We start from the raw sequence: 477418 nt of genomic DNA, 5'->3' as shown, positions 1-477418 counted from the left end.
TGCATCGAGGCGTGAGGAGGTGAGGCTTCAGGTGGGAACTGACCGAGAGATGCTGGATGGTGTATGTCTGCGTAGATTCCAAAAGATAACAAAAGTAAGAGAGAAGTGTGCTGTTACTACTGCACTGCTGGGGGAACACATTGTTACTTGAGGTAAAAAGAGCTACTAAACAAAAAGTCTCTGGAAAGGAAAAAACCTTACCTATATGGTAAAAAAAAAAAAAAAATCGCAGAATTTGTGCAACCTCTCCCAGCATCCACCCTCTTTCTCCACTGTTTCACTTCACCGTCTCTTCACTCCTTTTTTCTCCTTTTGTTGCTCCAAGCCAGGCTGCAGGAGAGTGGTGAATGTAATCTGCCTTGGACTCGTGAGCTGAACTTAGCTGAGCTGTCAGTGCAGAACAACAAGGACTTATGGCAACGTGCAGCCAGTCCACTGAAGATTAATTTTATGTCCAGTTCTAGGCTCCCCAGTTCAAAAAAGACAGGGATCTCCTAGAAAGAGTCCAGCAGAAGGCCACAAAGATGATGAAGGACCTGGAGTATCTCCCACATAAGGAAAGGCTGAGTAACCTGGTTCAGCCTGGGGAACAGAAGACTGAGGGGGGATCTGATAAATGTTTATAAATATCTACAGGGAGGTAGGAGGCAAATGGATGAGGCCAGGCTCTTCTTGGCGGTGTGTAGAAAGAGGACAAGGAACAGTGACTTAAAACTTGAACATGGGAAGTTTCATACAAATATGCAGAAGAACTTCTTTATGGTAAGCATGACAGAGCACAGGAACAGGTTGCCCAGAGAGGTTGTGGAGACTCCTTCTATATTCAAGACCTGTCTGGATACCTACCTGTGTGACCTACTGTAGGGTACCTTCTTTAGCAGGGGGATTGGACTTGATCTCTTGAGGTCCCTTCCAACTCCTGCAATTCTCTGATTCTGTGATCCTGGACAATGGTTTAAAATTAATTGGTGTGGTGTAATTAGAAGGAGCTACATGGGTGTTTTTTTCATTGTTACTGATAGGATCAACCAAGAGGAATTTAAATTTGGGATGTGAATTATTTGAGAATACATCTTTATTCACCTTGCTTCCAGTGGTAGCGTCAAAATGGGATGCTAGCTAGATGCTAACTAGATGAAATACTTGAAAAATTATTATTTCAATTGTTTGCATGGATAACTAGACGTAACATTGTCATGGTTCAACAAGTGTGCAACTTTGTGGGACATCAGTGTCTTCGTCAGGTTTCTACTGTAAGGACTTTTTAATCACCTTCTTTGCCACCCTTGTTTTTAAAACTGAGTCATAAGCAGTTTCCAAGTTAGCATTGGAACTGTGAAGGGAATATTGTTGCTGTCTGGAGAGGACCTCCAAAATGTCTGACTTATTGGGGCAGCTGGTGAAGTAAGGGCAATTAGTGGAGATAACACTCCTTAGGAGTCACTGCTGCACTGCTTCCTGTGTCTCACTGGGAGACAGTGGTCTCTTAAACCTTTGTGTAGGAATAGGATGTCTACTAGAATAATGAGAAAAGCACTGTACATTGAAGAGATGAATTGTCCAAAATCTACGTAAACTGTTAAGTGTTAAATCATTACTGCAGAAGCCTTACTGACTTCATTCTTACTAATTTTTTAAGAGAGCTTTGCATATTTTAATTGCCAGAGAAGCAACTTTAAAAATATACAGAATAAATGAGTTCTTTATATGTGCAGCCCTGTAGAGATAAGCGTTCCTGCTTGTATGCTGAATTGAATATACTTGAAAGAGGTGGGAATGTATTACAGTGAGTGCTGTAGGTGAGTAGGTGCTGCAGGGCTGAAGCTACGGAGTGGATGATCACACTGTGCATGTTTATGTGACAGCAGAGCTGTGTCATAGGGTCTGCCTTACATTTCAGAGGCTAATTTCAGCTGCAGTGGGGGCTTCTATTTTCCTACCAAACCTGTATAACAAAGGACAAATCTGCCTGCCTCTAGAGAAGGAATTCCCTTGGAATGTCATTGAAAGTTTGATTTCAAGAACCAACAAAAAAGTAAAACACATTGTAAAAGTAGCTTCTTTAACTTGCACACCTAATGAATCTTCTTTATTTTTAGCGTAAATGCTTATGTGGAAATTTCTCTGTTATCTACAAAGTATTTGAAAATCTTTAAAACGTTTGAAGCAGTGTTCTATATTTTAATAGAGTTTTGGGAACATACATCATTGATCAACACTGAAGCCACTTGAGGAAGCATGATAAACTTGCAGAAAAACAGCACTAATTCAAGAAGGCTGCAAACTAGAATCTCTAAGTGTAGGCAGAACTCGTGGATATCACTGCAGCATTGGGGTGCTCAGGTGATTTTGGAAATTTTTTCTTGCGAAGATTGCCCAGAAATAAAACTAAGCTAGAGATAGTTTTGTTTTCCTTCTCTGAGGAGATCTTAACTCAGAATATTTTTTCCTTTCCATAATACATAAAACACTAATGCAGTGAGTGCTCCGGGATGTGGTCCTATCTATCTCACACTCTCTCCTCTTCTCTTGATGGTGTTTTTAATGCTTGAAGCAAGACCCAAAACTCAGATGTTCCTCATGTAGCAGATTTCCCACATAAGAAGTTACAGCATGTTACTGTGTGCAGTGTTGCTTTTTTTTGTCTGCAGCAAAAGGGTACTGACAGAGACTGAAGTGGGCAGGTCTTTGAGAGCACCCTTTGCTGGGATAGAGTATATGATACAATGACAGTAATGGAACATTTCTATTTATCCTGGTTTTGAATCATACTCAGATTGGGTTTAACTCATTTCCAGAGCTAGTATATAAAATTGGCTGTGGCAGTTCCTATCGCTGTGCCATGTATTTATCATGAAAGGAAATGTCTGTATTCAGTGCTCTGCTCTGCCAGTGGTGTGCTATAGGTGAGTGTCTGAGCACAAGGCAATTGAATTCATAGATATCATTAAGCTGGAAATAATTAAGTTGGAAAGACCACTAAGATCATCTAGTCCAACCATCAGCTCATCACCTCCAGATCCCTAAACCATGTCCCTCAATGCCCCATCTTGTCTCTTCTTGAAAACCTTTAGGGATGATAATTCTACCACCTCCTTGTGGGCAGCCTGTTCTAATACCTCACTACCCCTTCTGAGAAGAAATTTTTCCTAATATCTAACCTGAACCTCCACTGGCTCAGCTTGAGACCATTCCCTCTCATCCTATTGCTGTTACCTGGGCTGACCCCCCACCCCTTACAACCTCATTTCAGGCAGGGAGCAGTAACGTCTCCTGCTCAGCCTCCTCTTCTCTAGATTGAACAATCCCAACTCCCTCAGCCACTCCCCGTAAGACTTGTGCTTCAGACTCTTCACAGCTTTGTTGCCATACTCCAGACACTCTCTAGGGTTTTGATGTCTTTCTTGCAGTGGCCCAAAACTGAACACAGTACTTGAGATGTGGTCTCACCAGACCTGAGTACATTTCTGATACAAGCCAGGATGCCATTGGCCTTCTTGGCCACCTGGGCACACTGCTGGCTCATGGTTAACTAATGTGCCCAGATAATTTTTCTCCATGCAGCTCTGCTCCAAGCCTGGAATGATGCATGGGTCAGGAAGATGAACACTCCCTCTCAACTTTGTGTAGTCTGCAAACTTACTGAGGGCGCACTTAAATCCTCTCGTCCAAATCAATAAAGATATTAAACAGGGCCAGCCCTGAAATTTCCACACAGCTTACTGACAGAGACCAAAATTAGATTTTTTGTTCTCCTTTTCTTTCTGTTGTTATTGTGATAAAAAAGCCCTGAAGCTATGTTACATTCTTGTCACTGCACTTCTGAAGGAACATACTTATCACCTTTGTGCTTTTGAAATCCTGCCCACAATCTTTGCAGTCTATAAATGTCGGCCTGCCCCATTCTACTGTCTTTAACTTCAAAGCAGGCAGATCAAAGTCGATTTTGTGAGATTGTTTTCCATTCTCTTCCTGTTTATTCCAAGCTGTACTAAAGTAATAAAACCATTCTGATCATTTTTATTTGTCTGGTCACACATAGAATATATGTGTGACGTGTTGGAAAACATATCTACATGTCTGACAGAAGCTTACAAGTCTTCCCATCAAGTGCAGGGAACTGCTGGAGCCATCGGTTCAAAGGACAGCATTCTCAGAGCTTGCAAGAGTTGTCCTTGCCTTGGTTCAAGCCCATTCTCCAGCTAAAAATGCTTGAAGCTCCATGGCTGTCACAGTTGCAAGCACTTAAAAATGCCATATCTGGGAGATATTTCTTACCTGCCTCTCACGTTTATTTTGCATTTAAATTTTGATCACATTAGGAAAAGTGCAGTTCATTTTCCTCTTAATAACGTACAGTAAATGTGCTAAACTAATTAAAGATTTTAACTGTGCTAAGCTTGTATTTGAGACAAAAAAAATGTAACCTGTTAAAATAGATTAGAATACGTTTGCTTAAATATTACTTGAGGTACTGCTTCAGACTTAAGAACACTCCAGGGATTTTCAGGGAAATTTATAATGCACTTCAGCAGTAACTAAGGCTCAATCGTGAGTATTTTGTCATGTATGTAATCCTCCTGAGGGCGATAGAAGTTTCCACAGCACAGATTTTAGAATGAAGTCCAAGGTTTAAAGGCCTTGTCAATATAAAACACCTTGGGGAAAAAGGATAGCCCGATTTTTTTGAAGTTCAAAATAATTCAGGGAGGCTTTTTCTGTCTCCAAGTTGGAGGAGAAAAAAATGAATAAAATGAGAAATTGAAATCTGTTGAAGGTCTTTCTTTATCCAGTACGACTTGTCACCCAAATGTACAATTGTCTATTGACCCTAACTGCAGTGTGTCACAGAATGCAAAAAATAAAAGGGTATCAGCATAGCAGTTGCAAAACGAGTGCCCTGATACTTGAGCATTTAAATAGGAATAAAATGACATCAAATCAGGACTTACTGTCATGAAATTAAAATAATATTTTTTTAGTAACTTAAGTCTTAGTAACTTGACTTTAGTAACTAACCAGGGGAATGTCAGGTTGGGTGTTAGGAAAAGGTTCTTCTCCAGAAATGGTCAGGTACTGAAACAGGCTGCCCAGGGCACTGGGCACAGCCCTGAGCTGCCAGAGTTCCAGGAGCATTTAGACAGCGCTATAAGACATAGGGTTTGATTTTGGGTGATGCTGTGTGGGGTCAGGGATTGGACTCCATGGTCCTTGTGGGTCCCTTCCAACTTGGTCTATTCTATGATTCAATGATAAAGGCTCAACCAAGCTACCAAGTAAAGGAGAACATCCTGGGACCCCTTTATTCTGTCTAAGGTCCTCTCTTTTAGTTTGAAATGTGAGAAAAATTTCTTGCCTGTGACTCTTTTCTAGTGATACTATAAAACAGTGAACCTCCAGAGCAACTTAGTAAATGTATCTCTCTCGGCCTTAAATAAGAGGTCATCCTCACCACCTCTGTTGACCCTGTGGAGATGATTTAATTTTACATAAGGTGAGTAGGGAAAAATTAAACTGTAGAAGTTTGCTATGCCTAAATGCATTACAATGCAAGTATGTTTATATATAGAAGCTCCTCTGCTACCAGGAGGATTGTAATAACCTTGAATGCCCATTAGAAAGGAAAGGCATGATTATTTTGCTTAGTTCAAATGTTCTGTGTTTGTTTTTATATGTAATGAAATACAGAGATGTGTCAGCAGTAGAACCATGAAAATTTCAGTGGTAAAGATAGTTTGATATAGTAATTAGAGTTATCAAATGCTTAGGAAAAGTATTTGCAAAGTGCATAAAATAAGATGCAAAAGGGCATGTTTAGAAAGGTGATTCAGCAGAACTGTTCCTCAATTTACTTGCTAATAGAACTGCAGCTTTCTCCATGTCCTTTGTTGCAGGGCTGGTTTGAGCGAGCATCTGATTTTGTTTCTTAATTATGAGTTGCATTTCTTCCTCTTAATTTCTAATAAGTATAATTAGCACAGCATCTCTAATACTATTATAATTATTACAATTGAACCTGATAAAACTTACAACTAAGACACCGTTGTGGTTATACTTTTCAATATGGAAGATAACTGTGAGGGAAGACTCAGGAGCAAGCAGTCTTATTTTGAAAACCTGATCTTTTTTTTTTTTTTTTTTTGCTTCTGAGTCAGGACCCTGATTTTACTGAAATAACTAAAGACATAAAGCAGTTTTCAGTGTTGTTGCATATCAATCTAAAAGCCTGATTTAAGAACAGATTTTCTAAGATGATTGTTTACAGAATGAAAGAATACTGTATAAACAAGACCACAAATAGTGTGCTAACAGATCATTCTGAAGCATGAATCAATTAAGTCAGTTGTAAGGCCAGTGGCAGAGAGACCTAATCCAGTGGGGAAAAAGGAAAGATTTTAAAATGAGAATGCAAAATATGAAACAGCTGATTGATATCTGCCTTGTATGTTCTGCTGGAGAATTGGTGTCGGATTGCTCAGAGATTACGTTGGAAATGCAGTGTAACAAGTGATGAGATTTGTGGGATACTTTGGAGTAAGCCATGTAAGGATTCTGGAAACAAAAGGCACTTTGAAATTAATCGTGTTATGAATGAGAAACCAAGGGAATTGTTTGAAAGTGGGAAGCATTATAGTGACTTTCTCCTCCAGCATGGGAAAGAAAGCCACAATGTTCTGTCCAAAGCACAGTACAGAGTGCAACTGTGTCATGAGAGCTTGAGAATTCAAGATATGTAATCTCAGAGGTATGGAGAGTTTTGTAGCATTAGTTGTGCTGATCATAGGTGGAGAATATTGTTTGCTTTGGTACTACTGGCTGTAAAACTTTCTAAAAATGCTGAAAGCAGCAGACTTCATTTGCCTTTTAGTAAGCAAAAATACAGCTTACACATGCATGCTGGACTGTTAGATGCCTGCAGAACTAGATGTCTTCCTGAAGATTTGATCATGTTGCTGCTGCTAGCAAATTCCTAAATAAGCTCATATGAAAAAGAAATTCAGGATTAAGTATTGTTCTGAAGTTACAGAAGGAGGCAATTTGACAACTGGTGGTTAAAGGAAGATGAATGGGAGTGGATTTGCAGGGTCCTTTACAGATTTTATATTAACAGCATTCACACACTGAAGTTACACTGAGGTTTTTCTGGACTGTACAGGAAAAGGAGATTTATTTATTCATCCAAATGTTTACACATTTAGTCAACAAATTCTAGTATTAGGTTCTAATGTCATCAATAAGGAAAGGAGAACTGTAGAAAACATGTCATAGAATCATAGAATCATAGAGTGGCCTGGGTTGAAAAGGACCACAGTGATCATCTTGTTTCAACCCCCCTGCTATGTGCAGGGTCACCAACCGCCAGACCAGGCTGCCCAGAGCCACATCCAGCCTGGCCTTGAATGCCTCCAGGGATGGGGCATCCACAACCTCCTTGGCAACCTGTTCCAGTGCGTCACCACTCTCTGTGTGAAAATCTTCCTTCTAATATCTAGCCTGAACCTTCCCTTTCTCAGTTTAAAACCATTCCCCCTTGTCCTATCACTATCCACCCTTGTAAACAGCTGTTCCTCCTTCCTGTTTATATGCTCTCTTCAAGTATTGGAAGGCCACAATGAGGTCTCCCTGGAGCCTTCTCTTCTCTAAGCTAGACAAGCCCAGTTCCCTCAATCTTTCTTCATAGCGGAGGTGCTCCAGCCCTCTGATCATCTTAGTGGTCCTCTTCTGGACTTTTTCCAAGAGCCCTGCATCTTTCTTGTGCTGGGTGCTCCAGGGTATTCTGGAGCTATTGTTAAGTTTCATATTATGGTGTGGAGTTCAGTATATCGGAAGGATCAAATTTGTGGCATGGACCTACCATATCACACCAGAGAGCCTTCGGAGCTTATGAACCCCCATGCTCATGGAAATTATTTTTTAAGGTACTATGAGTAAAATGCAATCTGTATTTTGTAACTTTTTATTTGAATGCAAAGTTGTCTCCTGCTGTAATCAGTAAGATACAAGAAATTCCAAAGCAGTTGCCATCCTTGCTCCTTTTCTTCCTTTTTCTTTCTTTTTTTCTTTCTCTTTTCCTTCCCCTTCTCCTTCCTCTCTCCTTTTCTTTCCTCTCCCCTCCTCTTTTCCTCTGTCACCACCTTGCCCCCTCCCTTCTCCCCATCTCTCAGGTTTCCCTTTTCATGAGCAACTGGCGTCATAAAGAAATTGGCAATTCGGCATTTCAGAATGATGGAAAATTCAAGAACATGACAAATTATCAGTCTCGACACATTTGGTTAGATAATTCTTCAGACTAATTCCTTAGGAAAACCCTTCTCAAGGTGGAATTTGAAGGAAAGGTGATTAATGTATGGACATCAGTACCCCAAGAATTTTGTAGGCCTGTAGTTAGTTTTATTATCTTTCTGCTTGCTTCATTTTGTTCTTCTTTTGCATTTTTTAAAGAAAATATTTCAATATAAACAATTTATTCATAAATTCCATTATTTTTTTACTATGAAAAAAGAATGGTTTTTCAGATTGCAATACTGTGGATGAATGATATCTAGAGCCAATAGAAATGCTTGAAAGCAGGTTGAAAGGAGAACACTAGGCTTTCTGAAATGCTTTCAGATTGCATATGAGATATGGGAGCATCCAACTTGCTTTAACAATGAGAACTTTTTTTTCTTGTTAAAAATAGATCACAGTGCATTGACCCCAAAGGGAGAGCAAGGATGAAAAAGCATAAGTGTGTTTCTCTCAAACTCCTGACTATATTGTTACTATCTGTGTGAAAGGATGACAAATGCGAATTGCACTGCTTCCTGTATTCTTTGAATTAGATCTTCATGTGTGCTACAGTTTTGATCTCTTCAAAATTTTATAATTTAATTAGCAGATTTCTATTCCCTATCGAGGCCATTTTGAAGGGGAAAGAAAGATTAAACATTTTCCACTGTGAAGATACTTCCTTATTTTGGTGTCTGAATACATGTTTCGAGTGCAGCTTTTATGAACACATTATTATAGGAATTTAAAGCAAAGGGCATAGAATCAACAAGCAGTATTATCCAAAGGGGATAAAAAAAGTACTGAATTGGCTAGAAAAATACTTACTCCTCAGTCACTAATTTATAGGCTTGCCATGGGGTTTGCTCAGCTGCACCTGCCTTAGCAAAGTGTTCAAATGTAAATTAGTTGGTGCACAAGGTTGGCAGAGGGATAGGGAGCTTTTCACCTCAAGGTCACTGGTTAGAATCAGGGTATGCTGCTAATGATTTAATGGTGTTGTGGTCTGATAGTTCAGAATAAATTCATCTCTATTCAAAGAAATGCTCCTTTCTAATTCATACAACTTTCACGGGAAGACTGAGTAGCCTGCCTTAGCTGCCTAGAAGTTAGGTGTCCTGGCTAAGATAGTTGCCTAGGCTTCTTCCGTAATCCAAAGGAAAGGGATTTTCAGACTGATTCATAATCTTCTAAGATATGTGTCTAAAATAGATGAGATGACTCATCCTCTGGAAGTACCTGCCACTCTGTTGACAGCAGAGGGAGACCTAGATGACTAACTTATCCTACATAGCTAAATTCTGGACTGCTAAGTTATTTGAGAAATTTCAGCACCTATGACTTTTTCTTCTAATGAAAGGTGTCTATATATAGTATATATAGAAATATATAGACACAATGAAAAGGTCCATAAGACCATTGATCATGCAGTACATGCTGAAAAAGAGGCTGTTGTGTCTTTCATAAAGACATCAATTTTATTTTTTGCTAAATCTACACCAAGAGGAGGAAAAGAAAATGTTTTCTTGTCTTAAAAATGCCACTGGAAAGAGATAAGTGTTATTTGTGTTGTACAAAAGAATGGGGCAATGGGCACGATATTTATTCTTTATCAATTTCCATTGTTGAAATTTCTTTGTATTTACACCTGTAGAGTTAGATGTAAAATCCATTACATTTGATGTTTATGCACTAAAAGGTTGTTCACGTGCTGCATAGAGTTTGCAGATCTGCAGTCAGCAGAGGTATGTACTGTCAACTAACTTCTCTACTACTTGAGGTGCTTGGAATATTGTAGGACACTTTTTTGCAGAACTTACAAAAATTAAATTTTGAACTCCATCGTCTTTAATGAAATACAGTGAGTTGGCCAATTTGGAAGTACTAGTGAAGTACCAGTGAATGCAGGAAGTATTCACAGCACTTGATTTTAGATACTGACGTAGGTTTCTAAATAAAGAGTCTAGACACCTTCTGTAACCAGTGGAGAAAAGTTAGCAGGGAACAATTCAGAGCAACCAAGATAACCAATAAGTTGGTGGTCTGGATTGCTCTCTGGGAGACTTGCACTACTGCTTGTCTTGGATATTCTGAAATAACCTTTGAGATACTTATCCTCCCATAATTGCTGTAAGAGGAAGCCTAGCCTGGTTTCTTAGGCTGGTGGAATGGGCAGTGTTAATACTACCCTTATTGTTTTCTATCATAATTTTTAGTACAGCAATATGTTGTCAACTCCGAGCAGGATATCTTTCCGAATATATTTATGAATCTCAGGCTTAGTTTGCATTGCAGGTGGTTGCTGCATGGTTCATGTTTATAGCATTCTCAGTTTTAAACATTTATCTGTTTTAACTTAATTGACTGAGCACCTCCCACATGCTGAGAATAGTCAGCAAAATACATTTGGTTTTCTCACAAAGTTTAAGTTCATTTTGCATGCTCCCTGACTGAATCATATTCTCATCTCCACTGTATCCACAAGGTCTTGAGTACTGACTTGCTGACGGACACAGACACCGTTGGACTCTCCATTTCGTGTTGTATTCAGAGGATTAGAATTAAGTGTTTTGGATCAAACAGCTTTACCTAAAGCACTATACTCCTCCTATAGCTTTGAAAATACAATACTTTGGTTATATATTGCTGTATTCAGGTTGTACAGAGCATATAAATTCAGTTAGTTCAACTGGTTTGCTATGATTTGAAAAATGATCTACATAGTTTTGAAGCATACTAATATGTTAAAATGAGATCCGTGGATTTATTTTAATATTAAAGTCCAAATTTATAAATAAACTATGAAGTCCAGGATGGCTGAAGAAAATGCACGAAAGAAAGAGCCGTCTTGGTCAAGCTCCATTACATATGGAGAGAAAACTGCAGATGTAGAATGTTATATTATTGTCTGAGAGAGGTGCTTCAAAAACTTCCAGGAGAAAAATTTTATGAAAAGATGACCAAGTCCTCTAAGTGCTTTACACTGGGCTTTACAGTGAAAGGATCTAGATGACAGAATTACTATAATGTCGTAACCATCCACTGCATCCACCAGAAACTAAACAACCTTGAATCTGCTGGGTATGTTCAAATTCTACTCTTTGGTTATTCCTGATTGAAAGACGAAGTAAAAATAAAATTGCAAAGGACTCAAGGGTGTATCCAGGGGAACAAGAACATCATACATGGTTGCTGGCGTTGTTTGATGAGGCTCACTTGCTAGATACCTGATAACAAGGAGGAACCAATCTGTCACTGTATGGTTTCGTACAGAAGATTTGTCTATAACGGGGAGCATTAAACTCAGTAATGGGAATTACTTGAGCAGCTACTGAATTAATTTTCATTTTAAACACGCTATTGTTTAAAGATGACAACTGGCTGGACAGCATGGCAGGTTTTGTATCTGAGTGCATCTGTTAAAACAGACTGTAAGAAGTTTGCTGATTTTGAATATAAACCTGATTGTGCTGTCAGGTAGCATCTCCCTTACCCAGGGCAAAGCTTTAAATAATGCATAATGTAGTTAGGAGTTGGGTGTGGTATCCTGCAGTCATTACCTCATCCAAACTGCTGTTATTTAATCAAGCAGTTGTTTCTCCAGTGAGTGAGGAACGGGACTCATTATCTCTGATCTTTTTCTGTACCTTATAAATACTGGTATTCTAGCTCAGAAGTCTTGTAGGCAAATCAAAAGGAGAGTGCTAGTTTGGAGCATTTCTGTCAGTTTGAAATCCCCAAGCTACAGCTTCGAACTCTGCAGTGAGTGCTCTGCAGTAGTACCCAGAGAGCTGAAATAATCAACAATAGGAACCTTTTATCTCATGCCTGCAATCCATAGATAGAAAGTGAATGTATATATAAATATTTCTCTTTAATATTTCACATCATGCTTCCACTTAAGAAATTTAAAGTTCTTTCACTCAGAGTGGACATAAGCCAAACCAAGCCACAGGATTAATCATAAATAATTCACATGAAATCCCTCTACTAAGATATCCCACAATTTCATAAAGAATGAACACATGTTCTGAGAATACATAAGGACTGCTAAAATTAGCTTGCTTTAACATGCCTGGGAACAACACATGAAGCTGCTGTTGCAATTTTTCTGACATAGCTGATCATGTTGTTAACTGTTCACAACTATTAATTATATCAATTAAATAATCTTTTTTTTTTTTTTTTTTTCCTTTTTTTCTTCTAACTGCTTACAGATTAAGAAACATTTCTGAAAATTCTGAATAATGTTGACTGGTACAGGCTATAGAATAACCATTGCTGAAATAAACAGGATTAGTTTAGGATTACTTTCTCTACAAAGGCTCTGCAGTGCCTTACTCCTTCTTGCTTAGAAATGTCAACCCTTTCAGGTCTCCATGGTTATCTCACAGAATGAAATGTAAAAGCATTCTGTGCTGATTATATAAAGACTAGTAAAGGGTGAGTGCAAACTGAAAAACAGTGTTTGAGGACTAAACCGTGCATTTTCAGATGGATGTGTATGCATGTGTATGGTTGGAGAGATGAACAGCACCCTCAAACTGTGCAGTACAGAATAGACATTGGTTTGGGGAAGATACAGGAGAGGTCCAAGTGATTTATCAGTTAACATTTTGAACGTGTACATACTGGCTTGGTTAATGCAACAAAAAATGATAAGTAGTTTAATTTTATTTGGAAACAACATAAATGCTTCAGTTTTTAAATTTAATCATCAGAAAAGCACAAAATGTCTAATATTCCTACAACACCTGTACAAAAGAGATTTAAGAACATAGTTAAGAGAAAGATAGGCTTGCATAAGGATGTGCATGCCATTAAAGCTGTGGAACTGTGGATTTCTGCCACGTTCTGTAAGTGTAAGATACATAAATTAGAATTGCTTAGGGATAGTGTTGCTTACATGAATCGCTTCTCCACTGATTTTCATTTACAAATAAATGAGCTTAGTGTGACTATTGCTGTCTCATAGTGATTTCAAACTGCAGAAAATATCCTCTATGCAATGGCTTGCAGGTACATAATATCCATGAGCAAAGTTTGTCAGTATTGATTACAGGTGTGTTATGTTTAAAGGCCAGTCAGAGATGGGAGAACTGAAATATACCCAAGAGAAGCTTAATATTGAGGTGGAGAAGTAGTCTCTAAGAAGTAGGACGCAGTTCAGTTATAAATTCAAAGTACTCTATTTAGATGATGTTTCTTATTTAAAATGTAGGCATGAGGAATTGATAGTGGTACTTAGGTTATGTGTGAGTCAACTGTGTTGTATTACTATAAAGATACTAAACATGCTGGGGAGTCATGACAAATCTTCAAGTATTGAAAAGACATGGAAATTGGAAGAGAGTAAGTTATTCTCTCAGCTAACGGGAATAGGAAATGATAAAATAGGCTTAAATCACAGGAAATTTTCATGTTAAATATTAACATCACATTATTTTTGCTAGAAAAGTTGAAAGCACTGGGACTGTGAATGCTTCACTGCTTGTCTGTGTATGAGCTGGTCAGACAACTATCCGTCAGGAACGACATAGATATCATTGATTCTGCCTTGGGACCAGATACATCTTTCAGTTCTTACTAGCTCTGGATCCTACTACTCAGTATGATAATAAAACTTCCCAAGTTGTTTCATGCAAATATGCACAGAGATACAATTTAAAAAGAGTATAAAGCCTTCAACTCTAAGCACTTCATGAGACATGCAATTTTCCTCCAACATCAAATCGACTTCTGTTTTTGGTGAATAGTCAAACTTCTAATTTAGCTTTGATTTCACATTATTATCTCAGTGTCATTTTTTCTTCATAATATCATATCTTACCCATAGATTCCTCTATCAGAATAACATCTTAACCGCCTTCCTCCTCTTGAGGCTTGGTAGGTTGAGACAACAGAGAAAATGAAATTGAAATTACTGTGGCCTTCAAACTCAATTCAAATCAACAATATGATGCTGCTGTTGAAATGGCAAAGCACATTGAGTGATGGATTAAATAAATGTCATATGCACTGGAGCTAACTGATCTACCCTACTTGATATTGATAGGGCATGAGCTGGGCTATTGTAGGACAGCACTCTTAAAGAGAATCCAGAGGACAATAAATACAAACATCCTAGAAAATATGACCTGTAAGAGACAGTAGAATGCAGTGTGGAAATGGGAAGTGGAGATGTCTTTCATTTATATGTTGGACTTGCAATTCAGCTGTATGTACATAGTGAAAAGATTTAGTGTTTAGTGAGGTGTATGTGTATACATCTATATTTATAAAGAACATTCTTAAAGAAGGGCATTAACTAACACTGGGAATTGCCTGTTTCACAACATACATCAACATAAATACAAAGGTGTTGAAGTGTAGTGGATGTATCCAAACCAAAAGGAATTGGACTAATCTCATTTGATGGCTCTCAGGTTTGATGTAGTTTTCATATACCTCACAGCACTACTTATCTTAGTCGAATGCCAGAGATCTTTCCAGGCTTAAGTGACTCGAGATTTTGCACAGCTATTCAGTGTAATCAAAGGATATTTGAAAGTATTGCAAGGAAGGAAGTATCCCCTCAGAGAGGAACTTCAGGTAATTAGCATTACATAGTTTTGCAGAGCACATTCTGAGACTTGCTTTTTGTTTGTTTTTTTTCCTCATAATGAATAAACTATATCTCCTAAAGCCTACTTTTTCAAATTCTTTTTTTTTCCTATATTGTAATATAAGACATTAAAAGGATTAACAATGAATTGGCAGCCTTTAATAAGGAAGTACTTTTGCTTACAAACTGTTGCAGTGCCAATGACCCCTGTCTGTTTTAAGCAGTGCAGACACTGTTCCTGTTTGCACAACAGCTGTCCAAGTAACTCCTTTGTAAGAAGAGGAAGTATTTGAATTAAAGGCTGAAGTAGGAGCAGACAGTAGTGTCTGTGACACACTATTGGAAACCTGTCATTAGTGAAAGTTTTTTAAATTTGAGAAATTTAATTGGCTTTCTCAATTTCCTGTGTAACGAAAAGAAAAATCTAAGAGATTTTTCCCATTATGTGTAAGTGACAGCAGACTCATCTTTTAAAATAATTGTCAATTTCCTTATTAGACATTCTTACTTGGATTTTTATAGAACTCTTCTAAAATATCATTTATCTTATATTGAACAGTATGTGCCTTGAAATAATTACCTTCCGCTAAAGTATATTTGCATCTTTCTTACTTAATCTATCAAGGAGCATCATTACATTTTTCTTATTCTCAAATTTCGTCTGGGTTTTAATTTCAGAATTTAAAAGTTACTCTTCTTGTTAACTGTCAGTAACTGTTGCCTAATGTTTGAACATATCGCAATGCATCTGCAGATAAAATTGCAAATAATAGAATCACAGAATATCCCGAGTTGGGAAAGACCTATAAGGATCAGAGTCCAGCTCCCAGCTCCACACAGCACCACCCGCAATCAAACCCTATTTCTGAGAGCACTGTTCAAATGCTCCATGAACTCTGGCAGCTCAGGGCCATGCCCACTGCCCTGGGCAGCCTGTTCCATGCCCACCAACCTCTGGTGAAGAGCCAGGAGCTGCTGCTGCCATGAGGCCTCCCCTTAGCCTCCTCTTCTCTGAGCTGAACAAACCTATGGTCTTCATCTGCAATCTCAAGTTGACTACTTTTTCTTTATGGACTATCAACAGCTATGTTTAAATATTTCCACTAAAATATGTCAGATATCTGTTATACTCTGTTACGTTAACATTAGCTGGAAATTTTGCTAAGATTGACTATTAGTGAAGGGATATCACGTAAATAAACTTACTTTGTACAGAAGGCACGTTAATACTGTAGAGATCAAGTAAGGAAAGCTGTATAGTCTAGTTATAATCTGAAATTTGTAAAGTGTAAAGAATTAGGCTTTGATTGTACATGACTTTAAAAACTTACTCAATATGCTTTCCAAAGGAAAATAAGATTTGTTTTCTCTGCGTCCTTCTCTCAACTTTCTTTTTCTTTTCCATACCTCATGTACTTTTGAACTTTTGAATATAGTTCCCCACTTCAACCAAATCTGAGAAAGGAGATAATTCTGGGGTAATTTTTACAAGTTTCCTGAAGTCAGTGTCCTGAAGGTCTCAACAAGCTGGAAAGTATGCAGTGAGAACAACAAAATGACTTGGAAGTGGAAAAGACTGAACTTGTTCATTTTGTCTGCATCACAGCAAAAATTCCACACAGGCATGATATCAATCTATAAACACTTTAGTGGTATACTAGTGGTATAAAAAAAAGAAGAGCTATGTAGTTCAATAACCAGGATATGGAACTGAGAATGAAATGAAGAAAAAAAAATAATTGTTCTGGGATTCAGTTGCTTTGGTGTTATTTGTTCTTTGCAACAGGAAAGAAGAGAAAGTCTCCTTTTATGGAGAATCATCAGTAAATGGCCATTAGTGAAGTATCCTATATGAAAGCAAGGAGTAATTCAGCTAATTCCAAGTTTAACAATATGTAACCCCAAGGGAACTAATGTGACTATTGTTTGATCTACTCTGCAACAGATGGAACATTCTTGAATCATTTCCTGATTGGATTAGATCATACATTTAAAAGATTCCTTCTACTTAATTACATATGGTTGTATCATGCAATTTCTTTTTTCCATTTCTTCATCTGAAATATCCTTAAACAAAGAACCATAGCTAGAAGACAGTTTGAGAGCACTGATGTGAGCCCCATACTGGTGAGGTACTGGTGAGGTAGAGTGGTGAGGTGCTGGAACAGGCTGCCCAGAAAGGTTGTGGATGCCTCGTCCCTGGAGGTGTTCAAGACCAGGTTGGATGGGGCCCTGGGCAGCCTGCTCTAGTATTAAATGGGAAGGTTGGTGGCCCTGCATGTGGCAGGGGGGTTGGAGATTCATGATCCTTGAGGTCCCTTCCAACTCTGGCCATTCTGTGATGAAATATGAGGTGCAGCACTGTCCTATCTACACAATAGTTAAAGCATTGCTTGGCACATTGCATTGCTGCATTCATTGTAAATAGTATTTCCACTGCTACCCTCTCCTTCCTGTTGGACCAATCCCACAGAGCTGACCATGGCAGCAGCTGTATGAGACACAAAGGCAGAGCAGACCCTCTGTGATAGAGAACTCAATTTTTTTTTCTATGATGTTTTTTTTTTGTTGTTGTTAATTATGAAGTCATGTTAATTACGAACTCATGTTATGGTATTTGTTATATATAAGTATTATGGTATTTTCTCCACAAATCTGTTATCTTCATCCTAATTGTAATTCCCTTTCATATCTCAATAAACCAAATCTGGAACTGCATTTGCTTAGCCTTTTGTGCTCATTTCCACTGTACTGATAAGTTTTCTCAAACTCAGTCCGCCTCTTTTCCTTCTTTAAAGAGAACCTACCGATAAGAAATTATCCAATCAATAATAGCTAAGTTGTGTAACAAAAGATGCACCTTATTAAAAACCTTTCAAGCTGTTCGTGAACTGTCCACTCTACCTACATACATCTTTATACCCATTATCTCACCATGTCAATTTACCGATCATACACATCGGTGGCTTTCATTTCAAATGACACTGTGTCGTTGAGTTTTACAAACATGGAGATGCAGAGCCTTGCAGAAATGCTTACATGTGAACTGTATTAAAACTAAGGCCTGATTGTGAGGCTGCCTGAAGTCCCAGGAGATATTTGCAAAAAAAATTTCAGGATTGAAAATTGATGTAATACATTATTTGAAGCAAAATCTCCAAGTTCTATGTGTTTGTGCAGCATCTTGCACAATATCACGTCTTTTGTTCTGTTATTGTACATCGCAATCCCAGATTATATTATTTATAAACTAGATCATTTTTCACTTTTTCCTTTCTTGTCATGAATGTTTTCAATCTTCCTTCAATCCCTCAATGCAGCTGAAGTTTTTTTCCTATGTTATGAATGTGTATCTTCCTGCACACAATATATAAATTTGGAAAAGAAAGATGATTTCAAAGAGTTAAATAAATAATAGGCTTCTGTTTTAAACCCATGAAGCCGTAACACTCAATATTCCACAGCTGAATCCAGCAATTTATCCTTTGTGGATACCAGAACTTATACCAGCTCTAAAATAAATGGGCACGGTCACAAATTCTGAGGCTGACTCGTTATCTGTATATGTACTTTCCAGATAACAGACATTAAATAATTCACTATACAAAGTCTTATTTCAATTAAAATGGTAAAACTGATAAAGAAGTTTTCTTTACTTTTGGGAACAGATCTCTGGCTTGTAATTGCATTAATTACAAATATACACAGTTGAAAAGTTGTTCAAATGCAAATGTTCTTAATGAGAAGGAAGCAACTGGGAGTATCATTTTTGGTTGTTGCAGTTAATGGAAGTATTTGATTTTCTTTTAATTGCACTTTTAATAATATAAAGTGCTCTCACAGTGATGAGATTTCACTAATACAGCATTGTTCCACAGCAGTGCTAGGACTTCCAAAGGTTGTTGATGTTGGAAGGATCCATCAGCATCAAGCCCTAACTGGAGAGAACTGAATCTAATAGCACCTTCTCTGGGCAGAGCTGTATGCCATGAGGTGCTGACCTCTGAATAACAGTGGTGTGCTAAAAAACAATATGACCAAAACAGAGCACTGGTCAGAAAATTTATGCGTTAAAAATCACAAGGGAGAAGTAGACGAGTATGAGTCTCACTCTTTTCACAACTTTGGAGAGCCATTTTGAAAATGTCTGGTCTAGTTTTTCTCTACCATTTTCAGTGCAAGAATTACACGAGGAAAATATTCACACTCAATCTAACATATCCAAGTGTTAACCTAAAACCAAATAAAATGAAATTTAAACTGGAAAAAAATATATTTTCCTTGTTTGCCTTGCTTGCTTGCAATGAAACCTATTTGTACACTCTGGAGTCATTTCACTGAAAATGATGTGCTTTCTAGTCTATACATCACATGTTGAGGAGCGCTGATCTAGTCCATCCCTCTTCCCATGAGACATGTTCAGCTGTGTCCCAACTACTTTTTATTGGAGTTTGTTCCACCTTGGGTTTAAAACCCTGTCCAGGAATGGACTGTGGCTCAGCGCCTGCCATGTGCAGGCTCCTTCAGGCCGCATCCACTGCTGCACCGTGGGCTCCTCCATGGCTGCATGAGGAGATCTGCTCTGTGTGGTGCCCACGGACTGCACAGGCTCAGCCTCCTCCTCCACAGGCCTCTCCGGGGCTGAAGGGAGCTTCTGCTCCACACATGGAGACCTTCTGCCCTCCTTCTGTCCTGACTTTGCTGGCTGCAAGGCTGCTTCTCTCACACTTCTCATTCCTCTCTCCCAGCTGCTGTTGTGCAGCAGTTTTCCCTTCCCTAAATCTGCTCTCCCAGAGCACAGTCAGCATTGTGCATGCCTCAGCTCTGGCAGCAGTGGGTCTCTTCTGGAGCAGCTGGAGCTGGCTTTCATCTCACATGGGACAGCTGCTGGGCTCTGCTTGCAGAGGGCACTTCTGAAGCCTCCTTACCCCTCCAACCTTGCTGTGTAAGCCCAGCACATCACCTGGTACCCATGAGGAGCTGTATCTAAAACCAAGTGGGTAACATTTCTTCATTTGTGAATCTGGAATACCAAACTTTCAAACTGGCTCTAAATTTAAAGAAACAGTGAAATCCTGAAAGGGTTGTCTACTTGCAGGCAATTTATGAACATCAAAAAGGTAAAATGAATCAAATAAGTAGGAATGTTTTTATTTAACTCTAATTATAATTAACATAGGTGAAGGTGTGCTAGAAGGTTCCCATAATAAATCCCAGCTGTTTGTATCATATACAACCAAGAAAAAAAGCCTAGTTATTTTTAGCATTTAAGCATAATATAATTTGATATAGTGACAGAGTATTAATTTTATATTGTTTTTCAAAGAAGCAAGTATTTCAGAGGTATGTACATGGAAAATTAATTTTCATAGATATTATGTGCAAATGAAATTTAGGGAAAAAAATATGCATATCTTAAATTGAATAGATTTACCACAGAACCCTGATAAGCTTTCACCTGCTGTTAATTTTCTTCTGAGATGAAAACACTACCAAGCAACAAGAACAGATGTCTAAGCACATCTGAGAATGGAAAAGAGATTTTTAATACTAGAATTAGAAGTTCTCACAGATGTTGAGTCTAAGCAAAAGCATATAGAAGCTCACAGAGATCTCTTATACAAATTGGTGAGAGTCCCATATGAAAGGAAAACAATTATGGAGCCTAGCCCTACTAACTCTTCTTAGGTTTGACAATTTCTAATCCTTTTCTTAATGCACCAAAGAGAAAGTTTGGAGTTTTATTTAAGTCTCAGAAAATCATATTTATCCCAGTAACTGAGTTTCCTTCAGTGACCATGTGAAGAGGCAACCTCAAAAAGTCTGCAGCCTTACAATGTGTTTGGATAATTTGGATGGAATGTTAACTTGCTGGGTTTTGTATGAGCTGGGATCAATGAACTGGATGGCACTTACTGCAGAATTCAAGCTAACTACCCTGTATTTAGAGATGAAGTATTGCTGCTATGTCATTTTACTGAAGTTTTGAGCTTCTACTCTAAGCGTGAACAGAGCACAGCTGGACGTTCAGAAATGCTTTCCCAAAGAAGGAATGCACACTAAGCAAGTGTGTGCTTGCCAAGGAAACAGGAAAGAGGGAAGGGTAACAGGAGTGCAGTAAAGGAAAAAAGAACAGGATGGAATGGTGTCATATTTGGGAAGGAAAGAGTATAGTGAAGTTCAAGTCAGAGAGGATTGAAAGGACTGAGAAGGAGCAGAGATAGGGATAGGAGACGAGGTGTGAGGTCTTCCTTCTACCTGAGTTTTCTAGTTTCTTCTTAGAATTGTAGAATAGAGCCATAGAATCATTAAGGTTGGAAAAGACCTCTAAGATCATCTAGTCCAATTGTCCACCTATGACCAATATTGCCCACTAAACTTTGTACCTAAGTACCTCAACTACAAGTTCACTGACCACCTCCAGGGACAGTGACTCCATCGCCTTCCTGGGCAGCCTGTTCAAGTATCCAACTGCTCTTTCGGAGAAGAAATTTTTCCTGATATCCAAACCAAATCTGTCCTGGCTCAGCTAGAGACCATTCCTTCTCATCCTATTGCTAGTTATGCAGAAGAAGCTGACCTGCACCTCACCACAACTTTCTTTCAGTTAGCTGTAGAGAGCTGTAAGCTTCCCTGAATCTCTTCTTCTCCAGACTGAATAAGCCCAGTTTCTTAGCTGCTCCTCATCAAACTTGTGCTCCAGATCCCTCCCCAGCTCCACCGTCCTTCTTTGAACAGGCTCCAGGGCCTCAATGTCTTTCTTGTAGTGAGAGGCTCCAAACCAAACATGATACTCAAGATGTGGCCTCACGAGAGCCGAGCCATTCTGTGATTCTGAGTACAGAGGGACAATCGCCTCCCTGTTCCTGCTGGCTGCACTAATTCTGATACTAGCCAGTATGCCATTGGCCTTCTTGGCCACTTGGGCACAATACTGGCTTATGTTCAGCCAGCTGTTGACTAATATTCCCATATTATTTTCCTCCATGCAGCTTGCCAACCACTCTGCCACAAGCCTGGAGCAATGGATGGGGTTGTTGTGACCAAAGTGTAGGACCCCGCACTTAGACTTGTTGAATTTCATTCCATTGGCCTCAGCCCATTGATCCAGCCTGTCCAGATCCTTCTGTAGGGCCTTCCTACCCTCAGGCAGATCAACATTTTCTCTCAACTTGGTGTCACCTGCAAACTTACTGAGGGTACACTCATTCTCCTAAACTAGGTCATCAGTGAAAATATGAAACATGACAGGCTGTAGTACTACCACTGAGGAACACCACTTGTGACTGGTCGCAAGTTGGATTTAACTCCATTCAGCACCACTCTTTGCTCAGCCTTTCAGACAGTTCTTTATTTAGCAAATAGTGTACCTGTCCAGGCCATGGGCTGCCAGCTTCTCCAGGAGAATACTGTGTCAAAGGCTTTGCTGAAGTCAAGGTAGACTACGTCAACACCTTTCCCTCATCCACAGGTGGGTCACTTGGTCTTTGAAGGAGATCACATTGGTCAAGTGAGTGAATGAAGTATTGCTGTCCTAGACAGCTCTAAGCATTTCACCTTTCTCACACAGAAGCTGTGGGAAAGGGGCAATGAATGATATCATCCATGCATTCTGGAGAGTGAGATTGGAACTCTTGTTGCCGGTTGTTTCTGCTCCAGGAGTATCCATTTGATAGTTTTTGGATAAATGACCTAGAGAACCTTCTCCTTGGCAAAGCACAGCTGTTTTAAGTGCTCTAAAAGTGCATGCTCACTCAATTTTTAGTGCATTGTAGTGATGCAGGTCCTGAGACATGCTCTTGGGAATTTTTGAGCTAGGTGTTCTTCAGAGAGAGCCTTCTGGGAAAGAAACAGCAAGCTTTCTTACAACTGTCAGATTCTACGAATGTTTTTTGTTTTGTTTTGTTTTGTTTTTCCTTCAGAAATACAACTGCTGTATTGAAATAATTAAAAAAAAAAAAAGAGAACAAGATCTGTATGGCCAGTATGAATAGGGTAACTTGAACACTGTGAAATAGTGAAGGAAATAATGAAAGAAAGAGACAACAATTTGCTTTAAATGTTTTCTATTACTGCAATTGTTATGTTGTGAAATCTCAGTGATATCCTGATGTATACATTCAAGTTTCTTTTGCATTTTCTGGTAGAGTATTAGGCAGAACTATAATCTCCATCATGTCACAACAAAACTGGGTCTGAGGGGTAAGAATTGGGCACTTCCAATGCCTCTGCAGCTGGTGGGGGGAAGAGTGACACAGGATTTCCAAAGCCCCTCACTGGTCTGGGTGGTGATTTGTGATCATGCCCTTTGTGTTGACCATTTCACTCTTTCCAGTATCGACAGTGCTGTTTCTCCATTGAGTGGAAAAACACCAGTGAAAAACATTGCCTGATTTCACATATCTGAATTAAATCACTACAGCCACATCTTAAATGAATATCTGCACTTGCTTAAAAGTTCACTAGACAACTGTAGATGCACTCACTTCAAGAAAAAGTAATTTACTGCTAAAAAATCTGCTAAGAGAGTTGACACATCCCAGGCATATCAAGTGCCCTTTCCAGAGCAGGAAAGTAAAAAAATATTACGCTTCTAGAAAACCATAAAATGAAGAGTTATTTTAAGTTCTCAAATAGCCTTGATTATTTGAACAATGACCCAATAAACACAAAATTTCTCTCTTTGGCCTGAAAATTGTAATGAAAAAGAAGCTTATATACTCTCTGTGCTCAAACTTGTCCAAAAAAGTACACTCCACCTGCTAAATTTTACAGCTTCCTTACCGTTCTCTTCCTACTCCTTTATCCTTATGCAGATGAGCAAATACTTTTTTATTTTTCCATTAGCCATGAAACAGATTACATTAATTTCCAGAGTCAGCCCTGACAAGCTTTACAACAAAAAAACATGTAATGTGAGTATGCCACCCCACTACACATGACAAGGCTCAAATGAAGTACATTTCTCCTATAAAGGCACTAGCATGTCTTTTTTCTTTGATCATATTCCAGTTTTTGAGCAGGGCACTGGGAATTTTTGCAGGCTTACAACATCCTTAGTGGTACACAGTGACAAAGCTCCAGGTCTCCTAAAGTATGAAATTCTAGCTGTAATCACTAGAAGTGATTACTCAATAGCCTCAAATACTGGGGCTAATATAAGACTCTGAAGTGTAAAGGGTAGGAGAGATGTCAAGAGATCATGCAGTCCATTTTTCCATTAAGAGACAGGACTAAATATACACAAGCCATGAAGGTCCATAGAAACCAGCAACAAGGTTCAGTACCTTTGAGAAATCCCATCTGGCTCAGCATCTAGTGATGTGACCTTGGCCTGCAAGGGTGAGCAAAGAAAACAGGCATGAAGGCCTGGAGTGTTTGGAACGGTCCTGGTCACCTCCAGAGACATCCATACACTCAGTCCAGCAACCTTCTGTCATGCTTAATGGGCAAGAGTGTTTTATTTCTATGTGTGACCTGCAAAGCTATCCCAGACTAAAGCCAAAGAGATGAATAAATTGGACACACTGGCACAGCCCATAGCTGACAGGTATATTTTTAATATGTTCTTGAATGCCAGGTATTCTACCATGTCCCCAGTGAATCTCTTTTAAGGCTTATAATTAGAATACAAACTGTTGATAAATCTTGATAAACGATTTTCAATCATGGTTCCTGAAAAGTAATTGTACGGTATTTTCATCTTTTCAATAGAATGGAGTCATCTTGCCTAAGGGTAAATAGCTGAAAGCTAGTTGTCGATGTCTAGACTCATCAACCTAGATTCCCTTTATAGCCATCTGAAAGAAATAGGCACCTCCAGGGTGTGATTCATCTGTCTGTCTTAGAAGAGATGTTAAGTGGAGAAGGATTGCTTTCTCAAATATACACCACAGAAACGATGAGTTGTACAGGAAATTGAATTTATATTATGGGAGAAATGGATTTGAAAAATTTGTTTTTTTCAGTACTAGAATGGAGAAAAAATTTCATAATTTCAAGAGAATGACATTTAAAATTAACTCTCATTTAGTAGAGCTCAGTTTTTTTCTGATGTTTTCTTATTTTCTATTTCATAATTCATAGTACAAAAATTGCATTTGGAAATGAAAAGAAGCTTTAATAAAAAAAACAAAATATGAGCTCAAACAACATATGATCCATAAGGAAGTTTCAATTTATTGGTATTGTTTTATGAAAGGTAAGCAAAATTGGCTTATTTCTTTGGAACATTTTTATTTCAGTGAAATGGCTTTTGTATAGAAAAAGTGACCACTGAATTGTCTCAACTAGCTACGAAAGTTATGTTTGAGTGGAAAAGCCTGTGTAAAATGAACTTTCTTAAAACTGAAGATACTCTCTCTAAAAAAAAAGAAAAAAAGCTTCCACTTAACAAAGGTATCATAACTTCCTTTAGGCTAAAAAGTCGCTGTTACTTAAAGGCCTAACTGTGGCATAACTTTGAGATACATCTTATAAAGGCAGCCTTCTAATAAAAGTAAAATAATTAGGCAAATAAGCTTTTTTTTCCCCCCCTATTTTTTGTAACAATTTTGTTGAAAGACATGACCAATAGACATAAGTACATGAGTACTTTCTTTCACGAGATCAAGTGCTAACAGTAAAAAAAATAGTGCTGTGAAAAGGAGAATTTGTTCTGATCTCCCCATTAAAATAGGGCTTTGGATTTTATAATGGATATAAAGCTATCTGAAACTGTGAAGCTAATACATTGAGCTACAGTATGACAATAATGAACTCTGACAGTCTAACTGAATAAGGGGAAGTTTCACAGAACTGGGTGTCTAGAAGGAAGACATTGAAGCTAAAAAATGTCTTCTAGCTAACTTGCTTCCTTCTCCAAGGCATGTTCTAGGGATGCTGAGGGACAGATGTTAAATGGAACTAGACAGAGTTGAATATACTTCAGTAAATGTCTTTCTGATAGAATGATTTACTCACTGGGCAGACAGAACAATAATTTTTAAACTTTGTTCAGACATACAATGTAGGATTCATCTCACCTAATGATGGAGTGTCTGCTCCATAGTATTTGCACTAGAGAGTAGTTTCAACAAAGAGAAGTAAATATTTTTAAGGTACATTCTAAATGCATTTTTTAAGATTAACACACTTAAGAAACTTTTAAGCATCTCCTCAGATCAGAAGGGAATTCTAGGCTAACTAGCTTTGAAGCAAATGTTTAAAATGCACCTATCATAAATCTTAAGTGCAGTCTCAGGGTTTGGTTAACTAAACCATTGTCTACAGAATATTGTATAATTCCATCTTTGCTATATTTTTTTTTCATCAGCCACTTGGATTTGATTCAGTGCCAGATATTTTCAATGGACTAATTGGCTATCTGTTTGAAGGAGGAATTAAAGTTGAAACACACACGTGATATTCTACTTAGGAAGAATCTGACTGTGTCACACGTGGACAAACCAGAAGGAAAAAAAAAACATTATCTGCTTGTAAGCTTTATTTGCCTTTTGTCAGAATAAAACCAGATTGAATTAACAAGAATATTATAACTAAAAAAACAACAACAAAGTCTCTAGCATAGTGCTGTATTATTCTTCCCCTATGGCATCTACATTTCATTTTCATAATACTGCAATATCTACTGGACACCGTGTGTCGCAGAAATGCTAAGTCAAGGCTTGAACCTGTGATTGAGCACCTGGTGGAAAGACAGGGCCAACCCAGGGGAGCTCAGATGCATGCAATGCAGCTTAGTGACCAGAAGGAGTGGAACCAGGATCCAATGCTTCCCAGACCTCATTTAAGGGTTGGCAATGGAGGTAAGGTTATCTTGATGGAGATCCTTGTGTACCTGAAGTCTTCTAAAGGTAAGCAGCTTCTTTATTTCTGTGCTTACTGCTATTGTGCTTGGGCAAATCCTCGCTTGCTGCAGCTTTGGATCTTGCTGCTGGGCTGTCATTGTGCTTTCATTTGCATTATGCCATGTTAATCTCAACTTCTGTGTTGATTTGTATTGTCAAGGCCCTGAGTATACAAGTAGGTCTGGGTGTCTTGGCCTTGCTTCCCCTGGGGTTATCCCATCCCTGTCTTGGGGCCCAGAACAACAATTTCAGCTCATCTGGGGGCCATCAGTCCCTGCTCCTGCTCTGCTGGTCTGTGTCTCTCTCCTGCCTCTAACCCTGTCTACTTTTGCTCCTCACTGCTAGCTAAGATGAACAATGGACCTGGTATGTTGCTTCTCATGCCTGGGTTGGTGGGTGGACCCTACTACTAGACTCTGGTTCTGGGCAACTATTCGAATTCAGCCTTCATGGAATAATACTGTGCAGGCAGAATCATAGACTGCATTGGGGTCATCCACAGTTCCTGAGTCACTTGTCCTTAAGGAGTAGTCAGCTCATCACTGCTTCCTGACACTTATTCTTCATAATGTCCTCTGAGAGGCTAAAATATAACTGGTCACTACTCACCATAGGTGTGTGTGGGCTGTCTTTTCACAAAAGAGCTGATATTCTTTTTTGGATCAAGTGCACTAATTTTATTTATTTATTTATTTTTTCACCTGAAATGAAGTGCTCCAGCCTATGGGAAGATGGGTTTTCAACTCCCTTGAGTATTCAAAATAACTCTTCATGGAAGTTTTCACAAACAAATTAAGCGAGCACTCAATACTCATGCATATATTAATTCTGAAATTAGTATATCCAAATATAGAAGCTAAACTGTGGCCTCCATTGCACCCTTATGGCTTCCAGAAAAGAACAGAGCTCCAGGCATGCTGCAAAGCTTTCTGGGTGTGTAAATTGGTAATACAAAGTATGACAGATTTTGGAGAGGTGTGACTTTCTGAGGATGAAGATTGCTCAGGGAAAACAGTAAAAAACCTTTGTTATCTGTTGAGAATATTAGGCAAAGGACAAATGTTTTGGAAAATAATACAAAGGTAGAGAGGGAACGTCACGTCAGAAACCAACGTGGCACAACTATATTCTAAACAGCAGTGTGAATGAATCAACATCTCGAATACAAGCTAGTGAATCAAAATGAAAAATACTGAATAAAGAACTAAGTGGGATAAGAAATGATATTGCTTCAGTTAGCAAAACTGAAAAAAAAACAGAGCTATCCTACAAACTCAATTATTTTTCTCAAGACGTGTGACTAGAAGATTTAAATAATGAGGTTTTATGGTGGCACAACAACGAGAAGAAAGTTTCTCAACCAAGCGGGAAGTGCTGAGACTAAATGAGCAGAAAATGGGCATAGGGAACAGGCCAAAGCTCCTTCGGCCACATTTTGCATATCCAACAGCTGCTGTAAGAAAATAAAGAAGAATGTAAGAAAAAAGGAGGTACCTGCATCTGGTACTCCATAGCTTCTAACCATCTTTATCCTGGGACATCTTGGTTTCTGCTTATTGTAACTCTTGGAGAATTTCTCTTCCAGGAATTTATGTAGTGTTCCTTTGAGTTCATGGAAACACTCAGCTCCCTTTGGCAAAGTGTTCCTTACAGATTATGGGATTTCTTACACTGAAAAATGGCTTTTGTTTTGAAACTGGCTCTTAATATCTTCTTTGAAAGTTACATTTTATTATTTTTCAGTGAATAGACTGTCAGTGGTAAAATGGCTGTAGCTACCTTTCATTGTTAAATTAGGTAAGGTTGATACTTCTTTCTGAATGGTACACAGCTCTGAGAGCTTGTTGTTACTCAGGATATCGGGAAAGGGACACAGCTTTCACATTATCACCATACGGGAGAAATCCTAAGTGCTGATTTATGATAAAAATGACCCCTCCTCACATAACAGTGTTATTAAGCACACAATGTTATTAAGCAATACTATTTAGGTTTCACATAAATGAATGTATTAATTAGTTCACATTTCAGAATGTCTGAAAATCTTAGATATCATTCTCAGCATTTCCATCAGTGAGTGGGACAATGCCAAGGTGAAACATCTTCCTCTTTCTGTGTGCTTTATTTAAAAGCCAACATAGTCGTTTTTGAACCACAGTACAAGAACATATAAATTCTTCTTTTCGTGTAAGATGATCAGATACGTATAAGAATACAGAAAATAAACTTTAATATGTCCAACAGGAAAATAAGATGAAAATAGTGGAAAATTATTAAATTATATTGTTTCTTTACTTAGTGTTTTAATGTTTACCCTTTCTTAACTACGTATTTAATGGTCAATTTAAAACAATGGGTAAAGCCTGCTCTTTATAATGAGGTTCATGACAACAGATGTTCCCTGTTTAGCATAACTGAAAGAAGCAAATATGCTTTTTTGCTTTTGTTGGTCCTGAAATACCCTTCTGCAAAGCAATGCTTTCAGTTTTGTTTCCATGACAATACCTGTGCCTTCTATGAAAAGCTGTGGATCTTTTTGCTGAAGACATGAGGATGAAACAGCATTTCATTTGTCTGTCAGTCCTTATCCCCTTGGTAATGATAAGACTTTATTTGAGGTTTGTTTGCTTACAAGAACTTCTGCGCAACATTTAACTTCAGAAATTACAAATTTCTCATTTACTTGATGATAATTAACCAGCATTCTCTTCGTAAGAATGTCCACTTCACTAATTTATCTAATCTATCTTTCTAATCATAACATGGTATACTTTTCTTGACTACAGCCAAAATAACTTTCTTTAGCTTCAACTCTTTCAGTGCTTCATAGTGCAAGTTCAACCTACTCTGAAGATTCTCCTCTCTTCTTGTGTGAGTCATATACACACAATAGAAGTATTAAAACAGTCTTGACACTTGTCTTTGCTCTCTGTATTATTTTCTAATTAGCCTGTGCTTGGCCAAGGAATAAATTTCTTCCTTAGTGGTGCATCTTCTTCAAGATTTTCTTCCCCTCAAAGTGTTACTATTTACATCTATTTCTATAGAAATATGTTTGATCACATAAAGACTAAAACCACCAAAATAATCAAAATATTTATTCACAAATAATTTTAAGATAACTTATTTTTCTTTTTAATACTGATCTCCCTCCTTGTTCCATACTTGTTTCTTCATTCTGTATCAGTAAAACATTCTAAACGCTACAGCAAAATACCTCTTCAAAGTCTGTGAAATCTTAACTTTTGTATTTGTTAGGAATGATTTGAATGGAACTTAGTAGTGTGTTTTCACATGTATGTAGTTAGCCCTCAGAAGTTACTGCTTCAAGATCTCATCAGAACCCTAAAAATCTTGATAACCGACTAGAAATAATTGAAGTCTTAGAAGTCTTTATTCCAGGGTAAAAACCAGCTGACTGCTGGTAAGAGGAAATTCCAAGGGGATCAGATGTTTTTTATTTGGCATTCTTAGGAACTTTTTCATAATCCTTTGAAGCTTTGGCTACTGCTGGTGACTTTGCAAGGCAGTGCTCTGACCCAGAAAAATGATTTCATCTTCGCATTTTTTTGCAATTGAATCTCTCCAAAACCAAGAGAGAAATATTTTATCACAGCTTTTTAAAATCTAAGGCCAGCAAGCATTTTAAATACAAGATTTAGAACAGTCTAAATTTAATGTTACTTGTATAATATTATTCCTACTTAATGAACTTATCTCTGCCTTTTTGAAAAATTAAATAAAATGCATTTTGCACAGCCTAAGTGAGGTGTGTATACTCAGGCATTATTTATGCATTGGGTTTTTTGGTGGTGTGGTTTTTTTTGTGTGTTTTTTTTTTTTGTTTTTTTTTTTGTTTTTTTTTTGTTTTTTTTTGTATTGCTGCCTATTCCATCTCAAAAGGCTGACTTCTTACTGAGATGTGTACTGGAAAGGATGGACTCAGCATAAAACGGATTGGATGTAGTTCAGGTAGAAATGTCAGCTGTGGTGTAAATGGTGTGTCATGAATCAGCAGTGTAAGCAACTGAAGCTTCTGTGTTGATATAGAGAAGACAAACAACTGGACCCTTACCTTTTTAAACAATTGACAGACGTGAAAGTATTTCAACTACATGCTCCACTACCCTTTCCCACACCTGAACACCACAGATCTCCTCCTGCAGATCTGTTGACTTGTGCAGGTACATGCCATACCATTAAGATCCTTACTGCCTTCCTCTCTAGTGGCCTTCAACAAAAATATCACCAATGTTTAAGAACAGATAGATGTGATGCCAGAGGATTTCTATATGAGCAATTTCAGTAAAACAAGGGAAATTTAATTTCCTTTCTGTGCCCTTTTCTGCTCATAAATGCTGATTTTTTTTTATTTTTTATGTATATATATATATATATTTGTATCTCATTTCTGATGTATCTCATGGTCCTGGAGCTGGACTGCTTTAGACTCAGCATTTCCTCTTGTCAAAAATTTTGAAGCATTTGTTCACCTCAGCACTATGAAGAGGAGCTTTTTCTTCGTGGCTCAATCCAAACTCAATTCCTTACACAAGGAAGTAAGTTTTATCCAGTTCCAACTATTTCCTTTTGCATTTAGTACCCGGTGCAATATCAAAAGCCCCTCAGGAGGGCACCAACAGCAATCACTTGGGATGCCAGGCCTGTGCAACTTGGTGCATTTCTTATTCCTCAGGCCAGTGTTTATTGGATGCCTTCTGTGACAGCCTCATTTGGTTTTGAAAGCAGGTGTAGCTTTGTCGTATACATCCTAGATAAACGTGTATTCTTCTTGCCTATCTCACTGGAAAAAATAAAAATAAAAAAATTCCACCAAACCAGCTTTCACAGACCTGCAAGTATAAATGCATGTTCAGAATAGTTTGAGTCCTCCTGCCAGATGCTTTATGCAGTACTGTTCAGTGAAGATGATCTCAAGTGGGAGTGTATTTTTGAAATGGTTAGCAAGACAATTAGGGAAATGGCAAGCCTATGGGAGATTGGCTTTTTGTATACTAAATCAGGAGCTGAAAGGAGATGTGATCACTGCCTATAAATGTAAAGATCAATGTAGGAAGAGAGCTCTTTAAACTAAGAGGATGCAGTGCAGCATAAATGAAGTGAATTTGACGTAAATTAATTCTAGGCCTGAAATTCAGAGAAGAATTTTGGTACTCAAACATTCAGGTTCTGAACAGTTTTCCAGCACTAACTAAGTAAAAAGACAATTCTTCAACAGGAATCTTGCTCTCAGGGAGCGTGATCCAGTCTATGCTTGTTGGACTAAGTTAGACTTATTGCAAATGAATCTCTAAGTTAACCAGTCAAGGAGGAGAATGAAGGCTTCCAAAGACTGAATCCGTGTTGAGAAATGGATAAAGTCTCACTTCTCCAAATTTGTTGCTTTGCTGCAGGCATTGACTGTCCTCTGAAGACCTAGGATCCAGGCAATTTTATGGTCAGTGAATCTAAATTGGACCTTCAGAAGAAGACCCAGAAAGTATAAGAGATTTCAAGGAGAACAGTTGAAGCACTCTGCTGTCAGTAAAGGTTGGATTAATTCCATTTAACTGTAGATGTCTATGATACAGGCATATACTGTTGAATTAATTACTGTGAGCTCTGTCTTGTGACAAGCAGAAAGGAAATATTTGTAAGCAAAAAAAAAGTTTAAAAAAAATGAATCAAAGCACAACACACTCTCAAATTCTATGGCATTTATTTTCAAGTGGTGTTTTTTCCAGGCATCAGAAAGTAGAAAGCATCTTAATTGAGCAGTTTGGAATTCATTTTTAGTTAGGTAATTTTTCAGCCTGCTTGCAACAACAGAGTAGACAGTAAGAGATAAAGGAGCTCGTGATGCTATTGCCACTAAGAAACAAATAAGGCAATTAAGATACATACCCAGGCAGAATTGCAATGCTTTATGTGTACAATTCTTCTGGAAAATTTAGTTTCTACAATTGTATTTACCTAGGAATTTCCTTGTCACACCCCAATAATTTAGAGCTGGAAATGGTGGCTGCAAAATTATCAAGAATCACTTCAATCTGGAAACAAAATCAAGAAATTTTGAAAATAACTACCACTGGGAGCCAAATAAAGCTTTTATTTTATTTTCAGCTCTGAGCCTTTCTTAGGCATGCAAAACTGAAATCATCCATGCTATTTTTTGCATCATGAGGTGGCAGTTCAGTGAAGTATTGTTTTAAAGTCAGTTAAGGTAATAATACAGGATGAGATCTTGTCCCTTTTTTCCTAGAGGTCAAAAAAGATCCTGTTTCATGTGAGCACATCTGTAAACCTTGTTATTGTAGGAATTCGTCTGGTGTTTTTTGGATATCTCAGGTGGATACAAGATTCTCTAATAGCAGAGAGAGGGACCGGAGCAAAGGCATGGATTTTGAACAGGAGGAGAAGGAAGAAAGAGGAGATTGTGATGGTAGTATTGTTGAACAAAGAAAATTTTAGGCCTTAAGATGTGACCGTTGGGAATTGCCTTTGGAGCTCTTCAAAGCAAAAGACAGTGATTGTTAATGAACTGAGGAAAACTTTCTTCTGATTTTCTACATTGTTTTGTTACAAAACAAAAATTGAACAACCATCAGTTTTCAACATTAAGAGGAACGTGCTGACAAAATGCATCCCCCAGACCAGCAGAACGGAAATGGCAAGGGTGATGTTCTGTCCACTGTTGCTTTTTGGGGTTATCATGGAGAGAGAACTCGATCTGTGAGCAAAACTAGCAGCTTCAGAAAGCTCCACAATGAATAAGGCAGAACTCAAATGCAGAGGATAGAAGCTAACAATTGCTTTGAATATAGGTCAAGTAGTCTTATTGCTTATTCATTAGTTTTTGTGTTTTTAAGTATATGTTACTCAGCTATGTAATTGTTTAAATCAGGAAATGAAGCTGAACTGACACTTGCTTGATTTAAGATGTTGCTCACCACACCTCTCTGTCTACTATCTTTGTAATTTAGACTGAGCTAGACAATACTGTATACAAACAGCCAATGCAGCCTGGCTTACTCATACACTGCCACCTCAAGTTTTTACATTAATGAGCACATCAAATGTACTACCTCTCTAGATAAGGTTGTCACTTTATCTAAAAGCTGCTTGATATCTAACATTAATTTTCATTGTCAAGGGACAAACATTGCCGAGCCCCTACTAACTAGCTATATAACAGGAAAGTTCCTTAACATTCAAATGCTTGAAAAGTATTTTGTTGAGACTATGAAAAACGTATTTCAAAGGCAGGTTGAACAGAGACACTTTCTTTTTGGATGAGCTTCATTGCTGATTATGAATAGAATAATTCTTATCTTAACTTTTGAACATAGCCAGTGCTACAGGAATCAGTAAAACAAAGGTATTCAGATGTGAAATACTCATTTGTTACAACTTTTTCTTCTCTCCTTCATGTCTTTTTCCTCCTAAGTGCCATCACCTTGAAACAATAGGTGCATCAGCTGTACAGTGATTTTGAGCAGAATCACAAGAAGGCTGATACAGAATGCAATCAGAATAGAATTAAAGGAAGATGTTTAATTAATGGCAATTCTATGGTAACTGTAGAGTCACAGCCTGAACTGCTGATTGAACACCTGGGGAAAGGACCCGGTCAGCACTGGGAGCACAGGTGAAGGCAATTCAGCTGTGTGACCAGAAGGGGTGGAGCCTGGCTGCACCTCTCTTAGACTTCATTTAAGGGCTGACTGCCAGTGGAGAAGGATCTCTGGTTGGAGATCCCTCCCTTGTGGAGTTTTTCCCTGTGAACTTAGGCCTTCAGAGATAGGTGAGCATTCTTTTCCTGTTTGTCCGTTTTGCCGTTCCACTCCTGTTTTGCCTTTCCACTGTGTTAATCTTTCCAACTGTAACAGCAATTAATGTAGCTTTGTTAATTGTCTTAGCAAACAAATCTGATATTTTTTTATATTTGGATTAGAAGTAAGGTTAAGAAAATTAAAGAATATAATTCAAATTCATGATATCTGGGTAAAGAATATAAAAAAAAATACAACCTACTCTGAGCAAATTTAGAACTAGTCTAGTGTACGTGTAAGTTGAGAAATGTGAATTGTAACTCATTTACTAGCGTGTTTTAATAGGTCTCATGGAAATCTGCTCTTTGCCTAAAGTGGCTCAATGTCTTTATTAAATGGGAGGAAATATATGTTGTATCAGTCTATAATGTGAATTCAGACCTTGCAGAACTGAAGAATTCAAAAGACTGAGAGAACCTAAAACATCCCACTAAGTGGAAAACTATTTTAACAAGTAGACCATTGCAGGTTAAAGGCGAACTCTGTTACAGTGGAGTTGTAGTTTTTGTAGAGTTTTAAGTCCTTAGAAGTGAGGAAAACAAAAAATCATAATCTGGACTTTTGGAGAATGGATTTCTAGGATCTTTTTGGTAGGATCCACCGGCAAGCTGATATGGAGGACAACAGGGCGCAAGAGAGCCGGTTGAACTTCCTTGGTGAACAAAAGCAGTCCTTTCTGATGAGCAGAAAGGTGAGCAAGCGTAGGGAAAAGCCAGTATGGATGACTCCTGATCATCAGGGAAATCCTGAATGAGCTCAAACCCCAAAAAGAAGCACGTAAAAAGAAGATGGAGGAATGGATGTCCTAGGAGGAATGTAGAGGCAGTGCTCAAACATACAAGGATGGAGCTGAGAAAGTCAAGGCTCACCTGGAGTTGAGACTAGCAAGGAATATGAAGGGCAAAATGAAGGGCTTCTGTAAGCACATTGGCAACAAATGAAAGGCGGGGAAATGATTTACATGGTCTTTAAGAACATAAATTCCAGCACAGACATTTTTTAGTGGATCTTGTGATTTCTTTTTTTCTTTTTAAGCTGAATCTGGCCCACTCTTATAAGTGCTGCAATATTTATTATAAAGCTACAGCAAGTGATGTCTTGAGTACTGGAATATTTGTCCTTGGATAAGTAAAGAGATCGACAGCAAGGGGGAAGTTCTGGTAATATTTTCCAGAGTGTACAAATGTGGATGAAATCTGCCAATGCATACATATTTCCATACACTGATGTTACATAAAAAAAGTATATGATCCCTCTATTCCACCAGCATTGCAAACCAAAAGGCCAAGCCTAAATTTTTCAGGCATCCTGTTCCTGTTGATATTGATAAGGTACAATGAGCAGAAAACAGCAAGTCATTCCACCTAGGTGGAGCAGAATAGCTACAGTCCTCCTTCATTTCCACAAGTTTTGTAGAAAAACGGGAAGCAGTGAAACAAATATCAAAATGTAATAGTGGCCTAAATTATAGAGAAGACATATTCATAAGAATTATTAAAGATACAATAGATTCTGGCAGAAATGTTTCTAGATTAAAACATTTTTTTGACAAACTAAAAATTAAGGAACAATGAATATTCCAAATTGCTAGGTCTGGCACAAAAGTATTAAAATGCAATAGCTGTCTCTAAAAGATTACTGGCAGATTTCCAGAAAAGTAGGAAAGCCCAAGAAAACAATGAGATGATTTATCAGGGGTCATATGCTACCTAGATGTTACTAAATTTCTCTGTAGGCAATCTAACAGGAAAGGGGGATTTGTAGCACTATAATTCATGATACCTTTTCCTTTGATTATTTTTCTACTTCTTTTTACCACTTATTCCGGAGCTGACAGGAATCCATAGTGTCATGTGGTATTCTGTGCAGCTAGAAATTAGACAAAAGAATACAGATCTTAAGTATAAGATAACGAAGCTAGAAATACCTTTCCTGTATGAGATCTAAGGGATGATTGTTGAGCAGAAGTCAAAATCAGCAAACAGATAAAATTAGCTTATGATTAAGTAAAAGGCATGGTTCTAGGGAAGAAATAGCATTTTCTGTTTTTCCTAACTGTGTCAGAGCTGTCTGTCCATTGTCCTTTTTCACTTGGACCACTGCCACTTTAGTAGCAACAGAGAAGATAATTCCCTTCCTGTTAGTTCCAAGGAGACAAAAGAAATTTCTCTTAATCTTCTAACAGAAAATACCTTATCAATGAAGGAGTAAATGTGTGACTAGTGAAAGAGCAACATAACCTTAAGTTTTGAAAAGGGAAAATAGAAGATCTGGAGAACTACAGGCCAAGCAGTGTCACATCTGTACCTGGCAATAGCATTAGGAGATCCTACAGAAGGTATGTTAAGGTCCATGAAAAATAGGAAGGAGACTGGTGGCAGTCAACAAGACTTCACTCACAGCAAACTGAGCCTAGCAAATTTAGTGGCCTCCTACAGTGGGATTACAGCATTGGTAGATAAGGGAGAAGTGACTGGTGTCCTCTACCTAGACTTTTGTAAAGCATTTGACAACGTCCTATATAACATCCTTATCTTCAAATTGAAGAAACATTGATCTTGTGGGTGAACCACTTAGTGGATAAGGAATTGATTGTATAGTCACATTCAAAGAGTTGCTATCAAGGTCTTGATGTCCACGTGGAAGTCAGAATGTGGTGTTCCTTGGGGATTTGTACTGGGACCAGTACATCTTAATTGGTGATGTGGACACTGAGGATGCACTCAATCCCAGTAAGTTTGTTGATGACATCAAGTTGAATGGTGTGTTTGACTCATGGGAGGGAAGGGATGCCATCCAGAGGGACCTTGACAGGCTCAAGAGGTGGGCCTGTGTGAAAAACATGCAGTTCAACAAAGCTAAGTCCAAGATCCTGCACCCATGTCAGAGCAATCCCAGACATGAATAAAGTCTGCACAGAGAGCGGATGGAGTGCAGCCTTGTAGAGAAGATCTTGGGGATACAGGCAGGTAAAAAAAAAAAAATTGGCATGAATCTTCAATGTGCACTTGTAGACCAGAAAGCCAACTGGATCCTGGGCTATATTTAAAAAAGAGTAACTAGTAGGTCAAAAGATGAGATTCTCCCCCTCTACTTTACTCCTGGGAGGCCCCAACTGTGGTACTATGTTCAGCTCTGAGACTCACAGTATAAGAAAGACACAGACCTGTCTCCCCGAGTCAATACTGGGCCCAGTGTTGTTTTATTTATTCATCAATGATTTGGATGAAAGGATAGAGTGCTTCCTCAACAAGTATGCTGATAATACAAAACTAGGAGGAGTGGCTGATACCCCAGAGGGCTCTGTTACCCTTTGGAAGGATCTCAGCAGGCTGGAGAGATGGCCAGAGGGGAAGCTTCTGAAATTCAACAACGGCAAATGCAGGATCCCTCATCTGTGGAGGAATAACTCATACCCTTTTTGTCAAGAAGGTGAATGGTATGCTGGGCTATGTTAGAAAGGGGCATTGTCAGTAAGTCAAGGGTAGTGAGGCACTGGAATGGGTTGCCCAGAGAAGTTGTTAGTGCCTTGTCCCTGAAGGTGTTCAAGACCAGGTTGGATAGCTATTTGGGCAACCTGATCTAGTGGAAAATGTCTCTGTTCACTGAAAGCGGGCTGGAACTAGATGGTCTTTAAGGTCTTTAATTCCCTCAGGTGAAATTTAAGTGGAATGATGCCCAATGATCTGTTAAATGTTGATTTGTATTCAAATATGATATTTAGCATGAGACATGAATAGATATCTATATTTATATATCTATACCTTATTGGCAATGAGGTATGATGTTATGCCTTGCACTACATTCTAACATTGTAACTTGAAATGAGAGAGAGGAGAGAATGGATAGGCAAGGAGGGAAAATCCACCCTTGGTTCCTGCAAGTGTCTGGTCTGGTAGTAAGCTGGTAGTTAGTGCATACCTGGCTGCTGAATTGTAGGTTTATTTATTTATTGCAAAAAGGGAGTGTTTCACATACATATCTGTAGTTTGCATGCAAGGTGGGATTCAGCATTTACGTGTGTGGAAGGGTAGCATTAATCCTTTCTTCCAATTGAGCTGAAGGTCATAGAGAACCTGTCTCTTATCATGTCAGTCATATAGACATCTCTTGCAACAGGGGAAGAACTTGCCTGGACTTGCAAAGTGTGAGGAGGCTCATCCATTCTCTGCCATATCCTATACTGTCTCTGGAAGTACTTTTGGTTCCCAAATTCCGTCTGCAAACCGAGCACGTGCTTTCCTGACCTTCTTTGCCACCCAGCAATGCACCAATTGTTGAGACACTGAAACTTCTTTTTTAGGGATTTTTCCACCGTCCGCTTCCAACTCCAACTATTCTGTAATTCCATGATTCTGTGAGTAAGAGACTGAAGTAGACTGAGTGAGATGGAAAAGATCTTACACTTTGAGAAAGAATGCAATGAAGGAGGATGGGAGAAGTGAAACAACATAAATGAGAGTTGGAAGGAACAACAAAAAAAAGAACTGGACAAGCTAGCATAGAATAAAGAGAAATAGCTAATGAGAAAGATAGAAGAGATTAACAACAATCCACACACTTCATATTGCACTATAGTCAGGTAGCAAATTCTGCATTCTACCAATCAATAACATTTCACAGCAAATTGCAAGACAAACTAAGTGAGCAAGAATTGCCTCAGAATCTAGTTTTAGATCAGTTCTCTATGCTTGGTATGCATGTCGGAGAGCTAATGGAAGATGGTTAGTGATACTACTTCAGGTTTTGAGTTATGCCTCCTTTTTAAATAAAATTGAACTTGTTTATGCTAATTCATACAAAAGTGTTAAGTGAATCTATTTTCTATCTCTGGACTTCAGTTATCTTCTGAAATCATAGACATAACTTTAGAAAATTTTGAATGTTCTGGAATTTCTAATTTTTCATCAGCTCAAGTCAATCTGTCTATTCAGCTTCCCACAACACCTTCTACTGTGCATACCCCAAGATACCTGCTGACCTAACAAGTTAAGGACGTGCTCTTTTCAGAAACCTCCTCATGACTGTCTTCACTCCTCCTGTTCCTATTTCCTCCCTCCTGCTTACAGTATGATAAGAAGGCAATGTTAAGAAAAACAGTGTAGGTGAGGAACAGAGTAGGTGTAAATCTGCTGTCTTAATTTTAGACATAGATTAAGGTTTGGACTAAAAAATCTGCTGAGACTGTATTGAGGAATGTTGTGTTCTCTGTTAGGATTCTGAAGACTAAATTGCGTGCATTATTAGTACTAATATTAATATCTCAGCTGGATTGCAATAAATTGTTACTAGAAGTGTAAAAAAAAAATAATATCATTTTTAATTTATAATGTTGTTTTGCCAAAGCCTTCACTTGTTAAATAACAGGTGGATGCCATTTGAATGAAACCCTTTCCTCTTGCATGGAGGTATGTTTTCCCAAGTGCTATGCCAATCATAAAAAATGCTCTGCTGTATGTTCAACAACGGGCAAAGCCACAACAAGAAAATCAATGTTTTGGCATTTATATTTAAATACAAATATATCTTAATTTTCATTATGTATTTATAATGAGAAAGGAGAATGAATATAGAAGATGCAAAGAGAAATGTAACTAAGATTTTCAGGGATGTTATCAGTGTATTTTTATACTTGAACATTCCAGGAACCTGAGCTACGTTTGCTTTCATATTTTACTTTGCTATGCCTATTCATATCTTGTTTCTTAAAGGGAACCCTGAGAAATACTGAATTGCATATTTTTGAAAAAGTACTCTGGAGTTTTAGGACTTCTTAAGTAAATGAAGGTACCCAGTGTTCTGCTGTTATTTTTGTTTTCCTCAGCCTGTGCTGACAGTGACATAACACTTTATAGAAACACCTATGGGAATGTCTGACATGAATGTTTAGACACAGATAACTTGTTACATGCTTATTCCTCATACTTGGAATGTGAAAGTAACAGAAATTACTGATGTATGAAGGCACTTAGTCCAATTAAGATCAAGCTCTACTGATTTGGGCTTAACAAGACGCATCTGGAGATAAAGACACTTAAAAGTGTCTGTTAATGGCAGCGATGATTGAATGATAATGCTGCACGAAGAGATCCTATGTGATTTGACTCCTTGTATCTTCTATATAGTGTACGAATTCCATGCAATTTTGTTCTTTTGATAGAGCCTATGTCTGTAAATACATTACATGTTATACATTATTGGTAGAATAAGACTTCTCTTGAATGGTGGATTATCCCTTTGTAATGACTTATTAGTTTGGTCTCATCAGACAAATTTCATTTATGAATATTAAAATTATAGTAAACTGCTGTTTAATTCAACCACTGGAGACTAAAAAGACCTATTAAAATCATAAAGTTCACCAGAAGCAATTATGGATCCATAACAGAAAAGAGTTGCTATTTTTCTTTTCTTAATTTTGTAAACTGTTAAAGACACAGTGAAACATAGAGGCTTTTTAGTACACTTTATGTGATTTCACTTTGTCAGTAGCTGGATATTGGTAAGTTATATTCTTTGGTCTACCTGTTTGGAAGGAAGTTGAATGACTTGTTAGTAGACTGTTGTCCATGAATATAATGAAGAATGTATGGATATCATTATAAATATGGATCTAACATTTATGTTGCTGTAAGTCTGGATTTATGCCACTGCAGTTAATGAGGATGCACTGATATCAGTCCCAAGGAAATTAGGTCAAAGGAACCAAAAATGGAAAAGGAAGTTGCGCCAAGTCAATCTCTGATAGATGAGAATCTAAAAACGAAGTGGAATTATGGATTTGGCATATGCAACTGTGCCAATACAAGCTTAGCCCAGCTAGCACATGGTATAACTGTGGGAATACAATAGCATGATTTTCCATGCATTCTAACACCTACATAACAAACTTTCTCCAGATTTTGATCACAGATTCAAAAGCACTGCAGTTCCACATATTCCTTGCAACACTTAGATTATTAGATATGGTGTCATATTCTATACTCACATCTGTTATACACCTTTAGAGTTCTCCTGTATTAGTGGTGAGAGAGACCCTATTTCCAAATGCATCAAGTTTTTATAGATTATTTTATGTGTTTGAAAATTAGTAAAGTAGCATTCTATATTTTCCTTGCACATTCATAAGCAATTTTCCAGTGTACAAAGCAGGAACAATTTAATCAAAGAGGATGGTAAATGAAGTTTAGCTCTGTGCTCTTTTAACTTCAGGTGCTTTAACTGTGGAATAAGTCCATGAGACCTGCATTCTGTCAGTGTTGGCTACCAGCAAAAGAGGCTTTTCACTTGCTTTGTGATTTGCAGCTCAATTGCACTTACTGAGCATGTATGTATCTTTAATCACTTTAAAAAAAAAAAAAGTCTCTCCCTGTGTCCATAATTATTCGGGATTCTCTAGAAAACATAACGAAAGTAATCCACTAATCTTACAAATTAAACGGTCTTTATTCTGTAGTGTAAGACCTTTAAGTGGGCTCAAGCAGGCCAAGACGTGGGTGCTGGCCGTGGTGCTGAAAGGGCTCCGTGTGGGCTCCAGAACTCAGGGAGACAAATCTTGTAGAAAGGTTAACGATAGAAACTGGAAAATTAGTAGTTGAAGAAAAATGTTTTATACAAAACTATACAAAACCTTTCAGGTGCATCGTATAATTATATGAACAGAGGTGCAGGAACCTATTATTGTCATCTATGAATAAATGTTTTGTCCTTCTTATACATAACAATTACATTAGTGCCATTGCATGTAAACATCAACACTTATTCACTTAGCTAAAAGTGATTTAAATATCAACATTATAATTCATATTTTATGATTTTGTATCTTAAATATTTTCCCATTTAAAATTGACAGTTTTTTTTTTAAATAAATGGAGTTAACACAACAATGAAACTTATTTGGAAAGCAACCAAAAGGAGTTAGTAGAAAATGTTTTGTGTATCATGAATTCATGGTGTTTATGAACTGAAAGGGTGCTAGATTATTCAGACTGGCACTCTGTTTTTATAAATCTTCACATTTCACCTACTTATCTCTGTTGTGAACTTACAGATCACCTAATGCTCACTCCCCTACCTTGGGCAGAGTTGCCATTCACTAGATCAAGCTGCCCAGGGTCCCATCTCTTTTGATGAAACCCGGGATACTGTTGGCCTTCTGAGCTGTAAGGTTGGCTCATGTCCAGCTTTTTGGGCATCTGGAACCCCAAGCCCTTCTCAGCAAAGAGGCTCTCAATGAGTTCTCCCAGTCTGTACTCTTATCTGGGATTGCCTCAACCAAGTGCAACACCTTGTGCTTGGCCTTGCTGAGCCTCATTAGGTTCTCTTGTGTTCACTTTTTCAAACCTGTCTAGGTCTCTGTGGATAGCATCCTTTTCTTCTATTGTATTAACAGCCCCACTCAGCTTGGTGTCATCAGCAAACTTGCTGACAGTATGCTTGATCTCACTGTCTGTGTCACTGATGAAGATGTTGAAGAGCACTAGTCCCAAGATTAATCCCTAGAGGCACTGTTTGTGGCAGGTCTCCATCTGGATATTGAGCCATTAACAACAACACTCTGGCTACAACCAACTCTATATCCACTGAGTAGCGCACACTTCAAATCCACATCTCTCTGGTTTAGAGATAAGGATGTGGTGTGGGACCAAGACTCAGGCATTTGTGTTGTTAGAACTTCTTTCTGAAAGGTAGATAGGCCTTAAATAAACACACATTTCCCTTTCTCTAGTATTACTCCTTTCTCTGATAGAGAACTTGATATTTTCACTGTGCAAAACATATCCAAGTAACTTTTTGATGTTCTTGCTAAAATAAGAAGCAAACTTTTTAAGTCTTTCACTTTTTGTTGTTTTTTTTTCGTTTGTTTGTTTTGCAGCTTTCTCCTGCTCTTTCAGCCTTTTTCACCACCAGTTTTAAGTTGTATGTTCCATATCTAGAGATAGCATGTCATTGTCACCAGTGTTACATGTAGAGTTAAAAATATTTCTGTTTTTATTCACTACTTCTCTATTTGCACATTCAGTCTGAATGCCACTTTGTGTATAGCATCACAATAAGAACTCAGATTCTTGTCTGCTATGACTCCATAATTTATTTTCAAGTCACTTTTTTTTTTTTTTTTTTACAGTTTAGAGTTCAGTATTCTGTAGGGATAGCTGTACCTTGCAGTATTAAATTACAGTTTGTTTGAATCAACAGGTCTACTAGTTGACCCAAATCACACTGACTTATCTTTATTCACTGTTAGTTACAACTCTGTCAACTCTCATGTCTTCTGCAGCTTTTATTAGTGCTGATTTCATATTTACTTTTAGATCACTGAGGAGAATGTTGAGTACTGTAAAATTTAGTCATATGAAAATACATGGGAGACACACTACCAAGAGATGATTCCCTATTGACAGACACTATTGCAGACTTATTTATGAGGCCATTTATTATGTGCTTCACAAGCTTTGTGTGGTCCTAATTGTTCAACAGAAAGTCATAAAGAACTAAGTCAAACTTTCCTAAATTCTACATTAAATCATCTCAATTGTGTTTCCAAAGGAATTCTTATGTCAAAGAAATAAAATGACCCAATTTTGTGTTAACTGAAATTTGGATCTTCCTGCTTTTTAATTCATATTAATAAAAAGACAGAATGTCAAGAATTTCGAAGGAAACGTTCTGCAATTTTATTCTGTGCTGCTCTCTGCCTAACTTGCCTTTGCAAAATACTCTTATTTTCGGTGTATACTCCCATGCTTTCTACTTTTCCTTTAGAAAATATCCTACAGTACCCTTTTTACTGTGATGAGCTCTCTTCCACATTGTATTATTCAGAGCAGCCACAGCTGACTCACAAAAGAATCATTATTTGTTGTGTCATAACTGATGGTATTTACATATATTTCCTATGGGAGGTTTCCACTCTTCCAACCGCAGAGAACTTTCAGTGTGTACGTAAACTGGATACTAAAATATAAAAGGTGAAATGAGGACTATGATATTACCATGACAAAGAAAGTCACATCTAGAGTTGATGTACTGTTAGGAAATAAAGTGGGAAAAATATTTAGGCAAGAATATTAACAATAATAAAATAAACCTTTCTTCCTGAATGTCATGGCGTTCCTTGTTTTTGTCTGGTAGAAATGAAGCTTGGTATTTCAGGCTAAAATTATACATGCTGTAGCACTTTAAAACTGAGCATGAATATTTGCAGTTAAAAAGTTCTAATTTAGATGTAAAACAGTAAATCAAGGACATTTTGAGAAAAAGCAGCCAGTATATCTTGAATAAGCCCGTGAACAACCAGAGACTCTTGTCAGCACATATGGTTGTCTAACAGGGCGCTTCAGAACAGTGGGTGATATTATGTGCCTTATGTGCTGCTGTATCAAAGGGCGATTGAGTTTCTGGTAATGCTATTATGAAATAATAAACTCTAACATTACCTTGCTATTCTTAATCAATATCAGTGTCTTTTTATTTCATCTATATTTAATCGCATTCTTGTGGCACTAAAAGAATGTCTTTTAGCTATCAGTAATAAAGTATAAATAAGGATGGTTTATCTGCATGAAACAAAACTTTCAAAATGGATTATTAGCTTACTATTCATTTGATTATTTGAAATTCATTAGGACAATCATTATACTTAGATACAAGAAAAATCAGTGAAGAGTGACTAATAAGGCAAGCGATGTGGAAGTTCTGATATTTTATCTCTTAGCCAATATTATAAACTTCATAAAAAGGCATAGCACTTATCTGCAATACCTATAAAGGTGTGATAATATAGCAAGGAATGCTTTCATGACCAGAACTAATTTGTCATATCACTTGTAAATTCGCACATTCATAGTTCAGAGTCCCAGCAGATCTCCAAATAATGCTTTGAAACAATGAATTTCATTGTGTGTGATGTGCTATATATTTAAAACTTCAGGAAGTCATTTGTTTTGTGTAGAAAAACAAACAAACAAACTTGCAGAATCTGATTTCCAGATAACAAATTTTCAAGCACTGTGAAATTTAAAAATGCTTGAGGCAGTTTGAATACTTCATGGTGAAACACCTACATAAACAGTTGCTTTGGATAATTTAGGTAAGGAAGCCTATAAGGAAAGAACCAATACTTAACCTAATACTTGCTATTACAGTTGTCTTCACTGCAAGCAATTTCACAATCATAAAGAAGCATTTGTCTCCTTAGTAATTTTCATATCTCTCTGTGAATTTCTGTTTTTAGGAACTCTAGGCAGGGTTGAACTTTAGCTGTCAAAGAATCACAGAACGATGGGGCTTGGAAAGGACCTCAAGAAATCAAGTCCAACCTCTTTGCTAAAGCAGGTACCCACAGTAAAGCAGGTAGGCATCAAGATGTGTCTTGAATATCTCCACAGAAGGAGACTCCACAGTCCCTCTGGGCAACCCCTTCCAGGGCTTTGTCACCCTTATCATGAAGAAGTTCTTCCACATACAAGTATGAAACTTCCTATGTTCAAGTTATAGGCCATTGGTCCTTGTCCTATTTCTACACACCACCAAGAAGAGCCTGACTTCATCCATTTGCCTCCTACCTTCCTGTAGATATTTATAAACATTTATCAGATCCCCCCTCAGTCTTCTTTTCCCCAGACTGAACAGGCCCAGGTTACTCAGCCTTTCCTCATATGGGAGATGCTCCAAGCCCTTTATCATCTTTATGGCCCTCTGCTGGACTCCTTCTAGGAGATCCCTTTCTTTTTTGAACTGAGAAGCCCAAAACTGAACACAGTACTCTAAATGTAGCCTCACCACAGCAGAGGAGAGGGAGAGGATCATCTCCATTGACCTGCTGGCCACACACTTTTTAATGCACCCCAGAATACCATTGGCCTTCTTGGCTACCAAGGAAACTGCTGGCTCATGGTCAACCTGTCCTCCACCAGAACCCATAAGTCCTCCTCCGCAGAGCTCATCTCTAGCAGGTCATCCCCTAATCTGTACTGATGTATGTGGTTATTCCTTCCCAGGTGCAAGACTCTACATTTGCTCTTGTTAAATCTCATCAGGTTCCTCCCTACCCAACTCTCGAGTCTGTCCAGGTCACACTGAATGGTAGCACAGCCTTCAGGTGTGTCAGCCAATCCTCCCAGCTTTGTATCATCAGCAAACTTGTTGAGGGTGGACTCTATCTCTTCATCCAGGTCACTGATGAAGATGTTGAACAAGACCAGACCCAGCTTCAACCTCTGAGGAACACTGCTAGTTACACAGCCCCCCAACCAGACTTTGCACCACTGATGACCACCCAGAATTCTTCCAGATGCCATAGGTTAGCTACTGATTTGTTTCTACAGCTAAAACAAACAAACAAATCAAAATGTTTGAATCAGTGAGGTTTCCTGGACTGAGTGCAATTTTCAAAGTAAACATATTAATGAGAGTATGCTAACACACCTGCATTCTCTATCCAAACTTTTCTTTAAGAAATATTCTGTACACAATTGTTCTTTACAGAATAAGCTCTAACATGTGCAAAGTTATAAAACATAAGAAAATGTAGTAACAGGCCCTGAATCTCAGAGCGGTTTTGTGGTTTTTTTGGTGTGTAGGTGTTGGCATGCCCTTTGCTGTCAATCAGCTCTGCCAGTGAAATGAAGAGGTCACAACCTCAACCCTTTGCAGCTGGCACATCAGAAGACTGAGAGAGGAGTAGTTTGCATTAAATGGTCTTGCATGAAGAGAACTTGATAAACTGTCTCTGATGTCACTGTTTCCATGTAAACACTTGAACAGGACCTACTGGATTATTATTATTATTTTTTAATTCACATTTGCTGTTGTTTGGTTATTCAAATGTTATTATTCAAATACATACAAGTTACAGTCACAAGCAAGGTAGCATACATCTCTCTCATCTAAAAATCTCACTGCAATGTTTGGGCACTGTCAGAAAATTGTAAAATCCCAAGGTTAGAAAACTTTGTCTTGATAAAATATTTCTTTCAGGAAGCACCATCATATGTTTCCTGTCTCATTTATAGAAATGTACATTATCTTTCAGGGAAGGCACATGATTTTTTATGGGAGGTAACCAGAAGATTTTTTTTGCCTCTATTTGCATTGTAAAATATAGTTTTATAACTGTAGCATCCTATTAACTGAAATTGGAAATAACTACAAAAGAATAGTAAGATAGTTCTTAAAACAAAGTAAGAACAAAGTTATCCATACACTCAATGAAAGACTATGTCACCTCAATAAAAGTAATAATAGCAGCGCTCAAGGTTTCTCTTGATAGATATTAGGAGTGGGAAATGCAGTGTGTAGGGATTATGCCTTGAGTGCTCTAATTGCTCTTGCCCTGAAAACACCTGGGACTTCTGCCTATACATCATAAGCCTCTGGTCCAGGTGCTGCATTCAAGCCCAGGCCCTAATCTTTGCCTGACCGACAGTAAAGGTAGGTCTGTGGCTCAGCTCTGTTCCTTGCTCATCTCAAATTCAAGACTGGACTTTCTATAGTGAACCACAGACATAACATATCACGTTGCATATCATTGATAATTGTTAGCTGAGCCTGTTAACAGGACTGCTGTTTTTGTCTTGCTTGGGTGCTGTGATACTGTGCCCTTGTCAGTGAGGCCATTGCTCCAACCTACCTGCACTGTGGTTCAGCTCCTCTCTCAAGCAGTCCCCCCTTTGCCACATATGACATATGGCAAATATTAACTAAAACAGAGGACTGTGAACTAATTTTTTTTCAGCCCAGTCACAATTTTATCATTGAGTCCCCCCTTCCAAGGCAGTCACTTCATCTCTGAGTTTCCTAGTCTGGCTGCATAAGAAGATGTTGCAATTGCATTTGCACCTTTAATTTTTATTCTATTCAAAGGGAGTTGCTGTTTAGAAAGCTTTAAACCATTATCACTCTGGATTGTTGATTGAAACCACTAAAATGTCTTAAACAATTCTTTAACTGGCTGGAGATTAATTCTTCAGCATGCAGCATATTCTCAAACTGAATCAGCATTCACGCTAGAAAAAGATATGGTAGCCTTTTGTCAAATCCTGCCCGCAAGCCAAATTTTTCCTACCTGAAATCCCAAAACAGGATACAGCACAAAGTTGTTCTCCTCTTTCAGGTACTCTTTGGAGACCATGCATTGTGCTATCCAAATTAAAGAGCAGGCACGATAACTTCATCCTTTGGCTCTAGAGAGTAAATTAAGACTGAGCAGAAAATTTATCTGAGTCTCAATTTTGCTCCCATTGCTTTTGCAGTGTAAAATGTGAAATTGGAAAACATGGTCTTTCTGATGCAAGACACATCCTCCAGGAGGGAAAGAAATGATGGCATTTCAAGAGTGGAAGAAAATCTTTTGGGCCCTGTCAGATCAGATGGGCTTTTGCTAATTTTGGCTTCCTCCCCCTCGCCTTCTCCCTGCAATTTGCAAAGTAGAGATGACTGACCTCCTATATCTATTCTATGGTACTCGATAACTCACTACTTTGACAAAGCTTGTGAGGCTAGTCAGTCAAACTTCATGCTCAGTTAATACTGTTCAGATCCTTTGGCTAAGTATATCAGAATGAACAAAACAAAGCTAGATAAAATAAACAGACATTATCTTCTAGGTGCCACCTCACAATACCCAGCAGAAACTCATTATCTTCTGCTGACAACAGTACTGTGAATTTCTCTCTTCTGTCTTTCACAAGTGGTGGAAAGATTAACATTGTGACAGAGGAGGACTTACAAGTGAATTCGTATAATATCTATTATACACCACAGGACATGGTTTGGTTAATGGGAGCTCCTTAATTAGGTCTGCCAAGCTCACATGAGAGTACACAATGCTTACAGGAGTTGCAAATGCTATTAGGGGCCTCTGTTTAGATAAAGAATCTGTTCTAGTTGGATTAGCATCATTGAGTATCTAAAATAGTTCTGATAATGTAGGTGGGACAGTTCACGACAGTTCACCTCAGATCTATGCCCTTGAGTCTCAGCAAAAAACCCCAAAGACTACCTGGTACAAGTCTCCATTCTTTCTTGTTGATGAGTGAAACACTACTCTGATACATCGTTAATACAAACCATTCATTGGCTAGAAGTGGATAAATCATTAAGACCTAAGATCTTAGTAGTTTTGGATAATTATTTTTTTTGTCACAACTATTTTATGAAATGTATCTAGCTTGGTCACTAACAACATGGTTATCTACAATAGAATATTTCAGGACAATCCTAGCAATAGTGGTTACCTTCATGCTTTCATTTATGCTGGAGCTTCTGCTGAAACAGATTTAATTACCCACCAGTCCTTCGGTGGTTACTGAGAGACAGAAACACACTCAAGACTGAACTAAGCAAAGGGTCCCCAGCTGTGAGCTGTCTCCTTCATGTGAGGAAGCAGGAGAAGGGGCTGGGACAGGCAGCACAAATGGGGGGAGAGGGTTATGCCATACCATGTGATACCATGGAAGGGGGTATAAAGATGGAGGCAGTTGGGAGGGGTTGGTTGTTTTTCCTTGGTGGAGATGCTTTGTGTTAGTTGGCAGCAGTATGTCTGGTGGGGTGTTATGTTGTTGCTATGTGTTGGTCAGCAGGTGGCAGGTAATGGTATTGTAGCCATAAATGTTATTGTTGTTGTGTTTTTGTTCCTCTATTACTCTTCCCTCTTATTTAAATCAAACAACTTAATGTTGATGCATGAATGGTGATAGTTTTGTTAACTTAAGTCTATGCCAGGTGTGACTAAACCTTGCTAATCTGTATGTCAATTGGTATGCAGCCAGGCCTGTGATCTCTGACAGCAGTTGCAGTAATGTAGTGTTTTAGTATTAATTCTTCTTGCCCTGTTGGGGCTTTTTTTTTTATTATTATTTTTTTTTATTTTTTTTTAAATTGGATGGATAGCTAGCTTTATTTTGCTTTCAGATGTGTTACTAGGAACCTGGTTAATGCTTGGAGGATTCTGTAGTAGCAAGTTACAGAGTCGTTTGGCATGTAATATGTGCTCACATATGTGGTTCTTACCACTTAACAGTACTCATTCTACAGTAACTGCACACATGCCTGGAGGTCTGTGCTCACAGGCCTGTAAGAGGTTAATTCTGCTGAAATTGCTGACTCAGCTTTTAATCTTCCTGGCCAGCAATTTCAAAAGCATTTCCATTTAGTTTGATCATTCTTGCAGCCTGTGACAAGATGTGATGCCCCACGTTTGCTAAAGGTTAAACCATGCAAGTTGGCAGTACGTGATAAGGAGAAATGCTTAAATCTTAGCAACTCCACTGTGAGTTAGACACCTACAGGCTATAGGCCTGTATTCATAACTGGACTAAGATATTGCTGTGGTTAGTTTCTTCCTTTGCAACAGGCTTTCACTGAAATAGACAAGAAGCATAACAACTAGGAACTGAAATTCTGTTTTGCAAGATGTTTGCTAGTATATTAAAAATCAGTCATTAAAATATAGCTAGCACCATTAGAATCTTTTTATTTTCTGTGTTCACCATTTGTTTACTTCTGAGTTCACCTGAAGTTTTTGAGTAATGTAAACTGAGTTTATTTGCTTACACTTCAAGATATTCCTGCATTTCCATGCCTCATCTTTCTAATGACTTTTTTCACTGCTGCTTAGGTGATACCAAGTCAAAGCGCCCCTTGTGCTGACCTGGTCATACTGTTTTGTCTTTGTCCAGTGGGAATGCTGTTACTCTCTGCAGAGATCAGAAATGGGGCAGGATGTTTCACATTGCCATTCCAAAGAAAGTGTCCTTTGATGCATGTGCTAAAAAAAAATTAAATCCCCAGCCTGACCAGCTTTTGCTTTCCAACCTGTTTCCATGGCATTCTCAGCTGGTAGAAGGCAGAGAGCTGGTACAGTAAAAGAGACAGACCAGCTTGTGCGGTACTTTCCTAGCAACACCTACAGTATGCAGGATCCTGTTGTGTTAACTTCAACAAGAATAGAAACAGAATCATTCTACCTTTTTTTTCTTTCTCCCTTTCAAGAGTATAAATGGGAGCAAGAGATCGAATGGCTTAGCAATTGCTGACCCTTGCGTTTATCTTGCTGCAATACAGCAATAACCTTCATCAGCAAGAGAGGCTCCTGGTCTAATAAGCTCTAAATGTAATGAGAAGTAAATCAGAATAAACAATATCAGATTCTTAGTCTTCCCTAATTCTGTGTGAAATTCATAACTATTTTTTTGCTTATGCATTAATCTAAAGTATGATTTATGCTCCTTATTTTAAATGATTTCTTATATTAAAAAAATGTATTTAATGTATTCCTTTGGTAATGACAGGTATAGAAACAAGTTATAACAGTTTTTTTAACAGTAGTATTTGTAAAATACTTAAGTAATGCATAGTTCCTTGAAGCTACCTCAGTCACAGATCAACACACTTAAGCCTCTAAAGCAGTCCTTACAAAATATCTCATTATGTCTCCATGATGTCCTACTAAATTCATAGGATTTCAATCAATCAATATAGTTCAAACTGAAATCATGACTCTAAAATCAGAATCTAAATCCACTTCTCAAAATTTAGGTATTTTTGAATGTCACCATGAAATTAAGTTACTGAAAACTTGTTCCAAGAAACATGGGGAAACTGAAGTGTAGCCACTCTTTTGTATGCTCAGGACTTTCATGTTCTTTTCTTTCAAGTGATTCTGAAAAATTGTGTAGTCACTTCTCCTGGTATAGCATTAAGAATATAATTTACACACTTCTTTAGGAAGCAAATAATAAGAGTGGGCATAAATACTTCTTCCTTTAAAAAGTTTTATTACTTTTTGTCTGAAACTGCAAGGGTGGGAACACTGTGGAAGAATACTGAGAAAAGACATGACAAAAACCTTCAGCTGCATTAAAGACTCCCGCAAGGAGGGTAAAAATGGCCGTAGTGTATGAAACAGGAAACAATGAGCTGAAATTGCAACACAGTTGATTTTTGACATTAGGAGTAGCTTTCAAATAGTAAAGGAAGCCAGTGTCTGGAATAGATTAGCAGTCCTGGTAGGCAGATGTCATCAGTAATGATGACTGATCATAAATGAATAACTGCATATCAAGTAGAAGGATGGGCCAGGTAACCTCTGGAAGTCTCTTCTTGCCTATATTTTTGTGTTTCTCATCCTTTTGTTCAGTCACATTAGACACTTTGTCCTCTTATACTGAGTTAACATTTTTTCCCATGTCATTTTTTTGCAAGTCTGATATTCCAATATTTCATTAGTAGACAAGAGGCTTGGCAAAGCAATCTTCTCTCTCCCTCACTGAGTACCATATTTGATCAGCATCTCTTCTGAGATTGACAAGCTATGCGTGAATATATTTCTGATGTTTTGCATGCAGCCTGATCCAGTAATTTTTATCTCTCCATCACTCTAATTCTACCTAATCTCCAGGGGATTGTAAGTCTCTAAAACCAAAATAGGAACACTTCTGTATTTTGAACGTTTTATAAGATAGGAGCTGTGCTTCCAAAACGTGGAAGCTATTGTTCAGCTAGTTTAAAATATCCAGACTGTTTGGGAACCTCATCTTTTTTTACATCCAGTCTGCTTGTTCACAGTTTGGAAGATAACTAAGTTTAAGAATATCCAATGAACAAATTTGCTGATGTGTACTTAAAGACCTACTTTTATTTCTAATAGATGCATTTGGAAGGGAGAATATCTATTACACTTGATAAAATAAGGTCAAAAAGCAAGCTCTGAGACTTCTTAGTTGCTAGCTTTAAAAGTAGCTTGTAGAAACAAGTGCTGTCTTGATATCTTGTCTTAGGTAGTGCTTTCAGATACAGGAAGATTTTCCTGGAAACAAAATAATTTTAAATTGATAGCTTTAATATTTTGGTACACAAAGGTGATGTTTCATCTCATTTGTCTCTGCACCAAAATATACCAGGCTATGTATTCCAGTTAGCAGTGCTAATTCAGCCTTTTATTTCTTCTCTCCAATCAACTTGTTACTTTCTATTTTGTATCTATTAAGTTAAAAACAAGCAAACATACCTTTGTGCATTCTTCCATCCCACCCTTTAGACTAGATAACCCAAGAATTCTCAGCCTCTCCTCATAGGACATGCTTTCCAGTCCTTTTAACAGCTTTTGTCCTCTCCTCTGCACACATTCAAGTACCTTAACACCCTCTTTATATTGTAGAGAGCAGAACTGAAAGCAGTATTCTAGGTGAGCTCATACCTATTAAAAAAATGTGGGGGAATCACCCCCTTTTGACCAGCTGGCTGTGCTGTGTGTAATACATTCCAAAATGTGGCTTGCCCTCTTGGCTGTCAGAGCACAGTGCTGGCTCATGTTGAGCCTGCTGTCACCAGCATGCCTCAGATCTCTCTCTGCTGAGCTGCTCTCCAGCCACTCATCTCCCAGTCTGTACCTGTCCAGCATTTGCCTTTGTTGAACTTCATACTGTTGCTGATTGTCCAATGCTCCAAGGCATCTAGATCTCTCTGCAAGGTCTCTTCTTATTTAAGGGAATCAAGAGCATCTCCTATTTTAGTATCATCAGCAAACTTGCTGAGGATGCATTCCGCTCCTGTACCCAGATCACTGAGAAAAGGTCAAACAGAATTGTACTGAGCCCTTTGGAACACCCTTCGTGACTATCCAGAAGACAGATATAGCTCCATTTACTACAATCTCTTGGGTTCTGAGATCCATCCAATTCATCTCCCAGCATAGTGTGAACCTGTTCAACTCACAGTTGGACAATTTGACCAGAAGGATATTGTGAGGGATGGTATCAAAGACCTTACTGAAATCCATCCACCAATTTTCCTTTTATTCACTAAGCTGGAGACTTACTGTACACATAGATTAAATTAATAAACAGGGCTTTTCCTTGATGAACACAAATTGACTACGCCTGATAATTGCACTGTTCTTTACTGGCTTTCAGTAGTACCCATAACTTTTCCAAGTATTGAGGTTAGATTTATGGGTGTTGCTAGAAATTCACAAAGCTAGTGATCTCTGCAAATACTATTGTTGCTTGCCATTCCTGGAGTAACAACCCTCCCAGATCTTCAGATTATAGCTGAGCTTCCGGGATTTGGCCAGAATCACCCTGCAGGAAGCCAAAAGACTTTGCAGAGTGCTCTAAGGACATGAGGCTGTGCATGATTCATGCCAGCTAAATTACCAATACACCTGAAGACATTCAGCTAGTGTGTTGCATCTCAGGGGACACAATTCTTTTCAGCAGCAGCACTTACATAAGCTCTGTTGCCACTACAGAGGTACCTAAAAAAAAAAAAAAAAAAAAAAAAAACTCCACCTGGTATGATGCAGTACTATGTTTCAAGGACACCCCTTACAGTTAAACAGATATAAAGGCAAATGTGGTGCAGTAATGTTAACTATAAACTGGGCAAATATAGTGTGCATAAGGCTTCAAGCTTCAATGTGTTATGTGTACATTGCATCTCTTCTACAGGTTTGCTCCAGAACACCTATATTAATTAATGGTGGGTAGTTTCTGATACAGTTTTAGTGTAAACTAATTTCCTTAAATGTCAACTCTGACAACAGGAATGGATTTACCATTGCTTTGACAACTATCTCTGGCCCTTAAAAAGAATTATTTTGGGGTTCGATAGCTTTGACTTCTTTTTATTTTTATTTTTCCCTTTGTGATACAGCCACTACATCGAAAACAATATGGGTTTTAAATCAAAGTGGAAAAAATATAGATTCTTTAACACAAGATGAGAAGGCTGGTGACCACCTTTTCCAAAGAGCTTGTCAATGGTTTACAGGCTGGTTCAGCCCAGTTCCGTGACTAGCGAGGCAGAGGGATTTCGTGAATCTGCATCTCCAGAAAAGGGAAACAGGGGACCCCAGAATCTGTTCCCCCTGAGCACAAACGGTAACAACGCAGTGAACAGTCTTCTGGGGAATGTAGGAATGTAGTTGTTGTTCTCTTCTGGGACAGGTACCTGGAACTAGAGCATCAACACCCTAACTCCAAGTGCACAACATGATGTTATGATGTAGAAGGCAAAAAACAAAAATCATAAAACCATGACAGAGCTGAAATCTGTATTTGCTGTTTACTTGCTGAACAAAGCTTGTCTCTGTAACAGTTTTTCATCAGTCTATCTATACGCTCTAGTACAGCCTTTAAAGGACAACAGGCTATACATGGCTTTTAACCCTTTTCTGTTGCAAGTATAGGGGGCTGTTTAGTCTGACATCCTTTTTTTTTTTTTTTTTTGGTCTAGTTTCCATCAGCAGCAGCTGGTAGATTTCTCTGGGGTTTTCTTCAGTGCATCTGGATTGGGTCAAGTCACTATAAAAAAATTAACAAACATTGCTTTACAGGACTGGCTTGAGCTTTTCAAAATAAAGAAATCTCACCTATCTCCAGTCTAGCAAATGTTTTGTTTCCAGACAGTAAACATAGAAGAATATAAAGCATTGCATTTAATGAGATATGAGAATGTAATTTGGCTCCAAATGTGTGTATAGTAGCAGATCATGGTTTGACAACACAGCATTTTGTTTTGTTTCACTCTGTGGTCAAAACACAGTTGTTTTGTTGTAATAGAATATATATTTCTTCATTCTGGACACTAAATGAGTGAGATTTTAAGCTATGTCTGAGCTGACAGTGAAATGAAGCAAGCCAGGCTGGCAACTGTGTAGCACCTGCAGTGTGATGCTAATTCTGGGGAGGATTATTTAAAACAAACACCTTACAACTAGTAAGAACATAGGAACTGCCATACTGATTCCAAAGCAAGATTCTTCTAGCCAGTGCTCTGTCTTAAAGAGTGCTCACTGGTCAATGTTTAGGGAAGAATAAGAGCAACATCAGTACTGATTACAGTTTCCTCTAATAATTTTTAATCTTCTTACTGTTTTAGATATAAGGGGTCTTTTGAGCCTTTATCTTTTGTTTATTTAGCAACACTTCATGAATAATTCTTCCAAGTACACGTCCAGTCTCCCATGAACTCATATAAACTTCTTCCATTCATGATGTCTTTTGCAAGGATTTTTGCAGACCTGATACCTGATGTGTGAGGAACCAACATCACCAGCTTCATTTAATGTCTCCTAATGTCCATGGAAAGGACAGTGAATATTTGATCTCTATCCACTTTGGACATGCTTTTTGCAGTTCTGTAGATTTCTGTCACATTTCCACAAATCACCATTTCTGCAGAATCCCAGACCATCAAATCATCAGTTGTACTGAAACCATGCTGAACTGCTTGATCAGCATCTCTGAATTGCTTTTAAGCTCTAATGTATCCCTTCTTAAATCAGGAGACAATACCCACAGATAGTACTCAAGGTATAAGAAATGTGAATTTATCCTGAGATACAACTGTTTTCTGTCTTGTTCTTTATTCCTTTTCTAATAGTTCCTAGCATTTGATTTATTTTTGACTGTTGCTGTGCACTGAGATGATGCTTTCTTGGAACTGCTTATCTTAACCCCAAAATCTCTGTCATTCCTGAGTGGTGATGGTCAGGTCACAGTCCACTGTTTGATATATGAAGCTAAGATTGTTTTTCAGCACAGCATTTCACAAAACACTCTATTATTCTGTCATGAAGTCATTCTATTGTTCTATTATAAAGCCTTATAAGATCTTACAGCAACTGTATGGTCAAATCTTGTCCTTGCTAATCTTGATAACTATATCCTCAGAAAAATTTTAAATCTCAATGCTCACCCCCTTTTCCAGGTCATTCTTAGCTATGCTAAAGCATGTGCGTTCTAACAGAGAACTCTGCCAAATTACTCTTCCTTCACAATTTTCACTTTTTGTTTGATGCCTATGTTTTATTTCTACCTGTGTTTATTCAGCTTGAAGAGAAGGCTAGAAGGAGATCTAATTGCTATTTTGACTATTTAACATAGAGAACAAAAAAGCAGACTTATTTCAGAATTTCACATGGAATGGACCTAATCATTCTCAGCTCCTGTCTTAGAGGTTGGCAGAATTGACCCCATGCTATAGTCTTCCTGTTGGTATTTGACATTTCAACCGATATGGCTTTTGTACTACTTCTTGAGGTGGTTAATTTGTTTGATTGAATTCCAAGCTCCAAGTAAATATGTAGTTCTATTGCAGTACCATCATGATTACTTTTCTCATCCCATTAGATTTTTATGTTAGTATTACAACATTCCACTGGCTATGTTTCTTTCCTTAGGAAAAAAGGAGGAAGTTGAAAGGAAGATGAACAGCTGTAATTGAATTTTTTTTTCTGTCATGCCATCATACCTTTTGATGAAAATTATTTTGCTTTCACAACTAAAGCAGAGCTTATGCTGTTGGGTTTTCATTCTAGAATCTGCTCTGCTCACTCTATTGATACTGATGTATGAACTCCATCTTCTGTTTCTCTGTTACGCCACTGACTGCAAATGCTTTATCCTTCACTGCAAATTCATTAATTCTTCACCATTTTCTTCATCTTGATAACCTTCTATTCCGGCACTTTGTTTTTGTCTTTAGCACAGAGGGCTACAATATTGACTCTAACTGAAGACATTCTTATACTTGTAGAAACATTTTTCTCCATAATTATGCCTTGACCACAAAAAGTGTTTCAACAAATGTAATTCTTATTCTATTTTTAACACAACAATAAACTTACATAGATACATCTTCTAAGATGAGCATCAGGTATTGATCTGACACTGACCTCTCCTTTAGGAGTTCAGTGCATAATCTCACATACTTAGAGAAAGGGAAAAGGCTAGGTGGAATTTCATCTTTTCTTCAATATTGCAAGTCACCTTTAAAAACTGAAATATAATTTGAGAATGTAATTATTTGGCATTGGAATGAGTTCTGAAGGCCAACGAAAAGACATTTTAGAAACACCCTTCAGGCATCTTCAGCCTTCCTCATATGATTTTCATTTCTGAAACAAGGAAATTTCTATAAACTTCAATACATTGCATTGCTATTGTTACAATTTTGCTATAACATCAAAACGAGATGATTCAGGTAATTAGCCACTGCTTTAGGTGACACTGTTCCTAATTTCCTCTCTTCGTTGTTTGGTATTTTCTTATAACATGTATATCTACCTATAGACTTAGAACAAATCAAGAGGACTATGTATATAAAAGAGAATTTGACATATAAATAAAATATTGTATCTTTTAGTAACAAAAATAGTATTTTAAGAGAGAAAACAACTGTTTTGCAGATTTATATTGAAATGAGTACTTTAAATCACTTAGCTTACCTGCTTGTTCTGTGTTGCAGTGCATTACAACCATTCAGTCCTTGTTGTAGCTTAGAATACAGCAACTAAGGGAAGACCAGGGGACATACTACTGTTGTTCAGCTTGATTAATTTCAAGAGCACCCTAAGATGTGGGAGGCAGATGAAGTGTTAGACCATGGAAATGGGATTTGACCTTCTACTATTTTCTCACCAATTCCAGTGATTTGTGTGACTTGAATATTGTCACTTATTCAATCTGTACTTCATCTTCTCCATTTATGAAAATCGTACGTTGAGGTGAGAACTGGGTTATGGTCTGTGTGATTTTTTTTTTTCCTTATTTTTTCCTCCAAGTATGAAATTTGACTGGCAAAAATCCAAATTTTACAGAACAAGCAATCCCCAAAACGTTAATTTGGGATTACCATGACTTTGTTTTCCAAGCTTTCCCTTTAATACTTTAATAATTGTCTCTTTTATATTGCAGTATTTCCCTTCATAAATGCATTACATTTTTCATTAGCGGTTACTCTTTCAATAATTTAGTAAAAAGTAAAGAATCAAAACAATGTTATCAAAATGAAGTTCTACACTGCAGAAACAAAACATTCTATTTTTTTTCAATTTTAGTAACATGTAGATACTGACACATTTCTGACAAAGCCTTTCATTTTAATGAAACTACAATTTATTTGAAATCATGAACTCAGTACAGATATTGGTTTTATGACATCTGGTTGCTCTCACATCTCATCTGACATCTTCCTCTTTCACAGGTAATAATTACATTTCTATCCCTTTCCTTCTGTTTCCTTCTCTGTTGCCCAAATGTATTGCTGCTCTTACAAATGCCCTTTCTGTTCCACATATTCCAAGTACTCTTCCCTCAAATTGTCTGGCTAATTAGAATAATAAAGTTAAGCTCACAGTGATTGTTCCCAGGCTGTGGTTAGCTTGACTATTGCAGTTTCCCTTTCAAACTTAAAAGGGTTTGTGTGCCTGAAAATTTATTTATTTTTTTTCTAATCATATCCATTGGATAATTAAAGATATTTTCTTGTGCAGACTTTGTGTCACTACTTTTTAAGGCAAACTGATATACCAAAACTGTTGTGTCTGCTTTATTAACGTTGACTTTCTTTCAAAGTATGTTGCTATATATGGAAAGAGATGCATGAGAACTGTGTATTATTTTATATCTTCCAAGTTGGAATATAATCTAAAACAGAACTTGCCATGGTGCATACTCCAATGCAGGAATGTTTTTGGAGGATGACCCCTTCCCTTGCTCACTGCAATCATCTTACCTGCTGCTTCTTTATAGCCTGTCTGGGGACTCAGGTGTTTACTGCCAATTAGAGTTGATAAAACAGCAGGCGTTTCTCAGATTCTCTACACGAGAGTATTTCTGGACTGCTGGCAGCTGTTGTAGGACTTTTTGGTGACATGTACAGCATTAGTGTGCTAGACGTTCATTTAGATCTTACCCTTACTTCACTGTCTGCTGCAATCATAGTGTAAAGCATTCAAAACTTTCAAATATTTTCTTTTGAAGAAAAAATAATGGTAAGATAGTTTAGTTGGAAGCAGATGCATTAAAAATTGCTGTATGTTGCAATGCAGTGTTCATTATATCTGAGAGCTACTTTACTAGTACCATTAGAACTGATCAGTAGAACAACTGGAACAACAATAACACCCTTATTCCAAAAAGACATGGTCTATAATTGTGGAAAAGGTGGTGTTACTTCAATGTTTTTGGAATTATTATTTTTCTGATTGCCAGATTTCTGACTAAGAGAATTGGGCTTTGTTTTTTTTTATCTGAGCCATAACGCTGCTCAGCCTGACAGATGTAAAAATATATTACAGCTTATCGTCCTTTTTTGTAGTGGCTTTATGCAGACTTCACCTGAACTGAATGGAGTTCAATCTGTCTTCGTTATCAGATTTAGACAATACAGTCAAGAGACAAAGAAAAGCAGATGATGCCTTTTTTAATTCCTCTGGAAGTTGCGGTATCAATTGTATCATTTTTACACTTCTTCCTAGTTAAAGGAGTAAAAATGCAAACTGATCTCAGTACTTTGGAAAATGTTGTACTTAAAACCTTGTTAATATTTTTGGAATAGAAAACCACATTTAGACAGTAGTCAGACTGAATAAGAATTGACTCATAACAAATTCAGATCAGATGAGTTTGCAAATGCACTGCTGCACCTAAAAGGATTCATGATTTGGAGGCTCACAGACAGAGCATCATGTCATGGGGGAGGAAGGTGACAGTTCCTGTTGATGCAGTTTTGGCAAGTTGTACTTGAAGAATGGCTTGATTTTTTTATTTTTATTTTTTCTGGAAACTGCCAGTCCAGAAATATACAGCTAACCAAGAGGGAGCTGAGAAGAGGAAAAGGGAATAACTGGAGACCTATGGAAGTGGAACTGGGTTTCTGGTCTAGTTTTTAAGAAGGCCAAGCTATGCAATCACAGGTTTTCTGTCACTTCTCTGGTGATACTTGAATCTTTTGACTACTCTCAAAAAAGGGGTGAAAAACCACTGAGCTCCAACACCTAGATAAAGGGGACTCTGATTTGTCATATATATATCTCACAATATATTTTTATATATATATATACATATATATATATATATATATATAAAAATAATTTTTAAAAAGACCAAGACTACTTTAAAGGTGTTAATTACTACAGTGTGTAGGTATTCATTATAAAACTGTGTAATAACAATTTTTGTCCAGAACATGTCCTGAAATCCTTTCTTGACATGAACTTGCTTTGCTCTAGTGTTTTTTCTGCTGCCTTGAAAAAGATTGCTTTATTTTGCTCTCGTGCTAGAACTAACTTTGATCTTCTCTTTCTTAAAATACTGTACTACCCCCAAACTTCAAAAATTAAAAACTCGTGAGTCAGATTCCAAAACAAAAAAGTGTTCATGAAAAATCATGCAGTGATAACAAAGCCGATTTTGCTGTGTGTTGGACTCTCTTTGAATGTTTTAAATTCCTTCAACTGCCTCTTGAGTGAGAGAGGAGTCACAGTGCCCCACTTCTCCTAACCCATTGTGAAAAATGACTTTAAGCCCTTAATGCTACAGTACATTTGCATTTGCATTCTTTTTAGAATTGAAAGACTGTCAAACAATGGTAGGTATGTATAAATAAGATATTACAACATGAAAAATAAGAATATTTTACCGGTAGCACTTAATAAATGTATGCACAGCATGGGTGCTTCTATCACAAGCAATGATGTCTGAAATAACTGAAGATCTTACTACATCCCTCCTGAAAAGTAACTTTAATTCTCTGCTATTCTGTGTAAATGATTTTTGTTTCAGAAGAGAAGACAGATCCTTAAAATGTAAAACTACAAAAAACTTTGCTGGAAAATAAGAATCAACCAAATTATGGGGTTATGAAAATCTCTGAAAACTAGAATTTAAGAAGTTTAGAGATGCTCTTAAGTTAAACTCAGTGAAATCTGGAGTTGCACAAGTTTTCACATATACCATGTATTGTGAAACTATTGACTCTCTAGGTCTTATATTTGGAGTAAATGCTGCTAACTTCTATTCAGCTAAGACTTCTCTGGGTTTCAGCTATATTAGTATGCTTAATTTACTGGGAAGTTAAGGAAAATTGAATGAAAAATGGTGCTCATGAATATATAGAATTCTTCCATCTATAACTCCCCACATAGGCTCTCTTATTAAACATTCAGTGCTCCTGCCAAATTTAGCTTAACTTATTTCCAAAGTAGTCCAACTTGCACTGTCATTCTTCTGAACAAGGGTTTGGTAGTTAGTAAAAATTTTTTTCTACAGGTTGCCAACTTCACAGCATAATTATCTTCTCACGCAGGTAGCAAGTCAGTTTCATTTCTTTATAACAGAGGCTGAACATAGTGCAGTACAAATATATATTATTAATTCTAGTAATTCAGAAGACTTTAATTCAGAGAATAAATGGAAATGTTACAGAGAGAAGTCACAGATGAGAAACAGAAGACTTTGTAACTTTCACTTAGTAAGAACTAAGTTTTTCTTTTAATCACATACACCATGGTAGTAGTGGTTGGCTTCTCAAGACAGCACAGTTTAAGAAAGTAGTTTACCAACAGCTGTATTTGCATTCCTTTTCTAGATTTCACAGTAGTCTTCCCTATATATGACCTCAGAGAAATGGAGTTAATAGGATGCATCTTGGTGATAAAAATTTGGATATTACTGGGCAGAGGGCATTCTTACTAACCAGGCAATGAAATTCTCTTTAAAGCTCAAATGTATCATTTTGTCTTGAGGATGTACTGTATTGAAGTAGACTGGCTTTCCATGCATCGTTGGTTGGATGACAATGCCAAATATTTCATCTTTACAAAGCAAAAAAAGGCAAATAAAAAAATGACCACTCAGGTTTGGAAGTATTTATCAGTAAAAACTGAGTGTCCTCATGTAGCCTGATGAAAAATGAGATATGGTTTTATGGTTTCTTTTGTATTACTCTCTAGAGAACTCTACTTTTGTCAACAGGTTCTAGGCTGGTTCGGCTCATGACAAATGGGTCATGACTAATGGGCTGGGGAGACTTGTGGATGGACCCACAGCCTAGGGGAAGGGGAAAAAGGGGAAATGGTAGGGAGATGGGCCTGAAAACAAAACAGCTGCAACAAGCTAAGAGAGAAATCTAATTTGCTAAGTATGATATCAGAATGCGAGATAACACAATATAATACAATATAATTGGAATTTAAGCTAATAAATCAAATAAAATGAGAGTGAGAGTGTCCAAAACTAAAGGCCTTACTCTAATGCTGAATGCGAGATGGCTAGAGAGTGCACACAAAAGAGACGAGCAGTAAAAGAAGGGAATGTCTTGTGACTTGAGAGCAGTTTTATCTTTCCCTCTAAATGGAAAACGGAAATGGAACAGTGAAAGCCTTCTTGGGTGCATAGTTCTTCTCTTCTGAGGACCAGGTAACCAGAACTATTGACAACCCACAGAACTGGAGCATTAACTTTTTAACTCCCAGTGCATTACATGATGTCATGATGTGGAATACCAATAAGCAAAAATCATAAAACCATGACAACATTCTTTGTGCAAAAATGTATAAAATAATTTTATAATAAAATAATAAAATAAAATCATTTGTTGTGCCTAAGATGTTGCAGACATTAGAAAAACCACAGCTGGCAATTTAGAGAGGTGATCTTTGTCTTCTACTCTGTTGAAGCCATACATGGAGTGCTCGGTCTACTTCTGGATTCCCCAGTACAAGAAAGACGTGGTCGTGCTGAAATAGAGTAGAGTTGTGAAAATGGTTAAAGGGTTTGTCATAAAAGGAAAGGTTGAGAGAGTTAGGGCGTTTCAGCCTGAAGAATTGGAGGCTCAAGGGATCTTATTAATTTGAAAAAATATCAGATGGGAAGGTGTAAATAAGATGGAGCCAGGCTTTCTTCATTGGTGTCCACTCACAGGAAAAAAGGCAATGGACGTATATTTAAACACCAGATGTTTTGTTTGAACATCAGAAAACATTTTTATACTGTGGGAGTGGTTGAACATTGAAGTAAATCACTAAATCACCCAGAGAATTTGTGGGACCTCCACCCTTGAAGATATACAAAACCCAACTGGAAATAGTCCTCAGCAACTTGTTCTAACTGAGTTTGCTTGAGCAGGGAGGTTAGACCAGATCATATCGAGAGTTCTTTTCCAAACTAAACAATTCTATGATTCTCTGCTTTTCAGTAACTGAATTCTATTCACACTGTTTCTTCTTCTTTTTTTTTCTCTTTTTCTTTTTTTCCCAATTACTCTGCAAAAGCTTTCAGCTTTTCCCTTTAAGTTATGAGAAAGTGTATATGAAGTCCCCTTATACTTTTTCTATTTATTTGGTATTCAGCATACAGCACTATTCATGTGCTTGACCCAACGTACAGCAATTAACAAAATAATACAGGACAGACACACACAACTGTGTCAGTAATTAATAAGCAAAAAGGTAAGTAGGATAACTTAACCTCCTGTAATATTCTCTTCAAAAACTATCATGAAGACACTTGATTCTTTCAGAGTTAGACCATCAGTATTTTTTTTGGTTTACTTTAAGGCTGTGACTCAGAAACACGGGGGCCACAGTGAATTAGTTCTTGCAGTTGCTTTTGCTACATCTTTTAAATGGAATGTGCAGGCCCAAAGGCTGTAGGCTGTTTATGGATACATGCAACGCCATAATCTTTAAATCTAGTGTTACAATTCCAGATATTTCATGTTTTAGTTCTTTAGTGATGCACAACAGATGCAAAGGTGGTATCTCACCTTCTTGTTATATTCTTTTCAATCCTGCTCCCTTTGGTTTTGAGTTAGCTGCCATACTTTTGCTTGTTGGAAATGAACGGATAAATTCTTTAACATCAGATTATAACAGGAAGGCAGCCTTCCCTGCTGGTCACAGATGGCAGAAAATGATTTTATTGATTTGTTAGTACACAGCTTGGATGACTACATCTATAAGTAATAATGTGGCTAGACCCTGGAAGAAATCACATGACTTATTGGAGGGTCTGTTTCCTTAACTGAGTGTGACATTATGGTATTTACCAGTTCTTCATTGTGCTTTACTTAGTAACACCACTTTAATCTCTCTGAGCCATCTGTTGGTCATTCAAGTTTGTTTCATTCATGTGCTGGAAGAGTTGAGACTTTCAGAGTTGATGGAAGAGTCTGAATTTACCCATTATAACTCAAAAGTTCTAGTGGTCACAGTAGTGCTTATCTTTTTTTTTTTTTTTTTCTTTTTCTTTTTAATTATGTTACTGAACTGTTTGGTGCAGAAAATCTCTTGGGAGGATACAAGCAGATGGTCACAGTAATTCTTCTCAAATTCCATGGGTCATGAAGGTTCATAGCTCTCAGATTTGTGTGAAAGGTATTAGTGTGGCTGGCTGAAAGCTGGTCTCTCTCCCTATTGCAAACCCAGCAAGTTTGGCAGCAAGAAGCATTAAGCACTGCCAGCACAGATTTTTTTTCCTTTGGTTCATACCCATCAGATGATCTCTCTAGAAACCAGAGCTGTTTCCATGCTATGACCTCGACAAAAACATGACTGAGAGGTCTTAATGTGCTAGGAGTAGTTCACATTTTATCTGAAAGTTCAGTTTTCTCCATATTTCAGCTTTGCATGTCCAACTATTCAAAGATAGACTTGCACTCAAACAAGGGGCTTTTCAGAGCTATAGGGATGGGTTTCTGGCCAGTGGATTACACACAGGTAATCAGTCTCTTCTAGAGAAGGGCTGCTGAATTGGTTACCAACTCCCCCAAACCAAGTTTCTCAGAGTTGGTAGATTAGAAACTGGAGGGGAAGGTGTGTAAATCTAGAACGCTACTTTGTTTATTGTGCCCTTCCTTTTCAGTTGACCAATGCACCGCGGCATGTTTCATGGCCATTTTGGTGGTTTCAGCTATGAAAAAATCGGCCTGACTGATAGAGGAGAGTTGAGAGACACATGCAGGGAACCGCTGCCGCGGGTGCCACTTGCTGCAGGAAGCACAGAAAGTGCTCTCGTATCGGATCCTAAGAGGGGATGGTGGATCGGTCATGGCGCTGGCTCGGGGTGACGAGTGTGCAGCTGGAGCTGAGGCAAGCATGGCTGATGTGCGAGGGAGCGGCGGCTCGGCGGCAGCTGGGTGGCCCGCAGCCTCGGGCCGCCCCGCGGAAAGCCGGCGGCACAACTCCCCGGCGGCCGCCCCGTTTCTCGAGGTGGCTCCCGCTTTCGGTGAGACAGCGGTCCCGCTGGGGACCGAGGCGAGCTCCCGACCCCGCCTCGAGAGGCGGACACCTGCGGGGGCACGCGAGGAGAGAGGCAGTGCCCAGGCGGCGGGAAGAGCGAGGGGAGCGGGGGACAGCGGCGCCGGCGCTCCGGCTCTGGCACGGCCGCCTGGGAGGGAGGCAGCGGCGGCGCGCCTCGGACTCCGCCTAAGCGGCCCCGACCTCCCCTCCCTCCTCGCGGCGCCGAGCTCGCAGGAGCGGAGCATCGCATCGCATCGCGGCGGCGGCACCCGCCCCTCCCGGACGGCCCGCGGCGCACGCCGCCTCCCTGCCTCTCTCCCTCCGCACGCAGCCCCGCCGGCGGCCATCGGGAAGCCCCCGCGCCACGGCACCCCCGCCCCGCACGCCCACCGCCGGGAGGATGGGCTGCGGGCGACGGCGTGGCGGCCCCCGAGCTCCCTGAAGCCGCGGAGACAAAGGGAGCGAGCGGCGGCGCAGCCGGGCTGGGGTGGATGCGAGCAACCATGAAAGGCTGCGTCTCCGCCTCCTCCTCCGCTGCTGCCAGAGAGCTGCCGGCCGCCGCCGCTCGGAGGACTACACTGTGAGGGGGGGCGGAGGAGAGCCGGCAGGGCTCGCCTCGCCGAGGCAGAAGGTGTAAGGGAGAGGCAGAAATAAAATGTCTTCTTCGGCGGGGCCCCGCGGCCCTCGCCCACCCACGGTGCCCCCCCCGATGCAGGAGCTGCCCGACCTGAGCCACCTGACAGAGGAAGAGAGGAACATTATCATGGCAGTGATGGACCGGCAGAAAGAGGAGGAAGAGAAGGAAGAGGCCATGCTCAAGTAAGCAGACGCCCGTCATTCATTCATTCGGTCGCTCATTCATGCGCCGCTCGCGGGCGGGCGGGAGCGGGTGCTGCCACGGCCGGAGCCGGCCGCTGCCCGGGGCCGCCCCGCGGGGCCCTGCCCGGCACGGAGCTGCTGAGCCGCGGCCTCGGCGCCTGACTTCCTCCTGCCCGCGCCCGGGCAGCCCATCCCGAAGCGGCGCTGCCCAGGAGGGAGCCCGGCGTCGCGGGACGGAGCGGGACGGCGGCCCTCCCCGCCTCCGGGGAGCAGGACGGCGGAGGGCGGGCAGAAAGCCCGACTCGGGGGCGAGGCGCGATCCCTTCGGGGTCCCCGGGACCTCGCCTCTTCCAGGAGGGGCCGCTGGGTGGGGTTGCCCGGCTCACCGGAGCGGCCGTGCTGCCCCCGCCTGGCCCGGCTTCGGCCGCCTCCCGCCGCACGGCTCACGGCTCTGGCCCCGGCGGCCGCCCCGCCCCGCCCCGCGCCCCGGCTCCCCGCGCGGCAGCGGCTGCGGGCGGCTGGCTGTGGGAGCGGCTCGTGCTGGGGACGGCGAGGCGTTCGTAACTAGGAAATCGATGTAATTAGTCGCACTGCTCGTCACATAGAGAAGCGTGCTTGCGTGCTGGCGGGACGGAGCGGATTCGGGCTCTCCGGCCGCACAGAGGGGTGTCGGTAGGTGCCATGATTGCACATCAGGTCCCTGCCACTTCTGAAGCTTTACTCCCTCTCACCCCTCACCCTTGCCAAGAAACACATGTGACCACATTTTCCAGTCTCCTCCGTCAAGAGGTGGCTTCAAATGTAATGCTACCACATTGCCCGCTGTGAGCCATGAGGATAAACAGATTGAAGCTGTCGCCTGTGGAGGAAGGTGGCAGGTTGGATGGGGCCCTGGGCAACCTGGTCTGGTATTAAATGTGGAGGTTGGTGGCCCTGTCTGTGGTGGGGGGGTTGGAGATTAACGATCCTTTAAGTCCCTTCCAACCCGGGCCATTGTGTGATTCTGTGAGGGCTGGGATCCCTGCTCTCCCAGCTCCCCATCAGGCCTGCTCTCTTGCTGATGGCCACGGCAGGTAGGTGAGGGCAACGTATGCAAAGCCCCAGGTGACCCAGGGCCTGAGTGGCAGGAGGTGCGTCCCTGCCTTGCTGCCTGCTGACACACCGCTGTGCTCAGGAGGGCCGCTCCCAGGGCGTCACCAGCTCTGGGTGCTTCTTTCGGCAGCATCAGAAATAGCCAGTGACACGGCGTGGCTGCCTCCAGTTGATGGAGCTGCCTCATTCCTCAGGCACCTGACTTCTGTCCTCACATGCTGCATGCTGGTTTTGCCTCTGCCCTTCCTCTTCGGTGTCCTGCTCTCAGTTCTGCATGGGCTGCCGAAGCTGAGGGCAGCAGCGTAAGCTGGGCCCAGCGCTGCGTCTCACAGTGTGAATGTGAGGCTGGGAATGTGATGCTGGGGTTTCAGCTTGGGACAGCGGATGCGGGTTGCTGCTCCTTACCCTGCGGTGTGGCTCTCTCTGAGATGTGCTTTGTGGAAACACATTGTTTTCGTCAGTGTGGTGAAATGTGAGCAATGGCTTCCTCTTTAGATTCTATTTATCAGAAGGAAATTAAATGGAGAAATAGTTCAAAGGCTTTAAGATACATTTATCCTTCTCCCAATTCTTGTCTTCCAGAACAGCTACTTCCCTATAAATACTTAGCTTTTATTCCTTGAAGAAGATTACTGGTTCTGTGGTGCTGTAGAGCGATACTGTAAATCTTACAGTCACTGCAAGAATGAACTTTTGTCAGTTGAGATGGTAATTTCTCAGCCCTGTTCTTGTTAACGTGGGGTAGAGGATAAATTTTCTTTTCTTTCTTTCTTCTTTTTTTTTTTTTTTTTTTTTAAGTTATGCTCTTCTTTCATATTGGCATTTCTGAATTCTGGACTAATACTTCCCTTTCTGTGAAATTATAGGAATTTTCAGGGGTTTCACTGAGCAAACCGGGATACATTAAATATGATTTCTACAGAGGTAAAAAATTGCACTTTGTGAATTCATCTTGAAATTACTTGACACTGTCTTCTCAGATTTGTGATACTCAAAGGTTTGTTTCTTACAACAGTTCTTGCAGTTCATAGCAATGACCACCTAGGCCTGAGAAATTGTGATTTTAAGTATAGATTTATGTTTCTTTAAAGAGTCAGAAATTAATTGAAAGTGCATTGGGAAACTTGTAAACCTTAAAACTGGACAACTGGCTTACAAAATTAGGACATGGCAAACAGTTGTCATATGGATTATGATTTGGCTATTACAGAGAACCAGTAGATTTTGAGATCATTTACCTTTTATTTATGCTGAGGACTTAATTCCTTTCTGGGGCAAGAGTTGGACACAACTTTCCAGAGAGTAACCTTCTTAGGCTGACTTTTGAGACAGTAACTTCCATAGTTTTTTGGAGGCTTGTTATAAATACAAAGTGATTCTACTGGATGACACAGCTATGTTATAAAAGTCATACATTGTCACCATCTCTTCCTATTATTTTCAGTAAAAGTTGTTCCAATTTTCCAAATGTCTCCAGCTGCCACTTTAAACCACCTGCAGGTACACATTTCTTCCAGTAACACCCACCTACAAATCTGGAACGTCCCTTGGAAGTTAAGCTGATCTGTATTGGGAACTAGGCTGCATTCAGCTCTCAGTGGAGCAGAGGTCTGTTATGTACTGTCTCAGGCATCATGAGGGCTAGAAAGGGGGCAGTGTTTCTTGTGTGTTCTAGTTGTCCTGATAGTTAGGAATACAAGTTTCTACAACACTTTCCAGCATTCCTCATAGCAGGTAAGGAAAAATTACCGTTTACTTAAACTATTGTATTCCTCAGATGATGGTCATAGCATTGCAGATCCAATGAAATTTGAGCTGCTTCTTTGAGTAGATTCTGTGGACTTCAAGAGAAGAGATTAGGGTCATCAGTGAAGAGACCATGTCCTTCTCCTCCAGGTCTGTACCTCTCTGGCTTCCTAAGCCCATTTCTGACTCTGAGCTAAAAGCGTTGTAAAATCCTGCTGCCAGTTCATGCTGACATCAGCACGCACTGCAGCATGCCAGCTTGGGAGCAGGGTGCTCCTGCAAGGAACAGGGCAATGGACGATGAAATACTTTCTGTGCTTGCTCTGGGGGTGTGGAAGAAATGCATCTTTCAGTTTGAAACCTGCATGTCTTTTTCCAGGAACTTGCATTGTCAGTTTGTTGGCCTACTGAGTTTCCTTCAATAAAGAAGGAAGAAACTTGTCAGGCCCTCAGGTTAAAGGCAGGCAAGTTGTATGGTGCAATTTTTTTTTTTTCTTTTCTCCTCCTATGTATTCCTGGTCAATGGCAGAGACCTCGTCATCCCTTCATCCTTACAACATCAGATTTCAAACCAAACCGTGGTATGTGGTATTTGTGGGAGGGGAACATTCTATAATCTTGATCTGTTGAATATCTTGGAGCAATGTGTTTGAGGAGTTAGGGTTTTTGTGAAAGTTCCCCCTTTTGCTTTTTTATGAACAGCTTCACCTTACCAGTGAAGAGCACTTTACTAATATTAGCCAATTGCCTTGAAATTAGCATTGCATCTAAAGGCATCAGAATTTTTGCACCATGTCACTAGATGCTCTTGAGAATACAGTTATGCTTCTGTGCAGTGAAGTGTAGTTCTGGCCTGGTATATAGGATGGGAGACTCAAATCCACACCAACAGTTTGATGCTTACCTGGCACAATGTAGAAACTGAGGCACGTTGAGTGCACTTCACAGATCTTTCTGTAGTGATGCAGCAGAGAAGTTGGGTGTCTCTGCATTTCCAGAGCTTATATAGCTCCCAAGCATGTGCCTTAGCTGCAGGTATGTCTGCTGCCTGTCTTAGGCCTAAGCCCATTAGGGAGTCACAAACTACACTGTCACACGCTTAAGTCCTCTGAAAGAGCTGATTATTATACAGTGCGTGTATAGTGCATATTGATATTCAACCTTTAACTCAAAATGATAATATAGCAACATGTAGGTGATAGGTGGAGTTACTGCTTCTGGCTACTTTAAGTGCTGATAGCCTGATGGCTAGAAAGTAGTTGCCTAAACCAAGCACACTTCCCAGTCTGAAGAAACTGTGTCCTACAGAAGTGCCATTTTGTTATTGCTCAATAGTTTGGCTCCTTGTATGAAGAACAATGAGAAGTTTATGAGCCCAGGACCCATCTCAGTAGTGAGCCTGATAGAGCTCTCCTTGCAAGTGAAGCTCTCATGGTACATTCATCTGGTTACCCAGGGCTACTAAGCCTTTTTTAGAAGAGTCAGAATAGTTGAAGGGACTGAGAGCTCTGGGAGGAGAAGGAGGTCCTTCTCCTTCCAGCTTCACAGTGATAACGTCAGATTTTGGGAATGTCTCTGATCATTCTAGTCTCCAGCAGTTCTGTCAGTTGGAGCTTGATCTTTCAGACTCATGCTTCCACTGTTCCTGCACTGTTTATGAAGGACAGTGGTAGAATGTGCCACGGCCTGCCCTGCAGACTCATTCACATAAAAAGCATTTTTTCCTGTTCTATGTGGGTAGGTAGTACTGGAGCTGAAAGGAAAGAGGTTCAAGTTGAGCGGTTAATGTTTCTAGCCTGAAGTACAGATGTACAATGGTTGACTCTTTTGTGACTAACAAATTATGGGGATGCAAGAGAAGGAATTTTTTCAATGAGGATAAAGAAAGAAACAAACTATCATTTACAAAAATGAAAAAAAAAAAAACCAAACCCAACAAAAAAACAAAACCCAACGAACCAGACAATTTTTTTTAAGGAAAAATAGATTAAAAATTTCAAGTGTACATTCAAACATTAGACAGCCTGAGACAACTATATTGTTTGTATGTATAAGGTAACTTGAAGATAAATAACCTTAGAGAATATGCAGCAAATTTCAATCATAGACAAATCACAGAACTACATATGCTTATATGGATGTACTTAAGCTTAAATTTGCTTATGTGCAATTGTGTGCTTTGTCTCACTGGGTTAGTTAAGTACTATGTGCAGAACATGAGAGCTGTGAACACATAACTGAGCTCCAGTTTTGTTCAGCTGTGGGCTTTCAGAGCCCAAAAGAATCATACACTGCATGGATAGCCAGAGTACTTCTCTCCTTGTGGAAAAGTAGCTTATCCAAGGGGGAACAACTGTAACTCAGTGTTAGATGGATTTAATAAAAATAAATTAGAAAAACCTTCCTAACTACCATGGCAGTAATTTTCTGGAGCAACTTTAAGTGGAGACAAAAACTCTTGCTACCCCTCTGATGGGATTTAAGAAGAAGGTGGAAGAGATCATTTTTCAATCTATTGGCAATAGTTGGAAACTTAACTCGAGGACTTAGAAATTTCCTGGAACTTTTATAACACTGGTTGAGTAGCTCTAGAAGAGAAGCTAACAGACACTCAAAGTGATCCTAGCTTTTGAGAGTTGTTTCAAGAATTGCTATGGGAGTGGCAGTTAATAATTAGGGAAAAGGTGATTTTAACACCCAATTTTAATTGTCTAGTATGGTGCATAATCTTGATTTTAGTATACTAAAATTTAGTATTGGAGCTGCTCTATTCTTAGGGCTGCTAAATCCTGAAGTCAGTTGTCTTTGCTTGAATCTGATGTGATGAGAGAGGTTTCAAAATAGGCCATATAATTTCCTGTGTGCAACCAGAAGCTTCCATGCTGAACTACTAGCTACATAACTGAAGTTTAACAGATTGGCCAGGAGGCATGTGCTCTTAACCAATTTCCTGGAGACAGTTTGTTTCCTTCCCCATTTCTAACATTTGGGCTGTACCTAATATTGGCAGAAAACACTGAATACTGCTTGAAGCACAGTGGCAACTGCTGCCACCTTCATTTTATATTCTTTTTACAGGTAAAATAGGGAGCTAGGGATCCATGAGCGTCTTAGCCTGAATGGTGTAAACATGCTGATGTTAATTCTACTTCCATAAATGTGAGGAAAAGAAGTAAGATCATTCATCCTTTCTGTTGAAACTGGGACACTTGGCAGAAATGAAAGCAAGAGTCATAGGGCCAATGATGAGGAAGACTATCTTTATACTATCTTTAGGATGTAGCTTCTTAAGTCTGTCCACAATCCCACTGAGAAGACAAAAGAAGAATCAAGAGTTCTGGGAACTGCTTGTGCATTTGAAAGCAAGGAACTAGAGGATAAAATAGATAAACAGTATAGAAACTCCTTTGTTGTTGCTTATTCTTTCTGTGGTCCCAGAGTCTCACTTTTCCTTCTTTCATCAAAGGAGACCAAATTGCATTGGATGGGGGGCTGCAAGGAGAGTATTTGTGGCTTTCAGGAAATTTCATAGGATTGGTAGCATTTTTTTTAAGCAGGATGGTGAACTGAGTAGTACAAGGAGACTACTATAAGCAGTCAAAATGTGTACATACAACTGCACACAGTCATGGTAAGTACAGGACAATCATAGGCCATTCTTCTGGGAGGCCATCTCACCAGCAGGGCAGGAGCAGGAGACTGTCAGCAGTCAAGAGCAAAGTTTTAGGGATTTCCTTAAAAGCCTTGGAAGAATAGGAGTGATGGGGGTGAGAGGAAGCAATAAACATTCCTACCTTGCAAGAGTGGACTTCAGATCTGTATGTGCTGAAATTTGGGAAGGCCTGGGGTGCGAACTTTCATCCAGAGTTCTTTTCTGATACCTTTTTCAGTGGGTTTTTTGAAGTTCACAGGACTTTTTCTGTATGTGTGTCTTCCCACAAAGTATTCCACAAGAATCCCCCCATGCTTCATATCTGGCTTTATCATGTAGAAAGCATGACATTGCACAAATACTTTCTGACTTAAAAGTATATCAATCTACAGATTCGTGGGCATTATCTGCGTGCTGCTGAAGGATGAAGACAAAGGCTGAGTAAAAAAGAACATGACTGCTGTGCAGAAACTTCCTTGAGTACTCAGTTATAATAAATCCAGATCTTAAAAGGAATTGTACAGAAGATTGGTATGGTTTTGGGTTTTTTTGTTTTGGTTTGTTTTTTTGTTTTGTTTTGTTTTTGTTTTTGGACAGTAGGAGTATTCTCTGAGGGAGAACACCATTAAGAGACTTTTGAAATTTTGAAATACAGAGAAACAACTAACAAAGTTGTAGCATGCACCATTCATCAAGCAGTTACGAAGCATTTTAAGACTTGAAGTTAATACCTTAAGAAAAGGCTCCTTTAAAAATATTGGCTTAACATTTGCTGCACTTCTTTTCAGGCTTGTTGTTGGGATGCAGACTTTTCTTCAAGTGGAAACTTGAAGAATGAAATTGAAGTTTTACTTGTGGTTGCCAACAGTTAGAGCCAGTTATAATTTCTATGTTGTTACCCTGTCCCGTACTTTTCCCACTGATGCACACTGCACTGGTTTTCTGCATCTGCTAGTTTTAACTTCTGCTCTGATTTGGCCTCTTTTTTTTATCCAGGGAACTACAGCATTGGCATGTAGTTATGATTTTGGGGAAAAAAACAAAAAAACAAAACAAACAAACAAAAAAAACTTGAGTACCTGCAGTTTCATTCTATAGTTTGGTATAGTGTGGTTTATTTATTTATTTTTTAACCCCAGATCTGTATATTGGATGTGTAAGGATGGAGATAGCTTATCAGATCTCTGCATATGTCAAGAGATAAAATTGTTTAACCGTTTTCTTAAATGTCACTGATATGATAGAATATTATGCAGTGTTTGTGATGCTTAGCTTTGGAATCTAGGCAGAAAATGTTATTCAGAGTTATTTCTAGTTTTCACAACAAACAACAGAAAAGAATACCACTATCAATTTGTTATCATAATTTTTTAGGTAAGGCAGTTTGCACGAGGCAGGGGGAGAACAGTATAATTCTTTGCACTTACCACACAAGTAATCATCCTCAGAATTTGATTGCATATCAGATAATTATGTCCAGAGAGAGTTTTAAACAAAAAACCATGTTCCGAATATACTTTCTGACAAGAAAAGCTACTTGCAGTTTTCAGAATAATGACATACATCCACAATATCATTTATATACTTGCCACATCAGAGACATGTGGAGACATGGCACAATAAATAGTGGTTTCAAGTCAATTCTAGATTGAACTAGAACATCTGTTTTAGAGCTTATTTCTGAGTTTGTTTGTTGTTATTACTTTCAGTGTCAGGACTTTGTGCACTGTGCTTATGGTAAGATGGCAAAAAAAAAACAACATTGTTAATCTTCTAAGACTGAGGAGTTTGTGTGTATTTTTACACATGCTTTGTATTTTGGTCTTTAAAGACAAATTTGTAGTTAGAATTGTGATTTAAATGCCTTGTATCAAAATACAGATATTTACTGTAAGCGCCTTAATTGAGAGTTATTTTTTTAGGCTTTGTTATGTGAAATTTATTAGGACATTTCTTGTGAATGCAACACAGCCCAACCATGCTATTTTGGTGTAGAGAAAGTCTACTCTTCTTGTACCAAGAAATAGAGCTCTCTTAGTGTTGAGAATTTCTATTGGAATTCTTCAGATGCTTAAATGGTCTGAGTGGGAAGTATCTTTTCAAATGTTTCTCTTAGTTACCAATACTTCATGCTCTGAACTGATAAAATGAAGAAATTATGTACTGACAAGTAAGTCTCTCTACTTCTAGTAAAAGATATGACATCTTAAAAACCTAGTTCAGTCCACAAGAACAGCAAGCGTTATAAACTTAATAGACAGTGTTCATAAAGATTCATTCTAATGTCTTTGAGTATGCTCTGAAGGCTTCAAAACAGTGATCTTGAATTAGGGTCTTGGTCTTTACTAGCAGTCAGACTTCCCACATCTCTCAGGTGGAGATTGGTGATGAGTGGTGGAGGTTGGTGATGAGTAGTGTCCCTTAGGGGTAGTCTGGGGACTGGTGCTTTTCAACATCCTTATCAATGATATAGACAGTGGGATCAAGCGAGCCACCAGCAAGTGGCTCCTGTGTGGTGCAGTTGATACGATAGAAGGAAGAGATGCCATCCAGACGGACCTGGGCAGGCTTGAGGAGAGTACCCATGAGAGCTGAATGAGGTTCAACAAGGCCAAGTGCACAGTGTTGCACTTAGATTGAGGCAATCCCAGATACAAGTACAGACTGGGAGAAGAGCTCCTTGAGAGTAGCTCTGCTGAGATGGACTTGGGGGTCCTGATGCACAAAAAGCTGGACGTGAACCATTCGTGTGCTCTTGCAGCCCAGAAGGCCAACATCTTGGGCTTCTTCAAAAGAGAGGCAGCCAGCAGAGAGAAGGAGATGATTGGCCCTCTCTACTCTGCTGTTGTGAGGCCTCATCTGTAGTACTTTGTCCAGACCTGAGGCCCTCAGCTCAAGAAAGACATACAGCTGTTGGAGTGGATGCAGAAGAAGGCCACAAGGATGATCAGAGTGCTGAAACACTTCCCCTTTGGTGACAAGTTGGAAATGCTGGTTTTATTCAGCACGTAGACATGAAGGCTTCAGGGAAACATCTCTGTGGCCCCTCCAGTACCTCAGGGGTGTTTATAAGCAGGAGGGAAACAGACTAAAAGAGGAGAGATGAAATACAAAAATAAAATAATCACAATTGTTTTTTTTTTCTTTTATATTCATTATTCTCTAGGTTTTTAATTATCTTTTCATGTGAAAATAAACACTTTTTCATGTTAGCTATACTAACTTCAGAATCGTTTTGGCATTTGACATCAGGCAGCTAAATTTTGTACTGATTGAATGAAATTGCAAACATGTTGATGAAAACATAATGTGAAAGCTTGAGCTATGAAAGGACATGAATGACCTATGATCATTTCAGTTAATTTAGGTGATAAGTCTGCTTGTTATTGTTATTTATTGCAAAAATGTTGACATTGCATGAAAAGCTTAAGCTGTATCGTTAAATGTTCTGCCAAATGGCTATGTGCTTTTAGCTATAGATGTGGAACATCAAGACAGCTGGCTGATGGAGTGCCTAATGCATGAGGCTAGGCAGTTGAGAAGAAAGGACAGAATTTATGAGAACTCTAGATTATCCTATTTTAACTATATTGATTTTGGCCCTGGATGCCACCTGCAAAGTATCAGGGTAATGGGTCTGCATCTTATGGATGAGAATTACAAGAGATTTTATATGTGTATATGTGCTTGTGCCTAAGAATATGGAACCAAAATGTACAGAAATATGTACAAGCTATTTTATAGGTTTTAGTTGCAATATTATGTTGCTTGATATATACAGAGTGCCTTGGTGAAATTTGGTCAGGAGCTGAAAATGGGGACCAATTTTGCCTGCAGATGTATTGCGACAGGTGACACAGTTAAACAAGTTGCTGCCATGGCCAACAAACAGCTGCATTGCTGTGGTCTTGTGCCTTCATTGAGTTTGATTAACTTCAGTGAGTCTCTGCCTCAGAACAAGTGTCACTGAAAGCACATCTGCTCACTGGAGTAAGACCTAAGTTGTTGAGGCTATAGATGGGATGCTTCACTGTATGTCTTTTATTTTGCAGAAAGAAGCACATTTTTCTCAAATGCATTCAGTAACCATTTTGTTATTCCATAGCCTTTATGTAAAAAGTAAAATTCAGGGAAGTGAAACCAAAGCATGACTATCAACAAAAAAAGCCAAAAAACATTCATCACTATAGAGAAGTGTCTCTTTTTCTTTAAATTGCTTTTTGATTCTTTTTACCCCTACTTTCCTTCAGTCTTAATTGTGTATTTTGTTTTTCTTTGTTTTCTCCTTCAAGCTGGTTTTTGATACAGTCAGATAAAGGAACTGCATTCATTCAGAGGTGGAGATTGCAGTTACATGAATTAGTTCTGATACTGTATATGTAAAAAGTATGTGAATCTTTTGAGATTAAATGCAAAGTACATTTTTCTTACATTTAGAGCAAAATTAGATATTGATTTTTTTTTAATGTGAAATCCATTCTAAGAATATATCACTAGCATATTATGATTCTTCTGTGTTTTAGATGATTTGATATTGATTATAGTTTTTAAATTTAAAAGCTCTCACATTCATAAGCAAAATCTCTGTATAATTTATTTTGCAAATTCTTGGTAAAACTGCATTATCTTAAAGCAAAACATCCCTCCTTTAAAAAGTGAGCATCTGTCCTTTAGAATGTGTCTCTTAAAGAACAGTATCATTCACTGTAAAATAACTTTAATTGTAGACTGTTTGCACTAGACTGACCAGTTCAGAGAATCTAGAAGTCTGGTCACTTGCAAATTCTATTTTTCTGGTGGCAGTGTTTCAAGTTCTAATCTTGTCCCCATCTGGGCAGATTTAAATGGTTCATGTGGAAAAGGAGCTGGTAAGTTCTGGTTAGAAGCCAGTGACACAGTGCTCTGTCTTTCATCTAACCACACTGTTCTGATTCTTCCTTTTTTGGTTTCTATCCCTTACGGGATCAAATATATACAAGCTGAGGCTTCCTTGAGGTAGAATTAGTGAAGATGAGGGAAGACTCTTGAGGAGAACAGCAACAACTGTAGTGCTTCCTATTATTGCAGAGGTTTGTTCTCTTATTTTTTAGAGGGTTTGTAGTTCAGTAATGCTTTCAGCTCTGTCCTTGTAGAATTGATGGTCAAATGTTTTTTTTTTTTCTGCCTGCATTTAACTGTTTGTTGTATTTCTTACAAATCAAGACCTTGTCAGAATGATGCATTGTTTCTGTCAACTTGAGGTGGATTACTGCAACATATTGTACATGGAATTACCCTTGAAGACAATCCTGTTGATCTCATATCATGCTTTTTTTCCTTTTTCTCACGGGCTAGAGCAACGGTTTCTTTCCTATTTACTGATAGATTAATGGAGGTCAACTGAGACCACAGAAGGTGTTCTTAAAGTAGAGAAGACAGGGAAGTTCCATGTATAGTTTCAGTGGAGGGACTTTAAATTTGAGAATTCTTACGGATGTCAAATAGTGATGAACTTTCTGCAAGGGCAACTTTTGTTATATGAAAGTTGCAGAGGTGGGTAGGACCTTCCTTGCATTTTATTTAACAGTGTTAAATACCAGGTGTTAAATTTGAAGACAGGCCCTTGCATGTCTGGCGTTCATAAATAAACCAAGGAAATCAATAAATAACTTCTGTAACTGCCAGCCTTTTGACTCCCTTGTCAGAGGCCAGGAACTGAATGAACAAGAAAATTAAAAGGGTTTTCCCTGACAGAAGAGGAAAAGTCGTGTTTCTTCCCTGTTAAAACTGCGGTTGCTCAGTTGCCACAAGAGAGGAGGAAGAATGAGGGGAGGAGAACATGGGAGTGCAGATTGTGGCCTTGCGAAGAACAGCAGGAATGGGGAAACTGCAGCAAGTGAGTGGGAAACCTTAAGAAAGGTTTAAGACTCAGAAGGTTGAACTTAGAGGGTATATAGGAAGGTCTGCAGGGATCAAACAGGAAGAATATATGATGGAAGAAAGACAGGAAGAGAAAGCTGGAATTAGCTAGGATGGAAGCCTGAAAGTGGGCAGTGAGTGATGCAGATGCCTATTTGTCTAGTACAGAGCAAGTGTAAAAAAGCACTTCTGCACACTGATGGATCCTCTGGTAACAGACCTGAGACCTGCATATTTATGTGTCCATTTCGTTTTGGGCTTGAACAGTAGATAGTTAAGCAAACAGATCAGGAGAAGATGAACATTTATTGTCAGTGTAGAAATAAATGGCAAGTAGAAAATAAAAAAGAATGAGAAATGCTCAGTGTGTGAGCCAGTCTCATGATTGTGAAGGGAGGAGCCTGAGTCATTTGGTTCAGAAGCTCAGGGCTTGGCAGTGACACTTCTTTGGCTCTCTGCTAGCTTGGATGGCCTAATGAGGGCATCCCAAAACACAGGGGTGCTTGACCAAGAGCAGTGCAGGACCTCAGTACGTTTGAATCTGATGTTCGCAGAAACTCAACATTTTATAGTATCGCCTAACTGTTCTTGGCTTGCCTCTAAATTTCTGACTGGAGTGTGGGTCTGTGTAAGAGATCTGGTCTGGTGTGACAAGGAGGAGGTAGTGAGGTCTCAAGTTTGTAGCAGAGGACTTAGAAACTCAGCGCAGACAAAGTTCCTAAATCTGATAGTAGTAAATCCAAATTGCTGTTTTTCAAAGCAATTTGCTGCATTAACTCAGTCTTACAATTTTGGGGCCTTTGTGATTTTGAATGTTTGAAATTTGCTTCAATTGCGTTGTTTTACAAAGATGACTGTTCCTGGTTATGAAAGAGCCTCTGCTGTCATAGGAGGGTTGTCATAGGGGGGAAAGGCTCCACACCAGGAGTTTACTTTCCTAATGGTGTAAACAGACAAAAGGGAGATAAGATATGAAGAACACGAGTAGGTCAGCTGTAAGACAGAACTAAATATTATGTTAGTCTCAAAGTTTATAGGCAGGGTGCCATGTGCTTGTGTCTGTCCAGTCTTGTCATCTCCAGCCTGACATATTGGAGGCTCAGTGCATGTTCAGATTAATCTGTGCAGGCACAGTGCCTGAGGGAATAGTGTGTTTGTGTGCTTCTGTTTTTAATTAAAGGTGGCATCTCTGCTTTTTGGGTGGGTAAAGAATGGAGTTAAGAGGGATCAGCTGAACGGAAAGAAAAAGGAGTAAAGGAAGTTGAAGTTTGAAGAGAGGGTGCACGTACAGCTGGAAGATTAAGCAGGTGAGGAGAAAGAACAATGGGGACAAATAGGTCTCTATGTGCAGCAGAGAGTTTAATCAAAACAGTAGAGAGTGTTCAGAATATCTAAAGGTCCCAGCAGCTGAATCAGCAGCTGCTCTTGGCCAGGGAATCTTTCTGGTACTTTTCTGTAGTTTTTCCCCAGTACCACACTGCAGTGGGCAGGGATAACTCTTCATTTTATGGACTGTGTATGGAGATCTTCCTAGAATGTGTGTATTGTGCATATGACTATGCACTCCTCTATGTGTCTTTATGTAATAGTAAGGATAACTGGCTCACACAAGCAACTGGTTAGTTGCTTCGCAGTAGGTATAGGTGCCCAATTTTAAACAGTAATGGCTGAGGCATAAGGGGGATATGGAGACAGATAAAGAGGTCTCTGCAGAGGATCCTGAAGTAGAATCCATAAAGGAGCATTTACAGCTGGGTTCTTTATTACCCTTTTTCTTAAGGTAGAAGAACCGCTTTGCCTGTGGAACAAACCTTACATTCACAATGTCTGGAGACTCAGCAATGCTTTGGTTAACTCAGAACTAAACCCTGACTATCTTGGGCTGCTCTAGTGCTTTCTTTTCTAGATGTTGTAGAAAGTATAAGTTTTCCAAATCAGATAAATAGTAGTGTCATCCTGTGTCTTGGACATGCACAACAAAATCTCAAATGCAGTACATACAGTCATGTCTTCACAGTGATATAAACAAATGTAATTGTTCAGAGGCTTCTGGTGACCACAAGTGTAGACACAAAGAGGCAGCAGTCAAAAAAAAAAAAAAAAAAGAAAAGAAACAACACACTTACTTTCAAATGTATGACATTCATTTGCCAGAGAAAAAGGGGGAAAAAATGTCACAGCTCATAGATTCTAGTGGCCATCCATCACAAGATCAAGGTCATGAATGCTACTATTATTCAGGAAACATTTATTTTCAATTAAAATAAAATACCTGAAAGGTACCGATTGTTCATACTGAGTTGTTTAATCATAACTTAGATGCAATATCCAGAGCATGTGCTGGAGTCAAGCAGTTCTGAAGACATCACTTCAAGTTGAGGTGGTGATTAATTTCCCAGGTCTTTGGTGATTTTTGACTGAACTTTGAGGGTAGAGGTTTGCCAGAAGTGCTAACTGTGATGGAAGCTTACTAATTCAGCTGCTTGTTTGCTGGAAATTACAATCAGAGTATCTGATTTTTTTTCAAAGTTGCACTGAGCTGCCATTATGCTCAGTCTAACTGTAGCCAGGAGTCTTGTGACAAGCGTCTGCAGTAATTATCAGTCATTGTCATCCAGAAAATTGTTCTGCCAGTGCTACTCTGAGATTTGTACTTCTTGATTTCACTTTAAGAAAGAATCAGAGTGAATGCTAAATTATTGGGCAGAGGCATAGAATCATAAAATGCTTTGGGTTGGAAGGGACGTTTAAGATCATCTACTTCCAACCCCCTGCTGTAGGCAGGGACACCTCCCTCTAGACCAGGTTGCTCAAAGCCCCATCCAGCCTGGCCTTGAATGCTTCCAGGAAGGGGCATCCACAACCTCTCTGGGCAACCTGATCCAGTGTCTCACTACCCTCACAATAAAGAATTTCTTCCTACTATCTAGTCTAAATCTGCCATCTTCCAGTTTAAAACCATTTCCTTTCCCCTCGTCCTGTCACTACTGCCCTTAGAAAAAGTCCCTCCCTAGCATTCCTGTAAACCCCTTCAGGTACAGGAAGTCTGGCGTGAGGTCCCCCTGAAGCCTTCTCTTCTCCAGGCTGAAGAATCATACCTGTCTCAGCCTTTCCCCATAGGGGAGGTGTTCCAGCCCTCTGATCATCTTTATGGCTCTTCTCTGGACCCACTCCAACAACTCCATGTCCTTGTGTTGGGGGCTCCAGAACTGGATGCAGTACTCCAGGTGGGGTCTCACAAGAGCAGATTAGAGGGGCAGAATCTCTTCCCTCAACTTGCTGGTCATGCTTCTCTTGATGTAACTCAGGATATGATCTGCCTTCTTGGCTGCAAGCGCACGTTGCTGGCTCAGGTTGAGTCATTAAACAACACTCCCAAATCCTTCTCCTCAGGGCTGCTCTCAAGTTGTTCTCTGCTCAACCTGTGTCTGTGCTTGGGATTGTCCCAAACTAGACTTGAGATGCAAGTCTAACCTTTAACCTTTGTGTGCCCCTGCTTTGGAGAAGTTTGAATTTGCCTCTACCTCAGTTCTGCATTTGCTAATTTGAGATAATGGTTGGTTTTCTTTTCCCTTCTGTTGTCCATCTTCTTTCTTTAGCTTTTTTTTTTTTTTTTTTTTTTTTTTTTTTGTGTCTCACTGACACTCCTTTCCTGTGTGTTTGGAGAATCTCCAGACTTCGCTCCAGTGAAGCTGTGATCTTTGTGGAGGTCTCAGGGCATTCTGCTGCATGACGAAGTTATAATAATAAATCCAGATAATCGATGTGTTATTTGGATGAATAGACAGCTGCCCGATTTGGGTTTGAATCTCAGTTCATTGATGTTCAGCGTTGACCTCGCTGTTTCTATCAAAATTTAATCTGTCTTTAGGGTTCTGTTATAGGGGTTGCTGTCTACTAGGAAGCTGAACCTTATCCTTTGAAGGTGATAATTTTCCAAGGATTCAGATATGAGTACAAATCATTATGGCAAATCATAGAATCTCTCAGGTTGGAAAAGACCTTAAAGATCATCGAGTCTAACTACAACCTAACCATACTACCCTAACTCTAACAACCCTCCACTAAATCATGTCCCTGAGCACCACATCCAGATGTTTTTTAAACACATCCTGGGATGGTGACTCAACCACCTCTCTAGGGACCCTATTCCAGTGTTTAACAACACTTTCAGTAAAGAAGTTTTTCCTGATATCCAACCTAAACTTACCCTTGTGCAATTTAAGACCATTTCCATTCGTCCTGTCACTGGTGAGAAGAGACCAACCTCACTCTTGCTGTAGGCACCTTTTAGATATTGGAAGAGAGCAATAAGGTCTCCCCTCAGCCTTCTTTTCCCCATACTAAACAGCCCCAGTTCCTTCAGTCTCTCCTCATAGGCCATATTCTCCAGGCCCTTCACAAGCCTTGTTGCCCTTCTTTGGACCTGCTCCAGCATCTCCATGTCCTTTCTGTACTGAGGTGCCCAAAACTGAACACAGTACTCGAGGTGAGGCCTCACCAATGCTGAGTACAGGGGCAGGATGACTTCCCTCGTCCTGCTCACCACACCATTCCTAATACAAGCCAGGATGCAAAGGAGGATATGGAAGTATTACACAGGATACACAGTGCAAGGAATAACTATTTGATGATGTTAGTTTAACAACGAGCTGAACACTTTGTGCTCACAAGAAGGGTTTGTGTTTGTTGCTCTCAAACTTGGAAATTTGATGTAGTTAATTCAGTTGGGTCATCTATCATCTGTGTAAGCATAACTTTGTCATTTACTAAAACACAGCTGAGAATACACCTGAATCACCTCACTTGCTTTTTACTGTCCGAAATTTGCTGTGCAGATAGGTGATGTGTCCAAATGCTGAGTAATGGAACAGCGCTTTGCCAGAACCACATCAGACTCCAGGTTCTAATAGAGAAACAGAGATCCCATTGTTTGGATTTGATGTGCGTGCTCCCTGCATGTTGTGACTGCATAAAGATTTGAAACATTTAAGGACCAGCATTTCTTCGTGTGTTGAAATTTCATACTTTGGTGGTGTTTGATGACAGCAAACATTGTTTCCTGCATGAACAGAGAGCATGTTTAACAAAACTGTATTTGCATAAAAATGCATTCCATGGGTAGATGAGAGTGAATAGGATGTTCAGACTTCACGTGGTCTTATTTCCTTACAAATGGACCTAGTATCAGAGCCGTTAACCCATAAAATGTCACAGCAGTATTTCCTCTTGGGCATTATTGCGATTGTTTGAAAAACTGTATGTTGCTTATTCCAGTCTCCCTTCCAAAATTCTCTCTCTCAGCACCTGTTTTTACATATTTTAGATGTCATTTGATTCTTAAGTGATTTTTTTAAAACACTAAAGAAAATATTGAAGGGAATTTTGCAAATCCTACTTGTCAGACTTTTATATAAATAAATGCATGCAATCAATATAGAGAAGAGAGTTATTTTAATCTTTTTTTTTTTTTTTTTAGCCAATACAGGATCTGCATATAACACTAAGAATAAATTGAGCTCCAACTTTAACAAAAGAGATTTAAAAAATCCTATTTACATCTTCTGTTAATTTTCTCTATTTTTTTAGTTCATTTAAAGACTGAAGCCAAGGCCGCACTTCTCCATGAGGCATTTAATATGAAAATCTTTCTTGTCTACTTGTAAAGAAAATCTAAAATAGTTCTTCAAAGGGGCTGTCTGAATTTTTTAATATTCTTTTTCTTAGGGCTCCATGTCTTAATGTAAAGTTGTATTTAAATCATATTCTTGTTAATGTAGAATTCCAATTATATTGAAATGAGAAGTCTTGCTGCTTTCTAGACCTTATTTGGCCCTTAATTAGACAGTATAAACCTTGGTTTAGTGTCTAATAAGGAGAAATAGAAGAAGTCGGAAAGATAATTTTCTTTCTTAGTGCAGGAGAGAGAGTTTTCTGTGCCACAAAGTCCGGGATGCTACTGGAAAATCTAATGGCTGTTTTAGAGACCACAGATCCTAAGGAGCAATGAGCTTTCAGTATTTAAAAAGTAGCTCCTCCAAAACCTACATGGCTCCTCAAGAACCATGGATTCTGCAGATACCAAGGGATTTTCGTCATTTGTTTTCCTCTTTAATCTGAAGGGTAAGGGCGTGCTGCTGATTAACAAATGTACATGCAGTTACACATTGCTGAGTCTGTGTGTGTACACACTGATAGTATTTTGAAAACAGTCGCAGTTTGTGACAAACTGTTTTATTTTAAAGAGAAAAAACTTGGGTTCCTCAGAGGTTTTGAAAGTAGCTCCATAACTATGCTAACTTTTAGAAGAGGTTATTCAGCAATGTGCATAGAACTCAATGCCTGGAAGAACATAAACATGCGTGGAAGAGCTGTTCCTTAAGCTAAATATTTCAGCCGTGAGAAAAACAGCAGTTTGTGAATTTGGAAGTATACCTTTATAGGACCCGGTGCCAATGCCCTGATCATCCAGTCTTGATTTTTGCCACTCACACTTTCCTTCTCCCTCTGCCTTTACTCTGCAATGAAAATGAAGTGTTGGGTGTATTCTGATGGCTTGTTAGGTGTGGAGATCTAAATAGAAATGAAATATCTGAAATGCTAGATAAAACTAGAATTTTATTTATTTATTTTAAAGCACAGTGTGGTGCCTTCTGATTGTAATTATTGATCTCTTAGTCTCCAATGGCATGTAGTGGTGTATATTTTTGTAAGTTTTTACAGGTGCAAGTTTGTCTTTTTAAATGCATTCTGCAGCAGCTAATGTGGGGTTTCCTGCAGTGAGTAACATAGCATAGGTGGGTGGTTGGTGTACTGGAAATTTGTACTAGAAGCAGGAAAATTGGATTTTGTAATCTCTTACTCACTTGTTCCATTACTTATATACATTTCTACAAGTGTTAGAGGCAGAGATGAGACTGGTTGATGCTGTGCTAAGGGGATGGAGAATGTTGTAAGAACGGGAACTGTTTGGGCCTTTTAGTAGTTCCTGTCCAGATTTTATTTTCTTATATTGGACTATTTTAAGTTGAAAATTGTAAAGAAATATATGTTTTAATTGATTCTAGATGAACTGTGCTGAAAGTCCTTTATTATTTTCTTAATATTTTTAGTGTGCTTTTTTGTTCATAGATTCTCTGTGTTTTCTGACTGATTCAGCATGAACTTTTCCTTTAGGCAGCATATAATATACACATAGGAGAATCATCATAGAATCACAGAATGGCCTGGGTTGAAAAGGACCACAGTGATCATCGAGTTTCAACCCCCCTGCTATGTGCAGGGTCGCCAACCACCAGACCAGGCTGCCCAGAGCCACATCCAGCCTGGCCTTGAATGCCTCCAGGGATGGGGCATCCACAACCTCCTTGGGCAACCTGATCCAATGCGTCACCACCCTCTGTGTGAAAATCGTCCTCCTAATATCTAGCCTGAACCTTCCCTGTCTCAGTTTAAAACCATTCCCCCTTGTCCTATCACTATCCACCCTTGTAAACAGCCGCTTCCCCTCCTGTTTATATGTTCCCTTCAAGTATTGGAAGGCCACAACGGGGTCTCCTCAGAGCCTTCTCTGGAAAAAGGGTCTGCTTTCTTCAAGAGGGCAAAGTAAGGAGGAGACTAGCTACTACAGACATGTTTGGGTGGAAGCCTACTTCAGTAACATATCTTGGTAACACATATCTGTGGGAACAGAGGGATGAGAAAAATAGTCTTTACATATTGTTTAAACGTTCTAAAAAACCATTTTTTTTTCCTGTGTGCATATATCAAATATAACTAGGAGCATGTATTCTTAATTGTTGAAAACAGAAATATACAATGCAGCTCTTGCTCCAAATCAATCCTCTCTTCTGCCTGCCCATTTCCTCTGTGTGCTCTCATTCTTCCCCATTCACTCCTCTTCATTTCCAAGTCATGGTCTCTTTCCTTCAGAACTTAAGCACATGTGGCCTTCCTTTGCTTCCTGACAATTTCTGCTTGTATTTTTATTATCCCAGCTCCCCTAAGGACCTTATTTGAGAATTGCCTTGCCTTCCTCATATCCAACCTTTGACCTAAACCAGCAGCCACCCATTTTGTACATTTCAATAGCATTCATCATTCTCTTTTAACTGTATGCAAATAAAACAGCCATGTCTTTGTATTCTTTAAAATATCCCCTTTCCAAAGACGCTAAAAAGTGTTGTGTTTTAATGAGGTTAACAAAACAAAACCCACATGGAACTTGTAAGCCAACCTTTAATGAAATAAGAATCAGAAAAGCTCAGAAAAAAAGTTTTGAATGGTTATGTTAGGGTAACGTGAGTTTTTGTTTAGATCAGGTACTTACGTTTGTTCAACTTGTGTTCGGAACACAAACTGCTTTCTTTTTCTGGGAAGCTTAATTTAAAGTAACTGGTAGCTGGTAGCAGACCCACACTTTTTCACTACTAAAGAACTGATAGTTAAGGTCCGATGGCTGCTATTTCTCTTGATTGCTTTATATTTCTTGTCATAAGGGTGCTTGTGGTCGGAGAGATTGGGCACAGCTCAATAGTTCTATTCTGTACAGTAGACTTAGCTTTTTTATGCCTTTGAAGTTGCACTGTTTTGTTTTCTTTCTGAATTCTACACAAATTGAACTCTTGAGTGTGTGTAAATAACGTACATTATAATTTGGTGGAATTAATCCCAACAATCACAGAATCACAGGGGTTGGAAGGAACCTCTGGAGGTACCCTACAAGTTGCATGGTAGGGTGTCCAGGCGAGACTTGAATATCTCCAGAGAAGGAAACTCCACAACCTCTCTGGGTAACCTGTTCCAGGGCTCTGTTGTCCTCAAAGTAAAGAAGATCTGTCTCATGTTCATATGGAGCTTCCTGTGTTCCACTTTGTGTTGATTGCATGTCTGACAAAAGAAAAATGAAGTGTGCCCCTGATAAACAGTTCTGTGTGCTAGCTGTGTGTTTGTGTAGGTTTTGTATGCTGTGTTTGGTAAGACATGACTTTTTTCAGGTCTAAAGTGCATGGCCCCATGCTGGTTCATCAGAAGTGGCTGCATTCACTTCCCCAGACCTATCTGCCAAGGAATACTGTTAGGATAAAGAGAGTTCCCAGATAAATCTAAATTAAAAAAAATAAAATAAAATTTTTTTCTTCATCTTTTCTCCTAAATGCTTTTATTTAGTTATTTGTTAACTGAAAGCAGTGTTAACACAGAAGGGGAACCTGTGTGAAACTTGTCAGCATAGAGTGTTCTCAGTCATAGAGAATGCAGGGTTATTTGCAATAAGCTTCAAGAATTAGTGGAGTAACCAATTGAAAGATATGGCATGAGAATTTCTGCCTTCTGAGACGAGAAATATCTCTGATGGTGTGTTGATTAGTGCCTTACTCACCAGGTGCAAGTAGTGATGCCCCTGTATTCCCTGGGTACTGTGTGCTATTTGAATCACTTAGGCACGTAGTCTTATATAGAATCAGTCTTTTAAGATTTTGTTCATCAGGCCCTAGTAAAGAAGCTGTTTTCTTCACAAATGACAATGATGAAAATAATGAAGATTTAAGCTATCTCCATAGTACATACGTGGTCTTGTATACATATAGTGACATATCTCCCTGTAAGTAAAGGCTAAGAAACATGCAATGTGTGTTCAGCCAGGCAGCAGAAAGTTTTTATAGCTTTTCACTAAATTCCACTCAATGAATGGTCAGCTGCAGTGGTGTAACTGTGAGAATTCAAAAATTACTAAAAATACCTAGAATTAAATGTCAGGTATTTTCAAAATCAAGATATTTCATAGATTTTAAGTTAAACTGTAACCATACTAAAAGTAAATTTTCAGTTATTCAGGAAAGGATTGCAGACAGAGCTGCATAGTTGATACTACCCTTTTGATGTTCTTAGCAACGTATATGGAAATTCTAGAGCCTTTCATTTTAATGAAAACTGGTGGAAACTGAGATTTCTCAAGAGCTCTTGGGACATGGTATAAGGAAAGAAATGGAGTGTTAATAAGAGTTACTATTTGTTTAGGCTTGTTTTAAAGGACTCTCTGTTGGATTTAATTTATTAACTGTATTTTTTCTCTGAAAAATGTAATACTGAATAAATAGTGGAAGTTTACCCTGTAATATATTATGACAAATACGAAGTGTGGTATGCTTAGTGTGATACTCAACATAGAATTTTATAATGAAATCCTTGCTCCTTTTGACTTCAATGTAGATGCAGTATTTCTGATAGAGGTTTGAAATGCTCAATGTGTTTAATACCTCTGCTGCTACTGGCATGATAATATGTTATCCAAGAGTTTGCTAGCTTTGCAGCAATCATGGTAGTGAACTGCCAGTGACAGCCTTTCCTACATAGATGCTGCTGTACTTTGCAGAACAAGTAGATATGGTTGTCTTTTTCTTGACTTTGTTTTTTCAAGAACTTAGTGCCAGAGCACTCGTGAAAATTTGCTCTGTTGTGTTACTTAGACTATATGTAGACTATAAGGAGTCACACTCCTTATAGTGATCAGTACCACAGTGTGTGTGCTCACTACTGGTTTTTGGGATGCAGCCCCAAAGTGGAAAAAAAGTTGCATTAGAGAGTGACTGAAATGATATCTTTAGAAATTTTCTTAATTGGAAAATTCTTCATTTTCACCTCTGGCAAAAAAGAAAACAAATGAACAAACTAATCAACAAATGAGAACAACAAATCAACCAAAGAATTCTGCATGTTTCAAAATGTTCATTGGGTTAGGGAGCACAACTTACCCAGTCAAGTTCCATAGCATGCCTTAACTGCTGAGCTACAAAATAATTTGGTAATTTCAAATACACTCTGTTAATAACTGAACCATCTGTGGAGAAGATACATTGAAAAACTCTGATCCTGATGGCTATGGCACTTTTATGAAAACCTGAAACCTTGCAAACTTGAATCCAAAGCAAGTTTTTCGAAGGAAAAAAATTACTTCACAGGTGAGGGTCTTGACCATTCCTTACTGGTCATTTATAGGGTCCTTCTGTGGTATGTTTAATTTTATTTGAGGGTGCATATCTATGGGAATTTGTGTGTATATTTACCTGTGTATTTTCTATTAGTCAGATCAGAAATGTGTGTAAAATTGAGACTTTTGTTGAGATACTGTGATGTACAGAAGAAAATCTGCATGTAAAAGGGAAGAGAAATCAGTAAAGTTTTACATCAGCATTGTACCTATACAGTCCTGGATGCTTCAGACATTGCACTCAACCCTACGTGTATTATGGGCAGTCAGAACTACAGAGACTTTGTCTTCAGCTGCCACCACACTGAGTCTGCAGTGCCATGTCCTGAGGATTTTACCTCTTAGCAGGGAACTGTGTGTTGGAACACCAGAACACAAGCAGTTAAATGTGCACAAAACCAAATCCTCTGCCTGCAATTCCCTGTCTTTGCTTCATGAAAGAATGCTCATCTTTGTGGTACCATGGATTGTACTATCCCTTTGCATTTCTCTGGCACACAGAGGTGGAGATTGCTGTTTTGACTTGTTAGTGAACATGCCACCATAGAAAGTATGCTTTTTATTTTTTATTTTTTGTTTTTTTTTTTTTATAATTCTGAATGATAACTGCTTACAGTACACTGTGGAAGGCAAAAATGGGAAGCACAAACTTCTTTGTGGGAAATGAAAAGAGACGGAGCAATACTGATGTGTTTTTGTGGCTGGGAGAACCACAATGCCTGGCTCTATCTCCCTTTTCCAAGTGAGTAGTCTCAAATACAGCCATGTGCAGCAAGTGTGCTCTGGAGTGCTTTTCCTGTCAAGTGCAGTAAGATCTATCCAAGCGTACCTGGAGATGTGGTGATGTGAACACACTGCTTGTATGCTGTGGGTCTGGTGTGACTCCAGATGTACCTTCCAGCTATGCACAAAGATATGTATAAAATGGCTGTGTTCAGACTTGGAGATTTTGGTCATGAATGCAGCCTGGGACCTGGGTATCGTAGCTACCTTCAATTTGGAGTGGACAAAAATCTGCAAGTTGTACCTTCTTAGAGAAAAAATTAGAACTCAGCTTTAGAAAAAAATGGCACCTGAATGCTTTGAGATCCCTCGATGAAAGGCGCTGAGAAAGTGTGAAGTATTACTACTGGGGGATCAGTTAATGGTTTCTTTATGCGCAAATTTGTTAATTCCTTTATTTTCTGCAAGGTAAATTGCTCTATGTGCCTTCAAGCAATCTTAATTTAATGCAGTAATGACTTTCAGTGATTGAAGAACTAATCAACTCCACTTGCCACTTCTCATCCTTTACTGTATGAAAGATGAGCCCTCTGTCTCTCTGTCTGTCTGCACACTATGGTCCCCCAGAAGCATGGAACCTCAAAGTACTGTCAGACTGCATGTGTTTGCACATACGAAGACCGCAAGTCAAGTAGGGATAGGAAATAGGGCAAGGGTCTTTTTGTTGTTGACTTAATTCATACAGGAAGAAGTAAATCAGAGCACAGTTTTATTTATTTATTTGCTTATTATTTATTTATCTATTTTTTATTTAATAAGACATAGAACAAGGACCAGATTTGTGCTAGGGCAACAGAAAATTGAGGCACCAGAAGAGTCATTTTAAACCACTGAATTTTGTGTCTGTTACAACAACTGAGTAGAATATTTTGATTTGTCTCCATATTCCCCTTTGAACTCAGTCATTGCAAACAGTAGAAACACCAAAGCTCCTGTGCTAGGTTCTGATGTGCTCTTGCCAGTACAGTCTACTGGAGGATGATGCATTCTGATCAAGTAAGAATTTGACAATCTTGGAATACTATTTTTTAACAAATATTATAAGTGTTATAGAAATATTTTCATGCAATATTAACATTATTGTAACACCAGTATAGAAGTATAAATTACCAGATGAGTCAGAATTATGGCCCCTTTCCTGCTGTGTGTGGGCAGACCTCTGCATCTGCGCTTATTACAGGTTTAGGACCTAAATGCCTTAGATGCATACTGAAGGAAAATGAGCCTGCTAGGTATTTTAATAGAAGGGATAGATTGCTCTTGGTTGTGAGAAGAAAACCCCTCAAAAGATAGAAATATCCTTGTGCTTCAATTGTAAAAGACAACTATGTTAACATGGAAATAGCTCTTGAAATTCTTGTAAGATCAATGACAAAACTAAAAAAAAAACAAACAAAAAAACCTAAAGAGTAATGCAGCTCAAATTGATGTCTTCAAAGAAAATTGGAGGTGTATTTATTTATATTATCTTCAGGAGATTGCAGAATAGATTTGCGCAAGTGGGCTGTGATTGTGGTCCAGTACTTAATTCTGTAAACCATATTTGTAGGTAATGTACTAATATATGTATAATACAGGATTGTAGTATTATTAACTCCTTATGACAGCAGTTTTCCCAAAGTCATAACTGTAACTTAATTGTCTGCCTCTTCTCAGGGGAACTCTGAAAATACTCTCTAATAGGCATCTCTCATTTCATCTGACACCTTACCTCCAACAGAAGCCTGTAGGTTATTGACAAAGACATCCTGTTATTGGGATCCTGAGATTTGTCTTCATTTTTGGGTACTTCAAAGATTTCTGTCTGCAGCGCTGCTTTATTTGGATTTCTGCCTCTGTGAAAGTAGCACGTTCAGTGTCTGTCATCTGAATTGACTTTGTACAGTAGGATGAGTTAAAGTGGAAACACCTATATCAGAAAAACAAAGTTGTGCTTTTGCTCAGAAAGATGGAAATTACATGAGAAAAACATCAAACACGAAAGAGGTAAAGTAGCAGTGAAATTAAGTGTTCCTCAGCTGAAGCTGCTCAAGTGGATCCTGCCTTTGTTACTAGAAACAGCCATATTGTAGACAGTAGGATTAACAATTTATTTTGTGCAGTGTAAATAAATGTATGGTAATTCCCAACTTTCTCTGAACTGCCTCATGTTCTTTCTCACACAGTGGTGGTGTGTTTGTTCTTCCTCCCATGTCTGGGGCGCTCTTGGGTGAAGAGTGGATTCTCTTTCTGTTCTCCCTTTGCTGTCACCTCAGGGCAAGATGAAAAAATCCCACCTGAGGCTTTCCAGAGCCACTGGCTTTTGTGTGTTCTCCTTTACCAAAGGCATATCCCGAGGGTCAGCTGGATGCTATAGTTTCCACATTAATATTCAGTACAATTTTACGGATCCATGCTTCTTTCTTCATTTTTATTAATCAGATTGGGAAAATTTTAACTATGCTTGTCTGTGAGAATATAAACCAACTCCTCCCCCTTTTTGTTCTTTTAGGTTGTCCTCTGAAATGTGCAGATCTTATGAGATGCTGATTTCTTCCCCTTGAAACAATTTTCATTTTTTTAATACTGTTACATTTCATATAACTTCTTCCTTCATTGGAAGAGAGGCTGTGGATGCCCCATCCCTGGAGGTGTTCAAAGCCAGGTTGGATGGGGCCCTGGGCATCCTGGTCTAATATTAGATATGGAGGTTTATGGCCCTGCATGTGGCATGGGGGTTGGAGCTTCATTATCCTTGAGGTCCCTTCCAACCCAAGCCATTCTATGATTCTATGATTCTGCGTTTGATATTCACTGTGAGCTTTTTCTTCGCTTCGTAAGAAGTTTCAACTTGAGTATCAGAAAAGGTAGTACTTGGAAAATATTTTGATAGTCTTACAATTCAAGGTATGTTGTCAGGTTTCTTTAGCGACCACACACAATATACGAGCAACATATATAATTAACTTGGGACAGGTGGGAAGGAGAAGGAAATTGTCTCTGTTTCCTCTCTCGTTCAGCTTCGGAGTTTCATGCTCTTGCATTAAATGCTCATGAAATTACAGACTGTGAGTGGGATCTGTATGGCAAAATGTAGACGTCTACATTGGAGTTAGTCACCCAAGGCTCCCTGTGTGTGGGGTTTGGAGAGAAACAGGACAGATGAGTCACAGCCTTGAAAAACCTATTTTTTACCATTGTGCTAAGATGAAATGACTCATGGCCTGGAAGTGCCCATTTGGCTAGTAATAGAGATTGGGGTAAGAGCTGCAAGGTGATGCCTGCATTTCACACCCCTAAAGGCAGATGATGAACATGGAAGTTTGTCTCTGGTGTGCACTTATGTGCTTACAGGCACGTGGATTTTTATTGTGCTGTATGCGCTTCAAGTTACTAGAAAAAAAGCCCAGCGTATTTCCACATAGAAATTCCATTAAGAACTAAAGGCAAGTTCAGGTTTCCACATGTGAGAAATCAGAAATCAAGGAACACAGAATTAGCACGTTTCATCAGTATATTGCCAGAAGGCAATATATGTCAGCAAATAAAAAAAAAAACAGACACCCTACTATGTATGTTCTGAAAACTTAAGCAGCATGTCAAATTACTAACTGAGAGATAGGTTACATTATGATGTGTTTGCTTAGTCAGCCTTTGAACACTGTACATCCTGTGTCCTTATGGAAATATGCAGGTGCTTTGCTGTTGATAAAGAGCTGTGAGCTCCTGGTGTAAATCAGAGGTAGTCTTGTATGTGTGTATCCCTCAAATCATCTCTTTGCCTGCCAAGTCACAGTCTATATAGGAGACATGTTGCTTTCTTAGTCCTTTTGAAACCGAATGGTTTTGAAGCCAAATGTGCAAGATTACATCAATAGAAAATAAGATGTGGCCTGACTGTAGCCAAACATCCACAGACAGGCACTGGATTCAGCACCATCCTACTTCCATCTAACAAAACCCAGATTCCCATCCTCTTCCTTGCAAAGAAACCCAAAACATAAATCTTCGGAAAAGAGCAGTGTCTGTGTCATGAAATCATTATGAAACATAGCTTTTAGGAATCCAAAGTATCCTTTTGAATCAAGCGACAGAGTTCAGCTGAAGTAATGTCCCCACTGGCTTTTTGGGAGCAGTCCAAAAGCATGCTGTAAGTGAAATTAGTAGCCACCTACCTTGGAGGTAGTGGTGGGCTGCTGATACAGCTGAATGTCTCCCAGCTGGCACTGGTCAGTGCTTCACACATAAGTGGTTTCAGCAGAATCATCACCAGTGAGCAGCTGGTTTTTGTGGCTTTTCACCTTTCAGTCAAAGAAAGGCAGGCTTAGAAGAGTACCATTATGTGGAAGCTGCATTAGGGAACTCTGTGCCAACTAGTGGGCTCAAACAGCTCACACCCATGTGTCAGTGACTGCCTAGGAAAGCAGGGCTGGTGTTCCTCAGCATGCCTCATGCAGGGGACAACCGATGTGCTGGGCATCAGGGGTTGGTGTGGATGCTCAGAGTGGGCACGTGAGTCTCAGATGGTGCAGAACAGCATGAACATCCAAGGCACTCCTTCTGTGCTGCAGTGGAGAAGGGTACTCCTGGGCTCTACTTCATGCTGCAGTCCTCTTCTGTCGGAGGAAGGCTGAGGAAAGACTTCTTTATGTATCGTCCTGACAGTATCTCCTAGATTAGCCCCCACTGTATAGCAGTTGGGTTACTTTTGGTCCTTGGGTATTGCATTTGAAAGAAAACCTTGAGTATGTATATAGGTGCACACTGATACATGTACAATTTCATTTGTATTTTGATACTTGTCAAATAATGATTCCTGGTTGAAATTCCTACTTCTATGTATCAGTGGGTCATAATTTGGATTATAGCTACTTCGGAACACTTTTTTATTTGATAAAATGGCTTTTAGCAGCACTTTCCTCTATAATTCAGGTGCCATAATGCTACCAAATAATTGAAATAGCTGATAAAAATACCACTGCAGGATTTTATGTGCGATTGCACTTTAAAGGAGCAGCAACGAGAAAGATGATCACACATCTGAATCAGAAGGATAATATTTATATCTAATTTGAGTAACCATGTAATTCTACTGGTGTTTCCCATGTTCTTTCAGTCCTCCTCCTCTTGCATGCTGTAGCCTGTTTTGGATCTTCTTCTCAGTATTTGTTCCCTGACCTGGAAAACTCAATCTCAGCATTTGGTGAATTGAATGATGTTCCCAGTGTACTAACAGCTGCTTATGCACTTGCAGCTAAGTAAAATAGAAGAGACTGGCTGTTTTGTAGATCTGTAACTTTTATTTTTGACATTCCCAGGATGGTTTTGGGAAGTGGATAAAATTACTTTTTCTAGTATTCAGCTGCAGAAAAATGAGTGTATTCATATGTGTCAGGAGGAGTGAGGATTTTTATAAGCATTCGGGTATCCATTCAAATCTCTACAAAAGGATTCCCGTGTCACAAGGCCTCCAGATGCCAGTGAGGAGAAATCAACCTCGATCTGCCCCAGTAGTTAGATGTTATAAATTCCAGTATCTTACTGTTCAGCTTTTTTTTCTCTGTGCTTTTAACTTTGATATAGTTAAAGAAATCAGTGTTATGTGCTTGTATACTTTGTTTGGATGACTAGGTCTCCTCTGCTCAGGCACACACCATGCCCAGGTCCTCCTGAGCACCTTTTTCTCCAGCAGAATGTTCCAGGAGGTTTTTCTCTCTCCCTCCTTACCAATTCAGGGGGAGAGAGTTCTGGTCAGAGCCATAATTTATTCTTAAGATTCAGAAATTTTTAGTGGGTGGCTACCAAGATCCAACACTTAACTGACAGATTCATAAACTTAACTAGACTGAAATGGTTGCCTCTTGAACAGGCTCTCTGGGAGATAGGGAAGCACATTCCTCTTAAGTCGTTCATCTGGTCTTTTGTTTCTGTTCTTTCATTCCAATTGAATATTATACCCTTATACATTTACCAATTTTTCTAGTTTGTTGCATTTTAATGTCCATGAATCCTTGAATTCTTAAGGACTGATCAAGGCCAACTGCTACTAATTTATATGTCTATATTTTTTTGATTTGTTGACCTAACAAAATGAGGGGTACATTTCTGTATCATTTGTACAGTAAAGCATCACCGGCCACTGTTCTCTACTCTCATTAGTTAATTTTCTGGCTTTTTTCAGTATACCTGCATTCATGAGGTTTAGAAGGCCTTTGCTTGGAACTTGAATGCATATGTAATTAAAATACATACAGCATATAAATTGCTTAGAGTGACAAAATATATAACATTACATAAATACTTAAAAAACCCCACTCCAATATGGCTTTGTAGGCTGTTATTGGCAGCCTGTTTCTATAACATCGTATAAAAAATGAACATTTTAAGCTAAGTATATCATGAGGATCTCACTGGGTTATCTACAGCTTTTCTAAGTACAGGTGAGGTTTTGGGAGAGCAATGGCATAGTCTGACTATCCATCAGAAATGCATGATATCCCCCATATTCTGGGTTTGTGTTAATTGTTCACAGTCATACTGTGACGAATGAGCACGCTTGGGCTGGTTGCTCTCTTGCTTTCCTCACTCATTTGCAGGTAATGAACTTGTAGCTTGTAATAGATGTTATTAATCTGTAGCTGCCTGACATTACATTTTGTACTACTGAATGTAATCTTACTGTGTTAGTCAAGATCCCTTGACTCCATGTACAGTTCAATCTTTCTCTTAATTGACCTTGCCTCCTGAATTTGTATTGCGAGAAAACTTCATCACAATTCCAGTTCTTGTGCAAAGACCATTCAGGTAAGTAATAAATACAGGCAATCCTCATCCCAGTGCTGTGAAGCTTTATTAGTTATCCTCTGCTAGTGTACTAGCATTCCTCTCAGATGTATATTTTCCTGCTTTATCTTTAGCTTGTTTGCTGCCAGCCTTTTATAAAGCCAGTCATTTTGCTAACCCAAAACTTCTCCAGTTTATACTATGATTTCCCATTTGACAGTGCATCAAATTCTTTATTAAATTTCAACTATACTTCTCTTTGCTTAGAAAATTTAGCCCGCTTATCAATGAATGCTCTTGCCACAAGTCTCTCATTGGAAGACCCATACTTTTTCTTCTCAGCTTTCTTAGATTTACATTTGTATTTGTTCTTCTTCCTTCAAAAGTGTTGCATACAACTGGTGGTGTCAGGCTGAAGCTTTATGTGCTGTATAAATCAAAGTAAAACATTGCATACTCATGCTAATAAAGTGCTTTAATCACCTTTTTAGAAATGGCTGCTAGTCTTAGGTTTTGTGTGACTGTCCCTTGGTGGACCTGTGGATATGCCTGGAAGCATATCCCTTGCCAGCCAACTCTTTGGGCTCACAGACCAGTGTTGACTCATTCTTTCCTTCTGCTCTTCCATCTGTCAATACCTGTGTGGTGTGGCACGTCCTACTCTCAGATAATCAGCTGGCAGGGACTGTTCTTTGTGGCTGTGCGACACCTAGGGCAGCCAGCAGCCAAGGAATCCACAGCTAAAATGAAGCAATCAGTAACAGTCAATTGCGTACCTACCATCAAAAATTGATTTGTCACTTTTTTATTTTTTTATTTCTTACTGGAGAAGCTTTCAGTTCCCTTAGGAGTTTCTTCTAAAATAGGCAAAAGTAGTTTGTCCAGTATGTTTGATGTCACCTATTGTAGAGTAATGGAGCATGAAGTTAGGTTGTTTCTCCTTTCATACACACGTTGTCTTTGAGTTCCTAAAATAGAGGAGGCAGAAAGCTGTTAATAGCTAGAAGCTTCATGTACTTCAAGTGAGAAATATTGTCCTGGATGAAGGAAAAAACACTTGTTCTAGGGTTGGTAACAGAAGGTACTTCACTACGAATAAACTGTGCTGGAGGTGGTTTTTTTTTTCCCCGATGTTCTCTGGACAACAATTGAGACTTGTTCAAAAACTGAATTCTTTTGAAAATACAAAATCAAGAATATCTGTCTCATAGTCATAGAGATTCATTAGCGAGTAAATGCCTTATTTGTTTTGTAAACCTGTATTTAAAAACATGCCTATTGTTGTGGAGTGTGATTGTTTTTCAGTTGCTGTTTTTACAGGATTCTGTGAAGCCAGTGGCACCTTTCTTAGTATAGAAAATCTGGTAAGTGGGAGTTAGGTGTAGAAACAAAATATGTGTTTACTTAAAATTAGAAGACACAGCGCTGAAAAAGTTTTGTAATGCCTTAACCTAACTTGCGTCTCTTTGTCAGCTAAATGTTTGCAGCTCCTGTGTCATGTTACTACCTCACCGATTTGTGTGTTGAAAAATACTGATTTAGAAACTAAATTAAGTTACAGCTGGACATAAGTTAGGATGAATAGAATGAATCATCTTTTGCACATCTTCTTAAGTGTAATTTACCTCTTTTGTGCTACAAAACAGCAGACAGTAGCACAGAAACATTTAATATTACCTGATTTTGCTGCTTACCATTAGCCACTTTCAGTAGTGCTGATGTTACTGAGTTCATTCTCAGCTGAAGCTGGACTCCACTTTTAGCCTGATAAGTTTAATTGGTGTGGTTTTCCTCACCGCAAACTTGTGATCTGTTATCTGTTCAGGATAATTGTTTTTAACATTCCCTTGCATTTCTTTGTCATTTCCCAGGCCAGTATCTTATAGTCCTTCACTGATAGTGAAAAAAATGGTGGCCTTGATTTTAAAAATGGCCACTGAAATTTGACAGTTGTCAGATGAGTAACATGAAGCACCTTGGAGGATTTTCAAAGTCAGCACTGTTTGAAAACCTGGCTCTTTTTAAAGGACTGTAATTAGGCACTCAGAATCCTTAGTTACATTAAAAATGAAGAAAATACTATAAATAGCCCAATCCATTTTGCATCACTGCTGGAAAATAGAAGTAAATAGATGCTCCTTTTGACCCGTGATTCAAAGAACAGCAAATCCCAGATATCTCTTAACACTGCATTAGCAAATTTGCTGTTATTTTACCTCCTAAATAGTATGCACTTACTGGGTCTAAAGTATAGCCAGGGCATTCTTTTAAAGTGGATGAGAAGCTTCTCTTTCATTTCCATTTGTGCATTAAAATAATATTTTTTTCCCTCCATATTCAAATGAGGAAGGAAAAAGATCTGTCAGCTTTTCTGTTTTGATTCTGTATTTGCGGAAGTGTTCTTCATCCATTAAGATATGTATGCCATTCAAGTCTACCCCATGTAGGCTGTCTTCTTCAGTTGTCATGTATGGTGGCCCTTACTGCTCTCAGTAGCCTTGGGTTTCAAAACACGGGAATGGATATTAAAGAATCAACTCAATTATATTAAACACCATCTTCTTCCCTGTTCAACTTCCATTCTCATGTGCTTCATTTGGATGTCATGTATGAAGGATGATGCTGCCCGTGAAGTTTTGCTTTGTCAGAAGAGTAAGCAAAGTGCTTCTGATGAGCTTCAGAATTGTGATATTGTTCTGGGTGCAGACATGAAGCCTCAAACAATTCATACAGAGAGAGAGCTTTGGATTTTCTGCTGATAACCACTGGCCTGATAGGGCCAGTTTCTGCTAGACAGGCATGAGCTTGGTCTTAATGACACTGCGTGCAATGAAATGCCACCCTTTGCTTTCATGTATTACGCAGAGGCAGCATGCTTTCGACTTCTTAAATAATGGATAGAAAACCCTGTGGCCCCCAGGTGATTTACAAACAAGTAACGTAAATGTATATTAAAAGGGATTTCTTATAGTAACTTTTTCAGTGAACCTCTTTGCTTTCACTCTACTTTATTCAGTTCAATTAAAAAGCAAACAAACAACAACAAAAATTAAATAGTAAACATACTGACTTTGTAAGCAACAATAAAAACATGCAATTGGATTAATATATCTTTTCCTGCCTGGATATTTGATGAAAATTAGGATGTCATAGTTTTGCAGGGACTTTGTAAGATGACGAACAAATGGCTTTGAGCCTAAGCCCACAGTGGAGAGTAGCATGTCAGTGTCCTAAGGGGAAGGGGAGTACAAGCTTAGTGTGCGACCATGAGTAATATTACTTAATCAGTATTTTTAAAAACGCTTTCATTTGTTCTTTTTCAGATTCTGTTTCTATAAAACATTGAGTTAAATGAAAAGACTTTGAACAATTCATTAACAATTCAGTTAGTATTGATGGGTTGTGATGCAGTTCGCTGAATCAAGCCCTGTAAATTACTGGCATATTTCAAATCAGTGTAGAATAAAAAATGTTACAATATGTCTTCACTTTCATTCTTCTTCAATTGAATTAAACAGAGCAAAATAATATTGAAACTTCAAGCACATTTTAAATACTCTCTCCTTGCCATGTCTACCACAAGCCCAGACTGTTTTCAGTGGCACTTTGACTGTACAAGTTGAATACAGAGACTCAAGCTGTATGGTAGCTACATCTCTTAAGTTTCAGCTCTTACTTTGGAGTATTTTGTGGGAAACAGATGCTATTATCTGTGACAATGACCACACAGAAGTATTTGCAAAATTACTTGACAGTATGTCACTTGACATTTGGACAGTAGATATAGAAAACTCCCAACCAATCATAGTGTCAAATATCAGAGCTTTTTACTAACACTAGCCCCATTTAAGAAAATATTTCAGTTTGACAATATGTGATTATTCATGCTTTCTTATACTGTAAGCCTGGATATCTTTCTGGTGTTTTGCATTCAGTGATATAAACATTAAAAAACAAACATACATAGACAATTACAATGTGATTTATATTAGCCACTTTTTTAATAAAGCAATTGAAAATCTATAAAAATGTCAGGAGGCTGATCAGCTTAATGCACTCGGTTTTGATGTACAGTAGTTACTGCTAAAACATAAATACCTTAACTCTAATGAAAGGAAGTCAGGTTTTACCTACTACTGTGTTTGAAATTATTAGATTTCAGACACAGCTGGACAGTTCTGAAGTAAGTTTATATGATGTAACAGAATTTGAAATTTGTAATTTAGTTATACTCTGCTATTGACATATAGTCCATAGGATGTAAAACTGAATTTCTTGATCACATGTAATCAAATGGTGGACTTCTGATATTTTTTGCAAGTGCACAAAATTATAGTCAAGAAAGCAATTGAAGTTATCATTTAAATTGCTTAATTTTTTATATGGGTGCAGTATTGATCAAAGAACACAGCCCACATTCCAAATGCAGAATCTTATGATTGCTCCTGACTTCTAAGGTAAATATTAGTTTAAAGTCAGTGCTAGTGTCTCTAGGAGCAGAATGTAGGATAGCATTTACAGGAGACGAAATATCCATGTAGCTGATAACTTTTTTGCAATTTTCCTGTTGCAGTACTGAAAAAGTGTTACATCCTTTCCTATTTCAAATACATTTCTTCACTGAACATCTGTTGAGTACCCTGGAACTGGAAAAACAGAACAGTCTTCTACACATTTTCACAATCACTTAAAAGCAAATTAAATTTTCACTGTATTTATTCACATTTTACTTTTGCTTTCCATGCATTTTTACTTATAGGATTTCTTGAGAGCACAGCATATTTATTAAGAATAGCTACAAATTGGAACTGTGTCTTAAAGATTTACATTCATTCAATGAGTAAGAAGTATATAATGCATCCTCATTATTCACATAACATGAATTTAAGATAATTACTGTTTTGTTTGAAGTGTTGTTGGTTTTTTTTTTTTTTTAAAAGGGTTGTGATACTTTCTTCAGGCTTTGGAAAGAGCCAATGTAAAGATTTAAGTGCAGGCACTTAAATGTAGTTTTAGTATTTGGTAGTGCTGAAAAACAAGCTCATAAAATGTGTCTTCAGTACTTGTGTGAATGCTCAATTAATACTTCTAGGCATTAGGTAATTTTAAGAGGATCTTTCTGCTAAATGCTTAAGTCCACAAAAATAATAACAAATCTGTTGCCATAACAGTGGCAGAGTTCAGTTACTTGTGCAGCCATAGGTTGGCATTATAGTCATTTTTAAGCCACCCACCTTAGCACAGTACCCAGCCAGTCCTGCAGTAAGTGGCACGAATAACATGTGTGTGCTTCAGTGTCAGCCTTAGAAAGCTGGGTACGTAGAACTGTAATTTACTAGAGTTCATTGGAAATGTATTTATGTGTGCTTCTTTTAGAAAAGGCAAACCTGAAGATGTGTTCCTAAGCAGAAGGCAATGGCAGTATATTTATGTATACTGAGACAATGTCATTACTTCAGCTGATCAACGAGAAAGCTGTTTTTTGACAAGTGAGCTTTTCCTTCTGAAGTGGAAGCTTCATAGAATCATAGAACATCCAGAGTTGGAAGGAACCCATAAAGATTGCTTCCTTGTGAGTACGGCTGTTGGCCTCCACTTGGGATCACAGAGCTTCCTGGAGGTTTTGGACCCAGAAAGACTCTGGAGATGAGACCTGGGCTAGCGGGCAAAACAGGTTATGACTGAGGAAATCTTTGGTAGGTTCAGTTTCCTCCCTGAGTTGGGACTTCATGCTTGTGAAATATCTGATGCAGACATCTCTGCATTTCAATTCCAAGTAGTGAGAAATTCACAGGATCGCTTGTTTTTCTCAAATTTTACCATGTTGGCCTGAACTCAAATGACAGCAGCTGTTCTCCTGAGAATTCTATTGCAGCCAACTGAAAAAACAGCCTTTTCCTTTTCAGACTTCACCACCCATCGACAGTGGTAGCAACTTTTGTTTTAGAATTCCATAGATCCCTCTCCTGGACATCACACGTGCATTAAAAATAAGATGGAGGTGGATTCCAGTATGTTACCTATTTACAGTTTTTAACTGAATGGAATTGTACATTTTTTAATGTAGAAAATACGGCATAATCCTCCAGTGTCCGGGATTTACTTTTTAGAGTGCAGCGTGTTCACTGAGGATTTATACGTAGGATCTTTAAAAGGAAGAATTTTCCTCTAGGGAAGAGCTGACTGAGAATGACTTCAATCTTCAGCTACATGTGATGGCACTGAAATAACAACCACTCTTGCTTGATCTCTGCCAGCATTCACTTACCCTTCTTCCTCTCATCTTTCAGCAACATATGGAGCATCAGCAGACTTGTGGGCAGCTTGTCTTGACCTGAAAAAACAGAAAGCAATACTAATTTTAAAAATACAGTGCATAAACTAGGCAGCTTGTGCGTCTGTGTGATGGAAATAGGTGGAGTGGCAGAGGTCAAAAAGAACTGTTTAGTGAACTGAGTGTTGAGAAAATATGGTTTTCTCCTCACCTTACTTATCCATGTGCTTAGTTCCCAGTGGGATGCAAGACCACATCCTTCCACTGGCTGAGAAGTGGAGAAAGGCAATTTGTCTCTGTGGGGTGTCGGGTGGTGCTTCTGCACAACCTCCTGGTGTTCAACCCTGGTGGGTTGGCTTTCAGTTCCTGGTTGTGTCTGAGTAGGCACTCACCTCCATCCAAGGAAGTTGACTTATGAGCCCGGTGACTGGGGATTACATTCAGTGAGTATGTCTCTCCATTGCCCTGAGGCAGAAGATGCCTGCTTGTTTGGAAAAATGCAGATTTTGCTCACTTTAGGCAGTAGGGAAGGGAGAAACCACAGACCATACATGATACCGGGGAATGACCATTTGAATGAGATGTTCTGTTTTTCTCAGTACGTAGAAATATCAACAGGCAGCTTAGGAGCCTGTTGATGCTTTGATGTTGGAGGGCACCTACCTCTAGCTTAGAGTGAATAGCTCAGATAATCTTTTTTTTTTTTTTTTTTTTTTTTTTTTTGTGAGTGTGTGAAGATAGGCATGGTGAATCCCACTCTTTGTGTCGTGGAGTTTGGAAGCAGTTAGATGCTAGAACGAAGTCCTTTTTCTCAGAATTAAGAAGTGAAGGTTGTTTTTAGATGCAGTCCTATGCAGTAGAGAGCCCAAGCACAGGAAGAGATCTTGCCCCAAAATCTGTAATAATGAACACTTAAGGAAAATATAGAAATAAGCCTTCTTCTCAATCTGTGGCTTCAGAACTGACAAAGACTGCTTGCGATTGAATGTGATGTTGTAAAGAACAGAAACATGAACTATCAATAAGCAACCATTTTGGGACTCAGAGGGCTCTCCAGTTTCTTAATGGTGACTACATACATGTTTATTATTTTCTCTGTACTTCTGTTTCTCAGTAAATGACGTGGACAAGATGTTGACTTCCATGTAAAGTTTTTTGTGAAGCCTAACAAAGAAGCACTATGTAAAAGCTGAAGTGTTTTTGGTAATGAGTATTTTGGGCTCCAGAAAGTATCAGTTATTTTAAGTAATCGGTCTTAATGTATGACAGCATTAAGAATATTGACTAAGTACAAATAAAAAGTTTATAGATAGTATATGCTCAGCGTAACATTGTGTCTAGGAGATATGACATAAAGGTCAGAAAGTAAGCTTCATCACAAACAGAATGTAGACATGCTCATCTTCCTTATGAAAAACTGTAATAGATATCTTGATCCAGATAAAAATGAGTATGGGTTAGTGACAGTGATACATAAATGCTTTTCTATTTTTATTAGTGATAAAATAATAATAAAAAAAAAAAAACAGGAATGTCTTCATGTTTGGGTTTTTACCTGAGAGAGGCCAAGAAACCTTTCTTGATTTTGTGTGATTATGGTAAGATTTATTCCCTAATTATTTCCCATTTGTGAATGCTGTTTTATATATAAAACTTGAGTTTTTGATTTAAACAGATGCTCTTCTATGTTTTATGTTTTCCTTTAAAAAAAAAAAAAATAATTCCCTCAAGAACTCAACACATTCCTTATTAGTGTTGCAAATGAGTTATCCACATCACAGCTGTACTGAAATATGCTTGTAGTAGAAATGCAAAGTCATGGCCTGAGCCAGTGATTGAGCACCTGGTGGGAAGGCAGGGCCAACCCTGGGGAACTCAGGTGCATCCCCTTCCCAGACCTCATGTAAGGGCTAGCAGTGTAGATGAGGGCATCTTGCTGGAGATTCTTTTTGTACCTGCAGCCTTCTGAATTTGATTAGCTTCTTTTCTTTATTTCTGTGCCTACAGCTGTTGTATTTGAGCAAGCCCTCACTTACTCTGTCCTATGATCCACAATGACATGTGGAGGAAGAAATGAAGAGTTAGTAGATGCTAATAAGCTATGTGATGAGGTCTGCAAAAAAGTATTGTTGTGCCTGCAGTCCTGGTCATGGCAAGTGAATTGCCTAAGACATTCTTAAGCTGAGTGATGGTAAGAAGCAGGACTTATTTGTTCATTGTGTCCAGCTGATGTTTTAAGATGTTTTTAAAGAATGGCAGGAACACCACTCCAGGTCATTGTAGATGCTTTGAGTGCAAATACATTATTGAATTTTGGAACTTCCAATCATGTGTTGTTTTCAACGAAGTAATGGAATGTTGGGCAAACAATAGTCAGATAGTTCAGTGCATATATAATAACTTTTATTAGCATGTGTTATCTTGAAGTATTCTATTTTTAATGTCAAATTGATTGTAGTTCTCTTTAGTGACAGTGAAAACAACTTTTGTGCTTTTTTTGAATTCATATAACACTTTTGCCATTCCAGTATTAAGCAGTATTTACGTGCAGTATTCAAAGAATTTGTGCCTTCTTGATACATTAATATATATATTGTGTTTTTCATTACACTTTTGAAAATAAGTACCAAACTGGGTCACACTGCTACATTGATTTAAGCTGGATCAGCCTTATACCGATGTGAATCCCTCATACACAGTCTCCTTACACAGATTTACTTAATATTTTTCCTTTATGTATAAAAATATGAAATCCAATAGATGTACCTGGAGTAATTCAAAACATTGTTCCTCACTAGCTGCTCTCAGCAGAAGGCTACAGTCAGCAGCTGAGCAGTATGAGTGGGTTGTGGTTGCTCTTGTTAGGTGGGTTATTTTATACATTGGCTGCCTGTCTTCATGCTGAAGCTGTTTGTGCATCTATACAGTCACTAACAGAACAGCTGTAGAAACTTGTTCTGCACTGTTCCAGCTGTTTCCAAATAGTCTGTCTATTTTGTCAGCTCTATAGGGCTATGATATGGCTTTGTGTGCTTTTGTGCAGACTAGGGCTTTTAAATGTTGAATGAATGAAAAGCGATCTGAGCAGTGAGGAATGTTTTAGAACCATTTTGGTCCAAATTGTATGTTAGGAAGAGAGGTAGTTCCTTGCAAAGACAGGGCCTCGTATTAATGAATTCATAAGAATAAAACTTGTGAAGTGTATTTGACAGTATTTAGCAGCTGCAGAATCTCGTCATTTGTTCTGTGATTTCATGCTGTCAAGTTTGACAACATGAACTAGTGCCAATCTTCACTTGGAAGATTATTTCCTTTTTATAAAAATTATAATTATTAAAGCTAAATTTGGATTTCATTAAAAAGGAAGTTGTTAGTCTTTTTTTATTTGACACACAGCTTTCAGAGACTCCATTGGTTCTACCTTTGACAATTTGTCTCAATGATATTTATTGAAAACCATAAATTACATGTTGTTCCTGCCTTTTGTTACAACCTTTCTGCACAGCCTATGTTGGATCATTTTTGTGATGAAAAGTGTTCTCTTGTTTAAATGGAATTGCCTTTATTTCAGTTTGTGTTCCATTGGTTGGGTTGTGGGTTTTTTTTTTTTTTTTGCGGTGCATCACTGGACACCACTAAGGAGAGACTAGCTCTGTCTTTATGCCCCCCCCCTCATATATTCAGTGCTCGAGGGGCTTCTCACCATTGTTGAGCAGAGGCGAAGAATTGTTTCCCTTGACTTGCTGTCAGGATGTTTTTGGCCTTTTTTTGTGAAGATTATATGCTCTAGTATATTGTAGCTGGTTTCACTTCAGAAAAGTTAAATTTTAGCATTAGACTAGCTTAAATTTAAATATACTCTCAGTTAATCAATTATGAGAATCAATCAGGAATTGTCTTGATGATCTTATCCACATGCTGGATAATTCAGGACTTGAATGCTCCAGACCCACCTTCCTCTTCCTTAAGCACCATTTGCTGTTCTACCCAATCTGCAATATGTTCTTTATGTCCTGCTGGAGCTGGTAAAACATTTACATCTATCGTTAGGCAGTACAAATATGCCCTTCTGTAGCACTTGAAACTGTAGCATCTGAATCTGACATGTAGTTATGATGAGCTATGAACATATATGTTCTGCCTGAAGATTTGCAGGAGAGCAAGTTTTCCTCTGTTTCCTTCCTCACTCAGCATCATAGCCCGTTGATGATTTTGTCATTCTGCCTGGCTTTATTTAATACTTTTCCATTTTGTGGTGGTCTGTTTCCTGTCCTAGACCTTCAACGCAGTTTTTGCATGTGGAGGTCCATTCTTACTTGCTAAAAGCATTGCTAAAAGCAGAGAAATAAATATCCATAAGCATTTGGAACTGGACAGAACAATTGTGTCAGTTACTTGTTATTCAGTATTATTATTATCAATTATTATTGTCTGATACAGGTTCTGAATTGATACACTGCTGAAAAATGAAAACTGTTATGTTCATTGAGATCTCTGAGATGAAAAATCTCATCAGCTAGTTTGGGGGGAGAAAATTGTTCTAAGCACTGTGAACCCATTCTTCCCCATAGCTGTGAAGAAGCTCTTCATCATGTGGTGCGTGGTCAAAATTCTCTTCAGGTTGCTGTCCACTCAGCTTATGTTGTGGGAAGGTAATGTCAGTTAACGAAAAGGTATGTACTTTTTAGATTGTGATGCTATTTTCAGCTTAGGAGGATACTGAAAACCGACTCAATGTACCTATTTTCCTGCAGTTCCAGTGAAAGGTGCAGGAGAGTTTCTTCAGGCAGCGGGCTGGTGTGTGTGCTGGGCATTAGGGGTTCTGAGGGACCACACATGTTCAAGTAGTGCTGGCGCTACAGCTGTGTAACTGCACAAAAAAGGACCACAGACCTGCTGAAGGCAGTGTGGGACTCATAAGAACTTGCTTTGTGAGAGGCTGAGGGATCTGGGCTTGTTTCTCTTGGAGAAGTGGCTTTGAAAGAACCTGTTAGCAGCCTTCTTGTGTTGAGGATGAAGGATTCTAGATGGATTGAGAAGTTCAGTGTGGATATAAGAAAAAACGTTTTCACTGTGGGGCAGTCCAGCCCCAGAGGGGTTGTGTAGTCTCTATCCTTGAAGGTTTCCAAACCAATTGGATAAAGCCCCGAGGAAGCCCATTTGACGTCAGAGCTGACCTAGCTTTGAGCAGTGGGTTGGGCTTGATTTTTCTCCAGAGATTGCTTCCAACTTCAAATATCCTGTGATCCTATGTGTGTGTAGGAGTGTGCAAGTATGGGTTAAGTAAAGAATGAGTTCTGATGGAATATGCCTTCATAGAATGATATAGAGGCTGCAAATGTAGTTCAGTATTGGTAAGCTATATATATGTACATTTAACGAGGAATACTCTAATTTCAATGGAGAAAAGGGGGGGGGGGAGGAAACAACGCAAATCAACAGTGTCTCCTTTTCTCTACCTTCCCAATACTTTACAGATTCTGTTTTAGTCCAGAACCAGCAAGGTCTGAAATGTTAATTGCTACCATATTGATGCACACATGTCTTGCCTGGATTCACACTGTATCCTCTCCAGGATTTAATAAATTGCTAATATTTATTTCATTTAAATGAAGAATTATTGCATGAGAATGGGAAAGAGGATTTTCAGAGTATCAATGTAGCTGTCCTGTTTGGAGACAGTGCTTAAATGCTGAATTAGTACTTGTCTAATGGAGTGAAGACATACAGTAAGGGTGATGCATGTCTTTGTAAACAAAACATCGGTATTTGATGATTAACAAATACTAAGTACAGTGAATGTTCCCTACCAAAGTCTAAATGCAGCTCTCAGCTACGTCCAGGTGGGCGGCAGCACAGATGTAATCAGGAATAATTGAAGAGCTGATCTTGTGCTATGTGAACATAACTGCCAGTCTCCCTGAATACCTTAAGATGTCTAACATGTTGACTTTCTCTGTGACTGTATAACTAAAGTTGTTTGAATTGGATGTGAAATAATGGTGAGTACTGTTTAGTCATTATCTGTCATAAAAATCTTAAGTAGTTTCATGAAAAACCTGTAATTGCTTCCCTAAAACTGATGATATTTCAGATCTTGCAGTGATAAAGGTCTTCTGGTATTGCCTGAGAATTACTTTCAAACAAAGCATTATGCTCTCAGCCTAATCATGTCAGCATCAGAATACCTACGAAAAATAGATCAAAAGAAACAGCAGAATTGCTGAGATTTTTGTGCTATGAATAGCACTAGTGTGAATGTATTAAGCAATCACATTGACTGTGCTGAAAATACAAAAGATCCAGAGGATCAATTTCAAATGTAAATGAATTTGGGGACACGCTGTCTGTTTTGGATGTCAATTTTCATCCCCTGCCCTTCTGTTTGCTCCTGTCTGTCAGCCTAGTGAGTGAGAAGTTTGTCTCAGCAGAAGATCATCAGACTTGCCTCAAGCTGGAGGATGACCAGTAGAGTGGCAAAACAGAACAATACTGTTGTTGTGTTGAAAGTGTTGGTGAGTTTTGTTGTGTCAGAAGTGAAAGTGATAGCAGACTCCACAAAAAGAAAATCTTACTTGACTGCTAGGATCATAATAGTTGTTTGTCTCCCTTGGGTGCCTGGTCCCAGAAACTGACTAATGCAAATTGATCAGTTTTCTCAGAAACTGTACGGCAAACATCTAGGTGCAGGAAATACTCTACTTACATCAGTGTGCTGGGATGGAAAGGGCAGCAGTGCGACAGTTGGACACAACTTCCAAGGGTGTCTCAGACACTGTCACCTCCTGCTCTTCTAATGATAGCTTTGTGGTAGCTTGAAGTGGTGTAATGAGACAAGTAAGCAAGGCATGGTTCATAGTAAGAGGTGATGATCTTTTTTAGATTATTTAATGCTGTTAGAGTAAGAAAAACAGGCAATCTGGGTGTGAACAAGCTCAGCTTCAGGCCTCCTTAACCTTTGTTTCTGTGCAGTTATTTGATTTTCCTGAAGTAGAGAGTTGATGATGCTGTTTTCTATATTCCCATTTGCTTTGCAAGGAATAAAGTAAAAATAAAAATCTTCGCTGCTAAGGGTTTGTTTTAATACAGTTTATCAGGATTCAAAATAAAGTTTGGCTCCATCATCCAGCATGAGTTTATACTTCCTTACATGTCCTTTGCCCTTTCCCAGTTTTTACAGAGAACTGAAGGACAGGAAGTAGTTTGCTTTCAGCCATAGCGTCTAAGAGAAAATTCACTTAAAAACTTCTGATAATTTTTGTAATACGTGTTTGTGTGTGTCTGAGCTCAACACAAGCACTTTAAATTGAGATGAAGATGTTGAAATACTTCTGTCTTCATATACATTATTGCTTACGTTTTATTTCAGACTTCCAGAATTCACATCTTCAGTGGAACAGTGTTAGTTTGAGCTGCATTTAGTGTAGTTTGATTACTATGTGGAGAATGGGATATCTAATGCATGTCCTGGGAACTAGCACTGTCATTTGGTTATCAGCACATTTACATTAGAAAGATGTGCTAGTGCATGAAATGTGTTAAATTTGTTGACGTCTTAAGTATAGTGGTAAGATCCCTCAAATTTTTTCTATAAGTCTGTGCAGTTCATTATTGTGCAGAAACATGATGTATAAGCTTCCTTCGTTATATATTAGATATTTTACTCTCTCCAAACTTGTGATGCATTAGGACATGAGGTTAAGCTTCAGCATCAGTCATCTCTGACAGTATCTCCTTTTCCAGTTTTGACATACGCTCAAGCCATGAGCAGAATTCTCGATAATGGTTTGCTGTGCTCAGATCTCTTAAGTCATGCTTTATTTTAGCTGAATCTGAACTTCAGACACACAGAAGACATCAGATAGTACCTCATCTGACAGCTTTTGGTATGCTTCTCTTCTAGATCACGTGCATTTTTCCTGACTATCTGTATCTTTTCTGTTTCTGGATCTGCTAATTGTAAGCTGTTTAGCTCTACTCTTTACATATCCCAAGCACCTCTGATTTCTTTTCTAAATAACCAGGATGTGTTTGCTCTTATAGCTGCACAAAATGAATGAAGCAGAAGAAAGGTCTGGGAAAGCTCAGACAGAGCAAGCCTGGCCAGCCTTGGGCCTGAGGCCTAGCATGCTCAGAGCAGAGCCTGGGGCTGCTTCCTTGTGGTAATACTATGGGGCTGCAAGTAGTGGAAATGCATCTTAAACAACAGTATGCAGCAGAGCGTAGCTTGCTTTTTATTTTATTTTCTGTTGTAACAGTGATGTCTGAGCATGCAGTGAGCTACTGGATTTACATTTGGCCTTAGTAACTAAAACATAATACAAACATTTCTCCTGTGTGTTTTACTGGTTGCTTACAGTCACCAGTATAGACTGATTGCTGTCTGATGTTAACTCTGTGGTATTCAACGTTCTTTATAGGATATTTTTGTTGTAATAAACAAGGAAAATTGTACTGATTGTTTTCATGTATCCATTACGTGAAGAAATTGGTGGTACAGAACTAACTGCCTTCTGGATAGGAAGTATCTTTTATGTTGAAATCAGACCACTATGGTATTACAAAACAACAGATTTCATGTTTTGGCTCCGGATAAATCTCAGTTTGCTAGAAGTAAGTGAGGTTCTTCAGTTCCAGTTTTCCTGTTTCCTAAAGCACTGACAATTTCACTTTGATTAAATGCCTAAAAGTTATCTGCAGAGGGAAAAAAAAAAAATGTTACATAAGCTTTTAATATTTTATTTCTATACTCTTAAGTATCCGGAAGAACATTTAGTTCCTGTTTTGAAAGATGAATGCCGTACATTGTAAAGTGTACTGAAGGCTCATTTGCAGTCATGAAGCTTGTTTGCTTCTCTAGTATGTACGTGCAGGGAAGAGTAGAAAGGGTTGAGTGGGCAGTTGGCAGTCATTCACTGTCAGTGATTGCTAGTCATTCATAAAAACTGCAGAGCCAAGAGGAGGAGCCAGCAGCAGCAGCAGCCTTTCAGGCTGTAGCAGAAGCTACATGTTTGTGTAAGCACAAGTGCTTCTAGAAGCTGCTCAAATACTGCATGATGAATATAATGAGGAAATGCACACCAAATGCATCTAATTATAAGATGCTGCTCAGAATAAAGTAAAATGTTTTAATTCTTTTCTCCTCGAGCCCATCTACCAGTTCAGCTAAATGCAGTAAATACCATCTGGAGTATTTCTTTCACCTTTAACACAAGCAGTTTTAGGAAATTAATGGGTCTTGATCCATTGACAAAACGGAAATTCTGAGGTAAACTGGAAGCATGTTCTTGGGCCACATAATTTTTAGGCATAAATGGCAGTAAAAGCATGGTTTTTGAGAATAAGTAGTGTTGGAAGAAGCAAACCATTCTCCATGTGCTCACTCTTAAAATTGGTATTTCTGTATTTTTCTCCTTGTTAGAGTGACTGCCAGTCTAATAGATGGTTTTGATGAGATTTTATTTCACTGATGTGTTCCAAGTGGGAATGTTATAACAGGTTGAAATAACTCCATTCTAAATTTATAGAACTGATTTATTTGAAACTAGGTGTAAAGAAATGCTGTTGTATCAAATGCCCCATCATCTCTTGTAGTTTGGCCAGCATGGTTTGTTGCTTCTAGCAGAGCTACACATTGCTTCCAGGCTGATTGAGCACTGTCTGGGACGTGGTGTTTAAAGCTGCATTTATGTCCAGATTGCATTTAAATTGGAAGACTTAACCTGAATGTTGCAGATTATTTGTGTCAGGCCTTACAATGTGGAATTACAAAACACTGTTCTAATATCCAACAAGAACTATCCATTAAGAAGTGGAATAATCTGAATTTCCCTCTTATTTGACCTGTTTTCAGGTGACTCCTGATCTGATCCTACTCTAAATACAGTTTGGAAAATCATAATGGTGTACTAGAAGACTTAATTTTAAGTGAAGATCTGAAGCACTGTACATGTATGGTTTACATAGCACCTCAGACTAAATGTGCTTGTTCTTTATCAGATGGCAGAGTTTCAAAGCAACCTCTCTTTCTAACAAATAGCTAATTAAATTGTGCATTGTAGTCTCTTTGAAGCTTATTCAGAAGCCTTGATTAAAAAATACATATATATAAACTTCACTATGTCAGTGTTCCAATGAAAATGCAGATATGCTTAGTCTTTTGAGGAGATCTCTTGTAGTTCAGGCAGCTCACATTATTGCAGTCACTGCTTCCACCAGGAGTGAGCACAGACCCCTTGGGGCACTGTTTTCCCTTTGTTCTAAAGAGTTCCTCATTAGTATTAGCAAGTGTAATATGTGTACATAAAAGGAAGATACACACTTAAGGAAAGAATACTGCGGATGACCTGCTGAGAGATTTGTATTTACTAGGTTGGTCTGGGGATATGACTTTCCCGAGTGTCTTGCTTTTCCTACTGGATGAACAAATATTTCTTACTGTGGTAGACCTTATTTCTCTTTTGGGATGGACAGTTGGTCAGGTTCTTAAGTCTGGCAGCAGGCATGGATTATAAAGTCTCTCCTTCCTGTATGTGCTCATGCAGTTAATTACTGTATGCAAGCAAAAGTATTTATGGGCATCTACAGTGTGTTGGTGTTGAGTGAGTGCTTTTGGTTCCTTGCATTTTGAAAAATGAAGTACTGTAAAAACAATTTTTGAAAGCATCTTGCTTCTTTTTGAAGACATGCTTCAGAAGGAAGAAATCAAAAGTACTTAAATTGTTTTCTACCTTAGCAGCATTTTGTTTTGTTTTGTTTTTTTTTCCGATATGTCAGGTAATGTATTGTCTGCTTACAGGAAGGTCATTTATCTAGGTGATTTTTGGAGGCTCACTTGAAGTCTTTCTCTATTATTGGAGAGCAGTTGTTATTAGAGATGAGTGGGTATGATATATTTGGTTACAGTATGTATATAGCTATCTGTGTGCAGCTCTAAGTGTTACATAGGAGAGTATGATGCCCTGAAAGCAGACTTGTCTCACTTTAGTAACTCTGAGCATCCAGGAAGAACAGCTGTTAAAGATAACTTTCCAGGTTTCTAAACACTCTTCTATTGCTGCAGCTGGAAACAAGAAAAACAGCAGCAGATTCACCACAGTGCTTTTTGCTGACCTACTGTGGATAAGCACAAGTGTTGCAATATTCTGGGTTGCTTTTAATTTTTGCCCACAGTCAGCGCTGCAAGTTTTTGGTGTTCTGAAATAGGTAATGTTTTACAAAGTTACTTTTTAAGAGTTTCATTCTTTTAAATAAAATATAAAACAGATAAAAACCAGCCCATCAGTGAAATGCATCTCACAGTTGTAATCAGAATGACAGTTTCTGTTTTTTTTAACTTGGCAGCTTCGCCCCTGTACCAGGCTACAGCTTTCGGTGACATTTCAGATAGAGCTGATATCTGCTCAGTTTTTTTGCGAGAATTGGGTCTTGGATGTAGATTGAAGATGGCAAACACTTGTCTTACATGCCTTTATGAAAAAGCTACAGATCTCAAAGCTTGTTTAAGGTAGGAGATGTGTCATACAGAATGGTAAGACTGCTAAGATGGAAAGAGATGAAAGGAGGGAGGCAATCAAAGAAGTGCAGTTCCTTCTCTCCTGCCTGAAGAAAGATGACTTGGCTCTGCCCATCCATTCCCTCTATTTGGGTGGTTGTCTCAGAAAGCAGCTGTTCTTGGACCTTTTTTGAAAGGACTCCATGTTTTAAGGAATAAAAAAGTAAGTCCCTGCAACATTATGCCTTCTTCCTCCTCTTTTCCTGCCAGACCTAGCCACAGTTCCTCTTGTTACTTGGTGGCAGAAGCAGGAATCTTTGGGGATCTCTCCTTTGTATTCCCAGCTATCCTGGCTGTGAGAACTCAGAATACTGGTAAGTCTCTGTCACTGTCTTCTGATAAGGTAAAGGTTTCTCAGTAAACTTTGGTTAGTGCTGTCAGCCCTTCTCAGCAGGACCTTCCTTGAAACTGTGTAATGCTGCTTGCTTTTCAAAAATAACAAAAATGGCCTCATCTTATTCCGCATCATCCAACAACAGCAGTGGATGCTTGTGGAGAGTGAGGGGAAAGGCTTATACAAAATGGTTGAGCTCATGTGCTCTCCCTTACTTAGAGCCAAAATACAGAGCTGGATGGACCTCTGGTGTGAGCTGGTAGAGCGCTTCTCATGTTCTTATGTTGTCTTTTACACTCCAGTGTTTACAACTGTATGCACAAGTGGTTTGATCAGAGGCATCATAAGCTCAAATTTAATTCTTGGAGCACTGAAAAATAAATAAATAAATAAATAAATAAACAACGTGCCTCTGTGACATGAGTACCATAGCTGCATGTTGTACCCACAGAACTTCTCCGTATTGTTTCTTTATTGGCGACAGAAGTCAATAGCTTATCTGAATACTTCTTCTCCACGTTGCTCATCCCTCCTCTTGTTTTCTGCTTGCTTTTTTTGTTTTTGTTTTTGTTTTTTGTTTGTTAAGGAGCTGTTAATACTGGCAAACTGACTGATAGACAGTTGCTATCCTAAAATAGGATGCATCAGACTACATATAAACACCTGCAACAACACTGGCTTCCTGAAGGCTAGCTGATAATGGAAAAATGGCTTGTTCATTGAAAGGAATAGATACATCTGTATCTAAGTGTGCCTATGGCTCAGTCTAAAGTAGTCTTATAAAACAAATGAGATGTTCCTTGATGTGCCTTTTTCTCTTGGCTGTGAAGGAAACCTGCGGTGACTGGTTTGGGTGTGAATGAGTCAGGTTATGTGAGTCAAGTTTTCCTCTGTAAGGAGGAGATGCTCCTGGAGACAACAGTTATTTCCTAACCCAAATTATTTATCTTCTGTCTTTTTTAGATAGCCGTGTATCCTACCTTTGCTTGTAACCTAGATACAAAGACAAAGGGCTGAACGTTGTTTAAGAACTTCTAAAATTCAGGTAGCCTCTTTACTAAAATCTCTCAGGTGCCTAGTAAGACTTTATCAGCCAACTCAAAACTCTCCTTTCACTCACTAATGCTTTCAAAAATAATTCCCAAAGTGCTGGTTTTGGTGTGGAGACAGTACATATTTAAGCATGCTGTCTTGGATAGCTATAACGGAGACTTTCAGGAAAGGTATGTTTGGATGCCTTCAGGAGAACCTTAAGGAAACTACCCATGTTAGGGGCTCTTCTCTTAGCTCATTCTGCTGGAACTGCCCCTGAGTCTGGTTTAGGATAAATTATATACTCTGTAAAACGGAGCATTTCTTCCTTTATTGTAGTAGAGCTGACAGAGTCTGAGAGAACTGTTATCTTCCTGAGTGGCTTTCTGAGGAAAGGTATTGGAGGCTACTGCAGTAACCTGGTCATCTGCATTTTTATTTATTTATTTAACTGAGAGAATCTTCGTCTGGCTTGATCTTGGAAGATACTGTGGAATTGTTTTATTTCCATCCTCTGAGAACATTATTCCAGAATAGGCTGTGGCAGCAGGTCAGGCAGAGATGGAGACTGGGAGGAGTTTTTGACACAGAGGCAGGATAGCACTGAATCTGCTGGCAGGAAGCAGCCATGTGTGCCACAACCCGCTGCTAGCACCCAGCCCTCTCTGGCACTTCAGAGGAAGGAAAGGACACATGTTGCCCTCTGAGTTCAGAGATTAAAGCCTGACCTGGCATTCACTGTACAAGCACCTTGTCTGTTGTGAGTCCATAGTTTCAGGCAGACTAAATCTTGCATTCTTTTGAAATTCCTTCTGTTTATATTTAGTATTATAGTAACTTCTGACAAGCACAGAACTTATTCCTTCTGTAATGTTTGGGTTTTCTGAAACATTGAGCTGCTTTTCTGCAAATGTACAGGGCAAGGGAGTGACAGCCAGGCTTTCCTCCTGGTGTGAGTGACATAAGAATAAGCAACAAGCCACAGTCCTCTGGGGTGATGGAGGAGATAATAATGCTGTCTGAGCTCAGAGAACTTTGATAATCGTCAAGCATGAAAATGTCTGTTTTGTTTGTGTACTCCACTAAGTCTATCCCTTAGCTGTAAGTATTGCTGTCTTGATAGTTCTTCACTAAGTGGAAAAAAGTGAATAACTAAAATGTGCTGTAATTGCAGGAAAAAGTGCATTTGCTACTTTCTAAAGAATAACAGTGAAGGACCAATGGGACATATGAGAAAATGGGAAGACCATATAGGGCGTAGGAAGCATGAGGGCACGTGCTATGTGAGAATGTTCTTTCTAACTCCTTGAGCCATGGGAAACATGAAAATAAACTGTGATTAGCAATTTTTGAAAAATCTGCATGAAGTGTTTAATTCAGTGACGTGATTAGAAATGGATACCTTTTAATTTTAATTGTGTGTGATAGGGAAAGAGAGAGAATACAATCAGTGTAAATGCATTCACTATATAATTTTTTCTTCCTGCTTACAGATCAAAGATTTTTCAGATATTAGAGAAAAACATTTTTAGTTTAGACTCTTACTGACATAAATTACCTATAAATATGGGAACTCATGCTTCTGAAAATATTGTCTTAATGCTACTATTTACTGGGAATAAAGTGAATGGATGTGAAATCGCCACCTATTTTGTAACCCAGATGGAGCAAGCAAATTCCCAAACCAATGGATTAACCAATAAGCAAAGGTTCTATACATCTTTGGCATGATTATTTCATTTAAGAAGTCTTTTATTGTTGATATGCCATGATTCCAGGTCTAAAAAGTTCTTATGCCAGCAATTATATATTATATATAAGCAGTGATGCTTAGACTCTTCTAGATCTGAAGAATTTTAAATGTATTTTAAATTTTAAGTAATGTAATTAACATTTTTTAAAAAGTTGCCTTACGGCAACTAAGTGCTCTGTTGGCACAACTCTTTTTAATATGAAAGAATTTAAACAAAATCCAATTTTTTTCCCACTCTGATTGTAGCCTCCATAGTAAACAGAAATCATCTTTTTACAGTGAGTTGTTTTGGCTTAATATTCATAGAATCATAGAATAGCCTGGGTTGAAAATGACCACAGTGATCATCTGGTTTCAACCTCCCTGCTATGTGCAGGCTGCCCAAAGCCGCATCCAGCCTGGCCTTGAATGCCTCCAGGGATGGGGCATCCACGACCTCTTTGGGCAACCTAAATCTTCTCTGTCTCAGTTTAAAACCGTTCCCACTTGTTCTATCACTGTCCACCCTCATAAACAGTCATTCTCCTTCCTGTTTATACACTCCCTTCAAATTTTGGAAGGCCGCAATGAGGTCTCCTCAGAGCCTTCTCTAAGCTAGTTCCCTCAACCTTTTTTCATAGGAGAATATTACAAAGCTTTATCCAAGTTAGAGGGCCAGTTCTGGATATACAACTTCTGAGATGTACAGTTTCAGGCCAGGATAAATTTTGGACAGTTGAGACAGCCACAAACTTCAGATAAAATGTGCTACATACGCTATGACCTAAGATAGATTCCTGAACAGCCCGCTCAGTCTTCAGTAGCTTGTTAGCTGATATTTAAAACAAGTTTTTTGTTCTGGCTCTTCTGTTGGACAACAAGAACATCTGTCATCCAGACAGATTTATAAATCTCACTCTTCTAAATCCGCCCTAACATGGTATGGTGAAGAGTGGTAGTTTTCTCATGCTTTTAAATTATATTTATCCCTGGAATCTGTGCCCACATCACTTCTCCTGTTGCACGTATCCCCATCTTGCTGTCTGTATGATGAAGGAGGTGGTAGGAGAGATTCATTTTTTAGTTCTTCTTTATATAAAATAAACTTTTTTTCTCTGTTTGACAGTAAATCTTTGCAGTGTGGAAGAGCTCCTGTCTGTATCCTGCATTGTTTTTCAATTCACTTCCCCTTTCTAGACTTGAGGATTGGAAGTCAAAGGCTGAATTCTCATTTACAGCCTTCATGCACTAGGGAGTTTCCTTTTTAAGCAGCTTGATTGTGTTTTACAGTAGACTTCTGTGAACACTGATTATTGTGGAACTGTTCTGCATCTCCTGGGTTCTGAAAATAATTCCTTTCCTGGAGTAATTTTTCTGATCAAATGAGAGTGGTGGAAGCTGGTTCGTCTTGGTGATTAGTAACAAAAGTACTAACCTTTGGTTTAAGAAAAGGTTTAATCACTTATAAGCATTTTTTTTTTTCTTTCAACTTGGATACCTGTAGAATTGATGACCCTTCTCATTATGATTTAAAAACTGCTTCATGGAGAAAACTGGTTTGAGTTGGTCAGACAGTTCTGTCTTAAAATGATGGTGAGATTAGTTAAAATGTAATGTTATTACATTTTAAATCACTTTGCTCTTTAAGGCTTTGAAACTTTGCAGGTGATTGTGTAATGATCTTCGTGATGTAATTCTTACATCTACGTAAAGTAGACCTTAAGCAGCACTAAAGCACAACTCCCATCCATTAGAATAGCTAGGAAGCATGAGCAAAAGAAAACATTTCTCATGTGATTCTCTTAGTATTGTGAACATTTTTAAGTCTTAGGATGCTAGCACCCAAAACTACTTTTTTTTAACTATATAAGGTGTATGAATTTGCTGCTTTAGAGGCTCAATGTAATGAAGAGATAAACTGTAGTGAAGTGACATATTTGGAATGTTCTGCCATCAGTCATTTGCAGGAGGTAAACAACTTAAAATACAAAATGTTGCCAATTGAAATAGGTAACACCAGAGAGTTGGACTATATAGTGTTTTTTTTTTTTTTTTTAAATTATTCACGTGAAATTTTGTTATTTGAGCCATGATGTGTAGAATATGTCCAAGTCTTTTAATATGAACAGAACTACATTTTCATTTCACACATATGTCCGTAGAGGACACACCTGAATTCTTGCACTAGCGAACACTTTAAATACATTGAGTCTGCAATTGGGCTCCTTTATATAAAATCACTGTTCTGCTTCAGGTTTGTTACTGTGAAGGCAAAGCTAATGGTTAGAAACATCAGAAAGCACACCATTTGTTTTGGTCTGTCTGGAGTTGAGGCTGTGTTCAGCTATGTCTTATTGTTCTATAACTTTTTTGTGTGCCTACAGGGCATTTTGTTTAGCTGTGGAAATCGAAGTAGTGGTAATGTTTGTTTTTAAGATAAATATTCTATTTAATATACAGTATGTTTATATACAAGAGAAAACAAGGAGGAAAAAAACCAGTATGCTTTATAGGACTATTGTCAAATTTTTCCTCAGCATTTTTTGGACAGAATTTTTGATTTTTCTGCCAAGCAAATCAGTTTGTGAGTATGATCTGATATTCAAGGGTTTAAAAAAAAAATTAGGCAGACTGGGCTAGTGGTTGTTAACTCTGCCCACAGCAGGGTGTTTGAAACTAGATGATCTTTAAGATCCTTTTGAACCCTGGCCATTCTATGATTCTGTGATGATTCTGTGAAGATACTCATAAGCCAGACTGTTTCAGAAGCCAAGGAGAAGAAATGACTGAAATTGTCTGTGACACACATTCTTGTTCTGCGTGCATGTACTCACAGTCCTTCATCTCGTAAGGGAGTTGTGCACATACATACATCTGTCAGCACCCCTTGCTGCACAAATGGTATTGAGTTGCTTAAGTGTGTGCAGAGAGTGCCAACAAAGCTGGTGAAGGACTAGAAAATGAGTTATGGGAAGGGGCCAAGGGAACTGGGGCTGTTCAGTCTGAAGAAGAGGAAGCTGAGGGGATATCTCATTGTGCTCTATGACTACCTCAAAGGAGATTGCAGTGGGGTGGGGGTTGGTCTTTTTTCTCAGGAGACAAGTGATAGGGCACAAGGAAATGGTTTCAAATTCTGCTGGGGAGGTTTGGTTTGGTTATTTGGAAGAATTTATTCGCTGTTGGGGTGGTCTATCATTGAAATTGGCAGTCCAGGTGGAGGTATGTAAAAGAGGTGGGGACATGGTTTACTGGTGGGACTTGTTATGTCGAGTTCGTGGTTGGACTTGATGATCTTGAAAGTCTTCCAACCTAGATCATTCTATAATTCATTGTCCAGGACTGCTTGACCACAGTGTACTGGACCCCTTTAGGAAGTTGGAAAACATCAAATAAAGCTCGGATTCAGAGAGCACTGAATAATCCTACTGCCATCTCTGTTAGCCAACTGTTTGAGAAGATTTCTCTGTGATTTCCTGGTGGGAAGGGGCATAGTGTTCAGTGAATGAACAAAGAGGAGTCTGGTTTTATGGAGTGATTTGTAGAATTTTGTCAAGTGTGACTTTACTACTGCTCTAGCAGAGGACTGATGTCCTTTCTTCTTCATTTCCAAGGCAGTAAAGTGGATTACAAGATGTTCTGTGTGTCTGATACTGTCTGCCTCTGATAAAGTTTTCTAGGACCATAATATTTGCTTTCTATTATCTGAGAAAGTCAGATCTATACAAGTAGTAGCACAGGAAATAGGGCTTTAGGAATTACTTTACTACTTTTGTTCTAGAGCATTTTTTGGGTTGTCTTTATCACCAACTTTCTGTCATATCTTGATGTAATGTGACATTTTAAAATAGCTTTTCTTAACTTAGGCTGTGTGGTTTCTGAGTGATGTTTCTGTGAGTCTGCCATGTTGTGGTAGAAGCCAAGAGAAATGATATTTTAAAAAATAAATAAATAAACACCCAACAAACATTTTATTTTTTCTTAGACTACCAATGCAAAAAATGACTAATATGATTGTCACTTATCATCTTCAGTAGGTAGTTAGTGCCGTTCTGGGTGCTCTAACTGTGCAGATCAGAAATATATAACAATTGTTCCGTTTTTTCATGCTTGGCAAGGGAGACTTGCAATGTAATTGAAAAGTTTTTAAATTTATTATATAATTGAAATGTGTTCCATTCCAAATTGTTTTAACTTTTTTTTTTTGTAGTGAAATTTATACACCATATAATTTCACCCTTATACTGAATTATCTGTATTCTAACTACTCTCTCAATTGAAAAAAGAAGGCAAGAATACTGACTCAATTAAATGAGGAAATTGAACATTCTTGGAATCTATTTAACAAACTCTTACATCAAATCCTACAGATCTTAATCTGAAGGAGAAGAGCTTTGGTTCTGACAAAAATGACAGCCTGTTACATATCTGTGCTGGAAACAGATATACAGTGCTGCATCAAAATGCAGTCACAATCAGGAAACAAAATTTTCAGGTCTTCTGTGGATAAGAGCTAAGATAGGTAAAGCCACTCTACCACAATTGTGTGGGAAAGAAAACAGAGTGTGTTCAACAAAGAATTTTAAGAATCTGTAGAAGATCAACATTTGTCTTCTATTATAACATCAGGTAATATTTTATCAGTATGTGACCAATATTATAGGAATAATGCATCAACTGTTTTTTGTTAGAGTGAAGTATGCTTAAAAGTTCTCATCTTAGTGTTAAATGCACATGCAACTCTAAACCTGGTTTTAGTTCAGACCTCTTACTTCCGTATTATTAGCATTGAAACAAAAAAAACTAATTAGTAATTATAGTTTATTTATAGATGTATTAATTAGATTCAACCACAGAATAAAAGTGATTTCTCATCAGTCATAAGTATTAAGCACTAGAAGGGCAGATAATAGTCTAAACAATTATATCTATTTTTACCCCATTGGTTTTGTAACTCAGTATGCCTTTTATGAGTATCCTGGGTAAACAGTAGGTGGGTAGAGAAATTAATTTTCTAAAATTCTGTCCTTTCTTACGCAGGTATTAGGAAATCAGTATTTTACAGAGGGGAAATGGAACTGTCATAGATTAAGCATTTACGGTTGAATGAAGGATGTTAAATATAATTCCATTGTAGCAGCATAAATAGTTTTTACAAATACACTTATTAATCTGAACTTCAGAAACATCAGACAGGAAATAGAAAGTCTGTAATGGGCTATCTTGTTCTTTCACATGATAGAAGAAAGCAAAAGTGAAAATGGATGGTAAAATAAATCAGTGAAAGTAAATATATTCATGTACAGATATTGCTTTGGAAATGATATTAATCTGTGCTTTAAACTGCAGGTAAACACAGCCTTTATGTAGGAAGAGCAGCTGCTTTGCAATGCAGTGATCATTTAACAAATTTCATCAGTTATTAAATCAGATTTGGGACTTTCCAAGGATTTCAGATTAGTATGTTCCTCATGGCAGTACAAGTGAAGAACGGGTGCAGTATAGCAGGTCTGAGGTCTGGAGGAGAAGTAATATGAAGGAGGTGTTTTCTGTATAAGATTTGCAAATGTCAGTAATTTTGTTTCAAGCATGTCTTTTCAATATGTCCTTCTGCATTTCTATGTTGCTGTTTAGAAATCTCTTAAAATCACTGCCCAAGCAAAAAGCTTAAGCTACGTTTAGTTCAGCTTGCTTTACTGCACTGTGCACATTCAGCAGGCACAACATGTAATGTAGCTGGAGAATAAAACCTTTGGCATTCATTCATTTTAGCAAAGGATGACAATTAAGTTGTTTGAAACAATTGAAAGGCAAGAATCAAAATGCTGCTTGACTATATCCTGAGGATGAATGACTACATTACACTGTGTTCTGAAGTGGGAGAATGTGGCTTTCCCTTCATCCCTTCACATGGATTTTTTTTTTTTTTTTGGTCTGATTCTGGAGGTTTTTTATCTGAATTTTTTTTTTTTTCCTACTCATAGTCCTGAATCGATTAATGTCTTCCAGTGTAAAGGAACCAGGTGAGACTCCTGATAGCATATGCCTTTGTTATCATAAGCTAGTAAAAGGAAGGTTTAAAAAAAAAAAAGATAAAATAGCAACAGTCCTTTCCTTTCTTTAGAACTGTTTCAGATTGAAATTCAAAGAGAGTGTTTCTTGAATTGCAAGGAGTGTGTCATTAGCCTCTTGTTTTGGGAATCTTATTTTCTGAAGCTAATGGGAAGCAGTTCTTTTGACGTCCTTTTTCTCACACGATGCTTCCCAACAGCAGTTTCTAGAACTAATTCCACATTTACTGTGATGACACCAAGTGGAGCTCTGCCCAGAGAGGGAGATGTGCAGGAAAGAAGTCCGGGATGTGTGGCACTCAGTAGGAAGAAGTGGAGAATTGTCCTCTCTGCAGTGAGAAATTATATTATCTATTTTTCTTTTTGAGAAAAATCTAAATACTCAATCTGTAATCTGAATACTTAGAATTTCTGGCTTTTGCCATTATCACTTCAAGAATGCTTGTATTTTTAAGTTTCAGTAGCAGCCTATTAATGTGTTCTTTGCTCTTTTGCTTATGAATTCAGAATGCTGTAATATAATAGACATATTCCATAGCGTCATGTCATGTAAATATATAGAAAAATTAACTATTTATGTAACTTTACTTTAAATCGAGTCTAAAAGCAAATTTCTTTGCTGGCATAACTTTCCTTAAGAAGTGGAGAGTACTTCAGTGGTTGGAAACAGCACACTATCCTAAGCCAATGATTTTATCTGGGTATTTATCAGGGTGTGTTGCACTCAACATTGGCTTAGCACTCTGGCTGCCAGTGATGCATTAAGTTTAAACTACTTGTTTAGAAATCCTTACAACTTCACATTACTGTGCTGTATAAGTGATCCGATTTCATCTTGTGCTTCCTTTTGCCCGCTGAGATCTTCCAGTAAAGCAAGTGGCAGTGTTTCAGAAGAGAGGAAGAAAACTCCCACCTGTGGTGTCTGTGCTTGGAGCGCTCTCCCTTTTCCTTATGAGATGTGTGCCTTTTGGATACCAGTTTCCAATCCTTTTTGTTGATCAGCCATATCATTTAGTAACTTTTATTCCTGTGGACCATATCACTCTTATCATTTAGATGGGAGTCATTCTACTTTTCTTCTCCGTGATAAAGCTTATTCAAGTCTACTGATAGAAATAAGAAGTTTTGGCAGTAGTGAATAACAATAGGGACGCCATTCCTTCCTCCCTTCCATTCTTTCTTTTGGATTTCTCAGTGTGTTAAATTATCTATAATTATATTACAGTATATGGTTTATCTGAGTCTTTGTCTTGTCTTTGAGCACCTTGATAAATCTGGAAAGGACTAATTTAAATTCTCTATAGCTGCTGAAGTTTTTAATAAGATTAGTTGGTTTGATAATGTACTTCTTTCTCCCATTAGAATATATATTTCAGGTAAATTTAATTGCCTCTTTAAGCAATGTGAATCTCGAAAAATTATCTTCAAATAATTTGGATTTATTTTGCATTGCTGTAAGTCAAATAATTTTTTTAAGCTCTAAGTACAGAATGTGACAACACAAACTACAAGCTCCAGTAGCTTTTCTTTTTTTTTTTTTTTTTTTTTTTTTTTTAAATATAGATCATTTTGAAACTCTTGGGCTGTTTCTGATAGCAGAAGATTGTGGTTAGGACAGGATTTTTCTTGCTGTTTAAATTAAAAACACGAAAAAAGATTCTGAAATGCAAACCATGTTTTCAATGCATCTTAATGACAAAACAGAAAATCGATAGTAGAGGACTTTTCCTGGACCACTTTCCCTCCCTCCCATCTCTGTAAAGCGAGGGCTTGCCAGCCTTCTGGAGTGCTGTGGGCTGCGTCGTGCTTCACTCCCCTGCTGGTAACCGCATGCTGTGCAGTGCGTGGTGTTTTGGGGTCGGCGTGATGTCTCATCTACTAAAGAATGACAGCCTCTCAGTTGAATGCAGCCAGTCAGACTAAATGCCCTTGAAGTTCATGCCATGTGAAGTTCAGAAAAGCAAAGTGTGAAGTCCTGCACCTCAGGAGGAGCAACTCCATGGACTGGTACTTACTGGAGGGCCCCCAGATGGAAATTTGTAGAAAAAAACATGGAGGTGCTGGGGACACTTGCCAACGAGCCAGCAGTTTACCCTTGCAGTAAGGAAGGCCAGCAACATCCTGGAGCACATTGAAAACACTGCTAGTGAACTGTGGGAGGTGATCCTTCCTCTCCATTTGGTGTGGGGGTGAAACCACACATGAAGAGTCGTGTCCAGTTCTGCGCTCCTTGCAGAGACAAGGACAGACTGGAGTCCAGCAAAGAATCCCACAGGCAATGAAGGGTTCAAAGTATCTGCACTATGAGAATAGGCTGGGAGAGTTGGGATTGCGTAGCCTGTAGAAGAGAAGGCTGGAGGGATTTTTATCTTTGTTTAAATACCTGATTGGAGTGGAAGGAGGTAAAAGAGGTTGAGCTGGATTCCTCTCACTGACATGCAGTGACAGGACAAAAAGAACTGGGAACAAATACAAAAAACGTGAAATTCCATCTGAACACAGGGAAACACTTGTAAACAAGTGCCAAACCTACTGTAGTGCCAAACACTGTAATAGGCTGCACAGAGAGAACACAGAGTCTCCACTTAACGCCTGAGTGGACATGGCCAAGAGTAACCTGTTTGATGCCACCCTACTTGAGCAGGGGTGGTAGGTGGTGGAGTGGGAACAGGGACTGCCAGCTGCTCTTCTCAAGCTAAATGGAGCTGTGATTCTATAAAATTTAGTTGAAAAATGAATTCCGAACCAGGACGTGCATGTGTTACATTTCATAGAATCGTAATCATAGATTTCTCTCCTCTTAACAGAGGAAATCCTTATGAAGCTGTAAAAACAAAATTCTGTATATTGATTTGATTTGAGTTTGTGTATCACTAGTTTATCACCAGTATAACGATATTTAAGATGTTAAAATTTGGTGTGGATGTTCAGAAATCATCAGAAGTCACGAGTAGATCATCTTTAAAGATCCCTTTCAACTCAAAGGATTTTGATTCTATGATTCGAAGCATAACACTTCAGCATCATGTATAATGAATGCTTTGTTTCTTGGGAACTCTTAATAGTTTCTCCTGCAACCGTGTTACGTAAGTATTATATTTTGAATTCATAAAAACCATAATCATTTTACTCAACCAGCTTCACTTTCATCGAGGGGTTCGTAAAGCGGTTATTTTAATTGGCCATCACGTTTGACAGTGGTGAAAATGACAGATAATGCTGTTAGCTGTGGTGCTGATAGTAATAATGTTGGAATGGGAAGCGATCATCTCTCAGTTGGGCTACTTAAAACACTGGCTTTTACTCAGACTGGCCACTTTAATGACCTTTTCTTTAGGTCTGCATAGACTGTGTGTGTGTGTATTTTAAGATACTTGCTTCAATAATGCAAAACATTTTTACTTTTGTTATTACCGTCATAGTTTTTATTAGATGAACCAAGCATATTTTAGAGGTCCTTAACTGCCCTTAGGAGATTTCATCTTTTGGAAGTTACAGCAAATACAGCACTTGACAGTTTTGGAGCCACAGGTACAGGCAGATCCCTGTTTCTGCTTACAGCATATGACAGGCAATGCAAGGAAAACTCAGCAGCTGTTCTCTCTTAACTCTGCAGGTGGCTTGGGCTGAGGGTCTTCTAGCCTTCCCTGTCTTCTGAGCATTTGAAAGCTACTTTCAGAGAGCAGATACGCATCTGTAATAAGTTGAATGGTAGTCTTATTTTTTTCGTATTCTTTTTTTTCCACCTGTTGTGAGACTATATGTGACTAGCACTTTGCTTTTAGGAAACAAAATTATATCTGAAGAACTTAATCACAATTTCCCCCCAAGCCAGAGGGTTTTAAGAGGCTTAGTCCTGTGTATTAGCATTGTTAGCTGACGCGTTTATGTAGCTTCCTTTACCTCTTAATCTCTCATCTCAAGGATTGTAGAAAGGATCGTTGAAGCTGTGTCACAAGACTTAGAGTTGAGTCTTTAGGTGGAAGTTTCCTACTTCTTTCTTCAGGCTGAATAAACCAGCAACCTCCTAAAAGCTAGATTTGTTTTACTGGAGCACACTTGGATTACCTAAAGCAGTTAGCTGTTTAACTAGGGGGAACTCTGGTCTGTCATGTAAATCTCATTACTTAAGCCTCCTTGAAAGGAGGAATTGATACAACTTCAGAATTTTCTCAAGTCATGCAAACCCCCCAGTTTCTTTGGGTCTCCAGAGCAGCGCTTTTCCTTTCTTCCCTACTGTGGTCCTTTCATCCTTCCTGGCGACTTTTCAACTTGAGTTTCATCAGCACTTTCTATTTCTGCTAGTCTGTAGCAGAAGCTGCTACATTCCAAGAAGCAAAGCAAGTCTTTGCTTCTGCACCAGGGAACCATTCAGGGGAATGGGGTGCCTTCTTCCCATTCTTTACTTGCATCCTTTCTGTGTAAGGTATGTACGTAATTAATAGAAAAGAAACTAAGTAATTCTGCCATCTGTTATGAGACATTAAAACAGAAGTAGGATAAAACAAGAATTCATAATAGCTTAAAAATATAGTGCAATTTGGAGAGAAAGCAGGTGAAATCTTTCTTCTTGATAACATTTGTATTTGGAAATATACACGTATTTGCAAAAAAGTCAAATATCCCAAATTGTTTACCTAAAATTAGTTATAAGATTGTAGGAAAAAAAAATATACAGTACGTCAGATGGGCTATTTGTTTCATTATAATAAAGAAGCACATCTTTAATGAATTAAAACCCATTTTGTGAAGAACAGTGGTGCAAAAGTTGACATTGAGTCAAGAGGCATCATACTTGCAAATAAGGGAGGTTGTGATTAAGTAACACAATATGCTGTTATTAAGAGCTTTTGACCCAATCTGCTCTGTGTTGTTCATATCATCCACTAGATATTCAAACAGTGATGTTTCAAAGCATAAACTTACGTGTTAACTGGCCTGTAATACGGAATTTAGATTTTAATTGACAGCAAAGTGATTTTAAAAAAAGGCCAGAATTATGGGAGAGGCCTCTTCAGTCTACCCAAACTGAAGGTTTGAGGTGATTTGTATAGTGGTGGTGATTAAGACATCTGTATAGTAATTTTTAGAGGAAGTTGCAGATGTGCCAAAGCTGGCTTTCAGTTCTACCAATTCCAGCAGTTCTGTAGAGAGGTGAGCTCAAAGTTAATGACCTTAGGGACATGCTGCAAGAATATAGTATTTGGCCTGTATGAATAATTCTTGTTTCCTGTTTTACATCAACGTACTTCCTGCTGCACTAAGTTCAGTTTTAAGTTGCCTTTATAAAGAAAATGCCAGTTGCATTGCAGAGTACAGTATGAAAAGCAGTGTCAGTGTTAGTACGTGTCAGCCATGGCAGTCCTATACTGTCAGTTTTCTAGTAAATAGATGCTCAATGTGAATGGCATGCAGATTATTTTTGAATAACTTATTTAGCAAAGCTACTTAGCAGTTAGTCTGAAGGTATTTTTCTCAAGTCCCTCACAGGTAGTAACTATTGCTTGTGTTAAATGCAGTCTTCCAGTACACTGGGATTTATTTTGTACAGCGATGCACATACTGCCAAGTACATAGTTATTGTATGTAATTGTAATGTTTATGTATGCTCCATGAATTCTTCAGAGTTGTAAGTGAATGGTAACTTCTCATTTGCCATCTGAATGCTTTTGATCCTCCTTAACCAATGAATTCCAAGATCATGCCAAGAGGAGTAGTGGGTTTAACTTGACTTTTAGAAAAATAAAAGCTCCGAGTAAACATATTTCTCAGAGTGGTATGTATATAAGTACATAAAACCTGACAGGATGAACTAACGAATTCTGAGGGTTTTGACTGATGTCATTGCAAGGATGCTCTTGATAGATAATTCTTGTAAGGTCAAAGTGGCTGGGAGAGGTTCTGAGCAATAGAAGACATGTATGTCATTTCAATCTTAGGGAATTGCTAGAAGATACAGGGAACTACAGGCCTATAAGCCTCACCTAAAACCCAGTGAAGATTATGGAACAATTAATCCTGGAAACAAATTCTGAAAACATGAAGGATGAGACGGTAATCAGGAGTAGTTGCCATGCATTTTTGAAGGAGAAATCATGCTTAAGCAACCTTGGTGCTTTCTACAGTGAGGTGACTAGTTTGGTGGATAAGGGGAGAACAGTGAATATTGTCTTCCTTAGGTTCAGTAAGGCTTTTGATGCTGTCTCTTGTAACATCCTCATTGCCTAACTGGCAAAATACAAGTTTGATAAATTGACAGTGATGTGCATTAAAATCTGCCTGAATGATAGCGCCCAGAGGGTAGCAGTCAGTGGAATGAAGTCCAGTTGGAGGGAAGTCATTAGTGGTGTAATCCAGGATCAGTATAAGGCCCAGTACTGTTTAACACCTTCAGTAATGATCTGCATGATGGAACTGAGTGAAACTTTAGCAAGTTCACGGGTGATTCAAAACTGGAAGGAGTGGGTGTTAATGTCAGATAGGTGTGCTCTCATTCAGAAGGACTTGGATGGACTGGAGAATTGGACAGAGAGGGAGAACTCATGAAGTTCAGCAGAGGCATTTGCAAGGTTCTGAATCTGGACGGGTGGGAACAAACAAAACAGCAGGCACCAGTACAGGCTTGAGGCTAAGTATCTAGAAAGCAGCTTTGTAGAAAAGAACTTTTGGGTCCTGATGGACAACAATCTGGCCATGAGCCAGCAGCTCACTTGCAATGCAAAGAAGGCCAATACCTCCTGAAACATTAGAAGGGAGCCTGGGGTCCTAGATTTTCTTGCAGTTGCTATTGTAGTCTCCATTTTTTGGGACATAAAAATTTATGTAGGTTGCTCTGAAAGTAAAGCCTCCTATTTATTTCCATGGAAACTACTAGAGATACAAAGATCACAGTAGAATCATAGAATCATTCAGGTTGGAAAAGACCTTAAAGATCATGAAGTCCTACCATGGCCTGACCATCCTACCCTAACTCTAACAACCCTCCACTAAATCATGTCCCTGAGCATCACATCCAAACGGTTTTTAAACACATCCAGGGATGGTGACTCAGCCACCTCCCTGGAAAGCCTATTCCAGTGCTTAACAACCCTTCCTGTAAAAAAGTGTTTCCTAATATCCAACCTAAAGTTACCCTGGCGCAACTTGAGGCCATTTCCCCCTTGTCCTGTCACCTGTCATCAGTGTGAAGAGACAATTATTTGATGATACCACTATTTGATAGAGCAAATTCTCATCTGTAAAACACTATTTTTTAATATAGCTGCCACATTAGCAGTGCATTTTCACCAACCATGAGCAAGAGCCTGCATTATGAGCCATGCTCATAAAAATCTGCACTAGTGAAAACGATTCTCTGTTGCTGTCTGAAATGCACCCCTCCCCTGGCTGCCTCACTGTGCTCACATCCCTTGTTTGGTCTCCATAAATGTTCAGCAAGCATTGATGAATGTCAGTGGGAACCATTTTTTACACATGGGGGAATTCAGTGACACGCCTTTGTTTCATCTGCCCTTCTATGATGCCATGCTGTCAGACTGCCCCACTGCTGCCATCTGCCTGACAACAAAATATAACAGAATATTGGTGGAAAGGTTTAACCTCTGCTGCTGTACTACCTGCCTCTGACTTCATGGGCCGAGATAATGACATAGGAGGAGACGTTACTTTTTGGACAGCCCTCATACTTTTCCTTACTAGAAGGAATTTCTTCTTGGCTTGCTTGGCTTTTGGATTTTTAGTGAAGTTTCTAGATTTTTGTTTGCTTTGTTGTGTGTTTTTTTTGTTTTTTTGTTTTTACCTGCAGTTTGATTCTAAAGAGCTTACTTACTGTAGTAAACTGGAAGAGTTGGTTGTGTTATTCTCCTGACTTTCCTTGTTCAGTACTACTTACTTGCCTTCCTTGTCTTGAGTCTTTTCTCCTTCTGTGGTGGGAGGTCTGGCAGGAGAGAAGGAAGGTGACTTTGGGGTGATGAAGGCAGGAGCACTGCGGGTGCAGCTGTATCCTATAGATACCTGATAAATGAATGGCAAAGAAAGTGAGACTGGAAAGTAGAGAAGGTAATGGAAGATAATGACCTATAATGAGCAGGAATACAGTGACTTGTAAAGCGTCATATAAAAGGAGGGAAAATTAAATGAGTGGAATTTACTAATGGAATATACATGACTCTCCAAAGCAGGCTTCAAGGAGATATAGCAAAGTACAACTGTGGGATGTTTGTATTTGCATTACACGGATGTAAGTAATTTTATGCAAGTTTTCTCTCAGACTTTACAGTTCTTTCCTAAGAGTAGGTGTATCCTGCAGCCTCACTAAGAATAGGCAGGAAATCTTAAAGTCATGATTTAAAAAAAAGAAAAAAAGAAAGGTGGGAAAGACTGTAGGAAAAAAATGAATAGAAAGTGGTAAATCATAGTAAAAAGAGTATGAGAAGGAGCACAACTGAAAATCGAAAAATCAATGGCAGAAGAAGTTGGTGGTGACTGTATAAAATGTGGGCAAGAATTAGAAACATTGGCCTGCCATCTCTGTCTCTTAAGGAATAAGGTTGGAAACTTCTCAGCTATTTGCTGATTACATGATTGCTGCTCCTTGCTGGAGACCATTTCTGAAGAAAATTTGCCATGCTGATCATTTAGACTGTCTCATGGAAAGATGCTGTGTTTTGAAAAAACAAACAGAAAAAAACCTTACAAAATGGTGACAAAGTTTCCCGACTTACCTCATTTGACAAAGATTAGTCAGCTTTCAATGTGTGATCTGAGTGTATTTAATGCCTGCAAAAATAATACTCTATTCACAAGTTCTTTTTTAGACATTTATTTGCACTATGGTGTTCCCTTCCACTTGGGTGCGAGAACATGCTGATTTTTTCTGGGGAGAGGAAGCCCTAATGAGAATAGAAAAATGGCTATTTCTATAAAGACATATTAAAATAAAACCTGCAAGCCTGTGTCTTTTAACAATTTTCTGTTTGTAATGATCTCTGTAGCAAGAAGCTGGTGGTTGGTCTCGTAATATGTTTAATTACCTGAATAAACAGTAATGTTTGATGCTTTTCTCAGAAAAAAACTGCATTTAACTTGAGTGCATTTTTCTGTTTTTTAAAAAAAAAGTTTTTAAAATATTGATCTTGAATGCACTGATCAGTGTGAGGAATTACATTGATAGTCATTTCAAATTAGATTCCTGCTTTCATTTTTCATGCTTTTAGACTTGACAAATTGCCAGACTCTGTTAGCATGAGCATACTGGTGTCATGAATATTGTAGGTTCCACGTGGCTTTGTTAGTGAGCTGATGTAAGTCTTTGTTAACAAGAAAATATTCAAGTGCTCTTGAAGTGACTTTAGTCTCTTGAAACAATTGTGTAGTCTAGTGTGATCTACTGCCTCTGTTGGCATTCACTTGTATTTTCTAATTGCTGGTTTGCTTCATCATCATGCCATTTTCTCACCGCCAGTATAGATGAATGCTCTGTATAGCCTATAGTAGGTTATGTATCATAGGTTGTAGTAGGGCACTAAATTCTTCAGTACAGCATTAGACCAGGGAAAAATGAGCAGTACACTTGTGCTTTGAGCCTATATTATTGATGAAAATGTTTTGATGCCTTCAGAGAGAAGTAGTTCTAAAAAGCAGAAAATTAGCACTGCAATATGTATTTGTGCTATCAACTTTTGGTTTTGGAAGCAATGTAGATCTCATACAACTGATTCCACTAGTGAAAAAAATATATGAATTACTTCCTTGCTTTCCACCCCTGCTTTTTTTTTTTTTTTTTTTTTTTTTTGCTTCTCTTCCATATTGACTTTAAAATTAGACTTAAAAAAAAAAAAAAAAAAATTGCTAAGAAGCAGCCACTGTGGGACACGTTTATTTTATCTGCTCCTCTTCTTGCTCACTGAGCCTCAAGTTATATGATTGAAGCTGGGACAGCAGTTGCAAGCAATTGAATTGATGACTTGGAAGAAAAGCTAACAGGTGAATTCAGCTGGGTGTCCTTTTTTAATATGGAGTTCCGTGATTATCAAGCAAACAGCGCATGATATTTCTGCCAACAATTGATCCAGTTAGGACCATGATCCACACCTCTATCCCATCAACGAGTTACAAGGGAACAGGGAGTGGAAGTGGGTGTATGATGTGATCTCCTGGAATTTGGTTTAGGAGCTATGAACCCAGGAAGAACAGAAAGAGAACTGTATAGAGATAAAACTTCTGTCTTTGTGAAGGGCAAAGGCCTGCAGCTTCCCCAAACGTTCCAGTTTGAAAGCATGCCAAAACAGAAGTAACAGAAAATGTTTTTGTAGAAGTGATGTCCTGAGTCTGAAGGGAACAGTCCCCAGCTGAGGATGCTGGGGAACAGCCCATTTCTTCAAAAGGAGGTTTTTGAGGAGTTCCTGCTGTGGGGTGACCCAGGAGCCAGTAGCTGATGCTGATAACAGCTGCTTCTCCTTCAGCTCTGATCTTAAGTGGCTGGAGCATTTTAAGTGTTCCTCAAAAAGACAGTCTTGCCTTGCAATGGTTGCTGTGTACAACATGAGACTGGCACCACTACTAAAAGGTATAGGTTTGGCTTTGCCTGGTTTCAAGTATACAGTTTTTAGTAGAACAGGCTAACTGTTCTACTTTGGGAAGTGTTTGGTCCCCTTTCTCCACCCTCTGTACCACACAGGTGGCTGAATTAGGTAGTGGAACTCTTGCAAGAGGTGACACTGGTTATGTTGGTGACATTGACTATTCAGTCAGTAGTCTTTGGAAAGTTATGTATTGTATAATATTTGGAGAATAAAATCCAGAAGAAGCTGTCATTATCCAGTCAGCTTTCTGACCTGTCATCCCCTTGTGAATTATTCTGAACAACATTAATAATGTAAATGCTTGTTTGTTTGAAAGCACCAGCTGTATGCTGTGAATTAATAAGTCTTAAGGTAACTTTGTCAAAATCAGATGTCCATGTCAGTGAAATTTTTGTATTTATTTTTTCAGTCAAAAGCGTTGTTACTTCTGTTTTATTTTAATAAATAAATAAAAGATTCTGTTTGCCAGATTTAGTCATGTGTAAATAAGCACAGATATTCTGTGTAGAGAATGAGATGAATGCCAGAAGTGTGAGTTTCGTGGTTATTAGTAAATGTGGCTTTATGTGTTTCTGGTATAGTTTGTGCAGTATTATAACATAAAACTCCAAGCATTTGTATTTATTTATTTTTGCTGTGTGCATACTTTTGTAGATCTGATTCTGTTTACACATGCAAGAAAATTGAAAAGTGGTTGGATGTATGTAAGCAGAATCAGTGCTATGATTGAAGTGCTCTTAAAATAAGCATGCAGAAGTAGAAGTGTCTGGAGATATAAAATATTCAGAGGGTTGAATTAATGACTGGGAAAGACAGTTTGATGTTTTGAAAGTTTATTTTTTAAAAATTAATCAGTTAAGACTTAATATAAAGCTGTTTCATTAGCTGGCAGCTGCGGGTGTCGTCTCTGTGAGTGAGGGGAAGGATGGCATGGCGGGATGGCTGTACGGTGCTGCTGCTGGTGCCATTTGGTTGGGCTTCTCTTCCATCATCTCTTGTGCCCAGCCTAGCGAGGGCATCTCCTAGTAGATGGTGTTCATGGTGAGAGAATTGTGTTCTCTACTCTGAAAGGAGCTTCTTTGAGGCAGTGATAGCAGCAGAATGTTTTAGCATAGACATTGAAGGAAGTAAAAATCGTTAACCATAAAAAATATATACATATATATAAATCTCTAATAGGAGATATTCTGACATCCATTTTAAAAGGCTTTTTAAGGACTCTTTCTGCGACTCCATGTGAAATCCTATCTCTCCCCAAGTTCATTGTATAATAGTTCCTTAGGCTGAAAAGATTTCCATGTGTGTGTGTGTGTGCGTATAGCCAATTAATGGGCTGTATAAATAATGATTCTGCTTCTTGACTAAATGATCCATCTTGCTGATGCTGCTGTGGAGCATATCCATTGTCGTTAGAGTTGAGCTCTGGAGGCTTGGTGTGAGTGTTGCCAAAATCTCAGCTGCTGCTTCTGTGTAGCAGAACTCGAATCACACTTGCAGTTTTTGTCAGAAAATCACGATGTTGGTATTACTGTAGGCTTCTCACACATGCATCTGAAAATGGAATCCCATTTCTTTGCTTTCTATGTATGAGACACAGAGGATGATCTAAATGTAGTATAGTGGATCGTAGATTTGTGCATTGGAAGTGTAATTTAAGGCACCTCTCAAATTCTTCTTTTTTTTTTTTTTTAAAGGGTGTATACATAAAATTAGAAGTATGAATTTTCTGAATAAGGGATTCTTTCTTCAATTTTAATTCTCTCCACAGGAGCTGCTGTTTTATTGATGCTACTTAGCAGAGGGCCTGATTTGCGGTACTGCACTGAGAAGTTGTTTGTTGGGGAACATATTACAAGTTGTAATGTGTCCTGCTAAGTTTCTTTTTCTTTTTTTTTTTTTTTTTTTTAATATTTAAAAGCTTGTTTTAACTGAAACATATATAAGGTTTACATCACAGACCTTTGATCTTTCAGCTTTTCAATATCACTACACATAGGAAAGCATGGAGAGAACACTTGGTGTTGGCAAGATGTTCTGATCAACCGCCATTTGAAATTATTACTTTGTCGCTGGCTTTTCTCTGGCCTGATAGTATCAGTGATATCTTTGGGTTATATCTGTTATTTTGTCTTATATTTGTGTGGCACCAGTACTGCCTAGTGATTTCTTTATCCCTTTTCACCATGGGACTGAGAAAACTATTTAAATCTATATTGATCATTAAGTGAATCAAATAGAGCACAATTTATATTGTATTCTGTAGTGGATACAAACTGTGCTTCTGACCTTAGGCTAGTCCCTTCTATAGAGCGATGACAAATAATTATCCTTTTGAATTGTGGTCTTGGCATGAAGTACAGGAAATGTCCTCTCCAACATGTTAGAGAAAAATAGGGAAAATGGCTTGTGCTGTAAAGACTGTCTCAGATGAATATTTGCAAGCCCTTGCAAAAACTAAGGGAATATACAATGTCAGAGCTCAAGGTTTCCCAGTAATACTTGTCAATTCTTTCTTCATTCAGCCCCCTTCTCTTTATTTTTTCCAATTTTTTAATTAAATAAGGTGTTTTCAGTAGATCCAAGTTAAAACCTGCTGGTAATAAATTGATTCATATCAGTCTGACATTTCTTTTTAGTTAAACATCTGCATAAGACAAATGTCCAGAGGTTCAGGTTTTTTTTTTTTTTTTTTTTGGTCAAAACAATTTCGGTGAAGATGGTTTCCTTGAAGTTCTTGTGTGCCTTAGTGAAAAAGAAGTGTCGCTCTAAATATGCCACTTAGGTGTATCTCAGCACCTAATTATGTAACAACCAAATCCTGGTGCTGGAGAATCTGTTGCAGTGACCCATAACCCAGCCCTTTGTACACAGTTATGTGCCTTGTGCTCAGGCAAGGAGATGCGAGCCAAGGAGCAGAACTGCCCCCTCATTCCTATTTGTCCAAACTTTGTTCCAGAAAGCAAGTGCAAGTTTTGTCTCTTCATTTCTCCATCCTGAGGGAGTGGGATAAAAGGATAACCAAGAGTCAATTTCACTTAGTTTTGAGGGTGGTTTAAAATAAATGAAAGTATTAAGTATCAAATACTGTATCAAAGTGTACCAAGTGTATACCATCACACAGTTGATTGAGATTGTAGAAATCAGGTAGCATGTCTTAGTTTTTTTGAGTATTTTGAAAGTATTGGATTACTTAAGGGGAAAATAAAGATATATATATATAAAATAATGGTTGGATTTGGTCTTGAAGGGTCATTTCCAACCTATGATTCTAAAACTGCTTTCATGCTACCAGATTTAGTCTGTAGACCTGATTAAGGACAATAGATATGGGTGTAGGGAAATGGCAGAAATTTTAGAGGTATCTTTAGGAAATGGATTTTGGGAAGAAATCTAATGATTTCTTGATGAGCATTTTGATAGTTTTCAATTTCTCAAAATAGACATGATAGGGTGTGTAATGCATTCAGTCAATCTAGTCAAAATATTTCTCAGATTGGGAAAGAGAGAGCTCCCTTCAAGTATTGTGTTTCTTTGGCCTATTTCCTAGCTGCTGAATTCTTCCTCTCAGGATACAACCTTTTAAAGATCAGCAAAGGAAGTACTAATAAGCCAGGAGACTTTCGCTGCCAGTGTAACATAATTCCCTTTATAGTGAAAGTAGATCAGAAGCAGAAAGCTGCAGCCAGTTCCCCATGGAATGGAGAGAATGGCTATATTCTAGCTGCAGTGAAAGGGGAAAAAAATATGGCAGATTATGAAATTAGCTATCTGACAAAAAGTACCGTGTCTTATGGAAATTCCATTATGTAAGAGTACACAGGAACTGAATCACAGTGGATAGACGAAGGCATGGGGCATTTCCCTGAACACGCAGAAGATGCTTCCTGCAAGAGACTAAAGTAAGCCAGAAGGTGTATGAATGGATGTAGAGCATTCTGTGCACGCAGACGTGGACTAACCAGATCTAAGTTGGCTGGGAGATGATTTTCTGCTTTGTGAATCTAGAAAACATCTTAAAAGCCAGCTTAACCAACTTCACTGGGATAGCTATGGTGTTGGGGAAAACCAAACTGGGAAAGATCTCATTCATGCAAGGAGAAAAGTCCTCTTCCGTGTTCCAAGTGGTCTTTGCAAGTGCTGTTCATAGATCTAATGTTAATCTGTATGTTAGTTTTTTCAATTGCATTTTAAAGACTAATGGTATGTGAAATCTGATGGATTCCAGGTCAGGCACAATCTGCAGCTTATGGACTTGATTTGACATTTTGTTAAATACTGAGCATACTTTAGAACACCTCTCTCTCTCTTTCTCTTTTCCTGCAGATTTTGTTAGAGATGCATATAAGTTTATAGAAGATTCTGGTAGTTGTGACAGGCCAGCTTTATATGTCCTGAAGAGGCCATGGCAATCAGGGGACATCACTGATTTCTTGGGGGGAAAAGAACAGCAACAAATGTTGTCTTCTCTGATTTCTACTGGACAGTTGCATACCCTGATCACTTTGGTCATAGACTTGAGTTGTGACCTCAAGTTTGTGGCTTGACCTAGGACTTGCCTATTTACTACAGTCTTGTCTTGGATGTTGCTGGCTACTGTCACTCTACCTGTTCTGCTGTTCAGACAGGGTACTTTTGAGCTTACTGACCCTCAGTGGGGTTGCTGTGCTGCCTGCTTTGTTTCCATGCTCAGTGGTTGGCTCCTTTGCCTTGCAGAAGTGCTCTGGCTGGCTGCTCCATGCAGAGTGTAAGCTGGGTGAGTTCCAGAGTTCCCTTGCAGCCTACGTGACTCTCTGTGAAACGTGGCTGTGCTCCAGCTTTCCTTGCCTACAGCATTCATGGAGCTCTAAATTGTATCGACTGTTTTATGAGTCCCTGTGTGGCCCCTTTACTGTTGATATTTTTGTTATTGTGGGTACAGAATCTTAGGCAGCCTTTTATTGAGGTAAATGGAATACAGTGAACTTCATTCTATAGCTTCTCTCATCATAGGATGCAAACAAGAGGAGGCAGATAGCTGAGAGGCTTCATCAGATATCAAAGGATATGCCTGAAGAGGGCTGCAGAAGGGATAGCCTCCCACTGTCCTGGAGCTGCAAGGGTAAGGGTTGCAAATCAGGCTAAGTTGAGATCTCCATCATTGGTGCTACTCCTCTTAGCATCCATCTCCTTGTGTTACATAGGAGCAAGCAAGTTTTGATGTACGTGCTCTCACACTGTGTGATGTTGTCATGGTTGTGCAGCCCCCATTCAGACTATTCTATAGACTCCTGAGAGAATGAAAAATAAAAAGAAGTTAAATCTCAGACTGTTTTTGTCAGGCTGTTGGCTGTGCTCGTCATGGAAGAGTGCGAAGCATAGGGAATCTGCTGCGCTGAACTCATGCTTCCAGCTTTTACAGATGTACTTCCAATAGCTTGGACTCCCTTCCAGTAGGCTGGAGAAAAGGTGCATGCAGCAAATAATGTGTTTCACGTCATGTTGAATTCATAGTTTAACTGCACAGCGATTCAGTGGCTGCTCCTGGAAGTCCACGTAATCCATGTATTCTCTTAGCTCCATGGGACAAATGCATCTCTCCTCACTTGGTCCTCTCAAGGCTGGCTTCTGCTGGAAATGGAAGGCACATGTGGAAAGCAGAAAATCAGCAGACACTATTAGATGTTTTACTGCAGGTATTAGCTGTACCAGGCCGGGTAGAATTGTTCTACATTGTACTGTGTTACCCTAACTCTGCTCCTACACAGTGCTAATTATAATCTTGATATGATCCAATTAAAAACCACTCTTTATGCTGCTTAATTGATTCTATTGCCATGAAACAGTGAAAGCCAGGCGGGCTTAGCAATTCTGTAGGATTCTTGTCACAAACTCTGACACATAGTTCATGAATATTGGAGGGAGGATGCCTACAAACAAATGGGATAGACCCTGGTGGATATTTTCAGTGAAATATCGGTATTAAAAAGTATGCTTTCCAGATAGTTTATCTGAATGAATAGAATGTTGTCCATGTGGTGGTCTGTACAGAAGTAGATGTTTATGTAAGTGTTTATGCAGACACTTTTGCATTTGGAGCTGTTCTGAGTAAGGAGTCACTCCGTTTGTACTACAGTTTCTAATTCTGACTATGCCACTAAAACCCGGTGTGATTTTAATGGTTTTTAATGTAAGTCTGAATATGCATGCTTATTTGTTTTCACCAGAGATTTGCTATTGATTGAATTCTTAAATGGTGTCCCTGCTGGCAGAACTGCTTCCTACCAGGTAGCATCTGTCTGCTGGATTGGGGTCTCTGTGTTCACATCCTTGCTTATGCTGACACAACTGAGATGGGTTAACACATCTTTCTTTTTTTGTCTCTCCTTCTTTATTTGTAGCTCTCCACCTCCGTAAATCCTTCTGTCTTTTCTCTTTCTTCTTTTCCTCTTAATTTCTCACACAGTTAAACTAACAGAGGAGGCTGTGTGGGATGAGGAGTAGAAAAGGGGGAGCGAAAGTGAAAGGGGGAGTGGGGAAGACAAAAGGGAGAATGTGAGAGGTGAGGGGGAGGTGGTAATGGAAGTGGAAAATAGAACAAAGAAAGAGGGGGTAGTGGCTGAGCAAAAGGAGAGATTAAATAAGGAGGGCATGCAAGTGGGAGAGACTCTGCTCCTAGACTCTGTACTGGAGATAGGACAGACTTTTTTTTTCTGCTCACAGGATGAATAATTAGAGCAAGTATCAGTCCTTTTCTTCCAGGCAGTTAATTTTCTGAAGGCATGAATGTATCAGCTTTATTTTATTCTTACCTGCAGCTTAGGAATGGGGTCTTAAAAACAGACAACTGAATAACCTGCAGTTGTTAACTGTGTCAAGAAAGTTAGTGTCTGTCCATGGGTCAGTATGGAAAAATGTCTCTGGGATCATTTACTTTTTCTATTGATGGATGTGCAATCTCTTTGGTTGTAAAGAAGTAATTGAAAGCTAAAACGGTGTTTGCAATGTAGTTAACTATCTATATATTGGCCTTTGTTAGGTGAGATTTTACTTCTGGAGACTCTCTTAGTCATTGCCTGCTTGAAGCAAGCTTTGGCATAGGCTTGGAATAGCTGGGTAAGTGCCTTCCTTGCTCCTCCACAGCCTCACGTAGCTCACCCTGCCCTTCTCTTTGTGATTGTCTCTAGACTAGCCTTTCCTCTGGGATGGGAGAGTTGAAGGAAATTAGCATTAGTCCTATTGGTATAGTAGAGAACATAGCTGTTCACAAATTGTTTTTTTTTCTCTTTAAAACTACATGTTTTTGTCCTTCTGGTCATGAAGGCTTAACATCGATGTTGCAGCTGAGAAGAGGAGAGAGATAGCAGACAATAACGTTGGGAATGATTCTGCCCATCCCTGCTGAGCCCTCTTCCATGCATTTTTCCCTTGCTTTGTTCTGTGTTGTGCAGCAACAGGGATGTTCAGCTCATCATTTATGGCTGCTGTTTTGTCCTTTAATACAGACTGTGGATTTCACTAGCTGGTAGTAAGGATTTCTTTGAGTATGTGCATCAAACAGTTATTTACCCCAAGCCTCCTGAAGCAACTTTTTGATGCAGAGCAAATAGAAATTAAAATGGAAAGAATGCTTTGATCCTTTGCTTTTATGTAGTTGCAGTGATGTCTGGGGAAGTACTGCAATGGAGAAATCTGTGTTAAGGTAATACTGGAAATCATGATCACATTAGAAGTCCCCAAATTATGCTTTATTTAAAAATGTTTTAATGAGCTGCCATATTCAGTGCATAATCTGTTAAAGAGGAGTGCATAGGAATTCATTTCAATTCCCAGGGTGAAACTGAGGGAATATGTTAGAGCTGACATACCGAATTTTCATGTTAGAAGGCACTGATTAAATTTTTCATTATGTGGAATGTTTGTGGGAATGTTTCTGTAGCTCTCTCTCAGATTGCTGTAGTATCTAGGAACTATAGGTGTTGCATGCAATCCTCATAAGAACTGCACACAGAAAATCCCACAGAAAACAGTTGTTGTCTGAAAGAATTTGTAGCCTGAACAGACAAACATCATGCAAGGAAGGAGTATGAATCTTTTATCATGCTGATCTCAAAAATTGCACCTTAATCACTTTCACATAACTTTTCAGGCATTGCCACAACTGAATTTGAAGAAAGAATTTGAATAAAATGTGTTTTCCTTACTTAACCCATTATAGTCTTCAGGCCATCCTAGTCTCAGCTTCTTTCCTTTCAATATTCCTTTCAATTTTCCTCAGATACATTTGCCATAGTGATGTTCTATAAGGTTGTAAGTCTAAAGCTGCCAACTACAGGTTCTCCATGTGAAAGTGATAGGAACCTCTTGCTTTCTAATCCAGTGTTTCTCACTAGAAATTTCAGTTTGTAGAATCCACAGTCCTGCGTTCAGAATTGCTTTTAAAAAAAAATTATAGACTAGATGTTTTATGATACTAAACAGTTGGAAGTGTGATCTGTGAATATTTAATGAAGAGGAGGAAAAAGTACCAAAGACCTGTTTTGAGGTTACAACTTCATGCAGAAATATTAGAGAGAGCTAAGCTAAGGAAGAATAGATAAAATATATATTGTTAGGGAATGAGTAAAATTCAAGTGTTTCTCTTAAACTTTGGTTAATTTTAAGAAGTTAAGGATTGGCAATATGTTTGGAAGAGGCAAAAGACTTTCCTGACTGATACTGTACATCTAAACAGAAAAATGTATATTGTTTTGAGCAGTCCTAAGATGAGAATTAAAAGACTAAGGAAAACAGCAAGACTTCCAAAAAATAGAAAATGAATGTCTGACTAATAATTATGCAGTCATGAGCAACAAAAAGGAAATTTAGGCTATTGAAATTCTTTTCTTTTATTTGACTTTTATTAAGTAGGCACTGCTTCACCAAAATGTTAGGTGCCTATTCTTGGATATTGTCCTGGTATATTCACCTAATTTTCTCATATAATAAATGGATAAGAGTCCTTCAGAAATGAGCCCATATGACACTTTTAACTCTAAAAGAAGGTAGGCCTACTTAGGTTTGTATGTTCTTGTATAGTAGAAGAAAAAAATGGAAAAAAATTTAGACAAATCCATACATAAGCAGTCTCTCAGTAGAAAGAAGTAAAACTATCTAAAAATCACTCAAAAAATTGACTTCATAGATAAGACAAATATAATTGCATTTAGTTAATTGATACAGCATAGAAGAAGGAAGGATAACTAAGGAGAAAAACCTTGAGATGATGTCCACAGCTTATTTTGATTTTAAATTTGATCTGTTAAACATTTCTCCCAATATTGTTATGAGCTCTGTGTGATGTACACAGAAGGAGAAAAATCCAACTTTTTGAAGACTGTTACTGGTGTTGATTTTAGTAAACGGGGAAGAAGTCATTTGATGTTTTCCTTTCTAGGGGACGTAAATACCCCTTCTGTAAAATATCTTTATTTTTCTTCATCTTCCTAAATTTTGACACTTGGTCCATTGTCTAATTCCAGTCCATTCTGCTGTAGGAGTTGCTTGTTTTTAAACTTTCTAGCTGATAATGTGCAACTGCTTGCCTCTTCCTAGAAGTTGCTCCTACACATGTTGATATTTGTCAGTTGTTTTTGCTTTGAAGTTAGAAGAGTGTTTTTAGTGCAAACTAAGCTTTAGTGAATTAAACTTTGCTTGTCAACTCTCAGGTCTATCATTTGGCACTCTTCCTCCATCCAATGCAGCAGTCCTGTAGATATTCCCTGTTCTTCTTGTGTGTATAATACACAACTTGTATTATGCGTGAGTCAGTAGCAAAATGAGGAACAGCTATTCTTATCATCCTCCTCTTGACTGTTAACAGACCTACCACCTCTTCACCTCCAGCTTTTGATGTTCTTAGCTGTCTCAAGATCAAATATGGTATATATATATTTTTTTTCCTAGGCTGTGGGTTTCTTGATTTAGTTGCACTGTAGTGATAGTTAAAGGTGGCGGGAAGGCCATCCATTCTCAAATGGCATTCCTTATCTTGGCTCTAGATCGTATGTGAGTAGTAAGGGAATTATCATAGTTTTAAATTCCCAGCATATGCTACCATGGTGAAAAGATGTTGGACAGAAGACCTTGAAGAGCAGAGCACTTGGTTTTTATAGAATCATAGAATCACAAAGTTGGAAAAGACCTAGAAGATCATCTAGTCCAACCATCCTCCCATTACCATTGCTACCACAAGCCACTAAACCATATCTCATATCTCCTCATCCAGATGCCTCTTCAACACTGCCAGGGACGGCAACTCCACCACCTCCCTGGGCAGCCATTCCAGTGCCTGACCACTCTCTGAGAGAAAAGGTTTTTCTTTATGTCTAACCTAAACCTCCTCTGATATAATTGTGGCCATTTCCCCGGGTCCTGTTTGTTGCCTGGGAGAAGAGACCAAACCCTTCTTCACCCCAACCTCCCTTCAGGAAGTTGTAGAGTGCAATGAGGTCTCCCTGAGCCTCCTCTTCTCCAGACTAAACAATCAAATCTCCCTCAGCCGCTCCTCATGAGATTTGTACTCCAGACCCCTCACCAGTTTCGTTGCCCTTCTCTGGACACGTTCCAAGGCCTCAACATCTTTCCTGTAGTGAGAGGCCCAAAACTGAACACAATACTCGAGGTGCGGCCTCACCAGTGCTGAGTACAGGGGAATGATCACCTCTCTGCTCCTGCTGGCCACACTATTTCTAATGCAGTTCAGGATGGCATTGGTCCACTTGGCCACCTGGGCACACTTTTGGCTCAACCAAAATCCAACTTGGCATCAACCAACACCCCCAGCTCCCTTTCCTCTTCACAGCCATCCAGCCACTCATTCCCCAAGCCTATAGCGCTGCATGGGGTTATTGTGGCCGAAGTGCAGGACCTGACACTTGGCCATGTTGAACCTCATCCCATTCATCTCAGCTCAGTGATCCAGCTTATCTAGGTCCCTCTGGTGGGTATCCCTACCCTCAAGCAGATCAACGCCACCTCCCAACTTGGTGTCAGCTGCAAACTTACTGAGGGTGCACTCAATCCTCTCATCTAGGTCGTCAATAAATGTATTAAACAAGATGGGCCCCAGTACTGACCCCTAGGGAACACCACTCATAACGGGTCACCAGCTGGACTTAAATCCATTAGGCACGGCCCTCTAGCCAGTTCCTTAACCAAAGAAGAGTATACCTGTCCAGGCTATGGGCAGTCAATTTCCCCAGGAGAATACTCTGAGAGACAGTGTCAAAGGCTTTGTCGAAGTCTAGGAAAGGCTGTTGATGTAGTCTACCCTCATCTACCAGTCTGGTCAGGAATTTGTGAGCTCTCTCCCCTTCTCATCTGACCCAGATATTTTGTTAGTTTTTACGTAATTGCTTATTGTTACTTTTCTGGTAACCAGAAAAGAGATTTTTTTTCTCATCTGCAAAGCACTTTCGTTACTGAGGATGTATGCAAATGTAGGACTGCTTAAGCATTTAAACCAAGGAGGAACTGTGCAATTGCTTGGTATACAAACCTCTAGCTGTGTCTAATCATATAAGTGAGTAAGGCCATTCCAGTAAAGTGCTTGGAAAATGTTGAAACTTGTCCTGAGAATCTTTTATGTTGCACGTGAAAATTTCATATAATTAAATTCAAGTTCACTGAATTTATAAAGTTCAAAACAGTATAAATCTTTTCACTTCAATAAACCAACAATCAACATATTATTATACTGCACAATTATTTCAACATGGATAAAGGATACTCCCTTATTATTAAGTTATTATCAAAGGACTTATTCCTTTCAATTTGAAGGAGAACATGATATATGGTTGTTATTAAGGCATAACCAGAAAGATTCCATTTCGATTCAGTGTGGTTTTGTGGCTTATAAATATGAATTCAGGTTATTTCAGAGAAATAGTATAGATTTGATAACAGTGACTGGGATTATATTATAGTTGCACAAATGTTATTTCCATGGTTCTTTTATAAATGAAGATTAGAAAAAATATTTTAAGTATTTATAAGTATTTTAAGCACTGATATAATTTAAGTGTCTGAAGATCTCGCCATGCTTCTCTGTTTCAAGAGATGTTTTCCAGCAGATAGCACTCATCAGGGAGATGTTGTCTAGATGTACACATTTTCTTATTGAGTGTGTATGCATGTGTATGTGCAGATCTTGAATTTTTTTTCCTGATAAGGTAATTTTCTAAATGGTATAAAGAGCTTCAGCTCCATGTTTCACATCAATAAAAATGCTTTGTTTTACAGTGGTTGTGGTTTACAATTGACTACAACTTGTCCAAACTAAGACTGGAATTACTGCATTTTTTAAAAAAATGAATCAGAGTATTGCTTTATAGCAAATGAAGCTCTCTGTTACATCTATAAGCTAAGGCAAGTGAGTGTTGAGATGTTCTGGCCCAAGTGCTGTTGGAGAGACATCCTCTGCGTTTGAGGCAGAGAACACGGAGTGGTATGCTCAGTTTGGCAATCACATCAAGGACTGCTTTTTCTGCCTTTGGAAACCTTGAGTTACGAGAATAGAAGCAGACAGCACCAATATATAAAAAGATACACTGAAGACTGGAAGAGGAGATAAGTCAAAATGCTGCGTACTTTTTAAGAGAACATCAGAAAATAGAAGTTTAGTAAAAGGATGTTGATGTGAGATCGGTACATGAATTCTGCTTTTCTGATGGATTCTATGACTTGAGACAGATGCAGAGGTTAATCGCCTGTCATTCCAAATTGATTACAACTGAAAAATCTGCTCCGCTCCCCACCCCCTCTTTCCAAACCAAAAGGAGAGACAAGAAATACAGAAGTCCTGGGAAGTTTCTGATTAGTCTTGGAAAGGAAGCATGATAGGAGGATTGCATGTGACTTCAAGAAATGAATTGGTTTATAAGCAAATATGAGTACAAAGAGTGGTTATAATTTAAATTAGTTTTTGAGGTTGTGTTTGAGGTTCCCATAGAAACTGTATATAATACAACACTCAAAATTTTATGGGTAAAAATGAGCATGGCTTTATGGAGATACAAATTTACTGTTAGCCTTATTAACATTTTAATAATCTAGTACTTCAAATGACTACTCCTATTATAATACTACATACTTATAGTCCAAATTAATACAAGAGAAACTCAATAATGAATATAATAATGTTACACAGGAAAAAAAAAAACCACCAAGCAAAACCCCTTTTCTTTGTTGCTTTGCTCACTGGTGTTCCTCAGGGTCTGAAGGTTTACAGCTTTGTTGTTTCCTGAGCAGAATGGAGATAGGGAAGTTAGAATCATAAAAATGATTGAGTCGGAAGGGACTTGTAAAGGTCATCTAGTCTCCTGCAATGAACAGGGACATCCGCAGGTACATCAGGTTACTCAGAGCCTGCTCCATCCTGGCCTTAAATGTATCCAGGGATGGGGCTCCCACCACCTCCCTGGGCAACCTGTTCCAGTGCCTCACTACTTTTACTATAAAAAACAAAACAAAACAAAAAACAAAACAAACAAACAACAAAACAAAACCATTTTTCTTCTATCCAGTTTAAATCTCCCTGTTTTAGTTTGAAACCATTTCCCCTTGTCCTATCTTAAAAGAGTCTGACCTATACCTTCTTATAGACTCCCTTTAGATACTGAAAGGCTGCTATCTGGTCCCCCTGAAGGCTTCTCTTCTGGCTAATATGATAATCACTTCACCAGGAGAGATGGGGCTTTATTCCCTCTGTGTGCAGATTAAGCTGTTAATGCTTTTGTTCATCCTAGGTGTTTTGGTCAGCAAAGGTCAATTTTTGTACTGAACTCAATCTTGCTCACTTTTTCATTGATTCTGAATTACTCTGATTTTATATTCTCTTTGCTGTCTTTAGGACTGCTTTTTTTCCTGACTCAGGAGGTGGCAGTGACCGCTGTTTGACCACTGTCATTTCTGTGTGCAGTCTGAGGCTTCTGATATCATCCTCTGTCTTCAGTCTTAGGCACAACACAGGCAGTTTAATCCACACAGGATAGCTACTTCTTACTACTGTAAGCTAAAGCTGAACAAAACAGCCTTAAGCGATAGCTATCTGACTGCTAGACAATAACTTTCAGAGCAAAAACAAATGAAAATCAGCTCAGGCAGCACCAAGTGCAAATTAATTATATATTTAAATGTTATCATGTCTACTGAATGTTCTTTTAAACTAAATATTTAGCTTCTCTTAAAACAGTTTTAAGTACATCAAAGTAATTGGAATCTTAACTGCCTTCATGCTGTGTGAAAAGCGAAAATGCAATTTACACATAAAATGAACTTTTCTACACTTGTCCTTTTTTTTTTGTATGGAGTTGTGGCATGCCTTTAATAGAATATCGCATTTTTGCTAATGTACAGAAATGATTTTTTCTAAATGAACCTTTTGACGCTAATATTTTCTGAAGTGAGGTTGGGAATTCTGCTGAACATTTTGTTTGTGACAATGCAAGGGATCTGGGTTCTTGGAAATCATCAGCATATCTTTCATTTTCAACATCTTGTCATTTAAAATCAACAAAGAAGTTCATCAGTTTTGTTGTCCAGACAATTACTATTGTCTGTAGAAAGAAATATCAGATAGGGTAGCACTTCATAGCTCTCTTAAACACGCCATGTATAAGTTTTCATTGTGCTGTGGAACAGCCCAGTTTTGGAAGGGGAAGGGACTTTGAAAGATAATCTGGCCCAAACTCTTTCATGGAAAAAATGCCTAGCATCATGTCCGAGTCTCATCTCAAAAACCTTCAGTCATGAGGAGTCCACCATATTACTGGAAAATTTTGTCCGTTGATTGATTTTCTTGCTATATTTCTTTATGTAATGACAAAACTACCCCACTTGTACCCACTGCCCTGTGTCCTCTCCATGTGGCTCCTTGAGAAGACAGAGTGTCTTTTTAGTAAACCTCATTAAGTCCTGGAAAGTTGTAATGAGATCACAACAATTTGGGACATACTATTATTTTGGATAATAACTCCAAAGAAGTTGTTTTGTCAGTACAGTTAAGATCATTACTGAAATAAGCTGTGGCAATCCTTCTCATTTTCAGTCAGATGATTATCTACTTTACATATCAGAAAAGCTTATCTTTTACATTGCAAACAAGCAGTTCCTCAATTTTGTTCACTTGTGATTCTGTGTTGGGGTGAGGGTAACAGAAGACTGAAACAGGTTGCCCAGAGAGGTTGTGGAATCTTCTTCTCTGGAGATGTTCAAAACCAGTCTGGCTGCGTTCCTGTGTGACCTAATCTAGGTGTTCCTGCTCTGGCAGGGGAGTTGGAGTAGGTGATCTTTCAAGGTCCTTTCCAATCCCTGACATTCTGTGATTGTGTGATTCTGTGATTAAATATATGATGTGATTAAGCCAGTCTAGAAATTCAAACCTCCATTAGGTAAGTCCATTAATGAAACAATCCAACCTGTTTCTTTTCAAGTTAATAGCAAAAATTCTTGACTTCACTTGAAAGGTAACTGAACCCAAAAGGCTAACTTTTGGATGTGGGTTAATCATAGAATCATAGAATGGTTTGGGTTGGAAGGGACCTTTAAGATCATTTAGTTCCAACCTCTTCTACAGGAAGGGACACCTCCTACTAGACCAGGTTGCTCGAAGTCCCATCCAGCCGGGCGCTGAATGCTTCTAGGGTGGGGGCATCCACAACCACTTTGGGCAACCTCTTCCAGTGTCTTGCCACCCTCACAGTAAAAACTTTCTTCCTAACATCTAGTCTAAATCTACTGTATTCCAGTCTAAAGGCATTTCCCTTTGTTCTGACACTACATGCCCTTATAAAAAGTTTCTCCCCAGCTTTCCTGTAGGGCCCCTTCAGATACTGGAAGGCTGCTATAAGGTCTGTAATGTAATATAATGTGAAAGAGACACCTAGCAACTCTATAGATTGTAAGGAACTTTATGCTAGACTATCTGCTGTTAATTTAGGAAACATTACCGAAGGAATTGATGTATTTAAGAAATATTCAATTAGGTTTACAGAACAAAGAACTCTTCATTATTTTTTAAAAAAGAATTGAAGTAGGAAATATAGAGCAAAAACAATATTGGGAGCTATTTAGGCAACCAAGGGCAGATTTCTGCCTTAGCATAAGGTAACCACGCTGTAGACTATTGACTTGAATATTAAGTAGATATAGGATTCAGTTGCCTATCTGTTAGGCATCTAGCCTTACTTAAGATGCTTCCTAGGATATCTAATATGGGGAGGTCTGAGTATATGGGCTCGATAGTTGCAAAGTGACATCTGGAGATTTGTTGGGATGATGATTCTACTGAAAGCTTCTGAACTTTTGAGGTTTAAAGCTGCACAGTCAAGCAGAAACTGTTTGCTTGCACATTGGCCAGTTTCAAAAAACTGTTTTAAATGACTGTGCCTCAGAAGGATCTGGTACATTATAGATTTTGCTGCACTGTGAGATCTAGAAATGGAAAATTACATACTTATTAATCCTCTTGACTTAATCATTTCAGCTAATGAATAAGGAAGGAAGTAAATAGAGCAATATTGGTTTGCCGTAGTGGAAGTCTGCTAATGCATTTCATATTTTCCTAATAGAGAAGAAGAAAATTAAACAGCCTATTTGAAAGATTCTGGAAGTGCTAAAAATGAAAATGGGACAGAAGTTGTACTTTAAATTTTTCTTTTTTCCTAGAACAGCATTTGTACTGCTGTTTTCCGTTCCTTTTTTATTTTCAGCACTTGTGAAGATTTGAGCTGGAAATTTTATCTTTTGTTTCTCAGATTTTGTCACTCTAACTGTCTCTTGTTGTGTGAATCCGTTTTGGCTCTCCTCACAAATAAAATGCAAATCATATCCTTGCCAGAGCTGTACACATAAGTGTAATCAGAATAAATACTTGAAAGTTAAAACTGAGGTTCACTTTTTAATTGAGAAAATCATGGAATGCTGTATAACTTTGAGATGAAATTCCATCATTTTTATGCACATTTTCAGAGTAGAAGAAAATCCTTCTTTGGAAGTAGGGTTTCTAGATTTAGTTATTGTGGTGATTTTTTCAGGTCACAGAAGAACGTGACAATAAGAACAGTAGAAACCTGATTTTTTTTCTTTTTGGTACTGTTATGGTAATGTGTTGGAACTTCTAAAAGGTGAATGCTTGTGATTTAAGATAGAGGACCAAAATGTAATAGAAGCATGGAGAGCTTTGCAAGATTCGTGGAAAGACTGCCACTGATGCCCATCATGATAGCAGAGCTCCCAAGAGAAGAGTGGCTGGGTTGCACGAGGCAAAGAGGGAGAGGTATTTATAGCTTTGGTAGTGATGACACCATGAGCAGTAAACAAGAGTGTTCTACTTGAGTCAAGAACTCAAAAGCCTTTTCATGAACTTAATTAAGAAACTTTTCTGACAGCAGGGGCATCCTAATTGTCTGTTACATCCTTGAAGAAGGAAATCAAAGGAGCTCTGCTTAAATTCAGTATTTGCAAGCAGTCAACTTCCTTACCTGCCAACGTCTGAAAGCTAAAAATAGTTATATAGCATTTCAGCACTGTACATTTCAGAATTGTTTCTTAGGAGTTTTCCCTAACTGAAGACTGGGATTTAACTAAGGGGCATTGATATAAGAAAGTAAGGAAACAACATGTAGAAGCATTTTGTTGCAATTACCTCTTGTTGCTGTTGTTTGTTTGATGGAAGGAAGATAAGCCTTAGTTTTAAAAATTCTACTATAATTCATGTTACACTGAATTTTTGAAAGGAAGGGGCAGAAAATGACATTGTGTTAGAATAATGAAATAGTGCGAGCCTTCTCTCTTGAAGAGATGCAGTTGTTTCCCGTGAAATTGAAAAATTTTCTGTAGAACAAATGTTTAAGGGAAAAACATTCACTGGAATGGACAAGTTCGTATTTTTTTTTTCTTTTTTTTTTAAAGAAACTGCCCTTTTTCATTGTGAGTAGTACTAAATACTCGCTTGGGACTCTTCATCTGTAAATCCTGGCTGTCATAAAAATGCAAGTTTATTTTTTACTTGAAAAAAATTTGCAGATACTTACTGAAGAAGAAAATAGGACATTGTTTTTAGTGTTTCTTAGAGACGCAAAATCTAATATAATACTTCGGAAGTTTCATTTGATTACATTCAACAGTCAAGTTTAATAGGAATATGCTCCAGAGAAGATGGTATTTTATGTAGATAATTTATTTGAACAGCACACAATGATACACCTTCAGTTACCTTTACTTGTCGGTATTTATTCATAATAAACACAGCTAAAAACTGTTTGGAATTATAAGCTATGAAGTACAGAGAATTAGTACAAGATGCTAAAAAAAATGAGGATGAAATCTAGAACTGCAACTAGTCGAAATGGGAAATCTATTTTAGATTTAATACTCTAAGGAAGATACAGACCCATGTTCAAATGGACATACTAGCATTGCTGATGCGTGTAAAAAGTGAGAACATTACGTAAATATTTCTGTTAGTATACAGTGAAAGCATATTTGTATTCTATGAAGACAAAGAAATTATTTCCTATTTTGATAGTAACCAAATAAAACTTAAACCAACTCTTGCTTTAGGGGTAAATATTTTTAAATATTTAAAATGAAATAGGCCTTAGTTACTTGTGCAATAGAAGGCTAAAAGGCTTGGCTGTGGAATTCTCTGGTCAGCTGATTCCTTTTCCCTTTTTCCTTTTTCTTTACCATTCCATGTTGGAGTATTAGGAAAATTCAGTAAAGTTGTATGACTTCTCATGTAGTGCTTAGCATTCCAAAGGGGCGCTTGGATCAACCAAGAGGCTGTTGGGTCAGTGAAGCTGGCATTCATCCTGGGCATTTGTAACACAGAGTTTGAAAACGAATGAAGGAATGGTACAATTCTTAGGGCGTTATATCTATAAAGCTTGCTGAAAAGTCATGAAGGGTTCATTTTAGAGCTATTATAAGGTTTACGATTCTAGAGAAAATACCTTGTGTTGAAGAGGTCTCAAGCTGTTGAGTTCATCACAAAGGAGATCAAGAGATGACTTGATTATAAATATAAACACTTTCGTACACGTGTGGTATCTACCACTAAAAGCTTTTTAATGTAGTGGTGAGAGGCAGGACAAACACTGAAGGACTGTCCTTGGAAGTAAGGCATGCATTTTGCGTGGTGAGAGTGATTCACCTCGCAGGTGTTGATATTCTCTTAGTATTCCCAGAACAAGACTTGCTTCTTACCTTAAATTTAATGCATCGTATAGCTTGAAAGCCTGTGAGTGCAATGTTGCATATGACCTGAATTCTAGGACTTAAATATTGTTGTGCTGTGGATTTGTTTTGTTTTGTGTGGTCTTGTTTTGTTTCCATTTCCCAAGGAGGAACAGAACAGTTTTGACCACTTTCATACCTGTTCATTAAAGTTAGAATTGGGGTATTTTTTGTCTCAGTTACTGAAGATTTTAATGTTACCATGTTGCAAGGAGGTGATGGACTCATATTGTACTTTCCATGTTGCAAACGGGTTTCCTAGAGGAACTTATTTGCATGTTTTATAACACAGTAAAATTGGCTTACCTAGACTTATGGCTTTAAGATCTTTCAGTGTATGTGCTGATAATATTTCCAATATAATGGTTGCAACTAGTCCGCTCTTTCTCACTCATAATTGGTGCTATATACATCTGATAACTGCTTAGTTACGATAACTCAGCTAGTTATGATAACTGACTGAATACTAGTTATGATAACTGGCTACGAATGGAGATGTATAAAACCATGATTCCAGATGCCTCCAGGCTAAAACAGTAAGCTATCTATCCTCCAAGCAGGAAATTAATAATGGTTTGAGTGAAGATTCTGTATAAAATACCAAATAATACCCCAGGTAACATCATCTAACAAAAGGGTATGGAACAGGATATCTATTGGATATCTCTCTTCACACTTCTGATATACGGACATTTAACATTTATTTTCTTAATGCTCCATTCCCTTCTGATATTCCTTACAAATATTTTGGTCCTTTAATAACCTGTGTCACTGTAGCAGTGACTGAGCATTAAGTGGATAATCTAGTACAAAATAAAAATTTCCTATGTCTCAGTTCTCATCATAGAAGAAAAAGCATAAAATTCCCATCTGTCCTTTAGTAAGTCAAGTCCTCCTAAAGAATAAGAGACAGTGTTTCATACTGGTGTAATCTTAGCAGAATGCTTCCTCTCTGCTGTTATTGGAATATCCACATAATACTGTACATGTCAGAATATTACCTGGATAATCTTGGTAATCCACAGTTGAAGAAAAGATGTGAGTTTTTGCTTCCCAGAAATACTTACTGCTTTTCAGTTTTCAGGTAGGAAAGGTATTACCTCTCATAAAGTGTACTGGAACTGTTGAGATCCATCACTCAACATGATGAATTTGTGTGGCAAATTGTACTGAGCTTCCTACTTTTTGCGCAGCTCATAGACATGAGGCCCCATTAATAACATGGCTAGATTATGTCAGTGTTCTGGACCCAGGTCACCCCTTGGCTGTTCTGGCTTTAGACCAAGGCATGGTGCCATGCACAGATGGCTCGTTAGGTGATTTTCTTTGAAACACAAAGTCTCACTTGTGCTATTAGCCAGCTCCAGAAATTTTCACAAAGCCTTCAGTCTCGGAGGCTGTTTGGATAATAGATAATGGAGAGACATTTTCAATTGTTCCACCTGAATTTTCCTAGAGAGCTGATAAGAAATCTTCGTTTTCTGTTTAGAAAGATCTCACTCTAGGTACCCATAGAAGCTGAACAGTGGCAAAGGATGAACATTGCACAGCATGCTAGATAAAAATACCCTTTAGTGCTTTAGATTTTGCATAATATACCCTAAATAAAGGGAATGAATGTAATTTAAAGAAAACAAACACAAAACATGGTACAGAGCAGAACTACAAAGTAATGGTCCCATTCTATGCCTGCTTTATGTAGTGCAAACTATCTGTGAATGTGGCAGAAGAACATGTTAGTGATCATCAAAACCACAAAAACTCAGGTTAGCAGCTAGCAACACTGTAGAAGAATTGAAGAAATCTTAAGATAGAAGGCTGTTGTTCCTTTACAACTATCTCCAATTGGAAATCTGTTCTTAAGGAAATACTGAGTATGGTGGATACTGAGTCCTTAGAGTTTTTGGCTCTCTAAAAGGTTAGCCAAGGGGAAGCAACTATGAAATAATACCCTTTCTCCCAGTGCTAGCACAGGGCATTAATGCTGGGGTTGGTTCCAAGTATTCTGAAATAAATATTGATTTGATCACTTGAAAAATGATCTGTGCTTTTTCCCCGGACACAGACATACTGGAGCACCAAGTTTTGTACCCGGAGCCTTCTCTGGCAAAGGACCAAATTTCCTTAGGGCTGACCTCACTGCATGTGGCTGCTCCCAGCCTGTGGGCTCCTGTGGCACTTGGAAAGGAGCAGGGAGCCTGAGGCTCTGTGGGTTGCGTGTTGCTTAAAGGGCAGCTGGGAGTGCCATGCAGAGCAGCAGCACAACACCACGGAAAGCCTTTGGAAAAAGCATCTTTCTGCCACATTTACGAGGATTTCAGAGTAGAACACAGAATCATGAAGCGGCTTAGTAGGCTTTGTGCAGTGTGTCCCAAAGGACACACATTTGTGATATTTAAGATATTATTAGTTTAAAATGAGCCCTGGGGCTTTTCTGTCAGGACTTAAATGGTGCATGGGTTGGCAGAAGCTTTCCTGCTCTTTAAATCGCACTATGGCTAGTATGACTACGTAGGAGAGAAGGGCAGTGGCTCTGCTAGATGTGACATTGTCAATGAAGCCTTTCTTTTGGTGTCTTTTGGATGTTTTGTCCATAGTTTTCCAATATGAGTTTTTTACATGCGAGTAAATTAGCAGCACTGAACTTTGTAGACTAAGTTTGTATATATGGATGACTTTTGGGGATAGTTTAGGCAAAAATACATAAGTCACTCCGAAAATAATGTCTTATTTATTTTCATGAAAACTACAAGAGATACAAAAAGCATAATAACACTATTTGATAGAGAAAGTTGTCAGCTACAAAATGATACTTTTCAACAGTCACCACCATTAGCTATGCATTTTTGCCAGCAATGAACAAAAGCCTGCATGCCACACTCGTTGAAATTTACGTGGCTGTCTGGATGTGGCTTGTCTTTCATTTTGCTGTCACCACTGCTGAAATGCACCTCTCACCACCTCAGTGTGCTCACATTCACTGTGCTCACATCTGCTGTGTGGTTTCCATAAATGTTCAGCAAGCACTGATGAATGTCAGTGGGTGCCATTTTTTTTCTGCGTGGAGGAATTCAGTTCCACACCTTTGCTTAATCTGCACTTACATGTCTGACACGACATTGACAGACTGCCCCTCTGCTGCCGTCTGTCACGTGACAACAAAATATAATGGAATGTTGGTGGAAAGGTTCAACCTCTACTGCCATACCACAAACATCTGCCTCTGACATTGTGGTCCAACATAGTAAAATAGGAGGCATTATCTTTGAAGCAGCCCTCAAACTGAGCTGAATTGTTAGTGAAAATGTTTATAGATAGAAGGAAAGAGGGAAAAGATCCCAAATTGGATGTCTTTTTTTTTTTTTTCTTTTTTTTTTCTTTTTTTCCAATATATCCTTATGTGGAGGTTTAAGATTAAAAAAAAAAAAAGTTTATTTTCAATTTTGCCTCATATTTTCTACTCAACAGTTTCATCAGATAAGAGAGTTTTGCAGAAAAATCACAGAATCACAAATCCTTTGTTAAGACTGATTTAATTCTTAGCTTGTGTCTTCTCAGCATCAAGAGGGAAGGATTCTCACCATATTAGAAGCTCCATTTTTCCATTGAGAATAATCTCAAGCTCAAGATAATTTTCTTAGAACAGTTATAATCAGTGATGTTTGGGGGGGGAAAAGAGGTAATAAAAATGTAGAAAGAGCACACTTAGTTTTCTTTCTCAGATGGTATTCTTGAGAAGAACATTTAACTTCAGTAAAGACTGCATTACAGATAGGAAGTAAAATAAATTACAAATATAAAAAGCCTTGAAATATTTAATTTTGCTATGTGCTGTGCTTAAAGCACAAAATGAAACCAGTAATGTTCTCCTTTTCTAATTTTCTAATTCACTAAATTGCCATATGCTTTTCATTTGTGTTTACTTTGGCATCCTGAAGAATGAAGAGAATTAAATAATGCTAGAGACAAGCTTAATCATTATCTTGTGTTCAAGCACATCGATGGTATATTTAAAATAGATGTGCAAGCCTTTTTTGTTCCTGGTAATATGGATATTATAAAAGAAGCTGAACACGGTGATAAATTAGAGATGCTCTCAGCGAGGCTGTTTAAATTATTTTTAGGTGGAAGACATACTGTACACACAGGGACTGGGTTGAATATAATTAATTTGAAATGTTATCGCTGTTGCGCTTACAGCCCTATTGTCATTTTTTTTTCTTTTTTTTTTTTTTTTTCTGCATCTTGCTGGCTTCTGTCACACCCCTCACTGTGAGATCTTTTCCTGTTTTGCACGTGTCCTGGTTGCTACCACCATATGGTAGTTAGAATTTCTCTGTTTACAGACCACTGTGCTTTGTCATATTTTTGCTGCTCACCCTGTAATGCCATCTGATACCTATCATCTGTTTAACACATTGGATGCCAAAAATACTCAGAGTTTTTTTTTCTTTTTTTTTTTTTCAAATGTATGTGTGAGAAAGATTGCTTCAAAAAGCTGTTTTAATAAGCAATGCTCCAAAGCAGTTTCCTGTTATGTTGAACCAGTATGCACACCTCTCAACTTTCCAAACTTTGTCATAGGTGCCATAGGTGCCAGAAATAATATACTGCAGCTTTGAGGTTGCTTTTTTTTTGCTTGTGTGCTCTGCAGTGTTAGCAACAGGCTGCAGTGTGTTGAAGCATCTTTTCCCACTGTGTAACTTCAACAAAAGCAATATTCTCAAGGCATAGGAGGACCTATATGGTTGCACCATTTTTGAAACTGGTCTGATGGATAAAATCCATTATGGTTTGCAAGTGCTGACATTAGTGATGACTGATGCTGTTTTAACCTAACATCTCTTGTGATATTGACACTGAGAAAACCACTGTCACTACATAATTAAATTTGGGGAGTAGGGGAACAGATAGCATGAAAATGATTGTAATCATTGAATTGGAGGTGGAAGAGCCTGCAACAGTTTTTGAGGTATTAAGCACAATGAATTTTTCATTCAGAGGAGGGCTGCATTTTAAGATGCAAAAATCTTGACTTGCCAGGTGCTCGTAAGTTTAAATTTTAGCTCAGGTGGTTGTAAATCCATTTCCCATGGCTTCTCGATGGGAGTGCAAAACAACAGTGATTGTCTTTTGTGTACCCATACCAAAGCTCTGTAATTCAGTGATCATCTTCTGATGGTTTTTCTGGGTATTGCTGTTCATGTGGTTTTCCAGACTAATATAACAGCCAGGAAGTGTAAGTCTCTATACGATGAGTTGACTGTAAATGGGAACAGATCACTGAGAATTCAGATGGTCCCACCTGATGTGCAGTTTTTGGTCTTTATGGAGCCAAATTGTCTTTGCTACAGGTAGTTTTGTTGACTGTGACAAATTCTTCCTGTGCTATGTGATTAATCTAGTGAGGTGGTGGTGGATGTACCATCTCTGGAGACATACGAGGTCAGGCTGGCAGGGCTTTGAGCAACCTGAAGAAACTGTAGTTGTCCCTGTTCATTGCAGGGGAGTTGGACTAGATGGCCTTTTAGTGTCCCTTCCATCTCAAATGTTTCTATAATTCTATGTTACTAATCATAATATTGTTCAATTGGATAAATGGTCCTCTCTTATATTCTCTGTTGCTCATACAGTACCTCATTCCTCAGTATTTTTATAGTAAACTACTCCCTCCACCCCCCACCAGTTTCCTTCAGTCTTCAGGACGTGGCTCTGGGCAGCCTGATCTAGTGGTTGGTGACTCTGCCCACAGCAGGGGGGGCTGAAACTAGATGATCATTGTGGTCTTTTTCAACCCAGGCCCATTCTATGATTCTAGTACTTTGTTTCACTTTTTTTGCAGTTATTTTCCATGTTGTGGCTGGTGGTTACTATGTGGTAACCATCCTTAGAAAAAAGTATGCTTATTAGCATACTGTGTGATTCAATAAATTAAACCAATAAAGTAAAGGGAACATCATTTCTTTATTTATGACTTCTCCTTTTCTTCACTCTGAGAAGAGATTAGGTTTTGTTTATTCACAAAAATGTGACTTAAGTTTAGCTTAAATGATGTTCATATTACTTAACAAACCAAAGCCAATGTTTTTGAAGAGAACACATTGACTTAACATGTTTCGAGGGATGTGCTCTGACTGAGCCACTTCACAAAACATGATTTTATGAGAAGAGTTTCCTATGGGGAGACTACTGGTCCATAGACCAGCATGTTCTACCTCCAGGGACAGAGTGGCATTAAGGCAGTGCTGTGCCATCACACGTTGATACAAATTGGCTCATTCAGCAAGTCTTTTGTGTATCTTTTTTACAAGGTGTGGAAGAGAGCATGGTAATGAGTAAGATTAGCAATGTTTAGATAAATGGGGAAAATTAAGATATGATGTAGTTGATAAGGGAAATTATGAATTCAGTTCCTGTAATATTCCACTTCTTATCGCACGTTATAAGAGTAGAGATGATTTTTAACTCACAGATCAGTAATAAAAAGTAAAGTTAAAACCCACCCAGGATTAGGTAGCAGTTTTTGATCTGTTTTTAAACTAGTCATATTCTGTGGGTATTTACATTCATTCTTTCCCCACAGAGTGATTTTGTACTCATTCTCTGTATTATAGAACATTGCCTCCTCACCAGCTACTCAGTGCTCTGGATTCTCAAGCATGTTGATGTGCACTTATTTTACAGTGTTGTAACATGTTGCCATGAGAAAATCCAGAGGAGTTGATTTGGGTGGGGAATAAACTACTGGTTTCTTCCTGTATCTTGATGAAACTGTCTTTAAATAACTTCCTAGCAGTTCTTTAGAAGTCTTTATAAAAAGGGCTTGTGTTTAACCCATTTTGGATTTTTTTTTTTGAACAAATGTGTATGAAAATTACTTGTAAATCTGCAAATGCAGTTGAAACACCCCCTTCTCCACCCTCAATTCTCTTTTTTCTTTTTTCTTTTCTTTTTTTTTTTTTTTTTTTTTTTAGCTTCGACTCCCATGATTGCTTTCCCAGCTTCACAGTGGTATTTAGCTCCACCATGTTGAGTATGTTATGTAGTGTTCAGTTCCATCCCTCTTCTTTAGGTCCTCTTTTGATTGGAGAACCAACAGCAGCCTGGTGGGTCTGCCACAGAAGAGTAGAAGTACAAGACAAGTGAGCAGAGATATATCTCCTCTACATGACACTATTGCATGCACCTTTTTATATTTGTTATGTGGTGTTCTAGCAAAGCACTGAATTGACTGTGTTAGGACACAGGAGTCTTTCAGCTTGAGAAGCCTGCAGTAGTGAGATGAGAGAGAAGCCTGACCCATGGGACTAGCGATGAGTAAGTGAAGTTCAAGTAATTGCTGGAAGGGCAGGCACTATAGTTAAAATAGGATCATAAAAGTAGTACAGGGGTTGAACATTCAGCAAATACAGTGTGTTTTCTGCAGTGCAGTACTGAGTCAGCCCTAAGGAGCAAAGGCAGTCTGCTTTTTAGACTCATGTTTGACTCTGATTCAGGACACCAAGGATGATGTGTATTGTACCAGGACTTGTCATTTCACAAAAGAAAGTTTCATTGAATGTGATGTTCAGGTATGAGCCAGGAGGAGTATGATTGTTGCTTGCAGTGTTTAAAATGTTTCCAGAGGGCTTAGTTGGGAACGTTTATGAATAATATTGTTGGTGTAGAACTAGGTGCAAACTCACTAACCTGATGAGACTTCTTATTATATTAAGCAAGGTAAGTTTAACTTGTGTTACTGAATATGGACATTGTAATTATTCCTTGTCCATTTAATTACAAATTTTACTTGGATAATACTAAGAAATTGAGAAAGCGGTAAAACTGTATCTTTTTCCTGCCTGTAGGAGATAGGGAGTGTGCAGCTCCTTGCCACCATTTCCAGCTCACCATCATATTCCTGTTAATTAGTCTGACTGACGTTTTTGAAGTCTTAAGGAGGACTTTTGAAGGACTTGAGCTTTTGTGAAACCTGGACTCATGATCTGTCTAAAGTAGTGGGTTTCTGCTGCTGCTGCTTTACTGTTGAGACTGAACAATTTTCTCTTCAAAAACATCTCGGACCCTTCTCATGCTACTGAAACACCTCTAATGAAAAATGAGACCTTTTGTTTTGAACCAGAAGCTTTTCTGCATGCAGTTACCATTAAGCGTAGGACTCTTGTTTGTCAGTGGAAATAGTCACGTGAGAAAAATAGAACATCTTTTTAACAACAGTATTGGTTTTTGAATTATTATGAAATCTCAACATAAAACATTAATTTCATTTAAAAAAATATGATTTAAATTAGTTTGTTTAAAGGCATGAGAGATATAAGTATGTATGCTTTTAAACAAAGAAGGGATAATAACTCTTTTCCACAGAAGGCATTGATTTCTTCATTGCTAATATCTTAGCAATGAAACAATATGAGTGCTTTTTAATGCAAGACTTAACACAGAGTCTTTCTGAATGCCTCACCAATATCTGTTAGCACTGTTGAGTGTTGTTTGCTTGGTTAGTGGATTTCTCTTGTATACTTCAGCAAGGGTACGGTCATTTGGGGGGAACCGTGGGAAGCCAGAATGCAAATTCCTTATTGTAGATACTGCACATTTCTGACTCACAGTTGTGTAAGGAAGTCTGCTTGTGGGCTGAGATTATTTTTAAAAAACAAATGCGGGTATATAAAAATAAAGTTTTCCAGTAACCTACATTAGGAAGCTTCCAGGAAACTGTAAAATGTTATTTTATACTAGTTCTTTAAGGAGATACACTTGTAGAAAACCTGCGCTTAGTAAAGTTTCAGTTTGAAAGTTGCTGTGTGAAGTTTGTGCTGGTGAAAAAGCCCCAGTGATGTAGCCACCTGATCTGTTGAGGCAGCCACAGCCCACGCTGCTTTGCAAGGAGCCTCTGCTCTGACGTGATGGGGAAGGAATCTTGGTGAGACGTTCTTGTTTTAGCCTTCATGGTGCTGCCATTCTGATTAGAAGAGATTGTGCGAGGGAACTGGAATTAAGATCTAGTATGACTTGTTAGCTGCGAACAGCTCTTATCTCCTGCTGTAGTGGCCAGGTTTGAACACCTGTGTGAGGTCTTTGAGTGAAACATTTCTCTTGGTCATGTCTGAACTTTATCATGAATCTCATAGTGAAATGCTTTGTGAGTACACTGCTCTTGGTTCCTAGAATTTTGTGCGTATAGGAAAGTATCATTGGAAACATTTTGCCCATTGTGGATGTGAGAACTTTGAGCATATTGCCTGACTCAGAAACAAAAAGGATCACAAAATGATTAAAAAGAAATACCAAAACTAATTTCATTAATTTCTGAAGACTGTTGAGGGATTCGTATTATCATATTTCCTGAGAGTGCTTGTCGTGGACAATAATCCTTCTCAGTGAGGGTTTTTATGGACAGATTAAAAAAAAAAGTCTTTCCCACAGGTGCGGCCTGCATTGTTAGAGTCAGGCAGGTAACAAAACAATATGAGCAGACAGAGCAGTCTCTATTGCTTGGCCTGGTAAGTGAAAGTTTTAACATACCAGTAACCTAATATTTTGTCTAGATCTTTGTAAACATCAAGACCTATGAGGAAGAGGATGATGGAGTGGTTTTGGTGGTATTACTCCCAAGTTAGGGGCAACGAAGGGGGAAACAAATGAAGATTCTTGCTTGAAAGTTTAAATGGGGAAGTGTCAGCTGAGCTGTCAGTACTGGATAAGAAATGATAGGTAAGGTGGAAATAGGTTATAAAAGTCTTTGAAGGTGAAATAAGCCATTTATTTTTTTGTGCAATAGAAAAGGAGGTTAATTGGAAGAATGGAAAGAATGAGGTAAAATGAATTGTATTTGTTGCAGGATTGTTCTCAGTCTGTCATCAGGACAGGCTTGCACTGATTTTGCTGAAATCACTGTTTTAGTTTATGGAGTTTGACATACACGCCATCCACAAGAGGAATTGGAAGTCAGACAGAAATTGGACAGAACAAGTGCAAGTTAAAGGGACAGACCTGTGGGTTACAAGCGTGGCGAAACTTGGGTTTGAACCAATACAACGGAAGGCAGAAGAGATTGTAGGGTGTGGAGGAGAAAGGACTGATGCCCAACAGGATTCAAGGTGATTGCTGGTGAGGTGAAAAATATCATGGGTGGAAGGTAAAGATCAAGTTGAAAGAATAATTGAGTTGAAACAGAGTTGTGTGTTGTCTGAGCAAGAGAGACTGAAGAAACCTCCAGGCTAGGTAGAATCTTGAAGAAAAGTATTTTGTTATTGGATATATAATATAATATATTTAGTTTGTATTAACTATTGTGATATAAAAAATGTGTGAGAAAAATGTGTAGGAGGGAGAGATGAGACCTATGTGGAATGATAGGGAAGGTAAGTGAAGTCGCAGAGGAGTGGAGTTTGACAGTAGGTAATGGCAAAGGGACCAGAAGCAGCAGGTCTAGTGCTTATATTACACTTACACCAATAAGGCCTTTTTTCACTCTCAGATGAAGTGATTGATTAGGTTCTTACCTGTTTCACAATTTACTCAAGTCCATTCACATGTTGCTTGCCTTTGATTTTACAGTCAAATGCTATACCCTGTTCTTAAAATGACAGGTTGCACTGAATAAAGAAGTCCAGCAATAACAATACTAAGGGATATTGACAAAACATCCAAAGTCACAAGTACAGTATTTTGCAGTATGAATATATTTAACAGTTATTTGATCTTCACGAAGCAACCAGAATAGATATAACACATGCTAAAAAGCAGCACACCTCAAGCATGCGAAACACCTGGACTTCAGATATGCTGATGCATTCGTTTTGCTCTGTCAAGCACTGAGGAGTTGGAAGAGTTAGAATTATGAATTCAGTGTTCAACCTAGATCTGTCCTACTTGTGCAGATAATGTAAGGGTATAAATTTTAGTAACAGATTTATATGTGATGTGATGATATATGATGTAAGCAGAAGATTTATCTAGATTTCTTCACTGTACTTCTAGCTGTTCTTCTAGTCAACACCCCCAGATTCATCCTGAACTACATATTTCTCTTAATTCAGACAGTACAATATATAGCATCTTGCTATGGTTGCCTGTCTTGTCTTTGTTGTTTAAAGTATGTATTCCCTGAAGCCATCACAGGCTGACAGCTTTTCCTAGTTCAGATGCTGCTGGTGCTTAAGGGAAAAAACTTGATGCCTTGCTGCTCTCTCTGGGAACATCTACATGAGTTGGGCATCAGAAATGAGGATCTGCAACACAGGCATAGCAGTGAGAACCCGGTGACACCGAGGTAGTCCCAGGGTTCCTGGAGCTGCCGAGCAGTGGTTTTCAGATCACAGCTTTGACACAACCGCCTAAAGTCTGACTGCAGATTTTTAGCTCTAGCAGTTGCCTTCATGGGCATATTAAATAACCAGCAGTGCTAGAACCTCCTCCTGGTATTTTGTACTTTTTTTTTTTTTTTTTTTTTTTAAGTTATCATACTAGCATGTTACTGAAGATTAGTCTTTTGTACATTTATTTCTGTAACTGAAGTTAATGCGTAGAGTCTGAGTTCGCAGTCTTGAAGCACTTTTTAATTTTCTTTAAAATAGAATGCTAAGAACGGAACTTTGTAAAAGTCTCATTGATGTCCTGTAAAAAAAATTGTGTGTTCTCGTTATGTTTCTTAGTGTGTATGGGTGAACACGGGAAAGTACTGCTTTTTGTTATGCTCTTTTTTCATTTGTGCTGCAGCCACTTACAGTTTCTTAGGTTAGGTCAGCTAGAAGGCAGCACTTTGTCTTCTAACAAAAACACAAGGAAGAGTAATATTCTTATAATATTAAATCAAGAGATTGTAAGTCATTGAGCAGAGGGATTGAAAACGTAGTCTTTAGTGCCCTCTGCTGGATTTTTCAGTAAGTGAAACATGATATCATACTGCATTAAAACATAATTTAAAATGTAGCTGTGCATAAAGGTGACCCAAATCTTAGCATTTTTAGAAGATCTGTGCAAACAGAGCATATGTACACAAGGGCACCATTTTTTCACTTGTTAATCTTCGGTGTTTATGTGCAAATATTTCAGATGTATACAACAGGAATGTTAAGTGTAAAATAGTTAAGAAGTTATAACACTGCTTATAAAAAATGGCATTCTTGGACGATAATTTTAAGATGTGCTTAGTGGAGGTGATTACTGCAGTATAAGTGTACATCTTGGACCAGCTCAAAAAACCCACCACCATAAATGATAACTTCTGTGTGGTTTGACATGCCACCTTCTGATCGGTAAATACTGTAGATTCTATCTCCGTGTCTGTTGTCTGTCTTACCAATCATATAAACATTTCATGGTGTGTCAGATGGTTATTCACACAAGTGTCCTTTAAGGCTTCTGGTTCTTTGTAGCCCATAAATACGCGAGTAAGGCTTCGCAAAATTGCTTACCAGTATTTTTTCAAGTGTTTATTGTGTCAGCGTGAAATACTGCATTTTCAAATGAAAACGTACATATATGACATGATAAAATTCTCTTGAAATGAAAAGTGGGAAATATAAATGCGGTTTTATGATCATAGGGTAAAAGTTAGTAGTTTAAGTCTTTCACTGTAGGCATGAAAATTTCAGTTTATTCTTGTCATGCATTATTGTTGGTGGTGTCAACAGCCGGTGTATCTGTGGTAAGGTATTGAGAGTGATGCTTACATGTCCAGAAAAGATGCTATGATGTGCCTCACCATAATCTCCACTAGGCTTTTAGCAACAGAAGATATTTTGTAGTTGTATTATGTGCCCCAAAATGCACACCCATCTTTTTGATCGCACTCATACATACCACCTGTATGAGACACCATAAAAATGAATACTGAATTTAGCTGTATTTGTTATTGTATATGTTATAGAATGCAACTGGATGGGGACTTTAATGTTGTGAAGTTTTTTTTTTGTGTGTGTGTGTGTTGTTTTTTTTTTTTTAAGGAAAAGTTATGTGAAACTTCTTCATACCAGTTTATGTGTGTTCTCAATCATCAGCATTAATTACTGGGATGGTTTCCAATATTATTTTTTCTGTTCTTCCTCATTCTTTGGAAACTGGATGGGAGGGAAGAACTCCCCTTTTTGGCTATGGTATTGACATCAGTAGTAGAATTATCTAGGTTTTGGAGTGCATGATGAAAAATAGTATAAATATATGCACATATTCCTTTTACCTCAGGGCCTGGTTGTCTTATCAGAGGAGACTGAATAGATATTTGTCACATGAGTTCCCCAAGCATTTACTTTATGTACTGTTATTAAGTCTCTAACCTAACACTTAAGTGTTTGGCTACATTAAGGAATATTTAATAGACTTAAATTTTTCTTTCATCTGATGAAAACGTGCTTATGGAGCGACCTTGAAAATTATCCATCTGTATTTTAGCTCTTGTTACTGGAAAAATAACAGATTTTGATGGAAAAATTTCCTTTAATTTCCCCTACAGCTCATTCACCAACCCAGTAGCGGAGAAGCAGTTATTTACACAGTTCTCTTTAAATGCAAATGTAGTTGGAGGCCTGGAAGTCTGATAGCACTGTGTCTCTGTGCATAGCCTGAATTAACAACCTGAAAGCTTAGAGAGTGAAGCACATCTCCGATGGCCTCTTCATCTCCAACATCAGCTAATAGCTCTCATACAACGTTGTGTGCTGGTTGCTGAAATTTGCAGCCGTTGTCTTCAGTTCCAATCCTGTCATACAGAATATGTTAGAATTTTTCCAGTAACGCAGAATGTATATGTGGAAGATAAGCAGGTGTTTTTTAAACCCTATATGTGAAAAGGCTGGTCATACGATGATGCATAAAGTAAGAAATTTGTAAGTAATACTTGTTTAGAAATAAAGCTTTCAGCTAAATTAGTTGCGAGTAATTTCATCTAGCCTTTAGTGCACAGAGAAGGGTAAAACATTATATTAATGTGCTTTTTAAGCTTCATACAAGATCAACAAAAAGTCAGATGTACAATGTGTAATTGGAAAAGAGCAGGAATGGGAGCACTGCTTTCTGTTGTCTTTCCACATTAAAAATCAGAGCTTTAAATCTTGCTGTGGTGGAGGAGAACAGAATTTAGTTTCCATGGTTCCACTTTTCAATAATATATTTCTATATAGAGGGAAATTTAATTACAGACCTCCCCGTTATTTAAATGTATTCCTTAAGCTGGTTATGGTAGTCATTCCTGAATGTTCTCAGTTGTTTTTATGCATTCTAAGTGATCAGCTGTGTAAAATAAGTTAAATCATATGTGTAATCCAATAATGTGGCCAAAAGTATTAAGTTTCTCCGGTATTTTTCCTAATTCTATTGACCTACTTTCCTCATCTTACTCATCACTGCAAAGGTTTTTTAAGGAGGCTAGTAAGAAGTAAAAATAAGACAAAAAATCCCTTTGCTACCTCTGCCAAGATTTTCATTAGCATAAAGCACTAAGTGTAGTACATCATCTTTGTACTGAGGGAGAATAAAATATCTGGATTCTTAGCTTTTCCTTTAACTATTGCTGCATCAGTAGAATGCATCCATATAAGGTTATTATTCTTAAGTGTGAAAATAAGTGCAAGCAGTGATATTCATATCCAAATTGAATGAATATTTTACTGTGATTTCTGATAGTTGAATTATCATTTTCTAAGTATGAATGTCATCATAGAATAAATATATCCAAAGCACTTCACCAAACAGTGTTTTTTTGTAAATAACACTGATTACTTATTTCTTAAAAAGTCAAAACAATACCCTATTAAAACAATAACCCTTCAGTAAAAGAGAATCTCTCGCTAGCAATGCATTGGTTAAATGGTGTCAGTCTCTGTGCTTATGAAGAGAGTAAGTAGCTCAAAGCAAGTGGCAGAGTTATTATCAAGATCTCTATAGATAACACACCCACTCATACCATTTATTAAACTCAAGAATCCCTTGATTCTATCTATTAATAATCTATTAATTGTTCATGCTTCTTTAATGTTATCCTTAGAAATGTAGATATAAAGCAACACCTGAAAAGGTGGGCGAAGAGTCTGTAGGTGCCATACAGCATGATGAAAAGCCTTAACTGTGTACATGTCTTACTGTACTCACCCACTTGGTCTGCTTGAGGTCTTTGCTCAGGGTAATGAAAATAAAGGTCAGGAGTGACTCCTGGATCATCTACAGAAAACTTTCTTTCTTGTATGATTTTGTCAATTAGTTAAATGAGCTGAAATACGATACTCTTATATGAGCTCCAGGGTGAGGTTTCACCTGGCTGCTGAGCTGATAGAATGGCTTGTTTCTGGGAGAAAAAAAAAAAAATGATGATCCTTCTTTCTCTTGTCTTTTTTGTTTCTCATATTAGGAGCACACATCCTTTATTCCTCTCAGGTATCCAGAGGCCTGCCCAGAGGAGAGTGATTCAGGAAGCTAAGCAAGGAGGATTTCTTATGTTGTTATTTTAGGATAATTTATTTTCTGTTGGTTTAGGTCTGTGGAATGAGTCTGTATTCCAGTGAGAGGGACTTGGTAAATGTCCCGAGGTAAATGCTGCCTGGAGAAGGAGAACTGCTGGACTACCCTTGGTGGGAGGGTCTCAGTCTTCAGCTGGTTCCCTACCAAAACTTTGTCATTGCTGTCATCGTTCTGTAGAAACAGATAGGAGAGGAAATTTTCCTCAGAGATGATAATACGTGACTGTAACATAGATCTTCATACTGTAATGATAAGAAAACCTTTATTGCTGATTACTTTATATTATTATTCTTGAATTACAGAAGGGGAAACAAGGGTAGAAACAAGAATATGCTTGCCTTAACGAACTTAGAAGCTGAGTCTTTTGGGTAGCAGAACAGTTTATCCAGATGCTTGGCAAGCTGTCAGTGGGTCTAGAGAAGGGCCACGAAAATGATCAGAGAGCTGGAGCACCTCCATATGAGGATGAGCTGAGAGAGCTGGGACTCTTCAGCCTGGGGAAGAGAAGGCTGCAAGGGAAACTTACAGCAGCCTTCCAGTACCTGAAGGGGTCTACGGAAAGCTGGGTAGGAACTTTTTATAAGGGCATGTAGTGATAGGATTAGGGAAAATGGCTTTAAACTGAAAGATGGTAGATTTAGACTAGATATCAGGAAGAAATGCTTTACTGTGAGAGTGGTGAGAAACTGGAACAGGTTGCCCAGAGAGGTTGTGGATGCCTCCTCCCTAGAAGCATTCAGGACAAGGCTGGATGGGACTTTGAGCAACCTGGTCTAGTGGGAGGTGTTCCTGCCTATATCAGTGAGTTGGAAGTAGACGATCTTAAAGGTCTCCTTCCAACCTATATTCTATATAATTCTATATGATTCATTCTGAGATTCATTCTGCTTGTGATGTGGGACAGCTGGAGAAGAAGTGCTACTCCTTTGAACATCCCGCTTCATCTTAAAAATGGGTCTACTTGTTGATACTTCTGTGGCTAAGTTGAAAGGAATCACTGTAATAAGAGACAGCAAACCTTAGTATCAGAGATCTCTGTAATTAACATTAACCAGAGAATGCTACATTTTTTTTTTTAATATTCTGATTTGATTTTGAAAATTGTTTTCAGATTCTTCTATTGCCTGTGTGATTGTAATCTGATTGTTGGAATCTTTGAGATATGTATGCTAGCAATTTAGATTTTGAAAACAGAAGTAATGCTGTAAATGACAATTGAGTTTTTCTCTCTCTCTTAGTTTATTTTGACTTTGATCATACTTGCTGGCATATACACATGGTTAAAAGTCAATGCAGATTTGCTCAGACAACTATGTTTCATCTTTTATCTTGCACAGAGTAGATGCTTCTAGGTAAAGCTATGCATTTTGTGCCATCTGTGTATACTTTAAGCAGCTTGTGGTCAAGTGATATGCTCACCAGCTTTGAAGGAAACCTAACATTAATATATATCTATTAATTTTTTTCCTTTACCAAATGTGTGGTGTGTATTTGATATGAGCTATAGTATTATTGTGAACATGCCAAGAATATCAGGTTTAGTTATAAACTGAAAGAAAGAAAGACACGGTAGTTGTGTTTCCACCTATTCTTGCTATATAAACTTTTTTCTCATCTATGCAGGAGGTTGCATCAACAATTTGAAAGCTATAAAGAGCAAGTAAGAAAGATAGGGGAAGAAGCCCGCCGTTACCAGGGAGAGCACAAGGATGATGCTCCAACATGTGGAATCTGTCATAAAACAAAGTTTGCAGATGGTTGTGGCCATTTATGCTCGTATTGCCGGACCAAGTTTTGTGCTCGATGTGGAGGTCGTGTCTCTCTGCGATCAAACAATGTAAGTCTTCTGATATGTATTCTTAAGAAAAAGCCTTAACATTTTCACGCTGCAGGTTGTTCACCTTAAGTTTGGCTTTTCATGCTTCATTTTACTTAAGTATTTTATTCACCACTTCACTATGAGGTATATGTGAAATAGAATAATGTATCTAATGATGTTGTAGATACTCAGGTTTCTCAGAGTTAACTGAATAGATAAGAGTACATAGTGTATACTTCAACTGAATGGTGGCTCAAAGGAAACTTGTTTTGGAGAGAATGAAAGAAAAAAAGCCTTTTGTTGAGGCCAATCTCCGCATTAAGAATTTTTTATTGATCTCAGTTCAAATTTCTTCTTTATAGAGCTTTTTGTATACATATAGCTTTCTCTTATATAAAAACAGTGCACTTTTTGGTTAGGAAGAAGTCTTCCTTACCATAAAGAAAGTTTTGTAAATTTATTTAAAATTTGTTTCAAAAGTAAAACTATAGATTGATCTGGATCAGATATCCTACTTTCAGACAGGTGAGATAAACTTTGCCTCCCTGCAAAATGGAAGCGTTTCCCCACATGCCATCTTGGGGCAGTTCCTTATGAAGAACTGCTCAGTTACCTGTCTGTGACTGGAAGGATCTATATTTGGAAGTGCACTGCCCAGAGGTTGCTTTTGGCTGATCATCCAGTGTGTTTCAGAACATTTCACAAATACTCTTTTTACTGCACAACATGGTTTTGTTGACTATCATGAGATGATGATTTTCAAATACGGCCTTAAGATGCTGATATTTTGTAGGTGAAATTTCACTCCTTCCCATCAATGCAAATTCAGTTAAAAGTTGCCATCAGTTCTGTGTCAGATAAACACGTTCACAGTAGAATTAGTTTGTGGCCTTTTCACCTTCTTTGCTCTCAAGTGCAGCAGAAAAGGGTTTCTGAAATTTGATATAAAACAAACAAACAAAAACCCTTAGAAAAATACCCATTTCATCATTATTTTGGAAATTCTCTATAGCCCTCATATACCTGTGAGTACAGTATGTTAAATTATTTTTCTGAAAAAATGATGTAGGTGTCTTGGGCAAAAATTTTCATATATTCATTTTTTAAAGTAAATGGATGCATTATATTGTGTCACCTGCAGGTGGTATCACTAGAGCAAGTCTCTGAAAATACAGTTTACTTGGATGTGATTGGCTGTACTATTAATGGAAGTGCATATGACTCAGTTTGTATTTACTCAGAAACAAACTGAATATATACATTATTTGTTTTTCACCTACTGTTCTGAGTCACAGAAATGGAAATGGAAAGTTTCCATTGTTTGTAACTTATTTTTAGTTTGCTCATGGTTCTGTGGGTTAGGGTGGGAAAACATTTTCTACACATGCAGTAGTGTGACATTTTTATTTAAAGCTTTTTTTTTTTTGCTGTTTTACATTCTTAGCTCTTTGTAAAGAGTTACTAGAATTGCATTTATTTGAAATCTGCTTATTAATACTTGCCTATTTTATTCTTTTTCTCTTCTTTCTTTCTTTTTTCTTTTTTTTTCTGCTTCCTTGGATGCTTTCCCAAAGGAGGACAAAGTGGTTAGAATCCATGCTTTTTATCATTTATTATTATAATGTTGTTAGTTAACTGGGAAACGTATTAATGTAATAAATGATCAGAAGGGGAGGGAGGAAGCACAGAAAACCTAACAACCAGGCCTCTCCTATCCCTTAGCTGAACAAACCCTTCAAAGTTAGCTCAGCAAGAAACCCAAGGGTGTTGATTTACATTAGGATGATGTAAGAAATTAATTAGAAATTGAGGATTCTTAATAGTCTAAAAAATAGAGGAGGTAATAAAATATATTAACTTTTAATTTCATAAAAATGACTTCTGCTAAAAATGTGACTTTTTGCTTGCAAAGTCCTTCCATCAGCTTCAGGAAATCTAAAGTAATAACTGAAATGTAACTTTACATTGATTTATGTAGTTTGTTGTGTTTCACTTCTGGATGCAGCAAAAATTCAGGGAATTCTTGTAAAGTCGTCTTTCTGATTTTTATACTTAAAGTACTTTGCCTAGGCAAAGGATAATTCATCCTTTTCAAATTGTACATAGATACAGTCAGCAAGATGGAGTGAATCTTTTGAGACTGTGCAACTGCTATTTCGGGAAACTGTAAAGCTTCCTTGGGATCAAATAGTGATGTGTTCTATTGTCCCTGCAATGTAGTGGGGTTTTTTGTTGTTGTTGTTGTTTCGGTTTTGGTTTTTTTTTCATAAGCAGTTCTATTCTTGGAACACGATTTTTATTTTGGTTACTATGAAATATAACTTGATAAACCTTCATTGTACTTTTTAATGTGTGATTCTCTGAACAAAGTGCTGAAATAATTCAGGACTTTTCCAGTCTATTTATCTAAGGATTAGATTAGGATAGTGTGAGAAGTGTCATCTTGTTATTGATTTATTACTGAAGCAGTGCATCATTGATGAATCCACTGGGGTGCACTAGAAGAATAGTGCACTTGCGACAAGAAACAGCAAAGTTCTTAAATGCTGGAAGTGCCTCTTCAGTAAAGTGTGTAACCACATAGATTTTGGAGAACAATCCAGCTGAACTTCACCTGACCTGCTTATGTGATTGAGAAGTCCTTCACGCCTCAGTTTTGAACAAAACTTTGCTGCATAGTTAGAGCTGTGATAGTGTGCACATGCATTAGAGATTGTATCTTTGATGTTAATGTCATTTAGCTTCCAGAAAACAGACTTCCCTACGCTGAAGTGCTCTGAAGAAATATGTACAGAAGACATACTTGACTTCTTTAGATTGTCCAAAATTCAATTAAAGATACCCTTGTTTGCACTTGCCTTGATTTAGGTTTTGCTGTGTTGAACTTCAAGATTCCCCATGCCAAGAAACTGCCATAGTGACATAAAAGGCTATGTCCTTTTATCCTCGGGGTGAAGATGAGCTACATCCCTTTAACAGCTGAAAAGTTGTGGTAGTCAGAGGGAAAATATCTAATAATTAGTCTTGATTGTGTGAGGAATTTGGAGACCTTTTTTTACAAGGTACAATTGCTTAAGCCATGTCTGGCTATGAAAGTTAACAGATCATGTGATATGAATTAATTAAAAAATATGATTACATACCTGAAATAATGTCTCTTATAAGCAGGGCAATTTGTATAATTTATGCAGGGCCACACCAGAAAAATATCATTTCTTTTTTTTATTTTCATTGCCTCGACATTCCTGACCAGCATACATGCAGGGATAACCTCCTTTTTAATCTAATTAGTCTAATGATGGTAAAGATGTTTTCGACATGTTTAGATGAGCCTTCTTCTCTCCAAGTGAATTTTTACAGCTATAAATGATATAATGTAATATTAAAACTTGTGCACTAAATTCCTACAAGTTAGGAGTTCATCACTTGGAAAGGACAGTGAAATGTGAGTTATCAGGAAAAATCAAGCGTGGTCCTAGATTCCAGGTATTTCCCTTAGTGCTGGAGATTTAAACCACATTTGGTAGTTCTAATGAGATCCCACCTGATGTTGTGTACTATGTATTACCTATCTCTGATAAATTCAAGATGTGACAGGCACAAAGTCATACAAAGGATGATAAAAGAATTGGAGAACTCATCATATGAAAGAGGAGTACAGAGAGATCAGAGGGAAAAAAAATACAGAAACTGTAGTTAATACCTAGAAATACGTTTTAAAAATAAGAACAATCATTAATCTAAAGAACAGTGAATGCATAAGACCAAGTGGATGTAAGTTGTCCATAAGTGCTTTTGGAAAGAGATTTTCACAATCACTAAAGATTTCAGAAAGTAATTTATTGGAAAGAAAACCAACCCAATAAAATTGTAAAGGTTGAATTTGATAAGTTTAAGAAAGAATTTGTGATTTGATTGCTTTTTATTGTAGGATAAGTAAGAGGTCCCATGCAGCTGTCATCTTTTGCTAAGATTGTTTTAAAGTTGTTCGTAGGTGACAAAATGCTTCATGGGAAGCTACAAAGGTGGCTTCCCTTTGAAGCTGTTCTTTACCTTTTCAAGAAAATATCAAATGTATATCAAGGGTTGTTTCAAAAATATATAGCAAAACTTAATATATACTCTCCCTCTTTAAAACAGTAAAATACATCCCAAAAAGTTAATCTTCTGTAATGGGAGTTAGTCAATAACCTAGGCTTATGGGAATTCAGTGACTCTCGTGCATTTACAAAATTACTTGGCAATAACTGGTACAACCTAGTAGATAATGAGGCACGTACCTTTCAGTGATTCTTATTATAATATGTTGAAATGCATTAATAAGTATGTATCTTTAGCTCTTCTGTGTCCTTTGAGTATGGCTAGCTCTTCATACTACTGACCTGTGCCTGCTTATCTCTCCATGTGATTTCAGGCAGATGGTATTAAATGGACACGTTGTCAGATAGGGGGACTGCTATCTGGTTTAAACCTGGCTTAGGTACAGCTGTGTGGTGAGAATATTCATGGTGTTAATGATGTTAATAATAATATTGCTGGTGGCTGAGTTCACTAAAAAACATTTGGTGATTATATGGCACCCTGGAGAAATACAAGTGTTTTCCTCTATTATTGAAAAATGATGTTGTGCTATGGCAGCCTATTTCGTCACATGTGCACTGAAAATTTGTGCATGCTTTTTAAGAAAGCAGACTATTAGTAAGAGGATTTTATGAGTAAGCATTTTTGAAGGAAGTGATGTATGTAGGTGCTCAGTGAAAATCAGGGCTGACTGACCTTTTCTAATTTGATGGATCACTTTCTAGGTTTTGTTAGTCCCTTATAGGGTCAGTGGTTTAGCTCTGGATACTTCTGTTTCTGCTGTATAAGCTATTTGGCAATTTAATTGCCAAATTAGTGGTGGGTTTGTTAATGCTATTATTTCCTTTTTATTTACTCTTCTCTCTGATGTGATCTACCAGTATAAATAGGAGAGTGGAGAAGCAACAAAATACCTGGCTAGCATTTCTTTGCCTGTTTTGCTCCATCCCCTCAACATCCTGGCTGCTGCTGCTTGTTCCTTTCTTTACTGCAATTGCAGCAGAGCACTGTATAGCAAAAACTACCTGATAATACTGCCTTCTTTGCACTGCTCCCATAAAAGCTTTTACCTAGTATTTGCTTGTAGAAAGGTGTGTTTCCTTTGCAGACAGATGAAAGAAACTCTGAAAGAGTCTAAAAAAGAAAGAAACTCTTTTTCTTTATAGATAAGGAGATATATTGTAGGATGGTAAAGTAGCCTTGAATAAATGAATACAGTCTCTTCAAGCTAAAATTGCAGTATTTTGTTGTGGGTGTTTTGAACTAACTGATGTTTGTAGAACATTAATAGAATTAAGCGTGAGACCAATGCTTCAGCTTAAGCTGTGTGCTTATCCCTAGCAACCTGCCATTGTATAGACTTCATTCAGACTGTGATTTTTGATCTAATTTATAGTGAAAAGAATTCAGAACAAATGATGAAAAATAGATTTATTACCATCTTCCTCTGTTTTTCAGAAATGTAGAGCAGAACACTTCGCTTACTTATTCTCCTGTTTATATTCAGGAATGACTGGGAGGAGATCAGGATGTAAAATACGTTATGGATAGATGAGAACTAATTTAACTGGACTAATTTAACTGGACTAATTTAACTGGTATGTGATTGCAGACAGTGATGGTGATTGTCAGTACTGTGAAATATCAGAACATTATGTTTCAGATTTAGGTTACACTGAAATTATGTTCACTTTAGTATAATGCCAGTGAATTACACTGAAAGACAGACAACTTGGAAACACTTCCATAATTGTGTGTCAGGTGTTTTTAAAGATTGTTTATCATTCAGTTCCCTTGAAGTATGTTTAAAAGCTGCTTACATAATGGCTGGTAATTTAAGTCTTAACAGCTTGAATGCATATGCCATGCAATTCAGCTGTGTATTGATGGTTTTTACAGAAAGTTGTTAATACTGTCAGAACAAAATGTCCGGATTGTCAGGAATGTTTTTACATTTCCTTTCATTGAACTGTTATGCCAAATTATGTCCTTTAAAAGGATAATGTATGTCAGTTCTGACTAATACAGATGTAGCGCTAGAAAAGTTGCCTCAGAAGGAGGTAAAATTTCATGGCAGATTGGAAAGTGATACTGGATAAATTCTATCTCTGTATCACCTAGCGTAATTTGTCTCCAAAAAAAATTTGAGATTGTGTGAAAATTTGAGATGTGTCAGGGAAGAATCATTGCTTTTCAGTAATCACTACTGCTTTCAGCAGATAAGGAGGGAAGGGTAAACAAGAGCCGTTCAGTAAGCTGAGGCATTCTAGCTCAAGTAAAATGCAGAGCTCTTTCCTCTCCTTTTTGGCAACTCAGTTCACTGTCAAACAAAAAATTATTATCATTAATTTTCATATAAATCCTTAAAGTTAGCTTGTTCTTCACCAAGTTTGCTGAAGCAACCATGTTCAACTGACAGTTCCCCCATTTTTCAGTGTCTACCTACCAAAAATGATTGCTTACTTCTTGTGCATGAGAGGGAAAAAAACAAAAAAAAAACAAAAAAAAAGCAGGCTCTGTTCTCAAAAGTTCTTTATAAATGCTTTGACTGCAAGAGAGTCACTGGACTGCTGTTCTTTTTTCTTATAGCTTTAATGCAGTATTGAATCAATAACTTCTGTTTTGTACTTGTTGCTGTACCCAGGCTCTGCTTACCTGTTAGCCAAACTCAAGCAGCCTACTTTTCTACTGCTGATGGCCAAGAAAAAATACCGCTGATGCAACCTTGTTTCTTAACCTATGATTTAGGGTTGCTGAATCTTTTATTGCTGTTTTTTGCTGTTAGCATGCAAGCTAGACCATAGGGTAATCTGTGGAGACACCACATCAATGATACTGGAAACCCCATGTAGTACAATGGAGGCTAAATTAAAAAAAATAACAAAATCCACACTTTCAGTTCCCTGCAGTGTTAATACCAAACTGGCTACCCTTTTTTTTTTTTTTTTTTGCCTTGTATTTTAAGTACCTTTGTTTCAGGTTATCTGATTCAAGATAAAGAATATAGGGAATTATATTTTGCTTTTTTTTTTTAGTTAAGAAAAAGTCATCAGTACTTTTGATTGTAGTCATTCCTCCCACTGCAAAAGCTTCTGTTAAAGAAATTAAATATTGATAACACCCCAAAAGTCAATACAGCTTTTTAAAAAAATTTATACCACCTCTTCTTATGTATGCATAAGCATATATTGTGTAGACTTCTCTGTTGTTGCATATGTCATATATGAATACACGTGCATAACCCCAGTGTATATATACTAATACAAGGATTACAGCTCTCATGAAACATCTTAATGACTTTTAAAGTCTGTGTATCATTCAAGGCAATTAAATCAATTAAATAATCATTATTTATATTTCAACTTATTTTTATGAAAACAAACAAAAAAAAAGAAATTCATTGCCTGCGTTTTGCTTTGTGTTTTCAGTCAAATGAGATTTTTTTTTTTCTTTCCCAGGTTGATGCTATTTTCCTATCTGTGTATTATTTAATATAAGTAGAGGTTAAAAGAACCCTTATTTTTTTAAAATATATTCTTAAGGATTAATAAAATTTAAAAATATGATAGTATGAACCTCTGTTTTCAAATGCTTTTCCATAGGAATTGAAATTCTTTGCCCTGTGACTAAAAAAAGATTTATTTTTTTTCTTGATTTCCTTTTGTTGCAAGAGGACTTGTCCTTTTTCTTATGTTACTGCATAATAATAAATGATCACTTGATCCAAGACATTTCAAAAGTTTTAGAGAAAGATGATATTAGGGATTTGAGAAATAATTGTATTTCAAAAATGTAAGAGTATAGAAAGAAATTTATTCACTTCTCTGACAGAAAATACAGTGAATCATTTTCCTAAGTTTCTGTAAATAAAATGGCTTGAGGCTGTTGTGTAAAGGGAAATATCTTAGTTAATTAGTTTCAGCTGCAGATAAATACTGAAAAGAAGGGGATGCGTATTCTAATAACTGCCATCCAAGATGGGATTTCCTGCGTGTGTTGTTCTTTAGGTAAATGCATGAAGGAAGTAGAAAATATTATAATTTAATAATTAATATAATAATTAATTTAATAATATTATAATTTTATGAAATTATACGTAACAGATAATGCAAAAATGATGTGTTCATATGCATTAAATCAATTTTCTTTTCACATTTCATTGCATCTACTTATTAATTGTGACAGATTGAAGATATATTAACTGCATTTCATTGTTTTTTTTTGCTTGTGATCTTCATCAAAAAGATTTGCAGATACCCATAATAGTAGTGACACATAGAATTACAATTCTAATTTTAAATAGTGCATTTCTCTTTTAGTGGGTGATTTCTTGTAATAGGAACATTTTAAAAACAATTTTTATTGCTGACTCATTATTACCACTCAGTAAGTTCTGAGACTTACTTTAAAAATAAATATTTAAAATAAAATAAAATAAAAAATTAAATTAAATAAAAAATAAAAATAAAATAAATATTTAAAGCTTATAGTCAACTCTGAGTCAATAACTGAGAGTTATGTCTCATACTGCTGTATTTGGGAATAAGGCTGGATATTGCTGACAGGATATCTGTGTAGATGATTTTGAACATTAGAACAATAAGGTTAGTTATTTGGGAACATGGCCAGCCCACTCAGTTCTCTTTTAACCAAACTAATCTCAGTAGATCTCAGTAGATCTCTGCTGTTGGAGGTGGTCACCATTTTAGCTTAGTTGGTGAGTGTACTGACTTCTGCTTTATAAGAATTATATGGGATTACTTTCAAAGCACTGCCACCTCAGGAACCTGTTTCTCTTCTGGTTTTCTGCTCCTCTAGTTGTTTGCTCAATTCAATATGTTTCTTTGTCAATAGAAAGCAAATCTCATCCTTAAGTTCATGAAAAACAGTGCATAGCATTTCAACTGAGTGGTCACCAGACTTGTTTGGAAATGTTATTGCTTCCCTTCAGCACACTGTGGACATTTCATTGTCCGAATTTTCCCCAGTGTACTACCTTTCCATGTCCTTTCATTCATGCATGAATGAACTTTATTAAATATGTTTTTTATTACCTTTTGATAACAAGACAAATCTAATCTTGTTAATAAGACTCTTAGCTTCCTGGTATCTCGTAGTCTAAAATTGCTGTGCTTTTTTCATAGCCATATGAGACTTGCAGTCATTATTATTTCTGAATTTAGTTTGCCATATTGCACTTCAAGCAAACAATGTGCCTTATAAGGTATTGTGTAAAATATTTACTGTGTTTCTGTTATTTTAATTTTTGTAATAGAATAATGTGTTGGTTGTCAGCCATACAGGAGTGGTTGGCATCTGAGATTTCTAAAACACTACGCACTATATCTAATAAGTACAGCATTATTCTCTCTCTGTTATGGAATAAAGAGCTAAGGAGGTAATGCACTATAACAAAAAAAAAAAAAAAAAAAAAAAAAAAGATGTGGAGAAAGTATATTCATAACATTTGCTCTAAAATTTAAAGTAATAAAATACATTTAAATACATTAAAATAAATTTAGCTGTCTCAATTGTGCTGTAGGTAATCTTTTTTCCATACTGAATCTCAGTGTGTGGAGACATCAGCTCTGAGGATAAAACCAGGAGCTGGGATAAAAGAGACGGCTAATCCAGAGACTGCAAACTGTGAATGATATAAGCAACTTTAATTGGTCCACATCTAGCTTCTCTGAAATTGACCTTGTATGTACTTAATAAGTTCATTTTGTCAGGTAGATTTATAGCTCTGAAATTAGAGCACAATGTGAAAGCCAGGATGTTCTTACTGAGCAAGGATGGGGTGAGTCCATGCTCTCTTTTTGACTGCACCAGTCCAAGTGATTCTAGTCACTGGAAATTACTCCATGTTATGCAATGCTTTGAAAATAGAAATTAAAGTGCCTTTATTATCACTGAGAAGCACCAGTGGTGACCGTGCTTGTGCTTTGTCAGCTTGTTACTATACTTCTCATCTGTTGCTCGTGTCTGAGGAAGGCTGTTGATGAAGGAGATGGACTTCTGGCAGTCAGAACCCTTTCACATTCACAATATTGAGCAACTTATTGAACGCTTCTCAAAAATGTACCCCAAATTCACACATTTATGCATGTGGGCCATACATGCAGTGCTATCTATTGGCAAATCAAGGGAGATTGTTTTGGTGTTCTAGCACACAGCTTCTGCTGGGATGGAGAAAAAATTGCGCAGTGTAAATCTACATGGAGACTGAATGTATTCAGCTGGGGTTGTCAAGGAGCATGGGATAGAGTTGGCTGCAGGCCTCAGCATGGTTAGAAAGTGAGGAGATGCAGTCAAGCAGTGGAGACAGGCAAAGACTGGATTCTGCAGAAGTGATTTTATAGAAGTTTTGATAACTGAATATAAGCAAAATTAGTAAAATGAATTCTGGTGTTATTTTGTCATCCCAGAAACATAGAGATATTTTAAATCAAAAGGGATCTTGCTGCAAAGAAACGTTTGATTATATTATGACCTCTTAAGCATTATGAGAAACTGACAAATAGCAGAAAAATTTGCCAGAGAACAAAGTAATTATGAGGACTAGACGTAATCTCTGCTCTCCTGCTCTCTCTTTCTCTCTCTCTTTTAAAATTTTTTTTATTATAAATAACCTTAATCCTCATCCAGGATTAAAATTCAGTGTATTTTTAGCAATGCTATGTCCTAGATAAAGATACTTCCTATCTGTGATTTTATATCTTTTATACCTTTTGGGTTCTGGAGCATTTTATTTCATTTATATTCATTTAAGATTTTACTTAACAGATGGATACTTCCATCTGTGTATCTTAAATACTGCAATTAGTGAGGGATAGTTTGTCATTGTTTGGGGAATGCTAAATTATGGCATGAATACCTTCCTGATATGCAACTTACATTCTTGTAATATAAATGTTCTGGCTGTTTTCTCAAAACTCGTATCCCATCCTGTACTGTCCACCCTTTCACTTAGTACAGTGTTCAATTTGTTTGACAGCAATTTGCATCTTAGTGTTTTAGTTCAGAGCTCTTCATAAGTCACTTAGTATTCTTTTTTTCTTTGGCTTTTTCTGTGTTATAAATGTAGATACTGTGATGTTTATGAGTTGATAGATCATCTTTCCTCTGTTCTTGGTTTTATTCTATTGTATATAACTTGCTCAGCATATACGTAGTTACTGTTTCTTAGCAGTTTATCTTCTTGAATAACAGAAAGATATGCACTGTAATCTTTTTTTCCTTCTTTGTCTGAGGGCACTCTGGGTGGCTAACCTTAGCTGCCAGTAATTGCCTTTTCTAGTTCAATTATTACACAATATTGCATTAAAAAGTGCAGTGAATTTATAATACCTGTGCTTCAAACAAGTAAAGAGAATGATACTCTTAACTTTCTTCTGCTTCCAGATCAGGTGGCATGGCGTAGCCTCAGCAGCTTTTCCAAGCAAACTGATTAAATTCCAAATAAGGTAGTATTTCTTCTGGAGGATAAGTAAATACATGCAGAAATAGAAACTGAAATAAAAAGTAATTTCTGTTTTGATTTGCTTTGAAAAACAGCCATTATAATCATAAAGAAAAACTCTTGGCTTGAGCTTGCAGTTTGACCTGCAGTTTGATCAGTGAGGACCTTAAATCTTTCAGCTATGTTACTTTCTGCTAGCAATAAAAGCTTACAAGGCTAGTAATGCTCTTACCACCTATGTTCTTAGGGATGAAAAGAAGTTCCTTTAGTGTTTGACAACAGAACAGTTTTTACTTCCCTAAAAGAGGCAGGGCAGGAGGGGAAAGAAAGAGGAAAAAAAAAAACAGTAACAACCAACCCTGAAGATTTTGCAAATAGAGGATAGTAATGCCATGTGGTTATTACTAAAGCTAGTGCATGTGCTTTGTTTCTGTTTAGAGCTTTAGTTTATCACACTCAATCTGCCACTGCTTTCAGCTGTGAGCTGTGTTCTAGGAAGCTCATTTGTTACATAGTTTGTGATAGTGCACGTGTGTGTATAGTTTTGTTAGTGTCTTAGTCTGATTTTGTCTGAATAAATAATAAAGTTTGCCAAAGAGCATTTGTCTTAAGAGAGAAAGAACCCAAAGTCCCAAAATATCTTTCTCTTTCTGACGTTTAGACCCAAAACAAATGTATCTGAAAAAAACTGGAGTGTTAAACTCTTGAAGATCAAACAAAATCCCAGTATAGGTCTGAGGAAAGGAAGGAGTTTCCCCTGAAATAAGTTTTATATGACCACGCATTATCTCTGTTCCAAATGAAATAACCCTTGGTATGTGACAAGGCAACCCCATTTTGTTGCTTTTCCAGTACTGTTGTTAATTCCACGTATTTGTCCTGTTTTCTCCCTATCGCCTCTGAATTTTTTTCTTCTTTTTGTTGTCGTCTCTGTAATTTTTCTCTTCACACAGAAGAGATTCGATTCTTTCCACTTATTTGCACCTGCCTTCTTGGGTTTTCATTTTATGCCAACTCATCCCACAAGTCTTCCTTTCTTACACTGTATTCTTTTGACTGGCAACAATACAGAGCTGAAATAGTGAAGTGAAAGCTTTAAAGGCTACAGGACCAGAACAGCATAGCTGCCAGTAAACCAGTTATATTAAAGCTGGAGTAAAACTGATTTTAATATAATCTTGTAAAAGTTACGGAGACAACCAGATTAGAACAGTGTTGGCTTTATTAATATATACTCTACTGACCTGATTAAGAAGATTAAGATTCAGTATAGAGTTAATTAAATAATAATAATAATAAAGAAATACAAGTGAATGATTAAAGACACATTTTAGAAACAGCAAATTTACTGGAATAAAATATTTTAGAACAAACTACATAAAAGCTATAACTGGATGAAGATGAAATTGATTTGTTTATTACTTCTGTTTTGGATTTAAACAGCTGAAGTTGATTTATTTGGCTGGGATGGCTCTGGTGGCTATCTTACATAATGTGAATAAATAAAAGTTCAAAGGTGGATTCCTGAGACCATGATTGGGTCGAGTCAGAACTGAAAGGAATGGTACTATTCACAGAGACATTATAAGATAGATTGGCCAAAGCGATCTTCTCAGTTCAATAAATGGTCAAGCCTTTTGGATCCAGCAAAAGGCTGGTGTATATATAAAAGTTATTTTCAGATTTGTAATGTGATCAGAAATATTCCTGCTTTCCAAAAACCTTGCACCTTGTGGTTGTGTTTAGTGTTCACCTACATCAAATACCGCTAACATCTGTAAGCAGGAAAGGTGATTTAACCTTAGGCAATTGTAGATGGGCACCACCAGCTCTGGAAGCTGTTGCTATGGGAAGGCTACCATCTGTAAAGCATGGACTAAAGAAATTCTCTTTTTGGCTGCTGAAATGATTCTCTTTCCCTTATATAAGTAAAGTGCAGATGCATCGGGAACTAACACTTAACGGGGACCTAACCAGGCATTAAATTTCTGCACAGAAACCTGGGACACACAAATTAATTACCCAGCTGAAAAGACTGTTTAATTCTGTTGACCATAAAATTATGTTTGAACTGTATATATATGAGCACAAAGCTTTCACTGATGTGTAAATGTGGACTAAGGACTCATAGTCCCTATATTTTGTATCATCATGCAGTATGCATCCCTCTATTTCTGATGCTAAAGGGGCAGGATGTAATTAACTGTTGCTTCTCCCCTCGTACCCTTAAATCATCACTACACTATATGTCTTTTATTTGTTTAGGAAATACAAAGCCTCATTAGATATCTGAATATACAGGTAAGTGCAGAAGATCAGAATGATATGGTCATCTAACAAAGTTCTGATCTCAGTTTTTGAACCTGTTTTTGTAACATTAGCTACATCAAATAATGAAATATCATTCCTGTAATGCTCTACACTGTTTTACATCATCTTACCTTACTGAAACTCTCCTTTTTCCCTGTGTAATCTTCCAGCAGTACTGCAAATTCAGGATGATAACCTTTTGAAATTGATACCAGTGATGGTCTGTGAATTGGCTGTAACAGTCCATTGTTTAGATTGGTTTAAAAATGTTTGATATTCTTATGCTGGCACGAAACTCCTATTGCCTTTTCCTGCCCCATTTTCCTTAACCATGTCTTCTTAATCTTCCATATTCAAACTCACAGTTGTTTATCCCTTTCTTGGTCACTCTGTAGTCTTTACTACCCTGAAAATCAAGTTTTCCTTGCCAAAAAAATACTGCTTTTCCCAATTAAAAAAAAAATAAAAAAATCTTAGATATCAACTCAAATTTGTTGTAGAACACTGATATTCTCTCTTCCCCTTCCTCAAATCTTCCATCCCAGATTTACTGAGATTCCTTTGTGCTCGAGCTTGGTAGCACAGATAGCACAGACTTTACCAACTTAGCCTCAGACTCTGCACCTGGAGCAAGAGGTGGGAGAATTAAAAGAAAGGACCATGGACATCCCAGAAGGTAGGATCAACAAAGATGAAATGTAAAAACCCCCAAACCAGAAACTTTGTCATTTTTATGGTAGGGCCATAAAATAACATGTTGAGCCAACTCATATGGTATGTTGTGGTTTCTCTGGGTAGTCTGATAGCTATTTCAGAAGTGGAAGCCAGGTTGCTGATCTTTGTAAGGCAGAATGTTGCACAAAAAAGTGTTTGTTTACGAGAAGCTTTAGTGATAATAACAAAGTGGGAAGGATATGCTTTCTGTACTACAAGCATTTGATGTGTTTACCTACGTGATATAAAGCTAAAGTATTTTTAATTCTATGAAAAAAGCTACAAAGTTAAATGCGAGTCTGGGATAGATTGTGAATCATGAATATGTTTATTGTGCAGGACATAAGCCTACTTTGTGCTGTTTAAAGCCCTTACTGGGCAGTACTAACTGTTGCAAAATACTTGCAAAATACTTGCCTATAGGTAGGTACCATATTATACTTAACATCCCCCGAGTTCTACGTAGATATATTGCCACCATCATGATTTTTTTAAATTTCAAAACTGAATATGAATAATGTGAAAATATAGTATGACTAATCTGAATTTTACTCTTCCACTAAAAATACACTTGCTTAAAAATGTTAAAGCATGAAGGATCAAGCTGATAGTTGTTTGCTATAACTGTGTTTATTTAAGCTTTCATTTCCAGGTTTGTCTCGGTTGTGTTTAGTTGTGTTTAGTATTGTATTTGTGTGTGATATCAAAAACATCTGTAACAGATCAGTCAGGAAGAATTTCACATCTTTCTCTTCTTTCTGTCTTAGAAGAAGGGTGGTAAGGCCACTGGCTGCTGGTGCAGGAGAAAGCTTACCATGTTGCCACCTTCTATGTCACTGAATTGCATGCACATTAGAGGCCTGGTTTCATATCCTGATTGTAAGACTCTGATGACTTTAGGCTTCTTGTGAACTAGAGATGTGGGAACTCTAAGCAAAAGTCGTCAGCTGGAGTTCCCTAGCATAGGATTTGGTGGGGAGCAGAGGGGAAATTCTGGGTAAGTGAAGCTGGTAGTCATCCGCCTTGATTGTTTGCCAGGCAGCACATAGATAGGCATGACAGAAAGCTCTGTCAAGTGGCACAGCAGAGATCATTACAGTGGGATTATCCTGCAGTATGTCAAAAATTTGCTGTTTCTCCTCTCAACCAGAATGCTTTTCGGTATCTGTTTGAACTGACAGATCTGTATGCACTGCACAAGCTGCCTTATGTTCCCTAGGCAGGTAGTTACTGTCATCTGTAAAAATCTTTATCCTCATGTAATTGTCACTCTGCTTGTCTATCTAGCTCATGAGATATTCCCAGTTGGAATACTCTTGGATTGCCAGCCGTCTCCTATTGTCTTTCATCCCTATTTTCACAGCCAGTAATGATCCTCTTGTTCCTCACAGCTCCTTGATTTCTACATTGTGTCTGTGCAGCTGTTAATCTCAGCTCCACTGTCTCTTTCTGTGGAACCAAGCAGTCTCTGTAAATTCTGCTTATCTGTGTCCATTGTTCTTTACCTTGAAATGTCCCTGCAGACTGAGTTGCTTGGAATAGATCTCCTAGTCATCCCACAGCAGCTCACAGTGCCTGTCAAGGCCAATATTTTCTTCTGAATAACTCAGTAGTGACATGCATTTCACAGAATGGGAACCTCTAATGCAGGTTTTAAAGAGAGACTCTTGAATCTAGAGGGAGCGCTTTCAGCTGTTAAGACATTCAACACAGAGTAAAGAAACATAACCTTTGAAATCTCTAGAGATCCATTTCTATGAGATAACTGTAAGACAAATTGGTTCTCACTAACTCATGCTGAAAGCTTTCAAGTACTCAGTCATTCCACGAGCATTTGGTGGTGGTAATCTTAAACTCTTGGATAGCTGAGGAAAGTAACTATGTTTATAGACTGTCATATGTCTGGTTTTTTAGACTGTCATATGGAACAAAATAAGTTAGCTTATTCACTTCAGTGGGCTTTGCATTGACCCTGGTGCAATTACAGTACTTTTCCAGCTCAGTACTTTTCAGATTTTATGCACTGTTTGCTTTAAGGCAGAAACCTACGTATGCTGTGAGGCTAAAGAGAGGCAGGCATTCGAGTAGTGTGAAGTACTGCAAGCATAGTAATGGTTAATGTAGTTGCAGAACCACAGCATGACAGTATTTAAATTTCTCAGTGCTTTACTTCATGCAGAATCACAAAATGGTTGGTCTTGGAAGGGCACTGTGGAGTTCTTCTAGTCCAAATTCTTTCTCAGAGAAAAGTAGATGAGGTTGTCAGAGCCAAGGGTTTTGAATGCCTTCAAACACAGAGTCAATAATATTATGTTTAAGTTTCTTTGAACTTGAGAATACAAGACGAAGATTGAGTTTATGCCCATCAAGTCACCTATGACCTCAATCAGTTAAGTCACTTTCAAGTTCCTTCCAAGAGCTTTATTGACTTCAGGAACACTACTCTGCAGTTTACCTGTGTTTCCATTTTGACTTTTTAAAAAATTTCTTTACTTCTACACATATCCAAATTATTTAGTCATAAAATATGTTCCATTCAATACAGAAATTCTCTCTTGCTTCTCTGTTTGTGGTACAGTTTGTATAAATAAATATTTTTATAGAAGTTTGTGTAGAAGAGAATCATAGAAGTATAAATACTAATATTGTGCAACTCTCTGCAGAAAATATATATGCACTCAGGCACTATTAATGATAATCTGGCTTTGTGCATTTGTATATTTTTACTAATCTTTGCAAAAATAGAAATGAATATATGATGTGAAAAGCTTCTGGTTAGTTCTCTGAGCCTTTTGATTGACAACTAAAATTTGATACTAGTCCTAGCTGTAAGCTGTTTCATGCCATTTACCTTATTTTGTTGGAATTCTGTCAGTTTTACATTTTTTTCTGTGTTCCATGTATATCTGCAACTATGGAAACCATGAAGTGAATAAGAGTACAGTTGATGCTTTTGTGGCTCATCAAGACAGCCAAATGTTCAAGTAACTAGGCAAAAGTTGTTTTTTTTTTTTTTCTTTTTCTTTTTAGGAAGGTTAGGAAAATGCAGAAAATAATTGATGAGATCATTATTTCTAGTGTATTCTAATGGTATATGATGAGGGAAGGTTGCTAGAAAACATGACTAGCAATTTACAGCTACTGCATTATCAGAAATAAATTGACATTAATTTAGACAAGAGCAGTAAATTTAATAAAGAAACTTATGTATTGATTAATTTATAAGGAAATCAAAGCTTAGAGCTTTCTGAAGCTATAATTATTGTTGGTACTTAGAATTCTTCAGTTACCGAGGAAGTAAAGGTTCCAAAGTGGAACTAGATAGTATGGACAAAATAAAGAAGGAGTGAGCACTTCAATATGCAAAAACTGATCAGTTTTTCTCCTCTACAGGAGCTGTGGAGAAATCAAACCATTGAGATGTTTCAGATTATTGATTTTCAGAAAAAAAAAGTGATATAAGCCTTATTGTGATCCATGGATGATTAATGATTATACTGTCTAACACTTAAGCTTTTAGAGGGTTATTCTTTGTTTCCAAAAATGAAATTCTTAAGACCAGATGAAGACAAATGATTAAAACTTCTTGAACCTCTTTGATTTTTAGCCAGTTAGGATGAGTCATACTTTCCTTCATTCCTTCATTCTCTTCTCCTATTATGTAGCCTATTATGTCAGATTCTAAGTTTTGTAAATTTTTGATCATTTTAGTTAGAACTAAAACCGATTCTATCAAACTCAAAACTATTGCTACAAGGAAGTTCGGATCCAAGGTTTCTTAGATTTGTCCAAGATCTACTCTTGCTGTACAATCACAATTTTAACAGACTTATTTGCAGGTAGAAAGGATTTCAAGCTGTTGTAAATGTGCTGGTGTGGATTTTTAAACAAAAGCTCTGTCTTCTCCAGTAGCAAACATGGTTTCTTCCTCACTTGAACTCCAAGGGCATTCTCAGGGAAGTACATTGTGATACTGACTGGGTCCTGGATATGTTCTATTTTAGAGATATTTCATATGGTAACTTTATAATTGACTGAATTTATCATTTCCAGCACTAAGTTTACTGCAGGATTATTCTAGAAATGTTTAATCTTTGTAGAAGTTGTCAGGAGCCTTCTGAAAGATTGGCAGCTGTATCTGAGAGCTTTTGGCAGCAACACATGTGTAGAAAGTTGATTGTCTTTTATTTTAATTTTATCTTAAGATGACTAGTAATGCTGTTGTTAGCAGATGTATCAACAAAACTGACATAAAAAGGACTTTTAACTGGACTTCTTGCTCCACTGTGCATTTTCTGTTTCTTTTTATGGACAGTTTGTAACTGTAGATTTAGAAACTTAGGATGGCAGAATTATGATTTTTGAGATTCATATGGGGTTCAGTTACCTAAAAGTACACATTTGATTCTACTTGATGGCCTATTGTACACGACACATGTATGTGGCTGGTAGATGTGCTATAACACTTGTGGCAGGCTTATGCCCTTTGAATTGGTCTGTGGCAACCAACTGAGATATGCTGACTTATCTCTGGTGGCGCAAACCTACATTAAGCATGATGTTTCATTTTATTTCATCATGTCTGCTTGAGAGTTAGTGTGTTCTCATTGGATCCTGTTGGCTGTGTTGACTAGATATCCATTGACAAAAATGAAAACTTAAATAACTGTCATGCTAATAGACATTTACATGTAAACACAGATGTCTTCCTGTCATTCTCAGTTGTACACATGAGGGTTGATCTATAAAGTTAACTTTTCAGTTAACTATGAAACGTGAGCAGAAAAAGTATGTGAAACACTGCCTCTGGTGCATGTGGGAAAATCTGGTGAGGTGGGCTTTTAAACACACCTCGTGGGTGCTGTAAGTCAAATATCTGAGTGGCACTGCAGATTTTAAGATGACAAGTAGTCCCATTAAGTGGGTCCTCTTTTCTTTCAGGCATATCTTGAAGTGCAATTGCTACGTGTGTTCTGTGATGGTGATAAAAGATTGTATTTACAAAGGTGCCTTTTATTTTTCTTGAAATTTATAAGAGTATAATCTCATGAAAACTCCTGTGCCTATGCAAAAATTTAGTTGCGTTTGTCCTCGGGGGTAAAATATTGTTGGAGAGTGCGAGGAGAAAAGGGGGAAGAAACCTGTATGCTGTTGGCATAAGCTGCCTCATTTTCTTGGAAAGTTGGGATAAAAATATCTAGCAGAAATCCTAGTTTATGAAGAAAGTCTGCACAGAGTGAAAGAACAGGGAGTGCTAATATGGTGATATATCACAGTCCTGAAATGGCTGAGCCCCATATGTCTGATGAGCATCAGTGTGAGCAAAGCAGTCCCCTCCCTGCTCAAAGAGGCAAGAAATAGAATTGATTGTCCTCTCGAACTCTTGTTCCAGAGGGGAGGCTGCAGCAAAAGCAAGACCTAGATTCCTAGGCTACTTCTGTACTAACGAATTAGACATACTCTGGGTCTGCTCCTGAGCTGGTAAACTGACAGAAAGCTACGTGACTTACTGTTGGTCTTCTGCCCACTAGTACTTTCTCATCAGTTAAGTTTCCTTGGAGGTTTTAGAGCTGGAGTGTTCCAGAGATCATCTCCAGGAGAGAATTAACATGCAGCCACCTTGCTTTGAAGATCCTAGTATAAGTGCAGATTGTTTCGTGTCATTTTGCTTCAGCGCTCAAAAATGTGTGTGTAAGTATAATGTGCTGGTATTTGAGATGTTTTAAGATGTAGTTTTCTAAGAGAACGGTAAGCCACTGCATTGGAGAAACATCTTTTCTCCATTTGCCTCAATTTTTGACAGCGTTATTTTAATTGCTCATCATATCCCTCCGAGAGAAAGATTGCTGAGACAAAAAATTAACCCAGCTGAAAAATACAGATTAATTTCTACTATGTTTTTAAGTTCAGCTGGTTATTTTGACCTGACAGTCAAAGGAGAAGATGCAATGGATTATGAGATATTGTGAAGATGGAAGCAAGGAAGGGAGAAGACAAACTGGGATAGAGAGAAAGAAGAGCAAGTGAGGGGAAGAATGGTGAGAAGACCTTCGCTTTGGGTGATAGGGAGGCATTAGATGTAACCAGCTGCCCATATAGTTTTGAAAAAATTATTTAAGGGAAGCTAGGTTTCACAAGCACATTCTCATTAGAAAGATAAGATTGTTTGCTTATTTAGAGTTTGGACTTTCGTAAGCACTGAAATAGACTTTCAGCTTCATTTCTTTATGTTTTCATGGAGCGTAGGAGTTACAACCCTTTAGCTACTGTTTTATTACATAATTCATTTTGATATAGTAGAAGATGAATGCAGTGCTTCTTACTGATTTGTTTGCTGCTTCTTTTCTGTAACCTGAGAAAAATGAAGTATTAGGTAGTTTAACTCAGTTGTATGAATGGAAAGTATCATGAGATAAAAATTGATAGCATTCCTTCCCTCTGACTTTAAAGCAGTGGTGTAGGATGGCAGCACAGTTCTGAAGTTAATGGAGTCTGTAGCAGAGAAAAGGGTCTGCCTAGTGAGATCTGCTTGAAATAACTAGTGTTTTCTAGAAATATATAGAAGAAGGTGACTAAAGAAACACAAACAAAAACAATAAACAGAAAAGGCATTGTGTAGACATCTTTCAGAAGGGAAATAATTCTGATAGCATGAAAGTTCAGTATAGCATTCCTTGTGGCCTGCTATATTAATGCACTTAATTATACCTAATTTCTTGTGTGTAGATGAAGCAGGATGTATGGGTGTTTGTGCAGTTGTGAGTTTGCCATTTCTGAACTCGTAAAGGGTGAAGGATTTTACTCACAATGAAGCCTCATAAGTGTCTGGGTTTGGGTAAAGGATTGTGGGGGGTTTGCAGCAACTGCAGTGTGAGTTTGGCCTGGCAAGAGGTGCACAGATTTGGAATAAGATTTGTTTCCCTTCTAACAGTGCATGTTTGGAGTGAAGTCTCCAAATTAGAATATGAAAAATAAAAAAGCCTTTTTCTTCACTCTAAAATACGGTTTTAAAATATTTAATCATAAAGAAGTGTTCTTATTTTCATAATTGAAAATGCTCTTTTTCTCTGTGTGCATGGTTGTATATATTGTTTACTATGGGCTCTTTCAAGTTGGAATTTCATGTTATGTTAGTACAGGAATACTGTTCCTACTCATTGTGGATCACCAGTACCTGTAAGAGTAAGTTCGAGGAATATTTTTTTCTGTGAATGAAATTCCCCATATCCCACTTGAAGGCAAGCATGGAGTCTTTCTAGCATGTTTTCACGCAGCCTGTGAAGTTTTTGACATGAATCTGTGTGGGAATTGACCCACCTCTGCTGAGTTCTGTATGTGCCACGTTGTTTCTGTTGTGTAGCAGTAAGGCCTAGATCCCTTTGCTGTGCAGTGCAAATGAACATTTTTCCTGAGCTGTGCATATGAACTGTTTGGATGAGGAGCATCCCTTTCTTGGTTCACTTAAATAGCTTCATGTGCGGCTATGTGTTGATTTATGGGAGGATGCTATAAACCAGCCACAAACACAATAAAAAAAAAAATCAAACAACAAAAAACTATACATGTCTTGATTGACTTATTATAGTGCTGCATCAGAGCTCACCATCCAGAAAAAAGTAAGCAAACTACTTCTGACGTGACAGGCCAGAGGAAAATAGATAATCTAACATCCTTCATTTTACTGATGCATTGCATGGAGGCCCAGAAGCTACATTAGAGAACTGTAATCCTTCATCAGAGCATTTGTTTGGTTGCCTAACATCTGTGGATTGTTAAGATAAGTTATTACACAGACCTGCTTTCGTTTAGATTAGTTTGGATCACATCCCAGTATATTCAATCAGGATATAATTCCTGCATGCTGCTAAATTGCTTGCTCCACATACTTCTCTAAAAATGTTTTTCAATATACAGTTTTTATTTCTAAAAATGGTTTTCAGTATACAGTTTTATCACTGAAACTGTTATACCACCTCAAGTTTTTGTGTGTTTTTTTTTTTTTCTCCCCATTTTAAAGAAAAGCTCTTTTATTTTTTCTTTTGGTCTGAATATATCTCAAGGCAAACGTAACATTTGTTAAGTCCTGAAGAGAATCCTAAAGAGGGATGGTAGTGTAGCTTCTTGTGAGTATAATGCCGATATTCTGTGTGTGCAGTCTGTGGTGATGGGTTTGTATTTTGTGTCTAAATTGTGGTATTTAAAGACAGCCATGAGAAAATGCTTTTTTTGTACTTACATGTCTACTATTTCTTTTTGTATTCTGTATTTATTTGTATCTATTTGTGCATTGGCTGTTCCTATTTGTTTGGATTTTATAGTAGTTTTGTAAAACTAATTAAAATATCAAAGTGATTATGTAAATTAATGATAATTTTTGACATTTATTACATGATTTTATACATATTTTAAATGATAAAATACATTAAATTGTAAATGAAGTCTGTTACTTCTTTAAAGTACTAGTGCATACTTACATCCACATGAAAGAAAATCAGAATATTTCAATTTGATATTAGTATTCCTTACCATTCCTTTAAACAAGCTTCGCTTTGTTAAATTTTTATTAAGACTTTTTCAACTTTCCCTCTGAGTCAGTGATATGTAGGCCATGCCATATTTTTTATTAATGACTTGAGTTTATAGCACCAACATAAATTTTACACATAAACGTGTGTGCATGCACACACTTGCTGTCTAATGAGATAACAGTTTTTTCAGAGCCTATAAAGGCATTTCTGCGTGTGAATTCTTCTTCCTTTTAGCCTTGCTGGTATTTTGAATACCTATAATAATACAGACTGAAATCTATTCTACTAATACAGTTTGATAACCAGAATTGCTGTTTTGAGATGCGTTCTAGATTAAGGAAATACAACATTTTTGGAATCAGGGCGTTTTCTCTTCAAGGGCCAGTATTTATTTTGATGAATTTGCTACTCCTCTTGTCCTACTGAGAGTTATCTACCCATTTTTGACATAAGACATATTTTTTTTCTGGAATAATTGTATCCTTTCTTTCTTTCTTTCTTTCTTTCTTTCTTTCTTTCTTTCTTTCTTTCTTTCTTTCTCTTCTTTCTCTCTTTCTCTCTTTCTCTCTTTCTCTCTTTCTCTCTCTCTTTCTTTCTCTCTCTTTCTTTCTCTCTCTTTCTTTCTCTCTTTCTTTCTCTCTTTCTTTCTTTCTTTCTTTCTTTCTTTCTTTCTTTCTTTCTTTCTTTCTTTCTTTCTTTTTTAATTAATTGACATTTTTAAATTGGTATTTTACTATCCTTCTTACATACAAGAAATGTAATGGTCCATAAGAAGGGAAAAGTTTGAGTCTTCTCAGTGTGGTTTGATCAAACAGCAGAGAAATGGTGTTGGAAGTTGTAATGTATTCTTCAGAACTGAACAGATAGTCTGTTCTAGGGTGTTTTATAAATAAATCTCCATTATCTTATATGTGTTAAATGTCTAAAAATTTAATTTTACCATAGAAGGCATGTGCTTCCTTCCAATCTGGAGAATAAGAGCTTGCTGCCAGAGCTTTGTCCTGTTGCAGTTTCCTGCCTGTATAATAATATAAATATATGTATAATATATTTATATTTATAATATATTTATACATAAATATATGTATAAATAATCCCTGTAACCATTATTTTTCTGTTCTTTTTCATTCTAAGTGTTGTATCATTTTACAACAGTTCTATCATTCCTGCGTTTACACAAAATAATTTAAACTTGTTTTTCATTGCAACTTCTGTTATCCTTCTTACCCTCTTACTTTAGCTTTACTTTTCTTTTTCCATTTTCATCTTTAGTTTTCAACCTTACTTTCCTTTCATCTCTATCTTTATTTCTGAAAAAAATCCTACCTCATATATTCTTTATGCATTTTGTGTTTGTTCTTCTACCTCAAAAGCTCCTTCTGTCTTTGTCTCATTTATTAAAAAAAAAAATCCCAGACTTCATTCTGCTCAAGAATCTTTTATTTTTTGCCAGTGATTCATTCTTGCATTTAAGACTGTGTTCTGTAGTGTGTAGACCTGAAATGTCCAGTCTTGCTTTATTGTTTGTGCTCTGATTACCTCTGTGTCTGAAACTTAAGCAAAAATCCTGTGCAGCACCATTGATGAACTCAGCTTAATTGTGATTGTCAGGTATTTGTTTATTTGTTTATTTATGATTTATCACTGTAAATCAGAGAGATGGTTTTTGATCATTTTCAAGTAGTACACAATATGATACTGTTGGTGCCATTGAGTCCTCTATTAGTAGGTTTTATATAGGTGCTTCCTTACATCTCTGGTAAGTAGTTGTGGACGTAGCTAAATGTACATGCAATAAATGTTGAATTTATTTACGGAACAGTATTATGTAGTACAGAGAAGAAGTAAAGAGAAATGCCGTGTCAGTTTTCTGTGGCAGTGGCTGGACCAGCAGTTGGGCAGAGCTCTCCACCCGGTTCCAGGCTTTGCCCGGCCTGGTGGACCTCACCACAGCCAGCATACAGCCACTTCCAATCGAGGGAGCTAGGGCTGGGCTGAGGAGGGTTGCTATACTGGCATATATTGACAGCATATTTTGGAGAAGCTTGCAGAGCATGTGCCTGTAGGATGCCTGGCTCTGGCCAGTGTAGGTAGTGCTTGGAGAAGCATGTTTGAGCACCGGCATGAGCACACACCTCATCAGTTTAGAGTAAATGGGAGGCCATAGCTGACCATGACAGAGTGAGCATGTGTTCCTGGGTCTGAGGGATAGCTGCACTGACTCTTCTTGTTGTCTTTAACTAGGTTATGTGGGTATGCAATTTATGCCGAAAGCAGCAAGAAATCTTAACAAAATCCGGAGCGTGGTTTTTTGGAAGTGGACCACAGCCATCGCCCAGCCAGGATGGAACACTGAGTGATACGGCAACTGGTGCAAGCTCTGATGCACCCAGAGAAAAGAAAGCCAGGCTTCAAGAGAGGTCAAGATCACAGACTCCTTTAAGCACAGCAGCTGCCTCATCACAGGAGATCTCTCCTTCCACTGTTCAGTCCGATCGGAGGAAAGGAGCTGAGGTATCGCAGCCAGCTATGGGCCTGGAGCAAAAGCAAGTTTCATCAAGGTCTAGAAGTGAACCTCCAAGAGAGAGGTAAGGCTTTCTGCCTTCGCAGAACCTCGCAGTTATAGATACTAGAGCCACAACGCTATGCAGGACTTTTGTCTGGTCTGCGTATGAGTCTAGAGCCATGCAAGGATGAATTGATTCACTTACCAGGAAAGGATTAAGTGTACATAAGCAAATACATCATCTGAAGTGGTTTTGGTTTTTTTTTTTTTTTTTGTTTTTGTTTTTGTTTTTTTTTGTTTGTTTGCTTGTTATTTAGCAACTGAAATGCAGGGGAAGAGAAAATAAATGTTTTTTTTTTAATGTTTGTTTTTTTAAGCATATTTTGATGTCCACTTTTAATATTGAATATTGAACATTAATGAAGAACAGTAATTGCACCATCTTGAAGTCAGAGTAAGTTGCTTGAAAAACTGAAACCAGCCAGAAAAAATATTATATATTATCAAGGGAGGGCTATAGGAAAAAGGGGCACAGACTCTTTAGCAGGGTTCTGTTGTAATCGGACAAGGGGAAATGGTTTCAAACTAAAAGAGGGGAGATTTAGATTGGATATAAGGAAAATGTTTTTTTATACAATAAGAGTGGCGAGACACTGGAACAGGTAGTCCAGAGAGGTAGTGGATGCCCCATCCCTGGAGTCATTTAAGGCCAGGCTGGACAGGGCTCAGGGCTACCTGATGTAGCTGTAGGTGTCCCTGTTCACTGCAGAGGAGTAGGACCAGATGGCCTTTTTAAAGGGACCTTTAAGGGTCCCTTGCAACCCAAATGATTCTATGATTCTATATTTTAAGTGGCTAAATGAGTAAATTCCTGATCTGCACTGGTTGTAATGAACTGGGCAAAGAATGTCACATGAAGGGAAGATAATGTGATGAATCACTTGCTGCTCTTTTGGCTGCTGATTGCCAGATGATGGAGCAAATGAGGAGGGCCCCTGTGACAACAAAATAAGATTATGCTGTGGTAGATTCTCCCTTGAATCAAAAAATTCATCATTCTTTCCATAGCTTTTTGAAAATGAATGAGGAAGGATGGCTAGTAACCTACTGTGTGGGTGAGGTCAGTGCTAGTTTAACAGGACCAAAACTGCAGTTAGGGTTATGCATAGGTATAATAGAAACCAACACCTGATGCCTTCCCCTGATTCTGTTGACTCTTTTTTCTCCAAAGTTGAGAAGGGCCACAGAGCAGTCATCATGCAGTTGAAGGACACTTTTAATGCATCAAAAGGATTTCTGTTTCTGCTTTGCTATCCAAAAATGAGATGGTTGTATCAATAATGCAATAGCAACGTCCTCTGCTTTTGACTGAGACTTTCAAAGGAAGTCCAATGCTTTTGAATGGAGAACATTGGTGATGAGCTAGCATATTGCCAACTCATGAAGAAGGCAATGGAAGAAAAAAGGAGACAGGCTTAACTTGGATCATATCCAACTTTGACTGTCCCATAGAGTACATCTGCGGAAAATCTATTATATGTAATCTGAAAATGTATCAGTGTGGAAGGAAAGAGGAAAGGAAGGTTCAGTGCCACAAAATCAGTCCTACTGGCTTTGTCTTGGTGCTGTATATTGAAATATCACTGTATGTATATTGCAGCATTTTATGCAAGTACTCTTCTTGTGCATTAAATTTTTCAAATTACTGTATTCCTTTTTCACTGTAGGAAGAAGACGTTGGTTTCAGACCAGAATGGCAAAGTTGTAAAGGGTGAGCGTAAGCGTGTGCCAAAAACCTCACTTCAAAAAGAAGGACCAACAGATGATAGGGAACGTAAAGAAAGGCATGAAAATAGAAGACTAGAAAAAGGGAAGTCACAAGACTATCCTGACTTGCCAGAAAAACTTGAGGAAGGCAAAGTGCCTGATGATGAAAAACAAAGGAAGGAAGATGAATATCATACTCGGTACAGGAGTGACCCCAATCTGGCAAGATACCCTGTTAAACCACATCCTGAGGAACAGCAAATGCGCATGCATGCCAAGGTTTCTAAAGCACGGCATGAGAGAAGACACAGTGATGTAGCTTTGCCACACACAGAAATGGAGGAAGCGGAGGTACCTGAGAATAACTTAGGAAAACGCTCACAATTACAGGGAACTCAGGACAGAAAATCTCTTGTGGAAACTCAGAGGTCGTACTCTATAGACAGAACAGGTGATGTAAGAATTTCTGTTTCTAAACAATTAACTAATCATAGTCCACCAACTCCCAGGCATAGTCCAGTTCCCATAGAACACGTAGAATACAAGAACCACGATACCTTTAAAAAACAGAGCCGCCTTGATCCTAGCTCTGCTATTCTCATGCGAAAAGCAAAGCGGGAGAAAATGGAGACCATGCTAAGGAATGATTCCCTTAGCTCTGACCAGTCGGAATCAGTGCGGCCATCCCCTCCAAAGCCTCATAGAGCAAAAAGAGGCGGAAAGAAAAGGCAGATGTCAGTTAGTAGCTCAGAGGAAGAAGGGGCATCAACACCAGAATATACTAGCTGTGAAGATGTGGAGATAGAAAGTGAAAGTGTCAGTGAAAAAGGTAAGGACCTTTAATCTATATTATGCACATGGCCATGGTTTTGGGGAAAAAAAAAAAAAAAAGAACAAACCAAAAACCGACAGCTGTGTTTTACTCTCTTTTGCCTCATTTTTGAACATACACCTTTGTTTCTCCCCTTCCTCTTTTTGTTTTTTTTTTTTTCAGCTGAGAAGTTTCTTGTACCTGTTTACATTTGGTTTGCAATGTTTCCTTTTGCATTTTTAGATGAGGTTGTTGCAAAGTAGCATGAACTGATGACTGCTAATTTTCTTCCCTCTTTAACAAGAATGGTTACGGTTTAAGAGTTCTAGTTTATTCTGTTGATGACATTTGTACAGTTGGTAGTTGCTTTATCCTTTTGCCTGTATGCAGAATAATTTTCTTTGAATCAGTTGAAGTTGAAAATGAGTTCTATAACAATCTGAGAACATTGTAAAGTGTCATAACCTTACTCACACCACAGTTTTAAGGTATGAGACGTTTTAAGACATTTTTTAAAATATCAAAGATCTTTTAGTTTACTGTTAACAGTGATAGACTATGCAGCACAGAGAGTTTTATACAGGAAAGAGAATTACCTAACCTATTGTCTAGATGATTTTGATCTGGAGTTTACAGGTACGCCTATGTTCTGTTACTTCAGTTTGACTTTATGTGTTGCTGGTAACACTCAGCAGTAAGGAATTGGTGTAGTCCACTGCATACTTTTAAGCAAAGCCTTTCTTCTTGCTAAAGAGGTTAATCAAATTAATGAATGGTGAGTAGATAAAATAAGGATCACCAGGAAAGGCTGTGATAGATTACTGTCTGGCTTATAACAGTAGCTTGTCATTAAGTGATGTTATATGGAGCTGAATATTTTCTGTATTTTTCTGGACATAATAGCTGGTAGCTCTTTAACTATCTGTGTTTGTAACTTGAAAGGTTTCTGCAGGTGTTCATACTCAAAATGCCAATGGCATATCTGCATTCCCTTTTACATCCTGGCATGTCTTTGATTCAGATATGCTAATCTGTCTGTCTGTCTTTATCTGATGTTGTAGTCTCCTGACATCCCCATATGCATATTAGGAGACATCTGTTTTCCACCCCATCTGAATAACTGTTTATTTAACTATAAGTACAAACCTTTCCATTCAAAATAGGGAGGCTTGCTTTTCTGCTCATTTTTAAGGAGAAGAGGCAGTGAACTTCCCCGTGAAGTCTTGGTCTGCTTACATATTAAAAAAAACTGAAAGAAAAAAGAATAAAATCTAAATAAAGCAAAACAAAAGAAAAAAACAACTCTTTTTGCATGTGAAAGATGTTTGGAAATGTGGAGTTTGAATCCTTTGAGTTACTCAAAGCCTAAATGTAGAAGGCCTTGAGCAACCTATTCTAGTTTGCTCTAGTTGACTCCACTTTAAGCAAAGGGATTTGAACTAAGGACCCTCAGAGATCCCTTCGTGTGGGTGTGGGTGTATGTCTATGCAATACATTAATACCAAAAGGATATCTTTACATTTCTTAGGCATGATGTAAAGCTGTTATGTTTTTTGTTTGCTTGTTTACTTTTTTGTACAGTGTCCAATTATTTTTAGAATTAAATTTTCATCAGTTCTTGAAATAACCTGCAGTATTTTGTAAGGACAGATGGAAAGGCAGAACATTCTTATTAACTAAGAAAACCTTTTAGAAATCTTTCCATATATTAAAGTAAAAAAAATAAAAAGAAAAAAATCCTCAGTTATTAAAAGAAAAGAGGATTCAAAATTATGAAAAAATACTGCTATTATAACTGTGATCAGAAATCCATCCCCTGTGATTTAACAGCATAATCAAAGCACAATTTCATCCACCATTCCATTAGTGCTTTGCTGGTAATGTGTGAGAGTTACTGCATAGGTCCTTAGTTGTAGCTCTTTAGTTTATAAGCCCTGGAGGGTCTGGACTCCATCCTCTCCTCTAAGTCATCAACTCTGTCAGAAATCTGATGCCAAAATAATATAAATGGAGTTAGAATGATAGAATTATTCCACATAAATTTTGAACTTTGTTAAACCTTACTAATAAATCCACTACACAAACTGCTTATAGCCCTTTAGACTCTTAGGTATTAGAGAACACTTTTTTTTTTTTTTTTTTTTTTTTTTTAGCAAAATTAGCAAAATCTTACAGGTAGCTCAATAAACTTGAAAGGTGGGCCCTTCTGAACCTAATGATGTTCAACGAAGTGCAAGTTTTTGCCCTTGGGTCAAAGCAATCCCAGATGTGTGTACAAACTGGAGAAGAGCTTCATGAGGCTAACCCCGCTGAGAAGGACATAGGGGTCCTGGTTAATGAAAAACTTAACATGAGCCAGCAGGTGCGCTTGCAGTCTTAAAGGCTGATAGTATCCTGGGCTTCATCAGAAGAGGAGTGGCCAGCAGGGCGAAGGAGGTGATTATCTGCGTCTACTCTGCCCTCATGAGGCCCCATCTGGAGTACTGTGTCCAGGTCTGGGGCCCCCAGCACGGGAAAGATGTGGGGCAGTTGGAGAGGGTGAAGAGAAGGGCCATGAAGATAATCCAAGGCTGTAGCAGCTCTCCTATGAAGACAGGCTGAAGGAGCTGGCCTGGGTTAGAGAAAGCTGTGGGAAGACCTCATTGCGGCCTTCCAATATTTAAAAGGAGTTTATAAGCCAGAGAGAAATCTACTTTTTACTTGGGTAGATAATGATAGGACAGGGGGGAATGGTTTTTAAACTAAAGGAGGGCAAGTTTAGATTAAATGTTCGGGAAGTTTTTAACAGAGAGTGGTGAGGTGCAGGAACAGGTTGCCAGGAGAGATTTTGAATGCTCTATCCCTGGAGGTGTTTAAGGCCAGGCTGGATGGGGCCCTGGGCAATGTGATCTAGTACCTAACTATTAGCTGGCGACCCTGCATGTGGCAGGGGATTGGAACCTGATGATTCTTGAGGTCCCCTCTAACTCAAGCCATTCTGTGATTCTATGATTCTATGATTCTATGACTTTTTTCCTCCTTTTTCAGTACAAACCATTTGGTCAAATATGTAATATAATTCACAGTTGTTTTTGTTGAAGCTGAACAGATAACTTACAAACAGTATTAGATTAAATGATTTAGGAACTCAGTTGTGAGATTTCTTTCCTGATGCATGTTAACTAGAGGTTTTAGTTTTCATTTTCGAGATGAGTTGAATATGATGTGGGAGACTTCACAATTTTTATCCAAGTACTTTAATTCTCCACAAAATATTCTATGCATTAGCCTGTCTTCTGAGCTAAAAAAAACCTCTGGAAGTGTAATTTAACAAGTTCATCACTCATAATTATTTAATATAGATTACTTCAAAATTACCTTTACTTTCCAGAAAATAAATGCCTTTGACAATCCAATGAAATTTTGTATCTTTGGTGGAGGACACAAAAAGTTACGTAGCATTTTTTCTATTTTTCATTGGCTGATGCTCTGGAAGGCTGCGCTACCATTCAGCAAGACCAGGACAGATTGGAGAGTTATTCAGAGAGGGACCTGATGAGGTTTAACAAGAGCAAGTAGAGTCTTGCCCCTGGGGAGGAATAACCACATAGGTCAGTACAGGTTAGGGGATGATCTGCTGGAGAGGAACTCTGTGGTAAAAGACTAGGGGTCCTGGTGGAGAACAGGTTGGCCATGAGCCAGCAGTGTTTCCTTATGGCCAAGGAAGTCAGTGGTATCTTGGGTGCATTACAAAAAGTTTGTGGCCAGCAGGTAAAGGGAAGTGATCTTCCTCTACTGTGCCCTGGTGAGGCCACATTTGGAATACTGTGTCTGGATCCGAGCTCCCCGGTTCAAAAAAGACAGGAATCTTCTAGAAGTAGTCTAGTGGAGGGCCATCAAGATGATAAAAGGCTGGAGCCGAGAGAAAAGAATACTGAGAGGGGGATCTGATCAATGTTCAAAAATATCTCAAGGGAGGTGGGAGGCAAATGAATGAGGTCAGGCTCTTCTTAGTGGTGCACAGCAATAGGAGAAGGAGTAATGACCTATAACTTGAATATAGGATGTTTCATACAAGCAGGAGGAAAAAGTTTATGGCTAGGGGTTGCTCAGAGAGGCTATAGAGTCACCTTCTATGGAAATATTCAAGACCCATCTGGATGCCTATTTGTGTGACCCACTGTAGGGTACCTGCTTTGGCAGGGAGATCGGACTCAATATCTCTTGAGATCCCTTCCAACCTCTGAGATTCTGTGATTCTGTGAATTGTTTAGCAGTGTCCAAAAATGTTACCTCAGATTTCCTTTTAAAAAACACTTCACCCTTTAGAAGACATTCTTAGTGTTTGCTGATAATTTTTATTTTATTATTAATATAGGTTGTAGGAATTCTTATTCTTAAATCCATAATAGTTGAGCATTGTGTACTGGGTTTCCTATGACAACACCAACCTGGGAAGGCAAAAGGAGTTCTCTTAGTAAGCATAAACTGCATTTATACTCTCTGTGTAGACTTATTGGGATCGTATAAACCAGACAATTGCAAATGCAATCCAGACCTAATTTTAAAACAGAATATCTTTTGCCTAATGTCATCCATGCAGAGTTCTAATAGATTTGCATGCTGACAAGTTTTTGCTTAACTTTTTATCTCACTGTATCTACAAGAGATGTTTTCAACTTCTGTCATGCAGTCTTTGAGAGCTGAAGATGAAATAGTGCTGGACTTTGGGACAGTGTGAGGAGATGCTGAAAACTGCTCGTGTGCTTTAATGTTAATAGGTGTAATGCTTTCGCATTTTGCATAGCCATTTTCTCCTGTTTGTTTAAATGTGCATTTTGTTCGCATGGTTGAGGCTTGAAAATATGCTTCATAGTTAGGTGCTGATGGCAAACTGGAAGGAACCTAAGTAAAGCTCACTTTGTGTACTTACAACCTTGTGAAGTCTCTGGTGGGGCTTTGTGCTTGGGATGCTCCTAGAGGAATGAGAGCAGAAATCCAATCCTTGCCTCACCATTTTCTTCTTCTATAACGCTGGCACCCAAACTAGGGCATTTGACAGAGTGTATAAATGGGCTGAGGGAAAGCATCACTGAAAGGCTGCAGAGAAGAGGAGGTTGGTTTTAAATGTTCTTAGCTGAGTATTTTCACGTAGGTATTTTAAATCTGTAATGTAGGCAAGTCAAGTCCTACTGTAACATCTGCTGGTGTATTTTTACATCTGTTCACTGGGAGAGTTGGGCATGAAGTTTTAAAATGAGTGGAATTTGTTTAAATCTGTGACTGAGCTTTAACTTCAAGTAAAATATTCTTGCTATGGAGATTACTAGTTCTTAAAAGTTAGTCCAATTTATGCTATAGAAATCAAATCTGCATCTAATTTGTATTTTAATGAAACTACAATCTAGCTCTAGTTTTAGAATTTTGGTCAGTGTTAAACTTATTCAGTGCAATTAGTACTCTGTACTTTCGAGTAGCTGAAATTACGTATAACTCCATAGCCATTATAAATAAGTGCTTGTTAAATTAGTGTTGGAGAAATCTGTTCTGTGTACTTGCAATTAAGTAAAGTGCATGCATGTGTATGCAAATGAAATTAGCTGAACATAACTGGAAAAAAAGGTCCTAGCGCTTCACTGAGATACATAGCCATATAACTGGCGGTGTTGCAGCAGATATGTGACTGAATTCTCCTGGTAAAGCATTTTTGCTACTTTTCTGTAAGAAGGTTGTGAACTGCTGTAAGCTTACATCAAAACTCCTGAGATAACAGACAATTTGATGTTTTCTATGGGCTCAGGCTGTATGTAAAACACAGGGTAGGAATGACTTGCACTTAAAGAAAAAACAAAGCCCATAAAAATAACTCACAAACTCAAATTCAAATAGATAGATTCTTCGTGGTGTTCACTGTTTCTGCTAATTTTTATGTAAACTCAGTGAGCCTTGTCACCATGCCCAGGTAGGTTTAGTTACCTCTTTTGGGGCAGGCATATGGAGTTGCCAAGTAGTGCTGAAGCAGAGCTTGTGGAAGGACAGAACTGCCCCCAGGCAACTGGAATGGAAAGGGGCTCTTAGGAGTAGGTTCAGCTGCTGTGGGCTTTTTTCTCACTGACAAGATACTCTCAGATCAGCTGTACACAAAGTTGATTAATCTGTTCCCGTTACCCAGTTTTACATCTCACTGCCAAAGAAGTCTTAGGGAATGGCTGTTCATCCAGGCCACTGAAAGGAGGCACTTTACAAGACATTAATTTTTGTTAGTGAACTTTTTTTTTTTTAAACAAACAAATTCATCATTTGCATTTAGACTTCTCTTCAAGTCTTTCTTTTAAAATTCTTCTCTATAAGCATCTTTGTCTTGTTTTAAAACAGTAACAACAAAAACAAAATAAACCCACAACAAATAATGGTATTAACTTAGGGCTTATTGTCAGAACGTCAGTCGTATGCAGTATGGTGGGCCTAATCTTACTTTGACCTAAAAAGTTGCTATAAGGATTAGGAATGAATTTTCTGGCTTAAACGTTAAGCAAATGCTTAAGCAAAAAACATGCTCAGTGTTTAGCCCAGCTTACAGATGTGTTGGATATTTGTTTGTTTGGATGATATATAAAATTTCAGAAGTAATGAAAATGCTGTTTAATAGATATAGGTCTTTCAGAAGAGATCAGCACAAACGGTACTGCTGCTCTAATTTCTATATTTAAATCTGAAATTTTTAGAATTAAAGGATATGGGAGAAATCTGAAAGAAAAAGATAGAATGTAAATTAAGTTGTCAGACTTGTCCCAAACTGGATGAAAGAATGAACTAGTGATCCCTAGATGTCTTTCACCCATATCTATATATTTCTTCAGCCACAGCCTGTACGTGAATAATTTCAGGAATAGCATTAACTTTTGTTATATTTTGCAATGGGGATAAGAGTTGAAAAGTGTTCTAAGTTAAGATAAATAAATAAATAAAATGGAATTGTGTTAAGGAATTCTGGTAGGGTGCTGCAGCTGACTCTCATCAGAAGTTATAATGACATTATTGCTATTGGTCAAATCTGTTTTTGCTGGAGCCCAAGTTTGCAGATGATAGTGGCTTTTGGTTCCTCCTCGGGCAGGCAGTTAGATGCTTGTCTTCTCTTCCTATAGTTTGTAACATTGAATTGGTCTTGCAGTCCATTTTTTGTGAGCTCAAGCCTGCACCTGAGCACAGCTGTCAGAAGTAGGTTTGTCATACCAAAACTTCATACCAGCACTTCATCCCAGCTTACCTTTCAGGTAGGGAAGAGATTTTGAATGTGTGTCTTTCACATCCACCATGCTGTAGGGCACAAGAGTTGGGAGAAGTCTTTCTATGGAGACTTTAAAAGAACAGCTTAGAAATAATAGTTAAAGTTGGCATCATTATTGCTCAGTAAATTAGAAAGTTAACGTTTTCCTGAAATGATCTGTTTGTCATTGACAGTTGAATGGATAAGCAAATAGTTTGAATTAGGGTTAGGTTAAGAAGACCTTTGACTGTAAAAAGACTATCTAGCAGATTCTTTATAGATATTTTAAGTTAATTTAAGTATTGCTCTATTCACAAAGAAAAAATAGATACTTCACAAGATCTCTTTTTATATCGAAGATAATTCATCATCCTGTGATGTCAGAGGAATTTCAGAAGACAGAAGTCTGTAATTCTGACATTGCAGCAGTGATTGTCATAGATCCTCCTCAGTCAAGGAGGAGTATAAAAGGTGATCAGTCTGAGAAGATGCTGTTGGCTTTTTTTTTTTTGTAGATTAGGTAACTGAGATAAATTGCAATATTACTGGATGATGAAAGTTAGATAGCAAAGATCTAAATTACTGCATCAGTGAGATTTACATAATATTTCTGAACAGTTGCTAAGTTCCTTTGCTTCCACTTGAATTGGTTCAAATCAGAGTTTGAATTAAAAGCCATGGAGTAACGACAGCATGACATTGATTTATCTGAAGCTAAATAAAAAGCCAAACTTATTAGCTCCATCATGTCCCCTGTTGATGTGACTGCACTGTTTCTACTATGGTGCATTTTTTGCCAGATGACTAAGTGTATGAACAGAATGCACTCATATCTGAACTGAAAGGAACATTTATGAACTGTAACAAGCATGGTGGGTGTTTGGGGTGCAGACATTGGCTTAGGAGCTGTGTGTCTTTTCCATCACAGTCATCCCTCTTCTTAGGCTTTGGTTTTCTCAGCAGTTAGGAGAAATGACATGCCAAACAACGTTGAAAAGTAAAATGTAGAAGCAGCACAAAAACATTTTTGGATATATATGTATACATTTGTATACATATAAGAAAACACTATTTAAAATGATAAATGGTCAATGATTATCTTTGAAAAGTTGTATTTTGCTAAAGAGTCTGAAAAAATAAAATCTCTATATTGGGCAGTACCCGACTGAAAAGAAGATACACTTGCACTTTGAAAGTACACAGAGAAAACAAAAATGTTTTAGTTAGTTATATTAATGTCAGCCAAACTCTGCATCTAAACCTATCAGATGCAGGTATATTTTCTCCGTCTAGTTTAATTGTGGATGCACAGCCAAAGACCATCCTAAGTTACACTCAAGTTTTCTGTGATCCCAGAAGTACGTTTTATGGTCTGGAGTACTGCTAGCTGAGCAAAGCACAGGCTTGATTCCTCCCAAGAAATCTTTGTTGTAATACTTCTTTGTATCACTAACATTTTGCCACCAGTTGAATTTAATACTTTTGCTTGTCATTTATTGAGTCAAATGCTTCAGCTTTCCAACCATCTTGTATTTCCCCTGCCAATCCATCTCTCTCTGATTCAGTGACAAGGATGTAGCTGGTTGAAAGTCTTGCTACAGTTAGCAGATTTAAGCAACAGTGCTGTTATCCCTGGTCTTCAGGTCCAGTTATCTCACCAAAGAAACAAGTCAGGTTGGTCAGGGGCGAGTGATTTGCCTGTTGTAAAGCTGGTGGTTTTCAGTCACCTTCTTGTTCTTCATGTGCTCACAGCTGCATTCCTGCAAATGCATGCATGATATGGAAATGACAATTAATTAAAAAAAGTCAGAAAAGAAATCCCATGGAGTTCAGTCTCTCTTAAAAGATTTGAGATTTTAGGGCAAAATTAACAGCAAGCTGAATCAAAGTCAGCACTATGTCCTAGCAGCCAAAAGGGCCAACTGCACCCCGAGGTGCATCAGATCCAGAGCTGCTGGCTGGGTGAGGAGCGCGATGGCACTGCACTGTGTGCAGTTTTGGGCACCACAGTGTAAGACAGATATACCAACAGAGAGCATCCAAAGGAGAGCTAAGAAGAAGTGTACAGAAAGCAAGAAGTATAAGGAACACTGAGCTCCCTTGGTGTGCTGAGCTGAGAGCAGAGGAGCTGAGGGGAGGCCTGATGGTGGCTGCAGCTCCTCACAGGGAGCGGAGGGCAGCGCTGAGCTCTGCTCTGTGTGACAGCGACAGGGCCTGAGGGAACGGCATGGAGCTGTGCCAGGGGAGGGGCAGGTGGGGGTTAGGGATAGGGTCTGCACCAGAGAGTGGTGGACATGGAACAGGCTGCCAGAGTTCAGTCACCATTTGGACAACGCTTTCATATGTAGGGTTTGAGTCTGGGTGATGCTTTGTGGGATGGAGGTTGGACTCAATGACTGTGGGTCTCTTCCAGTCTGGGATGTTTTGTGATTCTATGAAACATTTTCCATCTGTTTTTTCATCTGTTGTGGTGGATGCATGAGAGAAGAGAGCATTCAAAATCCAGGCATGGCACGTTCTTTGGAAAATGAAGTGAAGCCTCATTTCTGGCCCTAGCCAAAGAATAGGAGGTTCTTCAAGGAGAAACATAGGATGGTCAGGGGGGAGAATGGAGTGTGTTGTGGTAGCGATGGCCACTCAGCGTGGTCTGCCTCTTGTTCCTTTGGCAATAAATGCTCTCCAGCTTTAGGAGGAAGCTGTACGTGTGTTCCCTGGCCAGTAGATGTCCAGATAGTCATCTTCGTAATATGTAAAGACTGTCCATTGTCCTCCTTAGAAGTGTCATTTCCTAACAAGGGCATGGCAGTGAAAAAGCAGTGCAAACAGTGGTGTCCTTCTGTTAGTGCTTTGTTGGAGCACTGAAAGTCAGCAGTCACCTGGAACATCAGCGGTTTCTGTTGCTATTGGACAGTGTGTGAAAGGCAGTATTTAGTAACTTGGTTTTGATCCAGAAAGAATTAAAGGGAAATTTAGAAAGGGAATCTACTTCACTAGAAACGTATTTTTATTCATACTGGGATGTATATATATATATATATATATTTAAAGATAAAATAATTGTAAACTCTAGTAAGATTAATTACTCATATTCTTTCCCTTACAAGTTTCTCTTTGCAGAGAGTTTTAAATATCTTAGTTCATCATGTTTTGTCTTCTCCACTGTGATTTCTGAACAGTTATCTTATTGTTTATTTGTTTGTTTTGCTGTACAGTATCTAAATATGCTACTGAGAAACAAATATTTTCACCATGGAAAGCTGTTTCTGCTCAGAAAATAAGTTCATTGCTTTAGGATTTGAATATGATTAAGTTAGATAAAATTCTCTAGCAAATTTTATTAGCTGTAGTTATCTGATCTCTAATCTTTCCCCTGTATGCTGGGATACATGTTGTGGTTTTCTCTTTAATTTTGAATATGTAATTTAGAAATCAACTTACTATTTGTTTTTAATTTAGAATATATTTTTAGATTTTATTTTTTATTTTTCACACACACATTATATAAAAAAAGTATTAAAACATTCCTTTAATTTCTAAAAGATACAGTAATCTTTATCATGGACCGTTACATTTTTGAGAGTAAAGCTACAGCTTGAGAATTTTTATGTAACTTAAAGCAGCCATCTGATTGCTTCATTTATGCAGTTCATTAAAACTTGTTCAGCGCACCACTGCTGAATATAAATAACTGCAGCAGTGCTATTGATTCCTGAGCCTGTGTGGGTACCATTGGCTTCAAAAAACACTAAGAAACTTCTTCCCTATTCTACCCAGGGAGGAAGGAACTCTTTTTTTTTTTTTTTTTCCTGCTTTGTTTGCTGATGAATTGTTAATTCTGGATTCCTGAAACCGTTAGCTGTTTCTGGAGACTGAAACTCCTCGTTGCTGCAGTGAGCATGTATGAACTAATGCAGTAATCGATGCTTGCACTCCACTGCAGAAATCTGTTTGGATGACAAGAGCTCTCATAGCCCTGTTTGGTGTCACCAGTGCTGAATGTTTGACGCTGCAGAAAAATTTGGCTTAGGATCGGGACGCAAGGACCTTAGGGACATTTTTTTTTTAATATCATCTCCTTCACAGTGGAGTGGATTTTTGCTATCGTTTTGGCTTTGCTACAGTTGCAGATTGCAATTTGCAAACAACTAGATGCCAGTTGTTCTTTTTTAACCATTCTCTTGCTGATGCTGCTATGTTTGCGGGGTTTCTTCAGTTTCTGCTCCATACAGTGCATTCAGGGACAGGTAAACAAGTGGCTATACGGTGCAGAGGTTTTAGATATGTTTTTCTGTTTGTTTATTTAAATATATCTTTTCATAAACAGATTTCTTTAACTGTACAGTTTGAGTGGAGATGTTGTATCCTCTGAATCTAAAGCATTAATCATAGCAAATGCACAGCTTGAGTAGGGAATAAGGAATCATTTTGCTCATAACTCTGTGTTTCAGTTATGTTTATACTCAGAAAACTTATGTGCCAGACATAATTTGACATTATATGGCCTGAGGTTTTGAACAAAAAACGCTTGTTGTGAAAGCACACATCAAAATGTAGGTGTTTCTGAAAAGTAATAATAATCTGATTTCTTACAAATATTTGGTATGTCGGAGAAGTCATTGCTAAAGAATTTAGAAATTTACTTCAGGAAGCAAATATTCAGGTATCTTATTTGTGTTTGCCAGAAGACCATTGATATGTCCTCAATCCCCTGGAATGTGCCATCAGTAGTTTTAGTAAGATCAGATTGGAATATGTGTCTGTTACTTATGAATGCATCCTATTTTAGAAAAAATATTGTTGACAGTGTATACATAGTCTTGTTCTATGTTTTATTGTTCTATATTTGCATGATATCCAGTTATGGTTATAATAATAATATTATATACATTTTAATAAACATTAAGTTATGATTGTGTTGCATGTTATCTATCTCTGCATCACCATACTGATGCATTGCACTTTCTGAACCAGTGAAGGACATTACGCCTCTTCTCTGTGAAAAAATAGATATCTGTATTTGGAATGAGATTCTGAGCTATATCACTAAGGATCACAGGGGAAAGTGAGAGGAAGGATTGATGACTGCAAGTTCCTTGGGGATTATGCAATGTGTTGAAAATAACAAAAATCTTTGAAATCTTTTATCTGGGCAGTGCCTGCGAAAGTCATTTTTGTAAGGATAAAAGAAAAAAAATCATGACAAGAATGAATCCTAAAGATTGTGCTAAGAAGTTCTATCTTCTCAAATATCACAGTTATTCTAACATATTTTAAGAAATCGGCGTGTGAAAGTAATTTCTTATTGCAGACTTTAGAAGAGAATAAGAGTACATACAGAGGAGAATCTGAAGAGTTGAATTACTGGAAATGAGGTTGAGGAGCAGTTGAAACAGATAGATTGAAACAGCAGCAGGAATATCAGGAAAACTAGATGCTGCTGAGCTTGGAAAGAGGCCAAGGTCAGCCTTAGCTGTGAACAGGTTTAAGGGGAAAGCTAGGGAAAATGTTTGCACTGATTCTAACACTCAGTTAATTGCCTTTAGTTACACCAAGAAAATAAAACCCTGTTTCTTCAGACTACTTACTGTTGCGGGCAGCCACAAATTGCCATGCAAAGAACTTTTGCGCAGCTTGGCACAGGTTCATGCAGTAGGTGAACCAGGGCTGGGACTGACCCTGCTTTGGGCAGGTTTAGGGCTGTGCTGTAGGGATGGCACACAGCAGCATGTCTCCAACCTTTAGAACAGTGTAAAACTGGGGAGCTGAAGGGTGTTTTATAACCACACCGCTGGGCTCTGTTCAAGTTATTTGTCTTTTGTTTGTATACCAGACCACACAATTACAAATGACTGCAAAACTGATCCTGTCTGACTAGCTATCGAGTTTAACTGATTAATCTCTCCATTGTAGCCACACTTCAGTTAACTTAAATTTTTAGCAGTGAAAATGTAACTCTTTTCTGCAAGGAGAAAACTGTAGAGGCTGAACTGACATAAAGGTCACTGTAATGTCAGGATGTTGGTTAAAAGCAAGGTATCCAGAAGATAGACTGTGATGGAAAGCAAAGTTCAAAAATGAAACACAAACAACAACAACAAAACCTTAAGGTCTCCACCAGTTTGATCTGAAGATGTACTTAACCTCTCTACTGGTGGGAAGCAAAGTTCCAAGTTCTTTCCTGGTTAATTTCCTAGTGTAAATGATCTCTGAATTTGCACTCTGGTAATTCTTTCTGCAGTATTCCCATCAGAACGGAAGAAAGAAAAGCCTTTAAAACCTCCCCTTACTCTCTGATGCAGTGTAACAGAGGAGTATGACGAATACTCATCAAAAAAGAAGCTCAGCAGACTTGTCTTTCTAATTTGGTGATCTAGAGTAGTACCATCACAATACTGCAGAAATGATTCTGAATTTAATCATAATCCAGAGAATTTCATCTCCTCTGTTTTCTTCTACAGCCCTGAAGCACAGGACAACAGAGGGATTTTTGTTTGTTTGGTTGGTTTTTTGTTGTTTTTTTTTTTTTTTAACTCAATTTCTCTTTCATCGTAATATTTAGATAATTTATCTCCCCAGAGATTCATGATAATTAAATCATAACTTCTGTTCTGAAATGGAATTTCCTTGTTTATTTCTCCAGTTACTTTTGTGGATCTACCCAGTTGTTCATGTGTGCATTTATGTTGTATGATCAACACAGCTCACTGCCTTCCTGCCTGCCCCATTCCTGTGGATAATAACATTGCTGTGGCTTCTATCAGCACTTTTATGAACATTGTGTATTACCTTTTGTATCTGAGCAAAAATACCCTTTTTCTTTCCCATAGTAGGAGAAAATGTATGTTCAAATACACCCCCTTATTTGCAGTAGGTGCTACCAGGGCACTGATAAATCACTTGACATCATATCCATAGGATTTCAAGGGCATGAGTTGCTGCTTCAGAGCATTGCATTATTTTTCATTTGCTTATCCTTGTTAAAAATTCTACGTAATGACTACTAATACACCCTAGATTTTACTTACTGCTTGGATTTGAATTTTAATTTCTTCATAAATCTGGCTTTAATGAATATTAAGACACAAAGTGTTAATTTGAATCTTTTTAGAAATTGCCAGAGGAAAAATACAGAAGGAGATAAAAATGAAAATATTGCCTTCAGAGATCATGCCAAAACAAACATAGCGTTAATTATACTAAACAGGAACTCAGATAATACAGTAGAAAGAATTTAATGTCAATATTGAGTTAGAATTAAATGGATATAATAAAATAATTAAAAGAACTCTGAATTTCAGAAAGATCTCCTTACATCCATCCATCTACAGAATTAGCAACCACTCAAGACTAATCAAAGTCAGTAAAATCAGGACACTGAGCTAGACCCAAGGCAACCAATTTTTTCTTGATTTTTTTTCTTTTCTTTCCTTTTAGATATTGCAGCAGCATCAGAAAACAATTAAAATACTTGCCTGCTGATTTAAAATTCTTGGAAGTGCTAAACACTTTTTCTACTGTCCTCAATAAAATGTTTTGAATAATGCTTTTAAAGGAACTTTTTGAATTAATGGATGTTATGCATTTTGCTCAGTATTTTAAATTTATAAGACTCTATAGATTCTTTATCGCTCAAAACGCGTTTTCTGAAGACCTTGCGTTACGTGTTTCTGAGATCATCCCTTTGTGGGCTTTGTAAACCGTATCATATACATTTGCACAAGTGCATAAGTGACCTACACATCCTCAGAATAAAATTTCAGAATGTCTGTAGGATTAAAACAACTATATAGCTGGAAGGGATTGACGAATGCTTCAGCACTCTCAATGTTTGAGTGAAGGAAATAAAAAAAGCTAAGTTGGTGCTCTTCACAAGCAAATTCTCCAAAGATTCAGGAAACTTAGGACCTTCTTTGTTATGCTTTGCCCTTCTCTAGGGTGTCCTAATTAAAATTTTTAGAAACGTTCACAAATCCTCAATTTGCTATTTGACTGGGCAAGTCATGATTTTTGACTGCAAGGTTCAGTTGGTGAGATCTGTAATCTTTGGGTTTGATACCTTATAATGATGGAGATAATTCAGGTAGGAGGTATATCCATCAAACGTACAAGTTGGCCCAGTTGTTTTTGTGTTGGATTGTCTTATACTAGTAGAACTTCTGCGAAACCTGTTTCAGCCAAGAACAAACACCAGAGCTATATTTACAAAAGAATGTGTGTGCAAATTTACTCAAAAGAGGATCACAAAATGAGTTTTAAAAAAATCTTTGCTAAATAAATATCTGGATAAAAAACCTACGTTATATTTTAACCAGCGTACAGATAGCTCACCTTACACCTTGATAAAACAAGTGTATTGGAAGAGCCTTCAGTAATCAGCCACTGGCAAAGCAGCCTTTTGCAAAATTAAATATGGACATGCATAGATCTCATCATTCTTGTAAATAAACAACTTTGTAACTATCACAGAAGTTAGAAATCACATGGATTTTTCCTTCTTACTAGATCCTGTTTAATACTGGTGGTGGTAACAAGCGAAATGGTATCTCATTACTTTACTGCTACTTGCTGAACTACCTCTGGTTTGCAAGTATCAATTAGCATTGCAGTCTGCACTGTGTTTGTAATGTAACTGCTTCTTTAAGAAAAGATTTTTAAATTTTTGTTTCAAAATAAAACCAAGGGTGCTTTTTTGTGTGCAGGAAAAAATACAGAATATCTCCATCTTCTACACACGCATGTATGGAATAAACATTGATTTTCAGTGTATGTAGGTTATTGGTTATCTAGTTCTAAAAGCGTGGTGCTCGCTAAAGCTCTGTGGATCCTTTTTCAGTTGCTTTTAGTTACTCAAAAATTTAGAGAAGTTAAAGAAAAACAATTTTTTGTTTCACCATTATATTATAATGCCTGAAGATTGTGTTTGATGGGATAATCTGCGGGGCTGGCTCTAAATTAGGAGCTCTAGGAGTCACAGGCGTGTGCGAGCACAGTCCCTATGTGACTATTATATGTCTAAATTGTCACTTGTATGTTCCAGTTTTTACTGGAACTTGGGAGTATGTCAGCATGCAGTGCTGATTATGTGTGACAGAAGGGAGCTCGTATCCAATGCAATTATATATTTTCGGTACAAAATATAACCTAAGCTTTGCAGTCATGTGGTGAATTCCTCCCACACGTTGTATGAGGCAGTCTGCCTTTAAGCTGCATAAACGGTAAAACACAGACCTTCTTTTGCAATGACTTAAGTTCTTAACTGTAGGCATCTGAAGTCAGTTGGTTTGAAGAGATAATGAGCATTTTTGTGAGGATTTCTGCATATATAGGCAATGGGTAGCTTCTGAACTGTCTCCTCACCACTTATATGTGGGGGCTGAACATCGAGTCAGGGTTGTAGTATGTTTTCTCTGGAAAGCTGGTCAGCATTTTGACTGTAGTGATTTAAACATGCATTGTTTATTCAGTGAATTAGTTTTCTCTTATTTTTCTTGGGAATAGAAGTGTTCTCTTGATTTAAAAATACAATGAATCATGTCTGTGACTGCGACCAGGTGTTCTTTGATGACAGTATCAGTGCACTGAAGACATAGAATCATAAAATGGCTTGAGTTAGAAGGAAACTCGAGGATCATCAAGTTCCAACCCCCCCTCTTACAGGCTGGGTTGCCAACTGCCAGATCAAGTACTAGATCACATTGCCCAGGGCGCCATCCAACCTGGCCTTGAACACCTCCAGGAATGGGGCATCCACAGCCTCTGTGGGCAGCCTGTTCCAGCATCTCACCACTCTCTGTAAAGAACTTCCTTCTGACATCCAATCTGAATCTCCCCTCCTTTAGTTTAAAACCATCCCCCCTTGTCTTGTCACCCATGTAAAAAGCTGACATACCAATAATAAATGGAGTGGTTTCTAGCTAAGGTGATGAGGAAGGAAAACAGTCAAGTTGATATCCTGTGTTTCTTTATATTTTTGTGGGTTGATATGTGGCTTCTGTTGATTTAACACCAGGAAACATTTGATCGTTTCCATGAAACATTGATCCACTTCCATGGGAGCTGTGAAAGATATAACAGGTCTTTGATGAGCTTTTTTTTGTCTCATTAACACGTGTTGTATCTGAGCCTAAAAGTTAACAAAGGCAAATACAGAGATGGCTTCTGTGACTGTTAATTAGATAGATTTAATCTGTCTGTATAGGAAGCCAGTTTGTGCTTTAATTATAGATGCACCCCCTCAAAATAATTGTCTGTTTCCTAGGGGTGTTCTAGAACTGCCTTATTAATTAACAGCTGAATGTTAGACTCAAGTAAGTGCATAATGTGGGCAGACTGGATCTTATCAATAGACTGTCTGCTTTTCATCTTAAGTAACGGCTGCAGACCTGGTGCATCTGGATTTCCACAGTGCACCAGAAGCACATTCTTTGCTGAATACCACCACTCTCCATACACAGTCTGGATTTGGGGAAGCATCTTGTAGTGTTTTTTATCTCCACTATTCAGGACTCATTGGAGTAGCATGGCTGGTCGTACAGGATAACAGGCTTTCTTGTATTTTGTGCCTGTTTCAACAAAGCAATGTTTCAGCTCAGCAGCAAAGACAAGGCTGTCATTTCTAATGCTTACCAGTTTTGTGGGATTTCACTTCACAGCATTACAACATCAGCTTTTCAAATGAATAGCACTGCTCGTGATGAAGTATTTCAGAGAAAACGTGTTTTGGAGCTTGCTTTCCCTTTATTTGGAAGGCGTGCATGTTGCAGACATAAAATCAAAGCAATATATTAGAAATTTGATTGAAGACTGCCAAAAAACTTCTCAAGAAAAGACTCAATCCAATTTGTGTCACGTTAAGTAACTTATGTCAGTAGCACGTTGAAGTCCAACAATATAGTAATTGAGCACTTAATAGGAAAAGTATTTTATTGCTGACAGAATATAACTTTTTGAATTACTCCCTCAGGTAGAAGGATTTTATAAAGATACACTTCTTTCACTCCATTAGTCTGAATTAAATTATAATTGCAAATACATTTTTTTAATCGTAGGCTCAATTTCAAAATATGTCTGTATGTTTTATAGAAATATATTAGTAATGTTCAGAAGTAATGGTAATACGCTTATCATGTCTTTTAGAGTCTTATTACTGTTACATTTTTCATGTTTTTACATTTAGAACATTGTTTAACAAGCAATTGAAAGCAGTTGAAGCTGAGCTAAATGAGCTAAATTGATGATTTCCTCACTAGAATTTTATCTTCTTCATAACGTCTTAAATCTGTAAAATACCACTTACTTTTAGTAATTTTTTACCAGTGGAGAGAGTAATTTGTGTATAGATTTTTTGGGTTTGAGTTTGTTTGTTTTGTAGTGAGAAAATCTCGCTACAAAATTGTGAAACTACGCTTTCAGGTTGTAAAGTCTTCCTTGGTATTTACCTGTGCCTGGAACTCTTCAATACTAGCTTGGTGAAGTTATTTTATGTACCTAAAGAAATATGCAGCTCTTGGGTACTGAATATCACTTCTGGGATACTGTAATGCAAGAACTGCGTAAGTAAGCAATAAAAAAAGAAATGATAAGAACATGGGACAAGAAATAATTTTTAAAACTATACTATTCAGCTGCAGATATATAAAAAATAAATCTAGTGTTAATGTTGCTGGAATAAAATATTTTTAAAGTCCGTTCGGGAATTTTTTTTTCCATTTTAATTTGTATGTTCGATTCTCATTCTATTTAGTGTGAAGAAACTGATACGTTCTATTGTAAAAAACATTTTACTGCTTTGGTTTCAACTAAAAGTTTACTTGCCAATGAGTTATTTAATACTAAATTTAAAACTTTAATTTTAAATTTATGAATTCAGTCTTTTTTTTTTTTTTAATAACTTGGACTTTTCCCCCTTTTTTTTACTCCCCAATTCATGTTTTTTTGAATATTTAAAATATTGGCCAAATTGTAGACTTTCTGTCAGGAACTTTGATTTATTTACTCGCTGCATTTATGCATGCCCAGCGCTACTGCTGCGCAGCACAGCTGAGCTTGCATACAATTCCTACTTTCACTTTCCAAGAACAGAGAGAAAAACGAGTGAACCTATGGCTGGATACAGTGAAAGCAATCAGTTTCTTGGAATTTATGGAAGTTTGTAGCAGATAGGAGGGATGAAAGGGACAGAAGACCAGGGATTCATGTGTGGGGAGTGGGGGATGGTGAAGATGCAGCTTAGAATGAAGGGGTGTGTTGTGAGGGGCACAGGGATTAAAGTACACAGCTGAAGAGCAGACACCAAAGCCAGTAGCAGAAGAAGAAGATGGATGATGGCAACAGAATGGATGGGGAGGAACAGCATAAGAGGGTAAGCAGATGGTCAAGGGAAGATGAGCATGTGGGAGCCAAAAGAGAAGTTTGAGAGGATCTTGCTGCAGCAAAAGCTTTGTGGAGGATACTAGGTACAGGAAGGAACCGGAGGAGGGGTAGTAGGGAAACTTGAAAATAGGAAAGAAGAAAGAAAAAGAGAGCTGGGAGCAAAAATATCTCTGAGAACTAAGGGACTCATATCTGCCTGCTGGAGTTGGGTTTATTTCTGCCTGAGCATTTCTCTACTGCAGAGAAAATAACTGTGAATCTTGGAGGCAAAGAGTTTGGGACAGTATATGCAAAAGGGAGTTGCTTTTTACTGAAAATTGGAGTCCATTAATGAAAATTAGAGAGCTCTGTGCCCGGGTCCCAGCTCGCTGACACAGCTTAGAATGGCAGTCTGGCTCCATCATTTTGTTGCTCTTGCTATAGTTCTGAAGTCTTTTTAAAGGTGCGAGAAACAACCCTAAAAATAGAAATGCAAGATCTCAAATGTGAAGTTAAGCCCTCAAAAAATTCCAGAACTGCAGTAGCTAATGCCTTGTGTGGTTATGCATAAGGCAATAATAAGGTCTTTAAAAGTAGCTTGTGAATATGATCACATAGTTGATATGGTATTACATTTTTTATGTATTATAAATGGTTATATAACTTGCGTTTCATAATGAGCATCTAAGTATTTGTATAAAAACAGAGTCAGAAAACTAGTAAACCCTTTGTGTAAATGCATAGTTTTTTCTTGCTAGAAGCCTGCTTTCTTTGGACATTTGTTGAATGCCTGTATGCTAGTAAAAGAACTTGTCTAACAGTAATGTTATGGAGATGTGTTCCGTAAAATCAGATAGTGAAGATGTATTGTTGTAATGTATTGTACGTAATAAATAAAATTTGTTTTCTGAAGATGAAGACTGTGGCGAAATTACAAAGAGTATCTGAAATAACTCACTGACCTTAATAAAATTAGGGTTTTTACCCAGTGGCTATTAAATGATCAACGCAGAGCTTGTGGACATCCTAAGAGCTGTTCTGTAATTTTTTTTTCTGTAATTTTTCAAATGACCAAGGTTCTTTCCCATAATGAAGCTAAAAAATGCCTGAATTGCAGGTATAAATAGAAAACTCAATAAGAAGTAACTGTTTCTTTCAGGCACTGAAATTAGCCTCTAGCTTGAAAGTTTAAATTTTTGGTTGTTAGAGTTTTTGTTTGCTTATTTTTTAAAAGGCACTGTAAGTTAAATGTCAGAATTGTCTACTTATTCTTTCCTTAGGTAAAAACTTTCAAAAACAGCTCTTTGATTATTTAAGACTGAACTTCTATATAGCACTGTTACTGAAAAAGATATTTGAAAGCAGCTGTCATTTTCAGTCCTAATGGTGTAACTGCATTTTGCTGATATACCATAGTAACGCCCTACGGGATGAAATAGTGCCAAGGTTCAGAGCTCACATTTAAAATTAGCACTAGGACAGAAATGCTTTGGAAGAACAAATCCAAAGTCCTGTTCTGTTTGTTCTGTTCTAGCCAGTATCATTCTGCAGAGTCCTTTCTGGTACCATTTGCACCCTTTCTTTTTGTAAAGAAAATTCTGAATTGCAGTGCCCGATGGTCTTCTTACTACAGTTCCTGCTTCTTCATTTTCCATTTTAGGAGTGCAGTTACATCACTGTAGATAATAGCCAGTAGAATTGGTAGTTTTTGCTACCAATTCAACCTTCCACTCTTTCAGACCAGGTTTTATCCTTGAGGTACATAGTATGAAAGTTTGTCCAAGCAAAATGAAAGATTGCAACCTCATAATTGCTGTTGATAATATTTGCTCATTTTGTGTGGCTGTTTTGCCTGGTAATCTGTGTATTCTCCTCTAGCTCCCATGTCCCTCTGTCTGTACTGGTTGTATCGATTAACTATTTGGCAGATTCTAGAGTGTGGTCTACTGTTCTGTCCTTAACTATAGCTAAGTGCCTGTTTTGTTGAAGTATTCTCTCTAGCATCATCATTAGTTGTGGTCCTGTGTGCATTCCATTGGGATGAGGGAGGAGGAGGGCTGTAAACACTGTGCACTGGGGTCTGTTCTGGAAATTCTACTGACAAAAAGTGTTGGAGTGCACAACTAGTCCTGAAGTGTGATTAATGAAAAAATAGAGGTCCAAATAATTGTGTTATTGTACACTTTTGTTTTTGTATGATTAGTCTATATTATTTTCGAACTGATATGTTGAATTTAATTCAAACATTGCAGTTTTTGTATTCACTTCATCAAAATATTGCAAACTGTTAAAAACCATGCATGCAGAAGTGATCACACGTGCATCTTCCTCTGTTTGAGAGATTACACATTTCTTTCTATTCATATTCTTCCAGGTGACTTGGATTATTACTGGCTGGATCCTGCCACGTGGCACAGCAGAGAGACATCTCCTATTAGTTCGGTAAGCAACAAGGAAAAAGAACGTTGTAAGTATGAACTAAAATGATTGCTGATGATTTCAGTTTGCTATGCATATTTAGATACTAAAAAAAAAAAATTATGTACAGTGAGTGTGGAAAATTTGGCTTCATGGATCATTGAAACAAAATACAGAAGAGATTTTTATCAAAATCTCTACTAATTTTGTATAGATTTTAAATCTAATACAAACTGCAAAAGAAGCTGTGAATGTGATACTGCTTCCGGAGAAATTAGTATTATTTTTTTCTATTGAATTAGAATGGGAAAGGATATTATTGTATAATGAACACGTATGCTTTGTGCAACATATATGTTATACTACAGAACAGAATTTATAAATATAATTTTCAGGGTCCTGAAATCAATAGCAAATGTCTAATTTTATTAGTAGCATTCTATTTTAAGTAATGAATTGTATTGAACGTTCAATTGTAATATAAATCTAGCTGCAGACTTACTACTGAAATTTTTTACATAGTGGTTGCATTTTTATTTTTATTTTTTTTCACTGCTTGTTTTTATCAACAGCATCCAGTAACGTGGCAGCCTTCTAAAGAGGGAGATCGCTTAATTGGGCGTGTTATTCTTAACAAGAGAACAACCATGCCAAAAGAATCAGGTGCATTACTGGGGCTTAAAGTAAGTGTCACATGCTTCATGTGTTTGGAACCTTAATGTATCAAGTCAGAGAACTCTCCAATTACTCCAATTCATTTAGTTTCCCAAAATACTCATTTTGTACTGGACTTCACAGATTTTTGTCCCTAAGGTGCCAGAACACTTAAAAGGAATCCTTCTGGAGACTGCTGGGGAGTACAGTGTTCTAGTTCAATAACATACTTATTTTTATTAATATGGAGCTCCAAAAATGACTGAGAAAATTAATTTAGGTGTCATCCTCTTTCCACTGAAACCAACAAAAACAGAAAACAAGAAGCATAAGAAACATTCCCATTCATTTAGAACTAAGTCAGCTTCTCCATGTGTGTATAGTTATCTGATAGTTCAAGCCCTCACATGTGATCTAGGTTGCTGGCTTATTGTGGTGGAATTAAATCAGGAAAAACCCCTGTGAACTTGGTAATGGTTTGTCACTTATTCATCTCAAAGGGAGAGAAGATAAAAACAGCTTTGTTCTACTAAACATTTTGTAGTCTTTAGCACTAGACTGGTTTTTGCTGGCAGCAAGCATAATTTTCTTAATATGTGAAGCAAAAGTTTGGCCCCAGTAGGAAACAGATTGAAAGGCTTCTCTGCTTTTTTTTTTGCTTTTTTTTTTTTTTTTTTTTGAGTCTTTTTTTGAGTTTTGTATGATGTAAACTAAGCTCCAGGTAATGCATTCACTGGTAAACTTAGCACATTCTCTTTCCATAACCCTGTTGGCGGGTAAGCTTCTGGGTCTTTTTGGGTATGGATCTATATGAAAACTCTGACTAGTAAACCATGTAGGCAGCATGAAGTAATAATACCCAACTACCACTCTACTGTTTCATTTCATTATAAAACTCATCCTAGAATATTCTTGACAAAAGTACTGACTTTAGAGAATGAGATGGGTAGAGAGGGTAGCAAATCAGCAACAATGCTTCTTTTGTTTTATATTTTTTCAAAAATTGAATCACCTGAGAGCACTCTTTTTTTCCCCCTTTGTTTACCCATTTGTGTAACATGCAGACTGCTTCAAAATAAAACACCATTCAATTCTGTTTAATAGAAGACAGAAGTTGCTCTTCTGTCTTGTGATGTGCTTGGATGAGAGGCCAAGTTTTTAACTATAGCAGTGTTTGTGTGATCTATTTGCGTGTGTTCCCTACTGTTGTATTAGCTGATTTTTTAGTTGTACCACTAATGGTGTTTGGGGGATTTTTATACCTTTGGTTTGATGTTCACTTGCAATTTTCGCATACGTATGATGTATGTCTGTGGCTTGGAAACTTACCAATTTATGATTTTCCAGGTTGTTGGGGGAAAAATGACAGAATTAGGACGACTTGGTGCCTTCATTACCAAAGTGAAGAAAGGTAGCTTGGCCGATGTGGTGGGGCATCTCAGAGCAGGTAAATCAATCAGTTACATACAAAATATATTGTCTCTTGACTTTTTGTAATGCATTTGTTAATTTATATTAACGTAATTTCTTTGATATGCTAATATATGGTGAATAGATAAAAATACTGTAATGTTCTTATGGAATGCTACAGTTTCCTACATTTCTAACTCATTAATGACTACATTTGCTTGGATGTGTGAACAAAATACAGGACACTTCTGGTCTGTGCTGAAGTACCATGATTGAATTTAACTGGTATATTTTTGCTTTCTTATCTCAGGATCTGTTTTTTACACTCTGTAGAAGTAATATAAAAAATTTATGAAACTTACTCATTGTGTCAAAAACCCACTACAATAATTATACTAATGCTGCAGTATCACCTGAATGTTGGATGCAACAGACATTATTAATCCTTCTTTCAGTGTGAAATGTTAAAAAAAAAAAAAAAAAAAAGAAGAAAAACAGCTCTATAAAATGATCCTAAAGTATTTAAAGTATTTAATGCACATGGTAATTATGTATTGCTCTTACAAGTATATGACTGCACTATTTACACTTTTCAAGCTTTATTTTTAAATGAAATATGAACAATGCATTTGATCAGTTTTCTAAACATCTTGGTGGTTTATATTCGTATCATAGCCCTAAACAACTATTTTGGAAGTGTCTTAGGAACAAAAGTTTAAGCAGTGCCTTCACTGGAATCCAGAAATTCAGACAAGAACTTTTATGAATTTTTGATGATTAATTACATTAACCAAATAGTAATAAAGAAATAGGAAAGATGATGAGTCTTTAAAAGTATCCTACTTTGTATTGGCATTTGTTGCTTTTTTTTTTCAATTTGATAAACAAGTTGTTATTAGCACCCCTTATTATAGATTTTAAGTGCAGAATGTAATTCCTGAAAATTACTTTCTCTCACTTCACTAATCCTGATGTGCCTGGGCTGAAATATTACACAGTCAAAATCATTTTTAAATTCTAAAAAATAATTTTAGAGGCAAAGTAATTTCAGAGTACCAGCTAAGCAGAATTTTGCACATGTTTTCAGAGTGGAAGTCTATTCATGCTATTGTCCAGGGCTAGAATGCAAAAAAAACCACAATACAAATGAGTCAGGAAAGCACAATTTTTCAACTTTCTCAAAACCCTTTCAAAATTTGTCTAGTTCATAAACTTCTGAGTAATTGTACAAACCTGATAAATTTTGCCAAAGTCTTGCATCAGTAGCAGAATAATCCTTAGTGACAGTAAGCACTAGGGGAAAACTAGCCAGAAAAGCAAAACAAAAACAACAACAAAAAAAACTAGGCAGAAAAGCATCTGGAGGAGAAGAAAAGAATATGAGGGGATCTAATTTCTGTTTTTACCTGGCTATTGAGAGATTCTACAGGAGCCCAGAGCACACTGTGTTCTCAGGGGTGCACAGTGATCTCATGAAGGAACACATACTGTTTGGAATGAGGCAGGTTCAAGTCATGAAAACTCTGATTCTCTGTGGGGATAGATTCAGGAGCAGCTTGCATGGAAAAGCTTTCTTCATATGCTTTTTTGGAGATACTCAAATCTCAGCAGGTCAGGTCCCTTAGCAGCCAGCTTTGTGCTTTGAATTTGGTCCTACTTTGAACAGAAGTTGGGACTAATTGACTTCCAAAAGTGTCTTCCAATCTGAGTTACTATTTTAGAAATCAATACAAAATAATTCAGAGCTTGACAGTCTGAGTCTGAAAATCTTGTTACTGCATCAATATGTGGGGATAGAATGCAAGACACATTAGAATTGGTTTCTGTGGGCATCTTAGATATCCTAGTGTAAACTTGCTGAAGTGATTCCCTATCCTGTAGGTTCTGCTAGTCAGCTTTGTGCAGATATCTTGGTTTATCCTAAGTATCTACAGTGTGAAGTATCTAACAGTTCCTTGCCTGAATGACTTAGTATTTTTGGCAACTACAATGGGAATTAAGTCCAAAAAGCTTAAGACCATCCTAATTTGTTGCATTGGATCACAGGATCACAGGATGGACCCCTTGAGGTTGCCAGCCCAATCCGTTGCTCAAGTAGGGCCACCTAGAGCATGTTGCCCAGGGCCGTGTCAAACTGGCTATTTCATATGTCCAAGTTTTGAGTATGTGACCAATTAGTTTCTATGTAAATTATGTTTCAATTGTGTAATTTTTAGTGTTGCAAATCTATCATCTTTCCCTATTGTTTTTGCTATTAAGTTGCAACTATTGCAAAGTTGGCCAGACCTTGTTCCTTTGAATTTCTGAGATGCTTTTGGAAATTAAGCAAATTCTCTACAAATAAATGAGATTTTGTTTTAGGGGGGGAAAAAAGCATTTAAATAAAAGCAGAATTTCAGAAGAAATTGACTGTGTTTTCATTGAGTTGTATGAATTTTTAAATTAATTTTGAAAGCAATATCTGGATTTACTTATTTTTCATTCCAAGACAATATTATGTAATGAATATACAAAGTGTTTAAATCAGTTTCAGCTAAATACCATAGTAGAAAATGAAACTTAGCTCAGACAGCATTTATGAAGTCTTTCATTATCAAACTCTTGTGTTTTAAAGAATACCAAAATGATTTCAAACATACTGGGATCTTTTGTGGAGTCTTTTCTTAAATGGAATACACTGATCTTTATTAAGAAACTATAATTAAATAATTTTATCTTTTCAAAATAGTTTTAAAGTGCAATGCAATGTACATATTATTAAAATTCTGGAAGTGACAAGATGAAAAAAGACACTTCTCTAAGTATCTTTTACATCAGGTTTTGGTTTCTCTTCTCCCCTCACATCCTTAGAAGTAGTGATTTAAATCTGACTTTTCTTTTTTGTTCATTTGACACAGAAAATGAAGACTTCCCTTTCTGCTGAGAATTCAAAGTACACAGCATATAATTTGTAATGAAAAATCCTGATTAAGGATAAATGTTAGATATTTGTTTCCACTTTTTGAAGATTATTTATTATTTATTGTCAACATTTATTACTGTCAGTTAAAGTTACTGTTAGTAAAGTTTTTACTGTTAAAGTCTTCTTAAAGAGACTTTTATTATGTAGCACAGTAATGTTAGCTGTATTACCTCTGAAGTACTTAATAAATTAGCACAATTTGTTTCATTTATATGCTTTTTTTGTAGAAGTTGTAGCTACATTTTGTGAAACGAGTCTTGGTAGTATCTCAAAAACCATTTTCTGGGTTTCAACATAATTTTTAAATTTATTTTGAGCAATGTAACTTAGTTATGTACATTTCATAATTTCATAAATGTTTTGTGCTTCTTTGCAAAAGAATATTGAAATAAATGAAAATTCTCTTTAATTTCAAGGAGATGAAGTTCTAGAATGGAACGGTAAACCCTTGCCTGGAGCTACAAATGAAGAAGTTTACAACATTATTTTAGAATCAAAGTCAGAACCTCAAGTTGAAATTATTGTTTCAAGGCCTATTGGGTAAGGCTAAATACTAGCTTCTTAAGTACAGTTATTAGTCCTACTAATTGGACTTCTAAAGGGATTATTTGTGAGTTCATTATTTTTTATCTTTGAATAATGGAATGTGATTCACTTTCCATTGCTGACATTCTGTACATTCCATTTTCTTCATTGCCTGTTGCAATCTTGGGCCTTTACGGTGATTTATCAGTATAAATGATTTGTTAGGAAGCACAAGCAAGCATTGAGCATTGCAGGACTTGAATTATGTCAATGCAAGTGGGATTTTAAAGAGGTTTTCTTTAAAGGGAGGAAAAAAGAAATACAACTGCATTAACTGAGAAGCTGTATTTGGCTTTTATGATGCTGTCAGAATAAAGAAACAAAAATACCTTCACATTAATGAATGATGTAGTTTGTTTCATCAAAAATTATTTATTTATTATAAATCCAGGTTTGGTGTTTGGCGGTAACAATTCTTGCATTCATGATTTCTGAAATAAGCCTTGGAAGGATCATGAAGTCTGTTTGATTTGATAAAATGAGGGTTTTACATTTGTCACAATTTCTCTACAGTGATATTTTGCACTCCTTCCCTGAAAATGACTCTAATGGGACTGTTTTGAGTGATCTTACAGGATGGAATTTCAATAATATTGTAAATTGACAATTAAAGTGCGGAAATGAGTCACATGCTTTATGATAAAAAGTGACTCTTGACTAGTTTCAAAAAAAATGTGAGAGGTTTAAATCTGTCTGTAGTTTTTAGCCTTCACAGATATCACTTAGTCACTATATGTCTCTTAAGTACCAGTAACCTGTAGGTAGATCATGAGCTGTTTTCTCATTATAAATGCATGATTCTTTCATTTTGAATGTGCTGGATTTCATTCTAATTGTAAGTTTTATTTTTCTCAAATATGGCAAGTTTTTATTTTGAGAAACAGAAAGCACTATTTGTTTTCCTTCTGACTAAGACATTATTCTTTTATTTCATATCAGCTTTTGGTGTTTGGTTTTGTCCACACTGTGCAAGTGTAGATATATCTTGCAAGTGAACTCTTCCTTTTTAATGGCAATCAATATTAATAGTATTTGAAAGTATTTAAATGAAATTAACATTTGTTGGTAATCTTTATGGTAAATTAGAGCTTGATGCAAAAATAGTGGTTGTTTCGAGCTCAAATTAACATCCAGAGTGAAACAATATGGAAGTAGGAACTTTATTTGACATTCTTTATCACAGGTAAATTAAGAGACATCTCTGATCAAAAATTGGCATTCAGTCCATCGTCTTTATGATTTAAAATAAAATGCCAAATTGGATTTTTGAAAATTTAATTTTTATGTGTTAATCAGGAGAAAAGAAGTATTGGACTGGACATATCTTCATTTCTCAATTGAAGGAAAATTGATATGTACAACTGATATGAAAAAGAAACTACTGTATTAGTTTTTTAAATAGTGAGCTTTAGATATCGATGTATTTATAAATGTCACGTATCCTTAGACTTTTATCTTAAAATGACTTTATTCTTAAAATGACTTATTGTTTATGAATTCTATAAATGTAGAGACTTCAAAAAATGAAGTACAGTGTGGCCAAATTCCGCTAATGTGCTCTTGAAAAAAAATCCAGGAAAAGTACCACAATTGTTGTATTAAGGTTTAGAAAATAAAGGGTATTCAAAAACAAAGACTGCTTCTAAATCTGAACAGCAACTCTTGCACTAATGAAGTGGAAATAGGACCAATGAAATGTAATGTTTTGCTTTGTATGACCCATACATATTTCTTTCCGGACATAAGCAAAAACAGAGCACATCAGATTACAATTTTATTTTTACATAAATGGAGTCTTGATATGGAGGTGTTTATACTCTATAATAATTCTATCCTTGTAGAACTGTGTTTTGCTTGAATTATTTTTTTTTCCTTTTCCTGCAGAGTGCAAATAAATATCCCAAAGGGACTGAGGGACTAGAGCATGCGACTTTTCAAATTTAAGGATCTCTCGTTTTTCCAGTAGAAATTAAATTAAGACCTGTTGTTTTACATCAGATTGGGATTTACCTCTCCCTCACCTAAACCCCACAAAAAAAGCTCAGGAAAACCCTACCCAGGCATTGTGCAACTAAGAAAATCCTGATGTGAACAACAATAAAAAAAAACGAAGGGCACCACATCTTGCACATGATTTTCTTCTTTGTTTGTTTGAATTTGTGGATGTTTTTCTTTGGATTACTTTTTTTCCTTCCAGCTTCTCCTTGCCTTGTTATTTCAACTATGTACTCATTTCAAATTCGTGATAGTGAATTTGACTTAATCCAATTGATCTAGTATAGCCAAGATTTGTGTCTACTTTAGATTCTGATTCAGCAAACTTCTAGCTGCTTGATAAAGCATTAATTGGTAATCCATTACACCTAAAATTCCTGTGAGGGAATAGGTTCCCGAAAGACCTAAAAAATGATATTTCTTCTGCATAATTTAAGTGTTTTCATCTCTTAGTATTAATAATGCAAGTAATGTACCAGTACATCTAATGATCTCTTTTTAAAAAGTCCTAGTATATTAGGTCTAAAAAGCCTAAATTTAATATGGTTTTGCTAAAGTAAATAATAGGAGGACTGGAAGGCCACAAATTAGACGACTGCAAATTACAAAATTGATGTCTACACAGTTTGCTTAGTCTTGTAAATTTGGATTTCTTTGTCTATCAGTAAATGTAATTTTGGGTAATGGATAATTGTAGAGTGTTTATTAGAGAAAAATGTGAAGAATTCAGTACAATTAGCAAATAAAAACATAGCAAATGGTATAACCACAGTAGTACCATAAAAACTCCATAGAAACTAATTGACATTAATACTTGTGATTGCATACACGAGGTAGGTAAGAAGCCATTTAAAATTATATTTAATGGATTGGCATCTAAATATGAAGGGGGAAAATGAGCTATGAATATGCATGCAGTGGTAGAGGCTGTTAATGTAAGGCAGCATAGACTTTGGCGGCACACTGTTTGAGAAGCAGTCTGGCATGGTAACTGTCTCTTGTGTGTTCGAGTGAGCTCATATGGGATAGTGCAGGTAAAATAAATGTTTTCTTTATTTGTCTCTTGTTTTCCTTGTCATATACCAAATTATATTTGCTTGGATTTCCACAATCCATATTATTATGGATTAAATATTATTGCAAAAAATGTCATCTCTGCAGTGTGATTCAGCTCCTTTGCATTACTCTTTACTCTTTGCAAGGAGACTGAACCTCCACAACAAACCAAACACTGATAGATTTCAGAGAGATACTAGAGTAATACAATTAATGTAAACTGCAAATTGATCCTTTTTTTCCTTTTTTTAAAAACCATTTACTTTGGCTAGTCTGGCTTTGGTTAGTTAAAACCATTTCTTCTATTGCTTCTGAAGATTTTTTTTATAGTTGATGTCTTTCTCCATCCATCCAGGTATGTAGGATGAACTTCCCATGTTGAAATGTTTCTTATACCTATAAGCCCTCTTTAAATATCCTTAATTTTGTATTATTATGAGCAATGCTATGCTGCAGAAGAGAAAGTACATATTTCTAACACAAGAGAATGTCACAGACTTAATGTCATATTGAACAGAAAAATCAGTTGGAATAAACAAAATAAATATTTCAGATTGATGAAAATTTCCTTGGGAACTGAAGAGAGAACATGCTATGAAGTCCACACAGCAGCCCTACTGAGCACCATGTTATGTGTTTAGTTTGAAGGAGTATTGTGCCATGTCAAGAGAAAATAATGCAGTTGTATTTCCGTGAATTTGAGGAAATCGCAGTATTCCTTACTCACAAAGTCAAGGCAAAGTCAAGAACTTTCTTGGTTAGTGCTGAGATGAAGGCTAATGCAAAAAATTAGCTGGGAGCTCAAGTAGGTTTTGTTAAATCATGTGCACCAGAAATTTAAAATGCAGAACTTGAAAAATAAATTTAAGACTTGTTGGTTGGGAACTATTACATTCAATTTCTAACTTAAGTGTCTGTTTCTTTGTTGTAAGTAGCATTTGTGTGTGTATATATATATATGTTCAGTGAAATATTACCTTAATGATTTAGAAGCTAATAAAACTAAGATATAGATATATATAGATATATATATAGAAGTCTTAGTTTTATTAACTTCTAAATCATTAAGGTAATATTTCACTGAACAGAAAAATACCTGAATATCTTTAAAATGCTCACCTTTAGACTTAAAATCTTTAACTGTTCTTCAAAAACACTATTTTTGTTTAAATTTTGAATTAGTATTTGCAGAATAGTTTCAAGTTAACTGCCGAAGAGCTTTGTTTCCATTTTCTTGCTCTGCTTTTCTAATATTTGTACAAAAATAGTCATATCTTGCCTTTGCAATGTATTTTCAATGCTTGCTGAGAACAGGACAGAATAAGGAGCTATAATTATCCAGACTGTGATGGAAAAGTAATTGTGTTGATGACAAAATTTTGAGAGACGTGTGGATGTAACTGATTTGATTTTGTTTATGTGTATGTGTTGGATGTTTCTATGTTGAAAAAATTCTATACCCAGTTGTAACGTGTTGTGATATTTTTTTAGCCTATGAAGAAGTGTATTATTCTTTTGTTGTTTGACGTTTCTAATGTTCCTTGGTTTTTCTTTTTTTTTTATTGTAAGACATTTTCATCAGTTTCATTCTGTGAACTCCTTGAGACGTTTATATAAAGATTACTAGTGAGTTAATCTCTGTCTTTTGTTTAGTTTGTAAACGTTTCCTCCAAAGAATAGTTGTGTCATTAGCTATACTGCCATTTACCCCCTTCTCTTCATAAAACCTCTCAGGCTTTAGATTGTGAAAATAGTAGATTCCATCCATAGTATTTACATCATAACACTCGTTTTGTCTTCTAGCTTCTAAGTTTGAAGGAAGTAATAGTTTCCATTGTTAAGATTTTCATGAAACTCAGTGAAAAACGATGAACTTTCTTCCCCCTTCTTTCTCCATAATCCATTAGAACAGAAAGAGAAATGTTTCTAAAACTGTTTCTCAGAAACGTATTTGTTACAGAAGAAGGTACTCTTCCTCATTCCTAATTACTTTGTATATATTCATGTTTTTTAGTGATATTCCTCGCATTCCTGAGAGTTCTCATCCCCCGTTAGAGTCCAGTGAGTACGCTCTCTTTGTTCCTTTGACTGAGCTTGATCTTGTACTCAGTACAGTCATTTTTTGCTATGAATTTTTGGAATGCTTACCATGCACTGGGAGATTTGGAATGCAACCATGCATTATCTTGAGATTTTTATGTGAAAAAAAATCACTGTTATCTGAATCTTGTGTGTTTAATCAAACCTATATTGTTTAGAATTAAAAAATATATATATTTCAAATGTTAGCAGGATTTTACTATGTTCTTTTGTATCTTATACTGTTAATACCATAAGGATGTATAAGACATGCCCAAAATAGTCATTTACTTGTTCTGGCATAACAGAGGAGACAAGTAGAAGAGGCTGCCAAAAGTACAAACAAATGGCATCAGGATTTCACCTCCTGCACCATCCAGCCTAAGTCCAGAGTTTCTGCTTCTCTTTAACTGATGGGGAATGCAACCCTATGGTGAAATCTTTGTGTATGACACTTGAAAAGAACAGTTTCCTTAGCTATGTCATTTGAAGTGTCAGCTGGGTTGCGTGAGGGCCGTGGCTTCCAGCCCTTTCTCATCTTTCTCACTTGCGTGAGAAGCATTGAGAAACTTCCTTGGGTCCAGCAGGGCCACTGAACCTGCTATGCTGCTCCTTGCCTTTCATGAGCTTGTCCTTGCTCATGTGAGCTCTGCTTCATTGATAGAGAGCTCTTAATCTCCTGCATAGACAGGAGGGTCCTCTGTGCCAGATGCCTGTCTTGCATATCTTCCTGCCTCTGGATTCTCAGGAGTTAAAATCACATTTTAGAGGATACTATTAAAAAAAAAAAAAAGAAAAAAAAAAAAGTGAGATTAGATTACTCATCAAAGTTTTCAGCTGTGCACTGTGTACAATGAGGATATTTTATTCAAGGCATGATATGTCAGTGATAGATAAGGAACACTTTGTAATATGTTATTTAGAATAGAAGAAAAAATGTCGGGTTTAATCTGGGTCAAGAGTATCTAGACTGTATTTTCACCACCCTATTTGCATCAGCTTAAAAATTTTCTGTATGCTAAGACATTAATACTATGCATAAAGACAAGCTTTATAATGTTCAAAGAAAAAACAATTCATAAATTATCCAAATTTTCTTTAAAATTTCAGATGGAGAGTTCATCTGTTTCTTGCATTTTTTTTAGGTTCAAGTTCTTTTGAATCTCAGAAGATGGAAAGGCCTTCTATTTCTGTTATTTCTCCAACCAGCCCTGGAGCCCTAAGGGATGCACCACAAGTCCTACCAGGGCAGCTTTCTGTGAGCAGATATTATTTTTCCTAAGTTAATAATGAATGTTTATCAGATGTTGGTCCCTCAGCCCTCTGCCTTCCCAAGGTTTATTGGGAGGTCAAAGGAAGTTGCTGTTGTTGGTGAAGTCTAACATCTTTCAAATGTTTAAGTACACATTCACTGTAATCACAGCAGAAATAAAGAGTTGTTGTGTTAATAAATGAGAACATGCAGAAACTTACATTGAGGAGCCCACGAACATGCCTTCCAATTTTTCATGCTGTACTCTTTTGTATTTGCAAATAACAAGCACCATACCACTCTACCTTCTTTACAGGAGCACATAAAGAGCTATGTTAACTTGTACTGTAGAAAAATGCAGTTTAATTTAGATATACATCACCTCCTGGAATTCTCTGTAATGTTAATTGAAACTGTACTTATTAAGTACACAATGAATACTTAGACTTTGTTATTAAATATTCTTACCTTTTTATATTGATTATATTAATTTCTAAGTACACAGCAGACTCAAAAATTCTCTGTTATGATCCTATTAGGAAAGAATTTAGCTGTATTTTATACTTTCCCTTAGAACCTTTGTAATGTGACAGATCAGAGTAGGTAGACTTTGAACATGCCTGAAGTTTAGCTGCAGTTTAGTTTCCTATTTAAATGTAGATTCAAAAGTGCAAAACTAAGATGATGCTGACTTGAGTAAACTTACAGGTAGCAGTGAGTACAATAAGTCATGTAAGTATAATCGGGTACCACCGTTTTATACAGCTGGGTGAATATGTAAGTCTTCGGTATATGCCAACATATTTTATTAATAGATTTGCAATTACATGCATCTCATTGTCTCTTGGGAAAATAGATGTTACTTCTACTTCGTGGTTAATGTGATGGCAGTGTAAAAATTCTTTTTTTTTTTTTTTTCTTCCATTTTCGATGTTTTTTTTCTGATAACTTGTTTCATGTAGGTGAAACTGTGGTATGACAAGGTGGGACATCAGTTAATAGTGAATGTTCTACAAGCAACAGATTTGCCACCAAGAGTAGATGGACGGCCAAGGAATCCCTATGTAAAAATGTATTTTCTTCCAGACAGGAGGTAGTATTTCAGTTGAGAAAATTATTTTGTAATTTGTTGAATCAATTTTTAAGTGAATGTTTTTGAATTGCAGAATTATATGTATTTTTTTTTCTATTTAGAATAATTAAGAGAAAAAAATTGCAATAGAGGTATTTAATTCAGTATCAAAATCTCTGGACATTTGGATGAATGCAATCTACTGTACAGCAAATACTTTTCTCTTTTAAGGCATTATCAGATCAGGAAAAATGAAACCAGTAAGTGCTGATGAGTTTATGGCTTTTTGTGATTTACAAACAGTTTACAACAAATATTTATGTTTCAGTGATAAAAGTAAAAGGAGGACCAAAACAGTAAAGAAAAGTCTAGAGCCAAAATGGAACCAAACTTTCCTCTACTCGCATGTACATCGTAGAGATTTTAGAGAACGAATGCTTGAAATAACAGTATGGGATCAGCCAAGAGTCCAAGAAGAGGAGAGTGAATTTCTTGGAGAGGTGATACATACAATCACATTTATCCTGAGTTTGATATTTATTTTTGAATACGCGTTAAAATTACATATTAAAATTTAAATTAAAATGTGATCATTTTCCTCCTAGATTCTTATAGAGCTGGAGACAGCACTTTTAGATGACGAACCACATTGGTATAAGCTACAGACACATGATGAATCTTCACTACCTCTGCCTCAGCCATCACCTTTCATGCCAAGAAGACATGTTCATGGTGGAGACAGCTCTAGCAAAAAATTACAGAGTAAGTCCAATCCATTCATCTTTTTTTTAATTTTTCGATTTGAAATCCTGGGTATGTTGTACTGATATTTAGTTTTCACATACAAGACAAAAATGCTATTTCATAGTCTGTTACTGTTATAAAAATGTATGGCAAAAAGAGATGCGACTTTGCACATGTCAGCATTTCACCTGTGATGCATAACTTTCAAGTAAATGAAACCTATTTGAATCGATTGGTTTTCACGAGCAAAATAAAATTGATCAAATATTTGTTTTCATAAATCTCCTTTCCAAAGGAAAAATGAAGTCCAAGTTTGTTGGATACTTTTGTAATAATTAAAAGCTTTTTATTTAAAAAAGGCTTTGAAGCCTTGTGAGGTGTAAAAAACCCTTCATTTAAGTTTAGTTTCAGCTTCCAATGTACTTTTATATACGCATACCATATAATCAGATGAAAGAGTGAATTTAAGCAGCAAAGAGAAACTGCTTTGGGAGGTTCTGAAGGTACTGATTCCGGGTTTGTATGAGTCACACTAAAAATAATGAATGTATTGAAATATTTGACTGTTGTAGCCTTTCTATTCATTTAACTTAGTAAAAGATTTATTTTTAAATGGAAAAGATGTAGGACATTATTTTTAATACACTGTCAAGCTATTTTTCTGATTATTATTATTTTTTTGACATAAAAGTCATTAATTCCAGCCAACACATAAGAAATTGGGGCATATTCACAAATGAATTGTAGAAGTGTGATACTACTTTAATTACTGCCTGAGAATATGCATAGAGATAGCAAACTAAAGGTTAGTTTTCATGAGATATTTGAACTTTTTAAAAGGCTGTCAGTGCTGCTTCCTCTTCTCCTTTCTCACCATATGGTGCCACCTCTGCTTTCCTGTTCAGCTGATTCAACTTGCTCTACTCACTGAAATAGCACAAAAGTACCTTTTTTTTCTCTTTATTTGAGAAATAAAGAAATCTTTTTGCTTGCTTAGTGAGCTAAACTCACCTCGTAGAAGAGTACTGAGGGAAGAAAGGCAGAGGAGGCTGCAGCGTCTGTGAACCTGTTAGATTGGCTCAAGCTGTTTGATGAGACATCACCAAATCAGTGATGCAGTTTAATTCTCCACTTGTACTGTTTAGACTTAAAATCATCTTTTCAATTTTAGTAGTACAAATGAACCTATTTCTACGTTTTATAACATGGCCAGATGTTCAGGTATTTGTTTACCTTACTGTTGTGCAGGATCTCGGCCAATCAGTGATAGTGACATCTCAGATTATGATGTTGATGATGGTATTGGAGTTGTTCCTCCAGGTGCGTGGGTGAACAGCATGGTCCTGCTTTCTTCTTTCTTGCTTGCTTATTTATTTATTTTCATTGTAACATTTCAGAATATTGAAGATACTGGTTTTAGAGAATGCATAGTGGGAAAAACAAGTTTTTCTGATCATTCCATGATTCTTGTCCTTCTAAAATATGGTGAATTAAAAGATCCTGTAATTCGTTCATTGGTATTTCTTTTGCATACCATTCTTCATATATGAACCACTTGATGGTTCAAATTGTTTACTACATAATGTTCCAAGCATTATTAAAAAAACTAATTTTATTTTAAAAATTGCTTTAAAGCAGTAATTAGGGTTTCAGTGTCTATTGCAAGCATGTTTTATTTTGCTTTTTGCTTGAAACTTAGATGTAAAAGAGTCTTCCGTGGACTTTATTGAGATTGCATGGCTGTAGATTAAGATGCATGTAGCATGGCTGTACCTTCTATAGTTTCCTTGAGTCTTCATGAACTACCATTACCCTAAATGTTCATAAATTTAGCTTGTACCATGCTTAGACTTTAATTCATCATCTGTTTGTACTTTGGACACCATATTTTTCTATTTCTATTTGTTGTTGTAAGTCAGATGAATAGGTTTCAAAATTGTCCCAAGCTATCCTAAGGTTCGCTGTTTCATTGGCAGTACTAAATCATTTTTTCCTTTGATGTCCCTGATGACAATTACTGAATTAAATCATGGGGGGTTTTAGAAAGTTCTCTGTCTTCCTGATCAGAGTTTAAAATAATCTGACACTTTATTCATTATATATTAATTAAAAATACATTGTGCATTTTATTACCACATATAGATCCAAATTTTGCTTCGTTTTATGTGTTAGGGTCCTTCCCTTACTTTCATACAATCGCATATGAGCAACTAAGCAGGAAATTTGTTCCATTATGTCTTATAATTGTATTTGGTTTAATGAAGTGATTAATCTTGTCATTTACAGAAGCTGAGAGAAAGAACCTTTACCCTAAAACTAAATCATAGGTTTTAAAAAAGTGGCGTACCTATGTATGCTTTCTTACCTCCCAATACATACATACTTAGAGCAGGAATTTTTTTTTAAGCTGCCAATTCTTTAAGGCATTCATTTGAAATAAACCGTTTCCGTCTAGCCAGAAACATTCAAGAACATTCAGTTGAATACATTGGACTCTATTCTCTGCGTCAACCTCTGATTAATTACAGTTCTTACAGAAAGTTCTTAGGACAGCGAGTGCTTGAGTGTGGCTTTGAAGAATACATGGAAGCAGTCTTCCTCAAGAGATCACTGCAGAAAATTGCAGTATATTGCACTGCCATATACCACTGGATTTTTTTTGAGAATTGGTTCATGGAACTGTTTATAAAAGGTGTTCATACTCACAGCTTTAAAGTAACTTAAGTTGAAGCTCTGCTTAACACAGTTTATTTTTGACAAATTTTTGTGGTATGCCTACATCTGTTTACATGAATATTATTTTAATGCTCTCAGCCTCTTCTCAGATGTACAATGCTCCAGGCTTTTAATTAGCTTTCTGGTCCTGCTCTGGACTCACAGTCCTTTAACTCTTTGTCTGTCTTCTGTGGTAGAGCTCAATATTCCAAATGTGACCACACCATTACTGAGTATATAAAAAGGGTCAGTAAAGGATTTATAAAAACAAAATAAAACGTGATCTGAGGCATTAGTGGCTCACATTGAGTTGGCTGTATACAAGAGCATATTAATGAGCTTTTGAGTAGTGCTTTTGAGTAACACTCCGGAAGAATTTATTCTTCTGTCTGAAATTATTTGTATAAATGGTTGTGTTGTACTTAACATTCCTGAAGCAACAGAGTGACATCAGCGTAACACCTTGCATTGGCTGTATTGCCTTTTTAAAAAAAGAAAGTTAGTGCTTTAGAAATCAAAACATTTTCATCATCCATGCAGTTTCCATTTCATGTCACACCTGACAGTTTCCCATGACCACCTGAGAAACTTCTTCTCCATAAACTGCCGTAAGCTGTATTGCTGCTCCCATGCAAAAGAAAAAATTCTCTGTTCACTCTGGAGAGCACAGAACCTTTATTTTTGAAGATACAAGGAGATGTTACTGTTGCTGTCACTGTCATGGTCTCTGTGGAACTAGGGATGCAGTTTAACCAACTGAACAAAAAGTAAAATGTAGGAGAAATATTATTTACTGTTGCCCTGTCTGTGCTGTAAGCTTTGTGTTCACCCAATGGACAGGTTTTGAATATTATCTCCAGATAGCTCAGCTATGAAGAATATACAGGGTAATAGCATCTTCATATGCCTGATGTTTAAGTGCACAGGAGAATCTTAAGTATTGGTTTCTTAGGTGGACCAGAAATACTCTGGAAGCACATTTTAAACTGAAATTTATTATTGAAAACTTGAAGCACATTTCAGAATAGTTGAAAAGGTTTGAAAGAAGCCTTGGATTTCTTTGATTTTAATGTTAATAAATATAACCTAGGTTTTTTTTTGTGTCATTGTGTTTATGAAACGTTATTTTTCCAGAAAATATATTCTCATGCATAAAGCTCAAGTTTAATTATACTGGGAAAGGGAACACATCAGTTTTTGTTATGTTGTAATCATTTGTCTTCCTCTGACAAAAATACTAGACACTTTCTGCATCAATCTTATTACAGAAAATGAGGGAATCTCCACTGAAATCCTGAGTGAGTCACTGTTTTGCTTCAAAGTTTTTATCCAGTCCTTGTACTTGCATTGAGGGTATCCTGGTATTTCTTTGTAGATTTATTACATGACTCTGAAAAACATTTTCAGCAGATAAGATACTCCAGCATCACAGTGCATCAAAATCAATGTGACTTTGGAGTCTTTCTTCGTAAAAAAGTTTATGAACCTTGGAGTAGATGCTTTCCAGGATCCAGGACTTTTGCAGTCAGTACTCACTAACCCATTGCAATTAAGTGGCAAGCATTTGATGTGTATGTTGCTACTAATTTACATTCACAATTTTTTTTTTTTGTCTTTCTTTGGCTTTCAAAAGATAACAACCATCCTCCCCTAACTTATTATCACATTTGAAATTTGATACCATGTTCGTTCATTTTATTTCATATGCCTAATTCAGTGCTGTCTGAGAACAGTGCAAATATGCAAACACAACACTAATGTTTGCTTCTGAGCTACTTAATGTGTTTTTATTGTGAATCTTCTTCTTTGTCCTACCCTCTAAGATCTATCGAAAGTCATATTGTTTCCTATTCCCCAATTGATTGACTTCCCCACATCTCCCTGCTTCAAAAGATGAAAAAAAGATTATTTCCCATGTTCTAGCACCAACCATGAAGCATAAGGCAATAATTGGAGAAATAATAGACTTGCAGAGGTCTTTCTGCATATGTTTTTGAGCTGACATTAACAAGAAATTCCATAGTAAAACTGTCTAATCATCTTTTTTGAATCATTTCTCCTTCCCACACACCTTCTCTGTCTTATATTTGTAGTGCTCAATACTGTATAACAGATGGACACATTTCTGGGGGTTGTGAAGTTATGAGCTTTATAGTCAGAGAAAAGAGCCTTAGAGGTTCTTGGATGACAAAATACAGAATTTAGTAGGCCCCTCTTCTGAATTTTTGAATTTTGTTTATTAAAGTGAATCTGTTTTATGATAAAAGATTTTGTAGTAAAAGATTATTACGACTTTTAACAAAATGCTTTCCTTCAGGTCTAATGCTGAGATGATGTATTCAGATGTTAAATGTCCATTAGAAATACATGCGTAATCTGATGAGTAATTTGAGAGAAATAATGTGAGTCTCACCTTGATTCTTGTGATCGAAGTTCAGAGTTGTAGCAGAACATATTATTAAGTATCATGTCACCAAATCTGATACTGACTTCATATACAGACCGTACTTTTAAGAGGCTTGTAACAATCTGGTATAATATTAGAAAAGAACTACATGAGTTACTCAAATTATGCAAAATAATAATAATAATAATAAAAAAGCAACCTAAGCCAAAAACCTTGAAACACTAGAGAAAGAAGCTCAAAAAGTACAACCTGTTTCATTTATCCAGTTGAAGATGTAGTGTTTAGATGCTGATCTTTTCCTGTACGGAGAGAAGATTTCTGATACCTGTAAAAAGCACAGTACAGGTATTTAGTGCTAGACAAATGCAATAGGAACAGCAAAGGGATTTTTTGTTGATTTGTGAGTTCGGTAAGGGATGACTAAAGGGATGACCTTTTCTATAACTCAGGGAGATTTTTCTCTCATCTAAATGTCTAGATGAGAGCAACCCTGACCAAATCCACATAGGATATTCAGGAAAGGTAGCAAGCACCTTTTGGAAGCAGCACATCATGCCTATCTTCATTTGGTACAGGATTTTTAGGGCGAGGTTCAAAATGTGAATGAACAGTATATTATTTAGAGAAAAAGAACAGGAATATCAGCAGTTAAAAAAAATGGTAGAATGATAGTACATTTTTAAAGTTCTATGCAAAATGAGATTATGAAAAATATTGCATCTCATTCATAGTATTTGGAAAATGTGGTCTGCAGTGGATATGGCGCTCAAGCTTTTATATAATACAGTATAAATGCTTGTTATTTTTGAAAGTAGGTAGCTTTGACCAAATTGAGTGGGAGAGCTTTTTTTTTTTGCATTTAACTGAAAAAAAGTCCGAAAGAGACTTTATTTTTGAGCAGTCCTGTGTGAGTCTCTGCCATAATACACAGGCATGACTTCTCCATTTGTTAGATGAGGTAAACCTACATTACTTAGATTCATTTCAAATATTTGCTACTGAATGACAATTTTGAAGTACAAATTATTATGTGTACTCTTTCCCAAGATAGAAAACAGACTCAATTCTCTCCCTCACACCTTCCAGTGCATACTGAAAGTAATCTCAGTTTTTCTGTCTCTGCACATATAGAAATTGAAGGGTAGTCCTAGTATTTTGTCCTGCATGATATGTCAGGATATATGACAGCTGAACGACTACCTGACAGTTGTGTAAGCATTTCATTGTGTGTTCCTGAAAGGACTAACCATCTGAATTCATTCAAAATCCACACTGTTATTCTCTAATTTCCTTTTGTTGCCCTCTTACCAGTAGGTTATAGATCTAGCACTAGAGAAAGTAGATCTACAACACTAACTGTGCCAGAACAGCAAAGAACAACACATCATCGTTCACGATCTGTATCTCCTCACCGTGGCGACGATCAGGGCAGGACCCGTTCACGTTTACCAAATGTGCCATCACAGAGGTAGGCATCACAAGTGAGTGAAACTGGTTGGTTTCAAGTTTGTACAATCTCTCACTGGTATCTGTTTACTTTTCTTTTGTTCAGCATTTTGTAGAAACAGAATTGTATTTCAATTTAGTAGTTATTTGGACTTGATGTATTCTTTCAATAATCATTCAAGCGCAGCCACAAGATTAATCATATCTTTCTAAGAGTTACCTCCTACTAATATTTTCCATGTGATTCGTCTTAGATTTGGAAATGCTACTCAGGCAGTGACTGAATCTTATATGAAGTCATTTAAGCATTTTTATAGGATAATAAATAGTGCAGTATACAATTTGTATACTAACTATGAATATAACTTATTTTGAAGTAACAACTAGCTTAAATTACCAATTATATTTATAATTTGCTCAATCATTGTCTATTAAGCTGTATTGTTTATGAGGGAAACAAGATTATCATACATATGTCTACCTTTCAGGAGTTTTTAATTGTCCACTAAACTATATCATTTGTGAGAAAAACAAGATTATCATACATATGTGTGCCTTTCAGGAGTTTAGATGAAATTCATCAAATGAGAAGATCACGTTCTCCAACTAGACACCATGAGGCCTCCAGAAGTCCAGCTGATTACAGATCCAGAGACATGGATAGTCAGTATTTGTCTGATCAAGAAAGGTATATTGTCAGTCTGAACTTGGAAATAACATTAGAAATGTCTTCGCCAGTTTGCTCACTTTTCAAATGTTCAGCAGAAAACCACAGCCTGTTAGTAACGGTGAAGGGACAGATAATCATCCTCATTGCAAAAAGTAGTCATAATTTAATTATCTTTGCCTCTTTTCTGGTGAAAGTCTGCACTGGGTAGACAGTGATAGGAGGTGTCTGGACTAATGGTTCTTAGTTGTTTGTCCTAGACTACAGTGCTGTTTGTTTCATGCACATGTGCCCTGAGAATTTGCTTGAAAGCCATAAATCTACATATATTTCCTAATGAGTCTTGTAGCAGAGGCTAGAGAAACTTGTCTGTTTTGGTAGTCAGAAAAATACTAGGATGACTTCCTACCACATGGGGGTTGAATGCTACAGTTTGCTTTCTTATGTGAATATGTTTTGGATATCTACCTTTTCAGTCTCACAGAATTTTATATCACATTTTGGTGAACTTGGTACAGTATACAAGCGTAGGAAGGATAATCACAGTGCTTGTAATTAAGAAAAATCTCCAAACATTGATACTTGACACTCCTTGGAATATATGAAGATGCTCAGAGAATATGTTCTCTACTAGTAGGCGTTGTTTTCAGTTATTTAGGAATATCTTTAAAAAATGGAAGAAAATTAGAATGATCTTACCTGTTATTTTTTTTTTATTTTGTCATGACTTATGTATGAGAATTAATCATTTACTTGAAACTGCTTAACATTTCAGTGTCCTACTTCATAGGCAAGAAGTATGTACAGAAGTGTCTAAGTTGCATTTTTGTATCAAATTTCCTTTTAAAGATGAATTGAAATGCTTTTTAACTATAGCAACATTGCATTTATAGTTAAGCTAGTTCAAGAAATTTCTACTTGTTGCAAATGTTTCATGTTATTTATTATAAGTAGGTATATATTCAAAGTATTCCTGAAAATATTTATTGGATAGTTTTCTCGTTCAACAGATTTGGAAGAGACATTTAAAAGTAGCTTTAATCATTAGAAAGAAATAAATAGTGTTGGCTTCATACAAATTTATGTTATTGCCTCAAAACATAGTATAAATGACAGTACATACATGAATTATGTTTGGAGAGAATGGATGCTTAGAGACGCACTGGTGCTTTTTCAAAGATGAGCCATCAGAAAGAGCACAGTGGCAAAGAACTGCTGATTTTTTTCAGATGAATAGGAATTAGTCTTCAGTTTGCAGAGTTCAGAAGATGCTTTTCAGAAATTTAAAAGATCAGACATGAAGGATGTACTTGACTTATAGGATTAAGCAGGATTTAATCAAAGGTTCCCTGATCTTATTTTCCTCAAGGAACCATCTTGTGCGCTTCTCTCTCGTTTTTTTCCATTTGCTTTTCCCCACGTATCTTCAGTTGTTGAAATTTTTTAACTCTTGCAGGCTTCACTTTCTTCCCATGGATAAGAGTAGAATCACAGAGTGGATCAGACTCAACTTGTGATTTTTATATTGTTGCCAACAGCCTCACTGTTGATAGAATCTTTCACATCTCAGGACATACAAAAGTAAATATTCAGTATTAGTACCAGTACAATATCTTAGTATCAACATTAGTGCAAGTATTATGTTCTTCATTTATCGAACCCATCATCTAAGTATATTCATGTAGATAGCAACCATAAACTTGGTTGGAAAAGTGAGTATTTTTCTGATAATTGCATGGCAGAAATTGCAGTTGCTCATTACTTTTGATCATTTTCTCAGTGATCTTAGTGATCCTAAGTTAATATTGAATATTTTTAAGGAACCTTTGTAGACAAATCTATGATACGCCTCAGAAAAGCGTCTGGTATGATACACTCCCAGCAGAACTGATCAGTTCACTTTGCCTTTTTTTAATGTATTCTTATATGTATGCTTATAGATTTATGTACACACACATATGTGTACATGTGTCTATAAATATGTATATATGTAAGTGTGTATATAAAACTTTAGGAAAAATTTATATTAGGAAATTCAACAAAGGAATATACTTCCCTCTCAATTTAGGATCATCATCTGATTCTCAAGTATCCCATTTCACTTTTCATTTTAATTCTAAATAATATCTGCTAATCTGAGTTCTTAAATATTCTGATTTGGAATATTATTATTTTAAAATAATAATCTTTAATATAAATTTCTCCAAAGCAGCTTTAGTTTAGTGTAGAGCTTCCAGTATCATCTTACATTGTAAATAATCTACTGTTATGGATTTTTTTGCCCGGTTGCTTTTGTTTTGTTTTGTTTTCAATTTGAGGTTTTCATGGTGGATTTGCTGTTTATATTCCTTTTCTCAGTGAAATATTACAGTTTGCCATAGGTGCATTTCAGTAGATATCCTTTGGCTTAGCGAAAGTAGAATAAATATTATCAAATTACCTTTCACAATAACTCTTTTTCAGATTTTATCCTGTTTCTCAGAAGAATTCCTATCTCTGAAAATTAAGCAGTGCATAACATTTCATGATTCTAGTGTTTTTATGCTAATCTCCTCATTTCTTGCAAGAAAATTTCAAATATCTAAGTTACTGCAGAAAATGGTATTCTTTCCTGATACACATGTATTTGTAATTTGGAAATATATAATATATAATATATATTAATATATAATATAAATGCTGTTAGTGCTCTAAGATTAGGAATGGCATTTTTTCTTTAAAAGAAAAAACAATTCAGTTTATTTACCTTTAATACCTTTTGTTGCATCTAATTCAGGGGCTAGTGATTCCATATACAAACTTAACTCTCACTTGTTACTCTGAAGCCAATATTTTAGTCTTCGGATTTCAGAACAGTAGAGGTATATTACCTATGCTGCATCAATTAAATTAATCATTTTATAGTGGTATGAAGCACAAAGCACACTGAACAACTGCTACTTCATTTATTTGTAATCTTTTCTCTCTCTGTCACCACAGTACTTCATATGATTCCCTGCTTATTTTAAAATAGCATGTTTCCATGAAGTTTAGCTTTACTTTCATATTTATAATAGTTTGTGGGATGCTTCATCTTCTTGATCATATTGAAGTGCATAAAACTACAAGATTAAGTCAAGGGATGTTTCATATCATCACAAGAATCACACTTACCATAGGCATAAATATGTCTTAATTTTACCATCTTTCTGTACTAGCCTGTGTTCAGTTGCATCAAATGAGTAATAGATTAGTTGGCTGATTTTCCGAATTGGAAACAGTAAGAAACAAAAAGTCTGATAACTGATCATCTCTTTTTTTGTTTTGTTAGGTTAAATTGAACAATACTGATAAGAGCTGTCAGACAGAACTTCTATTTGTCCAAACATATTTCCTGTTAATGCATAGTTTTCTTTTTCCCAGGACAAATAGGGTTTACTCTTCCCATAAATTGGATTGCAGTGAAGTAACAAACTCTCCCTTCTTTTTTCTGGTATTCTTTTGTAGCTTAGAGAAAAACAGTCAACTTTCTTTTTTCTAAAATATTTCTTTGTAGTTCTTTGATGTATAAGAAAGGAGGTTATTAGAGAAATGTAAATGATTTAGGGAGACAGCTTTTGTCATGAAGAACTCTGAATCAGTACTGAATTTTAATGGGAGAAACCTCATTAAACTAGGTGAAAGGATTTGGTTGAAAATGTAGTTATTGCAGGCATTTTTTTTGGCTCACATACCTGGAGAAGTGCAGTCTGGGTTTGAACATTAGCAGTCTATGTATTTTGGTGGGAGTTTCTTGGTTGTTTTTTTTTTTTGTTCGTTTTCATTTGCGTTTCATTGGCATAACCCATGTCATCTAATGCTTCATAATTATATCTGTTTCACTCACCACCCATCCTGTCTGTGCAGTGAGCTTCTTATGCTGCCCAGAGCAAAACGAGGAAGAAGTGCAGAGTGCCTACATACCATCAGGTAAATACAGGAATCTGGTACACCTCTGGTTAGTTGTGTGTGCTTTGTGTGCCCGGCATACAGTAAGTACAGACCTTCACAGTACATTGTGATTCAGGTGTCAGTTACTGTTTGTTTTTTTGTTTTAAATCAGCTCAAGATGCGTATGTATGTTTGTGAACATCAGTAGTAAGGGTTAAAGCAACTAAAGAATTCCTGATTTTGCAGTTGTTTTTTTTTTGGGGGGGGTAGATTATCTGTCTAGTCACAGTAGTCCTGATCACCAATGCATGGCAGTTTTGTTATCGTTTCAGACATTTTTTTTCAGTTGTTTTTACATTTTCCTTTATTTCCATTTCTATGTTTGTATTATAGCCAAGCACTGGCCAACAATCTTTACTGCTTGTGACACCTAATCTCATGCTGACTTTGGACATTTAAAGAGAAAAGCAGAAGGATGAAGGAGGGCGTGATTTAAAGGCATCCTCCTCACAATCCTAGATTTTAGGGAATTTGTAATACTTATATTTTTCCTTTTAAATTGTGCTAATAATTTGATCCAGGCTTAAACTTCTCAGTTTGTGCTCAATTTCAGTGTTAAAAAATGTATTGTCCCAGGGTTTGAACCTCTCTTTCTCAACTGTTCCCAGAGCTAAATACAACTATCTTGCTATCTTAATCAAGCAAATCTACCTTAAAAAAATAAATAAATAAACAATGTAGAAATAATTTAATTGTCATATGTCACCCAAAAAACTTCTGACTCAACATTTTAGTTTTTATCTTAATCACTTATTGAACTCCCTGTAATTTTGTGTCAGTTTACTGTCATGCAATATCTAGATTTCACTACCTCTTTTCTGTGGCATTTTTCTTTCTACTATATTCTCCATAGCTTTACCCCTTATATGTCCCCAGCTCTGTGCTTTTTTTTTTTTTTTTTAATAATTAGGTAATAAAGATTATAATTTTCATTATAATTTTCCAGTGACAGAATTTAAATTCTCAACACACAGAGTAATTATTATATGACAAGCTTTTGTTGCTCTTTGCCCAGCAGCTGTGGATTTTCAATTGTGTTACAAATCCACTAGGCAGACTGGTAGCTAACCAGCTAAAAATTGTGCATGGACATCTACATAGTAAGGTTAGAGGAACACTGAATTCAGAGAGTGCAGCCCTTTCTTGTGTTTTTCCTTGTTATAATTTTTGTTTTTATTTTCTTATAATCATAGAATCATAGAATGGCTTGGGTTGGAAAGGACATTTAAAGCTCACCAGTTCCAACCCCCGGCTATGGGCAAGGCTGTTGTCCACCAGATCAGGCCACTCAGGATCCCATCCAGCCTGGCCTTGAACACCTCCAGGGATGGGGCACCCACAGCTCTCCGTGCAGGCTGTGGCAGCACCTCATCACCCTCTAAGTAAAAAAAAAATCCTGGTATCTAATCTAAGTCTCCACTTTTTTTTGTTTCAAGTCCTTTTTCCTTGTCATATCAGATCATATGAAAAGTTGGTCTCTCTCCTGCTTGTAATAAAAAAAAAAAAAGGAATAAGTTATCCCAAATTATTGAACTAACGAATTTAAATAGAAACCTATTAAAGTAACAAATAAAAAGTAATAGTTAAACTGAGGTTGTACAATGAAACAAAATGTTATTTTTATTAACATACTGAATGTGAGCAAAGGGGCAAGATAGATAGACCTTTAAATGTAACTCTGAGGCCTATATTGTTCTTGGCTATATAGTGTGAAAAATCCTTTCAAGGAAAAAACAAATTATCTGCAAACTGGTTGTCATCTTTCCTCCTTTCTCATTCATAGTGAACTGACATTTATTCATGTTAAAAACTGCATTATAAGGGATTAGTCCTGTTTTCTAGGCAGCTTGCTCAATAATGATTTAATTGTTGAAATAGCTTCAGCTTAATTTGAGATAGAAGTTTTAAGGGTTGTGTGTTAGATGAAAGAAATATTATTATGAGATGGTCCAAACTGCAGAGTCAAGGTTTGTTGTAGAATCATAGAATCACCAAGGTTGGAAAAGACCTACAACGTCATCCAGCCCAGCTGTCTGCCTATCACCCATAGTTCTTGCTAAACCATGTCCCTCAACAGAATATCTAAACGTCCCTTAATTAGGGTATGATTATTAAGAATTTTTAATTAGGTTTTGAAGCTGATGTTCCATTTCCAAAAAACTTCAACATTCAGAGATGCCAGATGCAAGTACGTCTATAACTGGCTTTGTGGTACTACATATCTCTGTTTTAGCAAGCTTTTCATGCTTAGCTTTGGAAGCATGTCTCAGTTAAAGTCTCTGTAGGTCTAAATAAAGCATTACTAAAACAAATAAATAGCAACCTAATCCTTTACAAGAGCTTGTGTATTTTAATGAAAAATCTCAGTAGTAGGAATTTAGATTACTTTCATTACAAGAAGAGTGTCTGAGCTGTACGAGTATTGTCATGAATTCATGGGCTGTACTGACAAGAGAGTAAATTAAAAAAAATTGTCCACCAGGTAGCTGTCACAGCAGGAATTGAGAAGAACGTACATTAAGAAATCTCCTCATGCAGATATTACATATAGTAGAATATTATGTGTTTATTTTAAGTTCTGGTCAATCTTGCTTTACTTTTACCTGTCTTTTTGTTTCTGGCATGTTTTTGTTTGTTCTCTTTTCTTTTTTCACTTCCAAGAAGTTCTGTTAGGCACTATAAAACATTACCACCCAAGATGCCTTTACTAGAAAATGGTATTCATTGGAACCTGTACAGGTAAGAAGTATTTAGAGTCCCCTTTAAGTAGTTAATGACTTCTTAGAGATGAAATAGTCTTCCCATATGTGTGTATATATATATGTATATATGTATGTATATATATATATATATATGTATGTATTTAAAAAAAAAAAGAGAAAAGAACAACAGTGTTTCATATGCTTTTGATAAACATGGGTTAAGGGACAACTTCTTAAAATAACTTCATACGCTTTAAAATACCCCTACATATAAAAGACAAGCACTTTATATTATGCACAATTTTCTTCACTGTTAACATTGTATGTTGCACGCTTTGTCTTTGTTGCATTCTTTTGTGTGTGATTTTGCTTACATGTCAAATTTATTTTTATTTTGTTTAAATAATTTTAATTTACAAAGCTCAACTCTTCCTGCATGTGCTAAGACCAAATCAGTGGTTAGACAGGATATTTCTCTCCTTCGTGATTGCCTTAATTCACGAATTCCGAAATTTGGAGATGATCTACTGGTTAGGTAAGACACTAAGGATTAATACCCTCTCCTGTTTGTATCCAAGATGGATTTACAGAATTAATGAGCTTCATTGTAAAGTAATTTCACGTCATATATAGTGTATCACATCCTTTTATGTTGGCTTAAGACTTACTGCTAATAATAAGGATTTAGATTTATTGTTTGATATTTCTCATTCCACTCTTTTGCCAGTGGATATTCTGTCTCCCTCAGTTTTAAACATTTCAACAGTCTTAGCAAGAATATTTTAGCAGTCTTTGATTTGATTTTATTTTCTAAACAAAACTTGGCTCTGTCATCCAGCCAGCTCTTTTATGTTTTCCTTAATTAAATCATTGTGATTTTACATTTTCTGTAAAGAGAGCATTATTTTATGAGTTAATATCTAACATTGTATTCCTTTCTTTGTTTTCTTTTTCTTTCTCTTCTACCATTGGATGCAATGCACTGGCACTAGTGAACTACAGCCCTCCCTTGACAGGGCTAGGAGTGCTAGTACCAACTGCTTGAGACCAGATACTAGTTTGCATTCACCAGAACGAGAAAGGTATAAAATAAAAACTTATAAATTTCTTGTCATCTGTGCTGGTGGTCTTTCTACGTTTTGTTTTTCTCAATGAGTACTCTACATTCCTGTACATTCATGTCTGTTTTGATATTTGTAGACATTTTTGCTCCTATATTCATGTATGTCATGTAAATTGTGTCTTGGAGTTTATAACTGCTTCTGGCTTCTTTCCTTGTTTCAGTTCAAGCTGATGTCATTGTTTGCAAAAGTCCTCAGTATGCTGATAATAGCATTACAGTGTTGAGCATTTTGACAAGTATCACTTGATTGTTAATCTTCATCATCATTTGCTAAAAAGTATTACATTTATTTCTTGCCTGCTTTGTGGACCGCTAATGAGACAGTGACATAATTTGTAAATTATACAACAAAACTCTCACATTTTAATCCAGAACTGTAGTTTCTGAAGTCGCATATTTTGTATAGGACACCCAGCCAAACCTCATTGCTTCTTTAATCTGATCTGTTGCATCTGCTTTTGCAATTACAAGGCAAGTCACTGCAGTAAGTTTTTAGTTTATTTATTTTATTTTATTTTTTTGCTCTGTGATGATAAATTTTAAGGCACACTTAAGATTTAAGAAGTCAAGTTTGCAATTTACATGAAAGACTGTTTTGTCACTTAAATTGTGTAGGTAGTTTTTGGATGTTTTCTGAACCTTTAATAATAGAATATCTTGGTTCAAAATCCTAGATGAACTAAATATAATTGATGTGCTTGACAGATGGGATTATTCCACAATGGAATTTTTGAGCACCTTCTGGTTTTGATTGATACTTACACCATTTTAGAATGAGGCTTTAGCTTCACTTAAGGCTATAGTAAACTCCCATCTACTATGACATAATTACATCAGTTCAGTGTAAACTAATATGGCAGTTAATATCAAGTTGCTTTCTCAGTGAATTTACAATATAGTTAGGAAATCTGTTGTATCAATGTATTATTCTGGGAGAGGAACTGTGAAGAAAGGCAGTAAGAAAATGGTTTCCCTTGAGAAATGTGTCTCTTGTTTTTTCATGCATTGGCAGAATTTTCCTTTCCCTCCTCCCCAGCCTCCTACTGCTCTTTCATTGCAACTTTACTGTTCTCAAGCTGTGCCCTTGTTGCACAGAACTGACTCATGCCCTACTGAAATATTTCAAGTAGATCTACATTAGTTCACTCTTTTTTTAATATAAAGCACTAAATAGCATAACAATGTATGCCTAGTCATAAAAAAAATAAAATAAAAAGAAATAAGGCCATCCCCACTAAAACACAAGATACCACTTTAGACATTTTAGAAAAAGTATTGTAGCATGATATTACAGTAGTTACATACAGCTTTATTAATGTGTAAGTGACTATTTAATGCAATGTTTGGATATAGGTAGTGTACATTTTGTAGTTTTATTTCAGGATGCCAGCCATCAAGCTGGAATTTTTAATGAACAGTAGCTGGCAATGGTAAAATATCTGGTTAAAATACTAAAATACTGTCCACAAAACTGTATCTATTACTGACATTAATTAGGTCTGTTATCTCCTTAGATTCATCTCCAGCAGCATCTCTCCATAAGACAATAAATAGAATCTGCAGCTTTTAACATGTGCTGCTGATAAAGAGAGGAGTTCGATTTCTTGTAATGGCCTCTACTGCCAATAGTTTTTGCCAGTTTGCCTCTGGTGCAGATACAAAAAAACTGTCAAGAATTTTATGTGTTTGCTTTATAAATCCTGAAGCTGACTAAAAATTTGCTTTTGGCATGGCATCCTTTATGGGGGTGTAGATAAGCTCTTTTTTTTTTTTTTTTTTTTTTTTTTTTAAATGAAATTCAAATTGAATATTTCCATGGTGGTTTTGTTGCAAATAATAAGGTGGGTTGCAAATAAAAAGGTATGGGTTTGTCGGAGTGTTGTCATCAAGAATTTTTTTTTAATTTATATATAGATATACTTATTTTTTTTCCTAATGCAGCCCAATTTTTGCAGGAACATGCTGTATTTAGTATCTAAAAATATCACCAATTTAATCTTATATTTTTGTGGTAAACCGATTTCAGGAAATTTCATACTCCACTGTTGAACGTATCCACTTACACTTTAGCATGAGGTTACTCATCAGTTGCATGTAATGATAGGAGAGTCCTTAGTTTGAAGAACAAATAATTAAGTTCAAGGAACATAGAAAGCTCTTTTGTCTGTGCTGAGCAAGATAAGAGTAAGGCACTAAAATTACAGTATGGTGGGCTTATCTATCTTACAGGTTCACACCACCAGGAAATGTTAGAACAGTTCACAACATTAAGAAAAAATATTTTTGAAAGCAAGTATAATAAAACACTCCAATAGACAATATGGAAAAGCTTTTCTAAGCTTTGTTACTGGATACTCTCTGATAAGAGATGGGACAGCTCTAGACAGGTGTAGTTGATCCTTTTTCTAGCAAGGAGAAACACAAGGGTTTTGTGAAATCCAATCTCTAAAGCACAACTTTTTTTTAATATCATTATATTTATATAATGATATTATATAATATATATAATATTATATTTGTAGGAACTATGTTGAAGGTACTTCTAGTTGTGTTTGTGGTACTTTCTTATTTTAATTCACAGTATGGATTTGTAGATTTTATTTTAAAATATAGTCTTTTTATCCTCAAAATATAAAGATAAATGTGACATTATATCTTCTCCAGAAAAAATAGGAAAAAAATTCTAGTTTTTTTGGTCAAAATAATTATCTTGTCAAGGTTTGTGTTTATCATCAACAAGACATATATTAGTTTTGTAATTTAGTAATAATACCTTCCAAACCCATAAGATCAGTTTTTGCTGCTACTGTAAGAGTTTTCACTGTCATCACCATGTCTCAAAATTTCTGCTTCAGTGTGTCATGTCCTAAAACAGAGATATTTGTGTGCTATCACCAGCCTCAAATCAAGAAAGCACGTAGGCATGGAATTTACATGTCCTGAATCAATTTGCCTGTGGTTTCTCACCATTATAGCCTCTTCCCCAGATGATCTGGTGATATTTAAGACTGTAGCCAGTGGCAGTTACTTATTAATATCAAGTAAGGCTTATTGTTTATCTAAATTTATTGTGTTCCAAGAAATTATTCTGTGTCACAGCAGGTAGCACAAAATTAGTTGTACAGATTGGTAACACTTGTATGCTTTGCTCCTGAGAGGATTAGGTAGTGGAATTCTGAGCAAGTAAAAGTGAGTGATACAGCAAAATAAAGAGTTCGTGTAGAATAGAGTCTGTCTATCTGTAGCACACAGTGCAGCTCTGCTTGGGCTTGATCAGAGGTGAAATAGGAATTCAAATGTTTCAAAGATCCCCAGTGTTTTTAATGTCAGCTGGTCACTACCACTCAAACAAGATACAAAGCTAAACTCGTAAGTAGATAACAGAAAAGTTGGAGCATCATTTGATCTGTTTAAGACTTGATCTGACTTCATTGTAAATTTTCTATTTTTTATTTTAGTAAATCTGAAGCACTCGTTGTTCATGTTGCATGCATGCATTTAACAGCAATGTTGAATGTCACTATATTTAAAAATATGTAGAGTAAAATAACTGCTTGCATTAAGTATGTAGAGCATTGTGGTTTTGATTATCTTCAAACATGTAAAGGAATAGGTTATTGCATGTTTGTCTGCTTTTTACTGTCGCTCATGGTCATTAAAACTCAGAGCATGTTCTCAAAGATCATACTGCATGCACTACTTAATTCTGTCAAATACTATTTGATACTTACAGTGGATATCAGCATATTAAGGGCTTTGAGTGCACTGATGCATTAACATTTTCTTTGGCTCCTGCTTTGGAGAGAAAAAGAAACTAACTGCTAACAACCTGTTTCCTCTTGAGAATTCCAGCAGATCTACCTATATGTTCAAGTGATGCTAATCTCCTTGAAACTTTTGTTATTTGCATGTTGCATAAATCGAACCCTTTTCCTTACCACACGGACTGGAAGGATGCCTCAGAAAGTGACTATTACACAACTGTGAAGCATTTAATTAAATACTTTGCTGCTTTTGTAAATGAATCAGTCAATTTGGATTTTCTAAATTGTTACATGTACACTCCTAGAACCCCATAGCATCACCAAAAACAAAAGCAACGTCAATCTATAGTATACTGTGTGTTATGGTAAACTAAATGAAATTTTTAACAAAAAAAGTCACCTTAAGACACTAGAGTACATAGTACAGTATTGTCAGCTTTATTAAATTAACAGTAAATTAGTATTTGCTCTAGTACTTTGAAGTTACTAAATAAGAAATGTACCTGTATGAAGCTGTTATTTTCATCTTTTAACTTTTCTGGTTCTGCAACAGAACTTTATTAGGGAGTAAGCACACTGTCACAAGAACAAGAGCTCTGGTTTATTTATCACTACTCTGCTGTGAGAATCCTTGACACATCAAGAGTGTCTGCTGCTGCTAGAAAAAAATCCAAAGGGAACAGAATCTGAAGAAACAAATGCTTGTGACAATCATGGTCATACCAGTTTTGTGATAGTTTACTCAAAAGCATAACTCTTAAAATGTATTGAGCTTTTTATTGGTAGACGTGTGTACATCCGTTGCAGTCGAAGCAAGAGACCTCTATAGGCAGATGAATGGAGCAGAAGGTGACTCTCACTGTGTTGCAGAAAAAGGTCACTTTATGTCTTCGGATTTTTCTTATAATTCATGCTTCTATATATTTACTAAGGATGCATTTTTCACTGCAAAGAGTAAGGACGGATTAGTTTAACAATATGGTAGTCAATGGTCAATAGAAAATAATATCATTTGCTCTTTTGAAAACTTCTATTTTTAAATTACAACTTTCTGTGGGAAAGGCAGGCTTTTAAATAGTCTAGTTTTGGAGACTAATAATATATGGTATGCTGTGTGAAAAATTAAAGTTAATATGATGAAGGTCTCATTTTTTGGAAACACATCCTTAGTTTCATCTGAAATAATTCTGCAGCGAGCAGCCCATAATAATATACCTGGAAATTAGAAAAAGATATTGTGATGCTCCTCCATCACTTTGTGGGGAATTTTTCCAGTCCCAAGTCCCATATATTTAATTTTATCACAGACTAAATGTCCTATTTTTTTCCTATTTTGTTGAACGGGCAAACAGGGGTAGATGGTCCCCCTCCCTAGAGAGGAGACGACCTACTAGTCCCAGGATTCATATCCAGCATGCATCTCCGGAGGATGACAGGTACTAGGCAATTCCTCCCAGCTGAAAGGTGGCTTACTGCATCTTGCACTCTTAGAGGAGTATTCTGAAATTTGAAAGTATGCATGTTTGTAGAGACATACCTTTAAACTCCAGAAGCCCAAAATAAAATAGCAGCTTTAGATATCATCTCTGCATTTTATCAAACTGTTATAAAGCACCTAGAATTAACGCCTTTACAAATTTTCTGTTTGCCTGAACAGTTCCAAACCATATAATCAGATGTCTAATAAAACAAAACATTGTCTGCTAATGTTCTTCAGTCTGTTTTACCTGCTTCTGTAAATGATGGTGGTGTTTTGACTATGGTGCTTTATAATATGATAAATACCTGTTGTAGAGCCTGTTTTTGTTTAGGTGTTTAATTTTACTGTCGTCTTTTTTTTTTTTTCCTTTCTATTTTTCTTCAAAGAAACTGTTCCTAATTAAAAAAAAGAAAAAAAAAGCCATGATATATTGAAAATCTTGGTATCTCTTGCTGATTGATGTATGTAGAAATTAGCAGTGCTCTTAAACTCTGCCCTAAATTAGGATGTTCATCATGGAAAAGGTTTTCCTAATAAGGTAGGTTTTGTTAAAGCCACCAGTGTTTGAAATACATTTTTACACTGAATGTGAACTATAGATAATAGAAGCACTGTGTTTTTTTCTGATCATGGACTTTCTAGTCATGTCAGTTTTGGTGTTTCATTGCTTTGGCAGTGGATTTTTTTGTTTGTTTTTGTTTTTTATTTTTTTTTTCCCCTGATTAATCTATATTGTGTTTTACACAGACATAATTTCTACTGACAGTTAAATTCAAAGTTTTTGTGTTACAGTAAATGAGAGAATATAGATGTAAATAATCTATACTTGTGTACACTCTTACAAATCTGCTCTTAAAACTGTAACTTTTTCAGTTACCTTGAGTGCCAGTGGTTGCATTCTATTCAAGAATGCTTCCATTTGTTACATTTGTACTCTAATTTCTCTTGTTTGCTTAATACTGTGTGTATTCAACAAATACAGACTGGAAGAGTGTGAAACCTGTAACTGTGTTTGGATAACATTTCTCCTTTTACTAGACTAAGACAGCATTATAAATTATAAAACTGAACTTGTGAAACATTATTTCAAAATTGGCCATTCAGATACAGCATTCCTCAGTGTTTTAACACCACTGATTCTGAGCCCTTTGGTGGGACAGTTATTAACCATTTGCAAATGTACTTTGTATATTTTAGACATGTAAAAAGTAATTTTTCTTCCCATTTTTTAAGCTGTGGATCAGAATTGATGATAAAATCTTGTTGTCATTCAAGTGATTAGAATTAAAATACGTTTCAGTGAAAATGGGTTCTCATCTGGATGCCTCCATTCTTAATGCAGAATTAAAGCCTTCTGATATCAGCCAAATTTTTCTGAATGTATCAATGATTGAAATTATTTAATACCTTCTAATAAACATCTTGCAATATATAGAGTCTTTGAGGGGCAATATTTTGAATTAAAGAAGCTGCAGTCTCATTTCTTAGTGTAGTCAGTGCCCATCCAGTGTGTAGAATATCAGCGTGGAATGCTTTATCATTGTAGAAATTTTCTATTTTTTGAATTTGCATTCATTTTGATTATTTTCTCACCTTTATTTGTCAGTTGGCCAGGACTATTCAGTTCTTACACTTTTTGGTTTTAAGGTGTGTTTTTATTAAATTGACTGCTGATACTATGGGTGTTGAGTATCTGATGGATCAACAGGGACGACTAACAATTACTTATCACCACTTTCAGATCATATTTTCACAGATTAATTGACTTCGACAGATGTCATCTTACACTTCACTTGAGTACATTCCAGAATTCTTACAAATTGGCCCAATTTGCATATAAAATGCAATCAAGATCTATTCCCGAGTATATTTCTTAATCCTAGGACTTGCACATGATTTCCAATTTTGATCATTCCAATTCAGTTTTTGCAGCATGATATTTATTGATCATTATTCATAATATACATTTTAGTAAAGGTCTTGGCATGGTTATTGTTATTCTGAAAATCACTTTCCATATTGGAAAAAATGACTCCTTGATAAACCTTGAAAAGATGAAGATGTGTTACACTTTACTTCAGTGTTAAGAATTAACAAGTGTTTGGTTAGTATTGCATTTTTCTTGACATTTTAAAGAATAACTTTTGGGTTGAATTTGGCAGCTTTATTTTTAAGATATTTTGTTTTGTTGTTTTTTTATATATTAGAAATTAGAATTAGAAATTCTCTCTAGAGTGAAAGATGTTCTGATAATTGGTGAACTGTGAAACTGTGAAAGCATAAGTAGCGCTAGAAACAAGAAGAATGGAAAGTGAACACTAGGTGGGCATTTTACTTACTCTGTTATTTTTGGGATGTCTTGGTATAAATTAAGTATGTAACCAAGGCTAGATAAAATAGACCTTTTAAAAATATTTTTTGGGTACTTTCAGTTCATGAGAAATTGCTTTTAGTGGTCATGCATGTGTAAAGTTCTTGTCTAATTGCCATCTTTAGCAGCTGCTGAGCAAAGTGGTGTTCTAGTACAGCCATGAGAACTTAAGGTGTGCTACATACTGCCAGTGGCAGGCTAATTTGACTGGAATGATTCTTTCCTGTCCTTTCAGCAACACTGTGTAATTTGAATCAGGGGGGCAGTTTAGAAAGACATGAACTGAAGTGCTAGGAATGAGTGAGGAGCTGCCAAGCCTTCAGAGTAGTGACTTCCCTGTTCACATAATGTGTAGATTTAGCATTTCAGAAATCTCAGGAAAAATCAGGAAGTATTTAATGTGACATTCTTGATGTCTTAAGGCCTTTTTTAAAAATAGAAATGTTTTTTTGTCACATTGGGAATACTAATTTTTAGTTTTGATAGCAATATTCTTTCATTTATCTCTGTGGATTATGTTATACTTAATAGCAATAAGCAACTTGAAGCATGTGTCTTGTACATGAACTGTGAATAGCTTGTCTGTATTTATAATATATATTGTGCTTGTCTGTGTATGTAATAATGACTTACTGGTTTGGTATGAAATTTGTTGCATTTAGAACCTTAAGAGAAATTTTAGCATTTGCTCACTACACTGAAAGTATGGATGCAGATTTAATTTGTACTGTAGATTATTAATATACTGCAAATTTTGTTGTTTACTTTCTGAGAGCTAAGACTGATATTTGAAAAAAATCTTACGTTGATATATCTTACTGAGCAAAAGAAAATAGTCTATGTGATATATTCCATTGCAAGCTAACAATAAATCAAGATGCTAATAACATCTGTGCCAAGCTGATAGCTATGAGCAAATTCTGATGTTCTTAAATGACTTCAACAGAAATGAACCTAGTCTAGAAATTAAAAAATATTCCATACATGATTTGAATTGTATTTTAAATTACTAAGTTGTTCTGCCTTTACTATTGAACTGTTACTGTTAATGATTACCGTAGCAGAACTGTTGGCAATAAAATATTAAAAAGTATGAAATTTGCTTGCATTTTCAGGAAAATTGGAAAATTTTTCAATGTAAGGGAAAGATGTTGCGTATAGGTTTACACATCAGTTTAATGAACCATACTGTCTTTTTTTTCTTAGGAAGGATAATTGCAACTGTTAAGCTACAGTGCTGCTGTTCATTGCGTAGAGCATGAAGACTTTGTTTAAAATTTAAAATTGTGGCTTTCATCCTTTTTGCGTCTTAGTTTTTTATTAATATTTCAAAATTTTAACGTTCTTTTAAAGTGTATGGACTAAGTCAACAGAAGGGGAAATGAGAAATAAGACTTACACAGCAGATTGTGCCTTAATGCTTCTGGTTTATAAATGTGATTGCATGTCTTCACCTTCACTGCATGTGACCATCTCTCTGTTTCTGCTCATTCTGTCCAAATTTACATCCATGTTTCCAAATTTTGTGAAGAACAAGGACGCTGGAGTCTTGCATTCCAAAACAGGACAGTATAGACCACCTAAGTGCTAAACCTGGAGCAGCACAGAGGTATCCTTTACTCAAATCATAGTTCAAGTAAATGAGGTATTGGCTATAGTTACACACTATGAGTATCTTTATATGCCCTGCATAAAACTTTTAAATAGCTAGGGTTGTTTTTTTTTCTCTTTTTATGTAGAAGTACATGGTATGCATGTATTGTCCATAGATAGTATTTAATTCCCTATAAAGTACATTGTAAAGGTAAATTCAGATATGGCATGAACATCTTTTTTATCCCCTATGCACTCTTTGTACATTTGATATGGGCATGAAAGGACGCCTGCCTGCAGTGTCCATGTAGGACTGTGAATGCTGTAGTATGCTGTTGAGCTGTGCAGAATGCACACAGCATCATCTCAGCAAGAGGAAAGAAACAGAGAAAACTGTGATCTTAATCATACTTTTAATGCCTGCTGCTCACAGTAACAGCACATAGAGCAGAGAAAGAAGTCTGTTCAGTTCACTGGCACTGTATATTACATTTTCTGCTTTTTTGATGCTACAAAGAGTAGTCACTATGTACTATTTTTCTTCATTGTATGTAATGCCACAGTGTTGGTGAGTGACATAAAGAAATAAGGGGAAAATAAAACCCCTAATAAACCAAACAGAAAATAAAAAGGCTGGCATCATTTGAAAGATCATGCTGCATTCTGTGGATCTACCCATACATTCAAATACTTTGGTCACCTTAGGTTTTAATTGAAGCTATATGTATTTCATATGTGTTTCCTTGTGTATCTACCTTGTGTTAGACCTGGCAAAAGCATAAATAACGAATGGGAATAAATTCCAGAAAATAAATCTGGAAAAATCAGTTTGGTGATAAAGGAGATTTAAATTTTTATTCCAAGAGATTATTTTTTGTAAGAAAATGTTATTTTGAAAACTGGAAGGCATTGGGTATTCATACATACCTCTGCTCATTAAAAAAAAAAAAAATCACAAACGTGTAAGAAAACGCACATTATATATTTCTGCATTTTTTCCTTTTTCGTGACTGAGACTATGTCACGCTGTAATGCTGATCAAATATTGCAGTAAAAATACACTGTGATTATATTCTTTGAATATAAGCTGATGCTACAGCTGTTTGGGTATCTTCCAGTTCAGTCATTGGGTTACTCTTTGTATAACCACTGAGGTTTAAAATGAAATCTTTCAAATCTTTATTCATTACTATAATTATTTATTTATTTGTTTGTTTGTTTTGCCCACAGTAATCCTTAGTGTAGAAGTTGATTATATCACTGCAAGTTTCTTACGTATTTCTTCATTGTCTTTTCTGTGTGATGCGCAAGGGTTGGTACTTTACATTATTCAACAATGAATAATCATCACTCCCGTTCTTTATCCACTCCTGAAATACTGTACGCACTTTTGTTCCCCTAAAAACTAAGTGTTCGTGATTATCAGAGGTTTAAAGTTAAAATTATAAATCCTAATTTTTTAAATGTTCTCATTACTTTGGGTAATAATAGAAATTTTGAAACATGAGACTTGTCACTCTTTTCATAATCTAATAAATAAATAGCTTCTAATATATTTCCATTAATTAGAAAAAAAAAAGCAGAATTGTTTCAAACTGTTTCTCATAATCTTTTAACAATTTTTAATAGAATGAAATTTTTGAAAAGCCAAGTTTTTATCAATACAGTATACATCAAATTACAGAGTTATTTGAATCTGAAATGATGCATTATTTGTTTTGGTTTTGAAATACAGATTTAAAAGCAATTTTAAAAGTTTCTGTTTGAATATTATTGGTCCTTTCTGTAACATTTTTTCTTCCTACTGTTACTCTGCTTTTGTTATAGTGCTATCAAGAGAGCACTAAAAGACCTAGGAGAAGCATTGTATCTAATCAGACATGATTGAAATGGGAGCTAGTGGCACGTCCAGGCAGGATTAATGTCGTCTCCTTGTTTTGGTACCTCTTAAACTTCACACCATCAGCCTCAGTCAAAGCTAATCAGGGCCATTTGTTTTAATCCCCAAGTTCACCAACCTGTTCATGAAGATCGCTGTCGCTTTTTCATCTGTCAGCCATTCCTGTTATTACTTTAACGATATATTAATAAATATAAGATCTTCATAATTTTGTACTTTTTTCTTCTGTTTATTTCTTTTCTGACTTGTCCTTCCACAGGCAGTCCAGAAAAGTGGAAAGATACAGCAGCCAAAAACAAACTAGGAAAGGCTCCGCAGCTGAAACGGAAAGGTAGGATTGCTGAGTAAACGTCTCTTATGATCAAACTGATTGCAGTGTTTGTAATATACATCTAATACTACTTTTGAAGCAGAATATGCATAACAATGCCATAAGCCCTGTTGCCATAATTTACAGCGTTATTTATAGCATCCATATTATTATCACTGCTTGTAGTGTTGTCAATGCAATACAGTTTTTCTGGCAGTCTCCATCATTGCAGATTAATTGGGAGGTAAAGACTAGCAGTCATACATTTAGTAAGCCAAAGTATGAGACCTGTTCCCACCGTCTTGATCTCTGTAAGATGAAATTTGGAAATGCATAGCATATTTCATTAGTATGATACTAACCCTTTTCTATGTTTTACCATATATGTTTTTCAAAAAAATTGTCTATGTTAAAATAATAACTGTAATGATGAATACATGAGAAGACTAATAATTCAAGAGGTATCTGATCAAATGATGAAGAAAGAGCTACGCTGAAATCGCACTCCTATATTCCAAGCTAGCAATTTCACATTCTAATATAAAAATGTTAAATTCTATATAAAAATATGTTGAAAAATTCTGTGAGCTATCATTACGTAAAGTTAATATGAACACTGATACTTTACCTTCTGCTTCCACTGAATTTTCTTGTGCATGCGTTATTATTGTAACTTTCAGCTTTTACACTATAGTAGCAAATGCTTATGTACTCAAATTCTTAAGAATGAATGAAAGAAATAAGGATAAATGCTTAATCACAAGTGTAAAAATTGAGTGTAAAAATTTCATTCTATTAAAATCTGGTTAAGCCTGTGTGTTGGCTGAGCTAAGAGCAGTGAGGAGGACTGATATCCTGCCTTTTCCAGAAGATTTGTGTTTTCTTGATGAGCAGAGGGGCTCATCAGTTTACATTGTGAGGATTGAAAAACTTCCATGAATAACAAAGACACGTTTTATTTTCAAACCAAATACACATTATCTAGAAAAATGTTCAGAGCTTTTATTTTATTTTACTGCTTCAAGGACTGGATTACTATTATTTTGGTTTTGAGGCTTCTGCTGTCCCAGTAGCAGTTTATTTCCATTTAGACCAGGCATTTCACCGGAGTTATGGCTGAGGTCCTTGCTGCCTTTAAAACAGCAACAGTTTTGCCTTTTGAGTTCATTACATCCATATTTTTCCCTATTTTTAACTTCTGAAAACTAAGGGGAGCTCCTGGGACTAAGACTGAGGTGGTCTCAGTTGTTGGTAATCATGCAGGCTGAATGGTTTTAAGAACCTTGGCAAGAGGCTGAGAAAGAAGAAAAGATGAGAGTTGGATATAAAGTGAATGGGGTGGAAAATATGGAAACATAAGCATTAAAAGGACATGGGAACATAAAGGATGGGGAAGGAAAATGAAATGTAAGAGATTCTAAAGAAGAACAGTGTAAACAGAGTGAAGAAAGTGCCAGATAAAAGGAAATCCCACGACATATGAGGTTGGAGGGATTAATGTATCTGTCTGGATGTACATTCACATTTCAAACCTGGTATTTTAGCATCTGAGCTGAGTGCATCTTCCTTCCACAGATGTCAAGATCATAAAATACATACTTCGTTAAATCCCATGTTTTTTTTTTTAAATAATCTCATTGTATGGCTGGTAAGAACAGTTCCTGCAAATCAGTTCCTATCAGAAAAAATATCTGAAATTCGGTTTCAAGATTATAATCCACACCAGCCATACAAGGTATGAGGTAAAGTCATGTGCTGTTAATGTATTCACCTCTAAGTGTGTAGTTACATTTATGAAAATTGTTTTTAGAGGCATGAGCAATGTGTTTTTCTAATTAAAATGACCAGCCTAGGTCTGAAATTTTGAGATTTTTTTTCCTGGATATTTTAAAGCTTTTTACAGTTTTTATGCAAGTTATAACATACGTTTGAGGATATATTCAGGTATGTGGGAAAGAGCAAGTCTGGAGATAATGCTGAAATGTTGCTACAGTGTCTATATTTACAGAATTTATATGGAATTTAATGAATTCATACTTGCTGTGCTGAGATAAATTCTTTTCCCATTTTGCATTGATTAGTTATGAGGTAATGCATAACTTAATGTAGTCATTATCAAGAGATAAGTGATGATTGGTTTTTTGTTTGTTTTTAAGACAACCTAAAATAACTATTTCACAGACGAATAGGGAAATTAAGAAAAAAAAATCTTTTTTTTCCTTAAGTGAAGCAAGTTTCCAAAAGTGTCAGTCACCATAGCTCCTTTTTTGTTTTCCACAATAGAAAAGTAAGCTCTAGCAATTTTAAGAACAGTGAACACAGGTAACAAAGGAGTGTAAGGAAATGTTGAATTATGTTTTTTTCTTTAAATCCTTCACAGCACATGGTGTAGGTTTCTGTTTTCCATAAAATGATTAACTACTATTAGAAGTGACATGCAAAGTTCCAAACAAATTGAAGTGCTGTAGTTTAGCATTACATCATATTGTTAACACTACACCAGTGCCAGAAGATTTTGATAACAGGCAAGTAATTTGCTTGTCAAATGGCAAATATGACTCCATAGTAATTCTTCTACTATCCATTTCTATCTTGGTCTAGCTTTTATTTTGCAATTTACTGACATTATCTACAAGTAGCTCAGGTATTCACGGAGAATAAGATATCAGCATGCTATCAGATTCTCTCTAAAACCCCTCAACATGATCTGTAAGATCACATGCTTAAGTACTGTGATATTTTAGGAAATCAGCATAAGAGGGGGAAAAAAATAAATCCATCCCAAAAATTTACGGGTGTTTTAACAGTTCCCTAAATGGTTCAGTGAGATAAGCCTGAAGATGAGACTCAGTATTTTCTGAAGCAGTTAAACTCCTGTGAAAATAGAAGATAATTTTATGCTTGTATGAATGTGACTACAAAAAAAAAAGTGGGTGAAAACAATTCATCACAGTTCTGAAGTGTATTCTTCCATCCCTAATTTCTTACCCCCAAAATACTAAATTTGAGGCTGCATAAACATATGATACAGTTGTTAACTGTAGTTGCTATGAATTATGTAGGACCCTGTACCACAGGTGTGTTAGATTGCTACTGCACTCTCAGTTTTAGTTTTTCATAGTTCCACGTGTGCCAGCATGTGCTTTTGTTGTGATTTATTTATCTGTTTATTTTTATTTATGTCACTGAAATATCAGTCTGAAGAGAAGGAAGCTTGATTTTCCTTGTGGGAAGGTAGATGTGGAACTTGTTGAATGCCCCTGTGGTCAATGGCCAATTGAGTTACAGTTGGTCATGTTACCTTCCTCTGGAAGAAGCAGTGATACCAAGCAACAAGATACCAACATACTTTTGCTGTAATGTCATTTATCATAAGGAGTCATTTCTCTCTCAAATTTTCTCTCCTTAATTCCATCCTCTCTATACTTCTTAACTTCCCTCTCATTTCCTCAGTCACACACCAGCTTTTGTCTCCCATCCTTGTTCCTCTTTGTCTCATTCTCCAAATCAGGTATTGTAGACTTCTTCATTTCTGCAAGTGATCTTTCTTCTAGACTGGCATGGATTATATTTACATTTGAGACTGAACAGGCATTTTCAGATCTCAGCTCATCACCATCATCTTGAGCATCTTGTAGAATCAGGGGGTCAGTCCCTGTAAGAATGTTGCTGTTATTGCCAGAACAAATCAGGAGTTAAGAAAGTGTCAGGGTTTAAGAGAAAGATATAGCAAAAGGAACCGAATCCTATTTCTGTAGCACTGTGGCAGGACTTCCACATAAGTTGTCATTGGTTGGTCCTGAAACGAAACCTTTATTCTTGGTAGGCATCTCCGTAAATGTTATTTCAAATGCAATCTTTTTTTATTATTAATTTATTTATTGTTATTATTAAGGATAATTTGTAAGCGTGTGGTAGCTTTACATTACAAACTAGACAATCCCCTGGTTATTTTGATTGTAATTTCTGAGAAAGATGTGCTATGTGTGTGCAGGGACAGTTCATAAATCTGGAAAAATTAGGAAATAGAAATTCACAAGGAAAAGATATCATGAATGGCTTTATGGAAATTTGTGGAATAACGGATACAATATTATCATTACAAAAAGCTGCATTGCCAGAAAACCCAGAACTAGTAAAAAGGCACAGCTGGAAATTTACTTAGTCACTCTCCAAACCTGAGATGTTCTAGGTTGTCTAATACTTGCAAAATACATAATTATCAAATTACTAATAATTATGCTGCTAATTACACTAACATGATTAATCATTTTGCTGCATATCTTAGTGATGTTTTCATCAGAGTTCCTTCAGAACTGTATATTTGTGTTGGTTTCTGCTGCAGAAAGTTACTTAAATAGATTCCTTGCTTCAGACTCCTAAGAGAATGATCTATGTGTGCAATTACCAATTGTCCTTCTTTGGGACATTAATTGGAACCCAGTTAGTATTTTTGATAAAGACAGAAGGTATGTTTTGAAAACAGAAATGCACTATGTTAAAACTAGGTATTTATAACCTACTCTGTGCTAGCCCTTTTTATCTCATACATGTTATTAGCTTGCCTTTGCTGTTTGAGATGCAGCTAGGGTTTTGGCCAATGGTCTACTGTATTCAGTGCTCAGCAGTTCCATAAGTAGAGTGATGTGTATCTGCAGCAGTGAGTGTACTGTAGTTTATTCTTTTGGAAATGGATTTATAATCTGAATTAATAACTTGGATCTGAAATGCCCATCCTGGCCCTGCTGCCAATGTTTGTAACATTCTTTGGTGGAGGGGGGCATGGGAAGGTGTGCCTGGAGCTAACAACTGAACAGTTTCTTTTTGGCCCTGATGTTTTAGGGGTCTGCTACCATGTCTTTCTAGAAGGGGACTTCCAGCCCCACGAACGACTGAACAGCCAGTCATTAGGGGAAAACATCACGCTCGCTCCAGGTCGAGTGAGCACTCTAGTGTCAGAGCCTTATGCTCTGTACATCACCTTGCGCCCGGAGGCTCGGCTCCACCTTCTCCACTTCTGACAAGGTTGCTATTATATGTCCAGTTCAGCTTTCATGTTCTGCCTCCCAGGTGTCAGTGTGGTATTGTACTTTCCTGAGCATACGTGGCGCGTTCACTCATCCTGGCACTATAGATTATCCTCTCTTCATGGTATTTACACTTCCCCATATCCTTTATGCTGCCTATCTTCACCATCTAGATGGGACTTCTTCTGTTGATCTTAAATAGTTATGCAATGTAAGAGTAAAAAATCGGCTGTGTTTTGTCCTTCCATTGTTGTGTTTTGTTGTGTATCCATCTGAAAATTACTTAAGTATTTTGCTTCAACACTGCAGGAAATCACATCCTTTTCTGACTGCTAAATCTCAGTCTTAAAGAAAGTCAGTTGATCTATGTAGTGTGAAAGCTAAAATTATTTTGAACTTGTACAAGTGCGTTACTTAAAACTGCAAGTTATCTACTTGCCCCTTAGCACAGTAGATAAACAGTGCTTTTCTGCAGTAGTTAGTATATTACTGTAGCTGACAAGGATGCTTAATTAACAAACTGTCCCTCTCAGCAATCTCCTTCTCACCTTTGTTTTACTTCCTTAAGCTTTTTCTCTAGTCATTACCATTGGCCTATTACTAATGCAAACTTACAAGCATTCTAAAAGTGCCCACTATGTTAAAGGTGCTGTATGTGTGTGTAAGAAGTCAAGTAGCCAAAGTACTCTGAAATAGTGGTAGCTAGAATTCAGCCAAAGTCAAGGGGATTACAATATTTGCTTAACTAAGAATACTGAAAATCTTATACATTGTTCTGTTCACTTTCCAGTTCGTACTGTGAGCATACACACACACACACACACACACACACACACACACACACACACACACACACACACACTTTTAAAGATGCTTTTCCTTGTTTAAGTTCAAGGAAAAATAACCCATTATGCCATGGCATTAAAAATTTGCTGTCTAGTTCTGTGATCTTGTGCAATAGGGCGTCATCATGAAGGGAACATGAAAGTCAATGAAATATAAAGGTGACATATTGTGTTGTCTTTGTACCAGTACAGGAGAACAGTAATCATAAATGATTTTTAGAAAACTGCTTTTAGTTCAGTGTTTTTTGACTAGTACTTTCTCAAAACACCGTAAACCAGAAGGATAGAGAATTTTTCTCCTTAGATGGAAGGCAGTTAGAAAAGCTAAACGTGAAGCCATAGAAGTTGTCCAATCCTGAATACATGCATATAGCATACATCAAATGCAGTTTTTTTCGAACTCATCTTCTCTATTTGCAATTTTATTTGTATCTGAAAATAAGAATATATAAATTCTCTTCCTTTGGGTTATTTTGTTTTATCTTCATTTCGTCTGCAGAATACATCAACAAGGAAGTCCCACCCAGTCTCCTCCTGCAGACACATCCTTCAGCAGTCGCAGGGGAAGACAGCTACCGCAAGTTCCAGTAAGAAGTGGCAGTATAGAGCAAGGTATCAAATAATGAGCTTATGATGGCTCTAACTCTTTGCCTTCTTACTTTTCTTTGCTTTACTTAAATTCTGCTTTCACAGCTACGTGTTAAAAGCTATAACTCTGCCAAATAGAAGAGAATGAAAGCATATTTGTAGTCTGGAAAGTCTAATAGATTTTGAGTGGTGGATTATTATACACGGTTTAACTGCCTTAATTTTCTAGTAGCCTTTTATATTTGTCTGCTTTAAAATTTCTGTTAGAGTCATGGTAGTTTCCATGGACACATCTAGTTTGTATTCAACCAAAGAAATCTGGAGCAAATATTTTGACAGTGTTATTCATTTCTTATTTTATGGTTTATATTAATTGTTGTGTATTGTTTACATAGACTAATCACAAACAAAAATCACAATATGAAAAATTCCTTATGGGGTGGGACAGGTTCAGTGATTGAAGAATTAAAACAATCAGTGCAAGAAATATAAAGGCACAGTTCATCAGCTCTTGCATTATTAAGAATAAATTGATCGGGCAAAGAGTGCTGCTCTTTTTTGAAAATAACAATGAAAACTTAGTGGCTGTGGAAGATGGTTTTTACAAACTAACATCAAATAGGTATAAATATTGCTGCTGCCTTTTCTAGCATCGTATTACACACACAGCTTGAACTATTACAGTAAAATCAAATGGCCATAAAGTTAGTTATAATTTCACAGTAGGTAGTATGTGTGCATTCAGGTTTTCTTTTGTGTTTAAAAGCCCATTTTTCTCATTAACAAGCAACAACTAAAGGTTTTCTTCTGTGTGAAAATGAAAGAAATGCTTCAGATGATTATATGTTGTGCCTTATTGAGCCTTATTGTGCCTTACTGAAGATGGCAGATCTTTTTCTTAAGTAGGTAATAGTGCTGACTATGACCTTTTAATCATGTTAGATTGCTGTATTTTTTTTGTATGATGTACAGTCACTCACGTTAACATAGTTTGCATTAATTTTATTAGACTGAACTGTGATGACATAGTACGCCTTCAATTAACATACATTTAAATGTGTTCTTGTTTTATACATGTGTTTATTCTGAATGATTAAAATACTAATACAAATAGTTTTTTTTCATTTAAAAGTTTACTTTGAGACTTTTCATGGTGTTTCATAGTGAACTAAGGACTGTCTTGATTATAACCAAGTTTCAATATTCATATACAATTTCTATTTCTACATACTAGTAAGTGACAGCTTTTTAGGAAAGTGTAATGAAAGGTGCATTTCAAATTTCTTTCATGCTTCATCTGCAATTTCAGAACTTGGTACAATATACAATGACAATTCAGCTTTTAATTTATTTTGGCTTTCCTGTGGGTAGTCACCTGTTATCTTTTGGCTGTTCCTGGTAACTAGTGTGTTGGGAATAAAATGCTAGTTAATGTTTTGTTAAAAACTTTGGAAATGAATGTAGAACATGTTGTGAAACTAAGTAGAGAAGAAGTTGTATAGGGTTGTATGCAGAAAAGCAAAGAAAAATGAACTTTAAACAGAAGGCAAAAGCTGCTGTTGGTTTTAAAAGCTGTCAGTGCCATGAATATCTGTAACACAATGCTGTTTCACTGAACTCTTATTTGTATTTGTCGTTCATATGCTTGCGCCATGTGTAGAAAATAAACAAATAGGTTATTTACTTTGTTATATATCATATACCACCAATATCAATATGGCAGTGGAATTGAAGGCTGAAGAGATTTTCTTCTTTATGTAGTATTTTGATTTTGTCTGATTAGCTTATCCATTTGAAAGGAAGATTTTCTGATATTGGCCATGTTTTACACACTGGTCAGGCTGAGATTTAATTTGGTCAGGCAATTTAATAGATTTTATAAAATATTTTTAAATGTTTTGATAGTATCATCTGATATAAATATATTAGTGTGTATAAACTTAACCTTCTCTAGGTGAGTAGCTTCAGTGAGGCTATAAGAAATAATATTTGCTCTGATTTTCGGTACCAAATTCTGTTATTGGTTTCATCTCTTTAATTCCAGCCGCATGAATATCAGAGTTTGATGAGTGACTAGAAGTGAGTTGACTCTAGTTACAGTTGAATCTCAATATATTTGTCCAAGAAAGATTTTCATTAACTGTACTTTGAACTGAAATATGACTTAATTTGATTTAAGTTCACAGTCACCATGGGTACAGAAAATGTCAAAATCCAGTGCAATCTTAAATGTTACAGGAAGTAATGTTTAAAAATTCTTTGCATTTTCTTCATTTAAAAATAAAGTTCTTTATTGGTGATCAGTGTTGATATCCTGCATTTCAAGGAAATACAGTGTGATGTACTGTAAAGTATCATTTTTGTAGTAAAGCGCTGTCTTACATTACACTTACACTATAATTTTGTTATGTCAGAAGGGTTGAATATAGATCATATCAATCTATATCTGTTTTGCAAATCATATTTAGTAATTGTTATAGAAAGATTGAATAAGTTTATATCAAGACTGTTTTGTTGTTTTTTGTTGTTGTTGACTGTTTACATATTCAGGAAGTATACAGGAATCGAGTAATTTTTTTACTCTTTGAAATTCTCATTGTGGGAAATATGAGAGTTAACAAAGAAGCAAGAGTGGCTGTGGTTTTCTTCTCAAGAAAGTGTGATATTTTATCTCAGTCTTCTGTCACAGATGATAACACACATGCTAATAAGGCTTCTCTTAGGACTAACGGTGAATCTTAGACATTCCATTCTTTCATTATCAAATCAAATCTTTCATTATCAAATTTAGAACTAAAAAATAATGGCTATTTCTTTGCTTCTATCAAGTGATATTGTCTTAGTTACTGCTTTGGTTTTAGAATTATAAACTGTCAACTTGTGACTTAATTCAGTAGGTTCTTCCCAGTAGATCTACTTTGTAAGAGAAGAAAGTCTTGTAGGAAGACTAATCTTCCCCATTCTGTTAAAGATATGGTGCGTGTACTATCAATCAGGAACGGGGAGAAAAAGTAGAAGAAAAAGTTCAGTAAAAGGATAATCTAATAACCTCAAAATAGCGTAATTGTTCACACACACACGTACACACACAAAAAAAACAACAATGCAAATAACAATAAAACCAAGCTCTTTGGTGACTGTTCTTAAGGAGATAGCTACTTTGCCTAGTTTTGAAAAAACTAGAAATCATGTTGGTTATTTTCTCTTAGAAGAGTTCTACCTTAGATTTTTCGCCACGCCAATACATACAGATGTTTTAAAGAAGTTACAGTTAAGACTGTAGGCTCCTGTGTTTGTTAGAGAACATGATTTTTATTTTAATCACTGTGACATTCAAAGAGGACATGGCAATATGTTTCTCTTTGCAACCCCATTAGCAGTAATTCCCACACTGGGTTCTTTAATGCAACTAAAGATCATGAAATGCTTGAGTATGAAAGTTAAGTCTGATTTAGGCATGTCTGTTTGTGTTTTCTAAAAGTCACAATATAGTAGTATTTACCTTAACTTGTGCTGCAAGTGAAGCGTTACTCGTTCTTTGTTTTAACTGAAAATTCTATATAATGATCTGATAATACAGAGATATTTTGTTACTAAAGCAATAAAATTCTAAGCTGTGATATCAACAATTCTGTGCTCTCCATATATTATCTTTTGCCAAATTGCAATAGAGTTGCATCAATGTTTATTTGCATCATGTTTGAATAGAATTGTGCAAATCACTTAAGGAAGCTAAGAGGGGTGGGAATTCTTCTCTGACTTTTTTGTCTGTTTGTACAACAAATCTGTTGTATAGTTGCAACTTTTAAATGGCACTTTTGGATAAAGTATATTTCTGTGATCTTTACTCAGTCCATTTTATCTCACACCAACTGCCAGATCTCATCGTGATTTTCACTTGAATAGGGTGGGTCTCTACACTTCTGCATAACAGTTAATTACTAATAAAGCCTGAAGCTCTGTTTGACTTGTTTACACTCCTCTTTAGCAATGGTAGATACTGTTAGGAAATGTAACAAGTGAAGAAAAAACATGTCGTGTACTATTGAAATCTTTGAACCAATAAGATAAATGTGTGGTGATGGTTTGTAGTATAAAAATGAGCTAATTCAAGAAAAGCAGGTCTTTCTCCATGTGTCTGCTTCTGTTTGACGCTTCACAGCTTGGTTTCGCTTTCCTAGCTTCAACGGTGTGGTTTCATGTTTCAAAAATCATGTAATGGGAATAAGGACTGCAATAATCAGCAGCCTATTTACATACAAGGAGTACCAATAAACATAACTGAATTAGAGTGTTTATATGTTTCCAGTGGCAAGTATTTACAGAAGTAAGCCTTATGCAGTGATCATTAGAAAAATGAAACTCTGACCAGCATTAGCTATTACTGTATCTTGGCTTATGTCAGAAAAAGCTGCATAGCTCTTGTATATGCAGGTTGAAGTGCGTGTGTGTGTGTGTGTGTGTGTAGCTGTTTCATGAAGGAAAGTCAAAGTGAAATCTCTGTTGGTAATGAATGGGAGTTGCTTTTATGAAGTTCGTGTCTATAATATATACATAAAATATGTGTACAAATCTTCAATGGTAGTCACAACATCCACGAATGAAATGTTTCAATATCCTGTGTTCCTTTTAGCAAACAGGAATCATAACTTCATATGGAAAATTAGCATGTTGAGAAATAACAGATTAAGTTGGAAGTATCTTTGTATATTTAATTAAGATCCTTAAAAAAAAAAAAAGAAAAAACCAGTTTCATGTGTATGTGAAATGAAATGTAACTGCAGAGAGAGTCTGACTCGAGTGATGGTAAGAGATCAAATGCTTGCAGTTAAGACCCTGTTATAGATCCATCATTGACTGGAAGAAGAAGTGATTTCAATTTTAGATTTTAGTCTTTTAGCACTGTTTGTTTTGTCTTCATATTTCTGGTTTTATTTTGAAATTCTTAGGTGACACTGCATATTTTGAGGCAGCTTGTGGAATCTTTAATCACTAGGAGAGTATTTTCTCTCAGCATTGCTAACTCTTGCAAATTAAGTCAAGGCTCGTAGTCTTTAATGTTTTCCTTAAAGACCGGTTTTCCATGGTTGAGTGGTTATTGAGTATTACAGATTTCAGTTAACAGAAAATAAATTTGTAATACTCAGTATTTCAGAAAAAGGCATCAGAAACTAAAACTGGGCGATGTCTTTCAGAAGTCAGAATGATACTTAAAGCAATTTCAGGATTTTATGTTGTCCGTAAATTTGGATGTGAGAATACTGTTTTAGCAGAATATTTAAAGAGTCCACAATCTGGATCTCAGTAACTTCATTGTTCCTGTTAATTTTGAAGAAAACTTCACAGGTTTTATTATTTGTCATGATTTGTCATTTTAATTTTCTACATTACTTCTACATATGCCAGAGTACTGCTTACTGTACTTGCCATTGTCACACGTAACACATTTCTTTCTCTAACCTTAAATTTGCTGATTTCTTTTTCTGTTTCCATCATTCCGTGCATTTAATTCATTGAAGAACAAGAGAATTATTACTCTTCCACAAAAGGTAAATATGTATTTTATTTTTTTTTTTAACAAATGTTTGGCAACTGTTAATACTGGCTTTTCTATTAGTATATTCCATGTCAGTTTACAGAATTTACTTAATGGCATTTAACAGGTGAAAATTATGTTTCCAAATATTTATGTGTTTTTATCCCTCTTTAGAATCTGACAGTGGTTTATTTTGTGATTTCTAGATTTCCTATAAAAATGATAGACTTACACGGAGTAGTAATGGTATTTTAAATGGCAAAGAAGCTGCTTGAATGATTTAAAGTTCATCCACAGATTAAGTTTTAGCTAATACCTTCCTGAGCTCTGCACAGCTGCTGGTTCCAATACAATCATAACAATGCAGTCACAGCTCTTGGCATCTATGAAGGATGTTTCCTAGATCTGCGCTTAGGAACAGCTAAAGGTGCTAATGGCCAGAAACTATCCTTCATAGGCAGAGAGACTTTTGAAGACAAGTTAGTTCAACCCGAGCTGTGTTTTGTTTGCATGGTAAGCCTGACACTCAGAAAGCTGAGTGTGTTGTAGGGCAGGTTTCTGCGTGCAGGCAGACAATCCTCACAGGTGTAGTTTTGACCTCCTGTGAATTCCCCCTGGCATGTGCTGATACCAGTGAATTGGTGAGCAGTAACAAAAGTTCTTCAAGGCTTTGCCATGAAGTGACAAGTGCAGCTTGTCACACCCATGCCAAAATGTGTTGCTCAGAAATCCTATTTTTTTCGGAAAGCTGGAGTTATCTCAAAGTCAGAATGAATCTTGGAGAGAAAGAACATTTTAATCTCTCCAGTGTTAATAACAAAATGCTAACCTGCGTGAACATTAATGCAGCAATTTTAACTTTCTGAATTTGAGTCCTTCAGATATTGGGCAGTTCTAGTTTGAATACAGGCTTGGTGGATTGTGTCTACTGCAACTTATTTACTTTTGAAAGTCTGGATCCCACTGATGTGTTCATACTTGCTCAAGTAAAATACAGCAGCTACTCCACAAGCCATGAGCTCTGACATCCATGTCAATACTGAGGAGTATGTTTTCACAATAATTTTTTTTAAATTAGGTATTAGCAATTGAAGATTATTTTGCAGTGTTAAGTATGTACTATGAAATGTCTTGAGAAAGTACTAAAAATGGTTGATTTCATAAATTGTATCTGTTACTTTTGCTTTCTTCATTATTTATATTTCTCTCAAACAGAACAATACAATTAATTGTGACAGTTTATTGTTTGTGACTCTTCAAGTTCACAAGCCTTGCTCTGTGATTTGGACTGAGAAACTAGAACATGGCTTAACAGGTTTGTGAAAGAACTTGTTTCCATGAGATTTTGATAGATTTGGCCCAAGTTTTGGGAATGTTTAGAAAGTCGTGAGGTATTCTAGCCACAGGGATTCCTGTCGCTCATGGGAGTTGAATGCAGATTAGAAAAAATAGCTGGGCAAAAAAGGTGCTGGGCAAGAGGAGTGGCAGCAATTCTGGGGACTGTGCATAACCTGATGTTCAGCTGATTTACTTTAGTAGCCCACTATCACCTCTGACTTGCCCAGTGCATTATAAGAAATAAAAGTAAAGGAGAATAGATAGATATGAGATGTGAGTCGAGAGTTACAGGATGTTATGTAGCAAGGGACACAGCCATGAACCAAATAGTATACTGCAAATGTGAGTCCTTGCACATAACTTGAGAAAGCCACAGCATCTTCTAGTCAGGTAGAGGGGCAAAATCTGCTCCCTCGTTGTCTACGTGTAGCTGATATGTACTTTTAAAGATCATATATAAGTGATAACAAATTCTATGTCTTCACAAAATATACAAAAATTGAGTTTTCAGTGTTACTAACCTTATATTTCAAAACATTTATCTGCTCATGATTTCAAAACTCAGTCTTTTTCAAGTTTCCCAATTCAGCTTTTTGTGGATTTTTGAAGTCCTGAAACTTTTCATAGGGATTCTTCGTAACTTACATATTGCAAAATTCAGCCTGAAGGTTGAGGAAAACATTACTTAGAGAATCACTATTATTTTTGAAATGTTCATCCTCATCCACTGCTGGTGTCAGCTCTCTGTTCTGTGCTGCCCAGCCAGCTATTCCATGAGTTCTCCCTTCCTTTCTCCCTTTCCTTGCCGGCTGCACTAGGGAATTCTTCCATCCAAATCTCACTGCTGCTTTATTCTGACTTTATTCTGGATATTGCTTTTGCATACTTTCATATCCAGCTTCTACCTTTCACTTTCTCAAATCTGATACTGTTTTGTCTTGTTTTTTATTTTTGTTTCCAGTTCCCATTCACAGAACATCTAAGCAGCACAGAGAGATGAAATTCCTGGCTTTTCAGTATAGATCGGCACGTATACCTTTATATGAAGACTAACAGTGAGGAATAGGTTGATCTGTGTTGGCTTCTGCAGTAAGCACAGTTCCCCATTCCTCTGCAGGAACATGCTGTTTCCTTGACTGGGCACAAATGGGGAGAAAGCTGCATGAGAGCAGAGCATTGATTTCTGTTGCTAATTAGCAGTACACTAACAATCCTGGCAATGGATTCCTCTGACTTCTGTCAGCAATCCAATTTTTGTTGTGGTGCCTGTAGATGGCCTGAGCCTCAGTTTCTTGATAGAACAAATTAAATCAATTTCATTTTTAATACATAGGCATTCAGGGGTGTGGTCAGAGTTAAAAGAGTTCATAAAAAGCTACTTTTTATTAGATAAGTTTTCATTTCAACTTACTTTTCAGTAGCTTCCTTTCTGTAAGCAAATCTGTCATTTTAGACTTCCAGATTTTTTCACTTAAAGTTTGTATCATGAAGAAAACGTGATATCTGCTGGTAAAGGTTACAGCCTTCTTAACTCCTGGTGCCTTATTATTACTTACCTTACTGCATCGATTAATAGTTCAGGTAAGACTTGGAAGTTGTACTGTATATATACATCTTCTTTGTGTCTTCACCATCTTGAGCAGAGATATGCGTAGTGTCTCAAACTAGTTCCATCTTTGTTGAGTTTGTCATCTTTACCTGAAATGATATAACTAGTGCAAAAACATCCATAGGTTTTCTATAGCTCTGAAGAGACCAGTATGATTATCAGCTTTAATTATAGATGTGGTAATATCACTTGTCATTCTGGCATTAGTTTTCTGACCCATATTTTAATTTGAACAGGAATGCCCTTTTAGGAAGGAATTTTCGCTTAATCACTGTCAGTATTGGAAATTTTTATTGTGCTTAACCACCTGGTTCTTTTAAACATATGCTGTATTACTTATCTGGCCTTACCTATTTTATCCTAGGTACTGGATTTTATTGAATCTGTGTCCACTCAATTAAAGGGCCGTCTACTCACAGTAGTCTTCTCCTGTGTAAATAATTACAGATCACAGTCAATTAACAAATCTACTTTCTTTTTAGTCATTCCTTAAATCTCTTAATGCAAAATTGTGTTACGGACTTTGTGGCTTCTTTTCCAAGAAGAGTATGCTTGGATTGACAGTCTGCTGGAATTACAGTCTTCCTAAAATATCTGAATCCGCTGACATTAAATTGAATATCTTCCAGTTTCTGCTCTCTCTACTTTTATGTCCTAGACTCCTTATCAGATTATGGCTTTTAAGAATTTCTCAGTTTTGTATGTACAGAGGCTTATCTTCATATACATTGCCAGTGTTTCCCTTTTCTCTTGCTTTATTACTAGCTAGGTAACAGCAAGTCTCCGCTTCCAAGATAGTGACATTTTGCTGGAGCTGTATGTGTAAACATGGGCAGCAGTTCAGTGTTGGGCAGAAAATAATTTTCCTAGGAATTTGATGATGATCAGAATCCAACACAGTCACATTGCTGTAAAAGAGGTAGTTTCAGTGCTAAAATAATTGTAATCCCTTTTCTCAAATGTATGAATGGTTTCTTTTTAAGTGTAATCAGTTGTCAAGCTTCAAAGCTTTCCAAAGTCTGCAGAATTGAGGGTGTCTGTGATATTTTTTGTAATGTGGAAGAGATGGATATGTAAATGTACAAGCTCACTGGTTTAAGACTAGAGCTAGTAAAGACTAGCTCCATACTAGTTCAGTATTGCTCCTGTGATACAGTCCATACATAAATGAGCCCACACTTCATATACTGAGCTATCAGCTTAGTAGATAGCTGCCATTTAAGAAATCATGCAAATGATATCTACTTTGATAACTTCTTTGAAAACTTAAAGAGGAGACTTAAAATCTCAAAATTACTTCAGCTTATTTTGCACTGTTCACTACTGTTCTTGCAGCTTTCATAGTACTCACTTTCATAAGACTGGAATGTTTTAGATATCAATGCAGGTTGAATTCATTTTAAAATTAGATTTTATGCATTATTAGATTCACAGACTTCAGATTGGAGAAGTAAGCCATATGCAGCACGATTTACAAATGAAGTTGTGAAGTATTTCTAAAAAAAAAAAAAAATTCTACCTTTTCATCTATCTGCTATAATATATGTGATTTATTAGTATAATGTATTGCTCATTGTTCTGTTATTCTGTACATAATTGAAAAGATAGGTAGTATTCTAACGAGGCCTAACCTCTGTATTGTTTAATAGCAGATAGGGGGTGAAATATGCCCACAGTTCTCTGAGGATAGAGATAGAGATGTTAGGCTGTTAACTAGTTAATGCTATCAGATGCAATTCTGTAAACCATACCATAGTGATGACATATTATAAAGAGTATGACTGTATATAAATTCTATAATCTCTTGAAAAAATTAAGAAATGGCTCTTTCTTCTTTCAAAAACAAGCAAAATAACAAAAACAACAAAACCACACCAATTGTCCTATCCTAATTTTCCTTTCTGGGTAGGCTGCAGGCTGAAAATTAAAAAGCTTTAGCCATTTTCATTAGTTTATTCTCTACCTCCTTTAAGTCACATTTTTTGGATTTGCATATTTGAGACAATCAAAATAGAGCATGTATTTTATATACTTTTAGTCAAAAAAAAAAAAAAAAGACAATCTCTTTCCTTATGATGGAAACATATACCAAGAACTGTCTTGAGCAAAACTACTTTATCAAAAGAAATACATGCAACTTCTTGAGATTATAGGTAGGAAAACAATTCTTCCATAGGTAAAAAAAACAACTCTTTCATTTATTTATGTTAAATTGTTCTTTTTCTCATACCATTATCACCTCTTCAAAGATTAGAAATCCAGATGTTTAATTATACTTCCAACATGTGACTTATTTAGAATCCTGCAAAATATTTCATGAATTACAGTGCAGAGTGCCCAGTGTTCAAAAGGATCTCTTAAATGACATCTGAAGAAAAGACCCAAGAACAGCTGGTAGGCTTCTGGGTTAGGAAATGATGTTAATCTTAGGAGACTATGTTTTCTGCTTTGAATCCCATTCACAGTGGAAGGTAGATGGGACTTAGCAGTGAGTTCATTAATAAACTAAATGCTAACTAGAGAATTTCTGCTTGTTTGATGGAAAACTATTCAGAATTATGCTGGGCGTAATTGTTTAATTATTGGTAGGTCAGTACAGTGGGTTGACTTCAGGAAGCAATTATGCACCCACAATTTCTTCATTCCCTGTTCCATCCACAGCTTGGTATGTGAGGGAATTGTAAGAGCAGAAGCATGTAAAAATGCGTGGGCTGTTGTGGGCAGAGTTAAGGTCAGTTTAGTAAGTGAAAGGAAAAAAAAAATCAAACAACCAAGTGATGCAAAAGCAATTACTTACCATCTTCCACCAGTGGACAGATGCCTAGACAGTCTCCAAGTAGTGGCTACCTTGAAAAGACAGTTTTATCACTGAATGAGAAACAGAGAAGGCCCTAATACTGTCCAAGCACTGCTCAGCAATAGCTAAGACATTTAGATGCTACATATCTGAAACAAAGCACTGTATGGGATGCTGTGGAGAAAATTAACTCCATCCCAGACAGTACTCAAGATTACAGGAGTCAGAGTGGTTTCTAAGCAAATTAAGAGAGTTGAAGAATAATACTTTGATTCCATTTGTATGTCTGTCTTTTTTTCACGGCTTTATTGCTTATTATTCTACAATCTCCACATAGTTTACACAAGAGAACTCCTTACAATGAAAGCTTTTCCTCTAAATGTGTACCTCTTATTTAAGCAGTTTACTCCATGAGTTCTCTACTTTCAACATTTCTTATGCTGTTTGATCTCAGATCTGATTGAGCATCTCTGAAAGTGATGAGAGTGATAGCTCTTCAAAGCGTGACTGATGCACAACTGATGTTGGGGTAGTTGTACCTCTAATTTGAGATACTTGTGTTAAATCTTCATATTTTGAATTCTAGGGACACTGTAAAATTTAGAGGTTTGGGGATTTCTATGCTTCAATATGTAGCTTACTGCATAGTTCTCCTTCTCAAGAGCTCTGGGAAAAGCACTCTGTAAAGAATAAAGTAGATCCATATTTTTTTCTCAGAGATAGGTTAAGTTCTTGAAGAATTGTTTATGTCAAATTTTCATTACCTGTGATAACCAGTTGTGTTCCAATAAAGTTCTGTGTTTGTATGGTGGTGTTTCTTATGGTTGTTACAGCTTCTGCTCATGTGCTTTTGCTCCTGTGTTAGTTTTTGGGTTTTTGTTTTTTTTTCTGATAAAACTTTAAAGAGTAGACTGCTCTATTTTTCAGGCAGACAAAATTTTCTATCACAGAATTGAACCAGATATATCATACACTTAGATGTGCATGGTGAGCAAAGCTGGAAAGAATGCAGCTGTAATTTCTAGATTGCAATGCCTTACTCAGAAGTACGTTGATAACCAATTGTTTTTAGCTAATAGCTAATAGCACATTTTGCTTCTTGCACAAAAACAGATTTCTTTCAGAGTCTTTACATCAACTTAACAGTCCTCACTACTTGTTCTTATGCTACTTTGTATAATGGCATCCATTAATGCAAAACATACGTTTCTGATTAAGGATTTAAATACGAGCATAATCCAGAATTACTGAGTTAAGGTTGATTTTTTACCCAGTTTTGACTACAGTACTTTCTCTGCATACTCACTGAAATAGTAGGCATTGCATATTATACTTTCTCAGGTATGTAAGTTAGCAGGGTGAGGCACCTATCAGTCACATGGTGAAACAGTTATTTTTAGAGTAACTGTAGCCTGTGCACAGGACACATGTAGGGCTAAATTTTTAAAGGGGTCTCAATATTCCCTCCTATTTTTATATCCTCAGTCTATTTCATGAATATATGATAAGATTGAGATATCTGAGTTTTTGACTTCGGTCACTAATTGACATATCTTAATCCTTTCATATATGTCCATAAAATAAGAGGCCGTCTTTAAAAATTTCACCTAAAGTGCTCAATTTTGCCTTCAGATACCTCCATGCAACTTCCATTGAAGTAATTGGAGCTGTGCCTGCATATCTGATGGTGGAACTGGACTCATTGCAATTAAGGTACACGTTAACCAACATAGTCCTTTGGAATACTCACTGGGCCCAGTGTGACATTCTGCATGTGCAGAATTTCCTAGATTGATCCCTCTGAAATGTGGGAGGTTGAAGATTATGATGGTAATTTTATCTTTTGCCTTAAACTTGTAGCTGTAGCAGAACTTTACTGTAATTTGCTGTATTTAGTTTCCCTACCTTTAAATAAGAAATGTGGAAGGAGGACACGAAAACATTTTTGACAGTGATATCTTTGTATTTTTTTCATACCCAACCAGTGCACAGACAGTTCATGATTTCCTCAAACTCGTTATGGGTGGTACATGCAAGCACAATTGTTGTGCTTTAACACAGCTTAAAATATTCAACTCTGAGGTTACTACTTTCTTTTTTTATGTTCATGCTTGCAAAGCACAAACAAAAAAGGAGATCTGTGAAGAATCCCATAGTTAAGTAGCAGCGTAAAACTCACTCATGGTATCTTTGGTACCTTTTAATTCATAATGTAAATCTATAAACATCATGATAGTACACCTGTTTTTCCTTAATTTAAAGTTCTCTGTGTTTTGTGATTAAAAAGTGATTCCATGAAGCCTTTAAATTGATGTCTGTCTCCTGTCACTGAACTGGGAGGGGCTGTTTACAAAAATCCTAACTCTTAAAAACTAATCTTTGGAGAGAATCATACAAGTCCATGGTTGATCCAAAAGCAGAAAAAAGATTTTGCAGGGGTTTTCCCGAGTAAAACACAGGTCTTGAACTTATGGTTATACACAAAAATTGCAACTAAAAGAAATCATTCTTCTCGGATGTTAGAACCTGTGAAAAATGATGGCATAGTGAACGTTCCTGTAATTTAGAATAACCACTGATGAATATTTGGGTGTAGTTTTAGAACTGCCACAGAGTACCAGTTTTCAAGGTTCTGGTTTTATTGGTATTCCTTTGCATTTGTAGTCCAACCAACTTTAAGAATGGCAGAATACGCAGTTTCCTCTGATAATTATGCACTACCACAAGGTTAACTTTCTTTGGAAGTTAAGGAAGCTTCAGGCCAGGGATTTTCACACCAATTTTTTCCTTTAGTGCATGGGCATCTTCCTATGGCAAGCACAGCCAATATTGTCATTGATCATTCAAATTGAATCAGATACTTTTTATAGCACCACAATCTCTTGAAAGTTTAATATTAGATTTCCTTTTTTATAGATAAATGGTAGGGAAATAAAAAATAGAAGAGCATGTGATTTCTTTAGAGTAGAAGTGAACATTATAAAGTAGAATTTTTAAACGACGTCTTATAAAAAAAAAATGTGTTGTATCTTTTACTATAACAGTTGAATAGAAAAATTATTTCTCTTAAAAATAATGTTTAGCTATGGTAAGCGTTTAGATATTAAGATAGTAGTAGGATTTAATTGCTTTAAAAGCAAATTTTAATTCCTGTTTGATGTATTAGTCATTAGAATGCTGCTGTAGTATTTTCTACAGTTAAGCACATGTACAGGTAGATGATCATAGGTTTACGTCCTCTCTATTCAGACATTATAATATTATATTCCGACAAACCACCTAAATTCTTTCACTCTCTTCATATCTGTTGCATCAGCTTGATTATATATAAGAAATTGAGATGTCTGCCCATTTTCAGGTAAAGACATCTGGCGATGGAAGTGGTTGATTTATTGACGTTAGTGTTCCTTTGTGATGTTTTTACACCCTACTTGTTCTACATGTCTGTACATTTCTTTGTTTCGTTTAGATGGATATAAGTTAAAATTGTTGCTAAACCGGTTTATTTGTTTGTTTGTTTTCCAGAAGATCTTTCACTCTTTTTAATTGATTTTCATTATGTGTTTTTGCAGCAAGCTTAGTAGTGGAGGAGCGAACAAGGCAGATGAAAATGAAAGTGCACCGTTATAATCAGACGTCAGGGTCTGGTTCTAGTCAAGAACATGAGCGTGAGCAATATACCAAGGTAAAGTTAGCAGTATTAAAATGATACTTTGGCTTGAAAATTGAAGATATAAATATGTCTATTTAAAATATTATACCACCCTCAAGAACATTGTATTATAAAGCCTGACAAAAGTGTCTTCAGTAAGGGCTTTTTAACGTCGTTTTTATTCCCATCGTGTATTTTACACTTAGACTTTGATTTTACCTAAAACGAAGCTGCAAAAAGCAGAACACTTGAAAAAAATTATTCAGGAAAGAAGGAATCTTCAGCAGCTGTTAAACAGAGCCATGTCACCATGATTTTAAGGCCCAGGTCTGTAAATCTCTGGGGGCTGAAATAGGAGACAAGAAGTATCCTTCTATGCTGACCCTTATCTTTTATTCTTCTCTAGGCTTTTGATGCTGTGTCATATACAGAGAGCTAGGCACAATTAGATCCATTCTCATGCAGCTGTTTTCATATTTATGTAATGTTTTTGCATCCTAATGATATCACAGATACAGTGTTTTCTTTTGGAAATACATACCTGTTACCTTGATCTCATTTTCCAATAAAAATGTAAAGATTCCCTTTGATTATTGAAGGTATACAAAATTACATGAATGAAGTTATGTTATGTAGACAGAACATATATATTTTTCTTGATAATGCTGAAATGCTATCCCACAGGCATGTAAGTTCAAATCTCTATAGACTTCTAAGCAATCTGCAGAAGATCTCAGAAATCCGGGCTTCCTCTCACAAGCCAAGATGTGAGGGGCTGGAGCTGAGTCGTGCTGAAGTCCTGCTGCCTTTAGAAGCCTAAGAGCGGAAATATCTGCAGAAGTTTCCTTTTTAGAGATGCAGCACGGTGTTTCTGTAGCGTAAGTCAAGGGCAAAGACAAAACCGGCTATTCATTAGGGTTTGCAAAGAGCATTCCTGCAGTTCTGTTCTTCCACCACCACCAAGGCCTACTCAGTAGTAGTGTGTTGGCAATGAGTAACCACGGGATGGCACTGCAAATGTAAAAGTCCACTGCAGAAAAACTCAGGGACACATTTAACAACCAGATATATTAAAGATAAGATCTCAGCAGCTGTTTCAATAAAATTACAGCTTTTAATAATTTAGACCTTAAGAAAGATGTTTACAAGAAGTTCTTCATATCAATAAGATCTAAACACATTTTAAAAGAGACAGTCTTTCAGTTTGTGAAGTGGTAATGAACAGAAAACAGCAAACACTGACAGTTTTTCAAGAGCTGAGACATCAGTATACTCCTGGCATTTGTTGTGGTAGTGGAGCACCGGGCTTTTTGTCCCTGCCCCTCCAAAGTGTCCCTTCTTTGTGTTTTACAGACTTGGTGCTCCTGTAGACACAAATTAAAATAATGAATAACAGATCGCACTCAGCAGTACAAAAAATCTGAAATTCACTTTAGAATGGGTAGTATGGAATTAGGCATCTACTTTGTATCATCATCTTTTTACAGTTAAATATGGAGACAACTTTATAATAAAGATGTTTCTCTTTTTGAGACCACCTCACTGTAAACACTGAATTTAAAACAGGGAAGAAAAGTGAGGGAAACAAAGATTTACATCCTCAATTACCAACTGCCAGCTATAAATGTTACCCCCTCCCCCCCAGAAAAAAGAAAAGTATTGGTAACCTGCCCTAGGTGGCCCTGCTCAAGCAGGATTTGGACCAAACAGCCTCCAGAGGTCCTTTCTAACCTCAGGCATTCTGTGATTCTGATCAGAAGTCAGAATTTGCATAATAATTTTAATACTTCATTTACTATCATTTAATATCATGTTGACTGTGTCAACTCAGGACAAGAGTGAGATGCAATGTGTCTTTATCGAACTCCCAACGAGTTTGCATATTTCTAACTTGGCAAAATGAGCTTGATAGTGTTGTCAGGAGAGAAGGGGAATGTGTGATGCGAGGACATTGTCAAGGATGACTAAATTTTTACTTTTTTCAGATTTATGATTTGGCCAGATTTATTATTTGGTATACTTGTCTGACTAATGCTAATGTAGATCCAGTGTATGGTTAAGCGATTGGAAAAAGCAAACTGCAGTGTTTCCCTTATCCACTCATGCTTAGCTGTTTCTATTATTGTCTTTATTTTTTAAACATATGTGCAAATTAAAATTGAAATTTCAGCATGATGGATACTAGATGGAAAGAACTCTGCTGAAGCATTGTTTATTCACAATGTCCACAACTCTAGAGAAGGAAATTCTCTGTCCATTTTTATTGAAAAAAAAATATTTTGGAAGTACTTCATATTCTGACAGAGATGTACTCCTTTCCATGCTATAAAAGAGGTAAAGAGAATGAATAATTTAAATCCAAAAATCTTTAACTTTTCATGCATTTTCTACATGATACGGTATAGTAGGATGATCCAATATGTGATAAATTCTTAACTGCTGAGAACAAATTATATTAGCACATTCTAATGCTCTGCACTATATTAAGTGATGTAGCTGTCTGCTTCATATCCCTGTGGTGACAGTGGACACTTTGAATATGTTCTTAAAGGCAAACCTAGTGCTGCTGTTTATCCTGTGAAGATGCTCACCAAATCAGGAAAAAATAAACCAAACAGATGAAGATGTGACAGTTCTAATGAAAATGTAGTAAGTCGTGGCAAGTAATCCAGTTAAGCTAATGAACCTGATCTCTAAGGACTTAAGATTATACCTAATTTCTGGTGCCAAAATCTCTGAAAAATCTTTGAAAACTGCAGGAGTAAAATTTACTTCAATTGAAGACAAAAAAAATGTTTAGTGGTCTAATAGTTTAGAATAGCAAGAAATAAAGATAAAGTAGCTATAAAAGAAACAAGACTTGCAAGCATAGTTTACAACTCTGCTTCCTCTTTGAAAATAAGTATTTATATTTATTAGAGAAACTGTGCTGCTGTGCATTCAGAAAAAAATCCCTTCAGAACAATCAGCTCAGATATACTTGCTTCTTCCTCTATATTTTTTTCCCGAATATTCTTGCTTTATTACACATACACCTTCCATAAACCTCTTAAGATTTTTACTTGTGTATGGACAGAATTAATGTATAAAACTTAAATCTGCTCTTATTATTGACTCAAGTCAATACAATTTCCAATTTCTGTCTGGTATATTTCTTCCATTTTTGCAATTTTTCCCACTCAGTTTCTCAATTTCTTCGTCTTGGTAGCCAAGAACTAGTTTTTCAAGCATACACAGTGCAGTTGGTATGTAACTGTTTTTAAACATCTTTGTTCTAAACAACTAATTAACAAATTAACAAAATTATCAAAATTAACAAATTTTGAATAGGTAATTATCTACATCATTCCTACTGGTCTTGATGGCTCTTGTACACTAACTGTACTCTGCTGCAGCTGTTCTGGCTTTTCAAAGATTGTGCAACACATTTTTTTAGGTCTGTTTATTTAAGAGAGTTACTGATCAGAGCACTGTTGTGGTTACTTAAAAGTGCATCACTCTATATTTAGGTGTGTTACCAACTCACTTAACACTGTATGTGATTTGAAATCATTTAGCATAAAATGTATAATCATGTCATTAGACCACTGGCAATCTAGATTTAGGTTGATAGTTAAAGCCTACAAGGGTAGAATGGACAGGAGATATGGATAAGAGGCTGACTACCGAAGTTTTATATGATGCTGAGCAGAGTCCCTGTGACTGCAGTAGGGGATTCTTTTAGAGGCTGATGTCAGCAGTAACTTTTTTTTATTCCCTTTGCATTGACATTCAAGTAAAAGTTATACCTGTGTATTACTTCAATAGTCACTCCAATACTGATACACTGATACACTGGTATTTACTGGCCTCTGGACCATCACATGGGCTGCTCCTCAGACGCAGACCCAGGTCCTGGTAGGAGTCACAGACAAGATGGTGGCTGCCAGGCCTTGAATCCGGGCAACATTCATAGGAATCCTCTGCAAATAGTCTTAAAACTGGGTGTTTTCTGCCATGATTCAGCATTTCCTGGCAAAATTCATCTTTAGAATAAGGTGCCTCAGAAGGCAGCTATATGCTCAAGACCCTCGATGAACCTAGATTCATTAACCTAATCCCCATCTGATTTTCTTATTTAAAACATTTTTGGACATGCATTTTCAGGAGTTAGACACCTGAGGCTTTCTCTGAAGTCAAAGGAAGGAGCACTCCTTCACTTATTAAAGCTCTTAACTGTTCTATCCTCCAAATGTTTACACACACACACACACGTTGAGGACAAGTCTAGAAATAAAACTTATTAATACGAAAGATAATTATAATGAATTATTAAATTACTTCTAAAATGTGTCAAAATCAGTAAATTGCTAATACTGCTAGTCATTATGCAACTGTGAAAGTATTTATGAAGTGCACTCATTGTTTTTCTGTGCTCTTTTCACTGGTGTCAACACATTTGCAGTTTATCATAACCCTTTTGTACTCCTACTGCTGGCACAGAACCGACTCCATAGGTGGTAAAATGAATGGAGAACTGCATGTTAAGGGTTTATATTTCTGATAGTTATATTGAAAAAAACACGTTTGTAATACAAAAGTGAACTAACAGTGCAGACAGTATGGGGATTTGAAGCTAGCAGCAAAATTCAGCAACTTTTCTAATGTGAAAAATAGTGCACTTCAAAATAGAAATGATACTCGGGCTTTAAATGTGTGAGACATGGAGTTGAAAGGGAAGGAACTGCACTGAAAATTCAGTTAGTTTGGAAGGTTCATGTAACATTTAAATGTAACATGATAGGGAAGTACATTACAAATACGCACAGTTATGCTGAAGAGGAGTAGGACTCTAGATGAGAGGGACTATATGATATTACTGTTGGTTCCAACTGGAAAACTTGCAGGCATTACTCTACTGAAAGTATCAAATAAGAAGATCTCAGCTTGTGACATTTTTCCTCTGAAAGATTAATTCAAGAGTATCGTAACAGTAACATAGTCTTCTTTTAATGATCGCTAATGTAAGAGCTCTTTACTTCTCTCTGTGTTTGAAAGAAAAAAAAGTTAATTTCAATATGCTCCCATTTTCTTCATTTGTTTCTTTCCCTTCTCCCTGCCCCTTCACATTATTTGAAATTAAAATGCTCTTTCAAAGAAATTAAAAGAAAATTTTGAGTGGCAGCAGTGCAAGTTATCTATATAGATTTTCTGCCCAAAGAAGTTCTCTGGGAACAGAACAAATCAACTGTTACAGCTATACTCATATGCCCTGTGCTCTTACATCGGAGAATCTGCAAGAAAGAAAGGGAGAAAGCTGTGTGAGTTCTTGAGTTTTTTGTCATCCTCCCAATCTGTCGTACAGGCTCTTAGGATTAGGGCTCGGGATATTAGTTAAAGTTACTGTTTGATTGCCAAACTATACTGAAAAGGGTGGGCAGGCAATAAGAAGCTGACAATGTTGTATGCCTCCTTTAGAGGACAGGCAATTCAGCAGAAGGAATGGCAATGGGAAGAAAGAGCTAAATCCCTAAGAAGTAAAATGTAAATGCTGCAAACTCAACATTAGATTGCAGCCTTGCTTCTTCTTGTGCTAATCTCTATATCCACAAATGGAAGGATTCTCTCTTCCTTGGAATCTCTGTATTTTATACTGCAGTTTTGATGTTGGAATACCAAAGCAGCAGAAGACACGGCTTTACTTCTTTCTTCATCTCCCATCTCACAATAAAATTACATACGCTTAGATGCTTTTTCCTATTTTCAGGTGTGTCATCTTAGGAAAATTTAAAAGATTCCTTTAGGAATTATGTGGATTTTTGCCTAAAATATCAAGACTGGCTCAGTAGTGGTGCTGTTAATCTGGAAAAAAAGTCAACCATTTTTTTTTCAAGCTCTAAACATTTTTATTTATCCTGACTTAAAAAATACTTTCATGTTTTATTGGTTTGATTTTTTTGAAGCATAGACTTCAGAAGAAAAATGCTACCCAATGAGTTTTGATGTAGAGAAACTGTGAGTAACCCTAGAACATGTGCTGAGCTGCTTAATTTGTGTAACTCCAGTTTTTTCTACAGAGTCCTATGCTCACCATCTTTATTCCCTCCCATTCTCTACCCCAGTTAACTTCTTCATTTTACTTGTTTTAACAAGAGGCTCCCAAATGTGCTGTGGAGACCTCTAAGGTAGTTGCTGACAGGCAGTGGAGTACTAGAAAATAAACATGACTAGAGGATAGGAGGAGAGACATTCATTTGTACAAATTTAAGATGATGTTTGCCAGGGTTTTTAAGCTAAGTCATGACGTTTGCGAACTGGCTCAGCGTACAATCTAATGCCTACTCCAGCTGGGGATGTGCACAGATGGTTACAACTTTGAGTATAATTCATACATAAATTTCAGTGACTTGCAGTTTTGTAGAGCATATCCAGAAGGTGAACTCTGTAGAGCGTTCTGTCAGAAATTGTCTCATCTTGCCATGTGTTCATAGTTTTCACATACCATGCCCTAGAAAGTATGCCACTGTTAGAATCCCTTCTCAGCCAACTGTCCCTTTCTTTCTAATGATAGTGAATTTTAATTTTGGAAACCTGGCAATGGCTTGATTCTCATATCTCTGTGACTGAATAGTTACTTTAGTTAATTTAGTTAAGTGTGACATTTCTGGGACTGAAGCTTCTATTTTTGCATGTTTTATTGATGATGTGGGTAATACAAGTGTTACATAAAAGATGGTGTGGATTTTCAGTCAGTTAACTTACCAAAGTTTCTGCTTTTGATAAAAGTGTACCAATTTCCACCCTTCTCTGCATATTCTTCCTGACAGGTCCTCTGTTAGTTCTTATGTTTGTGCACATGTAGAAGAAGCCATGTCGGGAACCAATCTGCTTGAGAACAAATATTATTTTTACAGAGTTAGCTTTCTGCTTTACCATTTCTCAAGTATCACAATACAAAGATATAACTTAAGAATTGAAATCAACCCCTCACAGCCAGCTTCTTGTAGCATTAGACTATATATCATATAGTCATATAGACAAATAAAGTTCTGCTCTCACAAAAGAACTCTGTGCAAGTATTTCATAGCATATTTTTTAGTATTTGAAAAGTTTAAAAAAGATCTACAACCAAATAGAGCATATGCATGTGCTTGAGAAGGTGTGCATACAATGCATAGATATTTCCTCATTGTAGTTCAAGAGTACTGAAGATCAGGCAACCTTTTAAAATTCCAGTGTTGTAATATATTTCAAGTATCTGATCTATTCCATAAATACCACTTTTTAATTCTTCGTTAGACATAAAGACATTATTTAATATGAATGTTTCTCTGAATTCATCGAATATTGTTAAATTGAAAAGAAGCTTGACAGAATTGTCATACTTAGGTCATTTGTTGTCTCAGTATATACATTCTGTTTTGATGAGACTCCTCACCCTTTCTTTTCTTAATCTCTAGTATAACATACAAACAGATCAGTACAGAAGTTGTGATAACGTCTCTGCCAAATCATCAGATAGTGATGTCAGTGACGTATCAGCCATTTCGCGAACCAGCAGTGCCTCACGCCTCAGCAGCACAAGTTTTATGTCAGAGCAATCTGAACGCCCTCGGGGCAGAATCAGGTGAGTTCTCAAATGCAGCTTCAGTTTTATCACACCTCCTTTTTGTCTATCTGCCAAAATCCAGCCAGAAGTTATTGAAAAGGCACAGAAGAACTTACGAAGTATGCCTGTGTACATATAAACTATCTTCCGTTGCTAGCCTAAGATGAGGGTAGTTTTTTGCACTTACACATCTACAACAGAAAGCAAAAGTGCCCGTTAAGTTATGTATTTGTGGAAAGGTGGACATAAAAGCATATTATTATCTCCTTACGGGTTGCAAATCTACATGCCAGTGTAATCTACATGCCAGTAAGGTATTACAGAAGAAACAATGTACTTTTGTCATCTAAAGAATTTATTTCGTAAAATCTCTTTATTTTTATGTGACTATTTCCCTATATGCCTGCTTCTGTTTTGCTGTTTTCACGGATGATGAATTACTGGCTATGAAACTAGTATTTATATAGTCATTTTAATATATCTGCTTAGAAAGCTGTTTAATTCATTTGCATTATCAGTAATCAAATGTCTTTCATCCTTAATAGTAGTTTACTTCTCAGTTTAATGCTTTTTTAAATGTACAGGTGGGATCCTGTCTTCATTTAACTTGATGACAAAACTCCCACCAGTTACAGTGTCTGTAGGTTTGGCTTGCTTGTCTGTGTTAACATCTACAAATGTCTGAACTCTCAAAAATATGATTTTAAGTGTTAAAAGTCAGGATATGAATTAGGAACCATATAAATATATATGTGTATGTACATGCCTATCATGAAAAGAAAAAGGAGAAAATCAATCTGATAAAATTCTGGATGGCCTCATATAATACTTCAGAACATTTTGAGACAGACTCACCACTCATGACATTTAGCTGAAGGCTCTTTAATCTGTTCACACAGTGGGGAGGAATGTCAGTGAAAATCAGAATGTGGGTTCTGTGTATGAGCTAGCTCCACTTTGATTTATTGTTAAAGAAAGTTCACAAGTATGTTTGAAGTCGTGCTTTTGATGAGTGAACACAAGCTGACAGCTGCATTAATAATGCAGTCTGTAATCCAGAAGAACACAAGAATGCAGCTGCAAATGTAAAAGTTATTCATGTGTTTAAAGTCATTTCAAATTATGTACTTAAATGTTGCATTTCATTGCGGCCTAACTTTTTTTTCTATTTGTCTCTTATGCTATGGGAGAAAGGAGAAAACCTGAGGCTACAGCCTTATCCTCATTCTACTTCTTCCATTCTGATGAGTAGCAGAGCATTCTGTCTGTAGAGTAGGCCGACACTGTGTATAAAACCAATAGCCTGCAAAGGGAGCCTCGGCAGTTAGAATTCAGATAGAGCGTCTGAATTCTATCTGATACTGTCTGAACTGGATTTTATTCCCATAAAATACCCAGTAAGGTGAAAGATATCTGATGCAGTTTACCCATGGAAACCCAAGGGGCCAACTGTCCCCTGGGATGCAGCAGGCTCAACACTGCCAGCTGGGTGATGAGAGAGATTGTCCTGCTCTGCTCTGCTCTGCTCTGTGTGACCACACACCTCAAGTGCTGTGTGCAAGTTTCAGTGCCACAGTATCAGAAGGACAAAAAACTATTAGAGAGTGTCCAGAAGAGTGCTCCAAAGATGGTGTAGGGTCTAGAAAGCAAGACATAAGAGAAGCAGCAAAGGTCCCTGGGTGTGGTCAGCCCAGAGCAAAGAGCTGAGGGGAGGCCTCATGGTGGCTGCAGCTTTTCACAGGAAGCAGAAGGGCAGGCTGAGCTCTGCTCTCTGTGACAGTGACAGGGCCTGAGGGAAGGCATGGAGCTGTCAGGAGAGGGGCAGTGGAGGTTAGGAATACATTCATCTGCATATAACAGGCTCCCCAGGGCAGTGGGCACAGTCCCGAGCTGCTGGAGCTCAAGGACATTTGGATAACACTCTCCAAATGAGATCATTTCGACTATTAAATGCAATTAGTGAACTTTAAAATCTTTCTGATGCTACGTCTTTTATCCAATAGGTTAGTGTCCACTCTTTAGAATTTTCAATGCAAGTTGCCGACACTTTGTAGTGATTGGATATTGTAGCTATGAAAGATCACATTCCTTAGAGACATAGAAAAATAGATATCATTGTGATTTTGTATCAAGCGAGGTTAGAATGAAAGGAAATTGGATGTTTGAGAGGAGAAGGCTTTTTTCTTATGATCTGAGGAAAAGTTAGTTTCCTTGTCATCTGTGGCAAGCAGCAGCTTCTGTAACATAGTCTTTAATCTCTTCTTAGCACTGTTTCTAATTACATAGCAGTAGAACCTTGACTTGGAAAGGTTTGATTGTATTGTGAACAGTTTTTCAGAGTGAGATTCAGCCTTAAAAGCTGTATGTCTACCGTACAATTTATATAAAACTAGATGTTTATTAAATAGTTTATGAAACTTGTCTAAAGTATCATTAAAAAGAAGAAAACTCCTTTTATCTTAGATGATTTTCTTCTTAAGAGAGGTCAAAAATGAGGCAATTATTTTTTTCTAGCATTAATTGTTAAGGGAACCTTAGATAACTGGTTAGGATTGATTCCTTTAATTCTGACATCTAACATTAAGTTAAATTGATTCTTGTTCTTAATGTTTCTTTAAATTCTATGAATTAGAAATTTGAAGTTCAAGTTTTGTTACTAAATTGAAGCTCAAATATTTTTTTACATCTGATGAACCTGATGTTAGCATATACCAAGTATGAGGAGAGTCAATAACTGAGCAGGAGGAGCAAGGAAAAGAGCATTTTAAACTGCTTGTATTCCATCTCACTGAAATCACATTTCCACCATCGTCTTCACTTGAAAATGTGTCAGCCAAGTGACCATGGCAAGTGTATGAGTGTAATGGCTCAGAAGTTCTTTGAACTGCCAATTTTACGTAATAAGTTCTTTTCTCTGGATATCTTCTGAAAATGAGAGCTGTAAAGAACTTAGTAAGCATATAGAAGCTCACACAAGTTGGCTTAGTTTTACACATCTGACTAAATTAAGCTTATTAAAGTAGTATGCTTCGGTACCTTTTGTGTTCAAGAGAAAAATACCAGCCTTCAGAGTACACCAGCGAGATTCCTGCTCTGAATCACCTTTGGAAAGGTTATCTCCATCTCTCTCTCTATTGAGTTGAGGAGACTGAATCCACCAGCAAGCTAACTATCTTAAATAGCAAAATGTAACTGGAAAGTACTGCAGCCTTCAGATGAGTAACCTGTTAAACTATCCTCTTCCAGCATTCCTACATGAGCCTATAAGTGTTGATTAGTTATTCATATTTGTGTGTCAAATTTCTGAATGTGAATTAAGCCAGCTCATTTTAAGACAGCAGTAGTTCTAGCTAATGTTGTTAGTCAACATAACCCTATCATGCTTCATTTTATTGCATTTGTGGAAAGAGATATAAATTAAGCTGTTAGGCAAGTGAAAATACAAAGTACTGTTTTAGGTCTCTCAGTAAGAAAGCAACAACTTTGCTTGTTTGTGCAAAATATGATTACTCTTAAAGGTTGGAAGGATTGCAGTCTCATAGTGACTGCAGTTTATATCCACTAACTTTACCACCAGCTCCATCAGTGTTAACAGTTGCCTGACTTTGCCTTCCAAGTCCTCAGGAAGGAAAAGATCCTCAAAAAAAAACTAGAGAAAGCTAGAAGAACTGATCAAATAATTTGAGATTCTAGCATTTGGGATAATATATTATATGTTACCTTATATTTATAAATATTTTGAGCAGTTAAGACTTTTAAAACATGGCACCGCATCTTGTGGCTCAAAAATGTATGCACGTTAGCTATAAATATGTAACTATTCAAGTTCATACGGCAATTTTAATTGTGATGAGTTACTCCTTCCACTTTTAAATTGCATTGATCATTATGCATATCATTTGTAGAATATGCTGTTTATAGTAAGGAGTAAATAAATTGATGCAGAACAACACAGAAATATAGCATATCTTATCTGAATAGCCAGATAACACTCCAAATGTTCCTTGGGTCAAAACTTGAAAATATAAATGTTTCTAGTATTTGAAAACTTGAGCATGTTGAAGAAGCTAAGTAACTCAGAAAATAAAAAGCAAATCTTTCCATTCTGTTGGTCAATGACAAAATTGTGTCTAAACCCTTTAAGGCAGAAGACTAATTTCATTCCCACAGTATAATTGTAGTTGAATTACCTGTCAGAATGCTGTGACATAGTATGCATGCTAATCTTCGCTTTGGATATTTTGTTGATTAACAGCACTTCCAATGGAGATGTAATTATGACTGATGCCAGTTCTAAATATGATATATAAACCAGCTTCCTCACTTCTAAATTGTTTAGCAGGTTAATATTATAAAAAATAATATGCATTTTAAAATAATATTATAAAAAATAATATGCATTTTATTCATGCAGTTATGCATGAATAAACTGTATAGGTCACTCTGAAAGTAATGCCTCCTGTTTATTTCCATGGAAACTACAACAGATACAAAGAACCCAATAACGCTATTTGATAGAGCAAATTCTCAGCTACAAAACATTGTTTTTCAACGTAGCCCCACCATTACCTATGCATTTTCACCAGTGATGACCAAGAACCTACATGCTTCGCTTGTAAAAAGGTACACCAGCAAATGTGACTCGCTGTTTCACAGCTGCTGTGATGGCATAGTTACTTGGAAAATGTTTCTCACACAGTCCATTTTTCATTGGCACAAGCAGATAGAAGTCAGAAGGCATCAAATTTGGAGTATACGATTGAGTGTTGTAGAACAGTCCATTCAAGACTGGCTATGTGTTCCATGGTCTTCAAACTGGTATGGAGCCTGGTGTTATCATGTTGCGAAAAAGACCTTTTTATCTGGCCTGAGTCTGGAAGTTTGAGCACTCCGTTTGGTCAGCATTGTGATGTAGCATTCAGAGTTGATAGTTTGTTCACTTTCCAGGAAGTCCAGAATGATCACCCCTTTGCTATACCAAAAGACAGTGTGCCCTTTGAGGGCTGCACCTTGAATTTTTTCTTCAGCGGGGAATTCACGTGTCAGCACTCCACGGACTGCCGTTTTGACTCTGACTTGTAGTGATGATACCACATTTCATCACTGGTAAAGATGTAGTACAGGAAACTATCACCTTCAGCCTCATGTTGTTTCAGTAGGTCCTGATAAACTTGCATATGATATTCTTTCTGTTTGTGTGTGAGCACTTGTGGAATCCACGTGGAGCAAACTTTGCAATATTCCAGTGTTGCCACCATTGTTCCCAGTGTACTGAAGCTAACATGGAAGCTATGGAGCTCAAACACAGTTTCCTGGTCATAATCCACCAATTTGCATGGATGAGCTGATCAGCATGCTCTTCTTTTTGTGGTGTGAGAGATGTGCGTGTGGAACGTGGCTTGTCTTTCATCTACCTGTTGGCACTGCTGACATACACCGTCAACCACCTCACTGTGCTCACATCCACTCTTTGGTCTCCGTAAATGAATGTAATTGGGTGCCAATTTTTCTGCATGGAGGAATTCAATAACTCAGCTTTACTTCATCCGCACTTCCATGTCAGACACCATTTTGTCAGACTGCCACTCTGCTGCCATCTGTCACACAGCAACAGAGTGTAACTGAATGTTGGTGGGAAGGTTCAACCTCTATTGCCGTGCCACCAACATCCACCTCTGATTTTACTGGGTAACAAAATAAGAGGCATTACTTTCAGAGCAGCCATCATAATTTGGATATAACATTATTTCAAATATCTTTCTTGTTAGTAGGAAGTGTTGTTGACTGTCATGGTCTCTAGTGGAATTCCAGGCCAGTATCAGGTGTTGTGTCAATTTTGACTTGAATAAGAATCAGATTGGTGAATTTGGCTTGTCATAACATGTAGGTTTTGTGTTTTTTTCGTAACTGAAGTCAGATTACTAATCCTTCTTTATGCAGTTTAGCTTTTATTAGTCATTGACTCCATGTCACTATGAATTTGTAATACAGTCAAACAATACTTTGTCCATGTGTTTCCTACAGATTATTTTTCGTGATTCAGGAACATTTCCCAGTGCAGTGCTAATTGCCGCAGAAAGGAATTCTCAGAATTTAATGCAAATGGTTGATAATTAAGTATCAGTGTTAAATACATGATCATGAATTAGCACTTTTTAGACCTTATCAGATAAAAAAGGATATTTGCTCACTTGATTTAAAATTATTTCCAATGATACAATGGCATTATTATTCATTAGAAGCCTATTTAATCAAACATACCTTTGAAGATGAACTTCTCAGTAACATCAAGTAGGGAACTGTCATGCATTTTGGGGGTAAACTAGAAGTCTTTGTTCTGGAGTACTTAGCAAATTGTCTGCCATATAAGATGTTTACATTTTATCTGTCAATTATATGGAAAACTAGATAACTTTTTTTAAGGTGAATTTCTCTTACTGTATCTGAAACAAAAGATCCCTGCAGAAGAAATATTGTAGTTATTGCTCATTTAAAATTTGAAAAACATATCTTTTGTAGGAGCTATATTATTGTATGTCAAACATTTACTAAGGCACTAAATATAATCATGTGTGCCATATTTTCAACTATTTTTTACACATTTTTTAAAATAAAATGCTTATGTTTAATTAAAATACTTTAAATTGATTTATTAAAGAAACAGGTTAAATATAATTGTCTGGAACAGTGGACTTAAACCAGTTATGATTTCAGACCTTATGCCATGCTACTCATTGATTTGTAAAACACACTCACACATTTCTTGTGACTGGCACAAGCCCGAGAGGCAAGGATGGGGAGTTGCTGTTATGTGAGACAGCGGAGAGGATGCAGGGAACTGCATGGGATGGATGCTGTGCCAACTGAAATCATATGAGTTAAGATCAGAGGGATGACCAAAGTGCTAATGTTGTGGGTGTCAGCTATCAGACTTCTTGGCCAAGAAGTAGTAGATGAAAATGGGCTTCCATCAACTGGAAGAAGATTGAGATTCATGGGCCCTGGTCCTTGTGGGAAGCTCAAACCATGCTGAGATCTTCTGGATGAACAATGCAGTAGGGCACAAACAGAAGTTTTTTTGGTTGTTTTTTTTTTTTTTTTTTTTTTTCCACTACAATGTATTGACACAGGTGATTAAGAAGCTGACAAGGGGAGATGCTCTTCTGGACTCAGTAACTGCAAACAAGGAAGAAATAGTTGGGAGTGTGAATGCTGGGAGCAGCTTTGGCTGCAGTGACCATGAAAATTTGAAATTCACAATCCTAAGAGAATGGAAGAAGTGAAAAAGTAGCATCCCAACCTGACTTTGGCCTTGGCTTATTCAGGGCTCTGCTTGGAAAAATTCCATGTAATACACTGTAAGGGATCTGTAAAGGCAGGCTGATTTTCAGTGATCACCTCCTTCAAGCTCAAGAATGTTTCATCCCTATGCACAGGAATTCAAAGTAAGCTGTTAGAAAGTGGAAACAGAAACTACACAGAGGCACTATATGTGTATACAGGAACAAGATCAAAGAAGCTGAAATCCTTCTGGAGTTGAAGCTAAAAGGGGTTAAGGACATACAGCAAGAAGTGCATTGGCAGTCAAAGAAATGACAGAAAATGTGGACCAGCTACTGAATGACGGAAGCTGGCTGATAATCAAGGACACAGAAAGATCCAAGTACACTTCCTTGGCCTCAGTTCTGTGATTTGTAAGATTTGCTTGAAGGAAAGTCTAGATCCACGACTGAGCGGAGGATGATTGAGTCAGGGAATATATAAACAAACAGTCTTACGCAGATCTTTCAGACATGACAGAATGTACCTATGACTAATAAATGATCTGTGGCTGACCAGCATCATTGCAAAGCTGCTTGGTGATCTCTGGAAAGGCACAGCAACCAGGGAATTTTCTTGAAGACTGGAAGAAAGAAATTCTCACTCCCGTCTACAAAGGGGATCTGGGAAATCACAGGTCAGTCTCATCTCAACTCCTGGGAGAGTGATGGAGCAAATAATCCTGGAAACAATTTCTAAATGTACAAAACACGAGGGTGATTGTGAATAGTCAACATGAATTTATGAAGAAAAAAGCGTGCCTGACCAACCTGACCATCTTCTTTAACTAATTAACTTGCTTGGTGGATGAGAGAGAGTTATTCTTGGGCTTATCTTTATTATTTTTTTAGACAGAAGAGCAGCCTGAGCAAGTGGACAGGGAAGCATATTGAAAACTGGGCTGAATGCCAGATTCAGAGGGTTGTGATATGTTACACACAGTCCAGCTGGAGGCAAGTCATCGGTGGTGTACTTTTGGGGTCAATACTGCAATAATGCTATTTAACATCTTTATTAATGACTTGGATGATTGGGAAAAGTGCACACTCAGCAGCAGTTTTGCAAACTGTTGAAAACTGACAAGTTTAGTTGAAAGACTAGATGAGTATGCCACTATTCAGAGAAACAGTCACATAATGGAGGAATTGGTCAATAGGAATCCCATAAAGTTCAACAGGGGCAATGCAGAATCCTGCATTTAGAGAGGAATAATCCCATGTACCAGTGCACAGTGAGAGCCAAAGGCTAGTTTTGCAGGAAAGGCCTTGTCCTTGTTGACATGTAAGTTGAACCTGAACCAGCAAAACTCACTTCCAACAACTTCTTTCTATGTTATATCATCCTTTTTGTATCAAGTTCAAGGTTGATCACAGTACTTTGTGTCACCTGAGTACATTGAAAGCACACAAATTCTGGCTCCTGATAAAAAAAGTAATCAACCACTTTGAGCTGGTAAATGTACTGCTGAGCAGTCCTGAGGCTTATCTTTAACGAATACCTGAACAGATTGGACATAAACAGATCTGCAGGAATGTTGTATCATTAAGCCTTAGCTTTATTAGGTGACACATCTGGAAGTTTTTGGTTGTAATTCAGTCCTACTTTGTTATATGTACTATTGTAAGCTAGTTCTTCCTACGTCTGTTCTGTTTCACAAGTAAAAATACAGGACTGCAGAGTTACCCTCTAGTGTCACTTAATGTAGCCTGTGCCATCACAAAGACTCGCATGAGTTTAATACATTATCAGGGTCCATCTTTAGCTTTTCTGATTGCTTTTGCTCTCACCCACATCTTTTACAAGGTTTTCTAGGTCTTATTTCTTTGATGACCTCAAAATTTATTTTAACGACAGAGTAAGTTGATTATAGAATATTCAAACGTATCTGTACTGGCATCTTCAAGCTTGTAGCTGTTTTTTATTTAGTAACATCTGCACATGTAGATGCCTCTTTTTGTTCAGAATTTCACTACACACTGCTTATTCTGCTGTTCTCTTGCAGAAAATGCTCGAAGTCTTTAGTGTAGAGCTAGATAAAATAACTGGGTGTTTACCATCTCGCTGAGGACAGCCAGCAGTGAAATGTAGCCATGGTGCACTTCCTAGATTGGAAACAGATTTTATCCCATTGGATTTCCATCCACCTACATAGTAAATCGGAGCTAGGTTAGTCATTTAGGGTGATAAGGGAGAACAGAGTAGAGAAAGTATGAAGTTTCTTCTGATCTCCTCTCAGCTTTCACAGTCATGCTGTCTGTTGCTGTCATAAACATATGTGATGTGATCTGTGCAGTAAGTTTAGTTCTTCCCCCATCCTCTGTTTAGACTGTATCATCCTTGTCAACTCAGCAATTCACTTGATATGTAGCAGTACAGCATCACATAGCCAGTTAAGTTTAACTTCATGTCATGACAGTCAAGAGAAACATGCTGCACCAAAAGCTTTTAATGCATTTCAGCTAATGAGAATATGTTCTGTGTTGAAATAGATTGACTCATTTAATGTTAATTACAAAAGTAATTAAAATCCATATATCGAATTTCTGCTTCAGTGTACAGAATGTAGTTAAGATTCTTCACACATAAATTAAAAAATGAAATGTAAAATCTTTTAATTATTATTATAGATTTTACAGAAATAACTATCAGAAGCAACAGCAGAAGAACACTGCTGTATATTTATTAATAAAAGCTAATCACCCAGGAAATAGAAATAACAGACTGTTCCAAACTGTCTTTGGATGGACTATTCACTTTGCCACACTTACGATCTGAATTTTCCCTATCCTCAGATTCTGTGGATATGTGCTGAGTGTTACAGATTTCTGTTGTACCTTGCTTATGTTTGGTTCCATGCTCCTTATATAAACCTGTACAGTTCATGTTATATTAATTAAAAAGAATTGAGCTGTATCAATTTTTCAGTGAAATACTCGATGTAGTTTAGCATGAAAGGGATCAGAGTTTGGGTTTACCAGGCCAGATGAGATGTTCCTGATTTTTCTACCTCTTGCTACCAGTAAAATCGTTGTACAGTATGCTACCTCTCCTTTGCAGAAGAGAAATACGAGATATTAGAACTGTGCTGCATTCGCTACAGTAACTTCTATATTTATAATGAAGTAATACGTTTATGTTGTGCTTTGTTGTACAAGTAACAGAACAATGATAAGAAATAAGTGACCCTTCTAATTTGAATAAAGAAATCATACTGGTAGCTATTAAAGTGCAGAATCAACTTCAAAGTGTTATGCTACTAGATTAACTTTTAGGTTTGGAGTTTAGTTTGATAAGCTGTAACTGAAGCCATGAGAAATTTATAAGTGTGTAGAGTATCTTTAGTTTCATAAGAACTAATTATCTATTTTCTAGCTTCAGTGTTTAGCAACTATTTGTTATTATACTATTGTCTGTTAAATTATAGTACTCATGTTATATAGATGGCTTCCAGAGAACAAATTTTTTTACCTCTCTAATAGTATACTGGAACTGAATTCTCTGGAGCAGGAAAAATAGTTACTTGTTTCTTTTGCTGACCTCTCTTCAAATCTGTCTTCTGCTAGTAAGGACAAAGTATAGAATTCCTCATTGCCTATTGAAAAAAAATTACTGAATTACTTTCTCTTTATGGAAACTTCTATGGCCCATTATTTCAGGTTAGTCTGGGCAGGGCAGAAGGGGTGTAGTGGTTTTTCTAAATGGAAGAGAAAGTTGTCTTAAAGTGCTTCCAGAAGATTCCAGTGATTCCAGAAGAATCTATTGCTAATCTTTGTTCTTCTCTGGAAACTTTAGGTGTGTCTTTCCATCATTTTTCACCAGGCCCTCAAAATAAGATAACACATATAATATGAGAGTAATTTGATTCATCTCTACTATTCAAATAATTTTCATAGAAATCCAGGAATGTGTTCTATGTGTGACCCAGAGATGTCAGGTTGTTGTTTGAACTAAGATAGATATTTTGAGGGTTGGAATTTTCAGAGAATTGAGCCTTTGAAAAGTGTCATATTATCAGCAAGATTAGCTGTTTGGTGGGAGATAAGAAAATAAATGAGGAGAACTGCATAGCCTGTACTGTGACATGTGAGTTGCTGGAAGGAGGGCAGTTCAAGTACATGGCAGGTGTTTTACTGAGTCATGATATTAAACCCTTCTTTATATGTTTTATTCTGACTTGCAGGAGTTTTGTGTAGTGGTGAGCACTTGCATCGAGTTATCGAGCATTTTCATTCCCATTAGCTTCAAGAATTAGATTGGTTTATCACTCATTTTAGAACTAATTTATTTGGCTATTTTAGCTTTTCTAAAGCATGACTAAAACAATAATGGAATTCCAGTCTGGTATAAGAAAGACTGTTATAAATATCTTAAGACAACTGCTATATTTATGACTCCAGTTACATTCCCAATAATTCGCCTGCGTATGACTGTTTCTCTGTAGTCAAGGTTTCTGCCATAAACAAGACATTCAGGGTCACCAAGTAGAGGCTCACTTTTTAAATAACGCAATAAGCAACATTTATTGTTCAGTTATTTCAGTGGTTTCTGGTTTTGTATTTAAATACTGAGTGAGATTAATTAGTTGATATTACTACGGAAAACTTCCTCTGTCCCACAGCTGTTGTGGCATCCCAAAGCATCTGTAATGTAGCCAGTGCTTCTGGCAGACTGAAGACTTTCCAAGGGTCTTACTGTTAAAAATAAACAGTAGAAGCCCATATTAGATTCATAGCCTGCTCTGTTTCCAGGAGATTCCTTTCATCTTGGAATTTTCCATTACAAAGTGTTTATTTAAAAATAAGTTGTTTAACATTTTACTATGTGACTGGTGTTAGCATTTGTTCAATCCAAAGATCCTCTTAATACTAGTGATGCAGAGGATGTCATGTAGGACAGAATTGTAAGAATCAGTATGTTTCAAAGCACAGGATGCTTTAAAATCCTCAACAAAACATATCCACTTCATAGTGGCTATTGAAACTTGTGCTGCAAGAAAAAAAATGAGGGAAAACGAATGCCATAAACTGGGTATTAGATTCAGTAAATTTTTTGATTCAGGCTTTCCATATTTAGTGTGCTCGTTTTTACTGTAAATTACATACTGTCATGCACATGTGTGTCCCTGATAAATGTCTGTTAGTGCTGTGCTCATGAAAGACATGTAAGTGTTAACACGGAGAGTTGTTAAAAAGTAAATTAACTTAATTCCACTTGAATATTCATCATAATGAAGAGATTGCATGCAAGAGGTTTTGAAACTACTCTGTTAATGGAGTGTCACATCCTAATACGCACATTGTAGCCATCTGCCTCATGCACTGTGCCTCCATTATTTTCCCTTACCCAGAGTGTACAGCTGGCAGACCAAGAGAATAGTAAGCACTGAGATTATAAAGCAGCTTTCTTCATCAGGGGATCTTATTTAAGGCATCTCTTGTCTTTCTAGTTATCAGACCTCAGAAAACCTTGATATACAATTCACGGTGTATCAATTCTGGTTAAAATTCACCACCTTGAGTTAGTGGATAGACTAACAGAAGCTGTAAAAATTGCAAAATGAACACAGGAAACAAAGGTAGAAGCTCAGACAATTCACATGTGAATTAATGATGTTCATATATATATATTTTTTTCCTCTTCCTGAATTGGAAGGTTGTAATTTTAACTTTCAGAGGAGTTTGTGATAAACAGCACTTGAAACTCCTGTATTCAAAATAGTGATGCATTTTACAAGCATTAATACATTTTTTACAATTTTTTAGAACATTTTGCTCTGGAAAATATTAGCATGAGGGCATGAGAGTAACGCTGTAACTTGGTTAAAAGGTACATCAGTTATGTTTTTATTTAAAAGCTAGGAGTCTGACTGTTTTCTGTGCCTACGGAACAATTATTTGAGTACTTTTATTCAACTTCCCCTCGGGGGGAGGTATGACTGATACTTGTCAATATAAGTAGGCCCTTTAAACAACTGATCTACTCTAAGATTTTATACAGAACAAAACTTCAAGCTAATGGAAAATTTGGCAGTCTTCAACATAACTGTGTTGAGTAGCAGTGATATAACTGCTACTTTGTTAAAGTGCAACTATTTGAAATTGAAAAATACAGTTATAAGATGGAAGAATCCAAGCCAAGTTTTGTTGAAAGATAAACACAATTTCAATCAAGTGCAAAATGCAACTTTGGAATTAAAAATTCCTCATGTCAAAAGTCAAAAAAACCTGCATTTTTAACAAAGTTTGCCTGGGTAAGCAAATCAGTGCACTGACAAACTAATAATAACCTGAAGTGGAAGAATAGCCATCAAAATTGACTTGAAGAACTGTTGTTCTTATTTCTTAAGTTTATGGCTCTTCATTCTTCAGTTTGTAATATATTAAAATAAGATATATTTTTGAATTGATTGACATGTTTTAATAAAAATATTTTAATAAAAAAAGAAAATAACTGAAAACTAGCAGAATTCTAGCTTGCACATATAAATAAAATATTGTCAATTTTACTGCTTAGCTATGAATGTTCTTCATGACGTAAATCAGTAAAATCAAATTTGTGTAATATAAAGTATGATTACCAAAGAAAACATTCACACAGCATACAAAACAAATATGAATAATGCAAAGCTAAATGCTAAAAGATAGGAAATGCTGTGACTGAGCCTGGCTGTGTATATCTATTGTTTTTTGGTTTGTTTGTTTCATGTGTGTAGGCATATTCACTAAATTTCACTCACATCTCTCTCTGCAGAAATTTCTTTCACCAACACATGATATGTGCCTATCCCAGGAATAAATGTAGACTGTGCATGTCGCCAATCCTTTTAAAAACCTTTTTTTTACAGAAACTAGAATACATTTTTATATACATACTAGAGGATGATGAAGATGGGGGGGGGGGGGGGGAAATGGGGAATGGGGAATGGGGAGTGGCAGGAAGAGAAGGATGGTCTTCTGGCTCAGGTAGATAATTACTGCTCTCTCTTCAGGTTTCTGTCCTAGAGTTTTATGTGATGATGGACAAATCTCTTCAAATTTGTTTTCACTAATGATCATATGCTGCATTTTGCATCTGAGCTTATTCTGGCTTAGTGCTGTGGATTCAATCCCCTTGTTGTATGTAAAGTTTGGAGGAAAAAAACCAAGAAGATCTTTAAAATTTTTGTTAGCTTAACACAATTACACAGTAAAAGACTGAATTGTTCAATGTGCTTGCGAAGTTGCAGTTGCAGAACTTGATGAATGGCATATGAAAAAGCAATACACTTTCTCTGAAGAATGAGGGAATAGCATTTTGTGGATGCAAAAGAGAAATTGCCCATCTCATGAGATAATGTAATAAATATTTTTGATGATATGTTGGAAAGGCATTACATTCAGCCTTGGGGATTTTAGGAGCCTTTTTGCCTTCAGAAAAGAGCTTTGAGAAGAATATATGCCCAAATTTTTCTTACGCTCCTTCTTCGGAGAACCAGTCTTTTTCCTTCCAAGGATTACTATCTATCTCACTCCAGTCAGATGCCTTGCATCTTGCCTGGTTGCCAGCACAGAAGGTGCAACCTTCCTGCGTCATGGACAGTTGATGTAACTCTCCCAGTTCCAGAGTAGGTAATAGAAGAAAATTTCCTGGAAAATGCTAACTTTCTGCCTCTAGCCAGGAGATGAAATAATGTTTATGATACGGACAGTCTAACTGGCAATGGGAATTACAAGTCAGTGCATCAACACAGTGCGATAGAACGTCTTTTGGTATTTTTGTTGTTGATGTCTTCCAAGTCATTATAGTTAGGACATGAAGATGCTGAAATGTACACAGTTATTCAAAGATAAAAAGCAGTTTGTGCTTGATAAAAGAATTACCTCATTGACATTTTTCAGTCAGACATAAGCACTTTTCATAGTGAGGAAAATCTGTTTATTATGTTACAGTGTCAAATTAGTGTGTTTTCCTTAACACCTTTAAGAGGACTAGACATGGTATTTCTGCTGGAACTTAGAAAAGAAGAAAAATCAACCTTGTGCAGAGACCAGGCATGAAAAATTCTACCCAAATTATTACTTTGCAAGCTTGAATTATAGATGTTACCAACATCCAAACCAGCAAGAGTATAAGTGGCCAGCATTTTGCATCTAAAATCTCTGCAGATCCACCAAAATATCTGACATAAATGAGCAAATCTTATTTTGTTTCCATATATAATAGCAGCTCAAAAACTATCACTGTCTGAAACTGCTGTATTAATTAATTGCACTTCTCAGTGTCATTAAAGAGGAACAAAAATTTCAATTTTATTGTAGTTAATTGATTTTGATTCTTAGATTATATCTTCTGGGGCAGACATGCTGGTTTAACTCGTGTCTCAATTCTTGCTTTTATTGGGGAGGATAGAGGACAATATCCTCCAAATGGTTAATGTGGAGGCATGACAAATTAAAACAGTTAAGCTAAGCTGCTTAAAAATATAATTATTTATCCTTTTTACCCCAAAACAGCATATTGCAGACAGAAATGTCTGATTCTGAGGTCGTTTCTGTATAAGACCAAGGTGAAGCCAGAGTAATTAATGTTCTGATTAAGTATTATCTAAATACAATTTTTTTTTTTAATCTGTTATTATAAACTGCTTTATGCCTCTGTCAGAGAGGGAGGGAGATGGAGTCTTCAATCCCTTCAGAACATCTGTACAAGAAATATCTAATATGAAGCACTGTTTGTGCATTTGTATTGTCTTATTGTACTTTGCCTTTCAAAGAAACTGTCATCTTACCAGCAGTTTAATGATTTGAAAAAAGTGTGAAAAATAGTTTTAATTAGTTTTTCATTTCATTACTGCAGTTGATTAAGATAAAATGTAAGCTGGAATTGTAGGAACATTGTCCTGAAACATTTTTAACAGGCAGTACATTTTATTTGTAGAATGAAGAAATCTGGAAAAACAGTTTTTGCTAGGATTCAGACTTCGAAGTAGCTCTCACGTGCTTTATTTTCTTTTATATAGCTTTACTGTATTTTGTTATTCTTGTCGTTCTACTGCTGCATTTAGCTTTTTAGATTTTCCCCCTCCATTCTAGGTTCAAGGATTCTATGATACTATGATTCTCTATTTTGTGTCTATTCCCTGTTGCTATCTGCTTCAGTAAAGGACTAGTAATTGATTTATATCTGGGATTTAGCCTTTTTACTCAGAAAGGTGACAGGTACTTCAGGACCTTTAGTGGGAGTTACAAAGTACAGCGTGTTGTAGCAGGGAGAATAACATGCTGAATGTCATGCAAAGAAAGAGAAAGTGATGAATTCAGCCTTCTTGCCACCGAAGGAAGTTTTTTAGTGGTGAGCATAAAAAAAAAAATTACCTTTTTTATAATCACCTAATTTCTTGATACAGAGTTAACATTTATGTGCTTTCTGTATTTGGTACCCTTGAATTTAGTATATACATCTCTGTTAGCAGGCAAGTTTGAGTCAGCTGAGCTGTTTGCCCTTTGATTCCATTAGCTGTCCACAACAGCAGTAATAGCCATCCTTAACCCTGAGCAAATGCTGACTTCTTTTGTATTGGTTTCATTTTATGATTTGTAGTATTTGCTGGCTTCAGGCTGGTAATGCCATGGCTCTTCACACAGACAGACACACAGATTCCTGCATGCAGAGACAACTTCTGTGCTTGTTTCAGAGAATATAATTTACTTGCTGAAATGTCCTTGGAAAACCCATTCAGATCCTCTGGTGTTCAGAACTACTTTTGGAACTATTATTCTTTCATTCCATGAAAGAAGAGAAATGCTGGTATTACAAGTTTAAAAAATACAAATCCTTCAGAGCTGTGAAACCTGCAGTTCACTAGTCAGTGTGTTACTTGAGCATTGAGCATTGAGAATGCAGATTCAGATATTATATTCCAACATGGAAATTTCCTGGTATTCCAAAGTAGGATGTGAAGCTCCCAGAGACTTCTGTAATGAAGTTTTCCCCACGCTCACCACAGTATGAGTTACACACTGAGCACAATGGAGCTGAGACTTGGTAATTTCAGAGGAAATATTTATGTTGCTGAGAAGCAGGAATATTGTCAAGAACAGATATAATTTACAGGTGACAATTTCAGCTATTGTTAATACACCATTAGGACTTTAATGTAGAGATTTTACAGCAGAACAAAGTTATTTGTGACTCTAATACATATTTTATGGATATAATATATGATCAATGTACAAGTTAGATTAATATGTAGTTGCAGTTGGTACAGACTGTAGAAAATGATTATTTCATTGAATCAACTAACTTTGTACTCTAAAAATGTCTCTTAAGTTTCTTGAGAGAATTTGAATAGGGATATGTGTCTGTCCCTTGGTTTGTCAAGCACCACGTATGATTTATGGAATACCATAAATTGCATAGTAATTAATCTTACAGTAACATCATTTATCATAGGTAAATATGACAATATATTCTAAGACTGACAGAGCAATTTGTGGATAGGTAATTTTGAGTTTGGATTTATTAATTATATATCATGTAATACTAATAACAAGATGTAGATTATTTTTAGAAATGTAATGTTCGTCATTATTAAAGGATTGCTCATCTTCCATTTGGTCCACAACTATTATATGTTTAGGAGGTTATTAGTATTCGTGAGTTACCTCAGTGCAGAAGGATGCCACAGGGGCTGTGAATTCGTACATGATTCTGCATTCAGTAGAATAGAAAGGAAATTCACTAGCTTGTGCTTGTGAAGGCCAGGGATTCAATCTAAAGATTCAAGTTACTGCAATTTTGTGGGAGACACTTATGTTACAATATCATCAGTGCTGCAGGAAATACAGAGGATTATTTGTTTATTCCTGGGTTGTATTATTGGAAAGATGGATGAGGTAAAAAAAAGAGTGTTCAAGAAAATACAGACCTAAAAAAGTATTTTTATTTTGTAAGCCATCAGTGAGCCTAAGATAATGAAGAAAATACTGCAATTTTAGCAATGGCTAATCACGTAAGTTTTTTTTCCCTGGAAGGATGCACTTCAGGATTTTACGTAGGTGAGTTTACGGGTGAAGTTTGCTCTCACTTCCTGTTTCTTAATATCTTTTTCAGGTGATATGTACCATTGGCAGATACTTTACATTGTTGCTGGGTAATACTGAATGTGTCTCTGTAATAATTTTCTCAATCCAAATAGTTTTTGCTGTCTATTTTTCTGCATTAGATATCTGTATGTAGAAAGATATGTAGTGATATAAAGCCATGCAACTGGCTTTAAGTTTTATATGTTTATGTGCTGTAGCTTAATATTAGTAAATGTCCCTGCACTTCTTCATTTTATAGAACTTACTTCACAGTTAAATTTTCTATCAGCTTGTAACTCAAATTACTCTTTGAATGAGTTATTCATCTTAGAGATTCATTCTTCATCCTCAGACACGAGTGAAGTACAACTTTGAGATATTGGCAGCAAGCAAAACTGAAAATACTGCTGCCTTTAACATCTGTGATCGCTGACGTATAGAGTCTTTCACCCTGTGTAGGACAGATAGCACTTGAGAGGCGATTTGTCTCAACTGAGAGTGTTCTGGCAGAAAAACGTGAGCATTCTGTGCTCTGTAGAGGGAACAGTGGCCGCCCAGCCTGCGCGGGCGACCCGGCGGACCCCGCGCGTGGTGCTGAAGGACAGCTCCGGGCACCCGGGGTACGGCCGCGCTCCTCCACTGAGGTCGGGGCGAGGGTGGCTTCAGTGTGATACTTCAGTTAAAAATAGTAGCAGTGCGACTCTTTCTTTTTCATGTTCAATATCTGTGTTTGTTTGCAAATTAAACCATATTTTGCTGATTTTGTTAAAATTACCTATTGTGGCAGGAAAGAAATATAATCCTCCTATCATGTCCACTGTGTAGAAATAATTTTTTTGTCTGTAGAACGAAATATAAGCAAAGGACTCATAAGGAATACTAATAAGAACTTTGGAACAAACTTAAAATACTTACATTGCAATACAGCTACTATTCAGTTGTTTCATTCATCTTAACATATCACACATGAACTAATAACCAACAGCAAGAGAGAGAAAACTGAATTTTATACTGTGTTTAAAAAAAAGAGAGAGCTGTAGGAGAACAAAATATATCTATCCTGAAGTTAAATTATGAATACATGTTATTCTAGTACTTTTGAATGAGAGTTTCAAGTGTAAAATAGATGCACAGACACAACACCAATAACTAGTGTTACAGTGTAACATAAATGATGGTACCATTTCAGTGATTAGAAATAAGATAGTTTTTTGGCTTACTTTATTTAAATAATCGCTAAAACTGGTAAAATAAATAGAATTGTGGGTGGAAGATTAATATCATACTCTTAGTTACCCTCCTGCAGAGATTTATCTTCATTTACTTATCTGTTGTGTTGTAACTAGATTTAAATTGATGATATAACTTAATAATTTACCAATTTACCCTGCACAAGACATATCTGCATTTAAATGAATGTGTCAATATTCCAAGAAAGACAAGTAAAGAAAAAGGAAAAAAAATAGGTATTTTATTGGAAGGACTAAGTGCAAAAGAGTATCTGTAATTTCTTACAGGTCTTCTGCTTCTCTGTGCTTTATAAATTAGACCCTGAGTATAGTGATTAAAGTAACAGATGTGATTAAAGATGAGCTAGGAGCTATGCCTCCAAGTGCTAGCCAGTAATGGAATGGAAAAATATTATTTTCTGAAGGTATTCAATTGGACAGTATAAGATGGCTGAATATTAAATGCATGTTCTTTTGATAGCAATCCAATTAATGTCAAGTAATAAAGTAGCCCAGGGATTAGGTGAATGGGAAGGAGGGTTAATCATTTTCCCTGTTTGCTCAGTTACAACGACTACAATACTGAACAACTTGAGATTCTGGTCCTATCCACTTAAGTCTGTTTCTAGTAAACTAGAGATTTCTTTTTTTTCCTAGAAGTACACCAGCAAATATTTATTAGGAAAGTGAAAATTGGTATTTTATGGTAAAAGCAAACACAAGTACCTGAATTCCAAACACTTCAGTCTTTTTAAGGTGATTCCTTTAGTTCCTCTATCTGTCCCAAACAATGAAAATTGAGATGTATATACATCTTTGAAAAAGTGATTTATCTGTTAGTCAGAAAGTATTCTTAGCCCTTGAATTAGAAAACTATTAGATCAAAAATTGGATTTTCTTTAAATTATACTATCAACTTTTATTTCTCAGTTGATGGATATCACTGTCCCCTAAACTATTATCAATAACTAATGTGAGATTAGAGCATTGCAGTTTGATTATTAAATAGTATTTTTGAAATGCACAGATGGCATGATAATATGATAGGATTAGTGTTTACTATATCCATAAATACTTGAAATTAGCACAGCAAAGTCAATAGTATGATAAACAATTATTTCTTTAATTGCAGGGGAAGTTCTGTAATTCATTCATTTTTATTGCTGTAAATTATACATTCATAAAACAGTATTTCAATATACTGTATGTCAATATGGATAATGTTAAATGTCAACAGAGGCTCCCAACAGAAGTAATTTCAATTTCTTCCCTCTCCTATTGAAATTTTCAAGTTAAATAAGCGACAAAAGACTCAATGGCCCAAAGTGGGAAAAAAATGCTACATTCAGCTTTGAATAGAAGATATCATCAGCATCACAGAAATAGTCATTAAAATCCAATGTGCAAAGGAATTATCCATGCCTAGTCAACATATGGTCTTAGCTGCTAGCTTAGATAATGTGTAAACATGAGTTGGTTGCATTCTACGAACAACAACAAAAACATCACAATTTAGTGTCCTTTACAACTTTAAGAGACAGCAATGTATTCAGTAAGCATCTGTATTGTATTAGGGGCATCATTTATTTAATATAAACTCAAGAAAAAGGTATTTATGTTCCTTGAGAAAATTGGTCTCTAATAGCTTGATTTCATGATAGAAAAAGTTTTATGTTGTCATGGTATCTGTATGGGACTTTGTTTCTTTCTGTAATAAACCCATCTTGCTTGATAACTTTCCACTTACTATCTAGTTTGAGGAGAGCTAGACATCACCAGGATCTCAGGTTTCTAAGATTTTTTCAAAAACCAACTTGAGAGAGAAAAGAAACACAGTTAGCACTTAGTGAATGAAAGACCAAGACAGGAACTCTACAGTTATCTACCGATTAGCCATGCATCCTTCACATAATTCCCATAATGCCCATTGCTAGTCTCTCTAGACAGTGTTAAAGAAAAATGAAGGAAAGAATGCTATGGTTCGGTAGGGACCTGGAAAATATTTTTTGAGAGAAAGGCTTATAGGAGGTTTTGAAGAAAAAGGGATTAGTGTGTTGTTATAAGAAAACTAACAAAACAACAACAAAAAGACTAAGCCTGATTACTATTATTCCTGACTCTGAAGAAACAAATTGTTTATTACTTACTATCTTGACTGATAAGATGTGTACTGTGGGAATATGTGCTTCTATAGAAACAAATGTGATTGACAGATATTCATTGCTTATAAATCTACACTGCTCGAGATTAAAGATAGTCTATAGCTTTGGAACTGTAAAAAAGTTCTTCTTGTGGTGGCTCCAGAAAGGTCATTTAATTCATATTTCATGAGCGTGCATTTGATAGAGTGTTATTTTACTGAAGTGTAATGACCTGGATTGAAAGCTATCTGTTCTAGAGCTGAGAAAACAAACCACAGTATTAATGTTTTTCAGATGTGTGATGTAGAACATACATGTCTAACCCAAAACTTTAATGTTTTTGTTGCCCTCTTTTTTATGTTTTAATGAAAAATATATTTTTTAAATGTTTTGTTACTTAAATACATTAACTATATATTTTATATTTGGCTCAAGACAATTCCTTTTCACTCAACATGGCCCAGGCAAGCCAAATGGCTGTAGACTTTTATTTATACTGTAAATTTCACTAATGTATGATGACAATAAATAGTTTTATATTCAAATGAAATAGACGAGATTCATGAGAGATGTACCTTTCAGGAAAGTAGGTTACATCATCAGGAGCTTGTAGGGTAGTAGTTAAGTGTTTGATTCGTGTCTCACAAATTCTTATATTTTTAGTACCATCTAGTAATGGAAGATAACAGTATTTAAGGCTCCAGATTTTATAATGTACCGTGCCCCTAGAATGCTGTTTTCAAACAGTATCAGAAATGCTACTGATTGAAGCACTTCTAAAGAACTCTTATGGGTCCAAATCTAGTGTATTTGCAGTGTGCTTGTTTTCAAGCAGTTAGTCTGGCCAGTAGGATTTAAGTCTAATACTTTTAATTCTACTATTTGGACTGTGTTGAAAATTATGGGTACAGATTCTAAAGTGTTTTAGAAAATCTCTCTTTAAAACAAGAAGTTTAGTACTTTGCAAAAGAATTGTGTGAATGGTTTGAACTACTGATTAAGCAAGACTCATGTGAGAAAATTTTGCAGTCAAGATATTAAAGACCTTGATGATGTTACTGTCATTTGCATATCATCATGTGAGTCCTATAACTCCTTACCAGCTTTCAGGAATACATTTATTTTTTATTTTGAAAAATTAAAATATTTTTACTCGATTTTACATTAAAGCGAAAAGAAATAGTTTGCGTATAGATCCTTTCCCTTGATACTTGCATATTTGTGGAAGGTAGTCTTTTTGTGATTTTTTTTTTTTCTGAAAGACTGAACAGCACATTTAAAATTCTTCCTAAGGAGACCAGATATGTGTATGGGGAGGAGGAGCAGGGGGGATATCTGCAGTAGAATACAAGAGAATTTTATGTAACAATTTTTAAATACGTATTCTTACATTTTTGCTATGCAAAACTAAAAGCCATTCACTAAAGTTGCAATGGAATGGGAGAGAAGAGAGAATGTATTTTTAAGCTCTGTGTGCCTCATGTGGTCCACCAAAATGTATTGAATACTGCAAAGCAACATAGCACATTGTTCTATGCAAAGGCTCTAGTTGTTTTTCTAAATCAGAAATTAACAAGGGCAGATTCCAAGTCTTTAGAAGGGATTGATTGCAGGGTCCACATCTACCACATCATAGGATGTCAGCTCCTTTCATGCAGTAGCCTTCATTTCTCCCTGGCAAGACTTTCTGTTTGTCTGGAATATGTCCCGGGATAATGAACCCTTCTATTTCTTTGGTTTTTAAGGTGATGGGGGGCCAGGGCCATTACTTGTGCTGGAAAGATAACCCACTGGGCAGGACAGCAAAATAAAACAAGGAAATTTAACATTTGAATTCAAAATGCAGAATTACTGAAGAAGCAGACCCTACAGCCAGTATGTTGCCAGTAGGTCTACTAGTCAGCAATACAAGTTCAAGGAATATTCCACATACTGGGCTGATTTAACAGCTACGACTGAATAGAGTCAGGCTGCAGCTCTCACTTCCGTGTCCCTGCAGAGTGATAGCTAATGTAGTACTATCATGAGAGCTAGGGCATCACCTGGCCATAGCATAGTGTTAGGACTGTGCATTAGTATGTCCTGTGCATATTTTAGACTGTTCACCTGAGTGTGTTTCAAAATACTTTATCCAGCTTCTGTGTGCAGGACCGGGAAAAAAAATCATAGAAACGCTCAAATGTAATATAATACCTAAAGAAAAGCAAACAAAACTGAATCAGGAATTCTTCTGTCAGTTAGTAGAAGTTCTGTTGGGTTATTAGTTCTTTAGCTCACGTTTACTTTGCCTTCATACTGCAATTTTTGTGATTACCATTAAAAAGTGAGAGTAAACATACAAAATCCTGCATGTTGTATTATCTCTTCTTTCCTTAAGGTATGAAATTACATGAGATTTTATCTTCACATCTAGAAAGTCTTAAGCCTTTTGTGCCTATAAGATACACGTATTAACCAACATATATACTCTTGGCCCATTCATTCTCTTTGGCACTAAAATTGTTGCTCTCCGTATTCTGAGGATATATGCAGGAAGGTTACACATACTTTTCAGTGTTTCCTGTGTCACTCTGATAAGCTATTGGGAAAGCATTCGTTTCCTTTTTTTTTTCTCTTGAAGCTCAAATTGCAATACTGGAAACATATATCCTGTGGAGTACCCAAATTAACCTTATACTTGTGAATCAAAAAAAAGAAAAATTATCTAAACTTACAATTAATTTTTTAATTAAAAAAAAGATTTCTGAAAGCACTGCTGCACAAACAAATTAACATGTTTGTTTTTACTTTGTAAATGTAGTACATTTACTCCTAAAATGCAAGGCAGACGGATGGGAACTTCAGGGAGAATCACTAAGAGCACAAGTGTGAGCGGAGAGATGTATAAGCTGGAGCACAATGATGGGAGTCAGTCGGACACGGCTGTCGGCATGGTTGGAACAGGTGGGAAGAAAAGGCGTTCCAGTCTTAGTGCCAAAGTGGTTGCCATAGTGTCTCGAAGGAGCAGAAGCACATCTCAACTTAGCCAAACAGGTGAGTAAGACGCATGCTATTTGGAAGCAGGACTCTCACCAGACATGGTTTACCATGCTTTCATCTGTGGCATTTATGTTCCATGTATTTGGATATAGTCTTCTTAGGAGAGATTTTCCAACTGTGAAAGAAATTTCTGATATGTTAATGTTCTTTGATCATGAGGTAACTTCAAGAAACCAAATACAAATGCCTTTTAGCTATGCACTATAACAACTTTCTGTCCTGATCAACAAAAAGTGTTTAATCTCTTAGAAGCCTTGTTTACAGGTAGGCAAATAAATGCAAAGAGTCATCTGTGGGTATAAGTAGTGCATAATCATTTGACTAGGAGCAACCTTTTATGTGTAGAATTTTTTTCATAGTGGAAGCATTGATGGCAAATGAGGGAACTGAAATCTAAGCAAATAAATATCAATTACGTAAGTTGTACAGCAGGTTGTACCTTTAGTGCCAAAAAATGTTATTTTAAAAGCTATCTTTGATTTGTTAGTCACAAGTAAATCCAATAATTTCTCTTTAAAAACAACACTGGCAAAATAGGGTGAGTGAATTCAGCTAAATTAGGCTAGAGAATGATGCTTCCTTAGGAACATAAGACTTCCAATTCTTCAGTGCTACTTCAGAGATCTTAAAAGCGTAATATCTGCATTGCCTGAAGGCAAAAATAGTTCATTCAGAAAGATAAAAAATGGAGAAACAAACAAACAAACAAACATGTTTTAAAGTCCCTTTCCTTCTCCTATTGAACTCTGATGAAGACTTTTGCTCTTGTCTTCAGTGTGAGCAGGAGCTGACCCTAAGGGTTCTTTCTTACTAAAAGCAAGTGAAGGGAAAAAAGGAAAAAAAAAAAAGAAATAAGAAAAAAAAAGCTTCAGCCTAGCATTGAATTTAGAATTTAAGTATACAGCATCTCACCTCTTCTCTTTCATAGTCAGGATAATCTAGAGTAAGGTAAGCAGTATCTCCGTTTTTACTTTTTTTTTTCTTTTATGGACAGATGAGCAGTGTAAGTGTTAGAAAATGTAAAGCTTAGTCAGCTTCAATGAAAAGATTTCAGTATTTTTCTGCAGTATTCATTAAGGAGTTGTAAGCCATAAAGCATATAATCATGCTGTTGAACTAAATGATAGCTCTAGCAGGCGTATTTGAAGCCCAGAATTTTAATACTGTGTTGCTCAAAAGCGCTGTAAGATTATTAGCACTTGAATCTGAGCCTTGAATACAGATAGCTGTACAAAGTAAGTCATTATTTGAGATGTATCAGAAAAAATTGCATCCTGTTAGATTATAAAAGGTGATGCAGTGTTAAGAAAGGATTTAGATTGTCATTTCACTACCCTTACTAAAGAACAAAATATTTTAACAGTTTTACAGGGTATTTCTGTAATTTGATCTGGCACTCCTCTCTAGCTCCTAAATCTCTTTGAAACAGGAATTGCTGTACTAGAGCATATCTTTGCACCATCTTATCCAGTAGTCCAGTTCCAGTCAGGAACCAGCGTTGTATGATTAAGAGAAAGTTACAGGGAGCTGCCTAAATTAGGGATGATTTGCCTTGCTTGAACTTCTTAATAGGGTTAATAATTGACTTAAAAACTAAACAATGACTTTTGAGCACTTTTTAACATCATTTAATTAAAGCTCAGATGTTCCCATTCTCCACATGTAGTTGCGATAGCTCTTCAAATGTTGGTTGATGTAAATTGAAAGTTTGTAAGGAGTGGGGCACCTGACTTTGTAATGAAATGCAAACACCAAATTGTGAACCACAACTATGTGTTATTCTGGATTGTAAAATTGAGTTGAGAATGAAATTCACTTTGCCTTACAGTGGCTTAGGTAAACAGTATTATCTCTGGTATAACAAATAAAATGTGGTGTGTTTTATTAGTCACTATTTTTTTTTCTTAGTTTAATTATGTCAGAAATTAGTGAGATTAATCAATATGTATTTTTGTAAGAATATACACAGGAGACTTGATAATTTTCCAAAGAAAATCCATTATTGGAGACTAAATACTTATGCATAAATCTGGTACACACTTCCTACACTTCCCTTCCTTCTTTTGGTGTACAAGAGTAGAGGAGGAATCTAAAAATGAGTAATTAATTTAAATATATTGCACCTAATTAAGTTTATGTTTCTGCCACTCACAGTAAAAAAAAAAACTTATTTTGGTGATGCAGTATAAACTAGATCTTTAAAAATGGTTATGTGATAGCTCAAACTAATGGATTAAAAAAAAAAAGAAAACAACAATAAAAGATTGGGTATTTATTGAAAATATGAGTTCCCAAATTTCTAGGGAACATGTATATCAAAACTTCCCTTTTACTATTGTCACCAAAGCTAGTAAAATCAACTTCCATCTTGATTTTGCATTTGAAGAAATGGTCAGAAAGGGCTGAAATCCATTTTATTTTATTTTTTGTATGTAATTCTTGTTTTTAGCACATTGTGTGGGTTTAATCTTATACAAATGTGGAATTGTATATGAAACTGCTACTAGGTAGCATTTATTTCTAAGAGTTAATTTTCTTTTCGAAGAAAAAAGAGGAGTGCTGGTTTGTGTGTGTGAACCTGTGCATGCATGCGTGAACCTCTTTGCGTTTATGGGGCAGATTTACTTGCATTTTACATTCAGAAGAACCAGTAACAAAATTTTTTTGTACACCCTTATTGGCCACTGCTGTTGGAAAATATTTTTTTCTGAATTTGAGCCTTACAAGGCTGTCGGTGATAGGATTACATTTCATTCTTAAGTAATTCTGCAAAGAAAAGTACCTTTCAGTTATGTACCTACCTTTCCAGTTATGTTTTAGATTTTGTAATACTCTTTGTTCATTGAAATAAGGAAATCCTTTCTTAGTATGATTTGTTTGTTGTGACTACAAACTGGGTAGATTTTACAGTTTATAGAAAAATGCTTGTAATCTGCAGGCAGTATTTCTGATGGCAAACCAGTTTTTTTTATAAATGAAGAAAAAAGAAGGAACCCACACTGAAGACCTGTAAGCATAAAAACAGCTCCAGATGTGTTTTGTGCAATTTTCTTTTAATTAAATTTGCATAATTTTCTCATACTTTCCTGGCCAATGAGTGACTTAGGTTGACATCGTTAATACAGTATTTTGATTTGCTATTCTTTGTTTGTTTTGAAATAGAAACTGCAACCTAATGAGGTAAAAGTTTTACTGCAGAATTTATACCACAAATAGGGACTTAATAATGCACTTCTGGGTGAGTGGAAGCAATTTTCTTCACTTGCAAAGAAAAAGAAAAGATCAATTGCTTGTAAACAGAAATATTCCCATCTGTCCCAAATCTCCTAGTATCTGCAGAGGAATACCTTAGAAAGTGAAAAGATCCCTCCCTCCCTTTTTCTTTCTAACCTTGTTAACAGGTGGGGGGTTGAGAAAGGTCATCTGCTGTCAGAAGCACACTATTTCTTGTTCTTCTAAAGTTCATGAGGTGTTTTGCAAACATTCTGCCACCATATCTTCACCATCTTGCTACCAGAGATTGGGCAGTATTGTGACATATTCACTCTGATACAATTGCCTGCTGGGCTAGCAAATTTCTAAGGCAAATTGACAGGTGAGCTGGCTGTGTTTTCATTTTTTTTAATTATGGTCTTGAAGGATTTTCATTCTTTAGTTGCCTCCAATGGAGACCAATTTTTCTGTTAAAAGCAGTGAGAGTAAGAGTTAAAAGGAATTACAAAGTAATTTGGAAGTGTTTACTTAATTGAGATTTACGGAACATGGTAGCTAGTACAGGTAGAAAGACTTAAAATGCCAGCTCTAAGATAAGTATGAACGAAACCACCAATGTTGTGACTGGTAATGGTTTTGAGACATGGTGCTCAACAACACTCGTGTCAGTTTTCTGACTGTTTTTCCACTGTCATTGCTTGCGAAGCGTTAGTGATCATACATAAGACACAAGTGAGAATATACCATTTTGTAAATTCTGTATATTTTCCATAATAACTGCTTTGAAATAGTGGCAGATGAGGAAACTAAGGAGATTGGAAGAATGAAGACCATGTCCAGTTTCATGTTTCACTGATAGTGGTGTTTTTTTTCTAAATGGAAACACCTTGCCATGTTCATAGTATGAACTGTAATGAAGTATTTCTACCTAAGAACCGGAGTTATTTGCTGTCCGTCTTTTGTTAGAGAAGGTTAACTTCAGCAAACAGAAATAAAGCCATGGGCATTGACTTTTTGGATAGGGTTATATAGTTTCTTGGTTTTGTTGGGTATCAGTGTATCCTCCAGTGATGCAGAATGTGACAGTTCAGTGGAAGTATTTTAATAACACTGGGCTGCCCTTAGCAGCTGGACTGTTAGGAAGCACCCCTACACTGTGATAAAAAAAAGACTGCCTGGATAATGAAAATTAATTTAAAAAAAAAAAAAAAGAATCTTTCAAGTTCGGAGCTACATTATTTCAGAGTAGATACTGCTAGAAAAAATCTGTTTTTAATTTGATAATGCAAGCAGAGATAATATTTTGTCCATCCTTGTTGTAGTTTTATGATACCAAAGGGGATTTCATACATGTTAGTGTAGTAGTTAGTACAGATAAAGCAGATAATAAATCAAGAATGAAATGTACTGAAGGGTGGAGACTTTTGAGAGAAGGGAGGTTGTTTTTTTTTCTATCTCAGAAAAGCCAATTCCTTCCTTTCATAAAGAAGAGAGCTCAGGAAAATAATATTGCTATTTTTTACAAGGTCTTAACAAACTTTATTTCTAGTGGTCTGTGTTTCTTTTCCAAATTATTTTATTATATTGATTGCCATTACAAGAAATGACAATGCATTTCTGAGCATGTTTCTATTAACTTTCAGCCTCTGAGTTTATTTTAATATTAGTCATTAAATAAATATACTTAGAAAACTATATTTGATGAGAAGGCCAATTTTTGGACAAGTTCAGTAGACTAATTTTATCTAGACTGCAATAAATCATTCTTTTTATAAGAATGGAGGTAGAATTTGGAGATTAGTAAGGAGTACTGGACATCAGGGACGATGCTGGTTAAGAGGAAGGCATGAGCTGGTTTTCTTAAAATGCCAGTCAAAGAGTGCTGCCTGGTTGAGTCTTTGAGACAAAAAACACAGTCAGATTTTGTTAATATTTTAAAGAGAGATGATGCGTGCGCTGGTAGAATATACTGATGATACTGGTTTGGAAAGCATATCACTTCCAGGTGATATAGGGGAAGGATTGATGAACTCAAGGACCAGAGCAATAGAACTTGGATAAAATGTGGTAATGCAGATTGCAAGATCATTCCTTTCAGAATGACTAATGAAGATTTCCAGATCCAGTCTGGGAGGTGTGTCATCTAGGAGGAATGTAGGTGGAAGAGATGGGTATAATAAAAATCACAGAATGAATATACACTGTTTATAAAGTCTGGCCAAGTAAAAGAGAAATGCTATCCTGGATGTATCAGGGAAGGTTTTTCCTTGGGCAGTTAAGAAAATGCTAAGATAATTGAAAGGGGTACAACTGACAGCTCACCTGGAATACTGGTGACTCAACCTTCAGAAAAATGAATGCTGGATGTTTGTGGGAATAGAAACCCTGAAGAATGATTTATTGCCTGATTTGATCAGCCTATAAATCTGAAGGTTGAACAGGGATATGATTGTTGTGTAAAAATGCAATGGGAGTAGACATCAAAAAAGCAAAAATGTTTCTGAAGCTGAAGGGCAGTGCCATCAGGAACTGATAAGAACATTTGGGTATAAATTAGTAGTTAGTAAAGTTTGTCCAGAAATCATAATGAAATTTTTAAGTGTCAAAACAGGAGAATGTTATCTTAAACCTCTCAAGAAATGTAACATACTAGAGATGAAACAGCCTGTTTCTCTTGTCTATCCTAATCTTGTCACCGTTTTCATAGGATTTCCTTTCTGGTGCTCTTTTTTTGTTGGTGGTTTGTAGTTTGTTTATTTTGTTTATTTGTTTCCCATTTCCTGTTCAGTCAAATAAAGTACTACAAGATCTTAAATAATTAAATAATTGTAGATTCAGAAAATTATCATAGGTATTAGAATTAACAAAAGTCTTACAGTTGTGCAGTTGCCCTACAGGCTTAGTTTATTCTTCTGTAGTTCACTTGTTTCTTTACAGTATTGTAGAAGAACATTTCCAAAGTATTTGTTTGCACTGGGTATTCAACTCTGCAAAAATATGTAGCACTTATGTAGCACATGAGCTTCTTTTCCTACAGATACCTCCATTTTGTTATCATGTCTGCACACTTTGCAGATCTTTAACGCTAGACTGTATACCCTTGAGAAACAACCTTCTGCAACTTAGTGGAACTGTTGTGGTCCCTTCTGCGCCTCACTCCTTAGCCTCATCTTGCTGCTCAGCATTACCTCAACAAGAGTCTTCCCTGTCTGATTTGTTATTTTGCACCATGCAGTACATTAGAGTTTGCTTTGTGTAATCAGTGTTCCATGAGAACTACAACTCAGTTACACAAAAAGAAGAATGAAGAGAAAATGACATGAAGAAAGATTTTTCCTTTCAAGCAATCTAAAAAAAACTTTGTAGTACAGCAGCCAGGACAGTAATAGTACCCTACAGACAGTGATAGGATAAACCTCTAAGCCTTACAACCAAAGCAAAGAACACCCCACTGAAAGCAGCAAGAGCTCCTAATGCACCTACCTGTTGCTGCAGGAGGAGGGAAACAAACAAAGATGAAAAATAATATTAAAGAAAAAGGCCTGATTATTTTTGTGAGGAACTCTTTGTTCTGGTAATGACACTTAATTCTTTGAAACTATTGAGTGAATGTAAGCGTGCTCTCTTTTATTTACTGTTGCCGTCTAACTGAGGAATCCAGTACCCTTAATAGAAACATAATTCAGTTCCAGTAACTCATCTTCCAGGAGATTTCCTAATAAGGGCTAGTATTTTCAAACAAAGTCCAACCGCTCTGCTGAGTTAGTGTTACATGTAGTTCATGTAGTTCTTTTCCTTTTTCCTGAAATATAAATTTTGACTTTGACTCCTACTAGATCATTGGTTGACTCAGAATCAAAAGTATTCTTTTGATTTTCTGTTTATTTGCACTTTCTCTCTACATTTTTAACAGAGATTTACTGCAGTAATTTAACTCCATTAACTGTACTTTGGGCTATTTTCAGTGTATAGGTAGCATGGGCTTTAGAAGTATTTATTCCTTTCCAAAAGTACAGTATTAAAAGTACAGTAGTAATGCCAAAGTATTCTCAGTAGAAATTTTGAAATCTAGTCAGTGTATTATAGTATTTTTTACAAATCATTCACAGTTTTATTTTTCTCATGTAACTGAAAAATGTTTAATTTGAAAAATTTTTTAAAAATATTTTAAAACTATTCTTAATTCTTCCCTGCAAACACACAACTGGAATTTTCTCTGCAGTCTTCTTTTTCAATCATCTCTTGTGTTTTTTCTTGTGGATTGTAGCTTCGGTGCAACTTCAGTCAAGGACAAAATAGGGCTTTGCATCTAAATATTGGCAGAACATTTTTCTTTGATTCCAACACCAGATTTACAATATAAGTATCATATCTCTCAAGCCACTGGGGCAAGAAATTAGTTAATTCAGAATGTCTTAAAAAATATATATATTTTTATTCTTAATGATTTCATTTGATGAAAAGATTAGAGTCGAGTTTTCTAATAAAGTGCATTTAGCTGAATGCAGAGTATCATCAGATTCACAGACTTTGTTTCAATCTTTCTAGCACTTTTACAGGAATGTGAATGTGAGCTTTGAGGGATTTTTAGGGTTTTTTTTTTGGCTATGAATAGAAATGAAAAGCAGTAAACGCAAGCTAAAAACAAAGCATCAAAAAACATTTGAAGGGGTTTGCAAGGATAATATCACTTGCTGCTTTTACTGCAAAATCTGTGTAGATATTTGTAAGTTCTGCAGTACAGAGGAATCACAGATAATAACCTTAGATACACTGAATTTCAATTAACAAGGAATGAAATATGAACACAGTAAATTTTTTTTTCAAAGGATTTTTTTAAAATATTTTTCAATTTTTTTATTCAAGTTATTGTATTAGATGAAAAATGACTTCTGGCATTAGAACTTATGTCCAGTTTGAAAGGCACAGTTTAGTCTGTATATTTCCTTAACTAAGAATTCAGATGAATTAAGTTTTACTAGACGTTGCCAACATCACATAGAGCAGGTATAGATCCACAAACCATTTAATGTTGCTGTATCTCCCTTTTTTTTCCCACTGAAACAAAAATTAGCTGAAAAATTTCAGCTAGAGAACTTTGCAGAGCACACCTTAGGTGTAGTGTTAAAAGCAACTCCCTCCATTACTATTTGCAGACCATGAAGGAAGTTTGAGTTCAAATGGATGAGACACAGGTGACATCATCACTGCATGACAGGAAGGGACAGATGATGAACAAAGACAATTTCTGGCTTTATTCCCACATGTGCATCAGTTGGTTGTAGTGTCTGCTAGCCAGGGCTATTGGCCAGTCCAATGTTGACTCAGTTTCCAAGAAGAGAAGGAGCAGCAGTGTAGTATAAACAGTATGACAAAGGAATTTGATCTCTTTATAATATTTATTGCCACACTCCTCTGCATACTTTAGATGGCACATAAATTAAATTAATGTAAGTAATGACTACTTTGGCAAATCTTTAAATAGAACAAAGAAGAGGAGAAAATCAGCAAATCATATTACTTGCTAGTCCAGAGCTCATTTACATGCATGTTGCTTCTTGCCAACCCATCTGATACACACAGAGAAGAGGAAGAAAAAAAAAAAAAAAGATAGAGCCATCCAGTGAAACTGTGCCTCTTCAGGAGGAAGCTTGGCTCTTCAGTAGTGTTGGCTGCCCTGCTTGCTGGAGAAAACTTGGTCATCATAGAATCACAGAATTGCTCAGGTTGGAAAAGATCATTGAGTCCAACCACAATCTAATCATATTACCCTAACTAACAACCCTCCGCTAAATCATGTCCCTGAGAATGACTTCTAAACAGTTGTTAAACACATCCAGGGATGGTGACTCAACCACCTCCCTGGGGAGCCTATTCCAGTGCTTAACAACCCTTTCAGTAAAGAAGTTTTTCTTGATATCCAACCTAAACTTACCCTGATGCAATTTAAGACCATTTCCCTTCGTCCTGTCAATGGTGAGAAGAGACCAACCCCACTCTCACTGTAAGCACCTTTCAGATATTGGAAGGGAGCAATTAGGTCTCCCCTCAGCCTTCTTTTCCCCAGACTAAACAGCCCCAGTTCCTTCAATCTCTCCTCATAGGACTAGTCTCCAAGCCCTTCACAAGCCTTGTTGCCCTTCTCTGGACCCGTTCCAGCACCTCAATGTCCGTTGTGTACTGAGCTGCCCAAAACTGAACACAGTACTCGAGGTGAGGCCTCACCAATGCTGAGTACAGGGGCAGGATGACTTCCCTAGTCCTGCTCACCACACCATTCCTGATACAAGCCAGGATGTCATTGGCCTTCTTGGTCACTTGGACCCACTGCTGGCTCATATTCAGCTGACTGTCCATCAGTACACTAAGGTCTCTTTCCATCAGGCAGCTTTCCAGCCACTCCTCCCCAAGCCTGTAGGGTTGCCTGGAGTTGTTGTGACCAAAATGCACGACCCGACACTTGGCCCTATTGAAACTCATACAGTTAACTTTTGCCCATTGATCCAGTCTATCCAGGTCCCTTCAGGAGATCAACATTCCCTCCCAACTTGGTGTAATCTGCAAACTTACTGAGGGTGCACTGAATCCCCTCATCAAGATTGTTAATAAAGATGCTAAATAGAGGAAGCCCCAGTACAAAGCCACTCGTGTCTGGCCACCAGCTGGATTTAACTCCATTGACCACAATTCTTTGGGCCCAACCATTCAGCCAGTGTTTCACCAGCAGAGCGTATGCCCATCAAACCATGGGCAGCCAGCTTCTCCACGAATGTTGTGGAGGACATTGTCAAAGGCTTTACTGAAGTCCAGGTAGATCACATAGACAACCTTACGCTCATCCACTAAGTGGGTCACCTTGATATAGAATGAAATCAGGTTTGTCAGACAGGATCTACTGTTTGTAAACCAATGCTGACTGGGCCTGATCCCTTGGTTGCCCTTTAACTGATCTATGATGGCTCCCGAGACTATCCGTTCCATAACCTTCCTTGACACCAAGGTGAGACTGATTGGTCTGTAGCTACCAGGATCATCTTTCCAGCCCTTTTTGAAGATGGGCATCGCATTTACCAGTCTCCAGTCCACCGGGACATCCCCAGTTAGCCAGGATTGACAAAGAATGATGGAGAGTGGCTTGGCAACCAAATCTGCCAACTCCCTCCACACTCTAGGGTGCAATCCATCCGGCCCCATGGACTTGTGAGCATTCAGCTTTTGGAGCAGGTCTAAAACCATCTCATTATGCAGGGCCTATTCTGTTCCCCATCCCTATCTACCAGCACAGGGGGCTGTATTCCCAGGAGTAACAAGTCTTACTATTTTAAAGACTGAGGCAAAGAAGGCATTAAGTACCTCAGCCTTATCCTGATCCTTGGTCACCAAGTTGCCCTCGGCATCCAACAAGGGATGGAGATTCTCCTTAGCCCTCCTCTTGCTGTTGATGTATTTATAGAAATATTTATTGTTGTCCTTTACATCAGTGGCCAAGTTCAGTTCTAGCTGGGCTTTGGCTTTTCTAATTTTCTCCATGCACAGCTTCACTGCGTACCTGTAATCAGCTCGCCCACTCTTCCAGAGACCATTAGCTTTCCTTTTGCTCTTGAGTTCCAGCCAGAGGTCTCTGTTCAGCCAGTCTGGCCTCCTTACCTGCCAGCCTGTCTTCCGTGACTTGGGGATGCTCAGCTCCTGCACCTTTAAAATTACTTCCTCAAAGTATTCCAACTCTTCCTGGGCTCCCACGCTCTCCAAAGCTACCTCCCAAGGGACCCTCTCAACCATGGTCCTAAAGAGGTTAAAGTCTGCCCTCCAGAAGTCCAAGGTAGCAATTCTGCTGACTCCCCTTCATGGTTCAACAAGAATCGAGAAAGCTAGCATCTCATGATCACTTTGGCCTCCAACCTTTACACCCCCCACAAGACCTTCTCTGTTAAAAAACAGCAAGTCCAGGATTTTGCTTCCCCTGGTTGGCTCCTTCACCAGCTGTGTCAGGAAGTTATTTCTGGTACACTCTAAGAACCTCTGGGACTGTTCCCTATCTGCTGTATTGTAAATCCATCTAAAGACACTGCTCATGAGTAGCAGTATTTATGCTGGGAAATGACCAATCTCTGTGCAAACGGATGACTTCCATTATAACACAACACATGATTTCTTTTTAAGGAAAATGACTGAGAATTCAACAGAAGATTATGTTTAAATATGCATTGTAATTTTTACACAAACAGTTTATTATTTTCCTTTGTACATGTACTGGTATTTCAAGTGCTTAAACTAAACTTGCAGTAATTTTTCGGCAATCTTTTTTACTAACCTGCTAAATTTTCCAGAAATTGCCAAGGGGAGACAAATTATGCATACAAAGACTACAAAGTTAGTTATTTCTAAGTCATTGATATGTTGTCAAAATGCAAATATTTTTAGCAACTGTGGCTTATATTGGCAGTTTTGGCATTTTGAATGTTGTGCTATGTTTTCTTTGATTTGATGCATGCAATTTTTAGTAAATGGTGGTCATAGAATTTCGTAAGGGGACCAGCACTGTAAAATGTTGATCTTTACATCTATATTGATTTCTATTACAAACTTACATGCTCCATATATATTAGTTATTTGGTATAAGATACTCTTAATAAGACATGAAATATGCAACAGGGACGCTGAATTACTATTTTCTATTTTACAGATCACGGTATAGTCATTTGCTTAGACTTTGGAGAATAGTGTATGTTGCCTCTCTCTGTACCTTCAGGTTTCTGTTGGAAGATTCATTCTTGAGCTTGCAGTTCAGTTTAGTAAGATTTGACAACCTGTTGAGATTTTCAGACCAAATTCTACAAATATTTAACTGCAGTGTCATAAACTAAAACATTCAAATAACTGAAAGAATAAAATGTTTTTGTTTTTTTTTCAGTGATCTGTTATATGTTTACCCTCATAAGTTAACTGAGAATGGCTTTGAAACTATTCAATGTTTACAAAAGTCCTTGATGCTCCCACACAAGTATTCCTATGTAGTTTATTTTATTCACCCATACTGACTTTTTCATATGGGGGGAAAAAAAGAAGAAAAAAAAAAGCTGTTTCTGGTGTGTTGCTTTAAAAGAAATCTTGAAATGAAATATCTTTTTATTTTGAAGACTTCTAAATGTCTGGCAATCCCAGTAGAAATTCTGTTAGAAAGTTGGACAACTCAGAGTTGCTCATTCATTTCTTTTGGTGTATAAATTAAGAAAAATACAGGATATTGTATTACTGACAAAGAAAACCTAGACAGAAGTGTCTATATGAGAAAATGATGTGCCTCTTCACATTGTTGGTACAAAGAAGAAATCTGCCTTGCTTTCCATTGAGCTGCTTCTTCTCCACTTACCCTATGGTTTACAGCTCCTGAGCACATTCGGACCATAAGCATAATGAGGAGGCTAATGCTAAGCCTAGAGGAAGCAGTTGTCTTTATGCTCCTACATTCATGATTTGTGAAGCACAGAAGTTTTCTGGTTAGATAAGATAGGGTGAATGCCCAAAATGGCTCCCCAGCTTTTGTTTTTGAAGTTACTTGGAATTAGTACTATCAGTGTGAAACAGTATTGAAATGTTATTATGCATAGGCTTTTGTGACTTTGGGGTAAAAAAAATTATTTGTAGAGTTTTCTCTGATCTCAGGACAGAACTTGTCAGGCTTGCATGTTATCTTAAAATGTAAATAGATTCTCTGTTTACAGAGCGGATTAAAATACCTGCACATCTCTTCCAGGGAGAAATCTCAGGGCTGCTGTTTTGATTAGTTTTGCTTTCACATGGCTCTTGATAGCTTTATTTATAGCTCTCCCATTTGATTAGATTTGATGGTGCAAAGTGTTCTCTCTCGGAGCATGGCCAAACTGAAACACTGAATTAAGTATAGATGTGACCTAGGATTTATAGATAAAAGTAAATCAGTTTTGCCCATCACTCTCCCTTTGAAAATTATCCCACTCTGTTTTTTTCTTCCTGCCTGAGCGGCTCTTCTGGAGTTCATGGTCAGGGCAGGGTAGGAGGATTTCTTTGACTGGATTCATCTGCTTAATACAGTAAGGACTGCAAAGTGACTAAAATGTTAATACAATAAATGTTCAAGGGACATTAAAAAACAAACTCATCAGTAAATACACAATATGGTTCACTGCCTTATTAAAATGTTAATGTTAATTAAAATGAATGACTAAGCAGTAAAGATTTTGAAAGATTCAGTTGTCTTTAGTTTAGAGGCATGCCCTCTTAAGAACCAAGTTCTTCTACGTGCATAGAGGAACTCAGCAGCGCTTCGAAGTGGTTTCTTAAGACAGGTGACATGCAAGACCCAGCTGGTCTACAAACAAAACTCTTTCCTTCTTCTCAGTAATGGCCTTTGTGAGCCACAACCATATCCAGACTTGGTGCAGCAGAATTGAGTTGCAATTATATTGCATGTATTTCTCCTTCAATGTGAAAAAATTTATGGCTTTGGCAATAGCTTTTTATCACAGCAAGAGGAGAGCTATTGTGTTTATGTTGGAACAGTCAACCTTGACATATTTGTGCAGTTAGAACTAGGTCTGTACTTAGCTCTTAACAGATAAACCACTGCCATTGACTAGGGAATTCAGGAAAAAAAATGTTGGAAAAAGTGACATGGAAGTTTGAGTGGCAAACTACAGTTTTGGTTTAACTGTACTATGTAGTTGTAAACAGTTTTGGTTTGTTTTTTTTTTTCATGTGGTGCTCATGTGCTCCATATCTGAGTGCAGACCTTTACAGGAGTTTGTTGAAATCCCCAAATTCCTCCTTTAGCCATGGTTCAGGTTCTCCCAGTGTGCCACACAGTTGTTTCTTTTCCAAAGTTGGACCATGACCAAAATGGTAGACCTAATAAATTACCTTACATTTATTTCGTAGCATGTGTTTTTAAACATCTGACCACTTTCCCCAAATAATCAGAAGACTGACTTTTTCTAATACCCACCTTCAGATTGCAATAGGGTACTGCAATACCACCTTGGGCAGGAGATGGTGGGAGAGAGGAGGGGGTACTCTGAAGAAGGCTAAAAGTTTCTAGGCAGTCCTTGTCATTATGACCCAGAAACAAATCTGCAAATGCTGGTGACTGAATATTTGATGTCATGCATTGTTTCACGGAGCTGGTATCTGTTGTGGGTGGCAGCTACTTTAATTGCTTTCCTTGCCATAGTTTAAACCAAACCAACCAAACAAGCAAAGTCAGAATAAGTGCATGTTAATTAGCATGTAATAAGTGCATGTTAATTAGCATGTATTGAATATCCCTTCAGTAGTACTAGCAAGCCAGTCACACTGATATAAGATGGCTTTATCTCTCTTCCTTTTCTTTGTTCCAACAAGCTGAATGCTGGCTAGCAGTGTTTTTACAAGGACACGATGCTGAAGATATTAAATAATGCATAGGGTGGAGTTGCTAATTATTTAGCTACTGTTTATTTTCTCTACTTCTCATAATGAAAGGTCACGTAGGAAATTTTCCCAAATACAGATGACCTGCTGAAAGCTCACTGATGCCTCTGCACTCTCATCTAATTATTTTAAGTACGAAATCCCAGTGTTGCTCATCTCTGTTAAGCTACTTTATCAATGACACTGAAAATTATCAGGACTTTATTCAGCAGCATTAAAACCATTTTCCAAAGTTCTTTCATTTATCAAGTTTCATAAGATAGTAAAACTTCTTTCTAAAACTGTGTGTTTTACCTTTGTACTAGATTTCAGAACAATTATTCAACTAGTATGTGACCACCATAGGGATTCTGTTTTTATGTGTTTTATTGTCTCTGGGGGTAAAATCTGAGGCTGTATCTAGAAAAACTTGAGTACAGATCTTCCAGACAAATCTAATTTCATCTGCTATTTATCTTGTCAAGGAATCTCATGTGTTCATGTCTCTCTAGTCATGCTTTTTCAGTACACCTGTGTACTGTGCAGTATAACCTGTACTTCAGGAGTTGGAGCTGGGTTGTGGCCTAGAGTGCAGGAACCCTGCTAATGACAAGAAGTTAGGCACCATCCTTTGAGGAAGCAGACCAAGATATGTAAGCACAGAGTGGGATTAATTTGGGCAAGTGTAGGTGTGTACAAAGTAGCTGCCACTTCACTTCAGGCTTTATTTCTAGACAGAGGAGAGAAATGTGCACTTTTGTACATTCTGTCCAGTAGCCTAAAATGACTCTTTTTCTCTACAGGCTCTAAGGGAGTCTGTAGTGATCTATAGACATACCCAATTCAGCAAGATGGGTCTTACTTATCTTGATTGCATCCCCCTTTCTTTCTGCTCCTCCCTTGCTTCCTTTCATTCAGAGCTCTAAATAGCAGTGTCATCTGCTGCCATGAGCTTTGACTCTCCTTTGAAGACTCTAAGGTTTCTTCTTGCCCTGCTTGCACAGAGCAGAGTTGCCTAGGTAGAAGAGTTCTTAAGCAATTATCTAGATGCTGAGCTCTGTAATATTAGATACTTCTGTCTTCTTGAGGCTTGGCCTGCAATAAGCGAACAACGCAGCAGTGTCAGGCTCAAACTTCATCTTCCTGCATGACAACGGAGTTCAATTTGCACATTTGAGAGTCTATTTGGCACTGCTAATGAAATGACCACTTTTTTAAATTGGGTGAGTTTTTTCATTGGTATGACTGTCTTAAGTTTTCTCACTAACTTTGTGAGAGATGGAATAACGATCTTATTGAGATGGAGTAAATTCTCTGCCTTGAAAGACGCTTCCTTCATCTGCTCTGCTGATTGTTCACAGTCTGTAAGAACTGCAGGATTTGATGGTAGATGTAACAGCAGTTTTCTAAGTCACTGTGTGTGTGCTAATTAGGAGTTACATGTCTCTCTGTGTCTATTATATATCTTTTCATCTACTTTTTGCATGATATATTTATAGAAAGGAGAGTTTCAGCCTCAGAAGAAAAGTACCACCATAGGAAGCCATAGGAAGGCTTTAAGAAGCTAGAGGAGGAAGATTTTTATCTCATGCACCTCTTAAATGTCTTTTCTCATAAGCAAATGTCATCATCAAAATTAGTGCTATGTAATTAATATGAATAATTCCAGTCAAACTGAAGATTGAATACCTCCGTAGATGGAAGCAATATAGTGAATTGTAAATTTATTGTAACTCTTAATAAGAATTAATGTCAGTACTACTGTCATGATTCAAGCCTTTTCATGTATTGCTGTCAGTCAAGCAGAATATGCAATAGCACTGTCCTTTGATGCCTTGTTTATGATGAAAAGGTAAATATGTTCACTATTCTTAAAGGCTGGGTAATAGTTTTCTGTTTAGTCTTTGAATGTCAAGGGGAGAGCATTGCAAACTGCACTGTATTATTCATTATTCATCTAGTTCTGCTATTGTTTGGTGCTGGGATAAAGAAGCTATCTTAGCTCTGCTGGAGGAAGAAACTTTCTACATGTTATTGCTTTTATTCATACCATACTTCTTTACTATCGTTTTAATATTGTGTTTTACATATCATTTCACATAATCTGTTCTGAAAGAAAAAAAAGTATTTTGGTGACTTGGATTTTAGTTGAAATTGAGAAAGAGAAACAATGAAGCAAATCAAACATCCAGTTGGATCAGTGGTTGAACCCAAAAGGAAGGCTGATGAGGCTATGGTGACATGTAAGATATTGGCTATCTTCTACCCTATCGCTACAACATTGGCAATAGTTACCACAGAAGCAGTGTACAGTGGATAAGTAGGATCATTAATGTTTTTTAGAATAACTGAGCACAAAATGAGGCAGCAAAATTGAGAAGTGAACCTTGATGCCCTGCATCAGAGCATATCTTTTTCACTCATAGACCATTCTTTTTCCAATAGGCATGCTACTCATTGTGTTACATGTGCAGGTGGCTGCTCTTTATGTATCAGAAGTTATCTTGGATGGTGTTATATGCTAATTTTTAAGAAATCAATTGCTCTTGTGAGCTTGATTCTGAAAAATGCTATTGATTTCAGGGTTTAAACATTTGGGAACTTGATAAGTGTTTTGTAGTATAAGTGGGTGGACCTTTCTGTTTATTTTTTCTGATTGATATCCAACATTTTCTATCCTGTTCAGACATTCAGTAGCAGGCAGTACACCAACCATTTTGCAATCCGAACTGAAGCAAGAACTGCCATGGATACTCTGTAAACATGTACTGTTGAATTTAGTTTTGTGGTGCAATTTATTTTATGTGCTCTTCATTTGTATTCTGAGTTTTATAGTTCCTCAGATCTCTTAATATCTGTGATGGTTCTTTGCTCTTTGTGGTCTTGGCAGCCATAGACCTCAAAGGATTTTATGAAGGAATGGTAACTGCCGTTGTGTCATTCTACTGAGGAGCAACTCAAGGGCTGGAAGTGACCCTCTGGAGGTCTGTGGGGGAATCAAGCCTTCCTCAAATCTTCTGGCTGTAATTACCGAATTAAAAATATTTGTAACTGTTTAAAGTACATACAACTACATTGTAGGAGATGTAGTAATCTCACTGGCATTATTCGGCATGCCTGGAAATCAGAGAAGCCAGAGTGCCTGCAGATTCTTCACATTTGTGTGTGACTACGTGTGCATGCAATTAATCTATAGAAATGGGGTGTTGGTTTAAGGAAAGTTGCCATGGGACCCTAACTGTCCATACGTTAGAGCTTAGCTGTATATTACATATATATTAAATATGCTTAATAATGTTTACAATTTGAACTGGGACAGTATTAGCCTTCTTGAAATGGGAATCCATGACTGAAAGCAATATAATGTTTAGCCCCTTCAATATATTACAGTAGGTCTCACCTCTGTACTGCTGGGATATAACGTGGGTTGTGTGTATGTCCATCTTTGGCCTCATTTAGCATTTTCATTTCTTGCATCTTCATGGTGAAAATGTTTCTATTTCAAATTTTTAATGAAATACTCTGCTAGGAAATACCTGTTTTGTAGGTTAATAATATGGATTATTCTGCAGTGCAGAAATAGCTAAATCAGCAATTAGTGCTACCTGATTACTTGACATTTTTTAGTGATATCACTATACAAGTATATATTGGCTACAGTCAGAGTCAGGACACCTCTTTAGTGTTATCCATAAAATATTTTGATATGATAAAGCTGGTTGAACTACAAAGAAAAGTGTAAGCTGTGTGAACAGCTCATTAATTAAATTAAAATAATTACAAACAGATTCATCAATCTCTGAGAAGACTTGAAAATTTACATATCTTCTTTCCTTCAGCTCATGCTTTTACTTCCAAACATTGCATAATGTCTCTTGCTGTCTTATTTGATAATATGGTGCCAAACTCTTTATTTTTTTTTATATTCAGATCAGCAGTATTTCTAGCAACATAACGTTTATCACAGTCATGAGTTATTTTTACAAAATGCCTGAATGTGCTTTGGTCACTTGCCTTCCTGAATAAGAGGATGGCTTGATATGAGGTTGCTGAGGTGTATGCCAGTGTCCATCTTTCCCTTTGCAAACTCTGAAGAAAAACAGACCAAAATTTCACCCTTATTGTGGGATTGTGCTTTATTTATTATTCTGCTGTTGGGGTGAATAGAAGAGAGCACAATATAAACTCATTATACGTATTAGTAGAAGAACTGATTACAGATTGTGTTTAAAACATAATGTTACTTTATATGAATTATATCCTAGTAAATAAGTAATTGTAATTATTTTCAAGTTACAGGCATATTATACTGGAACAGAATTTTATGGAAAAGTTGACTTTGGTCTCTAAATGCATTGCCTTCATCACTTTTGAAGTGGTCACATTACAAACATGTTGGTAGTTTTATTTAAATATGATTCATAAAGTGTCCAAATGAGGGTGAGATCCAGTCCTACGCATGTTTCACAAGAAATAGTCCCATGGAGATCTACACAAGATGAATGTGGACCTTGGTGAGAGTTGCTTTTGTGAATAAAGACATAAGAAAAATCTTTCTTCCAGATGTAGAAGAAAAGAGTCAATAGGAACATGCACTTTGGATTTCTTTTGAATTTCTCATGCTTTCACGTTTATGTTGATATAGTCAATGGACCTATGTAGACCAAAGTTCTTCTGAATATGACAGAAGTATTTATGGAAAAGTTAAAGCCTTTGAAACACTTTTGTTCTTCATTGTACATCTTTATTTTCCCAACTTCATATTCACTCATGAGAGAAAAAGAAGATCACTGGATAATGGTGTCTCATCTAGGGTTAGAAGAACTTATTTTGCTTAAAAATTTATGTGGAAGAAAAAAGGAATAATTTTGAGAATTTTTCTGCCCATACACTGGAAGTTCTTGACTTGAGAAGAATAGATGCCTCTAGAATGTATTCTTTTTCTGAAAATATTAAATACATATTTTTAAAGCTGGAGAAAAAAATAGGAGCTGTATGTATTCTGCTGAAAACTTATGCAATCAGACACAATGTATGAAAGAATAATAAATTCAAATAATTTTTAGCAGCTATAGTATCAAAATTGGATGTTTCCTTCAGATTATATCATAGTCATAGGGACAGGTTGTATTTTGATCTTATATTTTGCCCAATGTGATTTTCATTCGTATTATTATATAGAGCAATATTTTTGTCTATGCACTTACTGTGTTTAAACCTTATTTTGCTGATGTGTTACCTGCACAGAATTTACGTGTCCTGTTTTTGCATACAGTTTAACTAACCGGCCATTGCTGTTTGTATAACAATTCTATATAGCCTTACACGCAGTAACAACTAACCTCTCACAGTGTGAACACACTCAAAAAGAAGCACTCTCATTAATGATGAGATTAATCCTGAGCAGCAAATAGAGCTTTATGTGTCAGTCCAAGAAAAAATACTATCTGAATTCATTTGTATAATATACAGATAATAAGAGATTAGTGCATCTGTTCCAAAGAGCCTGACCTTCAAACCATTAGCTCTGCAAGATTCAAGCACTATGGTGTAATCCTGCTATGAAAGGCAAGTTTGTTTTACTTTTTTTATTTTATGATCTTCATCCATGAGCTAATATATATACTGAAATCTATGGAAGGATGTAGTACGACTTGGCTTGAGTTATTCTGTGCTAAGATACAGACAAAATTTACTCTAAAAGGCAAGTTTCTGTTTAACCAATACTAAACCTCTGTTTAACCAATGGTAAGCCTAGAACCATGAAAATAAAGTTTGTTTATTTTAATTTCACTTTGTGGCATGTACTCTGGTGATCATCTTTCTATATGCAATCTGCAAATAAATTCAGTCTTGGAATCTGGGGTTCAAACTGACTATTTTAGACTTTCTTATTTGTTTTTAGGATGTGGATTTTAATGTTTCCCTTCATACAGAGTTGTTTAATTTTCTGCTACCATTTTCCTTTTATTTGGTGCTGATGTTCATATGCAATTTTTGTTTTTCACTTTATTATTTTAAGACGATTTTCATCACTGTATTTGGAATAAGCTTGTCAGTGCTCTTTATATCAGAACAGTAAGAAAATTTAAATCGTAGTCTCTGCTTTTGCGTTATACAGAGAGATACAAATTGCTGTTAAATGATTTGAAGGTATTGACTTCATACTGTACTGTAATGCCAATTCTTAATAGCATATGTGAAGCAATATTTGCAGGTATGGTGTTATTTCAGGAAATGTGTACTTGATCATTGAACTTGATAAAATGCCTTCACAATTGCATTAAAAAAAAAAAAATCTAGTGCAAGTAGTTCTTTTGTTTAGTTGGTGTAAAGGTCTGCAAGAGTTTTCATTTCAGAAATCAGTAGAGGTTTTGGGAGATTGTTCCCTTTTTTTCTATAAAAGCATGCAGTATTAGCACTATTTCATTTACTTTTTCCTGCTCACCCCGTCTTGTGTTTGCAGGAGCTTTAAAATGCAGTAAATACTTGTAGTCTGCTTGTATTAATTGACTTTAACTCAGATAGTCACAGATGTTCATTTATAATATCTAATAATTCTCTTTCATGATTATATTTCTTAGCTTTGTAACATGTTTGTAACAGATGAATTACACAAATCAACTATCTTTGTAGTGTAAATTTAGCAAAACTTAGCAGAAAACATTACAACCTTTCTGCTTGTGTTAGTACACTGACTTCCGTTAGTACCTTTCCATTGACTGTTGTCTCTTCTCCCTTGCCTTTGATAAAGGAAACTGCTTCCTCACTAAGTTTTCAACCCAATAGGGAGAGCTGAGTGGACTGAGAAATGGGCAGCTACGTGGGGCTGTGAAAATAACCTGAACTCACTTTTAATGGCAAAAAAAAGAGGTGGTGTAAAAAATCCTGCAATCTCACATTTCTCCCTCCCTTGCACAGGAGTAAAAGCAATACTGACATTGTGGCAACTTTATTATGCTGGTGTCTGTACGTAGTGCGGTTGAACCGTTCCATTTTGTCAATAGTTTTCTTCTGTGCCTTTTTGATGGAAGACACAGAACAGCCATACTGGCTGCAAACCTTACTATTTCTTAGCAGGGTTATTCTGGAGCATTCATTTGGGAACTTTGGCTGAACGATCTGTCTCTAAACTGAGTCTCTGTGTACAGTTGTCCACTTCCAATAATATAAACACAAGGGGAACAATTATATCTTGTAGTTATGCAGTGTTTATCTAGCACAGATCCACTGCCCAGCTCTGTAGGTGTTTTTACATACTGGCTGTTGTAAGTAATATAAAATAGTTTTGTGGCTGTTACCTGGGTCAGCCTCAAATATGAAGAGTAGGTCTTTACATCACCACAGCATAGCTTGCTTGGGACTTTCCATTGGCACAATTCAAACAGCACTCAAAGGCAATACAAAATAAATTGAAAAACAGTCTAAACCTTAATATAGGTGCCTTGGCTGAAGAAGAGCATTGCTCTGCTTTTTGCTGAAACTTTAGAATGGTCATGGATGATGATAGAAGTGATTTGCAAACAGTGCTGATCTGGAACAGCAGGTCAAACAGCTAATAAGAAATACAAGAGATGATTTTTCCTGGGACTGGGAGGAAAGGCTGTGACCAAAATGGGTCCCACAAATGGTTTCTGGGAACATACAGCATGAAAGCCTTCTCTCCATTTTTATTTAAACCTCAGTTTCTTCCAGGCTTACTGGCTTCAAGCAAAAGCCTTCATGAGAGAAAGCATCCTGCATACTTGACACTAGTCGAGCACTTTGTATAAATCTGCTGGACATTAACACTGCAAATGACAGCCTGGGCATGGGGTCCCTGCCATGCACATGCAGAAGGCATGACTCAGAAAGGTGACACGCACATTGGCGTTAGCAGCAATAGTACTGCATTCCTGCAGTACCATTGTATGGACATTGCATTGTTCTGACCTCTGAAAAGTGACTTTTTACAGAACAAGAACGTACAGATTGTTTCAAGTGTTGCACCATGTAGGAAATCTGTACTTACGCAATGAAAATAACCTGGAAGTTTCTGCTGGGGTGTTGCATGAGATGTACTGCATCCTGTCGGAGGATTTTGCAGCTGTTAGGAACAGTACCTGCACCCATAAGTAATGATAAATGTTCATTAGCTGAAAGATGCTATATATTCATGTCACTTTTCTCATTACTCATTTTACAGCACTTTAAATCATCAGAATTTAACTGTAAAAAGTTCTTCAAATTGCACGAGGGCAGATTTAGATGAGATTTCAGGAACAATTTATTCAGGAAAGTGGTCAAACATTGAAACAGGTTGCCCAGGGAAGTGGGTAGTTCCATCCCTGGATTTGTTTAAGAGATGTGTGAACGTGGCACTTAGGGACATGCTTTAGCAGCAGACTTGTAGAGTGAGGTGGCTGGTTGGACCTGTAAAATCACAGGTCTTTTCCAACTTAAATGATTCTAGGATTCTATGGCAACTTCACATAATCATCCACTAGAGAGAAATTTACTGCATGCATGTTTTTTGGTTTTTTGTTTTTTTTTCATTTTTTGCCCGTTATAATAATTCTTGAAATAGCTTTTTTATATTTTGTTTTGGTTTTGTTTGTCTGTTTTTTTTGTTTTTTGAGAGTCATTTCCTTTTCCTCTTTCCCTTATCTTTGATCATCCTAATATTGTGATTATGTACAGTAGGTTGGATATCTTCCTCTTTCTTTTTAAAAGGGAGTGAGCAGATCAGTCTCTGTAATGCTTGACTACCAAGTTTTCAAAAGTGTTTAAATGAATTGATTCTTAACCACTTGCAAGAAAAAAATATATTACATTTTTGGAATTGAATATCAGATAAACTGAACAATTTGGCGTGGAAATAATTACATGGTAATGTCTGTTTCCTCAGAATGATGTGTAAAGATAAAAGGAATAATTCAATAATGAAGTTCTATTCTTATAATACAGGTAGGCACTTAGGAAGCAGCGAATAACTCTGGAGTGCCCCTCTCAGTAACATCACTAAGGCTTTTCTGCAGTGTAACTGTACATTAGTACTGATGGTGCTTTCTTAGTTTCACAGTCTTTTGGTTGGTTTTGTACTGAAATTCATGTAGAATGAGTCAAAACCTCCATCACAAAGAAATGCATTTCTGGGTTTATCTGACTTTCCTCATCCAGTTCTGTACAACAACAAGAAAAAAATGCATCAAACAAGGTTGCCAAGAATATTTTGTACTCCTCTCTACTTGCACATCACTAGAAAATACACAGCTGAGTGAATTTTTGAACCTTTGGGCAATATATTATGAAATGCTTGCTGGCAGGTAGTTCAGTACTTTTTTTGCTGCAAGGCCCTGTAATGTAATCACAGTTGTAAAAGGAACTTGTGAGTGAAGCAACTTGATCATTCCTCGCAGTGCTGCGGTGCCAAGGGGCTGGAAGAGAGGGAGAGGCAACTCCAGAGATTGTTCTACGCAGGAACAGCACAAGATATTTAAACAAAGGTGAAGCTACTCTAGATACGGGGTGCTTGCTAAGGATTATATTGCAGCCAATGCTTAATTTTGCTTAAACCAGAGGTAAGCCTGTATTTTCTGTGTGTTACTGTGATGAACCTATACAGTACTTTCATTTAGCAGCGTGTGTTAAGCTGTGGTTATAGCTGTGCAATGAAATAAGCCTATGTCAGTTTGCTATTCCATTGATTTGGTAGGCTGGAAATGTTCTCTAAAGGCAGGTTAGTAATGTTTTTGAAAGGAAATGTAATACTGACCTGGAAATGCTGGTAGTGGTGAAATAAAATTTGAAGGACTTGAAAGTTGCAGTCCAAACAACTCAAACTGCAGGAAAGATGCAGAATATGGACATTGGTTATGAGGGTGGTAATTGTCATGAGTAAAAGGAGAGGACTGTAATGTGTCCTGGTTAGCATTTTGTGCTGTTAAATTAGGGCTGACTTATTATTCAGAAACTAATCAGTTGCACAAAAAAAGCATGTAACATAATTTTTCCTGGAAGATGCTTTGGTACCAGTGGTTTTGGCAAACATTTCCACTTAAAGCTCATATGAAAACTATTAAAAGAAGTGGGCTCTGGGTTTTCATTACTTTTTAAAAATATTTCTCAAGAAACTGCTTGAAGATAGATAGTAATAGTAAGCTTTCTTATTAGTGGTGTCTTATAAATTGGCTATAGCTGATACTCTCTGGTAAGATACTGTCTTTTAACCATTATATTGTCATTTTGTGATTAGAATGATCAGTGCCAAAGTGTTTGTAATTATGATGACCCTTATTTTAAAAAGTCTCATTCACTAAAATTGAAACGACAGCACATAACTGAAAACTACTTCTGGACATTATACAGTTATTTAAATATGTTTGAATCCTTAAAGGAATATGATTTTATTTTAGTTTATCTGAAGTTTCTCTTCTACTTTCTTCTGAACTACAGTTTCATTCTCCTTTTCTGTATTAACTGGCAGCTGTGTCCCAAGACCTTTTCAGTGGACAGATGATTTCTCTCTGCCATATGCCAATTCTCTTCTAGGAGCTGGCTGGTCTTAAACAGGGGAGCACTGTAACACTGTGTTTTGCTGTAAAAATGTTAACGTTGAAGTGCAAACAGCTCTCTGAGCTTCTTTCTTCATTCCATGTCTTTCTTTTCCAGACTGACTACTCAAGGGTATATAAAAAACAAGTACTTGAAATTTTATAAACTGTTTATATAGTAAATAATTTGTTGAAAATGTGACTTGTTTATGTTACTAATTTAATTTATAAAGTTTTAAGAGTTGAAGAACTGGGCATATGTGTACTTATTATTGCATCCATTTACATGTTCTGATTTTATATAGCACTTTTCATACATGTGAACAAGGTAATTAAGGTGCTGTTACTTCTGTATGTTTATAAAGTGTTTAGTGCAATCCCAGCAGTAAAAGCTCATTATCATATATCATCACTGATTGCCTCATTTTGGCTTGTCAGACAGCAGTTCATTTCACCTCATTTGTGTATGGACAAAACTATTAATTTGGAAATCTTTGGACAAAAAATACCAGTCATTTAAGAAGTCATAACTGATCTTCTGAAGATGTTCCTTAAGATACATATGCCCTGGTTAGACTTGGTAGTTTGGTTATTTTTCCAACATGGGAAAATCATATTTCTAAAGATAATCGTACATAACCACATGCTTGGTTTCACGTTGTTTTTAGTAAATAAGCTTAACACCATCTTAAGGAGGCAACATTTTCAAAAGCAGTTGCATAAATTTTAAGGCCATTGTCAGATAATACATCATGGCCTGACTTTTCAAGTTTTTGTTTACTTTTACTTTGAACATGGATCTTAAGCAGTTCCTGACATTCATTCTGAAAATACTACATCAGTTTTGTAGTTGTCAGAAGGAACTACTGAGTAAGTGAAGTTATTTTCTTTTGAAATCTAAGTGCAAACTTTTAAGAGTCTGAGTTTGCAAGTTAGCTCTTCAATGAGTAATGTAGGAAAAAAACTGCTGCAGTGCTATATATTTTGCAAGTGACTTAGTGTTCAAAACCCAAACATTAAGATATTTATTAACAGCATTTCAGTCAAACCTTTTGTTAGGCTTGGTGCATTTTATTTTTTGGTCTCTAAACACATAAGGGAAAAAAAAAATCTTTATGTAACAGCCTTACTTACGTGATCTTTTTTGTATTACCTGAAAAAAGTTAATAGGAATGAAATTGGTTTTCCAACTGAATGTGTGAATTTATGAATATAGTTATGAGATACATTTTTTCCCTGACAAAAAGTTCTATCTTAACAATTTAACTCAGCTGAAAAGGTAAATATTCTTTCTAGAAAGTTTTATTATTTATTACAGTATACATTTTGTTTGTAGATTTCTCTTAATAAATATAAATGGGGAAAAGGATTTAGTGTTTTAGGTATGGATTTCAAACCTTGGGGTCAAATACCACATAATACAAACTGTATTCTTCTTTCTTTATGCGGTGGTTGGAAGTAACAGTTCCAGACTATTCCTGGAATATTTGAGATGTCTTCTCATAAAGAGCATTTTTATTCAGGAAAATATGGCAAAACACACAAAATGGAAAATACGGTGGAGTGTTTTAGGATAAAAGTCTAGGGAACATTTGTGTATCTTTTTAACTATTTGTCCTCTATGCATTGCCACTCTGCACTTTCAGTCTTTGAGAGCAGTCTTGTGTTGTGTCCATGTGAGAGATGTACACATGTAAAAGAATAAATGGACTTAAAATTATTTGTTCTTTTATTTCTGTAACTGTTTTAGGACTATCAGAGGGGCAGTTTTTCAATTCATGTGCAAACAGAATTTGTTGCTGTTAAAATGTGTTACATGCGGAGTGAGTGGGATGCAGCACAACTTGTAACTCTGCAGGTCTTCCAGCAGTCAAAATTGGGGCTGCAAAGTAACATGTTAGAAAGGACCAGAAGAAAATGTGCCCTTTGACTTTCGTTTTCTCATAGTTCCTTCAGTTGAGGGTGACCCATGATATTTCAGCATAGTCTTCCTGGTGTGACATGGTCACACAGGCAACATGCAGGCCAACAATATGGCCACAGCCCAGCCAGGCTGCAGTCAGAGCTGGCTTGAAACTGTAGTTCTTTTAGGCTTTCTTCCTCATGCGAATGAGCATGCTTGAAACCTTGAATTGCCCTTGAGTCATGCAATGATATTATCAGCACCTGGCTTGTTATCACTTCCTTTAGTGGATTGAGCAATGGTGCATGCTTTGCTTTCTTTAGGGTTCTTTTGAATGGGTCATCAGTTTTACATACTACATACCTGTGTGTGTATTTGCTTCTTTTTTTTTTTTGTGATATCTAACTAGTTGTTCTCAGGTGAGATTCTGGGCAATTCTAAAGGTATCTCTTTCACCATCAGCAGTACAAATATCCATGTCATTTTTTTGTCCTACACAGATCTCTAAAAGCATCCTATTGACTAAGTCACCAAGTTTGTGTCCTTGCATATTCCCAAATGTCCCATGGCATCAAATATACACTTTTACATTGCACCATCAAAACTTAACTCCAGCTGACTGTGGCACATCTCCTTTAGATATTCTCAGACTTCTTATATTGAAAAAAGGGCAAAAGTGGCAGTTTTGTTTAAGGGCACATACATAGACCATAGAGAGCCAGGCCAATGGTGACACAGTGAGCAGTCATGACTCTACAGGGATACAAGTGATTTGGGGCTGTTTGTCTTTGCATTGTTCTCTCTGATTTGAATGCCTGTAGAAATGTAAATCTAGCCTTGAGGTATCTCTAGTAGGCCATCCTGTTTCAATAGGTACTATCACTAACACTTTCTTGCTAATATAATTCTGTTGTCAGTAGCATTTTTTTCCCCTGGATGCTATGTTTGGAGGTGATTAAAAAGTACAGAAATTGGAATGCATCAATTGCATTAACATTTTTCTTGTTAGAGTAAAAAATCACTATAAGCTCTAAAAGATGTAGAATGAACCAGCAAATGCCACATGCTCGTTGGTGTGTTGTAGCAGGGCTGCTACAAGAGGACTGATAATGAATGGCAAAAAAGTGTGCAAGCCAAGTATGTCTTACAGCTGCAGATGACTGTTTTATGATCCTTTTGCATTTGTTATCAAACCTGCAAAAATGTTTATCACAATTGCTCTGTAATCGTTTTTCTCCAGCTTATACCTGTTAAACTATGTGTTTGGGTGAATGGAATTTATGCACATTAATCTGCATTTCTGCTTGAAGAAAGCCTTACACAATAGACAGAGCGGATAGAATTATACAGCACATTTTGGAATTCATTTTTCCCCTAGATGGTATTCAACATAGAGACAGTTTATCTTCAGTCTGCACAATGAGTATAATGCAATTTATACAGTGCAGGCAAATAACTGTCACATATTATAAGATTTAACTGTACATATCAAACTAATACAAATCAGCATCAGGACCAAGTGCTCTCCAATAAATATTCAGACAAGAGTAGAAAATCTTCTCAGTGTATCACGGCGTAGATATTGAACTTAAATTTTTAATGAATTTTTAATGAATAATTTTCTACTCTTCATGTAAAGACAGGGTTCCAAAGCTATATGCAGAACTGCTAGCCTGAATACAATACAAAAATGATAGTTGAGAAAAGTACACATTGCAAGGAGCCAGAGTAAAACTGGTAGTTGATCAGATCCCACATCCCATTGTGCAGTCAATCCAGGACTGGAAGCTGCACCCCAGAGAGACTCCGCATTACCTGACCCCCTCCAGAAATAGTAGAAGGTCCCAGCTCAGCTCTGCTTTAACCACTTCATGCCGTGCAGAGCAAGGCTTTCCTGAGAAGGTTACCAGAGTGTGCTGCTGAGATAAATTGTTCTCATTTCTTTTTGTGCTGCAGTAGGCATAAAAAAAGAAAAAAACAAAACCACCGACGATGTGCATAACTGACCTGCGTAAAACTTTAAAAACCCATAAAATGTGTGTTTCAGTTCTTAGTCCTGGGCAAAAGCAATTCTCTTTATGCCATAAAGTTGCCATTCTGTCTTGGGTTACTTTTATGTTATATTTTATTGTACTGCAGAATATTAAGATTGAGATTGTAAAATAAAATCTGAACAATGACGCTTATTTTCCAAAGTAACATTGCAAATATTGGTTACAGTTACAGGAGGAGGCAAAGATTTTTTTTTTTTATCTTCAACCAAAAAAACAAATGTTGATGGAGAAAAAAAGAAGTGAAATCCAGAACGGTAAGGCAGAGAGCAGCAACTTTAAAGCACTCAGAAGCAGACAATCTGATATATACTGCACAGTGAGATGAAACTGTGGGCTTGTGCAAGGATTTGTCCTGCACAGTCAGTGCATTTGACATCTGTGGTGCTAATAAGCATGTTCAAGCAGCAACATGAATTTTATCCATGGTAATATTAAATTACTCTCACATGACAAACCACCTGCAATTTCCAGTCTCTGTTGTGCTCTGAGCTTAAATCATGGGGGTTTTTTTGTTTGTTTTTTAATTTAGTCAGTGGAAATGTGTATAATGATTATTTCTATGAATCTGCTTTTTATTACACTTTCCAAGCTAACTGTCTCTCATTAATGGATTTCCACATCCACCACGTTGTTCAGGTGGGCTGAATCAGCATCTCTCTCCCTGCCTTGTGCCAAGGTCATGATAGTCTTGTTCCTTTAGTGTCTCATCACTCAAGTTTTGTGAGCCATAAATATTCACAGGCACTTCCATTCAGATGCTTGCTTTTCAGGCTCTACTGTATTTTATCTTTCTGGTCATGCTGTCTGATCTAGCTGGCTGCAGTAAACATTGCAGGGTTTAAACTATATAATCTGACCTGCTCTGTGGGAACAGATGGAAACAGAGACACTTTCAGAGAAGAGAGAAGTAAAAGACAACATGGGTGGCAAATACATATCTACTGAAAATATGAGAATTCTTCTTTGTTGTAAGAATCTGCTTGTGGGTTTTATATCTTAGACTGCCTTTTGATTATTTTTTGATGCTCATCGTATGTTTCAGCATTGACATGCTAGATTATGGGTGTGCACATTATCTTTTTTTTTTTTTTTTTTTAAGGTAAAGCATAGGTTCAAAATGTTGTATTATGCTTTCCTATATTTCAAGTCACTTAAGTTTTATGAAGTACCTTGTACAGCCACCTACATTCTCTGGAAGTGGATCCTGCTCTACCTCGTCTAGCCCAGTCTTCTCCATGATTCAAGGCACTGAATAATGCATTTTTAACTCACCAAGTACTGGAAATTTGGATAAGTTGCAGCAAAAGCACACAGCAAAACCACGGAACTGTTGCCCTCAGAAGGAAGTAAAAGGTCTGTGGCTGTATGTAAGTAGCTGATTTCTTCCACTGAGAGGTATTTATTTCCCTGCTTCTGGATGGCCATAAATAAGCAACCACTCACATAGAAAGTTAACAGGAAAAATCACAGCCTTTTTTGATGTGACAGTGTCTCTTCTTCACTCTGTATACAAATTCTTTCTTTTTGTTTTGGCCATGTTATCCATCTTCTCTGATAGCACCAAAGAGATGATAACCCTTGGAGAGGAAGAGCTGCTCTATCCTGTGAGATTTCTCCCTACTCTGCACCAGCTCTGAAGACCACAAGAGCAAAGGCCAGCCATCTGCTAGAAAGTTGAAGCTATGGTGGAACTACGAGATTCCTGGCTTCTGTCTGAAGTGTGACTAAGATCTATCATAGCCAAACATCAACAATGTCTGTGTGAAATAGGAAAGTGAAAAAGTTTTCAGTCTCTGTAGCAGGTGAAGATGGAAGAAGCATTTTTTTTTCCAGGTATTCCTGAAAGCAGAATGCAGAAAGAAAATAGAAACTTCACAGACAGTGAATGAACATATGACTTAAATGAAGAGGAAAATGCAGGAGAAGGTTTCTGCATTTGTTCATGTGAAACAATGTCATATCACTGCTTCTTGAGAGATTAGTGTTACCCATTGAATGATAGGCTGAATTAAAAGAAAATGAGCAGGGCACTGAGTCTAAAGGCAACGCAGATTTCGGTGTTATGTAGAGACTTTGGTAGAAGTATTTCAGTTAAAGATTTTTAAAACAATTGCCATCCTTTAGGAGCATAAGATTGGAAGTAGAATTCATTGTGAATTGCCTGTTACACCTGGAGCTCGGAACTGCACCTGGAAGGGACTGGAAGCTCTCCCTGCTCTAAGATGACCTGGAAGCTTACAAGTGGAACTCAAAGGATTTAAAACTTAAATTTAAAAAAAACTGTGATGGAAACTTTTCCAAACACATTGAGCTGTTAAATGACGTCATGAAATGCACTTTACTTTATAGCATTCATTTGCAAACTCAAGTTCTGTGGACTTCATCGTCTTCCGGAGGGATTCCTAGAAGATTATTCTGCTTAGAAATTATGTAACACTCACTAATTACTTTGTGGTGAAAAATAGGATTTTGCTGTGTGAAAATATGTAATGTTTTTGATACCAAGTATTTTAGTGCTTAACATTTTTCTATTGAATGCATGAAGAGTTTTGTTCCTTCTTTTTTCCTGAGACAGTCATAAATTTGTGTTCCCCTAATCTAATGTGACGAGGTGCATCTTACCAAGTGTATGGTTAACATGCACTATCACAGTCATCCTGTCTGCTTTCTAGTTGTATAAAGATTAATAATAGCACACTAGTAGAGGGTGTCAGAGAAACCATGACCAGTTTTCAGCTGAAGAAGAGATGTCACATTACTTCTGTTGTGGAAAACTGCAAGGAAAGGCTTTGTGCTAAACTGTCATTCTAACTAACACTTTTTTTATTTCTCTCTGCTTTCAGAGGCTGGCAATAAGAAGCTAAAGAGCACGATACAAAGAAGCACAGAGACAGGTATGGCTGCAGAGATGAGAAGTCGTATGGTTCGACAGCCAAGTCGAGAATCCACCGATGGCAGCATAAATAGTTACAGCTCTGAGGGCAAGTAAGTGGCATTAAAAGTACAGTCATGTAAGAAAAACCTCTTGTCTTTTAAAGAAAGCTTTGGATGTGAACAGAGGTTCCAGCTTGGGCTGAGGGGATAGGTATGTGTGCAGATTCTTCGTCTTGAGAAAATGTTAGCAAAACTAAACAATTTGGGGCATGTAATATACTGAAGATTGAGACTGAAAGAGGACTTTTTTGGGTTTCACATTTTCCCTGCTATCCTGTGAGACATTTTGTTCATCAAAAGAGAACTGAATTCAGACTGCATTATTCAAACAAAACTTGTCTTTGAGATGTGTTTGGATTAACTTGGAGTTAAACTTCAGATGTTGTGTGTAAATCCCTGAAACTGTGTTCAGTAGTACTGTATACAAAGAGAGTTTAGTTTGGACTTGGTCCAAGTCTCTTATTGAGAACTGTAAAACCAGACGAGTTGTAAAACCAGACTTCAACCGCACCATCAGCTAAAACCGTGCACACAACTATGGGTAAATGGGGCAGCTGTTTTCATTCACTGCTGAATGACTGAGCCTCTAGGAAAGGATAACAAAAGGCAATTTGACACAAAAGTGTGAATAAATACTGTAGCCTCCCTACAGATACCAATAGGACTCTACCTTGTGTGCAAAGGCTCAGTGATCATCGGAGAATTCTTACAAGTTGTCCCCTGCAAAAGTGAAAACTGAAGGTATGGAATTCTGTTTTACAGACCGGATAAAAAATGGACAATAGGGACTTCTTTGGCTTCATCTTTTTAAATGCTTACACTATTACACAACTGATAGTTTTTAAGAGGGATGAAGAGCCAGTCAGCCATTATGGTGGCAAGGAGAAGTGTAAAGGTGCAGTTACTCCATCATCAGATTATAGGGCACTGCCTTTGCCCTTCAGTATTCCATCCTCCTATCCTTCATCTCTCTACATAAACTGCCAGTCTGAAAGGGCTCCACTCACTATGGCAATGAAGAATTCCTCCTTTAAGGGTCTGGAGACTGGCCTATTTTTCTGGTGAGCAGTACTGAGGAGATGGGAGCCCCACACTGATAGAATTACAAAGTCTTCTGGTTGATTCCTGATCATCAGGGTGCCTGACGTTTGTTCCCTGACTCAGTTTGCAGTTGACCTTAACCTTAACCACTGTCCCTGGTCTCTACATCCCTATTCCAGTCCCTGGCAAGAGAAAAGTAACAGTGAGGCCAGTGAAGTGAGAACAACAGTAATATTTAACAGAGGCTATAAAGGGAAGCTGAGGGTAATGGTCCAGAGGAGGCGGATAACAAAACTCAGGTTAAAAAGTTAAATATAGTTTGTTGCAACGAAGGAAAAGAAACGTTCCTGTAACAGGATGCAATACTGTGGGTTGAAATTTTTATCCTGTCTCCCATGAGATTCCCATCATTTTGATGAGGCATCCAGAGGAGCTTGACTTTGGTTACTTGAATAATATTTTCTTTGCAGTTCACCCTTACAGTAGGCAGGTAATTACAGCAATTAGGAGGTTAAATTTGCATGGGCAATTTTCCTTTCCTTGTGCGTGTGCATTATGATACTGCCATTAATTGCAGAGTCACATAGTTAATTTGTAGGTAGTGTCATGCCTCATCCTGCATTTTGCAATACCAATCAGATAAATAGCTCAGCTGAAATCACAGAGTCCTACAGTAGATACCCCGGGTATCACATTATGTTCTTCTGCTCGAGCCATAATTAGAGTTTTATGAGTTGCAATTCATGATTATTAAGGAGAATAGAGTACTTAATATCATTTGTTGTTATTTGTGTATTTAGAGGTGTCTGAAAAATGAGAACACTGACGATTTTCAATGCTAGTAATTCTTCAATAAAATGTAACAGGCATTTTGGGGAAAAATGACAAAAAACACGCAAAAAACTATTCCTAGCAGCTGCAAGAGTGGTGAGTAGTGCCACTGGGGGAAGAAGCAGACTGGATGACTTGACAGGCATAGCACAAGGCTTGAACCTGCATCTTGGAGTTAGATTACTGCCATTACTGGGAGGCTAATGACTGAACTGGAGGCTTCTAATGTTCTTTCTCTCTTCCACCTGAAGAAACCTTGAATGAGATTTCTTTAAACTTCTGTGAAAAGCTTACCTTTTGGTAAATCGAAGTTTTCTAATGAAAAGCACTGTGCTGATATTTTCTGGTCAGTTTTAGTTACAAGCAGTCAATATCGTTATGCAAACATTGTGAGAGCGATCAGTCTTGAAGAGAGGAATGGACTTTTTGTAGCCCACTACCTGCGGCTTGCTGATAATTTTTATTGTGAATTGTATGGATCACATAAATCTGATCTTTGGAAAACAAAGCTTTTCACACTAGATGCTTTACATAGGAAATTTTGTTACTTTTTTATTGAGTCTATCTAACAGTAAATTTCCTTTGAGAGAATTAGATACAGAATGGTGGACAGCCTACTGAGTAAGATGCTATCCAGACTTAGTTCAGACTCCATTCTTCTATTCCTGCTGACTGTGATGGGGAAGCTGAATCTGAGTTTCCCCACTACGGATTATTCTTTCTCTGAATTTTTTCATTTCTTTGTTTTATTATTGTTTGGAGAGTGTATATGCATTCAAAAGAAAGTGGAGATTCCGGATTACAAAAAAGCAGTTTGGAAATGCACATATAGTCTATGTGAATGCAGTTTAGTCCTGAAAAAGGGTGGACGTTAGGTTTAGGTCTCATCCCCACTAGTATTATCTGCCAGCTTATGGCTTCAGCTGCAACAATCAGTACATTTAATGTTTGCATTGCTTTTCCCTGTTTATCTTAACTGATGCAGATGACATTTGGATATGTCTATCAGTACAAAATTGTATTAAAAATTAAATCAGGCATTCAGGAATGTAAAGTAATAGACCTCTGCATTTCATGACACTGCAGAACACTTTGTGGTTGCACATTCTGAGCTGCTTGCCTTGTGCAAGGAGTATTTTGCGGGGAAATACTGGAGGACAATGGAAATTAATCATGACCTTATGCTTAATCCGCTTTTACTTTCTTTCAGCTTAATATTTCCTGGGGTACGGCTGGGCGCTGACAGTCAGTTCAGTGATTTCCTTGATGGACTTGGACCTGCACAATTAGTAGGCCGACAAACACTAGCAACTCCTGCCATGGGTGAGAATATTATGTTATATGTTAGATGAATAATAAAACAGTACCTATCAAAAGCACTGCTTGACTACAGCACCAAAAAGGCTTTTATGAAGTGGCTTCCTTCACTGTAAACATGATAAATCCTGTACCTGGTCACTGGTATTCCTACTGGTATTTTTAGCATGCTTGCATCCAGAATGAGTTGAGAAACGATATTGCTGCAGATGTTAAGTGTCTGTTAATCTCACTTGCAGTTTGAAGATAGAAGTTGGACTAGATGATCTTATAGGTCTTTTCCAACCTTGTGATTCTATGATTAAGTTGCACTTTCCTTCCCACTGGGAAGTTATTATGAGTTCTCCAATCACTGTGAAATCTCAGCTGTTCAGCATTTATATTTGATCACCACAGATTATACTGGATATGAAGACGGTTTCTTGCCAAACTCTGCACTTGTCCAAGCTTGGTTCATCCCGAAGTAACCCCAGAACCTGAAATTTCTACCCACATCTGCAACACCCAGTTATGAGATATTGATAAAGCCAGTGTTTCTAATGACAAAATTCTTTACTACAGCAGTTGTCTGGATCTATCTGCAATTTTCTCAGTACTCCAAACCAGTCTGGATAACCTTATATTAGTGTTAGCTGTATCTTGTTTATGAATAGGGTATGATTGCTGTGCAGCAGGACAATACTGTACAAGTGTCTTTGGAGTGGTTTGATATGTTTTTGCTTGTACTTGGACAGTTTTTAGGCATGCTTCAAATACTACATGTTTAGGATTCTAAACAAGGAGTCCTTGATATACTCCATTAAACATGCTGGAAATGGTAAGACCTTAGTGCTTCAGTACAGCACTCTCAGAAGTATCAGTGAGAATATTTTCTAAATCGAAGTGACTCTGCTGGTATGAATACAGGAGTCTAAATTTCTTTCATCTTTACTTTAATCTCCTATTTTTCTGCAGATTCCTTGAGTCATGTCTATTTTCACTTCTTTGAACTGTTTTATTTACTAAGGGCTCAGGTTTCAGCCCTCCTGGAAAGTATTTTGCCACACTTTTTACATCTTTCACATCTTCTGTATACTGCTGCCATTGACAAATACCCAGATTGTTGCTCCCCCTTCTGGCTTCCTGTACCATGTTTTTATTTGGTTGTGCGATACTGAGATGTAGTCTTAATACTGCTTCTTGGAATTTTCCTTTAAACTATTTTTAATGAAACACAAAATATGTTTATTCAAGCAAAGTCTGATAGGTAAAAACCTTCCCTGCTGCTCTGTCATACCTCATGTGGCAAAATATTACCACTGCTTCAATCTTCCATTACACAAGCTTGCGAAAATCTAATGCCCACTTCATTTCAAAATGCTGTAATTCTAAATCTAGAACCCTCTAATTCTGTAGTTCAGGACTATCTATTTTTTTTTTTTTTTAATTCAGAGTTTAAATCTCAAATATTTCCCTATTCAGATGTGACATGGATATATGGACTGTTCCTTTATCTGCACTGAAGTCACAAAGCTACACACTGTATTGGTTCTAATTGATTCTAAGTGACCTGTTAGATTTCTACCCAGCTGATTCCATAATAGATGGAATCATACAGGTCCAACATTTTGAGCGTCAGCCCATAGTTAAGGTAACTTTCCATGCATTTTATTGGTCTTGGAACAAGGAGTTTCATTTTTCTGCAGAAAATGTAGTTTGTCAGAATTCATGCAGGGAAACAGCAGTTTGACTGCACAGGCAAGTTTTAGCAATCTGCATTATTTCATTCCCAACAAAAATAGGCATGCAGTATTGATAAAAATAGAATAATTGACACATTTATACTTCTTAGAGTTCTTTGCAGTACACTTCTTTCGAGTTCCTGGAGGACAGGGCATCATTCTCTGAAGCTATTCTTTTTGTGTGCCTCAACTGGTTGGTGCATCTGCCTTACACAAAGGATCTCCTCAGGCAATTGAGGTACAGAGAGTTCAATGTGAACTTCAATCAGCAGTTCCCCTTCCTGTTAATCAGACAAAGAGACGTTGCATTCCTAGCTCTTACATCTCAGCTTGGAGGCAGAAATGTCCAGCTGAGGGGATATTTGAACATGAATTTGGGTTTTAGGCTGTTGGAATTTGGGACCACTGCTAGGGAACTGCTGCTGAGGCAGCAGTCCTGTGTGAGAAGTCTTTAGGTCATAATGTGAAATGAAAAGGATGATGTTTATACTGAAATGTTGCTGTAAATGTGCTTGCCCCCATGGGTCAGAGACCCATTTAATTCTAGGTTAAGGACAGATAAATTTAAGGTGACAAGCACACTCATGGAGCAGACCAATAGAACACTAACCTTTCTGTTTCTCTTTCTTATTCTCATATCTCCCAGGCTGTTCTGCTTCTCTAAAATGTTCTTCTTCTCCCTCAGGTGATATCCAGATTGGCATGGTGGATAAAAAGGGCCAGTTAGAAGTAGAAGTCATTAGAGCCCGTGGCCTCACGCAAAAACCTGGCTCCAAATCTACCCCAGGTAAGGGAAAAGTAAACAATACGTGAACAGAAATCAGGAATATGAAATATGTGGTGAACGGGGGATTGGAGGCTTTTTAAGCACCTTGTTAGGTGTAAATACATTTTATTTGCTAGGAATGTATGCATGGATATATCCTTGTTATCAGTCAACTTTGCATAACATGCATCTGCTAATTGCATGTCACTTTTCAAGGAATTAGTTTTAGCAATTCAAAACCCATTCTGGACAGAACATTTGCAGAAATATTCCCATGTGTTTTAGGCAAATCATATCTCCCAGAAAGGAGTACTTTATCAATGTACGTGAAGTCCTTTGTGTTTGTTCCCCACCAAAATGAGACGAAGAACAGATGACTGTGCTCTGAACAGACAGCTTAGTAGACCCGCAAGTCATAGTCTTCTGTATGCAGCAGTGCTTGAAGAATCTTGCATGTTATGCTAGTGCCTGTCAGTAATCTGTATAATGAATGAAATATCATTTTATAAGAATATTTTTAATGTCCTACTTATTTATAGAAATCTTCATTAGAAGAGATATATAATAATTGCTACAAACACTGCTCACTGTAACAACAGGAATCTTGTTTAGATAGCACTTTGGCAAAATGGTACTTTGCAACCTCCTTAGGAGCCTAAGACAAAAGAGCAGTTCGTGTCTGTGTTATCTGAATGACTTAGCTTTAAATATTCCTTTCAATGAAATATTTAAGTCTTCTGTTGTGATGTATCTCTGACCCCTACATAATGACTCCAGCTTAGCTATCAGAGACAGTTAATTCCTGGCAAAGGAAAGTGTTTTTAAAATGACAGGTGAAAAAGTGAAACAGAATTGTTTTTAGTAACATCTTGGATCGTTAAATTTAAGGGTTATAAAAATGAAATGGGTTCCTTATGGTCTGTGTCATTTATTTAACAAGTGTAATTGTATTCAGACTATACAACAAAGATAGCATGTCGTGTTCTTTCTACTCATCTTCCTTTTATGGCATCTATCCTCCAGCTCAGATGTGCAACATAGAAGTTTTTAAGTCCAAATATAAAATTAATGATGTTTTGTTTGCAGCTCCATATGTCAAAGTTTATTTATTGGAAAATGGAGCATGTATAGCAAAGAAGAAGACAAGAATTGCACGGAAGACCCTTGATCCTTTGTACCAACAGACACTAGTTTTTGATGAAAGTCCACAGGGTAAAGTCCTTCAGGTCAGTTCCTTCCAAATCCCAATTTAGGCTATCTTTTGGTAAAGCACTTGTATGTTTACTTAAGTTTAAGTAAGATATGCAAACCCATTCCAACTCACTAAGTATTTAATTTTCTAAATATCAGCAAACATATCCTCATGGCTTGTGATTTCCGACCTGTGAAATGTCTGTCTGTATTAAACATTTCTCTTTTGTTGACTCTTGCTCCTGTCCGGCCATTAAGTTTTCTCATAAGAGGGAGCAATCATTCACCCTTAAGAAAAACATTTTCTTTACTATACACATCATGACAGACAGCAGGAGTGAGCATGGCTCTTTGAACCAGGCTGAATCCATATCTTGTGTTCTTACAGGTAATAGTTTGGGGAGACTATGGCCGAATGGATCACAAATGCTTCATGGGAGTTGCCCAGATCCTTCTGGAGGAATTGGATCTGTCCAGTGTGGTAATAGGCTGGTATAAATTATTCCCACCTTCATCACTAGTGGATCCAACCTTGACTCCCTTGACACGCAGAGCTTCCCAGTCGTCTCTGGAAAGTTCAACTGGGCCTCCCTGCATTAGGTCATAGAAGTAGGTGCTGCCTAATAAAACATCACCCAGGATAACGATTGGAACCAGATATTCACACGATCAAAAACGCTATTGGAGAGAGACAATCACTTCTGTTTTTGCTTGTAGTAGTTATCCAAAAATATGTCTGAGTTGTTTGTCAAGAGACGGCTTACATTGACGGAACAAAAGTATATAACATACAGCCAAACTGTTAGCAGCTATCACTGATGCTTATAATGATCCAAAGCCAAACAAATAAATATTAAAAAAAAAGAAAAGAGAGAGAGAGAGGGATCTTTAGATTCAAACTAAGTCAAATATGAGCCAAACTGGAAGCTCTCACTCTGTTAACAACGTTGTATTTTTCACATTTTGACAGAGCCCTCAAGCAGTGTTAACTTCCTGGTGTTTCAGCAGTTTTTCTGTATTTGTTACTACCGCTAGTTTTTTGCCATGTGATTCTGCTAGTTTTGTAGAAGTCCTCACAACGCTAACATAGACCCTTCCTTTCTTTTTCTAAACCAAACAAAAAAAAAAGGGCTGAAGCATATCTCTGTAAGCATCGTTAAAGTGTTCAGCAGCCAGTTATGATTCCAGCATGTTCAAATCGTTTCTTGGTTCTGGTGCTTCAAAGTCTCCCCTGTGGGAGCCCAGAACAAATGACCAACCAAGGTTATATTCTTAAAAGTAACTAATCATCACAGTGCCACTTTTTCTTTGTAAAAAGCAGATATGTTCGCATTATATATACTAACTTTTATGTTTATGATGTTTTGCATGGAAGAATTTTGAAGAATTCTGCAACTAATGCTGGGGACTGGTATAAAGCAGCTTTATTCTTAATTTTGACATAGAATATGTTACTGGTAATGCAGTTTTCCTCCTAGAAATGGAGAGGGAATACTTATGTTTCTGTGTATAAATGTATATTTGACTTCCCAAAATGTTGACCAGGAATGGATTGAGCATATGACACTTTCAGCTGTACCCAGGCTTCTCTGACGTGTGTCGCTTCAGACACACCTGTCTGCCCTGGATAGAGCATGGTATGAGTTGTTCAGTGTTTCACTGGAAATTCCAGTTGAAATATTCTGCACTTACTAATGTTTTTATCAAATTTTAGTTTACATTTCTTTGAGATTGATGCAAGCACAAGGCTTGATTTTTTAACGCAAGATATCTTACTTTTTGGAGAAAAAAGTCAAATTTCAATTTGCTTTTTATTCATTTGAGTTCTTCTTGGCCTTGAAATCCCTTGTGATATCCTGTAAATGTGCTAAAAACTGCAGATTCTGCAGGTGCATTGATATGTTTCCCCTCCTTTTACAGGCCATTCGATTTTGTGATCACACAAATAGAGCAGCATGACTTGGAACTGTTCAAAGCTGCATGCACGTTTTGTAAAAAGAGATGAAAAAGGTTATTTAATAATGTATGTTAGTTCCACATAGGCCAGCTTGTATGTTGCATGTACTTGTACAGTTTGCTCGTAATTACAATACTGAAGTAACCAAGAAATCTAAGCCATCCATTTTTCTTATAGACATTTTGCAGGTTTTAGCCAGGCTAGGTCTGTGAGTCTGGTGCTAAATGTCTATAGATGGACTTTATTTTTTACCCTATGGAAAACGTGATGTAGTATGGACCAAATTCCTTCTAATAAATATTTTGGTGTAGATTCCTACTGTGGGGTTGTAACACATGTAGAAACTGTGTACACACTAGGTTTTAACTCATAGACATACTGCCTGCACCAAGTGAACTATTTATTATTACTCAACACGTTGGAATTACTCTGCCCATCTTTCCATAGGGCACAGATTGGTACTGCTCGACCTGCTGAGCAGGAAGAACTCAAGTATTGGTGCACTACTACTAGATCCTGTTCTGTCTTAGTGGCCAAAAACCAACTAGTTATAATTCGATAGTAACTTTCTATTCTGACCACTTGTCTTAACACTCCCCTGTGCTTTTAAATGAACTTCCAACTCATATTATGTAAACATGTTTAATAAAATTTCCTTTTCATGTCCAGTGTAGTAGTTGTGCTCTCTGTATGTTCTGAGGTTCATCTGTGATTCTGCTCGCTGCAGGACTGTGTGAAATGTGTTAAGGAACAGTAAAATGATAAGTAACTTCTATGGTTCGTTTGATCGATGTAATAGTGTATGTTGAAATCTGGGACCAGAATCTGGGGCCTGGTGAAAGTTGTGTTTGGTTGGCTGCCTTCTCACCGTGAAAGGAGCCAAACTGTGCTCTCAGTTACTGAAGCAGGCCAATTAAAATCACTTAGCCAAATTACAATCTGGTGAAATCTGATCCGTTTATTTGCAGTGAGTGTTGCTGCACCTGCTCGCACCAGGCCAGCGGGATGGTGCATGTCAGCTCAGTGTTTGGTGTGGGCCGAGCCTTTAAGAGGTGAGAACAACTTATCTTTTGCCCTTTCTAAACCCAGAAATATGCCATTGTACTGTAATGTCACTATGGGTCCTGCTTTATAGAAACATACCTGAGAGCAGAATTTGGCACTAAATTTTATTAGAGAATTAAAGATTATGTATGTTGTTTGATTTTAGTTTTCCATGTCCCACAGATACCTGATCACAACTGAAAAATAACATAAAGACAATATTGCCTCACTTTGAACACTTTTGTTTATTACTTTATTTAACTGAATAATACATGGTTAAGCTATTGAAAAAAAAAAAAAAGAATAATTAAACATGGTAAATCTCTGAACAAAAGGCATGTTATATCTCTGCTTCTGTGGGATGGGGGTGATCTGTTTATATATAGAATTTGTCATACTGTTGCAAAAAGTCCACTTTCATGAATCTCATGACTTAGTGTCCAATACTAGGAGATCTTTCCCATGCTGATCCTTATTAATAAGTAAAATTTAGCATTTCTTATCCCCCCTAGAGCACAGAAAATGTAACATCAAAAAGAGCCCAACACACTGAACTACTTCATTTTTGGTGTTTCTGATGAACAGACCTCACAGTGCAAAGACTTCAGGACAGAAGCAGTAGACTGCAGTAGACAAATAAGTTATATGCTGATCTTCCTTTCCAGGGTCTGTTGCCTTTTAGAAACTCATTGCTGGTTGCTGTAATACAAAGAAAATTCAGTATTTAGTTCCCTCCTTGTTTTCTCTTGAGAACACAGTGCTAACTTATATGTAATGTGCAGAAGAGAAAAGATACAAAACTTAAAATCCTTGACATATAAGCAGTTATTTTCCTTGTGATGAGCAAATGCTCAACATTCTGTACTGAAATGCAAATGTAGTGTTTCTCTTTGTGGAAGGAGAAAAAGGCCTTGCCTGCTGTGTTAGACAGAGAGTCATCAGAACTGTTCTGAGTGAGTAGGACGACCCAGAGCTTCTTGATCTACTTCCCATGTAATTTCCAGAAAAACAACATATGCGTTTTTGTTGCCTATTTTCACTGACAAATGACAATCCCAGAAGTTGATTTCAACCTAGGATACAGATTTCAGATTGTTCAGCTTGGAGCAGAGAAGGCTTCAGGGAGACTTTATAGTGGCCTTCCATTAGTTAAAGAGGGCTTACCAGAAAAATGGGGAGGGGTTGTTTATCAGGAACTGCAGTGATAGGACAAGAGGTAATAGTTATAAACTAAAAGAGAGGAGATGTAGAACAGACCTTAGGAAGAAAATCTTCACTCAGAGGGTGATGAGGCACTGGAACAGGATGCCCAGAGAAGCTGTGGATGCCCAGCCCTGGGGGTGTTCAAGGCCAGTCTGGATAGGGCTTTGAGAAACTGGTCCAATGGAAGGTGCTCCTGCTCATAGCAGGGGCTGGAACTAGATGATTCTTAAGTGCTCTTCCAACTCAAACCATTCTATGATTATAAGAATACTATGATTCAGTGTTTCTAAAACAAAGAAAATTTCCGAGTGGATCTTCAGTGCCTTGTTCTGTGCCTTCAGGATTCTACCAATAACAATTGACTCATCTCATATGAAGTCTGCTGCTCTATTATGGCTGTTTTCTGCTCCTGTGGAGTTGCAGCTCCACTGTCCATAGACCGCTTAACTCCATCAAAGAAGAACTGTGTGCCTCATCCTCTTCTTTTGCCATAAATGTAGAAATTCATGCCAGACAACAAAATTGTTCTTTCTTTAAAGATACTGGTATTCCCTGTATGTTACTACAGTATAATTCTGCTAACACAGAAGAAAGTAATTTGCAATAAAGCAGATTGTTGTAAAAGGATGTGGTTTCTCAGATCAGGAGGTGAGTCCTCTGACCATCTCATGTGATTAAGAATGCCACCAAAGTCTATCAAGTATAACAAGGTTCTTGATTAATTCCTTACTTCCAGGTCTGCCAAGTCTCTATAGGAGGAAAACAAAAGTGCCTTGCTTTTGAAATCATAGAATGATTTGGATTGGGAACACCATTCAATCTAGTTCAACCTCCCTGCCATGGACAGGGACATCTACTAGATCACATAAGTATTTTCTCAGGTTCTGTGTATGCTGGGAATTGTTAAATGCCATGGTTGTGAAGGGTATGTGTTGCAGGCATGTCATATAGATCTATCTTCTGAGTTTATGATCCAAATTTGTCCTACCTGACGTGCCAGATATAGGAAAAGAAGCTGCTCTCACTCCTTCAAGAGCATAGCTGCTCACAGCTCCTGAATGCACAGACAGGTGTCTAATGAAATGACCCTTTGTGGGATACTTTCTAGAAGCTAGAATGCTTTGAAGACGTAATTGTGTATTTGAACATAAAATTTTGGACATTCTGCCTTATTGAGTCAAAGTGTCTAAAGCTAGACACTAGCAGCAACTGGGGGAAAGAGTAATAAGTTGACAGAATCAATAGGCTACAATATAGCAGTTCAGGTAAGGCAAATATTACAAATCTGTACTCACCTGTCTCATCTAGTACAAGAAATGAATCCTTAAGAGCTGAGTTTTTTAGAGGTTTCAGCAGCTGTCTGGTCTGCTCAAAGTGAGTCAGTCAACTAAGGCTTTCACAGAATCCCATGGGTGGAGAAAATTACCTTGAAAAAGAAGTGATGAGCAGCAGTTCATTACTGTAGTGTTCCTAGGACAACTAGGAATTACTCATTCTGATTGCTTTTCTTTCACGTATTTTACAATTACAAAGTCCTTCTAAAGTACAGTTAGGAATCAGTAAATCCACTTGGTAAAACGGTGGATACACAGTGAAGGACTGTGTGATATCACTGTCTGCATGGATTTTTAGTATATCCGCAACAATTTATTTAGTTGAAGAGTCTTTTTCGCTTTTCATTCTCATTTATATCAGTGGGATGCAGACTTCTGGGTGACTTTGAGAACCCAGGACTCTGTACCCGGATTTTGTGATGATTCAAGTCCATATTTCAGAGATATCATATATATATGGAAAGAGCAGAACGTATGGAAAAACTAGTTGTGAGGTGCTCAGATACTGAAATAACTGTCACGTTTTCCTGTCCTTGTCCTGTTCGTTAGAGCAAGAGGGTCCCAAGAACTTTAGCCTCCAGTTTTAGGAACTGCAATGTTTCTCCCAGACAGTATCAGAGTAAGCCAGCAACCCCTTGAATGCACAGGAATGAACAGACAGCACAAAAGAAAATAATGACAATTACAGTAAAAAGGCAGGGCTTCAAAACAATTTGCATGCCAACCCTGTTTAGGTTGTGAATGACTGAGAGTGCAGCTGTGACTGAATCAGATACGGAAGAGTCTGAAGTTAAAACAAGTTTCTAGATATCCCTCTTACTCTTCAGGTTAGGTGGGCTGGATGTCAGTGGGTGGCTGATGCTATGGAGCTTTTGAACAAAAACCAACCTTCTGTAATGGGAGCTTTTGTATATACAGCTTGTCCAAGCTTTTCTCTTTGGAGATGATCTGGTGCTTGCAATAACTGCGAGCTTAATTTCAAGGGGATTATAGGATGTATTTAATTTTAAGCTCAAAGAGCTGTATTGTGGAAGATGGATGTTGCACCAGCCCTTGTGAAGCCCTGGCTAGGATGATGAAGCAGTCAGGTGCTCTGTAATGGGTTACCAATGAGTAAGATCTGGAGATCTCCAGAGAGGATGGGGGTAAGATTTTGAGGAGCATAGTGAGAGAGAAGGGAAGGAAGAAAATGGTGTCTCTGTTCACTTGGGGGAATTAAGAACTCAAGAAAAGGAAAGGAAAGGAAAGGAAAGGAAAGGAAAGGAAAGGAAAGGAAAGGAAAGGAAAAGGAAAGGAAAGGAAAGGAAAGGAAAGGAAAGGAAAGGAAAGGAAAGGAAAGGAAAGGAAAGGAAAGGAAAGGAAAGGAAAGGAAAGGAAAGGAAAGGAAAGGAAAGGAAAGGAAAGGGAAAAAGAAAAGAAAAGAAAAGAAAAGAAAAGAAAAGAAAAGAAAAGAAAAGAAAAGAAAAGAAAAGAAAAGAAAAGAGAAAAGAAAAAAGAAAAGAAAAAAGAAAAGAAAAGAAAAGAAAAAAGACAACGCAAGACATACCTGCTCAGGTCCTGTCTTTTCAACTGAGAGCTTCAAAAAGAAGTATAGTGGCTGAGGAAATTTGGGTCAACCCCTGAAAAGCTTTGCGGATGTCAGTGGGTGTCTGCCTAATTGGTCAAAGGACGTGGCCCAACTTCAGTGTCTCAGTGTGGGCAACAGAATCTCTGGTGGCTACAGTACCTTTTCAAAAAGATGAGATGATGTGTCATTTTCCTTTCTGATAAGTTACTCTGCAGGAGTTAAGCAGAAGAGGAAAACAAAGTTGGTGACACAAATAATCTTCGACTTGTTTTACATCCAGTCTCAGATGGCATGTAATGGTTGTAATTGCTGGGAATAGGGATTATTCTATGGGTGTGCTTGAGAGTACGAGGGCCCTACAGAGGGATCCAGATAGGCTGGATCAATGGCTGAGGCCAAGTGCCTTGCCCTGCACTTTGGTCACAACGACACCATGCATCACTCCAGGCTTGAGGCAGAGTGGCTGGAAAGCTGCACAGAGGGAAAGGATTTGGATGTGTTAGATGCAGCTGGCTGGACATGAGCCAGCAGTGTGCTCAGGTAGCCAAGAAAGCCAATGGCATCCTGGTTTGTATCAGAAATAGTGTAGCCAGCAGGAACAGGGGGGTGATTGTCCCCCTGTACTCAGGTCTGGTGCAGCTTCACCTCAAGTACTGTGTTCAGTTTTGGGCCCCTCACTACAAGAAAGACAGTGAGGCCCTGGAGTGTGTCCAGAGAAGGGCAGCCAAGCTGTTGAGGTGTTTGGAGCACAAGTCTTATGGGGAGCAGTTGAGGGAACTGGGATTGTTCAGTCTGGAGAAGAGCAGGCTCCAGGGAGATCCTCTTTCTCACTATAGAAAAGGAGTTTGTTGGCGTTGTAGGGATCGGTCTCTTCTCCCACATAAGTAGCAATAGGACAAGAAGGAAAGGCCTTCAATTGCACCAGGGGAAGTTCAGATTGTGTATTAGGAAAAAATTCTTCTCAGAAAGAGTGGTCTGGCATAGGAATAGGCTGCCCAGGGAGTTGGTGGAGTTACTGACCACGAAGGTGTTTAATAAACGTATAGATGTGGCACTGAGCAACATTGCTTAATGTGGTGATGGGTTTACCGCTGTACTAGATGATCTAAAAGTTCTTTTTCAACCTTAATGATTCTATGATTCTACAATTCGATCATCAGGCTTCTCACAGGCAGTCAAAATTGGATTGTTGACATTTTTGCTTCTTTTAACCTGGGATGAAAAAGGCCCTAAGATTTGAGAGACAGCTGAAGCACACTATCTGCTCTTCTACAGGAGGCCAGAAGTTCTGGTTTCCTCCTCTCACCTTTCCCTGCCCATTGCACCTAAAGGGCAGTTTTGGTGCAGTTTGGTAACTGCTACCAGCTCTCAGTTGCTCTTCTCAGGTGCTGCCATGGAGCTCTTAATTCCTAAGCCCCTTGGTGAAATAGCCAGAATTACTAAACCATTAATGTTAAAAGCCAAAACAAAACAACTCAGGCCTTTGGCATTTCTTCTGTGTATTAGAAGATAAAAAGGAGAAAACAACTGTGTTTTCTATTGTTGGCTTGAAACAGCATCAGATTGCATTCCCACCAGAAGCTGTGGCTGTGCTGTCCGTATAACCCTTCAGTTTCTTTATACGCACAGGCTTCCTTGCTAGATTTCTGTTATGTCATTCAAATCTTCCATAAAACAAATCCCAAAACGTAAATGAGCAGGAGATACGTTTCCATGGTAGTGAGCAGCTCTTCAGGGCTTAACCTCCCACTCCTTTTGTTCCCGAGGCCGCTATCTCCGGCAGCACTAATCTCAGCCTTGTTCTCCCATCCCTTGTTGCCCGATACCGCCTCAGAGCAGCGTCTGCCGTTTCCAGGGAGCACCTGTTGGATTTGATAACGTTTTGATTCCTCCTGACGCGTTCCTCGGGCACCGGCAGGCCGCAGGGGGGCGCCGTAGCGCCGCGGGCCGCGCGGAGCCAACGCCGCAGCTTCGCCCTGAGCCCGCCGCTCCCCCGGTCGCCGCCGGGGGGCGCCCCCGCACCGCGGGAGGAACCTGGCCGAGGGAGGAGCTGCTGAGCTCGGCCGGGCTGCGGGAGTGGTGGGCTCGGCGGGCCGCAGCGCTGCACCTGCTCTGTCTCGCCTGGTTGACCACGGTCAGCGTGGGCCTGGCCTGGGGGTACGCACCTGTGCCACTGCCAGCCAGTATTGTGATGAAGTCTGGTGTGCAGCATCGCAGGAATCACACAGGTCTCCACCTTAACGTGGAAAAACTCACATCTGTTATATTAGACACTTTCGTATGGAAGAAAAAAAAAAAAAAACTAGCGGTTTTTTTTCCATGTGTTGAATGTATATTTGCAGCTGAAGTGAAGCTCTGCAATTGCTGGCTGTGTCTGTTTGCTGGTTTCAAGTTATGGCTATCAAAGCAGTCCCAAAGTTGAAGTAAGAACATACGAGGAGTGGCAGAGGAAACTGGGATTGTTTAGTCTGGACAAGAGGAGGCTCAAGGGGACCTTATAGCTCTCTACATCTGCCTAAATGGAGGTTGTGGCGTGGTGGGGTTGGCCTCTTCTCCCACCTAATAGGATGAGAAGGAATGGCCTCAAGTTGCACCAGGGGAGTTTCAGTTTGGATATTGGGAAACATTTCTTCCCTGAAAGAGTGGTAATACTTTGGAACAGGCTGCCCAGGGAGCTGGTGGAGTCACTATCTTTGGAGGTGTTTAAGAAAAGCTTAGATGTAGCACTTAGTGTCATGGTTTAGTGGGCAATGTTGATGGTAAGTAGATGGTGTGACTAGGTGATCTTAGAGATCTTTTCCAACCTTAATGATTCCGTGATTCTCTGAAGGGGAATTCTTAATGCATGAAAAGAAATGGTGATTGTATTTAGCAGTCTTCCTTGTTTCAGTATGGACTGTGGACTCACGTAAATCCATACAGTTCCACTAAGCAGTGTTTAAAAAGCCCCTCCTTGGCAGTGACTGATCTGATAGATCCATGTCAGGCTGCTGTATGGTGGAATGACAAACCTTATTTTGTTTTCTGAGCACTACTTTTGCTGTTAAACTGTTGTGAACCTTCACTTCACCTTTGTCACCTTCCTATCAAACTGAGCGTTAGATACATCAGGAGAATTTCTCCTACTGAATTTCAACCTGCTGAAGCTGGTAATTACACAGAAGTGTTTTCTTGATCCCCTCTGACTATGGTGGTGTTTTAATTACAAATGAGCCAATTAAGGTCTTCATGCCTTTAGCTCTCCTACATCCTCAAACTCAGGTTTGCTGGGATTAGGGCTCCAGCTGACCAAACATGGAGAATCTCACAGCCCAGCCACCAGTTATCAGACACAGTGTAAATGCAAGGGCTGAGCCCCCTGAGCCCAGTGCTAGAGCTTCACTGCCCCAATCACAGGGGTGAAAAACAGATGGCCGTGTTTTAGGATTGGTACCCAGTTGTTAGGAATCTCAATAGGGTATCCAACTAGAAGAATGGCACTCACCTGGGTATGACTGAGAGCTTCACGCACAGTACTGGAGATTCAGAAACACACTTAGTTGTTCCCTGATAGTGACAACTGTACTTCGGAAAGGAGGATCTGGTAAATGAGGGAAGTGCTCACTCAACATAGCATAAATTGCACAGAAGTCTGCAACTATAAAAACTATCAGCTCTCAGATTAGTTAGCAGGGCAGGACAGATGCACTTTGTGGCACTAGGTCAAAGCACAAAACTTCCTAAATTTAATCTTGCTTATCAGCTTTTGCCTCTTGAAGCTCCCGCTGTGCAAGACATCCCTGAACCAGTCACAAACCACCAGAAGGTGTTCCTGGCATTTTCCCCCAAGCTCCTGGAGAAGACGTTGTTCCAGAGGACATGACTGGTGTATCCTTATTTCCTGGCAACGCGTGGTTGCCAGAAAAGCTTCTTGAGATTAACTGGGGGTTGGCATAGTTTGCAGCAGCCTTTAACCTGCTGTAACGTGCTCTGAGATGAGGACAGCTGCAGGCAACTCTTGCTTCTTTTGAACTCTGTGCCAGTCCAGTGTGCACATGCTGCCCTTCAGCAATGCAACACAATGGCGGGCAGACAACAGAGGGCCTTGCCTGCAAGCTGGAGCCTCTGATTGGGAAGCCCTCTCACTTCCTTGTGAGCAGGGTTGGCGAAGGCCTGCTGTGCTGGCTTTGTGTGTATGCAAACAAGATTCGGCAGGGCATGTTTGCCGAAATTGACACTGGACCAAACCCTTCAGATGCACATTCCTGAACCCACTCCTCCCCTTTAGGGCATTTTATACTAGCCACTCCCAGGTTTCCTTCCCCTCTCCTTAATTACCTTTTGGTAGGGATCATCTTTGTCTGTATGTATATATGCTAATACTAGGAGGGCTGTCAGTGCAGCTTTGCAGCCCAATCCTTTCCAACATGATTGTGGCTTCGGGCTGTGGCTTTTTTCCAGTGCTTAAATACACCACCTGTGGCTACTGGGTGAGGACAAGGATTTGCATTTTTCTTGCACACAAAAAAAGGAAATGCATTCTCCCTCTCCGCAGACGCCACAACCACAGCTGTGCTGCTGAACAGGCTTCTGTTGCTGGCAGGGAGAGCAAGGCAACAAGAGAAAACTCAGGAGTCACCCTTCACTTTCTGTCGCTGCGATTCCTCCGCCGGCGACCTCTAGATACCAGTCCCACTGCGGGGACTGCAGCCATACGGCCAACAGAAGAGATGAGAGCTATCATTGTCCTTCATTAATGGTCCCGAATCTGCAGACGGCTGATGGAAGAGAGAAGGGGAAGTATTGAACTGGTTGGTGATACAAAGCAATCTGAGGAAACTCCTCCTTCAGAATCCACAGTATGTTGGAGATAATGGTCCTACTCTGCAGCCCTTGTAACACCCTGCTGGAGGCTGGCTGTGGTGAAAGAGGCTGGGAGTGCAGAGACTCAAACCATTAGCTCCTAGCGTGGTTCAGAATGAGCTGCCCATGCTCTAGGCATGACTCAGCCCAGAAAGGTGTTTGGGATCTGTGATGATTACATGAAGTGGTCCAACCCTTAGGAAATGCTTTGAGCCCTGAGGTGGTTCTTGTCTCCAAATCTGGGCTAATTTTTGGCGGATGCAAAATTTCCTGCATACATTGCTTTCTTGTTGTTTTGTTGATTTTTTAAAAAATTCTTATGTGCTTTTTTTTTTTTTTTTTTTTTTTTTAATCTTTGCAAGTTTCAGAAGGATTGAAAAGACATGGAAATGCTAACGGGTGTTTTGGCTCATTCTACTGTGTAGAGCTTCTCTGTGCCGAAGTGCTAGTTACCTAGGAAACTGCTGTAGAATTGGATTTGGATAGATGTGTTGTCAACTGCAAATGAGTAGAGTGGCTTTTCAAGAGGTGGGAAAGAGTGTAAAATGCATTGAAAATTAGAATGCCTGTAACATGATTTCTAGGTAAGATGGTGGTCATATATTTTTGACTGGCATTTTGTAGGCACACTGACAACTGCACAAAAGGGATTGCAGATGGAGTGTACAACCATGCTTCGATATCTGAACTTAAATGCCCTTGTGTTTGTAGGCTGGGTAGGCTTTAGTCTAAATGTCAGACCCAGAGTGTTTGTGAAGAATAGTACAAAGGCTGCCATTAAGCATTTTGCCCATTTTATTAAAACAACCTGTCTAGAGATTTGAACTACAGCACAGTATGGCCATTTGGGAAAAAAGAGAGACTGATGGAACATGTTTAATGATGGAGACACATCTAAGGGCTTATGCAATGAAAAAAAATGTGATTGCAGAGCTTTTCCTGGAAATCACTATTAATGAGCCATCTCTAATACAGCAGCAAAAAGTGAGAAACAAATAAAGACTTCAGTCTGGGGGAATTACAGTTATGTCTGTCAGTTCTGCTGCAAAGGCCAAGTCTGCGAGTGCCGACTTGTCCCAAGGGAGTCAATACTTAAGAGTGGCCCATGGCTGAAAAAAAAATGAGCAAAGCAGTGGGATTTACTTGGTCCAACAAGTCCTCCTGTTTTTCCCCCTAAAACATATGCAGGGCTAGCTTTTGGACTTGCACTGAACACCAATTTCTTTGTATTTCTCCTAAAAAAAAATGCACTTCAAATGCAAAGTCAGTATTCATATTATCACAGGTGTCATCAGTTGACACAGCTGCACATAATCTTCAAAGTTCTTTTTTTCTTTTTTTTTTTTTTTTTTTCCTCCTAAGCAGGTGAGGAGTTTCCAGTCTTGCAAAGGTGAATTATGCTGCTTCTTTTGGGTTAGGTGAGTGCACCGGCTGAGAAGAAGGCTGAGGCAGGGCACTGCCCTTCGTCCTCTGGAGGCAGAAGTAGGCAGAACCTACTTCCAGAGGCATGTCTGTGGTGCCTCTGCATCTCTGATGCTCCTTGTGTTTCTCTTTGCAGGTGCGTCTCTCCTCCCAGCGGTCTAAAACAAATGCCAAAGGCGTGAAGCCTGACCTCAGGGTTGTGTTGCTCTTTCTGTTGAATGCTGCTGAGGCTCTGTCTTCAAGGCAGGATAGGTCCCTTCAAGCTGCCTGCAGGTTGTTTGATCTGCTCCTGTTTGGCTGACATAAACTACAGGGCTAACACAAATTTCCCTGTGGATGTATCACTACTGCCCTGATCTGCTTTGCTGCCAGGAAACCAGATTGCATGGCCCAAACTGCTGCTACTGCACTCGAGGTAGACACCAGAGTTTGAGAGAAGCTGTTATATCTTGGATCTTTTATCTGCTGTTTATAAGAATACAGGCACCCAAGATCACTATTCTTTAGACAATGTCTTTAACAACATTTACGCTGGAGATCAGCCAAAGCCTATAAAACTGCAGGCTGCTGGGCCTGGAGGTAGTTGCACTATTGTCCAACGCATCCAAAATTTCTCTCTGGCCTCTGCCTTTAGAAAGGAGCTGATCTCCCATCCAGATGCAGACACTCCTCCTTGCTGCTCAAGTCCAAGCTCACAAACATCTACGTGCACACAAACCTAAGCAGGCTCCTCCATTTCAGACCCATCTGTAACCTGTATAATGAATAATGTATAACGAATTTGTGGTCTACATGTTTATTAAGTGACTCAGTATTTCCAGTGGAGATTTTGTGCTCATGTTTTACTCACGTCGCAAAACCCACTCACTCTTTTATTATCCCTAGCAGCAGTAGGCGATAATAAATTATACAACTGCAGATGACGGTAACTATATCAACAAACAAATTGTATTGGTTTTTAGTGTGAGTTTAAAGCTCTATTTATTGGTTGCACAGACTCTTAAGAAGGAATCTGGGAATGCTGCTGCTGTTTTTAAACATTCTTGCAGGACTGTAATCCAAGCCTTTTTTGACAAGTCTCTAAAGGAGATTTTGCTTAATGTGTACCTCAGCTTTTACATACAGGAGAGGAATTTGCATGTGTAAGAGAAGGGGAAAAAATATAACTTACGCAATAGCGACAGTTCCCATTTGCTTCTGCGTGAAAGAGCTGAAAGATAAAACGAGCTTGGGTGTGGAATTCAAATCTAATCCCCCTCAACTGCACATCCAGAGACACATTTATATCCCCTGGAAAACAAAGGCTTGTAACAAAACGTCAATCAGCAGTGCAGCTACAGCCCGTGTATCAAAAAAAACTCGCACCCTCCCCAAGTTTTTTTGAATCCCATTGTAAACATAGTAATTTGCTCAATGAATTTGCAGACTGTGGGAAGATGTGAGCATATGCAGTAGCAGCCATTTTGAGACAGCCACCATGGTCAAGAATTGATTTTTTATAGAAGCTGGTGTAGCTTCATTTGTAAATTACACTATCCTTTCTGCAAGGAGTAGAGACACTGTTTATAGAGAAAATCATTTCAAAGAAGGGCATGTGATAGAGGTGTACATCAGCAACAAGCCAGAACACTTAGATACGTGTGATTGTGGCTCACCTACTGCTCCACATACCGAGTTCTTGTTTTGATGGAAAATTTTCTCTCCCTGTCTGCCTATGCTCTGTGGCCATGCACTCAGACAGGTGTACCTGGATCAGGGTTGCAAATCCTTGCCTGCAAGTGCTGGATGAGGCATATAGGTTAGGGAAATAGGTAAAAATGAGGCTTGCAGTGAAAGGAGATGGCCTGCAGGCTCTCTGAAGGTCAGGTTTTGCTCTGAACTCCCCAGCATAGTGTTTTGCAGCCCTGTGAGTCTGGAGTCATCTGGAGCAATAAAGAGCTGGCTAAGCTGCAGCCTGAAGAAACCTCCTTGTCCACACAGGACTGTATAGCTCATACTTTGAACTGAGCTGTCAATCACCACCCTGACATGCCTTATGGGCTCCAGATTGCCCATAAGTACAGTTTAGGCTGACATGAGCCTTTTCTGTTTGCTCCTTTTGTGGTTATTCCCAGGGGCTGTGCAGGAGCCTTCTGCTAGTGGAACTGGGGAGACTACAACCCAGGCTCCCTACAAACTCTTGCTGAAGGTGATTGAACTCAGCTGCCTTGTAACTACTATGGGGACCTGGTGGCAGAACTGCATATTTCAATTAGGATTGATTGTTAAAGGTGTTCTTGGAGCTTGACACTTTGACACCGAGAGCTTGAGGCCAGACCTTTGAGCATTTCCTCTTGCAACATCACCAATCTTTGCATGAATAAATAAGACCAGTTACAGACATAAGTCAGTTCTTGTTACTTGGACGTCTCTTTTCCACAGTCTGTATGTTCCTCAATATCTTTTTTGAAGTAACAACTGGTCTCTGTTAAGCCAGCAGTCAGTCAGGACATATAGGCTGCCCCCCCTCTTGGGCTTTTATAAGAATTTGGTTGTGTTACACACATTGCTAGTTAACTGTAAAGCTAAAATGAAGAAAAAGTTATTAAGTGTCATTAACTTAGATTCAGACTGCAAAAAACTATTCTCCAAATAAAGACAGTATGGTAGGAAATCAAAGCCTATTCAAAATGGCTCCCGCTTTAACATCTGCTGAGTGCTTGTCCATTTTTAAATTTAAATTGCTAATTATTCACTCAACAGGCTGCAGTGTTCTCTTCATTTTGTTGTCAGCCAAGCATCAGTCGTCTCTGATGGTAAGCTTTACCTAGGTTGAAGCAACTCACTTTATTTTGATGAAGATTTTGCTCCTTTTGCATTCCCATCATCTTGTGTTATTTTTTCCCTGTCTTGGAACGCTTGTTATCTTGCAAACACCTCTGTCCTATCAAAAGTGCAAGATTTAAATTTTGTGCAGGAGGTGACAGTTAAAACAACTTGATAGTCACAAAGACAATTAAAGTGTATTCTTGGATTCTCTCACCAGAGCAAGGTGCCCAAGGCCACTGTGGTGAACATATCATCAAACCAGACAGAGTTTTTGCAGCAGGCTGGAACAGGAGCGCTTGCTCCCTTGGCAGTCCTTCTGCCTCCTTCAGGTATGCCGAGCTCCCTGGCTTTGCTAACGTCTGCCAGCTGAAGTGCAATGATCACATTATTGCTGTTCTCCACCTCAAGACTTTCAGAGGAAGTTGGTTCATGCTTAATTGAAATTATTTTGTTTAGTGCATGGGTATGTACAGTCAGGCTTTTTTTTCCCTTATATCCAGTTCCCATACGCTGAGAAAATCCAGAAGTTAACATCTGAGTAAACTACACCACAGTATATGAATAAACATAATGATAATTACACACTGGAACAGGTTGCCCAAGGAGGTTGTGAATGCCCCATCCCTGGAGGCATTCAAGGCCAGGCTGGATGTGGCTCTGAGCAGCCTGGACTAGTGATTGGTGACCCTGCACATAGCAGGGCAGTTGAAACTGGATGATCTTTGAGGTCCTTTTCATCCCAGGGCATTCTATGATTCTATGATAATCAATAGAAATAATATATGCGTTTGCCTTAATTTCATAGCAACATCTCCATTAGGAACACAATATGTCAACAAGTTGAAGTGTGGTGATTATACAGGTAAATAAGGAATTTTATAGGCATCCTGGATTTTCAGACGTATCCTGCCTTCTCTTCATATGTTCTTTACTCTGGATACTCTTTTCTGAAATTCCCATTTGCTATATTCCTCCTTCAGGGATTCTAGAAGCAAGAGAATTGCTCAGAGACATGGAAAGTTACTCTTCCTTATTACAGTAATGTCATGTAAATATATTCTACCTCCTCAGCCTCTCATGTAAATAGAGCCGGGCATGTTATCTTTACATTCCAAGGCTGCTGTTATTAAAACATCTCAATCAAACATACACATTCGTTTGTGCAGAAATGGCTTTGCTCTTTTGCTTTTGGGTGGAAAAAGAACAAGCTTGTGTTAAGTGGGTGAGAGCCTGGGGAAGGACCAGAACCCCAGAGCAAGTGCACAAAGTAAAACACCCTCTTTCAGAGTATGTCTTTACTGGATGGGAAAAAAAAAATGTATCTTCACAATCTAAGTTCTCTAACCTGATTTCAAAGAACTGTGAATACTACGTTGATTGATTAGTTTTTACTTGGGTCAGCAGCACAGGTTCAAACCTCGTAGTGAACCTGATACTTTAACCTGGGAGCACATAATAGGCTCTGGAGAAAAAAGGGCACATTCTGCCTCTCTGAGTGTACTAGTGTTGGGAAGCCCAAATGACATAGGCTGCTGACACCTGGGTCAGGATGTTTAATCACAACACACTTTCTTCATGATGCCACTGTTCAGAAGTACTCAGTGTCACTGTTCCCAGAGCAGCAGTGAAATTCCTGTTAGTTTACAGGTGGGCACTTTTGGAAAGTGTTTACTCTCCTGCTTTTCTGTCAGCTTTGAACAGGAAATGTGGGATTAACGTGCCCAGATCTGGGCTCCTCATTTCAAAAAAGACAGGGATGTCCTAGAAGGAGTCCAGCAGAGGGCCACAAAGATGATAAAGGGCCTGGAGCATCTCCCACATGAAGAAAGGCTGAGAAACCTGGGCCTGTTCAGTCTGGGGAAAAGAAGGCTGAGGGGAGATTTGATTAATGTTTATAAATATCTAAAGGCAGATGGGAAGCAAATGGATGAGGCCAGGATCTTCTCGATGGTGTGTAATGGCCTAAAACTTGAACATAAGAAGTTCCATACAAGCATGTGGAAGAATTTCTTTAATGTTAGGGTGATGGAGCATTGAAATAGGCCGCCAAGAGAGGTTGTGGAATCTCCTTCTATGGAGATATTCAAGACCTGTCTGGACACCTATCTGTGTGACCTACTGTAGGGTATCTGCTTTAGCAGGGGGGTTGGACTCAATGATTTCTTGAGGTCCCTTTCAACCCCTGCAGTTCTGTCATTCTGTGATTTGGGTTGAGAAAGTAGTTTTCCTCTGTAGTAAAATTTAGAGTATTGCATTTCACTATATTTAGTTAAATGCTGTCTGAGAGGCAACTAATTCCATTCATCAATTTCCTTCTGGAGTATTAAGAAGAGCCAGAGTGCTATATGAATTCCTGTTTAAGCCCTCCCTGGTTCTTCAAGCACCGAGCAGACAGGTTACTAGAGGTTCTGGAGCACTGATCTCTTTTGTGATTTTGCTCTTGCAAAAACACTTTGCTCCCTTTTAAAATAAAAGTGTTAAAAATGATAACAAACTGCAAAATCAAGAGAGTGAAGACGTACTGTACTGCCAGCGAGGCTAAGCCATGACCATGTCACAATAGTATACTTTAATCTTAACATATCAAGTTCAAAATCCAAAGATTAGCTATACTGCTATATATCTCTTACTGAGAAAGTTTCCATTTCCTTTTTGACAAGTATGAATGTCTGTTACTGGCACTGTGAGTATGTGCCTTTTTTTCAAGCCAACACTGTTTGTAAAATTCCTTTAGAAAAATTACTTAGGGTAGGAGTTAACCCCTTGCTAACTTGAACTGAGAAGTTCTTGGTTCAAATCACTTCTCCTCTACAACATTGCTGTACTCAAACTGATTTTTCACTTTGGCAGCTTATGTAGTTCAGGGACATATTTTCTGACCTCTGTGACATATTCTGCTTATATCTGTGCCTACTGCATTCCTCATCCTGTTAGCAAATTGTGTTTGTTTTCTCTCCTCTTCATCCGCCCTCTTGAAAACGTTGTTTTATAGCCAAGGTTCTACAGACTTAGATACTTTATATCATTGTAACATAGCTGTGCTGGTGCCAAGATATATCTATTGCCTGAAAATATCAGTGTCTGAAGGGTTTGATTTTCTCTCTTTGCTGTAATTGAATACTGTGCAGATGGAGCTATGGATTCATTTATAATAATTATGATTTTTTTTTCTTGATCTTCCTCTCTATTTTTTACATGTTGTGGAATTTTATGGCTCTTTTAGCTTCCTGCTTTTGTTGAGTTGCTTGTGGGCCACAATCTTATATAATCATAGGTCATCTACTCAAGAGTGGCTTAGATAAAAAATTCTGCCAAGGTAGCTATAAAGCTGCTGTCTATTTAAAACCTCCTTTTTTTGTGTGGAAGTATGTTTCCAACTAGTTTGAAATTTAAAAAATTATAGTAGTTAAAATTTTTTCTTTTTTTTTTTTTTTGTGGATTTTTTTCTTTAAATGGATAACTTTAAAGTTCAAAGAGAATTGTTTCATCATGTTTTTATGAAGATTTTCTTGTTCTTTGAGTAGCAGGACCATGCATGTCCCAGGATGTGCTCAGAGATGGGTTGTGCTGTGGGAGCAGATCTTCCCAAGTTTCTGCTGCAAGCACCAGTAGCTTTGGTAATAAATGACAATAATCTCAGGAAGCCTCCCAGGCAAAAGACTTTTTGTGGCTTAAATGCTGCCACTGAATAGAAAGAGAATGTTTATTTAATGACCAAAATGGCTTGTCCTCAGATATGCCATTTTATCTTCATAAATTTTGGGAAGAATCCAGAGAATGTTGCCAAGGGCAACCACTGCATCTTGAAGAACTGGAAACTAAGTACAGGAAGAAAATTGAATGAAGATTCCTTAAAGGTCTTTATCCAGCATAGTCAATGCCTTGTAGGTAAACACATGCTACAACTACCACAGTTATACCTCATCAGGCTGTGGCCTTGGGACACTAAATTCCAAGAAAATTTAACCTACAGACTGAGTATCCCTTTCTGGTTGACATACCTGTATCAGTCACTGCTAAGGGGCTTCAGCTGCTACAGGTAAGTTCACTGAGCCTCACAGATACCTCACAGGGGCATCTGCCTCACCCACTCCTCCTGCACTCTTTTAGTCCTTTGAGGGTTTTCTCCTAGCCTTCCTGCAATCATCTTCCTAAGGTGATAGCTTATTTGCCTCCCTCTGTCCTCCCAGTGATGCCACGCAGCTTAGTCTGAGGAGGGATGGGTGAGCAGAGGCTCCTGTAATGACTGCTTACTAATGTATTCTACAAATGTTGTCATCTTGGGTCAAACTTATCCAAGGGTGGCTAAAAGATAATTTCATCTGTAATCCTGAGAAATTGGTCTAAATTTCACTGAGGACTGGAAAGAGCCATCACATGTGGAGGAAAACTCATGGACATGTTGATGTCAGAGTGATGGCTAAAGGATCATCTAGGTGAGAATTAAACAACCATGTTTGTATATCTGATATCATTGGTATATCTGATTATCTGATCCCTCTTATCTTTCGTCAGTAACAGCAATGCACACACACACACACACACACACACACACAAAAGAGCACATAGCATAGAGCTGGCAGCTATTTTAATGAATGACCTTATTGGGAGGGTGAAAGTCTGAGATATTGCTCCTACCCAGTACTATGACTAGATCCTCCTTCTAGAGGATGGATGACTGTTTCCCTGTGAAGAAATCAGTCTATAACTCAGTTTCAAGCTCTGCTACATTTGAGATAGTTTGGCTCTATGGCTTGCTGTTGAGGCTCATCCCTATTCAAAAAATTATTCCAGAATTATTTTCCCATACTTGGGCAGCTATATTGGCTGACAGCTCCAATCTCTCTCCCCAGAGCAAATTCTCTGAATTCATGCAGCTTGAGTGACCTTTTCAGTTCGCAGCAGTGACTAAGATTTCCAGCATTTGTGCAAGCTTTGTTATTAGATATATATGTTTACGTACATGTATATGTATTTGTATACATATCTAGCATGTACGCCTGTATGTATAAAAAGACTGTTTAGAATTTTAGCTCTTGTGTTCACAAGTTCTGTGCCTGTACAATTTATGGAAACTCTGGCAAAAGTCAGAAAGCAACAGAGTATTTTATATTCACTCAGCTCATCTACTGGGGCATGGCTCTAAGAGCCTGCAGCTATTTAAACACTTGCTGTAAAGGCAGTGACTAAGTGGTTTGCTGGATTAGGATTTTAGTCAGGCTGTAAATTTTTAGAGATTGGGTCTGAGTTTGCCTGATTTTGAGCGAAGCAATAGATTTTGGTCCCTAAGAGCTATCTCCAAAGGGATAATTAGAACTGCTCCAAGAACTGAAAAAATAGACTGAAAGTTGCTGAACTGTTTAGTTTCCAGTTTAATTTGGTGAATTTTTCCAGCCAGCTTCTCAAATAATAAAAGCAATAACTAATACTTAAAAAATTATTTCTTCTTTGCTAGCCTTCGTTGTCAAATGTTTGAAATAAACTCTCCGATGTCTTGTGGCAGAGAAAGGTATAGGGTCTGTTACAGTTTCAAATGTTACTTCTTTTTTTTTTTTTTTTTTTTTTTTTTAACATATGTGAGTCATCTGTTGGTAACAAATGTTTCAAGACAAAAACTTATCCAATCCAGCCATGTGATCTTCCTCAAACTGTTGATAACATTTGATTAAAAAAACCTCTGTTTTCCCTTGTGTGGATAGAAGTAGCTACAAGGAGTCTTTTCCATATGCACCTGGTTAGGTAAGCAGTTCAAGACTAAGAAACCTGAATTTAAAAGCCTATATATTGTATCTTTAGATCCTTAAGCTCTAAGCATAGCAGACAGGAGATCCATGCAGTCAATGTAGCCTCACACTCTCGAGGGATGAAGTCCTGACGCCTATGCTGCTTGAGACACCACAGGCACTACAAACAGCCAGGACCTGCACAGGGCTGGCACATCTGACATGGCACATGAGGCCACATGAGATATCTCACAAGACACACAAGAGGTCACATGAGATGGCTCAAATGACATAATACAGATGCTTCTGTTCAGCCAACTTGACTGAGCTAACTCAAACTGCCTAAACCAAAGGCAAGCTGAACCATGCCTTATCCTCTATCACTGTGCTGAGAGCTTAATTCAGTTCCCTAAATCACACATGTCAAGCTAGTTGGAAAGCCCTTTGGTGGCCTAGACTTTGACTGGGGGCTGGCAGATGTGATCCTTGCCTTTCAGTGTACATCCAGGACAGATAAGAAAGGACAATCTCAGCTGTAAAGTGACATGTTAAACTGATCCCTAAGATCTCAGTGCTAGCAACAGGACTCAAACCTCAGCACACACGTAGCCTTCAAGTATCAACGTGCCCTTATGTTCCTTTCTGTACAGGCCTGAGGATTTCCAGTAATGTTTATACAGCTACTTCAGTCTTCTACTGTTTATCCATCCTCAGTACTGCATTCCCTCTTCTGTGTATATGTACTTTGGCTTGCATATTTTGTGCAGACATTTTTAGACTTACCCATCATCTTCTCTGCTGGCTCACATACTTGATCCATAAACTTCCATCGCTGCCAACCAGCTTCCCACTGGAAACTCTCCACGTGACTTCCAGACAAGGCATGAGGAGAACTTATCCTCCCACCCCATCTGTCATCCTTAGTGGGAGAGTAGAGCTGGCAGTGGGAGAGCTGGAGGCAATAGCCAGTTTTGCTGGGACCAAGGGCATCATAAATGCCTCAGCTCTTTTTCTGGCAATACTGTCATGCAATGCATTGTTTTGTTTTATTTTCTTTTGTTTCTCCGTGGAAGACTATAGATACAGTTTCTTTTAACGTATGCTATTATTGTATATAAATTAACAATTACAGTCAAATGATTCTTGGCTTCTCTTAGAATTGAAAAATGATTAATCTCCTGTTACTAGATAGGTTTATCAGATCAACTTGCACTAAAAATTATTAAAATGAATAAAATATACCAAGATTTTGTCATTTTACATTTGCATATCTGTATATTTCTTTGAACGTCTGTTACATTGTCACCAAAGAAGCAGTTACTAGTTTTGTGCTCTCCTTGGATAGATTAATACCATCAATAACCCAAGAGAGAAAAAGGAGGCAATAGCAACAGCGGCCAGAATGAGAGAAGGAAAAAATAGAAACAAAGAGTACTGTTTATAGAATTATAGTTTTCTCTGTGCTTTCAAACTGAGATGAACATGTCACAGCATTATACATTCATCTGAAGGCCAGGCAGTGCCTTCCAAGGAGCCTAAGACAGTGCAGCAGAGAAGCACCCCAGCCCCTGAGCAGCTTCCTCTGACTCTCTCTGCCAAGTCCTCCAGAATCTTTGCCTTTCCCCATAACAGACATTGTCATGGTTTCATCCCTATTGTGCTTTACTCCTCCTTGAATGTACAGCTCATGTCTTCACCTGTCTATTTTGACAAATCCAGATTATTTCATACTTCTTCGTAGATTCCTGACTTGTATATGTCAGTGAACCCTGAACATACTGTTCTGGTGTTTTCTTTTTCTAAGAGTAAAGTGATACTGGTTCCACCCTGTTTAATCTCCAGCCAGGCTATATGCATCTCAGATTCTAATTTAAAATTATGCTTTTAACAGCAGAAATTCACCAGAGACTCATCAGTTCTATTTGACCTGCAAACCAGTGCACTTCTAACCTGTGGTAACTATTTGATCCTTGTAGGGGGTGCTGGCACAAACACAAGCATTAGAAAAAGGAAAGAGAAGGAAAGGGAGAAGGGAAAGGAAGGCATGGGGAAGGGAAGGGAAGGGAAGGGAAGGGAAGGGAAGGGAAGGGAAGGGAAGGGAAGGGAAGGGAAGGGAAGGGAAGGGAAGGGAAGGGAAGGGAAGGAAACATGAAAAGAAAGTGAGACCAAACTGTTGGCTCAAGGAATGACATTCACAACAATCATGAAGAATTCATCAGATTCATTGCATTAATTATTATGATGAAACATTATTTCTTCTGATTGTCACAGTGTCATAGCAATTTCTGAGTGTGAAATAAAGTCAAGATTCTTGAAAATAAGAGCCTAACACAATGGAAGCTAGTTAGAACTTTGTGCTACCCTATGAGCCTGGGCTTAGGATGCATTCTCATATTAGTTGCTTCAGACTATGGGCAGGTAAAAAAAATCACTCAAAGTTTCTTGCTGTGGCAGGTCTTCTACCGGTCTCTTTAAAGTGAGCTCTGGTGCTGATGAAATTAATTGAAGTTGTGGAGAAATTCCTTTCTATTCCCCCCCACGCACACAAGCTCCAGTCTGTTCCTATTGGGATTTGACTACTGTTGGGATTCAGTCGTTGTACTGAATCATGGAAAAGCTGAGGTGGGAAGGGCCCTTTGAAGGCCAACTTGTTCAGCCCTCCTGATCAAGCCCAGGGCCACGTTCAGGTGGCTTTTGAAGATCTCCAAGGAGACTCTACAACCCTTGTGGGCAACCTGTGCCACTGCTCCATCTCTCACAACCACTTCAAAAAGTAGTTTGCAAGGTGCTTAAGACTTTCGCTAAGGAAAGTTTCTAAGAGCAGTATTCTGGCACTAACACCTCAGGAATTTTTCTTTTTCTGCTCACAATCTCCCATTTCAGTGTGGTTGATCTACGCGTGGGCCTATTGGCAGTGCAGGGCCATAATGCGGATTTTACTCCCAGATTAGCAGCAACCTGTGGCCTGACTGAAATTAGCTGGCAGTATGATGTTTCTTGACTGCCTGGTGTTTAAATGAACTGGAAATCAAACCCCTGTTTTTCCTGGTTCTCTTCCAAATCACACACTAAGGTACGATTTGCCTCATCAAATATTAAAACAGATGTTGGTAAAAGCAGATAAGTCTGAGTCAGATTTGACATCCAAATAGTCCTGAACTTGTAGTTTGGGCTCTTCTCCTCAGAAACAGAGGAGGAAGCGCCGAACACTTTGTGTGCATGAGATGAGGGTAAGAGGGGCTACAGTGCCTTAGCAAGATCCTTCCCTTATTTTAGCAGCCCAGTGAACCCTTTCTATCTGTGGTCAGATGTACATGAGCTGGTCACTGTAAATTAGCAGATGCCCAGTAGGGCATGAGAGATAAGGTCCTGCAGAAACACCCTTATGCCAAGAAGCTGCAGTTTAATGTACCCAGCATAATGTGGCAGCTGCAAAGTTGGGTTGGGAATCTCCAGAAATATCCAGTGAGGTGCAGGAATAAAATATATTTTACACCATTAACATAATAAAATTAAATGCTTTAGATAAATTACTTCATTTCATCCATTTCCTGGTTGGCAGTGCTGGGCCTGATGCACCTCAGGGTACAGTTGGCTCTTTTGGCTGCCAGGGCACGCTACTGACTCAGATTCAACTTGCCATCACCCAGAACATCAGACCCTTTTCCATGGGGCTGCTCTCCCACCTTTTGTCCCCCCGTCTGTATAGAGCCAGCGTTGCCCTGTCCAAAGTACAGATCCTAGCACTTGCTCTTGTTGAACGTCATATGATCAGTATTACACTGGTAGTATATTCATATAATTTATAAATAAATAAATATCCTTGTATTGCAGGTGCATGCTTAAGTTATTTTTACTGTAGAGGAGTGCATGGATAGTAATCCTTTGAATTTAGATGCCTTTTTCATGCCCACAGGAGCCATCAGCCCACGTGAGAGTGAGGGGGAGGGGGGGAGAGGGGAGAGAGGGGATGGGGAAGTTCCTGCAGGGAAAGGCAGTGTCTCCAAGCAAGTACCATGCACCCTTGACCCTATCTCCCAACATGTAGCTCCCAGGGTGACCACATTCCATGTCCCACATCCAGGGTGCAGGTGCTTTTCTTTTTCTGCAGTTGGTCATAAAACTGCCAGAATGCTGCTGTCTCTTACAGCTTAGTATCTACATTGAAAACAAAAGAGAAAAGTCAGGAGGAACATGCTATTACAATGAAATAATTAATTACAGATATACAATAGATGGAGATAACAGCACCTTGGTGCTACCCACTTTGTGGAACATAGGTATAACAATGAGAAAAACTGTTGGGTTTTTGTTTCTTGGGAACAACATCCTGCTTCCCTGCAACCTTCACAGCTGACTTAATAAGCCAAGTATCTTTTTATGAAAACAGCTTCTTAGTTTTCACACTAGAGAATACACTGCCTTATCACTTACTATAATTCTGATTATGAAACAGTTGTTTTCATGAGCCTCACTTTGCTGTTGCTTGGAGCCAGCAGAAATCTCCTTTTTCTTTTTTTTCAGGCTGCCACTTCCTCGTGCTTCTACTTCTTCACCAATAACACTGCAGGTGAAGGTTATATCTTAAAGAAAACCTCTTTGATCATGTTCTAATGATTGTTTTTCAAATCCTTGTCATATTTTCTTTCCCTTACTAATGACAAACAATGTGGGTATCCCTAGAATGTGACTTGCAAAGAGTGTTTTGAAAGATCTGTCATGATGCATTTTAAAATAATTGTCAGGTATTATCAAAATTAAGAATCAGTAACAAATATGTTGTGCCCACCAAAAAAAATTTGCAAAATGCACTTAGTATCATTTAGTATCGTGCTGCAGTCTTTCATGGTTAAATAAGATATGTCTCTACACAGTGGCCCTAACTGACTCTCCTATTGCCAAAACAGCTGTGTCTGCTTATGCAAAGGGATAGAGACAGAAAAGCCAGGCAAGCTGAGGTAATGGAGTTGAATGAGGGATCAAGATCACAACTGCAGCCTCCCGTCTGTTTCCCTCTGAAAACTCAAGATCTCTGGAGAAAAATATTCTACGAAAATATGCTTAAATTCTGTATATGCTGTTAACTGCAGAGGTCAGGCAAGTATTTCATAAACGAAAAGGTCGATGCAGATTCTTCCTTTGGTCTAACGTTTGTTATTCAAGATAACTTTCCCTAGGGGTCATAAAGTCTGATGGTACAGCTTCAAGGGAGTAAAATAGCTCTAGGATGGGATGCTAGTGACACTAAGAGTTGTCATAGGCTTGAATCTTGGTGGTTTCCCAGAATCACAGAATCACAGAATGGCCTGGGTTGGAAGGGACCTCAAGGATCATGAATCTCCAACCACACTGCCACAGGCAGGGCCACCAACCTCCACATTTAATACTAGACCAGGCTGCCCAGGGCCCCATCCAACCTGGCCTTGAACACCAGGTTTTCTTGGGTGGAAACGAGGACTCGGTCCTGGAGAACAAAGCCTTTAAAAAATAGTCATACACATTGCCTATGAGTGTTCATTTTGGTCACCAACTTTTATTTCCTTCCAAACTTTCTGCTTTTACCATGCCCCCCAAATCACACTCATCACTACTCAGATCCACCAGTCTGGGTCCCCACTGCCCTGCTGTGCCCACACTCTCTGTGGGCTGGCTGTCCCCATAGGCACACAACAGCAGTGTGTGGAAGAGTCATCAAGCAGCAGGCCTGGGTATGTGCTCAAGCTCAGTAGGGTGACACCGATCTTGTGAGAGAGTAGGAGGCACATCAAGCTGAGGATGCAGCTGATCGGAAAAATGTTTGACATTTTGTTTTGGCCCAAATGTTCTCTTATTAAGAACACGCTTTCCTTTTGACTAGTAATTGGGATTTCTTCTCTTTGATATTAATCACTTGGCAAAGAATTTGCACAATGCATTTTCTTAACCACCTATTTACAAATGCAGCAAAAGCCAGCTCTGCTTTCATCCCCCACTACATGGGCTATGATGAGGAGTTTTCAGGTGTTGCTGAGAGGTGTCGAGTGCTTTCATACCATACTTTAAAAGGAGATGTTTATAAGATCTTGTCGAAAGGACTGAACATTTCTCCTCCAGATTCTGTGAAAAAATAATTAGATGATATCATAGCTCTCAGTTTTGTAGCCATGACTGCCTGCACTGCCTCCAAGCCATCCAGCATGGCAGCAACTGCCAGATCCAACACATCACTAATGCTTGGCCATCCTCCATGTGCTGCCATCCCCACCCTACAGCACCCCGAGCCCAGAAAGGTAAGCTGGGAGGGCAGCAGGTTGCTAGCCCAGTAGGTGAGGGTTGGGCATGTTTTTTCACACACACAGAGCCCTATCTGCACAATCCTAAGTTCTCTTGTTGTCTACCCAGATGTGCACCCCGCCTGAACTCAACCTCTCCAGAAGGACAGAGTACTTCCATCCTGAGTCAGACACTTAGTTAGAAACCAAAGCACTCTGCTAACAGCCACATTAAGAAGGCTTGGTAATTGAGCTCTCTGCATTTGCCTTCTGCTCCCATCCTTTTCTGAAGAATCAGAAACAAAGGCTGAGGCTTTGCAAACCAGCAGGATGCTCCAGGAAGCTTAATAGTGCTTTAACTGAAAGGACACAGAGTTTGGTATTCAAAAAATAAACTTAGAGTTTAAAAAAATAAAAAATATAGTAAAGAGACTCTGCGTAGCAGCAAATGTGAGTAATTAATCATTGCATTTGCCTCAAGTACTAAGCAGCCAGTTGTGCTTACGGAAACCATAAAAACCTCTGGACGCACAAATGTTCCTGGCTGGTGCGCCTGGAGTGAAGCTGCTTTGGTCAGTGCAGGGGCATGGCAGCAGGAACTGATATTCAGTGCCACTGGGGCAGTGTGACATGGAGCTTGGCCCAGCCCAGCTTGGCCCTGGGTTTGCCTCAATTCTCTTCTGCCTCCTTGGCCACCTGGTCTTGTCCAGCTCTCCTCCACCCTTTCATCTGCCCCACAGTGTGACAGCCTGGGCTGAATCACTCTGGAAAGCATCAGGGGAAGCACCAACGTTTGTTGTAAACCATTAAAACGCTGAAAATCATAAGCCTTTCAAAAACAATGAGAAAAAGGAGATCTCTAAGTAATCACCTCACAACTGAGATGTTAGTTTTTATTTCAGCTACCATTTTTCTCATTGCAAAATGAATGCAATTTGAGTTATGCTATTCTAGTTAATGTTAAGAATACAACATTCATTATAAAGTACATTTTAAAGTATGTTTGCCAGAACATCTCCAATATTAGAGTGAATAATCCTGTTATATTCTTCTGTGATTTATAGTGCTTTTTTTACTCCTTTAAACACTTGCCAGTAGAAGATGGTGTTGTCAGGCTGAGAAGCTCCATGGATTTATCCATGTTGGATAAAGAAAGCCCCTTTCTTAATTTCTGGTTTGACTCCTATACGTACTATCTTTTTTCTTGAATTTGGTTGCAATTTGGTTCAGGTTTCTTGAAGAGGAATGAAGACACAATGCAGAAAAAAAAAAAAAAAAAAAAAAAGGTCCTTGATGGAAAATACAAGAACTAAAAGATCCCCTGAACTGAGGGGAAAAAGATGAGATGAGTAGTGGTTTGCAGGTGTCGGCTCTTGGGCTTGCTTCTTAATTCTGTTCTGACTCACTGTCTGCCTTTGGTCAAGTTAAATAATCCTCTTTCACTCACCGTTTCAGGATCTGCAAGGATAATACTCTTTTTTTACTTTGCAACGCTTTTGAAAGCAGTGCACTAATAGAAGAGCACAGAAGTACCAAGCCAAATTAGTGTAGTATGCAACTGTTGGTGTTCTACTAGGATGTAAAACTGTTTCACTGCCTATCATTTGGACTTCAGCTGTATTCTAGGAATTTTTCCTTTGAAATCTGTCACTGCAAATGGCAGAGGACAGCACAGAAAAAGGGCACTAAACATCAAGGTCTTAACTCTTCATTCAGTAGAGGAAAAAGGTATAATAGAAGAACTAACAATGAAGTGAAGCCTCTTTTTTTAAATTGAAATGTTCCATGTGTTCAGCATTTCCTGGTGTGTAATTACATAAACAGAGCAATTTATTAAGTAAAATGTCAGTGTAACTGCACAAAGCTTCTTGGTTTTAAGATCAGCACTGTAATGCAAGATATCTGCATACTCAGAAAATCGACTTTAATTCTTTAGCTTTACTGTACATGTATGCTTACATTATTAGTAGTATGTAAAGAGTCAGCAGAATTATAGCTTTGCTATTATTAGATTTCACCAGCTTTCCCACTGAGAAATGCTTAATGAAAAGCCATCCTGAGGGATGTACCCCATTGCTTGGCAAACAGGAATGCAGGGCTACTTCTCCCATTCCCCAGTACAGGCTTCTCCCTCTGGTCCAAGCAAAGGAGAGAGTAATGTTGTTCTGCATTTAGCTTCAACACCTAACACACAATGTGAGCTCTGGTATTTTGTTAAACTCTTCACTGCCACTTCTACCCAACGGTATGTCCCATACCTTTCTCTTGGACTTGGTCATAACATGGTGCTGAAGGCAAAAGATTTGTAGAAAACTTGTGTTGAGGGTCCTAGAGAGCTGGAGGGTCCTGCTGTCTTCATTCCAATGGAGGAATGACCATGTGCTCCCCATGAGACCCAGAGACCCGGCAGCAACAAATCCACTTCCTAATTAATTGTAGCTGTTCTGCAATCTGGTGAGGAGCTGCATGATGGCAACTGAATTACGATAACTGGCACCTACGGATGCCAGATCATAAAAAGCTGGATTACTTGTTTGGTTTTCCTAGTACTGGGGGAGCAGAAGGAAAAAATACCACATGTTGTTTTTAATCTTTTTAGACATTCAGTGTTCCTCTAGCAAAAGAATGCTTTTTTAGCAGTACTTTCCTTTGTAGGATTTCTTTGTGATAAATTTCTTTTTTCCCTGATCAGCCTGAATGCAGTATATTAGATGCTGGTTTTCCTTTGTCTTTTTTTGCTGTTTGGTTCAGAATTTAGAAAAAAATCTAGGAAATTGTTTTTCACGTTATAGCTTGTAGGCAACCAGCAGGAGCTCAAATTTCCTTTAAAAGAAACATATAAGAAAGGAATGGGAGAGTTGATTTATGGCCTTGAGAGGGACCACTCAATACCTGGCTTGGTAAAGGGTGGTGAGGAATGGGTGGTATGGTTCGTGAAGGAGAATCAGTGCTGAAGAATTGAAGTATGTATGTACAATAGCCACCTGGGCAGTTACACAGGCAGGAACTGGGAGTCCTTGTATACACATGGATCTTGTGAATCACTTTTGAGTACTAAAAAAATAAAAATCATAATTTATAACTTTTTTGGTTGATATTTGAATGATCCTTATGAATAAGTTCGGTGGCCAGCTGTTAAGTCATATTAGGTCTTGCTCTTGGTTAGTTTTATTAGATCGGGGGTGGAAGGTGGGGAGCCACTCTGGGAAGCTGCACAGCTGATAATCGTCATGTATCCTTTTAATGTGGATTTATGAAACAGTGCCTGCTTATTTCTCAAGTTGATACACATGAAAAAAAGAAAACAAGACCAAGATCTTGCAGATATTAAAATGGAAAAAATAAATGCTGAGCACCCATGGTTGTTTTTTTGTTTTTTTGTTTTTTTTTTTTTGCAAGTGGTGCACAGTTTAAAAGCAATAAAATGTTCAGCATGAGCATATATCACTGCTGTAGAGGTTTCATTCTTGGAGAGGGCATGTTTATTAATAAATTACAGTGAGCAGAACATTGCTGCTGAATGCGAACTTCATAAAGAAAGAAAATGTCCAGGAAAGGAGAGTATAAATGGCTTGAACACCTTTTTCTTTTCCATTTTTGCAGAAGTCTTTCACTGAGCATGGCCATGTGAGAGCTGCATAACCTTCCAGGCAAAGGGGGCTGGGCAGTATCATTTCTTTGTGCTATGGCTCTCACTGGTTGGAAGGGGCTTGGAGGACAGGGCAAGTTCTTCACGTGGAGGTCTTGGAGCAGCCTCCCAAGTTGCTGGGTGGTAGAACTGCCATGGAGCTGAGAGCGTGAGCTGATATCCAGGGGCTCTCTTGGGTGCAGCCCATCTGTGGTGTGGGAAGCACCCACACATCCTCCCCAGCTGCCAGGAGGGTGAGGATGCTGCTCGTGAAGAACACCTTCTCTGTGCCCTTCATTCTACCTAGCAGCTTCCTAAAAAATCTGTCAAGACTCTTCAATAAATTTTGAGTTTTCTTTTCGTAAAACAGCACTTGCTTTTTGATGGAAAATTTATATTTTTTTTCAACTGAAGAATGAGCAGTAAAAGCCAAGAGAGTTTGGACAGATATGTGGAAAAAATTCTTTGGCACTGTGGGCAGTGGCTTGTGGGAGTCACTGTTTGGATGTCTTACGCATCTGCTTTCCTCACCAAGCCCCAGGATGACGGTATCTCTCAAAACATGGTGTGGTAAGAATGCCAGTGTGTGGGAGGGGAAGAGCTTGTCCCCTGGAGAAGGCCTCAAAGCCCCTTTACAGCAAGAGCTTTGAGGCATTTGGGCACCTTCATTACTCGCGAACAGTGAAGTTTTAAGTTCAGATTTTTCTTTAAAAAGATAATAAGCATAGTTAGGAGGAACAAAGCCCCTTTCCAAGAAGCTCTGGCTAAAACTTTTTTTTTCCTTTGCTGAGAGGAGAAGGACAGTGAAAAAATCTTCTCCATCATCTCCTAGTAGTGCTCTTGTTTGGCCCTAGAGCTCATTCTCTCCTATCTCCTTCACTTGCTTTTGCTATGGACTTTTAAGGGCAGCATCAAGGAAGCAAACTTTTGATTTTTCACATGCTGAGATGAAGACAATTCATTTTCCATTCCCTAGCAACTGCTTATATAAACAACTACCTGACAAGCTGTAAAGCTGGGACCAAGAGCTACAGACGCTGTTAATAGTTTTTCTATCTGAAGTGGTATAACAGGAGCAAAAGGAGTGTTAAATTCAAATGGAGATCCTGGTTTGCTTTCCATAACATGCATGTAATCAGAATGCTCAAGTACTGAGTCCAGTCATGTTTTCCCAGCAGCACTCACCATTTTTCCCAGTTCTGGCTTCTCCACATTGCAATTTCCCAAAGCTTTATTGAAAATTAAACAAGCAAAGATATTTTAGGAAAGCAAAAACACCACAGATCCCGACTGATTTTGATTTGCTAAGAGTTAACTCAATTGTGTGCATGTTCCTGCTTTCCACATTTGCTTCTCTTCTTGCCCAGTTCAACCCTTGACCACACTTGCTGATACAGCAGCACCATCAGTGCACCATTGCAAGAGTCTCCAGTCTCCTAAATCTCCTTGAGGTGATTCCTCTTCCTCTCACCAACCTATCACTGCTCAGTGGCCACCACATGAAATCTGCAAATTACTCAGCTTATCTACAGAAGAGAAAACAGTTACTTTGACAGCTGGCTTGACCACAAGAGTGAAGGGGTATTATATGTTGATTTGTTTTTGTTGAAAAAATTAATCAGGATCTAGTCTGGACTAGAGGAAAATGCTGTGAGGATCTGAATAATAAATGATGTAAGTTGGACTGGCTGCAAAAACAGATGAGTGATGACTTGTTTTGTTTTAAATTTCTCCATAAGAAGACATGTTCCGAGAAATATTTGTTGAAAAGGGACACAGAAAGGCAATTACAGAAAACATGAATTCTGATTTTCCATCCCTAAACGAAGGCACTTTTTTTTTCTCTAATCTGATTTTTAGATTAAAAAAATCCCTAAAAGTAGAAGTGCCAGGGTAGACTGCTTTGCATAACATGAGAATGGGAGTCCAAATGGTCCAACTGGAGTCTGAAAGATAATAACCATTTTGAAGGCCATTTTGAAAAGGAACACAAGTGCTAGGGTCTCAATGACAGCCCATGGGTATTTCAAAGTCTCCCACGACCATCAGTGGATCTTGCAATGCTTGAAATATTTATTGAGGATTACTCATTGTTGAGTTGGGAATGACTGATATTTTTGACACTTAAATCTATATCTGAGCAAGTCTGTCAGCCTGCAAAAACACAGGGCACAAAGAAACATGAGACCAAAGTGAGAAGTAGATGAGAAATTTTATTAATATCTTTTAAGAGAAATTATAAAAAATGCAGGTTTTACCTAGTCTGCTAGATAGTGATTTGCAATTATTAATCTATTGTGTTTACAGCAGTTTCATCTCCTTCACTGTTCTATCTGCTTTCCATCAGCTTCAGCTTTTTCTTCAACAGCATTTTGTCTAGATGTTTTGAAATGCACAAAGTGTAAAGAAACGCTAGTTTAATAAACCAAATAAAAATGTTTTGTGATTGCTCTTATATTATTTTATAAATTAGTTGTTTCTCTGTTACTCCTAATTCTAACTCTCATAGCAAATATAGAATTATTGAGAACTGACTATTTCTTCCAGACTACTGAACTGAAATGAGCGCATCTGACAGATACTGATCAGAAATACATAGCCTCTTTCTACTCTTAGCTCAGTAATAGTCTTTGGTGTTTGTCAGTATATATATTTATTCCAACTGTCTATCCAGAAACTGACCAAAAAGTGGGGTCTGGAAAATTAGTATGAAAAAAACCTCTATAGAAAAGCATTTTAATTCCACTCAGATGTTTGTTAGAGAAAGATGAAGTTACAAATCAGCAACATGGAGGTTGTAAGCCCAGGCTGGTAATGGTCAGCTGAATTACTCCCGTGCTACAGCAAGTATATGAGGAAAAGTAGTGCAACATGAACAGATGAAGCTATTTCTTCTCATTCAGAAGATATACTCCATGTTTCCCTTCTGATGCTTATCAGCTGGATGATAATACCAGATAATTGAATTTACAGCTTTGGAGAAAAATCAAATCTACTTAGGGACACTAGGATTCCTTTTCAGATAGCAAACAAACATTTTATGAGTGGCAGTATGCCTTGTAAGACTTCTTTCACTTCTCTAACCAAGGCTGCGTGGATTAGGGTTGGGGCAGCCAAGCAGGGTATGGAGCAGTGCTTCCTCCTGTAGAGCTGACTCACTCCAGCACTGCTCCCACTCTCACTTCTTGCCCCTGTCCCTGTCCCCTTCCCTCTCCTTCCTCATGGAGCTGGGTGAGATGACCCCCTGGCTATAATAGCACTTCCATCAGCATCTCCTTCCACCTGTTTTGGAAAAACACCACAAACATATTTACCATGTGTGATGCTAGCTCAGGAGCCATGGTAACCTGCAGTAAAGTGTAGTTTTGCAAAAGAATCCTGTGCAGGTAGCATGCAGATGGCTTGCCTTTCTGTATTGACACAGGATAGAGTTCCTCCTCTTACAGCTTGGAGATTTGCAGCAATTTATCTTCAAATTTGAATTAGCCAATGAAGTCATTCTTTTTTTGTTGTTGTGACTGAGACTCAGATAAAGAGTCCCCCAGACAAATTCCTTTTTGCCTCGGGAATGTGTTTAGGGTCTTCATCCGGACTGATAAAGCTTGCACATTTGCAGTAGGTTGCCACCAGTATATGCAGACAGTTATTTATATATGCATACAGATACATGCACATACATATGTTTGTAGTATTTATCTCTATATAGTCTATAATTGTGCATATATGTGTATTCTATACTTATTTTATTAATTAATTCAATATCCATGGTATTAATCACAGCTAGATAACTTGAATTTTAGTTAGAGGATATAGAGCAATTGCAGGTGGAGCACTGCCTGGCTGTCTCAAGGTGTCATCTGAATACACCACGGACCCAGATGCCATGTTTCTTTATCCATCAAGCACTGTTCCCCTTTGTGGGGGCAGAAATCACAAATCACAGTCTGCAAAAAGAATAAACTATGTGAACAACATCTTATTACAGTGCTAGGAATTGTACTAATGAAACAATATCTGACTTGTAGGCATGTGAAGGTAAGAACATTATCACACAATAGGTGTGTCAAAATGGTATGATCATCCTTATGGTTTAGAGAAGAACTAGATAAGGAAAAAAGGGACGTGTAAACCATCAAGGTTTTAGCAGGACATTTGCCTTCTTTTGCCATGTCACACTGGGAAGATGGACCACCAAGGAAATGAAATTCTAACTATATTTAAGAAGCGATGTTGATGACTGAGGTGGTGTTGTGCTAGTAAAACCTTAGGGTAAGCCCAGGAAGGGGTGCTCTCTGGTCACAGTTTAAAGGAACCTACAGGGCTGATGCCCAGTCCAGGCAGAAATGGAATTATTATTGCAGATGTAAATTAAATGGTGTATTAGGAATAGAGCATTTCTCTAATACGCATTTCCAAAAATTATAATAAAAAAGAACTGAGCAAGGCTCCCTAAGCAATGCATTGGAGAAATTATACTGCAAGTCTAACATACAAACACGTGTAGGGAAATGAGATACAGAGTAGCTTCATTATCTTCAACCTCATTGATTAAAGCTTGCTTTTTTTTTTTTTTTTTTAAAGTTGAGCACAAAGCACAAGCAGTAGAAGCTGATTACCAAATTAACTAAAAAGGTAAGCACTAGAAACTTTCTACCCCTCAGATCCTCAGCTTCTGATGTTTTTCAAGGTCTTGATTAATGAGCATCACCTGAAGGTCTTGTTTATGCTATTTATCTTCTGCTGGCCACTGCAAGCATTCCTAGTGATGACCTATAGAGAACCACAGTGTGGGATCTCTTTGCCTATTGAAGGTATTGTACAATTGCTTTATGTTTCTAGTATGCCTCAACAAAAGGGATGTTATAGAAAGACCTTTTTTGTGACTGATATTTCACAGATTTTGGATGTAAGAAGGAATGAGGTTCCATAATATGTTTATTCTTGGAGTTTTGTAACTTATGACATGGTTATCTTTTGTTGATGTTTTGAGGCCTGAACATAAGAGAAAGAAATGATAACCTACAGCAGGATTAGAAATCTAGGATCTGGGGGTCTGTGCTTATTTCTGTCAAAACTCTTTCTAAGTTTTGCATGTGTGAGAGAACTAGTCTCTGCTTGGCTGTCCTGTGGGAGGATGGTTTGGGGTGGGGTACAGCCACCTGTAACAGCAAGGCTGAAAGGCACCTTCCATCCTGCTGAGAGAATAAGGCAGAAGTGGTGGGAGAGGAATTAAGTAGCCATTGAATTCTACTCGCAACTCCCCACAGACTTGAAACCCAGAGGAGGTTTGAAATGAAGTCTGGGAAATTGGATGAAATAATTTCTTTCTGTAAGTGCTTGTGATGTTGGGAACTTCTATGGCTGTTTTTAAAGAGCTCTGGTGGTTCCTGTTACACACCCGCTCTCTGGTTGCTGTGAAGGTTTTAGGCTGCAGCCTGGCAGCCACAGATCTGCTCTGGCCCTGTCCTGTTTCTGCTTGACTAAACCATGTACCTGTGAACCAACTGCTGCCCTGCTCTGCCCAGCGCCCTGCCTTTCACCTTTAAGCTGTAGCTGAGAAATAGTGCTCAACCATCTTTCATTCTTACTGCTCCTTTATTTTAAGCCGCTTTTACAGTGATAGTTGCTTTTCCACTTGCCATTAATGAAATCTATAAATTCCTCTCTCCTTTCTTAAATAACATTCTGTTGAAGCCTCTCATCTTCTAGCTCTCTTTTACTATTAACATAATACGTGTCTTTTTACTTCCACCAGTCTGTCTGAAAAGTGACTCTGAAATTGCCTTAATCTTTGATGTTCTCTCTGTAAGAGTTTGGTGGGATCTTATTTTAGAGACAAAAATAAGCTCCTCCTGCTACAGCTGCCAAATTAACATGGATAGGATAAAACAAAGTGAATCTATTTCTTTGTTCGTATGTTGAAAGGAAACCTATTTATGTTAAAGCTATTTGCTTTATTCAGACTTATGCCATCCCTGAGCCTGCCTGTGTAGCTAAAAGAGTCAGGTCCCAGTTTTCAGTTGTTTGCCATTCTGAAAGCTGTCTACAGACCTGGATGGACAAAGCTCATCTTATTGGTGCCTGTGAAGTTTCAGAAGATGACTAGTTCTCAGATCAGAGGCTAAATATGCAGTCAGTTTAATGCCTGGAGGTGAGAGAGAGCAATCGGCTCATTTGTATGCTGGGCAAGCTCAACGTTGAAATCTTCAGTGCCATTCTAGTTAGTTTTCTGCTAAAACATCAATGTTCCTGAGAATCTTAGTAGTTAAATTCCCGAGGTTTTTAGCAACTGAGGCCATGCCATTGGTTTTCCATTGAGATGCAGATAGGGAGCCCTGAATCTCCCTGCGCTGCTGTGAGCCCCTGTGTGTGCTGTGCATCCCATATCTGCCCCTATTGCCTTTCTTGGCCTATGGAATGGAGACCCCTTCACCAGCCTCAGTGAAAGGTGCATAACTGACTGCCCTTCCTGAAAGAAAGATGCAGAGGGGTACAATTGGGCACTTCGGTTAACTTTGTAAGTGCATTTTGTAGGTTTTTCCTGATCCTGGTAACATGATTCACTTTTCTGGAGTGACCCCCATTTCACAAGATGTGTGTGTCTCACTATCTTGCAGTGAGTAAAATATTTTTTCATTATGATTTATTAAACTTAACGTAAAATGTGCTTTAACATGTTTTTGTTTTGTTTTTTTAGTTTTGAGTTCCTTTTAACAATTGAAAACAGGTAGCACTGCTTATTTTTATTTATTCTTTCAAAATCATGCAGTTCTAATCCATTAAGATTCATAGAGGTAGTATGTCTGTTGATACTGCTGTTTATTTGCTTTCCTGTCTCTTTGTAACCAGCACTCAACTTCTGCTTTTTTACTAAAACAGTGATGTTTCAGTGTTTTTGGTGAGGTTGAGAAAGACTGAATCATAGCAAAGGGACTCAGAAGAACTTCCAAAGATAATACTCCTCTCTTCTGAGTGGGATCAGCTGTGGTTCTGTTGTGCCTTACAGATGTTTCAGAGTTTCTGTATTTGAAAGTATCAAGTAGAGGAGCTACCAGTTTGGCAATAATTCCAATGCTTCACTACATTTTTAGGGTTCATCAGTATGGTTTTCTTATTTTCTTCTGATTTTCCTTTTTACAAAGCATTCCATTGACTCTTCTCTACTATAAATTCTGCCTGAGTACTGTCTTGCTCCCTCAGCCTCTTTCTCTCAGTAATGAAGATATCATTGTTCACCCTTTCTCTCACAGATCATATTTTCTTATTCTCTGATCATGCTGTGCTCTCTGCTCGCTTACTAGCTCTCCTGAAGCAGAGTGCATTGAGATCTATTTGTGCTGGAGCTGGGCTAGTGCAGTGCTGTTCTAAATCATTTCAGGGAAGCAGCAGGATCAGAAGAGAACCTAGCAATATCTTCTTGAAAGAAGAAAGCAAGAGAGGGGAGGCCATTTTTTTTGTGATAAAGCCAAGCAAATGGTTAAGTTTTCTAAGTTCAAGATTTAGAAAATAGAAATCCCATGAATCCCATTGGTGATGCAGAAGCAGTGAATCAAGTATAGGTGATATTCCCAGACTATGAGGAGCTTGTTTAAATCTAGCTGCAAAAGGATTTTGCAGTAAGGAGTTGTAATGATAGGAGGGAAATAGTGTGTGAGCGATTTAAGGGAAAAAGTAGTCCCCTACGTGGGTAATGAAGGCTGTGCTGCATTGGAGGCAGGCTGCTGGGGCTGTAATTTAGCGAGAGAGACAGCGATTGCATTTCTGTTGGTAAGTCTTAATGAAATTGAACTATTTATAGTGGGACAGTTGCTCTAACAGTTCCATTGCCAAGATTTTAAGGGAAGACCTTAGGTCATAAAAAATGACAGCACAACAACTAGCATCTGAGATAAAGAATTTACTGTGTGGGAGAGAAGGGCAAAGAACATGTTAATTATACAGCATATGCCTACTTTCATTCATACGGATGGAGAAGGAGAATATGTTTCAACGGATCATCATTACTACTTTGGAGATGTGTTTAGACTGAGAAATACCTGCTTCCACCAAGGCTGGGATGGTTCCTGTACTTGGGCAGCGCATGCTGCTACCAACCCTGCCCACAGTGCTGGGATCAATGTTACTGTCTCCATTTCAGCTCCCCCTTGTACGAAGTGAGAGGAACATATTTTGAGGCTGTGTCATGCCTCAGGTTCTGTGGACAACAAATGCACTCTCCAGCAGGGAGGATCTGGTTCTGAAGTTATTTCTCAATGGATCTACCAGATGTATATTTGGAGGGGTGTGTGGGGGGGTGCATTTCCAATTCCAATTGCTTTTTTCCTGAAGTTGCAGCAAAAGCAAAGCTTAAAGAATCCATTCCATGCCCTGCTTTCTAGGCACCAAAGTGTCCCACGAAGGACAAGTCAACTGTTCAAAAGTCACAGTGGTCCTGGAGGGATTCCTCTCCTTCACCATCATTCAGGTCCTTCTATCTGTTTCCCTCCTTTCATCCTTTTCTCTGGATTATCCTATAGGGCTCTTGCATTATTTTGGAAAGGTGCTTCTGCTATCTGAAGAGTAATTGAGGCAATCAGATGCTGTCTTACAGAGCTAACTGCTGGTGGAAACCATGAGGATGATAGAAGTGTGGGGAGGGGGTGGGGGAGGGGAAATGTTGAAGATTAAAACCTATGTAAAATGATTGAGAAAAGGTAAGACTGGACAGGGCTGCCTTTACTCTCCTCATTGTGAGGCACTCACTTATGCAACACACAGTTCTCCTTGCTGCTGCCAGTCATCATGTCTGTGGTTTGTGTCACACTGCGCTATGCTAAAAGCAGGCAAAGAAAGTGATGGCTATGGCAATCTAATGCCAGAACATTCATTTTATGGGATCTAGTGCAGAAGGGCAGATGTGCTTCAAGAAGCCACAAAAAATGAGAGAAATTGTTTTGAAGGCATTAATCAAAGACCTGAAACTCTATTTTTATTTTTTTTTTTCGCCATCCTGAAGCTCAGGGTAGAAGAGATCTGGGTTTGAATATTTCTTTCAAAAATCAGCTGCCAAGAAAATGGGCTCACATCCAGGGCTTTGGGGAAATGAATGGCAGGGTTCCTGCTGGCTGTGGCAGCACAAAGATCTGGCTCTCGGTTAGGATGCAGTAAGGGGGGGGGGGGGGGGGAGGGATGAGAGGGGCTGGTCCACCTTCTTTACCCCACTCAGAAAAAAACTCACTGGAGCTTGTATTGGGGTAAATTAACAGTTCTTAGTGGTTTTGGAGAGATTTGGACTGCACTTGTTCATGCTTTGGTGGGCAGCAGGATTGGTTTGGGGCTTTGCCAATGATAGCTGGTCTTTCACCATTAACATCTCAGACAAATATATTGGCTTTTCATTACTCCAGGTCTCATCTTGGAAAGCCCACATCTTTTTATGTGCGAAATAAATTTTCCTTATATAAATCTGCAAGATACAATGAGTGAGGACAGAAGGAGGAATAAGCAGGAGGGGAAGCAAACTGAAAGAAAACTGGTGACGGACTGAGGAGAGGAGGGAGGGAAGGCACGGCATGGAGCAGGGGCAAGCAGAGGATGCTTGGGTAAATTCTTCACCTACATTTCTGACCTACCCTCCTGCTGAATCACAGGTTTGGATTTTCAATTTAGGCATGACCTTTAGAAAAATAGTAATATGAATAGGTGGCTGATTGCTATCAGATAGAAATGGACCCTGTTCAATTAAAAGTCCAGATGCACTGCTAGGGGAGTTCAAGGGTTAATAATCAGTTATACAAATCACCAGCAACTAAGCATATAAACAAGCTAATGGATAGAAACTCTCTTGCTTTCTGCTGAATCTAGGAAACCATTATGTTGGGGGGGAAAAAAAATGAGAGGGTAGATATTGAAAATGCCTGTATTCCAGGGCTCAGCCACACAAATCCTCACATTGCCTCATACAAGAAACTCTCTGATAAGGTTCATTGCCTTGTTCCAAATGAAGTTCATCCAAATTAAAGTACTCTTAAATTTCACATTCTGCACATATGTGGATCACAAATGCAGATGGTATTATGGACAGAATTGAATGGCCTGATCTGCATGTTATAATTTCATCTCCCTCCTCCTGGAAAGATGAGAAATAATCACAAATTCTTGATCTACTGGAAGAGCAGGCTTTTTCCTGTGGTAACACATCTTCCCTTTTCTTGTTGGGAAGTTCTATGTGCATTTCCTTTTTTTTTTTTTTTTTTTTTTCCCCCCCTGCTGAGTTCCCAGAAGAGCGAGTGCTGTGAGCTGAGGCTGTCCCTCATCAACGCAGAGATGAGAGCAATGCGGACAGGGTGCTCGCAGGATGCTCCTCACCCTCGAGACCCCATGAGAAGCCCAGATCCTCAGGGGAGTTGGCAAGCAGGTGGCAATCTGCAATACCTCACATCCTGCACCACAGGAGTTCTGCCTTCAATTTCAAGGAGCTATAAGTCACCTCCGACGGTCCTGTATGTTAACGTGTTGCCTACAGATCATGCATGGGGATGAAGGATCCTGCACAGGGGGATCAATACAGTCAATCTGTTAGAAAGCCTTTGGCCTCTTTGATACTTCTGTTGATTCATGCATGGGAAAGACTCTTTTTATCTCCAAGAGTATTGCCTCACATGGTAGAACCTCATGGCTATAACAGAGAACATGACTAACTATTGGACTGGAAACTGATTGATTGGTGTATGAAAGACTCTGCAGTAATGGGGACGTGGATGATGGTGCAGGCAGTCTTCTCTTTTTTGTTTCTACTGTCAGCTGCAGAGTTTCACAGTTAATGCCCTTGCTAAAGAGCAGAGAGGAGGCTTTGAAGCACTCACTCTGATCTCTGCAGGGGAGCTGAGGGCCTTCTGAGAGCTCAGAGCAGAGAAACCCTTTGGGCTCAGGTTGTTTCCCCTCCTTAGAAAGGAGCATAACTCAATTCCCACACAGCTTTTAGCACAGGTCATCTGAAAATGCCCACATGTTGCAGAATATACTGTCAAAAATAATGATGAATTGCATGTTGCACTTGTTATGTGAAGAAATTTAACTCAGTATTTTATCCAGCAATCCTCAAAGTATCCCTAGATCATAATATTTAGTTCATATTTATTGCTTTTTTGTCCCATGTTGCTTTGCTATTTCAGGTGTGCTGGCGTATTCTACTCTAAATTCTCTTCTCCCTTTATGACTGACTAATCTATGATGAAGGTGTCTTTGTAATCACAAGGGAAGAAGCAGCTCCATATTAAAAAGGGCCTTGCCAAATGAGGCAGGAAGGAAAACAATACCTCAACATTTATCTATTATTCCCCTGCATTCATGCAATGCAAACAACTCAAATAATATTTAGTTGTGTCATTCCTGTTAAACAATGCAGTGCTATCCAGCTTGAAAGGAAAGCTCTTTCCCTTACAAAGATTTCTCTTTTCATGGGAAGTTTGATGTCAAGGTCTAACCCTGTTTCTGACTCGGCTTCAGGTATGAAACTGAATCTACTTAAACTTGTCAGATAACTTCAGATTCAACCACTGTTTGAAGATCTGCAGCAGACCCTGATGATTTTTCTTCTCATCGTAATCAATAAAGATTTTGCTGAATAAATGGACAAAGAAAGGACCTGTAATGAAAGGCTAACAAAAGTCAAGAGAAATGAAAAAACCCAGGAAGCAATGAAAGTTCAAATTGGAAGTTATGCTGATGTACAAATTTAAGCAGGGTTAGCATCAGGCTTAATTGTCATTAATACAGTACTTAGTTTTTATTTTCTATTCCTATGTCATCTTTATTTTGTAGTCAGATTAAACTTTTAAGCCTTTGTCACAAGAGGGGCTGTTGCAATGGCTGAGTCTAGAACCCCGAGGCTGACATGTCTCCCTCCCTCTTCACTACTAATTGCTCCCATTTTGCAGATGATCTTGGAGATCTATCATCATTCGATCAGCAATCAGCCTTTTGTGCAGGATGGGGGCAGTGCCACTGACCTGAACACATGCTGTGAGATGGTGAAAGATCCATCCTACTCCCCAGCCCTGCTCAGACAGCCAGGTTGCCGCCTGCTGCCTGCCAGCCTTGCACAGCTTAGCCTCACACCTCAGCCGAGCACTGAATCAAAGCACTAAGACCTACAGTTAATAATTTCACCAAGTCAATGAACTGTGTGCTGCTCTGTATATCATCCACAAGTGGCACATTGTGGAAGAGTCACTACCTACATTCCAAAATATATATCTCTTGGCATCTCTCCCCTCACAGGCGAGGCCACTTAAAGGCTGCTTTCAGCAGTTACAATAATGCTTCTCTGTGGGTAGCAGGAGAAATATGCTAGCTCAGCACCTGCTACTTGTTCCTGCTCTCAGGACACTTTAAACCATTACAGACTTGTAACTGGAAATCTCAGTGCTGTCTTCATGTCCATTTTCACAGCCCACAACACCCACTGTGTCTAGGTCTGGAGTCCTCAGCGTCAGAGGGGCGTGAACATGCTGGAGTGTGTCTTGAGGAGGGCCACAAAATTTATCCATGGGGCGGAACACCTCTCTGAGAACAGACTGAGTGGAGGGGCTGTTCAGCGTGAGGAAGAGAAGGCTCTGGGAGATCTGAGAGTGGCCTCTGTTATCTAAAGGGGAGCTCTAAGAAAGGAGGGGACAGATTCTTTAGTAGGGTCTGTTGTGATAGAGGAAGGGAAAATAGTTTCAAGCTTAAAGAGATTTAGATTGAATGTTAGGAAGAGGTTTTTTATAATTAAGGTAGTGAGACATTGGAACAGGTTGCTCAGAGAGAGAGGTAGATGTCCCTGTTCATTGCAGGGTGTTGGACTATATGACCTTATAGGGTCTCTTCCAACTCAAAAGATTCTATGATGATTTTATGATTCATTTCCTCTAGCAGTGGATGAAAAGAGAGTGAGATGCTCTTTTTTCTTTTTTTTTTTTTTTTTTTTTTTTTTTTTTTTGAACACTAGCTTCCTTTGGAAGATTGTTTAGTAGTTGGAAAAGAAATTACCACCTTGGGCTCATCATTAGTGCTGTAGTACTGTTCTTCCTTCACAATCAGATGCGTATTGAGCAGTGATTGCATCAGCACTTCATGACCACTCTGCACAGTAGTGGATTCCACTGGGGGGTTTTAGTAAACATAATTTGTTGCCTTAAGCCACATTTTATGCCCTTCTTCAACTTGTGTCTGGTCAACAGAACTAAATGCCAGCCCTTTAATTTAAAGCTGGACACTTAAAGTTGGATTTTATAGCGAATTAAGTTTTCTTTGCTACCTGGAAGCTACTCCAGGGAAATAAGTATTTGTACTCCAAAGGCACCCTAAAGCCATTTCTCTCCTTCCAAATTGAAAGCAGGGTGATGGTGGGACCTCAGGCTGCTGCTTACTAGCAAACTGCTAGTGAATCAATGAATTTTCCTTCCAAAGGGGCACTCACTTAAGGTTAAAAAAAAAAAAAGAAAATGAAAAGCATATTTACATGTATAAAGCAGGGACATTTGTTATACTTCGCAAGCTTGGGCTATTTCAATAACGTGTTATTCTCCGTTAGTTTAGCTTTTCTTACTCTCTGATTCAAAGCCTTTTGTCTTGAGTATTTTAATGTCTTTACGATTGCAGTCCTGTCCTGCTGATCCTCAGTCACTGATGGGGTCAAACCACCCTGTGACCTTCAGTCACCCAGAGGCTCTCCCTGCCTCTGCTCTGCTCTGATGAGAGACACTTGCACTCAGAATTATTAGCCTCATTTCTTGTCATCATCATGCATCTTCCTTGTCTTTCAGCACTGAAACCAGTTGCTACTACTGATTAGCTGCTTCAGTTTCTTCTAAAAATTTTAGCTACCAGCTTCTGTGACTTCCTGCGTTCTGGTCTCCATCCTATTAGGGCAACTCTCTAAAATCACCTGCAATGAGACACTCAGGGGTCTCTGAGGCTCCTGATGCAACCTGTCTTTATCTGAAGGCTATAAAAATCCATGTGAACTGCAAGCTTTGACCGTGGGATCTCTGCCAGCAACATTTTCTCATCGTTTGTTTTTTTTCTCTTTATCTCTCTGTTTTCAGCCTCCTTTAATTCCCAGAGCAGAGCCCGACATTTCCATCTCTTTGTATAGTTCTTAACACAACAGGGTTTCCTTTCTTCTCTGAGGGAGTGAGATGTGGCTACCTGCTACACCACTACAGAGAGCAAATGATACTTATTATTTAGACATCCTGGTGGGCAAGTCTGTAAATTTTTCAGGCCAGCTTTTTGCACATAATCTAAAATCACTGGCTTTTGAAAGATGGTAAGAAACCACTGAATAAATATTTTCTGTTGTTAATCTCAAAGGAACAGTGACCAATAACAAATTTAATTTATTTGAGATAAATAACTAACTGCTTCTTCTGTCACTTTTAGCTCTTTTCTTTCCACCTTATTTATCCTATCTGCACTTTCTGAGCTCTTTCTCTGTAAAATTGCAGTGGGATAGGTGGTCTGGAGTGGTTGGCTGTTAGTTGGTTTCATGGAGCTGAAGCCAATTTTCCTTCTCTGAGTTAGAACTTTGCTTTGGTTACTGCATTCATTTTGTTTTCTTTGGGGGGTTATTTTGAGATACTAGATTTTTTTCTTTTCTTTGTGGGGAAAAAAATTGTTTTGAATCCAAACTGAAGCTATCCATAGAGCAAATGTGAAAAGGGGAATGAAATGAAGGGTGTGAAGTCAGCTCTTTCTCAGAGGTGGTGTGCTTCTGAACTGGAAGAGAAGCTCCATTGGCATGAAGGCCTTGCCTTGGGCAAGTCTTGCCTTCCAAAGCACCCACTGGTCCTCAGCGAGCTCATGGTTTAGCAGCTATAACTCGTCCTGGCAGCTGTTCTTGCTGACAGCTCCAGCTCACTGCTAATGAGGTGGCTGGCAATGTTTGGCAGCTGCAGATGACAGTTGGTTTCAGGGGCAGTTTTCTGGATTGGGCATGCTCACAGCATCACCACAATTGCAGTCAGTTTCACTGCATTCCCACAGATACTTGGAATAGACTTTGGAATTCTGTGCTCTTTTACTGAGGCGTGGCATGCTGTCTTATTTTGAGGACAGGGAGTTTCTGCCATTGTTCTTCATTTTTCTTTATATCATATTGCATCCAAGACCAGCCCAGGTGCTGCTAAGCACGCTCACCCTGCTTTATATATTTGCAGAGGCAGGACAGAAGTTCAATTCTCTCTTCTGAAGGATGCCCAAGTTCAACACTGGCTAGTGCATCAAGTCTCACAGCCTTGGACATTCCTTCAAAAAGAAGAGTATATGGCAGTGAGCTGAAAGAAGAACCTGACCAGTGGTCCGATTAAATAAACATGTTTAGCAAAATCAGTTCTCCTTTCTGCCAAAGTAGTTACTGCAATGTTATGGTCAAGAGGCAGCTTCATTTGGGGATTACACTGGCTTGAAGTTGTAGGCAGTATCTCTAGGTTTTGTAAAGAGCTTTTTTTTTTTTTTTTTTTTTTTGCGCTATTTGTTGGTTTGTATTTTTTTCTGTCTTAACAACAAAACTGTGCCCCAAAGAATTGGGATGCTGACACTTACTTGAGCAAGGGAGGCACACACAACTTCACTTCCCTGCTGTTACAATCTCCTGTCTAACTCTGACTCAGAGGCATCTGACCAAACAGAGGAGAAGCTGGTTCACTTTAAGAACCTCATCTAGCAAGATTAGGATTTTGTGTCTGGAGGGAAGTCCGCTCCTGGCTTGGGTGTACAGGGCCTTTGCTGTGCTAATTTATGCAAGAAATTTCCCTTCAGCAAAAGGAAGTTAATATCACTTGGTTCTAGAATGGTCATGTGTTCCCAAAGGTTTGGACAGTGACCATACGTATGTGTGTTATTGTGTGCTTGGCATCTTTCAGTATGGACAAACTGTTGCAGCATGTGTTGTTTTCTGGGCTTTGTACTTCTCAGGTTGAAATGGATCTTGGCTGCTTTCAGTGGCTGGGAAAGACAAAATATGGGCAGTCAACCTGGAGTTTGTATTTGCTGAGTTTTGAGTATGTTTTCTTCACTTGTGTGTAAATGGCAGAATGCCCATGTTCCACTGGAAGACTTTGGAAATTGTTTCCAATGTTGTCCCTCCAGAGGCCAGAAAAGTTGGACTCAATTTAGGGAAATGTTGTATCAGCTTCCAACAGTAGATAAGCAATTAGGTTTCCTGTTGTGTTTGGTTTTTTTTTCTTCATACTGTAAGTTCACAAGGCAACCTGACTGAAGAGATCTTCTTCAACTCTTCAGGATTTAAAACTTCTTTAAATCTGTAGATATTAATATAGTAGGAGGGCCTCACTGGGGACAAGAAGATAGCAAAAGAAACCTACCTTTGCTTTGCTCTGAAGTCTAGATTTACGTTCCTGAACTGATACTGTACAGCCACTTCACAGCAAAAACCCCACAATCTGGACATTTTTCATAATTTTTCCACCACAGCTTTAGCTCGGCAGGTCTGGGAGAGCTGAAATGTTTTGTACAGCACAGACCTGCCAGCATCAGCTATGTCTGTCAACTACAATTCTTCACATCTTTGCAGCAGTGTGATGTGCAAAGGGTTGCACAACATTAATGTGTGGGTGCCATGGGCTGTACATCTGCTGTAGGATAGAATACTTGAGTTGGAAGGGACCTACAAAGATCTTTGAATCCAAATGCCTGATTACTTCAGAGCTAACCTAAACTTATGCAAGTTATTAAGGGTGTCATGCTTTCTTCCTCACAAGAAGAACACTGCATTTCATGGAGCGCTGGCTTGGCCTCCCAACCCCAGGATGGGCAGGGTGCCTATCACCATGTGAAGGCCATCCTAGGCCTGCACACCCCATCCTTTCCAGCATATTTCTATACGCAGTGCTTGCCGATTCCATGCAGATTTGTCTTGCCCTCCACACTGGAATGGCTCTGTGGTAAAACTAAGACACAATAAGTGTAACTTAACATCATGCTTTTAGATACATTTCCGGATGAAATTTACAGATAAAATATATATTAGAAGTACACTTTTTTTTTTTTGTATTTGTGTTTAACAAAGGGATTCTATCTCTTTTCTATGCCTGTCACTTTTGGTTCTTTTGGTATGTCCTAGCTACAGAAAACTGGGGCTTCAGATGTTTCCTAGGGCTTTCCAGATGGCTCCCTAAATTTTATGACTCTACCTACCCTCTCTGACATTTCTTTCTTGTTAAGATTGGAGTACAAATGGAAATATTCCAGATGGCTTTAGCTGGAGCCAAGTGCCTTCAGTACTTCAGAGCTTCCCAGACAGCCCACTAACTGTCCCTTACCAGACTGTTCATGTTAAATTCCCCCAAATTTTTCAGGGTTACAAATCCATTATTTTGCACTATACAATATCAATAGGTTATAGTTTGTTCAGTTACATTCATATCTTCTGTTTCTTTCAAAGACTACATGGAATCCATTTAATAATACATAAATAGCAGACCCAGCAGGAGATTGACTTTGCCCAAACACGTCTATGGCAGTTTCTTCCTCCTCTCCTCAAAAACCCAGTGGTTCTTGTGTGTCACACTATATCCTGTAGTTTTGTAAGAATTATAAGTGGTTCTCATGTAAGCCAAGGTATATTTCCAAGATCTCCAAGGCTGGCTTTTCACAGTGAACAATGATCTAATCTAAATATGATTCATTATTGGAAAAGCAAAATTGGAGATATGAGTTAGGCAGACCTCAGTGGAAATCTAAGATTTCTAGAGTTCTTCTTTCATTTTGCTATTGCTACAATGTCTCCTATTTCTTTTAATGTGCATATTCATTGTATATATGATTCAGACTGGATGATACTCTGAGTAACTTGATCTAGCTGTTGATTTCCCTTCCTCATTGCAGAGAAGTTGGACTAGGTGGCCTTTCAGGGTCCCTTCCAACTAAAACATTTCTATGATCTGTAAATACTGGGTATGAACATAATAAAATGAACACGAGGGCCTGCAAAATTCTGTACAGGCTGCTCTGAAAACAATGCCTCCCATTTTATTATGTTAGGTGATGACATCAGAGACAGATGTTGATGGTATGGCAGTACAGGCTGAGCCTTCTCACCAATATTCTGTTATATTTTTGTTCCATGTGACAGATAGCAGCAGAGTCTCGTTCAACAGCGCAGCGACTTCATGGCTGCTGGCCTGAACTACCAGTCAGCAATAATAATCAGAGGGATGAAACAGACTAGGGAGTCTGAGGTGCCGTGCCTCAGGGCCTCACTCCCTTTCCCAACAGATCTTTCTGTGGTGTTTTGCCGCCGTTTTCCCTTTCTGGGAAGGCTCCTTGGTGTGAGCCTACTCTGTGAAGCTGATGTGCACAGGATCTTTGCAGAACTGGCCCAGCTGAGAATTCCCAGTGTGCCCCGGATGCTTCCCAGCATGCTCCAGGACTCACAGCACCTCCCCGTGTACTCTGGGGGACGCTGCATTACCTCAATGGGACATGGGCTCCCAGTCAAAATGTTCTCTCTTCCCCCTGAGGCACAGCAGTCTGTGGGTACCTCACAACCACCAGTGCCTCTTTTCCCCTACCCCAGCATCCTCTGTTCTCCCTAGGAACGTGCCTCCAAACCCGATACAGCAGCATTCTCCTGCACCAATGCCTTTAGTGCTGCTGCTGTCCCGGACCCACTGCCACCACAATCACACAGGCTAAAGTAATAATGATTTTATTCATTTCATGCCTGATAGGAAATGGAGGTGATGATCTGGGAGAGGTTGGTGTCTACCCAGTAGAAGAGATTGTTGTCATCAGAAGTGTCATCAGAAGTGCCTTCAGTGCAGGAATCTTTGCTGGGCTGAGGTGTGTCCCGCCCCACCAGCTGACTGTCACCATTTGACCCACAGGCTGCCAGATGGACAGAAGTGCTTCATGGACATCACTCTCTGTTACGGTGGAAGCTGAGGCCGTTTGTTCCCTGAAAGTGACACAGCATGGGCACAGAGAAAGGGATTCAGGCTCATTTTGCAGAGCATCACCCTGCAGGGCTCTGATTCCTGCACCACTTTTCCAGCCTCACAGGACTTGGAGCAGCCCGTGGGGCTTCTGGCATGCCCTGTTTGGCACAGGGGTCTCCAGCTGGGTGTCAGCCCCATGACCAGGCAAGTCTCTGGGGAGAGCTGATGGACCTCTGGAGGTCTGTTTTCCTTAGAAGCCTTCACAGACCAGACCTTTGCGGTTCTCTGCATGCATATTAAATCTCAATTGCTTACCTATCGCTGACGTTGTCTCAGTATTTTCCAGAGTCTGATGATAACCCAAAGCAGACGGAAAACACGGTAGTCTATGATGTGATCTTTAAGGAAACAGGTTATCTGCTTAAGGAAGTCCCAAAGGTGACGCAGGATGTCGCGCAAGCTGAAGGTCTTTTCCTCAGTGCACGGGCACTGCTGATTTGGGCCCTCTGGAACAACAGACTTGTTGACCCTGTACGGGACCCATTTGGGGAGTGCAGAAAAGCCAAGCCAGAAGGGCCAGGTGGAGGCATGGCGCTCAGCGTTAATGGACAGCCTCTCCTCAGGCTGCACAAGTTTTTTGTCTCCATTCCAGGGACAGGTGTTTAGTCCAGACCAGCAGAGCCAGATGAAGGGCTGCCTGTTGGTCTCAACTGGGCTCTGCTCCTCGGGAAGGACTTGGTTTTTGTTCCCATCCTCCATCTTGGTGGAGCAGGTGGTTACTCCAAACCGGCAGAGCCACATGGAGGGCTGGCTCTTCGTGTCAACCAGACTCTTCTCCTCTGAAAGGACCTGCTTTTTGTTTCCGTCCTCCATCTTGGTGGAGCAGGTGGTTACTCCAAACCAGCAGAGCCAGCTGGAGGTGTGATTTTTGGTTTCAACCGGACGCTGCTCCTCATGAAGAGCCTGGCTTTTGTTCCCATCCTCCATCTTGGTAGAGCAGGTGGTTACTCCAAACCGGCACAGCCAGATGGAGGGCTGGCTCTTGGTGTCAACCGGACGCTGCTCCTCAGGAAGAGCCTGGTTTTGGTTCCCATCCTCCATCTTGATGGAGCAGGTGGTTACTCCAAACCGGCAGAGCCAGATGGAGAGCTGGCTCTTGGTGTCAACCGGACGCTGCTCCTCAGGAAGAACCTGGTTTTGGTTCCCATCCTCCATACTGGTGGAGCAGGTGGTTACTCCAAACCGGCAGAGCCAGATGGAGAGCTGGCTCTTGGTGTCAACCGGACGCTGCTCCTCAGGAAGAACCTGGTTTTGGTTCCCGTCCTCCATCTTGGTGGAGCAGGTGGTTACTCCAAACCGGCAGAGCCAGATGGAGGGCTGGCTCTTGGTGTCAACCGGACGCTGCTCCTCGGGAAGGACCTGGGTTTTTTTCCCATCCTCAATCTTGACGGGGCAGGTGGTTACTCCAAACCAACAGAGCCAGCCGGAGGTCTGACTCTTGGTCTCTAAGGGATGCTGCTCCTTGGGAAGGAGCAGCTTTCTGTCCCAATTCCGGACCCAGCTGAGGCAGCTGGAACTGCCAGGAATTGAAGACATGAAAAGAACTAAAATCAAGACGAGAATCAGGCTGAGCTTCATCCTGTTCTCTCGCAAGGACCACTCTCAACACACAAGTGGCTGTCACCCAGAGCAGAGCTCCAGCAGTGACCACCAGGACAGAGTGACTGCCCCACGTCTCTGAGCTGAGCTGGGGGAGGCTGCCCATGTGACTCAATAAAGGCTGATGTCATGCCCCACCCTGTGATGTCACAATGCCTCTCACCGTGCACCCAGCTTGGGGCTGGGGACCCTATACCCAAATTCCACCTCCCCTTTTTCCAATCTATCTGCACTCTGTAATTTTCATGAACACACGAGGTCATGGAATCGTAGAATGGCCTGAGTTGAAAAGGACCACAGTGATCATATAGTTTCAACCTCCCTGCTATGACTAGGCTGCCCAGAGCCACATCCAGCCTGGCCTCGAATGCCTTCAGGGATGGGGCATCCACAACCTCCTTGGGCTGTGTCTGTGTGTGGGGCAGTCTGACAAAAATACATCTAACATGGAAGAGTGTATGAAACAAATGTGTGTGACTGAATTCCCCCATGTGGAAAAAATGGCACCCATTGGCATTCATCAATGCTTTCTGAATGTTCCATGTGACAGATAGCAGCAGAGTCTCGTTCAACAGCGCAGCGACTTCATGGCTGCTGGCCTGAACTACCAGTCAGCAATAATAATCAGAGGGATGAAACAGACTAGGGAGTCTGAGGTGCCGTGCCTCAGGGCCTCACTCCCTTTCCCAACAGATCTTTCTGTGGTGTTTTGCCGCCGTTTTCCCTTTCTGGGAAGGCTCCTTGGTGTGAGCCTACTCTGTGAAGCTGATGTGCACAGGATCTTTGCAGAACTGGCCCAGCTGAGAATTCCCAGTGTGCCCCGGATGCTTCCCAGCATGCTCCAGGACTCACAGCACCTCCCCGTGTACTCTGGGGGACGCTGCATTACCTCAATGGGACATGGGCTCCCAGTCAAAATGTTCTCTCTTCCCCCTGAGGCACAGCAGTCTGTGGGTACCTCACAACCACCAGTGCCTCTTTTCCCCTACCCCAGCATCCTCTGTTCTCCCTAGGAACGTGCCTCCAAACCCGATACAGCAGCATTCTCCTGCACCAATGCCTTTAGTGCTGCTGCTGTCCCGGACCCACTGCCACCACAATCACACAGGCTAAAGTAATAATGATTTTATTCATTTCATGCCTGATAGGAAATGGAGGTGATGATCTGGGAGAGGTTGGTGTCTACCCAGTAGAAGAGATTGTTGTCATCAGAAGTGTCATCAGAAGTGCCTTCAGTGCAGGAATCTTTGCTGGGCTGAGGTGTGTCCCGCCCCACCAGCTGACTGTCACCATTTGACCCACAGGCTGCCAGATGGACAGAAGTGCTTCATGGACATCACTCTCTGTTACGGTGGAAGCTGAGGCCGTTTGTTCCCTGAAAGTGACACAGCATGGGCACAGAGAAAGGGATTCAGGCTCATTTTGCAGAGCATCACCCTGCAGGGCTCTGATTCCTGCACCACTTTTCCAGCCTCACAGGACTTGGAGCAGCCCGTGGGGCTTCTGGCATGCCCTGTTTGGCACAGGGGTCTCCAGCTGGGTGTCAGCCCCATGACCAGGCAAGTCTCTGGGGAGAGCTGATGGACCTCTGGAGGTCTGTTTTCCTTAGAAGCCTTCACAGACCAGACCTTTGCGGTTCTCTGCATGCATATTAAATCTCAATTGCTTACCTATCGCTGACGTTGTCTCAGTATTTTCCAGAGTCTGATGATAACCCAAAGCAGACGGAAAACACGGTAGTCTATGATGTGATCTTTAAGGAAACAGGTTATCTGCTTAAGGAAGTCCCAAAGGTGACGCAGGATGTCGCGCAAGCTGAAGGTCTTTTCCTCAGTGCACGGGCACTGCTGATTTGGGCCCTCTGGAACAACAGACTTGTTGACCCTGTACGGGACCCATTTGGGGAGTGCAGAAAAGCCAAGCCAGAAGGGCCAGGTGGAGGCATGGCGCTCAGCGTTAATGGACAGCCTCTCCTCAGGCTGCACAAGTTTTTTGTCTCCATTCCAGGGACAGGTGTTTAGTCCAGACCAGCAGAGCCAGATGAAGGGCTGCCTGTTGGTCTCAACTGGGCTCTGCTCCTCGGGAAGGACTTGGTTTTTGTTCCCATCCTCCATCTTGGTGGAGCAGGTGGTTACTCCAAACCGGCAGAGCCACATGGAGGGCTGGCTCTTCGTGTCAACCAGACTCTTCTCCTCTGAAAGGACCTGCTTTTTGTTTCCGTCCTCCATCTTGGTGGAGCAGGTGGTTACTCCAAACCAGCAGAGCCAGCTGGAGGTGTGATTTTTGGTTTCAACCGGACGCTGCTCCTCATGAAGAGCCTGGCTTTTGTTCCCATCCTCCATCTTGGTAGAGCAGGTGGTTACTCCAAACCGGCACAGCCAGATGGAGGGCTGGCTCTTGGTGTCAACCGGACGCTGCTCCTCAGGAAGAGCCTGGTTTTGGTTCCCATCCTCCATCTTGATGGAGCAGGTGGTTACTCCAAACCGGCAGAGCCAGATGGAGAGCTGGCTCTTGGTGTCAACCGGACGCTGCTCCTCAGGAAGAACCTGGTTTTGGTTCCCATCCTCCATACTGGTGGAGCAGGTGGTTACTCCAAACCGGCAGAGCCAGATGGAGAGCTGGCTCTTGGTGTCAACCGGACGCTGCTCCTCAGGAAGAACCTGGTTTTGGTTCCCGTCCTCCATCTTGGTGGAGCAGGTGGTTACTCCAAACCGGCAGAGCCAGATGGAGGGCTGGCTCTTGGTGTCAACCGGACGCTGCTCCTCGGGAAGGACCTGGGTTTTTTTCCCATCCTCAATCTTGACGGGGCAGGTGGTTACTCCAAACCAACAGAGCCAGCCGGAGGTCTGACTCTTGGTCTCTAAGGGATGCTGCTCCTTGGGAAGGAGCAGCTTTCTGTCCCAATTCCGGACCCAGCTGAGGCAGCTGGAACTGCCAGGAATTGAAGACATGAAAAGAACTAAAATCAAGACGAGAATCAGGCTGAGCTTCATCCTGTTCTCTCGCAAGGACCACTCTCAACACACAAGTGGCTGTCACCCAGAGCAGAGCTCCAGCAGTGACCACCAGGACAGAGTGACTGCCCCACGTCTCTGAGCTGAGCTGGGGGAGGCTGCCCATGTGACTCAATAAAGGCTGATGTCATGCCCCACCCTGTGATGTCACAATGCCTCTCACCGTGCACCCAGCTTGGGGCTGGGGACCCTATACCCAAATTCCACCTCCCCTTTTTCCAATCTATCTGCACTCTGTAATTTTCATGAACACACGAGGTCATGGAATCGTAGAATGGCCTGAGTTGAAAAGGACCACAGTGATCATATAGTTTCAACCTCCCTGCTATGACTAGGCTGCCCAGAGCCACATCCAGCCTGGCCTCGAATGCCTTCAGGGATGGGGCATCCACAACCTCCTTGGGCTGTGTCTGTGTGTGGGGCAGTCTGACAAAAATACATCTAACATGGAAGAGTGTATGAAACAAATGTGTGTGACTGAATTCCCCCATGTGGAAAAAATGGCACCCATTGGCATTCATCAATGCTTTCTGAATGTTCCATGTGACAGATAGCAGCAGAGTCTCGTTCAACAGCGCAGCGACTTCATGGCTGCTGGCCTGAACTACCAGTCAGCAATAATAATCAGAGGGATGAAACAGACTAGGGAGTCTGAGGTGCCGTGCCTCAGGGCCTCACTCCCTTTCCCAACAGATCTTTCTGTGGTGTTTTGCCGCCGTTTTCCCTTTCTGGGAAGGCTCCTTGGTGTGAGCCTACTCTGTGAAGCTGATGTGCACAGGATCTTTGCAGAACTGGCCCAGCTGAGAATTCCCAGTGTGCCCCGGATGCTTCCCAGCATGCTCCAGGACTCACAGCACCTCCCCGTGTACTCTGGGGGACGCTGCATTACCTCAATGGGACATGGGCTCCCAGTCAAAATGTTCTCTCTTCCCCCTGAGGCACAGCAGTCTGTGGGTACCTCACAACCACCAGTGCCTCTTTTCCCCTACCCCAGCATCCTCTGTTCTCCCTAGGAACGTGCCTCCAAACCCGATACAGCAGCATTCTCCTGCACCAATGCCTTTAGTGCTGCTGCTGTCCCGGACCCACTGCCACCACAATCACACAGGCTAAAGTAATAATGATTTTATTCATTTCATGCCTGATAGGAAATGGAGGTGATGATCTGGGAGAGGTTGGTGTCTACCCAGTAGAAGAGATTGTTGTCATCAGAAGTGTCATCAGAAGTGCCTTCAGTGCAGGAATCTTTGCTGGGCTGAGGTGTGTCCCGCCCCACCAGCTGACTGTCACCATTTGACCCACAGGCTGCCAGATGGACAGAAGTGCTTCATGGACATCACTCTCTGTTACGGTGGAAGCTGAGGCCGTTTGTTCCCTGAAAGTGACACAGCATGGGCACAGAGAAAGGGATTCAGGCTCATTTTGCAGAGCATCACCCTGCAGGGCTCTGATTCCTGCACCACTTTTCCAGCCTCACAGGACTTGGAGCAGCCCGTGGGGCTTCTGGCATGCCCTGTTTGGCACAGGGGTCTCCAGCTGGGTGTCAGCCCCATGACCAGGCAAGTCTCTGGGGAGAGCTGATGGACCTCTGGAGGTCTGTTTTCCTTAGAAGCCTTCACAGACCAGACCTTTGCGGTTCTCTGCATGCATATTAAATCTCAATTGCTTACCTATCGCTGACGTTGTCTCAGTATTTTCCAGAGTCTGATGATAACCCAAAGCAGACGGAAAACACGGTAGTCTATGATGTGATCTTTAAGGAAACAGGTTATCTGCTTAAGGAAGTCCCAAAGGTGACGCAGGATGTCGCGCAAGCTGAAGGTCTTTTCCTCAGTGCACGGGCACTGCTGATTTGGGCCCTCTGGAACAACAGACTTGTTGACCCTGTACGGGACCCATTTGGGGAGTGCAGAAAAGCCAAGCCAGAAGGGCCAGGTGGAGGCATGGCGCTCAGCGTTAATGGACAGCCTCTCCTCAGGCTGCACAAGTTTTTTGTCTCCATTCCAGGGACAGGTGTTTAGTCCAGACCAGCAGAGCCAGATGAAGGGCTGCCTGTTGGTCTCAACTGGGCTCTGCTCCTCGGGAAGGACTTGGTTTTTGTTCCCATCCTCCATCTTGGTGGAGCAGGTGGTTACTCCAAACCGGCAGAGCCACATGGAGGGCTGGCTCTTCGTGTCAACCAGACTCTTCTCCTCTGAAAGGACCTGCTTTTTGTTTCCGTCCTCCATCTTGGTGGAGCAGGTGGTTACTCCAAACCAGCAGAGCCAGCTGGAGGTGTGATTTTTGGTTTCAACCGGACGCTGCTCCTCATGAAGAGCCTGGCTTTTGTTCCCATCCTCCATCTTGGTAGAGCAGGTGGTTACTCCAAACCGGCACAGCCAGATGGAGGGCTGGCTCTTGGTGTCAACCGGACGCTGCTCCTCAGGAAGAGCCTGGTTTTGGTTCCCATCCTCCATCTTGATGGAGCAGGTGGTTACTCCAAACCGGCAGAGCCAGATGGAGAGCTGGCTCTTGGTGTCAACCGGACGCTGCTCCTCAGGAAGAACCTGGTTTTGGTTCCCATCCTCCATACTGGTGGAGCAGGTGGTTACTCCAAACCGGCAGAGCCAGATGGAGAGCTGGCTCTTGGTGTCAACCGGACGCTGCTCCTCAGGAAGAACCTGGTTTTGGTTCCCGTCCTCCATCTTGGTGGAGCAGGTGGTTACTCCAAACCGGCAGAGCCAGATGGAGGGCTGGCTCTTGGTGTCAACCGGACGCTGCTCCTCGGGAAGGACCTGGGTTTTTTTCCCATCCTCAATCTTGACGGGGCAGGTGGTTACTCCAAACCAACAGAGCCAGCCGGAGGTCTGACTCTTGGTCTCTAAGGGATGCTGCTCCTTGGGAAGGAGCAGCTTTCTGTCCCAATTCCGGACCCAGCTGAGGCAGCTGGAACTGCCAGGAATTGAAGACATGAAAAGAACTAAAATCAGGACGAGAATCAGGCTGAGCTTCATCCTGTTCTCTCGCAAGGACCACTCTCAACACACAAGTGGCTGTCACCCAGAGCAGAGCTCCAGCAGTGACCACCAGGACAGAGTGACTGCCCCACGTCTCTGAGCTGAGCTGGGGGAGGCTGCCCATGTGACTCAATAAAGGCTGATGTCATGCCCCACCCTGTGATGTCACAATGCCTCTCACCGTGCACCCAGCTTGGGGCTGGGGACCCTATACCCAAATTCCACCTCCCCTTTTTCCAATCTATCTGCACTCTGTAATTTTCATGAACACACGAGGTCATGGAATCGTAGAATGGCCTGAGTTGAAAAGGACCACAGTGATCATATAGTTTCAACCTCCCTGCTATGACTAGGCTGCCCAGAGCCACATCCAGCCTGGCCTCGAATGCCTTCAGGGATGGGGCATCCACAACCTCCTTGGGCTGTGTCTGTGTGTGGGGCAGTCTGACAAAAATACATCTAACATGGAAGAGTGTATGAAACAAATGTGTGTGACTGAATTCCCCCATGTGGAAAAAATGGCACCCATTGGCATTCATCAATGCTTTCTGAATGTTCCATGTGACAGATAGCAGCAGAGTCTCGTTCAACAGCGCAGCGACTTCATGGCTGCTGGCCTGAACTACCAGTCAGCAATAATAATCAGAGGGATGAAACAGACTAGGGAGTCTGAGGTGCCGTGCCTCAGGGCCTCACTCCCTTTCCCAACAGATCTTTCTGTGGTGTTTTGCCGCCGTTTTCCCTTTCTGGGAAGGCTCCTTGGTGTGAGCCTACTCTGTGAAGCTGATGTGCACAGGATCTTTGCAGAACTGGCCCAGCTGAGAATTCCCAGTGTGCCCCGGATGCTTCCCAGCATGCTCCAGGACTCACAGGACCTCCCCGTGTACTCTGGGGGATGCTGCATTACCTCAATGGGACATGGGCTCCCAGTCAAAATGTTCTCTCTTCCCCCTGAGGCACAGCAGTCTGTGGGTACCTCACAACCACCAGTGCCTCTTTTCCCCTACCCCAGCATCCTCTGTTCTCCCTAGGAACGTGCCTCCAAACCCGATACAGCAGCATTCTCCTGCACCAATGCCTTTAGTGCTGCTGCTGTCCCGGACCCACTGCCACCACAATCACACAGGCTAAAGTAATAATGATTTTATTCATTTCATGCCTGATAGGAAATGGAGGTGATGATCTGGGAGAGGTTGGTGTCTACCCAGTAGAAGAGATTGTTGTCATCAGAAGTGTCATCAGAAGTGCCTTCAGTGCAGGAATCTTTGCTGGGCTGAGGTGTGTCCCGCCCCACCAGCTGACTGTCACCATTTGACCCACAGGCTGCCAGATGGACAGAAGTGCTTCATGGACATCACTCTCTGTTACGGTGGAAGCTGAGGCCGTTTGTTCCCTGAAAGTGACACAGCATGGGCACAGAGAAAGGGATTCAGGCTCATTTTGCAGAGCATCACCCTGCAGGGCTCTGATTCCTGCACCACTTTTCCAGCCTCACAGGACTTGGAGCAGCCCGTGGGGCTTCTGGCATGCCCTGTTTGGCACAGGGGTCTCCAGCTGGGTGTCAGCCCCATGACCAGGCAAGTCTCTGGGGAGAGCTGATGGACCTCTGGAGGTCTGTTTTCCTTAGAAGCCTTCACAGACCAGACCTTTGCGGTTCTCTGCATGCATATTAAATCTCAATTGCTTACCTATCGCTGACGTTGTCTCAGTATTTTCCAGAGTCTGATGATAACCCAAAGCAGACGGAAAACACGGTAGTCTATGATGTGATCTTTAAGGAAACAGGTTATCTGCTTAAGGAAGTCCCAAAGGTGACGCAGGATGTCGCGCAAGCTGAAGGTCTTTTCCTCAGTGCACGGGCACTGCTGATTTGGGCCCTCTGGAACAACAGACTTGTTGACCCTGTACGGGACCCATTTGGGGAGTGCAGAAAAGCCAAGCCAGAAGGGCCAGGTGGAGGCATGGCGCTCAGCGTTAATGGACAGCCTCTCCTCAGGCTGCACAAGTTTTTTGTCTCCATTCCAGGGACAGGTGTTTAGTCCAGACCAGCAGAGCCAGATGAAGGGCTGCCTGTTGGTCTCAACTGGGCTCTGCTCCTCGGGAAGGACTTGGTTTTTGTTCCCATCCTCCATCTTGGTGGAGCAGGTGGTTACTCCAAACCGGCAGAGCCACATGGAGGGCTGGCTCTTCGTGTCAACCAGACTCTTCTCCTCTGAAAGGACCTGCTTTTTGTTTCCGTCCTCCATCTTGGTGGAGCAGGTGGTTACTCCAAACCAGCAGAGCCAGCTGGAGGTGTGATTTTTGGTTTCAACCGGACGCTGCTCCTCATGAAGAGCCTGGCTTTTGTTCCCATCCTCCATCTTGGTAGAGCAGGTGGTTACTCCAAACCGGCACAGCCAGATGGAGGGCTGGCTCTTGGTGTCAACCGGACGCTGCTCCTCAGGAAGAGCCTGGTTTTGGTTCCCATCCTCCATCTTGATGGAGCAGGTGGTTACTCCAAACCGGCAGAGCCAGATGGAGAGCTGGCTCTTGGTGTCAACCGGACGCTGCTCCTCAGGAAGAACCTGGTTTTGGTTCCCATCCTCCATACTGGTGGAGCAGGTGGTTACTCCAAACCGGCAGAGCCAGATGGAGAGCTGGCTCTTGGTGTCAACCGGACGCTGCTCCTCAGGAAGAACCTGGTTTTGGTTCCCGTCCTCCATCTTGGTGGAGCAGGTGGTTACTCCAAACCGGCAGAGCCAGATGGAGGGCTGGCTCTTGGTGTCAACCGGACGCTGCTCCTCGGGAAGGACCTGGGTTTTTTTCCCATCCTCAATCTTGACGGGGCAGGTGGTTACTCCAAACCAACAGAGCCAGCCGGAGGTCTGACTCTTGGTCTCTAAGGGATGCTGCTCCTTGGGAAGGAGCAGCTTTCTGTCCCAATTCCGGACCCAGCTGAGGCAGCTGGAACTGCCAGGAATTGAAGACATGAAAAGAACTAAAATCAGGACGAGAATCAGGCTGAGCTTCATCCTGTTCTCTCGCAAGGACCACTCTCAACACACAAGTGGCTGTCACCCAGAGCAGAGCTCCAGCAGTGACCACCAGGACAGAGTGACTGCCCCACGTCTCTGAGCTGAGCTGGGGGAGGCTGCCCATGTGACTCAATAAAGGCTGATGTCATGCCCCACCCTGTGATGTCACAATGCCTCTCACCGTGCACCCAGCTTGGGGCTGGGGACCCTATACCCAAATTCCACCTCCCCTTTTTCCAATCTATCTGCACTCTGTAATTTTCATGAACACACGAGGTCATGGAATCGTAGAATGGCCTGAGTTGAAAAGGACCACAGTGATCATATAGTTTCAACCTCCCTGCTATGACTAGGCTGCCCAGAGCCACATCCAGCCTGGCCTCGAATGCCTTCAGGGATGGGGCATCCACAACCTCCTTGGGCTGTGTCTGTGTGTGGGGCAGTCTGACAAAAATACATCTAACATGGAAGAGTGTATGAAACAAATGTGTGTGACTGAATTCCCCCATGTGGAAAAAATGGCACCCATTGGCATTCATCAATGCTTTCTGAATGTTCCATGTGACAGATAGCAGCAGAGTCTCGTTCAACAGCGCAGCGACTTCATGGCTGCTGGCCTGAACTACCAGTCAGCAATAATAATCAGAGGGATGAAACAGACTAGGGAGTCTGAGGTGCCGTGCCTCAGGGCCTCACTCCCTTTCCCAACAGATCTTTCTGTGGTGTTTTGCCGCCGTTTTCCCTTTCTGGGAAGGCTCCTTGGTGTGAGCCTACTCTGTGAAGCTGATGTGCACAGGATCTTTGCAGAACTGGCCCAGCTGAGAATTCCCAGTGTGCCCCGGATGCTTCCCAGCATGCTCCAGGACTCACAGCACCTCCCCGTGTACTCTGGGGGACGCTGCATTACCTCAATGGGACATGGGCTCCCAGTCAAAATGTTCTCTCTTCCCCCTGAGGCACAGCAGTCTGTGGGTACCTCACAACCACCAGTGCCTCTTTTCCCCTACCCCAGCATCCTCTGTTCTCCCTAGGAACGTGCCTCCAAACCCGATACAGCAGCATTCTCCTGCACCAATGCCTTTAGTGCTGCTGCTGTCCCGGACCCACTGCCACCACAATCACACAGGCTAAAGTAATAATGATTTTATTCATTTCATGCCTGATAGGAAATGGAGGTGATGATCTGGGAGAGGTTGGTGTCTACCCAGTAGAAGAGATTGTTGTCATCAGAAGTGTCATCAGAAGTGCCTTCAGTGCAGGAATCTTTGCTGGGCTGAGGTGTGTCCCGCCCCACCAGCTGACTGTCACCATTTGACCCACAGGCTGCCAGATGGACAGAAGTGCTTCATGGACATCACTCTCTGTTACGGTGGAAGCTGAGGCCGTTTGTTCCCTGAAAGTGACACAGCATGGGCACAGAGAAAGGGATTCAGGCTCATTTTGCAGAGCATCACCCTGCAGGGCTCTGATTCCTGCACCACTTTTCCAGCCTCACAGGACTTGGAGCAGCCCGTGGGGCTTCTGGCATGCCCTGTTTGGCACAGGGGTCTCCAGCTGGGTGTCAGCCCCATGACCAGGCAAGTCTCTGGGGAGAGCTGATGGACCTCTGGAGGTCTGTTTTCCTTAGAAGCCTTCACAGACCAGACCTTTGCGGTTCTCTGCATGCATATTAAATCTCAATTGCTTACCTATCGCTGACGTTGTCTCAGTATTTTCCAGAGTCTGATGATAACCCAAAGCAGACGGAAAACACGGTAGTCTATGATGTGATCTTTAAGGAAACAGGTTATCTGCTTAAGGAAGTCCCAAAGGTGACGCAGGATGTCGCGCAAGCTGAAGGTCTTTTCCTCAGTGCACGGGCACTGCTGATTTGGGCCCTCTGGAACAACAGACTTGTTGACCCTGTACGGGACCCATTTGGGGAGTGCAGAAAAGCCAAGCCAGAAGGGCCAGGTGGAGGCATGGCGCTCAGCGTTAATGGACAGCCTCTCCTCAGGCTGCACAAGTTTTTTGTCTCCATTCCAGGGACAGGTGTTTAGTCCAGACCAGCAGAGCCAGATGAAGGGCTGCCTGTTGGTCTCAACTGGGCTCTGCTCCTCGGGAAGGACTTGGTTTTTGTTCCCATCCTCCATCTTGGTGGAGCAGGTGGTTACTCCAAACCGGCAGAGCCACATGGAGGGCTGGCTCTTCGTGTCAACCAGACTCTTCTCCTCTGAAAGGACCTGCTTTTTGTTTCCGTCCTCCATCTTGGTGGAGCAGGTGGTTACTCCAAACCAGCAGAGCCAGCTGGAGGTGTGATTTTTGGTTTCAACCGGACGCTGCTCCTCATGAAGAGCCTGGCTTTTGTTCCCATCCTCCATCTTGGTAGAGCAGGTGGTTACTCCAAACCGGCACAGCCAGATGGAGGGCTGGCTCTTGGTGTCAACCGGACGCTGCTCCTCAGGAAGAGCCTGGTTTTGGTTCCCATCCTCCATCTTGATGGAGCAGGTGGTTACTCCAAACCGGCAGAGCCAGATGGAGAGCTGGCTCTTGGTGTCAACCGGACGCTGCTCCTCAGGAAGAACCTGGTTTTGGTTCCCATCCTCCATACTGGTGGAGCAGGTGGTTACTCCAAACCGGCAGAGCCAGATGGAGAGCTGGCTCTTGGTGTCAACCGGACGCTGCTCCTCAGGAAGAACCTGGTTTTGGTTCCCGTCCTCCATCTTGGTGGAGCAGGTGGTTACTCCAAACCGGCAGAGCCAGATGGAGGGCTGGCTCTTGGTGTCAACCGGACGCTGCTCCTCGGGAAGGACCTGGGTTTTTTTCCCATCCTCAATCTTGACGGGGCAGGTGGTTACTCCAAACCAACAGAGCCAGCCGGAGGTCTGACTCTTGGTCTCTAAGGGATGCTGCTCCTTGGGAAGGAGCAGCTTTCTGTCCCAATTCCGGACCCAGCTGAGGCAGCTGGAACTGCCAGGAATTGAAGACATGAAAAGAACTAAAATCAGGACGAGAATCAGGCTGAGCTTCATCCTGTTCTCTCGCAAGGACCACTCTCAACACACAAGTGGCTGTCACCCAGAGCAGAGCTCCAGCAGTGACCACCAGGACAGAGTGACTGCCCCACGTCTCTGAGCTGAGCTGGGGGAGGCTGCCCATGTGACTCAATAAAGGCTGATGTCATGCCCCACCCTGTGATGTCACAATGCCTCTCACCGTGCACCCAGCTTGGGGCTGGGGACCCTATACCCAAATTCCACCTCCCCTTTTTCCAATCTATCTGCACTCTGTAATTTTCATGAACACACGAGGTCATGGAATCGTAGAATGGCCTGAGTTGAAAAGGACCACAGTGATCATATAGTTTCAACCTCCCTGCTATGACTAGGCTGCCCAGAGCCACATCCAGCCTGGCCTCGAATGCCTTCAGGGATGGGGCATCCACAACCTCCTTGGGCTGTGTCTGTGTGTGGGGCAGTCTGACAAAAATACATCTAACATGGAAGAGTGTATGAAACAAATGTGTGTGACTGAATTCCCCCATGTGGAAAAAATGGCACCCATTGGCATTCATCAATGCTTTCTGAATGTTCCATGTGACAGATAGCAGCAGAGTCTCGTTCAACAGCGCAGCGACTTCATGGCTGCTGGCCTGAACTACCAGTCAGCAATAATAATCAGAGGGATGAAACAGACTAGGGAGTCTGAGGTGCCGTGCCTCAGGGCCTCACTCCCTTTCCCAACAGATCTTTCTGTGGTGTTTTGCCGCCGTTTTCCCTTTCTGGGAAGGCTCCTTGGTGTGAGCCTACTCTGTGAAGCTGATGTGCACAGGATCTTTGCAGAACTGGCCCAGCTGAGAATTCCCAGTGTGCCCCGGATGCTTCCCAGCATGCTCCAGGACTCACAGCACCTCCCCGTGTACTCTGGGGGACGCTGCATTACCTCAATGGGACATGGGCTCCCAGTCAAAATGTTCTCTCTTCCCCCTGAGGCACAGCAGTCTGTGGGTACCTCACAACCACCAGTGCCTCTTTTCCCCTACCCCAGCATCCTCTGTTCTCCCTAGGAACGTGCCTCCAAACCCGATACAGCAGCATTCTCCTGCACCAATGCCTTTAGTGCTGCTGCTGTCCCGGACCCACTGCCACCACAATCACACAGGCTAAAGTAATAATGATTTTATTCATTTCATGCCTGATAGGAAATGGAGGTGATGATCTGGGAGAGGTTGGTGTCTACCCAGTAGAAGAGATTGTTGTCATCAGAAGTGTCATCAGAAGTGCCTTCAGTGCAGGAATCTTTGCTGGGCTGAGGTGTGTCCCGCCCCACCAGCTGACTGTCACCATTTGACCCACAGGCTGCCAGATGGACAGAAGTGCTTCATGGACATCACTCTCTGTTACGGTGGAAGCTGAGGCCGTTTGTTCCCTGAAAGTGACACAGCATGGGCACAGAGAAAGGGATTCAGGCTCATTTTGCAGAGCATCACCCTGCAGGGCTCTGATTCCTGCACCACTTTTCCAGCCTCACAGGACTTGGAGCAGCCCGTGGGGCTTCTGGCATGCCCTGTTTGGCACAGGGGTCTCCAGCTGGGTGTCAGCCCCATGACCAGGCAAGTCTCTGGGGAGAGCTGATGGACCTCTGGAGGTCTGTTTTCCTTAGAAGCCTTCACAGACCAGACCTTTGCGGTTCTCTGCATGCATATTAAATCTCAATTGCTTACCTATCGCTGACGTTGTCTCAGTATTTTCCAGAGTCTGATGATAACCCAAAGCAGACGGAAAACACGGTAGTCTATGATGTGATCTTTAAGGAAACAGGTTATCTGCTTAAGGAAGTCCCAAAGGTGACGCAGGATGTCGCGCAAGCTGAAGGTCTTTTCCTCAGTTCACGGGCACTGCTGATTTGGGCCCTCTGGAACAACAGACTTGTTGACCCTGTACGGGACCCATTTGGGGAGTGCAGAGAAGCCAAGCCTGAAGGGCCAGGTGACGGCATGGCGCTCAGCGTTAATGGCCTGCTTGTCCTCTGGCTTGAGGAGTTTTTTGTCTACATTCCAGGAACCGGCGTTTAGTCCAGAGCAGGACAGCCAGATGAAGGGCTGACTGTTGGTCTCAACCTGGCTCTGCTCCTCGGGAAGGACTTGGTTTTTGTTCCCATCCTCCATCTTGGTGGAGCAGGTGGTTACTCCAAACCGGCAGAGCCACATGGAGGGCTGGCTCTTCGTGTCAACCAGACTCTTCTCCTCTGAAAGGACCTGCTTTTTGTTTCCGTCCTCCATCTTGGTGGAGCAGGTGGTTACTCCAAACCAGCAGAGCCAGCTGGAGGTGTGATTTTTGGTTTCAACCGGACGCTGCTCCTCATGAAGAGCCTGGCTTTTGTTCCCATCCTCCATCTTGGTAGAGCAGGTGGTTACTCCAAACCGGCACAGCCAGATGGAGGGCTGGCTCTTGGTGTCAACCGGACGCTGCTCCTCAGGAAGAGCCTGGTTTTGGTTCCCAACCTCCATCTTGAATGAGCAGGTGGTTACTCCAAACCGGCAGAGCCAGATGGAGAGCTGGCTCTTGGTGTCAACCGGACGCTGCTCCTCAGGAAGAACCTGGTTTTGGTTCCCATCCTCTGAGGACGGGTACTGCCGACTCAAGAGGCCTGTCACCGACGTGTCCCAAGACCTTTGGTGACCCACTTGGTGGACGTTACCCACCCCCTCAATGAGCCTTGTTTCAAACCCCTCGGAGTCGTGTTCTATAAACACAGGCAGTGTTCAACCACAGAGACTGTCCAAGATCCCTGGAAGCCTTCGGCATGGACCCACTGGGCGTTGGTGGGGGATTGACAAAAAAACTAAATAGAGAGAAACAATGTTTTGTTCCATGGGAAAAAAAATGGCACCTCAATCAGCTGAATGTCCAGAAGAACGGCCGTCAAGCGCGTAGGCTGCGGACTCAAAATATATCACGTGACATGGGTCGGCCGTGCTGGGCCCTTCCCAAAATCTTCGTTTTTTCGCCTTTCTTTCTGAAGCTGTGACATCTGAAGCTGAGTGCAAGGACTCAGATGCCCAGTAAATTCCCAGCGGCTCCCAGGCCACCAGCTCCCGACCCTGGGATGGGAGCTCATACCTCATGGGCTTGTGTCGAAGTTGCTCCCCTAGAAGAGTTGTGACATCATGCTCCCTTTTCCAACCAGGACCCTTCTCTAAACTTTCTAATCCATAAGCAGCAGTCCCCACCAGCAGCGCTCTGCCGGCCAACTCCAACAATAACAGGTAAAAGATAGTTATGCCGTGCAGGTATCATTCAAGATTGTGTTGTTTGAGTTTTCTGAAGGCCGTGGCTTCGCTATTGTGCTGGTGAGGCCTCGCCGCGATTCCCATTGCCCCGAGCTCCAGAGCAGGTCCATACTCCTTCTGGGGAGCTGATCCTATTGTCGAACGGCAAGCTCTCCGAGAAGATTCGGTCTTCAAACACCCTGCCTACCCGCACCCTTTTCCAGCCCCCAGCGACAGCGGGCTTCTCTGCCCTGCAAGGTGCTGGCACCATGACACAATCCGGGAAAGTTATCTTTAGCTTTTGAAGAGTTACGAGATTCGTTAGATGTTTAATCAATTTTCCTCGTGCAGATTTTTGTGGTGATCCCACAGACGACATTACACGGCTCCATGAGAGGTTAAACAGGTTATTGAAGGAGTCCCAAGTGACCAGATGCCAAGGAAGGTTCAGGCCTTGCAGGCTACCTGGGCTCTGCACCGATTTTCCCTCACCATTGGAGGGGGTCGCAGCCGTGGGCCAGGGGGCTGGCGCAGCTAAGCATCTCTGGTGAAGTTTGCCTCGGAGGTGTTTAGTCTCCAGCAGACCTGATTGGTGCTTTATGCTCTGACCGAGTTGTCTCAGATTGGTTGTTCACCCCAGGACGGAAACCAGCAGACACTTAAGGCGGTTTCTGTTAACCAAAGTCTCCGAAGCGACTTTTTCTCCACGGTGCGTGGTCCAGAACACAGACTGTTGCGTGTATTGTTTGGCGGAACGCCCCAGAAGGCCGGTTGGTCCTCCACTGAAAGGCTCTCCAAGGCGCAAAGGTTGCTCTCCGGACGTTCTAGAAGCACCGTTGGGTGCCTTCTTGACGGTGTTCGCAAACGTTGTGAACTGCCTTGGTAACGGGTTCTCAAAGCCAGGTATGGCCTCTCTATGAGACTTTCTCAAACCGAGCTGGTCTGTCTTGGTGTACGGGGTTCCCAGAAGAACTGGGTCGTTCTTTTGGACGTGTCTCCAAGAGCCGTTGTGTCTGCCTTGGTCACGTGTCCCGGAAGCCTGGGGGTTTGTTCAACGACGGCGTGTATCCAGTGGCCCCCCGATGGACGTGGTCTAACGCTCCTGGAGAGAGTTGCCTTGAACCCGGGGCCTGGAACCGGATTGGTCCATCATGACATGGTCATACGGCAGCAGCTTCTCTGGTCAGGACCCCTCCCAAAGGCTGTCCCAGCACTCGCGGATCAACGCAGCGATCGGCTACTGGGGCCCCTGCTCAAAAGCTGTTTTCCACTTGAGCAGTTACTCACCAGCTGGCGGGGCTACCCAATTCCACGCCCTTTCAAACGCTCTGTAATTCTGACAAGGGATGAATGTGAAAAGAACAGACAAATCAACTCCTTATCTGGCCCAAGCACATCACCCTCGAACCTCAGAGGTCCAACCTAGGCGGTGGGCAGCTGAAAATAATGCAAGGTGTAAAAAGTGGTAGACCCTGTGGAAAATGCCCCTGCCTTAGCTTGATTCCATTCACTACACAATCTCGTAATTCGAACTCAGCATGGCCTAACCGTGAAAACAAGGATAAAGCAACGAGGGCGCCCAGGCCCATCCTTCCAATTTCGGGTGGCCCATTCCGTTGGCTCTGTGGGCACTCGTGAATCACTTGAGATGCACTGAATTCGTTGCCCCCGAACAGGCCAGCACCCGTTGTGCCTGTACTAATGGAAGCTCACAAAAGTTCTCTCTTCCTGCAAATCGGGACCACGACCCCATCTCTTGCCTACCCCACACCTCGTCTCTGTTTCCCATCCCTCGAGCCTCCACTGTTAGCTGTGTCCGCCCATGCGCAAACGCAGGAAATGTTATCTTCAGCTGTGAGGTGAGACGGAGTGGGCCGTAGAATGTCCATCAAAGTTCTTCTTCTGGGAGCTGTGGTTCCACCCACGCTCCTTTCCCTACCAGATCTCTTCTGGACTACTCCACGGATGAGCCTTGTTCCTAAGTGACGCGGCCCAGAGATCACCATTTAGAAATACTCAGGCTCTGATTCTGAGTTTGAGCGGTTGGCACCCTGGGTTGTCATCCGTGCAAGGTCGATGGGGTGATGCGCACCTGGAGCAACCAGGCTGTTTCTGGAAGCCTCAGACAACCTTTGGCTGAGCTATTATCTGAATACACTGGTCAATTCAGTCTTGAACCAACCAACCGTTAATTGTCTTAGAAAGGTTGTTGGAAGCCCGTGGCAGGTTCGCAGTGAAGCCCTCAGGCACTGGATTGGCCTCGGCCTGTGCCTAGACCAATTTGGATCGAAAACAACCAGCCAGTAGTGGCGTGCTTATAAGCCTTTCAGCGACAATTTTGTCTATTAGGATTTTAGACACAAGCTAAGAAGGGCGGGGTCACGGCTGTCCCTCGGACTGTTTTTGTCCCTTCTTGACAACAACGGACCACGGACTGGTTCGAACCAGCCGCCCTAGGCCTGCTTTTCGCCTCCTCGGTGACAGTGTTTCCCACAAGAGGGTTTTGTTCAACCGGAGCCCTTGAACTGCTTGTCCGAGATGTTTGCATTCTCTGGCGCAGATCAGTGCCTGGTGGCTCGACGTTCTCGAAGACCTGTTTTTGTTCTCCCCATCTGTGGAGCAGGGGTTATCCAAACAGAGCCATGGGTGTTTGTGTCAACCGACGCTCTCAGAAACGTTTTGTTCCCATCCTCCTGTGAGAGGTTACTCCAACAGCAAGGGGCCTGTGCACCGACCCTCCTGAACTTTGTTCCCTCCTCATGTGGCAGGTGTATCACGGAGGCAGGGAGACGGCTCTTGGAGCCGGTTTCAACGGTTGGTTCTCCCAACTGAGCAGGTACTCATCAGGATGCTGCTCTTGGAACGGATCTGTCTCGAACTGGTTGCTCAGGTGAGAAACGCAGACAGAGGCTCTTGGTAAGACTTCGAATGGTTCCAGAGGCAGGGACCCAGAGCCGAGCGTCTTGTCAGGATGCTGCCCGAAGGGAGCATGCCTCCGGACCCGCTGGGCTGGGACTGCCGATGCTGATACTCAAATAGATGTGTTCCGTCTCTCAAGGCATTCAACAAAAGGCGTCATAGTAACTCCGCAGTGACAGGCAGAGGATCCACTCTCTGAAGTGGGCTCCCTGCTATAGTGTGCATGCCACCCTGTGAGAAGTCTACGTAAGTTGGAGCCTTACCAAATCACCCTTCATATAGCATCTGAATTTTCATGACACGAGGCAGACAAAGGCTGATTAAGGCCGATCAAATTCAACCCACATGGATGGCTGCAGAGCCCACGCTCTCATTCCCAGATGGTCACTCTGGCCGTGTCGGTTGGGCAGTACAATCATCTCAGAAGAGTGTTGAAATGTGATGACCCAGTGAAAAATGGCCCCATTGCTTCCAGCTGTTTCCTGTGACATACGAACCGTCACGGCGCGACTCTGGGCTGCGAAACCTCGCAGAACGTGTAAAACAACAGGTCTGGTCCGCCTCAGCTCCTCCCTTTCAGGATGTGATTGCGTTCCCTTTTGGAAGGCTCCTGTGTGCCTCGAGGATGCACAGGTCTTTAAATGCATAAATCAGGAGCGGATGTCGATGGTGGCTACATGAACTCTTGTATCCGGGCGGATTCCTCATGGAAGTCGTCAGGTTTCCTCCCCTAGGCACATTTGGTACCCAAACCAGTGTTCCACCCCATCTCTTCTAGGACGTTCCAACGTACACAGCATTCCTAAAGCTTAGCCTGTGCCGGACCCCTGGCCCATTCCGGTACATAAATGATTTATCATGGTGAATGGTGTGCGGGATGGTGTCACCCTGAAGTGTTGTTAGAGTGCTCGGTTCTAGAATCTTAGCAGTTGCGTCCCACATGATATTACCAGGCTGAATGGACGTGCTAGATCTTCTGTTAGGAAGCTGAGCGTTGTTCTGAAGTGCTGAGAAAAGGGATTCGCTATTTAGACACTGCGGGCTCATCTGACCTTTTCCGCAGGCTTGGCCCTGGACTCTGCACTTGGACAGGGGCTGGGTCACCATGCGAGTCGGGAGAGCTTGACCGGAGGCGTTCCTAGGCTTCACACCCTTTCGGTCTGTGTAACCAGCTAATGCTGACTTTGTCTCGATTTCATCGAAACCAGTCGCAACCTTCTTGGGAATTAAAAACGGTACTCTTAGGATCCAAAGTGCGAGGAGCCTGAGTTTTCCTCTCAGGGACGTGGTTGCCTAACACGCTGTGAATTGGTCCTTTGGAGTCAGAAGCAGCGTTGGCCCTAGCATGGTAGCGTGACCACCAGGCGCAAAGTTTTTGCTCCTTCAGGCAGGTTAGGAACCATGCCATAAGTCTTGGCATGGCTCTCCCGGGAGGATGATTGTCATCCACTGGTGGGCGTGGAAAACCGGTTGACCACATGGTGGCTGTCTCAAACCGACTCTCTGAAGACCGCTTGTTTCGTCTCCTCTGGACGGTGTTTCCAACCCGCCAGTGGAGGTGTTTGTCAACGGAGGCTCCGAGAGTGCCTTTGTCCACCTCTTTGTCGCCGGGTTAGTCATATCCCACGATGCGTGGGTGGTTAACGACGACCCTCAGAGAGCCGGTTTTGGTTCACCTCCAATCTGTTTGGAGGTGTTTCCAAACGCCGACCAGTGGAGAGCTGCTTGTGTCAACGGAGGTGTACCTAGGCGATGCAGATGGGTTTGGTCTGTTCAGGAACGGCCAGAAGACCTGTTTGTCGGCCTCCAACTGGGAGAGGTTTCCCCGGAGAGCCATGGTGCCGCCATGTGATGACCGGCGTCTCCTGGCTGGGCAGAGGCGGGCTGTTCCATCAGGATCTGACCCTTGGGTGGTTACTCCAAATCGCTCAGGTCGACTCCTGGCTTGGGACTCTCCTGGAAGGGCACTTATGTCCCAATTCCGGCCCCTTAGGTGTGAACTCCCAGGAATCGGACGAAAAACCTAATTGGACAGACACAGGCTGATTATCATTCCTGCAGGACGCTCCCAACCAATGGTGTCACCGCAAGCCTCAGAGTGCCACACAAGTGCTGCCCCACGTGGCTGGCTGGTGGGGGCTCCAAAGTATCAAATGGCGATGTCTGCCCCACTTGTGCTAATCCTCACCAATTGGCCCCATGGCTGGACCTGCCCATGATTACTACCTTGAATTTCAGACCTTAATTTAGCACGGTCATGGAAGTGATGGCCTGAATAAGACAATACCGAATAACGCTAGGTTGATGCCGTCCTGGCATCCAGCCTTCAATGAGCTTCATGGTGGTGGCACCAAACTCCTTGTCTGGTAGTGTCGTGGAGTGAACAAACTCCTAATGGGAAGTAGAAATGTTGTACTGACCTTCCAAGTGGAAAGATGCCACCATTGCCATTCTCAATGTTTACGCTTCAACTGCATCTGGAAGCGCAGTTCTTCAATGACAGGCTTCATGGCTATTGCTGGTCCCCTCAGAAGAATCGGGGACAAAGCCTAGGAGTCTGAGTCGCCGTGCCCAGCCCCTCCCTTCCAAACTGTCTTGAGTTTTCCGCCGTTCCTTTCCTGAGGAAGCTCCTTCGTGAGCCGTCCGCTACTTCTGCAAGGCCTGCAAATCCTGCCGGTATCTTGTGGCCTGATTACTCAAGAGTCCGGCGCATGTCCTCCCCCTACGGGACGTGATTTCCTAATTCCTGAGTCCCTGACCAGTACTTGTTGCCTGAGGCCCGCCCTGCCTCACATTCAGTCCTAGCTGTTCCATTCCGAGTCTCATAGACGTGTCTACCGTGAGTTCTGTGTCCATGCTTGCCAGATGGCAAGAAGTATCAGCCATTTCGCAGAGCTTTCTGTAAGTGTTTTTCCTCATTCCATGAACGGGTTTGGAGGAGCCATGTTCTGCATCTGATTGGTTGGGGCTCAGATGTTCAAACCCTGACATGCGATTGCGAGCGATGTGCTGCCTCGGACCAACAGTCAGCCGGGCTCGGTCGAATTGCTCATGGACTCATTCGTTACGCTGGAGCTGAGCGTTTGTCCAGAGTTCAAGCTGGGCCAAGAAGATAGGCTTTGCAGCACCGAGGGCTTGAGTGCTTGACCAGTTTCCTAGGAGGCCTATGGAGTGCAGGTTCGGCAGCTGTTCCAGGAGTCTCGGCTGGTGTAGACCCATGCAGCAACTTCTGTCTTGAAATTAGGCTCTATTTGGATGCTTAAGCCTTCAAGACTGTGAGTGCTCATGTTAATGACTCAATGCTACCTTCCAGTTTTTCTGGATTTCAGGAGTCTAACCAACAGCACGAAAACAAGTCTATGTGGTGTCTGGAACTGTTCCCGTAAGGAGTCCTTTTAGGCCTCTGTCTCGGAAGGTGGCTTCCCATGCGAAGCCATGAGGCCGGTAATGACTGTACTACGGGAGCTCTTTGTGCTGCATTCAGTCCGATGGTGTGTGGTGTACTGCCAGCGTAGGCGGGTTATTTCACAATTCGTGGCCTGGGCCTTCTATTCCCTTTTCACTGTCCATGGAGGCAGGTGGCAGATGGTGGGCTCAACTGACCCTATGGAAGACGCGTTTTTTTCCCTCCATCTTGGTGGAGCAGGTGGTTACTCCAAACCGGCAGAGCCACATGGAGGGCTGGCTCTTCGTGTCAACCAGACTCTTCTCCTCTGAAAGGACCTGCTTTTTGTTTCCGTCCTCCATCTTGGTGGAGCAGGTGGTTACTCCAAACCAGCAGAGCCAGCTGGAGGTGTGATTTTTGGTTTCAACCGGACGCTGCTCCTCATGAAGAGCCTGGCTTTTGTTCCCATCCTCCATCTTGGTAGAGCAGGTGGTTACTCCAAACCGGCACAGCCAGATGGAGGGCTGGCTCTTGGTGTCAACCGGACGCTGCTCCTCAGGAAGAGCCTGGTTTTGGTTCCCATCCTCCATCTTGATGGAGCAGGTGGTTACTCCAAACCGGCAGAGCCAGATGGAGAGCTGGCTCTTGGTGTCAACCGGACGCTGCTCCTCAGGAAGAACCTGGTTTTGGTTCCCATCCTCCATACTGGTGGAGCAGGTGGTTACTCCAAACCGGCAGAGCCAGATGGAGAGCTGGCTCTTGGTGTCAACCGGACGCTGCTCCTCAGGAAGAACCTGGTTTTGGTTCCCGTCCTCCATCTTGGTGGAGCAGGTGGTTACTCCAAACCGGCAGAGCCAGATGGAGGGCTGGCTCTTGGTGTCAACCGGACGCTGCTCCTCGGGAAGGACCTGGGTTTTTTTCCCATCCTCAATCTTGACGGGGCAGGTGGTTACTCCAAACCAACAGAGCCAGCCGGAGGTCTGACTCTTGGTCTCTAAGGGATGCTGCTCCTTGGGAAGGAGCAGCTTTCTGTCCCAATTCCGGACCCAGCTGAGGCAGCTGGAACTGCCAGGAATTGAAGACATGAAAAGAACTAAAATCAAGACGAGAATCAGGCTGAGCTTCATCCTGTTCTCTCGCAAGGACCACTCTCAACACACAAGTGGCTGTCACCCAGAGCAGAGCTCCAGCAGTGACCACCAGGACAGAGTGACTGCCCCACGTCTCTGAGCTGAGCTGGGGGAGGCTGCCCATGTGACTCAATAAAGGCTGATGTCATGCCCCACCCTGTGATGTCACAATGCCTCTCACCGTGCACCCAGCTTGGGGCTGGGGACCCTATACCCAAATTCCACCTCCCCTTTTTCCAATCTATCTGCACTCTGTAATTTTCATGAACACACGAGGTCATGGAATCGTAGAATGGCCTGAGTTGAAAAGGACCACAGTGATCATATAGTTTCAACCTCCCTGCTATGACTAGGCTGCCCAGAGCCACATCCAGCCTGGCCTCGAATGCCTTCAGGGATGGGGCATCCACAACCTCCTTGGGCTGTGTCTGTGTGTGGGGCAGTCTGACAAAAATACATCTAACATGGAAGAGTGTATGAAACAAATGTGTGTGACTGAATTCCCCCATGTGGAAAAAATGGCACCCATTGGCATTCATCAATGCTTTCTGAATGTTCCATGTGACAGATAGCAGCAGAGTCTCGTTCAACAGCGCAGCGACTTCATGGCTGCTGGCCTGAACTACCAGTCAGCAATAATAATCAGAGGGATGAAACAGACTAGGGAGTCTGAGGTGCCGTGCCTCAGGGCCTCACTCCCTTTCCCAACAGATCTTTCTGTGGTGTTTTGCCGCCGTTTTCCCTTTCTGGGAAGGCTCCTTGGTGTGAGCCTACTCTGTGAAGCTGATGTGCACAGGATCTTTGCAGAACTGGCCCAGCTGAGAATTCCCAGTGTGCCCCGGATGCTTCCCAGCATGCTCCAGGACTCACAGCACCTCCCCGTGTACTCTGGGGGACGCTGCATTACCTCAATGGGACATGGGCTCCCAGTCAAAATGTTCTCTCTTCCCCCTGAGGCACAGCAGTCTGTGGGTACCTCACAACCACCAGTGCCTCTTTTCCCCTACCCCAGCATCCTCTGTTCTCCCTAGGAACGTGCCTCCAAACCCGATACAGCAGCATTCTCCTGCACCAATGCCTTTAGTGCTGCTGCTGTCCCGGACCCACTGCCACCACAATCACACAGGCTAAAGTAATAATGATTTTATTCATTTCATGCCTGATAGGAAATGGAGGTGATGATCTGGGAGAGGTTGGTGTCTACCCAGTAGAAGAGATTGTTGTCATCAGAAGTGTCATCAGAAGTGCCTTCAGTGCAGGAATCTTTGCTGGGCTGAGGTGTGTCCCGCCCCACCAGCTGACTGTCACCATTTGACCCACAGGCTGCCAGATGGACAGAAGTGCTTCATGGACATCACTCTCTGTTACGGTGGAAGCTGAGGCCGTTTGTTCCCTGAAAGTGACACAGCATGGGCACAGAGAAAGGGATTCAGGCTCATTTTGCAGAGCATCACCCTGCAGGGCTCTGATTCCTGCACCACTTTTCCAGCCTCACAGGACTTGGAGCAGCCCGTGGGGCTTCTGGCATGCCCTGTTTGGCACAGGGGTCTCCAGCTGGGTGTCAGCCCCATGACCAGGCAAGTCTCTGGGGAGAGCTGATGGACCTCTGGAGGTCTGTTTTCCTTAGAAGCCTTCACAGACCAGACCTTTGCGGTTCTCTGCATGCATATTAAATCTCAATTGCTTACCTATCGCTGACGTTGTCTCAGTATTTTCCAGAGTCTGATGATAACCCAAAGCAGACGGAAAACACGGTAGTCTATGATGTGATCTTTAAGGAAACAGGTTATCTGCTTAAGGAAGTCCCAAAGGTGACGCAGGATGTCGCGCAAGCTGAAGGTCTTTTCCTCAGTGCACGGGCACTGCTGATTTGGGCCCTCTGGAACAACAGACTTGTTGACCCTGTACGGGACCCATTTGGGGAGTGCAGAAAAGCCAAGCCAGAAGGGCCAGGTGGAGGCATGGCGCTCAGCGTTAATGGACAGCCTCTCCTCAGGCTGCACAAGTTTTTTGTCTCCATTCCAGGGACAGGTGTTTAGTCCAGACCAGCAGAGCCAGATGAAGGGCTGCCTGTTGGTCTCAACTGGGCTCTGCTCCTCGGGAAGGACTTGGTTTTTGTTCCCATCCTCCATCTTGGTGGAGCAGGTGGTTACTCCAAACCGGCAGAGCCACATGGAGGGCTGGCTCTTCGTGTCAACCAGACTCTTCTCCTCTGAAAGGACCTGCTTTTTGTTTCCGTCCTCCATCTTGGTGGAGCAGGTGGTTACTCCAAACCAGCAGAGCCAGCTGGAGGTGTGATTTTTGGTTTCAACCGGACGCTGCTCCTCATGAAGAGCCTGGCTTTTGTTCCCATCCTCCATCTTGGTAGAGCAGGTGGTTACTCCAAACCGGCACAGCCAGATGGAGGGCTGGCTCTTGGTGTCAACCGGACGCTGCTCCTCAGGAAGAGCCTGGTTTTGGTTCCCATCCTCCATCTTGATGGAGCAGGTGGTTACTCCAAACCGGCAGAGCCAGATGGAGAGCTGGCTCTTGGTGTCAACCGGACGCTGCTCCTCAGGAAGAACCTGGTTTTGGTTCCCATCCTCCATACTGGTGGAGCAGGTGGTTACTCCAAACCGGCAGAGCCAGATGGAGAGCTGGCTCTTGGTGTCAACCGGACGCTGCTCCTCAGGAAGAACCTGGTTTTGGTTCCCGTCCTCCATCTTGGTGGAGCAGGTGGTTACTCCAAACCGGCAGAGCCAGATGGAGGGCTGGCTCTTGGTGTCAACCGGACGCTGCTCCTCGGGAAGGACCTGGGTTTTTTTCCCATCCTCAATCTTGACGGGGCAGGTGGTTACTCCAAACCAACAGAGCCAGCCGGAGGTCTGACTCTTGGTCTCTAAGGGATGCTGCTCCTTGGGAAGGAGCAGCTTTCTGTCCCAATTCCGGACCCAGCTGAGGCAGCTGGAACTGCCAGGAATTGAAGACATGAAAAGAACTAAAATCAGGACGAGAATCAGGCTGAGCTTCATCCTGTTCTCTCGCAAGGACCACTCTCAACACACAAGTGGCTGTCACCCAGAGCAGAGCTCCAGCAGTGACCACCAGGACAGAGTGACTGCCCCACGTCTCTGAGCTGAGCTGGGGGAGGCTGCCCATGTGACTCAATAAAGGCTGATGTCATGCCCCACCCTGTGATGTCACAATGCCTCTCACCGTGCACCCAGCTTGGGGCTGGGGACCCTATACCCAAATTCCACCTCCCCTTTTTCCAATCTATCTGCACTCTGTAATTTTCATGAACACACGAGGTCATGGAATCGTAGAATGGCCTGAGTTGAAAAGGACCACAGTGATCATATAGTTTCAACCTCCCTGCTATGACTAGGCTGCCCAGAGCCACATCCAGCCTGGCCTCGAATGCCTTCAGGGATGGGGCATCCACAACCTCCTTGGGCTGTGTCTGTGTGTGGGGCAGTCTGACAAAAATACATCTAACATGGAAGAGTGTATGAAACAAATGTGTGTGACTGAATTCCCCCATGTGGAAAAAATGGCACCCATTGGCATTCATCAATGCTTTCTGAATGTTCCATGTGACAGATAGCAGCAGAGTCTCGTTCAACAGCGCAGCGACTTCATGGCTGCTGGCCTGAACTACCAGTCAGCAATAATAATCAGAGGGATGAAACAGACTAGGGAGTCTGAGGTGCCGTGCCTCAGGGCCTCACTCCCTTTCCCAACAGATCTTTCTGTGGTGTTTTGCCGCCGTTTTCCCTTTCTGGGAAGGCTCCTTGGTGTGAGCCTACTCTGTGAAGCTGATGTGCACAGGATCTTTGCAGAACTGGCCCAGCTGAGAATTCCCAGTGTGCCCCGGATGCTTCCCAGCATGCTCCAGGACTCACAGCACCTCCCCGTGTACTCTGGGGGACGCTGCATTACCTCAATGGGACATGGGCTCCCAGTCAAAATGTTCTCTCTTCCCCCTGAGGCACAGCAGTCTGTGGGTACCTCACAACCACCAGTGCCTCTTTTCCCCTACCCCAGCATCCTCTGTTCTCCCTAGGAACGTGCCTCCAAACCCGATACAGCAGCATTCTCCTGCACCAATGCCTTTAGTGCTGCTGCTGTCCCGGACCCACTGCCACCACAATCACACAGGCTAAAGTAATAATGATTTTATTCATTTCATGCCTGATAGGAAATGGAGGTGATGATCTGGGAGAGGTTGGTGTCTCCCCAGTAGAAGAGATTGTTGTCATCAGAAGTGTCATCAGAAGTGCCTTCAGTGCAGGAATCTTTGCTGGGCTGAGGTGTGTCCCGCCCCACCAGCTGACTGTCACCATTTGACCCACAGGCTGCCAGATGGACAGAAGTGCTTCATGGACATCACTCTCTGTTACGGTGGAAGCTGAGGCCGTTTGTTCCCTGAAAGTGACACAGCATGGGCACAGAGAAAGGGATTCAGGCTCATTTTGCAGAGCATCACCCTGCAGGGCTCTGATTCCTGCACCACTTTTCCAGCCTCACAGGACTTGGAGCAGCCCGTGGGGCTTCTGGCATGCCCTGTTTGGCACAGGGGTCTCCAGCTGGGTGTCAGCCCCATGACCAGGCAAGTCTCTGGGGAGAGCTGATGGACCTCTGGAGGTCTGTTTTCCTTAGAAGCCTTCACAGACCAGACCTTTGCGGTTCTCTGCATGCATATTAAATCTCAATTGCTTACCTATCGCTGACGTTGTCTCAGTATTTTCCAGAGTCTGATGATAACCCAAAGCAGACGGAAAACACGGTAGTCTATGATGTGATCTTTAAGGAAACAGGTTATCTGCTTAAGGAAGTCCCAAAGGTGACGCAGGATGTCGCGCAAGCTGAAGGTCTTTTCCTCAGTGCACGGGCACTGCTGATTTGGGCCCTCTGGAACAACAGACTTGTTGACCCTGTACGGGACCCATTTGGGGAGTGCAGAAAAGCCAAGCCAGAAGGGCCAGGTGGAGGCATGGCGCTCAGCGTTAATGGACAGCCTCTCCTCAGGCTGCACAAGTTTTTTGTCTCCATTCCAGGGACAGGTGTTTAGTCCAGACCAGCAGAGCCAGATGAAGGGCTGCCTGTTGGTCTCAACTGGGCTCTGCTCCTCGGGAAGGACTTGGTTTTTGTTCCCATCCTCCATCTTGGTGGAGCAGGTGGTTACTCCAAACCGGCAGAGCCACATGGAGGGCTGGCTCTTCGTGTCAACCAGACTCTTCTCCTCTGAAAGGACCTGCTTTTTGTTTCCGTCCTCCATCTTGGTGGAGCAGGTGGTTACTCCAAACCAGCAGAGCCAGCTGGAGGTGTGATTTTTGGTTTCAACCGGACGCTGCTCCTCATGAAGAGCCTGGCTTTTGTTCCCATCCTCCATCTTGGTAGAGCAGGTGGTTACTCCAAACCGGCACAGCCAGATGGAGGGCTGGCTCTTGGTGTCAACCGGACGCTGCTCCTCAGGAAGAGCCTGGTTTTGGTTCCCATCCTCCATCTTGATGGAGCAGGTGGTTACTCCAAACCGGCAGAGCCAGATGGAGAGCTGGCTCTTGGTGTCAACCGGACGCTGCTCCTCAGGAAGAACCTGGTTTTGGTTCCCATCCTCCATACTGGTGGAGCAGGTGGTTACTCCAAACCGGCAGAGCCAGATGGAGAGCTGGCTCTTGGTGTCAACCGGACGCTGCTCCTCAGGAAGAACCTGGTTTTGGTTCCCGTCCTCCATCTTGGTGGAGCAGGTGGTTACTCCAAACCGGCAGAGCCAGATGGAGGGCTGGCTCTTGGTGTCAACCGGACGCTGCTCCTCGGGAAGGACCTGGGTTTTTTTCCCATCCTCAATCTTGACGGGGCAGGTGGTTACTCCAAACCAACAGAGCCAGCCGGAGGTCTGACTCTTGGTCTCTAAGGGATGCTGCTCCTTGGGAAGGAGCAGCTTTCTGTCCCAATTCCGGACCCAGCTGAGGCAGCTGGAACTGCCAGGAATTGAAGACATGAAAAGAACTAAAATCAGGACGAGAATCAGGCTGAGCTTCATCCTGTTCTCTCGCAAGGACCACTCTCAACACACAAGTGGCTGTCACCCAGAGCAGAGCTCCAGCAGTGACCACCAGGACAGAGTGACTGCCCCACGTCTCTGAGCTGAGCTGGGGGAGGCTGCCCATGTGACTCAATAAAGGCTGATGTCATGCCCCACCCTGTGATGTCACAATGCCTCTCACCGTGCACCCAGCTTGGGGCTGGGGACCCTATACCCAAATTCCACCTCCCCTTTTTCCAATCTATCTGCACTCTGTAATTTTCATGAACACACGAGGTCATGGAATCGTAGAATGGCCTGAGTTGAAAAGGACCACAGTGATCATATAGTTTCAACCTCCCTGCTATGACTAGGCTGCCCAGAGCCACATCCAGCCTGGCCTCGAATGCCTTCAGGGATGGGGCATCCACAACCTCCTTGGGCTGTGTCTGTGTGTGGGGCAGTCTGACAAAAATACATCTAACATGGAAGAGTGTATGAAACAAATGTGTGTGACTGAATTCCCCCATGTGGAAAAAATGGCACCCATTGGCATTCATCAATGCTTTCTGAATGTTCCATGTGACAGATAGCAGCAGAGTCTCGTTCAACAGCGCAGCGACTTCATGGCTGCTGGCCTGAACTACCAGTCAGCAATAATAATCAGAGGGATGAAACAGACTAGGGAGTCTGAGGTGCCGTGCCTCAGGGCCTCACTCCCTTTCCCAACAGATCTTTCTGTGGTGTTTTGCCGCCGTTTTCCCTTTCTGGGAAGGCTCCTTGGTGTGAGCCTACTCTGTGAAGCTGATGTGCACAGGATCTTTGCAGAACTGGCCCAGCTGAGAATTCCCAGTGTGCCCCGGATGCTTCCCAGCATGCTCCAGGACTCACAGGACCTCCCCGTGTACTCTGGGGGACGCTGCATTACCTCAATGGGACATGGGCTCCCAGTCAAAATGTTCTCTCTTCCCCCTGAGGCACAGCAGTCTGTGGGTACCTCACAACCACCAGTGCCTCTTTTCCCCTACCCCAGCATCCTCTGTTCTCCCTAGGAACGTGCCTCCAAACCCGATACAGCAGCATTCTCCTGCACCAATGCCTTTAGTGCTGCTGCTGTCCCGGACCCACTGCCACCACAATCACACAGGCTAAAGTAATAATGATTTTATTCATTTCATGCCTGATAGGAAATGGAGGTGATGATCTGGGAGAGGTTGGTGTCTACCCAGTAGAAGAGATTGTTGTCATCAGAAGTGTCATCAGAAGTGCCTTCAGTGTAGGAATCTTTGCTGGGCTGAGGTGTGTCCCGCCCCACCAGCTGACTGTCACCATTTGACCCACAGGCTGCCAGATGGACAGAAGTGCTTCATGGACATCACTCTCTGTTACGGTGGAAGCTGAGGCCGTTTGTTCCCTGAAAGTGACACAGCATGGGCACAGAGAAAGGGATTCAGGCTCATTTTGCAGAGCATCACCCTGCAGGGCTCTGATTCCTGCACCACTTTTCCAGCCTCACAGGACTTGGAGCAGCCCGTGGGGCTTCTGGCATGCCCTGTTTGGCACAGGGGTCTCCAGCTGGGTGTCAGCCCCATGACCAGGCAAGTCTCTGGGGAGAGCTGATGGACCTCTGGAGGTCTGTTTTCCTTAGAAGCCTTCACAGACCAGACCTTTGCGGTTCTCTGCATGCATATTAAATCTCAATTGCTTACCTATCGCTGACGTTGTCTCAGTATTTTCCAGAGTCTGATGATAACCCAAAGCAGACGGAAAACACGGTAGTCTATGATGTGATCTTTAAGGAAACAGGTTATCTGCTTAAGGAAGTCCCAAAGGTGACGCAGGATGTCGCGCAAGCTGAAGGTCTTTTCCTCAGTGCACGGGCACTGCTGATTTGGGCCCTCTGGAACAACAGACTTGTTGACCCTGTACGGGACCCATTTGGGGAGTGCAGAAAAGCCAAGCCAGAAGGGCCAGGTGGAGGCATGGCGCTCAGCGTTAATGGACAGCCTCTCCTCAGGCTGCACAAGTTTTTTGTCTCCATTCCAGGGACAGGTGTTTAGTCCAGACCAGCAGAGCCAGATGAAGGGCTGCCTGTTGGTCTCAACTGGGCTCTGCTCCTCGGGAAGGACTTGGTTTTTGTTCCCATCCTCCATCTTGGTGGAGCAGGTGGTTACTCCAAACCGGCAGAGCCACATGGAGGGCTGGCTCTTCGTGTCAACCAGACTCTTCTCCTCTGAAAGGACCTGCTTTTTGTTTCCGTCCTCCATCTTGGTGGAGCAGGTGGTTACTCCAAACCAGCAGAGCCAGCTGGAGGTGTGATTTTTGGTTTCAACCGGACGCTGCTCCTCATGAAGAGCCTGGCTTTTGTTCCCATCCTCCATCTTGGTAGAGCAGGTGGTTACTCCAAACCGGCACAGCCAGATGGAGGGCTGGCTCTTGGTGTCAACCGGACGCTGCTCCTCAGGAAGAGCCTGGTTTTGGTTCCCATCCTCCATCTTGATGGAGCAGGTGGTTACTCCAAACCGGCAGAGCCAGATGGAGAGCTGGCTCTTGGTGTCAACCGGACGCTGCTCCTCAGGAAGAACCTGGTTTTGGTTCCCATCCTCCATACTGGTGGAGCAGGTGGTTACTCCAAACCGGCAGAGCCAGATGGAGAGCTGGCTCTTGGTGTCAACCGGACGCTGCTCCTCAGGAAGAACCTGGTTTTGGTTCCCGTCCTCCATCTTGGTGGAGCAGGTGGTTACTCCAAACCGGCAGAGCCAGATGGAGGGCTGGCTCTTGGTGTCAACCGGACGCTGCTCCTCGGGAAGGACCTGGGTTTTTTTCCCATCCTCAATCTTGACGGGGCAGGTGGTTACTCCAAACCAACAGAGCCAGCCGGAGGTCTGACTCTTGGTCTCTAAGGGATGCTGCTCCTTGGGAAGGAGCAGCTTTCTGTCCCAATTCCGGACCCAGCTGAGGCAGCTGGAACTGCCAGGAATTGAAGACATGAAAAGAACTAAAATCAGGACGAGAATCAGGCTGAGCTTCATCCTGTTCTCTCGCAAGGACCACTCTCAACACACAAGTGGCTGTCACCCAGAGCAGAGCTCCAGCAGTGACCACCAGGACAGAGTGACTACCCCACGTCTCTGAGCTGAGCTGGGGGAGGCTGCCCATGTGACTCAATAAAGGCTGATGTCATGCCCCACCCTGTGATGTCACAATGCCTCTCACCGTGCACCCAGCTTGGGGCTGGGGACCCTATACCCAAATTCCACCTCCCCTTTTTCCAATCTATCTGCACTCTGTAATTTTCATGAACACACGAGGTCATGGAATCGTAGAATGGCCTGAGTTGAAAAGGACCACAGTGATCATATAGTTTCAACCTCCCTGCTATGACTAGGCTGCCCAGAGCCACATCCAGCCTGGCCTCGAATGCCTTCAGGGATGGGGCATCCACAACCTCCTTGGGCTGTGTCTGTGTGTGGGGCAGTCTGACAAAAATACATCTAACATGGAAGAGTGTATGAAACAAATGTGTGTGACTGAATTCCCCCATGTGGAAAAAATGGCACCCATTGGCATTCATCAATGCTTTCTGAATGTTCCATGTGACAGATAGCAGCAGAGTCTCGTTCAACAGCGCAGCGACTTCATGGCTGCTGGCCTGAACTACCAGTCAGCAATAATAATCAGAGGGATGAAACAGACTAGGGAGTCTGAGGTGCCGTGCCTCAGGGCCTCACTCCCTTTCCCAACAGATCTTTCTGTGGTGTTTTGCCGCCGTTTTCCCTTTCTGGGAAGGCTCCTTGGTGTGAGCCTACTCTGTGAAGCTGATGTGCACAGGATCTTTGCAGAACTGGCCCAGCTGAGAATTCCCAGTGTGCCCCGGATGCTTCCCAGCATGCTCCAGGACTCACAGCACCTCCCCGTGTACTCTGGGGGACGCTGCATTACCTCAATGGGACATGGGCTCCCAGTCAAAATGTTCTCTCTTCCCCCTGAGGCACAGCAGTCTGTGGGTACCTCACAACCACCAGTGCCTCTTTTCCCCTACCCCAGCATCCTCTGTTCTCCCTAGGAACGTGCCTCCAAACCCGATACAGCAGCATTCTCCTGCACCAATGCCTTTAGTGCTGCTGCTGTCCCGGACCCACTGCCACCACAATCACACAGGCTAAAGTAATAATGATTTTATTCATTTCATGCCTGATAGGAAATGGAGGTGATGATCTGGGAGAGGTTGGTGTCTACCCAGTAGAAGAGATTGTTGTCATCAGAAGTGTCATCAGAAGTGCCTTCAGTGCAGGAATCTTTGCTGGGCTGAGGTGTGTCCCGCCCCACCAGCTGACTGTCACCATTTGACCCACAGGCTGCCAGATGGACAGAAGTGCTTCATGGACATCACTCTCTGTTACGGTGGAAGCTGAGGCCGTTTGTTCCCTGAAAGTGACACAGCATGGGCACAGAGAAAGGGATTCAGGCTCATTTTGCAGAGCATCACCCTGCAGGGCTCTGATTCCTGCACCACTTTTCCAGCCTCACAGGACTTGGAGCAGCCCGTGGGGCTTCTGGCATGCCCTGTTTGGCACAGGGGTCTCCAGCTGGGTGTCAGCCCCATGACCAGGCAAGTCTCTGGGGAGAGCTGATGGACCTCTGGAGGTCTGTTTTCCTTAGAAGCCTTCACAGACCAGACCTTTGCGGTTCTCTGCATGCATATTAAATCTCAATTGCTTACCTATCGCTGACGTTGTCTCAGTATTTTCCAGAGTCTGATGATAACCCAAAGCAGACGGAAAACACGGTAGTCTATGATGTGATCTTTAAGGAAACAGGTTATCTGCTTAAGGAAGTCCCAAAGGTGACGCAGGATGTCGCGCAAGCTGAAGGTCTTTTCCTCAGTGCACGGGCACTGCTGATTTGGGCCCTCTGGAACAACAGACTTGTTGACCCTGTACGGGACCCATTTGGGGAGTGCAGAAAAGCCAAGCCAGAAGGGCCAGGTGGAGGCATGGCGCTCAGCGTTAATGGACAGCCTCTCCTCAGGCTGCACAAGTTTTTTGTCTCCATTCCAGGGACAGGTGTTTAGTCCAGACCAGCAGAGCCAGATGAAGGGCTGCCTGTTGGTCTCAACTGGGCTCTGCTCCTCGGGAAGGACTTGGTTTTTGTTCCCATCCTCCATCTTGGTGGAGCAGGTGGTTACTCCAAACCGGCAGAGCCACATGGAGGGCTGGCTCTTCGTGTCAACCAGACTCTTCTCCTCTGAAAGGACCTGCTTTTTGTTTCCGTCCTCCATCTTGGTGGAGCAGGTGGTTACTCCAAACCAGCAGAGCCAGCTGGAGGTGTGATTTTTGGTTTCAACCGGACGCTGCTCCTCATGAAGAGCCTGGCTTTTGTTCCCATCCTCCATCTTGGTAGAGCAGGTGGTTACTCCAAACCGGCACAGCCAGATGGAGGGCTGGCTCTTGGTGTCAACCGGACGCTGCTCCTCAGGAAGAGCCTGGTTTTGGTTCCCATCCTCCATCTTGATGGAGCAGGTGGTTACTCCAAACCGGCAGAGCCAGATGGAGAGCTGGCTCTTGGTGTCAACCGGACGCTGCTCCTCAGGAAGAACCTGGTTTTGGTTCCCATCCTCCATACTGGTGGAGCAGGTGGTTACTCCAAACCGGCAGAGCCAGATGGAGAGCTGGCTCTTGGTGTCAACCGGACGCTGCTCCTCAGGAAGAACCTGGTTTTGGTTCCCGTCCTCCATCTTGGTGGAGCAGGTGGTTACTCCAAACCGGCAGAGCCAGATGGAGGGCTGGCTCTTGGTGTCAACCGGACGCTGCTCCTCGGGAAGGACCTGGGTTTTTTTCCCATCCTCAATCTTGACGGGGCAGGTGGTTACTCCAAACCAACAGAGCCAGCCGGAGGTCTGACTCTTGGTCTCTAAGGGATGCTGCTCCTTGGGAAGGAGCAGCTTTCTGTCCCAATTCCGGACCCAGCTGAGGCAGCTGGAACTGCCAGGAATTGAAGACATGAAAAGAACTAAAATCAAGACGAGAATCAGGCTGAGCTTCATCCTGTTCTCTCGCAAGGACCACTCTCAACACACAAGTGGCTGTCACCCAGAGCAGAGCTCCAGCAGTGACCACCAGGACAGAGTGACTGCCCCACGTCTCTGAGCTGAGCTGGGGGAGGCTGCCCATGTGACTCAATAAAGGCTGATGTCATGCCCCACCCTGTGATGTCACAATGCCTCTCACCGTGCACCCAGCTTGGGGCTGGGGACCCTATACCCAAATTCCACCTCCCCTTTTTCCAATCTATCTGCACTCTGTAATTTTCATGAACACACGAGGTCATGGAATCGTAGAATGGCCTGAGTTGAAAAGGACCACAGTGATCATATAGTTTCAACCTCCCTGCTATGACTAGGCTGCCCAGAGCCACATCCAGCCTGGCCTCGAATGCCTTCAGGGATGGGGCATCCACAACCTCCTTGGGCTGTGTCTGTGTGTGGGGCAGTCTGACAAAAATACATCTAACATGGAAGAGTGTATGAAACAAATGTGTGTGACTGAATTCCCCCATGTGGAAAAAATGGCACCCATTGGCATTCATCAATGCTTTCTGAATGTTCCATGTGACAGATAGCAGCAGAGTCTCGTTCAACAGCGCAGCGACTTCATGGCTGCTGGCCTGAACTACCAGTCAGCAATAATAATCAGAGGGATGAAACAGACTAGGGAGTCTGAGGTGCCGTGCCTCAGGGCCTCACTCCCTTTCCCAACAGATCTTTCTGTGGTGTTTTGCCGCCGTTTTCCCTTTCTGGGAAGGCTCCTTGGTGTGAGCCTACTCTGTGAAGCTGATGTGCACAGGATCTTTGCAGAACTGGCCCAGCTGAGAATTCCCAGTGTGCCCCGGATGCTTCCCAGCATGCTCCAGGACTCACAGCACCTCCCCGTGTACTCTGGGGGACGCTGCATTACCTCAATGGGACATGGGCTCCCAGTCAAAATGTTCTCTCTTCCCCCTGAGGCACAGCAGTCTGTGGGTACCTCACAACCACCAGTGCCTCTTTTCCCCTACCCCAGCATCCTCTGTTCTCCCTAGGAACGTGCCTCCAAACCCGATACAGCAGCATTCTCCTGCACCAATGCCTTTAGTGCTGCTGCTGTCCCGGACCCACTGCCACCACAATCACACAGGCTAAAGTAATAATGATTTTATTCATTTCATGCCTGATAGGAAATGGAGGTGATGATCTGGGAGAGGTTGGTGTCTACCCAGTAGAAGAGATTGTTGTCATCAGAAGTGTCATCAGAAGTGCCTTCAGTGCAGGAATCTTTGCTGGGCTGAGGTGTGTCCCGCCCCACCAGCTGACTGTCACCATTTGACCCACAGGCTGCCAGATGGACAGAAGTGCTTCATGGACATCACTCTCTGTTACGGTGGAAGCTGAGGCCGTTTGTTCCCTGAAAGTGACACAGCATGGGCACAGAGAAAGGGATTCAGGCTCATTTTGCAGAGCATCACCCTGCAGGGCTCTGATTCCTGCACCACTTTTCCAGCCTCACAGGACTTGGAGCAGCCCGTGGGGCTTCTGGCATGCCCTGTTTGGCACAGGGGTCTCCAGCTGGGTGTCAGCCCCATGACCAGGCAAGTCTCTGGGGAGAGCTGATGGACCTCTGGAGGTCTGTTTTCCTTAGAAGCCTTCACAGACCAGACCTTTGCGGTTCTCTGCATGCATATTAAATCTCAATTGCTTACCTATCGCTGACGTTGTCTCAGTATTTTCCAGAGTCTGATGATAACCCAAAGCAGACGGAAAACACGGTAGTCTATGATGTGATCTTTAAGGAAACAGGTTATCTGCTTAAGGAAGTCCCAAAGGTGACGCAGGATGTCGCGCAAGCTGAAGGTCTTTTCCTCAGTGCACGGGCACTGCTGATTTGGGCCCTCTGGAACAACAGACTTGTTGACCCTGTACGGGACCCATTTGGGGAGTGCAGAAAAGCCAAGCCAGAAGGGCCAGGTGGAGGCATGGCGCTCAGCGTTAATGGACAGCCTCTCCTCAGGCTGCACAAGTTTTTTGTCTCCATTCCAGGGACAGGTGTTTAGTCCAGACCAGCAGAGCCAGATGAAGGGCTGCCTGTTGGTCTCAACTGGGCTCTGCTCCTCGGGAAGGACTTGGTTTTTGTTCCCATCCTCCATCTTGGTGGAGCAGGTGGTTACTCCAAACCGGCAGAGCCACATGGAGGGCTGGCTCTTCGTGTCAACCAGACTCTTCTCCTCTGAAAGGACCTGCTTTTTGTTTCCGTCCTCCATCTTGGTGGAGCAGGTGGTTACTCCAAACCAGCAGAGCCAGCTGGAGGTGTGATTTTTGGTTTCAACCGGACGCTGCTCCTCATGAAGAGCCTGGCTTTTGTTCCCATCCTCCATCTTGGTAGAGCAGGTGGTTACTCCAAACCGGCACAGCCAGATGGAGGGCTGGCTCTTGGTGTCAACCGGACGCTGCTCCTCAGGAAGAGCCTGGTTTTGGTTCCCATCCTCCATCTTGATGGAGCAGGTGGTTACTCCAAACCGGCAGAGCCAGATGGAGAGCTGGCTCTTGGTGTCAACCGGACGCTGCTCCTCAGGAAGAACCTGGTTTTGGTTCCCATCCTCCATACTGGTGGAGCAGGTGGTTACTCCAAACCGGCAGAGCCAGATGGAGAGCTGGCTCTTGGTGTCAACCGGACGCTGCTCCTCAGGAAGAACCTGGTTTTGGTTCCCGTCCTCCATCTTGGTGGAGCAGGTGGTTACTCCAAACCGGCAGAGCCAGATGGAGGGCTGGCTCTTGGTGTCAACCGGACGCTGCTCCTCGGGAAGGACCTGGGTTTTTTTCCCATCCTCAATCTTGACGGGGCAGGTGGTTACTCCAAACCAACAGAGCCAGCCGGAGGTCTGACTCTTGGTCTCTAAGGGATGCTGCTCCTTGGGAAGGAGCAGCTTTCTGTCCCAATTCCGGACCCAGCTGAGGCAGCTGGAACTGCCAGGAATTGAAGACATGAAAAGAACTAAAATCAGGACGAGAATCAGGCTGAGCTTCATCCTGTTCTCTCGCAAGGACCACTCTCAACACACAAGTGGCTGTCACCCAGAGCAGAGCTCCAGCAGTGACCACCAGGACAGAGTGACTGCCCCACGTCTCTGAGCTGAGCTGGGGGAGGCTGCCCATGTGACTCAATAAAGGCTGATGTCATGCCCCACCCTGTGATGTCACAATGCCTCTCACCGTGCACCCAGCTTGGGGCTGGGGACCCTATACCCAAATTCCACCTCCCCTTTTTCCAATCTATCTGCACTCTGTAATTTTCATGAACACACGAGGTCATGGAATCGTAGAATGGCCTGAGTTGAAAAGGACCACAGTGATCATATAGTTTCAACCTCCCTGCTATGACTAGGCTGCCCAGAGCCACATCCAGCCTGGCCTCGAATGCCTTCAGGGATGGGGCATCCACAACCTCCTTGGGCTGTGTCTGTGTGTGGGGCAGTCTGACAAAAATACATCTAACATGGAAGAGTGTATGAAACAAATGTGTGTGACTGAATTCCCCCATGTGGAAAAAATGGCACCCATTGGCATTCATCAATGCTTTCTGAATGTTCCATGTGACAGATAGCAGCAGAGTCTCGTTCAACAGCGCAGCGACTTCATGGCTGCTGGCCTGAACTACCAGTCAGCAATAATAATCAGAGGGATGAAACAGACTAGGGAGTCTGAGGTGCCGTGCCTCAGGGCCTCACTCCCTTTCCCAACAGATCTTTCTGTGGTGTTTTGCCGCCGTTTTCCCTTTCTGGGAAGGCTCCTTGGTGTGAGCCTACTCTGTGAAGCTGATGTGCACAGGATCTTTGCAGAACTGGCCCAGCTGAGAATTCCCAGTGTGCCCCGGATGCTTCCCAGCATGCTCCAGGACTCACAGCACCTCCCCGTGTACTCTGGGGGACGCTGCATTACCTCAATGGGACATGGGCTCCCAGTCAAAATGTTCTCTCTTCCCCCTGAGGCACAGCAGTCTGTGGGTACCTCACAACCACCAGTGCCTCTTTTCCCCTACCCCAGCATCCTCTGTTCTCCCTAGGAACGTGCCTCCAAACCCGATACAGCAGCATTCTCCTGCACCAATGCCTTTAGTGCTGCTGCTGTCCCGGACCCACTGCCACCACAATCACACAGGCTAAAGTAATAATGATTTTATTCATTTCATGCCTGATAGGAAATGGAGGTGATGATCTGGGAGAGGTTGGTGTCTACCCAGTAGAAGAGATTGTTGTCATCAGAAGTGTCATCAGAAGTGCCTTCAGTGCAGGAATCTTTGCTGGGCTGAGGTGTGTCCCGCCCCACCAGCTGACTGTCACCATTTGACCCACAGGCTGCCAGATGGACAGAAGTGCTTCATGGACATCACTCTCTGTTACGGTGGAAGCTGAGGCCGTTTGTTCCCTGAAAGTGACACAGCATGGGCACAGAGAAAGGGATTCAGGCTCATTTTGCAGAGCATCACCCTGCAGGGCTCTGATTCCTGCACCACTTTTCCAGCCTCACAGGACTTGGAGCAGCCCGTGGGGCTTCTGGCATGCCCTGTTTGGCACAGGGGTCTCCAGCTGGGTGTCAGCCCCATGACCAGGCAAGTCTCTGGGGAGAGCTGATGGACCTCTGGAGGTCTGTTTTCCTTAGAAGCCTTCACAGACCAGACCTTTGCGGTTCTCTGCATGCATATTAAATCTCAATTGCTTACCTATCGCTGACGTTGTCTCAGTATTTTCCAGAGTCTGATGATAACCCAAAGCAGACGGAAAACACGGTAGTCTATGATGTGATCTTTAAGGAAACAGGTTATCTGCTTAAGGAAGTCCCAAAGGTGACGCAGGATGTCGCGCAAGCTGAAGGTCTTTTCCTCAGTGCACGGGCACTGCTGATTTGGGCCCTCTGGAACAACAGACTTGTTGACCCTGTACGGGACCCATTTGGGGAGTGCAGAAAAGCCAAGCCAGAAGGGCCAGGTGGAGGCATGGCGCTCAGCGTTAATGGACAGCCTCTCCTCAGGCTGCACAAGTTTTTTGTCTCCATTCCAGGGACAGGTGTTTAGTCCAGACCAGCAGAGCCAGATGAAGGGCTGCCTGTTGGTCTCAACTGGGCTCTGCTCCTCGGGAAGGACTTGGTTTTTGTTCCCATCCTCCATCTTGGTGGAGCAGGTGGTTACTCCAAACCGGCAGAGCCACATGGAGGGCTGGCTCTTCGTGTCAACCAGACTCTTCTCCTCTGAAAGGACCTGCTTTTTGTTTCCGTCCTCCATCTTGGTGGAGCAGGTGGTTACTCCAAACCAGCAGAGCCAGCTGGAGGTGTGATTTTTGGTTTCAACCGGACGCTGCTCCTCATGAAGAGCCTGGCTTTTGTTCCCATCCTCCATCTTGGTAGAGCAGGTGGTTACTCCAAACCGGCACAGCCAGATGGAGGGCTGGCTCTTGGTGTCAACCGGACGCTGCTCCTCAGGAAGAGCCTGGTTTTGGTTCCCATCCTCCATCTTGATGGAGCAGGTGGTTACTCCAAACCGGCAGAGCCAGATGGAGAGCTGGCTCTTGGTGTCAACCGGACGCTGCTCCTCAGGAAGAACCTGGTTTTGGTTCCCATCCTCCATACTGGTGGAGCAGGTGGTTACTCCAAACCGGCAGAGCCAGATGGAGAGCTGGCTCTTGGTGTCAACCGGACGCTGCTCCTCAGGAAGAACCTGGTTTTGGTTCCCGTCCTCCATCTTGGTGGAGCAGGTGGTTACTCCAAACCGGCAGAGCCAGATGGAGGGCTGGCTCTTGGTGTCAACCGGACGCTGCTCCTCGGGAAGGACCTGGGTTTTTTTCCCATCCTCAATCTTGACGGGGCAGGTGGTTACTCCAAACCAACAGAGCCAGCCGGAGGTCTGACTCTTGGTCTCTAAGGGATGCTGCTCCTTGGGAAGGAGCAGCTTTCTGTCCCAATTCCGGACCCAGCTGAGGCAGCTGGAACTGCCAGGAATTGAAGACATGAAAAGAACTAAAATCAGGACGAGAATCAGGCTGAGCTTCATCCTGTTCTCTCGCAAGGACCACTCTCAACACACAAGTGGCTGTCACCCAGAGCAGAGCTCCAGCAGTGACCACCAGGACAGAGTGACTGCCCCACGTCTCTGAGCTGAGCTGGGGGAGGCTGCCCATGTGACTCAATAAAGGCTGATGTCATGCCCCACCCTGTGATGTCACAATGCCTCTCACCGTGCACCCAGCTTGGGGCTGGGGACCCTATACCCAAATTCCACCTCCCCTTTTTCCAATCTATCTGCACTCTGTAATTTTCATGAACACACGAGGTCATGGAATCGTAGAATGGCCTGAGTTGAAAAGGACCACAGTGATCATATAGTTTCAACCTCCCTGCTATGACTAGGCTGCCCAGAGCCACATCCAGCCTGGCCTCGAATGCCTTCAGGGATGGGGCATCCACAACCTCCTTGGGCTGTGTCTGTGTGTGGGGCAGTCTGACAAAAATACATCTAACATGGAAGAGTGTATGAAACAAATGTGTGTGACTGAATTCCCCCATGTGGAAAAAATGGCACCCATTGGCATTCATCAATGCTTTCTGAATGTTCCATGTGACAGATAGCAGCAGAGTCTCGTTCAACAGCGCAGCGACTTCATGGCTGCTGGCCTGAACTACCAGTCAGCAATAATAATCAGAGGGATGAAACAGACTAGGGAGTCTGAGGTGCCGTGCCTCAGGGCCTCACTCCCTTTCCCAACAGATCTTTCTGTGGTGTTTTGCCGCCGTTTTCCCTTTCTGGGAAGGCTCCTTGGTGTGAGCCTACTCTGTGAAGCTGATGTGCACAGGATCTTTGCAGAACTGGCCCAGCTGAGAATTCCCAGTGTGCCCCGGATGCTTCCCAGCATGCTCCAGGACTCACAGGACCTCCCCGTGTACTCTGGGGGACGCTGCATTACCTCAATGGGACATGGGCTCCCAGTCAAAATGTTCTCTCTTCCCCCTGAGGCACAGCAGTCTGTGGGTACCTCACAACCACCAGTGCCTCTTTTCCCCTACCCCAGCATCCTCTGTTCTCCCTAGGAACGTGCCTCCAAACCCGATACAGCAGCATTCTCCTGCACCAATGCCTTTAGTGCTGCTGCTGTCCCGGACCCACTGCCACCACAATCACACAGGCTAAAGTAATAATGATTTTATTCATTTCATGCCTGATAGGAAATGGAGGTGATGATCTGGGAGAGGTTGGTGTCTACCCAGTAGAAGAGATTGTTGTCATCAGAAGTGTCATCAGAAGTGCCTTCAGTGCAGGAATCTTTGCTGGGCTGAGGTGTGTCCCGCCCCACCAGCTGACTGTCACCATTTGACCCACAGGCTGCCAGATGGACAGAAATGCTTCATGGACATCACTCTCTGTTACGGTGGAAGCTGAGGCCGTTTGTTCCCTGAAAGTGACACAGCATGGGCACAGAGAAAGGGATTCAGGCTCATTTTGCAGAGCATCACCCTGCAGGGCTCTGATTCCTGCACCACTTTTCCAGCCTCACAGGACTTGGAGCAGCCCGTGGGGCTTCTGGCATGCCCTGTTTGGCACAGGGGTCTCCAGCTGGGTGTCAGCCCCATGACCAGGCAAGTCTCTGGGGAGAGCTGATGGACCTCTGGAGGTCTGTTTTCCTTAGAAGCCTTCACAGACCAGACCTTTGCGGTTCTCTGCATGCATATTAAATCTCAATTGCTTACCTATCGCTGACGTTGTCTCAGTATTTTCCAGAGTCTGATGATAACCCAAAGCAGACGGAAAACACGGTAGTCTATGATGTGATCTTTAAGGAAACAGGTTATCTGCTTAAGGAAGTCCCAAAGGTGACGCAGGATGTCGCGCAAGCTGAAGGTCTTTTCCTCAGTGCACGGGCACTGCTGATTTGGGCCCTCTGGAACAACAGACTTGTTGACCCTGTACGGGACCCATTTGGGGAGTGCAGAAAAGCCAAGCCAGAAGGGCCAGGTGGAGGCATGGCGCTCAGCGTTAATGGACAGCCTCTCCTCAGGCTGCACAAGTTTTTTGTCTCCATTCCAGGGACAGGTGTTTAGTCCAGACCAGCAGAGCCAGATGAAGGGCTGCCTGTTGGTCTCAACTGGGCTCTGCTCCTCGGGAAGGACTTGGTTTTTGTTCCCATCCTCCATCTTGGTGGAGCAGGTGGTTACTCCAAACCGGCAGAGCCACATGGAGGGCTGGCTCTTCGTGTCAACCAGACTCTTCTCCTCTGAAAGGACCTGCTTTTTGTTTCCGTCCTCCATCTTGGTGGAGCAGGTGGTTACTCCAAACCAGCAGAGCCAGCTGGAGGTGTGATTTTTGGTTTCAACCGGACGCTGCTCCTCATGAAGAGCCTGGCTTTTGTTCCCATCCTCCATCTTGGTAGAGCAGGTGGTTACTCCAAACCGGCACAGCCAGATGGAGGGCTGGCTCTTGGTGTCAACCGGACGCTGCTCCTCAGGAAGAGCCTGGTTTTGGTTCCCATCCTCCATCTTGATGGAGCAGGTGGTTACTCCAAACCGGCAGAGCCAGATGGAGAGCTGGCTCTTGGTGTCAACCGGACGCTGCTCCTCAGGAAGAACCTGGTTTTGGTTCCCATCCTCCATACTGGTGGAGCAGGTGGTTACTCCAAACCGGCAGAGCCAGATGGAGAGCTGGCTCTTGGTGTCAACCGGACGCTGCTCCTCAGGAAGAACCTGGTTTTGGTTCCCGTCCTCCATCTTGGTGGAGCAGGTGGTTACTCCAAACCGGCAGAGCCAGATGGAGGGCTGGCTCTTGGTGTCAACCGGACGCTGCTCCTCGGGAAGGACCTGGGTTTTTTTCCCATCCTCAATCTTGACGGGGCAGGTGGTTACTCCAAACCAACAGAGCCAGCCGGAGGTCTGACTCTTGGTCTCTAAGGGATGCTGCTCCTTGGGAAGGAGCAGCTTTCTGTCCCAATTCCGGACCCAGCTGAGGCAGCTGGAACTGCCAGGAATTGAAGACATGAAAAGAACTAAAATCAGGACGAGAATCAGGCTGAGCTTCATCCTGTTCTCTCGCAAGGACCACTCTCAACACACAAGTGGCTGTCACCCAGAGCAGAGCTCCAGCAGTGACCACCAGGACAGAGTGACTGCCCCACGTCTCTGAGCTGAGCTGGGGGAGGCTGCCCATGTGACTCAATAAAGGCTGATGTCATGCCCCACCCTGTGATGTCACAATGCCTCTCACCGTGCACCCAGCTTGGGGCTGGGGACCCTATACCCAAATTCCACCTCCCCTTTTTCCAATCTATCTGCACTCTGTAATTTTCATGAACACACGAGGTCATGGAATCGTAGAATGGCCTGAGTTGAAAAGGACCACAGTGATCATATAGTTTCAACCTCCCTGCTATGACTAGGCTGCCCAGAGCCACATCCAGCCTGGCCTCGAATGCCTTCAGGGATGGGGCATCCACAACCTCCTTGGGCTGTGTCTGTGTGTGGGGCAGTCTGACAAAAATACATCTAACATGGAAGAGTGTATGAAACAAATGTGTGTGACTGAATTCCCCCATGTGGAAAAAATGGCACCCATTGGCATTCATCAATGCTTTCTGAATGTTTATGGAGGCCAAACAGTGGGTGTGAGAACAGTGAGGTGGTGACTAGTGTGGTTCAGCAGTGGTGACAGCAATGTGAAAGATGAACCACATTCCAGGTGGCCATACAGATTTTTACAAGCATCGCGTGCATGCTCTTGTTCATCAGTGGCGAAAATGCATAGCTAGTTGTGGTGACTGTACTGAAAAAGTGTTTTATAGCCGAGAATCTGTTCTATTGAGTAGTGTTATTGTGCTCTCTGTATCAATTGTTCTTTCCATGGAAATAAATATACATTACTTCTAAAGCAACCTACCTAATACTAATAAATTTCTATCAAAAAATAGGCTAATCTCTAAGCAAGGGAAGCAACTAAATTCTTCACCTGCTCTGTTCTGCAGTGCTACCTAAGGAGTGCAGAGTGCCTTATTTCATTAGACTTCAAAGCATGACACAGAATACAGCAGATAAAAATATCAGCAAGACAAGATGGACTTTACTAAGGCACATTTTTTTATGTTTAGAAACACTTCTGTACTCTACGAGGGATTTAATTGTAAAAGAGTACTAAGGATCATAAAAGTAGAAATTAGCATTCAATTTATCTGTCATAAAAAAAACCCATCTACCCAGTCTTTAAAAGCTGCTGTCCCACAGAAAAACAGTAGAAAGGAGAGGAAACTCATTTAAGGCTTTCACCTAAAAGTGAATAAAGGAAAAATCAGTGCTGAAATGTTGCAAGAGAGAAATCAAAGTCTCTCAGGTTATTTTAATTGAAGTTGGCATTTGACTCTTTTACCCAACGTAAAAAGACTTGCACAGTTATGTCTATTTGAATGCATGCTATTAGAGATCAAACATTCATCAGCTGCTTTTACTAAGATATCATTAGCATTTTGTTAATCAGGTATGTTATCACATGAAGTTGATTGTACCACTTCACATTCCTGGAGGAAAATATTGAGACTGGCATCAGAAGCTATACCAGGGCTAGAAGAAGAGAATAAGCATGGGATGAAGCCGAAGATGGGGGAAAAACAAAGCATGTAATAGTCAGGAAAATAATGTTCAATTGCTTGTTCAGACTTTCTGAGAAATAGATCTACGATTTCTGTGTCTCCCCATTTCCTTTAAGCAGATTTCCTTATTAGTATGTATCTGCCTGTATTAGAGATTGTTCATCAAGTATGTAATAATATTTCTGGCTGTTTTTCCACTGCTTTCTTTCGTAGAGCAGATCTCTGTTTAGTGGACTGAAAAATGTCCAGCCTTGGTGACGATCTCCTAAGTATTGATGCTATTTTACTTGAGAGAGCTTCTGTTTTGAATTTGCTGTTTCTCCAGTTTATGCATTTCTGTTTACACTCATGAGAACATACAATTGCTAGCAAGAAATCAGTATTAAAAATAGTATTAAGCTGGCCACGTCAGCTACTTGAAAATTAAAAAATATTGAGGAATTTAGAAGCACAGTGACACTGTATTAGAGTCCAGCCACATTACCAGTGTATCTCACAGCAGCAGAACATAATGACAGGCTCACATGAGTCTCTGCCCAACAAGATCTGAGTTTCCAAGGCTTTGCTACATGTTAGTGACTTCAGAACTTGGACTGAGTAAATCTTTTCTCCAACATGATATCAAGGTGCCTTTTGTTGTATCAGGAACACTGATTGTAAAGTGGAAGAAGGGTCACTAAATAAATAAAGGGAATCTACTGTATTAATTAGAGAGAAGGTGTCTCCCAGAGCAGCCCTGTGGAGCTTTATGTAAAAGCCTTGCAAGTGAAGTAGAAGTCAGGCTGCATTATGCCTCTGGCAATAGGAGCAGAGGGAAAAACAACTCCTGACCTGATTTTATCTGTCTCCTGTTACCTTGCAGCCATTCAGAAGCCAGATAGGCCATGAGTTTTTACAGACTAGGTGAGAAAGGAATCCTCGTACTGAGCCAAATGTTCTCAAAGTTTTGACAAAAGACTTTGCCAGAAATTTTGCTTTTCTTACACAGGAACCAGGTATGGTTCATGATACAGTGATAAAATCTTTGATTAGACAAAATGCGACAAAAGTTCTGCATACACTAGAAAAAATCTGCACAATCTCTCTTTCTGAAACAACTTAGTCTGCTACCTAGGAGATTGAAAAATGAAGAAAGTCTGTTACAGAAGGCAGCAGATGTTTTTCTTATCTATATATCCTTTAGATGGCCTCATTACTGTAATGTCTGGGCTCATTGTTCTTTTTCCTGAAGACTTCCAGGAGGTAAGGAAGGAATATTTTATCAGTTTTCAGAGGTAATTAAGGCACAGGGGATAAACAATGTCTTTGGCATTGTACGAGGCTAACCCCAGCTAGTTTATAGTAACCTGACTGTTGAACCTTTCCTTGGTTCTGGTTTTATTTCTTATATGTACAGATCTGCCCATGGTTTTGAGCTTCTCTAGGTTGATTGACTTCTTTTATGTGTATAAATTGCACTTAACTAAAATACAAGGCTCTCAGTAAAAATAATCGAAAAGGGAGAAACAGAAAAATGAATCATGTGCAATCCTAATTTCACCTCATGTGTGCATGTGATAATGAAAGTCCAGTTGCATAAAAAATTCTTATTCTCCAGATCCTGCATACTTGAAGTGGTGGTGATGGATGGTAATTATTTTACTGGAATGTGCTGTACTTCAATTTAGTGCTACGTCACCTTCCAATTTTTTCCCTAAGTAAAAGCTATTATATCTTTTATGGAGTTCACTGTGCTTTTGTCACCAGAGTGCTCCACCACAGCTGAGGAAGATCATCCCAAATTTCCAAAAATGCTCTCTATGTTTCTGTGCCCAATCACAAGAAGCTTGTGGCTGATTTCTTGCAGACTTTATATCACCTTTCCATCTTCCATGTCAGACCTTCAGGGTCTCAAGCAAACAACCAGAAAACAAGGAACGTAATTTGTAGGCAGCAGTGAAGATTTTAGCCTTTAAAATAAACAAGGTATCTGAACCATTCAGAAAATGGATGCAGTCCCTGAACAAGGGATTTAAGCAGAGCATTGGTGTTTAAATCCTAGTCTATGGTTCTGAAACCTAATAATTCAGTCACCAGCCAGTCTCTGTATGCCAAAATGCCATAGGGGTTTTGTTGTGCTAGAGGCTCAAGCTCAGTTTGTGACCTGCCTTATTTCTGAGCCAACCTGGCATCTAGAAGAGGGACTGTGGCAGTTAGCTTACTTTTTCTTTGTAATTACTATTTGGTAGATTCCCTTTCTCATCAGTATGTCTGACATGTCACCTTAACACTGAGGAAACTGTTTTACGAACTTAAGCCCAGAATTCCTTGTCAGGCCAAATGATAGAAATTTAAAACTGAATTTTAGTGTTTTTTCAGATCTGCTCTGACTTGGGTTCCCTGGGATGGTAGGAATGTCTCTGAGATTATAGATTGGTACTGATAGTATGTCATGTGAGTAGTTGCCTCCATTGTAAGCATATGAGGATACAAAACTAGATGACAGCAAGTCTCAGATGTTTTTGTATCCCTCCTGTCCCTACCCCAACAACAACAACAAAAAAAAACCTGCAGCGGTGAAACTGAAAAAACAACATTCAGAAATATAACCAGCTTGAAATTCTAGCTGTGAACTCTGTCTTGGTCAGCTCTAGTTTGAGGGAGGATGCTACTCCTGTTAACTTTGGATATCTTTTAAAGCTGAGGTTTGGATGATGGAAGGTTAGAGCAGCAGCCCTATAAATAATCTTACAGTATTTCTTCTTGTCTTGTGATCTTAAAAAAATATTATTAGATAGCCATCCTTCTGTGATAAGAATCTATTCATACAGCACTATCTGTTGAAATAATTTTTGTCTATTTTCACTGGGTGTGCTCTCTGAAGAAAAAAATCCCTTTCAGAAGGACTTAATACAAAGTATGTAAATGGCAAGGGTAGCCACTGGAAGGGTTTCAAAGCCATTTTTATAAGTCTCACTTCATAGTAGAGCATTGTAACTTGTGGCCTCTTGGACTCAGAATTAGCTGCAACACCACCAAAGAGCCACCATGTTTCACAACTAGTACTCCAGAACCTGCCATGTTCCTTCCCCAGAGTGCGACTTTCTTTAACAGGACCAAAGTCTGTGGGGCAGACAATGCTAGATTCCATGTTCTTGCCCAACTCTGGTGTTTGTTATTACCAGTAAATCAAAGTTGAGAGAGTTTGTTAATATGGCATGCTAAATTAATATTGAACAACATGAAACTCATTGAATGAGTCAGTGAATGAGTCAGAGGAGCAGTTAGTGGCGAAAGTGCAAGCCTACAGCTGATAGACATGGTTTAGAGTTTAAAATACACAGTCTGTTTTCTTTATGAAGCTTCAGAGATCTCAGAAGAACAGCTTACCATGACTGCCCAGGCTAGCGAGCCACCTTCTCTTTTATCACATAAACACTCTTGTGTGTGAACTGAACCATAAAAGTAAATCCACAGAGGACTCATCCACTGCTAGGAAAGCTGTATACATGCTTCATTTCATTATATTTTTTTCTATGAGGTAGGAATATCCAGGCTTGAGTGAAACGATCATACTGACACCAGATAACACAATTTATACTGCCTGACTTCTCTTTAATATAAAATCCCAAAAGGAGTGCAAAACAAAGAGGTGATGACTGTGCAAACAATGAATTTGTTCTATTTTTTTCAAAGCCACAAGTAAAACACTGCTTGAAAACTATGATCTGTTTCCTTTAAAATGTTTTGTCTTGGCTATGTTCAGATGGTAGCGGAAATGCATCTAACTAAGATTTAATTTTACAAATTGACAACTGGGTGTAGAAGTTAATAATGTAAACCATGAAAAATTAAGATTGGTATTTTGTACTTGTCATAGGCTGTGTTTCATGTTATCTTACACTTTTTTGACTTTTGGAGGTTAAAACTGCAAATTTTGTGTTGGTTTGTTGTCATGGTTGTTGGTGACTTTCTTTTGAAATATAGATATATTTTCAACCAAAGACAGAATTCAGAAGTGCTCATTGTCGTTGGGCCAAGATTTTCTGTAATCTGACTGTGTAAAAGGAAAACCCCAAACCCAAAAATGTTTTAACTGGGGAACGTGAAAGTGTAGGTAGGGACTGGAAAGAGGGGAGGAATAACTAAAACAATGCTTTGTTTTGTGTCTAGTGTAAGCAGCAAAGAGTCCTTATTCATCACTAGCACTTCTGGCTCTCATGAGAGAGCAACTGGCAAGTACTTGTGATGTTTGGGGCAGCCACACCAGACCAGCTCAGTAGTTGGACACTAAGCAGTATCCCATTTTTCAGGCATTGAAATATTTCAAGATTCCTCTCTGTACAAAATGTTGTAAATCTCTCCACCAGAAGAGCTGAATATCAAAGCAATTATGTGCAGGAGCTCTGAGGGGAAATGCCTGACCTTGTCCTCTTTTTTGCTCTGCTGCAAACAGTCAAGATGCAGCCTAAGCAGGTGTCATAGAGCTTCATGATAAGTAATTTGGGAGAAGTTTTCACTGTGAGGATGACCAAACACTGGACCAGGTTGTGGACTCTCCATCCTTGAAGATGCTGAAAACTTGACTGAACAGGGCCCTGTGCAGGGAGAGTGGACTAGGCAATCTTCGCAGGTCCTGCCATACTGCAGGTATTATGTGTCTCAATGAAGTAGTAATGGTCTCAGATAACTTGCTACACTAGCTCTATTTAAAGGTTTCTCCATTCAAAAGAGCAGTAGGCCCCAAGGCTTTGCTATCTCACTGTACACTGAATAAACAATAGTATCCCAAAGGACACATTAGAGCTATATGTTAGGCTTTAAATACCTACTAGAGCTAAAGTTTCATGGATTTTATTTTACCAGAAATTAAATCTACTGTTTTTATTGGCAGAGCTTTCAGAATATTATGACCTCATCACAACAGAGTTCAGATACAGAGACAAATGGGATGGCTGAAGAGATGGATGGAGGGGAGAGAAGAGGAGGGAAGGGGAAGAAAGAGATATTAGGACATAATTAGCCATTATCAGAATTTTGTGGCCATACGGAGTATTTCCTGGTGAAAAGAAAGATGGTAAAGGACTGAGGAGGGAGAGTAGTAACCAGAAATGAGGGATTGAAACAACTCTGAAAAGGAGAGAAGAGACACGGAGAAAACTTTTATTCTTAAGTTAAAATCTTGATGTGGTAGTTGTGCTCCCAGGAGCATTGTTCCAGCTTGCCAGATGTTATAGAACGCAGCCAGATCCCTGCAGGCTGCGCAGAGCTCCCACTGCAGGAACAGGAGAGCTGATCAAGTCAGGAGCATGGCGTGTGTGGCCCTGCAGGCATGTGGAACATGGCTTCTGTTTTGTCTGCTTAGAGTAAAATATGGCAAGTATTTTACAGGCTATAGGTGCTAACCATAGTAGTTAACATGCTTTCCCAGTTCTATTGCTAAGTTTTGGCTGAAAAATAGTTCATATCCCTGTCACTTAGCCAGAAGGTAGACAAGCAACCAAGCATATGGGAAGGACACTTTGGTGAAGTTCCCTGTGCAACTGCAGCAACAGGCCCTGACACCTTGCTTTAGAAATGTCTGAAATGTTACTATGTTAATTATATCCTGCCTTTCTTCCCATTTTTTCATTTTATTTATGTTATAAATGTTATAAAGTAAATCTGTGGCATTTGTTGACTCTTGCATGATTTTTGACCATGCAGATCACGTTTTATTTAGTTTTGTAACAATTAGATTTCATTACTATTTGGTTTTGGTGGGGCTTTCTCTCTTCCACTGTTCCTCAGATACTACATGTGATTTACGTGCTGTGGGTGTACATCTTTACAATATCTTTTATGAACTTCAGTGGAAGCGTTGATACTGCACCAGGCATTTGTAGATATGTCCATTCACTATGGACACACACTGTTAAGGAAGATCATTTGTGCTGTTGCTCCTCTGTCTCACAACATCTGCACAGAGGCGTATGCATGAGGTGATCATTGGCAAGAGTAATTACCCACAGATGTCCACTGGCTGGGGCTTTGGCATCTGGTACCTTGCACCCCACCAAGGCCTTCTCTAGGAGCTCCTGGTGCTGTGATATTGGCTTTGCATGGAATGAGACCTCATGGTGTCATGAACTTGATGGAGTCAAGTGAGGATATGACAAGAGGGGTACACTTCTATTGCTCTCATCAACAAGTGCACCTAGGTTGGTTTGCAGAATGGAGTAGGTGTTTCCACAAGGTAGGGCCCCATTAAACGATCATTTCATCTCTCCCTTATTTCTTTCTTCAGGCCATGCAGTATATCTTCCCACGCTTAAGCCCTCCCGGCCTTTGAAATTTTATGGTGTCATGAAACACAGCAAAAAGCACAATGTTATGTTCTTGATCTCCAGAAGAAACTCATGGTGGTGGGAGATAGGTCACAGATGTCACATTGGACTGAATTTTAATTTTGAAAAAAATTCTAAAAAAATTTCATGTAAATTAAAAAAAAAATTAAAAAAACATCTGTCAGGAACTAATTAGAAATAGACATTGCTAGCTCCAGCACACCACTGGAGAAGATGGAGAAGGCCAGCTCAATGAAACTGGAGTCAGTGCTATTCTCTCCAGATCTGTGGAGTCAAAAGTGATTTTTTTAATATATATATTTTTTAACCCTTATCAGTCAGAGAATAAGATGATCAAAGAAGGGATGTACGACATTTTTCCTAGTTCAAACTTAACTAAAATATCTGTTTTCGCTTCAGCTGTAAAGAACGAACTTTACCCTCCTTCAAGTGCTAAGTACCTGTCTTCAGGCCTACTTCTGCCCGTTCTTTTGTTTCTAATCCACATCCTATTTTATCCCATGACATAAGAAATGAAACAGAGAGAGGTAATGTCTATTAGTTATACAACAGAGTGAGCTAGAATAGGAATCCCATCATAATACTAGAGTATAACAGCAAAGTGCAGGGTGGGACAGGAAAGTGAAACATCAAAATGTAGAACAGAATAACAACTCTTGGGAGGGACTGACTATCTATTCCCCTGTATGCAGTGAATTGGATCCCGTGGTGAGGAGAAGCTGATGCCAAAGGAGTTCTAGATTACAGATAACATTCCTAATTCACTGGCAAATAAACTCTAACAGAAATATAGATGTCTGGAAGATACTGAATTCCTATATATTGTATAGAAACTGGAAGGTGGTCAGTGAAATAGAATCCCTATTTCTGTCCCATTTAAGGTGAAGATTCCTGGGTGAACAGTTATCTGCTGCAAAGTAGATGTAAAATTCTTGAGGGAATATGAGAATAAATATAGGAGTACTGGAAGGAAGGGAGTATATATGGGAGAAATGGAAGGTATCAGAGGATGAAGCTGGGACAAAGGGCAAAGGACAAGGGTTGCATTGGGGATGTGGTGAGAAAGGAGAACTTCATTGGAGTAAGCTTCAAATTTCTACTGATCATTAAGTGGGTAGATATTTCAGTGTAGAGGTAGGGGGAAATAACTTTTACTTTTGTATATTTAGCGGCTTTAAAAATTAAAAAGATCATTCAAAAATGTGCTGCTTTTAAACAGGTAGGGTGATGAGTCCAAAGATTTTTTTGCAATAATAAGAATCTTTCAAGCAAGTTCAGCTGAGTTTGATTTCTTTAGATTGTTAACATCATTTCTTCAATGCTATGCTAGATGTCCCTGCTCTTCGGAGTTCGTGACTGAGAGGACAGATGTTGAGCTGAGATACTATGAGAGAGTTAGAGACAGCAAATGATAAGGATTTATTTCTTGGTTGACTGGTTGTCAAGTATGTAAAATCAAGGTTCCTCAACTGTGAGCTGCTTGGAATAATAAACATTAATGATAAGAGACTGTGAGCTTGTTGAACTCCAGATCTTATTTACCTGCACAAATTCATTTAAAAACGAACCTACATGTTATTGTGTATATTCTCAAATTCACTTAAATACCAGAATCCTTAGGACCGCTACGTTCTGCTGCCAAAAAAACAACACAGGAAAGTTAGATGAGACCACTGGGTTTTCACTAGTCTTAAAGGTCACCATTGCACTTATATTCTTTCAATGAATCATGAAATTCACTGTAACTGTCTCTTTCTTACTCTTTGTTTTCCAAAGTATTGCTGAATCTGAGCCACATCACACAATTCCCTAAACTAATATGCTGCGTTTTGGCTATATATCCCTTCTGTATATTAGCTTTGATTTTGTAACACTCTGTTCAACAAAATGTCTTACCCATTTCAATGCAGTCAAGAATAGAAGAGCTGTTTCACAGTAGCAGAATGACATGCAAGTTAACTATCTATAGCCAACTGAAGTTTTAAAAGAAAATGTGCCTGTTCTGAAGGCTTTCTTACATCTAATTACTTGTAAATAAAAGTACCTAAATTGTTACTAGTGAGGGAAAAGACACTGGGATCTTATGGGGTTTGTGAGTTCATTTCCTCAGTACATCTGAAAGTCTAAGCAAGCATTTAATATTTAAAGACGTTTTAAAAAGTTCAGGACTACATGTTTAAAACTGTTGGCCAATGTACACATAATCATGTTCTGATGGAAAGAATGCATTCTAACAAATCTTTAATCTGTGCAAGAAATAACAGTGCCAAAAAGATTACTATGTAATCCACAACCAATTTGTTCTTGAAAAGCTGTCTGGAATGAAGGTATACAAGGCGCAGTTCACTTTTGTATCTGAGGCTAAAATAACCTGTTCTGTTTCACAGAATTATAGACTAACTGTAGAATCGCAGAACAGCTTGGGTTGGAAGGGACCTTAAAGATCATCAGATTCCAACCCCCTGCCACAGGCAGGGTTGTCAACTGCTAGTTCAAGTACTAGATCACATTGCCCAGGGCTCCATCCAAACCTGGCCTTGAACATCTCCAGGGATGGGGCATCCACAGCCTCTGCAGGCAACCTGTTCCAGCACCTTACCACCCACTCAGTAGAAAAACTTCCTCCTGACATCTAATCCAAATCTCACTTCCTTTAGTTTAAAGTCTTCCCCCCTTGTCCTCTCACTATCTACCTGCATAAGAAGTTGATTTCCTCTTGTTTATAATCTTCCTTTAAATCCTGGAAGTCCATAATGACTGCTTCCCAGAGCTTTATCTTCTTCAGCCTAAATAAGCCCAGTTCCTTCAGTCTATCTTCATAGGAGAAATACCCTAGCCCTTTGATCATCTTCATGGCTCTCCTCTGACTGAAATGTCTTAGTTTAATTCAATTCCAAAATCTTTGGCATTTATCAGTTTTCAACTGATGATGTGCTTATAATAAAACAAGGAGATAAAGGACGTGCATGGATCCCCATCAAAAATATATGCAAGTCATCTCTGTTTTAATTCCTGTGAACACAAAGGGCACATTTGCCATTTGTGTATGCCTGAAACAAAGGCAATAAGCTATTTTTCAGTTCTAAAAGTGATATATTTTATTAGGAGGAAAAGCAAACAAAGGAAAGCTTTATTAAGTATATGGATACTGACATCACCAAAACAGTTTTAGGGATTTGTTCCATGTCAGAGGAATAGCCTAGACATTCTGAAGGTGTACAGACTTCTGAAGCTTGGAAACACAAAGCTGGTGCTGCAGCCAGACCCTGCTGAGACATCAAAGAACTTCAAGTTTTTCTCATAAGTGCACTTTGTAATGTTATGTTTCAGACCATTAACACCAGAAGGCTTCACATACGGCATAGTCACGTTGCCCAGAAGGACAGCCAAGCGTCCCTCACACATGGACTTTCTAACCGTACTGCTGAGTTTGTCTCCCAGTCCCTTGGATAAATTGAACAGTTCAGGTAAAGTTCAGGATTTGCCATCTGTTTTGATTATTTTTTTCAAGGAATTGCTTGATAGCAGCTACTAGGAGTTTTTTCCTGCTAGATGCCAAGGCAAACGTGCATACACAAGCTAATGACATTGAAATAGGTGCTTTCAGTGGCAAGCTGTTCTCTTATTCCTTTCGCTGGTAGAGTTGCTGAGTACAATTTTTTTCAAAAATTTATATTTCAGTACCTAACAAGGAGTTCAATAGATTAATTTTAATTTCTCATTTGAGCTTTTACTAGTATTACTCAAATATCGGTCTCTGTTTCTCTTGGAGTGAACCTTTGAAATGAACAGTTATCAGCGTGCATTGTTAAAGTCATCATAAAGTACCAAACAAAGCAAAGCCATACTGCATAGTGTCAAGGAGAGAAATCTGATTATTCCTCATAAAAGATTGTGGAGGAAATTTACAGGAAGAAATCCAGCAAGAATATGTTCCATTAACAAATCTGAAGAAAAGAAATCAGAAACAAAAGGACAGGTAATGAAAAGACAGAGCAAAAAGCTGTTCAGCTCACACTAGCTGTCCTTACTTACAGATGTGAATTTGCAGAGCTGATGTGGATTACTGTTGTAAAATCCTCTTTTGAACTACTGAATACAACATATGGTAGTGTAGGTGTGGTGGAATGTAGAAATGACACTGTTTGCAAGTAAGATGTAGGATCTCAAAGAAGTATGAATCCAAACAAGATACTTGTGGTTCATTGTTCATGTAACTTTGCCAGGGGGAATGGAAAATCGTGTTATCTTAAAAATGATGACTTAGAATGTTCTGCGGCTCCAAAACATCTAGCTGAATCAACACAATGGACCTTTTCTGAAATGTAAGCATTTATTTCTAACAACAGTGAAACATTGATGTGCTTTTGCTTAAATTCTAAATAACCTTCTTCTCTAGTTAACATGACTAATGAAATCAGAATATGTCCAATCTGTCATATCTCTATTCCTAAAGGAAAAGTTACTGGATCAGTACCAGCCATCTAGATTAACAGTTCAGACTTTATCTAGACACAGGCCAGGCTTACTGTCTGTAAAATATGCAGATAATAATTACAGCAGAATTTGATAAAGATTTGCTGATTAGCAAAGAAGCAGCGAAAAGGTATATTCCCAAATGTGAACAGTATTTAGGAATTCTAAGGCAGAAGAACAGCTTCATATAAAAATATCCTCCAGATAAATACTAAAAAGAAAATAAAAAATGTTCAAGACAAATTTGGGATTCAGAAATTGTTTTCTTCCATTTTGCAATAGCAAGATATTGAATTAAAAAAAATCTCTTTCCTGCCTTCTAGCCAATTTGCTGCTGTGCACTGTTTCAGTGTGATAAATCAGCACATGCCCAATTTTGAATACCTGAGTTGTTTCTATTTCAGAGAGACTGTTCTCCTGAGATTGTTAAGCAGGAGCCAAGTTACTGAACTTGTCCTTTGGGACTTGCTGAACTACCCACTGGGGTTGCTGGAAATCTAAACCCACGCTTTTTCCTTTTTATTTTTCCCTCTGAGATAAAAAAAAGACCTAGGTAGGCTTAAGGCACACACATTCAGGCTCGTGCAAAACATGCTCATGTAGCAGCAGCTTTGTCTGAAGAATAACTCAACTCAGTGATTGTTCCCATTTCTACCCAAAAATTCTCCTTGGTGCCCAGATGTGCAGTCATGTGGATTCGCAGGTGAGGTGAGGCCTATGCACATAGTTCTCATGCAAATACTTACCTGGATCCAAAACCAGAGAACTTGGCACCATCGGAGGGTGCCACCCCTGACCATACCTGATCTCTAGCAAAACAAAGGAAAATCCTTTTTCTTTTAAAATTTGGAAACAGCAAACTTATTTTATCTAAGGAAGTTACAGCTGGGAAATAGTAGGTCTCCTAGCAACCTGAGAGAGAAAGCTCAATCTATAGGATCCCTGAATACTCTGGGATATGAGTAGGAGTCAAAGCAGTGCTGGAATCAAAGTGATGTTGGAATTGAAGTGATGCTGGAGTCAAGGAGATGCTGTAGTGCAGTGAAAATCAGTGCAAGCCCTGCCTGTATCCCTTCCATCCAGGTGCCTTGCAGTAGTGAAAGGGAACTGCTTATGTGTGCCGGAGAGTATTTCTGACCTGAACTTGCTGTTGAATTTTGCTCGTCTGATTTGGCAAAGTAAGAGACCTGCCAGCACTGCCTGCAGAGAGGCGAGTGATGCTGCTTTGGGGTCATGAGGAGCCATGCTGTACTCTCAGCTGCCAAGTTTCACACCACAGCCAAGTATATACATAGAAAAAGTTCAAAAGTACTGGGCACTGCTGGAGATCTTTTCAGTTATTTATTCATAAAATTCTGGAATAATTGAGGTGTGGTTTTAGTGTTGTTTTTTTTTTTTTTTTTTAGTGGGGTGAAACTGTGTTTTTTATTTTTAAATACATCAGAGCTATGTTTTATAGTAATAAATCCTCATGGCCCAAGCCACCGCCTTCAAGGGAAGGATTGTTACTTCTTTTAAAAACTGTTCCTTACCCTTCCACACTCCTCTGCCAAAAGTAATTCTGGAAGCAAAATCCTAAATGACCGTACATGTGTGATAGCATCTATTTCAGATCCAGCTGGCACCTGACCAAGAGGCCAGGAGGTGTGCAAAGTAGGTTCTCCGCTCTAGAGTTATGATTCCCAGGTGTGCAGTGGGTTGCAGAGAAAATTATAGAATCATAGAATGGCTTGAACTGGAAAAGACTCTAGAGACCACTTAGTTCCAACTCCCTCCCAGAGTCAACCACCAGATCAGGCTGCCCAGGACCCCATCCAATCTGGCCTTGAATGCCTTCAGGGATGGGGCATCCACAGCTTCTCTTGATGACCTGTGTTGGCATCCCACCGCCCTCTGGGATGATGAACACTGCTGGAACCTGCTGGAGTGGGGCAGGGCCATGTGCCAAGTGAGGTGCCCTGCTGTGTGGAGCCAGCACTGATGGAGGTGGGAGGGAAGGCATCCCAGGGAGTCCAGAGGGACAGGCACAGGACAATCCCAAGCAGAGAGCTTTGGAGTTGGCCAAAAGCGCTCCAGAAAGAGAGTGTGCAGTGGGTGGAAGAGAGATTTGTTTATAAACCCTCCTACTTCTGTTCCATCTCACCCAGTCACTTTGAGTGGTTCGCTGTTTATGAAGTGTTTATATCCTAGTAAGAGCTGTCTTTTTGAGTTTGGAAGCCGTTTGATCTTCCTGGAAGTTACTATAGTGTAAAGTAAATCCTTCTGAAAGTGCTGGCTTATTTTGGGTCACATAACATTCCACTACCCCTAATTTTCAATTAATTTAATCTCAATGCTAATATTAAAACATGAATTTTGAGCATGTTTCTGTAGGAAATATTTATATTCCTTTGCCAATAGTTTTGATGCTTCTTTTTATAGTATTCAAAAGAACTTTATTTTTGAGAGTGGAAATTATGTACAGCCTCTGATTGCTCCCAGCTTTCTGTAGTCCTTGATATTTTGAAAATGCTAGGAGGTCTGAGGACTATAGAACAAGAAGATATTGAAGGTTGAAAGTGACTGTGCTTGGGTTGCTGCTGGATGACGTCAGCTGAGACATCATTGTGTTAATGCCTAACACTTGCTCTTAGGGGAGAAAAAAAAACGTTCCAGCTGTTTCAGGAAAATTTGGGCAACTAAGGAACTTGAAAGTTAACCTTATCCATTTATACAAGGTTGTTAAGAAACATTTCCCAGAGGTTCCTGCTAAAGAGCTTGTTTTCTCAATAGTGGCCAGGATATAAATCATATCTCTGAAGAGCTGGCTACAGCAAACCCTGATATTGAAAGCAATTTATACTTAGTATTAACTACAGTTGTTTTTACTTTGGTGTCATTATAAGCCTGTAGAAGCAGGTCCTGTATCAGACAGATGTTATATAAAAAGATGGTGCATAAAAAAAATCATATCAATATGTCAAGAAATCATAAAGCTCAGACAGACCTGGAGTGAACTGGAAAATGCTCATAGCAATAAGCATCCTTCTGTGCCTGCAACTAATGCAGCTCAGCTGCAGCAGGGTGGAAGGGGCAGGGTGCTATTTGCTGCATTTGAGTGCTGTAAAAAGACCAGTGATGGTCAGTTGTCAGGTTTCACACCAAGAATGCTTGATGCAGAATATGAAAGGAACACTTGTGTGACCAATATCAAACAGTGCAAGAAAGCATCCAAACTAAAGGAAGAACTAATGATCTATTTTGAGCTGAACCAGCTCAACTGCTTCTGCAAAAGCTTCCTGGCTTAAAAAATAACAGTTAAGAAGAGAGATAAATACCTTTTCTGGAATCAGCTAGAATGGAGAAGTGTTTTTCATTTCCATTTGGAAGAATATCCAGCAAGGTACCAGAGGCTCCCCAAGGATGGGCAGCTTGTTGTTTCTCTTTGTTTCCTACACCCGTTGTCATCTATTTTTCAGTGTTTCCTCTCCCACCTGGAAAAGTTGAAAGAGGCTACATAGATTTATTAATCTTCCTCTCTGCAATCTGGTAGGTTGCTGTTACCTGTCACAGCTTGTTGTTAGGAGCTGCAGCACCATGGGTCCTCTTGTCCTGGGGTATCAGGAGTCCTAATGAGACCACTTTCCTCTTCTTTCTGAGTTACTATTGTGAAATGTTTTTCTCACTGAAATTAAGCAATGTTTTCTTATATCCTTTAATATTCTTTTGTTTTGTGTACATATTAGGGGCTTTTTAAGACATAGTAAAAATCCCTGCTGACTTTGGAGAAACAAAGCACAGGTTGTGTGAGAATTAGTGAGAACCACATTTATAAAAATATTGAGCTGTATTGAGTGTAGTTGTGATTCTTAAGCTGTATCTGCTTTTTCTGGTGAAAAGTCATCCACTCCTACTCTTACATTCCTGCATTGCTCTTCACGCTGCCAAGTGCAATAACCTAATGAATTCTACAAAATTCTTTATCATGCTAGGAGGAACGCAGCAAAAACATCTGCATGGAAGAGGTGCAGTACAGTAATGATGACTAGCTTATGCAGATGGGACCAAATTCATTTTTGATTTTATGGAAGATAATTGAGTGTAGAATTACACCAGGATAATTCAGGTGCACATAATTTCCAAAAATTTCCTTTAAGGGAATGTCATTCAGGAAAAGGAAATTTACAGCAGGTGCCATTTAGAGCCGAGGAGAAGTTAATAGCATGTCACAGAGAAATATTAAATGGATAGATTAGTAGCAGGTAACAACTGCATGCTAAAATATTTTCTCTGTTTTGTCATACTAAAGCAACCTACAATCACAACTGTTTTGTCCCCAGAGGACTTCTGATAAGATTCTCTCAGAGCTGATGAGAAATGTGAAAAGCCTGAAGCGATTTGATCCAGGGCCTGAAACACCTGTTAAGGACGGACCTTTCTGTCTCTAGTATTTATTTAGAGATTGAATGGCTGGGAGTGAATTGCCAAAAGTACAGTCAGCTCATCCACCAAGCACTGTTTCTTCAGAATTAGCAGATTATTTGTCTTGTGAGCCCTGTGCAGCCATATAAAGGACAAGAGTGGAAATCAGGATGTAGATGGTTACGGAGGAAAAAAGAAGCAGAATCATGAGGGTGGGGAACAGTGTAAACCTTCAGAGGACAAGAATACCTTGTTCTGTAGTAGAAATCTCGAAAATATTCAAACTGGCAGATCCAGAAGGATTTGGGGGTTCCCATGTCCAGTCACAGATAGGCTTATACAACATGGGAGTTCTGTGGTGGCTTAAGGTCCAGCCAAGTCCCTGCCTCGATCGAGGGGGGACTCAGTGTGCAATGTAATAGGAACATGTTTCTGAACCAGCTAGAATTATCTTTAAATCACCTATCCAAATAATGAAGGATTTTAATCCTTGAAAGAAACTCCCTGCAGATACAGTCACATGCCACTTACAAGCAGTGAAGTTTGGACCAGGTGAGATCCAGAGGCCCCTTCCAAATTCTACCATTCTGTGATTCTATTCTTGAGACTCACGAAGATCAGAATTACTCTGGAATAGTAGTAACTAGAAGTATGTAAAAGTGACTGCAGGGAAAGTGCGCCAGACATGTATCTGCAATTTCATTAGGCTATCATAGCCTATCATCTATTGTAACTCATTCTGCAGAAGTGCTGTCGAGCTGCTGTACCATTCTGTGTAAACGCGGAATGTTTTCTATTTGAAATGTTTTTTGACAGCTCTAATACTAGTACTGCTGAGTATAATACCTTAGTTTGTCATACAGTGTACTTCTTGCTTATTAAATTCTTTTTCTTCAATATATTAAAACCATGTTCAGAAGCACATCCTATTGTATTATTACTGAAAGTACTGTAAGATTCATTTCATAATCGTTTTCAATTATGAGATTATTATGAGATTGAGAACAGGAAATAGCACAGCCAGATTGTGGAGTCTCTTCCCTTGGAGTTTTTCAACAGCTGCCTGGGTGTGCACCTGAGCAATGTGCTCTGAGTGTCCCTGTTTCAGCAGGAGTTGGGCCAGATGGACCCAGAGATCTCAACCAGTCTCAGTCACTTTTTGATTTGTGATTCTATTCCAAAATTTATCTTTAATAATACTTCAATATGTCTTCTTACACCTATTTGTTAATAGCAGCACTGAGACAGCAAATAATCGATTTTCAGCAAGGAGTGGAAGTTGCAATCTACGGAAATGTTGCTTTTTGTTTTCTGTGCCTAGTTCTTCTCTGAGCTAGTGAACGAGTACAATGAAGCATGAATTCAGCAAGGAAGTGAAAAATTTAACTTTAGAAAACCTTTTCCAAATGCATTTTTTTTTTTTGCCTAGGCAACTATTCTGATATACCTTATCGAATTCATTTTTCTTTTTTTCACATAATGACTATTCTGCGGCTTTTCTCAATAGACTAAAATATGTCAATCTTGTCTAGACTTTATACATCAACTACTTTTTATGGTTTTGTTTGTGTATAAGTATTTTTGCTTTTAAAATGTTTTTTTTTTTTTTAATATGTTCTTACAGTGCTAGACATGGGCTTTCAAGATAATGTAGACTGGTATAAACAGATTTTATTCTACGTATTAATTCTAAACAGAATAAGAAATTACTCACTTTTCAGCATAACTCATAATTTTAAAAATTGGTTCGTGTTCATAATTGTGCATATATATTGTGGCATGTGTGCACAATAAGAGCAACATATACAGTTATGTATGTGTTCATTCATACTGATCTTTATATGTACAGTATACGTATGCAATTATGATAGAATCATTTAGGATGGAATAGACCTTCAGAATCACCTATTCTAACCATCAACACATCTCTTAAATCCTTCAGGGATGGGATCTGCACTTGGATAATCCATTCCAATGCTTGACTACCCTCTCCATGAAGAAATTGTTCCTGATATCCAATCTAAACTTCCCCCGGTGCAGCACAAGACCGTTTCATTGTGTTCTATTGCTTGTCACCTGAGAAAAAAGAATACCACCTATCTCACTGCAGCCTCCTTGCAGGAAGTTGTAGAGAGTGAGGAGATCTACCCCTAGCCTCCTTCAGACTAAACAGCATCAATTCCCTCCGTTGCTTCCCCTGATTCTTGTTCTCTAGTTCCATTATTAAAGGGTATGAGGCATCTTAATCAAGGATTTAGAAATAATTTTGCTCTTAACGTTGTACTGGAACTTCTGATGACCGATAAAGTGAAAGCTTGTGAAATCTGCTCCATTTACTTTCATGTAAATTGCATATCCCCATATTGATGGGGATCCAGTTCTTCATTATGGAGATTTACCTTTAGGACACATCTTTTGATTATCTTCTGGCTTTTACTCTTATCTATTTTCTATGCAAATCTAAATGGAAAAACTCACTTCTTCAACAAAGCAAATGAACACATAGACAAAAGGAGTCTTTGGAGAGAAGCTGTTAAGTTTGGAATAGATAGAATAGTTAGATAGATGGGAATAGCGCAGACAGAGAGGTGCGCTGAAAACTTGCTGAATGGATAAATCCAGCAGATGGTGGTCAGTGGCACAATGTCTAATTGGAAGCTAGTAATGGACAGGGTACTCCAGGGGTGAATAATAGGTGCAATCCTATTAAGCATCTTCATCAGTGATCTGGATGATGGGGCACAGTGTACCTTCAGCACATTTGCTAATGACACAAAACTAGGAGGAATAGCTGATACGCCAGAGGGTTGTGCTGCCATCCAGAGGGACCTGGATAATCTGGAGAAATGGACTGACAGGAATCTCATGCAGCTCAACAGGGAGGAGTGCTTAGTCCTGCCCCTGAGGAGTAACAATCCCAGGCAGCAGCATGTGCTGGAGGTTACCCAGCTGGATAGCATCTTGGCAGGATGAGTCCTGTTGGGCAGAAACCAAGATGTACATGAACAAAGGGTATCTAAGATGACTGAGAAACTGGAACATCTCATCTATGAGAAAAGGCTGAGAGAGCTGAGCCTGTACAGCCTGATGAAGAGAAGAGTCAGGGGAATCTTATAAATGTGTGTAAAAATCTGAAGGTATAGAAAATTGAGGCAAGGTTTTGTTGGTGCCTGATGCCCTTTGCAAGAACAAGCAATAAGAAGAAACAACAAGCACAAGCTGTAACAGGAGGTTCCTTTTGTACATAAATAAATTCTTTTCTACCGTGCAGCTGACTGAGAACTGACACAGGTTGCTCACAAATACTGTGGAGTATATACTCTCTAAGTAATACTCTCTAAGGAGGGAGCCATTTGAATGTGGGCCTGAGCAAGCAGCTAAGTATTCCTGCTTGAGCAAGAGGATTGGACCAGATGGCTTCTAGAACTGTCTCCAAATCTCAGCTATTCTGTGATTCTGTGAAACAGCCCTTGTCATTATTTCCAACTTACTGTGGCTGTGAGCAGTTCAGTACTTCCATACCCTAAATCACAGATGAGAGGCAGGAGGGAGGACAAATTCCCAGGCTGAGTAGCTATGTCATTGCATCCCAGGAGCAAAGCAGTTAGAGTAGAACGTACAGAACAGTAAAATATTTGGCAACAATTAAACCATACACAGAAAGGAAAACCTTGCTTTCATAAGCCTATGCAAATGATTCAGGCATTTGTCCTGTGATTAACAATATATTCTGAGGAAGAAGGGCTGTTACGATTTAATTCCCACCACTTCACACATGCTAGTGAAGAGACTACTTCAATGATAGTTTTTTCTTTATTAAAATCATGTTTTCCGTTCTCTTGGTCACCATGTAGCAAGAGCATTTTCTATCATATCGCTTTCCTGTAACTAATGTACGAACTGAGATGTTTTCAGTGGAAGTGAAGAAAACCAAGAGAGAGAATCATAGAATCCTTAGAGCTGGAAGAGATCTCTAAAGGTCATCTAGTCCAACTCCCCTGCAGTGAATAGCTAGATCAGGTTGTAAGGGCTTGATCCAGCCTCACCTTGAAAGTCTCCAGATGGGGCATCCACTACATCTCTTGGCAATCTGTTCCACCCTCACTGTAAAAGACTTTTTCTTTATATCTAACCTGAATATAACATCTTTAAGCTTGAAACCATTTCCCCTTGTTCTGTCACCACAGACCCTGCTAAAGATTCTGTCCCCTTTTTTCTGTAGCTCCCCTTTAGATACGCAAAAGCTTCTATGAGGTCTGTCTCACTCCAATTTATAGGAAGGAGATGAGGTTCTTTTAATATCTGTATACCCGGCGTGAGATTAAGAAACAACGGTTCATATGTTAGTCCAACCAATTTGGGGTTAGTCCAACCCCAACTCCCTAATCAGGGAGATGGGGAAGGGAAGGAGGGCGATAGAAAAGAGAGGAAAGAAGCAAGAATTGCGTAAAGCGGGGATAGTCACCACCAGGATCCAGCAGCGGTCCTGTTGCACGACGTTTCGAAGGTCCGAGGCAGAAGCAGCGAGGGGGAGCAGCAGCAGCATGGCTGGCCTTGGGCAGCAAGCAGGTGGCAGGAGGAAGTTGCGGAGCCAATCCAGGAGGAAGCAGCAGGACTCAGGTAGCAGGCTCATGAGTGTCTGTCAGCACGCAGGAATCCCGTAGTGGGGAATCTGATGGCAGATACCTTTGTTCTTCACTGGGGCATTGTGGCAGAGCGCAGAGCAAGTCCAGGAGGGAGAGAGGCAGGTCGTGAGGCTTCTCATGGCAGAAACCTCTTCTTCTTCATGAGGAATCTGTAGCCAGAAAAACCTTAAACCTCATGGTTTTTGATTCCTCTTTTATCCTTCTTCTTCTGCCTACGTGACATCCTTGGGCGCTTGGGTAAGAATCATGTGCGTACCCCCTGAGATGGCCATCTTCCTTGAGATAAGCCCACCAAAAGACCACTTTACAGCTATTAAGCTGCAGCTTATCTCTCTCTCGTTGCCCCTGGCCTTGTCCATATGTGTCCCTCAGACAACGGGTTTCTCAACCGTTGCCCAGGACTTGCCTGGACTTGTTTATCTGTGTCCCCAGCAAGCTTTGAGACAATGAAAATTAAATAATCTCTTACAGGGTCATCATGGAGCCTTCCCTTCTCCAGGCTGAGCAGCCCCAGTTCTCTCAGCCTGTCCTTATAGGAGAGGTGTTCCATCCCTTGGATCATTTTTGTGGATGCATTCCAACAGATCCATGTCTCTCCTGGACCAAGGATTTCACATCTGGATGCAGTACTTCAGAATAAATAAATCTTCAATATGACGGTTACCATGATAAAGTCATGTAGAAAATTTTAGTTCTACCTATTTGTTTATATTTCTTTTTGCATGAGCATGTATTCTTTTTGAGCAGACTCTTTGTTCTTTTCTTTTTTTCTCTGCTTACATTGGTTTAGGTGTGTTTGTGGAAACCTCCTGTTTGGCCTCTTATTATATTCATTATTCTAAACACAGATGTACAGAAAACAACACAGATCCAGAGGTCTTTAAGTAAAACTTTGAAACATTTGCAGTAAAAATGAATCCTTTGGTGATGTACAAGTACTGTTTATTTTGATATAAAAATAGTAGGAGGCAGCAATATTTTATGTAACTGGAATCACAGTTTTTAGAAGTGCCTTTTTAGAAGGTTGGAATTCAGGACTGAGCTTGAGTCCAACCTGCTGACGTTTGTAAATCAACATCCACTTTGTGAAAGCACAGGGCTGCCTGGGCAGGGAGCTGAAGCTAAGGCTGCTGCGAGAGGAGCAGTCCACATAGTCCACATAGTGCACATAGTGCCCCAGAGAATGCAGAAGTAGTGTCCCCCTTCAGACCGTTGGCTTTGGGAACTTGAGTCCATACTCAGATGTAGATACTTCTAAAAAGGTGGCATATCTTCTAGCACTCATATTCCCCCTCTTCAAATAACTTTTAATTTTGCAGCTTAGAAACTATATTGTTTATTCCTTTACCTTTTTGTTATGTCCTTATTGTTGAGACACAGTAAAGGATTGTTTTTGGTATAGAAAAGAACCTATTTTTTATTAAAGATTTTGAGTTGTTTGTGGATTTTTGTTTATTGTTGTTTTTCAGGCTGTTTTCCCCATTCCCTAGCATGTTTTGCTGCCAAATAGATAGTGATAAACACTATGTTTTGGACTGTGAAGAGCAAAATCAATGGCAGATTAGTCAGACTTTCTTACACTGAAGTCTTTAGGCAGCCAAATAGTCTTGCTGGTCTTTAAAATGAACAAAGTAGTTTTCCTAGAAAGAACATCGTTGGATAGAGACTGTATGTGAAACATAGAAGGTGATTGTTAGTATCCTACTTTGATGAATTCTTGTTTGCATTTGGAAAAAAAAAAAAAATCTAGCATCTGGAATTTGCAGATCCTTACAGTTGTAGCAACTGGTGTCTTTCTGTAGCACAAATTTAGGGCAGCAGAGATCACATTGTGATCCATTTCTGCAGTATTTCTCTTATCAGCAGCTTGTTGTATTTGCATAGGATCAAAAAAAAGAAAAAACAAAAACAAAAAACAAAACAAACAAACAAAAAAAAAACATCCACCAAACTGTTCCTAGGCCCAATCCTATAACCCATGAAGTCAACAAGAATAGAATGAAGTCCCATTTTACTTGTTTTTGAGGCTGAGTGATGGACATTAAAGAAGTATTCTCTGAAGGCTCAGACTTCCTGCATTGTTGCAGATGCCCCCTCCCTGGAAATATTCAAGGCCAGGCTGGATGGGACTTTGAGCAAGCTGGACTAAAGGGAGGTGTCCATACCTGTAGCAGGTGGTTGGAACTGGATGATTTTGGAGGTCCCTTCCAACTCAACCCATTCTATGATTCATTCTATGATTCATTGTGTTTATTACTTGCCTTGAGTTTGTGATAAAGAAGTAATATGATAATTGTACTGATTTCTCTTCATATCTATAACTAAAGCACTGAACCCAGTCAGAACAAGTCTACATGGATGGTGGTTTCAGACAGACTTAAATATAATTTCTTCATGACCAGTGTTGAAGATAAGAAACTCTTTCAGGTGTGTAGGTAACTGCAGTCTAATTCTTTAAAGCACAAATTATAACAAAATGTTCTGTGAAAGGGTCTGACAAAGACTACATCACCCAACCTTTCAGCACATGAAGTTTTGTCAACAGATCCATGCATGTTGCTTTTTCCTGTAAGAGTATGAATGTAAGTTCACAAAAGGGCCTTTAGAACCAGCACCTAAGCAGGAGTTACAAGCATAAATAATGGTATCCCACCATGCCCAATTGATCATAGCTTTTAGGAAGGATTGTTCAGTGTACAGTGCTGCCTTTGGGTAGTGCACAAGACTTGTGCAAATTGCTGAACATACAGAAATATTAGTAGTAGGGGGCCTGGATTTGAGGTATTACTTAACTTATGTGAGCTCAAATCCATCCTTGCCACTTCCAGAATTCACAGACTGACCTTCAGACACAGCACTTTATCTAAATAGCAGCTTAGGCAGAAATAAGACTACAAGACTACAGGAGTCCTTCTCAAAAAAGGTTCACTTCAGAGTGAGATTTTTGTTTCTAAGACTTTAAGAAATTCCTGAAAAGTTTATGCCTAGCGTAGTGGCAGCCAGCTTCAGAGTGACTGATATTTGCATCAGAAGTAACTTTTGACCTATTGTTTCTGCAGGAAGAACACTGAAATCTTTCTGCTGAAAAATACAGCTTTCACCAGGGCATGAAAGTAATGTATATGCCACAAAAATGTGTTGCTTACGTGTCTTCCAGGTATCTGATTTTTAAATGCCATTTGTTTTGAGATTGTTCATTATAATCACCATGGAGAAAGCAATGATAACTCAGCCTAGGATATACTTATGTGCGACTAGCAGCTTTCTTTTTCCTTAGATCAGAATATTTAATGAATAGTGGGGTATGGGATGAGAGTTTTTGATTATGACTAACAGCTAAAAAAACACAGATGCAAAGATTTTGGACTCTCTATCTGCCAATGACATTCAGTGTTGGCTGGAACCCTAAAGTTTCTTTCAAGTTTCCTTATTCACCCCTATTGATATATGTTCTGTCCATAAATAAACCTTTTCCTTTCTGATATCTTTGCTTTGAAAATCAAAAGCTGCAAGCAACCTCTGAGAATAACCCTTGTTTTTCACAAGGTCCCAAGGAATCTCTCTGCAGAAGGGCTGGCATGGAAAGTTTTAGCAGCTGTAAGTAATGACTGTACCCACCTTATACTACCAAAGTCTTTTACCAGAGCTTTCAGTTTTAGAAGCTGAATTCTAAGGGAAGGAAATATAGAGCTCCTTGTTTCCTTGGAATCTTAGTTCGACTCTGACAGTTTCTACAGTAGGAGCTAGAACTTCCTATGTTGTTTTAAATTCACATGTCTCTGTGCAATAGAATGTTAACTTTCAGTACATCACAAGCAAGTGAAGTCTGTGGTGCTTCAGAAAGCATAGATGAAGAAAATTTCTCCTAAGGCTAATAGAACAAGAAAAAAAATTAATATTATGATTTGTTAGCAATAATGTTGACTAATATATTACTGACACATACCACTAGGGCTTTTTATCCTATGGATGCCATCTGTAATGGCAGCCTCAGACTTCTCAGAATGCAGAATACACTAGCAACCTAGCAAGGAAGTATCAAGAAAGAGAAATAAGAAATGTTCTGGACAATGAAAGAAAATACATATCTTCTCTTTTCTGCTGTCTTAGTACTAGGGTTAAAGAAATTAAGGTTAAAGGAGCTAGTGTTAAGGGCAGACCTTTGGCCTCTGCCATGGTCAGAGCTAGGCTCCCTGCAGTGAGAAAAGAGGGCTGAGAAATGGGAGTCAATGTAAGAGGAAGAGGTCAGTTTGGTTTTCAAACCAGAAGTT

At 39.2% G+C, this 477418-nt stretch overlaps 13 protein-coding genes across 18 annotated transcripts; 1 reads left to right on the top strand and 12 right to left on the bottom strand.

Annotated features, from left to right (window-relative positions):
* The first annotated feature begins 66643 nt into the window (after nt 1–66643).
* On the top strand, nt 66644–358201 carry RIMS1 (regulating synaptic membrane exocytosis 1). Of its 6 annotated transcripts, XM_085217806.1 has the most exons (35): nt 66644–67404; nt 172235–172448; nt 197769–198112; nt 199758–200626; nt 222580–222647; nt 223196–223306; nt 224625–224724; nt 228066–228189; nt 233300–233346; nt 234510–234622; nt 235579–235709; nt 236017–236188; nt 236294–236450; nt 237681–237752; nt 242869–243022; nt 243563–243688; nt 247553–247615; nt 250298–250375; nt 250760–250873; nt 251331–251420; nt 256578–256661; nt 260608–260685; nt 262829–262900; nt 269251–269363; nt 274859–274888; nt 276137–276190; nt 284192–284304; nt 291711–291877; nt 316413–316645; nt 340687–340773; nt 348621–348762; nt 351794–351906; nt 354307–354408; nt 355474–355613; nt 355967–358201. In XM_085217806.1, the coding sequence occupies exons 1-35, from the start codon at nt 67241–67243 to the stop codon at nt 356183–356185; spliced, it is 5058 nt and encodes a 1685-aa protein (XP_085073932.1). In that variant the 5' UTR covers nt 66644–67240; the 3' UTR covers nt 356186–358201. The 6 variants fall into 6 exon arrangements, with proteins under 6 accessions (XP_085073932.1, XP_085073936.1, XP_085073933.1 ...); XM_085217810.1 differs by lacking the exons at nt 250298–250375; nt 276137–276190; nt 340687–340773 and having other exon boundaries at nt 66645–67404; nt 242866–243022; XM_085217807.1 differs by lacking the exons at nt 256578–256661; nt 260608–260685; nt 276137–276190; nt 340687–340773 and having other exon boundaries at nt 66646–67404; nt 242866–243022.
* A 47296-nt stretch (nt 358202–405497) lies between these two features.
* On the bottom strand, nt 405498–407918 carry LOC146545065 (uncharacterized). The gene has a single exon (XM_085218446.1). It carries the CDS (start codon nt 407916–407918, stop codon nt 406596–406598), a length of 1323 nt encoding a protein of 440 aa, XP_085074572.1. The 3' UTR covers nt 405498–406595.
* On the bottom strand, nt 407901–410932 carry LOC146545064 (uncharacterized). The gene has a single exon (XM_085218445.1). The coding sequence runs from the start codon at nt 410930–410932 to the stop codon at nt 409610–409612; it is 1323 nt and encodes a 440-aa protein (XP_085074571.1). The 3' UTR covers nt 407901–409609.
* On the bottom strand, nt 410915–414790 carry LOC146545063 (uncharacterized). Its single transcript, XM_085217805.1, has one exon. It carries the CDS (start codon nt 413944–413946, stop codon nt 412624–412626), a length of 1323 nt encoding a protein of 440 aa, XP_085073931.1. The 5' UTR covers nt 413947–414790; the 3' UTR covers nt 410915–412623.
* Nucleotides 414791–414871: 81 nt separating this feature from the next.
* LOC146545062 (uncharacterized) lies at nt 414872–417906 on the bottom strand. The gene has a single exon (XM_085217803.1). It carries the CDS (start codon nt 416958–416960, stop codon nt 415638–415640), a length of 1323 nt encoding a protein of 440 aa, XP_085073929.1. The 5' UTR covers nt 416961–417906; the 3' UTR covers nt 414872–415637.
* Nucleotides 417907–417937: 31 nt separating this feature from the next.
* Nucleotides 417938–421821, bottom strand: LOC146545061 (uncharacterized). Its single transcript, XM_085217804.1, has one exon. The coding sequence runs from the start codon at nt 419972–419974 to the stop codon at nt 418652–418654; it is 1323 nt and encodes a 440-aa protein (XP_085073930.1). The 5' UTR covers nt 419975–421821; the 3' UTR covers nt 417938–418651.
* An 8805-nt stretch (nt 421822–430626) lies between these two features.
* On the bottom strand, nt 430627–434801 carry LOC146545060 (uncharacterized). The gene has a single exon (XM_085217802.1). The coding sequence runs from the start codon at nt 433656–433658 to the stop codon at nt 432336–432338; it is 1323 nt and encodes a 440-aa protein (XP_085073928.1). The 5' UTR covers nt 433659–434801; the 3' UTR covers nt 430627–432335.
* Nucleotides 434802–434876: 75 nt separating this feature from the next.
* On the bottom strand, nt 434877–437545 carry LOC146545059 (uncharacterized). The gene has a single exon (XM_085217801.1). It carries the CDS (start codon nt 436670–436672, stop codon nt 435350–435352), a length of 1323 nt encoding a protein of 440 aa, XP_085073927.1. The 5' UTR covers nt 436673–437545; the 3' UTR covers nt 434877–435349.
* Nucleotides 437546–437944: 399 nt separating this feature from the next.
* On the bottom strand, nt 437945–439762 carry LOC146545058 (uncharacterized). The gene has a single exon (XM_085217800.1). The coding sequence runs from the start codon at nt 439684–439686 to the stop codon at nt 438364–438366; it is 1323 nt and encodes a 440-aa protein (XP_085073926.1). The 5' UTR covers nt 439687–439762; the 3' UTR covers nt 437945–438363.
* Nucleotides 439763–439783: 21 nt separating this feature from the next.
* On the bottom strand, nt 439784–442700 carry LOC146545057 (uncharacterized). The gene has a single exon (XM_085218444.1). The coding sequence runs from the start codon at nt 442698–442700 to the stop codon at nt 441378–441380; it is 1323 nt and encodes a 440-aa protein (XP_085074570.1). The 3' UTR covers nt 439784–441377.
* LOC146545056 (uncharacterized) lies at nt 442683–446660 on the bottom strand. Its single transcript, XM_085217796.1, has one exon. It carries the CDS (start codon nt 445712–445714, stop codon nt 444392–444394), a length of 1323 nt encoding a protein of 440 aa, XP_085073922.1. The 5' UTR covers nt 445715–446660; the 3' UTR covers nt 442683–444391.
* Nucleotides 446661–446692: 32 nt separating this feature from the next.
* On the bottom strand, nt 446693–449579 carry LOC146545055 (uncharacterized). The gene has a single exon (XM_085217799.1). The coding sequence runs from the start codon at nt 448726–448728 to the stop codon at nt 447406–447408; it is 1323 nt and encodes a 440-aa protein (XP_085073925.1). The 5' UTR covers nt 448729–449579; the 3' UTR covers nt 446693–447405.
* An 87-nt stretch (nt 449580–449666) lies between these two features.
* Nucleotides 449667–461162, bottom strand: LOC146545054 (uncharacterized). The gene has a single exon (XM_085217797.1). The coding sequence runs from the start codon at nt 451740–451742 to the stop codon at nt 450420–450422; it is 1323 nt and encodes a 440-aa protein (XP_085073923.1). The 5' UTR covers nt 451743–461162; the 3' UTR covers nt 449667–450419.
* Between the last annotated feature and the right edge of the window lie 16256 nt (nt 461163–477418).

This window comes from Meleagris gallopavo, chromosome 2 (assembly GCF_905368555.1).
Source record: "Meleagris gallopavo chromosome 2, MGAL_WU_HG_1.1, whole genome shotgun sequence".
Taxonomy (NCBI): domain Eukaryota; kingdom Metazoa; phylum Chordata; class Aves; order Galliformes; family Phasianidae; genus Meleagris; species Meleagris gallopavo.
The sequence above is the reverse complement of the archived record's forward strand: the minus strand, read 5'-3'. Positions and strand labels throughout refer to the sequence as shown.

Excerpts from the sequence above, each read along its gene's own strand:
- LOC146545064 (XM_085218445.1), bottom strand. The coding sequence starts at position 410,932 with ATGAAGCTCAGCCTGATTCTCGTCTTGATTTTAGTTCTTTTCATGTCT.
- LOC146545062 (XM_085217803.1), bottom strand. The coding sequence starts at position 416,960 with ATGAAGCTCAGCCTGATTCTCGTCCTGATTTTAGTTCTTTTCATGTCT.
- LOC146545059 (XM_085217801.1), bottom strand. The coding sequence starts at position 436,672 with ATGAAGCTCAGCCTGATTCTCGTCCTGATTTTAGTTCTTTTCATGTCT.
- LOC146545060 (XM_085217802.1), bottom strand. The coding sequence starts at position 433,658 with ATGAAGCTCAGCCTGATTCTCGTCCTGATTTTAGTTCTTTTCATGTCT.
- LOC146545054 (XM_085217797.1), bottom strand. The coding sequence starts at position 451,742 with ATGAAGCTCAGCCTGATTCTCGTCCTGATTTTAGTTCTTTTCATGTCT.
- LOC146545065 (XM_085218446.1), bottom strand. The coding sequence starts at position 407,918 with ATGAAGCTCAGCCTGATTCTCGTCTTGATTTTAGTTCTTTTCATGTCT.
- LOC146545055 (XM_085217799.1), bottom strand. The coding sequence starts at position 448,728 with ATGAAGCTCAGCCTGATTCTCGTCCTGATTTTAGTTCTTTTCATGTCT.
- LOC146545058 (XM_085217800.1), bottom strand. The coding sequence starts at position 439,686 with ATGAAGCTCAGCCTGATTCTCGTCCTGATTTTAGTTCTTTTCATGTCT.
- LOC146545057 (XM_085218444.1), bottom strand. The coding sequence starts at position 442,700 with ATGAAGCTCAGCCTGATTCTCGTCTTGATTTTAGTTCTTTTCATGTCT.
- LOC146545056 (XM_085217796.1), bottom strand. The coding sequence starts at position 445,714 with ATGAAGCTCAGCCTGATTCTCGTCCTGATTTTAGTTCTTTTCATGTCT.
- LOC146545063 (XM_085217805.1), bottom strand. The coding sequence starts at position 413,946 with ATGAAGCTCAGCCTGATTCTCGTCCTGATTTTAGTTCTTTTCATGTCT.
- RIMS1 (XM_085217806.1), top strand. The coding sequence starts at position 67,241 with ATGTCTTCTTCGGCGGGGCCCCGCGGCCCTCGCCCACCCACGGTGCCC. Across the intron at positions 200,627-222,579 it reads TGAAAGTGTCAGTGAAAAAG|GTGACTTGGATTATTACTGG; the intron begins GTAAGGACCTTT and ends ATATTCTTCCAG. Across the intron at positions 235,710-236,016 it reads TATTTTCTTCCAGACAGGAG|TGATAAAAGTAAAAGGAGGA; the intron begins GTAGTATTTCAG and ends TTTATGTTTCAG.
- LOC146545061 (XM_085217804.1), bottom strand. The coding sequence starts at position 419,974 with ATGAAGCTCAGCCTGATTCTCGTCCTGATTTTAGTTCTTTTCATGTCT.